The 576,716-nt window shown below is 45.9% G+C and overlaps 1 protein-coding gene across 2 annotated transcripts; it reads right to left on the bottom strand.

Annotated features, from left to right (window-relative positions):
- Positions 1 to 151,291: 151,291 nt before the first annotated feature.
- ENTPD1 (ectonucleoside triphosphate diphosphohydrolase 1) lies at positions 151,292 to 555,027 on the bottom strand. Of its 2 annotated transcripts, none has more exons than XM_069611514.1 (10): positions 554,008 to 555,027; positions 307,822 to 307,949; positions 279,935 to 280,052; positions 218,236 to 218,386; positions 184,434 to 184,593; positions 180,156 to 180,389; positions 172,592 to 172,849; positions 166,765 to 166,884; positions 155,437 to 155,574; positions 151,292 to 152,094 (listed from the first exon to the last, which is right to left on the bottom strand). In XM_069611514.1, exons 1-10 carry the CDS (start codon positions 554,021 to 554,023, stop codon positions 151,888 to 151,890), a joined length of 1,530 nt encoding a protein of 509 aa, XP_069467615.1. In that variant the 5' UTR covers positions 554,024 to 555,027; the 3' UTR covers positions 151,292 to 151,887. The 2 variants fall into 2 exon arrangements, with proteins under 2 accessions (XP_069467615.1, XP_069467616.1); XM_069611515.1 differs by lacking the exon at positions 554,008 to 555,027 and adding an exon at positions 522,357 to 522,444.
- Between the last annotated feature and the right edge of the window lie 21,689 nt (positions 555,028 to 576,716).

The following is a 576,716-nucleotide window of genomic DNA, read 5'->3' as shown; positions in this document are numbered from 1 at the left end:
GCAAAATACCTTAAAGAAGAAAACCATCTAGAAAACCCAATAGGTGAACAACCTCATACTGACACACAGCACCTGTAAGTCAAATGTTTACATTCGTAGAGCAACAAGCATCCAGCATCAAAGAACAAAGAGCTTCCTCTCGTATAGACTTTGCAGCATTTAGTAAAATCAAAGAAATTTGATTAAAAAAAAAGAAAAAATTAATTAAATTAAGCAGAATTCGTTGAATACACCCTTGATCAACTTGACTACAGACGACTTTAAGTTTCAGAGCTGTGTTTATTTTTTCTGACTGCAAAGTGGGGATTTGGACATTTAAACCTAGTGACCCATTTAAGGAACCCAGAAGAGGGTGAAAGGTGACCGCTTTGTCAAAGTTTTCTAAACCCACACAGATGTAACAATCAAGGACACCACCAATATAATGGATCTTTTTTTAGTTAGGACACAGAGAAATGGGTTTGAAGATGTGCTATATCTGTACTTAAAATGTGTGTGTATCAGGAAATATGGCCTTTGATCAAGTCCCTTGCTTGATGTTGTTGGTGGATGGTGAAGTCGCCAAGGGGACTGGGTGCTGCGACACACCATGTTTTGCTGGGCCCAGCTGCAAATATGGTGGAATCACCTGGCTAACCCCACCATGCCACACGTAGGAGGCAGGGGTTCATCATATTGTCTCCATAGACACTCCTTCCCATTTAAAGGAGTCATGGGGAGGAGATCCTGCAGAGCCACATGGGCATAGACATTCAGCATAAATATAATAGGGAAAAATAGCAGGACCTGAGCCCGGGAGATAGAATGCAAGCAATCCAAAAGTTGGCTTTGCATTCATATAACGAAAACTGTTAAGTCAAAGGGTGTCCACTGAAAAGGAAGGGACTGAGTGTGGCAGGCCGAGAGAGGCGCACCAATGGGTAGGGGTGAGCCAACCCTAGGCTCCACATCAGAACTCTAAGCCAATGCCCACGGTAAGGCCTGCAAGCTAATTCCCATCTCAGGTACTAAAGAAGACACTCTTGGGTTCCCTTACACCAGAAAAAGGCTGACAGGCAGGGTCAAAGCCATGTTAAATGCAGGGTCTGTGGCTGAAGGGGACCTATGTTATTACTGTGCGGCCCAAAATACTGCATACTGATATTCCGAATACAAAAATGGAGCTGCTCAGTAATCACATAGACATCTATGTGTATCTACCCTAATCCCTTTCTTGTGACTGCGGGGATACCCCTGCAACCCCCAAACCATGATACAATACAAGGAGAGCGGGGGACACCCCTTCAACCCCTGCTCATCTTTTACAGTATAATGGAATTCGAAATTTCCGTAACTGTCGAATGCACAGTAAAATAAATTGTTTCAACTATGTAGCGATACCACTGAAGGTAGTGGGAGTTAGGAGAGTGAGCTCATTCAAAGCGGAGAGGTGGAGAAACAGTAAGGGGGAGCAGAAGGTGATGGCTTAATAGGGCTTGGGTGTATAAAGGAAGGGGAGGCAACCATGTGAGTAGAAAAGGAGAAGAAGCAGAACCGCTGAGTTGCCATGTGACCAGACAGCCTGAAGACTGGTCACGATTACGGAAGACCTGCAGGACCCGAGAAGGATGGGTTGCATGGAGTCTGCAGGAACGGGAGCCTTCAGAAGCAAAGCCGGCAGGTCGGAGCTGTCAAACACCTAACCTGCTGCAGAAGAGAGTGGGAAGCAGAATGAATATGGGCCCTGTTCAGTGTGAATAATCAAGAAGCCGGCGTTTGCGAGAACATGTCAGGTGGGAAAGTGGATCAATGCGATCTGCTGCCAACCCACTGGAGATGTGAGCAGGAGAAGCTGGGACCGCTGCAGGAGAGACTCGAGGAGCCGGTGAGTGTCAGGAGACACAGAAGACCGGGTCACTCTTGTGGGACCGCAGACAGGTAACAGTCCATAAAGCACAAGTGGGTGCAAATTCTATTGAATGCCAAAATAAATGAAAATGACTTTTGGAATGAAAGCCCATCATATTGAATATCGAACTAAATGAGAACTCCTATCTGATTAAGAACAAATGATATGGAGTATCAAAGAAACACTTGGAATTTAAATTGATAAGTGATGAATGGCAAATTGTTTATCAACAAATGAACAAATACTTAAGTATTCAAATTACAGCAAGTGGAACATTGAACAAATACTTTAGTATATGAACTACAAATGTAAGGAAGATTTCTGATTTTGTGGCAAAGTAAAGACTGGTGCAGAACAGGATTGTATTCGCCAAAAGGAAAAAGAAGTGTTGAAAAAACTGAAGCCCAAAGGAGAAGTACCTATTAGGGGCTAAACAAACCCAAGGGTAGATGTATGGTTACGCGACCTTTAATGGATGGACCGTGTGGTCTAACCACTGTACCAAGACAAGGAGCTCTCTATTATAAAGATCACAGTCATCCTGAAGCAAGCCAAGCAGAAGCATAGGATTCCTGGTTGCGTGACCTGTAATGGGTGGATTGTGTAGTCTGATAACTTCAACTAGACCAGGGGAACCCTAAATGATGACCAACAAAGAACATTGTCAGTAAACCACTGATAACTGTCAACTACTTGCTAAGGCAAGCCAGAAGGCAGATCAAGTGACCCTGTTGTTTTTCTCAAATTGAACATTGAACAAATGACTTTATCATAAATAAAACATTGAAGTCTTAGAGACTGGAATCCTGGGACTTGAAGCAACTGAGCAGTTTTATCTTGGGAAGGGAAACTTCAAGATATTTTTTGTGTGTGAACTATACCATATTGAACTTGGGGAAGGGAACCTCAAGGCATGGTTGGAAACCAGTGAAACACACGGCTATTGGAACTATATTGAGCCAGAATTAAAAGGACCAAGAAGATCTTAAACCGAGAGCAGCTGAGACTTTACTTTGGAACACTATTTTGGTAAAGAAGAATCCCACACATTTTGTATTTCTAGATGTGAGGGCAAGCATAGGTTTTGGACATAGATAGAACTCTGTTTTGGAATTTTAGACACAGACTTTCCTTAGTTTTCTTTAGCCATGAGAAATACTTACCTTAGTTATTGGGCAAGTTAGGCCTTATACCATCTTGACATTTTAATAAAGCTCTTTGAAACTTGAACTCTGTTGTATGTGTCATCTGTTGATACCATGCCTGTCTCACATCCCCTAAATCCAAACCAAAGATTCAAGCAGAATTGCACCCTGAGCGAACATTGATGGAGTGCAGGAATGCCTTAAACCCAAAACTGAGAACCAAGCAGAGAAGCGCCAGAGAACACCTTAGAAAAAGGGTGCAGGAACTTCTTAAACCAGTGACTGAGAACCAAGGAAAAGGCACCGAAGAAGACCAGACAAGAAGCGCATAACAGCCCCTTAAATACGAGACTAGAAGCACAGGGGTTATTAAATCAATCTGCCTGGATTGACAAAGTGCAGTATTTAAGGAGAAATGGGGAATTTACATTTGGACACTCTTAACTTCCCTGGGAGCCCCTTTACTTTATAGTTGTCCTGGAGCATGACCTACATCCTAGAATATCAGCATCCTGACAACTTTGGTTTAGTTAAAAGCCTCCCTATTTATTACTTTGGATCTAATATGTGGCCAGCCCTTTAATGGATCATTACCTGCAAGTCACAGGTCAGCTATACTTCTAATAGCACAGTCTCAGTAAAAGTGTGGCAGTGTCCACAATTCTCAGGAGAGTTATGGTATTGCTAATGGTACATTACCAGCACTTAACTAGGATGTTGTTACTATACACTTTTAATGGCACAGCACCATTATTTCTCAGCCATAATAACATGTTTATTTAATGGGCCGTTATTTGATTTTGTCAGAAGAGCTACTGTAGCTTGCATAGTACAGTGTGTTTTATTTCTCTTCACCAAGGCTGCTTGGCGTGATACTTGGAGGCACCTGCACTACATGCTACACTGTGGGGCTTTATTCACTGGCTTGCTGAGGGCCTTCCAACATGGCTGCCCCACGCGGCCCACAGAGCAGCTGTTCCTGCTTTCCGGGTGTCGCATCTGTGATTGGCTGGGCCTTAACTGAAGAACTCCAGCGCCCCGGAGCCAGCATGCGATCGCCGGCCCCCTCATAGGGCCTCCATCTAAGAGCCAGATGTGCCTGTCCGGGCCTGGGTGGGTCATGGATGGGCCCCCAGCATCTTACTTGTGACCCATCTGCAACTCACTTTGTCTCTGCAGAGCAGGCTAAGCGCTTTCATTCTCCTTGCCACTTGCAGCAGCACCCGTTGTCACTGTTCCCCCACCATCTACATTGGGCCTCCTGGCCATACTCACCAAGTGCTGCTGGTTCTCTGTTCTCTGCCAGCACCCCTCCACTTCGGCACCACACAAATGCAGGAAACTACAGCTACACCATCTCCCTGCTGACCTTCTAACTGAGCCCCACTGTTCCCATGATTGACCACTGCACATGCCTTCCACATGTGTGCACAACTTTGAAATGTAGGTGTTTATTCACTTATTCTGCACCTTTTTCTCCTCTCTGGAACCAACTTCTGAGGCACTTTGTGCACCCCTTTAGTCTCTTCACCCCTGTAACCTTAACCTTGGATGACCCTTTAACATATGTAGTGTTTATTTTCCGCTGCATTTTAGTGTTTGGGCTAAAAGTTCAACCTTGGTGTGCTTTTGTACCAGCGTATCAATTGATTTTGCTGCATTTTAGTGCCTGATCAAAAAGTGTAAACTAGGTGTGCATTTGTACCAGAGCATTGATAGTTTTTGCTGTATTTTAGTGCCTGCTCTAAAAGTTGAATCTAGGTGTGCTTTTGTACCAGCGCAGCAATTGTTTTTGCTGCATTTCAGTGCCTGCTTGAAAAGTTGAATCTAGGTGTACATTTGTTCTAGCGCATTAATTGTTTTGCTGCATTTTAGTGCTTGCTCTGGAAGTTGAACCTAGGTGTGCATTTGTACCAAAGCATTGATTGTTTTGCTGCATTTATTTTAACCTAGGTGTGCATTTATACCAGTGCATTGATTGTTTTTGCTGCATTTCATTGTTTGTTCTAAAGGTTGAACCTAGGTGTGCATTTGTTCCAGTGTTTTGATTGTCTTGCTGCGCTCTAGCTCTGACCTACTCTGGGTGCTTTCAAATCTCTGCTGTGATAGCATATATTTTGTTAAGCACCTCCTTCATCTGGAACTGCTTGGCTGCTAGGTCACCTCGTGAGTTTATTTGTGCACTGTGTAGCCCCACTGTCTCCATCCCTCACCCCTTTGCCCCACCACCCGGCTCTCTCCCTCTCCCCTATATACTCTAACTGCTACTCTATCACCTATCCTAGCCCTCTCACTAAGTCTGGAAGAAAAAAGCTTAAAAGTGCATTTTTCACCTGGTCTCCACTCTCTCTCCTTTCTCCTCTTCTGTCATTAATGGTGGCACTAGATCAGAATTACCCTTGACATACTTATCTAGGTGAATCATTATTGTCTATCACAATGGAACTATCATGGCCCAAGGTTCTCAACCTACTCTTCTACTACTTGACCAGCCCTGCCTTCTCTCATCAACTTCCTCTCCTGCTACCCCTCCTTCCTCCTTTCCTCTCAGCTACCCACTGCCACTGACCACACCCCTGTAACCTCCCTCTGAAATCAAAGGTGGTAACCAGCTTCACTTAGCTACTCTGAATGCTCGCTCTGTTGTAAAGCACTCCTCTGACACCTGTCTCCTTCTTGAAGACTTTGACCTTAACACCCTCGCCCTTACCAAGACGTGGTTCAATGCCAGCTTTGTCACTGCTCTTGACACTTTCCTTCCTGAGGGCTACAAAATCTTCTCCAAACCCATATCCAAAAGGCCTGGAGGTGGGGTGGCCCTGATTTTCCCAGAGTGGGTCCCTGCTTCTATCATACCTACTCAATCCTGCTCCTATTTTGAATGCCTCATCTGTAGGCTTGGAGTCTCACCTACTCTCTCTCACCCTCACCACCATTTACAGGCCCCCTGGCACTATTTCTCTCTTCCTCTCTGAATGAGCCGACCATGCCTTCTCCCTCTCTACTGCCTCCTCCAAACTCCTCCTCCTTGGTGTCTTCAATATCTACCTCGATTCCCTTGAATCTGCCACCTCACAGTTATGAACCCTCTGTGACTCCATCTCTCTCCCTATTCTACCTTCCGGTCTAAACCACTCAGCTGGACACACTCTGGATGCCCTTTCTATCGCTAACCTGGTCACCACCCCTCTCTCCTCGTCTGGCCACTCTCTACTCTCCTCCCGCTTGGGGCCCCTTGGCCCTCTATCTGAGCCACCCCCAGCCCAGCCAGCCTCCTTTGTCATCATGGGACTGATGAAGCGAGTGTCAGCCACTGCTGTTGCTTACACTTTCATCCTCCCTCGTACCCCTGCCTCTGACTCTTTCGCTCTAACTCTGTCCTTGCTAATCTTCACCTCTCCATCTCTAACACCCTCAATATCATTGCCCCTGTCATGAGGATCCATCTAAAACCTGCCTCCAAGTGCAATGGCTGGTATGACTCTGATCTAGCATCTCTGAAATGTAAGTGCAGAGTTGCTGAACGGAAGTAGAAGACCTCAGGCTCATCCTCTGACAAACTGGCATGTCGCTTGCTCCAAAGGCAATATTACTTCTCTATCCGCTCTAAGAATAGGGCCGACTTCCAAGCCCGCATCTTCTCTGAAGCCACTAAAAACATGGCTGAACTTTTCAAAATCTGAAAGGAACTCGCCAAACCCAACTGCAGTCTACCAGGCTCTCTGCACCGCTTTGGCCTCCCACTTAACATCTAAAACTCAGGACATCCTTTCCTCACTCTCTTCCACTGCATCTTCACTTCTGCTCCTGCCCCCTTGCCACACATGGCTCCCCTCCTTCCACCCCCACTCTGTCCTCCCTCTTGCCCATAGCACCGGATGAGGTCTCTAAAGCTTTCCGCTCCATGAAGGTCTCCTCCAAACAGGTGCCCCATGCTCCTCTAGAACCATTAAGGACAACATCTCCTCTCTTGCCCCGGCTCCTTACGACTTCTGCAATCACTCCTTTGCACAGTGGCTCTTTCCCTCGATCCTCAAGCACACCCTTGTGCACCACTGCTTAAAAAAGCCATATGCAGACCCTTCTTGCCCAGCTAACTATTGCGTTACCTCCACTACTCCTTTCCTGGGCAAACCCCTGGAGAAACTGGCCCTCCCCCAACTGACCCTAAACACTGAACTTGTTGGTTGCCTCAATGACCATCAATCTGGAATCCGGGCATCCAGAGGCACGGAAACTGCTCTCCTAAACACTTGTGGAGACATGCTCGCAACGTTTGGCTCTAACTCTCCTGCTGTTCTCATTCTCCTGGATCTCTCCTCTGCCTTTGACACAGTCAACCATTCTATCCTCATAAAACGACTCTGTGATGACCTTGGCATAAGTTGGAAAGGAGTGAGTGTCTTCCTTCCCAACCAAGCAATACCGAATGAGAAGTAAATGCTAAGAAAGCACACCCAGGTAGCAGGGGGCGCATGTACAGAAGGGTGTGCAGTCACCGTAGTGCATGCATTATGAACGATAGAGTAGATGCGAGTGTATATGCCATCTTGGTAAATGGCAGCCATCTTAGAAGTTAGGCCCAAGTGCGGCGAACTTCATTTTGTGTGTTAGTATTAGATCCCTTGCATGAGCGCAAACACCACCCGCACTCTGTCCAGGTGTCAGAGAATACTCTATTGTACAGGCCCTCACGCTCTGGCAAGAATGCACCCTGTAAGGTCATGAGAAGGGAGCTGAGTGTCTCTTGGCAGTACCATCCCCTGAGACAAATAGCAGGGCCCTCCTGCCCCAAACGATCCCCATATACAAAATACAGCTTTTCTGTGCCTTCATCCCGAGACCCCCACATACCAGACCACTGCCCAAACCCAGACCACCGACCATAAACCTTTACACCCCACAATCGATCACTAAGATCAGAAGGCAAGGTTATCGCACCTTCAGAACTGGGTCACATGATTTGTGCAGCGAGGTGTAGGGCGGCTTGAAATTATAGCCTGCAAACTAAGAAGGAGGACCTTGGGAGTTGCTGACCTGTCTGGGAGCGAGTGAAATATCTGAGTTAGAGTGACCACGGCTCTCCACCTGGGCCCATCCCTGTATCTGCCAGGTGCATTGTTACATTGATAGAATAACATTGTGTAGAGAAGTAGCAAATTAATTACTGTGTCAGCATGCCAGCTTCCCCACAGATGATGAGCTCACGTGACCTACGTGATGGAAGACGGACAGACTGTGCTGGGACCAATGGCTTAGCATCCCCTGTGGAGCAGGCCGACCATGTATACGGTCTCACCAACCAGCCACATGGGTTTGTACTATATGTATTACATCATCAGTGACGCTGTTTGTGCGTTTAACATGCTGCACATGCCCACAGACCACAGAACATTCGGTGGCAGCAGAGTTCTTTGCTGATGCACTTCCATTTTGGAGGAATACATAATTGTTATCCTTGCAAGCGTGTCTTGGGCTATTTTCCCTAGCGGGCTGTAGGGAAGCGTAAAGGTGCGTGACTTTACATCACAGGCCGGGCACTGGATTGGCTGACCTCCTTCCTCACTAACCGAACCTCCCAGTTGCAACTGGGCCCTTTCTCCTCCACCACCACACTCCTTGCTTTACCTGTGGCACCCCCCAGGGGCTCTTCAATATCTATCTTGCCCCTCTTGCTCCCCTGATCTCTTCTTTCTCTCCTCATTTCCAGTGTTATTCTGATGACACACAGCTTACCTTCAAACTTTCCTCTACTACCTCTTCCTGCTCTTTCATATCCAATTGTCTGACCACCATCCAGGCATGATGTGCAGCTAATGATCTCTGTCTTAATGCCAGCAAGACAGAGATCCTTCCCATTAAGACACATGCGCCCGGTTTTCCCCTTACCCTCTGGCCGCCCTCCTTTGGCCCTCTACCATCACCATCCTGTGTGGCCAAAAACCTCAGGGTCATCTTTGACTCCACTCTTAGCTTCACACTCACATCTTTGACCTTGCCAAGAAGGTCCACTTCCAGCTTCACCTCTGTAGCAGTATTCTTCCTTTCCTCACCTTCCCCCAGAAGCTCAATTTCTCCCGAGCTCTGGTCTTCTCTAGGCTGGACTACTGCAACAGCCTCTTCCTCAATCTCCCCTTTCCTCCCCAAGCCAACTTCAGCTAATCCAGAATAGGGCTTCAAGGCTTCTCCTTGGCCTCAAGGCCAGGGACCTTATCTCTCAAGCCCCAAAATCTCTCCACTGGCTCCCGGTGGCCGCAAGGGTCACATTCAAGACCCTCTGCATCATGCACAAAGCTTTCTGGGGCCTGGGACCACGCCATCTCCAACTTTCCATCCCTAAACAATCCCCTGCTAGCGCCCTACGCTCCTCTAATTCCAACTTTCTGCTTGTCAAATGCTTCTCCAAGCAGAGGGTGGGGGGAAGGTCTCTCTTCTCGACTGGTGGCTCTCTTGGGAACAGCATCCCTGCCCCTCTCAGACTTTAGCCAGATATCGTTAAGTTCCGGAAACTCCTCAAAACTCTGCTTTTCTCTACCTCTTTCCCTCTTCTCCTTCCTTGCTAATCACCCCACTGCCACTGAGCTTGGTGGCCTGTTCCTCATGAATCGCGCAGTTTACCAGGCCTTCCACCCAGTCAACACCAGCCCCCTCCTTCCTTCAGCACTACCCACTGTGGGCCCCTTGGCGGCTATACATCCCACCCTGAGACTCGTCCGCCCTAGCACTTAGCCTAAGACCCTCCCTTGGCTCCCCTTGAGACTTCCTTCTGTGACCCCACCAGCACTTGTCCATTCTTTGCTCTTTCCCCCTCCAGACCCCCACTCATCCCTATACTGCCCTTCTCCTCAGTGCACTTGGTCTGAATGTCACGAGCCCTAGTAGGACCACAATTGTACATTTACGTTTTTTTGCCAATGTTTTTCTCCCCTTGTTCCCTCCCCATTAGCCTTGTGGTGCCTGGAAAGACCATTTGATTGTATAGGCGCCAAACAAATGCTCAATAAATAAATATATTTGATTCTGCGAAAAGCTAGAAGCACTTTAATGGGACAAAAACTGCACTTGCAGGAAGAGCTTCTATACTTTAAATTTCACAATACTAGCATGTGTTAGAGGTCTCAGCAGTGAAGGCAATCCTTGAATATGGCGTTAGCACCCAGTTCCAGGGGATAGAACGGAGGGTAACGGCCTGGCAGCCCGAGTTATAACGAGGGCACTGGGTCATTACCCCCCATTCCAGCCTTTGGAACGGGGTGCTAATGCCATTACCATGCAGGGTAACCAAGGCAGTAACACAGGGTGCTAAATAAAAAGGAATTTCATTAATTGAACTGGACGCTTTGTGCCGTCCCGTTCAATTAATGAAAATCCTTTGCTAAGATGGCCACCATGGTTGTGGAAGGTGTGGCTCCAAATGGAGCCCCTCTACCATTACCATGGCGGCCTGGAACAGTGACTGTGGATGCCACCACAGCATCAATCAAATAAGTGGGTCGGGGTTTGGGGGAATAGTTTTAAAAAAACAAAAAAATAGGAGGGTGGGGCAAAACGACAGCCGGCAGTGGGGGAGGCAGCCTCCGGGTTATGTGGAATGCGGGCTGAGATCAGAGATTTCATCCGAAGATCCGCGGAACCTGTTTGGCTGCGCCCGCCCCGGGTTGTAATGGCCATTATGGATGAAATCCCTTCTTGTGCTCATTAGCGGACATGGGACACGCTGGTATGAGGTCAGAGAAGTTGGTCTTGCTGTCTGAGACGTCAGGCAAAAATGCTGCCGGCCAGATACCTTCCATGACTGTACCACAAATGGTAATTAACTTCAACTTTCCTAAAGGATTTTTAGAGGTGATTTCCTGTGTATAAAGCAAGCGATATCCATGTAAGATAGACCTTACATAGAGAGAAGTACAGCTCAGTCAGTCAATTCACTTACAGTGGTAATCTATACTTAACCTGCAGATGCAATTGTCTCTTTATGCTGAAAATCTCAGAGGAGCTGATATTCATGAGAGCTGTTACGTGGATGGAAGGCATAAAAGCCTTCATTCAGTAAGGCTTTAACGCCTTCCGTTCATGCCAAGGCTGATTTTCAAGCATTTGTTGGCAGAGAGGAGGGGCCGAACGCAACTTGTGTTTCCGCCGCTCCCTTCCTCTCCTCAATACAAATGCTCCAGCATCTGTGCCAGCATGGATGCCGGCGCAAATGGTGGAGCTCTCTATGTGGTCCGCCTACTTTATGCAGCAGTATAAAGCTGACTGACCGCAGATGGATCCATTGTACACACTCCCTGCCATGAGAGCATAGCAGGCAAGGGTTACATTTGCAATGAAACCCTCCCCAACATGCTTGTATGTCGGGCAGGGTTCAATTGTATTTGTGAACACTGCTTACCATGCCTTCATGATAAGCAGTGTTCCCAATTGAAATTAAACCCTGTCAGGGAGGGTTTAATTGTAATTGTAAGCACCTCTTGCCATGTTAGCATGGCAAGCAATGCTTGCAATGAAAAGTAAACGCTGCCCGGCATGCCATGCTCTGTCTACTCACTCTGCACCCCACAGTGCAAATGATGAACATTTGAAGATGGGGCGGCACCTGCATGTATGTCAACATGTCACAGCACCCCACTGCCCAATTATGCTCTTCTTGCACGTGAGCAACCTTGTCTTCATCAGTCTGAGTAAACATGGCTGGCTTAATAGACAGCTTCGCAGATTTCGGTTTCCGCTTCTCGGCAGCTGTGGCATCTGTTTTGCTACATCTCTCCGTAGAACTAGTGGACTTTATTGGGGAAAGTAATTTAGTTTGCTTTTCATTTTTTGTCCGTCAGTGCCACCTCATTGCTCCTTCCGAGCATTATACGAGTAGCTTTCATACAATTAATGGGAAAATATGAGCACTTACGAGAACAGCGTCTATGCTTTGAGGGGACACCGCCACTGCTTTTGAGCGAGGCTGCTATACTTTTAAGGGGACAATTGGTGTAGGTTTTAGTGAGGCTACTATGCTTTTAATGGAACAGTGCGTAACCTTTCAGTAGGATCCATTCTAATAACGAGGCAGCATATGGAATTCTCAGAAGAGCTGCGGTGCTTTCTAGGAACAGGAACTCTCAGCAGGACTGTGTATAGATAGAATAGTTCCAGGGCCATTTCTTCTTTGGAGGCCTGTTTTACTCCTAGGGGCACTCTACTGGCATGTGTTGCAACTCTCAGCTGAGAGGCCTTTAAATAATTGGTGCAGATTTAAAAATATACCTTTACCCTTCTCAGAAAGCGTTTTCAACACTGACATGGTGTTCACCCAGTGTATCTTGCCCAAAAAAGCCCCCTCTTCCTATGATTGCCATTCAGATGATGCTGTCCCCTTTTTTCATACAATGCTCTGGAATACGGCTGTGCTTGGTATCCTGTGGCAGGAGTCAGTCAGAGAAAGACGCTGCTCTCCCACAACGCTGGATAAACATTCCATGGTGGGATTCTTATTGGTTCTTATTGGATTCTTTCTTAAATTCTGGAAGATTCTCAAGACCTTCCTTGGTACCTCCTCCTTCCCTCTCTTTCTCCTCCTCTGTTAATCGCACAGTTGCTTGTTTGGTGCCCAGGGCCCTTATGCATTCTCGGGGCCTTGACCTCCCACACCAAATCGCCCCGGCTTCTGTCTATCCTCAGCACTTGCCTCGGCTCACCGTCCACCCCTGGAGGATCGCACTTACCTTACATTGCACTTCACTTGTGCATCCTTGAGCACCCCAGCACCTATCCCATTCCCTCTCCCTTCTGCACTTGCACATTCTGAATACTCAAGGCATAGTAGGTTCATCCTTCACCTACCCCAGTGTTTTTAATTTGTTTGTGTATTTTAATTGTTTCTCATCCCTTTTCCCCTCCCTGTTGCCCTGTGGGCACTTTGAAACAGTATGTACTTCCTGTATAAGCACCTAACAAGCTAAAAATAAATAAATAAAACAATTGGTAACATACCTCAAATCATGGCTCTTCACAGCGTAACCACAACAGGGACGCACTAGAATGCCCACCCCATTAAAACGACAGAAATAACACCAACCTCGGCCACTCTCAAAATGGACAAACACTGAACCTAAAGAACCGACCACACGACAGACCATAAGATATCATGGGAAATAGGCACAAAAGGAGGTCTCCAGAGACTGATCATATACTCAGACCAAGACGAAAGCCCTAATTGACTCATGCACTCCCCCCGGATGTACCATATCCAAACCGGCAGACGCATTTAGATAGAAAGTTTGAGGGGAGTCCACTACACCAGCCCCAGCACCCAAGGAGGAGAATAGACGCCCAACCCACATTAATCAATCCATCAGCTATAGAACACCAACAGAGCTGGCTAGAATAGAACGACAGGGAGCAATCAGAACACTTACAGAGCGCGTTAGAACAGCACAGGGAGTGCCCGACACAAACCAAACCCTGCCAGGCGTAACCCCTTTGCCCACCCTGATGAGATTGGGAGGATTGGCGAGTGCCACATTCGGACAGATTTTTCAACTTCTGTTAAAATTCATACAACCGACTAACAAAAAACTCAACATTTCTGCAGACTTATCTAATTCAAAAATCTCACACAACCATCTCTCACACAACAATCCGCATGCACTTCACAACACTGCAACAACACATAAGCAACACCAACAGCACATGAGGACTGACATCGATCCAACACTCGCACCGAAGCTCAGCACCCGGTGTATACCGAGTTGAAGCTGCCAACAGAACACCACTCCTCTCACTATCCTACTCCCACTTCACCTATTACCCATCCCACCTTCTCATTTGCAGATCCACCAGAGCGCCTGGGGACCAACTCTGTTGGTGACGGTGTGCGGTACAAATACCTTTAACATTTAACATTTAACATACCTGTAATCTGTCAACAAATAGCCCTTTTTAAATAGGACTATGGCAGCCAGATATATTAAATTCCTATAACACACGCTGCATAGTACTCCAATAACATTTGATGAACAATGTTAATAGTCCTATGTCACAAACATGATTGATGGCATTAATGTTAAATATGAGCCCTTGCATATCTTGTCTACTGGACTAGCTATTCCAAAGTGAGTTAAAGTTCTCATCCGACAGACCTAAGGCCATTTGTTTGGTTCCTGAAGTGGTTCTGGTTATTACTAAGTACATTTTTATGTCTAGTTGGGCAAGGTCCCAAGCGAGTGTCTGACTATGGCACTCGCAGCCATTGGTCACACCCAGAGTCCTTAAGTGACGTGTGCTTGATTACCGGAGTACCTGGATAGTCACTCTTCAGAATACCCAGGGTACTCAAACTACTGCCTTTAATAGTCACTAATAGGCTTCTGTTCACTCTGTTTCATTGTGAAATTCCTAACGGGTATCAATCACCCTACCTAGGGGAGAGATTGTATGTATAGTATCAGTTTGTTTAATCTATAGAATATATTCTGTCTAAATATTTAAAACGAAAATTACTGTATAACTTGTATAATTACTATTGAAGATCAATATCAAACAAACTTCATGTAAAGATTGTTATAGAAAATGAACACTTACCATAAATGGTTGAGGTTATTACTTGAGCCATGTGCAGGGGACAGGAGTTCCTTTACAAGGAACTTTTCTTTTGTTCTTCAGATTTACAACCCATATGCCAGGGTTGACAGTTTTTCTCCCCTGCACTGTCTGTTTCAAACATCAATACTACACAACACTAAGAATGGTATCACTAAAACAATAGCCCTGGTGAATTATGGACTGCATAGTGAATTATATTTTTTTGTACTTATATACCCTTTTTGGGGTGGCATATACATATTCACCAGCACCCACAATATTGATTTGACAAATATGTCATTTTCAAAAATCAACTCATTAACAGATAAATCAGCAATCACCCTTGCATTCACAGAGGAAGAAGCTAATCGTATACTAAGCCTAATAAAAGACACAGATAGGGAAACAACAGGCGAGGACAACCCAGAAAGATTCATCTTCAAACTAGAAAAATTGATAAGGTGAGAGATTGCACAGAAATTGCATGCCACTAACTTGCCACAGTGTTACAAAAGCAAAAGAATACCAAGAGGGCTTAGAGTCCATTTGAAACCAACCCTGTGTAAAGATAGTCAAGCTTTTGTGAAAAGGTGGGAACAAATCATTAATAAGTCTTCATTTGACCTCATCCTATTGACCATAGAAGAATTGGCAACATCTTTAACAGTTATCAACCAGGAAATAGAAGAGATCTCACAGCAACTATCTAAATTGAAAACCGGGGAGGAGCTAAAACAGATACTAGAAGACAACAATAAAAAACTTGATACATACAAAATGGAAATTGAACAACAGAAGATCAGGAACTTTCGAAGAGACACACTTGATTATGCACGTGACATAGTTTACTCATGGCAAGAGTTCTACAACAATTGAAGAACCATTCCTGTAAGACCACCAAAACGACTAGAACCAACTAGTAACCCTGACAGTAGTGACGTTGCCAGTGCAGATTGTGAATATACTAGCATTATCCCAAACGACTAGCCCAGTGAGACCAGCAACAACCAAATTGGAAACAGTAATAGAACCCAGTGGACCATCTACTTCTGTACCTACAACACCTTTTTTGGGAGGAGGCAAACCCGAAGAGGGAAAAAGAAAGCAAAGACAGAAGAACAAATAACCGAAACAATAGTGCGGAACATATCTTCTAAAACATCGACTAAAACCCAGATTGACACATTAAATTTGGGAATATATTTTATCCCTACAAATAACACTACTGGATTTGAAGAAGAAGTTAACTTATTCAAACTTATCCGAAAAATGTAATTAAGAGTATTTTTTGATTCACTATTGAAAACATCTGTAGAACGTAAGAAACCTGACTTTTTGGAAATAAAAAATAAGAGTACATTTCATCCACAGATTAATCACCCAGTGATTAACCTAGTTAATCTCAAAACAACAAAAGAACTTAGCCGTCTCAAATATGGCAGTTCAAAAATGATGAACATCAGGGGACACCAACTTAAATTGATCAAAAAATTGGCAGAGGATATTAAATACAATTACACTCAAACCAGCAGATAAAGGAGGTACCCTGGTCCTAATGGACACAGATTTTTACAACGAGGGTTGCTTTAAACTACTGGAAGATGAAAGAACCTACCTAAAACTTGACGGTGACCCTATCACATCAATCAGAGAGGTAATCAATGAAACAATTGAAAAGGCACTTAATATGGACTGGATATCTGACGATACAAGTGATCTTTTAATTACAAAAATTCGATAACTCCTGTATTTTATGCGCTGCCGAAAATTCACAAAGACAAAAACAATCCACCATTCATACCCATTGTGGCAGGGATTGGCCCTCTATCTGGACAAATCTCTACAACCTTTGGTACAACAGACATCCACCTATTTGAAAGACATAGCACATTTCTTACGGCTTCTGGATGGAATTGAGATAGATGACACAACATTGATATTATTCACACTTGATGTGAACAGCCTATATACGTCAATTCCACACAGTGAGGGGATAGAAGCACTAGAATGGTTCCTACTCAAACATAATGAAATCATGATACTAAAGGAGTTTGCAATACAATTGATAAATATTATCTTGTATAACAATTATTTCCGATTCAATGGCAAATACTATCTACAAATATTAGGGACCTCAATGGACTCATCAGTAGCACCAGCCTATGCCAACATTTTCATGTACTTCTTTGAACAGACATATGTACTAGATCAAGATCCATGGAAAAACAAGAAAACATTTTGGAAATGCTTCATCAATTATATTTTTGGTGTATGGGATGGCACGAAAGATGAACTACTGGAATTCTTCTCATATCTCAACAATTGTCATGAAAGAATTAAATTCACATTTGAAATTGGCCATCCTGAGATAAGTTTCTTGGATATAAATATTGGATTAACCACCACGGGATTCACCACAACCATCTATAGGAAACCCATAGATGCTAACAGTACAATGCACTTTGGAAGTTTTCTTCCAAAGCACCTAAAAAACAACCTACCATACAGTCAGTGCTTAAGATTGAAGAGAATAACAACAGACACAACCAATTTGCTAACTGAATACGAAAATCTAAAGGACAGATTTTCAAAAAGAGGATTCCCGAACAAATTATGGAAAAAGCTATCCAAAGAACTGAACCCCTCACACAGGAGAATCTACTAAAAGAAAAACCAAAAAAAGAAAACACCAGACTCATCCATACTTTGAAATTTTCAAGTCAGAGTTGTCAAATAAAAAGAATCATTACCAAAAATTGGGATTTGATTAAAGCAGACCCTAATCTAAACAGATTGCTCTCGGAACCACCAATGTTGGCGTACAAACGGGGTAGAAACTTCAGAGGTTCTTTAATAAGAGCTGAAAAGAGTAAAAGACAACTTTAATGAACCTTGAGAAAACCAAAACATGGCACATTCCCGTGTTTAAATTGTCAGCATTGTTCCAATGTGATAAAAGGTGACCACATACGACATTCTACCAACAGCAGAAAGATAGCCTTAAGAGACTATACAACATGTGAGATGAAGAATGTTATATACGCCTTGAAATGCCCATGTGGCAATTTCTATGTGGGTAAAACAGCAAGATGAGCAAGGGACCGTTGGACAGAACACAACTCAAACATCAGACCAAAAACATTAAATCACTGATCTACTGTCACTTCCAGGAAAATGGACATAACATTTCACAGTTACAATGTGTAATTTTGGAAATGATCCATCCTCTCCCAAGAGGAGGGACATAGCCAAAGAATTTTTCCCAGAGGGAGCTGTATTGGATCCATAAATTGGACGTGATGGCACCATTAGGATTAAATGAAGAGTATTACCTAGGTCCCTTCTTGTAAAACATGTATCTAATGATCACTCTCATTTGACCCTGTAGACAAGCAACACCTTAATTAAAAACAGTAACTGACTCAAAAGAACATAAGGAACTGTCTGATCCAATACGTGCGATCAATCTCTCGAGCGAGTGGTATCCATCCAAACACCTTGTAGGAACTTAACACCTAAGACAAGCTACATATTAGATGCTTAGGAATCTAGGTTGTAAATATCTCTGCACACTACAGATGTTTATGTGACATAAAGTAAAAACATCAGATTGTGAACTCGGTTCAAGAGACAGCCATGTCTACCTTAAAATGAAAAACAGTAGATTTATAACGATTTCTCATGTGTGAAAATGGATATGATGAAATTGAAATAACAGATTGTGAACTCTTCTTAGGAAACAGAAATGTGATCAGTGCATCTGATATGTAAATTACAGTACAATCAAGATATATGACTCAGTAATTAGAAGTGAGGCATCCCTATGCAAATTTTTCCATCGCTCACAACTGGGAATCGACAGCATAACATTCAGGGGGATTTTTATAGTTCCCAGACATATCTTTTATTTGTTACATATTCCTTATCCCTCCATTCCACAACGGACTTATTTGGACCCCGTATCAGCGAATCTCAACATTAGGATCAGCTTGGCTTTCCTATTTTTTAGCCAGAAACCTGGTGATATTGACACATTCAACACACACTTTATACCGTTGTCACATCCCATAGGATTTACTATGATTCCATAACAATTTATCACATTATCATTCTTTACAGATGGGTTCCCAGAATACTTAGAAGTAGGACTCCATTGTGACACTTTTGAGTCACATCCCATAGGATTCACTATGATTCTGTACTCATTTATCCTATTATCATTCATGAGAGATGGGTTCCCAGAATACTTAGAAGTGGGACTCGATTGTGACACTTTTGAGTCACTGCCCCTATCCAAATTAGGGACTTCTTTTATTTTTAATTTTTAATTATTTTTATTTTACCAAACCCACTCTTAACACTTACCGTTTTTTTTCTGGCTCTTTATGTCATATTACTTTCATCAGCACTGAGCAATTTTATTTTATTTTCTTATAGCTCCATAATTCTTCTGAATTACGTATGGATCTAGTACCGTTTAGCCACTGGAATACATCACTTCCTTCCGACCCATTCATATTTTTGATTCTTTTACAGTGCCTTGCACGATAACGTAGTCTCTATAGCATTGAATAGTCTGTTATCTTTTTCTTCAGTTTGACATCTTAGTATAGTACCATTCGAGTATGCCTCGATAACATCACATTTCTCAAGCCGTCATCCTGTGATGACAGCATGTTTACATGGTGACGTCATTGCACATTACCACGTGATGATGTCATCATCCTACGCCACTATAACAAGCGGCCATCTTGTCTCTTTTAAACACATACAGCCAGGCGTTCCACGTCGTGTAGACAACTCGATTTGCACTTTATCTCCTTTGAGAGAGAAGGTAAGATTCAGACCGCCTGTCTGTCACCACCTCTGATGCCCCCATAGATTCTATCAATCTTGGCGCTTTGAAACTAATTCAAGATCCTTTTCCCGCCTTCATTTGTAGTGAAATCTCCTTTTCTTTGGATCAGACATCCTACTGAACATCTGATTTGACCAATTCTTCAACAAGATCCCCCTGGTCTTCCAAGCTCTAGGTAAGCCTTTATTTCTAAGGAGGTACTCTACTCCCTTCCCAGAGCTATGAGATTTCTAAAACACAATTAATTATCTACTGACCGGAAAATTCAGCGCCATCAATTGGAACACTGAAAGCTATCTTTGTAAGAAATTACCATCAGGTCTCTTTACAACCTTACACAGTGATGACTTTCTACAGCCCACCTGATGGGTAATATCAATTCTTCTTTGATATGGACTTATTTAGACATAATCTATTCTGTAGATTAAACAAACTCATACTATACATACACTCTCTCATCTAGGTAGGGTGATTGATACCCGTCAGGAATTTCACAATGAAACAGAGTGAACAGAAGCCTATGTATTCACTTTATCTATGAATTACTAAGGTTAGTGCCTAACTCTTTAGTCTTCTTGAGTATTGCCTCCTGCAAATGACTCTATCCAGCCATAACATGCTAACAGTAGCATTCAGATTAAACTCATCAACCAGAAATGATTATTGAGATACAGCCTTTATACTATGCAAATGAGGTAGAATACAGAGAGAACCTTGGTACTAATTGAAAAAACATGTTTTGTATACTGGTCTAATATGACTTTGTAATAACTAATCAACAATCTAATAATGATAAATCCGTATCGTCTCCTAGAAATTTTTATGAATGTAGACAATTGCCCCCGAAGAAGAGAAATCCTCTCGAAACACATTGGGCCATGTGAAAAAGCATAATAAATGATATTTTAAAACGGAAATTACTGTATAACTTGTATAATTACTATTGAAGATCAATATCAAACAAAAAGCATGTAAAGATTGTTATAGAAATTGAATACTTACCATAAATTGTTGGGCTTATTACTTGAGCCATTGAAAGTGTGCAGGGTGTAAAGACTGGAGGGGGGGTGCCTGCACTTCTGCTCTCTATATGGTAGAGGAGAGGCACAGAGGACCCCAGCCAAGATTCTCTATTCGGTAGCTATGGTCGAGCAATCAAGGCCTAGCTTCTCAGGAGGTGATGCAGGCTGGTTCTTAAGTATGGTGTAGTCCCCAAGCTCCCACAAAGGAATGTCCACACACTGTATTAGTTAAAACACAGTCTTTATATAATTAATATTCAAGGTTATGTACACTATCACAATAACTCACTTTGTGCTCACAAAATCAACAATGGTAAATATATACAGTTCTAAAGTGGTACCACAAATATTATCAGATCCCATTAAAGTGCATCAACTATACTGTCAAAATGTCACACAGATCAATAAAGAGGAAACCAGCAGTATAGATAGGAGGGAAAGCAAGATGGTTGAACAATTGGCAGAATGCTGGCCTTTACCAACTAGGCACAATTCTGTGTGGAGCTCCCCCCCACCTGGGCAACCTGTAAAGCAAAGATGTGTCACAGGCCCCATCCATATGTTGTTCTATGAGTCTTATTTCCCTCTACAATAGTTCTACAGCCCCAATGTACCTGGAATTGTAGCGTTCATCGTTGGGGAATTGACGGCCCTTCTTGAGTGCCCTCCCTTTAAGGCAGGAGTCACGGGTTGTCGAACGTCCGACAGAGAACAGGGTGAACTATGGCAGTGAAGTGGCAGCTTCGTTCCTAGCGGTGCTCGTCGACGATGGAGCGTTGGCGTCCTGCAAGGAAGACGCATGCGGGGCATCTCAGTGACAGTAGTTCTGGACCGCAAAGAGATGTTGAAGAACTGTGGCCCAGCAAGGGCGTCGAGTCGTCGGCGTCTCTGTGGCCTTTAGGTGGCGGGAAACCCACCGGCGGATGCTCCTCGGCATGTCGACGGTCGGCCTTCTCCAGCAGGATAAAGCAGGCGACGATGCAGACGAGAGCGTCCTTGGCTCAAATTAAGTTCTTAGGCAAATAGGAGCATGGCGGCTCCAGTCGGCGACGGCGTTCGTCGACAGTGGCAGACAACAGTCTGGGCGCTTCTCTTTGGGATTCCGCGGCAGTCCCCGTCTCCGGTCAGCAGCCTGTCGTAGGTCTGTCTACCAGGGAGCTTTGGCAAAGATCAGCTGGTGCACAATGGTCCCTCATAGCTCGGGAAGAGGGCGCCTTACCAGGTCCTCTCTGGGTCAGTTCCTGGAGACATAGCAGTTTTCAGATTGTGTAGGGGAGCAACAGCAATTCTCCTCTTCCAGCAGGGCTTCAAGGTTAAGCTTCAGTTTCAACCCCAGTTTCTCTTCAGCGTCTGAACACTAATTCAAGCAGCGAGAGGTCCCCAGATATACTAGTTGATCTCCCATTCATTCTGCTGGGTCACACTCAGGCAACCAATGTCAGAAGGGCATTCATGCAGGCAGGCATCCAATCAGATGCATAGTGCATTCAGGCCATTTACTCCTCTCCAGACACAAGTACCCAGCCATTCAACACTCCACATTGCATTCATACCAGTTTCGGGCAGGGCTGTCTCAGTCATTGTGTCAATCACCAGATACTAGACACCCACAACACAGGATGCCTATTCGTCACACACTCCATTCACCCAGGTCCCCCCCCACAGGGTGTACCCACAACATACAGTCACTGGGAAGGCTCCAGCCAGTCTGGCCTGGACTTCACAACAACACCATATATGGAAGTTCCACCCAACAGCTGGTCAGGGCGAAGGGACAGAGTCAGGACTTTGGGAAATCAAGGTAACGGGCAATAGAAAGCAAGAGGCCACGGGGGCCATCTTGTTTCCTATCAGGAATCAACTGATTCCAATGGCAGGGCCTGGGTATCTCAAAATGGAGGATACTCAGAGTACCTGACAAATTCAGCATGGAACTGCCACCAGCCCATACCCTGCTCTCTGGGCCACACACAGGTGCCCAAAAACATACACTAGGGGCACAGGGTTGTACCCCCACCTACGGGTGCCATAAGGGTATCCCATAGGTCTGTACACCAAACCAAAAGAGAGAGCTGCACCGTCAGGAGTCCCACATGAACTCCTGCATGGAAAACACGACAGAACACACGATAAAAAGCAGTAAAGGACAAGGATACGGAGGCCCTGTCCCTCTGATGCATTTCCAGCATCACACAGGGGATGGGAGTTCCTTTACAAGGAACTTTTCTTTTGTCCTTGCCAGCTTGTTACCAGCCCGACAAAGCCTTTGTAGTGGCACCACTCACAGCAGCGTCGTGGCCACCATGTAAAAGGAGAAGAGACTGCGTGTAGTCCCATCTGCCCCTTCCCTGGCGACAAACTTTTTTGTTTACTTTTTTTATTATTCCTTCTATGTTCTAGCCCATTATTCTGAGGTACATGGTCCCATAGCACAGTATTCTGAGGGAAGTTTGTTCACCACTGCATTATTAGTGAATGGAAGCAGTGGAGTCGGGGGTTACCATCTGTGGGTTGCCCAAATCTGTTTATGTGATTTATTTCAATTAATGGAGTAAAGACCCCACTTAAGCACCAGAGATTCCTACAGATCGTTAGGTCACTCTATCTAATGTTTGTTATGTCTCTCTATCATCTTCTTAGATGATTGTTCTGGATCCTTTCTCTATTATGTTGATTGAGTTGTTTTCCAAGTAAGAGGGGAGTATTTTTGCTCTGTTCCTCGTGATATGTGTCTGTAGTGTAAGGATAGATCCTTTCTTGCAAGAAGACTACTTAGTCTTTTTTTAGCTTGACTACTTTCTTGTTTAGGTTAAAGTCTCTAAAGTCCTTCATGGACACATCTAAGTCTTCTAAGCTCTTTTTTTTATTTTGCGAGGATATTGGATGATTTTAAGGCTTCTTGTTTCTCCTCTATTTCCTTCATGAGTTTCTCCGATACTGTTTTTGCCGTGCTGATAATTAATACAAGCCAGTCTCTTGTGCACTTGTTGGATATATAACTCCAATCTTTTCTAAATTCCAGATGTTCCAGGAATATCCTTGGTTCTATTCTTATAAATAAACCCATTGGGGTCGCATGCGCTCGCAAATACTCCATCATAATGGCTCCATGAAGTTCAGTCCTGTTAAGTAGTGTTTTAGGACTTCTAGCTCATCCCAATCGTTTGTGTTGTTTCCTATAGCTGGGATGTTCTCTGCACCTAAGATGGAGGGTATGGATAGAATATTCTCTACCAGATCCTCTGCATATGCTAGACATCTAGCTTCTGACGGTTTTGCTTCGTTTTGGTAATCGATTATCTCCCTCTGAGATTGTCTAGGAAGTGGAGGAAGTGGGTCGATGTATTTAAAAAAAACTGGGATGGGTTTGCTTGAAGAGTTCAAGCTACAGTCCACAGCCAGGGGCTGCAAGAAGGACTACAAAACACAAAAAGACTGTTCGGGGTTACCATCTGTGGGTTGCCCAAATCTATTGTCACACCAAGAGACCACACAGGTTAATCATTTCTAAAAATTCAAGTGCACCAACATGTGTTGCCCTTAACTCAAACTTGTCTTTACTAACAAAGTTCTGTTAAGTCCTCGTCAGGAAGTGACGGGACAAACGGAGGAGAAAGACTTGCCCTATCAATAGTCATGGACTACCATGTCTATTGCTGCAAAAGGAGGATTTTTTTGGCTAAAAAGCACACGCAAAACCAAAAAATAGGCATGTGTCGTCTGCTGTTCAAATGAATTATTTAGAATTTTATTTAGGATTCTATGTCTAGCAGAAGCAGTTTAAAAACAAAAAGAAACAAGAGTTGCAAAAAAGTTTTCCCGATGAGGACTTAACAGAACTTTGTTAGTAAAGGCAAGCAGAGGGGGTCTGGGAAACTCTCTACCAGCACGAACACAGCCTATTGACTTGTTCTTGGGTGGATGGCCCCTGGGAGAGTCGAAAGCTCACTGTTCTTTTCACAGAGAAGAAATGTCCCCACATATCAGTCTTTGTCCTGCCCAGGGGCAGTCCAGCACCGAAATGCTAGGCAATTCTCCTCTGAACAAGAGTACCACAGCAACCCCCTACATGTGTTTCAACCTTGTTGGGCATCATCAGTGAGGTGGAGCTGCGCCCCTCTAAGAAAAGTGAGCAAGGGGTCCACGTCTGGATTCCCCTGTTAACTTAGGGTGAGACCCAAAGTTACTCAGTATGCAAAACAGAGGGGGGTCTGGGAAACACTCTACCAGCACGAACACAGCCTATTGACTTGTTCTTGGATGGATGGCCCCTGGGAGAGTCTCAACCAAGTCTTTAGCTCACTATTCTTTTCACAGAGAAGAAATGAGAAGAAATGTCCCCACATATCAGTCTTTGTCCTGCCCAGGGGCAGTCCAGCACCGAAATGCTAGGCAATTCTCCTCTGAACAAGAGTACCACAGCAACCCCATACACGTGTTTCAACCTTGTTGGGCATCATCAGTGAGGTGAAGCTGCGCCCCTCTAAGATCACCTCACTGATGATGCCCAACAAGGCTGAAACACGTGTATGGGGTTGCTGTGGTACTCATGTTCAGAGGAGAATTGCATAGCATTTCGGCGCTGGACTGCCCCTGGGCAGGACAAAGGCTGATATGCGGGGACATTTCTTCTTTGTGAAAGGGACAGTGAGCTAAAGACTTGGTAAAGTCTCTCCCAGGGGTATTCACCCAAGCACAGGTCATTGGGCTGTGTTCGTGCTGGTAGAGAGATTCCCAGACCCCCCTTTGTTTTGCAAGTTTGAGATAAGGGCAACACATGTTGGTGCACTTGAATTTTTAGAAATGATTAACCTGTGTGGTCTCTTGGGGGGACAGCAGTAGAGCAACACCTCCATCAGTGATCAAGCAGTTGCAATCGATGGGCTCCAATGCCCCGCTAGGAGGCTGCATGTGAATGATACTTCCACATGAGTCTACTGTTTGTACAAAGGACCAGCCATCATCTGTAGTTTAACTTTTCATGGGCAGGAACCATACCATACAATAATCGAGATTTCAGGTTCTGAAAGCCCCTACCCATTTCGATGAGAGGGTAACTGGGAATTACACTTACTCCAGTGGGTAGCCTATTGGATAGGTTTTACAAAAAAGTAATTGCAGCTGATTTCAATGACGGTCTTGACCTAGTATGTTACATTTGATGGATTATGTGTCACATACATGTGGGCAAAGACTCATTAGTGATCCTAGGAGTAAAGAGAAACAATGGTGAGAAATTTGGACCGCCTGTCTGGGGTACCTGACTCCTCATTTAATCTGCTATTAACATCAAAGGTGCACAACAATTTGCCAGGGCTTTGGTTTGTCAGGGCTCTGTTTATGACCCTGGACACATGAAGCATTCAAACCAGATTCCCATTAAAAATGTGAGCTGTATTATTACAAGCCAATATTACCCTATTATCCCCAATGATTTAAAGAAGGGGTGAGTTCCTCTATCAATCAATATCAAAGACCAGTCAACTGGAGGACAAAACCCTCTGCGTGATGGGACTTGTGACTTCATCAACAAAAGAAAACAAGTATGGCATCACATCAATATTCTGTGAAACATTAACTTGCCTCCAAAGGAAGTCAGGGTCCAGGGCATTGCTTCACTCTGTGTGGGAAGAGGAAAGTAAACAGATTTCTCAAACCCCTGCCCCCATCAAGGCCTGTTGACCAAATCTGCTGTCCTGACTGGCAAGAAATAGCGGCCATTCCGGGGGCTGCTTTCCCGCCAGTTCTGCAGTGTGCAAAGCAAACAGGAAGCCACAGTTGTTCTACTTTACAGGGTGTGAAAATATTGTAATGTTTTCGAACGCTATCATACAGTAGTCCTTGCAGAGCCAATGCTGACTGCATTTGGTAAAATCTCCTTCAGAAAATAGGCAGCGTGGTACATACAAACTATTTCTAAGTAGAGACTCGCGGAAAACAGTTTCGGGAATGGATGATTTTAAGTCGTGGTGGTAAGGTCTTTATCAAAAAACAAATCAGAACCCTTATATTTGTGAAAATCCTGGAGCAAGTGTTTTTTTCTTGTTACGAAGGCAGATTTCCATGGCATGAAAAACTGCGTCATAAAGTGCAGGTCATGTGATTCCCGGGGACTGTCAGGAAATACCCCAATACTCATAATTTTGTGGGTCACCGCGGACTTTCCAATGGGGCGAGTCCCAAAGGCAAATTAACTTGTCCAAAATCCACCAGGAGAAAATGTCACATTTGTTGTACACGCAGTGAGGACGGGGACGAAGGAACGGTACGTTTCCGAGGCATAATCATGTTGGTGTTTCGTTCAGGTGCAGGTAAGCATCTCTACTCAGATAAACATTCCATTTCTGGCGGGCCGGGTTCTGGAAGCAAGCCTCGTTGGTTGGCGGCGAGATTGCTTCCAGACCCCAGCCAGCAGTCATATTACAACATCATTGATGCTTTTTCACACAGAAAAATGAGCAAAACGTCAGAGCGCGAAACGTTCCTTTTGTAATTCTTACACGAGAAAATGTCCAACTTTCACTTTCAAATTTCGCATTGACAAAGCCACTATGATCAAGTTGGCGGGCAGAGGGCGGATAGAAAAGTCAAAAGGTTGTCTTGTCTCCCTTCTAAAACCTCCCTGTAAAACCTGGGTGTTGGTGACTACAGAAATCAGGCTGAGTATGATTCCTGTGCTACTTCATACTCCGGCATGGTGTAGTGACATGAGGTATGGAGACCGCGTGAGGTTGTGAGCGGGGCGCGAGTGAGACTGCATGCAGTCTTGTATGTGAGAATGCGGAATGGAGGATTCAAGTTGCTTGGAAAATTGCTAGTTGTAAAGAATACGTGCCAAAAAAACCACAAATCTACCTTACCGCCTGCATTTCTTCTTCATAGGTGGCTTCCACCACACACTACTTCCACTGACCAGACCCCTAGCACAGCTCCCTTTCACCAGAGCACCAAGCACAGCTCCTTTTCACCAGTCTTTGCGCAGGCAGGGCGCTGATCAGAGCCCTAGAACAGCTCCAATTCACCAGTCTGAGCAGACCTAAGGTTCATGCACAGTCAGGGCACCGACCAGAACGCTAGCACAGCTTCCTTTACCAGTCTGAGCAGACCTGACATTCATGCACAGGCAGGGCACCGACCAGAGCCCTAGCACAGCTCCTTTTCACCAGTCTGAGAAGACCTAAGGTTCATGCACAGTCAGGGCACCGACCAGAACGCTAGCACAGCTTCCTTTACCAGTCTGAGCAGACCTGACATTCATGCGCAGGCAGGGCACCGACCAGAGCCCTAGCACAGCTCCTTTTCACCAGTCTGAGAAGACCTAAGGTTCATGCACAGTCAGGGCACCGACCAGAACGCTAGCACAGCTTCCTTTACCAGTCTGAGCAGACCTGACATTCATGCACAGGCAGGGCACCGACCAGAGCCCTAGCACAGCTCCTTTTCACCAGTCTGAGAAGACCTAAGGTTCATGCACAGTCAGGGCACCGACCAGAACGCTAGCACAGCTTCCTTTACCAGTCTGAGCAGACCTGACATTCATGCGCAGGCAGGGCACCGACCAGAGCCCTAGCACAGCTCCTTTTCACCAGTCTGAGAAGACCTAAGGTTCATGCACAGTCAGGGCACCGACCAGAACGCTAGCACAGCTTCCTTTACCAGTCTGAGCAGACCTGACGTTCATGCGCAGGCAGGGCACTGACCAGAGCCCTAGCACAGCTCCTTTTCACCAGTCTGAGCAGACCCAAGGTTCATGCACAGTCAGGGCACCGACCAGAACGCTAGCACAGCTTCCTTTACCAGTCTGAGCAGACCTGACGTTCATGCGCAGGCAGGGCACCGACCAGAGCCCTAGCACAGCTCCTTTTCACCAGTCTGAGCAGACCTAAGGTTCATGCACAGTCAGGGCACCGACAAGAACCCTAGCACAGCTCCTTTTCACCAGTCTTTGCGCAGGCAGGGCGCTGATCAGAGCCCTAGCACAGCTCCTTTTCACCAGTCTGAGCAGACCCAAGGTTCATGCACAGTCAGGGCACCGACCAGAACGCTAGCACAGCTTCCTTTACCAGTCTGAGCACACCTGACATTCATGCGCAGGCAGGGCCCCGACCAGAGCCCTAGCACAGCTCCTTTTCACCTGTCCGAGCAGACCTAAGGTTCATGCGCAGGCAGGGCGCCGACTAAAGCCCTAGCACAGCCCCCTTTCACCAGTCCGAGCAGACCTAAGGTTGATGCTTAGGCAGGGTGTCGACCAAAGCACCAGCAAAGCTCCTTTTCACCAGTCCCAGCAGACCTAAGGTACATGACCAGTCAGGGCCCCGACCAGAGCCCTAGCACAGCTCCTTTTCACCTGTCTGAGCAGACCTAAGGTTCATGCGCAGGCAGGGCGCCGACTAAAGCCCTAGCACAGCCCCCTTTCACCAGTCTGAGCAAACCCAAGGCTCATGCGCAGGCAGGGCACCGACCAGAGTCCTAGCACAGCTCCTTTTCACCAGTCCGAGCAAACCCAAGGTTCAGGCGCAGGCAGGGCGCCGACCAGAGCCGTAGCACAGCTGCTTTTCACCAGTCCGAGCAGACCTAAGGTTCATGCGCATGCATGGTGCCGAGCACAGCCCTAGCACAGCTCCTTTTCACCAGTCCGAGCAGACCTAAGGTTCATGCACAGGCAGGGTGCCGACAAGAGCCCCAGCACAGCTCCTTTTCACCAGTCTGAGCAGAACATAGGTTCATGCGCAGGCATGGTGCTGACCAGAGCCCTAGCACAGCTCCATTTCACCAGTTTGAGCAGATCTAAGGTTCATGCGCAGGCAGGGCGCTGATCAGAGCCCTAGCACAGCTCCTTTTCACCAGTCCGATCAGACCTAAGGTACATGAGCAGGCAGGGCGCCGAGCAGAGCCCTAGAACAGCTCCTTTTCACCAGTCTGACCAGACCTAAGGGTCATGCGCAGGCAGGGCACCGACCAGAGCCCTAGTACAGCTCCTTTTCACCAGTCTGAGCAGACCTAAGGGTCATGCGCAGGCAGGGCACCGACCAGAGCCCTAGTACAGCTCCTTTTCACCAGTCTGAGCAAACCTAACATTCATGCGCAGGCAGAGCCATGACCAGAGCCCTAGCACAGCTCCATTTCACCAGTCCGAGCAGATCCAAGGTTCATGCGCTGGCAGGGCGCTGATCAGAGCCCTAGCACAGCTCCTTTTCACCAGTCCGATCAGACCTAAGGTACATGAGCAGGCAGGGCGCCGAGCAGAGCCCTAGAACAGCTCCTTTTCACCAGTCTGACCAGACCTAAGGGTCATGCGCAGGCAGGGCACCGACCAGAGCCCTAGTACAGCTCCTTTTCACCAGTCCGAGGAGATCTAAGGTTCATGCGCAGGCAGGGTGTCGACCAAAGCCCCAGCAAAGCTCCTTTTCACCAGTCCCAGCAGACCTAAGGTACATGACCAGTCAGGGCCCCGACCAGAGCCCTAGCACAGCTCCTTTTCACCTGTCCGAGCAGACCTAAGGTTCATGCGCAGGCAGGGCGCCGACTAAAGCCCTAGCACAGCCCCCTTTCACCAGTCTGAGCAAACCCAAGGTTCATGCGCAGGCAGGGCACCGACCAGAGTCCTAGCACAGCTCCTTTTCACCAGTCCGAGCAAACCCAAGGTTCAGGCGCAGGCAGGGCGCCGACCAGAGCCGTAGCACAGCTGCTTTTCACCAGTCCGAGCAGACCTAAGGTTCATGCGCATGCAGGGTGCCGAGCACAGCCCTAGCACAGCTCCTTTTCACCAGTCCGAGCAGACCTAAGGTTCATGCACAGGCAGGGTGCCGACAAGAGCCCCAGCACAGCTCCTTTTCACCAGTCTGAGCAGAACATAGGTTCATGCGCAGGCATGGTGCTGACCAGAGCCCTAGCACAGCTCCATTTCACCAGTTTGAGCAGATCTAAGGTTCATGCGCAGGCAGGGCGCTGATCAGAGCCCTAGCACAGCTCCTTTTCACCAGTCTGATCAGACCTAAGGTACATGAGCAGGCAGGGCGCCGAGCACAGCCCTAGAACAGCTCCTTTTCACCAGTCTGACCAGACCTAAGGGTCATGCGCAGGCAGGGCACCGACCAGAGCCCTAGTACAGCTCCTTTTCACCAGTCTGAGCAGACCTAACATTCATGCGCAGGCAGAGCCATGACCAGAGCCCTAGCACAGCTCCATTTCACCAGTCCGAGCAGATCCAAGGTTCATGCGCTGGCAGGGCGCTGATCAGAGCCCTAGCACAGCTCCTTTTCACCAGTCCGATCAGACCTAAGGTACATGAGCAGGCAGGGCGCCGAGCAGAGCCCTAGAACAGCTCCTTTTCACCAGTCTGACCAGACCTAAGGGTCATGCGCAGGCAGGGCACCGACCAGAGCCCTAGTACAGCTCCTTTTCACCAGTCCGAGGAGATCTAAGGTTCATGCGCAGGCAGGGTGTCGACCAAAGCCCCAGCAAAGCTCCTTTTCACCAGTCCCAGCAGACCTAAGGTACATGACCAGTCAGGGCCCCGACCAGAGCCCTAGCACAGCTCCTTTTCACCTGTCCGAGCAGACCTAAGGTTCATGCGCAGGCAGGGCGCCGACTAAAGCCCTAGCACAGCCCCCTTTCACCAGTCCGAGCAGACCTAAGGTTGATGCTCAGGCAGGGTGTCGACCAAAGCACCAGCAAAGCTCATTTCCAACAGTCCCAGAAGACCTAAGGTACATGACCAGTCAGGGCCCCGACCAGAGCCCTAGCACAGCTCCTTTTCACCTGTCCGAGCAGACCTAAGGTTCATGCGCAGGCAGGGCGCTGACTAAAGCCCTAGCACAGCCCCCTTTCACCAGTCTGAGCAAACCCAAGGTTCATGCGCAGGCAGGGCACCGACCAGAGTCATAGCACAGCTCCTTTTCAACAGGCCGAGCAAACCCAAGGTTCAGGCGCAGGCAGGGCGCCGACCAGAGCCGTAGCACAGCTCCTTTTCACCAGTCCGAGCAGACCTAAGGTTCATGCGCATGCAGGGTGCCGAGCAGAGCCCTAGCACAGCTCCTTTTCACCAGTCCGAGCAGACCTAAGGTTCATGCACAGGCAGGGTGCCGACAAGAGCCCCGGCATAATTCCTTTTCACCAGTCTGAGAAGACCATAGGTTCATGCGCAGGCAGGGTGCTGACCAGAGCCCTAGCACAGCTCCATTTCACCAGTTTGAGCAGATCTAAGGTTCATGCGCAGGCAGGGTGCCGACCAGAGCCCTAGCACAGCTCCTTTTCACTGGTCTGAGCAGACCTAACATTCATGCGCAGGCAGAGCCATGACCAGAGCCCTAGCACAGCTCCATTTCACCAGTCCGAGCAGATCCAAGGTTCATGCGCTGGCAGGGCGCCGACCAGAATTCTAGCACAGCTGTTTTTCCCCAGTCCGAGCAGACCCAAGTTTCATGCGCAGGCAGGGCGCCAACCAGAGTCCTAGCACAGCTCCTTTTCACAAGTCCGAGCAGACCTAAGGTTCATGGGCAGGCAGGGCGCCGACCAGAGCCCCAGCACAGCTCCTTTTCACCAGTCTGAGCAGACCATGGGTTCATGCGCAGGCAGGGTGCTGACCAGAGCCGTAGCACAGCTCCTTTTCACCACTCTGCGCAGACCTAAAGTTCATGTGCAGGCAGTGCACTGACCAGAGCCCTAGCACAGCTCCCTTTCACCAGTCTGAGCAGACTTAACATTCATGCGCAGGCAGTGCACTGACCAGAGCCCTAGCACAGCTTCTTTTCACCAGTCTGAGCAGACCTAACGTTCATGCGCAGGCAGGGTGCTGACCAGAGCCGTAGCATAGCTCATTTTCACCAGTCTGAGCAGACCCAAGGGTCATGCGCAGGCAGGGTGTCGACCAAAGCTCTAGCAAAGCTCCTTTTCACCAGTCCCAGCAGACCTAAGGTACATGACCAGTCAGGGCCCCGACCAGAGCCGTAGCACAGCTCCTTTTCACCACTCTGAGCAGACCCAAGGTTCATGCGCAGGCAGGGTGCTGAGTAGAGCCCTAGCACAGCTCCATTTCACCAGTTTGAGCAGATCTAAGGTTCATGCGCAGGTAAGGTGGGGTGGTATTTTGATCTGATAAAGTGGATTTAGTTCGAGAACTCTTTAACCCCACTGTTAATGCTCTGTGCATTTAGCATTGCTATGGCAGGGTCATATCTCGCAATGTTAGGATATCATTGAGTACAGGCATAAGCAATTAGTTGGGCACCAGCCAAGAGTACACTGATAACATCACACATGACATCACACATGACATCACTTATGTCCTCTGTCCCAACAACCTATTGTACCAAACATCTAACTATAATTCATCAACATTGACCTTTAACTGTCATCTTACCAAAGCATTCCCATGTTTGCATGGTGATGGACAGTTGTGATATAAAAATCATAAAGGCATTTAGCCAACGTTAGTATCGTTGTATGGCTGGATGAAATCACGCTTAAATTCTGCACATCTTTTCTTTTCATCACCACGCTTTGATAGAGTATGGCACAGGCTATTTAACGTGCAACTGTTTCCATAAAGACTATCTTTTGGCATATCCTGAAGCGACGTTACTACTTTTCAAATCGTTTGAGTTCGCAGCTAGGTAGATATGACCTTCATGCAAAAGGCATCAATTTAAGAACAGAGAGATTCAAATCAAATCATTTTGATGGAATTTATTTTGATTATGAGCTAGTAATATATTACTATCTGACACAGGACTATTAGACTATGATGGATAAACACTGACAATGATTTGAGGTCTGAGGAGGAAGAGGTGAAATTAAATAAATAAATCACCTATGTCCCTCTACCTACATTTGTAAAGGGCGTAGGTAGTATTTGTTATTAAAAATTGCATCTCTCTCAATTTCAGTTGCATTTTGAGCTACTAATGATGCAATCAGTGAAAAATGATGGCATAAGTGATGCCATCAAAGATGTAATTAGTGGTCTCATCAGTGTTCTCTTGTTTCAAGTGATGATGACATAAGCACTGCCAAAAGTGATGTCATATGTTATGCCTTAAACGATTGTGCTCGTGATGCCACCACTGTGCTCTAGTTTCCAGTGATGTCATTCATGACAGATGTGATGCGATGTGTAATGGGGCAACGCAGAGCTAAGGTGTCAGAGCTACCAACACCTGCTGAATTTCAGGGGTTGTGTTGCATTAAAAAGGCACCTTAGCATCACTAAAGATTTTTCACAACAACTATTCCTTCACTAAAGTTTTTTCCCTGAATTGCAAGTGTTTTGTTTTGCAATCTTTCAAAGCACCTGTAGTACTACTGATTTCATTTAGATATCATAATTGATGTAATATGGAAAGATGTAAGTGTGTTTCTAAAATATGCATCATATAGTTCTCCCCATTGCAGATCTGTGGGGCAAGGGATACATCCTATTTATCCTAGAACTTGGATCGCACCTTTCAAGTCAGCCCCTAGAAAACCAACACGTGGTGTCCCACAGGCTCATCGCTATCACCATTACACTTCAACATCTACATGACCACCCCCTGATTAACCTCATCAAAAAACATGGCATCACGTGGTACAACTACACAGATGACACTCGAATCATCTAAATAATCAGCGCAAGTGACGAACAAAACCCAACACTCACCAACTGCCTCACTGAACTAATAAACCAGTGGATGAGCACCAACAGCCAAAACCGAAATTATGATTGCACCCAACAACCTGTTGAACAACCACCACATCCCATTGCTCAACAATCTCGGAATCCTTCTGGACAACAAACTAACACTAGAACCACAGGTCAACGCAGTAGTTAAAAAATGCTTCTTCCCCCTACACACAATCAAGAAGATACTTCCTTTCTTCACCTTCACATACAGAACACGCACCGTCATCTGTCTCATCATGTCAAGAATAGACTAAGCCAACAGTATCTATTTTGCAATGCCAGATTATCTTATAAGAAAACTACAATGAATACAGAACGCAGCAGCAAGACTATTCCTCGGACTCACTAAGAGAGAACACATCACACCAGCACTGAGAACACTGCATTGGTTATCAGTCAAAAAACAAATCTTCTTCAAAACACTTTGCACAACACACAGAGAAAGCCACAGCCAAGGAGCAGAACTCCAGAAAAAAATCACCATCTACAAACCAACATGAAGGTCCAGCAACGGCATTTGCCTTGAACTGAAAACAATATGCAAAGCACAAATTCGGGGCAATAGCATTCTCCTGCATAGCAGTGAGACTCTATAACTCTCTCCCAAAGGAAACACGAACAACAGAAGACCACCTAAAATTCAGGAAACTGGTAAAAACATATCTCTAGAACACACCAAGCGAAAAACAAAACACTGGAGAGAGAAAAACCGCCAACGCAACACAATAAGAATCTGCAAAACCGGATCACCCATAGAAAACTTGACCCCAAACTCGATAGAATAAGACGAGCACAATGCATTGATCCAACACACAGAAAAAGACCCATACAACCCCAAATAACTTTACTAAAAAATTCTATAATTCTCTGCATACCCAACAATGAAGAAACAAGACAGTGATCTTTGCCACAAAACACCCAAACTCCAGACACTCTTCCAACTCCCAAGACTCACATAAAACACTGGCATACAACCACCCACCAAACACCACATAAACGTTGATCAACCAAAAACATATCAGCACACAGTGACTGTTTTTCCCAAACTGAAACCACCAATACCACATCAAAGCTCTCTTGCACGTTTCCCTCTCAATCCCACTAACAAACCCATCCCAACCCCCTTCCTTTTCAGATCCGCCTGGGCGCCTGGAGACCATGACAATGGTAGCAGTGTGTGGTATGAATCGGACAAGGAAGAGGGACTGTAATGAGGATGCACCCAGAGAACTCTGATGAGGTGCATAAGGTACTGTGATGGGGATGCATGGCAGAGACTGTGATTAGGGATGTACATGAGGAACTTTGATGGAGGATGCACATGAGACTGTGATGGGGTTGTGCATAAGAGACTGTGACGGGGATCAGCGCAAGGTGGGGTAATGGATTACTAATGAGATACTAGGATGAGGATGCTGAGGTGATGGTATCACAATGAATTACTGATGGGGTACTGGGATGAGAAAGGGGGAACTTAGAGGTGGGGTAATGCAATAGTTACTCATGCGGAATGGATAAGTATGAGGGAGGAGGGGCTAATTCAATAGATCATTCATTAAGTACCAGGAAGAGGAAAGGCGGGTCAGGGGTAATGCAATGGATTACCCTTGGGTACTAGGATGAAGAAGGAGGAGGATGGATTACCCCTGGGGTTCCTGCAAGAGGAAGGAGGCGAGGATAATGCAATGATTCTTCATAGGATACTGAGGCGAAGAAGGGGGAGGTGGGAATACGGCAATGGATTATCTATGGGGTACCGGGACAAAGAAGGGGTAATGCAATGGTTTACCAACGGGGTACTGGGACAAGGAAGGGGTATGCAGGGTAATTTTATGCAGAACCTTCCCATGACACTTCTTGTGGAACACACATCAGAGTGTGTGCCACTGAATGGAGCACTATGCTGCATCTTTCATAGTTACATTTCTTTCTAGTACAATAGACTCATGTGATGAATAAATACCAGAAATGAATTTCAAAGGGCGGGATAATCTCTACTTTGCACGAAGGGGTTTTCTTGTCGAGATATAACTTGATGTGACAGATTGCCATCTGCAAGGGTGTGAAATCCTCTTTATTTTAATGGAATAAAACAATGCAGGCGATTCTGTTTCTGAAAGAGATTCTGTTAAACAGACCCCACTTTCTTCAATGCACCATGCCAAAATCACAGTACACTCTTGCGCCTTTCTGTAACGGTGACATAGCAAGTTCTAAGGGGCCTGTGCAGTATCCCTGACAGCTAATAAGACACCAGGTTCTTAGAGGCAGCATTTTAATCGTCTGCACATCTGATCTAATATCAAATGATTGTGTAATCTAGACACTCTGATGGCACACAAATCTATAAATATAAGCCGTGCCTGTTTTAGCGTGGTGACTGATAGTTTCACATAGTTGTAGGGCCACAACAGTTTAATATCACATGGTGTTAGCTTTGTGAACAGGGTCAGTTATGACAGCATTGAAATGAATTGGTGTCTGGTTTGACTGTCTCCCCTACAGCCATGTGGGACAGCAGCCAGGATCCTGCTCTTTGATACTCTGGCAGGAAGGGTAACACTATCCTCTCAGGGCATATAAACATTCCACAGGGGGTCCAAGTGGGAACCGTGCTTCAAAGGCAGTAGTGACATAACAAAAGTTTGCGTCATACAAGGGTTCTGACCACTGGAGTCCCTTTAAAGTCATCAGGCATGGGAAGGGGCACGGTTAGAGTAGCCAAAGAGGGAAGATCGGGCTGTGGAGGGGTCCCACCATCTTGGTTTCTGTTAGGGCTCTCTGCTTTTTTCCTGCCCCTCCATTTCCTCCAGGCAAGATACTCTGGGTGTGATGTCATAAAGCAAAGGTTATTGGGATTTGGGAACCGATAGAAAATGAAGACATTGAGAGTGAAGAGAACACAAAGTGTATACGGAAATGAGAGAGGAGAAATAGGACACAGCAAGGCCATCAATGCATTTGTAGACCATACAAAGAAAGTAAAAACGAAAATAGGTGTCAAAGGGTGGAAGAGGGGAGGAGAGAGGGGGAAGGGGATCAACGAATGAGGATATAAAGAGAAGAAAAGATGAATAGCTGAGTTAAAGCCAGAAGGAGCGAAGGGGGAAGGGGCAAGGTGTTAGACAGGGAGGGAGACCGACCAAGAGGTCTGAACAATATTCAAGATGAGAGAAGACTAGGGAATAAATAAGCAGTTTAGTAGCATGAAAAGAGAGAAGGGGTTGAGAATGGCAGATGTCAAAGATGAAAGTGACAAATATGAGCAGTGTTAGAGATGTGAGTGGAAAAAGAAAGGAAAGGGTTGAAGCGGTCCTAGGAAATATTTTAAAAGGACCGCAGGGTGAGCTTCTGTAAGTGTATAAAACACCCTGTTTTTGCTTTTGTAGCGATGTTGCTGATTTTAATTTAGAAAGTGGCGTGTTGCAGGTTATTGTATTGCACTGCAATGTAATAACATGACTGTTTCTAACTACACTTTCCAAATTCTTTGTGTGGAGTTTGTTTTCTCTAACATTCTTTTCCTTGAGTCTCAGCATGCAGACATTTCTTTATGTGTTCCTCTTTATTTGGAGTATCCATGGTTCAATGTAATGTTTGATTAGCAGCAAAAAAGGGTATTTTTCACAGTGGAAGTGGATTTATATTGGAACTTGTTTACAATCCAGTTGGTGGTCTCAGTGGGACCTTGCAGCGTTCATTAATCGACCTAGTGACCGTTGCCTTGACCATTGGTAAGCACTATACCTAGTCAGTCTAATGTGTCGTTAGACTCCTTGAAGGTTAGGTTATCTAACACTTTTCATTAATGTACCTTCGCTCTCCCTTTACAGGGTACTGTTCACATATTTGGAATCAGCATACTTATGCCGTCTCTACATTTGGACTTTTCATCCTACCTGACCTTTGATTTATCGCTGCTGTGAATTTAGCATTTTTGCTTTTTGCCTTTTTGTCCATCAGGTAAATCTTTTTGACATACTTTTAACTTGAATGCCCTTTGTAGGCATGATGATGTTCTTATATGGAGTCACACCTATGGGATGTTCTGACAGGTTTGTTTACAGTTTTTTTGATTCTAACTAAACCTTTGTAGTTATATAAATGTGGATTGTTGTTTTCATCACATTACTTGGGTTGAATTTAGTTATTCGACCCCCAGCTTGAACATTTTATGCCATGGATTTCTCCATCTGTATGTGTATTGTTAACATGATATGAAGTTCCTTATACTTATGGTTTCTTTAATGTATATGCTTGCAGATCATTTTTGCTCCTGAATAAGGGGGTGTTCCCCGAAACGCGTAGAGCCCTTCAGCACATCGCAAGAATATTGTTTTCTGGCTATTTTTCTTTATTCTATAAAATTATTTCACTTGTTTTCTTTGAAAGTACATTGCCTCATGATGACCTCATTCAAGTGTTTGTATGCTTGTATATTCTAATGTCAACCAGAAGTGTTGTGTTTACCATTTTGTTACAATTGTTCACTTTGGCAAAATATTTACTTTTTTGAAGTAAAAATTATAATTACAATTGACTGATTTTGCATCAGCTTTAATGGTGTGCAGGGGACGGGCGTGTCTTTAGATTTAGACATTTTTCTTTGTTCTATGATTAGCAGCACCTAGCAGAACAGTATATAATTGTAATTGGTTATTTATAACGAACGTAATACCCAGAGGTTTATAACTGCGGACCCGGGATCGAACCTGTGTTGCTTCCAAGGCAAGCACGTTGTCACTGAGAGACAGATATCCTGTTAAAATCCAGGAGAGATGAAAAGAGAACTGCGCACGTAAGGTTATTTCATGTTTAAATGGATGGAACATTTCTGTATTTTATCTTGCCTGATGATGTTGAAAGTCGTTTTATTTTAATGGCCTATTTAGTTATCAGATGTTTGCTCTTCTTTGCAACTGCCGTCCACTACCAAGCAAAGGTTTGAAAAACGTACACAAAATAGAGCAATGTTTTTCTATGCAAAAATGTAAGAAGCCATGCTCATTTCTGCAGAGTAGTGCCAGGTCAAACCTTAGCTTTAGATTGATAAAAGGACTTGAGAAAAGCACTTGCAGGGGTCTTTATTTACAACCGAGGTCTTGCTTGCTAACTTGTCCTGCCTATTATTAGAGCCAGAATAGAAATGCATACCATGCATTTACCATCACCGAATGGGAAATGTGAAGTCTTGTTTTTGGAACACGGCTTCTAGATTTACTTTTTCCTTTATGAATGTAGGATAACACGTTTGAGAAAGAACTGCGATGTGAGCTAAAAAGCAAGGAAGGGCTGCACCTCTCATACACTAGCACGGTACCATTGGAGCGTTGTTAGTTTATCTCAAGTTAGTTAAGAAGCATCTTACGATGTGGTTTTGATCCGACACTGCAGTCAGAACTCTGGCTCGAGTAGCTTCCTTGTCTGCATTCTGTCATTGTAATCACAAATGCATGATGGGTAATGGCAATTATTTTACAACTCCGAGAATAAAAAAAACATGTCAATCAATTTTTAACCTTCATGGTCTTCCACAAAGTAACATTTCCAAACATTGGCTTCCAGAGACTGCCAAAGAAGAAGACGCAATTCTTGTAAGTGCTTCAAATGTTGGGCACGTGTAGGAGCTGAGGCATTAGGAGCTTACCTGTTTTGCCCAGGAGCCTGTTTTTCCCAGGCGAACACATGTAGGTCAGCGGGGAGGTTAGGGATAGAACGCGGTACACAGATTTCAGTCAGCACCTTATCACTACACAAGATGTTCTTCATAGTACTCAAGTTATTCTATGCCGGGTGACTAGCTCAGACAGGACATATATGTTAGCATACCTTCTCGGGCATGTAGTTTTGCCTATTCCATTATCAGCCATCCAGCTTCCCACAGCTGGGCCCTTGACCACAGACAATGCTTCTTGTCTCTAGCTGCTGGGCAATATTGTCAGTGCGCTGATTCCTAGGAAGAATGACACTTTTACCCATCGATTACCATTGAGTGGCGGCGTACTGATCCCCTTACATGGGTTCATATGGCAGTATCTTCTTTGGAACAGGCCTAAGTGACATCATAATCATCATGGTTGTTGGACAATATTAGACAAAGGCAAAGAATCAGAAGGTTCAGAGACAACCTCGTCATTACTGCTCCGATCTGTCCCGGGCAGGGAGCAAGATGGTGGAATGCTATGATAAAGGAATAATCGCGAATATTGGTTTACAATAAAAATAAGGACAGAGCCAGTAATATTACATGGAGTATAAGTAATTCGCAAATACCGGAGGTTGTGGAGGTTTATCTGGGATACATTTTTGTTACAAAATATAGTATGGCCTCTGTAAAAAGAAAATCAAAAAAATGGGGTTGTGATAAAATGGGGGACAATGATAATCAAAAGGAAATGAATTATTCAGAAGATTTTGTTATTTTTCAATGTTGCCACTGTTGCAGTTTTGCAAACAGAAAGTTGTCCCTAATGCATGGACTAGAATCATTACCACCAAAGATTGCGAAATGGCTAGAGATTATAGAAGGGCGTTTGTGGAGGCCTGTTTAGGCTTTGCCGAATTCAGTTCCTCTCCCGGTGATACGTTGGGAGCTAGGTTTGCTGTCATTTTGTCATGTGTACAGATGTAAAAAACAGACTCTGTATTTTAAAATTAAAACAGAGGGAAAACAGGGCATTTTTAACAGGCTGGGGGAGGCTTACAGAAATGGTTGTGATGCGCATGTGGGTGAATGTATGCAGACCTGTGAAGAGTTTATGAAGGAAGCCTCTATTGGAGAAGAGTCTGGGCATCGATTTTACAAAAATTAACTAGGTGAATCGGATAGGATTTGCACGTGGGACGAACTGCAGAAATATAAACTGTGCAGCGAGTGAGTGGAGAACCCTTGAAGTATTTGATAAAATCACTGTCAATTAAATTTAGATTTTGTTTCCTGAGATTCAGACTCAATTGCCTACTGACTCTAGAAGTGTTAGGCCTGAGGATTGGACTCCCTTATGAGCAGAGGATGTGTAGTGTGTTTTGGTTCAAAGACATAGAAACCCTGAAGCATGGATCTTAAACTGTGAAGCACTCAATGGCCTATGCCTTCAGCACTTTGAGAGATTTGTATCAACTCCCAGCGCTGTATTGCTGACAACCTGTGGGCATGGATGATGAGGGGAGATTCCTCTTAGCACTTTCGATTGCTCTTATGAATTATATAGTTGTTATTTTTAAATTGATAGGAACTATATTTTCACAGACTAAGGCGCTTTTAAGTTTTATTTGAATGCATGTTTCTATTAATGGTATAGGTTTAAATAGAATTTTAGATTTAATTTGATATGGTGATGGTGGAGTATACAATGAATATGAAATTGACTTGATTATAAGTATGAAAACCAATTGCTTGCTAATGGTTTCATCTTTTGTAATTAGTAATGTAATGAATGTAATGAATTAGGAGTTGTATTTTAAAATGCCGTTTAAATTAAGTGTTTGTGAAACGTTTGATATGTAACCAAATCACAATAAAAAAAATAAAAAAATGTGGAGCCGAAAGAATGTGAACTGGAGAGTAGAGTGCGTTACTCTCTACTGCCACGTTGAACTCTCTCTGGATAGACCTTCATTTAAACCACAGCAACTGAACTTCCCTCACTTCATCCTGCATTCATCAGGTTGCAGATAGGAGCGGCACTCTTCCTGTTGGACAGTCACCAAAAACACATTTGCCTGCTTTGCCCAAAACCCAAGATCAATGCTGCCTCCCAAGGGACAACCTAAGAAGTATGCTCATCCTGTTTGTAGGTCCAGCTGAAGGTGGGGCTGTTTCAGACAAGCACATTACATTTAGAAAATAAAAAGCAAGTCACAAGATGCAAGAGTTGGGTGTATCTCTTTGCATATGTAGTTCATGGCATTGCATGTTTTTTTTAGCATATTTTCTGTCAGTGAAGAGTCGGGGTAGCAGTGTGCGAAGGCAGGAAGATGCAGTATGCTGATCGTTTCTTCAATGACTGACCTCTTCCACGTGTCTCGCCTGAGGGATTGAGGTCCTCTATAGCTTTCACAGGCCACCCCCTAAGCCCACCCACGCACACCATGCCCTGCACCAATGAGAATCTGTGTGGGTGGACTTAGGAACAGGGATGGGAGGCTAAAGAGCTGACAACATTGCTTCAGGGGGAAAAACTGAACCAGTACCAAATATTTGACGGGACATGTACTCCTATGGCCCAGAGTGCATTGCGTGGGAATGTAGTCTAGTGGGGCTTTTGTAGTTATAAGGGTCATCACCATCATGTTAAGCACAAAGAACAGCTGTGCAAGTTAAGTTATGTTATGAAGCTTTTATAGTGCAACAAGTCACCACAAAATCGTCTTGTAGGCTTAGGCTCATCCAGAGCTTTGGTATAATGTGCCTCTGCCACGCGTATTCTGAAGGAATAGTGAGCTAGGGAAAGCTCAGAGGATTTTGAAAGAGGTGATATGAGCGTAAGAAAAAAAAGGCAGCGGCAGACAATTGGACTGTGTTTTGGGCAGTTTCGGAGAATAAGAAATGAGTACACAATATTTGGATGCGTAAGGGGCTCGAGTTGGGCTCGGGAAATCCCTTAATGTTTAGTAGCTTGTTTGACCACAGGCATGCTCCAGAATATTAGTTCTGGGACTGCCAAGCCTGGGGCAGTATGGCCTGGTTAAGAATAGGCTATGTAAAAGTCTAGGTTAATGGAAAACAAAGGGTAGGGAGGGATTAGCACTGTAGGGTTTGCTAGATCAAATATTGACAACTGGGCATTTTAACAGTGAAATGTTATTATTAATCATGTGTTCCATGTTTATGTCCTGCTAAAATGTATTTTTATTTCCTAAGATTACATAAAAGCCTATATCATAGGAAAAGCCGCTGGATTGTGCAAAGTACAGTCGGCTTGGAAATGCCATATGAATGATTAAAGAGGTTATGCAATATAACCAAGATACCTCTGACCTTTACGTATACATGCGACTTGTTAGTACCTTTGCATGGGTATAGCTCGTAAACTGGTGCTTGGCCTTGCCACAGCACAATATCCTCATCCTGGTATAAATAATAGTTATAAAGTAGCAAATGCCCACCTGCTTGTTCTGTTCTGAAATATCATGTATGCCTTTATTCTATTTCAGAGTGGTATAGTCCTACTTGTTGACTATTGTGTACATGGATTTTTAATGGCTATTGTAACAAATTGACTTCTGCCTGCAAGAGAATAAGGATTAGTAGAGGCAAAAGTGCCTACTCAGGCTCACACTTCTACAAACCAAGAGTGATCCTAGTCAAAGGTATAACAGGCACAGTTAAGAGATATACGCCCAGGGGCGTGGCCAAGAGCTGCATGGAGAGGACGTGAAGGTTCAGAGCCTCGCCAGTCTAAAATCCTGGAAAATCCTTTTGTTTCACCCCAGGTGCCCTGGGAAAATCCAGCACTGTGGATAAAGCATACTGCGGGCAGCCCGGGTGGACCGTCTCAACCTGTGTGGCTGCATATAGTTAGGATGGAGAGAGCGCCCAGAGGATCCCTGGAGGCACCACTTTACATCTCTGTGCATAGCGTAGTCTGGCCCACTTTGCCGGAAACTCAGGCCAAGGCTGACTGCAGTGTTGGTGACAGGGACTAACGCAACAGTGGAGTACCCTGAAGTGCCCAACGGGGGACACTGTGTTGGTGGGCTTGATGACTTCCACAGTAGGACTGAGTCACTAGACATCGAAGGGGACCGGCCCCTGAGAGATACCTGCACCGGTGACAGGGAGATAAGCTGCCTGGCCGGCCCTGGCCCAGAGAAGCACTTGTGGAGACTGCCTTGTTGCATTGTTGGGATTCCCCAGCTGGAAGGAGGGAAACCCAGTGATTCACACCATCCGACAGATCATTGGCTTGCAGGGGGAACTGAGGCTGAGAAGTGAATGAGCCTTCAGAGATCACTCAACAATCTGTGATGCAGCGCACCTCCACAAAGGGACGAGCCACACAGTACATACTGTTACAAGGAATTGGGTAGAAGACACTGAGGGTGGCTGGGAAGTCAACACTTGTCTTGCAACAGGGAGACGTGCTGTAGCACTTTGAAGCACCCTCTATGCACTAGAGGGAATTACCAGTAAATATCTTAGACCAAATAACCGGACAGACCCAAGAAAGATGGTAAAATACTGCTTTAATCTCAATGAAAGAAAGCAGGGAGATATAACAGCTATCAACATAGATGCATGAATATTCACATTCTATCTTGTTTGTACAGATTTTGGGACTGATTCATGGAATTATTTGTGCCGAAAAACAGGGTTTTGTGCGCCATTCTGCCCGCAAATCCCCATTTGTTAAACAGGGATTTGCGGGCAGAATGGTGCACAAATCCCTGTTTTACGGCGCAAATAATTCCAGGAATCAGCCCCTTTATATACATTATGATACGTGATTTGTGACATCATCCTACGTGGCATTTTGTAAAACCTATTCACAGAAGGGATTGGATTAGGGGGAACATGTCTACATATAGAATTAAATAAGAGTTAATATCTCATTGGCTGCCCCTTGTCTGTAGGACACACCCTGAGCTACTTCTACACACATCATATACTGATTATAGCAGAGAATATGGCAACAGACTAATAAATGCAACATTGTATGGAAAAGTGCGTGCAGATTTATGATTGGTTGGCAACCCCATCCAACCTTGGACTTTCGGCTTGGCTAGTAGCCCACGAGTGAAAAGTAAACCTAGGTGTTGGAGCTGCGTCAATTTGTTCTTTGTTTTCCCAATTAGTCCATAACATTTCATCAACCTGATCCTTTGCCAAGACCTACCATTTGTAGTTGGCCTCATAGTCTGCTCACTGCTCTGGAACATTTCGGGAAGTATGGGCACACTACTATCTCCATCTGGCTTTAATGAATAGCCCTCATCTTTGACTTCTGAGTCACGTGTTAGGAGACCATGATTTTGTCCATTTCACCATCGTAATTACTGCTATTGAATTATTTTATGCTGAGTGTTGTTGCTCCTCTAGCCTCTAGAGACTTGCTCACTCCACTTCACATAGGCTTTTGCGTTTGTGGTTGTTCAGCACTTGGCACCTGCAAATGTCCTTGCTTCTCCTAATCTTAGCAGAAATTTCTCTTACGCACATAGTCTGTTCAATCGACTCCTTTTGTGCCTTGCACCCATATCTTGAAATAGCCTCCTTGATTCTAGGCCAAGGTACTCCCTTATTCTGCACACCTAACCAGTTTCTTCATCAGTTCTTCCATTTACAATCCTAGGCTCGTATTGTGAGGTAGCAGGGTTGCTTCCTAAAATGGGCCATCGTCCATTTTCTTCCAATGGCCATCCTAAACGTTACGAATATACCTCTTTTTAGCAAGCTTCTATATGTCTCTTCTACCTTGCGTTACAGCGTATTTACATTTATTGGTCAGTAGGTTCCTTCACCTTCTCATATTCACCATCACTTCAACTTTAGGTACATGTTTCTCTTAGTGCTTCAGTTACATCGTCAGTCTTGAGTTTGTTTCATATTGTTTCGGCATAGGTTCATACATCTTCTTTACTGTATCATTCTGTTGCCTTCAGACTTTACTTAGAATTCATCCATGTTACCCATAGTCACATTTTGGCATCTTGGCAGTGGGCATCCTTCCTGATAGCAGCCTTCTACTGCCTCAACATGAGGGTATATTCTGAATGGTTGCCTGAGTGTATATAGTCTCTCATACACTTAATGCAGTACAGGAATATTGCATGGATTCAGACTTGGGTTTCCAATTGTAGCTCTTCGTCTGCTATTCCAATATAACAGCGGTGAGGGGGCAGAGACCAGGGAAAAAGTGTCCACCTGCTCCTCTACAGAGAGTTCTGGTTGTGCGCGTAGGTTCGATGTACGTACGGGTAGTGGCGGCCAGACAGAAAGGAGAGAGGTACAGAGCATACGGCTAAGTGCTTTCTAAATGGTGAAGGATCAACAACAAAGTTGGGACCGCTTCCTCAGTGGCAAGAACAAAAAAGCATCTATGTCCCAGCAGCCACAGGGCGAGCCGGCCATGGATACATTGGAAATGACCCCAATGGCATTTGCACAGATCAGGGCTGCTATAAAAGACTCACGTTCCTCATGGGCGACTAAGATCCAATCTGTAGTAGTGGAGGTGTCCCTCGAGCGAGCAGATCTTAAGACAGTCAATAAGAGGGTCGCAGAGGTGGAGCAACGGGTTGGTGATACTGAAGATGCAGTAACCACACTTCAAGCCTGAGTAAATGCACTGGCAATGGCAACAAAGGCTCTGTAAGCAAAGGCAGAAGATACAGAGGGCCACTCCCGAAGATGTAACATATGTATTTGGGGTATTGCTGAAGGAAATGAGGGGTGCAGTATGAATAAATGCTCATAACAGAAGAAATTGCAGTTAAAGGCATGTCTAAATGGTTTACGATCGAGATGGTACACTGAATCCCTGGCAGGGCACCACCGGTAGGGGCTCCGCCCCAAGTGGTAATCACTAAACTTTTCAATTTCCAGGACCGGGATGCGATACTCCAGGATCCTAGGAGAAGAGGAGTATACGAGATCTAGGTGCCAGAATACTGATCTTCCCTGACTTTACCCAAGAGGTTCAGGGACAGAGAAAATCCTGCAAAGCGTCAAAGAGGAGATTGAGAGACAAGCTCAAGTTCCTGACGGACAAAAGAGTCTTCTTTTTCACTAGTCCGGAATGGGTGGGACTGGATAGTCAGCGCCGAGGCGATAGGAGGAAAGAGGCGGAAAACATGCCCAAAGGAACGCTGACTGTGGACGATGGCCTGGAGTGCTGATAAAAGAGAGGATTGGCAAAGTTCTTGTACACTCTGGCGGAACATTGACACTAAAACACGAGGTGTATGGAGACCCTGGTCTGGAGAGTACCGAGCTCTGGATAATCATGAAGTGGCTGGCATGGGGACTGGTTTGACTCTGCCGACATGAACAGTGCTACCTATAGTGGGAGAGTTCCTAGCGTGTGGGCTCTCTACGAGACATATAGATAGCGGTAGTAAGCCGGATATCTGAGCTGAGGAAAGGGATTGGTGTTGGGGCTACTGAACATTGAGAGGCTGTTCAATAGGGGGCCGTTTAGATGGGGCTAAGAGATGTGCTCAAGGGGATAAGCACTGCAGTAGCAAACTCTGGCTTTAGATTTAAAATTGAACGTTTCAAGTTGGGCAACAGATACACCTAGTTCAAGGGATGTATGGGGTGGGGAGTTTTTTGGGATGCAGGGAGTTTTGTTATGTCTCTCATTATGCAGAGATGGTTATTACAAGTGTGGGGGTTACATGCTGGTATTATTTGGTGATTTGGGCACATTGGGCTGGAATGGAGCCGCTCACATATTTTCATGTCACAGGTCAAATGGCTGTTAATTCCAATTATAAGTTGGATTTCATGTCTTGGAATGTCAATGTCCTGTGTGACAAAATAAAACTGGGAATGGTGTTAACAGGTTGTAAACAGACACAAACCCACCTTTGAGTTCCTCCAAGAAACACACCTGGCAGGGACAGAGAATACTTTTTGGGGAGAGCCAACTATAGACTCAATATGCATGCAGGCTTCTTGAGGGGCTCCAGAGAGGTGATGATATTGTCTAAAAAAAATAAAAGGTGCAATTCACTGTGACATGTGATGCAAGTGTGGGGTATATACTGATGATAGCTTCCCTTAAGGGGGTGATACTGGGACTGCTCTGTGTATACGCCCCACTGCCTTTACAAATGGACATACTATGCAAGCTTCAGGGCTTATTTTTGAAATATCAAGTAGACCACTGATTGGTGGATGACGATTTGAACGTTGTTATAGATAGTGGCTGAGACCACCATTCAATGCCACGAAGCGGAAGTGTGAGACACATGAAGCTTAGTGAGTTTGTAAGTGCCAATGGGCTGGTAGATGTTTGGCGAATTGGCGTATGTTACGCCCGAAGGAGGCAGGTCACTCATTCCACTCAGGAGCACACCTTTCTCCTTCCTGACTTGATTATTTCTTTTCGATTGGTCCAGACGCCTGTAGAGTCAGAGATGCACAGCTCCTGCCAAGGGGTATTTCAGATCATTTCACAATGTTGATTGCCGTGGGAGGGGAGTCGAGAGGGAGTGACTCTTGCTGGAGGTTAAATGCATATTACCTTGGGTTTCCAGAAGTGGTAGACCAGCTATGGTAACAAACGGTGGAATATGTTACTACTAACACCTCAACTGTGGATAGTGCACAAGGTTTTGGGTAGGATACAAAGCAGTGTTGTGGGGGGAGGTAATCTCGACCCTGGCGGCCCGGTAAAAGGACACACTAGCGAAAATGGTGGCAGTAGAAAAGCAATTGTTGAGTCTGGAACAACAGTTCATCGTAAACTTCTCCCAGGAGAACTAACATTCTTTGCTACTCTGGCCCCTGATACAGCGAGACAAGCTCTAGTGGCATTGTGGGCAATGGTGTACGAAGTTGGGGGTCGAAGGCAGAAAATTACCGGCATGGCTTGAAAAATGCAATCAGCCTTCCAGCCACATACACAGCGTAATTCAAGGCAACGAAGAAGAATCTAGGGGGGCAGATAGCCATACTCAGTTTCTTCACTCTCACTAATGATTTCTTGGACTTCTCTCACATCTCCTGCTTTTTCCTTCTAGGTGACCACTTGTGGACCCTTGCAACTAATATCCCGTCCAGTTTGTATTGAGCCACGGCTCTGTTCTCATGACTTGCTTTTCCCAATGGTCCTTTCTCCTCTTCTCTTGGTTCCCCCACAATGGCTCCCAGCTCTCCCCCTAGAGAGCGCTGAGCCGGCTCCAACTGTTGGTACTCATTGCCTGTGATTTTCTGTTGTTCACTGTACTCTATTGTAGAATTGGTTTCCTTACCTTAACCTACAGTTCTTCCCACTGTTGGTACTCATTGCCTGTGCTTTTCTAATGTTCTAAAATTGTTACCCTACCGTTGCCCTACTGTAACCTGTTCTAGAATTGTTACTTGTGCATTCCTGTGTTCTCTCTTCTCCCTCCCCCCCATCGTACCTATCCGTTGCACCTCAGTTGCTCAGCCTCATGAAGTGCCTCTTCTACACCCTCCCCCACCCACTGTGGTGCTCTATTTCCCCCATCTTCTCTAATTGCTTCTCTATCTCCTATCCTTCTCCTCTCACTAAGTCTGGTAGGAAGATGCTTAAGAAGGACACACTGGTCTCCAACCCAGGCCTTCCCATTGCTGACACCTATGTCAGTGCTTCCGCCAGAGAGGCTCTCCCTGACATACTCTTTGTCATTCCTTCACCCGACCGTTCATATGGTCGCTCTGCTATCTCCATACTCTTCCTTACCCATTATTGGTGGCACATCCTAGGAGGTCCTCTTAGCCTCCTTCCATTCCTCCAGAGTTATCATATCATTCATGTCTATCTCAATGGTACCATGCTGGTACAAGGGCCTCAGCCCAACCTTTTACTTTTCAATAGGGGCCTCCCTCGCCTCATCAACTTCCTTCCGTCACCCCGGCTACCTCTGCACTGGTTCGTCGACCACCTTCTTCCCCCACCCTGGGTCCCTTGCCATCATCCTCAGTGGCTCCCTTCCCACCCTCTCCCTCTGCCTCTGCTTTTCCCCTTCCAATCTGGCTCCCTTGCCACCCACCTCCATGGCTCCCTTGCCACCTCCTTCCTCTGCTACTCTGGCTCCCTTGCCACTACCTCTGCTATTCTGGCTCCCTTGCCCCCACCTCCATGGCCCCCTTATCACCCCTCCCTCCTCTACTCTGGCTCTCTTGCAAGCTTTGGCTCTCCTGGCTCCCTTGCCTCCCTCATCCTCTGCCCCCTGGCTCCCTTGCCTGATGCCAATCTCTTGGCTACCTCGCCTCCCTTGGCTGACACCTCTCCAGTCCCTCTGCCATTCGCATCTTCCTCGGCTCCTCTGCCTCCTCCTCCTCCTCCTCCCTTTACCTCTCAGGCTCCTCTGCCACTTCCGGTGGGGACCCCTGTTTCCTGTAGCCTTCCCCTGAAGTCTTTAAAAAGTGGCAACCTGCTCCACACTGCTACTCTTAACTGTCGCTCTGCTGTCAAACGTCCCTCTGCCATCTGCCACCTCCTTGAACTGCTAGATCTAGATATTCTCACCCTTAACGAGACATGGTTTAAGACCAGCTCTGTCATGAATTTTGGCACACTTCTCCCTGAGGGTTACAAGATTCTCTCCAAGCCCAGGCCCAACAGGCCGAGAGGCGGAGTGGCCCTGATCTTTCCTGAGTGGATTCCTGTCTCCATCATTCCCACTACTCCTCCTTTGAATGCCTGGTCTGCAGGCTCTCTGTTTCTCCTGGCTCCTCTCTGACCCTGGTCGCCTTCTATTGGCCACCTGGCTAGGCCACCCTCTTCCTCTCTGAATGTGCTGACCTCACTTCTTCTCTCCTCTCCTCTACCTCCCAGTTTCTCCTCCTTGGGGATCTCAACATCCACCTGGACCCTACTGACTCCTCAGGGTTTTTCCGCAACCTTTGCGACTCTCTCTCTCTTTCCATTCTACCCTCTGGTCCGACGCACTTGGCCAGACACACCTTGGATGCTCTCATCAGCTCTGACATCCTTCTCTTTAACCCTCTCACTACTCAGCTGTCCTGGACTGATCACTATCTTCTCTCTTCTCACTTGAAGCTTCCTGTTTCCTTGGCAATTGCCCACCCAGCACTGCCACCCTCCTTGACGGTAATCCGACGTATGAAGAGAGTGTCAGTGGCAGCCTCTTTTCTCCACCTATTCTCATCCAACTACTCCCGTGGCTGACTCCCATCCTGACACAGCCCTTTCCAACTTTCACCTTTCCACCTCTAACACTCTTGACATCCTTGCCCCTGTCATGAGGATTTGCTTGAAGCCTGCCAAAAATTGAAATTCTTGTTACAACTCCGACCTGGCCGCCCTGAAAGGCAAGTGCAAAGCAGCTGAACGGAAATGGGGAGCTTCAGGTTCATCCTCTGACAAACTGGCCTGCCACCTTCTACAAAGGCAATATAGACTCTCTATCCTCTCTAAAAAAAAAAGAGTCTACATTCAAGACTGCAACTCTGCTTCAGCTAACAACATGGCCGAACCTTTTAAAATCTGCAAGGAGCTGGCCAATCCTACTACAATATCTTCCTCTACCACACTCATCCAGGCACTCTGCTCGGCCCTGGCCTCTCATTTCATCACAAAAACCCAGGACATCTTGTCCTCACTCTCATCTGCTCCCGTTCTTCCCTCCCTCTACCTCTCTCAGGCCCTCCTTGGCTGTCTCTTCTCCCCTCCTCCTCTCCTTCCTCTCTCCTGTCACACCTGATGAGGTTTCCAGATAAATCCGGTCTATAAGAGTCTCACCCAAACAGGTGTCTCCCTTCCCCTCCAGAACCATTAAGGACATCATTCACTCTCTTGTTCCAGCCTTGGCCGATCTCTGCAATTACTCCTTCAAAACTGGAGTTTTCCCCATCCCCTCTCAAGCACTCTCTTGTGCACCCCATGCTCAAAAGCCTTCCGCCGACCCATCCATCCGGGCAAACTATCGCCCAATTTCTATTACTCCTTTCCTGGGCAAACTCCTGGAGAAATTGTCTATCTCCCAAATAACCCTCCTCACTGAATCTGTTGGTTGTCTCCATGACCATCAGACTGGCTACACAGCAGCCAGAGGCATGGACACTGCTCTCCTGAACAGCTGTGAAGACTTGCTCTCTAACCTTGGCTCCAACTCTCCCTCTGTCCTCATCCACCGTGACCTTTCTTCTGCCCTTCACACAGTGAATCACAACATCCTGATCACCCGTCCCCGAGATACCCTGAGCATCACGGATCAAGCTCTGGCATGGCTAGCCTCCTTCCTCTTGGACCGACCTTCCCAGGTTGAACTAGGGTACTTTCTCTCCTCCATAACACTCACTACATGTTGTGTTCCCCAGGGATCTGTCATCTCACCCTGGTTCTTCAATGTCTATCTGGCTCCCTTGGCCTGACTGATCTCAACGTTTTCCTCTAACTTTCAGTGTAATGCGGATGACTCGCAGCTCTATTTCAGGCTACCCCCGGCCTCCTCCTCCTCATCGCTCATCCCTGACTGTCTTTCCGCTATTCAGACATGGTGCACCTCTAATTATCTCTGTCTTAATGCCAGTAAGACAGAGATCCTTCTCACTGGGACCCCTGCTCCCCCTTTTCCCCTTCCAATCTGACTGGCTTCCCTTGGCCCTGCGCCCTCACCCTATCTAGAGGCAAAAAACCTCAGGGTCCTCTTCGACTCCACTCTCTCCTTCTCTCCACACATTACGGATGTCTATTAAAAGTACCATTTCCAACTGCACCTCCTCAAATATATTGTACATTTTCTCACCTTCCCCCAGATGCTCACTTTCTCCAGAGCCCTGGTTCACTCAAGGCTTGACTATGGCAATAGCCTCTTTCTCAATTTACCCAACTCTACCCTCCACCCTCTGCAACTCATCCAAAACAGGACTGCTAGGCTTATCCTTGGCCTCAAGCCCTAGGACCACATCTCACTGGCTCTGAAATCCCTACACTGGCTCCCATTGGGTGCAAGGACCAAGTTCAAGACCTTCTACATTGTCCATAAGGCTCTCTACCTAAGTACCTTCCTTCCAGAGCCCTCTGCTTGTCTACCTCCAATTCTCTATGGGGGAGTCGCTTCTCCACGCAGAGACTGAGTGGTAGATCTCTTGCCTCTGTAGGTGCCTCCCTCTGAAATGACTTCCCTGCCACTCTCTGCCTTGAACCAGACCACTTTAAGTTCCGGAAATTCCTCAAGACCTTCCTTTTCTCTGCCTCTCCCCTGCCAACCTTTTCCCCACCTTCTTTTTGTCTCTGCCTTCCCACTTCTATCCCTCCTTTCCTCCTGCTGTTACGTTGATTGGCAGCCTGGTGCGCTTCTGAGTCATATAGGACACCTGCCAACCCCTCCAAGTCCCTAGCACTTGCCTTTGGGACCTCCTGCACTGCCACCTGGCCTTCCTTGCACTCCACTGGGTGTACTTCTCCCTTGCGCACTTGCGCGATCTATATGATACTAGACCTAGTAAGATAGTTTGTCTTGCTTTCCCCTGTTTTTCCCCCTCCATACCTGGTTGCACTTTGAAACACTTGTGTAAAGGCTTATTATAAATAACTTAGGCTCAACGAATTACTTGCATAGCTTTGGAAGAGGCTCAATGAGGGGGCAGTGGACCCCAGGCTTGCAATGTTTCAAGCAAGTAAAGGATTTGTTAAATTGCCCCAGAATCTCCGACAGTTGACAGTGGTAGTCATACCCAAAAAGGATAAGCCCCAAAACGACTGTGCTTAATTTTGCCACATTCCACTTCTTAATGTGAAATCGAAGGTCCTGTCCAAGGTGTTAGCCATGAGATTGACTAATTTCTTGCAGAACTTTATGCATCTGGATCAAAATGGGTTTCTATTACATAGAGCGACCCATATGAATATTCAGAGATTAGAATAGACAGCATCCCGGACCCTCTGGCTATAGTTGCTATTGCCTATGAAAAGGCTTTCCGCTCCATTTACGGGGAGTTTGTCTGGGCGATGATGGAAAGGATGGGATTGGGGCCGCAATTCCTACAGTGGGTAAAGTTGTTGTACATGGAACCTAAGGCGAGGGTTCGGGTCAATGGCAGGTTGTCTAAACCCTTCAAGCAAACTACAGGAACGTATCAAGGGAAGGCTTGGAGTGTCCCTTTTGGTCTTTCGGCCCGTGGCCGAGCGACTTTGGGGTCCCCAGGGGCCAGTTTTCCAGCAGCCACCTCTGGGCCGGTTTTTTTTTTGTCATTTTTTTATTGGCAGGCCTGGTGGCCCCGGCCTAGTGTGTGTATGTGTGCGCCGAGCACCGCAGAGCAGCAGCTCGCGACTGTGGCTCCAGGGGCTCAGAGCAGGAGGCCGCCCGTGGCCGGGAAGTCAGATGGGGGGGGCGGGGGTTTGGGCCACCTAGGCTGGGCTGTGCTGTGCAGCAGGGCAGGGAGCCAGGAGGGGGAGGCGCCGGCGCCGCGCGGCGGCGGCACTGTCTGCCGTCTGCAGAATCATCATAGCAAGGTAACAAACTAGATGTTACCTTGCTTTGATGATTGCATCTGCATCATGCATGCATCATAATTTATGATGCATGCAGATGCAGATGCATGCATAATTCATTCACAGAGTCGTGGGCCACTGGGCCGGCAGCTGTGCCGCCACTGCAGGGGGCCGGTGCCGTGTGTGCTCGCCGGCGCGCGCTCCACTCGGGCCTGCAATGGCCAGGCCAGAACTTTTCTTTGATCTGTGGGAGGGAGGCAGGCTGAGGCAATTGCAAACACACAATAAAGCAATTGTAACACCTGCCTCCCTCCGAGTCCTGACCCTGGGGGGGCAGCCTGCCTGCAGGGCTGAGGGCTGAGCTGGGGGCCTGCCTGGGGCCGGCACTGCCAGAACAGTGACACATTTCACAGACACTTGCTTCAACTTTGCAGGAAGTAAGTAACACTTCTTTGCAAAGTTGAAAGCAACTGTCTTCAACTTGTGCCTGGGTGCTGGGCTGGGGCACGGGGCCGCCGGCGCCGCAGAAAAGCCAATGAAAATTCAGCTGGGCAGGCTGCCCTGCCCACCCATAGTGCCGCCAATGCTGCTATTTCTAATTGCCTTGGGCCTCACTTGCCTCTCTGACCCACCCTGGGCTGGCCCTGATTTATTTGGGCATGCCGCAGTCACACTGACACAGCGCAGCAGGCAGCGCTCTGGCAGAGAGACAGAGAGAGAGGGAGCCACCACCACCAGGCACCACTGAGCTGGACCTCACCAGACAACTTGGAGGCCGACAGTCCAGTGCCCAGTGCCCACACACAGGAGGACCACCAGGCAGCAGGCGAGGCGGCCAGCAGACAGTGCCCAGTGCCACTGCCACAGCCCACAGCCCACAGACAGCAGCCCAACAGCCACCCAGCCACTGAGGTAAGGACTAGTACTAGTACTATTCTCGTAGGGCCCATCATATCATCACCTGTCGCCCAATCTGTGACTCAGCAGCAGGCAAGGTATCTCAGTGGGCCTTGCGCCCGCTGCTCAAATCGGTGTACAGTCCCAGCGTCAGGGGTGCGAGCTCCGGCAGACGCGAGAGTCAGACCCCCCAGACTTTCCCCCTTTGGAAGTGAATAATACCATGAACTCGCCGGAGGAGAGCAAGTTATGTTGGTAGTTTAAAGGGCAGATAATGGAACCCCGAAGAGTTTGCCACAACACACAGAAATTCAGAAAACCGTGGGCAAAGTGCTTTAAGATAGCGCGGCGGGGTAGCGTCCTGCTGCGGAGATGACTGTAGGCCATGGACTAAAATCTGAGCGAATGCGGCATTTGTAACGCGCCTATACACAATTGTTGCATGAATGGATGCCACGGTGCCATGTCGGGAATGGGGGAGTGAGGTGGGCTGGGTAGAGAGGGCGCAACATGGTGGTGTGTTGTGATGGTTATGATGTGTTGTGGCATTGGGGGAGCGCCACATAAACAGCTCAAGGTTGGCTGTTCTCAATCTATGCACTATATTTAATGACTATTGGTGCATGCATCATTATCATTTATCCAAGCACAGCCAACATTTTCCATTTCTCACCTTGTGTTTCGCCTTTGCACATTGAGTGCAATTTTTCTCCAAACTGCTGTCAACCTTGTATAGCTGGAGGCGAACGCACATTTCACTAGCCACAATGTGTTGTGGTTTCAATATGATTTCCACGTACTTTGATACCTTTTATTTGCATGAGGTAGTTGTGGGCAACGTTATGCCTGCATATGAGCCTCCATTTTATATCACCAACTTAAAAATGGAAATGCAACTAATAGTGAACAATGCTCCAATTAGTCTTTTAATTTGGTCATATCAATGATATCTCGAACATGTACGCATACATGGCATTTAAAGAGGGCCTACTCGCTAAAACAAATCTCAGAGGTGTGTGATGTACTTTCCATCCCACAAAGCAGTCATCCTTCCTTCATCAAAGCTAATTGACTTTTCTCTTTTGACATTTTTTTGTTAGAATCTTACTTTTGCTTTGTCCGTGCAGAATCTATCCTGCTTAACAGGGATCTTTGCATTACAATTTCGACCTCCTTTGGTCTGTCGATTTCCCAGAATCCCTCTGGGCGTGTGGCCAGGAAGCGCCTTGAGGCGATTCAGTTAACAGTGCTGCGCTATGCATGTCCCTGCTTTCATTCACATGTTTCTCGGGCCCCCCACTTCCTAATAAGCAGAGGAAACGGCCGGGACTGCCTGAAGCACCATGCCTTGGTGGTGGTGTTCCAGAAACAGGGCCTTTACTGACAGTGTTTTACTGACGTGACGTTGTTGTTTTCAGGCTGGCTTTGACATCCAGCTGACCTCAGCCTACCCTCAGGTGCTCGAGGTCCTGGGGGACTGGCTGGCAGCTTGTCATGGACGTGATTTACTAGAGAGTGCACGTTGGGATCTTAGAAACTACCCTCAACCGTCAGGCGCCATTGCCTTGTGTCATGCACTTGTATTTGCTGAGGCCCTCATCACACAAGCACTACCATGGGCAGAGCCTGAAAAGTAGATGCATTGCACACATGCTTGAAATGCGGCCACATTTGCACCAGACCTGCAGATGCTCATTTTACTATAGCCAATATGATAGCTTAGTGGGTTGAGTGCTCGCTGCTGTGATGTGTGTGTGATCTGCAGGTTAGAATCCCAGCAAGGCCATCTCTGCCTTTCATTCTTCTGAGGTCAATAAATGAGTACCAAGACAGGTTGGGTGATATTGTATGCATATTTGTTCTATAAAAAAGAGCTTAAGCGTAAGTGCTATACAATAACATATTATCATTTGGCCTTGGACGTTTGCTTGCATTCACAGTAATTTGACAACATGGATCTAAACACACAGATACATATGGTGATCCATTCTTGTATGAAATGCATATCACATTAGTGAAATCATAACCATATTAGTCTGCTTTTGATGCCACTTCCTGTTTTGTCAAGGGGTGAAAGGTCGTGTTTCATTAATGGCACTGATACTGTAGAAACATCTGTTTGCGCAGTGAGAAGCGTGGTATGCGATTCACGGATGATGGTTTGAGGGCCACTTTTTTTGAGGCGCAGGGTGGGTCAGATTTTTGAGGCGCGGGGTGGGCCACTTTTTTTGAGGCACAGGGTGGGTCACTTTTTTGAAGCGAGGGGTGGGCCACTTTTTTTTGGGTGTCCGGGCCTATTTCTTGTCCCAGTCCGACCCTGATCAAGGGTGCCCTCTCTCTCTCCAGCACTGTTTATATTAGCTATGGAACCGTTGGCAGTGTGGCTCCGGGGCGACCCCCTCATGAAAGGATTTGTGTTTCCATCGGTACAGGAAGAGCGGGTGTCATTATAAGCCGATGATCTTCTACTCTATGTGGGGGATCCTCAGCACTCACTGATTATAGTGATGGAGATCTTACAGATATATGGGCGATACAGCGGGTCACGGGTTAACTGGAATAAGGAAATTTTATTCCCGGTACAAGGGGGTCAAATGGGTATTCCCAAAGACTGCCCCTTTCGAGTAATGGTGGGCTCTTTTTAATGCTCAGCATATTAATCTTCCAAACGCCGGCAGAATTCCTGGAACATAACCTGACACCTATAACTGAGCGGTTTATCGCATGTACACATTTTTTTTCGAGGCTGCCAAAATCATTAATGGGGATGGCTGCAATGTTTAAAAGGATGTTACTGCCCATATTCTTGTGTGTGTTCCACAACACTCCTGTCAGGGTCCTGGGGAGGAAGTTTCAAAAGTTTGAAGGTGCTCTACAGAGACTACGATGCAAAGACTCCCAACTGAGAATAGCCTTACGTTACATGTACAACTCAATATTGGAGGGCGCAATGGGGCTTCCTGATCTCCGGAAGTATTATTGGGCCTCGCAACTATCAGTGGTGAATGAATGGATGAAAGAATGGATGAATGAATGAATACATGGAGGCTCGAGCACCCCTTAGGTTCGGGTGAGAAAGGATGGGCTGGGCAGCAGCCTACAGGTGCTACATCGGAAAATGAATACAATCAAGATGCCCCGACTTTCACATCAAGTGGTACATGTGTATGGGATGGCCACGAAGGTGGTTGGATTGGATGGGATAGTGACCATGTGGGCACCGATGTGGCACAATCGAGACTTACCGAACTGATGAAACTATCCTTTGTGAGTCGCTGGCAGGGGAAGAATGTCAGAGTCATTGGAGACTGACAGGATGCCAGGTACGGTCATTTAAGGACTTGCAGCAGAACTTCCAGTTCGAAGGACTGGATAGTTATTTCTATACCCGATTCAGAAACACACTTTGATCACAATTCTGAGGATATTAGGAGTGCCCAGAACAGACTTCGGTGGAGGGTAACACACACACACACACAGACCTCCTCACCAGTAAGGCGATTTTGACCCTATACCATGTACTTTTTAGTCAGGGTCGGACTGGGACAAGAAATAGGCCCGGACACTCAAAAAAAAGTGGCCCACCCATTGCCTCAAAAAAGTGGCCCACCCCTCGCCTCAAAAAGTGGCCCACTCCTCACCTGAAAAAAGTGCCCCTCAAACCATCATCCGTGAATCACGTCAATTCACGACTTTACAGAAAATGGTACTTATGGAGGGTTGATGTGTTTGTTGCATGTTTTGTGTAAACACTTGAGAAAGTGATAACATTCCTTTTGTTCTTTTTTTAAAAAAAAAACATCATCACATAGGTAAATACTTATTTTGCAGAACCATACTCAAGAATGTCTACTAGTTGCCACCAGTAGTGAAAATAGAGTTGCATTTAATAAGCAGTACTGCCAAATGACACCGCAAAGAACCTTGCCAGTTGTATTTGTGCTCACATTTTACATTACAACACAACTCATAAAATAACATAACAGATATGTACCACTCCAAAGTTAAACTGCATGCACACCACATATATTCTCAAATGTCCCAGCTGCACAGTATATATACACCACTTCAAATGGCAACAGTACATGGATCTGCAACACAACTGCAACAGTGTACCACTATACAGCATAACAAACTGCACCAGCACACAGCTCTCCAGCATGGCAGCACCACACAACTCTATAGCAGTGCCTACTGCAACACTGTGTGGATATACAGCACTCCAGAGCGCGGCACACCTCTATGAACTACAAAATTCAGCACAAATGAAGCAATAAACTGGCCTGCTGCAAGGCGAGTGAGACGAGATGCAGCCAACAAATAATCACTTGAAGCTGAGTCAGAGTCCAGGCCATCATGAGCCGACAGTGGGGGAGTGAAAAGACTTCTCATAAAATTCATTGGAGGCTCTGGGCTTGTAAATTGCCCACTTTTCACAAAAATCGGTCTAGTGATATCGGATTTGTTTTTTTAAAGACACACGAATAATAGAGTTTGGCCGAAGCAGGCTTGCAAGGTACCAATGAGGAGAAAAAGGAAGGGCCGGTGCCTTAATAACGTTCTTTCACATCTACCATGACACACTCACTCTTCATACCCTTCAAAGAGATAATGAGGGGCCCTTATAAAGACGCTGTCTCCCCCCCCCCACAAACACCGGCCTGCCTGCCGGTTATGTGTTTGTTTTGGTATGCCTCCCCAGTGATCTCATCATGCCACCCCTATGAAAAATTTCTGGGGGCGCCACTGACTGATGTACAACCTAAAAACTCATACAGCCGTGTACAACGAACAACGAGGAAAGCGCTTGTGGCCCAAACGATTACACTACTGTGCACCCGGGAGACAGAGTACAAGTGCAACCTAAAAACGTACACAGTTGTGTGCGCAGCGGGATTTAGCGCACATACCAACATAGGACTCACAGCAATATACACAGGGAGAACAAAGAATGTAACTCCGTGAATCAGGAGGTAAGGGGCACATGTGCAATGAGAAATTCAGAGCATGTATAACCGCAGGAATTACAGAACTGTGCCACTAGGAAAAGGCATGCAAACCAGCAAACCACACAGACCGTGTGCACCTGGAGGGCCATTAACACCTAAGGATTTACACATTGTTGTGCACTGCCAGAGGGTGGATGCACCATCAATCACACATCTGTGTAAGCTCTGCGTTCAAGAAGTAGGAAAGCGCGCAACCCAAGAGATAATGCAACTGGTGTTGGGAGACAGAGCAAACGAAACTCACAAATCTACACCCTTTTGCACTGAGAAAATGGGTGCAAAGTTACAAAAAACTATGCGCTTAAGAGGAGATAGGACGTGCAGTCTGATACTTTACAAATTTTAGTGGTGCTGGCAGATGCGATGCAGCTGAAACCAATGAAGCAACTGTGTACATTGGGAGATGGAGCACATGTATGCCTGGGAATACATGCAACCCAAGGAATTATTCAAGATATGCTTTACACTTAAAACACAATAAATTACTCTGTGAGTAGGTGGAAATGCAACTAAATACGTACACAACTGTGTGCACTGGGAGAGAATGGGTATCGGGGCCCAAGGAATCACACAACTCCGCAGAGAAAGGGTTAATGTGCAGCTCAAAAAATGTACATAACTATGTATACTGGCCTGGGAAAGGTGACTGTTGAACTTACAGATGCGCACGCTGCGGTCTCTAGGGGTGCGGAGGGAGTATCATATGCTTGATGCTTCACAAAACCTACAACTGTATGCCTGGGAAAATGAACTTACTGTGCGCAATGCCGTGCAGGGAAGCGCCAGTGACTGCGCCCCTCCAATGCCCCTACTCCACTCACCATACCACGATCCTGCCTATGTTATTCTGCCCCTCACTGTCCTCGCCTGCACTCTCTCGTGGGGCCTCTATCTACCCCATGCTGGGGTGAAGGCGCTGGCAGAGCAGGACCAGCGTGCGCGCTGCCATGGTGCTGCTGTCAGGCGTGGGGTGCGAGGACGGGGGCTAAAGCAGCTCTGCCATTATAATACAAATCACTGGGAGGGAGCAGGTTGGGCAGAGGCAGCCCCGCCCAGCCCTGCCGCTCCCTCCCAGTGTTTTGTAATACCGAGGGCTGGCTGGCGCCATCGTGTCGCAGCCTGCTGCATTCATCAAAGAAAGGTAACACTTCAGTGTTACTTTTTTTTGATGAATGCAGCGTGCTAGCGCCGGCGGTGCTGCAAAGGATCTTGCAAGTTACAGATCCTTTGCAACCTACGCGTCCGGCGGTGGCGAGGCCCTTGGGGCCGGTTCCTGAAACCCACGCCTGGGCCGGCCCACGGTGGGCTGTAGGAACCGGCCCCCAGGGCCTCGTCATGATTTCGGACCGGCCACGGGCCGATTGGCCGGTGGGCCAATCCAACCCTGTTTTTAGTCACATAATTCCCCTTATTGGTGAACCCTTGGCAGAGATGGGAAACTGACATAGTTCCACTAGAGATTGGAGAATGGCAGGTGGCCCTAATGACCCTGAGGGAAATGGGTATTCCGTCTCTCTATCGACTTATATAAATAAAGATCCTGTATAGGATATCTTACACTAGAGAACTACTATTTAAATGGGGTTGAATACCAGACTCTCACTGCCCGAGGTACTATACAGGAGAAGGAACGTTTTATCATACAATTTGGGTGTGCCAGGAAATCCAGCATTTGTGGGCCAGGGTATTGCGAAAAGTGTCCACAGTTGTCTCCCATCTGGTATTGGCAGACCAGAAATTATTTTTGTTAGGGATCTGGGGGGAATGGGAAAGCGGTACTCAAGCAATGCGGACCATGGAGGTCACAAGGTTTGTTTTAGCAGTCGTGGTTCAATGGTGGTCGAAGAGATGACAGTATGCGCATGCAAGTTGGTTCAGGGCAGGGGCACGAAGGATGCGGTTCAGAGAGAACACCAGCGTTGGTTCAATTATTGACTAGAATGGTGATGACGCTATGAGTGCTTCGAACAGCGTTTCGAGCAATGCAAGTGCAGTGATGCTGTTTTCCTCGAGCTGAGGCAATGATGTGCTTCACCTGCTGCAGTGGCAAACTGGTTGGAATGGGCAGAACTGCGGTTCAAAAGTTGGCGAGTGCCAAAGGCCACTTTGGAGGATCCTGTTGGTTCGAAACAGTGTTGAACGAATAACGGCTAGCAGAGGTTCGGCTGTGAAAGAGCAGGAATCCTGGATGTCCTGGGTCTCAGGAGCTGTGATTCTCACTCCATGGTCTCAGGGCAAGAGTAGTCATTTTCTCTCAGGCTCCCAAACACTAGGGAGGGTGGCACATACCTTCAGGGGGTTTCCAGCACAGTGAGGTCCTGGGCAGTAGTGTGATTGACAGAGATGCAGGTCTTGTTACAGCAGCAGATCACCCCCAATGTGCTCTGGCGATGGTTAGGATACAGAGCTTGCCTCTGCCTTGGACTACCTGTCCTAACCTCACAACTGGAGGACTTTAGAAAGCACTGCGCTCCCAACAGGGTCCAACAATATCTTCTTGAAGGTTTGAAGACCAGAGATGATTAAAAAAAAAGAGTAGGAGACTGCTTTTCTGATTAAAGGCAAATGCCTACAGGTGATTAGTCAAAGGAAAGCCTGCTTTAAAGGTCCAATCTCTGTGCTTGAAACCCCCAAAATGCTTTGGAATGGGAAGATAGAGGCAGAGAGAAAGAAGTTGGTGGAATCTTCCTTCCTCCCAGGGACATCATTTGGTGGCCACCAGGGGTTGGACCTGCAACCTCTGTGATCTCTCTTGCTTACCAAAAGAAAATACATACATATATATATATATATATATATATATATATATATATATATATATATATATATATATATGTTTTTTTTTTTAAATAATTGAAGCTCCTGAGCTGTGGCCAGTGTCATGTGGCTCTTTGTTTCTGGAGTAGCTGGCTTTCTTGTTCAGGCCTCTTCAGAAAAATCAAGGTGTTCCACAAGTGTAACACTATGAGCAGTGACCCTAAATAAGAAAGAATAGGAATAACAAATAACTTGTCTTTCTGGGATTCTATACAACAATTGCTAGACTTGTTAAAAGGTTTATTTCAATCAGGCACACTTCAGGGGCTGAGTCACTGATTAAGTCTGTTCTTAAACACCTCAAATTCACAATGCAGACAAAATGTTCCAAAAAGTATTTAGAGTAGAATAAGCATCTATTTCGGACTATGGGCCTCATTACACGGTAGGCGGTAAGGGTTTACCGGTACCGGTATTTTACCGGTACCGGTAAACACTTACCGCCTTACTACGAGGTCCCTCTGCGGGTTAGTACATTAACGCCTGCTTTTAGCAGGCGTTAAAAAACGAACCCGCAAAGGGACCGGGGTGCTAATTACGGTACCGCAATTTGCGGTACCGTAATTAGTGCCTTCCCCATTCCCATTATGCCCTATGGGGCAAAAATGGGAATGGGGAAGGGCAATGGAGGAAGGAGGAATTACCGCCTTCCCAACCTTGGAATAGGGCGATAATTCCCCTTTCCTCCAAGGCGGTACCGGTAAATTACCGGCATGAACCATGGCGCTAATAGCGCCATGGTTTACCGCCTACCGTGTAATGAGGCCCTATGTATTTTGCTTTTCGCAAGTTGCAGTTACACCATGTTTTTTTCTGTCATTGTCTCTGTTACGATCATCACACAACATTCCATCTCGTGTTCTCAGTCACTTGACAAAATCCTTGTGCACAGTGTAGACACGTTTTACCATAGCACAAAAAGTGGCCCTTGATTTCATTGTGCCACAATTAATCCTTTGTTGTAACGTGTTCATCTTTCCTATCTCCATGGCATGCTGTTCAGGATGTTTATTTGCATTAAACGAGTGCCCAGAGCACGGGATGCTGTGTGAGTGCACGGCTTTCCCTGCGCTACTCTAAATTCTTTAATGCACAGTTATGAACCCTACCAATGGTATGTATTTTGCCAACCTGTGAAGCCTGAAAAGTAAATCCATGCAGGCTTGACATGTGGTCAACTTTGCATCAGACCTGCAGATGAACTAGCCTGCTATTATATCTGCTATCAGTCTAATGGTATCTACTACACAGTGTAATTTGTTTTCTGACTTTGAGAACATTCAGACATGCAATTGTTCATTTTACTATAGCCGGTAAAATAGTTATAGCCGTAAGATAGCTGAGTGGGTTGAGCGTTTGCTGCTGCGATGTGTGTGTGATCTGCAGGTTGCAGGTTTGAAGCCCAGCAAGGCCAACTCAGCCTTTAATCCATCTGAGCACAGGTTGGATAAAAGTGTATGTATATTTGTTCTATATAAAGTGCTTAAGTGTAAGTGCTATATAATAACACATCATCATTTGGCCTTGGACATCTGCTTGCATTCAGAGTAATTTGGTAATATGGGCCTATATACACTGATATTAACAATACATATGGTGATCCATTCTTGTATGGAATGTATATCACATTACAGTGATAGCGTAACCATATACTACTCTGCGTTCCTTTTGGAGCATCAAAAATCTTTTTTGTCCCTCTTATTTTTCTGCGAGGCCATTGCGAGTGGCTATCACCCTGCCATCCTGAGCCCTACCCAGCGCATCACCCTTCAGTCCTTTTCTCTGCACGGTCAGGGTCGGACGCACTTGCATCTTGAGGATTTTTGTTTTTCCTCTTGTCCTTCGCCTCTTCCTGCTCCGGTCTCAAGCCATCCTCATCTCCGTCTATTCCAGAGCATCAGGGTTGTGTGTCCTGTTCTTCGTGCAAACATTGTTTCGCTAGGCCAGAGCCTCATTCTCTCTGTCTATAGTGTTTAGGCCCAGAACATCGGTGGGATTCCAGTCTGTACTGCGACTCGCTATCCATTCGGGCACTTCTGCATAGGCTCCCCTGGTGGGAGGAAGTGTTGAACATGTCAGGGGGACCAGATATAGGAGCGGCGCTGCCTTTTTCATTGCCTAGCATGTATAGGAGAAATCCTTTTTCGTCAGCAGTCGAGTGGCATGCCAGTTTTCCTATTCTGCACACAGTTACGCTTACCCCAACGTCCGCACCTCTGTATTATGTCGATCCAGCAAGGGGCGGACCATCATAGCAGCCTATTTCTATGGAGTCATGGGGATACGGTCCCTTGGATCATCCTTTGTCCACTCCTCAGCTCAGGCCATCCTCAGTGGATGCATTCTTTGTCAAGTTCTTGCCCTCATGCATTCGGACCCGATAAAGCGTACTTTAGATACCTTTTTAAAGATATGTTCCCTACACCTTCCGAAACTCAGCCAGCTCCTCCACTACTTCAGCAAGCTCCAGAACTTCCCCCAGCTGCCGGCAGGGCCTCCTCCTCCAGTGCCCCCCCCTGCTCCCATTGTCTCCACTTTCTCTGGTGCACCCAGCTCCCGTTGTGCAGCTACCGGAGCAAAAAGTGCCTGAAACACCACGTCTGACGGATCAACCTACATTTCCCGTCAAAAAGGACGAGGGACAATTGGACAAAGACAATGAAAAACCGCCCATTCTATCAGAGCATTTAATGACAGAGTGTTGGATTTAATGGCGTTGCTGGAAATTCCAACCCCAGATCCCTAGCCATGCAGGAGAGAGCTCTTGTGGTGGCCCTTAATGCTTAAAGTAACAAGAGCGCTCAGGTCTATTCTTGCAGAAAGACGTGCTCGCAGAAGCATGCAGAGTTTGGGAAAAACCCCATACTGGGCAACACATCAACAATAAATTTGATGCTCATTATAAGCTCCAGTCATCGGAGGAAATCCTTTTAGCCGACTGTCCTCTTCCTTCCGCTACGGTGGTGGCAGCGGCTACTTTGCAGTAAAAACCTTCTTCCTCCTCCACCACTGCTTCGCAGGCGCTGTCTAAAGAAGACAAAATCTTTGAAGGTATCAGCAAAAAGCTCTTTGTGAAAACAGGGCTTCAGCTGCGTCAAGCTAACACAGAGGCCATACTTGCAGCAGCCAACCTCAAGTTATGGAAAGAAGTGGCGGAATTTCAGGACTGTATCCCTCAGGATAGGCTGGAAGACTTCAAGGAAGGTCTTTCTGATGCTAGGGTGTTGGCTCAGGATCTGCTCGAGGCTGCAGCCCATCATATCGACACTTCAGCCCGGAGCCTTATGATTGGTGTTGACGTTTCCCACCAGGCATGGGTCCATGCCACCAAGTTCTCAATTGATGTCCACTACAAGGTGCTTGACCTACCCTTCGAGGGCAAAGAGCTTTTCCATTCCTCCACTGAAGAGTAACTCAACAAAACAAATGCCAAAATCCTTGTCTGTTCTAGCTAAACCTGCCCCATTCAAAACATCTTAGACCCAAAAAACGGAATCCTGGTCAAGATCCTTTGCGGGTTTCAGAGGGTTCCAGGACCGAAGAGCCCGTCAAGCGGATTGCTCCTCCAGTGGGCTTCGGCGTAAACAACAGAAGCAAGGGGGATGGTTTTTCTCCCTCCTCTTCAACTGCAGGGGCCCGTGCTGCTGACATGGAAACAAAATGATGTTTCTCATTGGTCCCATGAGTCTCCAGTGGGAAGACGGATTTCTTCTCATCTGGAGGCATGGATGACAATAACAGACTACCAGTGGGTTTTATCTGTCGCCCGGTCGGGTTTTCACCTCTTGCTTCCAGAAACCCTACCCTCTCACCCTCCTTTTCAGCAGACAGGGTCCCTGTCCCTCAGAGCCGAGGTGAAGAAACTTCTAGACCTGAGTGCAGTAGAGAGTGTGCCTCCTTCAGAACAAGGGGATCGATTTTATTTCTGTCTGTTCACAGTGCCGAAACCCAACCAGGCTGGCATGCACACTATCCTAGACCTGTCCAACTTCAATCTTTCTCTTCCCCATGAAATATTCAAGATGATCACTCCCAACCAAATAAGATCCTCCCTTCTTAGAGGCAATTGGCTCAGCACGGTCGATCTCCAGGATGCTTACATGCATATCCTAATATGGTCTCAACACCAGAAAATCTTCCGTTTCTCAGTGGGAATGGAACATTTCCAATTTCGAGTCCTCCCCTTTGGTTTCAGTTCAGCACCAGAGGTCTTTACTTAAAGATGGCCATCATTGCGGCGTTCCTCAGGCTCCAAGGAGTCCACATCTATCCGTATTTGGACCACTGGCTCATCCGGAGTCACAGTGCGCACACGGCAACATTCAACCTCCAGAACCCTTCTTCAGCTGCTGTTCCGACTGGGGCTGTCAGTGAATTGGGGGAAATCGTCCATGACGGTCACTCAAGGCCCGATCTTCTTGGGTTTTCGCTGGATACCATCAAAGCCAAGATCTTTCTTACAGAGGACAGAATTACGTCAGTCACCTGCCGGCTGTTTCCCAAATCATCCCACAGGTCAACCTGGTGGTTTCAGAGACTTCTGGGCCATGTGTTCTGGCTCTCTGGCTCTACCTATGGCAAGGCTAAAGAAGAGGCGCACACAACTAACTTTACAGAGTAATTGATTGCAAGCTTCAGATCCGTACCCCCAATTGGTAGCAATCCCATCATCCATGCTGGCGGATCTCCATTGGTGGTAAACTCATGACAACCTTTCAGTGGGGGCCTCTTTTCAGGAGCCCTTATCAGCGGTGACAATAGCAGCTGCCTCCTCAATTCTGGGCTGGTGGCCATATTGAATCATTTGTAAACTTCTGGCAGTGTTCCTGTCCTTGAAAGCTTTCTGCCCTTTCATTGTCAACAAGATAGTCAAAATACACACAGACAATTCAGTGGATATGTTCTATGTGAACAAGCAGGGTGGCATTGGGACCAGGGCTCACCCACTTGTCCATCTAGCCATCCAGATTTTGGAATGGACAGTGCAAAACAATATCTGGCTACACGCAGTGCACATTCCAGGGAGGACCAACATTGCAGCAGATTCCCTCAGCTGCCAGTCAGTGGCAAACCACGAGTGGGAGATCAATGAGGATGCTCTCTTCCATCTTTTTTCTCAGTGGGGCACACCAACAGTGGACCTTTTTGCGATGCCAGCCAACAAGATGGTTCCATGCTATGCTTCCAGGGACGGAATCAGTGTATCTTCCCTGGGGGATGCGTTTGAGATCCGTGGGACAAAATGCTAGCCTATGCCTTTCCTCCTCTGCCATTAATTCATCGGTCGATTTGGAAACTCAGGAGTTCCAAGAACTTCACTCTGCTGCTTATAGCTCCTTGGTGGCCAGCCAGGTTCTGGTTCTCAGAACCTCAGCACCTGTCCATACGCAGCCCTAACAGGTTGCCGCAGATCCCCAAACTTCTGCACCAGGCCAACAGGTGTTGCATCCCTCCCCACAATCATTCAGCTTGGCAGCATGGTGCCCGAGTTCAAATCCCTAGCACAGTTTAGTCTCTCAGAAGACAATATGCATATAATTCAGGCGTCGCGTAAACCTTCAACAAGAGCGCAGTACAAAAGCAAGTGGCTTTGTTTTTATCACTGGTGCCTTACAAAGCAGCTTGGCCCTCGTCTAGCTTCTATTGACGGCGTCCTGTTATTCATATCACATATCGCGACCACGGGCATCCAGATTTTGTCATGCAGAATTTATTTGTCTGCCACTGGAGCTTATCTTAGTACGGATAATTGCTTTTTCACTCTGACAACTCTGGTCATGAAGAGACATTTCATTGAGCTTCTTCATCTTTTTCCTCCAGTTAAACCAACCCATACTAAATGGGATCTCAATGTGGTCCTCACTGCACTCTGTCACAAACCCTTTGAGCCACTGGCCACTGTAGAATTCAAGTTCCTAACATGGAAAATGGCATTCTTAATAGTGGTTACATCGGCCAGAAGAATAAGTGACCTCCAAGCTCTCTCTCTACTGAGCCTCCCTTCTTGGTTTTTCAGAAAGACAAGGTGGTCCTCCACACACATCCTTCCTTCCTATCAAACATTGTTTCAGAATTTCATATTGACCAATCTATTTCCATGCCGGTCTTCTTTCCAAACCCAGCTTCAGATGCGGAAAGAATCCTTGGACGTTAGGAGAGCACTTAAGTTTTATTTACAAAGAACAAGTGACCTCAGAAGCTCCTCAACTCTTTGCTACATTTGGGAACCCAAAAGGAAACCCTGCCTCCAAAGCTTCCATCTCATGTTGGATTGCATCATGTATCTGAGAGGCTTATACAGTATAGGGCCTGCAGGCCCCTAAAGTTATCCACGCACACCTAATGCGAGGGAAAGCAGCAGCTGTCCCTTTCCAGAAGTATGTTCCAAGGGAGACCATTGCCAAAGCAGCTATGTGGTCCTCACCTTCAGCTTTCTGTAAGCACTTTTGCCTGGATCTTAGGTCCCAGGGCGGATGCCCAATTTGGCCAGTCAGTACTCAAGAACCTTTTTCTGTGAACAATTTCTATCCACCCACTTCATAGGTCAATGCTTGGGAATCTCCCAAAAGTATGGAGGAAAGGGGATGGTATGTAGGAGTATAACAAAGTTATTCACCATAGTGACTACCTTAATCCTAGTCCATAGTGCCCTTTCCTCCATACACCCAGGCACCTTCCCATCTAATAAGATCCCTCTATTTTCTAATTTGTCCTTTGACTATGGCTGTAGAAAAGGACTGAAGGTTGATGCGCTGGGTGAGGATATAGCCATGCGTGGTTCCCACACGTAAACATAAAAGAAGGACAAACATGATTTTTCATGCTTCAAAAGTGCTCTGGTCCCAACCCGCAGGACAGAATGTCCCAAAAGTATGGAGGAAGAAGGACTATGGACTAGGAGTAAGGTAGTCACTACGGTGAGTAATTGTTATTTTCTCATAGTGCACTTAGAAACAATGCTATGTGATGCCACTTCCTGTTTTGTCAAGGGGTGAAAGGTCATGTCCCATCACTTCCTGTGATGTCGCTTGTAGGTGGGAGTCAAATGACATCACTTCCTACAGGTCAAGGGTCGTGTAATGTCACTTCTGCTGCACCTGGCATTTTGGTGAAATGACATCTTTGCTTCCTCCAGCTGTAAGGAGCTCCCTCTTTCTCCACTAACCATGCACCTTACCTCCTCAATAGAATCAAAGGCCTTTTCATATGCAGTACCCTGCTGTATGGTTACTTCTTTTGCGAATGGGTGTGCTTTTAATTCCTGTTCCCAGGACAGCGTCCAGCGTCCACTTTGAGAGATGCCATCCACCAAACCCAAAACTCAAGTATGGATTAAATGTACAGTTTAATGTGCCACTAGGATACCATACTCATAGTTATGTCGTTTTTGAAACATGGGTGCATATGTTAAATGAAACCCTTGCACTATAGTGACTTTGGCTGTCACTGCAGCTATCAAGAGGGCACCTGTGATCTGAACCTTCTCCGTGCTACTGGAGAGCAGTTGCTGTGATCTGGGTACAGACTCAGCAGGGCACATGTGTACACTAAGCTTTTGGCATGGAGGTTTAGGAAAGGGGGATCTGGTTAGCATGCCACCCTTTCTGAAATTGAATTACTTGACTCTTAACAAAAAAGCCTGGGCTTCTAGAACCTTGTCAGATAGCAAATCCTCACAACTATACCATTCTCTTGCACATCCTTTAAGGGAGTAATTGGTCAAGGTGTGTTTTAACATGAATGATGGCATGACAGATGATGCAGAGATAAAACGCTTTTTATGGTCCACCGTAGCAGACTCTGAGCCTCTGTTGCCAATGTAAAACAGAAGCCTTTAATCAGCCAGTAAAGGCTACCAGATCCTGTAATAGACACGTGATTACCAGCACTTCAGCTTGCATGTTCTAAAACTATTGGCTTTACCAATACTTGATGTTCTTGTTCTTGGAACTGTTACTTCTCTTTAGCAAGTATCTCTGTAAACAATTTGTGAGATTTTACTTTTTTCAGGCTTTACCAGTTTGAGACAAGCCATATTTACCAGAGGCTGGTTGAGCAGACTAAGGGCATGTTTGCATTTGGCTTTGATATAAATGGGCAGGTAGAGAATTCAGATTTTATTGTTTTCTTTCAACTTGTCGCAACATATGTACTTGACCATATCTACAGCCCGATTCATGGAATTAATGTGCGCTGAAATTTTCGGCGCAAGCGTGCGAAAGCATGGGAATCGCAGCGCAAGTGCGAAAATTGCATCGAAACCCACGCACAACGATTCATGGAAGTCCGTGCGTGTGTAAATCCCAGGATGTGCGCCAAAATTCTGCGTGGCGCACGCTGGCACATACGTCTCCAAATAGCGTGCGCTACGCGCACAGCGAAATCGCACATAGTGCGATGCACACAACAAAAGTAGGAGGAACAGGGGGCATGACACGCGGAAGGGGGAACAACGCGTGAAAATGTGGGCGTCACAGGGGAAGTACAGTACAGGAGGCAAATGCGCAGAATGCCCACACGAACGTTCAAAACACATATTCATGGAATCGAAAGGGGCTAACGCGTGCGCCAAAGAAGAAGCGCTAATCCGGAAACACAACAGCAGAAAGCAGGGGTACGTGTACACGCGCAGCATAAAAGTGCGCGCAAACAACAAACAAGCTCAGACGCCAGCATGAATATACCGTTCCTAGCAGCAGTGGTCATGGGATACCGCAGGAGGAGGAGGAGGAGGAGGATAGTCAGGCCCAGAATTTTTACACCCAGAACCAGCCTTTTTGGGATGCCTGATGACCAGGTGTATGGGAGGTACAGGTTTCCACCTCACATAATACTCGACCTGGTCAGTGAGTGGGAGGATGACCTCACATCACCCACCCTATGTTCCCAAGCACTCAGCCCCCTGGAGAAGGTCCTCAATGTACTGCACTTCTTGGCCACTGGATCATTTCAGCGTACAACTGCTATAGTGGGGGGGTGTCACAGGCCACGCAGTCACGCTGCCTACACCAGGTGTTGGCGATCATGACTGCACGCCCATCAGTCCGCAGGCACATATACCTGCCCAGAACACCTGCAGAAAGGCAGGCTGCCGTCCAGGATTTTTACGGGGTGGCACAATTCCCCAAAGTGCTAGGTGCCATTGATTGCACCCATGTGGCTCTACGTCCCCCCAGGGCATCTGAGCACATCTACAGAAACCGCAAGCACTGGCATTCCATAAACGTCCAGGTAGTATGTGATGCCAAGGAAATCATCACCTCAGTATATGCCAACTATCCAGGGTCCACCCACGACAGTTTTATTTACAGAATGTCAACCCTAAACCGGGACCTAGAAGCTGGGCGGCATGGCGATACATGGCTGCTTGGTGAGTATAAATGCCTCTGCACATGCATGCATGTCACATACTGAGTAATGTCACAAACCCACTAATAATACCCATCATCACCTCCCCAGGGGACAGTGCCTACCCTCTGAGCACCCACATGATGACGCCAATTCGGAACCCCACCACGCCACCCGAGGTAAGATACAACACAGCCCATATTGCAACCCGGGGCATAGTGGACACACATTCGGAGTGCTCAAGTCACGCTTTCGCTCCCTTGACCGTTCTGTTGGGCAGCTACTTTACGCTCCCCCAGTAGTGTGCAGGATCATAGTGGCAGCATGTGTCCTGCACATCGTTGCAACACGCCGGGGCCTGCCGGTGGACATGGTGGTGCCCCCACATCCCCAACCACATGCACGCCCGCTGCGCATGGGAGGGGAAGGGCACGTGGTGAGGCAGCCCGTACGTAGCTGGTGGCTAATTACTTCACCTAAAATCACACCCCTGCGGAGTGCACACAGCCCTGGCACATACCAGCTGACAATCAATGATGATGACATAAGGGACAGTCAACTGTCACTACCATACCAGCCTGAGATTGGTCACCTGGAAGTGCTACATTGTGTGCATCTCTACCTACTTAAAGACAACCAATGATGTGTGATAAAAAAGACACACATATTCATGCTGCATGAATGACTACCCCCTTGCAAAATACAACATGAAACTAGTGCCATGTCACCCAACCCCTCCACATCTCAGCTACCCAACACACCATGGCATGAAAATGCAATGTGAAAGCAACCAAATGAATGCACAACACTTGACACAAGTGTCACAAAGTGCACTGTCTGAAATGGAAACAGGCCACAGACAATATGCTCCCAGTAATCAATAAGAAACAGCACACATGAACAAATACTTACCAGCAACACAATACAGAAACACAGGATGAAACAGTGGCAAAATATGACAGTACAAAATCAAAGTAGTGCAAGTCTTACAACCTGAACACGCCAGCACATCGACCCCTTCCAACTGTACACTGTTACTGACACGCACATGTCTCAGTGTACTGCATACAACATGAACTCCATCTGCAAAGTAGACGGCCTTGTGAAGACATGAGGAAGGAACCTGCAAATTAGGAGGAAAACATGGATGCACAAGCACATATCAATACACCATGCAGTGTACAAAACAACAACAATATCCACTAGGAATGTCTATACAGTGTTGACTACAGACTGCCCACACAGTTCATGGGAGCCCAACGTCACTGTGTAATTCGCTGTCACTTGGTCACACCCTTTGCAAGCCCATGGAAACGGGAAGCAGGATGGCTGTTTGTCTCACAAACCCAAGCATCTAACCCAAACTCAGGACAAGCCTGCATGTGCCCAGCCGGAATACAGTGGATGCCCACGGGAGCCACACAAGGCAACACACTGAAAAAAAAGAAATGGCCATGTAGGGGCCAGGGGGGTTGGGGAGGCCACCCAGGAGGTTCGAGGACAGGGTGCACACCAACACCCACCTGCGTGGATGTTGCAAAAAAAAGAAAATACCTCCTTGGGCTCATGGCCTGCACGGTTATGCCATTGTGGGAGAACTGCTGTCGCTCTCCACAGCCTCTGCCACTACATCAGGAGGTGGTGGCACTATGGGAGGCAGCCCATGCAAAGCCCTGGTATGGTCCTCCATGGCAGCAAGCATGCAGGTCTGGAAGGTTTCATTCTGGAGGATTAATGTGCGGAGATCCCCATGCAGCACCTCACGGGTTGCATGCATTTCTGCACGCATGGCCTCGCGTGATGCCCGGATCTCCTCACGTGTTGCCTGCATCTCAGCTGAGAGCGAACGTGTGAGCTGCTCCAGCTGCTGTTCTGCCCTAAAATTAGTGGAAGCCTCAAGGTCAACCAGAGTCTGCCTTAGGGTATGTAGTTCTTCCCTCAGGGCTTCCCTGTGGCCCTGGGACTCTATTGATATCGATTGGCGCAGAGTCTCCAGTGCCGCCCGTCGGTCCTTGTTGGACGCCAACATGTCTTCCCTGTGTGATTGGCAAATGGAGTCTGTTGCCTGCTGTTGTTGCTCCATCTGCCTTTCAGGGGGCAGAATGGAAGTGGCCACCCTCTCCATTGCCTGAGCCATCATTTCTACTGATGCTGCCTGTTGGGTTGCAATACCGTACATAGAGTTTTCCCATACAGTTTTGCTGGTTGGGCACGGCCACTGCGTCGACGGGCACCACACCTGTTTGGGGCAAGGCGATCTGCACCTTGCTGTGCTGGCACTGCCTGAGGCTGCAGGACTGCGTTCCCCCTCTGATCTGCTGGCCCAGGAACAGGATCAGATGCTGTGGAGTGTGACCCTGCATCCGTAACCGCCAAAGACGGACCTACCAACACTGACATCCCCATAGAGGGTTCTACCCCTGGTCCAGGTGAGTTGGACAGAACAGAATCCCTGCCAGAAACACTTACCTGCGACTGCAAATAAGTCTCATCATCCGACTCAGCACCTGAATAGAGGTCTGGGGAGGTGCACACCCAGAGGCACCCCTGGACAGTATGGTCTGCAGTAACATTGGGTTTTCACCCACCACCACACCACGTCCCCGACTGGTGCCCGGTCGTGCCTGAGATTCCTCCTGGGTCTGCACCATCTCCTCAACCTCAACAGCACCAAGTGCATCATCATCTGCAAAAACATGAAAGATAACAAATGGAAACAGGCATGAGCACCATAGCACACACATAGGCCGTGACAAGCCAGAGGTCCAGTATATGAATTACACATGTCCCACATGACTATAACCCTGCCATGCATGCACTGTCAAAGAGTTGGAAGTGGAGTCAAAAAGGCCGACACTGAGGAGATCAATATGGATATGCAACACATTTGCAGCATGTTGGGTAGCACTGGCATCGCACATCAGGCTGTGAGTGGCATGTCCAATACACATACATGACATATGCTACCACACAGATGTCATGTAGCATAGCCACGGTAAATTACAAAACTACAGCAATATGTCAGTGAATGAGTAATGTCACACATCCATGTCACATCGACATGATGCGAAGATTGATGCTGAATAGTGTTGCAAAATAATCATGTGCCACACACTGAAACACATCCAGTGTCCAATAACACAGTCATTGTGGGCTGATCAATGGTTTGTCCCTTTGACATCACAGGAAACACCTGTCATCTTCCACATGCAAACAGGCCCTTATGAAAATGTTCTGCAGGCCAAGACTCCATTGGCCTGAATGGTCTAATCATTAACATAACCATGTGAAAATAGGGCCCCAGTGTGGGCTGTGAACAATGACCGAAACAAAGCACATATGTCGCAATAGTGCAGAAAAATGTCTATCAAAAAGGGGAGAGTGGAAACAATCAGCCTGAATGAACACTTACAAAATGTGAACTATGTAGTTGCAAGATGACGGTTCAAGGTAAAGTGCACTAATGTGTGCCTAATTGACAACTGTGGTCAGAAGGGATACAGTCATACCCAAATCCAAGGCACGTGAATGTATTGGAGGAAGCAAATGGGTGACACTCAGGAGTACACACCCTCACCTGGCACTGAATCAGAACCTGTCACCCAAACAACATACACATGGATTATACACACCCATGGCCACTCACCAGACAATGCTTTGTAATCAGGTAGATCTCCCACACCTTGGATCTGTTCCTCTGTGACGAAGGTCCAGGCAACAGACTCATGTTCAGTGAGTTTGCTGTCCTCTTGTGGAGACCCACTGCCAGTCACCAGAGTAGCGGCATGATTTGAGGCCAGCTTGTTCTTTGCGCTGCGTTTCAGGTCATTCCACCGCTTGTAGCAATCATCAGCTGTGCGCCTCACAAATCCAAGGGCACTTATGCGGTCCGCGATGGTCTGCCAGTGTGCCCTACGTTGACCAGGTGTGGTCTTGCACCCTGCAGTCACCAACATTTTGCGGCTATGTGCCGACACATAGGTCACAAGTGCATCAAGTTCCAGGTTATTAAAGCTAGGCTTCCTTGACGTGCCGGAGTGTGTAGCTGTGTCTGGGGCCTCAGCCTGTTGTGCCAGAGCACCCTTCTTCCTCTTCTTCAAAGGTGGAGCGGAGCCTGAGTGGCTTACGCCGCTCTGGTCAGTAGGGGCAGAAGCGCAGGTTGACTGGGTACTGGGAGGGTGCGAATGCACAATGACCATAGGTCTTGGTGTAGGCATTGGTTGCAGGGTGATGTTGGCAGGGGGAACGTCAGTTTGATGGACCTGGACCGACACTGTCCTGGCTGGGAGAGTCAGAGCTGGGGCGGATGGAGCTGCAGCTGCCCCTGCAGCCTCACCACCCTGCCTACTTGGGGCAGCAGATGACATAGCTGCCCCAGATCCACGTGGCTTGGTGACAACAACTTGCACCGCCACACGTGGCCTAGACTTGCTGACCTGGAAGTCAGCCTGGGAGTCATCCTGTACCAGGTCAGGTGCCACAATGGGGTGGTCCAACAAGGGCTGAGCTGGGATGGTGTCAGCCACATTTCCCTCAACCATGGGGGGGGGCATGGGTGTCCCTGATTGGTCCTCCACACATGGGGGTATAGGGGCACCCAGCAAATCCCAGCCACGTCCCCTACCGTGCCCACCACGGCCACCTTTTGAAGGTCGGCCACCTTTGCCTCCCTTACCGCTTGGTCACCTCCCAACCATGGCACTGATGTTGTTGTGCGTATGGGAGTTGCAATAAACAATTGTCCTGGGCAATTGGGGGTCAAGGGGGTAGGGTACTAGATGGAATTTGTATCCTAGTGCTCTAACTAGGCTGTCTGTGACCCCTGGGGGAAGATGACGGGTCACGCAACGCACAGGCAGCCCAAAATCAAAAATAACGTGCACGCAACCCCTCGTAGACAACGTGTGTGAAAAAATAAACCCGCACTACGCTGTGGCACCCAGAAACACAAAAATAAGCGTACGCATAATACATGCAGCCTACAATGACCTCTGAAGGGGTACGCGACACACGGGGCAAGCACAGTTGGTAAATACGTGCGTGACTCACCATCTGCCTGGAAAAAGAACGTGAAAAATACGTGCGTGTGCGCGTTGGCAACACCCCCGCCAAAAGAAGAATTGTACGCTGTCTGAGGAGACAGGACAAAAGAAGAAGTGAACGCTGTTTGAGGAAACAGCCCCAACAGAAAATCAGAAAAAAGCTGTCAGAGGTAACAGGGAGTACGAACTAGAAACACTGTGAAGTAATCGCGTGTGAACCGACAAGAAGTACAGATTTCACCCACTCGCTCTCCACGAAAAGCACGGACAGGGAAATGGCGTCCTACACGTAGCTTTTAGACTGGCCCACACGTACACGTCACATACGCGTGTACGCGGGCCCTTTCCTCCAATTACACGCGATGACACTCGGACGTGTAGTTTTTCCACGTGTGCTCTGTCATCACGTGCTAGGAGGGAAACGCCTGCGCGCGTAATGTAACTTACACGCTTACGCGCTAAGGGCCTTTGGTCCAATTAAATCGCGCGTACATGCGCTGATGCGCTTATGCGCTAAGGCCCTTTCCTCGAATTACACGCTGACGTGCAATTTTTTCACGTGCCAAATCACTCCGTATCAAGCTGGCCATGCGAAAACACACGGAAGACCACGCTCCTGCCCTGAAGGCCGAATTACTGCCCCCGCAGAGCCCCGAGCACGCTCCCACCTGCCATCTACTGCTGCCTGACTGCCTGCTGCCCACGTGCCCTGCCATTTGCTGCCTGCACGTCAGCCAGGGGTGCAGTTGCTGTGACCACCCCTGCTGGAACCGAAGACTCCCGACTGGGATTCCATCGCTCCACAGCCCAGCCCCAGGACCCAGTTGCCCACCCACTCCTGCCTCTGGGATTGCCATGTCTAGCACAACACCATCTGGCAGCACTGGCAACCCCCAGCCAGAGAGGCAGAGGGCCACCAGCTGCAGTGCCAGGGAAGTTAGTGTCCTGGTGGAGCAAGTCCTGGGGCAGTATGATGCCCTCTTTGGAAGTTTGCGTGCCGACAATGAAGGACGGACCAGGATCTGGATGGACATCGTGACTGCCATCAACGCGGAGGGGGTGGCAGTCTGCGACTTACATCATGTCAAGAAGCGCTGGGAGGACCTCAGTTCCAGGACCCTCAACAAGGGGCCAGCTGTCGGACCACCAAATGAGGGTCCTGGAATGCATATGCCCAGCGCTCTACATCCAGATCCTTGAGAGGCAGACCCGTCTGGAGTCGAGCGGTAAGTGTACATGCATGGTGATTGGACGCTGTGCGTGTCGTGGTGTGCCAGTAGTGTGCAGGTTGCACATGTGTTTTTGTAGGGCCATATAGGGATGTGTATGAACATGGGCGTGAGGTTGCCACATGTGAGTCCTCTCAGGTATGAGACACATTGATGGTGTATGTGTTGGTAAGCATGCTGGGCAAATGCAGGTGTGGGAACACAAATGTTTGAATTTCTGTGTATGTACATTGGCATGGTTGTGGCATGGATGGTGGTTCATAATGCATGTATCGGCACTGTGTACATGTATGTGGATTTGACAAGTGTGCAACTGTGATGCAACATGGATGCACGTGACACTGATATGTAGAAGGCTGAATGTCAGATGTGACATGTATGGCGATCTCATCACTGCAACAGTTGGAAGAGATGTACACATGCATGTAAGTGTGGTGGCGTGTGTGCATGTCTACTGCACTCCCAGTGTTTCATGTGATGTTAGGCTCACCTTTGGCTGTACATGCTGTTGAATGTGTATGGATGGTGCTGCCTGGTGCAATATTGCTGTGGAAATGCTCATGTGTGTGAGTTAAAATGACATGTGTGTCGTGGAGTGTGATGCCGTGTCTGAAGTTTGACAATGCCACTCATGTACAACTGTCATGTGTGTATCAGTCCAATGTACTGTGCCCTGATGGCTGTGTTTAATCTCTCCCTGTCTGCAGTGTCGACTGATGAAGAGGGCGGAGAGGGTGCTGTGGAGCACAGCGGCAGGGATCGCACCACCAGCTGGAGACGCAAGGCCCGGCTCTCCTCCCAGATTGTCATCTCGTCGGGGAGTGAGGAGTCTGGTGCCGCGTCCCAGGCCGCAGCTGCCGAGGGTAGGTCCAAGAGGCGGGGGTTGGAAGTAGACTCCTCGGTAGCAAAAGGGGCAGCTGAGACCCCACAGGGTCCAACGGAGGAAGATGGCATGGAGTCATCCAGGTTGGTGGGGGGTTTGGTGGAGGAGGAGGCCGTGGAAGGGACACACACGGGGTCTGGAGGTGGGGATTCCACTGGTGCTAGTGGTGCAGTGCAGGACCAGGGACAGGAGGCAGCACAGGCCGCCTCGGAGGTGCCCTTGTGCAATCCTGTCCCTGATCCTGTCACTGCATCATCTGGCACCAGCAGGGATGCCTACGTCCAGACCCGTTTTCAGGGAGGGGATGAGCGCACAACAACTGGCCTTCCTCTCCCTGCGGACGTGGCTATCCGGGACCGTGTTGAGCCTGGCCGGGATAGCGTGGCGTCAACGGAGCATGCGAGTTGACGTGCGGTCTTTTCGTGAAGAGACTGCACGTCATCTCGGGTGCCTCTTTGACCGCGTTGACCTGCTGGGACGGGTCACCAGTGCTGGATTCCTCCGTGTGCTGGACCTCCTTGCGACCCACTCCTCACCTGAACCCCCTACGCGCCAGTCGTCCCCCATGCCATCTTCCCACCCATGTATCACCTGGGTACCCTGTGGAGCTGCCTCTGATCCTGCGGCCAGGCCGGTGGAGGACACATCCCTGCCACAGTCGGGAGTCGGACGTCCAGCAGGGGTGGCCACCTCAACAACTGTACCCCAGCCGGAGGAGGATGTGCAGGCAGCAAGAGCCAGGGCACAGGCAGAGGCACAGCAGCAGCAGCAACAAGGTGGGAGCCATGATGGCTCAGGGCCTTCGACATCAGAGGGGCAGGCATCGGCCAGAGGGCAGAAGGACCCAGGACTGGAAGTGTCTTCCATGTGGCAGCGGTTGGGCCATGCTATAGATGCGGAGCGGCAGTGGGCAGAAGAGGCATGGCTCACGATGGTCAGGGCAGAGAACTCCATGCGTAGGGCTCGGAGGCGGGCCGAGTGCCTCGAGGCAATTCGCAGGGAGTTGGAGGAGAACATGTCGTCGTCCCTACGAACCCTCGGGCCATGGAAGAGGACCGCCTCCAGGACATTGAGCAGGAGTTCGATGATGCCCTGGCCCGGGACATCCAAAAGTGAGCCGTCGGACTAGCCCGCTGCCATTGTAAATAGTTTTTAGAGTTAGGTTTCCTTTTCCTTTTCCTTTTATTTGTGGTCAATGGACAATGCCACATACATTTGTATATACTTTTATTTTTAGGTAGTTTCTTAGGTAGGTTTCATTTGTTTGGTTGGGCTCATGGACCCTTTACATCGTTGGACAATGGATTGATTTCTTTTTTGTAATTTTGCACATGGATTAATGGATTTTATTTTTCCGGACAATGTATAGTAAATAGTTGGACTATGGATTGATTTCTCTTTTTTATTTTTCATTATGAACATGAAACAATGGATATCTTTTTTTTACCTTTCCTTTGGATTTGCGTTGGTGGAGGGAGAGTTTGGACTGTTTTTTCTTTCAAATTATTTTGTATTGGTTATCATTTTCATTCACTCTTCTTTTTCACATGCTTTTCATTTCATGTTTGATATTTTGTTATGCTTTAATTTCATTTATTTATTTATGTACATAATACATTTTCATATTTTAGTTCCATGTGTGGGATTCGCTCATTGGGTTGATGCATGTGAAAATGTGGGTTTACACAAGCAATGCCAACCAGTGTATGTGTGTGATGGACATGTGTTGATGTACATAGTTGAGTTTTGGTTTGTGTCTTGAGATAGGCATGTCAGTGTGGGGTGGATTGGGAAATCATTGCGTCTCAAGAATGGGGTGGCGTGATGTGGTTTTTTGGTGTAGAAGTGGGCCATGATTGCGCATCTTTATTTCGTGTAGGAGGGGACATGAGTGGGACATGAGTGGGGGCCTGCTGGCAGGTGCCCCTGACTGCTGGTGGGTTGGGGGAGCAGGGGGACATGAGTGGGGGCCTGCTGGCAGGTGCCCTTGACGGCGGGGGATGGGGGTGCAAGGGGACATGAGTGGGGGCCTGCTGGCAGGTGCCCCTGACTCCTGGGGGTGGGGGTGCAGGGGGACATTAGTGGGACATGACTGGGGGCCTGCTGGCAGGTGCCCCTGACTGCTGGGGGGTGGGGGTGCAGGGGTACATGAGTGGGACATGAGTGGGGGCCTTCTGGCAGGTGCCCCTGACTGCTGGTGGGTGGGGGTGTAGGGGGACATGAGTGGGACATGACTGGGGGCCTGCTGGCAGGTGCCCCTGACTGCTGGGGGGTGGGGGTGCTGGGGGACATGAGTGGGGGCCTGCTGGCAGGTGCCCCTGACTGCTGGGGGTGCAAGGGGACATGAGTGGGGGCCTGCTGGCAGGTGCCCCTGATTGCTGGGGGGTGGAGGTGCAGGGGGACATGAGTGGGACATGAGCGGGGGCCTGCTGGCAGGTGCCCCTGACTGCTGGGGGGTGGGGGTGCAAGGGGACATGAGTTGGTGATCGGTAGTGCAAACTGACATGTGGCTTGGCTGGGGGGCATGCCCATGGTGGATGGGCTGCCTGCGGGACATGACCAGGGGTGCAGGGTAGTCCCCTGTGGTGTGGGCTGCCTGCAGGGGCCGTGGAGGGTGTAGAGGGAACACCTGGGAGGACCCACACTGCCAATTCACGTGTAGGACTCCCCGCACACCACCGAAATTCACGTACCCCGCTCTGACAGCAAAATCACGTGTGAAACTTCCCGCGCACCCCAGGAATACACGTACCCCACTCGCACAGGGCCAATCACGTGTGATACTTCCCGCGAACCCCAGTAATACACGTACCCCACTCGCAGAGGGCCCTTTCGCGTGTAAAACTTTCCACGCACCCCAGGAATACACGTACCCCACTCGCACAGGGCCAATCGTGTGTAAAACTTCCCGCGCACCCCAGGAATACACGTACCCCACTCGCACAGGGCCAATCGCGTGTGATACTTCCCGCACACCCCAGTAATACACGTACCCCACTCGCACAGGCCCTTTCGCATGTAAAACTTCCTGCGCACCCCAGGAATACACGTACCCCACTCGCACAGGGCCAATCGCGTGTGATACTTCCCGCGAACCCCAGTAATACACGTACCCCACTTGCACAGGGCCCTTTCGCATGTAAAACTTCCCGTGCACCCCAGGAATACACGTACCTCACTCGCACAGGGCCAATCGCGTGTGAAACTTCCCACGCACACCAGGAATACACGTTCCCCACTCGCACAGGGCCAATCGCGTGTGATACTTCCCGCGAACCCCAGTAATACACGTACCCCACTCGCACAGGCCCTTTCACATGTGAAACTTCCTGCGCACCCCAGGAATACACCTACCCCACTCGCACAGGGCCAAACGCGTGTGAAACTTTCCGCGCACCCCAGGAATGCACGTACCCCACTCGCACAGGTCCTTTCGCTTGTGAAACTTCCCGCGCACCCCAGGAATACACATACCCCACTCGCACAGGGCCAATCGTGTGTGATACTTCCTGCGAACCCCAGTAATACACGTACCCCACTCGCACAGGCCCTTTCGCGTGTGAAGCTTCCCGCGCACCACAGGAATACACGTACCCCACTCGCACAGGGCCAATCGCATGTGAAACTTCCCGCGCACCCCAGGAATGCACGTACCCCACTCGCACAGGCCCTCTCGCGTGTGAAACTTCCCGCTCACCCCAGGAATACACGTACCCCACTCGCACAGGGCCAATCGCGTGTGAAACTTCCCGCGCACCCCAGGAATGCACATACCCCACTCGCACAGTCCCTTTCGCGTGTGAAACTTCCGGCACACCCCAGGAATACACGTACCCCACTCGCACAGGGCCCTTTCGCATGTAAAACTTCCCGCGAACCCCAGTAATACACGTACCCCACTCGCACAGGGCCAATCGCATGTGATACTTCCCACGAACCCCAGTAATACACGTACCCCACTCGCACAGGCCCTTTCGCGTGTGAAACTTCCTACGCACCCCAGGAATACACGTACCCCACTCGCACAGGGGCAATCGCATGCGAAATTTCCCGCGCACCCTAGGAATGCACGGACCCCACTCGCACAGGCCCTTTCGCGTGTGAAACTTCCCGCCCACCCCAGGAATACACGTACCCCACTCGCACAGGGCCCTTTCGCGTGTAAAACTTCCCGCAAACCCCAGTAATACACGTACCTCACTCGCACAGGGCCAATCACGTGTGATACTTCCCGCGAACCCCAGGAATGCACGTACCCCACTCGCACAGGCCCTTATGTGTGTGAAACTTCCCGCGCACCCCATGAATACATGTATCCCACTCGCACAGGGCCCTTTCGCGTGTAAAACTTCCCGCGAACCCCAGTAATACACGTACCCCACTCGCACAGGGCCAATCGCGTGTGATACTTCCCGCGAACCCCAGTAATACACGTACCCCACTCGCACAGGCCCTTTTGTGTGTGAAACTTCCCGCGCACCCCAGGAATACACGTACCCCACTCGCACAGGGCCAATCGCGTGTGAAACTTCCCGTGCACCCCAGGAATGCACATACCCCACTCGCACAAGCCCTTTCGCGTGTGAAACTTCCGGCACACCCCAGGAATACACGTACCCCACTCGCACAGGGCCCTTTCGCATGTAAAACTTCCCGCGAACCCCAGTAATACACGTACCCCACTCGCACAGGTCCTTTCGCGTGTGAAACTTCCAGCGCACCCCAGGAATACACGTACCCCACTCGCACAGGGGCAATCGCGTGTGAAATTTCGCACGCACCCTAGGAATGCACGGACCCCACTCGCACAGGCCCTTTCGCGTGTGAAACTTCCCGCGCACCCCAGGAATACACGTACCCCACTCGCACAGGGCCCTTTCGCGTGTAAAACTTCCCACGAACCCCAGTAATACACATTCCCCGCTTGCCGTGTGCTGTGTGGCGGCCCTGTATACTGGTCCAGGGTTATCGCAGCCCTTTGTGCTGGATTGGGGATTTTGATGGCTTTTCCTTGCGTGAGCGGCGTTCTTGGGGGCGTAACTGGCGCTGCTGCAGGGTCGCTGCGCCACTGTGCGCCACGTCTGGTTTTGGTAGCTAAAATCCATGAATACGCTGTGCGCGGAAATGGATTTTACCGCACGCGGCTGGTGCAGAGATTCGCACGTGCACACTGTGCGCCAGCCGCGTGCGCCACTTGTGCGCTGAATTCTATGAATTACCCCCCTAATTGGATGTTAGATATTTCATTAAATATAGACGTAAAGGGAAGTGCAAAGTAACATTATGTTACTGGGATTTAAACTGCATTTTGCTGCTTTTGCATGGTCTCTGGGAACTCTGGCTTTTTTAAGTTAATGCGAAGAGAGGGAAAATACAAGATAGCTTTGCTGTTGTGTGTGTGTTTGTGTGTGTGAAGACCCGAAGTAAATGGAGCTCCGCATGGGGTCTGTTTCTAGATATTCTTTGTTGAAGGCATTTGTGCTCCGATGGGAGCCGTGTGTGCCCACAGTGCTATGACACATTGGTCTGGGCTGCGGTATGTAAGTTGGTTGTAGAGGTGTAGAGATTTCTTTGATACATGCAGGGAGGTATTTTAAATTGGTGTGCACGAGTGGCTTCCTAGGCCTGTGTATAGTGTATAGTGTGGTTCAGTGTGAAGGATGAGAATGTTAATGCTGGAAGATTCGTGGACAACCTAGAGTATCCATTCCGGCAGGGAGCGAAAACAGAGGGCATAGATAATGGTTGAATTACAATGAGAAACAAATCACTTAAGGATCAAATTGGCAAAGGGGTTCCAGGGAGTAAAATCACAGCAGGTCACAAATAACAATGGGATACTAGGGGGCAAACTTGTAGTGGGACACCAGGGAGCAATATCACAGTAGGGCAGCAATTCTAATACATCACCATGGCACAATATTACATTATAGGAGTCAATAATATGGACACCAGAGAGCAAGTCACAATAGGGAAACAATTATCATGGGACACCAGGGAGTAATATTAGATTAGAGCAACAATTATATGGACAGCAGGACACAATATCACAGTAGGGAAAGAACTGATATGGGAGACCAGGGAGCATTATCGCAGATGGGCAAGAATTATTATGGTCACCAGGTAGCAATGTCAGTGCAGTGAGACAGCAGAGCGCAATATTACAGTAGGGCAAGAAGTAACATGGACAGCAGTGCACAATTACAGTAGGACAAAAATGTACCTGGGACACAAGGAAGCAATATCACAGTAGGGAGCAATCAACACCACAGTATAACAGTAGGACTACAATTAATATGGAACAGAAGAGTGACATTTCACAGTAGCACATCAGTTGATAGTGGACACCAGGGCACAATATCAGATGAGGCCAAGAACCAATATGGACAACAGTGGTCAATATCACAGTAGGAAAAAAATGAACAGGGCACACCAGAGACCAATACATTTTTCCCTTGCCTCTAGCCTGCCTCTGTCCCTCACTTTTTCTGCCTCCACTTTCGCACTTCATCCATCATGGTCACATCCCTAACACAGCTGACCATACCGCCTACCTGCACTTAAAAATGTCTAATGTTGGTTGTCCTTAAGCTATGTATGATGTCAAACCATTTATTGTCCCTTGTGACTGTTTCATTTACTCCACCCCCTACTTATCCCCCCACTACTTGGTCAAAACTTCGCTCGAACTCTCCCCATTTTAAGAAGCTCACTGCTTCAAGTTAAATCTGATTTCTTATCTATTACACGTTCTTTGGTGATCAAAAGAGCTTCGTTCCACGCCGGAGACATACATAAAATAAATAAATTATGATGGCTATAAGTGTGGATATGATGGTGGCTGTGGGTAGTCACCTGTCTGTGTCTGGAATGTTAAAGCCATGTCTGTGCACATATCAATTGCAAACAAGAAATGAATCTAGATTTAAAGTAAATGAGAACTGAATCACTTTTACAAAAAGAATTTGTTGAATTCGAAAAAGGTTTGAAATCATTTCTTTTTCTACTAGTTATATCACACTAAGGAGCTCATTTTATATGAGGCTAATATAAACAAAATGTGCTAAAGTCTTGCATAGAGGTTTTACACATTTTCTTTTTCTCATGGGTCTTTTTCATTCGTTTGCATGGCGGATCGTAATTTACGATTAGGCTGTCCCCTTCCCCTAGGCCGTAGACAAATTACAGCATTTGCGCCAGCATGGATTTTCATGCCCGTTGCTATGCTGTGGATTCCTATGGAGTCTTCCTGCTTTTTACCACAGCAAAAAGCAGACTGACTCCATAAAAATCCATTGTAAACACTGCCTGCTACGAGTACCGTCAGCGTTTACTTCATTTGCCTGTTCGAGTGTGAAAGGATAGGTGTACAAGTGTGCACACTGCCTTTTTCAACTCCACTTTTGCACTCTGCCTTGCAAATGAGGAACATTTGGTGACATATTCCTGTTCCTGCAAAGTGAAAACGTAAGAGGTCCCCAACGCCGAATTATGGGGACTCCGAAAATCAGCCCCAAGTGCAATGGCAAAAAGTGGGAAAGGGCATGACTGATTGACTGAACACACAGGCTTTTCCTCAAGGTTCTAATCCTCTGGTCTGGTGGTGATAGATCAGCAGTAAACCACACGTGCGAAGTGAAGGAGGAGGCAACCGGGATCTGGCGGGATTCTGTGCCCTTCGCCACATGCGTGCAGAGATGCTGTCTGATGTATGCATCGTATGTGAAACACATGGGAGGCATGACTTCACATGACCTGGGACTGGTATAAGCCTCTGGAGGAGCGTGCACTCTGTAGTATTTGCCAACTTTTGACATGGAGGTGAGAGAAATACTTAATTGGTATAAGAGTTACAGGGCTGCAGCCTTCCTTGTCCTTGAGCAGCTTCCAACTGAACATCTTTCAAACATAACATTCCTAGGCTGCACAACCATTCTAGAGCTCTCTGTGACATCAGCAGCTAATGCAAAGATCTACAAATGAACCAGCTCTGCTCTGCAAACAATAGAGACCAGCAATGGCGTTGTACGGTTTTATGATGGTGTCTGCCATTGCAACAACGACTGCCACCATTCCATTATTAATGATGATGATGGATTATTTAAAATTTTTAGCAGGTGCAAGAAAGTTGGGAAGAACCTGGCATTCCTAAGAGACTTTACACCCTCTGGAAGAGATTGCGGGCTCCACAGAGTCACTGTATGTGGAGACCTCAAAGCGCCAGTGACTCTGGACAGGTAGGAATGGGCAGACGATCAGTAACGAGAATAAACATTCCCCCTGTGCTTTTTGCATTTCTGGCATGACTACAATTTAACCAGAAACTGAGGCAAACCCAGACCCACTTTAAATGCAGGCCAGCAGAAGAGGTCTGAGTATAGGTATGGGAGGTCAGAATTGCACTTGGTCAATTGAAGGTATCATCGCGTGTCACATATTCTATGAAAGCCTGTATTTAATACTTGGCAAACCATGGTAGGTAGTATGGTCTGAACTGATGTAAAGAATTTGCTGTTGCATTTAACACTGTTGAAACAGATGTGAGATGCAAAAAACACAAAAATATGAATCACTATTGAAAATGCAAATGCAGTTTGTAGACCAGCTTCACCGAGCAAGGACGATACTTTAGGAAGTTTAATTTCCACAGAGCGCTGCCATTACATAGAATGTGACTATGCACTGCTCCATGCAAGTAAAAATACATGCAGCGTCTTTATTTATATTTGTATTCAAAGAGAATGTTCACAGAATGGAAAATAAAATGAGGCCGAGGTTGTCAAAAATGGGATACAAGGTCTTTTTGAAAAGCAGGATGTTGTGGTCATGGTCTCCCTATTGTTATTTGCATAGGAAGGGAGAGATGTTGTGCTTTGGGTCTCCCTATTGCTATTTGCATAGGAAGGGAGAGATGTTGTTCTTTGGGTCTCCCTATTGTCATTTGCATAAGAAGGGAGAGATGTTGTGCTTTGGGTCTCCCTATTGTTATTCGCATAGGAAGGGAGAGATGTGGTTCTGGTCTCCCTATTGCTATTTACATAGGAAGGGAGATATGTTGTGCTTTGGGTCTCCCTACTGCTATTTGCATAGGAAGGGAGAGATGTTGTGCTTTGGGTCTCCCTATTGTTATCCGCATAGGAAGGGAGAGATGTGGTTCTGGTCTCCCTATTGCTATTTGCATAGGAAGGGAGATCTGTTGTGCTTTGCCTCTCCCTACTGCTATTTGCATAGGAAGGGAGAGATGTTGTGCTTTGGGTCTCCCTATTGTTATTCACATAGGAAGGGAGATATGGGGTCCCGTTAACCATCTTGCTATTTGCATAGAAAAGGAGAGATGTTGTGCTTTGGGTCTCCCTATTACTATTTGGCTAGGAAGGGAGAGATGTTGTGCTTTGGGTCTCCGTATTGTTATTCGCATGGGAAGGGAGAGATGTGGTTCTGGTCTCCCTATTGCTATTTGCACAGGAAGGGAGATATGTTGTGATTTGGGTCTCCATATTGCTATTTGCATAGGAAGGGAGATATGTTGTGATTTGGGTCTCCCTATTGCTATTTGCATAGGAAGGGAGAGATGTTGTGCTTTGGGTCTTCCTATTGTTATTTGCATAGGAAGGGAGAGATGTTATGCTTTGGGTATCCTTATTGTTATTCGCATAGGAAGGGAGAGATGTGGTTCTGGTCTCCCTGTTGCTATTTGCATAGGAAGGGAGAGATGTTGTGCTTTGGCTCTCCCTATTGTTATTTGCATAGGAAGGGAGAGATGTTGTGCTTTGGGTCTCCCTATTGTTATTCACATAGGAAGGGAGATATGGGGTCCCGGTAACCCTCTTGCTATTTGCATAGAAAAGGAGAGATGTTGTGCTTTGGGTCTCCCTATTTCTATTTGGCTAGGAAGGGAGAGATGTTGTGCTTTGGGTCTCCGTATTGTTATTCGCATAGGAAGGTAGAGATGTGGTTCTGGTCTCCCTATTGCTATTTGCATAGGAAGGGAGAGATGTTGTGCCTTGGGTCTTCCTATTGTCATTTGCATAGGAAGGGAGAGATGTTATGCTTTGGGTATCCTTATTGTTATTCGCATAGGAAGGGAGAGATGTGGTTCTGGTCCCCCTATTGCTATTTGCATAAGAAGGGAGAGATGTTGTGCTTTGGGTCTCCCTATTGTTATTTGCATAGGAAGGAAGAGATGTTGTGCTTTGTTTCACCTTATTGTTATTCACATAGGAAGGGAGAGATGTGGTCCCAGGAATCCTATTGCTATTTGCATAGTAAAGGAGAGATGTTGTGGTCTGGTATTGGGTTAGAATGTTCGTGTCAATAGTGGGTGATGTCAGTGTAAGAAGTGAGAATACTAAGGGCTGAAATGTAGGGTGACCCGATTTCGAAAATGCTCCCGAAGGCTATTTTAAAAAACCCTTCCAGGATTTGGAGATCGGATGGATACCATCCCGGTTTTTGGAAAACCAGTGGAAAAATCATGGATGGTATCCACCGGTTGTCCAAATCCTAGGATAGGGTTTTTAAACTTAAAAAAGGCTCGGGACCCCGGTACAGAGGTGCAAATACCTGCACAGTCCCAGCAAAGCTGTGACGTCTGGTGACCCTACTGTAATGTTATGGTGAACTGCGAGTTCCAGGAGTTCCAGTTGAAGAGTTTTGGTGGTGGGCACCTGTGGAATTGCAGGGCTGCCCCCTTCTTACCAGCCTATGGACTGTACCAGCATCTATGCAATAAAGAAGGCTTCCCGGATCACCACCTCAGCGTCATCCATGAGCTTTCATTGCCTTCCATCACTCAGTGGCTTGATTTAATGCATTTAGGCACGTGCTTCGTTTGTAGGTGTTAATGCATTTCATACACAGCTGTCATTTTCACAATGGGATTGTGATGCTTTCTTTTATAAAACATTAAGAAGGTAATTTTACAAAACGTGTTATTCGTGCTCTGTAAAACGTCTCCCTTAAAAGGCTGTTGCCCTGTGCAGCATTAACACAGGGTTTTCAAACGCTTATGATTCACACGCTGTGACAAGGTGGGCTGCAGAAACACACTCCAGCTACCTGCAAGGCCATATTTGAATGCCGAGAATAATAAAATAAAATAAAATCTAAGAAATGTCCTTGAACGTCACCTCCCAACCTCCCCTTTTCCTGCTGCCACCAGACCCAGAGGATGGAAACTCTGTGGCCATATGATATCCCGCCGGCCCCCCCTTGTCAGCAACAGGGACCCTTTGCACCCTGTGAACCCCCCCCCCCCCTGGCCTGCATTGACCCCCTCCTCTTAAGATCCCTTTTGACCTCTGTGGCCACCCCTCCTTCTACCTCGGCTTCATCTGTGCCCCCCTGACTGCAGCATCTGTTGCAAAGAATGAGCAAATCGAGAGCCATGTCCAGGGATTTCTTGTTTCCACCCAAGGGGACCACGGGGACACTTGAGAATATGATGTGGATGGAAACTATGACAAGAGTGGTACACCCATGGAGGGGACAAGCAGTTCTGATCCAGACTTGGATTAAGATACTTGACCTTCAGCTATTAGCTAGCTAGAGAGAGTATCTCCACAGACAAAGTGATCAGGACACCTGAGCAACATCAGTAGACATTGTCACAATGGATGAGCCTGAGACACCAGAGGGCTGAGGGACATGCAAGGATCCTGTATCACCTCCAACAGGGACACAGGGATTTGTCCCCCAACAAAACACCATCTGCTGTCCCGCACATTCTCTTCCCATACCCATACAGTCTGTCCCTGCGTCTGGCACTTTCTTAACAGACATCATTGATAGTGCATGAAGTAGTTGAAGTAGTGGATGCTTGTTCCTTGTTGGGGACAATCCTGGAAGATGGAATCCTGTCCCTGAAGAGGCCAACAAGCTCAGAGAGGAATTGCGAGGGGGGGGTACTTACAGCTAGGCAAGATGCCCAGGAGGATTCCCAACATGGAAGAGGACAGGCTGCGGTTGCAGCAACAGATGTCTGTGCTCAGGCTAAGGGGGATTTGTGCCTGGACAGAGAGCAGTCTGATGCTGCAGAGGCCTGTGCTCAGGCCAGGGAGGATGCCCAGGTTGATAGGGAGCGAGATGCAGCAGCGGAGGCCTGTGCTCAGGTAAGAGAGGATGCCTGACTGGCCCGGGATAGGGCTGCTGCTGTTGCAGTCCTCAGGTTAGGGAATATGCTCCCTTGGCCCAAAAGCAGGCCTCCAAGCACAGCCAGAACACTTGCCATGCAACCCATAGTGCTACTTCTGTAGTCTGCCAATTGTTCCTCAGCAATGCTGCCCCTGCCGGCAGGTGGGGGTGACCCTGTGCCATGCATAGTCCCAGATTGCATTGCATTGATTGGGCTTCTGACCTGCCAGGAGTCGTCCCTTGCCCACATGCATGAGTTTGTGGGGAGAGAATCAACTCCGACCTCTACCTAGATCATCTCTTCCCCTGCTCCTAAATCAGCATAGTCCCCTATCCATTCTTCATGCCATCTCTATATAAAGATGCCTACCAGGGGTCAAGTCCTAGAAATGTAAGTGGGGGGACTCATCAACAAATGCATGGGATGTGACGTAGCCAGGAATTAGCATATCAAGGTGAAATATGCACATTTCATTAAATTGGCTTTGCATAACCACCCATAATGAGCAGGACGAATGTCATTTGCCTTTCATAAAATCAACACACACACAAAACCAAGACAGGATATTTTCTTCTACTACTGTTTTTAAACCATTAAAATGTGTGCATGTTATGAACTCCAAGAACCAATGCAAATGTTTTCCCTGGGATTTGCAGTACCGAAATGGGATATTTCACCTTTAGTGGTTTGTTATTTTTGACCAGGTTATATAGTGCAGTGGTGAAGTGTCCGGCCTACAAACCTGACGACTTGATCCCTGAGGTCTGCTTTAATTCATAAATTCAAAGAGGACATTCCTGTAATTGGATGGAGTTGCGGGCGCGTGTGGAATGTTGTTCCACCTTCATGGATCAACATTCCACACGGGCCAGTTGGTTTATGGGCTTCTCTGGTGGCGGCTGCTGCTGGGGGTCCAGGAAATAAAGCTGATAATAATTTACCGGACTCAGCTCATTTCAGACATCCAATGTTTCTCTTTTAGCTGGGGGGACTGAGTCCACCCTCTAAATAAAGTCCCCCCCCCGCGTGTACCCTAGACTTGAACCCTGATGCCAACCCGAGGAGAACTCAAAAGGTAAGATTTGGCTGCCGCTACTCCTTCCAGTTCCCTCTGCCAACTGTCTTGTCAGCATTCTCACACACTCGCACTAGAACATTCCAGAGGTGGAAGGCAGCGATGGCAACCAATTGTTCTAATGCTGGAAGGAGTAACCAGTGCAGCATAACAATCAAGCGATTTACAAAAGCATGACAGAAAGAATAAAACATAAGTAAGGAAGTTCATAACACTCTACTCCTGCCGTCAGTAGACCTGCCACCCACAGACCCCAACAAAAAAGGGTCCGGCACATAAGCCGCAACAGCAGGGGAAGTAAACCCACCCTTCCCATGTCACCGTTCTTCCCTTTCTATCATCCACACTGAGCTATCTACTGTGTTTTGCGTAGTAATCTTCCTGGATATTGTTTTGTACCCATTGGACACTTATTTCGAACTGGGCCATACGACTCTGATTTATTTTAACTACGATGCCAGTCACCCTTTTCTATGCAATAAATTCCTTTGTTGTTCCTCTTTGGTTTGTGCCACTTATACAGAGCAAGGGATTCTGAGGAGGAGGGTCATGTAATGGTCGGCAATGATGGATTTATCTTTAAAGGAAGAAGCAAGAGTATTCCCTTCTTGACCATGGCCACCATCATCGGAATCTGGGTAATCATCCTCTTCACAGGCTTGGGCACATGGATGACAACGTTGTGCAGCGTGCCACACATGGTGGTGACGAGTCAGACCTACTCAGGCTGGTGCATGAACGCACTGCCTGACCAGTGCAGGCACTACATGGGGATGGCATTTCCTTCAGCGTTGTAGGGGTGCTGCCTGGGTTTCCCAAGATTGCACACAGGTGACATCGATCACGGATGCGTGGTATAACTGGTGTCTCCTGTGTAGCAGAAAGTATGGCAATGAAGTTCATTCCATTTATTGACTGGGCGTGTGTGAAACAAGAATTTCGGTGATTGTGAACATGCAATATGCCTGTGCCCACGATCAACAGTAGTCGAAGAAGGAGAGTTGAGAGTCATGTCTGTGTGCGAGTGTTGTGCTTGATGTCTGCATATTGCGCAGACCACAGACAGAGGTGCTGAAGAGGAACCCCTTGTGGAATGACCTAGATTCCGGTTTCTGGGCTATTCCTTGACATTCATTTCTTGGAAGTGAAGTATGTTTGCTTTGCAGTCTGTGACCTGTCATACTACCTTCATGAAGAAAGGTTAGATCACTGAGTGAGGAGAATATCACCTGGGTTACCTGTCTGATGTATGCATGGTATGTGAAACACATGGGAGGCACGACTTCACATGACCTGGGACCGGTATACGCCTCTGGAGGAGCGTACACTCTGTAGTAATTGCCAACTTTCGACATGGAGGTGAGAGAAATACTTAATTGGTATAAGAGTTACAGGGCTGCAGCCTTCCTTGTCCTTGAGCAGCTTCCAACAGAACATCTTTCAAACATAACATTCCTAGGCTGCACAACCATTGTAGAGCTCTCTGTGACATCAGCAGCTAATACAAAGATCTACAAATGAACCAAGCAACTATGTCCATTGTTGACCCTTTACGTACACTATATAACACCACTTCCTCCTCTGTCAATGAACTGAGAGAAGGAAGAAATGAACTATCCAGAGGAACAAAGTGAATTGTTGAAGGTCAGTGCATTGGAACAAACACGGTCCTGGAGAATGGTTTTAAAGTCACAACTGTGCCTGTGAAGCAAGGCAAATTGACAAACGTCAGGGAGCACAAGCAATGGTGGTGGAGGTGAAGGTGCCTGGGGTACCTCACGGAGCTATGATCTTTTTGCAATACACTCCTTCTTCCACACCTCGCCTCCCTCCAACTGAACCACATTGCCACATTTTTTCCATGCATGTCCTTATCCCTGAAAACTTTGAATCAACCTTCTCAGCTTCACTACTCCACTTCTACTCCACTTCCATGCTTCAAATCAAACCTTCTCTTGGATTTCTCTCCACACAATCTCATTCTCTCTCAAACTATACGCCCATCCTCGCCCATTGACTTGGAGTGACCCATACATCCCGATACCAGCCATGTGTTGGGCAGGGGTCAAGTCCAATACAAATGTTTTCCCTGAGACTTGCAGTACCAAAATAGGACATTTCACCTTTAGTTTTTTTTTTATTTTCATCAGGTTATATACCGCAGTGGTGAAGTGTCTGGGCTGCAAGCCAGATGACTGTGGTTCCATCCCGAGGTTGGCTTTAATTCATAAATTCAAAGACAACTTTCAATGTTCCTCATTTTAGCTGGGGGGACCGAGTCCACCCCCTGAAAAAAGTGGGTGGAGTCTGTCCACCCGCGTGTACCCTAGACTTGAGCCCTGGTGTTGGCCTTGCATCCCCTCATAAACTCAACGGAGAACCACTCACCGGATGTGGAGTGCACTATACTGGAACACCCTCCAAAGCAACTCCTTCTGCCAATCACCACCTGATTGCACCGACAAGCGAATTCCATCCATCACAGTTCTGTTAAAGCGTTCCACACACCCATTGCTCTGCGGGTGATACAAAGACATTCAGATATGCTCAATGCCACTCTCCTCAAGCCATTTCTGAAACTCCTTTGAAACAAATTGTGGTCCATTGTCATTGACCAAATGAATCAGCCAACCCTCTCTCCAAAATATACCCTCCAAATATGTTATAACATTTTTAGACAGGATATCCCTGATCACCCCCACTTCTGGCCACTTAATGAGTAAATCCATTACCACTATGACATAAGATCGTCTACTCCTGCGAAAGTTTAGGGTTCCCAAAAAAATTAATAGCAATGGTGTCCCACAGAGTTTTGGATGCCTCTGGCACCACCATGGATAGGGTCTTTTTCCCCAAAACCTTGTCACTGTTACAACACACATCACACTCTTTGATCCTCATCTCAACAAACATATCCATGCCAGGCCACCAAAAATTCATCCTTATGAGGGCTTTGGTTCTCACACACCCATATGAGCATTATGCCCAATGTCCACCACCTTCTCTCGCATCCCCACCAGGACAAACAATCTCTGACCTCTAAAAACCAAACCATCCAAGAGATTTAGTTCATCCTTCACCATTCTGAATTCCTTGAGTTGATCACTCAAACTTAGATCGATGCTCTGCTTCTATCAGGATTTTATCAACCTCTTAACTTCTTGATATACCTTGTCATCTTTACACACCTCATGCCACCTTCCCTCACTCAATTCTTCCTCCACTACATATATGTCCTTTACCCTCTCATCCAATGAAAAATCTAATTCATCATTCTCAGCAATGGGGTTCCTGGACAATGTATCGGCCAACACATTGTGTTTCCCATTGACATGTTCAACCAGAAATTCTAAACCGTGTAATCTTGTTATCCATTTGGAAATTCTCCTTGAGACCCCATCGAGTCCTTTACTGTTAAGGATGGCAACCAAACATTTGTGATTGATTCTCACTCTGAGCCCTCTTCCATACAATAACACCTTAAACTTGTTTATTGTCCACAACACAGCCAGAGTTTCCTGTTCTATTACAGAATACCGCTTTTCAACTTCCTTGAGTGCCCTAGAGGCATAGGCGATGGTATGCAAACCATTTTCATCTTCCTGCATGAGTACACTCCCCAACCCTAGTCCTAGTTCTGAGGCATCCGTAAATACAATTGTGTGTGCGTTATCCGTGAAAGCCTTCAAAACAGGAGCCTTAGTAATGTTTTCCTTGACCCTCTCAAACTCCTCTTCACATCTCACATCCCATTCAAACATTAAACCTTTTCTTGTCAACCTCTGCAGATTCACCGCCTTGCTGGCAAGATGTGTGACAAATGTAGCATAATATTCAATCATCCCCAAGAAAGATGACACTTCTGTTTTGTTTCCAGGTGATCGCATTTTCAATATGGCTCTCACTGTGTTACATTTGTGACGAACACCATCCCCAGACAAACTGGACCCCAATTAGTCCAACTGCGGTACACCAAATCTAAATTTTTCAAGGGTAAAGGTCATTCCAGCCACTTCCAATTTCTTGAGTGTTCATTGTAACCTGATGGCATGTTGACTACTGTCTTTCCCCCAGACCAAAATGTAATCTTGGTAAAACTTTACTCCATCTAGTCCTCCTAAAACATTGTGCATTACTCTTTCGAAAACACTATCCACTGAAATCAAACCAAACGACATTCTGACACATTTAAATAGTCCAACATGTCTGATGAAAGTAAGAATATCATGGAAGGCAGGATGCATCCTAATCTGATTATATGCAGATTTGAGGTCCAATAAGGAAAAAACCTTGGCCCCAGTCAAGTCTGTAATCATCTTGTCATTCTTTGGCTAGGGGAATCTCTCAGTCACCACGCTCTTATTGACTTTTCTGAGGTCAGTACATAACCTTATGGAGCCATTGGGCTTTTCTACCATCACTATGGGACTAAGTCACTCCGATGCCTCTGCCCTCTCACTGACTCCTTCCTTCAGCATCCTCTCAATCTCCAACTCTACTTCCCTCTTACATGGTATAGGAACAGGCATAAGCTTAGCAACAAATGGAAAAGCACACTTTTTGAGCCTTGTTTTGTGAATACATCCCTTCGGGCATCCACCATCAGATCTGAAAACATTTGGGCACCATTTAGCCACCTCTTCCTCACTTAATTTCTTGCATTCCTTCCTGGTACGATCAAATGAAGTCAGAGAGATCTCATTACATCCATTATGAGCCTTCCGTTGTGATCCAACTTCATTTTGAGTGCTGCCTGGCAGCTCCATGACAGCAGGTTTCCTCCAACACTGGTTACATATACTTTGCTGGTGGTCCCATCCTTAAACGATAATGTGGCATCTAACTCTCCAATTATTTTTGTTGGATTTTTCCCATATGCATTGGCCTTCACTCTGGCCTCCTTCAAAGTGCACTTATACAGACTCTCCTCCCAAGACTTCCTGCTTATGAAAGTATAGTTGGCACCACTGTCAACTAGTATCTCAATGGGTGTGCCATCGACTCCAATCAGTGTTTTTTTATCTTAACCTGACACACCCCATTCACTATATGTAGAACAGACAACCCTTCATACACATCTTCGCCATCAACACCATTATCTTCAAACATTCCAACATCCCCATTCTAAAAATTGCAACATTTGAATGAATGCCCCCTTCTTCCACAGCGTCTGCACTCAACATGTAGCGCTCTGCATTCTCTGTCTCTCGCAAAGTGATCGGAATTCCCACACCTTTAGCAACCCCTAAAAGATCTTGTTCCTCCACAAATACCAAACACCTCTCTTCTGTTGCTTGGGGACACTCTTCTCCTTCCTCTGTTCCTATCTCTATCTGTGTGTCCCCAATCACTGGGTCTATAGTATCCCATTTCTGTCCTTGCTGCAGTTCTGGTGCTGGGTTTCTCTCTTTTTATTACACTAGACTGAGACTGCTCAAGGGGTTCTTTGAATTATCCGGTCCCACCTTATTTTCCATTACTAGTTATTTGAGGCACAATGCCGTACGTTCCACGTTCTTGGATATTTCAATGGCTCTGTCCAGGGTGGGGTCCTTCTCCCTCCAGAGCTCTTCTCTCACCTTGTCATCAGCACACTTGATCATGAATTGATCCCCAAGTTGTTCCTCTTGACAACACGGTGCGAGTTGACACTTTACAGCTAATCCCCTTAAGACTGTGAGGAATTCTTCAATGTTCTCTGCTTTGTGCTCATCCCTAGTGCCAAACCTATATCTCGCCAGAATTTTGTTTTCTTTTATTTCATAGTGTTTATCTAGTTTTAAAACACTTTCATCAAAAGAACTTAGATTTAATCCTTCCTCTGTCGTTGGTTCAGGAAGTCTTTTCAGCACCTCCTGGCCTCCTTGTCCCAAACAGTGATAGAGTAAAGCATCTTTCCTTTCTAAGGAGTAATTCAGACCATATACTGCTAGAATACATTTTATGAAGTCATCCTTCCAATCCTTCCATTTGACAATGCGTTCACCACATGCTTGGGGTAGAAAAAATGCCGACCCAGGAATATTTGCAGTTTTTTGATAAACCTGTGTGTGGGTATGACTTTTGCTGTTTGTCCCAAAGAGTGTTTCACTGGGTGATGTCTGTAGTGTCCCTTGTGTCCTCTTACAGGTGCTTTTTTGTTCTTTATCCTTTCCGCCCCTTTTTTAAAAAAAATCTTTCATCCTTATGCGCCAATATCGCTTACATTTTCACATTGCAATGTTTGCTGGAGAGTAAAAAAAATGATGGTGTTATTATTCATTTAATTTTTTGGGGCCACTATATGAAAATGGGTGCGCTGTTTTTTCGACTTGCTTCCTCTCTTGTCAATTCGTTGGAGCTTCCTGCTTCCCAAGTGAAGCGCGCTGCCTTGTCAACATCGGGAGATGTCCATGCGCCTCAGGTGCTTGGGTCCTTTTCTTTCAATTCTCGCGCTGGAGGCCTGGTGGTCACGCTGGTCGCTTCTTCCACACGCTCAGATCCCCTCTTCTCGACGCTCTTGCGCCCACAACCAGCAGGTCGCACTAGCTTCGCCTTGCTATAATTCACACTGTTCACGAGCCAGTGCATTCACGCTGGTTTCGCTTTGCCGAGGCTTGCACTGGTGAGCGTGCCATCAGCCCTATCCCACGGCGCTCTCTCCCAGTTTATTGTCTGGAGTGCTGGGACCACATATGGTAACTCTCTATCTCTATATCTCTCTCTCTCTCTCTCTCTACCTCTCAGATCAAGCAGTGTTAGCCGGCTCCCTGAGTACTATGGTGTGTAGGGCCTTTGAGCTCTCTTGGCCCTCCTCCTGCTATGATGCTGCTGCTGGGGGGCTGGGGTAAAAGCTGATGTGCTGCCTCCGGGCAGGGTTGGGATGTAGGCTGATGAGCTACATATGCAGGAGGTGGTCTGGGGTGCAGGTTGATGGGCTGCCTCTGGCAGGGTATTGGGGTGCAGGCTGATAGACTGCCTGCATGGGGACAGTGGTGCAGGTGGATGGGCTGCGTGCAGGGGGTTGTAGTACAAGCTGATGGGCTGTCTGCAGCAGGGCCTGGGGTGTAGGATGACCAGCTGTCTGCTGTTACTGCTGCTGTGCCATCTGTGCCTTTAGCAGGATCTTTAGCTGGCTGAGGTGAAGCAAATATGATGCTCCTCTTCCCATGGTGGTTGAGAAGTGAGGTTAGGATGTGTCTGCTTTTTATGTGTGGTTCAAACCTCCCAAATGCTGATTTTATTCATGTGTGTCTTGTTGTGGGTAGTAGAGTGTTTATCTGATTTGACCACATTGTCTGAAAGGCCACAAACAAATAGTACTTGCGCTTGAGGAGGTGCGATTTTAAGGAGTACAAAGGAGTGGTAAATTAAGTGGTAAGGTGTGTGATTCTTGCATGAGTCATTTTTCAACAAGTGTTACTTTGAGGTTGTAAAATCGAGGTAGAACGCGAGGCATAATCACAAGGTGGTTCTACTGCCTTGTGATTACATTTGCTTACAAGACATAAAGCGTAGCAGTTAAGAACTCCATGTTTATTATGAGGTGTAGCGTAAAACCAAGGTGCAAAGCATTGGAGCCATTATTTTACACTTTGTCAGACAACGGAACAAAGCTGCCTTTGTTCTTTGAAAATAATTAACTACATATAGTGGCTTCAGATTTAACACAATGTAAAATCATGTTTTATATTTCATGAAAGACTAGGGCCTTCATTAAGAATTTGCCAGTATCCCATCGGCAGGATACCAGCAAACTGCCCATACCGTCTCTGCCGCCTGATAGCCTGGTATTACCAGGACATTATGGGTGGCGGAGAGCCGGTAAGTTCCCATTCCCATGGAGTCCAGTAGGACTCCATGGGATGGGATTACATGAATCAGGCATTTCTTTGATGGTAGGGGCCTGATCCACCGGCAGGTCAGGCCTGTCGGGAAATCTGTGGCCCCCAACGACAAACTTGAATTGTGCTGTTCTGGAATAAATGCCAGAGAGGGAATTACCGGAATTTGTTCTGGACCAGCACACTTGTAATGAGGCCCTATGTCTTTGTTAAAGAAGAGTTAGTTGTTTTAAAATGAGATGGAATTCCCCATTTTACAGACACATGTTCAATGTCATTTTTGGGAATCGTCAATCAACTGCATGAAGACAAAAATAGACTGAGTCACCAATGTTAATCCTATGATGCAGACAGCCGATTGGCTATGACAATTGTGGGAGGACACTTTTGATTAGCCTCGAACATCATCATGAAGGACGTTCACATCATTTTGCAAAATAAATAGACAGTCTATGAGACACAAATCTCCTGGTAAGGTTCTGTTTTTGCTGTTGAGTGATCTATGCTTTGCTTTGGACTGGCTCAATTACGGGTTGAGAAAAGATTACAGTTTTGGAACGGAGATCCAGATCACAAACCATGATTGGCTTATGTACTGTTAATTCTTGAAATCAATTAAATCAATGAGAAATGATACTGCAAGGCACTTTCAAACATGAAAACTAGTGATTAAGGCACTGATGCCCCCTAGTTAGGACAGTCTGTCAAAGAAACGTGTGGGGCTTAAATAAACCCAGTTTCTGACTATATAACAAGCTTAACCGAGAAATTGACACACAAAGTGCCATAGTTTATGATGATCACATGCCGAATGGGACAGAGTTGGAAGGCATAGACAAACCACAGAACTGGGAGGCAGACCTGAACCACAGAGCTGGACTGCTAAGGGCAGATGAAACAAGCAGCTATTCTAATCAAAATCACCAAGGCACAGTAAATCTGCTTATAAGTCTAAACATTGAGACTTTGCCATTTTATCAAAATTCAATTTTGTTGCCTGCTTCAATATTTTGGGGGCTGAAATGAACCAGTTTGACCCATTTTTTGACACATATATTCATTTCCATGGTTAAACCAGAAGGGCCACAATGATGCATTTTTGTCAGGCAGCCTTTCAACGATCCATCTTGGTGGCAAGCCACTGAAAGTATTGCGATATGAGTTTGGGCATTACGCATTATGACCTTTGCTCCCCACTTGCACTTCTATGGCCATGATATATTTACCTATCCAGGCACACATGGAAGAGAGGAAACCAAACAAGTCGTTTAAAAATGTTTTAGCTGTAATTTAAATCCATGGCTTTAGATTGTTTCTTTGGTAGCAGCCCTTAGAAACCATGGACTATTGATAAGAGTTTTTAGCCCTTTTCTTTTAATGGGTTTAAAGGGGTTGGTTTAACCTCACCTACCTGTTGGCTAACCAGCCCTAACAGCACTGCTGTGAGTATAATGTAAGTATAACTGTGCCACATTTTAGATGGCTGCACACATTGCTTATTGGTTGCCTCACATTTCTAGAAGTGAATAGGAGATGCATAGGGTGCTGGTAATATATTCTGCTACATTAATAATATTGAGGACCGCGTACTGTTTGACTTTTCTATTTGCAAGGCTAGTAGATTAACCTAACAGGAGACAAAGGGCCTGATTCATGGAATATTTGCCCGTTTCAAAGTGAATTTGCACTGCTGAAAAGTGCCTCTGCACTGCGGAGACAAACCTTGATTCATGGAATCGTGCAAAGTGTATTTTTGCAGCCCAAAGTCCGGGCAAAGTCATTTTGAACTGGAAAAATGCACTGAGTTTGCTCGGACTTTGCAGTGCAAAAATACACTTTGCACGATTCCATGAATCAGGGTTTGCGTCGGCAGTGCAAAGTCACTTTGAAACCAGGCAAATATTCCATGAATCGGGCCCTAAATGAGATACATCTTAAACAAAAAGAGGGTGAACATTCTTGTTGTGTTTCTATTTAGGAGCATAAAAAGGCACTGTGTTGCAAATCCAAGCACTTGTTGTTTTAGTTATTAAACTGTGTAGCAAAGGTATTGATATCATCTAAGCTTGTTAATTTATTCAAGGACAATAACTATTAATTCATAGATACTGTAGGGGAAGTTCCACAACCATTTTGTTTGTCTAATAGTAAATCGTCAGGTGCGCCGGGGTGGTGGTTTCTCATGCACTAAGTGCCCAAAGCAAACTCGCTACATAGACTTACATTGGGCACAGCACCATTTTCTGCCATTCCAGTACCTAAATGTGGGTATTGCAATAGCCTTTAATGTGGAGGTCAGACTCCTGCAAGAAGGGTTTGATGGGAATCATGACACATGCATCAGTACATGTACAAGCATGGGTATTGCACCACAGTAATGAACATCAACTATCAACGACCGCGGTGGCTTCAGATTTTATCTACAGAAGATCAGGCAAGAACAGCACAGTGTACTTTGAAAATTCCAAGTCTGTCTCTACCATGTCCATCCACTGATAAGTCAGACGATGAGGATGATGACATGGATGATGATCAAGATAAAGCTTATGATCTCCCTGAGTCTAGGTAGGAACATGCACTGCTGATGAAAAGCTCTGGTACTGACGAGGAGGAGAATGACACCCCAGGAAAAGCGGCTGCAGGAGTAAATAGAAGATACCCCCATTTGTGTGCATTCTTATTGAAAAGCAACCTTCTTGTCACAGATCGGAAAGTACATCACATCTTTGGTGTAATGTCTGGATGATTTTTAATGGTAATTTTGATATTTATAGTGATGTCACATCCTTTTGTCTTATGTTTTGATGAAATAGAATTTACACGACTTGATCTTATGTATTGGTATTAATGTTACTAATGAATGTTGTAAATGAGCTTAAAGGCATGGTCTAGTAAAAATGTTTATTGTCCCTACGGGTTGGCCATGTTTTTTTAAGCCTAAGTGGCTCGATTTTAGAAAACTTTCCTATGGACCTTACCCGAGTTTTCGTCCATTAAACGCACGCGAAAACAAGCACCAGGGAGCCGCCATTTTCTGATAATCCTATCTTTTCCCCGATCGCCCTGGCTGACCTGCTTTTGTGGCACTAAATCAATTCCCCCGCCCCTGAGCCTGACATTATCAAAACATTCATATTCCCCGTCTCTCCCCGTGACGTTACTGTGCTGCGTAGGCAAATGCGCCCAGTCGTCTTCTGCGCGACTCCACACAGAACCCGGAAACCAACACAGATCAACTCACAACACAGCGGGCCACAATTCGGAATATGAAACTGTACTTTAAAATGAAACAGCAACATGGTACATTTGGTAAAGTACATTTATTTGACTTTAAATGTTTAGAGAATATTCAGCAATTGCCATATGAACTCCGGAAGCCATTTATTTTCTTTTATCTGTATCCGCAATAACTGTTCCGTTTCATCTTGAGTCACGCGCTGTTCCTTTATGGTACACATGGTGTTAATTTTTCGTAAAAAGAATCACTTTGGAAGCACAGTGAACCGCAAGGCTGTTCCATCAACAAGGCACTAGTCCAGCCTAAAGGTTGTTATGTTGCTTCTAGCCACTAGTACAGCGTAAGGGCATGTGGGCCCTTGGCGATCGTCCCATAATATGGTGATCGTGCTCCAGTTGTTGACACGAAGCTGCAGGTGTCTGCTGAAGAATCCATCCTCCGGTGTCTCAAACAGATGGCAGTGGCAGAATGGGATCAAATACCTGTTATGAAAACAAAAAAATTATAATTAGTCTCGCTAGCCGAACTTCATTAATATTACTCTTTTTATTTATTACGGCCGATCAGAAACTATTTGCTTGCAAGAATAGTTCAATGGAGTATGTTTGTCTCTAAAATCAATGCGAAAAGTAACGAGATAAATCGAGGCCAACACACAATGATAAATGACAGTTAGTCTACATGCGTGAGGAATGATATGATATATGATATGGCATTTGTAACACGCCTATACTCAAGTGTTTCTAGGCGTGACGAGGCAGGTGGGGAACAAGGGCAGACAGACAACGATCCTACTAGGCCAGGTGTCTTTCTGATCGCGCATGGGGAAGGGCTGTACATGGTTAGTTGAATACAAATTAAATAATAGGGCCAGCTGGTGGCAAGTGCGAGGTAAATGCCGGGAGAAGGGGCTGAAGGATACAGAGACAGTCCCGTAGTGCAGGTAGGCAGTGCAGGAAAAAGTGGCTGGGCCAAGGACCGAGATCGGTGAGACCAGTGGACCTGCATGCCCATGTGCCCACTACGAACAGTTTTACTTGCTTTTCCTAGCTCTTCATTCATTCATTTATTCATGCATCCATTCATTAAATCTTCATTCCGGTATAAAAGCGTGTAAAGATTTACTTACATTATATTTGAAATTTCCATTGTGTCTCTTCGTAATGCAGTCTGTAAAACGGACCGTGCTCTTGACAACGATTTTTCGTATACTGACCTAAAATGAAACTCGGTCTACTTTCTGAATTTTCTGCCTTATCGTCTCTTACGTTATTGCGCACTCCCTTCAAATGTAGTTCTTTCGGCATGGTCCCTGTCTCAAGGTCAAAAAACAATAGACCCTTATACTTCCAGTGCGACTTGTGGGCCTCATCTGGGCGCTGTCCTTCGCATTCTTTATTTGCAACATCACGTAGTATAGGCATCTGTGAGAACTTGAAGTTTAGAATCCGTCTATGTAGTGCGCCTCAATGTGCAAATGCGAACTGGCTTCTCTCCCAAATGCCACGGCCCGCTTGGCTGGCGCGTTCTAAGTGCCCAAATTTTGTCCCCGTTGTCTGCAAGCTTTGCAGCCCAAATTGAGACATTTAATTTTTGTCGGAAGGTCAGGGAACGTATAAAGTACCACAGGAGTTGAGTTAAAAGTGAGATTTATTGTTTGTTTGTTTTATTATTTGCAATACGCAAGCCTCCCCTCCGTTAACAGTGCGCAGCATTTACATTTATATGAGATGAGACATGAGAAAAATATATACATACACATATGTGAGGTGAATAGAGAGAATTCAAAGATGACACCCAGCTTGTTCGCCACCCATGATGGTGAAGGTAGGGGTTAGGTTTACAGGTACACTGTACAATAACATTTATTTACAAAAAGACAATCGTATTGCAATTATTTAAACCGGGATTTGTACTTCACAATCAGCTGTGCTTCGGTTGGGCATGGCACAGTCGCAATGTTCGGTGGCAATGGATCACTGCTCTGCACAGAAACGTCCAAAATTCCATATCTGTGCTTCTCTAACACAGCAACAATAAGGCCTTTCACAAAGTTGAACTGCATTTCATCATAGACTGGTTTGATCACCCATTGCTTACTTCGTTTTGAAAACACCTTAGTGTAGCGAGGCATCGTTACTTTACCCCCAGTCCTAGATTGTTCACGTCCGACATTGCTGTTATGGGCCAAGACCGCTAGTAGAGTGCGATGTTTCATGCCCCGAAAGCTAAAATGCAAGCGCTTTGGCCTGTACTTTAGGCACATATTGTGGAACACCTCCAAATCTCCTGTGTGACAGAATTCTGTCAGTCCTCTCAAATCTCTTGATAGAGTTTTGTCGAAAACAATCTTCTCAATGGCTTTGTGTGTCGGTGAAGATGGAATCAACCACTTCTTCTTCCGTGCCTCCTCTGCGGACAAAGGGCCATGTTCACATTGGTGGAAATGTTCATTTGCTGTCCAGCGGTGAACGTTGGTACAGTGGTGCATCAGTGACCGCCATTTTTCAAGTAGTATTTCCACTGACCCCTCACAAGTTTTTGAGCTCCACCAAAGATGGTTGGTGATAGAATGTGACCACTGCAAAATACTTTCAAAACCTTTTTTTTTCCCTGCAGCCGAGATTTTCTTATTGATTGATTTAGCAAGATGCCATACGTCAAATTGATGTTTAATATGTGGGAACTGCTCTCTCATTGTCTTGGCAATTGAAACGTGTCTATCCGTGGCTATGAGGTTGATGTGCATTCCCCTCGATTGTAGATATTCCACTGATTTTATAAAACCTAGTTTCTCCATGGCCACTGAGGATGTACATTGTGTTACCTGCACGACCACCGAACTCACAATTTTCTTACTATCCATGTCCTGAAAGTGGTAGGTGCAGTACTTGGCAGAAAATCCAGGGCTGTCGCACTGTCCATCGCCGGATAGCCTGAATCGTTTGCCTTCGAATGTACTTGCTAGAGACAATTGTTCAATTTTTCAAGCATCACTAATGACCGGAAACAGATAATCACGTTGGTATATGTAGTACAGCGCTTTAGAAATGAAATGGAGTCCCACAAACTGAAAGAAAGCCTCTAACTTTCTAAAACTGGAGCCACTAAAAAGTGATGCAGCTGCACACAGTAGATTGCCTGCTGGCAGTTTCCCCAGCATCGGTTGTGCAGACCATGAGAACCTATGATTTAATCTACAGGCGGCATTTATTTTGACGTTACTGCCTTTTATTTGACGAGTCACATTAATCAATGGCTTCCCACATACTTTCCCCCTAATGGAATGCACACATTTCAGCATACTTATGATTTCTATCAAACAACTGTCGAATACAATGTATTTGCTCTCTTTCATTAGGCTGTCATCCTGCGTCAACGTTGTTTCGGCCTTTGACGTTGTGGAGTTTTCAACACATTGGAAAGTAATATCACTGATATCAAGTTCTGATGCGTCTATGGATGCTGCGGCTGGTTCATTCTCTGTCATTTCAACATCAATTACTTCAACATTGATGGGAGAACACAACAATGTCGACAGGTTTTTTGGTGGCAAATTTTTGGCAGGTGTAGATTGTGTAACTTGATCTGCAACTACTTCAGAGCTATCTTCAATACATTCAATAACATTTTCTTGTGGTGGTGCGGTCGCACTGTAGCTATGGTCCAATGCAACTTTGCTGTAGTCTCCAAACACAGTTAATTCATGTTCTGGCCATTGGACATGTCTGACCCATTCTCTTATTCGATCAACAGTTTTCGGGAATACATGCATTGTAGTGCCTTCAGATTTAGCATGGGTCTTCGAAGGGCAACCGCTAATCGAACAGGCAGGCATTGTTGATAAATCTGAAAAGTAAATATCGACATTATTATACAATCTTCAAGAATAAAGATTTGATACAAAAGTAAATGAATCATACAATGATCAATGCAAGGTTTGTTTTGGTCGCAGGAACTATACCAGTTCATTATGTGCGGCTTAGTATTTGCATAAGTTGCAGAAATGTATAATTGATGTGACTGAAATCTGAACATGTGACTCGTCCCTTGGATGTTCTGTCTTGCACGAGAAGGAAACAGGCTTACATTATAGACTGGACCCCCGAAGGATGCAATTCAATGACAATAGACACAGATGAAAATAAATAGATCTATTGATAGCATAGCAATGGAAACTCAAGTCAATAGCAATAAGACCAATGAACCTAGCACTATTGTGTACTCAACTCGTAAATAGATAGAAATTTAAAAAATCTGCGAAATATGACTAGGATACATGGCCTTACCTTGACCAACAAACAGTTGGATTCAGCAAGCAGAGCAGTATGTTACAGGAGAATAGGTGGGTGGCCACGGGTAGCACACTGATGGGTTTGCTCTAAGCGGTCACAGAAGTTCACGGATAGCACGACGGCGAGCAGATTAGCGTAGATCTCAGTGATTGCCAGGTAACACGTTCAGGAGTTGACTTGCAAAGCAAAAATATGTTCTCATGAGACATATCAAGTGGTTTATAAAGTATTAGAAACAGGGGTGTGTTTGTGAATGAATGACGTATGTATGTCGTGGTTTTAGGGAGGCGGCCTGCTTCAAGGGGAGGCCTGGCTGGAGACACGGGGTCTGAGGAGGCCATGTGACCGATGGCCCCTGGGCGTGGGACACCTTTTGATGTGCACATGTAGTTTGGCACCTTGGCCGTTTGCGCCCCTGGCAGCCCCCCATGCCAGCGGGCATCCACCGGCGCGAACCGCCTTTGATACAGGGGGGTGGGATGGATGGGCCTGGGGCGTGCAGATAAGGCACAGGAAGACTGCTGAATGGAGACACACTTATGTGGATTGCAGGGGGGTGGCCTGCCTCAGGGGAGGCCTGCCTGGAGACACGGGGTCTGAGGAGACCATGTGAACAATGGCCCCTTGGCGTGGGACACCTTTTGAAGTGTACATGTAGTTTGGCACCTTGGCCTTTCGCGCCCCTGACAGCCCCCCATGCCAGCGCGCATCCACCAGCGCGAACCGCCTTTGATACAGGGGGGGTGGGATGGATGGGCCTGGGGCATGCAGATAAGGCACAGGAAGACTGCTGAATGGAGACACACTTATGTGGATTGCAGGGGGGTGGCCTGCCTCAAGGGAGGCCTGCCTGGAGACACGGGGTCTGAGGAGACCATGTGAACAATGGCCCCTTGGCGTGTGACACCTTTTGAAGTGTACATGTAGTTTGGCACCTTGGCCTTTCGCGCCCCCGACAGCCCCCCATGCTAGCGCGCATCCACCGGCGCGAACCGCCTTTATATCAATATATAGTATATCGCCTTTATATCAATGATAGTATATCGTTGCTTATCAATATCAAATGCCACATACCAGAGATTCTTGTGAGCACAGACCCACACTTCAACCGGTGTATTATAGTGGTCAAGACCCTAAGGCCTGTATAATCCAATGGTAATTGTTAGTATAGATATATGTGTGACTTTTATAGAGACATAACCTACTGAAAGACTTTGAACAAGTGTTATTTAGTGCATGCATTATCGAGAATATGTTATGTTAGCTTAGATAGATAGTGACCACCCTGCTTCACAGCGACCAGACCTTCACCCATTCGGAGCACAGATGTCTGACGCCCATCCTTGAATGGAGACACACTTGATTCATTTAAAAAATCGAAACAAACGTTTTTAAAATATATGTGGTGTTTTATTTTGTATCTTATTTTCATGACACAAAAATACAAGACTTTAAAGATTATACAGGTCAGGTTGCAGCACAGCGAGAGAAAATCCCCTGTACTGACCGCTGTCACTCGGGAACGTTTCTCTAATGGCATGAACGGCACAGGCGGGTATCACTCTTCGAACGCGGTGTCCAAGCCTCCCGTGGAGCCACCATGTAAAGGAACGATAGGCCACCAGCCTGTACCACCTGTGAAAAGGAATGAAACAAACTGTTTTTAAATGACCAAGATAAGTTTAATAAACGTTTGTTGTCAATGACAATTCTTGTAACTAATGGCATTCTGCACGGACAAATGCTATCTAGACAATGCACACTATTGAACGAATTACATGCGTTACAATGATATGTAGATGTAATTTTGGATACAGTAGAAGATCATGAAATAGGAGTGGCATGACAAGCAGAGTATACTTACTCGTTACTCGGATTACGAGGACGAACAGTTGCGCGATGTTCGTGCATAAGCACCATCATTATTCTCAACACGGCCCGTGTGAGGCAGGCTGCCCTGAAGTCTGGCAGCTCGGTGATGCATTGCGGTCGTGGCTCGCCTTCCGAAATGTAGGCCAGGCATCCCGAGTTTTTTCGGCAGCAGCAGTTCTCGTCCTCAGTTGGCATTAGCTCGCACCGATTGCATGTGCACCAGGTGGAGACGCCGTCCATTCGACCAGGCCCAGGCTCTTCATCTGTTGATTCGTCCTGCCAACTGCCGTCCGAATCCCCATCGTTTTCGCGCGCTTCTCTTTCCAGTAGTTCCTCCTCGGTATACTCGGGCTCGTAGGCTACAAGCGGTGAAGGTAGCTGACCAGAGCACTGAAACGAGTCACAGAATACTCAAAGTAACGCAGAGAGAGGAATGGAATCGAAAATCTGCTGCTGTGTGTTGTGAAACGGTCTGTTCATACTTATTGAGGAAAGAGGCGTCCTGCCATTTCCATGGCGACACGTCATTAGCTGAAGCGCAGCGAATGTTGACACGAGATGTGCTTTGGCGTTGGGAAATGGGCGGTACGAGTCTGCTGATGACAGGCTCAGGGGCGGGGGAATTGATTTAGTGCCGCAAAAGCAGGTCAGCCAGGGCGATCGGGGAAAAGATAGGATTATCAGAAAATGGCGGCTCCCTGGTGCTTGTTTTCGCGTGCGTTTAATGGATGAAAACTCGGTAAGGTCTATAGGAAAGTTTTCTAAAATCGAGCCACTTAGGCTAAAAAAAACATGGCCGACCCATAGGGACAATACAACTTTTTACTAGACCATGCCTTTAATGTGATTTAATACGTTTTAAAATGAACGGTGTAAAGGAATTTGTGCGATTTAGCATTCTCAATGAATGATTTTATTGTGACTTAAATAGTTAAACCAATTGTTTAAGGTTGTTTTAACAAAATGAAAATTTAAAAAAAATCACATCTTTGCACAGCATCTAGAATACCACCACCAACACACCCATGTGAGCCCAGCATGTGTGTTAACACACTATGGAAGTAGAACATGAAGCAGCGCTTCACACAACTTCAGCAACTGAATCTGGCCACTTGCAGACGCTGCCAGAAGATGTTGTTCCAAGGGAAGGCAGGGGCCAACTTGGGAACTGGGTCTGTGCTGTTCTGCATGCTGCTGCACCATGAGCAGACAGGAGAAGAAGTGCAAACCTCTCCATAGCGTTATACAAGCAGTATAACATCAAGTCTGAAGAAGCACCTCTTAAAATACTGCAGCTGTGTCATTACTTGGTATACCAAACTCTAGCCCTAGTGTCTCAGTGATGGATAGCCTTAATCCCTCACTGTGTCAGGACAGTCTTGTGGAATCATTTAATCATGGACAGAAATAGCAAACGTCACATGCCAGCACCTGCCCAATGCAAACCTGGCTATAAAGTTGCTAACATGCCTCTTCCTCTACTCATTTGAGTTAAAATACTGGATTCAGTGGGTGTATGGGGAAGGCAGATCTCCACTGACAAGGTTATTGCTGCTGTTATTTCATCCACAGATCGGCATGGAATGGTATGACAAGGTTAGGACTACAGTAAAGCACTTACTGATGTAGTTCATGAGCCACATAATCCACTTCACCATGGATATTTAGACCAGTGGTCAGACCATTGACTATGTGGCCATCACAGCACACTGGGTTGCCTTTCCTTCTCCCCGCAGAGGGGGGCACTGGAAGAATGCAAGGGAGCAGCACGTGTATGCAGTCCAGCACCAGGCAACATTGTGTACGCAAGGATTTCAGGTCAGTAGCCATAGGGTACTTCACATCTGGGAGGAACCGAATGCACAATGGGTAAGGCCTCACAACTCTCATTTTGGCTTTGTTGCAGCAGACAATGGATCACATTTCCATGCTGTCTTATGAATTGGCAAGATAATAAACATCCCCTTGCTTTGCTCATGTTCTTCGTGTGTGGTCATCGCATGCTTTATCCATGATTGTCAAGCAGTGAAGGAAATGGGCACTGAAGATGAACTCACGTTTGAGTCATGCTTAGCATGGTAAAAAATAACTGCACCAATTGCAACTGCAGCACAACTTGCTACTGCACAACCTGAAGGCATCAGAGGACACCTATTGGAAATCTACTTTGTACATGTTGGGCATGTTGAAGCAGGGCCGTGCCATTAGAGATTACTGAAACACTCCCAGCAGAGCTCTAGATGTTGCATTTTGAAATTGTGTCAGTGGCAGCAGCTGTTGCTGTACTAGAACTTTTTGAGGAGGCCACCAAGCGGTTGGCCATCACAGTGCATACCTCAGTGAGGTTCTCCCACTTGTATTGTTAAACAAAAAAGGGGGAGGCAGAACACAACATAATTATTTAATATCCCAATGTACTTGCTGACTTAACTTAGGGAGACTTTGATTAAGAACAAATACATGGGTCTAAATACTCAGCCAGGGAACGCTACGAGATGGATTGGCGAACCCTGTTTGGGAAAAGACGAAGACACAAAACGCACATCCACGCTTGCTGTCCTTGTTACTTAGAGATAGGGCAGAGCATGGGAAGGCTAAAAGGTTGTTCTGAGTAGTGGTAGGGTTAGTGTAGCCTCAACTCAATAACAGCTACTGTCTCCCTAGCTTAACTCAGCAATTACATTAGGATATTAAATAATTATGTACCCACAAATAGAAAGCTCAAATGATGCCATAGGTGTTGCTTTTTTAACAATACTTTCTTTCATATATATATATATATATATATGTATATATATATATATATATATATATATATATACATATATATTTCCAATTCTTTCACTCCGACTCACGGAGTGATATTGAGCCGCACTCACGGAGTGGGATTCCGAATGCAGACTCCCAGCTCAAAACCACAGATTGCACCAGGGTCCAAATGGAGTAAAAAATGTTGAGTTTTATTTATCAAAATTTCAGTTTAAAAACAATTTCATTCAAAAAACCTCCATCCCACGCCCCGCCTGACAAAGGTGCTCCGCAGATGACACGTAATGTATATATATATATATATATATATATATATATATATATATATATATATATATTACATGGCCACGGTAGTGGCCATGTAGTTATGGTTAAGTTGGTGTTTCCATAGGAAGAGCACTTTTTGGGCGGCTTATAACTTCGCTCCCCCTGGACAAATCCCCACCGAACTTTGCAAAAAAAATATATGGCCCACTCTGAATTTTTTTGCAAAGTTTGGTGAGGATTTGTCCAGGGGGGACAAAGTTATAGGGGGGGTCCCTAAACTATTTTTTTTCCCATAGACTGAATGGGACATTTTTTTTGATCTCGCCTACAGCCCAAACCGCTGGACGGATTTTCACCAAATTTGGACCAGGAGCAGCGGCTTGGTCCCGAAAGCGTCCTTTTGCAAATTTGGTGAAAATCCGTCCAGTAGTTTTTTTTTAAATGACCAAAAAGTAGGTCAGAAAAAATTAGTGATATCTGTGTTCGCTTCGCAGACACACTTCCCTGGTCACAGGACGGTGATTGGGCAAGCAGCTTGCGTGATGTCTGCAGACATCTGACGTGCTTTTCTATTGGCTGCCATGAAGCGTGCAGTGCGTCTATTTTCAGAGACGCCCGCCATCTTTGTTTATCGGAGCGGGATCTGCTGCCTGCACAGTGTAGATGTGGGCTGCGTCGGCAACGAAATGGCAATGAGGCACAGGCCCTCGTGTCTCTCTCTTGTTCCCACCACCCCCTGCTCATGGCCCGTGTCTCCCATGCCCCCCCTCACTGTTTCTCTGTGTGTTCCTCCCACCCCCCCGCTCATGCTCCGTTTCTCTTTCCCGTTCCCCCGCTCATGTCCCGTGTCTCCCTCCTTTCCCCCCACCCCCCGCTCATGCCCCGTGTGTCTCTCCCCTTCCCCCCAACCCCCCGCTCCTGCCCCGTGTGTCTCTCCCCTTACCCCCACCTCCCGCTCATGCCCCGTGTGTCTCACCCCTTCCCCCCACCCCCCGCTCATGCCCTGTGTGTCTCTCCCCTTCCCTCCACCCCCCGCTCATACCCCATGTCTCTCTACTGTTCCCCCCACCCCCCGCTCATGCCCCGTGTGTCTCTCCCCTTCTCCCCCAACCCCCGCTCATGCCTCGTGTGTCTCACCCCTTCCCCCCACCCCCCGCTCATGCCCCGTGTGTCTCTCCCCTTCCCCCCACTCCCCGCTCAAACCCTGTGTCTCCCTACTGTTCCGCCACCCCCACTCATGCCCCGTGTCTCTCTCCCCTTCCCCCCCACACCCCGCTCAAGTCCCGTGTGTCTCTCCCCTTCACCCCCACATCCCGCTCATGCCCCGTGTGTCCCTCCATTCCCCCCACCCCTGCTCATGCCCCGTGTGTCTCTCCCCTCCCCCACCCCCCGCTAATGCCCCATGTCTCTCCCCTTCCCCCCAAACCCCCACTCATGCCCTGTGTCTCTCCCCTTCCCCCCACCCCCGCTCATGCCTGTGTGTCTACCCCCTTCCCCCACACCACTGCTAATGCCCTGTGTATCTCTCCCCTTCCCCCCCACCCCCCGCTCATGCCCCGTGTCTCCCTCCTTTCCCACCACCCCCCGCTCATGCCCTGTGTGTCTCTCCCCTCCCCCCCACCCCCGCTCATGCCCCGTGTGTCTCTCCCCTTCCCCCCACCCCCACTCATGCCCCATGTGTCTCTCCCTTCCCCCCCTGCCCCCGCTCATGCCCTGTGTCTCCCTACTGTTCCCCCCCCACCCCCGCTCATGCCCCGTGTGTCTCTCCCCTTCCCCCCACCCCCCACTCATACCCCGTGTGTCTCTCCCCTTCCCCCCACACCCCCGCTCATGCCCCGTGTCTCCCTACTGTTCCCCCCACCCCCCGCTCATGCCCCGTGTCTCCCTACTGTTCCCCCCACCCCCCGCTCATGCCCCGTGTGTCTCTCCTCTTCCCCCGCTCACACCCCGTGTCTCCATACTGTTCCCCCACCCCCGCTCATGCCCTGTGTCTCTCTCCCCTTCCCCCACCCCCTGCTCATGCCCTGTGTGTCCCTCCTTTCCCCCCACCCCCCGCTCATGCCCCGTGTGTCTCTCCCCTCCCCCCACCCCCCGCTAATGCCCCATGTCTCTCCCCTTCCCCCCAACCCAACCCCCCGCTCATGCCCTGTGTGTCTCTCCCCTTCCCCCCCACCCCCCGCTCATGCCCCGTGTCTCCCTCCTTTCCCACCACACCCCGCTCATGCCCTGTGTGTCTCTCCCCTCCCCCCACCCCAGCTCATGCCCCTTGTGTCTCTCCCCTTCCCCCCACCCCCCACTTATGCCCCGTGTGTCTCCCCCCTTCCCCTCCTGCCCCCGCTCATGCCCCGTGTCTCCCTACTGTTCCCCACCCCCGCTCATGCCCCGTGTGTCTCTCCTCTTCCCCCCCGCTCACACCCCGTGTCTCCCTACTGTTCCCCCACCCCCCGCTCATGCCCTGTGTCTCTCTCCCCCTTCCCCCAACCCCCGCTCATGCCCCGTGTGTCCCTCCTTTCCCCCCACCCCCCGCTCATGCCCCGTGTGTCTCTCCCCTCCCCCCCCCCGCTAATGCCCCATGTCTCTCCACTTCCCCCCAACCCCCCGCTCATGCCCCGTGTGTCTCTCCCCTTCACCCCCACCCCCCGCTCATGCCCCGTGTCTCCCTCCTTTCCCACCACACCCCGCTCATGCCCCGTGTGTCTCTCCCCTCCCCCCCAACCCCGCTCATGCCCCGTGTGTCTACCCCCTTCCCCCGCACCCCTGCTAATGTCCCGTGTCTCTCTCCCCTTCACCCCCACCCCCCGCTCATGGCCCGTGTCTCCCTCCTTGCCCACCACCCCCCGCTCATGCCCCGTGTGTCTCTCCCCTCCCCCCACCCCCACTCATGCCCCGTGTGTCTCTCCCCTTCCCCCCCACCCCCCACTCATGCCCCGTGTGTCTCTCCCCTTCCCCCACACCCCCCGCTCATGCCCCGTGTGTCTCTCCCCTTCCCCTCTGCCCCCCGCTCATGCCTCGTGTCTCCCTACTGTTCCCCCCCACCCCACCCCTGCTCATGCCCTGTGTGTCTCTCCCCTACCCCCACCCCCCGCTAATGCCCCATGTCTCTCCCCTTCCCCCCAAACTCCCACTCATGCCCCGTGTGTCTCTCCCCTTCCCCCCCACCCCCCGCTCATGCCCCGTGTGTCTCTCCCCTTCCCCCACCCCCCGCTCATGCTCCGTGTGTCTACCCCCTTCCCCCACACCCCCGCTAATGCCCCGTGTGTCTCTCCCCTCCCCCCACCCCCGCTCATGCCCCGTGTGTCTCTCCCCTTCCCCCCACCCCCCACTCATGCCCCGTGTGTCTCTCCCCTTCCCCCACACCCCCCGCTCATGCCCCGTGTGTCTCTCCCCTTCCCCTCTGCCCCCTGCTCATGCCTCGTGTCTCCCTACTGTTGTCCCCCACCCCGCCCCTGCTCATGCCCTGTGTGTCTCTCCCCTACCCCCACCCCCTGCTAATGCCCCATGTCTCTCCCCTTCCCCCCAACCTCCAGCTCATGCCCCGTGTGTCTCTCCCCTTCCACCCCACCCCCCGCTCATGCCCCGTGTGTCTCTCCCCTTCCCCCCACCCCCGCTCATGCTCTGTGCGTCTACCCCCTTCCCCCACACCCCCGCTAATGCCCCGTGTCTCTCTCCCCTTCCCCCCACCCCCCACTCATGCCCCGTGTCTACCTCCTTTCCCACCACCCCCAGCTCATGCCCCGTGTGTCTCTCCCCTCCCCCCACCCCCGCTCATGTCCCGTGTGTCTCTCCCCTTCCCCCCCACCCTCCACTCATGCCCAGTGTGTCTCTCCCCTTCCCTCCCACCCCCGCTCATGCCCCATGTGTCTCTCCCCTTCCCCCCATGCCCCCCGCTCATGCCCCATGTGTCTCCCTACTGTTCCCCCACCCCCCGCTCATGCCCCGTGTGTCTCTCCCCTTCCCCCCACCCCCCGCTCATGCCCCGTGTCTCTCTCCACTTCCCCCCACCCCCCGCTCATGCCCCGTGTCTCCCTGTTCCCCCCCGCTCATGCCCCGTGTCTCCCTCGTGTTACCCCCACCCCCCGCTCATGCCCCGTGTCTCCCTTGTGTTACCCCCCACCCCCCCTGCTCATGCCCCATGTCTCCCTCGTGTTACCCCCCCACCCCCCCTCATGCCCCGTGTCTCCCTCGTGTAACCCCCCGACCACCCGCTCATGCCCCGTGTCTCCCTCGTGTTAACCCCCCACCCATGCCCTGTCTCCCCTGTTACCCCCCACCCCCCGCTCATGCCTCGTGTCTCCCTTGTGTCACCCCCACCCCCTGCTCATGCCCCGTGTCTCTCCCCTTCCCCCCCACCCTCCGCTCATGCCCTGTGTCTCCCTCCTTTCCCCCCACCTCCCGCTCATGCCCAATGTGTCTCTCCCCTCCCCCCAATCCCCGCTCATGCCCCGTGTCTCTCTCCCCTTCCCCCACCCCCAACCCCTGCTCATGCCCGTGTCTCTCTCCCCTTCCCCCCCACCCCCCACTCATGCCCTGTGTCTCCCTCCTTTCCCCCCACCCCCCGCTCATGCCTCGTGTCTCTCTCCCCTTCCCCCCACACCCCGCTCATGCCCCGTGTGTCTCTCCCCATCCCCCCACCCCCGCTCATGCCCCGTGTTTCTCTCCCCTTTCCCCCACCCCCCGCTCATGCCCGGTGTCTCCCTCCTTTCCCCCCACCCCCCGCTCATGCCCCATGTGTCTCTCCCCTTCCCCCCACCCCCCGCTCATGCCCTGTGCATCTCTCCCCTTCCCCCCCACCCCCTGCTCATGCCCTGTGTCTCTCTCCCCTTCCCCCGACCCCCTGCTCATGCCCCGTGTCTCTCTCCCCTTCCCTCCCACCCCCCGCTCATGCCCTGTGTGTCTCTCCCGTTCCCCCCACTCCCCACTCATTCCCCGTTTCTCCCTCCTTTCCCCCCACCCCCCGCTCATGCCCCGTGTGTCTCTCCCCCCACCCCCCACCCACGTCCCGAGTGTCTCACGTTCCCCCCACCCCCCGCTCACGCCCCGTGTGTTTCTCACCTTCCCCCCACCCCCCTGCTCATGCCCTTTGTCTCTCTCCGCTTCCCCCAACCCCCCCACTCATGCCCCGTGTCTATCCCCTTCCCCCCACCCCCTGCTCATGCCCCGTGTCTCTCTCCCCCACCCCCCGCTCATGCCCTGTGTGTCTCTCCCCTTCCTCCCACCCCCTGCTCATGCCCCGTGTATCTCTCCCCTTCCACCCACCCCCCACTCATGCCCTGTGTGTCCCTCCTTTCCCCCACCCCCCGCTCATGCCTCGTGTCTCTCCCCTGATCCCCCCACCCCCCGCTCATGCCCCGTGTGCCCTGTTCCCCCCACCCTCCGCTCATGACCTGTCTCCCTTGTGTTACCCCCCACCCCCTGCTCATGCCCCGTGTCTCTCTCCCCTCCCCCCACACCCTGCTCATGCCCCGTGTGTCTCCCCCCTTTCCCCCACCCCCCCGCTCATGCCCCGTGTGTCTCTCTCCTTCCCCCCACTACCCGCTCATGCCCCTTGTCTCCCTCCTTTCCCCCACCCCCGCTCATGCCCCGTGTGTCTTTCCCCCCACCCCCCGCCCCGTGTGTCTCTCACCTTCCCCCCATCCCCCGCTCATGCCCCGTGTGTCTCTCACCTTCCCCCCCACACCCCTGCTCATGCCCTGTGTCTCTCTCCACTTCCCCCCACCCCCCACTCATGCCCCGTGTCTCTCCCCTTCCCCCCACCCCCGCTCATGCCCCGTGTCTCTCTTCCCTTCCCCCCACCCCCCGCTCATGCCCCGTGTCTCTCTCCCCTTCCCCCCACCCCCGCTCATGCCCCGTTTGTCTCTCCCCTTCCCCCACCCCCCGCTCATGCCCCATGTGTCTCCCTCCTTTCCCCCGCCCCCCGCTCATGCCTCGTGTGTCTCAAACCCTTCCCCCCCACCCCTCGCTCATGCCCCGTGTGTCCCCCCTGATCACCCCGCTCATGCCCCGTGTGCCCTGTTCCCCCCACCCCCCGCTCATGACCTGTCTCCCTTGTGTTACCCCCCACCCCCAGTTCATGCCCCGTGTCTCCCTTGTGTTACCCCCCATCCCCCCGCTCATGCCCCGTGTCTCCCTTGTGTTACCCCCCACCCCCCGCTCATGCCCCGTGTCTCCCTCGTGTTACCCCCCACCCCCTGTGTCTTCCCTGTGTTACTCCCCCACCCCCCGCTCATGCCCCGTGTCTCCCCTGTGTTACCCCCACCCCCCGTTCATGCCCCATGTCTCCCTTGTGTTACCCCCCACCCCACGCTCATGCCCCGTGTCTCCCCTGTTCCCCCACCCCTGCTCATGCCCCGTGTCTCCCTCCTTTCCCCCACCCCCTGTTCATGCCCCGTGTCTCCCTTGTGTTACCCCCAACCCCCCCGCTCATGCCCCGTGTCTCCCTTGTGTTACCCCCCCACCCCCACTGATGCCCCGTGTCTCCCCTGTTCCCCCCCACCCCCGCTCATGCCCCGTGTCTCTCTCCTATTTCCCCCACCCCCGCTCATGCCCTGTGTCTCCCCTGTTCCCCCCCATCCCCTGCTCATGCCCCGTGTTTACCTCGTGTACCACCCACCCCCTGCTCATGCCCCGTGTCTCCTGTTGCCCCCCCACCCTCCGGTCATGTCCCGTGTCTCCCTCCTGTACCCCGATCCCCCACCCCCCGCTCATGCCCCGTGTTTCCCCTCCACCCCCCGCTCATGCCCCGTGTCTCCCTCGTGTTCCCCCCACACCCTGCTCATGCCCCGTGTCTCCTGTGCCCCCACCCCCTGCTCATGCCCCATGTCTCCCTCGTGTTCCCCCCACCCCCGCTCATGCCTCGTGTTTCCCTCGTGTTACCCCCAACCCCCTCCCGCTCATGCCCCGTGTTCCCCCCACCACCCACTCATGCCCCGTGTCTCTCTCCTTTCCCCCCACCCCTGCTCATGCCCCGTGTGTGCGCCCTGTTCCCCCACCCCGGCTCATGCCCCGTGTGTGCCCTGTTCCCCCCACCCCCGCTCATGCCCCATGTGCCCTGTTTCCCCCACCCCTGCTCATGCCCCGTGTCTCCCTCGTGTTCCCCCCACACTCCGCTCATGCCCCGTGTCTCCCTTGTGTAGCCCCTCACCCCCGCTCATGCCCCATGTCTCCCTCGTGTTCCCCCACCCCGCTCATGCCCCATGTTTCCCTCGTGTTAACCCCCACCCCCCGCTCATGCCCCATGTCTCCCTCGTGTTCCCCCACCCCGCTCATGCCCCATGTTTCCCTCGTGTTAACCCCCACCCCCGCTCATGCCCCGTGTCTCCCTTGTGTTCCCCCCACCCCCCGCTCATGCCCCGTGTCTCCCTCGTGTACCCCCTGATCCCCGTTCATGACCCGTGTCTCCCCCCTGTTGCCCCCACCCCCGCTCATGCCCCGTGTCTCCCTCGTGTTCCCCCCACCCCCTGCTCATGCCCCGTGTTTCCCTTGTGTTACCCCCCACCGCCCGCTCATACCCCGTGTCTCCCTTGTGTTCCCCCCACCCCCCGCTCATGCCCCTTGTCTCTCTCCTTTCCTCCCCACCCCCGCTCATGCCCCGTGTGTGCCCTATTCCCCCACCCCCTGCTCGTGCCCCGTGTGTGCCCTGTTCCCCCAGCCCTGCTCATGCCCCGTGTGTGCCCTGTTCCCCCCACACCCGCTCATGCCCCATGTGTGCCCTTTTTCCCCCACCCCCGCTCACGCCCTGTGTCTCCCCTGTTCCTCCCCACCCCCCGCTCATGCCCAGTGTCTCCCTCGTGTTCCTCCCCACCCCCCGCTCATGCCCCGTGTCTCCCTCGTGTTCCTCCCCTCCCCCGCTCATGCCCCGTGTCTGTCGTGTTCCTCCCCACCCCCCGCTCATGCCCTGTGTCTCCCCTGTTCCCCCCACCCACTGCTCATGCCCCGTGTCTCTCTCGTGTTCCCCCACCCCCGCTAATGCCCCGTGTTTCCTTCCTTTTCCCCCCACCCCCTGCTCATGCCCTGTTTGTGCCCTGTTCCCTCTCACCCCCCGCTCATTCCCATGTGTCTCCCCTGTTCCCCCCACCCCCCTCTCATGCCCTGTTGTGTTCTCTTTATACACCCCGCCTTCCCTTTCCATGGTGGCTATCTTGGTAAAAGATTTTCCTTCCTACACCGGGATGCCGCAGGCGTCCCGGTGTAGGAAGGAAAATCTTTTTTTTTTTTACCACCCGGGGTTCCCACTTTGAGGACCTAAGATGCTAGTGGCCTTCATCTATTGAAAAGGATGTTATGGTGACGTTGCACTAATAAAAACCTATAAAATTCAGTTAAAAAAAGACATTTGTTACAGGGACGTTATGTTTAAGCTGCACTAATAAAAACCTATGAAATTCAATGAAAAAGCTTTGTTAAAGGGACGTTATGGCTAAGTTGCGCTGCTAAAAACCTATGAAATTCAGTGAAAAAACTTTGTTAAAGGGACATTATGGTTAAGTTGTGCTACTTAAAACCTATGAAATTCAGTGAAAAAACTTTGTTAAAGGGACATTATGGTTAAGTTGTGCTACTAAAAACCTATGAAATTCAGTGAAAAAACTTTGTCAAAGGGACGTTATGGTTCCAAGTAAAACCGAATTTCATAGGTTTTTAGTAGCGCAACTTAACCAGAAAGTCCCTTTAACAAAGTTTTTTCACTGAATAAATATATATATATATATGAATACGAGTGGCAATGGACAAATAGGGCTGAAAAAATCTATAAGATTGTAAAAGTTTATCCAAAAACAATTTCGCTTTACCGTCTTATTCTGTCCCTTTTAGATAAGCGGCCCACCAGCGCACCCTAGATCCGGATTCGGATTAGGCAAGCTGGTTAGAAAATCGTACTATCCTTCTGTCTTCTAACAACAACCCTATTGACTGTGAAATTGTTTTATGCTGCAACAAACTTATATACAGTTGTGTTCTGCTCCCCCTTTTTTTGTCTTACAATAACTTATAGTCAGGCTAGTACCCTGTACACTGTTTACACAGTGCCCTTTAGTCTGTGTCTTCCACTGGTATACCTGGTTGAGCTGAACCTGTCTAGAGTAGTATGGACCCATGCCTTGGAAGGTGATGTGGCACAGCTGGTGAGGGACCTGCTCCAATCATGTCTGGTGATGCATGGGTAGTTGAATTTGAAGGTAACCTTGAGTACCTACGGGCTTCCATTATGGACCCATCTTTCAAGGTAAAAGTGATACCCTGTCATTTACATGTGTTGGTGTCGGGGAGGAGGTCTTGCAGCAAATATTGCAAGAAGACACTGAACCAAAGCGTAAGGATGCTTTGCTTCAGCGCAAGGATGCTTTGCTTCAGCGCTTGCAATATCAAGAGAAACGACTTCAGCAGCAAGAACATCATCAACCAGCCCAAATGTTGCTGACTACAATGGGAATGTCAAGCTCACACTTGATGGTATGACTGGCACCCATTGGAGGCTTTTTAAGCAAAGCAGGTGTGGCCTAAAGGGCGGAGATACTGTGGACACCAGACTAGGGACTCAGAAATCTTGAATACAGATAGGCCATCAACAGGAACAGACAGCAGACCATCTGCTGCATAGATGCTTAATACACCAGGTACTTTACCTATGAGAATGAATGAGCCAGCACAACATTGTTAGAGCAAGCACTCTGTTTAACCACCAGTTTTTGTAGGAGGTGGTAGTCCATCATTAATTCTCCCTCCCCCAGGGCAGGGAGGATAGCTCAGGGGTAGCGCGTTTGTCTTTGAAGCAAGACAATGCATAGCTACACAGGTGCGAATCCTGGGCTTGCGCTTAGAAACTGGCCTCCGGTGTTGAGCACCTTATAAAAGAACAATTATATAATTATAGTTGGAGAGAGTTTTTAATGTGGCCAGGGCTATTTTCTTTCACTGTAGGAGAATCTGCTCAGTGCTGCACATTGACCAACAGACATTTTCAAAACTGAACACACATTTCATTGATGAAGACTAAGGAATGACAAATCAAACACACCAGTTCGATTGATGACTGTTACCTGATATATGTCAGACATTAAAAAGCAGAGCAGGGCCTTTTCATGGTGCGCGCGGTTGGGAAACAGCTGCAGAAGTGACCGAGAAGCCCCAACCATTTATTGACTTGTGGATGACAACATGCTTTGTATTTTGTCCTTGTACTGTTTTTGAGTCCTACCATTGTTAAGAATCATGATCACAACTGCACTTGTCTTAGGCTGTCCCCCAGAGTGCTGTCAACCCCTAATATTCTTGTGCTCCCCCAAAGAGTTCCACCATCTTCATAAAGGTTCACTGGCTCCTCGCAGATTGCAACCACCCTCTAAAGCACATGGGTTCTCCCCAATCATCCCCTAGAGTTCACAGGCTATCCCACAGAGCGCAGCCAAGCCTTAAAAATGATGGGTTCTCCCACAGAGCCTAGCCACTCTCACATGTGTGGAACCTCCATAAGAGGGCAGTCACTCCCATGACATCCTCATCCCTTTGCCCTAGACTATTCAACAACAGGAGGCAAGGATAGTCTGGCAGTAAATGCTTCTCTAAAGCAGCCTCAATTGCCATGGAGTCTAGCTCCCCCAGCTGAGAGGCATCAGGTAGTACAGGTATGCATGCCTTAAAAAACAGGCCTGTGGATTCTTCCCAAGTATAGGCGCTGCCAGTGCATGCTACCTCCAACCTCTTGCTGTGGCAGTGCAATAGGGACCTGCTGCAGCCTCCTAGCACTGACTGGGCTTGGCGAGTGCGGGGTTCCCTGCATTCGGTCATGGCATGCCCAACAGTACCATGCAGCACCCTGGACGTGGGAAGTTCGAGGATCTACATTGTCACTGGCTCTGAAGAGGGCTGTGGTGGTAGCTGTGAAAATGGTAGAATCAGTGGGGGTGAGGGACTCATTTGCCCCATAAATCACAGCAAGTGTCATTGTAAATCCTGTTGTCACCAGGGCATCACCCCTTATTTCTTTGCCACACCTCACTTTCTTGCAGCAGCCATCCACCATGCAGAAGACCTCACACTTCTCCTCCCTCACATTCATCCCTGGTGTCAGGTCAAAGTGGGGCTGCATCAAAGACCATGAAGGCTGTGTTCAAGGGGGAGAGGTATTTGCTCCCTGGGACTACTTTGCCTTCCTCAGCCCATCTGCAATTGCTGAAGAAGCGGGGATTCCACTGTTACCTCCCAGTCACACTCTTCCCCCTCACGTTGGTCCACAACCTGTTGCTGCACATCCACAGGCGTGTCTTCCACCGAAGGCTCCTCCCTCATATGGTGTCTGTGAATCCACCTTCTCTTCTGTAATGGACTCCACACATAGCGTGGCACCATCTCACTTTACTCCTCAAGGGTGCTGAAGCAACTACCCCCTACCCTGCCTATATGGGGGCGCAGGGGGTCCTGTACCTGCCTCTGCTGCCTGTATTGGAGCATCCCCAGTCTCTTTAAGGGAGCTTCCTCCATTGGCCCTGCTCCCACTTCTAAAATGTCTCCTCCTCCTCCTCCTCAGGCCACCCCAATGCATCACCCTCCATGGTTGATTCAGAAGCCTGAATAATTCAGTGTTACCTGTTCCCATCAACTGGTCCCCATAAGCCAATACATAGCACAAGGTTTGCGCCCACCTCGTCAATCAGAGGAATTCTCCTCCAGTGAGGAGACACGTGTCTCTTCCACCTATCCCCCAGTGCCATCGCTTTCCAGCCCAGTGAGCACATCATTTCCCGCCTAAGAGATCTGACACTTTCCAGAACTCTGCAGATACTCAACATTAATGTTAAACCAGCACAACAAACACGTGCGGAGAAGACAATGACAACAACAAATACAGAGGGGGAAACTGGTAAAGGGTAAACAACATTTTTGGGGGGGTTGAGTTTTTTTTACAGAAAGGAACAAGGGTAAGAAAGATTTTTTGGCATTGAAAGTTCAATCAGGGAAATAAAAGGGAAATGGACATGAGGAAAGGGCATAGTTTTTTGCATTGGGGGAAACTGAAAAAATACTGAACAAACAGGAAGCAAAGGGGCACTATGATAGACAACAAAAACGCTGCAAACACCACAACGCTACACACAACCAACGTCCAGAAACTGCTCCTAAATCTATTGAAACAGCTTATAACCCTTCCAATTGTGGGCCTGGCGTGTAGAACACCTTCCCTCACAGCCTGGCAAAATCCATAGGTGAACGTAAAATGGGCGGGGCTTTTTACAGAACCTTGAATTTCCTTTGGGACATTTGAGGGTTCTAATTGTCTGGAAGCACATGACAAATCAGACAAAGATGGCTTTTATTGGCTGAACAAAACCAACGAAGAAGTTTGAAATTTTAACCGAAATCTGAGGCTCCTGATTTGGCATGAATGAAATGAGAGAACGGGAAGCCTGCCGAGAGTACAACATGGGCCAAAAACCAGTCGAACACGCATGAGAAATGCCAAAATGATGTTAGGGACCTGTGGGGCTGCATTTTATCAAGTTCATCCAGGCTTACTGCTAATAGGTAGCCGGAACACCAACACCCTTCCCTGCTTAAACTCACAGTAAAGCACAATTGGTGGGAAAGGTCAGGTACTTATGCTTACACTTGTGCAGTGGCCTGCCCTTCACATGCACAGTTCACCCCGGCTAGCGCTAGCTGCGTGAGTGGTAATGACGTTATACTGTTGGTGAGTTTTATAACACCCAATGTACATTGTGCTCTGAAAGAAACCGTGAGCTCTTAAAATGATCATATTGCCCCAAAGCGATTTAATGGCAAAACTAGCACGCAGCATCCATCTTTGCATGAAATGGCATTATGTGTATAGCATTAAAGTATTCAGTCAAAAAGAAGCACATGTAACAGAAAAGGGAATATATCTTTGTTGAAACACCAGTTCCTTAAGTTGTAATCCTCACTAGGTAACCAAGGGACGAAACCCCGAACAATGTTCAGCCATATATATTTGAATAGGGTAAAATACAAGTTATGTTAATGGGTGTGTATACTTTGCCAAGTTACCACAGAGTAGTTTCAGAGTGCCTACGATACACACATGCTGAACATAGCACTAGAAGAGCACACGATTAAACCTTTTCTAAAAACTACATACAAAATGAAGACCATGACCATAAGCACCATTTAGTCTTTTCTAACACTGAAAAGGTCAACTTCATCTGAAAGAAAATGGAGAGTACAGAGTTTATTTTCTAGTGTATAATTAACGTCCCATGAGACTTTTAAACTACTGATCTGCTTATTTTAGCCAGAGATGTGTGTGTCTGCCTCTATTTTGTGCACAGTAGGTGTTACTGTTTTTTTGTAGAATTAATTTGGCTTCTAGTTGTCTTGGTATAACTTCACAACTTTCCTCTTTACCATTTATCCCCACTAAATGGGACTACAGGTTCCCAGGGCTCGGAGTCCCCGGATTAGATTCCTTGAACTGTACATCAGCTGGATAGTATAGTTCTCCTTTTGGCATAGCCCATACACGCTACTGCATCCGCATTTTTGTGTTATTAATTTTGCTGCAAATATATGGTTTTCACACGGAAAGGGAAAACATTGGGCACAGCAATTCACAGCCGCAATTAAGGATCACGATTTCAAAAACACTGCAAACGGGAAATGCCAATGATCAACACAATACTGTCACTTGGCCCATTCCTCCTGCACTGGCTTGTGGTACCACAGTTCTGTCTGAAAGCTCTGGTCGCGTCATGTGGCTCGCCATTGCCCATTAAGCAACGCGTACATCAATTCCACCCTCTTGAAGTTCTTTCCGGTGGTGTCATATGAACCCACATTATTAAAACCAAAAGAAAGATTCTAAAACTTGCTTTTGCTCTACTGGGATTTTTGGTCCATTGACTTCACAAACTCGAGTTCCAATCAGTGTTACACTTTGCAAAAGTCAGATCTGGATTGTACTTTATTGTGTCTGTCCCCTCCCCTTGGAGATCTTGTAATGATCTTGTAGTGACCTCGAAGACAACAGTGTAATTGAGCAGAGAATAATCTGTTTGAGTGAAATGTCTTGCACAGCTGTTTTATTTTGTAATATCAGATTTGTGTTCCACTACCCATTCTCTTTTTGTTCATGTGTTTTCACCAAAATAATACTCTGCACATAGACATTCAGTGAAATTCTCTATATAATTATTCAAAGTTTAAAGTAATGGTTCAATACAATCGATTTTCTTACGCAGGGATGTTTTAAAGCATTGCTTGTCAGGATATTATTTCAAATTGAACAATTCAAACAGGGGAAAGCTCATTTTATTTTCTTTAGTCAAAGAAGCTTGGCAAGTATTTTGTGATCCTATATCTGTCTCTGAATCGCTAAATGTCTTTGAGCTTCTCGAGGGTTGATAAACCAGCCCCCAAACTCAATCTATACTCCCTGCTGGGCTGTTACTGTAGGAGGGTGGGCTTCCGGACGGCTCCTCCAGGAGACCAGTCCTCTTACCAACAAACTGACAAGTTGTTATGGGTTGGAAGGATAGGGTCTGCTCCCAAGTTCCCTGATCACCATCCAGTTTGGAAACAAGCTAAACCTCCTGTACACTCTCCTCCAAGGGCTCAGTGAAAGCGTTTGGCTCTGTGGGTATCTTTTTTCCCTACTTCCAGTTTCTTCTCTAGAGGGCATTACTTGGCCTAAAGCCATGTATTTGGATATTCAGCTTCCTTCTTTTTGAGCTGGGAGCTTGCCTTAGTGAATGGCTGCCCTCGGTTCTCCGGGCACCACAGATCTCGAGATGGTACTCCCCCACATGCATCTTCTGTGACAATGAGATTCCTGATTTTGGGATCTCTGGCTGTCACCAAGAAACCACATTGAGAACTCTATCTCTAGCACATTGAATAGCTTTCGGTCTACACTGTCCTCTCTCCGTATCCTTAGAAGTTCAGACTGAGGTCTCCATTAACCTCCATGGCTTTCCTGAGTCCTCTCATGTTGGCTGGGGGTGGTAGGGTATCTACCCAAGGGCCAACACTACCAGTGTGTTTTGGGGTTTCTGTCTCGCTACTAGGTCTGGCTCTGTATGGGGAAAGGTCCTTGTCCCTCATAAGGCTTTGGTCAGGCTGTGCACTACTGGTGTGCATTCCTCTGGCCTAGTGATTTTCTCTAGGTGGTAGCAGGGCTCAATGTGTAGGTGGCTCAGTATGGTCCCTAGCTGGATATTGATGGGCATCCATGTCAGATTCCTCACCAAGAGGGTGAGTTCTCCCTGTTGATTTATCGGACTACGACTTGTGACCAGGATCACCTTAGCCCAAGTGGTATTGTAAGGGACATTCATAGTTCCATAGCAGCTCTAATGAATTTACATTTGTATGCCCGTCCCTACCAGTACTCTTTCAAACACCAACATTACCATTTTCGTTTTTCGGTAGGTGGAACATTCAGAAGTGTGGGGCCCACAGGTTTTGGGTGAAGTCACCTGGACAGCGGTGGTCTGGCCAACTAACCATAGCTGTGGGATTCCTTTTAGCCTGCTGGAAAGGACTTTGTATCCTTGGGTCATTAGTCTTCCTAAGGGGAGATCTTACTGCATCTATTTCCTGAATATAATCAAAGGTCTCCGAGTATAGAGGGTGTACAGATGTATCCAAGTAACTGGGACAGGACTCCTACACTTCAGGTCAAAGAAGTCCCCAAAAAGTCCTGCAAGGCTTACAAAGCGAAAGGCACCCTCCCAACCTGGATATTTTCCTCAGTTTTTAGCTTCAATTTGGGTTGCCCCTCTCCCTTTCAGTCTTACTGGGGCAGATAGGTGGATGGCTGGGTCACTGCCCTGAATGGTGTGTTGAGGCCCAGGTTGGTTTCCCTACCAAGCAGCAAAAGGGGAGGAAAAAAAAACAAAATGTCCTGATCTCTGGGTGGGAGTGTCAGGATCACTTTCCTTAGAGAGCCAGTGAAAGACTCTGGATTCCACTTCACAAAGTACTGTCTGGGACCAGGAAGGATGCCAAGAGCATGTGTTGTGCTTTGCTGTCTTTTCCTAGGGTACACGCTAACTTGGTGAACTTAACTGAAAAATGTATCCTCACAAACAAAACAAAGATCAGGATGGTTCTCTCCAAATGGGATTGGTACTCTTTTCCCTCAGAGAATCACCCTTTGCCTAATGTTCCTTCCACAATTTGTGAAATCCTAGGCTTTCTTGGGCTCTGATGTAATTGTCCCATTTTATATAGGTCAAGAGGTCTTACCTCAACCCTTCGAGGGATTGCAGGCTTTAGAATGACCCAAACCTGTCCGTTTTATCTAGGTGTGGGCTTTATGGGATGCTGTACCAGAGGACTCAACTGCTTGGACCGTCACATATCTGCTCCTCAGGTAACATCCTGGACCTGATCTCAGTCCTTCTGCTGATACCTTGGCATTGTGGGCTTTATAGTGACCTGAAACCTTTTTCTTGGTCAGATGTAGGTGTGGACTTTCCAAGGTCCCATACCCAAGGATTCACTTAAACATGATTCCTCCCCACAGGTGAGTTAGGTAGTCCATGTCCCAAGGAAAGAGGCAAGAAGAAATAGAGGAGTCCCTTAAGGTCAGTCGATTCCTAAAACACCAGCGCTCCCCTAGTCACTACTCCTGCAATAACCTCCCTGATCTGATTCCAAGGGTCTGTCCACTTCTCTTCACTCACTTTACTTAAGCTCTTGGTACTCTGATCTCCACTTACAGCTTCTCCTATCAACTCTTCACGGACACCACGCAGATCTTCATTTACTATTACTCCTTATTCGATGAGCTGTTTTCACAAAATTCACTGTCTCTCCGCTGTCTCTCACTCGCTCATTCTCAACTCCACTAAGACTGAAAATCTCTACTTCCCAGTCAAACAGGCTGCCTCTTCCTCTCCCCCTCTTCTTCTTGACTACCTTCCTTAGTCTGCTTTTGCTCATAAACTTAGTATCATCTTCGACCCATCACAAAACATCTCACTCTTCATCTCCAAATCTCCCACTGCAGCCAGACTCAACCGCCACAAAATCAGAAACATCTGTCAGCTTCTTCCTTTTAATACTGCTGAGCAGCTAATCTCCTCCTTAGTCCTGACTATTCTGAGAGTCTCCTCTAGGGCCTTCCGAGTATGCCTTTTCTCCTCTGAACAAAGTCCTCAATTTCGCAGTCCACACACTTCTCAACCTTTCTTGCTTTACCTCTACCTCCTCTGCCGTAGCCAGTTTGTCTGGCTATGTATGAAACAGAGGGTCAAGTATGAACGTGTTCTCCTCTTCAAAATTATCCATGGACTCGCCCCCACTACCTATCTGCTCATCTCCCTCCCTACTCTCCTCGCTTAGTACGATCATCCACCTCCTTCCTACCATTCGATTGCCTGTGCTCCCTCTCTCCCATACTCTGGAATGCTCTTCCTCTCCCTCTCCACACTACTCCAACTCTAACACTATTTAAATTGAACGTCTTCTTTCTAAAGACCGTTTCCTAGCACTCTACTCTATTGCATCACCCTGTTTTCCTCTCTCCCTGTAATTATAATTTTATAATTATATAATTATACTTGTTCTTTTATAACACACTTAATACCAGAGAACGGTCTCTAAGCACAAGTTCGGGATTCAAACCTGTGTTGCTACGCATTGTCTTGCTTCCAAGACAAACGTGTTGCCTCTGAGCTATCATCCCTACACTTCATGGATAACCCTACAGCACTTAACCATCACCCCGCCATCCTTACTTCAGCACTTCCTCCACCATCCCGTTCCTATGTCATTTTGTCCTGTCCTCGCCCCTGGTTTATGTTTCCACCTTCCCCTGCACCATCTGGTCTTCAAGTCACATTCTCCCATCCCATTCTAAATGACCAATGTCCTCTGCTCGGTCATCAACAGTACATTTTGTAAGCGTGTTGGTGCCAAAAATGCATTGCTGTCCCTGTGTTTTTATTTTGAATAAACAAATAAATTATCTGTTCATGTTCCTTCTCATCCTGCTGAGGACTGGTCAGAAGCTTCCTGCTCTGGCTATCTAAGGGATAATTTTGTCTCTTAACCTTGGTCCTGTCTTTGCCACTGGACCCCACTCTTTCCCTTTAATGTTATACTTCTAACCTCCCGTGTGCCACCTTCTCTACCACCTCCACCTCAAAGGGCTCCTCCCTCCAACTCTTCTGTATCTCAATCTTGTGCATATGTAACCTCCCCAGTGTCACTTCTGTACTATGATGTACTCACCACCTCCTTGGGTTTTATCACCTCCTCATGCACCCTGAATCCTACTACCTACTCTTGACTTCCACTCTGGTGTCCTGATGTCATCACCACCTCCATATAACGATACCACCGCCTTAAATTCCACCACCTCCTCGCACTCTCGAGTGTTGTCACCTTTCCATTCTTCTTTCTCTACAGCATCTGTTCATTCTACCACTCTCCAGCCCCAAGACTTCTCCATAACATGGCCTCACGTTCCTGCAACCCACATTGAACAAATCCAGCTATGTGTTTTTATACTGTGTGCCCGCCTTCCCCTGGATGGTATTTTCAGTGATGGTCTGCACATGTGGCTTGTGATTTGGTGAGGACTGGGCTTGGGTGTGTCCGAGACTGTACCTGGTGATGCTTTTGGCTCAAAGGGCTGGAACATCTTGGATGCTAAATCTTCACCCTCTGACACTCCATGGTGCAGTATTTGCTTAGCGGAGGTCTTCTGCGATTCCAGTGTGTGAATAATGTGCCTACTGCCCAATGGGTAAACATTGTAAGAACTTTTCTTCTGTTTTCACATTGAGTTAGTCATGAAATGGAAACCTAGAATCGTGCTGTGAAAATCTCTTGTTGAAGAACACCCCTCTGTACCTTTGCCACAATGAATTCTCAGCATTCCATAAGCCATAGATAAGCAACCTTGCATCTGTGGAGCTGTAGCGTTCACCGCAGATCTCAGGAAATTCCTCTTTGATTTATCATATGATGCTGAAACTGTACCTAAATACACACGTGCCCTCAGAGTGAAGGGAAATTATTTCCCTTAAAGCTAGGGGTCTGCTCATAGAAGCGTTAGGCTCTCTGTTGGGGAGGTGTTGCCTTGCCATTGTCCTGCAAGGTCTAAAAGTGTTTTGGGCAGTGCCAAAGTTGTTCGGATTTTAGGACTAGCCTATCTAAATGGGCTGGTGGAGTGGAAAGAGTACAGACCCACTGAAACTGCGGTGAGGTACTGATTGTCCCCTTCCACGTGACAGGGACCAAGGCAGCATGAGATGAATGGATCCACAGCACACTGCCAATTGACAGCTGGCTGGGTGGCATGAAGGCATGGATCACCTGCTTGGGTGGCATCCAACGCTCTGAGTCCCCACTCTGTTGGTCCTTAGAACCAGGAAGATTTAATCAAAGGGAATTTCCAGAACAAAACACATGGAGTAACATTACCCCATGAAATATTCCTATTCAGAAATCCACCAAACATTTGATGGTGGACAAGGGTAAATGTTTCATGAAAGATATAATTTCCAGCAGTGTTTTAGTCACATCTTAGTTATACAAAAGTTAGCAAGCGTAGAAGATCAGCAGAATTTATTACGACTGGACAAATGGAACAAGCTGAAACTGCAGGTCCCGAAAAGGATTCAACAAATGGACATGATCTGATATGATATGGCATTTATAACGCGCCTATAGATAAGCGTTTCAAGGCACGATACCTTTTACCTTTTACTTTCATGACCAAGTTTTAACTTTTGTTTATGCATATAAATCTTATATGTATCAGACCGGTTTTTGCTCACACAATACCTACCTACAATGCATTTATTGAGACAGAGCGCCACCATTGAACCTAATTGTAGGGAAATAATAATGCTCCTGTTAGTTGGCAGCTCCATCAATGGAATATTTGGAAGGCAACTATTAACACAGACAAAGCTAAAAATTTTGAGCAAAATCTACTGGTGGACAGAGTAATATGCCTTACATCATTTGTTTTTAAGAATCTAACAAATGCCTTGTTTTCACAAATATATTAATGATTGCCTGTAGTTGGGTAAATAATATTTTAGACAGGAAATATCATGCAGCAATTTTATTTCGAAAATCCAACGGACGTTGGATACAAGCTGAAATTTGCTTGCAAACCATATTGCCACCATCACATATTCACTGTCCCTTCCATGCTCAGAAAATGTAGACTCACCATTTCAAAAGAATGTCTGATACACATTTTCTTTTTTTTTTAAATTAATTTCCAGCAATATGAGAATGCATGGCTAAGAGACAGATTCACTGAAAATGCCATGGTAGTTGAGCGAAAGTGGCTGGCCAATTCAAGTCCCAACAGGGTGAAGACACAATAAACACAAAATAAAATGGAATAAATGTCTGTAGGGATCAGAATAAACTCAGAGTTTTCTTCACAATAAAAAGTAGAAGTGTTTCTTAAATTATAAGTTGTTCTTTGCTCACTGCGGTGCCAAGGTAGTTCTTAATTCTGAGTGCTGGGCAATTCCAATGCCTTTCCAATGACATTGCACTGCTCCTCTGTGTTTCTGTTTACTATTACTAATAATAACCTGTTTTGCAGAACAGTTCTGATGTTTCCTAAGTTTGTAAATATCAGGTGCTACTATTACACATCTATATATATCATTTCATTGATTTCAGAAAGGTGGAATGCTTTGTTTAACCCTGCTGGGAATATTAAACACAGACAGCCCCTAGGTTACAAGGGGGTCTAAGCAATGGGTGCGGTGTGTGCCTTGCAATGATTTCTTAATTAATTCACAATGAAAATATAGGTCTTTACCACTGGAGGGGTACACTTGCAGTAGAGTTGGTGCCAAACACTTTTGAAAGGCTCAAATGCCAAAATGCCACCACTGAGCAAATGCCTGAGTGCTGTGCTAATGTGGCATGCCCAGCAGATTAGACTGGCACAAGGCTTTAAGATAAAAGGGCATTTAGGGGGTAAAAACTCCTCTTCCCTCAAGTTCACAAATGAAGGCGCTTCATATCCCCATCTCTCACTTAGCTCAAGGTAAAGGGTCCAATTGTACTAATATAAATTATATATATATATATTTATATATATATATATATACACACACACACACACACACACACAAGTCAAGTGTAGGTTGTGTCATAACAAATAGACATCAAATGTGCACATGCGTATAAATACCATAACGTAAGTAGCTGCCAGTAGTCAGGACTGGCTTGTGCACACAGCTAATGTAGAGGAGGTCCTTACTTCACTCTCCTGTCCAACATTGTAAAAACTGGGATTCTTGTCTGTTTAGATAAGTTAAGTTTCCCTTATTCAAGGTAAAAAAAGCATTGGAAAAAGGGGTCACTGCGCACACTTATCTTGGATAGAATAGGATATGAAAAATGTGCTTACATTACACACAAACGTACATAACACAGACACTAGGCTAGCATATGTTTAGATATGAAGGATAGTATATTGGCAGATAATCCATTCTTTTATTGATAATCAGTTTAAATGGCTGGAAATCTCAGAATCCCATAAAGTGTTTTTAAAAAACTGAGAAACACATAAACGAAGTGTTGTTTGCAGAAAGAGGAGCGTACTTGAACATAGGCCGGTAGGAGGTAATTTAGGCTCAAATAAAAGAATATACAGTATTTTTAACTGTGCTATTTCGCAAAGTTAATCTTACATACAGTCAAAAGTAGATAAGCAGGGAGATAACCGTGAACAAAATGTACTAGCAACCAGACAGTCTAATTAATCTATGTCCTGAATATCGTGTGCTATAAAGGTCTGGAACAAAATGCGTCATTCTCAGAATTGCAACATTTTGCATGATTAAAGTGAAACCTGGGAATACCTAGATTTGCTAATTTGCATAAGGAGTCATGTGACTCAGAGCTACTATTTTCTACTTTTAAAATTGCTTGTCATCCAGGAAGTTTGAAAGATAGCAAATCATCCTGCCCAATTCGAATGTGTTAAATATGTACCGTCCACATTTCCATAAATTGTTGCACAATCCATTTCCAGTGTATAAAACCCATGGTGTATGCATGGTAAGGGGAAGATGTCCCTCTTGGTTGGCTGTGAAGATGGAGTGAATAAATTAATTCAATCCCAGAGCCAGCTGAAGTCTTCCTTCCTCACACAAGAAGTATGTGGCTGTCTGCCGGAGATTTAGGACTGAGAATTCACCTTTTAACATTTGGCGACCATGAAGGGACGTCTTAACTTCAAAGATTGCAAGAACCCGTTTTTCCCTGCACTACAGACACAGGGAATTTGTGCAGAAGACAGATGGGTAAGTGTAATCTGCAGATTGACCCTATGCTTCATGGCATTGTCCTGTGTCTGCCAGGACAGGGGGCCAGCCAGACTTGTGGTAATGTATACAATTGTGTGGGGAACAGAGATGTGAGTATTTATTTGTGTCAGTTTAAAAATTATGTAAAATATTCTTTAAAGTGACTGTTTTTGTCATGTATCAATTACGACTGTTTTTTATTTTAGTGTGTTTGTTTATTGATAAGCAACAGTGCCGTGTTTTCTTTTTATCAGTTAAGATGTATAATCATCTTGCGTCGAATACAAGAGATAAAAGTTCATAAATTAGTTTAAATGAATAAGGTTGTCTCACATTAAGCGATGCCCTGCGTTTTAAGCAGCCATACTGATATTTTTTATTTGCGAGCATTCTTGGCTAAATACAAGAGTACAGTTAATGTTTAATGCCAAGCAAGAGATGACACTACTTAGGCTGATAATATATTTCAAACAGTGAAGACAGTTTACACATGAAGAAGGGTTGAAAGGAAATATTTTGTCTACTATGCTTGCCATTTGTGTGCACGATAAGAAGCAGACAGCTTGCTTTAAATGAAACTGTGAAATTTTGTGGGCTGTGTTTGTCTTTGATTTAAGGGCCCTGAGTAAAAGTAAAAAGTTAATTTGTAGCATGTGTACTTTATCTAGACTTAAACATGTACATATGATATAAGCAAGTTTTATTTTTAAGCAAGAAACCAAAAGACCTTAGTAGATGTACATGCAATGTTTTGCTAGGGGCAGAGCAACAGTTCCTGGCATCATTCCAAGACTTCAGATAATGTGAGCAGAGTAGCACCACACGGCAGACAGAGATAAACATGTATTGTCTTTAGTAAAAGGCAAGAACAAGATGGGCTTTAAGGAAGAGCACAATACTCAAGGTAGCTCAGCAGGTTAAAGCAAAGAACCACTCAGTTCCCCACATTGATTGCAGTAATATGTATTTAAATTGCAGCAACGTTTTTTATGAAGAAAACTTGGAGAAAGGATGAGAAATATTTGGAGTTTTAGGAAAGTGCATTGAGTTGTTTTGCAAGCATGATACATAATGAAGTATTGGTTTGGACTTTTGCTTGACAAATGACAGGAATATGTAGGTAAAGCGCTTTTGAATTTAGGAATTATGACAGTTATGTTGAAGTACAATGCACAGAAAAAATGTAGTTTGCTTTAGTAGTTCTGGGTTGATCATATGGATAGAATATTGAGTGGTGGAGATGGAGTGAAGGGGAAAATATATGTAAAATGGGAATTACACAGAGGGCACTTAAAACAGTTAAGGTGTATTTAGGTAGAGGATGTTTAGTTTGAAGGTATGAGGAACTGTTTTACACTAACATTTCTTCCCAATCACTACACATATATGGATTCGTTCGGTCCAATTAGATCACTTTTTAAACAAATTACACAAGCCACTCCCCATTTTAAGGTTTTATTAGTTATTTAGAATTCATGCCAGATAGCTTTTATTAAGGACTTGATCATAAAACATTAGATCAACATATATCAAAGCACCCCTTATGTTTTTAATCTCATTTTAAGCAGTATAGGCTTTTTATTAGTAATAAATGGGGCATCTTTAAAATGCATATAGTATAAACACGCAAAGGGCAATTACATAGATGAGAGACAGGAAATGGAAAGAAACCATTTTTTAAGTTTAGGCACATTATTGAAAGGTAATTGGGAAAAGGGAAAGATACCTTGCCCAGTGGTTTCCAATATATAGTCAATGAGCACAGGAAGGTGCCTCTCGCCCTTCTGATAAGCATCATGAAAATGGTTGCAACAACTGGAAGGGCTCTAAGAGGTTTCAATGCACTACCAAAAGGAAGAGCAGATGCAGAGTTTATTTTTATTACATTTGTAACGAGAAGAAGGCAAGTATGTATGTCAGTAGAAGGAAAATTAGAAAGTGACTGAAGGAGAACTATGAGAAGAGAAATAGGTGTGGGAGAGCAAAAGTAAGAGAGATTGCAATCAAGGCACAGGAAAGGGCTACAAATAACCAGAACAGTGAGAATATTAGGAACTATGGACAGAAAGAGGAGAGATGGGATATGGATCTTAAGACAATGCAGAATAATAAAGATATTATGCCCAAGATCACACACAAACTCAAGCATTTGCACCAAAGCCACAGCAAATTGGAAGTCTCCAAGAGGGGGGTACAGCATCTCCCCACTGCACAACACAGAAGCAACACAATGCAGTCATATGCCGAGAATTCATAGGTAATTATGAGCGCAAATTACATAACCAAGAAGGTTAATGAAATACCAAGCGATATTAGACTATGCAAGACAATTATTTACATGAATACAGCAGGAATTAATCAGATACACACTTTTCAATAGTATTTTTTTGAATGCACATATTCTAACACAGACACTCATATTCAGAAATAGGGGAAACAATAGTAATGCGAAGGAGCATTCTCACCAGTATAAGACTGGATTTACATACACTATAGATAGGAGAACATGATCTTTTTTATAAAAACTATTACCTTTTTTGTGACGCTAACAGATACATTGAGACATTTCAGTAAGTAATTAGGGGATAATATGCACTATTTTTAGGGATTAATTATACAAATACACAAGGAGTCACACTAGTATTGCAAGGCCTGGAAATACAAAGGAGTGTGTCATTGGGCCCAAAAAATATTTTTTAAGGAGTACGCACCGGGATTAGTATGGCTTTCAAGAATTAAGAGTAGTTTATTAAGATCACTAGATTAATTTAATGAACAAAGACTTGTTTAATGGAAATGTATTTCGCAGTTATGGATTGCAAATAGAAACTAGGATAATTTGGCACAAGTACTGAGCATGTTATGGCTCACTAAGTATTCATGATGGTTGGAGGCTTATTAGAGTAAGTGAAGAGAGGTGGAATTTGTAGATATGGGCCCTCATTACGATACTGGCGCTAAACCATGGCGCTATTAGCACCATGGTTGGTGCCGGTATCGTAACGAGTCCGCCAATGTTCAATGGGGAATTACCACCCCATTCCAAGGTTGGCGGGGCAGTAATTCCCCATTGAACATTGGCCCTTCCCCATTCCCATTTTTGCCCCACAGGGCTCAATGGGACTGGGGAAGGCGCCAAGTACGGTACCACAAATTGCGGTACCATACTAAGCACCAAGGTCCCTTTGTGGGTCCCTACTTTAACGGCTGGTCTAGACCAGCGGTTCAGGTCGGGTCCCACAAAGGGACCTCGTAGTAAGGCGCTAATGGGTTAACGGCGCCGCAGCCTTTTACGGCGCCGTTAACCCATTAGCGCCAGGGTCGTAATGAGGCCCATGGAAAGAGAAGGCATTATGCACAAGATCTGGGAAGACATAGGGATAATAAGGTTAGAGATATGCCATGATATGGTTATGCAGAGGGGGAACGACATACACACGCACACACTGAACATGCATATCCCCCCAAAATAGTAGATAGTGTCATACCTATATTAAAATGTAACTTAATAGATGGGCATGAGGGCCTTCTTTCACATTGTTTGACAAGAGGTCGCTACATAGGAATAAGTGGTGGTGAAATGTCAGGTGAAACAGTATTTCACTTTCGGAATGTGTTACCCATTGTCAGAGCAAGAGAGGTCACCTATAGACAACTGGACACTGACCTTGGAGGAAATTAATAGATCATGCACTTCGTTCTGTGAACGTACACACTAAGAACCCCCAAGCAATGTTTCACGCTAACACACTGAAAGACAATCAACATATAACCCACTCAATCCCTGATCACGTAAAGGGACTATTAACAGCTAACCGAACCCACAAACATGAACTCATTCTACTAATCATTCACTCAAGACCCTCGAATACACCAACTGACAACTGTTGACACAATAAATATGGCACTCAAATACACAAACGGGTTCTCTCAATAAATCACACCCCCAAGCAAAAAACATGCACTCATCCTAAGGCAGACATATATGCAAAATGAACAGATCACAACCTCGGCTCAAACACACAAGCATGGTACCACGAAAACACACACACACACACACACACACACACTGCCCTCTCTTTACATTAGGTACACTAGTCAGAAACATTATGTCCTGCTAAAATGCAATGTAAGAGAACATAATGTGCATTCCATTGTTGTAATATATATTTGTAATATTTTTAAGAAAAAGTGAAGCGATTGTGTTGTAAATGTATGTAAGAGTAACTGGATTCTTTGGAGATTATATAAACGAGAGAGATAAGGATACCTTTAATTCACGGGCTCAAGAGAGACAGAAAGGGCACACACTATAGTTCCATATCGGAACATTAAGGATTCCTACTGACAGAGCCAGGCAGAAGAGTGCATGTGAAACCCCCAGAGTGGGTAATAAAAAAGAGAGGAGAATGCATCCACTAAGGCTGAGGCCTCCCTCTGGAACAGCCTCCCTGCCTCTCTCAAACTTGAGCAGGACCACTTAAGGATCCGGAAGCAACTCAAGACCTTCCTTTTTCGCTTCCGCTTTCTCTCTCCCTCTCCCTCTGCCATGCTGATGTCCATATCTGCTGCACATACTGTTCTTCTGGCTGCCCACTGAACTTACGGGACCAGGCTCCTGCAGGACTGGTTTCCTTGCAATGCCTCCGGGCCTCTCAACCACTTGAGGGACTGTATCTGCAAATCTACAGTCCCCTGACTCTCTGCACTTATGATCTACCTCCCGGCTGCACTTACTGGTTACTTGCACCCCCCCTCCTTCCTGCCCACCTGGCACTTCTCCCACTCCCCCACCCCCACACTTGTGCAATCTGAATGACACAATCGCTGTTTTGTCCTCCTCCTGTCCTCCCTTCCTTGTCTTGTCGTGCCTAGAAACACTTATGTACAGGCGCGTTATAAATGACTTATCATATCAAGGCAGTGGTGGAAGATGTGCATATGGGGACACATTGAAAGTGCACATATATATGGGGTTATAATATGTTAGTATACAAGTTTGTATTGTGTCTAAACTAATACATATAAAACGATAGTAAAAAATTAGTTAAAGCACTTATTAGAGGTTCCTAACCAAAAGATTGACGTCAATCCGGGGGGGTAAAATCAAAAAGAAAGAAAGAAAGAAAGAAAGAAAGAAAGAAAGAAAGAAAGAAAGAAAGAAAGAAAGAAACAAAGAAAGAAACAAAGAAAGAAAGAAAGAAAGAAAGAAAGAAAAAGAAAGAAAAGAACTTTAAAACAAATATTAAAGCAACAATATAATAAAACATTGATAGAAAATGTAGATGAAGGAAGAAAAGTAACATCTTTGCACAAGATTTATTGTGTGGATAAAATATTGACATTTTTTGGATTAAATAAGCGGCAATTGATGATGACTGCTGAAATTGATCAGTGTGGTATATTTGATAAAATAAAGAGTAAAAGGCCAGACAAGTATTGGCAGTCGAGATCGACTTTTCATCATGAGATAACTTACACCAGTGCACAAAAGAACATATGTGAGTAAGTAACAAGGACATTATTGTATGTATATGTGGTTATGAAAAAATGTTGATTAAACGGTATATGTGAAAAAGTGTCATTTTTGGAAACACAGGAGGAATGTCTATATTGCGTTAGCGGTGTATAGTGGTACAAATGGAAGAAATATTATGAAAAAAGGTAAGTATTAGTGGGTGAATAAAATAGAATGAAAAGGTAAGTACCACTGGACACAAAAAGTGTGAGAATCTCCTTATTCAATCATTATTAGGATAACGAGGACCCATGCGAGTACAAGTATAAGGCAGTAAGGGATACAGTCATTTTAAATTAATAGCATTTTTTTCCCAAGAAGAGGGTAGCAGGTGTAGACAAAGAATAGTATAGATATACAAGTATGGCCATATCCAAGTGAAAAAAGCAAAAATACATGAACATACGAAGGTGGATTAACCTTTTCAGGATTACGCGATAAAAAGTAATGAATATGTATATATGGTTAAGACATAAAAATGTAGAGATAGGCAAACATTGTATGCATATATGCCACACTTGCATACACTTTATAGGACAAGTGCTTATTCCCAGCATCATGGGTACGTAGATTAAGGTAGGAGGGCGACAGAAATGTTAATGATATCTCAACAGAATAAGAACAGCAAAAAAAGAAGAAACAATAATCCCATACCATCAGAAGCAGGATTAAAAAAGCACAGAGAACCCCTTTTCTACAGGACAAAAGTGCTACAAAGCAGGCCTGCCACCGCATCACGCATCATGTTCATAATAATAAATCAACGTGCACCATCGCTTTACTTAAGAAAAAAGGAGTTTGTGTCCTATCTAACAATGACATAAGGAGATGACACCAGACCCATCACATGAAGGAAATGCCCAAACAATGCCTTTCTTTTCTAGGAAAGTACAGTTCTTCTTATTAGCTTACCATGACCTTTTACCACTATTTGGTTTCTGTAGGAAACGAAGGACAATGTTACACATGAATGCACCAAGAAGAAAGAAGTGGAGTGGCTAAAGATGAAGACACTTTTTTTAAAATATGTCTTTGGATTTGTTATTTTGTCTGCTTTGTCTTTTATTATTTGTATTATAAAAAAGGGGACAATTTAACCCCAGTGGTGTGACAAATAAGAAGCCATAGATAAAGAATTCTTACAAGAATAAAAGAGAAATATTTCCTATTTCACTTAAAAGAGGAGTTTACAGAAGATATTTGAGTATAGCACGGCACTAAGAAAGACACAACGAGGCGTGAGCCTATGAAAATGGTGGGGCAAGTGAGGGTAAACAAACGCATATGTGTGCTTCTTGGTCCCACGCATTGGCACACCCAGGTATAGGCATAGATGAACATAGGTGACACTAAGGTATGCATGAAAGGGAGAGAAAGCAACCATTCATCATATTAAAGAAGATAAGGAGTCGGAAGCGGCTGTGATTGCGATTGCGATTGCGAGCGACAGTGCAGCTTGACTCTGTGGACTCTGTGGTCTCTGCAGGTCCCTTCCTCTAATCCCTCTAATCCCGAGTTCGCAGGAAACGCTGTGCTCTGAGCTCCGAGGCTCCGCGAAGGCAGAGGTCAGCTGTAAAGCTGTGAGGCGCAGGAGCCGAGACGCTGAAGCCCGAGGCTACTGTGTGCACGGAAGACGCCAAGTAGGTCCCGGGGCTCAGGGTGACTGGAAGCCGTGCCGTGCCGAGCCGATAGGAAGCGGAGAGTGAGAGTGTACGACTGTGTTGCTCGGCAGCGGTGGGTGTTGAACGCAGGTGCTGGGCTAGGTGCTGGGCTAGTGGTCCGTGTCCTGGTCCTAGTCCTAGGGCTAGGACTGCTGTTGAGGTACTTAGTGGAGGCGTGTGTTGTAGTTTCCTGCCTCTAGCCCCCCGTGGTGCCCCCAACATCCTGCGGTGCCTGAGTGTATTAGTGCACCGCCCGTTGTGCCAACCACGTACCTCATGAACACCATTTGTCCTGGCTATCTGAGTGTTTGTGTCGGAAGCGGCCTCACTGTGTGTGTAGTCGAAAGCGAGGTGCGGCTTGTCACAGGGAGGCAAGGAGGAAAGGAGGCTCCCTGCATAGCTTCCCTCGAGATGAGGTGGAAGCAAACCTTTCGGATGCAGTTCATATTGTGGAAGAGATGGAAGAGCCGGAAAAGATTATTGAGGAAGCTGCCGAGCATCCTGTCCCTAAGGACAACGCCCTAGTTGAGGAACTTTCAGTAGCAAATGTAGAAGATCAAGAGATTGCACAAAGTCCTGGGACCTTTCCCACACGGAAACAACGTAGACTAGCCAAAAGGGCACTCAAAAATAAGAAAGTATCAACGAACGCCCCACTCCCTATCGTGAGACCTCAATCAGCCCCGGAATCTCGCTATAAAAAAGCCAGAAAAAGAATGGCACGAGCGGCAGCTCGAGCTATAAAAGCAAAGGGGCCTTTGTCAGACTGGCTAGTACCGGGAGAGAAGTCTAGTGTGGTGGATCTAGATGAAGTCTCACGGGTGGACTCTGAGCAAGACCTAGACTACAGTGCTACATTATATCCCGAAGATCCCATAGGGCCTGGTGGAACAGGAGAAACACCTGAGCCTACTCTGCCTGTACAAAGAAGCTCAGAGGAGGAACGTAATCTGAGTTGCATCTGCTACATCAAGAACCTCTATCCTAGTGGAAAAAATCCCTGGTTGTCGCGATCAGAATTCTTAACTAGACTCCACTATATTCCTCAACTTCGAGTTATGAAATCTGACGACTTCTTGTTTATTGAACCCCTACAGGTCCCTAACTCCCATGTCTCTGCCATACATTCTACTTTCTTGGCATCTGCACAAATGATTAGAAAATTTAAAGAAGAACTGATAGCGGTAGATATTGCCATTGATGTTGATCCACAGGAGAGAGACTCAAATGAGGACACTGAGACCACTGATATACAAGCCCCTTTGGCCAAAGGATCCAATCTGGTGGCACTGGAAAATTCGGCGATGACTGAAATACAGCAAGTTCTTAAAACATTGTTGGAAGCTCTCCCGCGAATCACACAAAACCATTGAAGCTTTTCTCTTATTTCGTGGAACTGTCGAGGCTTTGTCCATCTCCTGAGGCCAGAGGGATCAGTGTACTTGCTGTCTAAGCATAGTTGCATATGTCTCCAGGAAACATGGACACTGAATCCACTACTGCTTGATGGTTTTGTAGTATATCAGTCACTTGCCAAAAGAGGGGACAAGGGTCGCCCATATGGGGGTTTACTCACGGGGGTGGTTAACACGGTCAACTCTCGAAAGATTCAGTCCAAAGCCGCTGATTACCTTCTGGCGGTTGAGGTGGACTATCCAAATGAAAATGGGCAAAGTAGATTCTTATTGATTAACCTCTATAATCCCCCTGGAGCGATGTCAAGAGAACCACTACAAGACGCTATTCATGAGTTACTGTCATCTTGGACACAAAGGTCTGGTAATTTAGCGGTAGTGGTTATGGGGGATTTTAATTGCCATATGAGGGGCGATCATCTGGTTTCTCCTAACCCTGCCCTGAGTGAAATATGCTTGAAGTCTCATGGGAAAAGGGAGAGCGAAGGGTTAGGGTGGTTACAACTGTTTGAGACCTGGGAATTAACCATGATTAATGGTCGAACATTAGGTGACCGGCCGGGGAAACACACATGGTCCAATGGCACATCATTTAGCACTTTGGACTATATATTTATGTGCCCCGAAATGCAGTCCATAGTTACTGACATGAGGGTTATACCCAATAATTGGAGCGACCATGCATTACTTCTTCGCTCTCTCCGCCTCCCTCTCCCCTCCGCCACTCATTTGAACATTGGCAATATTCAAACTAATTGCGCAGGATCCAGAATAGTATGGTCGGAGAGAAACATTAGAGTGGCTACAGAAGCACTTTCATCTCCCGCCCAGGGGTCTCTTCCTCATTTCGAACAGATGACCGCAAATGAAATAGAAGATTGGATCATGTGATTGTCGGGTCTCCATGCCACCATAAAAAAAGATACATGATAAAATTGGGAGGTTCTACTCCCCCTTATAATAAGGGTATACGTGACACCAAGAGAGGGCTAAGAGCAGAGTTGCGGGGTCTTAAGCACTTGCATATAGCGGGAGCCACCTATTACGACAAAGTCAGAGAAGCCAAAAATAAATACAAAGCTTATATTAGGAACATCAGAACAATAGAGAGGAATATCAGAAATCAAAAGCTTGTTAAAACCATTTGCTCTGGAAACTCGCGTAATATATGGCTACTATTAAATGAGAATAGAGAGAAGGTCAAGGGCCACTTAGACAACCCCATTGGTGAGGAAACATGGGTAAAATTTTTATTAGATCGTAATTCTGGAGAGGCGGATGATCCAACTACATCAGTAGTGAAGGTTCCCTTTCCTCCGCCCCTTGATGTCTCGGAAGAGGCCATATTTAATAAAATAGCCACCTTGAAAGCTTCCAGTGCTCCTGGCCCCAATGGGTTGGCCAATGCAGTTATTAAGAACCACCCTGCTTTTTGGGCACACCTCCTCTCTATACTTTTCAAAAAGGTCTTAGCCCAGGGGACGACTCCTCGCTCATGGCAAACAGCTATATTGGTGCCGGTGTTCAAAAAGGGTAGCCGCATGGATCCAAATAACTATAGGCTCCTCTCCATGCTTGATACCACGGGAACACTTTTTGCAGCACTTTTGCTTATGGAGCTGCAGAATTGGGTAGAACACACCAACATTCTTAGCAAATTCCAATGTGGTTTTCGCCATGGCTTCTCTACCACGCACAATCTGTGGGTGATGGATACGCTCCGAACTCGGGCGCTTAGCAAGGGACAGCCCCCGCTCTATGCACTATACATTGACTTCAAGGCTGCCTTTGACTCCATCCCAAGAGTTAGGCTGTGGACTAAGCTAAAAGCCATGGGTTGTCCGCCAGGTCTCCTTCACTATCTAAGACAGTTACATTATAATACCACGGTGTGCCTCAGATTAAACCAAGAGGGCACTATGACTAGACAGGTGAGACAGAACAGGGGGGTAAAACAGGGATGCGTAACAGCACCCATGGTGTATAATTTATACGTTTATGATATCCCATCAGCACTGGCTGAGGCGAATAACTGCCCACCCAAAATGGGGGAAGCACCGTGCACAGTCTTAGCATATGCAGACGACCTGGTCATCTTTGATAACACTATAGCTGGTATTAGGCGCTCTGCAGTGACTCTATGGGAATATGCTAAGATCAATGGTTTGTCGATCAACCTAGACAAGACAAAGGTGATCAGATTTACGAAGAAAAGAGTATCCCGAGTCGAGCTCTGGGTGTATAATAACAATATACTATATTCCCCTTCCTATCGGTATCTAGGTGTTGAAATTGAACCGCTGGGCGATTATTCCCTGTGCAGACAAGGGCGAATAACTAGGGCGCAGCAAGTAACAGCTTTAATTGCGTCATTCACCTGCAAGCAGGCCGGTTTTACCCTATGGGGGACGAGACACTTCTACATTCAAGTGTTTGCGCCCATGATTACTATGGGCTGGAAGCCCTTACTTCATTCGACCTGGCCTGGTTGCAAGTGATGGAGGGACAATTTTCGCGACGTATACTGGGATTACCTCCTAGTGTCCCTATGGCCCTGATTAGGCTTGAGCTGGGCCTTCCTTCACTTAAAGCACTGGTACTTAAAAAGAGGGTGGGCTTCTATCTCAAGATGAAGAGCAGTTCTCCTAACCCGTTATTGGCTATCATACATCAAGAAGTGAGTAAAAAGGATACCACTTCCCCCCTCCAGAAAGATATGATCAAATTTCTCAGAGACATAGGTTGGACTCATAGAGGGGCAACTGTTTCCCAGGACGTTTTAACAGCGCTTGGTAAAAAGGTAGACCTCTGGGACTGGTTAGAGAACTTCTCGCACTTGAGTAGTTTAAAGTCATGTGCTTTTGTTAAATATAGACTCTATAATTTTATGAAACCTCAAGCCTATTTGTACCTCTGCCCCTCCATAAGGCTCAGACGGTTTATTACTCTAGTCCGCCTGGAGCAATTACTGACTTTGTATAATTTAGGATCCAGGAAAAAGATCTCTACTGCTGAGCGAGTATGTTGTTTATGTAACCTCCCTGAATGCCTGGAGACCGCCAAGCATCTACTAACCGAGTGCTCTGTATTGGGATCCTCAATTACCAAATATCTTGGGGAATTTGTGCATGACCTGCAAACTATATGTGAAAGACAATTCTGGCTTTATTGTACTAATACTTCTAACATGCATCTCTATATTGCATTGTATAATGTATGGCTACAGATCAAAAAAGTTATGGGCGCCTTGATTTAAAATGTCCTAATAGGAAGGTTTTACTAATATTCGAGTGACTCTGATTGGGAGGAGGTAATTCTTCTCCTACACAGCTAATGGGTATAGAGGCATGATGTCTCTGGTAGGGGTGTATAACTCCTGCACAATCATCACAATGTGTGTGCTAACATGTAGCCAAGGATAACTGGCTAAATAGCATTTTGTATTTTACTTTACTTTCTCTTTGAAGTAATTTTGATGTTTGTAAAGGAACTATGTATTGATGTATATATTTATGTTCATATTTTTAAAGAGCTTATTTTTCTATGTAATTTGTAATATGTGTAAAGTTTGAATTACTTTCAATCTGTATCACATTAAAGTATTATTATTATTATTAAGGAAGAGGAACTTTATTAGCAAGTGTTTTAGGAGGTAGGAGTGCTTTATATGGAAATATGAGCATTGTAGTAGAAATGTTTAGATTTTAGGAGCACCTGCATTACAAGTGATTCAAGGCAACAGAGCCTACGAGCAGCGAGAAAGGCCCCCAATGTTACAAAAAGGTGTTTATTAGGGGACTCGGCCAGATTCCCATTAATGGTTTTATTTTTTTAAAAAGAAGAAACAATTCTCTGTATGAAATCCCCCATCCTTGTGTCCCCAATAACATTTAATGTCCCCTCGACTGACTATTTTATTCCAATCAAAAGACTGAGTCTTTGAGTCCTCTGTTCACAAAACAATGCATCCTAAAGAAAGGCTTATGAACTAAGGGCCCTTGAACTTGCTGCAAAGCAGCTACAAGAGGAAAAGAAAGGAAGAGAAATATATAATAAATGGACCACTGAACGGTTCAGGGACTTGTAACGAAAGAAGAAAAAAAATTCGAGTGGAAGATGCTAAAATGGCAAACCAATAAATGATGTCCAAAGAACACACTTTGAGAAGCTGGCGAATGGGGAATAAGGCAGAGACATAGGAAGCGTCGAGGGGTCGGAGAAAAGAGAAAATAAAAACACATGAAAATATATATGCATGACAGTATGACAAATGAGCTGGTGGGTCCCCCCTCAAGGAATATAAATGTCGTTTAACGGGATCTCCCGATTCTCGCAGTGACCAAAGTCACTCATTGTACATGTAACATAATGTTTAGGTAGCAGGGGTGGGAACAAGGGGGAGCAAAGTTACTGTTTGGGGATGGCTGCATACATAAAAGGACTAGAAGAGGGCAATTCATTCCACACCATAACAAAAAAGGGTACATATACATTTAATTAGGAGAATATAATATGATTATAGACACTGTTGTTTCTTTAGAAATGTCTATCAAGATACCTACCATGGTGAGATAGAGCATTGCATTTAGGGGGTTGACTGAGATAGGGATGCATTGGTACACTGCTTGCGGGGAGGGTAAACACAGGCATAAAGTTAAGTAGTGGTCGAATATTGAATAGTGGTCGACTTTCGACCATAGGGGGGAATGTAGAGGAGGTCTTTACCCCCCTATTATGGTAGACAGACACATATGGTCATTAAGGCCAATATTTCACTCTCCTATCCAACATTGTAGAAAATCGGATTCTTGTCTGTTTAGTTAATTTAGGTTGCCCTTATTCAAGGTAAAAATACTTTGAAAAAAGGGATCACTGCGTACACACCTGTCTGGGATAGTATAGGATATAAACATGTGCTTACAATACACACAAACATACATAACACAGACACTAGGCTAGAATATGGTTTAGGTTACGAAGGATAGTATATTGGCAGATAATCCATAATTTTATGGATATTCAGTTTTAATGGCTGCAAATCTCAGAATCCTACAAAGTTTTTATAAAAAACTGAGAAACAAAATAATGAAGTGTGTGCAGAAATGGGAGTGCATTTGAACAGAGGCCAGTATGAGGTAATTTAGCCTCAAATGAAACGATATACAGTATTTTTCATGGTACTATTTCACAAAGTTAACCTGGCATACCGTCAAAAGTAGATAAGCAGGGAGATGACCGTGAACAAAATGTACTAGGAACCAGACAATCTAATCTATGTCCTGAATATCGTATGCTAATAAGATCTGGAACAAAATGCGTCATTCGCAGAATTGCAACCTATTGCATGGTTAAAGTTAAACTTGGGAAAGAACCTAGATTTGATAATTTGCATAAGAAGTCAAGTGACTCAAAAGTGCCATTTTCTAGTTTTAAAATGGCTTGTCATCCAGGAAGTTAGAAAGATAGCAAATCATCCTGACCACTTAGAATGTGTTAAATATTTATGGGCCACATTTGTATAAATTGTTGAAAAATCAATTTCCAGTGTATAAAACCTATGGTGTATGCATGGTAAGGGGAAGATGTCCCTCTTTGTTGACTGTGAAGGAGGAGTGAATAAATTAATTCAATCAATCAATCAATCAATCAATCAATCCCAGAGCAGGCTGAAGTCTCCCTTCCTCATACAAGAGGTATGTGGCTGGCTGCAAGAGAATTAGGACTGAGAATTAACCTTTTAACACTATTCCTAGTACATGTACTCCTTGTATGCTATGCCGCCCTTCAAGTTGAGGCTGTGCATCAGGTCTGTGCCACTTATATTGACCATCTGCATTGTATACTTATGCCACCTTCCCAAATGGGTTCAGGCAAACTGTATGTCATTGCTAGCACCTCTATATCCAAGATTTCTCACAAGCACTTATGTAACCAAGTAAGCCTTCTTAACAGCGCCACGATGCCCGAGGGCAGTTGTGCGCTTTACAAATGCAAATAAATAAATAAATGTGCATGGACGCACACACACATACACACTCTCTCTCTTAGTGATTCTTTTTTCCATTCTCTACATTTATATTTTTCATTTAATGACTGTAGATTATTGTAGCGGTCTTCCGTTCGGCATTCCTAATTATGGGAACACGCATGAAAAGCATTACTAGTTGTGCCACATATCAATGACACAATAATAGCAGTTTGCTACAGAATAGAAAAATATAGCTCTTCAATACTTGCGAGATGCACTTGGAACAGTTCTGGGAGTTAAGGAGCCCGCTAAAGAAATTGGTGCGAACCTCAGGATCATACATTTAGATACCAGTGGGCCAACTTCACCTTTCATCATTTTCGCCTTTCATCATTTCGAGTAAATGAGGTCCATTCAACTGGGTAATAGCAACAGCTCTGTGCAGTGCAACCCTTTGCCAGAAAGTAATATGAAAACAAACTATTCAATATTGGTCAGTGAAAAAAAAAAAAGAGGTAACACGGTAGAGAATATACAAATGCAGTGTGCAAACTTCATTAATGCTGGAGAAGGTGTACACATGTCCGCAAGTGGTCATGTATTTGGATGCAATGAAGGGAAGGGGACTCATGCTCGCCAGTGGTAATATAATCAGGAAGCACTGTTTTGGTTCTGAAGAAACCATGTTCAATATGCTGTATTTTGCTACAGCCCCCCCCCCACCTCCCAAGTCTGCGGATTGCAAGGACGGCCAGCTGCAGGCAGCAAGGGACTGGTCAGCAGTGCGATATGACTACGTTTCAAAAAGCATGTAGCCGTCACACCTGCAAACATGGTGGTGATGTGCATTAACGACCCACCAGCTGGTCGAAGGGCGGGCCTTGCAAGGTCTATGGGCTGTTAATGCCCATCTCTGCCTGTGAAAGTGGGTGTGAATGCTATTAGCACCCCACGCGCTGTTTCCAGTGTGTAGTTCCCATGTTGTGTTTTTGAATGTGGCCCTTTGGGAAAGGGACGCGTTTCCTGATCAAAGATGGCCGCCATAAACATGACAGGAACTCAGGGGTGAGTTCCTTGTCACCACATCTATGGTGGCCGTTTGTCCGGAAGATGCGGGCGGGGCGGATCAGGTAAGTACAGGGAAGATGGAAGGGAATGGGGAATGAGAGGCAGAGTGGAGAGGGAAGTAGTGAAAAGGGAATGGAGGCACCAGGAGTCAAAATGGTGCTGCATATGCGAACTTTCACTAAGCATTCACCCCAGCGTTTGAGGGAGCTGTTTGGTTGGCTCCGCCATGCGGATGCTTGGGATTGTAGAACAAGAAGAGGAACTGGTAAATTGAAATATAATGCCTGTATGTTGGGGGTCGGCTTTACAACGCTGCGGTGCCTGTTTATGAAAGAGATGGAGGACTTCCTATGTTCTCTGAATGTCAAATTTTTCTGTGGAGGTAACGACCCTTACACCTTTTCTCACAATTTTTTTGAGGTACTGAATAACGAACTTACCCCATTCTTAGAAAGATGATGCTTTATTTTTTACAAAATCGATGAAAATGGTAGCCTTTCACAACACCTCCTTTTTAGGTGGTTTCAAGCGCTTTTCTTTTAAACTTTTGCTTTAAGTGTGCCAAAAATAACAGCTGCAGATATGGCTTGTTCACATGAAGTCAAGAGAAACGAACGCCTAACGCAAAATGAAGGAACTATTGATAACTTAACAACATAGGTAATTGCATGATGTGACCTGAGATCAGTTTGGAGCACGCTGCCAACAAGTCAAGATGGCGTCTTTGCTGGTCACTGCTACCGATTCACAGCCTTTAATTTCCACAGAGTTCCAGAACACGGAAAAGAACTGCTAATGTGACCCTTCCAGGAACAGAGGAGAAGCTCCAAATTCTTGAGCAAATAAAGTCTGTGGTTTCATCTTGTGAAAGTGCATGTGAAATAGTCAAAGGTTAATGCCCTTGTACAAAGCAAGTCTCCGAGGCTAAAGGCAGGGACTGGCAGAGCATCTAATGCGCTCACTTTCATAATGTACAATATTGTCAGTAGGCGGAGCTCCAGGAGCCCCCACAAGTCTTCATATATGGTTTTGGGATCTGCCTAAATGACTCCTTTCTGTAGGCATTTTGGCTTGCAGCAGCTCAGCCAGAGAATAAGGAGGACAGACACCAGCACAAGGGAGGAGAACACCATTAGTCCCACGTAGCTCTCATGGGAGAGGGGGCGTGAGGGCGGCAGCTCGGCTGGAATCATGTTGGTCAGGTTCAGCATGTAGCCCAAGGTCCAGCCTGCATCACTACCGCTGATCTGCAAAGGAAGCAGAGAACCGTATTTACTAGAGGAGAAGCAATCAGACAGGTGCATGCAGAGGCATTGTTGGGGGAGGGGGGCGGGTGCTATGGGGGCTATAGCCCAGGGTATTTTGGTTGTAGCCCGGATAGAAGCTCAGGGGCTCAAAAGGCTAGCAAGCCCAGAGTACATACAGTCCCGACATTAGTGTAGCCCCAGATCTTTTCCAGACCTAGCAACACCCCTGGGCACACGGCTAAGCATTTTACCATTGCATAGCTCTGCCAAGTCGCCCAGTGTCATGCACGACAACTCAACTGGTCCTGGTTTTCCCCATTGCATGCTGTGATGTGTAGGACAATACACAATGGGAAAAACAAAGCTAACATGCAATAGGAAAAACCAAGAATGTCTCATGGTGTCATGCATGATGCAGGGCAACTTGGCAGCTATGCCATTGCACATTGTTTTAAGGCCACTATTCTTCCAGAATTTAAGCACATAGATTTACGTGCAAGCTCCTATGACCTTGCCCTTGAGGTGCAGGCCTTTTACGGTGTTGGTGCATTCTTAACATCAAAAGCAATCAGCTGGCATGGGGATTTTTAGCTGTTCTTTTACTCCAAGCCCTAACCACTCCTTCAAAATCCAGGAGCCTATACGCATGCATTAGATGAATGGATTTAAATGTTCAAGTAGTTTTCCTGAGCTGGTCCACTGAGCAAAGCCACATTACAAGTGTGGGGCTTGCTCTGACGGACGAGAAAAGGATGGCTGTAGGGCATGCGTGGACATTACCAATTCCTCATTTTGATAACCTTTCACCGTGATAATGAACTGTCATAGATCACAATGACAGGGGGGTACTGGGGACCGCTGTGAGCGAAAACAGAAGAATTAATTGCATTATATTTCTTTCACCAAAGTGCTGCAGAATTTTAAATAGCAGTACAAAACAAGAATGCAAAGCCAAAAGTGTGGGCTTTCTTGTAGGTGCAGTATTGCCAGGCTTTGCCTTTGTGGTACTACCAGGTCATAGGATAGCAACAGCTGGCACATGTGAGAAGCTGAGCTTGCTATGGCAGTTCTTGGCAAATGCTTATACAAAAGCAACAACTGATGGCTTTGCCAATGCTGCTTGTTTTTCAAGCAGGAATCCAATACAAGGAACAGAAGTGAGGACACATTCTGATTAAAAATCAAGTGGCTGACGGCAGACTTGCGTAAGACTTATTACACTAGGAACGGATTTACAATTGCAAGTCAGTCATTACCTTTCATAAGACTTTTGTGGGATAATGGTAGCCCATATAACAGCCCATAGATTGATGTTACTGCAGGATAGAGATATCTCAGAGATCCCTGAAGGGTGTGTTTTGAGTGGGTATAGGCCAGTAGTGGGTACAAATGGTCTTAGGGATTGCCATGGGCAGTCAGTAGGTGGGTAAAAAGTCAAACACCCTTAGGCTGTGTGTCCCTCTTCAACCCCATCTGGCCAATCTGTTCTCCCATGCCAATATTTTTGACTTTATAGGTACTGTTAAAGCACCATCTAGTAGCCAACATTTTAAAAAAACTTGATACAATAGCAGTACATTGTGTATTAAACATTCCAGATTCACAAACACACATGGTGAATCAATTACGGATTAGAAAATAAAGGCTTTTTCAAAAGATGGAAAGCAGAACGATGGAGCACTTCGAACAAATGGGGGGGAAGTAGGTTTCAGTGCAGTAGGAAAAGTAAACCCAAGCAGAAACTGGAGGGGCCTGCCAAGGAGAAACATGGAGAACATAGGCTGCAGCAGGTGTCTACAGAGCACTCAGTGAGAAAAGGTAGCTGCTTCCAGGTGGTGAAGGTATTAGACTGTGGGACACAAGAAAATGAAGCAGATGCCAGCTGGAAAAATGAGGCTAAGAAGACAAGGGGGGGAAGGAGTGAGGCGAGCAGTAAGAGGAGAAACAGAGCTGAAATTGAAAGCAATAAAGAAAAGAGCAGTAGTCAATGCAGGAACACGTTAACATTGTAGTAGTGAGTGCTAAGAATGGCCAGAAATGGAAGACCTTTTAAAGCTGGACGCATTATGTGGAAACCAATTTGGAAATCAATGCAGAGAAAGAGGGATCTAGAATTGTAGAAGGAACGTGAGAGGGAGTAGGAAAAACAGTTGGTGAAGGCATGAGGTGAAAAGGCAAGGAGCTGAAGGGAATACAAGAATTGGTTTCATTGGAATTAAGGTGAAGGTTATGAGACATCATCCAGTGGAGACAGAGAAGTAGAACCCAGCGAAGAAAGCGAATAACACCAGCGTGTGTGCCATCAGCTTAGAAGTAATGCAGAAGGACAAAAGGAAGAGATGATGGCAGTAAGTTTTGTAGTATTGACTGAAAATAAAAGGGGTGAAAGACTAGTTCATGGAACCCTGAAACAGTGAGTTGGAGGATGAAAAGTGGAAGCCCATCAGACATAGCCGGTGCGGCAAGATGGGTTCAAAGCAAACCCTGAGAGCACAGAACCAGACATACCAGGGAGAAGAAGTGTGGAACAAAAAGTACAGAATAGTCAACTGTGTCAAATGTGGCTGAAAGGTCAAGTGAACGAAGAAAGGCAGTGTCTCGCCCGATGGACAGAAGTAGTAAAGTTGGTAACAGAGTGCCGTCAGAGTGTAGGTAACCGAACAAAAGCCATATTCCACAGGATAAAGAAGAGCTGGCTTCCAGGAAAGCAGAGAGTGGCTTATATAGAACTCATTCAAGAAGCTTGGAAGAAAAGCAGAGAGAAATTGGTGAACCGTTTCCCGGGATGAAGGATCTAAGGAAGACATGTCAAGAATAGGAAGAACAATGACATGATTGAAAGAGTCTGCGACAGTGCCAGAAGAGAGCGACAGCGTATAAAGAGATAGATAGGCCAAAGGTGAAGACTTGCGTAATCAGGGAGATTGGAAGAGGGACCAACGGTACTGCAGAGGGATTTGTAGGTGGGGGATAAATGTCGGAAGAGGAGGCGGAGGGGAATAAAGGTAGAGAAGGAAGCAGGCAGGGCAGAAAGATGTACAAAGTTTGTCCATTTTAGAAGTGAAAATGTAGGGAAATCTAAGAGAAATCTAAGAGTGAGGAAGTCAATCGGATGTGGAGCCTATACCTGGAAAGGAGAAGAGGGTAAAGAGCATGGCGGATCAAGGAAAAAGTGTCAGGAAGATCAGAGGCAAAGCTTGGATGGAGAGAGCTGAAATAATCAATACGAGCAAAGGCCAAGAGTAGAAGAAAAGAGAATTACTCTTCAGTGTCAGAAAAGCGGTCAATGCTTTGATTCCATCTTTTCATACCTTTACCATGGAAAGACCAAACCAAGCTCACCTTTCCCAAGAACCTTACGCTGTCCCAAGTGGTTGCATTGAAACCATAGCCCGCTTCTAGTAAGGAGAGGATATAGGTCCCGGAGAAGCAGTATTCACTGAGGTACTTTTCCTTGGTCTTTGGAAACTCCTCCTTAACCTTGAAAAGAAGAAATAAATACATCTTGGTACAGAATAGACTTTGAAGTTATCATACTGAATCAAATAACATTGTGCAGAGCAGCGGAAATGAAACAGATTGCATTGAGTAATTAGTGGCCGTGTACTCAATTTCTAACATACACCAACTGCACAAGCCATGCCCTAAACTATTAGAGGTCATTAAATCCATGTTGCAGAAGAATCAACAAAATCTAAGTCTTCTCATGATATGTTACAGGGATTTACATCCTGCACCGCTGGCATTGGCGTGGTCTCCGTGTGCTCTGGTGGATCTGAAAGATAAGGCGCGTGCTCGGTTAGTGGGCAGAGGGAAAATACTGGCTAGCTTTGTTGTTGCGTAGCTGTGTGCAGGCTGGAAGTACCCCTAGCTCTATGTGCAAGTATGTTGCAAGGGTTTCGATGCCTAGAAAATAGAGGCATTTGTGTGCAGAGGAGAGCCTCATGTGCTCCTGGCACTGGCGTGCATTGGCCAAGACCGATCTGTAAATTGGTTTAAGATGTGCAGTTTTCTGCTGGGAGGGTTGCTTAATTGCAGTATGCAGGTATCTTAGTTGATATATGTACTGTATACTGGAAAGCAGTATTTGAGCATATTAGTGTGGGGGACAGTCAGTTATGGCCTTGAATGGCCTTTGGAGCATCCATTGTGTGCGGCGTTTATGATGCCCGAGCAATTGTGCACCTCACATAAGGTAAATGGGCGAAAATTCTCAAAGCACCCTGGAATGGGCTGGTGCTCCTGGCATCGAACAGTGTGTCAATCCTGGTCCTAAATCATGGTGGAGAAAGACTGGAGTGAGGCATACGAGAGCAGGTAGCAGCGGGTACCAACTCAGTGGCGTGAAATCAACCAAGTTCTCACTCTACTACTTGCAGGGACTAAATGAGTGTCAGTCATAAGAAAGAAATGTACATGTTGTAGGTAATGTTTTCATTAGTTTGATATTCATAATGAAGGGAGTTATTTTACATGTCACCAACTGTATTGGGAACTCTATTTAGCACCCTTTACTGGTGGAAGGCCACGCAAGTTTCCTACCGTATCACGACACGCTCTATGGTGTAATATGCTCACCAAATTCACATTCTAATGGTGTGTTTAGCTAACCAGAGATTAAGAGGTTTCACTTATTGTTGTGTATCCAAACACTGAACATTTAACGATGTCACTCTTATGACCATCACATTTGATTTGGGAAATGAACTGCATGTAATGGGATGGGAAGCTTAAGAGTACTGAACAAGATCAATTAACAGATGTGAACTAATATTCTAATGGGGTAGGGGGGGAGGCGCCGTCCATCAGGTAATCCAGACAGCAATGGATGGATAATGGGAACATACATTGATGGTAAATGTTTGGAATCACATAACAGTTTTGGGTGGTTTCCGATGGCACTGTAGACATGATTATTATTAGGGTTTGTACATTCTATGTCAAGACCAGAGGCAAGCATTATGCTTAATACTCTTTAATGTCACTCTCCAGTCGCTCTTTTAAAAGATCAAAACGTTTCCCTTTTTTTTAAACAGTAAACCAACAAAACTCTTCACACAGGGGACTACAAATCCCTACAAGTCCACTGTGTTACAGTAGTTATGTTCTTCCTGAAAACAGTAAACAAACCTAGTCCTGCAACATCCCTATGTCACATCCTGTCTTGAACTCCCCCACTTTCTTTGATGCTCTCCATGAGATAAGTGTCAAACTTATGACTCATGAGTAGATGTGTTGGTTCATTTTGTGTAGAGTGGAATGCTAGTGCTTATGGCATAAACATTGCGTGTTTCCCAGTACAGTGGTCACACACAGCACGATATACTTTGGTAAATCCTTTTTTAGTTGCCGGCAGTCACAGAAACAAAGCACTTTGTTAGGAGCGACCTGCCTTTGCAGATTTCAATAAGGTACGATTGCATGGTCACCAGGGAGCGCACGATGACCACAAGTCATCTCACTCGCTTTAGGTGACCAATGTGCACCCCGGTGAACCGCTACATATATCAGAAAAGCGCCTCTTCGGACATGCATTTGGAGATAGCGGATATTGGAGACGGCCGTATCATACATATGAAAAAAGAACCTTGCCCATACGGGCAACTGTACTCTGGGAGAAAAGTGATCAGGCCTCAACTATATAACGGCTCCAGTGATAGTGACACTCTCGAAATAAAAAATAAAGGGGATGCCGAAGAAGGCAATGTAACATCAGAGAATGATGATGAGGAGTATGATCAGGAAGGGCCTGATGAAGTCCCAGTAGGCTACAAGGGCAAGGGGCCTATAGAGCCCAAGAGACCAAAGGTGGCTGAAGCAAAAGTGGAGGAAGTGGACGAAATGGATGACATGTTTGATCCCAAGAATATACGGCACCCAAAGTCTATGAACTAGCTGCCATCACTGAGGGTGGCGCAGTATATGGCACAGCGGATCAGGAAGCTGCTATAGAAGGAGATGCGATTCAGTGTGAGGGCGGAGTACCTGTGGCCAGAACTACCACATAAGGTGATGGAGACACCAGACCTTGATTCGAAAATGGTCACTTCTGTGACCAGGCAGCCAAAGATATTAAGAAAAGGCGTGGATCACTCCTAGAAAAGTTGTCAAGACAAGGTTCGTGACCTGGCTGGCCATTGGCTAAGTTTATGGACTTGGCAGAAAGGTCCAAAGATACCGGCAAGCCCATAGATGACTCGAGACAACTGGGCACAGGGGGCGGTGTGCCCCCTTGACAATGCTAATTGCATGCTCTCTTCTAAGTGGATACTTCAAAATAAGGTAGCAGGTGCTCCTCTCCAGAAAGAACATGGCATGATAACCGGTTCTGAGATGAGAGTTTGCAGCACACGCTTTTTGCTCACTGTACCTTTCACAGATGGGAAATATCCATTTGCATATCAGTCTTTGTCCCGCCCACATGAGCAGTCCAGCACCGAAATGCTATGGCAATTCCTCTCTGAACAAGAGTAGAGACTTCTGAGTGGAGACACAGTCTGTTGCTGAAAATGGACAGCAAGTTGGGAGATCTTGCCTCCTATGAATCCGCACAGGGCTTGCTCTTTGGAGAAGCTTTCGCGAAGGAGATGTCCTGACTCATAGGGGCATAGACGGCTTTGGAGAAAGCTCAGATATCCATCAGAAAAATCTTTCCAGGAAGGGTTTCTGCTGGGACCGGTCGACATAGGGGCCGTTTGACTTGTCACTTCAGCTCTACGAGAAGGCCTCAGGGACCCAGGGCCCAGTATTGGGAGTCGAGGCAACACAGCGCCTTTTTCCCCAGCAGAGGAAGAGGTCCCACAGAACATGGCGTACAGACAGCAGAGTGTAGTCAGTGGTTACTGCATACCCCCAGGGAAGGGGGAGAACGCAGATATTTAAAACCAAATGGTGGGAAATATCAGGCGATGCTTCGGTCTTGCTGACAGTGGTAGGTTTCAGAATGGACGTTGTTGAAATGCCACAACAGGCTCGCATTGCCCTGCAGCTCTGTATGACAAAGGAAGAAGAAGAGCTTCTATAGGCAGAATTGAGGAGCCAGTAGAGAAGGGTGCTATAGAAAGGAGTCTGCAGGAGCAGCCCGGTTTCTACAGCAATATGTTTCTTGTACACAGGAAGGAGAAGTCGAGGCCGGTGATCACCCTGAAGGAGCTGAACAGTTGGTTGATCTACAGGCACTTCAAAATAGAGGGAATTCACCTCCTCAGAGAGATGGCCCGGAAGGTGGACTGGTTAACGAGGCTGGATTTGAAAGATGCTTATTTGACGATCCCGGTAGAGCCAGCAAACAGGTGTTTTCTCAGATTTTTGTGAGAAGGGCAGAGATTAATAGGAAGGTGTTCTACCCAGAAAAAGTAGCTTTCCATATAGCTAAGAAGACTAAGAGCGGGTCGTTGGTAATTTTGTACCTGTATTTCCCTAGTGAGCCTAAGCTATGTGTAGCACAGTGTAAGTGCATTAAGGATTATGAAAAGGCCATGAAGGGTGTTCGACCACGAGGTGTACAACAGTTGCTGATTGCTCGTAGTAAACCATTTCATGTGGTAGCTTCTACTACCATAGCCAGGTTGGTTAGAGAAGTCATGCAACTGACTGGCATTGATCTGGAGGTTTTTGGGGCCCATTCAGTTAGAGGGGCTATGGCGTCCAAAGCTCATGCTTCAGAGGCGTTGCTGCATAATATTTTTAAGTCAGCAGATTGTTCTATAGAGGCGACTTTTAGACCTATTATTTGTAGCCAGTTTTTCCATGGCTGTGGTGGGGTTAAATACATTCGAACAAGCATAATGCTCACCTCCGGTCTTGACAAGGAAGGAAGATTACCTGGGCTTACAGCGCAGGGAGTCTTGATTCTATTAAAGACCAAGAGGCCACGATATGCAGAGAGTGGGATTATTGTATTGGTATGCAGATGTGTCCTATGTATAGTGTATTATGCTGTTTTGCAGACATGAGGCTGCGTATTGCCTCCCAGACTGTTCGTTTGTTTTTGTTCTCAGGTGAGGAGCATAAGAACGGCTGAGAGGACAGCGTGTCCAGAGGTGTGTTGTAAGCCAGTCTGGAGCGTTGCCGTTTGCAGTGCTGTAATTGAGTCGCTGGTTCGAGCAAGTTGATTTTGATGACTTAGTGGGACCATGGCTTGTCAGTTGGATTTCTTGGTTGGTTGGATCACCAAAGAAAGAGAAGGCGTTCAAGGCAGCATGTGACATAGGGATGTTGCAGGACTTGGATTGGTTACTGTTTTCAGGAAGAACAAAAATACTGGAACACAGTGGACTAGCAGGGATTTGTAGTGCTTTGTGAGAAGAGTTTTGTTGGTTTACTGTTTAAAAATAAAACACAGGCAAAGTTTTTATATTTAAAAAGAGCTGCTGGAGAGTCACAATAAAGATTGTTGAGCATAATTTTCACCTCCAGGTCTTTAATAGAATGAAGACTCCCTGTGCTGCAAGCCTGGGTAATCTTCATTATCGATAATGGCACATTTTGCTACAGTAACTTAACTATAGGTTTCTGGTGAAGAGATGTCCATCAGAAATGCATTATGAAGGATTGATGGGTGGATAGTAAGCACATGTATGACTTCTGAATATGTGCGCGCGGGAGTGGAAGTCATGAGGAAGAGATTGAGAGACAGATGAACATAAATAGGAATTAAAATGTTGTCTGTGGTCCCTCCGATTTTCGACACCACCATGACCAGCGAGATCTTCGCCCTGCTGTACTGTGAGTGGCCTGCTCTGGGGCACCTTACAGTTCCTTCCTCACACACCTTACCTTGTTCTAAGTCAGAAGCCATAGCCCAACATGGCTGCCATCCCATTGGTCATGACAGTTGTCTGCTGCTCATCAAAACAAAGCTCCAAGTTCACAGCAAAAAGCTCTCAGATTAAGGGCATGGACTTTAAAGTCCAAGGGTTGCTCCCTTGGCCCCTACAGCCCTATTACCCCTTCTTGACCTTCACTACTGTGACCCCTGCAACAGTAACACTGCTCTCATCTACCTGCACTTCATGAGTGCCAGTAGTTGTATTATTGGCTGCTACTAGCCTATCTGCACCAATTCATTATTCTTGAAGTTCTCCTGGCCTTGGTGCTTACCAGCTTATACCTCTTCACCAGAACTATCTCCTCTGCAGCAACCCGGTTTGAGTACCCCTGGGTCACTGGTGTCACTGGTGTCCCTATACACCCATTCACTTTTCTCTCAACCCCATTCCCGCCAATGCCCCAGTAGTGCTCTTGGTTGACTTCAACCTTCCCAAAGTTGCCTTCACTATCCAACTTCAACTCTTGGGCCTCTGATCCCTCCTCAACTTCCCTCCATAGCCTACCTGCTCACTTCTAAGGCAAAGCTTGATCTCATCATCGTCTACTCCTCATTTACCACATCTAATCTCACTATCTTTTCCTCCCCATTTTAACACTCCCTCCTACACTCCAGTATTACTGTTCCTCTCTCACACTCACCCAACTCTTATCGCAAAACAAATTTAAACCCGACTTCCTGCCTCCCCACTAACCTAATTGATCAAGTCCGGCCCTCCCATCTCTATTTCCACCCCAAGCCCCCTCAATTGAATGGGCATTATCTTATTTTAATCAGGCTCTTGGATCCCCCTTTGAGGACCACTATCCCCCCTGAGCCCATACAGATTCTACCCCTCACCCAACCGTTAATGTCCCCTCAAATCCACCTCCTCAAGATAGACATGCAATGCCAGCTTTGCAAATGGTGCAAAATGGTACAAGAGAATTATTCCCCTCTTCGCCTTGCTTATAAGGAACCTCTTCTCACCTTCATTATGACCTTCAACTCTGCTAAATCCTCCTACTTCACGAATCTCAAATATTCTTCATGATAACCCTCACAAACTCTCCCCTGTCCTCCAAATCACACTTGCTCCTGTACACCCTTAAGAAATCTTCTCTACACACTGTTAAGAACCTTTCCCAATACTTCTTGTTCAAGATCTCTAGAATCCAGGACCTTCATACTTTCCTCCTCCCTGCTTCATTCTTACTTCTATCCCCACCATTTTTCAGCTAGGTTCCTCTCTAACTTACCAAAACTGAAATGGATCTCACCCCAATGGCAGCCGAACCCCTCTTGCTCCATTTTACCCATTTGCCCCACAGACTATCAACAAACGGACACCTCTTACCTGCTATCTCTCCCACACTATATTCTCAATCTGCCTTTTGGGGTCTTTCCTGCCTGCTTCAAAGTAGTTCCTATCCGACCAAGCATCAAGAAGCCTTCATAGGACCCCAACCATCCTGGAATCTACTGTATCCTCCCTCTCTATTAAGAAAAAAAAATCTGATGAAGATAGCATCCAACTGGATCTTCATCTACCTTGATAACACCAATCTCTGGGACCCTCTCCGGACCGAATTCCACAGCTGTCCCTCTATGAAAACAGCCCTTACCCAGGTTTCAGATTTTCTTCGCTCTGCTCACTATTGCAAACTCGCCTCTACCATAATAGTTCTGGACCTCTTTGCTGTCTTTGATACTGCGCATCGCATCTCTCTGCTTTAGACCCCTGCTGACCAAGGAACTCAGGATGCTACTTGAGACTGGATTGCCTCTGCCCTTTCCAATTGCTCCTTCTCCATCACTTGGAGCACAGGGCCTCTGATCTCATTTCCCTCCCTGTCTGGGTCCCACAAGACCCATCACCATCTATATCTCCTTTCTTGTATAACTCACCTACTGTTCTCCAATTAGCTCTATACAGGTGACAATTATTATTCTCATTCACTTCCCTCACTCCTCTCTCGACATGCACCTCTGATTGCCTCTCAGAAATCCACCACTGGGTGGCACTTCTTTGCCTTATACTTACCTCCTACAAAACCAAAATCATCTGCCTCCCATGTCCAATGACCACCCTCTCCTTCTCTCAGCTCTGTTCTTCTCCTCCCCAAAGGCGTGCAACCAACCTTGGGGTCGTTTTTTGGCAGCCATATAATTGTTCACCACTTCATCCCTGTTACCACAAGTGCTGCCTGAATTAGCATGTTTAATATCGGTACATTCATCCTCTCCTCACCTACCAAAATCCTTTTCTAACACAGGTATTTCATAGCCTTTACAACTGCACCAACTCCTACTCAGCATTCCCCTCTACTACTTCTCCGTGCAAGACAAAATACACCTTTGCCACACACAGACGAGTATCTCCTGAGCTCTTCTCCTACTTACCCTCACTGTTTCCATGCAGGTTGGATCTCTATGAAAAGTCGATCTCTTCATATTTCTACAGCGTGATATTAAATCCATTCATGGGCTTGCCCACCGCTCTTCCTTCCCCGCAATCTGCCTGAAACTATCTCCAGGTAATCTCTTCCGCCAACCTTATCAGATCTAGCTCGCTCATTAATTCATTAATCTCGTATTCTGCAGCTATCCTCCAGGCCATTAGATTTACTCTGAAGTTCTGCCTTTTGGTTCTTGAGCACCCTCAATATACCAAATCCTCACTCCCCTCTCCTTGACAAGCCGGTCACTAGCACCACTGCATATAGGACAGTATATATCTACCTTCCCTTTGTATCACTATTTGTCCTGTTCATGTTGTACCCACTATCAGCCGGTCAGTTACTCATGGCCTTTCCCAGCGTCATAAGCACCCCCTGAGAGATTGCCCCATAGACGGTTAATGTTCTGGTTGACACAGCTTTCCATCAATACAAATACACACGCGTAAAATAAATATACCAATACATATCAATACATATAAATACGGAGTACAGAAGAGAATAACAGGAACTAGAGGGAGGGAGAGAGAGAAAGAAGAAAGAGAGAGCAAGAGAAAGAAACACACAGAGACAGTCCACAGAACATTTCAAACAAATGGATTTAACCCTAGCTTGAAGCCTTTTCGCCGCTGCATTCATCACCAACATCAATCTTAGCCACCACTATGCTAAATGTCAACACTTGACTGGTTAAGTTTGGTGCCCCTTTAAAGTCGCTGCCCACTCCATGCCTCGATTTCGAATGTCACATTCTTGGGTAGGCTTCTCTTGAACCATCTGATCCTTCTAGGCGTCTCATTGGCTTTTGACAGTACTGATGTTGTGTTCAGCCATACTGATTTCAATCAGTAGCTGGCAAAGGAGTGAGGGGCAGGGGATATTTATGAATGGATAGGCTTTTTCCCCAGCCAATGTAGATGGGAGAGAAGGGGTGCATTTGCTTTGCATATAGAATTCCATATTCATGGCTGCTCGGACATCTGCCATCTTAGTCCCTCCATTTGTGCATCCTAAGCACTTCCCCTTCAAAATTACAGTCAACAGCACTGCACGTTCTAAAGACACAAGGATAGGGCACTCAAGTCTTCCACTGTTTACAGGAGCCCAAGGATAGAGATGCTACCTTTTTTTTCAAGTCAGACAAACAATAATCCATTGTGTTTGACGACGGCTGGCTATATTGCATCCACCTAATAACACATCACAATCTCATATGATGAAGCATTAAATACAGCCTGCAAACTAATGTGAGAATGATTAAATCAAAGAGCACTGCACACATGAAGGCAGGTTTTAGCATGAACAATTCCACAAGACTGTGTGGCCGAGGTTTGCATCCGGGGAGGACACTGTACTTTGGCCTCACCCTCTTACTCAAGCTCCACAAAGGACCAACTAGAGGCACTGCATGGAATATCCACTAGTTGGGCCATATGTTTCTCAAAGTGATTTCCGAGTTTTCTCTTCTCTGTGACTCAGCGCTTAGGTCTAAACCATAGGCAGGAAGGATTTCACAATTTAGTCAAGTGGGTAAACCGGAATTGGAACTCTGTTGGTTCCGCATTGGGCAAACGTGTTTGGGATTTGCACCCAGAGAGGTGTGCCCCTTGGCTGAAGAGTCAAGTATGACATGCCCCCACTTCACCAAGTTGGCAAGTAATGTGCCTTCTCATCATTCGTTTTGGGGCTCTGTCATCATGTGGCAAAGATTTTAGCATGTGATCAATTCATAAAACTAGGATTAGTATTCAATTATTGTGATGCATGCTAGACAAATTACACCCCACCACCACCTGGCAAAAAACGGTAATCCTTTAAAAAGCCCATCACTCAAGTTCAGCCAGTCTGGTAACATTTCTAACATTAGACAAATGCATTCCAAAATAACAAATGATGCCCAACAAGGCTGAAACACGTGTATGGGGTTACTGATGGTACTCTTGTTCAGAGGAGAATTGCCTAGCATTTCGGCGCTGGACTGCCCCTGGGCAGGACAAAGGCTGATATGCAGGGAAATTTCTTCTCTGTGAAAAGGACAGTGAGCTAAAGACTTGGTAGAGTCTCTCCCAGGGGTTATTCACCCAAGAACAGGTCATTGGGCTGTGTTCGTGCTGGTAGAGAGATTCCCAGACCCCCCTTTGTTTGCATACATTAACTTTGGGTTTCACCCTAAGTTAACAGGGCAATCCAGACGTGGACCCCTTGCTTACTGTTCTTAGAGAGGCAACAGTTTCACCTCACTGATGATGCCCAACAAGGCTGAAACACGTGTATGGGGTTACTGATGGTACTCTTGTTCAGAGGAGAATTGCCTAGCATTTCAGCGCTGGACTGCCCCTGGGCAGGACAAAGGCTGATATGCAGGGAAATTTCTTCTCTGTGAAAAGGACAGTGAGCTAAAGACTTGGTAGAGTCTCTCCCAGGGGTTATTCACCCAAGAACAGGTCATTGGGCTGTGTTCGTGCTGGTTGAGAGATTCCCAGACCCCCCTTTGTTTGCATACATTAACTTTGGGTTTCACCCTAAGTTAACAGGGCAATCCAGACGTGGACCCCTTGCTCACTGTTCTTAGAGAGACAACAGTTTCACCTCACTGATGATGCCCAACAAGGCTGAAACACGTGTATGGGGTTACTGATGGTACTCTTGTTCAGAGGAGAATTGCCTAGCATTTCGGCGCTGGACTGCCCCTGGGCAGGACAAAGGCTGATATGCAGGGAAATTTCTTCTCTGTGAAAAGGACAGTGAGGTAAAGACTTGGTAGAGTCTCTCCCAGGGGTTATTCACCCAAGAACAGGTCATTGGGCTGTGTTCGTGCTGGTAGAGAGATTCCCAGACCCCCCTTTGTTTGCAAAATAACAAATGTCAGGGTAGTAATTTCGTAGGTGCCTGCCCCTATGGCCTACAGGGTTAAAACCATCTTTTAATTTATGTTAATTAACCACAAAAACGTTTTGCCTTGCCCCACTGATTGCTATAACATTTCAGTATTATATGAGGAGGAGTCACTCAAGTTATGCCCGCAAACATCATGAAGGTCCTGGAGTCTGTGCCAAGTGCAGATCATCTGGTTTCTATGCTGTTTTTCTGCATGCTCCCGGCTGGATTTGCCACTAGGTAGATCATGTTACATGCCACTGATGCTAAAAAAATGCAGGCGGTCCATGCTAGAACTGGCATGCACAGATTACTAATAAGCGTGGGCCAGCAGATCCATAAGAATCAAGATGGCCTTTACAGGTGCACCTACTAGGATTCACTCAGTGCTTACTTTTGTCTAAGGCACTCCTTGCGCTCTAAAAGACAAAATACACTTTTCTTCCGCAAACTGGTCGTGTTTTTACGGTGTAAGGAAATTAAGAAGGTAATACAGCTGCCATAGGTTACATCTCACTTAGTTACCTCTTTCCACGGTCTGAGACAGAATTTTCTCACCGCCTCCTTTGCTTCATCGAGGGACTTCGGGTTCTTTACATCAGCCAGTTTCAAAAAGTCCATCACAAAGAAAAAAGCGGAAAATGCCTGAAAGAGAAAGCCACAAACTGACATTGGGCAATACTGTGTTTGGATATAATCCTGTCCCATACAAACCCGCCCATGAATGCTCAGAAGAAGTAAAGGCCAGGCAGGTTTGTCAGGAACAAGAGGTGATTATAAGCATATTAGCACATGCCCGCCAGAGGATTCTAAATCCACGCAACTAATAAAAATGATAGAATTATCCCAATTAAATCATCATTAGACCTCTTGCACATGTTATGCAGTAAAAACATTATATACACTTTGTTTGAGCTTTCCTACCTTAGAATTGCACCAGAACTACAAATTCACTAATCAATGGTGGAATTGCACATTTGATAGCAAGACATGTCTTTCAACCCTACTCAAACAATACAATAAAAAAATAAACAAATCCAGCTCCACCATTTGAAAAATATAAGAATGTCTCTAAAGTTCAACAAAGAAAGTAAACCTTGAAGGATAAATGATCTTTGAATTGGGATTATTTTATTGTGTTACGATTTATATTAAACCTTTCACAACATTATAAAATCATATACAGTTCTTCCCATATTTGATCTCATTTTAAAACCTACCAAATAAGGACATTGCCCAATAGGTAAACTCATAAAAAAGAGTAACTCATTCTCTCAACCACAATTAGCAAACATAATACTTTTCTTCAAATATGCATCATTCTTTCTGTAAACACCAATATATTCCTGGCCACATTTGAATCAAATTCAGAAATCAGTCTCGCCCAGATGTCTTTTGACCAGTGTGCCCATATCGCTCACAAGATTACCCATATGTATTATACACAATTATTTTGGTCATCGTACACTGTACAAACACATGTTTCATGGTTTCCATGCTTCTGGGTTCTTTGTATACATTAGTTTCTACTCATTCTTACAATTCCTTGCTTGGCTCCCACAACCTCATACCTTTCTAGCAGACTGAAGCTCATAAACAAGCGACGACATTCATGGTCGGGAAAGTGGCATATATGCAGGAGAAAAATCCAAATACTCTTTACCTACAATCTAAGTATTTGTAGATGTTACATCAATCCCACTGAGTCACTTTGCTTTTTATTTTAGTCCTCAATGAATTAAAGACAAGATAAGTCTATTTTATAGTCAGTTATTGACCGCAAATTCCCAAAATAGCATAGCATAATCACTTTACAATTTGCATTGCCTTGATTCCAGTGCTGCGGTTAACGACAACAATGTATTCAGTAAGAATACTCTCCTAGTACAAAGCAAAGTTAAGGAGGTTGAATCCAGTTCCATTCTTAAGTGAATTGAGAATCTCTGGGATAAGCCAAGCGCCCTCTTCCAGATTCGACCTTGAACTTTGCATAACCCCACACTGGGATCCTCTTTTGTTTGTAGGCCATCATTAGGGGCACAGGGAAATCTCTGCAGGAGTGCTGTCAAAGTGGCTTAAGGCTGCCATAACAGAAAATATTTTATTGTACATTTGATTATAAAAATGATGTTCAAGAGAACAACTCACTCCTGTGAAATGACTTAAGTTTTCTTTGACATTTTATTTTAGTTTTATAATATATTAATTTCCAGAGCGTTTGCTTTTGAATAACTCAAATTGGCATTCAAACTCTTCTGCAGTCCCATTTGAGTCACATCAAATAGAACAGTCATCTGCATATGCTGTCCAATCAATTATTATTACATTTGTGTACCAAGCAGCACACCCTTAGGCCTCAGTGCGCTCAATGAGAAGAACTGAGGTTTGCAATAAAGTTGATCAACTGCAGATCTTCCTTCACGTTGACCTATACGTAGATTGAGGAGCAAGGGCGGCATGATGCATTCTTGTTTTAGGCCACAATTAGTAAAAACATTCTTAGAAAACAGGCACAGATTATTCAATCTTATTTTGACTGATGTATCCATGTGGAGCGGGATTAACACCTTGAGTAATCCATTCTCCAGTCTATCCTGCTTTCAGTTTTCTCAATAATTTTGTTTTATCGACTTAATCAAAAGCCGGTGAATAGTTTCAAAAAGATCTTAAAAGTAACCAGAACTGTCCTGCTGTCGATGCCTGTTTTTGTAGGATACAAACATCCTTGTCCATTTAAGACAGTTGCCATCCCCTTTCTAAATCCTGTTTGAAACTTGGGAATAATATTTCTTGCTGGCGCCCAGTGATGTTGCACTCTTTGCAATAAGAATGGAAACCTTTTGCTGTACACATCTAAGAGTGCTTTGTGTCTGTAATTCAAGGGTCCTCCAGTTGCATCTTTTCGAAAATAGGAAACACTCAAGGATTCTGCCCATGAATCAGGAAGTTCAGATCTATCTACTATGTTATGAAACAATCTTGCAAGCACATCAGGCCACTGTCTAGGCTGTCTCCTAATTATCAAATTAGCTAGGCCATCAGGATCCAGCGGGCCACAACAGTTTCAGGTCCTCATTATTATTTATTATTTCGGATACTGAAAAATGAACCTGCCCTTTGTGAACGGGAATCCCATCAATTGTGGCTGTTCCTCAACAAGTAATCAATTTTTTCTATAAAAATCATTGTTCTGTAATAGGAATCTATTTGGTCTAAATTTGGGCTACGTTCTTATGCTAGTCTGTATTGCTAGGTAAGCCCCAAACGTTTTAGAGTGTAGCATCTCCTACCACAGACATATTTAGTATGCACTTTACACCGGTTTCTATAACAGTGATTCATTTTCGATTTTACCTTTTGGAATTTTTTGCCCATGAGTGATCAACACTAGCCCCTGTACTTCTAGGTTTTTTCAGATACAGCACGGTCATATCTTTTAACCATTTTATCCCAATACACAAAATCTTCCCGGTTGCAACTTCATGTATTTAGTCAACCCCTTCTTTGTTTCCTGAAAGTATTGGCAGGTCTACATCCGAGACACTCAATTTCCTACAAAAAACCTCCTTAAACATAGTTTTTTTATAAATTAATTACTTCAATGTGTGTCTGGCCTATAAATACGTTTCCCCACAGTATTGACTTCAACACTAGCCACTTGTTTTTGAATCTCATATTAAATGACATGACCAATTGTTTGTCAAACGACAGAAAAGGATGATCACTCTTAATCATAACAAGCACACTGTCAATCATTTTAAAGCCCACTGGGGATATACAGAAGTAATTTGGAATGGAATCTACTGATCCATTTGTCCATGTCTATTAGTCTGGAATGTCTTTGGCCACACACCTGTTCATCATTATAACACCCCTATCCCAAAGCAAATCATGACACAATAAATCTGCCTGATTAAACACATTCTGCTTCAGTACTGCGTTTGGCATTTTATCCACACATCTGCATTCTTCTACACCCCATTCAGTAAATCACTCCTGGCATTTGCGGTTTAAATGACCAGCTAGTAATATTTGATCAATTCACAGATCACCCTTCAAGGACTAATCATACTTTCTATATAATCCCTGAGGCTGTCTTCCTACCTGGAGGGTCAACAACATTTATTATGAACCATTTCTGCTTCTCGTCCTCGCCTTGAAATGCCGCCAGAGCTGCCTCTATACTCCCACAATTGTTTACCTTGTCTACCGCTCAGCCCTACAGATAAGGGATGTATCAGCAATTTTACTCCCTATAAATTGGCAAATACTCCCCAAAAATAGGGAGTAAAAATACTCCCAACATAAAATAGAAAAAGACATGTAGAATATTGCACCCGGGCTTTCACCCTTACAGCTCCACAGATATGTTTGGATGTAGTACCACAGGAGCAAACTACTATTTTTAACTGCCCGACTGGAAGAAGTAAACTTATCAGCATTGCAAAAACATTTCTGTTTTTCAGTAAAAACATATTTTTACTCTTATAAAATACTCTCAATGGGAGAGTACATTTTTCCTCCTTAAAAGATCATTTTCCTCCCAACTTTAAAAAATAGGGATCAAAATATTCCCACTTCCACATCTTATCTGCAGCACTGCTACATCTTTATAATTAAGCTGTTTTTAAAGCAATTATTAATGAAGGCTTCAGCCTACCCTTTACATCTTTAATGTCTGGCTGATGTAGGAAAGTATATCCATCAACCTGCAGTCATTTTATAAGCCAAGCCTTCTATGTATAATAACATGTAAGGCAGCTCCTTTAGAAAGTAAGTGGCTAAAGCCTCATGTATTCCAAGAAAGCAATTGCTGACTTGAGATGCCGAGATAGCAGCGCCTGCGCAGTACAAGGCAACCAGTTCCAATTCCCACTAAAATCTTCCACACATGGTATTTAATTCTTACATTTGACTATTCGATCCTGAGCTTCTCCACAGCACATCTGTAACATAAAATAACTTAAATAGATCTTCATCAATAAACCCATTTCATCCTTGATAGTATACAATGCACCTTCCTCTAAATATCCCCGGATAGTGGCGATCTGTGCCCCCGCCAGGGGTAAATCAGACTGTGGTCTTTTTGGGGTGCATGCAACAGTGGAATAGCTTAGAAGGAAGTGGGAGCAAGAGCAGGATAAAGACAAACATATGGCGAAGTACAAGTGGGTTAAAACAGGGGAGGGTGTAGGATCGCGGTCACTAGGGTATTGAATCAAGCGAAAGTTGATTGAAGGAACACTGAAAAGAGGAACCCATGAAAAGCAACTTAGCAGGAAGGCCATTTTTAGTACAATGCTGGAGTGTTACTAGAATGAAAGTATGGATGCATGAGGAAACATGTGCTTAAGCATGCCCTTGAGGTGTGGAGGTTTCGTCACAGGATACATGTATTAAACATCCGTTCTCATAAATCCAGAGGGTACTCGGGGGTGGGGGGTATCAAGCCAACTGACAGGAGTACCAGTGCAGTGAATGCAACGGGGAGAGAGGGAAGAGGAAGGGGCAATCTCAAAGCCTTGAGGGACATACCTGCATGGCCACTAGATGAATTATGAGGGATAGATCTAGGTTTTGGTATGAGCTTCCATGTGATATATCCTATATCCATAGAGTATACACGCATGCTAAAGGCGGGCTCCTGTAAATGTAGGGTGAAACCTGGATTCTCCAACCAAGATGTGTTCAGGAAGCCAGGCAGAGAGCCCCTCCCTTTACTCACTCAGAGGTTTGCAACAATAAGGGTCCCACCCTTAACATGAGGGATCTCGAAGAACAAGGCTCTTTCAATTGCATACCCTAGAAAATACAAAATGTCAATTTAAATTGTGCCCAAACTAGATCATGCACAATCGGTCCCGACTGCTACCCTTACTATCAGAGGGCACAGTGGTTACCTACTAGCCCTTACCTCTTATCGTAATCATCGCTGTGCCAATGGGCGATTACGCGGGCTGTTCACCCTAATGCTCAATTTTGCATTTTACTTTTGCATTGAATGCATAGTTCAATCAGAAATGCTGCGTAGAGGCCCGAGATATATACATCCCCGAATGAATTCTCCGCAAGCCCATTGCGCTTAGTCTGCATTGGTGACAGATCATTTGCCTGCAGGTCGGACAGCCGCCTAGAGGCAGTAGTCAGATCAAGAGTTCCAAGAGAACGTGATGTACAGAAACCTTTCTAAAGGAACAAGGCACATTGGTCAAATGTATTAAATGTTTCATTAGCATATGTGCAGGGGGCGGGCAGCACACTTCAATCAATGAAATCACATATTATTGATAATGTACGTCACCGCCTGTAATCGGCATACAGAGCAAAAAAATAGAATAAAAAAAGAGCTCACCCCAAAATCCCCCTGTAGTGTTGGCAGGAAGATCCCATTGAAGGAGCACCTGGAGTAGGTGCACTCGGATCTGTTGAAGATATCCAGGACTTTGTGAAGGCACTGCTCGTGGTTTCCAGTTCCCGTGATCTGAACGTCGGTGGCCGGTAAGGATTTCTTATAGGCTGCTGTGCAATGATTGTTGTAAAGGGTGGTCACATTCACTGTCCTTGTATATCCTACGTTGAAGCAGGGGTCCTCGAGGGCGTTATCTGTAGGCTGCAGTGAAAACACAACAGTGAAAATTACACGTCAGCTTTATACAGGGCTCAGGTCGAGGGTACATGCGAGTGGATGGAGTCCCTCCACTTTTTTCAGGATTGCCCCCACTTTTTTCAGAGGGGCACCTTGATATGCTAAGATCTGCTTAAGTCACATTCAATTGGTATGTCAACGAGTCCCCCACTTCTGTTTTTTAGGAATTGACCCCTGGTTTTATAACATGTGTACCCCCGCCCCTCCCCAACAATAGATTGATGGTGCACCATGGTGGTAGTGCTGCTTAGGAGAGATCAAAAAACAGAACTGAAAGAGGCATATTTCAAGTCTATCGGTGCTTGGCACTAAACAAGAATGAAACCCCCAAGACAGTCAATATTCTGGGTGATTCCACGTACCTCGGTTTGGCTGCAGCCACTGTGAGAATCGCAAAGAGCGACAACATTTTTGGCAGCCAATCACGAGGCATGGGAAGCATCCAGTGTCCTCTCAAAAGCACTCTTACCACATCTGAAAGCGGGTTCCGCAACAGGATAAACTCTTCCACAGAGCTGTGATGGATTCTTTTGTGATCCCTGATCACCACCCAGACTTCAACGCAGGCACGAAAAAACCTCTCTTAAACAAAGCTAGAATCGGTGTTGCAGGAGATGTTTGTGCCAGCTCAGAGGCTATCTGATGACTACAGTACTTACACAACAGTATAGAACGTAGACACGACCCCAAAACACCCTGATGAATAGCGCAGGATGGAAACCATCCCTACAGACAACTGTAAAAGAGGGACCATCTGCAGCACCTTCCACAGTCCACTGGAGATCAAGACAGCCACACAACCAGAGAGGCACAGCTTCACCTCACTGATGAGTCCCAACAAGGCAGAAACACGTGTATGGGGTTGCTGTTGGTACTCTTGTTCAGAGAGGAATTGCCATAGCATTTCGGTGCTGGACTGCCCATGTGGGCGAAACAAAGACTGATATGCAAATGGATATTTCCCATCTGTGAAAGGTACAGTGAGCAAAAAGCGTGTGCTGCAAACTCTCATCTCAGAACAGGTTATCATGCCATGTTCTTTCTGTAGAGGAGCGCCTGCTACCTTTTTTGAAATATTTGCAAGGAACGTGGGGTTGGTCACCCTGAGTTACCTGGGGGCAACCAACGTGGACTCCCTGCTCACTGTGCTCAGAGAGGCACAGCATCACCTCACTGATGAGGCCTAACAAGGCTGAATGAAACACGTGTATGGGGTTGCTGTTGGTACTCTTGTTCAGAGAGAAATTGCCATAGCATTTCGGTGCTGGACTGCCCATGTGGGCGGGACAAAGTCTGATGTGCAAATGGATATTTCTCATCTATGAAAGGTACAGTGAGCAAAAAGCGTGTGCTGCAAACTCTCATCTCAGAACAGGTTATCATGCCATGTTCTTTCTGGAGAGGAGCGCCTGCTACCTTTTTTGAAATATTTGCAAGGAACGTGGGGTTGGTCACCCTGAGTTACCTGGGGGCAACCAACGTGGACTCCCTGCTCACTGTGCTCAGAGAGGCACAGCTTCACCTCACTGATGAGGCCTAACAAGGCTGAATGCAACACGTGTATGGGGTTGCTGTTGGTACTCTTGTTCAGAGAGAAATTGCCATAGCATTTCGGTGCTGGACTGCCCATGTGGGCGGGACAAATACTGATGTGCAAATGGATATTTCCCATCTGTGAAAGGTACAGTGAGCAAAAAGCGTGTGCTGCAAACTCTCATCTCAGAACAGGTTATCATGCCATGTTCTTTCTGGAGAGGAGAGCCTGCTACCTTTTTTGAAACATCCACACAACCAGGACAAGATACCCTGTGCACTGGCCGCCACACCAGACTTAACTATTCGTTTTATTAAATGAGAACTGAATATGATAAAAAGAGGAGACAAGGGCAAGCACCGCAACAGCCCACTTTCTACTGGGCAGGTCTCTGATTCAACCACAGGTGGAGATAGCTACTGCAGTCTATTGGAGCCCAACCCAAGGCTAGACCTCCAAGACCCACGATATTTAGGCATGAGATTATGAAATTCTAGCATACATTGTCAAAGGACACCAAAAGGTCCAGCAGGACCAAGGCTCATACGAATGCAAACAATGACCAGTACAGCACAATCTACCTGATCTCATATGGAGCACCACACTTCATGAGTCAAACCATAGACCACTAAAATGTTCAACGAGCCCACCTCTCACGCCTCTGGGAGACCTGGATCGCTGCCCTCTGTAGCATCTTGGATGTTGCATTGAATTTAGCTATGGGGCCGTTGGGGGGGGGGGCACGTCACTCAATAGTACTCACAATCACAAGGTGTGGTGTACTGTAGTGTTTTGGATTTACACACCCTCTTCCCTTCCTATAGGGCTGGTGCTTACCTCGTTATACCAACACTAAATATAAAAATGGCTACCCAGAAACCCTGTACAAAGAGAACCACCGTTTAAAAGCCTTAGTACACTGCAGTAAGTGCAAATTATAATGCACACGCTGTTCAATTTCAGACATTCAAACCAGCCACTAACACAACAGGAATACAAAGTAAATGGTACAAGAATACACGTGTTTTGCCACAGACGCGGTGCTTTTACAGCACAGGCTTTCTGCTAGAATTCTCACAGTAAGCTAAAGCAAGTCTTCTACATGACTCTCTGCCATTATCTGCCACTCCCATCGGTTCTATGGTGCCAGTATAAGCAATCCAGACCTTCCTGCTCAGTGCTTGCGGTTAATCCCAGCCCACAGTTCCCTGCTGCAGTTTCCCAAGGAACAGGAAAGGCGATGCAATCTCATGCAGAACACTAAATCAGGGACCCAGGGTATTACAATGCACACTGCTAACACACTCTTCCTCTGTCCCTAAGCAAAACGTATCCCCTGCTGCTGACGTCAGTAGCAGAGCCAGCTTTTGGTGCGGGGTGGGAGGGTGGATAATACGGTGCCAGTGGGCGGCTAGTTGGTGCACTGGGAACTAGGGGGGGATTCAATGGGGGGCGGTCACCCCCATCCCTCCCTGGCTTCACCACTGGGTGGCATGATCTGATGTAAGAATCCCAGCGCTCCATTACATGGACCAATGTTGGTAGGTAGTAGAGCAGTGGCCTTAAAAGAATTTAGCAGTTTCATGCATGCCATCATTATTCATTCCATTCAGGGGACGCTATGCCAGTCTTCATTTAAACTTTCCATTCTGGGACTGGCAGACTTGTAGTGCAGGATTTCCCCATTACCAACTGTGGAGTGTCCAGAAAAATACTTCACTTTTCCTAAACTATGGGTTTCCCTACCTAACAACTTATTAGGGCACTCGTCATCAGTTGTGAAGTCCAAATAATAGTCTCATCTGTCCAAACCTAAGCTACTCTGACCCCACCACTAATGAAAAAACAACCAAAGTCCAGGAGAATGACTCCCTTCTCCTGGGGCTGCTTTCTCAGCAAGTTTTTCTCAATAGAACATGTTTAGATAGTTCTTGGTGATCATCTACAACAGTTCATTCAGTTCCCTAAAGGGACTTTTCCAACTCCCTGGCTTCCCCTTCTCCTGGCTTTTCAAGACCCTCTTTACAGCTGCTTCTTTTCCTGGAGGTTTGTTAGATCTGTCTTTCTCACTTATACTTGAAACTCTGATGATGCCCAACTTCTATCTTGAGAATTATAATTAATTCAATGGTCACAGTTCTCACTTCTCACTGGGATGAGTATGATGGGCCCAGCAATGATTCTCGCTCTCTTGGTTGCCATCTCTCTCACTGGGTCGAGTATGATTGGCCCAGTACTGAATCTCACTCTCCTGGGGACTTTGCGTCTTAATGAGATGAGTAAGAGTATCGTACTCATTATACTTCCTCCCCTCTTTGGCTCTCCCGCTCTTCCCATTACCTTTGTAGTCTTGGGACTGCATTACCGGGTTGGTAGTCTGTCTCAGACTCTTCTTCCAGGGTCAGGGTGGAAATTTCGGTATTCTCTTCCTCTCTCCTCGACATCCTCAGTGGTGTTGCTTCGTGTTTGGCTTCTTCGCCTGGGGAGCATTCCCCAATGCGCGCTCTCATCTTGCCCTGTCGGGATGTCTCTTCTTCACGGCCTGAACTCACTTCCTTTGCTTCCTAGGGTGATTCTCCTCTTTGGTGTGGTTCAGGCACCATTTGGCGTAAGCTTTCCTTGCTCATAGGAATCCATGTTGCCTTCTCCGCTTCACTCGTTACTTCCCAGGCTTCTGTCTCTACAGAGTCTCCTCCTTCAATGCTTACGACGTTGTGCTGGGGCTTCCCCCTGTGTAACGTTAGTCCTTCTTCTGTGTTGGACTGGTGCTCATTATTATTCCATTGGTTTCCTTCGTCACAGTACCAGACAGGTACTGTTCTTCAGAGTGCACATCACAGTAGCAGATGTATAGGGTTTCTTGCTGTCTTCTTCTAACAGGATTTATTAAGTTGGGTTGTTGCGTGAGTTTGGGCAGAGAGTTCCTCATCGGAACAGGAGTCCTTGTCCCCATGCTGGGTGCAGCGGAGGCAGGGGTCACGCTTACCTCTACACCTAGGTAGGGTATTGCGTAGAGGGCTCACCTCTCTAGCCTCAGAAGGATCAGCACACTACCCCGTTTGGTCGCACATCCACCTATGTCCTTCATAGTCTAATGAACACATCTTGCATAGGGAGCTCAGGTTATATTACTATACTTTGATGGCATACTTCCAAGTAAGGCACCACCCATTCTCACCATGAAAAAAAATAAAGTCTAGCAAGACCGGACATGGAAACATCGCTAAATAGGCTTTATTACATCAAGGTACCAGGCCTTTTTAATATGACCACTCTATTCCCTTACTAACAATATTCACCTCCATATGCACTCTGTCCTTGACCAGTCCAATCTTGGATCAGCCTATGCAGTCACAAAATTAACATTCTGGAGTTTGATTTGGGTTACCAAGTATAGAAATACAGAGGCAAATTAGTTGACAAACGTCTAGGATTGCCCGAGCACACTTGCGAAGGTCTTGCATCGTTTCAAACCTCAAATTACTCTGAATTTGGCACATGTATTTGAAGGTTAAGGGATCATCGCAACAAAGTAAATTACCACAAAGTTTTTTACGTTGTAACAACATTCAACCCTTGTGACCCCCCTCATGCATCCAACATTGCAAAGTATACTAATTTACAATTCTCCAAATCTGCCTTAGAAACACAACCCATTTAACACAACACTTTAGGACATACCCGACTCCTCCCTTTTGCAGAGACATGATTCACCCAAAAGGACTGACTCACAAACATGCAATTCTCCCCCCTCCAGCATCCCCTACTGCATCACTCCCTGTGTTTGTAGCATGTATTTCCCCCTTTCATACCCTCTTATCTATTCCTTGTTCATTTTTATTCTATTCTTTCAGCAGACTGTGTCCTGGATGGCAATCGTGGGGGCATAGTGCGCCACTCCTTGGACAAGCCTAGGCACACTAATACTTCTATGGTGGTGATTTGGCACAGTATAGAAGCATATCAACATACCATAACATAACCGAGGATTACAACTCATAGAATGCAAATGTAAAACCAGTGTTGGCAAAGCCAATAAATTTGGCTTTTGTGTAGGCAAGAGATAGGCATTTACCAGGCACTGTCATAATGGCACTACCTGACCAGGACTTGGCAACAGCTGGAAATGGTTTGATTACTTGGGCATATGATACCAGTGCCTAATTCCCATGTACAAGTCAAATCTGTTGGCTTTGTCAATGATTGTTTTTAAAAGGACTTCCGCACAAGAAACAGATATAATTTAAATGGCTGAAGTCACAATTGGTTAAGAAATGTTTACTACACCAGTTGCTCACTTGCAACTGCAACTAAGCCATTAACTCTGACTACTTATAAGTACACTGACGGTCCAAAGTTTGATGTAACTGCTTGATAGAGCAAGCTCAAAGAGATCCCAGGAGGGTGAGTTTAGGGTGGGGGGAGGCAGGCATTGGGTGGGAACTGACATAGGGATTAGCATAGCCATGGACAATAAATGGGTGGGTCAAGAACAAAACCACCCACAATCCCTCCTCATAGGTCATCCCCTAATAGCTGTACTCCAATGCAATAGGCTTATTGAGGGAGAACAAGGGAGAACCAGGAAACATTCATGAAATGTAAGGCAATTCCTACTGACCAAGGGGTGTCGCAACCAGTCTCCAGCAGGGATACACACAAACAGAAAACAGACTTCGTTTACTGAAGCTTCTCTTTCCAGTCAAATGGGTGTTAAAATGACAAATGAAACGGGATAATTTCTATAAAATAATTAATCTGTAGAATGCATGCAGGAAAAGTCAAATAGGTTGCCTGTGTTACAGGGCTCAAAATAGTAAGAACGATGGTAATGTTAAAAATTCCTGGGATCAAAGAGGATAGCGGTGGTCAAGGAAAATGTGGTTGTTCTGGCTGGAGGGGAGGTATGGTCGAAGGGATGTTTGGCTAAGTGTGGGACAGCTGAGGCCGAGCCTGGGCGTGATCCTGCTGGAGTGGAGAAGGTCATGGAGGAAGAGAAGGGAAGGGGAGCCAATGAAAATGGAGACAGGGCGTTGGGGTAGTGAAAGGTGCCCCTTGTTTTGTTTCGCTCCCTGGGAGGGAGGGGGGTTCCTTTTGGGGTTTCTGTTCTGTATGTTAAGTTCTGGTTTGGGTTGGGGGGAATGTGTTGTGTTCAGGGGTTTGGGGTTCTAGAATGTGGAGTTGCGGGTGTTCCAGGAGGGACGTTGCACGAGGTGCAGAGACTGGCAGCTGTCGGTGGGTCCAGCCCCTCCTGGCTTCTGATCACACCAAATAAAGATTCTCACCCAACCCTGGGGTGCCACTGTTTAACAACAGTTGAGGAGGAAATTACGTTAAGTGACTGTAATGGCGTGACAGGAAAAAGCCTAGCACAACTCCCATTTGGATAGAAAAGGTCGTCCCTCAGTAACCAGGCCCATACGTCATAATGGCAAACCAATGCAGTCTAAAATACAAAAGTGAAAACATTACTTCAGGAGGAATTCAAAATCTAAACCAAAGAGCTGGTGGAAACCGTCTATCCTGCAATGTGCGAGGCACCCTCTGCAAAGTCTATTGTTCTGAACTGGTTTCTCCAACAGTCATGTCCACGCATACTCACGCGTGACCGCCTACATGATTTTCTTGGACGTGGTTAGGATAGGTTTAAATTAAAATTGTACAGCGGTCTTGCCAGGACACCTCAGTTCACAGGATAATAGAAACCCCCTTGGGCAGCAGGCTCCTTCCACTTGCCTTTAGGTGGCTTGCAAAGAGTTGCTGCAGTGCCTGGTCCTTCCCGTAGCACAGGAAGCTGTGCGTGTAGACGTTGTAGGACTTTCCATACAAGCGGAAGTGCAAGGAGTTATCTGGAGATTCAATGGCCTCGTCTGGGACAAAGGTAATCTGTGTCGAGGCTCCGCCAAGGTCAAGGGCCCCCGTCGTCTCCGACTCTTTCTTGCCCGGCAAGTAACTGAGCCAGCTGACATCCTATGAAGGCAGAAAACATCACAATTAGCAACGATAAGAGACAAGTTGCAGGTTGTGAAACCTGTTATTGGACTAACGGAAACATCTATGCAAAGATGTAAGAAAACATTATCTTACCAAGTCCCACAGGCCTCTCCATCAGATGTTTCACTCTGCAGCACCTGATAAAAGTTCTGTGGGACTTCGTAAACTAACTTTTTTTACATCTCTGCATAGATTGTTCAGTTATTCCAATAAAAAGATCACTCACTTTGCAGAATTTGAGAATTTAAAACTGCACTAACATGGCGTCTAATTTTTCTTTGCACAACGATAAAAGAAATAGACAAATCAGACTCCTGACGTTGGGGCTGGAGTCCTACAGAATGTTAATTTTCCCAACCTAACGAATGGGCGGACTACGGATTTTAAAGCAATGGACAAATGTGCTTGAAACGGATTGTGGCATCGAGCAATGATATAGGTCAATTGAATGTGCAAGACTCGTACACCAAGGGAGGGCTGATTTATTTTATAGGTCTGTTATAAAATAGGTTTAAAAGCACGGTAGGGGAAAATACAACAGATGTAAAAGGAAGCTGCAATCATTGCAAATGCGTCAACTAGAATTACACATCTACACCTCCCGTTTGCGGTTTCAGAATGAGTGCCTCTGATTAAGGGAGGAATAAAAGTAATGAACAACTGAACATGCCCAATGCTGGTACAATCAATCTCCCAGGTTGGGAACGAAATGGAGGATTTATGCATACATGGATCGAAATGGCCAGGATAAACTAGATTTGGTTTGGGAGCATGCTCCAATGGATGAACTAGATTTGGTTTGGGAGTTTGCTCCAATGGATGAACTAGATTTGGTTTGGGAGTATGCTCCAATGGATGAACTAGATTTGGTTTGGGAGCATGCTCCAATGGATGAACTAGATTTGGTTTGGGAGTATGCTCCAATGGATAAACTAGATTTGGTTTGGGAGCATGCTCCAATGGATGAACTAGATTTGGTTTGGGAGCATGCTCCAATGGATGAACTAGATTTGGTTTGGGAGTATGCACCAATGGATGAACTATATTTGGTTTGGGAGTATGCTCCAATGCACGCTCTGGTTGGTGGGTCTGTTTCCCCATTAGCATCTGGGATGGGGATTGGTCGTTCCCCAGTGATTCCACCTCTCCCCAGGGGTCTGGCTTTTAATCTCACTTGCCAGCATGTGTAAGGAATGCCTCAATAATTGGAACTGTCACCTGCCTGCTGGGTGCTCTTGATTGTATGTTGGGGCGAGGCAGCAGTGTCACGGTGGTCCTCTGATCCCATGTTTCAGCATCCCTGTTTGCTAGTGAGCTGAATTCTCCGTTATGGATACCCATTCTGTGTGTGTTTCGGTTGCTGCTGTACGATTTCCATTCAGCTTTTCAGAAGATCACCCTCCTCCTCGCCTTATATATGCCATAATGTGCATACTCAGAAACTCTCCCACCCCCCGCTGGTTCATGTTCCCTTTTCGTAAAACACCCAGCAATGTGATTGCTACCATCATGCTTGGCCTTGTGTATGGTGTCATCAGATTCTGTCTGCATAAAACTACAGCGGTACATTAGCAGGTATACAGTAGATGGACTTAATGTTAGTCTCATACATCCCCCCCTCTTGGTCACACCAGGGTAAAATGGGCACAAATCCCTCAGTTTAGCAGAAAGACCTTATCAATGGCAGCCATTTTAAATATGGTGATCCTAGTGGTGCACCGGAACCTCAGCATTGATTTCTTGTACTCCCTGAAGCAATATGTTCTCGCCCGATGCATTGAAGGAAGCAATGTGGGTGCTTGTGCCACGGGAGCACTGCTCGTTTCGGCCTCTCCCCTTTGGACGCCATTTTTTCATGGCCTCTATGGTGCCACTAGGGCACTGCATGCTTCTCCCTTTCCTGTGACATGAATGCACTGCATGTTTCTTCTGGTTTCCTCTGCCAACATGGCAATGCCCGCTACTAGGCCATTACTTGCAGTACCCATCAGCGCACCGAATAGTGACTCCGAACACCTGGTTGTAATCACTCTCATCTGCACGATCAAGCATTTGACTTGGTTGGAACGCTCACTGAGACATTCCAGCAAACACTTGTTGCAGATGCTGCAGTTTCCTTCAGGAATTGTGTTTTGCTTGAGTAAGTATTCTATACAATGCTTCATGCTCGTACAGAACGCCATTCTATTTGCAGTACAGAAACTATCCCAGCCATTGCTAGATGTGACTTTTCTGGGCTTTGACCAGTACCACACAATTCCAACCACTTTACTCTGAGGGTGCCCGCTTGCCATTTAACTCCAACTGTCAGTGACCCTCACTGTCTGGCACTATATTGCCCAGTGGTGCATGCTGCTGGCATGAATTGGTTCATTTCTTTTTTCAGAATCCTGCCCCCCACTCATCCAGGTTCTGTTCTGCTTTTTGCACTCTATTTGCCAGTCTGTCACTCCTGCTATGTTCTTCTTAATCTCTTTTCATATGCATCCATGACATGTATGTAACCTTATGTAACTTAGTCTGCCACAAATAACAGTGCCACGATGCCCTTAGGGTGTATGTGCACTATACAAATGTAAAAATAAATGAATAAATCTCTTACAGCAGACTGTACAGCCTTCCCGCCCCGGGTATCCTTGACATGCCTCCTGAGCATTCCTTTAGTGAAGCAGTAAACTCATCCAGTTTCCCTGTTCTATCCTGGGAAGATCCAACCAGGTTCCCTCCCCCTTGCATAATGGGAGAACAGACAAACAAATGACTTGCTCAATTGCAGGCATTGTAACTTTAATCCCAAGATTAAAGGTTGCTGGTCAATTACAGGAGAATGCTGGCAGCTTCATGGGAACTTTTAAGAAGAATCCTCAGGTGATCATTTTCTTTTGCATTAATGGATGTTCCCTTAACATCTTACCACATGCGTGGGAAGGGTCTAAGCCAAGAAGGACACCAGGGGCCACGCATGTGCCTGGTAGTAGATATCGAGAAGGCACTCATTCCAAGACCAAGATTCAGCTAACAGAGATCTGAATCAGTCTAGGACTTCATTATACATGTAGCTTCATGCGGGAATCCTGACGTTTTAAAGACGCAGGTTAATGGCACTTTAGTTTTAGGGATTTCTTCTTTTTTTTACAAGTACCAGGTCCTTCTCTTGTATCGTGAACTTTTGCAGGTTTGAAAGCAGAAGAAACACCAACCGGTGACGGCAGTGAAGTGGCAAGAAAGGCACAGAGCAAGCAAGATGCATAAGTGTTTATAATCACACTGCGATCAAGTCTTAAAAGCGTGACCCAAAGAATAATGCCAAGAGATGCCATAGGGATGCCAAGGATGCTGCATTGCACGCTTTTGCCCGTGTACCGATGCTGTGAAGGCATCACATGATAACTTATCTCTAAGTGGAATGAACTTTAATGCATTTCTATAGAGCGACTGAGCTCATAAAACATTAAAAGTAGCACATTAAAGTTCAGGCAGCATAAGCCTAGGGAGCAATCACCGGATGGTATAAGCCATGCAGACTAGACTGTCGTGCGCCTGGTCTGGACAAGCACAGAGTTATTACTGTGCAAGGCCTCCTCAGCAGTATTGGGATATGACAAAGGAGGCGACTCCATCATTATGATATCCTGATGAACAGCTTAGACCATCTTGGACCTTAAGAGCAAAGAGTCAACTGGATTCACTGCACATTTCTGTGAAGATGTTGGTACAAACAAGTCTTGCACCTCCGCCCCACAACACTCCTCGGAGAACATTGATCTGCAAAGTTAGATATTAAGGCGCAGAAGCCGATTAAATATATGCGGTGAACCATAGAAACACGTGCTTATCCTGAAGTCATGCAACCGGGAAGCGAAAGGAAAATATACTGAAATCCAACATGTATTGAAAAATAAAATGTGTTTTAACCACATCGGAGTTCATTCAATTCTCCCCCGCCATCTTCTACCAATTTTTTGGAATGCACGTTTGAACCAAGCCCAATATGAAGCCCATCCCGAGTGGCTGCCATACCTGCAGAAACTTGCCCAGTAGGTAATTGATGGTGATCCAGCCGTAGGCTCCCTCCTCCTGCCCGCTGATGATCCGGGCGCCCTGGTAATCGAATGGATAGAATCGCAGATTGTTTTCTACTGAGGACAGGACTTGATCAGACAGACCGGGGTTCAGCAGACTAAACAGACAAGGAAAGGAACTGGATAACTGCATGCAGTCATGGGACGGGAGCCCAGAAATGACTCGGGTTAGCACACGGCATCACACAATTCAGAAGTGCAAATTAGACCAACATCAGCCGAAACTGCAGGAGAGAATGCACAGACTACCAAGAACCTTCCCCGCCATCGGGCTAGCATTAGAGTATACTCTTGTCCTACCACACCCCAAGCTTTCTGCGAAACATTGACAAGAAAGGGAACGCATTTTATTTTAGAACCTACAGTTGCACTTAATTGTAACAATGTTTTACATAAATAAAAAATGCTCTTTTGTCTTCTGCCGATTTGCCAGACAAAAAGCCTCTTTTTTTGCAGGTTCTTGTTACTGCGTTGGTATTTTTTTTTTTTTTTACTTTCATGGTCTTCCATTGTCTAAGTAGTCATGAAAATGTGCAATCAGTGTAAAAGAGCAATTCCAGTCTGCAGACACATCCTCACATCAAAGGGGACCATGTAAAAGATTGCCGTCTCCTTTACTGTCCACCAAGTTTACATACCTAGTAATTCTGTCCAGCCAGTAGCATCATTACAAGTAGTACTAATATGAGTAGTGCTAGGATTGCCACTAGCAGCACTGCTACTTGTAATGGTAGTAACATGAGTAGTAGTAATACCACTACTGACGGCAATACTGTTAGCGGCAGTAGCAATAATAGCAGCACACTGTTAATACTAACACCATTGCAAGTACGGGTAGTGCAACAGTAGTTGTAATAGCAGTACTCTTAGCAGTAGAAATAGTCTTGCTATCAGTGCCATGAGTACAGTGTTCAGTACTACTGCCACCACATGCAGTAGAACCAATGAACATGCGCCTAGATGCCTCTGGGCTTGGTGCGCTATACAAATGATAAATAAATAAAATAAATAATGCATCTACCAGTCGTTGTAGATGTACCTCTATGACCAGCATCCGCAATAGGGGTAGTCCTGGAACCCCTTGCACCACACTTCTATCAGTAGTAGCATAAATACTACTTATAGTATCAATAGTAGTAGTCATATTAGCAGTGACACACATACGTTGGAGGAAATGGCTTTAGTAGTGATGGCACTACTATAGTAATGGGCCCAGGGGCAGATGCTTGCCTGGTATGTGTATCTATGATGGATAGGTGCAGGATTTAAAGTGTGTTATTGTGGGAGGGATGTGTGGGGCGAAGGTAAGACGATAACGGGGTAGGGAGCCAAGACCACTATAGGTAGAAAGGGGCAGAGGGTGCAGGTTTATCAGAAATGTGTTTATGTAGTGTGAATTATATATAATCTTATTTGCTGTAATGGACCTGTAGACTGCACTTCATCTCCTCCACTTCCTGTTTCTGAGGTTTTAATGTTTACAAAAAAGTTAAAATAAGATGGACAAGAAAGGTTTTTGACAGGTAAATCAGAAAAAAATAAAATATTAATGGCAAGGAACAAGATATGTCTTTTTTGTCAAAAAAAACGTTTGATTTCCCAATTAAATAAGGAACGTAACCAGGGTTGTGCCCATGTTGGTGCATTATCAATGGGTCACTGACTAAGTGCTCAGCTACCCAGATGCCACATATTCTCTTCTAATACCCTATCTTGTCTCTTTCTTTAATGCCTGCCTCTCGACGTCTGTCTTTCCTGTCTCCTTTAAACATGCAACTATCATTCCCATTTTGAAAAACCCCACAGCTAATCCCCTGATCATCTCCAATTGCCACCCTATCTCTCTTTTACCCTATCTCTCGAAGCTCCTCAAGCGTCTTGTGTATTCTCAGATCTCATCTTTTGTCACTGATCTCTCTTCTTCCTTGATTTCAATCTGGCTTTCGTCCTCTCCACTCCACTGAAACTGCCCCGATTTCTGTCCTCAATTCCCTTCTTTCCGCTTGATATTCTAAACACTCTTCCTTTCTCATTCTCCTTGATTTATCTGCTGCATTTGACTCCGTGGATCACTCTTTGCTTCTGGCTTCACTTTCCTCTTTTGATGTTCAGGGTTCTGTTCTATCCTGGTTTCACTCTTACCTTCCTCTTCTCATAGTACGCTTCACAACCTGTGGCTATTATCTCCTCCTTTGGTCTTTCCTATCACTTCTACGCAGATGATAAATGGCTCTTTCTATCCTTCTCTTCCTTTACTCCCGAAATTCACTACACCCTCAGAGCCTGTTTTACCGCTATTAAATCTTGGATGTCTTCTCACTTTCTCACTCTTAATCCAGGGAAGCCAGAGGTTATGTTCCTCCCAGCCAACACTACCCCCCCATCCTCTACCACCGCGTATATCCTTCCCTTGCTCTAATATTCCAATCTATACTACTGCTCGTAATCTTGGTCTCCACTTTGATTCCAATCTTTCCTTCTCTAACCTCCCGGTCATGTAGTTTTCACCTTCATAATATCTATAAAGCTCGCCCTTTCCTCACTTTCCAGGCATCTAAACGTCTCATTTTCTCACTGATCTTCTCTCGACTCTTTTATTGTTCCACAACTCTTTGGTCTCCCAAGCTTTCGTCTTGCCCCACTAAAGTCAGTCTTTAACTCTTCTATTAATTTACTTTGTCTTCTTCCCTATCGAGACTCTATTTCCTCCTCTCTTGCTACACTTGGTTGGCTTCCTTTCCATTCTCAAGTCAAATTTCACTTTCTTTACCTTGTCTTTAAATCTCTCTATGGGCGTGCACCTAACTACCTCTCTGTGCTGCTATGTTTCTATACCCAAACCCATTCTCTTCGGTCTTCCTCTCGCTTTAGACTTGTGGTTCCTAGTCCTCCATGTGTCCAGTCTCGCTTCTGATCCTTTCAGCTTCTTGCTCCTCTCAACTGGAATGCTCTTCCACTCTCACTTCCATCTACTACTGTTTACTCTCTCTTTCGTGCTTCCTTGAAGACCCACCTTCAACATCCCTGAATGATTGCTATCTGGATTTGATTGTCTTATTGTTTAACCATTTGTTATTGTACCGTATTCTGTTTTAAAATGTTCATTGCTTTGGATTAAGGCGCTTTATAAACCACAAATAAAATACAAATAACCTTACTTTGTTGGGGCAGAGCAACAACGTTGTGGCCCCCTGTATGTCGCTGCTGGAGTAGGCATTTTTGACATCAAAGTAGCCTATAGCAAATTATACAAGGCGTCTTCTGAGTTCTGAGGTCCTATGCTTCTATTAGACTAGTTCTGATATCAGAAATCACTTGAGGACTATATGTTACAAGGCATTACAATAGTGATGCTTCATTTTTCCCCAGGAAGAGGCAGACTGAGGTCCCACAAAGGATGAAATACTCGAATCTGATGACCAAAATAAAATGCCTACTAAAGCGATCTACTTTCACTTACATCAGTCCAGCCTGAAATCACCCAAGCCTCCAGGAGTGAAAACAGGCAGTGCATAGCCACATTTCCAACTACACGCATAGTACGTATTAAGGCCATTATTATAGCTTTGCCATTAGCAGTAAAAAACAGGTGGTATTTAGAAATACCACCTGTTTTCCCTACGAGAGAGACGATAATTGCAAATCAGACAGCACAGTGTTTCGGAAACGCCACCAGCGGTAGCTCTGAAATACTGCAAGTCTGGTGCAGTTCTGGAAACACTGCTGGCACACGCTGCCTGCTTACAGCTTCAAAAACAGAAATCACAATAAAAGAGCTTTAAAACCACCTCTTGCTCAAAGGTGGTGGTGACAACAGAGCCATGTAAATTGGCAGTCCAGCATGCAAAGAGGCATTCCACATATGAATGTATTGTATTTATTTATTTTATTTGTACATTTATAGCAGGCCGCACAGTCCGCAGGCATCTAGGCGCTAGTTGCACTGCGACAGACCTGGATCAGAAAAGGACGGGCAGGGGCTAGGAGTGTCAACTGAGGAGAAGAGTTTTGATATGCTTTCTGAAGATGTTGTAGGAGGGTTCACCTCGCAGGTGTGGGGGTAACTTGTTTCCAAAGAGAGGGTGACCGGACTGGGAAGCTAGAGCCCCCCACTTTTCTGCACTTGAATATTGGCGTAATGAGGTGGTGGCTGTATGCAGATCTTGTAGCTCTTTCTGAGACCTGCCATTTTAGTTTGTCCGCTAAGTACCTTGGAGCTTCATTTGAGAGACGTCAGTGGGTGAGAGATAGAATTTTGAAGATGATTCTGTTCTTGACAGGGAGCCAATGTGCTGCTTTCCGGGCATTCGATATATGGTCTTGTTTACCAATGTCAAGTGCAGCTCTAAGTGCATTGTTTTGGGTCGTCTGTAGTTTGCGGATTTATTTTCAGAAGTGCTACAAAGTAGGGAGTTGCAGTAGTCCAGTTTAGAGCATATTAACGCCCGAGCAACTTCCAGCCGGTTAGCAGTGGTGAGGAATGGTTTACTAGCATTGATGAGTTTTATTGAGTTTGAAAGCACTATGTCCACAATCATCATGTGCGACACCCCCAGCCAGCATTACACCATTAAAGGTATTATTAAACCTACGTCTAAATACAAAATATTATATGTAGTTTGGCACCAATGAATTCAAACGTTGCTGGTGTTGTATTAACAGCATTAGGGCAGCAGGAAAAGGTAGGAGTAAACGTACCAGCAACTCCTGTTTTCAAACGCATGCATCTTTCATAGATTCACATGCTGTTTGAATATTCTCAGTCGTTAGGCAGGGAATCGTCTGTAATATTAAAGCAGTTTCATTTAAAAAATGAAAGCAACTGCAGTGTTCTGTCAGTGCAGTTTTGGGGTAATTTACCCTCTAGCCAATAGGCAGTGCCTCCCATAGATCCACCCATGGGGGCCAGCTTCATATTCGTATAACACACGTAACAGTGTGAACGTGAGCCAAATGTGGGGTAGGGAAGAGGGCTGCATATTAATTTATGAAAGATACCAATGCTGGAGAACAGGAGTTACAGGTAAGTGACTTATCCCTTCCCCAGCATTTGATCCTTCCTAGATTCACATGTTGTTTGAATAGAATAAATAGCAGTACATACACACAAGTCTGTATGTGATGCAAAACGGGAGAAGGATAAGGCTCACCTTTCGGCAAACAGATATCGCAGTACCCCCGTCCAACCCTTGACTCCTTCCTCAAGTACCTGATGACGCAGTAAACGTTGGTGAAGTTTTGAAAGGACCTCCACGTAGCCACCCTGCATGTGGCCTCCTGAGGAGCACCAGGGAGGAATGCAGCAGTAGATGACACAGCCCTTGTGAAATGTGGCTTTAGGATGCCCTGTAAGCGACCTGTGAGTAAGGCTGTGACAAAAGGAAATGCAAGCAGAAAGTCATTGGGAGATGGAAGATTTAGACAGACCCCTCCTTGAAACAATGGGGCCAAAGACCAAAAACAGATGCAAGGACTTCCAGAATGGCTCACTATGGGCAACAAAGTATTTAAGTGCTCACATGATATCCAGAGAATGAACAGCGTGCTCACCTGCCGTGGAAGGCGAGCTGAAGAACATCGGCAGTACCAGAGGTTCATTAAGGTGAAACGTTGAGGGCACCTTAGACAGAAACATAGGGTTCACCCTCTAAAGGACTTGGAATTTGTGGAAAACCAAATATAGAGGTTTGCAGGCCAGAGCATGGATCTCGTTCACCCATCTAGCTGAGTGGATGGCGACCAAGAAAGCCATTTTCCTATGAAAGGAACTTAAGGTTGCCCATTCATTTGGAGAGTATGACATTTAGCTCCCAAAGTAGTTGCACATAGTGGTGGAAAGGCATGGAATAGGAGCCTAAGTAATTCCTTGATGAGTCAATGAAACTAAAATAAAGGTGTAGTTGGAGTGTACGTGAAGTGAGAAATTGCCACCAAGTAAACCCTGATTGAGGCATGGGTCAGGTCGCCATTTGCAAAGGAGAGCATGTACAGCAGAATTTGTTGTGGCTGGAAACGTAGAGCATCCACCCCATAAGCAGCATACCACACTGTAGCATTTCCATATTCTTTTATAGCAGGAGACAATAGCAGGTGCTTGAGCCTTCACTAAGATGTCTCTGCTGTTCTGGGGCATGCCAATATGGCCAAACTCCAGGGGTGCAGGAGACAGGCTGCCAGGTTGAGTGAGGCCGGATAGTGATGAAGGACCTCCCGCTTGTTCCTAAGATAGTAGGTTGAACACTTGTGGAAGATTTATGTGAGGGGCTGCGGAAAGAGCCAGGAGTTCAGAGAACCAAAACTGATTCAGCCATCTTGGGGCCACAATGATCAGTTTGCACCACTGCTGTGCGTCAGGTTGAAGTACTCTTGGTGTGACGGGAACTGGGGGTATTAAGGAACTTGTCCATCCAAAGAAACGTGAAGACGTCCCTCAGGCTGTCCAGTTGGGGGTACCTACTTGTGAATGTAATACACTTTGACTTGGTTTTTGAGGTGTAGAGGTCTTTGTCCAGTGTGCCTCATGTCCGAAACAGGAGTATGTCTTAGCTGTTGATGATTTTCCACTCGTGGCAGGGACAGAGTTCCCTGCTAAGGGAACCAGTGACAGTTGTGGATAACTGGCAGGTGAACTGATATTGCCCACTTCCAGAGGGATTATGCTTCTGCAGACAGGATAGATCTGGTGCCACCCTATTTTTGAATATAGAACATTGTGGTCATATGAACCACCTTCCCTTGCAATTGAGGCAAAACACAAAAGACAGTCATCAGTTCCACGACATGTGACAGTATGTAATCCTTGGATGAAAGGTCTTTACCCTGTCAGCAGACAGGGTAGCGATGGAGTGATGGTGTACAGTCCTACTCTCAGAAATAGCACTGGCTGTCAGGGAGTTGTTAAGGATTTGTCACAGTTGACTGAGAAGCATAAGGAGGAGAGGTAGGTCATTGTGGCCTATGTGTGCTTGTGGGCAAGGGGCAGGGTTGGAGCCCTGAGCAACCAGTCGTCTAAGTACGGGCCCATATGGATGCAGATGTCCAGATGTGTGCTGCTGCCAAAAGCCACGCACTTTGGAACACCCTTTGGGTGGACTTGAGGCCAAAGGGAAGGACCTGGAACTGGCAATGAAGCCCTGCCCCCGTGAAGCGCAGGAACTTCCAAAGACAGTGTTGGATCGGGATGTGGAATTACACGTCTTCTGAATTTAGGGATAACATGAAATCTCCTTCGGCCAGATGACTGAGGATGTGTTTGTTGCAAAGTAACCACTGAAGGACTGGAAGTAAAGTGTGGAGGTCCAGAATGGGTCTCAACCCACTGGATTTCGTTCTAGAAAAGAAAGTAGTGCGAGCAAACACCCTGGTTTATCTGAGTGCAGTGGTCCCGTTCCACTGCTCCTTTGGAAAGAAGTGCAAGAACTTCCTGCTTGAGCATGTGGAGCTGGCTTTCCACCTTGTTGGAGGTAGGAGTGGTGGGAGGAGGTGTTGGTGGTGCCAGCACCCCATTTGTCTATGGTAATTGGTTTTCATTGATGGTGGATCAAGGAGGGTCACCAACCCAGTGGGATGCAGAAGAGCTGTGTCTCTTTGGAGTCTGGTTTGCTTGCTGGGGTGAGCAGGTTCTTGACATGGGAGGACCCATGGTGCTGTACGACTGTGACCTGGATTTGAAGTGTTCACCTGAAGCATAGGCTGCCCCCTTCTAGGACTGGGAGTGGGAGTGGTATGTAGGACGATAATCGCAACCCAATCTAGAGAAACTGCGTTGTTGGAACAAAGGGACTGATACAGGCTAAATTGTTGCAAAATGCCCAGGGATCAGGCAGGATCAGTGGCAGTTTTAATGGACTGAAGGGTATTGTCCACTTTCTTGCCAAGCGGTGTTCCCCCCATCTAAAGGCATATCTACCACCTTAGTGTGGACATCACGGTGGAAATGTGTGGCCTTCAGTCACCCTTGGTGACGTAGCATCACTTCATTGCCCATCTGACGGAAACCAGTATCGGTGAAGTAGCGCAAAGGCTTTCTCCTCATTTTTGAGCAGGAAATCAAGGATGGGGCCCAATTTGTACCATAATTCCCCATCATTGACTGCCGTTGAAATTATTTATTTGCTGACGGTGTCCAGCTCTCTTCCTTCCTGGTCCATGACATAGTACACAGAGAAGAGGGATTGGCAGATCTCTTTCGAGCATTTTATTGTTTAAAGCGCAGACCTAGCTGAAGAGCAGCAGAGCGCTGTACAAGGTTTGCGTAGCCAGTTAGTAGCACAGTACTGCAAGTTGCAAAAGCCATGTTTTGAGAGATTTACAAAATTGGAGAATTGTGGGGGCATTTAGGAGAGTCTAAGATTCGGACTGGCTGAACAAACTCCATTTATCATCTCGAGGGGGCATGGATTCTCTTGGTGAACTGGTGGAATAAACCCATGATTCAGCCATATATCTGTGGTCGTGACTGGATGATGACTCATTGCGCAAGACCTGGAAGTCTGCTGAGCGTTCATCAGGGATTCATAGGGGCAAAACACCTGGGCAATTCATTTGGCTGGGATTAGTATGTCCAAAGATGTGTGGGGCCTGCCGGGCGTCTTTTTCACAAGGTTTGTCTTGGCCTACTCAGGACCACAACCGTCAAACGCACCAAAACAGACATTGTAAACAAGATGCGTAAACACCTAATTGTGCACCTGTGCACCATCCCACAAACTGCACACAAAACACCTAGAAGCTTACTCCACGCACAGCCCATTTGATTGTGTTTCTGCTGTGTGGATGCATGCAGATCGTAATGTTGCACTGCTTCCCTCCACTTTTAACAGCCATAGCCAACCCTTACTCCTGCACGTCCCAGAGCACCAAGAGAGCATGACAATGGCAGTACTATCATTATAAACAACCCTGTAACCTAACTTAATAAAAGCCGGTAAGGAGACCACAAATAAGTTATTTTTAGCTAAGTAGATTACCAGACAAATATGCTGAGCCGCCATGGCTCTGTGGCAACCCATTACCTAGATCTCTTCTTGAGATCCTTTGCATATTTTCTGTTTACAAGCCAACCTACATGTTTCTAAGCAACCAAATAAATAGTGCACTTGGACACTAAATATACATTTTTGCACCATATTTGACTCATTGGTGGACAACGGGATGCTAACTTTTGGATGCGTACAGCGGTGTGTTGCGGATATGAAACTGTATAGAAGAGGGAATGGTTTAAAGCAGTTGGTGGTTTTCCCAGGCTATGAAAAGGCAACATGAAATAAGCAGATAAGATAGCGAGTCCATCCATCTCTGCAAAATCCTCATTAATGGATTTCCACAGCAACTGAATTTACCGACTGAATAAAGCCAATAGGCGTTTAACAATTAACTCAAGTGTGTGTACTGCGGTCCCAGCTTGTGCAGGGGGGTACGTGTCAGAGCGAGCTCCTGGGCCCTGGCGTGTGCAAGGCTGAGGAAGCACCATTACGAAAAGCTCCTCAGCATCCTGCTTTTTTAGGTAGCATCACAGGCAGAAATTCACAGGCAGTCACAGGTAGCGTCACAGGCAGAACCATTCAATGTATTGATGTACCTACCACTGTTACTATTCCTGTGACCCCTGAAAATGGGACCCCCACTATTGCCAATGCTTCTACCTTAACCATTCAATGTATTGATGTACCTACCACTGTTACTATGCCTGTGACCCCTGAAAATGGGACCCCCATTATTGCCAATTCTTCTACCTCAACCATTCAATGTATTGATGTACCTACCACTGTTACTATGCCTGTGACCCCTGTAAATGGGACCCCAACTATTGCCAATTCTTCTACCTTCACCATTCAATGTATTGATGTACCTGCCACTGTTACTATGCTTGCTACCGCTGAAACTACTGCACCCTTACCACAATCCACCTCCCCCACACCCCTCACCTCAAATGTGCCTTGATTAATGCCCGGTCTGTCAATGCCCATGCATTGGACATCCATGACCTTATCACTACCAACGACCTAGACCTTCTCTTGGTCACCGAAACATGGCTTCATGAAGCCTCAGGCCCTGCACTCTCCCTTGCTCTCCCACCTGGCTATGCTGTCATTAGGCAAGACCACCCTACCAAAGGTGGAGTAGCAATCATAGTCAAAGACTCCATCACCATCAGGAAAAATGATAAAACTACCAATGACATCAGCGACTACCTCCAACTCAAACTCTCCATCTCTCACCATTGCACCATTACACTCCATCTTATCTACCGGCCACCCGGCCCCATAGGGGACTTCCAATCTGCCATCACCCACCTTTTGGCTGACAATATAAAGAAATCTACCAAAGCGATCCTCCTCGGTGATGTCAACCTTGGACTAAATGACCCCAAAGACCCTGCTTCCAAATCATTCAACTCAGCCCTTAAAACTCTTGGCTTCACTAACACGGTCACAGACCCGACCCACTCCTTGGGTAGGACACTTGTGTAACGCTCACCTGACTCCCACGGAGGCGCTGGCCTGGTTCGCGCTGCTGTGACCTCTTCTAAGGTGATGCGCAGGGTTCGGAAGACGGACTGGACCGGGCCCCCAAATCTGGCTTGTCTGGCTCGCAGAAGTATCCTTCTGTAGGCGAAAATAGGGGATTAACTGTCTGCGGGGTAATGCAATCAGCCTCCCACTTTCCCCTTTCACCCTCCTCGAAACCCTTCTGTGATTCCTCGTAGCGTCTCACCTTAGGGTCTGGAAGGACGAGCTCTCCATCCTGCTTCTGATGCAGGGGCGCGTTGGTATCCAGTTACTTCACTGGATTTTCGGATTGGTGAGAACCAAACTTGCTTGGCTTCCAGGTAAGTGTTTTGATAAGAGGTTCCCCTTGTGTCCATGCATTAAGGTACTAATGCTAGTGTCTTTTTCCCCATAGGGGCCGGGGTACGGAATGCCGGGGAACAGGCACCGACCCGAGATGAGAGGTGAAATCGTTGTAGAAATCAGGTAAGTCTTTAATGAGCGTTTTTTGGTAATGTCTTTTCATTCGCTCATTAACGCTGATGTCTCCCTTAGGGGTCCGGAAATGCCAGGATGCGGCGCGGACCCGAAATGAAGAGGGAATGAATCAACAGGTAAGTCTTAACATGGAGATTTAGCTTTCCCTATTCCCTTCTCTCTATCACCTTTTGTTCTGGTCTTTTTCTCCCTAGGCGCTGGGGCGTGACTGCGAATCCGGATGGTCGCTGCTGAACATGGAGGCGCCCAGTAAAGGTGAGTGGAATGCGGCGCTGCAGTGATCGACGCAATGAGTTTTTAAATAAAAGTCTTCCTTTTCAGGATTGTCGGCGAGATGTCTCCGGGATGCGGATTTAGCAGGTAAGGACTTTTTCTTCTTCTGTTCTCTTCTTCTCTTCCTTTGCAGGTGATCCAGGATGCTGGCAGGCGTGGCAGAAGTCAGGATGGAGGAGCAGACACGGTGAGCGTTCAGCTGCTACATGCAGAACAACGCGAAGCACGTGTGGCTGTTCGGGTGGGGTTTAAATAGCCTTGGAAGAAGTTCCAGGTATGTATCCTTCCTCCAATCAGGTATGTATCCTTCCCCGACCACGCCTGGATGGTAAATTTGTCCCACAGGTAAAGTAGTTCCTTTCAGGCCTCAAGGAGGCCGGGATCCTGCAGCATGGTCTGCATCAGGTAAGTGCACCCAAGCACATCCATAATGAGCCTGGCGCCTATGGCGCCATGACTGATGTCTTTTATGAGCCTGGCGCCATAGGCGCCAGGACACTGTCCAAAGGGCCCCTGTATGGGGTTGCTGGGTCCTACCTTGGGGACTGGATGTCCGCTTTCGGGGACGCAGGGCTTGAACCGGCTCCCCGGGAGCGGGCATCATGACAACTTGACTGGATTGCACAGCACAACTGCCCTCTCACAATCACAGGTAACTCCCCCCACCCCGTGGTCTGACCACCACATCATTACCTTCAACATCCCCACCACCACTGCCCCACCCTGTCCTCCCCAACCCCTACCACCTGCCTCACTAGAAGCGCTTGTTTCCTCACCAAAGAAAAACTCCTACCATTCCTTCAGGGACATGCCTTCAGACCTCCCTTCTCCAATGACCCAGAAACCCTGGCGCAAAATTACAACAATGCTATATCGGCAGCAATCAACACAATTGCTCCTCTCAAACCTCAGAAGTTCAAACCCACGAGCCACAACAACACCTGGTTCACCCCAGACCTCCTCAAACTCTGGATGGACAAACGCTCTGCCCTTGCATGCTGGCAAACCTCCCAAGATGACAAAGACAAACTTGCCTTCAAAACCCGCTCAAAGGAATATAAAAAAGCCATCATCCAAGCCAAAGCCAAATCGTTTGAAGCCAGAATCTCTGAAGCTAAATCCAACACAAAGGAAATGTTCACCATATTTAGGGAACTTGAAACCCCTACCCGCACACTCCAAAACCTCACCAAAGAAAGTCTGGTGCGATGGCATTCAAACAACCATGCGTAACAAACTGGACCTGCTTCAAGCCAAGATTATGAACTCCAGACTCACTCTCCCTACCCCCCACTCCCGCCCCTCTTCACACCTCAGATGCCTCCCCTACCTTCTCCTTTCTCCTTCAAAACCATCCAGGAGAAAGACATCATTATCCTAATGAAAGGCATCAAACCCTCCAACTGCAAAGGAGACCCCTGCCCCGCTACCATTATCAAGGACTGTGCCGACTCCCTCACCCCATTTCTCACAGCCTTTGTCAACACCTCCTTCACCACAGGGAAAGTACCCTCATCCCTCAAGGAAGCTTTGGTCAGGCCTCTCATAAAGAAACCCTGACTTGACCCCACCTCACCCAACAACTATAGACCCATCACCACCGTCCCCTTCCTTCTTAAAATTCTGGACAAAGCGGCCTACCTGCAAGTCCAACACTTCCTCAAAGAGAATCAACTCTTAGGTTTGAGACAATCCGGCTTCTGCCCAAAACACGGGACTGAGACCGCCCTTCTCAACCTTAAAAACCAGATGGATAATGCAAGAGACCTAGGCAAACCTGTCCTGCTCATTCTCCTCGATCTCTCCACCGCGTTCAACCTTGTTGATCACAACGTCTTATGCCACTACCTGTCCTCCACTGCAAACTTCTCAGCTCATGCTTGTGCTTGGATCACCTCATTCCTACAAGGAAGGACCATGCATGTTTTCTCTGATCTAGCTACTGCCTCACCCACCATTATGCTATGTGGGGTACCACAAGGCTCACGCCTCTCTCCCACCCTCTACAATATATTCACTCGCCCCTTCTTCCTCATCCTTGACGCCATGGGGATCTCCTACACTAATTACGTGGACGACACGCAGATCCTCATCACCCTGACAGGCGACTATGACCCTGACTCCAAGACCCTCAACACCATCTACAACACAATCCAAACCTGGATGGCGGCCAACAGCCTCTGTCTCAACTCAGACAAAACCGAACTCCTGCTTGTAGGCTCCCCTGACACTCTAAAAAAACTTGACGACCAGTTTACCCACTTCATCATTGACTCCATCAAAATTCCAGTATCTGAGTCAGTAAAAACCTTAGGCGTCTACCTGGACTGAAGTCTGTCCATGACCAGACAGGTGAACGCCATTGCCTCTTCGGCTGCCTACGAGGCCAAACTCCTCAATGCAGTCAGACCCTACCTCTCCAATGACACCTGCACAAACATAGCAAGGGCTATCACTGGATCACGGTTGGACTACTGCAATGTTCTCTTCCTAGGGACCTCCACAAAAAACCCTGAGAAACTGCAAGTTATTCAAAACAACGCCTTACACGCAGCACAAGGCATTTCCAAAAGGGAGCACATCTCCACTGCTAGAAGAGCCTCCCACTGGCTCCCCATAAAAGAGAGGATCATCTTCAAAGCCTGGACCCTCACCCTCACCCACAAATGCGTTCACCTCGCAGCACCAGCATACCTATCGCAAAGGATCCACCCTGCCATGTCCTCAAGACCAATTAGGACCCCCTATGCCAACCTACTCACCGTACCCATGGTAAAAAGAGCAAGAGCAGGTGGTGCCAGCTTCCCCTACCTAGTTGCCCTGCACTGGAATGCCCTCCCCACTGCCCTGCGAGCTGAACCTTCACTCACTGCCTTCCGTAAAACCATGAAAACCACCCTATTCGCCTGATCTCCTTTACCCGTTCATTACGTTCATCCCCTATATGAATATTTGAACTGTGTACAAATTGTATGCATAACATGTACTACATCTCTGCGCCCAATGTTGTATCCTATGCATAATGTAACTAAGCCTGCTGCAAGTAACAGCACCACAATGCCCCTGGGCTGTCTGTGGGCTATATAAATGTAAAAAATAAAATAAAATAAATACAAAATGTAGGGGGTTTACTGAGGTGAGGAAGAACTCTATAACACTGTTGTGCAAAAGCAAACATTTTAGAGGATAAACATGTAATAAAATCCGTACTTCAGTGCTACAAGGCTGCAAAGGAACCTCACAATCCATGGAACCGATTACTTGCCAATGTCTTTGCTTGTCAAATGGGGTGACAGGATGCTATGTTCAGCACATGTGCAGGGTCTACCTGCCAGGGACAGCAGCACGCGTTTCATAAATAGCATGAACAGGTTGTTGCGCTGGTCACTAAATCCATGTGATGTTGGAGGCATTCTAGCTAGATTCGCCCGTTTGGGCGGAAAACATCAGCTTCAGCAGAAGAGAGAATACTTTGGCTGATCTGTCAGTATCACTGCATTTTAGAGTAACTGGCTGGAAATGTCTGAACCCGGAACAGAAAGGAGACTTTTTCTTAAATGAAAGTTTCGCAGTTTTGCGACCAATGTTGTTACACAGTGTACCAGAGAAGCTGCAGACTACAATATTGTCATCAAAGCAGTTTCCACCTCGTTCTGGATATTTTATCTTTGTGTGCCCTTTCTCACCATCCCAAAACACCAGACCTGCACAGGAGTCTTCAGTGTGGCTACTTACAGAGAAACACTATTCGTCCTCACTTTCTTTGCCTATTTGGAGACGCAGACATCCTAAGAAGCATGAAAACAGAGGACAGACTACAAGTGTTTCTAGACAAGTCATCAACCGAAAACCATTGTCCTCTGTTTGGTTTTACCGATACCCGTGCCATGGGCAGGTCAGCAGGTTCCTGTACCCTTGGGTCTTGCTCTTTATAAGTGCAAAGGACGAGAATGCTTGTCCTTTTTGCATAGACTTGCATAATAGCCTAGCATTTAAGGGGTTAATGCTTCTCGCCCCAGTCCTGTGTCGCAGACGAGAGGAGCACAGTAATCCTACCACCTCCCCGACCCCTTAACTTGAAATACGTGGGAATCTGATGGCAACATCCTGTCGATTTCATCTTTTTAATATTCGCCTTAATATTCACCGGTTGGTTCTTCACCTTCGAGGCTCAGAAACGTCTTTATGCTTAGTTTTTGTTCCAGTCTTTTCGATTGTTCTTCCATTCTTCTTGGTCTTCCCAATTATCAACTCGCTCCTCTCCACTGTATCACTCTTCAATCCGTACGTACTCCATGCAACTATCCCCCCGTGATTCTATTTCGGCAGCTTTGCACTCTCTGTACTGGCTTTCCTTTTAATCTCCCTTACTCTTTAACTTTCGCTGCCTGGTATTCAAGTGTCACTCCCTGTATCTTTTGTCTGCTTTTATTCTTCGATCCAAATCTCTTTTTCTCCTATCTGTCCCTCGTCCTTCATGTGCCCACTCTCGTTTCTGCTCCTCTCACTGATGGCTTCAAGCAGTGACATTTTCTTCCTTTTCCATCTCGTCTCTGCCTCTTTTTAAAACTCACCTTAAACTCCAAATTCTGTCTGCCTGATTTATCATTATCTACTGTATGAACTTTATTGTACCATAAGGCACTTAGGCATAAAGCACTATAATAATACAAATAAAATACAACAGGATGAGAGGGCCTAGGACTGGGATGACAACACATGGCAAATGATGCAAGTATCTGGGCAAATACAAATCATGTCCATTTCTGGTGAATGGTGGTACCTAGGCATTTTGTGCAAATACCTAGCAAATTATCGGAGTTTTTTTGCATAGAATGCCAAGAACTACAAAATAATGAACGCACCAGAGTAAATGATAAACAAATGGCTCAGAGTTTTATTGACTACTAATGCCTTTAATGACAAAACCTGGCAAGTGGAGCAAGCACCACCACTTGGAAAATTCTTTGAGTACCGGGGTATATTACACCAGTAGGAGACCAGTGGTAGGAGTACTTGGGAATCTGATACCTATACAAGGCAAAATTAACGTTACTCACCCTACTGACTAGAGTACTCATAGTCCATAGTCCCCTTTCCTCCATCCTTATGCGTCCCCCAACAAGGGAACGTTACAGGAATCTTTGGCAGTGTAAAATTGAGCTTCGCCATTAAATTTAGTATAGCGTGGGGGCGCGGCCTCTGGCATGGGAATGCCCCACTGAGGCCCCGCCCTCCAGCACATCACCTCAGTCCCCTTTGAACACATCAGACACTTATATATCTAGCTACCCACCTATCAGCCTGAACCTGCTGTCCAACTTCTTGTTAATCTGGGCGTTGGCTCTGGGCTTCTCCCAGATCTTTCTCACCAACTGCAGGACATCCTTATGGGGAGGGATGCCAGACCACATTGTAGCGCACTTGCCCAAAGCTTATGCTAGCACTCCCGACTCCTGGGCGGCCACCAGACAAAAAGAAAATAGAAACAGGAAGAGAAAGAGGGGTGGAGGAGAAAAAGATTCAAGGCCGGGAGGATAGCTCAGGGGCAACGCATGTGTCTAGGAAGCAAGACAACACATAGCAACACAGGTTTGAATCACGGGCTCGCTCTTAATAACTGGTCTGCAGTATTAAGCACATTATAAAAGAACAATTATAAATGGAGAGGGGTGGAGGGCCACACCTAAGGAGTAGGGAGGGAAAGAGGGGTGGCTGAGAAACTCTTAATGAATTGGAGAGAGAAGGGAAGGCGGAAGACGTGTATCCGGAGATGGAGGAAAGTGAAGAAGGGAAAAGAACAAGAGGGAGAAAACCCAAAAGTGGAAGCACAATACAGACAGGAGAAAAACAAATATCTGAGAAGGGAGGGGGAGGAACGAGTGGGAAAAGAGAAAGTGAGGGGAGGTGGAGAGACAGCTGATCGATTAAACATTTCAGACGGAGGAGGGAAGGAGAACTAATACTGGGTGGAAAGAAAAGGAAGTATAATTCTTTACGGCCAGGGACAGGAGTTTCGCCTAAGCTGGTGGAGAGAGGCCAGACCAGATTGCAGAGATAAGCTAGCAGAAGAGATCTCTTGTTCAGTCCTAAATGGTGAGGGCTGTAAAGACACATATGGGATAATAAAGACCAAAGACCAAAGTAGCTTTAATTTAACATTGTTTACTTGGGGTTCTGCACACTCTTGGAGCTGATAAGGGGAAGTAAGAACGCCTTAAAGGGGATGAAATCAGAGCACGATAACCTTCTCTAGAAGGGTGATTTAACCATCCAACCCCACAAGGTTGTCCCCAATTCATTTTGAAGCTTCTAACTCAAAGATCTTTAGAGCTAGTTGCCTCTAAGTTCCAACCCAGTGTCAGGATGGCAATGTCTCTTTCTCATTCCTGGGGCAGGTACAAGTCTGAGAATTTCTCTTTAACAGAAAAGATATTTGCATGCAAATGAAATAGGGAAAACACCAGAGCTCAAAGTTAATCTCTGGGATAAACAAAAAAATCTTTTAAGTCTATTTCTAAAGTGTTTCTGGGTCTCTCCCCAGCGTTACTCGCAACTTCTTATGGTCTCTTTGGCTAGTGTTGATTTGCAGATCCGTAGCTATGGTTGCCAATCACTACCAAATAGGGCTTGTGGGAAGTGTATGGCTAAGCCTGCGCAGGCACATCGTCCACCACTTTCACTACATTAGGGCCACCACTTAGGCTTGACTTGTTGTTCAGGTGGCTTTGACCAAAGGAGGCTGGCTTTTAAGTCTCAGAGGTGGTTCCCTGGGTACCAGAACCCCTTCCTGTTTAGGGGACCTAGTCGTACTGTCCTCAAGCCCAGTCCCACTTTCTTCCTCACCACTGTGATGCCTACATGTGCCTCAGGAACCTTCCATTGAGACCTAAACTCCTATTTACAAATACCAGTTCCTGAAATTGAGGACTGTTTTTCTTCGAATTCCATCCAGGTTACTCCTAGTTTCCATTGTTGTCATCAGGCCAAGATGGGCTACCAAAGGGTCAGCGATACAGCTGCAATATATACGCCCACCAACATAATGTATTATTTACTCTTGCTTTAGGAATACCCAAGACTATTACCAGCAAGAATGTCTTCCCTCTGCAGGGGTGCTTATCAGACAGAAGTTATTCTCAGCATCAGCCAAGGCACTCCTCCCTCGACCCGAGCACTGAAATGGTTGAGTATGCATTTCCTTTACTGCAGTATCACCAAGCCTTGTCTGGATCTCACCTATAGCCATCAGTAGACTATCTGTGATGTGCATTTCTTGTTTTGTGAAATGCATCAGTGACCGAGGTGTAGCTGCCAAGTAAACTACGGCTCTTCAAATATTTCTTTACTTCTTCCACTTCTACGCCACCTCTGTACAGTAGCCCCAACTAACCCCAAGCCTTGGTCCTCTCTGCCTCCTTTTATACTGCGTATCCCAATTAAGAGGCCTCAATAATGCTTTGGATTCATCAAGCCATTTCCTCATTAACCTCAGGCCATGGGATTGGTCGTGGTCTCTGTTTCGCCTATTCCCCATGCGTCTCTCTCCCCTTATGATCCCCATGTGTTTTGCCTTCCCCTACTCTTCATTTTCAGTCATTAAGTGACTGTTAATAAGCATGCCGGCTGAGGTCTTAAATACTACCTCGGCCATGTTGGATTATGGCGGAACAGTCAGTCCTGGCACTGGAATAACTCTACAATTGGCCTTCCTGAGCAAGTTCTCCGCTACCTCTGTGTTCGAGGCCCGTTTGCGTGTCCCTCCCTCTCCGAGTGCTTCTACTTTTTATCGTGAGCATATCTCCTGATGTTGCTTGCTTTCTGTACCACGCGTTCTCTGTGCCCAGTGTTTCCCTGGTGCTATTGCATGCAACGAGCCAGCATAATCAGCAGCCTTCCATTGCCTTGGGGAAGCTCCTTCGCAGAGAATGTTAAGGAGCCAGGGCTGAATCTGGGGATTCCTCCATATACCACCTCAGGGGGTCCACCCCAGAGCTGGCCGCTCTTCCCAGCACACCTCTCCTACTGGGCTCATACATGGCGCTTCATCATAATAATGGCAGGAAGATATTGGTCTTTTTGACAAATAATATTCCAATTTAATAACACAGCTAGGAATTTTGGGAATCATGAATCGGAGATATCCAGATCTCGGTGACCAAGATTAACACAGATGTTATCAGTATACAGTAGATTTAAGGGAAATTAAGGTAATGTATCAGATTTATATACCATGAATCAAAATTTTATACTTGAATAAAACACAATAGAAACACACCCACATGCACCCTCTCTGACACCCTCTCACACACACTCACACGCACACACAAGTCCACAATTAACTTATACTGTCAGGCCTGACCAATTTTTACATATTTTAAAAGGCTTTAATTCATACAAATTCATGAAGCATGGTAGTATTAGTACAGATGCACATCGTTCCTAGCAGTGTTGGTTGCCACACTTGATCAACATGAAAAGGCAGCCATCTTCTACTTGACCTTGAACATTAGGCACTGCGATATGGACGGGCTAGTTCAAAATATTCTAGAGTAGATATACAAATATACTGTTGCATTAAAATACGTGAAATACATATGGATTAACAAACAATATTGAGGGCCGACTCTAGCCCATCACCCCACACATTTTAGGAAATTCATATTTCCATATTGGCTATTTTGGGAAGTGTCTGACCTCCTTGGTTGTAAAAATGGAGAGCCTGCCAGCTTCAGCACACTGGATAATTAAGCAGCTGGAAATTCCTCCCATTACTTTTAGAGATTTCTCTCTTGTAGGGCCCTTCATTACACAGCCTTTGGGGAGCAAGCCCCCTTGCCATCTGAAGAGCCTGATGTTCTTTCTTGCCAAGCGTATTTGGGCAAGTCCTGGAGAGAAGACCCCAGAACAGGTATGCCTGCTCTAGGACTCATCAGCACGGTGCCCTCCTACCTAGACACTGCGGTTGTTGGTAAGGTCCGTCTACTGGAACACAGTCCCGGAAGTCCTCAGAAGCAGGGCTTGGAAGCCATGGGGCACTTAGATCTCAAAGGGAGTCCTGCTTAAAAGCTACACGAAGCCCTGGGTCACTGCCTCAGTGCCCTGTGCCAGAATCACAGAGGGGGTTACAATTTATCATCTGTTAACACTAGGCCCAGTAATGTGCAGGACTTCAGCTTTTAGTGTCAAATTCCAAATGTAAACTTAAGTCTAAAACGCCCTTCCTGAATCTGCGTGTGCCTAACAACGTTTTGAGCCCAGCTAAGCAGTGCCTTGTCAGATACACCTCTGCAAGACCACCACTCTGAGGCTCTCACAGGTTGCATATAATGTGCTGGTTGGAAGACACCACCACGTTGCTCCGAGGACCACCTATCCCTTTTCAGCCAAGCAACCATCAAGCTAATCAGGGAATGTTAACAACTTTTCTGACAAACCCTCAAGCCCACTCTAATTTTAGAGGATTTACTGCATAACATCAAGAACAGAACACCTGTCTGGGCCAACTGTCCTGGTTGGGCCCCACACACCTGTAGCCTTTCCATCACTTTGAGACTGCATCAGCAAAAGTACCAGTCAAACTTAGATCAGGCTGTTGAGCTTTCCCTGGAATCTGCTTAACTTCAGTGAGCTGAGCTTTTCTGCACTTTTTTGACCACTATAGACTTTGATGGGCATTGAGAAGCAACCTATCATATGGCCTTTTGTTTAATTTCTGTTGGGTAGTTGACTTGTTTTTATGCCCGGCTTGATCCTATATTCAACCCTCAACCTTTTAGTGTTTTCTAGATAATATACAATTAGTATTTGAATAAATGCTCTTTTTTCTTTAGCTTACATTCTACATGGCTCAATAGTCGGTGGAAAGGGCGACGCTGTCCCTGCTGTCCCACACCCTCCGTTTGCCTGCCGGTGTTCCTGGTTCCACCCACCCTCTGCGTGGAAGAGGAGGGGATAAAACCCTCTGTAAGGCACCCTTGCGGCGTAAGCCCGCTGGTGGAAAGGATGACCATTTGGTGCTGTCCAGTGGCTGCCCGCGAGGCTTGCTGTTCCATCGGCAAATGCAACAACTTATCCACGCGAGTTGCGTCAAACCGCCTCTCCTATGTACATGGTGTGGAACGGAGCTTTGACTCATCTGTGATGGTCTGCTGCTATTGACTTTCCTGGGTCTGGCCATAGTGTTGACAAGGGAAGGAGTTAACACCGAACAACTGAGTCCCTGTGGGTTTACTGGAAGGTCAGAGTGTCGGGGACCCACGCAATAGTAGTTTGAAAACCAGTGACTGTGGACAGAGTTCAGAGGAACATATATTGAAGGTGCCGAAGGTGGGGCATGGGGGGTGGGAGGGGGGAGAGTCAGACTTTGGCAGCTCCTTATGCTGTCGAGATGTTCCCTGCCCGCCGCTCGTCTTATTTTTGTTGATGACTTTTCAGCGGTTCTGAGCGACATGCCAAGGTCATAAGCTTCTCCTTGCCATTTTTTTCGATTGGGGCCCGCTCATTCACCTTGTTTGTGATTTGGAATTTTATCTAGGGAAAGCCCTGATTTTATTACTAGTTTAATTATTTTATCTTGAAATGATATCATTTTTTAAATAAGGTTCTAACATTTGGCTGGCCCAAATTCGCACGTTTTAAATAAGGTTTTTCGCATTGGATTGCATTTTTATGTTAGTAGGTTGTGTGTGCTTGGAGTACCTCCATTAATAGGTGCGATTAGCTTCCTCAATTGAACTTTGCCTATTCACAGGGCGTATTTGTATTACGTCCTGTCCGTTGATTTTGCGCATTTATGATCTTGTCCTTTTTATTTGGCAATATCCCCCCTTATTCTGGTAAAATGTCCAAACAGAAGGTAGTACAATCCATCTCACCGAAGGGGTGTAGCAAAAGGGTGCACAACATGCTGGAGCCTATTAATGATGTCAATATTCTTATTACAGAAATTAAAGGGCTTTTGTATGATATTGAAGGTCAATGGTCAAGAAATCAAAAGAATCACATATTAGGAAGCCAGCAGCAGCTTCGAATTGTATATCTGCTATGGAAGACACTGAAATCTTGCCTGTTGCCACTATTCTAAAGCCTACAGTCCAAGCGCAGCCCCATATGCTCAGGGAACGGAGGAAACCCAAAGATCTATGGGTACATATGAAATAGGCCTCTATGAGGGGCAGAGGGGAGGGGGGACTATGCCCTCACCATGGTGAGACACAAGGGGAGGAATGTGAGCAAGTAATCGAACTGCACAGAAATATAGTGAATCTAGTAAATCCATCCAGCCCTATTGTTTTAACCGATGAAGAGGATACCCCAGGTGCCCAATATGAAAAGGGGGAGGGGGTTTAATGTGACTCTCCCAAAAGAAAGTGATGGGGACTTCTAAGTTATGGTTCCCACCTCAAATCGGTACTGGATATTGGAGGAAGAACCCACTAAGGGAGGTATCTATGTCACTCCCCACAGCCCTGGTTCTCCTGATAGCCATAATAAAGGCAGACAGCGTTCTGCACAGGAATTGCCAGATTCGAAGAACCATTGTATAAGCATAGATATGGGCACCCAGGCCGAAGAAGCAGATATGAATTTAATTTCTGAAATGGGAAGGGACACGAATGGTGTGGACACACCGGGGGAAATCCACGGTTTAATGCAGTTCATGTGGAATACATTGGAAAACATAATTAGAACACATTTTAATATGTTTGCAGTAGATCTAGCCTCAATTAAAGAAAGGCTGAGTGCAAGACCTCTAATAGGGATCCCAATGGGCGGCCAACAACCAATACACTCCCAGCCATGGGTAAAACCTCTGGTCCTTAATTTGAATACTGAAACACAAAACAGGGGTGAGCACCAAAAACAGAGTGGTCCGATTAGGGGGATGGGAGTGGGGGGTGCCAGGCCCCTCATTGTGTGTGGCATGGCGAACTCTTGTAGCAGCCCCCCATATAGACCACGGGAGAAGTGGGGAGGGAACGAGGGCAGGGCGAAAGGTAAAACTCATTCCCCAAATCTGTATCCCTCCTTAGGTACCCCCCATTGGATTTCCGAGCCACATGTAACACCGTTGGGGTCCACGGGAGGAATTCAATGCAATAACCAGGGTTGGGGTACTGCCACTCCGCCATTGAGTTGCTCTAGTGCAAGGCCAGAGTTGGTAGGACCATCCATCCCCTTGTTTAATGTGAGGAAATTGGTGCCAGGGGCATATGAAAGTCCTGAATCTCTGATAACAAAAAAGGTCCCTCATTACATAAGAGAAACAAGAGGCTGTAAATCAGTCATTAGAAGTGACATTGGGCCTCATTATGAGTATGGAGGCAGCCATGCCGCTAACCCATACTGGGTTCTGGGAGTCGGGGTCCCGGGAATGAGGAATTACCGGGCCATTCCGACCTTGGAGGGCCCAGTAATGACCTTTCCTGGAACCCAGACCCGGTACATCCCCATTCCCATTGAGCCCCCATAGGGCTCAATGGGAATGGGGAGGATGCTACCAACGGGCCCGTTAATGATGGGCCCATTGTTAGCATCCTGGTCTGCTAGCGAGTCCCGCTAAAGACGCCTGGTTTTACCAGACGTCCTTTGTGGGACCCCAAGCAGACCTCGTAATGAGGCGATAGAGGGATAACGGGGCCGGCAGCTCTACCGGCGCCGTTATCCCTCTACTGCCTTCCTCGTAATGAGGCCCATTGTGAATGCTCCCTAACGGCGATGGTAAAATAGTGTTCCATTTTAAAAAGACTTGGTTGATGGATGGCCTGTTATCCATTAATGCTAGAACATACCCCCCTATGGGCACAATAGTATTGATCAAGCCTTCAGTTGGGAACCAGAGGAATAATGTGCGGAATACTGCTTATTTGCCCCTCCTACATACCGAAACCCGAATGAATACGAGGTGGTTACATACCCCTAAGTAGTCAGGTGAGCAGAGACCCAGAGGCCATAGACTGACATATCGCTGCCCCCAAATTAAGGTCCTGGACTAGTGAGAGAGTCATTTGCCTGATATCCTGCAATATATCCGAGCTTAAGAAACATCTAGTGGACCTCGAGTGGTGTAATCTTGTCCAGGGTTATGACATGATTTGTCTGCAGGAGACTTGGGACCTGGAACAGACCATCTTCCAGGGATATGAGGCCTTCCAGGTTCCAGCAAGAAAAGGTCCGAAGGGTAGGCCTTATGGAGGGCTTGCTCTATGGATTAGTATAGCCTTGGACCTACAAATAGAATCTGGCTCACGGGACGTACAATATTTGGTCATGAATCTTAAGGGCGCTCAATCAGTATCCCTATGCAACTTGTATAATAGAGTCTCTAAGGATCTACGTGATCCGACCGCGGCTGATTTTGCCGCGGTTGGAACGTTCGCATGAGAAAGGTGCAAACTACCAAAAGTTTGCACCTTTCTCATGTGAATACACGTACATACTACGGGGGCTGCAGGGGTTTCCCCACTATACTGTGTGGTATAGTGAGCGGGGTGTTGCGGGGGACACCCCCGCAGCCCCCATTTTTTTTCTTTTTTTAGTGGGTGTGCTGCGGGGGTGTCCCCCGCAGCCTTTTTTTTTAACTTACCTGCAATGTTACCACCAAAGGTTCGAACTTTTGGTGTTCGAACCTTTGGTGGTAGCATTTTTAGAACTTTTGGTCCTTGCAGACCTTTATTGTTGGTAAAAAGGTACAATCCCTCTCATAAAGCTGTGACGAATGCTATTGAATGTATTGACATGGCTGAGCCAAGCAAATCCAAACCATCGAACTATATTTGTGGGTGATTTAAATATCCAAATTGAGCCCCTCGTAGATTTGGAGGGGGCTTGGGATGACTGAGATGACACATGGGATATACCCCCTTTGGTCCAGCCCCCAAGGAGGGGAACCCACCTGCTGGCCCTTAGTTATGCCACTCTGCTATTAGGGCTGCGACTTAGGGAATGCAACGGCTGCCTTGTAAAGGACCAACCACCGAAGCAGACTTTATAAGCGACCTTTGGCTCTTCTGAAATTGATTATATATTTCCATCAACTGAATTGTGGGGCAATATAAAAGATTTTGAAGTCCTGAGCACACAGGGGAGTGACCACTTATATCTGAAGCTATCTAGCTGGGGTAGCGACCCAAAAGATTCTTACAGTACCCCTGTCATTCCTATTTTCATCTAGGGCCTATCCAAACAACAGATGAAATGGTCAGATCTTGACCCAATTCAAGTGAAATCCTAGATCTACGATTATTGGACAGTTTTCCTTGCTAAAAATGGCAGATATTGACATAGTCTCTGCAAATAATAGAGATATTGAGACTGTTCAACCATGCGTTACGAAATCTAGCAAGAGAATAAAAGACATGCCATTGAATCTTGTCCTTGGTATGACAAGGAATGTAAGACTGCGAAGAATACGATCTTAAACTGTCGAAAAAGCGAACAGAGCTTAGATCACTTAGGCAACCTTTAAAACCTTAAATACACACGTAGAGGTTCGGTGTGCCCGTGGTGGGGAGTAGCAGACTTGGGCACAAAAATAGAGAAACACAAAAAGGTTGTGCTGCTACTCGGAAAGGCTCGACCCGATTTTGGTCAATGAATGAACCAAAAACTATAAGTTATATCGGGGAACCTTTGCCAGTCTTACTAATGGAATGTATCCCAAAGTTAATAGCCCATGGAATTGTCCAGTGCTCTTATGAACACTTACATATATAACAGAAATCCAAATTATAAACAAAAACATAATAAAATTACAAGTGAACCAACATGAAGCATGTTGTGATCTTGTGACCCCGGGGTGGGCCGCTCCTGCATTCGCTGCCTAGGGGTGGCAACTGGAAAAAACAAAACGCAGTGTGTGGGTGGATTGGGGTGCAGGTGGCAGGGACACCAAATAAACACAGACTCGCAGGCTGCTGAAGAGGATCGGCAGGGCCTCCTCTGACAGGAGCGAACAGCGCCCAAAAGCAGGACAGAGCAAAGCGGACTACCAGCCGGCTCACCCTCGGTCCCAGGGTGATGGGGAAGTGAAGTCCAGTGAGTCGATCAAGCCCACCCGGAGAGACCGCGTGTGGCGCACACCAAGCTGGCCTGGAACCGCCCAGAACAAGTGAGAGGTGCCCCCATATATATCTAGAGGCATCATCCCCCATACATCACTGGTGAGTGTGCTGAGCTGAATGGGGTGCCGGGATTGACAGAGCGCCGCGCCGCTCCGGCGCAATACTTAGCTGCACGCTACCTGGCACCACGACAGGAGACTGTGGGATCAAAACCAATACACTGAACTTAACTGCAAAGACGACCTGGTCACTGTCGCTACCGAAGGGGCTCCCCTCGACCAATACCCCGGGGAAGGGAGTGAAACCACCGATTCCCCATAAGACATCCTGAGAACCGGACGGGTTTGGGCCAGTGGGAGCATCTGCCGGCATGGCAGCGCGTGGTGGCCTGGCACCAGTGCCCGCAAAAGTACACAAACTGACAACAGATGGCAAACCTAGTTTGTCAGTACACTATTGAGTCGAGATCGACCTGGGCAATACTCTGTGAGGCTGAGAACAGGAGCTCCGCCACAAGTCTACACCTGCCAGACCGGGTAGCAAACATGGGCAAAGAGAAAACCAAAAAGCCCGCTATGCAGAATAGGATTGAACAATATACAGTTCCCTCTTCACAGGCCGCCGACCTTCAGCTGCAACAATCTGGAGAAATGGAACCCGCCCACACGCTCTCTCTTAAAGATGTTATGGCTGCCATAGCCGACTCACGCTCGTCCATGGAGCAGAAGATAGATCGAATAAGTCTGGATGTGTCCCTCCTCAGACACGACCTGCAGAAATTGTCCGTGCGCACTGGAGAAGCAGAGCAGCGCATCTCGAATACAAAGGATGGGCTACACAATGTGCAACAACAACTCCAGGGAGTCTTGGCCACACTTAAGACCCTGGAGGCTAGGATTGAGGAAAGTGAAGGGAGGTCCAGGCGTAACAATGTTTGTATACTAGGCATTCCCGAGAAAGAGGAAGGCCCATGCATGGAACTTTTCCTGCAACAACTACTAACGGGCCTATTCGACTTACACTCCTTCTCAAAAATGTTCTCCATAGAGAGAGCACACCGTAAGCCCGCGGGAAGGCCGCTGCCAGGCGCTCCTCCCCGCAATGTGATAGCGAGGTTCTTGAACTATCGAGACCGGGATGCACTCTTACAACTGGCTAGGACCAAGGGCACAGTGACCTTTAACGGGTCCAGGCTGGCCTTTTTTCCTGATTACACAAAGGAAGTACAGAAGGCGAGGCAATCCTTTGTAAAGCTCAAGAGGCAACTGCAAACACTAGGAGTCAAGTATGGCCTGCTCTTCCCTACACAATTGAAAATGTATCACAAGGGCACAACGGTCCACTTCGACAACCCCGGTGAGGTGTGGCGCTGGGCAGAGCAGCACATTGAAGGGGACTGTTCGGCGCCCCGGGGAAGCAGGCACAGGAAACCTAGACCAGCACCGGACCAACATCTTAGACCTGACCAGCCACCTCTGCTGGACCTTCCGGCGCACGGGGAGACGGGGCTCCACCCTGACCCCCCTTGGGGGCTCAACCTTCTGCCGTCAGGCAACCGAACTAAAGACACCACCACAGGCGGCCCCCGGAGGGATACCAAAGGCGGGTCACATACCTACAATGCGGTAAGCGGGGAACTGCTACCCTCACACCTGGGGTAGCTCACCCCCACCCCCCCAACTTTTCTAGTTGGACTTCCTTAGGGGCTGTTAGAAGCTGACACTCCACCCTTTTTCTTTTTTGATTGTCAGCAAATGTTTGGGCGACAGGTACTTCGAGTTGGGGTGGAGTATGGGGAGGGGAGGGAAGGGTTAGTTGGGAAGAGTTTCTTGTTATCCCAGGACCAGCTTGCCCCTGTAAGTCTTAGGGGATAGCAGAGTCCCTGATCAGTTGGGTTCATAGCACGCCCAGGCAGCGATTTAGCCATCAATCTTTTTTTGTTTTACACTACACCGCCACACACCAGGATGGTACCTCCGACAACCATTCGCCTACCCATCAAATAATCTTGCCAGATGACACCTGAACACTCTCAAATGCCATTCAATCCACGTCCCAGGTCCCTTCAAATCCTCACCTGGAATGCTGGAATGTGAACGGGATGGGTTCCGCGATCAAGAGACGCTTGATTAAGCAATTACTCTCTAGACACTCCCCCGATGTGGCCCTGCTTACTGAAACGCACTTAGCGGGATCGCACTGTAATTTCTTCCAGCGGACCAACTATAGGATAGCTTTCCATGCGGGATATACCATGGGATCCAGGGGCACCCTTATCCTTATACACAAGCGCGTCCCGTTCGCATTGCAGGAACTAGAGCGGGATCCCCGGGGTCGCTACGTGTTGGTCCTGGGAACACTCTGGGGGGAAACGTATGGTTTTGTCTCAATCTACTCCCCACCGAGACTGGGAAAGGAACTTCTGGACGAGCTGACCACGCTTATGGGCAAACATCAACCCGATAACTCGTACCTGGGAGGTGACTTTAACGACGTCATGTGTAACACCATGGACCGCTCCCATCTTAGACAGCGCAACCCAAGTGTCCCCACGAGACCCTTCAGCTTTGTATCCGCCCTGGGCCTCTGTGATGTGTGGCGGGAACTCCACTTGGTAACCAGGGGTTACTCATTCCATTCAGGTGCCCACGGCTCCCTCTCTAGGCTCGACTACCTACTCATTCCGCACACGGAGCTTTTCAGAATACTCTTGGCAGACTTACTTCCCCGGGGAATCTCAGATCATTCACCTCTGATGGTGGAATCACGACTACAGGGTACAGCCCCCCCTGGAACGGGCCGACTGAACAACTACTATCTGCGTAGGCCGGAACTGGTAGACCACAAACGAGTACTTCGAGATTAATGACACCAGTGAAAATGACCCGATAGTGATCTGGGAGGCTTATAAAACCGTGCTGCGAGGAGAAATGATCTCCTGGACGGCAGGTAGGAGGAGGGAGAGGCTCCGGAAGATAAGTGAGGCTGAGGCGGAGGTAACCCATCAGGAAAATGAACACACCCTCGATCCAACCCCTGAGACCCACACATTCCTTAAACGTGCCACGGAGCACCTCCGCAATCTCATGTTGGATAACATCCAAACAGGCCCACTGGGAATCCAGAGCTAGAGAAAGAGACGAGGGACAGCGCTGTGTCTGTGAAATCATCACCCCGCAAGGTGAGAGATGCCGATCGGACGCTGAAACCGCGGAAGCGTTTGCCCAATTTTATGCTGCACTATACCAGACCCAACTGTGTCGCTAGACCCGACCCTTCTCGACAACATAGCAATCCCTACCCTCTCGGAACAACAGCAGGCGATGTTGGATGCCAACCTCCTCGAAGCTGAAGTAGCAGAAGCACTGGCACAATTGCAACCGGGGAAAACTCCGGGCTCCAACGGGTTCCCGGCCGAAATCTGGCAGAAGCTAGGGAGTAATAACATAGCCCCTCCCCTGCATCAGATGCTGCTGACAGCCCGAGAACAGGGCTCCCTTCCACAAGACCAATGCAGGGCCACCATTGTGGTCGTCCCTAAACCTGATAAACCCCAGGAGAAATGTGCCTCTTACAGGCCAATCTCGTTAATCAACAGGGAAGCCAAGGTCCTGGCCAAACTTTTGGCCAATCGGCTCCAACTGGTAGTTAACAATCTGATACACCCCGATCAATGCAGATTTATGCCACACAAATCAACCCGTATGAATCTGCGCCGGCTCCATCTGACGCTAGAACGTGCCCCTATTCTAGATACCCCATTAGCCCTTTTAGCAATTGATTTTGAAAAGGCGTTTGATTCAATCCGATGGGACAGCTTCTGGGAAATCATGGCCCGTATGGGGTTTGGAGAAGGTTTTCTGGGATGGGTAAAACTGCTCTACACAAATATCCAGGCAGAGGTCAAGGTGAAATATGTAATGGACAATCTCCAACCAATCATAGAAAGGTTTGTAAACGACATTTGTCACTGAAAACTCCTTCCTCTGACTCTCATGGGGAGATCAGCGCTTTATAAGATGATGGCACTTCCTAGATTCCTCTACGTCCTGCAGAATGCCCCACTCGCGATCCCCACCACTGAATTCACCCGTGTAGTAACCTTCCTCAGGGAACTCATCTGGGGGGGGGGGGCAGTCATGTATTGCACTGAGAACTTTGCAGAGGTCGATCTGGGAGGGTGGGATAGGGGTACCCCGCCTCCAGACCTATTACTGGGCCTGACAACTCGCGAAGGTCAATGAGCTGCTTCACGGAGACCGGGCACTGCCTCACATCAGGGCCGAACTGGATGCCATGCAAGGTTTAGACCCGCTACAGATACTATACCAGTCCCCACGACGACCCACATCACCACCACCTGGAGACAGGCACACGTGTTCCTCGGGTGGGGAAATAACATAACCGCAGCGCAACCCCTATGGCAAAATGGTAACCTAAAAGAAATTGAGAAGCTTGAACCGTGGCCACGCTGGGTGAGAGCAGGAATTCTGAGGGTGGAGGATACCCTGAGGGACGGGAAACTAGCCTTGTTCGAGTATATGCAGTACAAATTTCAACAGCCTACCACCGAACGCTATCACTTTATGCAGCTGTCCCACGCCCTGAGAGTTCACATACCTCCAGAGGACATGGTCCCCGACTACACACCGATAGAGCGTAACATATTCCCCGCGTACATCCCCAGCAGATGCACATCCACCCTCTACAATGCCATCACATCCTTTGCTACCCCCGAGCTATCGGGATTAAAGGCTAAATGGGAGAGAGAGAGATGTAGGGGAGATAGCCCCAGAGGACTGGGTCCAGGTTCTAAAGCATCCACGGGAAGTGGCTATCCTCTCCAGGCTCACGCTAGTGCAACTGAAAATCCTGCACAGAATATACTACTCTAGAACCACTTTATATGGCTGTGGTTATGCCCCCGGATCCGTATCTTTTGGAACGCTTGTTGCACAGAACTGTCCAGGGTACTCACTCGCTCTATTGAACTGGACCCGAGGGTCCTAATCCTCGGTGTGCCAGACTAGACCGACCTCAACAAATGGGAAAAACCACTATTAAACACTGCAACGGCCCTAATGAAGTGTAACATCACACAAAAATGGGGAGTGCCAGACCCCCCCGACACTGGAACAATGGATTTTGGACATGGACTCTTGTGCTATGATGGAAGGCCGAATCTATGGCGCAAGAGGCTGCCCAACCAAAGCTGCTAAAATATTAAGCAAATGGGAAGACACGGGGCCCTGATGGCCAGGGATAGCGGTGCTTACTGCAAGTATAAATGGAGAGAGGATTGGGGGAGAGCTCTTGGTGATCGGTGATGCTAATGATACTTAAGACTTAAGATTGTGGATGCTGTCCTGAAGTGCTTTCCTTTCGTTGTTCTGTTTTTGTTCTTTTGTTCTGTGACAGGTTTATTTTTGTCATGAAAAACAATAAAATGTTTTATCAAAAAAACAAGGTGGTAAGGCATGTTAGGAGGAAATGCCTTGATCCCCCTAAAATGGAACTGGAGATTTGTCCAATGCTTCTCTTTGCAGCCGATGCAGTTATTCTAGCGACCTCTGTAAAGGGCCTTGTGATCACTCTGGAGGCCTTTGTGGAAAAATGCTCCGAGCTACAACTGGATATTAACATGGAGAAAAGTAAACCTACAACATTTAGGCTGGTCATCAATAATCCCTCCCACGAGCAAGTGCAACATTATGATTACCTAGGCTTAAATTCAGCCTGCAGTTAGAAAAATACATGAGACGGATACTGAGATTCTTTTACACTCATGGCCAGGGTCCCATTTCGCCTGCAAGAACTTTTTTTTACAGTCCAGGCCACACCATCAGCCATGTATGTGGCCGAAATTTGGGGTTAAGCAGACTGTAATAGGTTGGGGCTGGTAGAACGATCCTTTCTAAAAATAAAAAAAACTCTTCGAACTCTCCAAATCAAGCCCATGTACCCCAATATATCTTGAATTGGGCATTAGACCAATCCAAAAAAAAGGACATCTTTTGACAAGTACTATTCTGGCTGAGATTATGGTCGGTCCCAGAGTTGAAAAGATACCAAGAAGCTGTACTCCATATGTTGGAGGCAGAGTGTGGTAGATCCCTGCCATGGTTTCAGCTTGTTAAAAACCTGCTGGTGCACATGCGTTTGGTTGACCTATGGCAGAACCCCCATGGCATCACTCAGAGAGATCGAATTAAAACTAAGAATATCTCCCTGCCCCCCATTGATGCAGAGCTAATTAACAAGTGTATGAACCTCTCAGTGGGTTCCACCTACCTGTATAGCAAGCTATGTATGGAGTTGGAAAGTTATCTAGACTTATTTGGGCCACCATCAACGCGTTACCTTTATGTTAGGTTCAGAGTCTCGCAATTGAATTTGGCAAGTGTCACAAAGAAGTAGGTCTCAGATGGCAATGAGACTTTTCCTGTCTGTGGATTAGCGGAGGAATCCACTCATTTTCTCTTTTTCTGTGATGGTTATCGCGTTGCCCGACATAAGTTCCTAACATCTCTATTAAACATGTATGGCATACGTTGCATCAGTGAAGTGCTTCAGCTCTACAAAAGCTGTGAAGACATCACAGTGGTATTCTGCGTAGCAAGTTTTCTTATCCAGGCTTGGCGGACAAGGGCTACATTCACAAAAGACGGAAGTTTGGAGTCATGAGCAATACGCTTTCTCGGCTAGATTTTCCTTTTCTCATATTATGTCTACAAACATATGTATTGTACAGTACTAAAATAATGTGGAGTACCTATATGGTCCTACTTGACATCTGACACCCAACTATGGTTTAAATAATGATCTTTTAACCTTTGTACTCCTTGTATTAGTATTTATGAATTGTTGATGTGAGTATATGGATATATGGTATTATTATTATATTTCAAACATGTGTATTGTTGGCAAAATAACAATTGTGCTGAAGAAAAGCCACTTGAATTGAATAGTCTGCATTGGGCATGTTGTAGGGCACCCTGGGTAGCTTTTGGCAAACTTTGCACCTTTGCAAATAGCTGGATGTGTGATGACGGCAGCTTGGGTAAAATATTATTTTAGCACATATTTCATTTTCCATTTGTATTCAATCAATGTGGGTCAGTGAGATATAGAACAGGCAATGCTGTATGCATGTGTCCTTTGTAGTACTACTCAGGGAGGATTCCAGTCAAATGCTCCCAACAGGGAACTTGACCCTTCCCCCTTTGTAATACAGAATGTCCCTTTGTTCAAAGGTCCAATGTTTGATAATATCAGCATTAATCAGCGATTCCAGCCTCAGGCAATGCAATGCGATGAGTGGTTTATGCTATGGTGATTTTATTAGCACAGTTACTCCAATACATAAGCAGCACCTGCCATACACTCCAGGAAAATGCCAGTGCGCATGCTTTACCTGAGAAGTCGCATGCCTGCTGTGGCTCCCAGGTACACAGGGGTCTCGCTGTGCCGATTCTCGGGTATTGCCTCCTTTGCTACGTCCATGCAGTGCCGTAGAGAAAGTCCAGCCTTTTTGGGCTCCCTGGAGTAGCTGGAAATACCAGGACCTGGCAGAAGAAAAATCTATGTAATTATCTTCTGGGGTCTTAATATTACTAGAACACATTTCTTTTAAAACCACAATTTTTAAAGACATGTACTGAAATCACAATTTATATGTTTAAATGAGCGAAGCATGCAGAATGATAGGATTATGTTTATTGAGTTTATATAGCGCTTTACACCAAAGCGCTTCACAGAATAACAACAGGTACAGTAATGAATGAAGCATAATTTACAAACATGAAACAAACCAGTGGAACAGTATCTAGAACAATTTACTCAGAGGAGGGAGGGGGAAGGCAGGAGGGGAAGGGAGGGGAGCCTCAGGTGACCTCCTACACACTATGGTGGTTACAGTATCCAATAGGAGGTCAGCGGGAGGAGGTGGAAGGGGGGAGGGTAAGGGAGGAGTGAGGGGTATGAGGGGGGAAGAGAGGTAGGGAAGGAAAGTCAGGTGACCTCTACGCACTATGGTGGTTACAGTATCCAATATGAGGTCAACAGGAGGATGTGGAAGGAAGGCAGGAGGGGAAGGGAGAGGAGCCCCCAGGTGACCTCTTACGCACTATGGTGGTTACAGTATCCAATATGAGGTCAACGGGAGGAGGTGGAAGGGAGGAGGGTAAGGGAGGGGGGCAGGGGTATGAGGGAGGAGAGAGGTAGGGAAGGAGAGTCAGGTGACCTCCTACGCATTATGGTGGTTACAGTATCCAATATGAGGTCATCAGGAGGAGGGGGGAAGGGAAGGCGGGGCAGGGGTGTGAGGGAGGAGAGAGGTAGGGAAGGAGAGTCAGGGGGGAGTGGAGAAGAAGGGCTTTCAGGGAGGAGCGGAAAGATGGGTAGGTGGGGGTTGAGCAGATAGAGAGAGGTAGGGAGCTCCAGTGGAGGGGGGCCAAGAGCTGGAAAGAGCGGAAGCGTGAGGAGGCACAAGGGGCTGGGGGTACAGTGAGAAGGTAGAGATCAGCTGAGAGGAGTGAGCGGGGGGGAGAGTAAAATGAGAGGAGGGAAGAAAGATAGGGGGACGAGATCATGGAGAGATTTATAGACAAGGCAGAGGAATTGAAATTTCAATTGTCAGAGGAAGGGGAGCCAGCCGAGTTGAGAAAGTGAGGTAGAAATAGAGTCTCGAGGGCCAAGAAGACAGAGTGCGGATAGAGGAGTGGTTGGAAGGGTCCCTTGGCCGAGGCGTTTCAATGTCTTTCTCAGTAAGACCCAATCCATATAGCGCTGGCAAAAGCAACCTTTGATGCACATAAAAACATGCGTCCATCTCTGATAGGGAGCTTCATATTATCGAACCGGATGATGGCAATGCGGATATGCAGATGAGAAGCGCAATCAGGAAAGAAAACTTCCATGATCATGAAAAGCAGGGTGATTTTTCTGTACTGGAGGATAACGGAAGGACCGTGATAATGATAGTTATCCTACTTCAGCCGTGTATTTGTAACCAGGGTCCACATGCTAGAACAGGGGTCTGCAACCTGTGGCTCTCCAGATGTTTTGGACTACGATTCCCATGATCCCTCACTATTGACTATACTTGATAGGGCTGATGGGATTTGCTGTACAAAACATATGGGGAGCCAAAGGTTGAAGACCCCTGTGCTAGGGGTTTAAGACCCCTGCAGAAGAGATCCTAAACATTGTGCAAGCAGTACCAGGAGAAATGTCATTTGTCATTTGTCATTTGCAAGTGAACGCAAGGCATTGTGGAACATATAGGTTTTAGTGGAAAATGGAATTCTACATTTCAGTGATGTTGCATGTTTCTCTTTGGCCAATAATCGGACCGATAGAGGAATCAGAGGGCTCTGCAGCAGACAACAAACAAGCATAAACCAAAAACGAACATGCAGGTGCAAAACCTAACATGCAGGTGCAAAAACTGAACATTCAGGTGCAAAAACTAACATGCAGGTGCAAAAACTAACATGCAGGTGCAAAAACTAACATGCAGGTGCAAAATCTAAACATGCAGGTGCAAAATCGAACATGCAAAATCGAACATGCAGGTGCAAAATCGAACATGCAGGTGCAAAAACGAACATACAGGTGCTAAAACTAACATGTAGGTGGGATCTATCGCTTTCCGCAACAATTGAATTTAAGAAGGCATGGCATTTTTCACTTGTGGATGGCATTCAATATGGTTTTGGATGGCAAAAATGTAGCTCTGGAGAACACAACGTACTTTTGGAGGGCACCGCCCTCCCTCAAATGTAGTGATGGACTTCATATGGCTTCACATAAAACAAAAGAGGAACTTGCTGCGCCCGAAGGGGAGTTTTAGGTAGATCACTCGCTAAAGAACTAAGCAGAGCTGCAGACAAGTGCTGTACCACTTGAAACACTTGTGTATAGGCGCGTTATAAATGCCATATCATATCTGCCTACGTTATGCCCTAAAATCGGTCGCCCGCAATGCTCAGGTGAGGCGGTCAGACCACTATCATGACCAGCTGGTTCCGCAATAATGACTTCTGCTATAATGCTGCCCGATGTGAAGATAGCGTTTGTGCTTAAAATCTTTTTCATTCACTGAAATTGGCGGCAACAAAAGAATGTTTGTATAACAAGAAAGTGGAAACTTCTAAACATTAACATATATTCCTACTTGCTGATCAGCCTGTAATGAGATCTACAGTTTTACTCCTTAAACACCTTTTAGTCACAGCCATTTTACAATACTCTTGTAAGGGTAAAACCCTTAGTCTTACGTAGGTGTAAGGATATTTTGTACATCGAAGAAAGCTAGACAGCCCATACAGTAAATCAGTTCAGAAAAGTGGGCTTTGGTTTCTTAAAGTTATTCTGGCACTAGAGGTGAGCAGTTGGCTGGAGATATTGTGAAGCTTTCCACTACGGATGCTTTGAAGATCAGGTCTTCAAAAGGAGTCAAACATGGCCATAACCAAAGTAATGAAAGCACATTCAATGTCCACCTGGTAGAGATGTTCCATGATGACGCTGTGCACTTTCATTGAAGAGCAGGGCTTCAGGGAATTACACGCTCAGTTCCCCGTGGTGCCATCCTCAGCAGTGTCCAGCTGGTGACTGGGGTCAGACAGACTCGGAAACGCAAGATCAGATTTATCTGGGAAGTTCCACAGTAAGTGGGAACAATAAACAAAGTGGGCATACGTTGCATTGGAAATAGCATGACTCCACCGGTAACTGTGACTAACTGAACGTCCAGGGAAACTAAATTCAAAGCAAAGTTCAAACCATGTGAGGTTCCAGGTTCTTTCCCCTAGAAAGGTACTTTGCACCAACGAAGGTCTTTAACCAAATCTGTGTGTGGAAAAAGGGTCACTAATGACAAGTCATGTCTAGGTTTACCAGACTAGGGACCTGCCTTATCGCAGGTCTTCAGACCATTTCTAACGAGCACTGATCTCATGGGAGGTATCTCCTTTTTACCTAATCTTCTCAGTAATTTTGTCCTGGTATTTTGTGGTCTGTTCTTCCGAATCCACATGGCCTGTACTTCCAGGTGGTCAACTAGAGTACCAGTAGCCTGGTTGAGCACATAGCAGCTTCCAAAGTTCCGAAGAAGGTGAGCTACTAGGGTTCCCAACAACTGTACTCTGCTTGCTTTCTTTTGCAATGACAACCTTTACCCTAAAGGCCCTGGTCTCTCATGCTTACCTCTATATCTTTCAGTCAGGCTATCCGTCTCACTTCCTTCATCCCTTGGGTCACTACTATCACTTCTAACCCTGTTTGGCACTTCTGCTACTGTCCCCACCTACTTCACTTCTTTGCGTAGGGTTATCCCTTGCTTTCTTAATATTTTCACCTTCTTTGGCCACCGCATTCACATTTAGAGATTTGCTGCAGCTATCTGGGTGCCTGACTGTGGCCCCTGGATTTCTCCTCCAGCCCCTCGGAATCAGTCTGGTCATGCTTTCATTACTTTGATTATGGCCATACTTATGCCTCCTTTTGAAGACCTGATCTTCAAAGCATCCGTAGTGGAACGCTTCACAATATCTCCAGCCAACTGCTCACCTCTAGTGCCAGAATAACTTTAAGAAACCAAAGCCCACTTTTCTGAACTGATTTCCTGCATGGGCTGTCTAGCTTTCTTCGGTGTACAAAATATCCTTACACCTACGTAAGACTAAGGGTTTTTAGGAGTAAAAACGTAGATCTCATTACCGGCTGGCATGCTTATCGGCTAGGCAAGTAGAAATGTATATTCATTTTTAGAAATTGATATTTTCTTTTGTTGCCGGCAATTCCAGTGAATGAAAATGATTGATCACAAATGCCATCTTCACATCAGGCAGCATTATAGCAGAAGTCATTATTGTGGAACGAGCTGGTCATGTCAGTTGTCTGACCGCCTCACCTGAGTATTGCAGGTGACAGCTGATTTTAAGGCTTAGCCTATGCAGGTACACCACTTATCTGCAGCTCTGCTTATATCGCACTAGCGACTCGAACTGCTGGAGCGTCACTAATCAACCCCTCCCAGTGGCTAGACACTCGACTTGGCCTGGCCCAACTGCAAAGAGATCCTGGGACCACACCGACCTGCATAGCTGAGTGTCCCCATTCGACCGCAGAGAGCAACCGCATTCACCCATACTTGACACCCGCTTGTTGCGTGGGCACACATGGTCCAACATGCCCAAACCAAGCCGGATCCGCTCACATCTACGTTCAACACCGGGTTCAACATTCGTCAACCCACCAAGAACCAAAAAACAGGTAGTGTTGACCCTGAACCGCCAACTCGGTACACTGGGACCCAAGGGACTGGTTAGGTCACCTCAGCACCAACTTTCACCTAAAGACATACCCTTTTTTGTGGTTGCTACTTTGCCCATCATCCCGGTTTCATTCGCAGAGTGCTACCTTTTCTTCAGTCTGTCACATTTTCTCTGTCCTTCTACAGAGGAAGGTTTGTACAGTGTTTTCTATTTAGTTATGTTGCAGATGGTGTGTTTCATTAAAGTATATCTATTTGTATAGAACTGAAGAGGGAAAATTGAGACCAAACCCATGCCCCCTCACCCCAAGCGCATATATAGAAGAACAGCAGGAAGAACAAGGAGCGCACTTATCATTTGAACCAGGCCCCAGCGCACCCATGGGTGACAAATATGCTGAAACACACCCACTTCACCAACAGTGCAACTTCCATGCTACATTAGAATCAATGCTGCAATATCAGAATCTACAAACACAAAAATCCCTGTTTAAAGGCTTACAAATGCCTATATGAATTAACATGGTCTAAATGCACAGTGTAAAGCCATGTTTCAGGAAAATTACAGCCAAGTTCATTTCACTCACTGAACACTGGCTGCGGGAGCCTCATCAATGTTCCTCGCAAAACATCCGACCTGCCAAGGCCGCAAATTCAAGATAAAATTGCTTTCTGCAGACAAACATTCCTCGCAAAACCCCCGAACTGCCAAGGCCACACATTCAAGATAAGACTGCCACAAATGCGAATAAATCACGGCAACCCAGTGTGTTTTTTTTTTTTTCTTTCCGGGAAAGAAAGACATTTTCTCAAGGACTCGCAAAACATGTGAAACATAAATTGTAACAAGAATGGCGCAGCCCAGCCAATCTGCACCCAGAGCCCAGGTGCGAACTGCTTGTTCAGCTAAAAAGTTATGGGAACAAAGTCATAATGTAACAGGATAGAATTAGGTAATGGGGGCTGGCACAGCTAAATCAACCCACTGACGCAGAAAGGCTAACATCCAATTGTCAGGCTCACTATAAGGGCTACATAGGTAACCTACCACTTAGCAGCCAATAGCAGGAGGAGATAGGTTTCTGGGAGCTGATCCAATTCTGTGAGGTCAGCCTGCAGTGTGATTACAAAGCCTGACGGCGCCTGAACTCGCGATGTGCACGATGCTCTGTGTTTTTTTTTTTCTTTTCTTTGCCCAGAAATAAATGCAGTTTGAAACATGCTGCTGCCTGCTTGGGACTCTGTTGCATTTCTGGGGGCCATATGGGAGGTGTTGGGGCCTCCCATAGCTGGTGAGGGTATGGCTGCTGGCCCCCCACTGCCCTGGGGGGTGGGGGGGGTCCAGCTTCTCCCCAACAAGTTGGTGCCCTCTGTGAGGCTCATTGCTCATTGTAACATGGGTAAATGAGCACTGCCTGCGCAAGCCCTGCGTTGACCTGAGCTCCCTGCCGCCGACTCAAGGAAGCTGTGGGACCCTCGCCTGCACCTGAAGACCACCGGAAAAAGCGTAACCGGCTAAAGGCTTCGGGGGCCACTTGGAAATACCCCGCTTGAGGGCAGGTGAGAGCCCTGCAGGAGAAGGGGTCCGGTGAAGCGCATTGAGGGGGTGTCCAGCAGCGGAGCAACTGCCAGTGCAGCATAGGAAAATGTAAGTCAACTAGCAACATGGGCTTTGAGGGGGGGAAATGTTTAAAGTATTATGATACATTGTTGATCAGTATGTTGCAGAAATGTTAAGTTCTTTTGTTTGGGTAGAAACTGAGGGAGGGATTGTAAATTGGGTGGTGGGTGATTGTACATTGTCGCAAAATTCAGCGCATTGGTGGTGATCGGCACGTGAATTGTAGTTGGGACTGGGGCGGTGGCAGTGGTCCCTTCTTGTGTTTTTGAGCCTATTGGGTGGGGTAGTGACTCCCTACATATAGAACAGGAGTGCCGCGCTGATTGGTCTGGATGGTGATTTCATGTACGGGGTCTGGATTTCCTATGAATTGACGATATAGATCAATGAGTAGATGAGGTTCCCTGCTAATTGAGCGTTTAGTTCAGTGAGTGGATGATAGTTGGCTGGTTAAGGTCCCCTGGTGAGGAGCGTGTCACACGCTAGGCGACGCAGCGTGTGCAGTCCAATTATAAGAGTTTTATTGTGGTTTACCTTGTTCCAGTTGAGACAGGAAGACAGCTGTGGGGGTTGTGGGGTTTTATTTTGGGATTTTTGTGGGTTTGGGAGAAATGGGTTATTGTTCTGTGTATGCACATTTGTCTGTTCATTTGCACTGTGTTTTTAGTTTGGTGACGTCACCTTCAGATTGATGCATAGGACACAAAGTTTTGATGGTGAGGAGATAGTGGTGTGGTTTTGGATTTGGAGAATAGGTGACCCAGAGCGGTGTGTGGAAGACACATGCGCAAGATTGTGGGGGTGTGCCGGAGAAGGCAATGGTTTGGTGAAGATGGGCTGCACGTGGAGTGCACTGGCTAAGGTGCGGAGCCAAGAAGGCTCACAGAAGTTGAAAAATGTTCAATTATCTTCTAACTTTTGCTCCCTGAACAGCGGACTATCGAAATTTTCAAATTGAATAGAGGTAAAATGTATCACACAATACAGAAACGATTCCCCTTCACCTGTTGTGTAGCACACAGCTTCCATGCCGAAGTAAGTCAGTCAAACATAGTGTGCAAAGATTCAAAAGTACTGAAGGTAAATTAAAAAAGACCATGGCTGCTCATAGGCGGCTTCTCCAGAAGCGTGCAGCAATCGCTAAGGACACACATACACAGCACTTACACGGGAATAGCTTTAAAAGCACATGGCTACAGTTGAACTGTGTGCACGAAGGAAAGGGAAGATGCGAGGGGTCAGCTGATGCTGAACCAGCGCGAGAAGAGGGGACTCACCCTTCTGAACCTCCGGGAGTGTAATATTTGATGACACAGGGGCAGAGAAAGGCAGATGAGGATAAGTAGGCACAAAATAAATTATTAAAGTATGCAATGGGAGGGGCAGTTAAAAACAGCCTCAACACACACGCACAAGAATAACAATAGTAGTGTCAACGGTCACCACAATATGCACCGCCCATGTGGGGAGGATACATGGGGCAGGATGGGATCATTTCAGCAGACACCACAAGCACCAACGCAGGTACTGTTACCACTACATATACAGACACAACAAATGATAGCACCACTACCCCAGGACTGACTAGAATCACAACACAGGGGCACTGCACAGCAGCCAGCACCCATACAGAACACTGACACAATAGCAATGGTACCAGTTACATGACTGGGTGGGGTCTTCCTGATGGGGAACAAATCTTTCAAAGGACATAGATTGACATTATACCGCTAATAGGACAGCCCAAGACAAACTTGATTTGACTCACTCTGCCACACACACTCATGCTCCACCTCCCCGACAGAGCAGGCGAGACGCGCGCCGACTCACGCACACTCAATAATGCAGAGGACAATTGCATAGGGGTGGTGATAGGTATCAAAACATTTTCTTTTCTGGGTGACAGTGGGGCGACTAGGCCATGCATTAGGGAAGAGAGATTTGTGACATCATGAGCAATGTGGATATGACCACCTTATTAACAGAGAAATCCATAACTTGTTAAACACCAGACATACACATGTTGAAAGTAAGGAAGATTGTTTAAGCATAATGGGGGTGCACTGTACAGAGGGGGGTGCATAATGATAGCGCATCACAAGAGAGTACATTTAGCTACATTTTGAGCACACATCTTTCAGTGAGGCGACTGGGCTCATGAATACACGATTAACACAGAACAATTAAATGAGACACACAAGGTGGAAGAAGGTGCACTTGAGGGGGGAGGCCTACATTTCATTGACAGTTCACCACAGGAGGAGAGAAATAGGGGTAAAGGGTGGATGATCCATGTTCCCAACAGAATTAATTTGGCGACAAAATGACAGTGCAAGTGGTAATGCCACTAGCGCTTTTGAAAATAGCACTGGCACAAATGCATTAGCCAACACACATAGGGAAAGAGGTCATTGCTGCACGAACTGGAGAATGATGGTTGTATTAAAATTTGAGAGCAGATATTGGGGGGAGAAATATATTGTTTAAATGTAACAGTAATTACAGTAGTGGAGTAATAAAATACTAGACCAAATGAGTAATTAACAGAGTAGGTAGGGTTTAAAAAGTGGACATGGGGTGGGATAGAGAGAATGGGAGTAAATTGTGAGGGTTGGGTTTGAAAGAAAAGAGGAAATAAATAAATAAATACAAAGAGGGGGGAGAGAAAGGTAGCGAATAATTGGTAGCGGATTTCATTAGTACCAGCTTAAAGTGCCTGCAGTTCACTGCGAGGCACGCCCTGAGAAGTGAGAGAGGAGCCATAGGAAAAAAAAAAGATTTAAAAACCCTGCGATTATCTTAACTAAGTAACATGGTGCACTTAATTTAGAAACACAGCCACCCTATATGACAAATTTACCACCCTGATGTTTCCCTATTTAGCTTGTCAGTGCCTGATGCCCCACGGGACAAAGGCACGCACTATAAATAGCTTACAACAAAAGCACAGTAAATATAAAGATCCAAAGGCCCATTTGTACACTAGCACCCAAATTGCATATATATGATCCAAGTGTGTAATGAGTATCTTCACATAAATTAAGTGCCTACCCATTTTCTGAGTACATTTCGAATTGTGTAACAATTTACAGTCAGACCGCCATTGAACGCCACCAGGTGGTGACAGGATGGTGCATAGGTGTACCATTGGCTCCTCCCACTAGGACACTGAATAGTGTGAGAGTAGTGCAGAGAGGTTAGGTCAAGAACTTGAAGAATATATAAATTCTCAGGTCTCAAGCGCTTCCATTTCATTTCTTGCCAGATACAAAGGACCCAGGGCAGGCCTGAAGACAACGGACAACCAACACCCAATGGCTATGGACTACAGTGGGACATTTTCCCCTCCTGACAGACTTTGTTAGAAGTGTAAGGCGTCAAGCCCTACAAAGTTGTGGCCACCCTGGCAACGAGGGAGCAACGATCAACAGGGCCAACGCAAGAGATTTTCATGAACTGCAAAATAGCACGAACACTCCCGAGTTAGTGAAACATGGCCATCCTATGGTCCAACGCACACTAGCAACTAGAATAGGGACTGACACACGCATTTCCAAAGTTTAATTGAGTTTCATATTACATTTTGTGCACCTACAGCTGTAACACTGTTTTGTTTCTTCTCTTTTCCCCGCACATGCAGGTTGTTGCGTATGTATGCTGTTAGAAATGTGTAGGAAATTTCCTTAATGTTATCTTCCATTAGAAACTGTGAGGCCTACTGATTAAAACATTGTGTAGCATTCCCCACTCAATTGCCCACCCTATCAAGAACCTCAGACCCCTTAGAGCATGTTTCCCTGAAGTATATTTCCTTGGTTCCATTGAATTAACAGCCCAAGATTTTCCCTACCCATATTGAGAAATTTTGAAAAGGCGAAATGTCCAGGGGGAGGTTTGATTTTTGCCCTTAGTGATTGTTTAGTTCGCGGAGCTTGAGGTTACTAACAAGTACTAACGTATTAACGCCTTTCTTGCGATTTTCAGGCGGGCAACTTTATCATCTCATCAGCTGCAAGGACCCAGCAGCGTAAGTGGTTATGGGCACGCAAATAAGGACTTTTACCTTCACGATGGGACTATTAATGATGAACGAAATAATGGGGGTGGTACTTTGAAAATTATATGTAATAGTGAGCATTACCGCTGTATCCCCTGCTAACATTCCCTAACCTAAGCAGGAAGAGTTACGGCGTCAGTGGGTGAGGAAAAGCTGCTGCTAAAGTAAGGAGAGTTAATGGCAGACACAAAGGGAGTAAAACATACACATAACACACATATCAGAAGTGACCAACAACATGCACACATGTACAAAATTGGTAGGGACACCACTGGAGAGAGCTGTCCTGACTGTTCTTTAACATATGCCGGAAGAGAATTGATTACAACAGAAATTACTACAGCAGAGCACGACGCCCATGTATGACAAGGTGCGAAGAAGATTGCAAGGGAAGACAGCAACATTGAGATTGAAAAAAATAAATAAATAAATAATAAAAGAAGAAAGAAAAACAAAAAGAGAGAAGAAAAAATAAAATAAAAGAGACAAAAATATGATGAGTGCCTAACGGAGTGAGAGAAAGGAGCAAAGATGGTCACTGAAGAAGGACGTATAATGTTAAGGTACCAACGTTATGTTACCAGCACAACAGTGACAAGAAGTGGACAATCATTCTGGATGCGAGAAGGTTGAGAGAAGTTGCGAGATGAGAGCAGCAACATCACTGCTTATGGACTACTATTGAGCACATGCATCCAAAGATCAAGAGAAACTACCACTGAATTGGGGAGGAGAGTGTTCATTGGTGCGCATCAGCATGCCCTTGTTGGCGATGACCAAGGAAGATGTGAAGAGTGACACATTAACAAAGATGGAAAACAACGGAAGAAGAGAAACAGACAGAGGAGTAAAAAGAGGGGGGAATTACTTCTCGAGCGAGACAGAAGAATGATTGGGTGAAGTACCAGCATACCAAAGAATGATCAGCAAAAAATGCATCTGAAAAGAGAAAGCAAAGAACTAGCTAGTGCTTGCATGGTAATGGATGACATCATGACTGCCTGGTTGATTGAAGGTGATAACAGAAGGACGAGTACCGAGCACAGCACCATTGTGCAAGATAGAGATACATTGCAAGAGAACAACAGAAGAAGTTATCGGAATGCAAATAAGAGACATGGTGAAAGGAAGAGCCGGACTAAGGGAGAAGATAGCGGTGTGCAACATGGTTCCAGAAGTAATAAAGGTGGCCACTCCCTGTGATCAGAGGAAGTATGAAGGGAAGTGAGTGTGGTGGAACACAGAAGGAGAACACTCCTATATGTACTGTTCATCAACAACAATGCAGAAAATTATGGACACTTCAAGGAATTGACAAAGATATGCAGAGCGGAAGGAGGTGAATGTTGCTTGGTGGTGTGGTCGACAAAGTCGACCAGAGGGGGGACTGAAGAGGGAAAATCGAGACCAAACCCATGCCCCCTCACCCGAAGCGCATATATAGAAGAACAGCAGGAAGAACAAGGAGCGCACTTATCATTTGAACCAGGCCCCAGCGCACCCATGGGTGACAAATATGCTGAAACACACCCACTTCACCAACAGTGCAACTTCCATGCTACATTAGAATCAATGCTGCAATATCAGAATCTACAAACACAAAAATCTCTGTTTAAAGGCTTACAAATGCCTATATGAATTAACATGGTCTAAATGCACAGTGTAAAGCCATGTTTCAGGAAAATTACAGCCAAGTTCATTTCACTCACTGAACACTGGCTGCGGGAGCCTCATCAATGTTCCTCGCAAAACATCCGACCTGCCAAGGCCACAAATTCAAGATAAAATTGCTTTCTGCAGACAAACATTCCTCGCAAAACCCCCGAACTGCCAAGGCCACACATTCAAGATAAGACTGCCACAAATGCGAATAAATCACGGCAACCCAGTGTGTTTTTTTTTTTTTCTTTCCGGGAAAGAAAGACATTTTCTCAAGGACTCGCACAACATGTGAAACATAAATTGTAACAAGAATGGCGCAGCCCAGCCAATCTGCGCCCAGAGCCCAGGTGCGAACTGCTTGTTCAGCTAAAAAGTTATGGGAACAAAGTCATAATGTAACAGGATAGAATTAGGTAATGGGGGCTGGCACAGCTAAATCAACCCACTGACGCAGAAAGGCTAACACCCAATTGTCAGGCTCACTATAAGGGCTACATAGGTAACCTACCACTTAGCAGCCAATAGCAGGAGGAGATAGGTTTCTGGGAGCTGATCCAATTCTGTGAGGTCAGCCTGCAGTGTGATTACAAAGCTGGCTTGCAAGCCAGCCCCCGGGAGACGGCGCCTGAACTCGCGATGTGCACGATGCTCTGTGTTTTTTTTTTTTCTTTTCTTTGCCCAGAAATAAATGCAGTTTGAAACATGCTGCTGCCTGCTTGGGACTCTGTTGCATTTCTGGGGGCCATATGGGAGGTGTTGGGGCCTCCCATAGCTGGTAAGGGTATGGCTGCTGGCCCCCCACTGCCCTGGGGGGGGGTCCAGCTTCTCCCCAACAGAACCTTGATTCATCATTCCCTTTATTACGGCCTGTTATGCCTTGCTGTTTGAGTCGTTTATGAATCACATTCACAACTCTCTTAAGAGCATAGACTTCCTTTGGCTCACATTACCACAAAAGGCAAAAGGAAGTATATCTCTTAACTGTGCCTGTTTCACCTTTATGATTGGGTTGGCTCTTGGTTTGTAGATGTGTGAGGGCTCAGTGGGCATATGTATCCCTACTCATCTTTGTACTCCTGCAGAGCAGAATCCAATTAGTCACAGCTTCGACAATAACCCCCTTGTATGTGTTCAGTGGACCCCCATGTAGACAAGCATCGGAATTCTGGGTCCTACAAACGTGAACAAATTTGGTGATATGTGGCCTGTTTTGCTGAGTCAGCAAAACCCCCAAAACAACCCACTAACATGAATGGTGAAGGGGGAGACTGAGGAGCTGCAATGGCAACTCCATCATGTGCTTGGTTGAATGGTAGCAATCCCAACCGATTCACTGCATGTGTGAAGAAACACCGAGTAATCTAGGAGTCACTGCTCGCATGCAATTTCTCCCAGATTCGCCAATGCCGAATGCTTCAACAGCTAAGTATTTCGAGGAACAGCCCAGCCCACTGCAACCTGTATAGGCCTGGCTATCGCACAGGGCCATAGTGCAGGGATGAGAATGACCCCTCAGGAATAGGGGGCTGCAACGGTTGGCTCTCTAGATGTTTTGGATTCCAACTCTCAAAAATCCTGACCATGAGCTAGGATGGATAAGGTTCATGGGATTTGTACTCCAAAACATCTGGAGAGCCAAAGGTTGCAGACCCCTACCTTAGTGTATGGACTACTCCAAACACATCATAGACTTTTAGACAACATTCCAGAAAACACGTTATTTGTGCCATCCATGGGCAAAATACATTAAAGGAGGATTGGTATTTAGGCTACAGAATCAGCATCCCCCAGTTCAAAGAAAAGCCTGATCATGGGTATCCTTAATCATATACCCTTTGTGTTGGCATCTCCTCAGAGGAGTCTCAGTGCCCTCAAAATAACTTTCTGGGTGCAACTGCCAAATGAATACGAGTACTCTTCATATTATTCAGTCTGCTCCCACAAATCTGTCAATGTCAATACTTTTTCTAACACCCTCAGCACTGAGCGCAGGCTTTTTGACTTAAAGTAACTCAGACATGTGGGCTCAATACTTGCCACTAAATTCCTAGGTCCTTCTAAGCTGGCTTTGGCAGGAGCTTCCAATGGCATCTGTTTTTCCAAGACGTTTTACAACCATTATGAAATTTAATGAACCCTCACAATGTACTATTCTATGAAGACAGGTGGCCCATCTGCGATAACCTAAGGAAAAACTTCCAATATGAAATTAGGGCAGTGATACTTTATTTAAACCTTACATAGCATCTATGAATATATGATCATTATCATTAGAATTTCTTCATCTGGATATCATATCCTTTACATATTGATGCAAAGTTAATTGAAGTAGGTTTGTTCTAGCATATAGAGAGTGTTATTTGTTTAGGCTAATAGGTGGTGCTGAGAGCCCTACTTTAAAAGGCGAAACTACTGTCATTAACAAACAACTTCAAATATGGACTTTGAATGAAGGTCTGTAATACTTTTCCAATGGAGATATTGCTTTTACATCTAGCTGCCTTACAAAGGAATGTTCTTTTTTGGCTGTGACTGGTGCAGGCAAGAGGGAGTCAGGCAGAAGTAACATGATCTTTATATATAAAGCGGAATGTATGTATGGGTTTGTGTGTATGTTTGACCGTCTATACAAATCTACACCCTTGAACCCACGTCTACCACATTTTGCATGGATTCCTCTTTTGTCTGGGACAAGATCGTAGTCTGTGTTTGGATGCAGAAAATGCACTCCTTAGACACCCTCATTTACTGATGCTCACCCCGATTCGCTACAGTAGGTACTAGAAGGAGGTAAAATTTGAAAAAGTGTCTGACGCAAAATGTTCGATGTGTTGGTTATTCCTTTGAAATGTATTACTACTGTATACAGTTCAAAAGTGTTTCTGAAAGCATTAAATATTTGTTATCACGCCACTCCAAATATGGGAAAGGCAACGTTACAGTTTACTTAAGTTCATTCGCGAGAAGAGAGCACAATCAATCTTTCTTGGACATGTTCTAAAATGTGCTGAAGCCATTACGGAATGAAACATTGTGCACAAAAAACAATCATTTGGAAAAGCTCCATCTGATGCAAAGCGAAAATCAATATCAAAAGCTTCTGAAACAACAGCAAACAGCAGCACGACTTGCCGACCAGAGGACAAGAGCAACTTTATCCAGGGCAAATGAGATGCTAGAGCAAACTGAAGCAAGACTTGCTGACATGAGGACAAGATCACCATCCTCCAGGGCACGTGAGACACCACTCGATGAGGACACGGACAACGCCGGGTAGCACAGCTAGTAACTAATAAGTACATCTAGTATATACGTCAAAGGGGGGCTGCACCCGGTGGCCGAAGTGTACCAGAAGAAGTAGTGGAACTATGTTCCCTGCTGGTCTGCCCCGCTCCCCACAAAACCCATCACCACGCCCCCTCCCATTAACAATACAAATCCCAAAACATATGTGCCTGCTGTTTAAGGCAATGTTCAGTGCAGTGCACTGAAAGCGCAAGTTTCAACTGCTTCCTAAACTTTTATTTTAAAACGAAACCATTCCGGAACGGTTTCTTTTTAAAATAAAAGTATAGGAACGGTAACTCTTAATTAAAAGAGGTAGAGGAGCACCGCTCCCGACTGCTCCCGCCCACTTCGACCACTGGCTGCACCCCTTGCAGGTAACAGCATGGGATGAGTAGAACTCACCAGAGTTGGATATTGCATAGTTGCCAACATGATCCCTTCCAATTTGTAGACACTATACAGTCCTGCTTTTTCTTTCATGCTAAGATTTGTAGTTCTGCCTCTCCCATGCCCCCACCCAAAAATAAAATTCGGACTACAAGTTCCAGAATGCAGATAAAAAACAGGACCTACAGGTTTGGAATGGATCATGTTGTCAACTATGTGATTGCTGATATTGGGGTGAATGGCGGGCGGAGGACACAATACCCAAGACAACAGATCAGATTGCTACACCTGAAATTACATGAACAAGCAATCATTTTAATACATAGTACAGAAAGTCGAAAGAAGTGTGTCACGTATGTAAACTGTGTAACAAATAAAGACAGTGTGACCAATGCGACTAGGTGCCAGCCCTAACAATGTTCGTTTAACCATTCACTGTGCATGCAATGCACAAGTGGAAAAGATTGTTTTTGCTTGAAAAAAGAGATGACCTGTAGAGGCAATATGGAACGCAGGAACATTTAATTTGATTTCTCGATGAATAGTCCGCTAGCAAAGTGCTTTCATATTATTATAGATATTATTACTGTGTTTTAAACACCAAATCATGCGTATGGCTCAATTCTGGCCCACATGGAGTTAATTAGCGAGCCCCATATGTATGCAATTACAACACTGAATCCTAGGAAGATCCGATATGTGAATGGTCCTTGTTTGGGGATTGGGAGGGGACAGTTTGGCAAGAAGGCTACATTGGAAATGGCAACCAAGCATGGCCGAATTAACTTGTGGTTTGAATATCAAGACTCAGTTGAACAGGACAACTGGTTATGCACTATAATGATTGAACTCAGTGTATCTCCCAGCCCTGCCTGCAACTAAAAAGGAAGCACCTCAGAGGTTGGCCCACAGCCCAGCACGGAGGACTTCTGACTTGCCGATATTTTGATTGAGTCAATTTCTCTCAAATCAAGCCTGGCGCTTCACCACGCAGAAAGCCACCTTAACCCCATCTGCTGAGGCCAAGTCAAGATTGAGCATCAGCTCCATGTCTTAAACGGATTAAACATTAGGCAGCTCTAGAATGTCAACTTTACATGATCACTCGCCTCAAAGAGGGAAGGGACCAGCTAAAGCAAGCTGTCTGAGCTTTTTTGAACAGAGTGGAAGGTGGCTTTTTTCATGTATATAAACTAAAGGAAACTTTCCTGTGGCCATGCTCCAAGCGTCCTCACTTTTTCTCCCGGTTATTTCCAGAGACTAACCCCCTTCAGAAAGTAACACAACAGCAGTGTTTGTCTTATTTAAACACTGACCCTTGTGAAATGGGCAAATTATAAGACTTCCATCACAGAAAGAATGGACTCCTTCTTCTTGTTTTTTTTAAAATAAAAAAGCTAACCCTTTTTATAGATGGACTACAAAATGTACCGAAGGTGATAATCTTCGTAGTATTCAGTTTGACAGTTTTGGTTCTTGTACATGTGAATGCATGTGAAACAACATCACAAGTCATTGTTTTTTGCCGTGGAGTTCTTGTTCAAAGCAAAATGGCCACGGATCAAGAAAAGCCCAATGCCACAGTTACCATGGAGACATGTCCTACGTACCAACAAGGTAACAATAGAGCGGTTGGTCATGATTGTTACTTAAACACCTAACATTGCATCCAACATAGATTATGGTGTCTCTGCAAATTCTATTGTGATTGTATCTTGGTGCAGTCCTCCAGCAAGAAAGTGAGTCTCATTTCACTTTGGCTCAGAAGAAAATGAATATCTTCAAACGGATCATGCATGTTACTGTGGATCGTAACCCAAACTGCATCATCTCAGTGGTTCCCAAACCAGTGGATGTATACACTGGAAGCTGAAATGTGCTGCTGAAACATTCTGTAGTTAGAAGGGGTTGTAATCTGCACTGTGCTCGTTTCCGTTACCCTATGTCCAAGAAGGTTGTCATCTGTCCTTCAAGCTGCAAAGATAAGTCTCTCTACATTCAAGGACCTGCCGAGCCATGACACTTGAGGCACTTCTCTTTATTAGAGTATATACACCACTGGTTGAAGAATCAACCCACTGCTGCACTCCTGCCCAGGCAACTCTTAATGGTCACGTTTGGAATACCGGTAAGAAGGAATTCCATTACATCACATGCTTGACATTGCAAGCATCCACTCACATACACAGGCTCACAGACAGACAGTAAGATACAGGCACAGACATGCAGCAACACATCATCCCACACAGCCATAACAACTCAGACCCCCACTCACAATCAAACTCCAGACTTAGACCACTGAATCTCAGAATTACATCTTGTGGAAGTATAAGTGTTTTGATCTGGATGTTTGGCGTGAAGTTAACGTTTCCAGTCTTTCATTTCAGATCCAGACACCAGGACTGATTCCATCAAGACTGAGAACTGGAAGGAGGTTCATACGTTTTTGTTTAACAATGTTTATGAAGTGAGCAAACTTATAGGATCAACATCCCAATTCTTAAAGGATGCTACATTGGCCACTGGTTTGATTATTGCTAACCACATGGAATACATTGTAAAATATTGTCACAGTTTATTACACGGCACACACAAGCCAGGAAACTCCTTCCCCTGCAATGAATGTGGCACACAATAAAACACTTTATTTCTTTAGTATACTACAGAATCTTTTTTTGAGTAGGCCTCCAACCAGTCTCGCACCCAACCTTCACAGCCCCCTTTCACAATGGACTAGGAACCAGGCCGGAGTGTATCAATAAGATATTTATTAATTATTGTCAAAAGTAAAATCAACCAATTAACACAGCCACCAATGTTGGAGCAGCACAAAATGCAATAATCTCTACAAAACAACCAGGTTACGATATCCTGTCACAGTTACTTTCCTTTTTTTTATTGGCAGAACAGAAAAATAACAATTTATCACACAATCATAGCACTAGCGTTAATCGCTTCCCTCTGTGACACTCAACCCCCAAACTTCAATTGGACTCGATTCCTTTGAATGGAAGGCAGTGGCAGGGAGTAAGAGTACAGGGGAAAAAAAATCGGTTTTGGTGTGGTGCCCACAGAAACAATATGGGGAGCCAGCAAAACTGGGGGAAATCCATTTTTAGGGCACTAATGGAAGAATGGGGGATTTCTTATTTCTCACAACTGCTAGGGGACAGCATAGAAGACAATTCGTACTGCTTACACTTAGGAGACAGGCAGAGTTTTAGTGAATACTAATCAGCACACCAGGGAAAATAGAAATAGAGCATGAAAAAAATGTTTTTAGGAGTTTCAACACATGGGCAATGGAAAAGAAAATGCAAATGGGAATTCATTTTCACTGATATGGACAATGACTAGTAAGCTTTTAGCAATGGGAAGTAAATAACAGGTAGGCTCTGGGCAAAGGAATAGCTCACAAAAGGAAAATCGGTTTTAGGATCAGGATAGCAGAGGAAAGGGAATAACAGTGGAAAATGGAAATTCGTTTATAAAGGCCCACTTTAAACACAGGACAACTTTGTTTCTCAGGTCAGAATGGGATTAATTATTTTTGGGCAACACTTTATAACCATAACAGTTAACAAAAACACTGGAAAAAAGATTGCTGGTTTCGAATTCCACCAAACCCGATCCCGTGAAATTAAATGGGGGAATTAATTGATTTACTTACAAATACACTGAGGATTTACACAGACATATGAGGGTTTTTTTCCAATGGGAATTTGCTACCATACACAGGTAAGCCAGAGATTCTTCTATGGGGAGATGACTGAAATACACGGGCAAACAAAGGATTCTTCAATGGGGAGAGGACTAGGCAAATCAGAGATTCTTCTATGGGGAGAGGACTGAAATACACGGGCAAACAAAGGATTCTTCAATGTGGAGAGGACTGAAATGCACTGGCAACTAGGGTTTTACAATGGCCAATTTTCAATGGGGGAATTTTCAATGGGGAAATATTGGATGCAATGCTACAAGAATGAAGGGTTTATGCAATTTAGGGCTGGAGTTATTGCTACTACATAGCAAGCCTTTGTTTAAGGTTCAGGAAAGCCAGCTGCATCTCAGGACACCCTTGAAAGATAGGGCAGGGGTCTGGTCAATCCACTCTCAAAGATGTCAGTTGTCAGATGGTAAGTTTCAGCAGCCTTCTCTCCGTCCTCCTTTTTCTGTCACCCCGGTTTTTGTGTGTCCCCGTCCTAGTGCAGTCCCCCTTATATAGCAGAAATGACATCACCAATTTTATAATCTAGAGAAATTACCCTGCAATAATCCCTGCCGCTAGGATTGGACAGTTACCCTCCCTCTCTCTCCGCCCCCAGTCAGGATTGGTTTAGGGGTTTGGAGCAACATCTGTCTTTTCCCATTTGTCATCATCCTTTGTTCTCCTTTCAACTTTTTGACAGAAACTAGTTATGTATCACAACTTCATAATTGTATTAGCAACTGCCATACTGAACATATTTTCTGTTTTAGCTGATCATGGGGAATTAGATAAGCCGACCGCCAAATCCGTACGATGCAACATGGCTATGTGGCACATTTTTCTCATTTCCATAAAATGCACAACAGTTATGAAGGTGTACATTATTAAGCATATCCCTGATTTCCTTTCCCACCTTTTCACCAACGCTCACATTTGTTCAGATCAGCCAGAAACCTAGTCTAACTGGTCATTATACTTCCCTGAGTCAAAGGTTGATTCATTTTATATCCCCAAAACTGCTTGGAGATTACACGAAACATGGTATGAAAATTAAATCAATACAATATGGTTGTTGTGCAAAAAATGCCTAAAATTAAAATAGTCTTTTAAACTAATTGTGTGTGTTCCTGTTCAACAAATGGGAGGGCTGCTTCATCCAGCACCACCATCTGTCTCCTTGAGCCAGCCTGTGACCAGAGGTTTTTATGAGTCTCTTTGAAGTTAGTGCGTGCTCTTTGAAATGGGTTCTACAAGGATTCACACCTTTTAGTCATGTTCCAGCCAAGGATGGCTTTCTTTTGAAGTCCCTGCTTTTCTAATCAGCAGGTCTGGAGGATGCTGACTTTAACGCCTTCAGTAGCACCAAATCCTATTGCAGGGTTATTAGATGTGACATTGAGGCCGAAGTGGGACTTTCTTTTGTGAAGTTTTGCCCTCAGCCAGAACAGGTTTTTCCTGAAGACTAAGTGTCTCTCCAAATGTCACTGGAGTTTTGTGGGTGAAACATAATATACATTGCTTTGGTCAAGTCACACATCATGTTTTGCTTTCCTGACATTTTTCTGTGAACAGTGACATTTTTTTCCATTGTGGCTTTTTAAAGCCGTATTTCTTTGCAAACGCATGGGCAGGCCGTTTTTGCTTTCAATGTTTAAAAATCCTTTTTTCCATGTCACAGGATTCTTTGATTACTCCTTTTGTGAATTCAACTGTTGCTTGTCCATTGATAATGATAGTTAGGCCCCTTTCCACATGGCTCTTTAACTTTACATGGAAAACAAAAGCAAAAGCCAGACTGTTTTTGCTGCAGTATTTACATGCCTGCCATTCATGTAAAGAACAAAGCAAAAGCCAGACCGTTTTTGCTGCAGTGTTTAAATGCCTGCCATTCATGTGAAAGAGAAAAGCAAAAGCCAGGTCGTTTTGTTGCAGGGTTTAAACTATTCATGTGAAAGGGACTTCTGTTTGGGGCCTTTAAATGCACCCCCACAATTTATGGTATGGCATAGGGGATGAGGTTTCCTTCGGCCTCCCCCGTTTTCTCAATGCCATTGTAGTTACCAGTGTGAACAATCATAAACTCTGGTATTAAGAAATACCTCAAATCAAGAAGAGGGACGACACTTAGAGTGAGGAGAACCAAGCCTGTAACACTTCGCTTGGAGGTTGACGACACTGTACTAGAACAAGTCACCCAGTATGACTACTTAGGAGTGAGGTTTACAGATACAGGCTCATGGGCAGCTCAACAAATAGGTCACAGTCCATCCTTGAAAGAAATGGTAGTGGCCTTAAAACATTCTTTGTTTCCCATGGAGAGGAGCAGTGACACCAGCGATAAATATTTACTCCATTCAGAAAATACCAGCTGTACTCTACGGAGCGGAGATCTGGGGTCACACCAAGTGCTTAAATCTAGAAGTAGCAGAGAACACATTTCTGAAAAAGCTACTCCAAGTGCTGTTTAGTTGTCCAAATGCCACACTCCACATGGAATGTGGTCTTGACCCTATTATCCATCAGCCGGTATGGAAACCGTTTTTCTATTGGCTTAGACTTTGGGGGTCTACTGCACTCACCAAATATAAAGCAGCATATAAAGATCTGATGAACTACCCTGGTGGACGCTCACTCCAATGGTCGGTTCATGTCAGGCAACATCTTAAACTGGCCGACATGGAAGAACTATGACATAACCAGGACAATCTATACAGTGGCCAAAAAGGAGACATTGAGCAGTTTGTGAAACGCGAGACCCAAGAATGTCTTATTAACTCATGTATGAAACTGAAAGTAGGGTTGGCATATCTCTCCACAAAACCAGCTCTGGGTGGAGAGAGAGATCTGCACCTGGTTTCACCTGCCCAGGCCGTACCCTAATCCTAGAGTTCAGGACTGGTACCCTGCAAGTGGATGGAGGCGTAGTAACTCAGAAACCTGCCCAAAATGTCATCTAGAGACTGAAGCTGTCATTTTTTGCTTTTCTCTGAGTCCTACCGAAATCTGAGGATGATTTATTCGATACCTTTGTTCAGAAAGGCATGTGTGTAAACCATACAAGAAGTAATACATTTATGTAAATCTACGACTTTGGTGAACGATGTACATTTTGTAGCCAAATGTATCTATTGCATGTGGTTGCGTAGGATGCTGCCCCAAGCCAATTGATTAATCCAATTTTGCTTTTTAGTTTTTTGCAGGCCCTATAACGAGGATATTCTATGGATTGTGCATTTTATATTGATGCTTTCCATGTACTGATATTTAACTGTTTTTATGTATTTTCTCTTATGATGTATTTGTATGTGTGTGTGCTAAAGGCAAATTTGCCGAATAAAGCTTACTGACTGGAACACACTTGGTGGTGCATCAAGGAAGATCTGCAGGGCTCGTCTCCATAACACCTTGCTTTTAGCACTTTCTGCCATGTTTATCAAAAGATTTGGTTTCTGCGTAGCAAGGGTTCAGTGCCCAACAAATAAAGAAAGCCTTTACCCACCCCCATAAATTAGAGAAGTGCCAAAAAGTACAAAAGGTGTAATAACCGAGTAAATGAACAAATAAAGTGGAGAGGAACTAAAGTGAATAACCAGTTTCGTGCAGATCGGATGAACAAGTAAATCGGGATTGGGCGTAGAGGTTGTACATCACGAGAGCTCCGAAAAGCCTCAGGCTGTTCAAAAGAATAACCTGACATTAATGTATACCTTGTCTTGTATAATCACGTTTTTATTTCATTTATTGTGATTTGGTTAAAAGATAACCTTTCACACAAACATAAAATAAAACCAAAAACTAGGTTTCTAAGAAAAAATACAAATAGCCAAACAAATTTGCACAATTTGTAATCAAGAATTGACCAAAAGGGTAGAAATAAATCGCAATGACAAAATAGTTTCTCAACCAAAGAGGGGAAGATGAAAGAGTAATACAATTGTGTACATGGCTAGAAAAGTATAACCACATCATGGGCATTAGGACACTCGATAAGAATATGCTACAAAGCCTCAACAACAGAAGCATCTTGGCAAAATCTACAGGCTATCTTGTCACGAGCACCCGTCACCTCATTGGTGGGTAATACATTAAGGCATAGTCTCAGGAACTGATACCTCCACGATCTAAAAGGGAATTTGGATAAATAAGGTAAACAACAGATTCCAAAGGTTTTTCAGTACTCGTGCAATTCTTGGAATGTTTGTTGGTTTCCCCAAGGTGGCAATCATGTCATGTATCCATTAGTGTGTTTAACCTTGATGGGACAACCAAATACATCTTCAATAGTCCATTGCCAATTTTGTTAAAATTCCCTTTCTTAGCTGAGAGGAAAAAGACACTAGAGAAAGTTGTAGATCATTCATAATATCTGATAGCCAAGTTTTGCATTGTGAGTTTGAGGGAGCTCTTGGACGTATCAACACTTTGAGAGGAGCAGAGCCAAGCACCTTATCCCTCCTTCTCTAGCCCCCCTCCACCTCACCCCCGCAAGTCTCCCTGCTCTGAGGGCAGAAGCAGGAGGCTGGCTGCTCACCCGGTAATTGACACAAGCACAGACAGTTCAATAATCCTGCAGACCTGATTCATCAGTGACACACTCTCCCAAGTCAAGGCACACTGCTGGCAGCAGCCCTTCAAACAGGTACACTCACTGGAAAAGCAGGTCCTTAAGCATGCATTGTTCTGGAGAAGCAGTGAGCCACCTTCTCAGGCCCAACGTGCAGCTCTAGGCACACAGACTAAACAGCTTGCACGATGAGCCCATCTCCTCGGAACACTTTGATTGGCCCTAGAGAACCTGTGTCTGGCCAATCACAAGGAAACAGCATTCGCTCATAAGGCAGGGCCAAGTGCCAGCTTTACGGGGACAAATAACGGACTCTAAGAGGCAGAAAATTAGTACTCTGCCAAAACTGGAGCATCTGGTTGCTCGGAAACACTATGTAGGGTATGATTATGCCACTCCGCGTACACCGGATCAACTCGGCGTACATTGGATCAACTCAGCGTACATCGGATAAATTCAGCGTACACCGGATCAACCGGAGATAAAGTGAGTATTTGCCACTCTACCACACATATAGTGAGATATGTATGCAATTATACACAATCCTTGCAGCAACAAACTAACTGTGGGTGATATTCACTTATAGTCAGCCTTTGGAAAAAAATGAATAGGTCATCAGTTAGCAAGGTGGTTGCGCTAGTAAGTACGTAAGCATGATAAGGTGATTAGTTCAGATTTATTAAGGATTCAAAGTCAATTAATAGGTGCTGTTTGTCTACAGCACATATCAATTGACTTTGATTCCTCAATAAATAAATCTAAACTAATCACCTTAATATGCTTACGTACTTCCTACCGCAACTACCTTGCTAACTGATTACCTTATCCGTTCATCGGGTCAACCCACCCAAAGACCATTATAACACACAGGGGTGGGGAATCCCAGAGGCTGGTCACAATGCTATTAGCGCACGGTCTGTCCCTCAGGAAGAACTACGCTGTCCCTGCGTGTTAAGAGGACTATCGCTAGGGCATTGCTGGTGTGCCGCCTGTCTAACAGGGACACCAGAAGGATTGCCCTACTCCGGTTCCCCAGTGATGGGCCACTTCAGTTTTCAACAGCGACTATTTCTAAAGAGCACTTTTCTACTCCTATCTGGACCCAGCGAGTGGAGTGAAATCTGTTGGTAAATTAAAAAGGAACCAATGAACAGTAAAAAGCTTCATTCAAGCATAATTATTTCTCTTTATTGGACCCTCACTAGAGCGTGGAACTGCATCAAACATGTCATAAAGGACTGTGCATACTCTCCAGTACATGCACACCTTCTCCCCTCAGCAGTTCCCTCCTGTTCTCACAATCTCCGTTGTCGGTCAGTGGTCTAGAATGAACACTGAACTCCAAATCAGCCACAATGTTACCCCAAATAATTGTCTTACAGGAGTCTGACTATCTAAGTTGCTGGGGGCAGGTCTGTTCCAAATAGTCTATAACAACTGGTGCCCTGCCTGGCCTGTGAATCAGGCTTCTCCGTTCACTAGCTCATCGAAAAGAGGATTACTCACTTCGGCAAGAGGCAAGGGAACACGGGACCCCCACCCACCTTGAACCCCAAGACCCTCAAACCATATGTGAATGCTCAAATGCAAGGAGAGAGTTGGACGAAGGAAGACAAAGAGCACGAGTTCTGGTGAGGTGATGGCAGCCCAATCATGTTGCTCTCCATGGGGGCGGGTCAACTTAGGTTTGTTACCATGCAACATACATTTCACCTGTATGTATGAGGTTAGGACGGAAACTGGAAGATGCAACGGAGTGGGCAGTTTGGATGATTAATCATCCAAGTTCATTGGTCATGAAGGTGTTTGGTGGGTAGAGTGGAGAGGGGGGTGGAGGATTCAGGGGAAACAAGGATGCCATATTCAACAGTCCCCCCTAATGCTTGCAGTATGGTAGGGTTTTTGGGGCGGTGCAGTGCTGTGGCAAGCCAAGGTATAGCTAGGGCCAGCTGAGAGTTAATGACTTCATTGGAGGTGTAAACACACGGCTGGTGTAATAAAAATGCCTAAACCGGGTCTGTCTTCAGCCACTCTATTTATAAGAATTATGCGTGTCCTTCACAGAAGTTCTGTTAGAAACAAGCATTGGCCAAGCCCACAGTTTTGGATAGTGCATAATTGTTGTTAGGCATTTGCCATGCCCTACTATTAGATGCACAGTTACCCATACAATATTGTATCTGCTACCACCAATGGCCAGTAAATACCAATGGCAAGTGCCTTTAGCATGCCTACACAAAATCCCAAACTGTTGGCATTGACAATGCTAGTTTAAATGATACAATAGACACCATCAACACAATGGGGTTAGGATTTAAACCCTATCTTATACCGGACTGTTTGATGCAAGCTGCTTCAGCCATCATTTTAATCATACTAAAGAGGAGCAGCTTTAGTTTACATATGAAAAAAAACATAAGAGCCTCTACAAATTGCAAGAGCCCGCAATGGTTGAAAGTGGCATCCATTCAATGACGCCTGTCCAGAACATTTCCCCGAGAGACTTTGAACAGTCTTCGACCAGATGTCTTTAAATACCCCAGCGCCTGCCTTTAGGCCCTACCCACAGGCAACATATATTTAAAAAAATAATTAGAGAACAACAAATGTATTACGAGTTTAAGGTAGCACTCACGGGTGGACTGGCCTATAGGGAACTCTGCAGATTTCTCGGTAGGCCTCTGCGCCCTGGGCCTCTTGTGTGACATTTCCAAATGTTCCCATAGAAGAATCGGTGGGCTTTTTAAAAATGTGTAATATGAGGCCACTTGATAATTATTTCCAGGGCCTCTTTTGGTTCCCAGTCCACCCCTGGTAGCACTAGGGCCCCATCAGTTGTTGCCCTAGCAAGAGGCTGAATTCTCCACTGGGACTGGCCTGATGCAAGTAGAGGGCAGACAATAAATAAATACAAACCAGTCAAAGGCAGCCAACTCTTTGCATTGAGCATGAAAGCTAACCCTCAGGCAGAAGCCAATAAGAGTAGAGGGGGAAACAGTTAAAGGGTGGGAACCCTCAGGGAGATGTCAATAAGAGTAGAGGTGGAAACAGGTAAAGGGCGGAAACCCTCAGGGAGAAGCCAATAAGAGTAGAGGTGGAAACAGGTAATGGGTGGACACCCTCGGGAGAAGCCAATAAGAGTAGAGGTGGAAACAGGTAACGGGTGGAAACCCTCAGGGAGACGCCAACAAGAGTAGAGGTGGAAACAGGTAACGGGTGGGAACCCTCAGGGAGACGTCAATAAGAGTAGAGGTGGAAACAGGTAACGGGTGGGAACCCTCAGGGAGAAGCCAATAAGAGTAGAGGTGGAAACAGGTAAAGGGTGGGAACCCTCAGGGAGAAGCCAATAAGAGTAGAGGTGGAAACAGGTAAAGGGTGGGAACCCTTTGGGATAAGCCAATAAGACTAGAGGTGGAAACAGGTAAAGGGTGGGAACCCTTTGGGATAAGCCAATAAGACTAGAGGTGGAAACAGGTAAAGGGTGGGATCGTTTATCCAAGTACTGCACGAAAATTCATACCGAGAACTGAAATTAAAACAAGACAAAAGAAATAAGTAAAGCTGCAAACACTTATAAACCTTTTGAAGATTCACAAAGCAGATTGTTTTTAATGCACAAAACCATATTTGTAACCATAATCAGTGGTAGCACCATGCTACGAAAATGTGAACATTTGAGAAACTGGATGAAGAAACAGGATGAAGAAAAAGAGCAATATAAAAATAAGAGTCCTATGATCGGTGACAATATCATACATAAAATTAAAGTTAACCACACGAAACAGGATGAGACCATGGATACAAGTCACACACCTCCCCCATGAGGTAACCACAAGAAGGGATTTCCAATACACAATGGACAAAAAAAGGTAACAAGAAAGGACATCTAACAGAGAAATGACTGTGTAAAATAAAAAAACAAACTGTGTCTACACCACACCCTTCGAGGCAAAACAAACATTGTATTCTAAGCAGAGTATCTGGAGGCCTAGCACAGAGCCATCTGCTCAGCTTCCATTCATATAAAAGGGAGCAGTTCAGGCCGGGTGACAGCTAAGGATCTCTGAGTAAGACCAAGAGGAAGAAGACAAAACAACAACAATAATGCTCTCCTTCAATACAAGCCAAACATACAAAGAACAAAAAGAGGCTCAGCCGTATTTCAGAAGGAGTTTCCTAAGTTTCATTACAAGTAGAAGAAAACACCAGATATGAGAACGCAGTTTTAACACCAGGCACTGGTAAAGCACTGAAAGAATAACCAGGACTGTGGGGTGCACTACCCCAGACCTGTAACCTAGAACCCCCCACACCACATTCATTCCTGGAAGACCGGCTCCGAACACTAGAGGCGGACTTCACACATTTCAAAGAGGCAGCAGGAAACAAAGAAGAACCATTCGGAAATTACAGAGTGAATGTATAGATGGAGCGCGCCGCTGAAATAAACAAAATTGAAAACGTAGAAAGAAGACCTGAATAGGAAGGCAAACTCTCCACGTGGAACGTAATCCGCGATGAATGAAAGAAAACACCATCAGAGTACACAACATTGGGCTAAAAATGGCAAGAAACCAAAGAAAGGGTCTCAGTACGAGTTCGGCTGTAAATCCGCCTGCGTTCTGCCCAGCGGAATTACCGTTACCTCCACTTGGTCCCACAGATTTAACACGGGGTTACAAGTGGTGGTAGGTGGTGTAAATCCCATTTTTTGGAGTCCATGGGGATTTCGGCAGAATTACCACCACCGTTCAATTCCTCCGGATGTAATTCGAGGACATTTTACATCCAACCTTGGTTCGAGGTAAACCTACCACCCTATTGCCAAACTCATAGTTTGGCGGTGCAGTAATGTGGTGGTAACGGAATTACAGCCGCATTGCTGCCATTTTTTTACTGCATCACCAACCTCGTAATGAGGCCCAAAGACGAAAAAGGATCCACGTAAAGAAAACCAAATCAAGAAACAACTGCCAGATTGCACAGTTACAACGCACACACCTTCACAACTTGAAATAAAAAAAAAACAAGGCAAAGGTGGGAAGCAGAGCAAAGAACAGCTGACCTAGAACACAGAAGAAAAAAAATGTTTATGTCAAAACTGATAAACCTAGAGGAGGTATTGGAGAGAATCCCACCACATGAGAATAAAGGCATTGGGTACTCTGCAGAGCAAGCAATACTTCTCAATAAAGAAAAGCTTGAAAAGCAGAGCCCAGTGCAGGGCCAAAAAGTAGCTGAAACACAGCACACAGACAGAATAGATCATACAGACAGGCACACATGATCTATGCAATGAAGAAAAGAGCATAACCAAAATCTCAAGGACCTCTAAGATGAGCCAGGAACACAACACCCATCAAAACAGGTAATCCTCTCCTCCCTTCCTCCAAGATTGCACATACCACAAGAAGAGAAAGTGGCCGTTTCCAAATCATTGATACATGCAAAGTCAGTTTGGGCTTTTGTTTAGACATGGAAAAAGGCACTTCTGTAGTGGTATAACTGGCCAATGATGTAGTAGGTCCAAAGTGATGCGGCATCTAATAGCGACGCCTGCAAATTGCTTAATACATACAAGCCAAAGCTGTTGGCTTTGCCAGTGCTTGTTTTTGTTCAGCGAAGGACATGCATCATGCTTATAATTAGAATGGCTGAAGCCGACCTGGTGAAAAATTTTAATTCCACCATTAGCAGGTTTATAACTCAAACTAAGCCATTAACTCTTAGAAGACTGCTTTGAGAAAACACAGGCAGGCCCTTTGAGTGCAAAGATTGATGGTAAAGTTTGATTAAAGTGATCTCAAAAAAATCCCATGAAGCAGTGTTTTGGGCGGGGAGGGGCAAGAACTGGGTGGGAATGGCCATAGAGATCATGGCCATGGGCAGTCAATGATTGGGTAGATAACCAAACACCTACAAGCTGTGTCCCTCCTCATATACCATTTCCTCTATCTGTACTCCAATGCAATATTTTTGGCTTGACACCTAATAGTCTACACTAACTAGCTTGGTAGCCACCGGGTAACTGTTAAAAAGCACATTTGAGACAATTCAGCTCAAGAACGTGGGTTAAAAACTAGTCCCAAAAAATCTAAAGGATGCAGCACCGGCCCAAGACCAAAACAGGGACCTATGATGCACAAGAGCGACAGTGTTCTAGAACAGTTTAGTACAATGACCTGCACAGCACAGCCCCAGTACATAATCAAAGATCAGAGCCACCTCCAGTAAGGAAATATCAGATCATACCAACAGATGGCAGAGAAGCTAAACCTGATAAAACAGGAAGCTATGCGGAAAAGTTCTCCCTTTTCTTCCCCCTTGCTCCACCCCTTGGTGGTCTCTTAGCTAATCACAGATTTGCTGGACTACTGTAACTCACTTTATTTAGCCCAGCCTGGCTATCTCCTTCATCGTTTGCAGCTCCTGCAGCTCGGCTGGCTATCTGGGTCTCTGGCTCTCCTTCTGCTATATCCAATCTCTTCATTGGCTCCTGGTGGCCAGTCCGGTCAAATTTAAGGCACTGTGCACCGGGCTTTCATAAAACAGGCCCGTAATACTTGAAGGAAAAATTCTGCCGCTATGTTCCCTCACATTATCTTTGATCTGCTAACACAACATGCATTGCTGCGGCGCGTGTTAAGTGCACCCATGTGCGGGGCCGCTCCATTTCAGCGGCCCTCCTTTGGCATTCTCTTTCACTCCCTCTGACACATTGAGGATCATTTATCCTTTAGGTGCACCATCAAAACCGTTGTTTGGATTTTAATTTTGGATGCAGTTGCGTTTTGCTTTTCCGCTTTATCCTGCAGTAGCGCCATGATGCCCATAGCGTATTGCGCTTTACAAGACTTCATATCATAACATAACATCAAAATGGAGTCACTCTAAGCACCTCTCCACTGTAGACGGGTATTCAAAAGGGTGGGGTTGGTACTATAAGGTTCTAGGCACAATGTGGGTGGGGTTATTGTGCGGTGAAAACCTAACCTGAAATGACTCACACGTAACTGCACCTATAAAGGGAACACATTATACACAGCTTCCATTTTACATCAGTTAACGCTGCATTTGCTAGACACGGTCAGTCAGCAGAGGTAAGGTACAGGATTTCATGTGGAGGTGCAGCCATCACAGGTTAAGTGCGGCGACACTTGCTCAAGAAATACCATTCTATGCCAGGACAAGACAATAGTCTTAAGTCACGGCAACACATGTTCACATGCTGCATTACATACGAAGTGCATCCTCAAAATCCCTAGAATTGCAACATAAACTAGGTAGTGTTTCATTGGCCAGACAGCCACTATATTTAAGGTACAGCCTTACATGTCAATTTGCTGCTATTATATACCAACAGTAGCCTCAAATGCTCCAGTAATTACATCTAATGAGATTCAATGGCTCAAAGGAATGACAGTCATATGTAAGGTGCAGCCTTGCATGTTCAGGTGTCGTTAACATCGCCTATATTCCCCTGACATCACTCTTACTTCAAAGGGCTTCTTAAACCCCATTTAGTCACAGAGAAAATGGGGACGTTTTTGCACCACATATAGATTGACATTAATTGCTTTGTTTTCTTCGAAAGTACATAAACCGCAAGCTTACCTCTGAACATTATAAGGATACAGTAAGCTAAATGCCTATATTTTGGTCTGCAATCCTTTTGCAGTGTTAACGGTATTGTGGCACGGCACTGTAGAGATGACATGGTGAATTACAGACCGGCTCAGAAATTGGCCATTTTTAGTTTTGGCTATTAGGCGGCAGAGGAAGGGCTGCCTATAATTCAAAACTGTTGTCATGGGAAGAGCCGACGAGAGAGAAATGCATGGAGGAACATATAGTCTCCAGGGGGGCAGGGCCGGTCTCAGAACAGACTCCACCCCAGGCAGGAAGCATCCTAGGTGCCCCCCCCCCCGCCAAGCTGACAGGTCTCCAAAATGCTCTATAACGAAAGGGGTGTGTTCTAATAGACTAATTACTTGTGCACAGGATGTGCATTTGTTTTTAAGGAAGCCGGTTAGTGGCTGTTTATCTACAACTCAGCAGAACAAAAAGCATACTCACTTCAGCTTTTACCAAACGTAATGTCCAGGAGGGGGTTAGTATTGTCCATCCTTTAGCATTATTTTTATTCAATGTCGTTTTATTTCTTTTTCTCTATTACTGTTGTGGGACCTCGGTTATTAGATATATACAGTCATAAGAAACCGGTTGGAGACAATTGAGACTCCTACTATATACAGTGCACATAAAATGGAATGTGGCAAATAAGACATTTCATCTGTGTATACAACATAAATAAATCAGTGAAGCATCACAAAAAGGTATTGGTATGTGATGTCATCCGTTTGTCCAGGCTGCAAGTCTGTTGGAACCTGTTTTCCTAGTTTTATTCTGGAACGGGAATAGATAATGGGTCAGGGCGGCCGGATCTTTGTACTACACAGTTGGTATATGGGTCTCCAAAATGACCACAAAAAATGTATTGTGTAATTATTGTAAATGTACCTTGCCACAAAGTGGGCATCATTCAGAGTTTAGTGGTATTTCCCCAGTAAATCTGCCAAAATACTGCCAGAATCAGTTACCATAACCACCACTTCGTCCCGTGGGTTTACCACGTGGATTACAAGTAGTGGTAGGGCAGTGTTAGTCCCCATTTATGGAGATGGTCATTTTTGGCTGAATTACTGAGTGGTAATTCCGCTGACCTTTGGAGGAAGCCTGGAGGATTTACCCCCAGCATCATGCAAGTAGAATCTCACTGTATTTCACCTTCTCAGTTCGAAATCTGGATAAATGCAAGTCGATCTGTGTTGTATACCTCTTCAATTCTTCTAGGATCATACATATAAGTTGATTAGTTATCCAACTTGTTGGTACACTGTTTATAATTCTAGAAACATCGAAGATACCCCTATTCCTGTAAGGACCTGCATCTGTGACCAGCTGGCTACACAAAGTAATGTAGGCTGCAGCATGTGCATTACCCTATTGGGATACCACACCTCTAAGCATAGCCACAGTTTGGCTGCATGGCACAGCAACCAGCATAGAAAGACACTAATGAAGTTCTGTATTTTTCAACTAGCTAGAGAAAGCAACACTTATTTGGTTGTAGAATTCACATTAACATGTGCCATTAATAAACAGGAGGGAGACTTGATTCCCTTACTCCATAGACGCACACTAAATCCTTAAATGTGAAGCTGTAGAAATAAACCCCTCCCTGTATTTGCTGCTGAAGATGTCCTGGGGAAGAGAAGTGTGTAGTGGTGGTAAAGATAGTCGAACTGTAAATAGAAAGTGGTCTGGGCAGTAGGGTCAGAGGGGGCGGTGTGCATGCTCATGAAACATTAAGATACATGATATGGCTTTAGATTGCGTTATGGTGTGCTTTGATCACAAAGGCCAGAGCAGGCCCACGTCTGTGGTGCTCATGCAATACTTCATTATCCTTACAATAATGGGCAATGAATACTTTACAGGACATATTTTCACTTCAGTGTCTCACCATTTGTCATTGGAAAGCAGCCTGCATTGCATTTCTAAGCTCTACTCTCTCTACACTGACACGTTATTTTAATTTAATTGTTTTTTTATAATGCGCCTAATAACGTACCTGAGTTTGGTTTCTAAGTGCGGATCCGAGATTCAAACCTCTGTTGCTCTCCGCAGGCTTGCTTCCAAGACCCGCGTGTTGCCCCTGTGCTATCCAATTATACAATTCACTCTCAAAAGGTGAGAACTGCTGTGGATATTACAAGTGCATTGGCTTGCTTTTCATAAAATGAAATGATATACAGTTTGGAAATGGGGAAGGCGCAAACAATATTTTTCTCAGAAATGCAATGTACAGTACGTCTTCTGACCCTGGACATGTTAGTCCTTTACTGCATAGGGGACACCAGTGCAGAGCCATCGACCATCCATTAATTGCAAATACTTTACTGATTTCTTTCTATCAAAACAACTTCATCTAAATGGCATGGTCACAGAACATACCATAGCTGTTTTTAAAACCTGTCTCTGACAGCCGGATGGCTAACAGGGAGGGGATGACAGAGTACTGCCAAGTCCAAATGGGAGCGAATCTGGTATAATCTAGTGCTGTCTGCAGTATAAAGAAGGCAGACACCTTGCATTAGCAATATCTCGTGTATCAGGCCCCTTTAAGGTCATGACCTATGCTTCTATTGAAATTGGTTTTTTGGAACAGTTTATTAGCAATTGATACAAAATGCCTTGAAACCTTTCTGCATTACAGAGGTGAGCCTACTATTTACCAGAGACCATACTTTACTAAAGCTCATATTTACTGAAATAATTTCACATGTCTGCCTCCAAGTAATACTTCAGGTAGCGTGCTGGCAAGATCGCTGTAGATACAGGCACAGAGCACATTGACTGTTTATTCCATCACACGGCATTCCTTGTTTAATCAGTGTGACCCCTTAAGAAAAAACTTTGTGGAGAAAACTACCCTATTCACTGTGGTATGCTGGACACTACCAGGGACGTCACTTCACCAAAATGCCAGGGGTAGTGGAAGTGACATCACACAACCCGTGACCCCTGGTGACATCACAGGAAGTGATGTCAATTGACCCCACCCCGAAGTGATATCGCGGGATGCGATGGAACACGACCTTTCACCCGTTGACAAAACAGGAAGTGCTATCACATAGCATTGTACACTACAAAAAATATGGTTACGATATCGCTATAACGTGATGTACATTTTATACAAGAACGGATCGGCATATGTATCGTTATATCGTTAAGATCAGTGTATATAGGCCCATATTACCAAATTACTGTGAATGCAAGCAGACGTCCATGACCAAATGATAATGATGTGTTATTATATAGCACTTACGCTTAAGCGCTTTATATAGAAAAAATATACACCCAATATCACCCAACCCGTGTTGGTACTCATTTATGGATCTCAGAAGGATGAAAGGCTGAGTTGAGGCGTTTAAGAACAGACTAAATCAGTGACTCACCCCCTGAAGTGTGCCTGAAATAAACCTTTAATGAGTCTAGCAATTATTGTATAGAATTCTAGAAAGACACATTATTTGGTATTCCTAATCTTTATTATTTAGGGTCAGTGCTGAAAGTGTTAGACTTGTGTCACTCCTTTTCTTCTTTTTGTTCTTTTTTTAAGGGGCTTTAACAAGAAAGCCAGCCACTCCAGAACTTTTTTTTTTCTAGAGTTCGCAAGGGTGACCACAGAGGTCGCAAGGGAGACCTCAGATGTTGCGACCTCTGGAGACCCCTAAATGACATCCCTGGACACTACCTGACTTTTTTGCTTGTGCACTAACACTTTCTTGCTTAGCCCGTAAATTTGAAACGTTACGTTATTCGTGCAATTATTTTGTCAACATCTAGCGGGCCAGCAGTTGCTGTGCTTGTTAAGAATTTTAGCAAATTCCAGATCGTACAACATCGGGTGAGAAAGGGGGAAAAGCTGAGGTGGATGGAGCAGGTCCGCTGGTGAGCTCCAGAGCTCCAGTGGCCTGACCTCCACTATGGAGTCAGGGGTCTAATGCCATGCACAGCGCATATGCTGCCACAGACCTTCATGAGCACTGCCCCACATTACCTGTGCCCACAAAGCTAAGAAAGGGGGCAGTGCACATGTGCAGGGCACAAGAAGAAGGCTCATGTAAAACGCAATCAGACACTAAAAACAAGAAATTGCTCGGGTCCACAGTTGTTTCAAATACACAGAAAAGGCCCAACATTTCAAATCTACCACATCAGGCCTCCCGTTGCCGTTCACAATGTCGCTCCATGGCAAAAGATCCAGCAACCACCATACATTGTTTGATGCATCTTTTTCGCATCTAAAATGAAAGCAAAACTTACCATGTGTTGGGTTCATTATTCAGAGGTAAATGCTGGCTAGCAGTAAACCCTATTAGTACCACATACGCTGAAATGTGTAAGAAACACCATTCAATCCAGTGATTCACCATTTGTCTTTCCAAATCAGCACGCGCTGCACTTCTGTCTAATGTGCGATCAACTGAATAGAAGGTGTCAACTCCCGTTGTGAAGAGGTGGCCCTGCTTCATGCAAAATGCAATGTTCGGTCTCTGAAATACTTCCCTGTAACACTGGTAATCTGACTAATGTATGGGCCTAAAAATGACAGGCTGGCATAGTCAGAGGGAGAAAAGCAAAGCTGCATCAATCACAACGCCTTTCACACCAAAGTTAAAAATCCCTGCCATGCTGCATTAGCACTGAAGGGGGCTGTGTTTCATTGGCTGCATCAATGCAGCAGATACAGTTACGCACTGCTGCAGCCAATCTGAGTGAAAGCATGATTTTCAATTGTACAGCTCGCGAATGGCTACACGCGTAACAGGCTGGTAAGAAACATACTGTGTTCAGTAATTAACACTCCATGCACAGCCTTAGAAAACAAAGCGTGAGGGCGCCCAGCTGTGCATTTTACAGACAATACTGGACTTAATTAACTTTGTCACCCTGTTGTTGGCGTCCCGGTACACGTTTGCATCTAAGGCACCTGCCTGGGATGCCTTATGCAAAGACCGGCCCTGCGGGAGGGGTGTTTGAATATTAACCCACACATGGCCATGCTAGTCCGAATGGCCTCCCACCGACTACTTCCCCCTCCCTACCCAAAGCCCATACCCACTGGTATTGCGATGTCTAATGTATTCTGAAAGGCAATGGCATAATTACAACTATAAACCAACTTCACCAGTTCTTAATGTTATAAAACTGCATTTTTCCTTTTTTTGCATGCAACTGCCTTAACCAAATGTACCAACAGCCACTTGACGTCTATACATTGTGCCCTTGCATCTGTTCCTCACACTTAATTCCTATGAAAACATTGGAAATGCAAGTGCTGTGACTCTTGTATAGTCATTAAATAGGCACATGCTGGATTGATTGAGACAGATTGTTGGGGGCAGGAAATGCATCACACCCAGATGGATAGTTTAAAGGTGGCGAGTGTGTCGCACCGGGGTGGATTGCTTGGGAATGGGAGAAGCATCTGACTTGTATGGGCTGTTGGAGACTAGAAATGTATTGCACTTGGATGGAGTGTTGAGGGTAGGAAGTGTGTTTCACTTGGATGGACGGCTAGGGGCCGGAGATGTATCACGCTTAGATGGACCGCCGGGGGGTGAGAAATGCATTGGTTGGGGGCAAAAACCATGCAGCACTTGGATGGAATGTTGGGTACAGGGAATGTTTCTCACCTGGATGAATCACTGGGGGGTGGTAAATGCATTGTACTAGAATGAATGGTTGGGGGTGAGAAATGGATCGCATTAAGACGGAATGCTAGGTGTAGGAAATGTATTACCACTAACCATACTAAAAGCTCACCTTTCTGCATACGCACCATCAAACTATGAATTAAACACAACCATACCTCTACCGCAGCACAAACCACACGCGCTTCACAACACCAGACATGAAAACAAACCATACACAATCACACCTTAAGACCACATGATTGCTACCAACCGAAAACGCATCAACGCTCAGTGACCGGTTTATCTGAACTGAAGCTGCCAACAGCACATCAAAGCTCTCTTGCTCTTCTCCCTCTCCATTCCACTAACAACCCCCGCAACTATCCTTCCATTGGAGATCTGCCAGAGTGCCAAGAGACCATGCAATTGGCAACAGTGAATGTGCGGTACAAGACCCATTAACATTAGCAACCTGTAAAAGATGGCTAACTCTGCTACAGCAGTGTCATCCTAGCGTTCTGCGCTAAGGGGTGTAATCTAGGGTAATGGCGCCTAAGGTGGACCTGAAACACCACATCTCTAATGGTATAATCCATCTAGATAGTACCACAACATTTCTTCTCATATTTCTTATGATAATTATTTTCAATAGTCCATGGCAGCACTAAAAGGCAAGTCTTCCCGTTTACTCGTGCCCCCGATATGTGTCGTAAAATACTGAATTATACTCTCTAAACCCTGCCTGTCAGTCCACTCAGCCACGGTTGGCATGGGCAATAACAGTTCCTCATTGGTCCTCTTGAGAGGGCAAAGAGGTTGGTTTCCCTGCCGAGAAGACTAAAACGTAAAAATAAATTCAATTTCCTTTGTTATCTAGGACAGCCGTGGGCTGTGGGGTGGCTTTTCCACTCCTTTCCATTTCCATTCTCCCTTTGGTGGCATTCATGTTGAATGACGTGGGCATCAACGCAAACCATGGGTGGCATTAGCTAGCCTCCCCCTACATTTATTCCCCCGCCACAAATTCCTGGGCGAATCTTTGAGCCCTGAGGTGGTCACCCCTCTTCTGTTCAGGCTCAAACAGAAAAAGTGCTCTGGGTACCTACGACACAGGTTGCATAATTTGTTTCCTCTTTACAGTGCCTGGAGGAAAGTGCTTTGTGGCACTAACTTAGCGCCTTCTGTCTTTTTATCTTGGCTATGCTTTGGGGAGCATCACATGCTTCAAGTGCTACCTTCAGCCCCCCAATTCACCTTCTGTCCAAGGCTGCAGAGAGACTGAGGGCTGAGGATACACGCTTCCTTAGCGTTTACTTCATTGGTTGTAGTTACTTCGAGTTAACAGGCTAATGAATACATGCATGTGGTATTAGGTAAGGGGGCACCAACACCCACAGTCACAGCCCCACCTCACTTATTTTTCATGCTTCTCATTTCAGTAGGAAAGCTAAAGCATTGGCGATTGGGTGGATGGAACGCTTTCTCAAGCATGGACACCATGTGATAAGTCCGGCAGGCCGCTCAGTGTTAATGGCCCAACCTAAAAATTCAAGGTCTGAGAGCCCCTCTTCCGAGAACGCACACAGACAAATATCCTGTTCTAAGGGAAAGTTTGGGGGGGTCTACAACCACTTTTTAGCTCATTGCACCCTTCACAGAAGAGAAATATCAATTTGCATATCAATCTGGTACCACCCACTTGGGCAGTCCAGCACTGAAATGCTAGCAATCCTCCTCTGAATAAGAGTGCCAACAGCAACCCCAGACACCTGTATCAGCCTAGTCAGGCCTCATTAGTGAGGTGAAACTAATTTTCTTTGAATTGGTTATTTATAACACGGTTAATACCCAGAGGTTTCTAAGCGCAGACCCGGGAAACAAACTTGTGTTGCTCTGCATCGTCTTGCTTCCAAGGCGAGCGTGTTGCCCCGGAGCTATCCTCCCGAGACGAACTGTGCCTCTCTAAGCAGAGAGAGAGAGCAAGGGGTCCTCGTCTGGATTACCCTGGGTAAATGCTGTTCATTATTACATCACTTAATAGCTCCTTGCCATTCAACAGCATTGAAGCACCCTCACCTTTCCTTCCAAGTACAAGGATGCTCAGGCGCCACTCCTCTGTATCAGTGGTAGTTGTAGGGTTGCACCCATACCTGGGCTACCTCCTGATAGAATGGGGACCAGGGTTTGAATCTGGTAGGCACTTCAACGTCTTTTTAATGCACTCAGTAAACAGTAGATTTAAAATTGGGGGTATTTATTTTGTATGTATTGTTTTGTTTTATATACTGCTTTTCATATACTCCATTTCTGGTGCTTCTGTGCCACACCAAAAAAAAAAGTGCTGGTTAATGTGTACCATATTTACTGTTACTTGTTGCTTCAGCAGTAACAATTTGTCAGAATGATTTGTAAACACCACTTTACAGCACTTCATCAACTTCTACCTGGTTTACTTCCATCCCTGTATGACTACTTCAGGTTCACTATTCGGGTATACTCCCCACCCCGAATAGTAATTTATAAACTACAAGTGACTCTGTGGTTAAGCTCAGTATACACCAGCTTTGAAGTGTTCATCACTTGACACCATCAAACTTTAAGTAATTCTTTGAGGAAGGCAAGATTCACATTGGTTCTCTTTAGTACTCTTTTGTACTTTCCAAAACCTCCGTGGCTATGCTTCTCCTTCTGTACAACCTTTCCCAGAAGGGCAGCCTTCTTGCCACTCTTGTTTCCCCACTGCGTCATCAACCAAACATGACAAGGGTATGAGTAAGTCTTTGCTATATGCTTCTTCATACATGGGCAATAAACCGTACAACCATTGAAACATTCATTAGTCAACTCCTGCCTCTGGCAATACCTGTTGGTTTTAAATTGCCTTGCTTTTACTTTGTTTAGGCTTGGGCAATGAATGTCTGTATTAGGGTTTACAAGTATTGCCCCCTCTTGTTGCTGGATTCTCAATAAACTTGCATGCTTAAAGAGACAGTCATTTGGGTTTGAAAAATAATGTTCTTTGATTTCTCATAGTTCAATATTCAAAATTGCCTTCAATGTTACTTTCATGCATATGCAAGTGTTTCTATGCTGAAACCCCCTGTATCTAGCACGTGAGCGGTCTGGGAGCACTCCAGTGTCACTTTTAGCTAGTGAACTCACTCGGTAAGGCGTGTGCGTCTGATTCCCTCACTGATCACAGGTATTCTGCTCAAGTGGCTCCTTGTGACCTGGCAATCTGACTTTTGGTCTGCCGCCGCCCACGTCACTTGTAAACAGAGCTCTCTTTGCTCCGGAGAATTCCTGGTGCTCGCCAGCCACCGGGGACAGACTCTTGGGGAAGAAATGTTTTGCGTACTTTCGCTTTCCGCTGCACAGCCTCTGCAAGTAAGACTCCTGGAGGCAAATTGGCTACTGTTCTCTGCTTGACAGTGGTCCCGGCGTCTTCTCCCTCCTCCAGTTTCTGCTTCTTCTGATTACACTGCTCACATTGCTCTTCCTGTTCACTAATGGCCTGCACCTGAGGGGTCCTTTTAGGTCTTCCTGTCTCCCTCAGGTGTGGGCGATTCCCATTAACAAGCTGACCACTTCTACAGTGTTGTCCTCTTTAGCCCTCTTCTTTGTCCCAGTACTTTGGGAATTATGGGAGATGAAGTCCCTAATGACAAAGTTTGTTTTTCTCACTTCTTCTGTTTTGCAATAAGCCATTAGAAGGATGAGGTCTCGGGGGAAGTTGAGCAAGGGGGGAGGTGGGGAGGAGGTTCCCATTCCTCATGGCCTGTCCTTGGCCCCATGTGATCCTCCTGCAGAACGCCACCCCCAGGGTCGGGATCAGAAAGCCTCTGCCTTTCCCTGGTCACATGAGAAGGGTGCCTGCCCAGGTGTTCTGGTGGAATCAACACTGATTCATCACATTCTTCAATAAGTATATTTTTTATTCCTTGCTGTTTTTTTGTTACAGTAATATTGTTGTCAGTGTGTTTTCAGATACAGACTTTCCTACATGTCCTGAAATGCATGAGGAACATTGGTACATAGTCCAAAAAGCACACACATCCTGAGCTAATTTTGTGGGGGCATTTGTGAAGGCATCTCATACTGTGCATAGAAAATTCTCCACTGCTTTATAAAATCCCCCTCTCCCTCAGCACTGGCTTGTTCTAAAGTGCCGTTCACCTAAAAGCTTCTCCCCACTCACTCCCATTTTCTCCCCCACCAATTCACATCTGAATGGTGTGCAGTAGCGGTACAGTACAGTATGGTTTTTGGCCAATCAGTGGGACTTGAAGCCACTGGAAGAGTGAATCGACACCCTGCAGGTGAACTCATTCAGCTCAGCAGCACTTCAAGCAGACCAATGTAAGCGGTTGGCATGATAAAACCTCTGCTGAAGTGAAAATATCCCATACAGTACTTAGAAATGAGAGAGAGAGGTTGCTAAGAGACCCTTTGTTGTTTCTGAACACAGTATTTTCCAAGACCGGTTCCTATCTGCCAACGCCCATCTCGAAATGAAAAGCACATTCTGCAGCGAGTAAAGGACCATGCCACACAGAAAAGCTCACCTTTGTCAATAAATCACTACGAGGGCATCCGATGCCTTCCATGAAATCAAAGGGACATTAGAAGGAGCTCGTGACCTCATGAGCCAAGGGAATAGGAGTGCCTGTAGCGAAGGACAATGCCCTATTCATCAGTGTGTGCAAGTTGCTGCACTCTGGGATTCTGAACTACTGGATTACTTTTCCTATTGTGAATGCCATTAGAAGTGTTTGAAACTGTATGCGAGCACAGTATCTTCCTATCACAGCCCTTTACTTTACAAACGCTACGTTCACTCTGTTGGCATTGGAAGGGTTTGATACTCTACCACTGTATTCCTCATATTGTTGAGAGCATCGCTGTGGTCCACTCTGCCAGTTCCGGGCATCTTCCAGGATGCACCACTGCCACCTAACGACAAAAAGAGAGAAAAAGGTCAGGGGCCCAACTAACCTGCCTATGATGACACAGTGGAGTGGGAAAAGGATCAGGGGTCAGAACGTGGTCTCAGGGTAGAGGTGCCAAGAATGGATTGCGATGAGGAGGGTGATGGAATTTGGGGACCCACACAAATAAATCCAGCTTCTGCAGGGCTACCTGTGCATTCTGTGATCCTGGATGAAGATCATTTACTCTGAACTGTGCACCCAGAAAGGATATTTGCACTTCCCATGGAACAGTATGCACCGGCTGAGGCAGATGGCAAAAAAGGAGCCTGTAGCAATGACAGACTTACAATATAACACTGAGGAACAGCAACAGTCTATATATATTTCAACTACCACTTTCATCCGCCCCCTGAGGGAAACGAGAAAAAAGGTTGCTCCCATTTAAGATAACACCTAGAGCATTATCATATCATATCAATAGAACGTTATCATAGTGGGTAAACTGACTTTTGTACACATCTGTGTACAACCCATAGATATTCTTTTACTGAATACAAACACATGGCATAACTGGAGTTGTAAGGGTGCAGAGGTAAGGCTTGACACAAAGGTGACCGTTTTGGTTATAAACTTATTAACGAGTAAAAGGGTTGGAAAAACGGCCTCTCTATCCCTAAAGCTAAGAGGGTGTTCCCTGTCTCAAAGAAATTTAATGAACATGTCAGGATGCCAAATAAATAGTCAGTGTTGTGTCCAAAAACCCTACTTCTGACCCCTACACTAGTAACTCAAGTCTAATGTTCAAGGCGGTGCGAAGTGGTGTCTAAGTGGTCTGGCGTGGTCGGAGTCTGTCATCCATTGCCACGATTTTGAAGGAGGAGCTGCAGCAACTACAAAACACCATCCGCGGCGCGGAGCGCGCGCGGTGCGAAGTGGTGTCTAAGTGGTCTGGCGTGGTCGGAGTCTGTCATCCATTGCCACGATTTTGAAGGAGGAGCTGCAGCAACTACAAAACACCATCCGCGGCGCGGAGCTCGCGCGGTGCGAAGTGGTGTCTAAGTGGTCTGGCGTGGTCAGGCGGAGGGCCGCGGTAGCGGTAGCCCTGTCCCAGAAGCTCACACGGTAAGCCCTTCCAAGCTCTTAAGCTTTCTTCTCTTGCATCCAGCCCACTACCTTCAATTCCTACACCTATCCCACTTAAAATCACTAACATTGAAGCTTGCTAACACATCACACGCACCCAAGCTCCCAGCGTATAAAATCTGTTCATCCCAGAAATGGAAGAAGATGACGGGCGTCGTCTTCGCAGCTCGAGGAAAGGAACAGGAGGGCCCAGAACCGGTGCAGCCATTGAAAGAGACGAGATAAATAGATCGACAAAGAAGAACGACGCTCCCTCTGAAGTCACCGATGCATCGTTAATATCCCTCATACAAACGAGTTGCGAGCACACCGGCCCGCGGACAGTCAATCTAGAAAGAAACCACAAGCCTGCGCAGACCCCCATTACAATCGTTGAAACTACGACGAACGAGGAAACAATAACCAGCGTCCAAAATCACAAACATTTGAACACTGAAGAGAGTAAAGAAGGCAAGGACGGCAAAAAGTCTGCATCCCCACAACTCGGCACTCCCAAGCAAATCACACCGCCAACCCCCGGAGGGGGGTTGGAGTGTATGCATGAAGAGAGCCTGGAGCAAAGTGAGGGAACAGACGAACGCCCTCAAAATAAAGACGTCGAAGAAACGCCGCAATCAAGCTCTACCAACTCTGGATTGTCTACAGTCACCTTTGATCTGCAGTCAGAGGATGAAGATCGTGCGCACAGGAAGAACACACAACCCGCAATCGAAATAGAGAGCTGTGAACCGTATAGACAGAAAGAGAAAAAATCTGAAAAACAGACTCATGACCAATTATCAACGAAGACCCATCAACAAGTAAGAGTCCTAGTGCACGCTGCAAACAACGAAGAAAACCTCCAGGAAAGTATAAACGGTACGGAACACGCTCCACCAGAAACGAATGGCGTAGAAAGCGCACCAACATTAGAGCGAAACATGAAAAAAAGAAACAGAGACAGTTGCGAAACCACATTCGGACAATCAAGTTTGCACAAACTAACCAATCAAAAGAATATCAAATCAAATACGCATGCTAGATCCAAAGTGAATCGATCAATTAAGAACGCATCACTCACTACGAAAGAGCGGATGAGCAAAAGCGCAAGCATCGCGAAATCAAAAAAAACAAATACTATGCGAATGCTGACTGACTTTTTTGAACTCCAGCTACTGAAGAAATCACGAAACTTCATGGAAATTTCTGATGCAGAAATGTTAACAGCCATAAGTGAAAACATACCACACGCAAAACAACGAAGAATGGACCTTACACCTGAAGCTGGATTGCCACAAGCAGACAAAACCGCAGTTCAAAGAAGTACATCAACAGACTCAACTGTCAAGGACGACAAAAAAACAAACGCAAATAACGAGAATGCAACAGGTCAAATGGCAAAAACCAGCCCCTCTATGAATATAGACGAAGACACACCTAATAGAAAAAACGCACCTTATCAAGACACCACAGAAGGTGTGTACTCAACATCGTTCAACACAGACCAAGAGAGCGCGACAAGCGATGAACAACCGACTCGAAGTAACAACGAACTTAAAGAGTCCCAAAAGGCCATTGCGGTCATAGCAAAAACACAAGAACAAGAAAACCCACCTCAGACCTCAGTGTCAGAAGTATCCCCATTACGAGCTGCATCCAGTCAAAGTCTCAGCCCACGCTCAACCAGTCATCACGCGACAGAAACAAAAGAACTAAATAAACATTTAAAGACAGTGGAACTGGACATGCAAGGGGATAAAATAAAAGATCGACCTCAATGGATCTTTCCGACAGAAAAAATAATACAACCGGAAGCAAGAAGTTCTTATCATCCACGAACACCTAGGAGAAGCCATAGCGAATTCGAACATCAGTCAGGCAGAACCTCATGCCCACAAACGCCAAACGCAGTACAAGAAGCATCCTCAAAAAAAACGGACCTACAAGGAATTATGTCTGTCATAACTATTGCACTCAATCCCTTCTGCAAATTATATGAGACCATGAATGACGCAGTAAAAGATCAACAAGTTATCCTAGCAATGTTGCTGACAAAAATAGTATACTTGGAAGGTTACATCACAGCAAAAGGAAATCACACAAACAACAAAGGTACAATAGAGTCAAGTAGCAATGACACGATTATCAACCGCACAGAAACGAGAAACGAAACACTGTCTAATCAACCAAGCAAGTCTATCAATACATATCAAGTAGGAACACAAACAGAGACCATCATCGACTTAACAGTTGATAGAAAAGCAATTGATAAAGAAAAAACACAGCAAAACTCAGCAAACAATAACGAGATCACAAACATCAAAAATAATGTGACCACGAAACAACAAACGCCATCGGTAATGTTGGTACTAAATCAAGCAAACGCCAATGACAAATGCGTGACCAGACTTGTAACACCCTCATTTGGCATTTTTGAAACAACTGGCCGAAAAGACAAACCAAATAATGGTCCAAAAACAATCTCAACCTGCACCAACAAGGATGTCTTAAAAGCCACCGCCAATAATCAGAACATAGAAAAAGAATCGAACCCAAGTTTTGAAACAATAGCACCAGTCGCAGCATCAAAACGGAACACGAGTAGCTCAACGTCCACCACAACAGGGGAAAACAGTAACTCAGAAAGTGCAACAAACAACAAAAGTAAACAAATTAAAAACCAGAACTTCAAGGATAAACTGAATTTAACAGATCCCCTAACGAATCTGAGCACATACTCGGATGAAATCAGTGATTCACCAATAACACCAACCACAGTCAATCAAAAAACAGAACAAACACAATCACTGAAACAAAAAACTACAACAACTACAGAAGAAAATCACGCGAAAATGCTGCAAGAATGTAACTTTGAAACTTTAGAACAAAAACGAAATCGTTTAACAAAGTATGCAGCATTCCGTGAGAACAAAAAAGAGCATAAGCAAATACATACCACAACCAAACATACAGAAACCAACAAAAGCAAGAACATCGACAAAACAACCCACATCAGAAACAAATCAGAAGAACTGTCGACAAAAAAGAATAAGAAAATGGATAGAGAGCCAATAACCACTTCACAAGTACAAAACAAAACACAAGAACTTCAAGTGGACAAAAAACGAAAGTCAAAGGTGTACGAAGAAACACCCAAGAAACGAGATTACGAAGTAAGAAGATCCAACAATAACACCAAATACAATCTAAGCTCAAGAACTAAACAACAGAACGAGACGAATAAACGAGCATCTCATGCTTCAAAAACAAGAAATACAGAACCTGAAGAAAATGACGAGTTATATTCCACGAAAAATATCTCAAGATATTTCATCAGACTGACCCAACGAAGTTGCATAAAAGAAGAGATCGTTTTAAATCGAAGAACGGTCTTAAAAATATTACGTCAAGTTAAAGACTTGCAGAGACTTCACACAGACAACCTGAAAATCGTCGAACCATGGCACACACAACATGGGGCAGCTACAATACCGCATTTAACGTCGTTAACAACATTCAAAAAAATTCTAAACAACAAAAGAGATATCTACAATTCTGGTTACCACGTGGAAGATCTCACAACTTACAGACACGAAGAACGCATTGAATCAATTAAGATCAGAGAGACCGATGCCACAGAAAGCAAACCCTTAACCACGAAACATGAGAAGCATGTCACAAAAGACACAGAGGATTACCCTCAGAGAGACCACAAAGTAATAATGGAATTCGAAACATCAAAAAAACATCAAAGATCACATCATGATAAGAGCAAAAATGAGCACTACAAAACCAAGAATGACTCAGTACACAACAAAACAACGAAGAAAGAAAATACGGCAACGCAACAACAGAAATTAACCATAGATGGTACCACAAAAATAACTTGTACGCAAAGAGTCGGCTCAACACCCACTGCTCAACACAAACAAAGTCCAAACACAAGCAACAAAACAGGAATCTGGGCCTGGTTACCACGAGCTTTAAACCTACATCGTAAACAATAGCCATTCAAGACAGCGGAAGCAGTCACATGCAACGAACCAACAGAAATCAACAACGACATCAAGTTATGTTCATGGAACACACGAGGTCATGCACATCTGACTGCTCCGGGAGGCCCCAATCTTGGAGAATTCCACATAATCTGTCTACAGGAAACTTGGTTGCAGCAAACTCCTACACTAGAAGGTTATCAAATCATTCTATCCCCTGCTGCAAGAGGATCCAAAGGACGTCCAACTTCAGGTCTACTAATAGCCTGCCGAAACGGTTATGGAGCCTCCATTGTACAAACGATGATTGCAAATCAATCAATCTTGGCAGTAGAAATTGCCTGGCAAAGCAACGCAAATCATAAGACAGATTTTTCAAAACTGGCGATAATAAACCTTTATTGGAACCCAGCTGCAATCACTACAAAAAAATTCATAAACCTTTGTGAAACAACAATTGACGCAATAAGAACCGAGCACGACATAGAAAACATCCTGATATGCGGAGATCTAAATGTCACCCAAAAAATTAATACGAACGCAACGGAATCACAAAAGGCGTCTGTATACCGTGGCACAATCTGGCGAAAGTTCACCGACTCGAATGAGCTATACAACTTGGATGAAGTGTTCGTAGAAATAGATAGAATACCAACCTGGCAGAGAGCATCCTCAGCCTCCACGATCGATTATATCTATGTATCTAAATCCATGTTGCAACGCCTACAATTTTTCAAAGTACGGCACACTCCAACAAGTGACCACAACTTGCTAGAAACTGCATGGAACCTCAAAACAAACAAAAACTGTCAAATGAACATACAAATTGAGGCAAACGCGAAAGGCACCAGAATTAAATTAAGCAGTGCTGAAATTCTCAAAATCACAGCAAAATACAAGGCCTTTACCACATCAGCGACATGCCTCAGTGTTGACTACCAACCCCTACTGCTGCCGTACATACAATCAACAAAAAGAAAAAGAAATGCAACAAACAAAAATCCAAGGCACGTATACAACAAAGTTCTAATTGATAAAAGACGCGAATACAGAAGACTCCTTCGAACAGCCTCCAAGCAAACGCCCACAAATGGCATATCAGAGATGGAAAACATCAAAACAAAATACAAAGCCTGGGTAAGATCATATAGACACAATTTGTACCAAGAGGACGCCGAACAAATAACAAAAGCGCTCATCAACAACAATAGCAGGAACTTCTGGTCCTTAATACACAACGTTGAACAATCCCAGGATAATCAAATTCTAAATAATATCAGTCAATACACATGGGAAAGTCACTTCAGCAAAGTCTTCAAATCCGATCTAAACGCAAAACCACAGGCACAACAACCAACAGGTGAACAATGGTTGAACTTAGACAAAAAAGAAGACATTATCGATATCATCAACAAACTGAAAAACTCTCGTGCGCCAGGCCCAGATGGCATCAGTAATGCAGAACTAAAAAACCATCCAGAGGAATGGGCCACCTTGCTAAGCGTCATCTTTAAGCGATGCAACGAAACGAGATCACTACCACAATCCTGGTCCAAAGCAATTGTGGTACCAATCTATAAAAAAGGTAGTCTCACGGATCCAACAAACTTCCGACCTATCGCTCTACTAGATGTCATGGGGAAGGTATACGCCTCACTACTCTTGACGAGATTCCAAAGATGGGCGGCCTCTGCAGAATGTAATGACGAAATGCAAACGGGGTTCAAGAAACACACAGGTACAACATGCAACATACTAGTGTGCAGTATATTAAAAGCAAAAACCCTAGAAAAGAAGCACCGTCTATTTGCTGCTTATATTGCCTTTTCACAAGCGTTTGACAGAGTTGAAAGATCCCTCCTGTGGAACAAACTTGAAGCATGGAAATGTCCCCACGCTCTGTTAGAACCAATCCAAGCTCTGCACCAGGAAACATCCATAAGAGTCAGACTCAGCCGTGAAGGTGACCTATCATCCGAAATAAACACCACGCGAGGAGTCAAACAAGGTTGCCCATTAGCATCAGCACTTTTTGTCACCTATATAGGTGACATTCAAAATATGAAAAGTCCAACACGAGTCTTCCCACCAACATTAGGTAAAACACAAATTGGACACCTACTCTACGCTGATGACCTAACGATTTTTGACCAAACCCAAATTGGCCTGCAGCGTAAACTTGATGCCCTTCTAATTTACGCCAATAGCAATCACCTGGAAATCAATATTAATAAAACAAAAATCATGATTTTCCAATCCCATCCAAGAAAGGAAAACTTTCAATGGCATTTGGGCAAAACCAAAATCGAAGTGGTCTCAAACTATAAATACCTAGGAGTCCACATGGACAGCTCTCACCATGAGACCACAATGCAGCAGGAATTACACACAAAAATGAACAAACTAACAGCGCAAGCAAAAAAAATCAACAGCAAATTTGGAAAATTCTCCCTGAAACCAACAATAAACTTTTACAAGATGAAAGTCGTACCAACCATCATATACGGCAGTGAAGCCATGCCAATGATTCCACAGAAAGTCTGGTGTAAACTAGAAGCTCATTTCTGGCGCAAAGTTCTCAATTTACCGAATTCGACCCCAGGGACAGCAATACGACGCGAACTTAGTTTACAATCCCTGGAATGCGCCGCAACCTGTAACAGAGTCATGCTATACCGCAAATGCAGAATGGACAGCAAAAACAAAATCTTCAGCATCATTAAACAAGAAATGAACGACAACACGTGCAACATGATAACCAACTGGCAAAGGCAAAATCAAAAAGTATTAGAGACAATCAACTCAGATGAAGATGAACTTATCACAAATCCATGCAAAGTGCTGAAGAAGATTAAAGACTTGGACTGGGCCAAAACGATCGATGACACCTCGATGTTAAAACTCATCGCTCACCTACCAAGTTTCACTGCAAAAAGAAATGAACTACAAAACTATATAAAGCAATTTCCAAACAGGCAAGCACAGATCTTAATCCTACGCGCTAGGCTTAACCTATTCAAAACAAACGAAATAAGACACATACGAGGACAATCACAGTCAAACATCTGCAGATTCTGCTCCAACGACACACAACCCCCAACAGAGACAATAAGACACTTACTCATGACATGCACAGCGACCGCATCACTCAGACAGTGCTACCTGCCAATGATATCAGGTTTCAGCGCACTGCCAGAAGAGCAACTGTGGTGGTGCAGACTCATTGGGGGAGACAAAACAACGTGGCAAATAGCAACTGCAAAAATGCTAGAACACATCGACGGAAAGTTACTAAATGCGAACAATGAATAGCAAAACAGAAGTCTGCAAAACAGAAAACAAAGACATGTCTTTCTCTGATCATCCTTTGTAGTTAACTACAAAAAGTGTAAAATTGTAAAATCATATTTTGATAAAACAATAAAAAAAAAAAATAAAAAAAAAAAAATGTTCAAGGATGCTATATATTCAGAACTAAAGTGAAGACAGTCCTTGTGAACAGAAAGTTGTCTTGGGTTGTAGAAAACAAAAATGTTCCCTTTTCACAATGTAAAATTCCACTGATTCGGGAATAGCTCCTTTCCCCTGAATTTCTTGTTATCCTACTTGGTAAAACAGGAGCTTTTCTCCCCCTTATTTAGTTTCTTTTACTTTAGATGCACAACAAAAGTTTCCAGCTTTCCCGTGAACAGCCCTTCTTTGTTCATGGAGGGCTTACGTCTGGATCACTCTCCTGCCAAACATATTCCAGGAAATTAAAAGTGACTATACGTTATAATCTTCTCTTCTCCTCTTCTTGGGTCCCATATCCCGTACTTTCTTGAATGCGCTTCACTTTACTTTTAGACCTTCATATGGGAGCAAGTTCCAGACTTGCAATGATGAATTACGCCAGCTTGATGTACTTTCTTGCCAAGCATATAGGCCCTTCTGAACTGTCTGTTTCTCTCAAGGTCGCTGACCCTTTTATTCTCTGATTCTCATATGGGTACGGGTGCCAGACTCACAATGCGGTTTCACAATAGCTTGGTTTACTCTCCTGGCAAGCATATAGTCCCTTCTGGACTGTCTCTGTTTCTCTGAAGGTCTCAGACCCTCTTATTCTCTGGTTCTCAGATATGTGCGGGTCCCAGACTCGCAGTAATACCGGCCTGCTTGGTTTACTCTCCTGCCAAGCGTATACTTGTTTCTTTCTCTCTCTGTTAGTCCCAGGGACCCAGTATCTCTTGCACTCCGCAGTTGTTCCTCTATTCCTCCCAGACCTCTAGCACCTCTTTGCCTGCCGCATACCTGTTTTTGTGGTTCACATCTTCTGAGTATAGGTGCTCAGCTACGACGCCCTGGTAGTGTTCGGGTACTCCCTCGGGTCAGCGGCGTCTCTGACAGTGACTCCTCCTTTCTCGGCCTGTGCTTTCCATCTCCAGACACATTCAGGGATCTCCTCTTCTTGTCTGCAGTTGCTCCACCAGTCACTGTTCCTTTTTGGGCTGTGGTTCTTCTGTCCAGCAGCTCCCCAGACTTTGGGACACCAGGAGGGTTGTTCAGGCAACAGACATAGTAGCTTCTTCTCCCTAGCTACCTTTATGCTCCCATTAGCATCTGTGTAAGGCGTCTCCTGGTGTGCTTCCCTGCTCACCGGTTCGCCATCTGCAGGGTTTCATCCTCAGAGGGTGGCTCACCACATCTTGCTTTCACTCTGTTATTTTGTATTCCTTTTGACCAATCAAATGCTGTGAAAGATTAGACTGTTCACTAGAGTGATCTTCATACCCCTGGTCATCTTTTTCTTCACAGTACTTGCATTGGAATTATATGGAGAAAAATAATATGTTCTCTGGTGCCTTAGTCAAGTCTATCATACAAGGTTGGCTGCCTTTACAATAAAAGATATTGGCACCAGTTTGGCAGAGGGAAGGAGAATTAGGCTGGGAAGAAGAAATACCGTGTTCTCAGGTGATGGTCGTCTCTAATTCCTCTCCCATGTAATCCTCCCCCGGTACACCACCCTGAGGGGGACTATTGTTCTGTGGACACGCCACCCTGGCCCCATGGGAAAGGTCTCCCCCAAGGGATGAGATCCACAGATTCGTCAGAGTACAGAGTACAGATTCGTCATAGTACAGTATGCAGGATGATTACGCTGTTCAGTTCAAGTGTATTTTGCTCTTGAGACCACTATATCGCGCTTGCATTGCAGTACTGTCAGAGTTTTAGAATCTGGCCATCAGTTAAAAGAATGAGTTCTTCTTGGGGGCAAAATGGAGGTGGCACCTCCAGTGCCAACAGGACCAATGATACTACCTCTGGTAAATGGGCAACGGCTTCCTGAAAGGGAAGAATGCAAAGAAAGAAACAAAGCCAAAAAGGCATTGCACTCTGGAGAAAATTCTCATGCTGGGGATACAATGATACAATTTCACCGTGCAGAGTATTCTGAAGGTAACTAACGGTGTAAATGGCTTAACCAATGCAATGCCAGCTTTCTATTCACATACTGGAAACATAGAAGACCTCGGTTCAGCATAGGCAGCACTAGGGATGGTCAGGAGAGAGGGGAGATAACTATCATGATGATAGACAGGCCATGTATAGGCTTAGCCATTAAACTGAAAGCAGTCCCAGGTGCACTCAGGACAACCACCGATTCCAGGTCTCACCCAATTATAATCCACAAGTGCAAACAATCGTTAAGGAAGAACAGCCTTGTAATTTATAGAAAGGTTTTTGCAGGCCTAATCACTCTGAGGCAGGACCAGACAGTGGGAGGAGGAACACAGTTGTGACAAGGAGGCAATCTTGAGACGGGAGGTGAGGTAAACAACCAGGAAGAAGCCCAGACAAGATTCAACCCCTTGTCAGCTCTATTTGCCAACTACTCCCACTGACCAGCCTGCTTGCATGACTTCATGCCCAAGTGAGTCTTTGGGTACGTGACCTCAGAAATGTGGGGTGCATTTAAAGGCCCCAAACAGAAGTCCCTTTCACCTGAATGGCAGGCATTTAAACCCCCGGCCTGGCTTTTGGTTTCGTGTTGACATGAATGGCAGGCATGTGACAGTAGATCTTAACCTGGTTGTTTTGTAAAGATTATTGCATTTTGTGTTGCCACAACATTAATGGCTGTTGTAATTGGTGGATTTTCCTTTGACATTAAACAATAAATGACTAAATGTTTTATTCATACACACCGGCCCGGTTCCTAGTCCATTGTGACACAGGGTATTTGGTGAAGTTGGGTGCGAGACGGGTTGGAGACCTACTCTAAACAGAATCTGTAGTGTACTAAAAATAAAAAGCATTCTATTGTGCGCCACATTCATTGTAGGGGAAGGAGTTCCCTGGCTTGCGTGTGCCGTGTAATAAACCGTGACAGAAAGCATGCAACAAGATCAACATCCAAAGAAGGGTTTGGGTCACCATAAAGCCTGCATCACCACCTGGCGGGGTGACAAAATCTGAATAGACTGCTACAAACTGGACAGAGTCCAGAGGCCTGGAAATCCGAAATTCTGTAAAACAGGAGATACCATTGTGGGATGGCCTCAGAGGAGAGGAAGGGGCTCACGTACATCAAGGAGAGGAACCATACTGACCCCTTTGTTTCTTTGGGAAGATCTCACTTGGCCCTGTTGTAACAAGCTAAAATAAAACTGGTTGGTTTTGTTTTGCTTCTTGGTCTAAGAAAACCCTTTGACAGTATATAAAAGAAGTCTTTATAATAAACAATCCAGCTGTATCAAAAACTATTGAAATGTAAAGGGGATCGTGAACATACAACCACGTTTTTAAAAATCAGTACAATATTTGTGAAGTCAATTGACATTAATGGACTAGATATTTTGAATTGTTTACTAAATCCTTTTTAAAAAAACAGTGGAAAAAGCTTAGTTATGTGCCGAAACAGCAGTAGAGGATTTGTTTGAGCGTGGCCGGTTTCATTCACTGCTAATATGCTTCTCTTTGCTTTCCTGCAGCTGCAAACACTGCTTTCTGGGACGCGTTGAGGTATCCTCATACCGAATTATAGAATTCCTGCTCATCATCTCTTCCTACCCTCCACATGAAGAACCTCCTGCAGGGGTTCAGCAACAGTGCGAAACTAAAGTTATAGAGCTGCCCCAGCACCAAGTGGTGGTGTTGATGTGTCCTTTTTGGCCTTTGGATGTGTTCTCCAAGTGAGAGGAGTGTGTGGCCTTTTGGAGACCTCTGAGACATTACCAGGGATTCTGTCGCCTTCTAGAATCACATGACAAACGGTTCTCCTGCAACACGTTTTGCCCTGATGAACAAACATGCTTGCAGGACCCACTGGGCACAGTACTGTGGAAAGTTAAAGAAAGGTTGCAGACTGCTCTCAACCAGACAGACGAGCACCTGCTGTCTTCATGCCCCAGGCAGCGCTTACTCTGAACCACAGTGCATGCATCCCAGACTCGTTAGCAATTCACTTCGGGAAATTAGCAGATTTCCTGGTCATTCTCCTTCCATCATTTGCAATTCCCAGATCCTTGTTGCACGTGGATAGAAAGACATGGTTTGACAGTGGCAACAAGGGAAAGTGAAAAAGGGACCCACCTGCAGAGGCCATTGCTAATGCACATTTCCCTGCTGAATTGCAACAATCCTGTACATGTTCCAATTAGTGTTTGATTTTGCATTGCATATTCTTTCTCCCCATTAGTCAAGGCAGCTCAGGTGTGGAGGGGAGGGGCATTGATGGGCGGGTGTGCAGTATACCATAAATGAGTCCAGCTGGAAGTGGAATAAATACAACTATCTGTTGGCTTTTAATAGGCTCAGAGCGGATTGGAGTCTGCAGTCCTCCAAACGTCTAACACACTGCAGACGTCAGTCACGCCCAATACCTCTGCTTCCATTCTCCTGCAGACCTTTCACTCTCTCATTGAAGAGTGCATCTTTATGTTTCATTTCCTTTCTGCTCTGGCCCCGTCTGGGAGACTTGGGAGCATCATCCCAGGGAATAAATTAGCCCTCTCATACTTTCTTTGCAAGGCACCAGCTACAAGCTCTGTTAGCAGTAACTGTCGCGAGTAGCAGTGCACATTTTTTAATATATCGTGTGTGATGAAATAACCCCTTTATGGGGAGCAGTCTGAGCAACATTAGAAGTCTGTCATCTGTGTTGATCACCAGGTTATCTGACCCAAGGAAACAACTTCCCACCACTCACAATGCTGAAGGAAGCAGTGCAACGGCAGCTCCCAACCACAGAGGCTGGTGCTAATGAGAGGGAGACATGGCAATGAAGCCAGTCTAGACTGACTCAGTCTATCGGAGGTTGAGGAGAGACAGCAATGAGCAAGAAGCATGCCAGCGGCAAGGAGGCCGCTGAACGAAGTGCGGGAAACGAAGCGCAGTCTAGTGAGAAGCATAGGTATGTATTTACAGGATAAAACATATGAGCCTATACCCAAAGTGAGAGACTGGGGCAGTAGGGGAAAGCTAATCTTCGTTCATGATGAGCCAGTAGTTGACGGACTTTCGGAATTTGTAGTAGGAAGGTTCCAGTCTGATACTAGGGGGTAGGGCATTCCAAGTTATGGTTGCTAGTACAGGGAAGCTTCTGCCACCTGCTTTTTGGAGCTTGGACCTAGGTACGATGAGGCAGTTAGAATGAGATGATATAGCCAGTCGGTCCGTTGTATAATGTTTGAATTAGTCGCTTAGGTACATGGGTGCTTGATTATGCAAACAGTTGTATGGAAGTGAAAGGGTCTTAAATTTGATTCTTTGGTTGATTGAGAGCCATCGAACACTACGTCTCAGCTCAGAGATGTGGAATTTTCTCGGGAAGTTGGTTGCTGCTCGGAGCGCATTATTTTGATAGATTTGCAGTTTTCTTAGATTGTGTTGGTTAGTGCCTAAATATAAGGCACTGCAGTAGTCTAATTTGGTTAGTACAAGGGCCCTGGCTAAGGTAATACAGTTGTCAGAAGTCAGAAACGGTCTGCAGGCATTGATGAGCTTACAGGTGTATGCAGTGGTGGATGCAGTAGCGTTAATTTGTCTTTTTAAAAGAGAGGGCCGAGTCAAGGTACATGCCTAAGGTTTTGACATCCTACGAGACCTTAATGTTGTTGCCATCAATGTAGAAGGTGTTAAACTGATTGTCAAGTCTGTTAAGTCTGGCTTGGGTTCCTACCAGGAGTAACTCAGTCTTGTCGTCATTTAGTCCGTGTTGCGCAATCCATGTTTGGATGATGAGGTATATGTCATTCAGTCGTTTGAAGTCCGTTATCTAATTGCCTGTGATGGGGATAAGAATTTGGGGGTCGTCAGCGTAGTTTGTATAAGAGATACTCATATGGTAAAAGTCGTTGAATAGAGGCTTTGTAAATATATTATAAAGCATAGGGGAGTCACAAGAGCCTTGTGGGACCCCACAGGTGACAGCGGCAGGTAAGGCGGATGCCTTCGGGGCAAACACTCTGGTAGTTCTGTTGTTGAAGAATGACTGGATCCAGGTGGTGGTATCATTGGAGAAGTGGGCTGCCGAAGAGAGATGGCTACAGAGAATTTTGTGGTCCACAAGGTCAAAGGCGGCTGATAGATCTAGTAAGAGAAGAAGGGCAAGGTTGCCTTCATCTTTTATGGTTTCTATTTGGGTTACTAGATCTATCAGAGCTGTTTCAGTGCCATGCCTGGAACGGAAACCTGATAGATGAACCCTAGTACGTTTTTACTTTCCAAGTGATGCTGGATCTGCAGGTAGGCTGCTCTGTCGATAATCTCGAGAAGGAAGGGCACTGTGCTGATCGATCTGTAGTTGGTCGGGGTATTTGGATCGAGGGACAGTTTCTTGAAGAGGGGCATGACCCAGGCGTCCTTAAGGTTAGTTGGTACTGAATTTGTTGTAAATGAGGCATTTATTAACAAGGTAATGAAGGGTGCAAGCTCCTTTGCTGTTTCTTTCATGATTGATACTGGGCAGACATCACCCATGCATCTAGAAGGTTTTATGCTCAGAATTATCTCCTCAACTTCCTTAATGCTAAGAGAGGAGAATTTGAACAGGTCAGTTTGATCTGGTACAAGAGCTTGGGTTGTCGGTTGGGGAAGGTTGCTGACTAGGTTAGTTTATTTAGTCTCAATTTTCTTTTGTAGGAGCGCAATCTTATCAGAGAGCGCTTTTTGAATGTTATGACACCAGATGGTATCCTTAGAGCATGAGGTAAGTGGAGCCATGGGTGATTCTAGCTCTCCAAGTAGGTTAAATAATTCTTTAGTGTTGGATTTAGCCTTTTGGATCCTGTCATTGTAATAGTCACATTTTGCTAGGTAGATCGCAGACTTGTAGGTGGCAGAGGCTGTTGTGAAGTTTTCTTTGTTGGATGTTGAGGGGAGGTTTTTCCATGTGGTTTCAATGGTTCTTTTGTTTTTTTTGCAGGGTTCTTAGGTGAGGGGTGAACCAATTGTTCATGTGGGTGTGGGGTTTAGCTTTGCGCAGTTTTTGTGGTGCGATCTTGTTGATAGTGTCAAGTATAGTTGCATTATAGAGGTCAACAAGATGCATAGGGTCATCTTTATCCTCTTTGGTGGTGGAGGAGTTCATGAGGGGTTGAAGAAGTGGGAGTAACTTATGAGCGGTTATATTTCGCATATTTCTGGCTCGTCTGGGAGGAGCCAGAAATTTGTCAGAGTTAAGGTTGGTACTCTTTTGTAAGGTGAAGAGGATGGCATGATGATCTGTCCAGGTGCAAGGCTGGTTAGATAGGATGTTAATATTTCAGTTAGACTCTGCGATTCAGTCTGTCTGCCTTTGTGAGTGGGTTGTGAGACCCATTGGGTGAAGCCTAATTCGGCGATGCTATTGCTGATAGCTAATGCATTGACATCCTTAGTGTCATATAGTCCTAAGTTAAAGTCTCCTAGGAACAGGATTTGAGAGCCTGATTTGGCATTATTTGTGAGGAGTAACGATAGGTCTTCCTCAAAGGAGGATAGAGGGCCAGGAGGTCTGTAAATCAGGTGAGCCGTTATAGTTTGTGTTGGCGATAAAGGTAATTTGAATGAGGAATTCTTCGGAGTGGACATTTAGGGACCTGCCTCAGGCCTAAGGAAGTTTTTACAATGATGGCAAAGCCACCGCCTTTAGCTGAGGTTCTATCTTGCCTGATAATAGTATACTGGTCTGGGATAGCTAGTGAGAGCAGTGGACCAGATGTAGGTTGGAGGCACGTCTCCGTAATAGCTAGGAAGTTGAGGTCGTTGGTCAGTATGAGGTCATTAACATCAAGCGCATGGGCTGTTATTCACCTAGCATTGATAAGACCTCCTTTGATGGTAGTGGTGTTGTTATCCGAAGGCAGTTTGGTATCTTTGCTGTTTTAGCTAGGAGAACTAGTTTTAAAAAGGTGACCTTTTTCTTGACAATTTCAGGTTTGGGTGTAGTTCGGTGAGGGCTGAAGTTAGCTAAGTGACATCCTTTAGGGAGTCTGTGACCAAGCCTCAGATTTCTAATTGTGGTTGGGCAAGGTCGGTTAGGTGTAGGTTTGAGGGCATATAGCTTTATCCATTGGTTAGGCATTAGTGCTTGGTCTTTAATTGGTCTATGTGCAGTCAATGTCAATGATTTAGTCGCGTATTGGTCAAAGTCAGGTAGGAAGGTGGTGGGATTGATACTGTCCGAGCATGCCAGCTTTAAGGCCATAGACAGAGAGCGGCTCTGTTTTGTTTCTAGGGGATAGGTATACCATTGTGGATATTTGAATAGTCCTGGTGCAGTAATGCTATCAGCAAGGTCTCCCATGGTCTTTGGAGTATGCACAGCCAGGTTAGTTAGTATACTAATAGTGGTTAACCAAAGTTGGGTCATGTCCAAGTTCAGTTAGCAAGGAGGCTAGAGGTCTATACGCTTGGGCTGCGAGGTGGGTATAATGGAATTATACTAGATGGTTCAGTTAAAAAACAACATTTCCAGCATTATCAACATAAACAACAGTAACCATATTACAGTGTAGACATAAATACATTCAGCCTTGCAGTATAGGTAGGTCGTAAGGTAACAGATGAGTAAACTGATAAAGAGCAGTTGTGCTGACAGGACTACAACAGGTTAGGGCTATGACGTGCAGATAAGCAACATACAATTTCCTCATTTCTAGCGGGCAAAGAAGTGGAACTACGGGACACTGGTCGGCTGCAATAAGAGGAGCTGCTGGGAGCAGTAAACACTAGGTGACAAGCATACGTGCGAGGCAGATGTTGCTAAGGCTTAGTAAACAAGCATGAGAGGAACGCAATGATATACAGTTATAGCGATGAGAGGCTAAAATACAACGAGGAGTTGAGCAGTGTCGGTGCGTGTGTAGACAGCCATGCAACGCTTACACACTGGCGACATGCATCATGAGGAGAAATAAACAACAGTCCAAGATAACTGTGTTCGTAATATGCTAGACAGGGACAAGCAGTATATTGTGCCACACCAGAGCGGTATGTAATATCGACAGTCGTACCGTGAGCATTCCGCACTCTGTCAGAGGTGCTTACCATGCAAGTGGCAGTGAGTAAGCGTTCCAAGGGAGTGGGTAGAGGGAGTTCATAGGAGTTTGTAGAAGGTGTAGGAGCGTCAGACCGGGGTCCTGGCAGACGCACAGCATCCCGGTCAGGCTCAGTCATGAGGCTTTGTCGGGGTCCGGCTTACACCTGCTGATCTCCCATGATAGGCTGAATGGGTAAAAGCTGTCCAATCCGGTGCGATGGCAGATTACTCTACTTTTCAATTTTGGCAAACCCAACAGCGGCCATTTTAGGAGATGCAAACCTCACAGTTTGCAAGTGAGGGACAATTTCAAAATGTAGCAAAATTAGCGGCCATCGCGCTTGATCAGCAGGCAGATAGGTGGTGGCAAAAAGTGCAACATTGGCACATATTACAGGATGGTGGATCATAACACAGATTTTCAGAAGGCGTGGGGAATGAAAGACTGAACCTTGGTATCAGACAGGAATGGCAGGCAAGCAGTGTAAAGTTAGAGCGCCACGTTTGAGAGCTGTTTAAGCAGAGTGGCTGTTGAGTTACAGAATGTGAACCATTAGATGTGTAACACAGGTATAAAATTGTTCAGTTTAATTTGACCGAATGTTACATTTGACCGAATTTGGTCAGTAACATTGGATCGAATTAAACTGAACAATTAGGCTAATACATACCGAGCATATGGAGCGTGGGATGCAGGGATGTCCTCCGCTTCTTTAATATTGGAGGTGGGGTCCCGGAAAAACAAAAAAAGGTAAAAGAAAAAGGGACCCTGCAGCGTCGGATCCGACCCGCGTTAGAGGGACGGATTTGACGCTGCAGGGCTGAAGTCACCAGGCAGGCAGAAAAGAGGTAAGTAGGGACGGGGGGATTAGGCTGTGCAGTGTGGGTTGGTTTAAGCGCATTTGATCATATGAAAAGTGATCGCATGCAGGCTGTTTTTTTCGCTCACTTTGCCGCAATCACTTTTCATACAACCAAACACCCCCAAACCGTAACACAACTTTCCTTCTTCACTAGATCTATGATTCACCTTTTTAAAAACTGCAAAGTGACCAGCCCAACACAACTTTTGTTGTCTCCATGCTTAATTACAGTTAGCTCTACCTAGAGAAGCAGGATTTACAAAATTAGGTGTGTAGCTTGCATAAATGACATGGTGCAACTGTCTTTCTGCAACCTCATTTATTCTAGGTAAAAGTGAGAATCCTTGGGATGAATCATAAATGGCTTGAACAACTTTGTTCTGCTATCCAATGTTATTCAATAGGCTTTAAAATATCACTGAAACCCAACAGATCTTACTGCGCCGCGACGCTGGAAACTCAAATCTCACCTTTGGTTCGCGACCATTGTGAAGGGTGTTAACATTGGGCAACGTGTTATGTGTGATCAGATGTAGAGATTTCTAAACCAATGATTTTTTCAGTTTACTCTGCATTTGAACGCATACTCACAAAAAGGAATAGTATAACTTATTGAGGATTCATAAATAACAGAAGTAACCATGTGAAAGTACGATTGTATGTGCCTCTTCCTTTGTTGAAGAATAAAAATGCTTTATGACTGCAAAGAGTACATTCATACTTCCTGCGCATATGCCGATACATCCGATCAGAAATCTGATCCCATCATTCCCAGACAGTTCCAGATATGGATGGCAAGAAGTACACATATAAGTCACAGAACAGATAAGCCTTAGTCTTTCCCTCAGCGTCATGGTGTCTTACCGTCAACTTTGCACACTGCCACTTGCTGCACCACTCCAGTGTCATTCTCTTTCTCTGCTGGCCATTCGTAAACATACAGGTTGGTGTGGGAGGAGCCAGCATCCAGCACAATACCATACTGTGGAGGACAAAAGAAGGAATCAGTCTTGCACAAACTTTGTAGATTAGCAATTTATAAAAAAATAGAGATTGTTCAGTGTAGTAGACAACTGTATAACCATCACAAGAACAAAGTCATCGACTGCACCCCCCAAAAGCAGCCAAGCGCCACCTCTTTCATGTTTTGATCCTATACATACTCTCCTCTATGCCTTAAAGCCCAGAATTCATTTAATCAGTGGAAAAGCAATCAATTCATTCTAATTAGTTAATGGGGCCACCTTTCTATATCAAGTGCATTTTGAAAGGTGGCCACGCCCCCTTTGGGTCTTTAGCCCCACCACTTTTGATAGTGTTTTGATACAAACGTAATATGCTGTTTATATTAATTAATCGAATATCAAAATGGTTTGATATCGATTTAATATAAAGCAGGTTTGATTTTATATCAATTTGATATAAAGTGAATATACATTTTATATAAAAAAGGTGTCAAAAAATGTTTGCTATCTTTTTATGTCCAATGTATAGAAACATGGGAGCAGCCGACGACTGTGCTTCTAGGTCAACAATGGAGGCTGAAGTGAGCTCTAAAGACAGGGACTGTGAGCTTAGGGTTTTGCAGCATGACGCGGCAATGATGTCAGAGTGGGTTTGGCCTTTAATGTGATAGGAAGTGGATATACATTTCATGGAGTATAGATGACTTCATTCTGTTATAATTTTAAGGACATGGGCTAGGAGCTAGCGTGTATAGATGGATATAGATTTGATATTAAGTTACAATAGATTCAATATCAAAAATTATTTAATATATGGGGTACATCACTCACCGTAATCGTAATTCTGATGCTTGTATCTGCTTAGATTCACATGCTGTGCATAGGCCGACATCTAGTGGAAGCTACAATTTGTTTTTCGAAACTCAAAAATGGGCGTCGACATAGGGAGTGCCAGTAATACTCTCCCTAGTGTGACATCGATGGAACCCATGATCCCTCACGCGTGTAGGGCCCTCAGATTGTATTTTTTCTGCCATGAGGTAGCATGAGGATTAGCATGAGTACAGAGTATCCAAGCAGATAAGATAGATAAGACTACAAGCATCCATGCGCCTTCTCTCAGAGGGGAGGAAGGGTGGGCGCATGTGAATCTAAGCAGATACAAGCATCAGAAATACGATTACGGTGAGTAATGTATCCCTTCTGAGGCTTGTGGAATCTGCTTAGATTACATGCTGTGCATAGATTAGCGAGCAGTGTTAGAAGAAGGAGGTGGGATGTGGGAAGGGTCATGAGCAAATAAATGTCTTAGAACCGCTTGTCCCACTTGAGTATATGTCTTGGAATGAGTGTCAATGCAGTAGTGCTGAGTAAAGGTGTAAATAGAGCTCCATGTAGCTGCTTTGCAAATGGTGTCAAGGGGTACATTTGCAATGAAAGCCAGAGTGGCCCCAGTGCATCTTGTAGAGTGGGCCCTTGGCATAACAGGCAGAGTTTTAGCTGACAGGGAGTAACACAGCTGGATACATTTGACTATCCATTTGGAGATGGCACCCTTAGAGACGCAATCTCCTTCTCTGCCTGTAGCTACGGAGACAAACAGTTAATCTGTCTTCCTTAGCGGTCTGGTCTTGTCTACGTAGTAGAGGACCGCTCTTCGCGCGTCTAGTGTGTGTAGTTTCACCTCAGCAGAGCTTTTAGGTTCTTGGGAGAAGGCCGGTAGCTCAATGGACTGGTTCACACAGAATTTTGAAATGAACTTAGGTGAGAACCTAGGGTGAGTTCGTAGAACCAGTTTATCCTTATGAACAGTAAAGAAAGGATCCTGCACTGACAGAGCCTGAATTTCACTGACCCTTCTTATGGATTTAATGGCTACTAAGAAGGCAGTTTTATAGGTCAGGGGTTTGAGACTAGCTTTATGCATGGGTTCAAAGAGGGGGCCCATGAGTTTAGCAAGCACCACATTAAGGTCCCATCCTGGTGGTGGGTTTGGAATTCGAGGGTGGAGTCTCTTTACCCCTTCCATAAAGGCTTTAACCACTGGTACTTTCCACCACAACACCTTATTATGGGAGGTGGTGTAGGCTGACAGCGCCGCCAGGGGTACCTTGAGTGAATTAAATACCAACCCTGCGTCCAGCAGGTGGAGCATGTAGGTGACAATATTGGAAGGAGTGCAATCAACCGGGTTGATTTGTTTATTCTGGCACCAAATAACACATCTATTCCATTTATCAAAGTAACAGTGCCTTGTGTTTGGTTTCCTTGATTCTTTTAGGATATCCATACATCTCTGTGGTAGATTGAGATGGCCAAACACTATGATTTCAGGAGCCATGCTGCCAAGTTCATCGAGCTGGGTTGAGGATGCACGGTTTGTCCTTCGTGCTGGGATAGTAGGTTGTGCCAGCACGTGAGTCTGATGGGTTTGCACACTGCAGTTTGCACAGGTGCGGGAACCATGGTTGTCTCGCCCACATGGGAGCAACTACGATGAGCGTCATCGATTCCCTGTGGATCTTGTTGACCACCTTCCTCAACAGAGGGGTTGGTTGAAAAGCGTAGGCAAACATCCCGACCAGTTCATCCATAGAGCGTTCCCCATGGAGTCTGGATGGGGGAACATGGATGCGAATCCTGAGCATTGTCTGTTTTCGCTTGTGACGAATAGGTCTATAGTGGAGAAACCCCACTGTGAGAAGAGGTCTCCTACGACTTCTTTGTGTAGACACTATTCGTGCTCTTCCGGGAGGGGGTCTCTGCTCAAAGCGTCTGCTAGTGAATTGAGATCCCCTGGAACATGTTGAGATGACAGGTAAATGTTCCGTCTGAGTGCCCATTTCCGAATTTTCTGGACAAGCTTGGACAGATTTGGCAAACAAGTCCCTCCCTGTTTGTTTATGTAAAATATTGCTGTCGTGCTGTCTGTTAGGATCTGCACTGACAGGTTCGACAGGTCGGGTTCGAACGCCTGAAGCGCTATGAAGACTGCCAGAAGCTCTAGCAGATTGATAGGATTCTTGGCCACTGTGTGAGACTAGAGACCGTGAGCTGTGTGGTAAAGGAGGTGTGCTCCCCACCCTGTCAGGGACGCGTCCGTAGTGACCACCACCTGTATCTCTGGATAGTAAAAGGGTTTCCCCTTTGCCAGGTTCTCTCTTGTCCACCAGTGAAGACTTTGTACTAGTGTTGGCGAAACGACCACTAGATCGTCCCACTGACCACTTGCCTGAGACCACTGTTTTGCCAACCATTCCTGCATGGGTCGCATGCACAGGCGCGCGTGGGGAACCAGGTAAATACATGACGCCATCATGCCTAGCAAACATCGCTTTGTGCACCCTTATCTGGCGACCGGACTGATATTGAGGAATTTGCAGTAGTATGTTCCGAATTCTTTCCTCTGATGGAAAGGCCAACCCCTCTTGGGTGTTTAAGATAGTTCCTCGGAACTGTTTGGAGGTACTTGGCACCAGGCTTGATTTTTTCTCGTTGACTGAGAAACCCAATGCGAAGAGGAGGTCGATCGTTCTTTGGATGTTGGATCTGCAAATTACTGTGGTCTCCCCTGTGATGAGCCAGTCGTCCAGGTAAGGGTACACTGGGATTGCCTCCCTGCGTAGGTGTGCCGCCACCACCGCCAGTACCTTGGTGAATACCCTTGGAGCCAAGGCTATACCGAAGGGCAGCACCTTGAACTCGTAGTGCTGACTGTCCACCTTGAAGCGCAATAATCTTCTGTGCGCTGGGAACATGAAAATATGAAAATAGGCATCTTTCATGTCCAATGTTGCCATTTAATCTCCCTTTTTTAGGAGGGGTGTTACCTCTTGGAGCGTAGTCATGCAAAATTTTTGGGGCTTGACATACTTGTTTGCAGGGCGTAAGTCTAATACTGGGCGCATTGTCAAATCTTTTTTTGGCACAAGGAAGTAAGTTGAATAAATACCCTTGTTTACCTGGTTGCCCGGGACGAGTTCTATCGCGTCCTTTGCGAGAAGATTGATGATTTCCTCGAGGAGGATCTTTTGGTGGTCCAGGGAGTGTATTTTTTGTCGTGGGTGGTGGTTGCGGGGGCGCTCCAGCAGTTCGATGCAGTATCCCGCGGACACTGTGGACAGCACCCATCTGTCCCAGGTGATCCCTTCACCTGAGCAGAGCGTCACTGTTTGCTGGGAGGCGTACCGCCTCAGCCTGGACTGCCTCTCCCTCTACCGTGGCCCCTCTTGTTATCTCTACCGTAACTTTGGGTACCTTGTTAGTTGTTACCCCACAATGTACCCTGCCCCTGTGAGTAATTGGAATCCCTCTGGGAATTTTGTCTGCGTGAGCAACGAAAATTATTATTATTCCCTCTCTGGTTCGTGGGTTTGTTAGTCAATTGTGCCAGGGACTTTAGGGTATCGTATTCATCCTTGGCAGTTTTGAGTGCCTCCTCTACTGCATTGCCAAACAAGACATTCGATTCCACCGGCATGTCGATAAGAGTAGCCTGGATCTCGGGTTTAAACCCCGACTGTCTGAGCCAAGCGTATCTCTTGGTGACAGTGCTCTCTGCGATGAGCCGGCCTGCATTATCTGCAGTGTCAAAGGTCGCCTTTAGAATGCACCCAGACACCGATCTACCCTCTGAAGCAATTTGGGCTAACTGGCCCTTTAGTGGTTCAGGTGCAGGGCGATGAGGGCAGCTACCTGCTCCCACTGGTGGCAATTATAGCTTGCCAGCTGAGTAGTGGTATTGGCGATTCTTGCCTGGTAAGCGGAAGTGGAGGCCACTTTTCTTCCTAGCCCATAAATCCTCTTGCTCGCCTTGTCTGGGGGAGCTTCAGATGATGATAGAGATGTCCCCGCTCTTTTCCTGGTGGTAGTGACTACCAACGAGTTGGGCTTAAGTTGGCCCCTTATATAAAGTGGGTCTGACTGGGCGGCCCTGAACAATTTTTCAATTCTGGGTTTCACAGCCCTAGTGAGATTAGGGGTGAGGAGGGAAGGGTCAATTCTGCGTTGGATGGACTTCAGAATTGGTATGGCTTGGGCAATGGGTTTCTTATCCCACATGATCTCTTCTGCAAAGTCCCTCTCTTCCTGAGCCCCTTGAGTGTCTATGTGAAAGTGCTCTGCAGCTCTAGCTAAGACCTCATTCAGTAGAGGCGGATTATCCACAGGTGAGTCAGTGACCGGTGGTTCTTTGTTAACAGGTGAGTCTAGATTATAGACCTCTGCCTCGTCTTCCTCCTCCTCATCCTGGTCCTCGTTGTCTCTGTAATAATCGACCCCTGCTTGGTCGTCCAGCATTTGTATGTCTGGGTCTTCAGCATACTGGTGGTAAGGTTGAATAGAGAATGGGTCTGAAATGAAGCCCTGAGCTGGAGTTTAATTACGAGGTCTCTTACTAGGAGGCTGAGGGGCTTTGGATCCTGAAGGAGTAGAGTTGGCAGGGGTACTCTGAAAAAAATCCTAATTATTTTCTGAGCTATCATAGAAATTAGCTAAAGAAGACATTCTTCTCATCACTCTGTCGATGTCGTGAGAGTTCCATTCCCTGGAACTGGGGATGACAACCTCCTGCTGAGGTTCCTCTCCTATTCCCATATCCTGTAGAGTGGGAGGGATAACGTTAGGCTTAGTGACAGGGTCAGGGCCCTTCGATTTATCCTTATCTGAGGACCTGTGTTTGTCTTTCTGGACCTGGGGTGCAGATGTTGTCTCTGAAGGTTTTTTCTGCTGTTTGCCCCCTTTACCATGGACATCGGAGTGTTTTCCCTGATGGTTTGACTTTTTCAGAATCTTTCGACGCCTGGTGCCGAGATTCGGGGGTGTGTTGGCTAGGTGCCGTGTTTTTAGAGTGTGGGCGTCGAGACTCAGAGGAAGATGTGGAAAGTGCTGCCGGAGCCGACTTTAAGTGTGCTGCTTGGGGGTGGAGGTCGGATTCGTCTTCTGACGACCATACCTCCGTGACTTTGGGGAGCGAGGCACCCTTGGCAATCGTGGACGGCTGCCGTGTGTCGTGAGGCAATCTCGACCTGGAACGCCCAGAGGACACTGATTCTGTGGACTAATCTCTATGTGCCTCTTTCTTCCAAGCGCTCGACACGCGTGTCGAGTCTCGGCTGGGGTTAGTGTGCTTAGGTGCAGTAGTGTGGGTAGCGCTTGTGTCGCCGGGTGTGGTTCCATAACTGCCCCGCCAAAACGGCGGCATTGCTGCCATCACTGAAGGAACCCACCGCCTCCATGGCCTTGAGCTGCCTGGCGTAATGGGCCCAACGTTTAGTGGAGCGGTCCTTTAGTGTTTTAGCCTTAAAGAGCTTACACGCTCTGCAGTTAGCTTCGTGGTGATCCCTAGGCAAACAGAGATTACAGGTGTTATGCTTGTCAACCGAAGGAAACTTGTGGTTGCACTTGGGGCAGAATTTAAATGGAGTACTCTCCATATGTCACCTTATGGCAGCGGGCGAGTGTATATAGGAAATAAAGGGAGTGTGATTATATCCACCCCCCCACTCTCCCTACTTGCAGGGCCGAGGCCAGAGGCCTTTCGAGGCCAGGGCCGAGGACAGAGGCCTTCCGATGCCCAAAGTCTGTCGTGCAGTCTCGACGGTTGTTCGTTCTTCGGACCGGCGTCGATCTTCGGTCTCTCGACGTGGGATTGGAAGAACAGGGTTTTTTAGATGAATTAGGAGAGAATGGCTGAAAGCCAGGGAACTCTGCAACAATGCTTCCGACAAGTATGGCGGAAAAAAACAATCTGAGGGTCCTACACACGTGAGGGATCATGGGTACAGTGGATGTCACAATAGGGATTGTATTACTGGCACGCCCTATGTCGACGCCCATTTTCGAGTTTCGAAAAACAAACTGTAATACTCCAGAGGTTCCACTAGATGTCGGCCAATGCACAGCATGTGATCTAAGCAGATTCCACAAGCCTCAGAAATATATATATATATATATCTTTTTTATATAAAATGTATAAAAAATATAACAATATTTTTAATATAAAAATGATATACAAGAATGTATATAAAAAGTAATATTCAATATAAAAATATATTTTAAAATGAATCATTTGTATATCAAATGAATATAAAAATGTGTATTTGGATTTACAATAAATATACCATTTTTAAATAATGTTGTCCCCAAAAAAATTTGATATCATTTTATACAAAATGTAGATCAATGTTATATGAACTGGACATAAAGTTTATATATAGTATAGACGAGGTTACAGCATTCCAGATGATCAACAGGGTCTACGAATATCCCTCTAGAGTTGTTAGCTTCATCACCTAGTTACATTAAACTTGGATGTAGATTTGATATAAACTAACAAGTTCCTGCATATTTGGATAATGCCCATCGGGGAACCCGCCCACCAGAGCCTCAGCGGGTTTGTTCGTTTTATGATAAACATGGCTTCCACTGGTGCTAAATTGTCGCATTGGACATACTGAATTTAGCGCCACCATCCATTGCCCCTCCAAATGTATGGGTTTGGCCAGCTTCGCAGTAAAGTTGGAAATTTTGTTACCTGGAAATATCTCAGCTGAAGACTTGCTGGGAAGCATAATGTAAAAAGGTATAGACTCCATGCCGCCCAGTTACACACCCGTGCTCTCTAGGGATCCAGCGGGTACCCAACTGTTGAATTTGTTAGGCCACCCCAGCCATTTGACTAGATGGTGCTTCCTTGCTCCGCTTCCTTGTTCCACAACCTTTACTCTTCATGACTTTTTTGATTCTATAAACTCGCTGTTGGCCTTTACTCACTTTCTGGATCTGCAGCCTATAAAAAAACACCTTGAACAGTCTCCCCTGCATAATCAATGAAACTATATATAAGACCCTCCTGCTGAGCCACTCATCTATGATAAATATCTCGTTGCTGTAGTTCTGCTCATAGCCCTTTTTAAAGATGGCCTTGTGTTTTCAGAACCGCACAGGATTCCTTTTGGTTTTACTAGATCTATGATGCCTGGTATAAATATGTATAAAATGTAGGTAACACTTCCACATATCTACAGGTGTTTTTAGCTGTGAAGAATCGCCAGAGCTGTGTTTTAGAGGTGCGTATAAAACTTTTTGTAATAGAGGCTTTAACTTTGGAGTGTGTTACAAAGTGATGCACCCCGTGCTGCTTTAGATGACCCTGCAGTGGTTTATTTAAAAACTCTTTACCAGTGTCCGTCTGTAGTTTAGCGGGGACTCTGCCGTTGTTAAATATGCATTTGAAAAACATTGCTAATCTGTGGCTGGTCTTGTTCTTTAAAGCCTCGACATAGGCGTGGGGGGTACATTGACCCACTCAGCAGAACTCCCATCCATGATCAAAGCTGCATTTTGCAGCTACAGAATGATGGCTGCACAATCTTGCCAAACAACTATTGGGCAAGTTAGAACAGAGAGCACACTGAGAAAGAACACCAGTATGAGTTCTTGTGTGCACCAAAAAAGGCGAATTGAAAAGCAGCGCTGCTCTGCTGCTTGCAAAATGTTCCCATTGAAAAGGGAATATTTTACATTCAAAAGGATGCTGCCCCAATGCTATTTTCATATATTCAACATCACATTGCTTTCATCAATGAGGCCCTGCCATGCCCATCCATATCCAGATGGTGCTCCATTATCCCTGCATGACAGGCTGTGTCAGGCCAGAACTGGGAAATTAACAGAAGCTTTACTTTCAGTCGCATGGGAAAACGCTTGTCTTTTGGGTTACAAAATCTCAAAAATCAATACTTCAAATAAACCCTAGCTTTATGGGCAGATGTCAATTTCAGTGGAACTATGTCTTGAATGAATTGCTGTATAAAAGAACCTGGCTGGGGCTTCAATGGCTGGGGCTTCCCAATGTGGGAATTCAGATGGAAGAGAAAACCCGAATTTAAAAGAGCAATCCCAGCAGCATTCACCATGTGTCAAAATGGGCTTTTGCAAACCAAAAAAAAAAAAAAATACCTGTTTTAAAAGTACAATGTTGAATAAAAACATGTCCTTGCCTAGTAACGTAAAGGGGGTTGTGCTTGGAAACATATGGGTTGTTTTAATCAACAGGCTTGCTTCTGATTCAAAATAAAATAAAGAACTAATGGCAGTGGCTACACTGGGGAAATCAGCCCAAACAGGTTTTCTGCCATGGCTCAAGGGACATTTGGCTGACAACAGGAGTGGCCTAACCCCCGGAAGAAGGAGCTACAATGGATTCTAGGATACATGCGTGCTAATTGCAACCTTCGAAAACTTTGAATGGACCAAAAGCAGTAAACATCCCATGCCCATCAGAGTTTTGTCTGGGCAGAGGCCTCTTACAATAGAGATTCTGGGACACATGCGTGTGAAATAAGAAATCGCACGTTCTCGCAACTTTTACTGGGAGCTTCAAAGTCAATTTAAGAGCAGCCTTGTAAGCTATGCCCTTATTTGGGAGACAATGCTGACCATTTGTAAGACTTTTATCTCTGCAACAGGACTTTGCAGGAATGTAAAAAGTTAACAGTTTAAATGTAATTTTAGTGGCTTTTAAACAAGATGTGGAAGCCTTCACTGCCACATTGGGAACAGAAATGGCAGAGAATTGGATATTCTGAGGAAAGAGTACATGATGCCACTTTGAAATTCAATACCTACATGCCTTATGATAATCTATACCTATGTATAAAGTTATAGAATTTTAGGTTGAATATTTATCACTGAAAATGAGGAAAAATTATTAGACGGATGAAACAAAGTTGTCATGTTCTGCGTGAAATATGTAATCTGCCTAGGTAATTTGTATAAATGCCACAATTGCATAAATGTGTGATCTATGTGAAGAATGATTTTAGCTGAAGTAACTGTGGGATGATCCCTTGCATTGCAAAGCCTACCTCAAAAAGCTGATGTCCTGTCCCTAAAAATTCAACCAGCTAACAGCAAGGCAGTAACAATCACCCCTGACCAATCCAGTTATTTAGAGGTGTGCCCAGCTAAGCCTGCCCCACCATATAATCCTATGATGTCACCATGCCTTATAAATAAGGAAGGCTGACAGAACTCTAGACACGCTCTCTCCTGAATTTCCAGCGCCTGCGTATCCTGATATTCTACATTCATCTTGCCAGATTCCAGATTCTACTGCCAGGCCAAAGCATAGCTGACCCTATCCCAGCATGGCCTTGATCCAGAAATCCCACTAAAAAGCCCAGTAACAAAAAGGGAAAAGCTGAGATACCCTTTTGGGGAGCATCCTGTGACCAGACCAGCTTTTTGCCCACTAACTGCATGCCCGCCGTACCCCCCTGCCATCCAGCTGTACCTCTGCCATCCAGTGACCAGAATTACCCAGCTGTTTGCTGTAAGGGGCGCCCGCTGTGCGGTGACCAGAACCCGGTTGACTGTCCCAAAATCCCAAACTCAAGAGTGGACTCCCCATCCCATAGCAACACATAGCATACCCCATCTTGATACTTTGTTCTACTCTCCAAGTAATTCTATCCATGCCTTGGTAATTTGTTCAACTGTCAGAATTCTTTGTGCATCCTGTCCTTGATTCCTAGTGCTAGCGCCATTCTTTCATTCACCCCATTTTGCAACTCCTTAGTAATATTTTTAATAATTTCAGTAATTTCCACATAAAGAGAAACGCAACGTGGAGCGGCTTAATCCGGCCACTTAACCTGTTTCATGGGCAGCGCCATCGTCTTGATAATCTAGTATAAGTAAACTCTGTCTTTTTCTTTCCAAACCGATTTTCTCTCTTTAAGGGCTTTATTTTTCCAAAACCGAACCTCCTTTTATATTGCAAATCTCATCCAATCCTTCAGCTAGAGACATCATTTCACTTCTATATTGTCCCTGTGATGTGCATCTATTCCCCAGCCCAAAAAAAGCATTCAGATTGCGAGTATTTCACCTGTTTTTCATAGAAACCGTTTTTGACATTTAAAACTGCAAAAAGTAAAATGCAACTTTCCAAAGTGGGATTCGGCTGCATCGTGTTTTTGCTTTCCACTTGCTTTTTTAACTGTATGCCTTTTGTTGATCCCTTGCCTTGTGGTTGCTAGTGTTTATACCTTCCTGCTATTGTGAGAAATCATATTTGCTTCATTGATTTAACCATGCATTAATTAAGTATTTGTCAAATTTCGAGTGTCATTTCATGCCATTGTCTCTTATTTTGTGAGGGAAGGTCGGTTTTCGATTCTGTTTGCTATCTCATATCCCCGACTCTCTGCTGCTTCTTTCTGTCCACTTCAAATTCAATTCATTGGGGTTTGGGAGAGCATTGTAGGGGGAAATCTTAGCTGAGGTGATATCTACCCGTTTTTCAAAACTGCTCCCATTCATTTGTGCTTTGGATATGTTCTTGTAGAAGGTTAACCAATTGTATTTGAGTGATTTTCATTGTAATTATTACCCCATTAGTGATTGCTGCCCAATATTAAAATGTGTGTGATTTCTTTGAATTTTAAAATGAATAAATATTCCATTGCCATCAACCGGCCTGGTTCATGCTCCATTGTGACCCCTGGTATTTGTAAAAGGGGGTGTGAGACGGGTTGTGTGCCATCTCAAATTGAATTTGCAGAAAATAAAGAGAAAGCATTCCAATTGTGCGCTACATACAAGCTAAGGGCAAGGGTCCTAATCCGGTGTGTGTCGCCCGATTGAAATCCTTAACAGGCATATTTTGATTAACCTTGATGATAGCCAGAATATAACAAAAACCATTCTTGTCTTTGTGAAACAGGTTAAAATCCATAATATCTGTCTGCCATTGTTGATTGATGTAAGATTCCGCGGTCATTTGCTGTTTAAAATGTGTCATGGCTGGCTTGTGCAGCGTGTAGGCCTTTTCATCCGAAAGCCATGCCTTGACTGCTTCCTGTGATACCTTCTCACCATCGGTTCGCAGTTTACAGCACAGGCCGTCAACCGCACCATAACTACCAACATATCCTTCATCATAATTTATTTTCAACAGCTTCAAGTCAGACATGTTCGTTCTATAACCGCTAATCATAAAGACGAGAACAGATTTTATAAACAGATTTGTATTAACATTTAAAACAGGTATTTTGTTTCAAAATGTATTTGCATTAAATAATTTGGGGTTTGTCACTTGCTGCACGATGGCCAGCCCTTGTACAGAATTCGTAATACATGGGATTACTGCACAGACACATTGCAGATCACAGCCTCAATAAGCAAATATGTCGACATTCCATTAGGTACCCAATTAGATATACTTTATCCCCTCCCACTTGCAAACTGTTTTCTCAATGATGTTTCTAACATCAATCGGACAGATGCGTCTAAACTGCTTAATTTTCAAAGGAGGGTTATTTGCCGATTATATAGCCCATAATGTTTTAGACACGCATGGTCCAGTCCTTAAGCCAATCCTCCTCTATGTCAGCGACTGCGTCAAGCACCGCAGATATACAAGACGTTTGAGCTCAACACACAAAATATTTTATGTAGTCAATTGTCAGAGTAAGATATCTTCAAACAGTCATGTGAATTCTGCTGCGGATCATCAGTTTTATGTCCGTAGCACCATCTGTAAAAGTGTTGTTTTAAACACACCCCAGCCACTTTTGCCATAAAACCCTGTGTAGCCTGAATATCAGAATGAAAGAGAACCATCATGTCCGTATCAGTCTCCATTAGCGAGACACATTCCTTACACAGACTGTTATCGCGATCCCCTGGGTTTTCAATTCGTTCTGAACAGCAAACACAACAAATAATAGCATTGTCTTTAATGCCATCGGTCACCATTAGCAAAACACAGGCCTGACATAGGCTATTATCACTAGGTGCTGGGTTTTCAAGATGCTTTGAACAGCAAACACAGTAAACATGAATAGTCTGTGCTATAGCTTGCCACTCCTCACTCCCGCACACAGAACATGGGGAACATGGAGGCATGGGCCATTTCCGGCGTCATCACCGCATCTGCCTGCAGAGCCATAGATTCAGAGTCCCTAGCTTGGGAGCCCACATTGGCCGCAAATGTTTGCTCCAAAACTACATGATCCTTGTCCCAAAAGTCTTCGGGTTCATAGTCGGTCATCAAATTCTGATCATCTTCATCCCATCATACACTGTAAAACAATCAGATCTATGCCTTTCCTCAAAACCCTTGGGGCTTCCTGGTTTTTTTCCCGCTCATAGTAACTACAGCTGTTCATAATCACGGTTTCCTGACCATCACACCCGATAGCCCTTAGAAAGCTGAAATGGTGCTCGTGTTTTCAAGCAAAAAACTATATATACAGGTTGTAAACTCCACCTGGCCCCAGCATAACCTGCCCAGACCTGTTAATAGCTCAATCCTTTTATATCAAAGCTATATTGATGTATACTCACTAACTCTCTAGCCTGTGTCCTTAAAATTATAACACCATGACGTCATCTATACTCTCTATAGTTTAATACGAATATTATGATCCAGCATGTGCACAGTGTCTCACACAACATACACACCTAGATGTGTGAATCCATCTTTTGCCCAATGAAATTCACTACAAGGGACACAAGTCCTAAAACATGTTTGAGTGATGGGAACGATTTCTGTCTTAGATTTATTCACCTTGAAGTTTAATATTTTACCAAACTGAAGAAAAATGTCCATTATGTTCTTGATGGAATATTCTGGGTTTGAAAGGAAGAGAAGTAGGTCATCCGCATACAGCAAAACTTTAGACATATCTGCCACACATGTTCCCCTGAACATTTTCATTTTATCTAATTGCTGCTGCCAAGGGCTCCATAAATATGTTAAAAAGGAGAGGAAACAAAGGACATCCCTGACAGGTTCCGTGTTGAATGTCAGAAACAGCAGATTTAGACTGATTTACCAAAATATGCACCTTTGCCCTACTATATAAAAGGCATGAAAGAACGGCATAAAAACAGGGCCAAATCGAAACTTTTCCAATATGAATTTGAAAGATGTCTCATTGACTCGATCAAATGCTTTAGAAGCATCCACACTCAGTGGTTCCAGCAAATTTGTATTCAGGCGAACAACATCTATCACTTCCCTCATATTATTATGAATAAATCGACCCTGCATAAACCCAGTCTGATTACGGTCAATAATACGAGGCAATATTAAGCTCAACCTGGTGGCGTAAATCTTTACTAATAGTTTGACATCCACATTGAGTAAGGATATTGGTCTGTAGTTTGCACTAATTGCATGATCCTTACCTGGCTTGGGAATTAATGTAACTAGGGCCGACTGCATAGATTACCCCCAGGTGTATAATTGCTAAATAAACATCCAACAAAACAGGGCTCAGTAAGCCACTGAATGTGCTGTAGAATTCAGCCACTCCTCTGTAGTAGGCAGTGCATCTAGTATCTCAACATCAGTATTTTGCAAAACAGGCAGTCCAAGTCCCCCTATAAATTCTAATTTGTCAGCTTCAGTGGCAGAGTCCTCAGACTTATATACATCTTTATAGAAATGTCTAAAGGCATCCACAATGCTCACGTTTTTAGTCAAGATCACATTATGACCTGTAAAAATTGGCATAATGCTCTTCTTCTTCACACATTGTGATCTTTTTAAGAAGCAATGAATAACTAGTAGTTTTCCCCCTGATAGTGGCTTTCATTGCATCCCAAAAAACAAAAATATCTACAGAGTCTTTATTTTCATTTATATCATTTATAAGTTCCTCTTTTACAGTTTTCCTGAAAGCTGTATGAGAGAACAAGAATGTATTAAGCCTCTAACATGTATCCCTTGTTGGGGTGGTCGATAATGGTTTCAATGGGATGGAAGAGTTCGCACTGTGCGCACAATATTGGTGACAGGGGTGGGTGTGATGTTAGCGTGATGTTGCAAGCTAGCATGTATCAGTGTAGTTGATGAGAATGAAATCTTACTATTAGTTTTATTTTGCGTATAGCTGATAAATTTGAGATTTGCACACGTGTATCAACATAATTACAATTCTGCCGATACAATGTGAACATAAAGTAGTCATGTGGCGTGCAGCATAGTGCCTGAAGATGGGACGTGAGGCGCTTCAAATGTGCATGTGAGAAAGGAGATTTGTGGATGGAGAAGCCATGGTGAAGGAACAAAGAAGTCTTGAACATACATGCACAGACATTCGGGAACAAGGGGTATATGATGAATACACCAATCTGTATACCGTGGGTCCCTCATAGTTGGGGTTTGTGTAGACCACAGAAACCTGGTCTGGCGAGAAACTCTGTGTGACCTGGGAAGCTGGTTGATTGAGTACTAATGATGGGAGAAGGCGGTAAACTGCATTTGGGGAACTGCTATAACATCAAATGGTCAGTTGCAGCCAGGCCAGAGTTTATGACTAGGTGCTATTGTGAAGAAGAGATGTAATCTTCCTGAGTACAGGAGAGTTTGTTATTCAGTGACCAGGGAAGTTCATCCACCTGATAGGGTGAACTCAGGGCCAGGTAATAAACCTGGTGCAAGGGCTGCTTAAGGGGAGAATTGAAAAATGGTTTATGGGTTTCAATCAGGTTCTCAGGAATTACCAGTATGTGACCAGAGGCCATGCATGCTGAAATGGTAGTCATTATAGATTAGTGTGAAAAGAGATCCCAGGGACGCCAAAGAGTCTGGGTGGATAAGATGGCTATCATCGGTTCAAAGGGAACTTACTTGTTTCAATCCCTCCTCATATTGTTGAAATGTCCTTGTAAAGCCATGTGCATCACAACCAGGGTTAGAGTTCCCCGACCAGATGGAACTTGTAATAAATTAGGGTTGTTGTGCTTGAATATCTAACCATGTGATGATTGTGTGATGGACCACGGAAAGATACCGAAAAGGGGTGTGCTGTTAATTGGGTTTCATGCAAATGTGTGTTGAACACAGTTGATGATTAAGGGAATGTATCCAATGTGAGCATGGGAACTTGGGGGGAGGGGATTACATTTCCTTGTATAGGGCTAACAATCATGTTTGGGGGGATGTCTTCTTAACAAAATATGTAGGAGTGTGTTAAATATTGCAAAATGTATATAATTTCTAACCTTTGTGTGGTTCGGAGAGAATTGGGTTAGTTCTGACGATGGGGTCATCTAGCCCCTCCTGGCGTTTGTACAATAAACTTGCTTTACGGACAAACGTGCCCTCACTTCTTTAAGAGGTGGACCTATTTTCGGTAAGAAGATCGGAGGTCTGCCAATAAACATTCCAAAGACATGCGAATACCCTCGCAATCCGAAATGACTATTCTCCCTGCTGAGGAATCCATCATTTTAGGGAACAACCTTTTAGAAACCCCCCCAAAAAAATCAATATGCAAAGAGGTGTTATGAGAGTTAGAATAAAAGGTATATTGCCTAGCGTTGGGGTTCAATGTTCACCATGGGGCTATCAATTTTCATATCTACATTAGATTTCTTAATTCCTGAATGGCCTTCCCACTCCTTCTGACACAGACTGTCTGGTGATCTATCATGCACTGTATTAATAACCGGATTGATATCTCCTCCCAGGATAATGCCCTCTCCTTGTAACGTATCCAGAATATTCCCTATCTCTAGGTAAAAAAGGTCTGTGTTAAGGGCATAAATATTCAGAAGGATGATGGGTTTCCCATCCAGAGTGATCTCCATTGCAACATACCTATCCTCCTGGTCAATTATTTTATTACCCAGTATCATCCGTATATTTAGCCAGAACAGTATAGACACTTTGTTCGACCGTTGATGATAGCAACTAGACACCTCTATATTATATTTCGTATTCAAAATATAATCATTGTCTCCAGCAGATAGATTTCTTGTAAAAGGACTATCAGCTTTCATTTTATTTATGTGTGTGCACCTTTCTCCTTTCGATGGATTATTAATCACCCTTAACATTCTAAGATAGAAATTCTGTTACCATGCAAAAGGCAATACATTTAATCTGCATCTGGTGCAGCGAACCATATCATGCCATCAAACACAAAAGGATCAAGAGTGGACACAAAGAAGGAAACACAAAAGGACAAGCAGTGACATGTCGGACTTAGGGTTCCAATATCCACCCTCAACAAGAGCCATCTATCACTAACACTATATTAATAGCACCTTTGCAGTACAATTTTACATATTCACAAACATACTTCAAACTACAACAAGTCCATGAGAGAATGCTCACCACCTCACAATTTAATTATATGAAGCGGACTACTAACACCAATCCATCAACGAAACAACCCGACAAACTAGTTCCAACAAATCACTTAGAGCTATCCAATTTTGTATTTACACCCATGTTTACATCCATTCAAATATGTAAGGAAATACACTTACTTTAGGAGAGAAGAAAAAGAAAACTGCTTTATACCGACTACATGCACTCACAAATGAAAACCAAGCTATACCAGAACATGGACTTTGTGTTGGAAGTGGAAAGGTTTCCCAGACTAATAAGCAACATGTTTTTCATATAGCAAATAAACATTCTATGTTCCCATCTTTTTGGAGAGGTTGACGTGTATGCATTGTGAGAAACGAAAGGGTGTCTCACCTACTAGTCCCCAGGGATCTCACCCTCAGGTGGCCAGGGCACAGCCATTGCCTATGGATCCAGACCCTGGGGGTGGACCAGTGCGGGAGGATCACCTGGGTGAGGGATCGTCAGGGAGTGGGGGTGAGACAACCAATGGTGAAACACAGTATTCCCTCCTTTCCTGTACACTGAACCCATTTTATAGGATTCTCTTGATGTCCCAACTCCCCCCGCACTTTTTGCACAAACACTGAGCATTGGAAGAGGGCGACTGAGAATAAAGAGGCGAACCCTTACATATTGCATAGGACATGTCACGCTAATTGGGTCAGGCAAAGTCAGGCATGTGACTTTAAGTGCATACATCTGATACCAATTAGCTCTCCTTACACAGATAAAAGTTGAAACAGAGACAAACTCTGAGCAAGGTGGAACACGAGCAAGGGCAGAACTTCTGCGATGAAGACAAACCTACTGGAGCAGAGCAACGGACCAAGGGACGAGAACAGAGGGTGGAGAATCCCAGGAGTTCCCTGTAGGAGGTTGTTGCCTCTAAAAGGCTGTGAAAGACACATGGAGAAGGCCAAATCCCAAACAAGAAGACTGCATTGTGTTTCAAGGACGCCAGCGACCCTGTCGGGTGAACAGCAGAGTTGGGGCGGCGAGCCCAAGCCTGTGGTACTAACCTTAACTCGTGAATTGAAAAACTGTAAAGAGAAGAAATAAACTCACACAGCGGGTGAGTTGGCAAGCGACATTTAAGACTGAAGTTGCAACATTATATCACACAATGGAAGGCTGAGCGCGTGTGGATGAGACGCACAGAAAGGCAGACCTGCAAATGAACTTTGAAGTAACGATAGCTGTGAAACCAGCGATACTGAGTAACAGAGTGGTCAGACAAAAGGAAGTAGCCCACTCCAAAGTCTCAGTGAAAGGTGAAATGTTTGTAGACATTGACCTACCCAGACCAAGAAGCACTGGGGCAAATAGCACAAGAGTGAGCACTGAGAGGAAAGTAGAAGCGGTCCTGCGGAGGCTTGCAAGTTAAAGCCACACACATTCAAAAGTCTTTGACATCAGAAAATGGTCCGAGCCCGACTGAGGGAGACTGGAAGCGTATACGTTAGGGGAAGGGAACCCCAAAAGGATGTGAATTAAGCTTGGGGAAGGTAACCCCAACAAATGTTTTGTAATTTTGCTTTGAAAGGTCTGAGCCCAACAGAGGGAGACCGATGTGAACTTTTTGTTGAACTGTGTTTTGAAAGCTGGAAAAAAAAGAGAAGACATTAATGTGGAAGGTCAGGCGGGCCTCGATCCACGTTTTGAATTGCCTTTGTGTTAAGAACCTGAGCCAGAGTGTGTCAGCCTCCCTACAGGGACCGCCTAACACTGTGCTGTCTAACGTGGGTAGGAGAGCTGACACAGCCACTTTGATTCTTTATATTCTCATACTGATTTTCCTTTGCATACATATTCCCCATAGCAAACTTTTTGTATGAGAGATAGGGCAGGGATTAGGTTTTGTTAGTATAGGCCATTTTGATTTGACTGACTCGACTTGGACTGTTTTATTTATTATTTTATGGTTGGGACTACTACCATACTAGCTACAGGGCAAAGTAGGAGTTTTACTAAACCCCAAAAATTGAATAAAGCTTTTTCAGATTGTACCTTTCGTCAGTGTCATGCTGATGATACCATTCCTCCCTTGCAGCATGAACAGCACACTAGAAAGCTGGCCTACTAGGTACTTTTCTCTTACCAGCTTCCAGTCCGAATGGCCTTTGTATAAATATTTTTGGATTGGATACCTAATAAGATCACATTTTTATATAGCACTTGAAGCCAGATGTCCCAACTCCAAGTGTTGTCGTAATAGGTGTTATTACCCAATGCTACTGTGCTTAATTGATCAAGGAAGCATGAACCACTGAGTCAGCCTTGCCAGGAATGGAGACTGTTCACAGGTCGGACACATCAAAAATCCACTGAGCTGTCTTACAAATAATAACGTTTTTATTCATGTCCACCAAATTTAGGCAACCAAAATGGAGACTATCAAAACCTAGTCTGTTCAAAAACGTAGAACCATCAATAGTTAATGACTGGATGCATTTCAGGTGCAGCGAGGTGAGACAATTATGTTAAAGTGTTCTAATAAGCAGCACACGGATTAACTCACTGCCCAACCAGGATAGTGGGATCAGCAAGGGGGTCATGTGCCGCCACAAGCAGTGTGATGCTGGGCCTGGTGCAGGGCGGGAAGGATCCCATGGATATCCCAAACATCATGAGGCAGCGCATCACCACAGGGGGATACGTTTTAGCGCTGCCACCTTATGGGATCTACTAGATAACTGGCATCAGAAGTGACATTTGGGTTAACAAAGGAGGCTCCATGCCAACCGTAAAACAGCTGCTACACTTGCTGTCCCTTTAAGAGTTCAAGAAATAAATATTCAACCAGGTGTTCTGTCCAATGAATGAGATGGAGAGTTCCAACCCAAGTGTTGGGTGTCAGTATCCTGAAAAGCATGTCACTGGCTCGCCGTAAGGCCAAAGAGACTGAGATGTAGAGCTTACAAGAGAAATCTGCAATACTGCTTGAACAGAGGAAGGAGGCGAGATGCAACATCCATCCACCATTAGGAGGTGAAGTACTGTGAGAAGAAGAAGAAAGAGGTGGGGAATGAGTCCAGAGAGAGGGGAGGAACGAGTCAACCAGTAAAGATGAGTGAGTGGAGACAGAGGCATGTTAGGCTCCAGGGGAACCAAAGTGATAGAGGAAAAAGGTGACCCATGAGACCAAACCGGGGAGCCTGAAGTGGGTAGATGAAAGAACATGGGGCGGCTCATTGAGGGTGTGCAGCTGTGGTCAGTGGCTAGAGAGGAGGAGAGCCATAGTACAAGTAAGGGGTGGAATGTTGAGAAGGAGAAATAATGGGTTGGGTGTGCAGGCGAAATTCAATAGAATTTCTGGTGTGCTGTTTGGTCGGCCTACTACTCTGGTCATTGATAAGATACCTGTTCCAACGTAGTATCTTGACACACTGAGTGAGGGGAACCCCATTCATGATGGAGAGTCTGGGAGGCGACCTCTACTGTACTCAAGCCACTAACAAACACCACCAGGAAAAAAGGAAGGTCTAGACCCCCATAGCCCAAAGACAATGGTCCTGAAAAACCCCATCGGCGGGTCGGGGTGCTAGGGGTCTAGGGGACGGGGGAGTGCTGCTGGGGGATACAGGAGATGTGGTGGGGGGGTTGTTGGGGATACAAGAGACGTATGAATTCTTCAAATGTATTTCCAGCCAATCAGCCCAAACATTTGCCTAATGCATGGTCCGATAAAGGAGGCTATCGATAGGGAGCAAACTCTGATTTGGACTTTATTTTAATTTTGTTTTTCTTTCCGGCCCGGAGACCTGGAGTATGCCATCCTGGAAATCGACTAACCAGAGTTGGGGGGTGGCATGGAGTGAGGGAATGGTGGTCATCCTTACATTGGGTTTTCTCTACCTCATCTTGCCTCTCTGAGTTTGTTTAAGGCTATTCCCCACCCATCGTCCCTATCCGAGAGAAAACAAATGAGCAGTTACAAAGGAATTTTGTATCTGCATTTTTTTTATCCCATGCTAACTTTGTGACAACACCTAACTATACACAGAGTTTGTATAATGTCTTTATGTATACAAGGTAAGAGTATGAAACAGTCCTATGAAGGCATTCCCTTATGCACAGCATTTCATTGTGAGCTTTATTCTTTTCTGGCCACATATAACTAGAAAAACAAGTAGCCACAGATGGACCTGATGCACATCATTACGGAATGTAAGGCAAATATATCAAGAAGGGAAACCGCATGTATACAATGCATTGCTATTGTGAATGATGCGGAGACGTACTAAAGGTGTGCAAAGTAGGCATTTATCTTGTATGTATTATTGAGGTGGTATGCCCCGAGGTGGTGGGCCGACCCTGTAGGTAACGACCCACCAGCCAAGTGAAGGGCCTAAGCGCAGCAACGGTCCCTTAACGATGGTGGCAGCGCCGTTACCTTCAGGGTCAGCCCGCCACTGAGGGGCATATCGCCATTAGCACCCGTGTAGAACCCTACATGGGTGCTAATTCTTTGTATTTTTTTAAAATAAAGAAGCTTACTTTTACGGCGCGACGCACAGTGCCGTCATCAATGGAAGTCAGTTTTCAATGGCCAAGACCGATGTCATGAATGTTGAAGCAGGACTGCCTGGAAGACATCTTTGCGAAGTGACCTGGCACCGTGCAGTGCTAAGTTAACTTATTTGTTTTTTGGTGGAGAAAAAGAAAATGTCTTGCCGCCGTGCAGGGGACCGGGGAAGGGACGGTGTGCTGGCTGCCCAGGCAGCTTGGAACGTGGGCTTGTACCATACAGTACAGCCTGCGTTCCAATCTGTCGATTGGCTAGCACCCACATAGAGGGAGCTAATGAAAATGTTTCAATGCCGCATTACTTTTTTCTGTGCAGCACCATTGGCAGGCTAGCCTAATTTGGGGTGAGCAACAGTATGTGTTTTGTCCTTTAAAAATAGGTGTTTCCCATAGGAAAGTAGTCTGCAACATGTAGTTCTCTAGATGTTTTGGACTTCTAATTCCATGATCTCTCACCATTGACTAGGGTAGGTGTGATGGAAAACATCTGGAGAGCCAAAGGTTGCAGACCTCTGCCCTAGGTGCTGTGCCTGAATAACAGAGGGTTGCATGTCGTGGCTTCCTTTTTCATCTCTGCCATCAATCCCCTTTCATTGGTCAGTCGGCCAGCATTCTTCAAAGTAGGTAGTAGTCCTATCTTGGCACTGTGATGTAACAGTGGGTTGGTCCATAAATGAATTACAGGACTGTGGGCAAAAAGCTGGGAAAAGCTACCTTTGGCATCTTAACACATGATCGTTGGGCCTGATTGGAACCTGAGGGAGTTGATCAGTCTGCTAGTTTCGAAGGTGTCTGTTAAGGGAAACTTACACAATGTGCAGAGAATAGGGTTTTCCCTTGTAGCAGCCATGGGATCCCCTTCTTTTAGAGAAAGGGGGGAACCAAAACATACAACTACAGACACTAAACTACTGATCATTGTAGTATTCACGGCACTGGAGAAGCAGGTAAAATGTTGCAAACTGGTTTATATAAAAGTAGTAATCTTTATTACAAGTTACCGGGTAAGCTTAGTCGAATGAGACAGGAGCTAGGTAAAATACATCTTGTCAGTAAGCTCTCCCATCCTGAAGACCTCAACTGTAACATTTGGAACCTTGATGTCCCATCAGGTTCTGGATGACATCACAACAATCTATTGTCTGAACAGTGTGCACCCTGTGCAGAGAAATACTCTAGATACTACACATCTCCCTTTCTTCGGAATAGAATCACAAACAGGAAAACAGGAACTGCAAAACAGGCACTCTGAAACAACCATAGGATCAACCTTGTCTACCATACAACAACCAAATCACGTTCATAACTCTCCAAGCGTATACCACATTCACGTATCTAACATACACTTACAGTCATCAAATCGTAACACCTTCCTCCTCATCTGCCACATGAAGACTGGGGTCTGTCACACCCGTAGCACATCCGCGTACTCACGCACCCATCAGAAAACTCTAACATCCAGATGACCATCAACTACACATCAATACATCCGACCACATCACAACCATAACCAATCACACCACCATTCTCTCCAAAGAAAACACCCGTCATTTGCATCCTCAATTTGTACCGTCAACACACACTCCCAATGCCTCGAAGAAGACAAGTAAAAGTAGGAAAAATAGAAAAGGTACAAACAAGACAAAGATCCCATGTAAACAACGCAACTGGGAAAGAACAGCGCGTGACAAGAAAACACTGCAACAAAGACTGATCAGGTTCTGAGTCCAAGTCTTCAAGATCTTTCATAACATGAATGCAGTCAAAATATGAAAGCATTCAAACTGCTAAACAAAATGGCCAAGAACAAACCGGTTAAATAATAAGGATCATACGCACAAAACTGCGTTCATAGCATGCTCTTATCATACGCCCACGCCCGTGCATAAACACATCCATTCGGGCCTTTCAAAAATAATAGGGGAAAACATTCATTCAAAATATGATAATAAATAATGGGCTCATAAAATGCTTCATGACACTGACGCACTTCATGCACAGAAATGCGGTGACACTACTCATTAAATATATCTGTCATATTTCACATCTGCCCACACACAGTCCCAAATCACCTGACAATTGAACGATGCAATGTCAATAAAATTGAACTAATGACTATGCCCATGCCATTACAATATAATATGATAATATGATAATATCTTCATTGCTCTTCTTTAAACAATAAATAACAGAGCAGAATAATATTTCATAAAACACAATTATGTTATTATGTGGATTATATGTATTTAATTTTTTTCTTGTGTTGTTAATTGGGTGTTTATTAGATAATATACTATAGATACACCTTGCACCCTTTTACAAAATGCAGGCACACACAACTACGTGTACATAACAAAACATCAATCTATATCCATTGCATTAAAAAAAATGTGCTTATAGCATTTAAAATCATCTGTGCATACATGAAAATTAAATGAGGTGCATTTAAATTCCTGACCAGAAAAAAAAGCATGACTTGCACCAAGCAGTCAAAATATACATAACATCATGCAAAAAGGAAGTCATGAATTTCACGCAGAACGATGGCTGCAAAGAAGTCAAATTAACCGCAACATTTATGTATTCATCCATGAGAATACCTGCACTTAGACAGTTCATATCCACAAATTATAATGCCTTTTTATCTGTGTTGGAATAAACTTCTTGGACAATCTTCGAAAGAAACAACAACACACTTCAATAAAAACAAATGAAGGAACTAGGAACTCCTCCTATGTTAAGAGATAACTACCGAGACGGCAAAGAAAGCTCTGGCGGACCCAAACATGAAGGAGAAGGAAACGTCATGATTTTATGATTCTTTGGGGTCGAAATGAGAATGGACAAATGATATCCAGGCGAACTGTAAAGTGATACAAGTTGTGTTTGTTTTAAAACTAGATCACAATAAATAAATAAAAAAAAATAGAAAATACGGTGACCAGTTGTTTCTGTGAGACCCGTGGGTTAGAAAAAAAAATAAAAAAAATAACAGACTACATCATGCTTTACAAACTGCTGTGGGCTCCTCCGACCCCTCAGTAAGGAACGGGAAAAATGAAGTATGTTTATACCGTTTAAATTAATTGTGCACATTTGCTGGTCTACATTTTATACATGTATACCATTTATAAATACATCTAATGATTTTACATTGACTCGGCAACGTTGGGGTTGCTGGGGCTTCCGTTTCTGAATAGGTTAAACGAAAACCTGCCAGCCCAACTGGGGGGCTTACCCCAGCATGGGGCAGGTGGAGACACGCGTGTTCATATGGGTATTTTATACATAAAAGAGATTGAATTGCCTATCAATGTTCTTGGTGCCTCACACTTCACCATCATTTCATTCAAGATCTCAGGTGCATTAGGTGTGCCTCGGATGTTGCCTCCATTGGTTTGTGCCATTAGTGCCCCGGGTGTCCCCCAGGGGGCGCTCGTGCGTAAGTTAGGGGAATGTACATTCCCACGCGAAAGAGGTTGCACACCACGTGAAAAACTAGAGTCCTGCGCAAGTGTTTATGATAGGGAAGAACAGGGCAGTCTACTCTGTGCAGAGCAAGGTCACTCTATCCAGCAGCAAGGTACACACTGCATGCTTTATGGGAACTCCGGGACACCACCGAACCTTTCCCGTAAAAGCCCCTTTCAGAGCCCATGTGTACGTGCAGATACTGCCCATAAGGAAAAATACAAGGACATGCAAATCTCTGCCTTGCATTCATTGGGTTTGGGCCTCGTCCGAGTGATTCATGCAGTGAGCTCTCTCGGCTCGGGGTCAGTGACGTGCAAGGTAGCCAGCGCCATTATCTATGCATTCATGGTTTGCTTAAATCCCTTTAAAAATCCTTCAAAGCAAGCTCCACTTCTTGTGGGTGCGGGTTGCTGCTGATTTGTGGCCTGGACATTACTCGGAAGCACCAAGTCTAAGGCAAGTGTACATTCATGTTATTACCGCAAGTCATTTTAGGAACACTTTAATGTTTCATTTTCGAACCCTGATGTGAATTTTCCTGAGAGCGGCCAGGTGAAATGACACCATGACAGGCTACACGGTATGCAATCTGTTTGCATACGCAATAAACAGCCAGGTGGATCATTCACACAGCAGAGACAGCATGAGTTGTTGTAGCCCACTTGCAGCTGAGCCGGTTGAGCGGGGAAGTCTCAATGACACTGAAGAGCCGGCTGAGCCATTCATTGTCGCCATTTTAAGTACTAACTTTCAGTCGCAGAGCAATCCCTGCAGTCAGGCTTTATGCACACACCTCCACCTGCTATCCCAATTTCCAAGTGCCTTCAATAGATCCCCCTCATCCTGCACATCGACTGCCTCTCTGCCATTCGATACTGGATGGGCACTCTCTGCTTGATCTGCAATCAGGGATAAGACCGAGTAGTCCACTGCTGCCAAAACCATCACATCTCCATCTTTTTCCCCCTGCGGACCTCGACCTCTGGGTCCATTTTAAGAGCAAAATAAAAACAATTACCTCGAAAACATCTTGGCCCTCTACCACCTAACATCACAAAACATCCCCAATCTAAATCTTGAAGTTGGCCCAAATCCCTCAAGTCCTGAGAAAGCACGGCAATGTTGCAGACACCTCCTTGAAGCCGATCCACATTTAAGCCCTCGCAAATTTTACCCATTTGTAAAACTGCGTCCTCCTTCAATGTTACATGCTCCCATTACGGCCCCAGTGCAAAAACCAAGCAAAGTGGTGCAAGTCATTCCACAGGATCGTATACAAATTCCTCATCCCGAGAGCCAAATAAGTTCATGGCCTTGACCCAACCACCCTGCGCTATGCCATTAGCTGCTCTTTGAAACGAACCTTACCTCGCCTTCTCCATTTTCAAAACCATGGCGCCGCTTTGAGGTTCACAGTTTTTCACCCAAGCACCCTTCTGCTGCAATGCACAGACTTTAGATAAAATACCACCTCAGGCATCTCCAAGAAAACCCTAAAACAGATTACCCTCAAACTTGCAGAATCCTAACTCTTAACTCCATTATTAGTGATTGCAACCGGCACCCTCAACACACTGGCTGTTCCCTATAGAGCAAGTATTGCCCAATATACATGCTGGCCTTTAAGTAGGATGGGGTTTCCCAAGGCGAGCCCCTGTAGTCTCCACTAACTGGTAACCTGGGGCACCGGTCTGTCCGCCTCCCCCTACAGATATTTTCTAATAATTACGTTGAGCCAGTATTCAGTCTCCACCAAGTGGCCAGAGAGTGAAGTGCATCACAGATTAGAATTTAAAATTAATTGGAACAAACGGTAACATATGTATTGTTCCAGAGTACATGTGAGTTGATCTCCTTGGAGATTGTAAAGCAGCCATTGCTACGCAGCCTACAGCCGAAATGGGCAGGGGGTGGATAACTGACCGGTCCTTTAATTCCAGGGGCTGGTCACCTTTTCTTGGTTTTCTCTGGTCACATCCTGCAGTTATTACTTGCGGCCTGCAGGACAAAGCAGGATCCTCCCAAGTGTGATGGGGTCGGGGGGTGGTGGGGGCTGGGGGTGATGAACAATCATAGTGAATCCCGCCTACTCTGCTACTTGAAGAGGACACAATATACACATGGGGCAGTCCACCCCACAGCCTGTGACCGACCGCAAGACGAAAAGTGCACAAATGATCTGCACAGTTTGTCTGGACAACGAGTTGTTCCAACTTAAATAAATACTATGGTATTTATAAAGTACTGTTACAAAGTAAAATAATTTTTCTAAAAAGATACCAAAATTACCAACTTATTTCTGAAAAGGTTTGTATATTTAATTTGTGTGGGCCCAACACATGCATTCACATGATTCCCCAAACCGTAAGATCATGCTTGGTCTGCCTGCCTACACCTTTGTCTATGCCCAACACTTAGGCTGTACCCCCTTGTTAGAAACCCTTCTTCCATTTCGCATGCCACTTCAAGCACTGATATACCTGTGGTTTTCATCAGGTATTGGCTATCTTTCCAGCCACTCTGCTGGTTGCTGGTCTCTTTCGCCCTCCACAAGTACATAGGTAAATATCCTCCCAGGTTCTGGTATCTGACACACTTAACATATGCAATTCCAGCTGAATTACCTTGATATTCTTCAGCAGGGGCTTATTTTGCATCACTGCAGTAGTAACGATCGCAATCAGTGCCAGAATGACGAGGAATCCCAAGACGATGAACACCTTGTGTGGACATGACTTCTTCTGTTTGGCACCTGCAACCAAAGCAAAAAGAGAAGACTGCGTCAGTAGGGCAGCAGGACTGGACAGGTCAAGTTGCTGAGGGGGCAAGGACACTTCAAGGCAGCACACACCAGGGCATAAGGAAACCACCCTACGGGGAGCTCTCTGGGCAGGGGTCATTCCAATGGCAGCTCTCAGCAATTTTAAAAGGTGCAACACCAAGGTGGGGTTGGGGGCGGGGGGGTCATGGAATTGGGGGCGTAGGCGTGGACTGGAGGTGGGGCTAAAGCATGCGCCAAAAATGGTTTCAAGTCTTACATCAAAGAACATCTACAAAAAAATATATATTTTGTCCATGACACAAGCATGAACACAGTAGCAGTTCCTAAATCGGTCTTTCTTTAAATGTAGTGCCTTTAGCTCTAGTTGTTAGAACAACATGTCCCCTCTAGAAGTCTCAGTGTCGTAGAAAGTCTCCACATGTAGGAAGTAACCATAACAATATATGCCAATGCTGCCCCCCCCCCTTTAAGTCAGGTGTGCCCAAAGAAAATTCTAACTCCTGTCCAAAGAGCATGTGTTAGCATTGCCACTATAGAACTATTCCATGCTGGTAACAGTGTTAGATGCACATAGAGGGGGCAGTGATAAAGACATGGATTGAGTGAGTGATGGAACAGGAAAGCACATGCTGCATTTGCTGCCAATGGAGAACCGTCCGCGCCTCTTGAATGTGCGAGGTCTTATCGAAGGTTTGTAAAGCCCAATCCCTTCACCTTACATGTGCACTCTGGGGAATGTTTTCATGAATTTGATGCCCCAAAAGGAAGGTATATTCTTAGTGTGCATAGCGGGCCTCGCTTTCACAGTCCTGGCTTGGATTTACATATTGCATGTTGACACTTCCAGTAGGGGAGGGTTATGTTACGTTAGCGGTACGGAATTGGTCCCCAGGCGCTCTGGCGGATCTGTAAACAGGAAGGGTGGGGTAGGGTTAGTCGGGAGGAGGGGAGAAGGAGAGTGGGAGAAGTGGTGTGCTGTTGGCAGCTTCAGCTCAGAATACACCGAGTTCAGGGCTTTGGTGCTAGTATCGCGGATGAAGGCCTCGAGTGCTGTGGGTGAAGTTTATGTGTTGTTGATGCGGTGTGGTAAAGTGTGTGCGGATTGCTGGGAGAGAGATGGTTGTGTGGTTTTGTGTGGGTTTAAGTATGCAGAAGATTGAGGGTTGGGTTAGTGGGGTCTGTATCCTGGTTCAGGTGCTTATGATTCCGTTAGTGTTGTATACCTCTGGGTACGGATGTTGCTGGTTCCTCGTGGGCCGACTCGATTTGGTGGTGTTGCGCTGATCCAACTGTATCCTACTGAGTATAGTTTGGATTGGTGGGTGCATCTGAACCTAATCTTCAGGTGTGGGACTGGGTGGGTGATATCTATTCTCAGGTGATCTAGTGTGACCCTGGTCGGCTAAGGCTTTGAGTGGTTCAGGGTCGGTGTCGGTGTTGAAGTGTTGTCCTAGTGGATCCGTCTTGGCGAGCGTGTGTATTCAGACGTCCGTATCCTTCTGTCCTGACTGGTTCTTTGATTTCCGTGGGGTGAACATCCTTGGGACTGATGTTTAGTTGTAGTTTTGTGTGGTGGGACATTGTGCTTCCTGCTTTGTATTGGTGGACCATGTCTAGTGATGAAACATTCTGTTTCTCACCCATTGCATTGGGCCCGTGATGCAGTGCTTCCTTTCCCTCTCTATGTTTTGTTCTAAGGGCTGTTGGGGAAGGTCATAGTTAGGTCCTGGTCCTCTTGATGATTTGTTCTAGTCTTTCTGTCTTAGTTTGCTATGTTTACTGTCTTTGGTCATATTGCGACTGTCTCCCGTTTGGTCCTTTAGTATGCCGTGGGATATTTACCTCAGCTTTTCCCATTGATTGATCGGTGCGTATTGTGGTCGCTCTACGTTCATTGATGTTTTTAGTTATGTCGGTGCCCCTGTGGCCAGTCTTTCTGGTTATGACGTGAAGAGCCAGGTTTTGAGTAATTTCCTGAATAATAGGTGGTTTCTTGTGTTACGTATGTACTTTGGAAGGTCGTTCCAGGTTTTCGGGTCTTGGTGAGCGACGGAGGATCCTCCAAGTTTTCTTTTGTTGTAGGGCTTCGGTTCCAGGCGGATGTCTATGCTTGATCTGAGTGTTCTTGTTGGTTGATGTAGGCGCAGTTTGTCTCTTACGAACTCAGCGCCTTTGTTGTGTACTGCTCTATTGTTTTGAATTTTATTCGTTGTTTTATTGGTAGCCAATGTAGTGTTTTCAGCACTGGTGCGGTGTGTTCTCTTCGGGGTAGTTTCAGAGTAGTCTGGCTGCCACGTTTTGAATGCATTGTAGTTTTTTTAGGAGTCGTTCAGGCATGTCTAGGTATAGGCTATTGGCGTAGTCTACTTTGGACATGACGAGGGCGATGATGGTGGTCGTTTTGTTGGTGAACGATAAGAACGGTAACATTCTCTTTGCCGCTCGCAGGAGGAAGAAGCATTTCTTGAGGAGAGCGTTTACTTGTGGCTCTAGCGTGAGATTATTGTCCATCAGAACCCCCAGTTTTTTTACAATCGCTGAGGGTGCTGGGGTAGTCCTGAGTTCCCTTGGCCAAGGGATGAATTGGTTTTCTCCTCCATTTTTTGTGACGATCATTATTTCAGTTTTGCCTGGGTTGATTTTAAGGGAATTGGAGTTCATCCAGAAGAATACATTGCATAGGCAGTTTTCTAGCATTGAGTTTCTTTCCGGGTTGTCTTGTATTTTGAAGATTATTTGTGTATTGTCAGCGAAGTTGTAGCAGGTGAGGCCGTGGCTTTTGATGATTCTGATAAGTAGATATAGGTAGATGTTGAATAGTAGCGGGGAGAAGGATGATCCTTGTGGTACTCCACAGGTGTAATTTCTCGGGCTGGATTTGAAGGGTTTCATCCATACAGTGTCCGCTCTGTTCTGGCAGACTCTTCAATATGTTTGATAATTGAGACACAATTGTTATCTGTGGTTCCTCCTTGGTGACTGTTGAATGAGCAAGGTTTGTGTCGGATATGTAGCATGGTTTGATGAAAAGACCCAAATGAAAAATGAGTAAACTATTTAATATTAATGTGGGGGTTGCCTTTAAAACCAAACGTGAGCCCACATTTTCGACACAAAATAGTTTTTAAAAAATAAACTTCATTGGAAAAACAAGAGCAGTGAATGAAACACAAGTAAAGAGGAGATGAAGAAAGTAGGACTTCAAGGTTACCCTGCTGCTGCTACACTTATTTTAATTCAGAAGCATATGTTTCAGGGCACATTAATGTTTGCAAATGTAGGTTTCCTCTGTGGGCGGGTTCTCACAATGAACATGGGCAGCCTCAGTCATTATCCCCACATTCACTGATCCTTTTACCAGTCCATACTTGGTGAGATGTGCTGCTGCTACTCAGTAATGGAGGCAGTTTCTGGTGCTAGGGCACAAGGGGAAGCTGATGAAGCACTCCCTTTACAAATGATACAAGGTGCATTACGGCTGTAGATCTTTTCATTGGAGGAGAGTGAATATTTTTCCCTGAAGGTGTATGAATGACCAAGAGTTGCAAACAGTACACAAGAGCACTGTACGACATTTCATGATGCTTGTGCCCACAATGTATGCGGACATTGTCACTGTGATGCAAGTGTGTTTGTTCCTATGCCTGTGATATATGCCAACTTTGCCTTGTAAAACACTTACCCATGTTGCCTGTGACCAAATATATGCCAATACTGCCACTGTAAAACACTCTCATGATGCTGGCTGATCAGTCTGCAGTATTTGCCAGCACTGCTACGGTAAAGCACATTATCATGATGCCTTTGTCTATGATAAATACCAGCACAACCTTGTAAAACCTTTTTCATGCTGCCTTTGCCAACATATATGCCACTATAACCACTGTAAAACACAGAGTATGCGGTATGCAACTGGAAATCCTATTCAAGGTGTGTGTTATTCACATTCATGGTGCCTGTGCACCACCACCTCAACGCACATGTACAAACAGACACACATTAAAACTCTATTGCACAACCCACACATTGCAATCACCACATGCAAACACACAAATAAATGTTTCCCTTTTTTAAAAAATAAATTGGCCTTTTCATTGTAGTGAGAGATGGTCCTTAACTCTGGTCGAGGCGCTACTCTCCCGATTCCCACGGAAATCTCCCGATAAGGACAGGGAATAACACATATGGTGGCATTGAACTACCCATGCCCGTGATATTCCCCTGGTATTTTTTGGGAGCAGGGGGAATCCCCTTCCCACATCTAATATTTGTAAAACTCCTGGATGGATTTACCCCAAACCTGTCACAGAAATCGAGTCAACGCTTCATACCCAAGTTGTTTCTTATTTGGTCCAAATCTTATCTGGTCCAGCAGTTTTTGCGCTTCGGCTTTCCCAAAATGTGAATGGAGTAGCCCGAAAACAGTGTTATTTGGCTTTCTTAATAACTTTCATTTGTTAATGAGTCCTTCTCAAAATCTCCAGACTGGGGGGGGGGGGGGCGTTCGTGGAAAAGTCTTTCCAGAATAAACCAATTCTAGGAGACAGCATGAGGGGGCCAGAGGAGCAGGAAGATACTGGTCTATCCCTAAAAACATGAAATCCAGAGAGCCTTATCTGTGCCGATACCGGGAGCCCGGGAGCCAGTGGAGGCTCGGTAGATATATAGATATATGGACACATACACAGTATATGTGGTCTAACATGAGGTTCTCAAGTGGTCAGTATGAAGTGAAAGGGTTAATACACTAAGCAATATACATAAAACCTGGAATACGAGGTATGAATCAAAGGCAATACGTTTCAGACTAGAACATGCCAATAACCGTTTGCAATTTGTAAAAGCAGTATGCAGTATATGGGCAAAGCATAGGCAAACATATAAGAACTAGCCACGTCAGGAAATGCAATCTATGGAAAAAGCTGTCCTACCAAAATAAACCTAAAAGCATGTACATCAATGGAGAATAAACAAGTTTCAACATGGTGTGCAATGTGTTCAGTGTTAAAGATGGGCGAGCTTTAGATGGGTCCACGAAACAAAAAAAAGGACTGAAGCACAGATAAAAGTATGTCTCTGCAGATATAGAGTGTTTAATCTGATGAAGCCCGTGTAGTGCGAAACATGTTATTTGTACTGGTATGCATTTGTTGTCCACAATGGAGTAAAAAACACACACACCCCCCAAAACCCCCTCCTCCTCCTCTTCTCTCATCCTGTTAAAGCAAGTGACGGGTAACTGTGGCTGGGACCGTGCTACAATAAAGCAATTCTAGGAGACAGCATGAGGGGACCATAGCAGATGAGCATTACCCGTCTATTCCTAAAAACATGAAATCTGCCCCACTGTAACAGAGGCTTTTTATGAATAGCATGAACCTAAGCAGTTATAGGATCGCCCAACCAATGCTTGAAAAGACACAGTGGGCTCGTTTCTATGTCCAGGAGCGGTAAAGTGAGGCATAAAACCAAGGTCGAATCCTTTTATGTTTAACTTTACTAAGCCAAGACAGTGTGGTCATATTTTGCAGTGGGATAGGGGAGGAGAAGTAGGTTTCCTCCTCCACTTCCCACCTGCAAATCCCGTCCGTTGTGTGCAGGCGGCATTCACACTCTTGTGAAATGGATTGCAAAAGCGAGTTGTAATGCGATTATGCCTCATTTTACACTACAGCGTTTCATTACGCTTTGAAATTGCATGCAATTAACATTTTCTAAAAAATGTAGCCCAGGGAGATACAATTATTTGCTCAGGACAACATACTTTCGTTAAGCAGTAAAGATGGTTTTTTAACTGCTCCACAATTTAGCCATTTGAACTAATTCCTTCTGAACTCTAGATGGTACAAATATTTAATTTCCACTTTTCAAGAACTGCACAACTACTGTATTATTTTTTTAATTGAATTTCTTTATTCATACATATGGCTATAAAACAAACCTTTCACAGAAATAAATAGCAATTTAACAACATTTACAAAGAAAACATTTGTAAGACAATATACCATATTAAGAATTTGTACTGCAGATTGCTACAAAAATTAAAAAGGAAACCATTAGTATAGACAAGCATAAAATAGAGGAATTGACTCAGTAAACAGTTAAAACGTAGTCAATATTCACCAAGTGGATTGGATGTAATGTTTCTTTCCATACATGGAAAGCCGCTGAAGTTGGACAATACTTTCAGTACCATATACTGTGCTCCAGAATTGCTCTTCCTGGATAGAGCAGATGTTTACATAACAGCTATAGCTCTTAATATAAGAGGCCTTTAAAATGTGACACTGGGTGAGAAGATGGCGAGAGGACTCAAGCTCCAGGTTGCATAAGCAGCAAGTTCTTTCATGACGTGCTAATTTACACCGGGGCCAGTATGTTCCGGACTAGGGAGAATATTAAACGCAGGTATATAATAAATCTGCGGATATACAGAGAGGATCATTTGGTTAAATAGGTAGGAAGATGCTCCCAGCAAAATCCTTGCACACAAAAACCTTTTTACTTAAAACAGAGATGTTGAAGATAAAACCATAATTACTATTCTTTTTTAAAATAATATGCGCATTAAGGGCTGTGATGAAATCATCTATATCAATGTCAATATTCTGGAAATGTTCCATTGCTGTACGACGCAGTTGAATGAAAAATGTGTTATTACACACTTTATATAGTCGGGCTTAATAGACGGTTTGCAATAAGGGGGCGGTACAGATGGAAAGGTACAGCTTGCATCGCTGGTGAAACCAAAGTGAGCGGATGGATGGGACCCCGAGTTCACATCAAAGCGCCTCCACCGGGACAGAGGAAGGTACTCCTAAGATAGATCTTAACATGTTCCCTTTGAATATATCTGCCCAGGTCATTGTCTGCTCGGGAAGGATTGCCAAACCATATAGGATCCCAGGAAGAATGCTCTTATGGTAGATGGCAAATAGCCCCTCAATACTATGGCCACCCTTGATCCGAATAAAACTCTTCTGTATCAGACATTTCTTCATTATTTTGGCTTGGACATAATGGCCATAATAGCCATAAAAATTGCAGTGTTGGTAAATTGCAAATCGGTACTCCTAAATGAACATTTATCAACTACTTCCAAGGGTGAGCCTGCATAAAAAAAAAACAGAAGCTTAGCTGGTTTTTATGAAATAAAAAATACGATTTTTGTTTTAGAACTATTAACTCAGTGGCATTTATTGGCAGTAAAGGCCACAAGTGCATCTAGAGACTGCTGTAGCCCAATAGGCGTTCTATCCATCTGTCTGGTGCCATCTGCCATCTGCATAACCTCTCCAAGGCAACCAAGATGCTACCTATGCGTGGAGGGAAGTTATGCGTGGATTCAATGGCAGGGCCCATGTCAGAGACATAGAAGTTATGCAACGAGGGGGCCAGGACACAACCCTGCTTTAAGCCCTAGTCATTATTTCATCAGTGATCTCACCCCCTTGGCTGACACTAACCGACACTGAAGTATTGGTGTACAAAGAAATAAAAAAATAAAGAAGCGTAGGATCTATGCCCCATTTTGCCAATTTAGTCCGCAGTCAAGTGCGAGATACAGTATGAAATGCTTTGGTTAAGTCTACAAAACATAGATATAAGTTACCATAAGTGCTATCTTGGGAGGCAATAGTATGCAAAGCACTTAGGTTACGTAATGTGTGATCGGCTTACCGAAAACCAGTTTGAAATGGTGAGAGTAGATTTTTTGCTGCAGCCCAGTTAGATCATTTTTTTTTAACAGGATAGTAGAGAAGATCTTGGAACAAACTGATACCCAGCATAGCGAGCAACCTATAATCTTGAGGGTTAGCACGGTCGCCCTTTTCAAAGAGCGGGATGAGTATAGATTTTCTCCATCTCAACGGAATAATTCCCGATTTAAAAATTAGCAAAAGCAATTTTTCCAAAACAAAGGATCAGAATTCAGGGTCAGCCTTAAATATCACACCAGCCTACTGTATTATAGAGATTGCTTGCAAAGGGCACAAATCAGCACTCTGACAATATATAAATACATATTTTAAACAATGTAGGATTACAGAGTTATTTTGCACATTCTGAATGAAAGACTAGAAATACATAAATACCGCAATGCATTGTTGAAGGGCTGAGAATCTGTTTAATAGCAGGCATCATGAATATACACCAAGCGTTTTGCTTGCCACACTGTAATTGTCTTGGAAGAAGGCATATAATGTGTAGCTATCTGGGGCTCTCGGCCTGCCATTCAGATGCAAACGATAACATGCTGATGTCCTGATAACAATAAGGGTCTGCCAATGACTAAGTCACCAACCTTCCAAGGGAACAGCCATGCCACAGAGGCTGGTAATCACCTTCTTGGATGTGTCTGCAAAGCGGGAGTAAGTAGGTGATGGCGTAAGCAATGAGAACTCCCCTTTCCTTTATGCTACAAACTCTAACCGTGATGAACCCCGATATGCCGGGCAAAACCCGTTTGTTGTGACGGTATGGCCGCCAGAAAAGAATGGCATCGATGAATCCACGAATGGGGTCTTGCCGCTTTTCACCACAGTCAGCCAAATAAAAACAATACTTTAACTGACCCCCCTCAGATCTAATTGTAATTGATGATCTCCAGCCTTTAAAAGTAACCACCAATAACAAACTGACCAAGGGTTAGGGGGAACCGCACAGTGTCATAGGATGACCTCTCCCCATGGCGTAAATGCAGGGGAGCAGTGAATTGGAAACAAGTGCTGCCATCTCATACCTCTGATGCGCGGTGAATTGGAAATAAGTACTGCCATCTCATACCTCTAATGCGCGGTGAATTGGAAACAAGTGCTGACATCTCATACCTCTGATGCGCGGTGAATTGGAAACCAGTACTGCCATCTCATACCTCTAATGCGCGGTGAATTGGAAACCAGTACTGCCATCTCATACCTCTAATGCGCGGTGAATTGGAAACAAGTACTGCCATCTCATACCTCTAATGCGCGGTGAATTGGAAACAAGTGCTGACATCTCATACCTCTGATGCGCGGTGAATTGGAAACCAGTGCTGCCATCTCATACCTCTGATGCGCGGTGAATTGGAAACCAGTACTGCCATCTCATACCTCTGATGCGCGGTGAATTGGAAATAAGTACTGCCATCTCATACCTCTAATGCGCGGTGAATTGGAAACCAGTACTGCCATCTCATACCTCTAATGCACGGTGAATTGGAAACAAGTACTGCCATCTCATACCTCTGATGCGATAGCAGCACTTGTTTCAGAGTGGCAGGAGTTTCAGGAAATCCCACCTCCCAACTTGAAGGTGGATGACTGTGGGGTTCTGGGTTTGCGAAACACACATCTAGTCAGCCTTGCTCCCAGGGAAGTGACCCTGCCAAATGGTTTTGGCCTCAAACGGATATTTGAAGGGGGTTTTTGCTGGGGTTTGGAAAAGATACCGAAGAGCCCATCCACCATACCTGGAGGCCGCCCATAAGGGGTATAGGTTGCGCTTGGAGGCATGCCCCTAGAGGAGATGGACCATTACTGGTGCGTTCACACGTGTGAATGTTGGCCATAAGCAGTTTGACAACGGGAGAAACATGCTGATGAAGATGCTAAGTTTGAAAGCTGGGCCCCCCAAACACATCTTTTATGAATGATGTTAAAGGTACAGGGCTGAATACACCATGCACCATTCCATTCGTGGCGGTGGATTCCAACGGGACGATTTTAAAATACCAGAGATGCCCAAGGGGGAAGAGTAGTGAGGGCAAAGCCAGACAAGAGATGTAACCCAAGTAATTTCCCACTTCCGACGAGGTAATGGGTGGGCTAGGGCTCTCAATGGGGGCAGTGCGTGAAGGGTAAAACATGCAGGATTGGATGAAAATATCGAATAAAAAAAAGACTGAATGCACAAATAACGTGCATTCGGTCTAGTATAAAATACCCACTACCAAAAATACCTAACTAGTGGAGCGGAGGTTGCAGGGGTGCCTCCCACTCCCCTGTTTCGGTATTATGGTCTGCGGGGTTCACGGTGGTGTCCCCCGTATACACTACATGTGTTGCGGGGGAAGAAAAAAAAAGTTTGAATTTCAACATGCGAAGAAGAGGGGTTTGTAATTTTGATCTTTTGGTTTACAACGAATTTACAACGTACATCCTTTCCGAATACTGCACAATTTACTCCTCAGCACTTTTCAAATGGCCTGCTTGAGTTACCTGTACACCGAAATTATTACAGCATGAGGCATTACCACATCTATTAATGCCACATTTCCACAACAGAGTCCAACGGGACTCCAAAAGTGGGGCATACAATCAAGGCGCCCTGTGTCTATAAACGATGCTTCCCGTTAGTGCATACTTGCCGCCATGTGCGGGAACAGCATTTGTGAAGGAGGCCTTGATTTGCAAAGCAAAACCGTCCCATCATGACTTTGTAAGCTTGGAAAAGTAGATCTACCAAGAGTCAAACCATAGGGCCTATGCTGAAAGCTAGGCATTCACAAATGTGGCTCGCGGTGCCAGGGGTTGATGGGAGAATATGCTACATTCTTCCCTGGGCAAGAGAGCTGGCACCTGAGGAAGGAGATCAGATCACAGAAATGTGTACAGACAGGTACTGGCGGCCAGAAGGGAGAGCATGTGGCACAATTACAGGACTGGAGCACTGGCCACAGAAAGTGCAGGCTGAAGAGCTGGGCCCCGCAAGCACTGCAGGTAAACACTGGGGGAAAGTGCACGCGGCTCAGTGGAAGTGGTGGAGGCCAATAATGAGAGTGGAGAGGGGAGGGGAAGTGGGACGGAGCGAGAGGCCTGTGAGGCCGAGGGAGGAGGAAGCAGTGCAGCGAGGGTTTCAAGAAATCACTACGGTGGACCTCAACCCAACACATGGTAAAATACAGTCGGACTTTCAGGATAGCCACAGGTGCAAGTAATGATTTTGAATTGTATAAAGTTGACTGACACTTCCCTCCCGGAGTCTCACCTCATGGGCCACAGGATGGCATGAGAAGAGCATCTTATTTGATGACCTCAAGGCTTCGTAAGGGCCGCGCTCCCGTTGTACTCCAACTGACTGCAGGGCCAGAGTCCTGAAGGCTTCCACCCAGGACAAGGCCACCACGAGGGCCGGCATGGCCTCTGTCCCTGAAGGCTGGAGGTAAATCGCCCGTCATGTATGGCGCTCCAGAAAGGGAATCACGATCTATGATCGAATACGTGTATTCTGTGCGGAGGGGTTGTGCCCCAATTCCCATTATGCACCAGTTGCCACTAACCAGTGTGGGTCACTTTTATGGAATTAATTGGTGCAGTTGAGAGTTATTGGCCTAATCCCCTTTAAAATGCACCTTTCTCTGCAACATTTGCCCAAACCAGAATGCCCCCAAGCACTACTGGGTTTGTTATGAAAAGTTACGAATTGTAATTTTTGATTGTGGGCCACCTGCATTCGGTACTGGTTCTATAACTTGGCACTCCAACCCTGGGAGTAAACCTACGACCATGAGCGAGTCCGTGAAATTGAGGGCCTAATCAGGGTCCATGCACTGATTTATGCAGCCTCAGAGGAGGAGACATTTTGGCACCTGGTCTTCAGCAGTGGGCAAGATCTGCTGCTTGTATGGCCAATCTAATGCCACTCCAGTGCCTCCTAGGCCACCTCTTCTTTATTGCCTTGCTGCAGAACCATTTCCGGTTTTTATCTATTGGGTGTGGCATCACGTTGGTTCTTTTATCATGACATTGATGGCTGAGGCAAATAAAGGGCTGGTTCTATTTTTGAAGCTTTATCTGTTTTTTCAAGTGTTTCAACAATGTTCAACTTTCCCGAGCATTGTTTCTAAGTCACTGTTAAATAGGGGTGTAATGAGCTTTGGCTTGGAACAAGAACTTGGCTGCATTCCACCTGGCAAAAAAAGCTATTCAGCTCTGATCAAAGGTTTTCTTGTAATTTGGCTGTTGCTTTACACTTTGTCTTCTCATTTGAATGCAATGCAAAAACCCAAAGAGGCAGAAATGGGGTGCAGCTTGCGAATGAAAATGGAATGAAACATTGTAGCACAACCCTCCTGATTAAATACCAGCGTAAGGTGCATTTGTGTATGTAATGCAGAGAAGGAGTGTTGATGGTAAGTGAGAGGGGAACATGGTTTGTTCCTATTGGAAATGCCCATGGAGAAATTTGAATTTCCAGCAGGTAGTGGAGACCAATAGAGCTGAGTAGTCCATTATTTGTCAGGCAGAATGAAGTACCCATGGCCCCTCGCTTCCAAAGAGGCCTCTGAGAAGACGCCATGCTGGGATAGCAGTCACGTTCTCCTGTGTGGCAGTCTGGCATGGGGCGTATAGAGAAGTAAGTGAGGACTTTGTATGGGACATAGTCCGTGATCTACACTCTGATGGTGAAATGGGCCGGGGAATGTTTGGAAATTAGAAAATTTCGCAACAGATGTTCGGCCTCAACAGGGCTGGGGTCAAGTCAGTTACATGTCAGACAGTGTAAGATGTTGCCAAGATTTCCCAACCCATCTCGCATGCGCTATTTGGGAGAACTTGCTTATTCGGAAATCTCTCAAATAACATTAAAAGACAGTTGGCCCTAACAGGAAAAGTGTGACAGCTAAGACATTTCAGGGTAGAGAGGGAGAGAAGGAGGTAGAGAGGGAAGAAGAGTGGGAGAGAAGGAGGGACAGAGGGAGGAAGAGAGGGAGTGGGAGAGAAAACTGTATCTGCTGGTGTTTTTGTGATTTGAAGAGTTGAGAGACAAAGTAGAGCTTTGCATCTTTTAGTGTGGTGGGAAGGAGGTGGGGTAATGGGGCATGGATTAAGATTTTGAGGAATTGCGCGACAGCCCAAAAAGCCAAGAGTTTTCTTAGAGAGGGTCATGTTTGGGTAGATTTGCAAACACAAAAAATGCGCTCAAATTGTATACCACATGAGCAGGCAGAGGCCATCTTATACATTTCTAAGTGAGGTCCGAGATACACTTTGCAATTTATAGTCTTGCAACTTGCAAGAGCTAGTAACGTGTGGGATTTGTAATAGCAATTGCAAATTGTAGTATGCATTTTGTGCATTCGTAAAACCTGCCACTTAGTTTTGCATATGCAACACATTTGGGTACATTTGATCCCTGCCTTTAAGATAATCCTCCTTTTCTGGCTACGCTTTGAATTGGTAGGGTATGAGTCCACCCTGCCAAGCCACCCACCCACTCCCCCCCCCCCCTTTGTTCACAACCTACTTTTCAGATCCACCAGTGCCTGGCGACCATTCCAATGGTGACACAGTGCGCGATACAAATACCTGTAAAATTAACATTCAAGTAAAGTACTTTTAATTGTTTCCAAAAGCGTCCCTTTCAAGCTCGGAACAGGATTTATTAAATAAAAGAAATATTCTGCCTCATATTCGGACGAATATTTGGGAAATATTCGATATTCGGCTGAATGCTAATCATACAGTAACCCCGAATGTTAAGGCACTATTTGGCAAGGCCCCGGCACAGCCCAGTGCAGCCAGTCGTTTGCTTGGGAGGTTAGCGTCCCAGAACCTTGGCTCTACGGGACTCGCGTTCCTGTGGCAAGGGGCAGCAGATGTGTAGGGGCAGAGTGTGTTCAGGTGGGAGGCGAAAGGTTGATCGAAAGTGCCGTGTTTACATCCATGCCAGGGGCCTTTGGTCCTGCAGTTGAATTATGAGCCCCATCTGGAGGGGGCCGCGTTCATTTCCGGGGGACGAGGAGGGAGTAAATAAGAGAAAATTGCGGGACTCTGCTAATGACAAATCACACCCTAATCCGAATCCTACAAATCCGGTTTAAATGCTGCAACCTTGGCCACCCAAGATGGTGAGGGATAGATTGATTTTAAGAAAAAACGCGAATTGGGCCAGATGTACAAGCACGGCTGCTGTTCAACAGTCTTGCACTTGTAAAATACATGACCACGCTTTCAGCCCTCGCGTGGCTTTTCTTTTCACTCAGGAGAGCGGTAAGGCGCCTTCGTATCCTCCCAAGCGCGTTACATTAGGACTATTGACAGTATTCGCATCCAAGGGGAAAGGGACAAGAACGTGATTGGCTAGAGTGAGAATCTTGCTTTGAAGCTGCACGCGTTCCACTATTCAGACCGGGCAAATAGGTGCCTCCCCTGTACCCGCTCCACCCCCTTCTGGCAGACGTGCAAGAGTGTGGTAAACGGCCTGGAAGCAATGGCACGTTCTAGAGGCTGACGGTGCTCACTGCAACGCGGAGCGCTTTACCCGAGACTCTGGGATAGGTCGCACTGGAGAAAACAACACCCAGCGAGTACCTGCATCCAAGTTCAAGAAGGTAGGGGCTAAGCAGGAGGAAGGTATTGGTAATATTGTTACCAACAATAGCGCTTAATGTTAGACTCGTCCCACTTTTAAGCACTTTACATTGGTTAATAACCAGTATTATTAACGGTTCACAATGCATGGACCTTGGAAGGATGAAGGGGGTGTGCTGGCGGGACCCATGTCAGATGTGAGTGCTTAACACACGAGTTATCTATTGGTTGCCAATCCCCCCGCCCCCCAATTCTCCTAATTAGGAAAAGGATGAGATAAGGCTACAGGGTACCTCTGGGGTATGAGAGATGAATGTGGTCTGAGGGCCTTGAGTTGGTACTTGAGACACCGGTGGATACTCTGGCAGCTGAACAGTCTTTTTAAAATGTTTGGGCGCATAGTGTAACCCACGTGGCCCCAATCCTCCTTAGGGTCAGGTGAAGCCATGAGCGCTACAATATGTCCCTTTGGGAGCGGTTTGCAGTGTCGGGTCCAGCAGGACACAATGGCGGCTCCCTTGGTTCACCCATGGCCACCAACCAGATTGGTTCTTTTTCAGACAGCCAATCTGGTCACCCTTTTCTGGGTTCGAAGACCCCAGCGCCCTGGAAGGGGGCACACAAACTCAGACCCAAGTAGCCAATCAGGTGGCCAAAAAGTTGTATGTGGTTCAGTGGGGGAAAATAAGCAGGATGGATTTGCACTAAACCACAAAAGTATTGCTACTCAGACCAGAAGCAATGATTTTGCAAAGGATTGGTACAAAACCGTCCAGCGGTGTGAACTAACACCAACAATATGTCTATGGGGAATAGATGGGGACCAAGTGATTTGGGGTGCCCACCCCATTACCTTGCCTCCCTCCGCCACTTGGCAAACCCACAAAAAACATTACCAAAACATTCTAAATCGTTTCTTTTTTTAAATATTTTGTGAATATTCATTGAACAGAGATATGAGACACCCATACAGAGCTCATGAATGGGAAGTCCAACTTAACCATAACTACTGACTCCACTACTGAATGTCTACTGAATGCCTACCGACTCTCCATACAATACCATAATAATGTATATATTGTGTTCTATATGAGCCACCAAGTTTTGACAGTACAAACTACACTTAACTTAATGGCTCAAAGGCTAACAGTGTCTCTGCGTGCCTAAATTCCCAAATGCAATCTAAGCACTTCATGTGATCAAAGGGGCGTCGTTTAAAGAAAACATTGGAATATAAATACATTGTCTACCTTCCATCAAGGGTAAAAGAGAACATTTACTTTAGGTCTGCCCATCTTTCTCCCTTACTTTTTGTTACTAACAAGATTGACCTCTCATATGTCCTGGTCTTGGATTAAGCTGTCTTCCGAGTAGTTGGCTTGGCAGCCCCAGAATTATTTGGGATTGTGACCTGCGGTACTATAAATGGACAAGGCAGGATTTTTAAGCCTAGGAATTTACCAGGATTGCACGAGCAAGCTCTCAAGCCCCTCAGGCACCCAACACTAAATCTTCTAATACTCCAGAACCATCTTGGAATCCCTGTGCATATATTAGCTCACCCCATACCCTCCCCTGCCGCCTCTTTAGAAGATGGACAAACACACATCTATAGCAATACACGCAGTTAACCCACCCCCCCCCCCCTTAATTCACACTTGCTCAGGCTATTCTTTTCAGCAGTCTAAGATCTGGTGATGCCGGGCAGCTGCACAATACACCTTAGGCAAGATTCATCGCTTTGAAACTACTACGGTGGTGATTTGGTGAAGTACAGAAGCGGAGTAGCATAAATTATCTGACAAAAAAAATCACCATTTCTCTGCTGCTCAGGAAGGAGTAGAAGTGATGCTGAGAGCAGCAGAAAAACCTGCTGTTGTATCAGCCCATTTTAGCTGCACAAAAGGTCTTCCAATTCACCAACGAGCATTGACAAAGCCAATAGGTTTGATAGGTTTGGCTTTTGCCCAAGCATTTCCAGCTTTCACAATTTTCTAGCTCCGGCATCATCACCTCACACCGTTGGCCAGGTCCGGCATCATCGTGAAGCACATTGTGCATAGGCGCTATACAAATAAACAATCAATCACCTCACATCATTGGCCAGGTATTGTGAAGCTTGGGTGGCAAGTGAAAAATGCCCTCCCTGCGCTCACCTTTCCTCTGGAAGCATGTATTGCACAGCATGCTGTGCTGCTTGAATTCTTTTGACATGCACACGCTTGCAGGTGGAAAGATGAGTACACCATAGAAGGTTTGAAAAAACAGTACTTCATCCAATGGAACTCTCCAGCCATCTACTGTGTACATCAGATAGAAACGGTAGTTGGTGGCTGTGCCAAAAATCAGCAAAACTGAAAGCCACACAAAGCACGGTGGCACGCGTGGAAACGTTGTTGAGTCTGGGTAGGCCATGCATCACTTTCCAACTAGGGCATGTAACAGGAAAGCCACCGGGGGGCACTCTCTTGCTCAAGGCCTTGCATTGCTATGGAGGGGGCAACACCGCAAGGAAAACAGCCATAGCAATTTCCGTTCGATGTCCTCTCCCTTATCCCGCCTTTTCACTGCATCTCTCCAGACCCAGCCACTGGTTCCATGAAAGAAGACCGCCTTGCGGAGTGTTTTACCGTTTACTTAGAGCACCTGGTTGGACTTGGCTTTTGCAGTCATTCCTTTAAGCCCCTGTGTAAACAGGACTTAATGTGTCTTCTGGCAGCAAACCTATTATTTTAAACGATGCAGAGCGGTCAGGAATGGGCAGTATTACTCAGCTGTAATGCATGCCAGGGTCCCCGATACCACGCTAGAAGAGTCATTAAAGCGAACACAATAATTTCCCCAAGTTTCAGTCCTTTGCAAAGTAATTGTGGAACTTTATAATTTGCAGCCTCACATGAGAAATCTTTCTTTTGGTTCACTAAACATTGCACACTGGGCAGACTACACAGACAGCGGATCAAGGATGGACAGCATTTGTCTGCCTAGGACTGGGGAAGCCCTTCTTAAAGTGGAAAAGAGGAACTAGTGGTACTCTGGCTGCACCCAAACAGGAGGCAGTGGGATGGTGAGGCAGATGGGCACAGAGAGAGGGGGGCTTGAGCGGGACTGGGTGTGGTGGGGTGAGGCAAGTCTGGGCTTAACCTTTGGTTCAATCTTCAATGTATTTGTTTGCATTTATTTATTTATTGTTTGCTTGTTAGGTGCTTATACAGCAAGTACATACTGTTTCAAAGCACCCACAGGGCAAGGGAGGGAACAATGGATAGATACATATTGAATACACAACAGAGGAGGGGAAAGGAGGAGGACGAACGTACTATGTCTTGTGAGTAATTCAGAACATGCAGGTGCAGCAAGGAAAGGGCAGAGGGGGAAGGTGCTGGAGTGTTCATGCTTGTGAGTGAGCAACAGATGAAGTGCAGGGAGAGGTAAGTGATACACGGCCAGGAGCCGTGTTTGGTATAAGTGGAAGCCTCCAGGCAGAGGGAGTGGCAGGGCAAGTGCTGAGGGAAGACAAAAAGTGGGGCGATGGGGTTTGGGAGATCCAGGGCCCAAGGATGCATAAGGGCCCATGATACCAATCACAGCAACTATGAGTTTAGCAAGGGAGTGGAGATGGGAAGGAAGAGGTAAAGAGGAAGGTATTGAGGAGCTTCTGGAATTTAAGGAAGTCCTGCTCAAAGCGTAGAAGAAGGGGGAGGCTGTTCCATAGTAGGGAGCCAGCTGAGGGAAGCGGAGGGAAGCGATCGACCCCGTGCCCTCTGTTTAGCAAAGCACTTTACACACAAAGAGTTGGTGCCAGAGGCACGTAGAGGTCGGGAGGGGGAGTATTTAGTGAGATACAGTTGAAGATAGTAAGGACCCCAGGCCCAGACAGCCTTGTGGATGATGCAGAGGGATTTGAATTGTTCCCAGACTACACATTGGCTGGAATAATAATAAAAATAGTCATCCCATACAAATATGACAATAATAATTTAGCTGATTTTTTAATGTAGCCACTGTATTGAATTGAGCTGAATTCTGATGCAACAGCCCTCTAGCCCTACTAAACACTCTCCACTCTCCTGCATGCTCACCCTCAAACACAAAACAAAACACACTCAGACCTCTACCGCAGTTAAATACTTAAACCCACCACAAACGTCACACACTATGCAACAAGAAACTAAACCAATTACACTCAAATCACCCATACACTCTCATACACGAAACACCACATGATGACTACCAACTAAAAAACACAAACAGCACAGTGACAATTTTTTTCCGTACCTAAGATACTAACAGCACATCAAAGGTCTCTTGCGCTTTTCCCTCTCAATCCCACTAAGCCCTCCCAGTCGTCCTTCGTTTTCAGATCCACCATAGCATCTAGAGTCCATGAAAATTGGTAGATGGTGTGCTATAAGTCACAATAACATAACAAAAGAGAAACTCGTTACTTTGAGCAAACCCATACCTGTACCTTAACCTCAATACACTCTGTAGTTGCCATTAGTCATCTGGCTGTAATCCCTTCAATTGAATCCAAACATTGGCAAAAACAGATTTGGCTTTTTTATAGGCATGGGAACAACATTTGCAATGCACTGTCATAATAGGACTACCTGGCCATAAAATTAATCTAACAGCTGAAACATGGTGTGATTATCTAGGCATATGAGCGTCTGGCATATGCCTATCGAATACCTATACACAAGTCAAAACGGTTGACTTTGTCAGCGTTTAAGGACCTCAGTGCAAGGAACATAAACAAGTGTGCCTTCAACCACTTGATTTATATAAGAAATTGTTATTAAACCTGTAGCTACAATTAAGTCATTAATGCTTAACTCCCAGCAGACTACTAATAAATAACACTGAAAGGCCAGAGCTTGATGTTACTTCTTGATAGAGCCAGCTCAAAGACATCACAGGAGGATGTGTTTTGTGCAGGGAGGTAGGAGGCGGTAGTGGGTGGGAATGACCATAGGGACCAAAATTGTCTTGTGCAGTTAATGGGTTGTAAGTAACTAAACCACACCCTCAAATTCTGTCTCTCCTCATGTGTCTTCTCCTTCCTAGCTTTACACAAGCACAAAGGCTTATAAGCAGCACCGAACACCCAAAGCTAAATAAAATGGCTGAAGTAAAACTAGGGAACATGGCGGCTCTGTGGTTAGGTGTCCCTCTGGCTGTCACCCCTCGGATCCTTGGCTGCCTTGGGAGCTGCTCCTCTGATCCACCCCTTCTCTGGCTTGTGACTTCCTGGTGAGTCGCTGTCAAACACCAAGTGAAGCAAAGGGGCTTCCATTTTCTCTATGTGGTTTCTGTTTGAAGTGCACTTTGAAAGCCTCAATTTCCCTCTCTTGCATGGCGTGTCAATGCAATCAAGTTTGCCACGGATTTGAAAACGATATGGTAACATTAGCCACTTCAAAATTGATCTACCTCCCACCTTAACTGAAAATGCATAGCGGCACACAGCCTGTGCACTGAAAGAAACAGCTTTCAAAATGGAAGATAAACCATCTGGATGCACGTATATGCACTATATTTCCATAAACACCCAACTAACCCACCACAGACACACCAAAACAACTACCCAGACTCCTTAAGCACCACTCTAACAGAACCACAGACAATCACACAAACAAGTACCTTAGTAACCTGGAGTGCACATTAACTATTGATCCAGACCGCTCACAACATATCTAAACATACACCACAAAGAGCTGCATATTTGGATCTGCCCACATCAACATTGTAACAAAGCAATCTTCCCGTGATCTCCCACTACTGCATCAGTTTCCAACCCCACTGATTGCAGATCCTGAAAAGTGAGAAAATGGCAGTGGGTGGGATATAAAAGATGAGATATACTGCACTTGACCATCGAAGTGGGAGGGCAGGAGCGCTCTCGTCAACACCAACACCGCCCGGCATGCTGAAATCGGAAAGCTACAACAATCCGATCCTGCTAGCTCCCGCCCATCCTACTACACTTTGGGCATTATTGGGCAGTCCAGATAGAAGGGAATCCGTTGCAGCTCCCCTCCTCCTGCCAACATGAGGACCGCCGCAGCAGCGCTGCATTTTTCTGCTTGGTAAAGGTACCGCCGCCATTAGCAGCCACGAGATCCTCCTAAAATGGCCAATGTTATTATTGTGCTTGTTGCCTAGCAACAAGCCACCCAATGCTTCACTCTGATTTGGCCCGCTTCCCTACTTCCATTCGGCATCATTGCTGGAGGCGTGAGCCGGCCCGACTTCCTAAGGCACGCAGTATAAGCCGCTTGCCTGTCTCTGGCCTGTCTACGGTCGCATAAAGGCCACAAAGATCCCCCTGTACCCGGACTCTCCTTTGGCGACCTCTGGGACTCCCATACAAGCCCATCTGCAACCTACTGAAGAGTCTGAAGCCAGCCAGCGAAGCGAGACTCACAGTTTTCAGGCTGCACTCCGGTGGCGATCACGTTCTCCTCTCCAAAGAAGGCTAACTACCAGCTGCTGCTCCTCAGATGTGTTCTTCCTTTCTGTCCTTGCTCCCTGCACCATTTTGCGTTGTAACTACTCAGTTCCCTGCTCTCTGGTTTTGACACGTGTTCCCTGCCTTCACTCCTCTTCCCGCTGCCTTCTTCCTTCATATTTAACACCGCTTGATAGGTCATGAAATGAACAAATGAGCTCCAAAAGATACACAGTGCTCAGAATGCTTTATAACACCCATTATTTAACATGTAGCCGTAACCCGCTAGATGTATTGAAATGTTCTAAAAACTAGAAAAAACAGCTTCAAAATGTACTTTGCTCACATTTTGGTAAATGCGTATTCTGGTGGATTCCCATTTTGTACTCTGTCCATGCGTTTGTTCAGTTGAATCTTGATGTTTTTAACCATTCTTCTCCCATACAAGGGAGGATAATAATGTACTCAATTGATCACATGTACCTATCTATTGGTACACATAGACAGCCAAGTATCACCCTGCTAAAATGTGTATCCCCACTGCTGTCTTTATCCTGCCTTAGCGAACTTGCTTGTAGGGTGCCTGCACATGTATAACAGTTATCCGCTAATGTCTAGCTATACCCGTCTGCTTTAGTAAATTTGCATTTAAGCTGACTACAAATGCCCATTAGCTACCAGCCAATGCTTAGCTACTCCTGCCTGTTCTGAGAGTCAGTATTCAGGTTGCTTGTATTTGGCCACTACCTACCAGCCCACCTATCCCTGCCTGTCTCAGTAAACTTGCATTTAGGTTGCCTGTTGCAGTAAATTTGCATTTAGGTTGCCTGCATTTTTGCCTATTCTAGTAACTTTGCATTTAGGTTGCCTGTACTTTTGCCTATTCCAATAACTTCGCATTTAGGTTGCCTGTATTTTTGCCTATTCCAGTAAATTTGCATTTAGGTTGCATGCATCTGTCCACTACCCACTAGCCCACCTATTCTTGCCTGTTTTAGCAAATTCGCACTTAGGTTGCCTGTACATGCCCACCAGTTACCAGCCAATGCTTACCTATTCTTGCCTATCTTAGCAAACCTGCATTTAGGTTGCCTATACAGCCCAACAGCCATCAGACAGTACTCACCTATCTTCACCTGTACTATCAAAGTGGCATTTAGGTTGCTAGCATTCCAGCCACCTACTGTGGGATGTTTTTACCCATGCATACAAGCCCTACCATAAAACTGTGCAGTACTGGCATGGAAAACATCATGATGGCCATAACTCCCCAGAGAGTGCACAGGGAAAACATGAAGAATAGGCTGCCACCCATTTTTGCCTATGTTGTGAGCACAGGAGGGCACTGCCTAAAACCACCATTGGGCTACACACACAGTAGCCTGAAACCATTGGGAATGGAAATGCTGATTGCCAAAAAAGCAACTCAGAACTGTGGGGAATTCATTTTTTTAATCCCGAAAATGGTTGCATTACCAGTACTCACCACTATCAGAAAGCCGGCTTTTTAAAACCACCAGACTTTTGTGTAAAACAGCACAAATGAAACAAAACCAGACCAAGGAAAGACTTGCTAAGAGGTGGAAGAATGTAAATCCATATTCTGAAATGACTTGAAGGAAGTAATTATTTCATGTATAGGTACAAATTGTCAGTTTGATTTGAATGTAGAAAACTGGGAACAAAAAGTGACATTTAGCTGAAACCTGGCTTAGTGAAACTGGATTCTGCCTGACAACTACCCCCGACAGGAGAAATCTGTTCAGCCACTCTTCCCAGGCCTAGCTGCATCCTGCTGCCCCTTGCCAAAAGGAGTTGTCACCTCTCTGATTAGATTAGGGGTGGAGCACCTGGGAACTGGAAGGAACAGAACATTGCAACTCCCTTGACTCAGGCAAATGTTATATTGGGGGCGTCGTAAAGTGGCTTCCTCTTAGGGGAAACTGGGAGGGGCAGTGCCTCTGCTAGCAGCTGAGCTTTGGGGGAAGTGGATAAACCAGTTATTCCACCCTGTGATGTGGGAAGCCACACCCCTTTTTGACCAGGGCATAATTTTAAAAAGATAGATAACTCATAGTGCGGACTTGTCAGAATTATATAAGTAATATCATTATTTTTGTGATTTTTCTGTGAACATTTTGAGAGGTGTTAGGACCCTGTGGTGTATTCTGGGGGGTTGCTAGCGGAAAATAGGGTCTCACTCCAAATGTCTGCATGTTAAAAATCTGACACTTCATCAATTAATGTCCATACTCCTTGCGCACATGTGTGTAATTTTGGGTAAATGTCTGATATTGCAAAACCAGTTAAAAAGCGCAAAATGTTGTCATTTTTGAATGCAAGCCCGAAGGAAGATCAGAGGCGTACAAGCATGGACCATAAGGAATATATAATGTGCACATGTAATTTCAACAAATTGTATATCTGGGAAAGATGTATTTGAATAAAATATAGATTTGTGGGCAAACTGACCAGGGGAGGATCCTCTGACCCATAAACAGACCTCATCATGATGACAATCCATTTCCTTCCCCCAATCATGGGAGAGGGGAGAATTGGGCCAATGACAAGTAGAGAGGGGCAGGCTTAGCTAGGCCCAGGCACACACCCATTTTCAAAACACATAAAAAGAGACTGCTGGGACAGGTAGAGACATTCAATTCCATTTGCTGCAGAGCATGCTGACCGACGACTTCACATCCAGAGATCCAACAATTAGACTTCCAAGCTAAACAGAGACTACAGAACTTTGAATCAAGAAGGCCCACTGCAAGAAAAAGTATTTGTCAGCAGGCCTCAAAATCATTTGCAAACTATTCCACAGCCGGGCGAGCTGTCTGAATTATTTTGCCAAGAACTCTTGCCAGTACCCAGAAAGCAGTGTTACATCCAGAATCCAGTTGATCCGGATGGGAAAGCAGAGCAGTATCCAGAACCAGAGGCTGCTGAATCCAGAGAGGCTAGACCAGCAGAGCAGAGCTGACCCAGATCGCTGTGAGCAGAACCGGTGCCTGATTGACCCGCCGAGCAGACAGAACCGCAGCCGGACGTGTTGACCAGATCCGTGATGAGGCCTAGTTCAAATTTATACTGTGAGTACCTAGCAGAACCAATCTCTTAGTTAAAATAATCTAATCCAAATTATTTTAACCTAAGTAGAACAGCCTCCTAGAAATCGTGTCATCTGTCATTTGTAAAGCTGCACAACTGTCACCTGTCAATTCTGAAGCTGCAAGCAGTCACCTGTCATTTTCAGTTTTACTTTAAATCCGAAAAACTACCTTTATTTAATCGTCCGTATCTCTGGAACCGTTTGGGCTAGGAACGAGATTTAACTTTCCTCTGAAAGCTTAGAATCTAAGCTTTCCAACGAACCTAAAATCGACTTGCTACTATTGCCGTAATTTTTTGCCGTAATCGCGATTCACGCACTTGAAAATTTTGCCACGATTTGCGATTTGGCCCGATTTCTTTACCTGTAAAAAGATAGCAGTTTTTTGCTTTCCTTTGCTAAAAATTAGTTTGCCTCTTAATAACCATCCCTGAATCGTTGCTAAAGTGAGCCTGAGCTCATCCCAAGTATCTCTCACTCACCCTGAACCTCCTAAAGGGAATTAAAAGCATTTTCAGTGTACTGAACTAGACATAAAAATACATTAATAAGGGTTTTCCTCAGCATCCCAGACTAGGCATTGACTTGGCTGTAGTGTTGATTGAATATCGCTTACAAAAGTGGGGGCTCAGAGCCGGGATATTCAGGGTTAGATTTACCATTTGTGCAGATTAATACAGTGTGCCAACTGACCAGATAAACCTATCCGGTTAGATCACCACGCTGTTTTACACTGTGAAAGCACCCCTCAAAGGAACGCTCTAAGTAAACGGTCTGTTTTGCAAAATAAAATACAAACTTCTGTAAGTCAGGAAGGAACTCAAATTCCAGAATGACGACCTCGGTTGATATGAAAATAGCCAGAGGGCACTTCTTACATAAGCTATTTGTGAGAGGTGAGTGGACTCACCAGGACCAAATGGTCTGGCTGCAGGCAATCGCGCAACAGGTCACTGAAACAGGGTCAGATACATGTGGCCCTGAGTGAATTATACATGGCTCCTAAAGTTAAAGATGAACACATCAAGATGTTTAGGATAGCGGCATATTTGTATCTATATATGGGAGCCATGCGGGACAAATGTGCTGAAGGCCAAGATCTGGCAAGTAGGCAACAGCTGGCGTTAGAAAAGGCCCAATCTGACCTGGTCTCTTCTGAGCAGAGGCTGCAGAGGAGCCAGGAGTCAGAAAATGATAGTAGGCAGTATATAATTAAAATAAAAGAGGACATGGATAGACTGCAACAGGAGAAGGCTGACCAGGATACCAGATTTCTGGCCTTGCAGAAGGAGCACCAAGAAGGTTTGGACTCCCTTCTGCAGAGCCAGAAAAAGCTGGAGCAACAACTGGACTTCAACAGGGCATGCACAGAGCAGGTAGCCACCCTGCAAATTCGTTAAGACAGAGAGAAAGAGGAAAGCAATAAATTGATTCTGAAAGACCTGGATACCCAGGCAGAGTTTGATCAGGAGCGCCAGAAAGCTGGTGCCTTCCAAAGGCAAAGGGACGACCTGGCGGCACAGATGCAGGCTCTTAGTCAGGAAAGGGATACCTTAGGCCAGGAAGTCTGCCACTTAAAAAGGAAAATTGAAGAAAATCACCTGGCCCTCCAGGGACTGGGTGACCTCCAAAAAGAACACCAGAACTTGTTAGAGCACACCAGGAGGGTGGAGGATGCTCTGGCAAGAAAGAAGCAGGCCAATAGGGACACAGATCAGGAGGTAATCCTCCTGCAGCAGAGACTGGCCCAGTACTCCAGGACCAATCAGGAGGCACAGAGAGAATATGAGGCTCTCTGTCAGCACAATGATAGGCTCCAGCAACAGGTAGCGATGCAGGAGAGACTGATAGAGTCTAGTAAGGCCTTAACTGAGGAACTGAAAGCGCAGGCTCTTGCATTGCAACAGGAAGCAGGGGCGGATAGAGATGAGGTTCGCTGGGAAAGAGAAACTCCTGAGCATAACCTCAGGAGCCCTAGTACCAGAGGCCTTCATCTCTCCCAGTCCCTGGACTCTGCCACCCCCATGTCCACTCGCGCACATGAGCCCAGGGCCACGGGGATGGCAGATTACTATCCAGCTAGAGGTATGGGGCTCATGGGCCAGTACCTCCCAGGAATGGATGGGCGGGTGTTCGGGTATGGGCACCCAAGCACAGTGCAATTTAGTGGGGAACCCCAGGAGAGTAGGCCCATTAAGGGCATCCTGAAAACCTCTGCCCAGTTAGGTCAGTGGGGGGGATACCCAGCAAATCCTGGTAGCAAGGAGGGATCTGAAGACTCCTCTGAGTGTCACAGGACACAGGAGACCAGGTCCCCACATTCTGCCAGCCATTCCCAGGCCCGCAGAATCCGGGAAAACCTGGAAGATCAGACGGGCACCTCTGGGAGCAGCGCTTCTGAGTCGGAGGATGAATGGACCAGGGTTACCCGAACCAAAAAGGCCAATAAGGCAAAAAGGGCCTTGCTTAAGGACCCATTGAAACAAATAAAGGCAATAAGGAGTGTCATCACGCCTTATCATAAGAACGCCAAGTATTCTGTTTGGGAACACTTGGAGCTCTATGAGCAAATGATGGAGACTTTCCATTTGAAGGACAGCCAAAGCTGTATTCAATATGTAAAGTGGACCTTCTCACCAGAATACTCCAGTTTCTTTGCGGGGCTGGAGGATCAAAACCATTCAAGGTGGTCCACATACAGGGCGGCCATCTTGAAACATTTTTCTGTGCACAGAAATCCTCAAGAGGCTCGCAAGGCAGCCTACAATTTGCAATGTGGGGAGGATCAGGCCCCACAAGAGTTTGTGCAAGAATTAAAGCGTGCGTTTGCGCAGACCACCAGAAGGGTGCGCACGGATAGCAGAGAATTTATCAATACGTTTTTCCATGCCTTACCCAAATACATAATGACCCAGCTCGTGAGAGATTTTCATGAGAAAAGATCTTTAGACTGGGTACCCGGATCTATGAGGTGCAGAAGCCCATCGAAAATAAAAATCATGCGCCGAAAAACCCCAAAAACCAACAGCACCCCTGCTGCTGCCAAGGTGGCAGAGGTAAAGGTTGCCCCCGTTTTAGATTTGGAGATGGGGGGCCTAAAAACCTGCCTGCACCAAATAATCCACAGCCCAGAAGGCCCTCAGGCCAGTCACAGACAGGGAGTCGAGGAGGTAGTCCCACAAATAGGGTCCCCCGCTCCCCTGACTATGTAAGTCCCCGCTACAAGGGAAACCGACCAATCCTGGATTATGTGTGGACTCCTCCAGCCCAAGGGGGGGGGGGTCCAGCCAAGCACCTGACCCGGGGAACTTCCCTCCTAACTTCCCCCAGGAGGGCAGAAATTCTCCAAATCCTGGGCAGAACTTTTTCCCCAGGTATCCGCCCAATTTCCAGCCCAAAATCATCCATCCTTCTTTCCCCAATTCCCTGAGCCCAGAAAACCTAATCCGGGAAAGGGGACGCCAAGGGTGGAGGGGTACCAAAATCTTCCCAACCAGGGGTACTACCAGAGAAGGGATAGCTACCCTTCCTGGAATCAGCCCAGGGGAGAAAATAGAGCCCCGTATCAGCCAGAGCGGGTTTCCCAGTTAGAGCGTAAGGTCCAAAATATGACACGGGATCTGGGTCACATACTGAGGGCTCAACAGAACCCTCAGATGAGCATGCCACCGCAGAATGCCCCAAGCTCTGGACCTGGTGCTCCAGAACAATGACGGGGCAGCACCCCGATAACCCACCGGTTCCCAGGGAGGTGGCACAAGGGGAAGGGGGGTGTAAAGCCTTGGAGGAAGCTTCCTTCCCAACTTGTAAACAGCCCCTGGAAAACCAGGAACCTGAAACAAAATCTCCTGCCCCTGAAAGCCTGCCTCCCAAGGAGCAGAGGGGGGGTAGGAGAAACAAAGGACCCAAACAGACCCACTTTGTGGAGGAGGTACAGGTCTTCCAATTTGAGGGAGAGGGATCCTCAGAAGATCCTGGGAAAAGGATCTTCTCCTTCAGAGATGGGGGAACTCCTCCCAAGGAAAAATGGGTCCCAAGGGATTCCCATCCAGATTGGGGAGATGTGGAGACTGAGCTACCGCCGCCCATCATCTCATCCCAGAACCGACAATACCAAAATCCCAAGGGTCAAACCCATCCTGATGACTGCCTCCAAAAAGGGCGGGGCGGCCCAGAACCGGAACCAGGGGAACCCACAATGGCTCTGATCTCCAGTTGCCAACTTTTTCTTTCAGATTCCCCAGGCTCTCCACAGAATTCTGCCCAAATCTCTTCGCTAGCAATGTCCAAAACCAGAAAGTTAGCCCACCAGTTGTCCAAAAATGTGCATTATCTGTGCCCCCTTGAGGAGAAGGAGGGAAGATATTATGCCCCGGTACAAGTACAGGGGTGGGGTAATATTTCGGCACTGGTGGACACTGGATCCCAAGCTACCCTTCTGTCCAAAAGGGCCTTTGATGAACTAAATGCAGGAAGGGGGGAGAATTACCGTATTCCTCTCACCTCTCTTCCTGGACAGCTGCAGAACTTTAACGGGAAGGAAATTCCTGTTGAGGGGACTGCAGATTTGGACATCAAAATTGGGCGACACAAGGTGAAACACCCGGTCATAGTAGTGACTCCAGAGGGCAACTCTTGTTTAATAGGGAATGACCTCCTGAGAAGGTTGTCACCCCTAATAGATTGCGTAAACAAGGTCCTCTGGACCCAGACTAGCCGACCAATAAAATTAAAACAGAGTGTCAACCATGTTAGTTTAAACGGCACATGCCACATGGTTGAACAAAAATCTGACCAAGTAGAATTTCACTTCCAGAATAGCCAAATTCCAGACGTGACAGTAATAGCAGTAGGACAACAGACTGGTGGTGGGGGGTCCTCTCTATTTCTGAAAATCAACCTTCCTTCCACTTTAAGGTGGCATTCCACACTGGAAGGAAACACCCTGAAATTCTTTACTAATCCACAATCAGAAACTCCTATAGTCCATAAAGATGTGAAATCAGCTCAGAGCCTTGCTGATATTCAGCAACTTGGAGAGCAGTTGTTCATCCCTGTTCAGTTAAATGATGGGAAGGACTCTGTTCTCACTCGAGTGTGTGTGAACAACGGTAAGAGCTTCATCAGCGAAGCCATGTTCCGCCAACTCCCAAAAGATCCAGCCATTCCCACATTCAAACTGATAGACAAATGGGAAATGGACCTGGAAGCACCCAATTCCAAACATCTCCTACCAAGCAGGTGTATGCTCAAAATCTCCATCGGCAACAAGAGCATAGTCCATAATTGTTGGGTCGTGCAAGACGTCACTGCCGCCTTTTACTTAGGCAGTGACATTCTCAATCGCTTTGCCATTAGTTTGGACCTAATAAACTTCAAAGCTTGGTCCCGATTAGCGGATAATCCCATGGGCTTTGATGATTCAGAAAAAGCATTTAGGTGTCAGGATGCCTGCCCCCGGGAAACCAGACCAGGCCCAGCAGCCCCGGAAGCAGGCATCACGCCATTTGGAGCATGCCCAAAAGCCCCAGTTAGGGGCTGTTTGGGTGCAGTCCTGGCGCCTTTGGCGCCAGGCTCATAAGAACAAAGTCAGTCCTGGCGCCATAGGTGCCAGGCTCATTTATGATAACTTACCTAAAGCAGACCATGCTGCTTACTCACCTGATGCAGACCATGCTGCATGAAGACCTAAGCCAAATGAGGCTTAGGAGGGACTATTTTAATGCAGGCAGTGGAAGAATACTTACCTGGGACTTCTTCCAAAGCTATTTAAGCCACGCCCGGACAGCCACACGTGCTTCTCGTTATTCTGCAGTAGCAGCATAACGCTCACCGTGCCTGCAGCAGCTTCCAGTCTTCTGCCACGCCCGTCTACACTCAGGAGCTCCTGAACCCTGCAAGGAAAACAGAAGGAAAGGTTAGAGCAAGAGTTTATTCATACTCACCTGAATCCTGCATCTTCCCGACTTGGACCTGGAAGAAAGAATCCATTAGTCGCTCTTGCCGCGCCTCCTGCAACGCTGCGCTGAACTCACCTGTTGCCATTTTCAGCATTCCATCACGCGCATCTTCAGTCCGCGGCCGCTCTTCATCACCTATGGACATAATAACAATAAGGTGAGCAAAAGAGAGTTATCTAAGACAACAAAGGCAAATATTAAGACTTACTTGAGATCACCGGAAATACTCACCTAATCTCAGGTCGGCGCGACCTCTTCCGCATATCCGCCGCACCTCGGCCCCTATGGGGAAACATTCCGCTACAAACTTACCCAGTTGCGGTAAACGCTTCAATCCACGGATCTTCCTCCGAATGGATGCCTGAAAAGGAAAAAGACCACAGATTAGAGCAAGCTTCCCTCTTTATTCCGAAACAGCTTTTTTAAACACTTACCTGCGCATCTCTGTTTGCCACATGAACTCTTTCCAGATCCATAAGGGCAACCTAGGGGAATTGGACAGAGTGAATTCCAGACGTTTTGAACTCTTATAACTATTACCTCTACGGAGTCAACACCGTCTGCAACTCGCCAACTTCCCACACCAGTGAGGCAACTGGTCATCTACGCGCCCCTGCACTTGAAGCAGGATGGAGAGTTCATCTTTCCAGATTATCAGGTGAGAATCTAAAAGATCCCAAAGTAATTCATGGGGAGAAGGTGGGGTTAAGCTTAAACCTCACAGGTGGTTAATTCCCCTTTCTGCATTACAGAAGAGTATTCATACGAGCCACACAGACCAAGCTGGGTGGCCCGGTCCACTCCGTCATCTCGGCGCTCCGAGTATCACTGGAAGAAGTAACATCAGGCCGGTCCAGATCAACGCCCCCGTGGACACCAGGTGAGCGTAACAGAACGCGAAGCCTACCCACAACAAGCCACCTGGGCGTTATGGAGACCTCAGAGACGGATCAATTAGCCCAATTATTAGGGGAGCTAAGGGCTGAAGTGCATGCCACCCGCCAGGAAACTAATGCCCTTAGGAGGGAGCTGATAGTTTCAAAAGAACGAACGGATGATCTAGCCAGACAGTTACTGCAGAATCAAGCTGGGCAAACGCCACTGCCTGGCATCGGGGCAGGTCCAGCTCCTGTGTCATTGAGCAACCCTGTTCAAATACACTTACCAGGGGCCGTTCCATTGGCTCCACCCGAACGTTTTACCGGAGACCCAAAAAGGTTTGCCGTATTCATGAATCAGTGCCGCTTACACTTCTTATGCAGACCTGCAGCCTTTCCGAATGATCAAGCCAAGGTAGCCTTTGTGCTGTCATACCTCAGCGGCAGCGCAGCAGAGTGGTCCATTCCTCTAGTTAATCAAGATGACCCCATTCTTCGGGATTTCCAGGGATTTCAAACAAGCATGGAAAGACTATTTGCTCGACACTCCCAGGGTCAGGCCCTGGATAACAAACTCTTATCCCTACGACAGGGGAATCAGGATCTTCTTTCCTACATTGCAACCTTTAACAGATTAATAGTGGAAACTGAATGGCCAGAAGTAAAAAGAATCACATTGTTCCATCGAGGGCTTCGAGGAGAACTCAAAGATGTCTTGGCCCAGATTGTGAACCCGCCTCAAGATTGTACCGAATATATAAATTTGGTGGTCCAACTTGATCATAGACTTCAAAATAGGAAGGCCGATAAAGCCAGGTTTGAAAACAGAGTCTTAGTCAGAACTCATTCCAGCCCCAAAGGGGCAGAGACGTCAGAACCCATGTAAATCGCAGGGGTGAGAGGACCCTTAACTCAGAAAGAAAGAGATAGAAGGCGACAAATGCAGCTATGCCTATATTGCGGGAATTCCGGTCATTTTTTGCTGAACTGCCCCATAAAACCGCCCAAAAAGGTGGTGGGGGCTGCGGATAAAAACTCTGACTCGGGAAAAGATCCCGCCCGACAAGCGTAGAGGTCCGCTTGCCGAGCTCGAAGAAGGACACTCAGACCTCGCATTTCACCATTCCAATGATCCTCGTAGATCCGGAACAGCCATCTCGGATGCACGCGGTAAAAGCGTACGTTGATGGCGGAGGCATAGGAAACTACGTGGACAGTGAACTGGCTTCCAGGATGAACCTGCCTCTCGCCCAGAAACCCACTCTAGATGTCATTACCACAGTTGATGGAACGGAAATTGCCTCAGGCCCCGTAACTCACTCCACCACAGAAATGACATTGCTGGTGCAGGATGGACACCGAGAGACTTTGGTGTTTGATTTAATCAAGGCTCCGCAGTTTCAAGTAATACTGGGGATACCTTGGTTGGAAAAACATAATCCTAGTATCGATTGGCGAGAGAAGAGAATTACCTTCCCAGAATGTGCGCACACCTGTTACCCAAGAAAATCTCAGAACACGGTCCTGGCTTCAGTAACTCCAGCTACCATACAACTACCTACAGAGTATCTAGAGTTTCAAGACATCTTCCAAAAAGAACAGGCAAATACCTTGCCCCCACACAGATCATATGACTGTCAAATAGACCTCATACCAGGCGCACAACCTCCCTGCAGCATGATCTATGCCCTTACGGAGCCCGAAAATCTTCATTTACGTCAATACCTGGACCAATACCTTGCTAACGGTTTTATTCGCCCATCTAAATCCCCAGCATCTTCTGCTTTGTTCTTCGTGCCAAAAAAGGAAGGCGACCTCAGAACGTGCATAGACTATCGCGCACTGAACCAAATAACCATTAAGAATCGGTATCCGTTGCCTTTAATTCCGGAATTACTTGACCAAGTAAAAGAAGCCCGCATATATACTAAACTAGACCTCCGGGGGGCGTATCATTTGGTACGTGTCAAAGAAGGCGACGAGTGGAAAACTGCTTTTCGCACGAAGTATGGATTATTTGAGTACCAAGTGATGCCTTTTGGATTATGCAACGCGCCGGCAGCCTTCCAGTTCTTCATGAACAATGTCCTTAGAGAACTTATCGATGTTTGTGTCGTCATTTATATTGATGACATCTTAGTATACTCCTCATCAGAATCTGATCATATCAAGCACGTCCGAGCAGTGTTAGAAAAGCTACGCCAGTACAAACTATATGCCAAATTGGAGAAATGCGTTTTTCACACCACTGAAGTGGAATTTCTAGGATTCATTTTAACCCCGGGACGAATCAGGCTGGATACACGAAAAGTGGATGCAATTCTCAAATGGCCTTCGCCAAGCTGTATCAAAGGGGTACAGAGCATGCTTGGTTTTGCCAACTTCTACCGCAGGTTTATTCCAGACTTTTCGCAGATTGTTCATCCCATCACAGCACTCTTGAGAAAAAACAAAAGCTTTGTATGGACAGACGAAGCTGAAAGCGCCTTTCAAGTATTAAAGGCCAAATTCACATCTGCACCGATCCTAAAACACCCACGTCCTGAACTCCCGTACATAGTGGAGACTGATGCATCCAGTTTAGCAATGGGAGCCGTCCTTTCTCAAAAAGATCCCGAAACAAACCAGATTCACCCAGTGGCCTTTTGGTCAAAAAAGTTCTCGGCTCCTGAATTAAACTATGCTATTACTGATAAGGAGCTGTTAGCTATCAAGTCCGCCTTCAAAGCTTGGCGACACTATCTACTCGGAGCCAGGCACACCATCACGGTTATCACCGATCATCGAAATTTACAATATCTAAAAACAGCCAAAGCCCAGTCTTCACGTCAACTCCGTTGGGCTTTGTTTTTTGCCGAATTTGATTTCGTAATAACTTATCAGCCCGGTTGTAAAAATGGGAAAGCGGACGCCTTATCCCGAATAGGAATGGGAGAGACTGAAGTGACCCTGGAACCTGTACCCATAATCCCGGACCAGAGAATTCTTGGTATAACTTCAGTACAGACACTGGAAGACGTTCAAGGGATTGTCCGGCAGCTCTTTGATCCTCAAGCCTTACAAGATTGGGCCAAGAAAGGCCCAGATTTCAGCATCACCAATGAACTACCATATTACCGAGGACGTCTATTTCTGCCACAAAAAGAACTACAAGAACTAGTCATCTCTCATTATCACGATACGTTACTAGAGGGACACCCCGGTATTACAAAGACCGAAGCTAAAATCAAGAAACAATTCTGGTGGCCCACTTGGCGAAAAGATATTAAGTCATTTGTCCTATCTTGTGGCATCTGCGCCCAAAACAAAAGTCAAAAAAGAAAACCAGCTGGGCTATTACAGCCTATGGACATCCCACCGATTCCTTGGCACACCTTGTCATTAGACTTTATCACGGATCTACCCCCGTGTAAAGGTTTCAATACTATCCTAGTAATAGTGGACCTTTTTTCTAAAATGGCCCACTTTATTCCCTTAAAAGGGATACCCTCAGCCTCAACCCTGGCCAAGGAATTCCTTGAAAACATTGTTCGTTTACACGGTTTTCCATCTGTGTTAATTTCAGACCGAGGAAGTCAATTCATCTCGCATTTCTGGAAAAAATGCTGCCAACTGGCACAAATAGATGTCAGGCTTTCCACTAGCCACCACCCCCAGACCGACGGCCAAACAGAGAGAACTAATCAGACTCTCGAACAATATTTACGCTGTATGCTACATCAGTCTGAAGGCAATTGGAAGGACACCCTATGGATCGCTGAATATGCGTACAATAATTCAGTACACTCAGGAATTGGGCACAGTCCCTTTTTTACCATATATGGACATCATCCCCGAACCTCGGAGTTGGATTCACCCCAGCATTTAGAGATGCCCGCAGTAGATCATCTTCACACAGTCATTACTCAAACCTTTAAGGAAGCAACAGAACATTTACGAAAGGCCAAGGAAAAATACAAGAAAAACGCTGATCAGCTTAGAAGAGAAGCACCACACTACCAGATAGGGGACCAAGTGTGGTTATCTACTAAGCACATTCCTCTCAAAGGAAAACTGACCTTTAATCCCAGGTATTTGGGGCCTTACTCCATCAAAGCCATTATTAACCCGGTGGCTGTCGAGTTGGAACTACCTGCTCATATGCGAATCCATCCCGTCTTCCACGTGTCTCTTTTGAAACCAGTGCAACCAGGAACTAGGCTAACCGACCCACCTGAACCTATCCTCATAGACGGAGAACCCGAATACGAAATCAAGAATATTTTGGACTCAAAAAGAGTGAGATCTAAACTCTTTTACCTAATTGACTGGAAAGGTTATGGTCCGCAGGAAAAGTCTTGGGAACCTAGTGACCACGTGCATGCACCTCGTTTGGTGAAGAGGTTCCACCGGGAATTTCCAGGCAAACCACGGCCAAGGAGAGGAACGACTTTGGGAGGGGCCTTGAGGGGGAGTGCTATCATGATGCCTGCCCCCGGGAAACCAGACCAGGCCCAGCAGCCCCGGAAGCAGGCATCACGCCATTTGGAGCATGCCCAAAAGCCCCAGTTAAGTGCTGTTTGGGTGCGGTCCTGGCGCCTTTGGCGCCAGGCTCATAAGAACGAAGTCAGTCCTGGCGCCATAGGTGCCAGGCACATTTATGATAACTTACCTAAAGCAGACCATGCTGCTTACTCACCTGATGCAGACCATGTTGCATGAAGACCTAAGCCAAATGAGGCTTAGGAGGGACTATTTTAATGCAGGGACTATTTTCTTACCTGGGTGGGGCAGTGGAAGAATACTTACCTGGGACTTCTACCAAAGCTATTTAAGCCACGCCCGGACAGCCACACGTGCTTCGCGTTATTCTGCAGTAGCAGCGTAACGCTCACCATGCCTGCAGCAGCTTTCAGTCTTCTGCCACGCCCGTCTACACTCCGGAGCTCCTGAACCCTGCAAGGAAAACAGAAGGAAAGGTTAGAGCAAGAGTTTATTCATACTCACCTGAATCCTGCATCTTCCCGACTTGGACCTGGAAGAAAGAATCCATTAGTCGCTCTTGCCGCGCCTCCTGCAACGCCGTGCTGAACTCACCTGTTGCCATTTTCAGCATTCCATCACGCGCATCTTCAGTCCGCGGTCGCTCTTCATCACCTATGGACATAATAACAATAAGGTGAGCAACAGAGAGTTATCTAAGACAAAAAAGGCAAATATTAAGACTTACTTGAGATCACCGGGAATACTCACCTAATCTCGGGTCGGCGCGACCTCTTCCGCATATCCGCCGCACCCCGGCCCCTATGGGGAAACATTCCGCTACAGACTTACCCGGTTGCGGTAAACGCTTCAATCCACGGATCTTCCTCCGAATGGATGCCTGAAAAGGAAAAAGACCACAGATTAGAGCAAGCTTCACTCTTTATTCCGAAACAGCTTTTTTAAACACATACCTGCCCATCTCTGGTTGCCACATGAACTCTTTCCAGATCCATAAGGGCAACCTTGGGGAATTGGACAGAGTGAATTCCAGACATTTTGAACTCTTATAACTATTACCACTACGGAGTCAACACCGTCTGCAACTCACCAACTTCCCACACCAGTGAGGCAACTGGTCATCTATGTGCCCCTGCACTTGAAGCGGGATGGAGAGTTCATCTTTCCAGATTATCAGGTGAGAATCTAAAGGAGTCCCAAAGTAATTCATGGGGAGAAGGTGGGGTTAAGCTTAAACCTCACAGGTGGTTAATTTCCCTTTCTGCATTACAGAAGAGTATTCATACGAGCCACACAGACCAAGCTGGGTGGCCGGGTCCACTCCGTCATCTCGGCGCTCTGAGTATCACTGGAAGAAGTAACATCAGGCCGGTCCAGATCAACGCCCCCGTGGACACCAGGTGAGCGTAACATTAGGTCAGCTCAATTGCTATCTTATGCAGTTGAAATTCAGATTAAAGAGAAGTCACCATCCCAGAAAGGACCCGCCAATTCTCCCTGGGAGTGAAAGTTAAAAGAGGACAAAAATTGAAAAACCCTGATGCTTATATCCATCTAAATGCTTCTCTTCAACAGCAAGGGTTAGGGGTAAACCCAACACCATTAGTTAACATAGAACATGACACCATTCCAATAGAGGTGGATAACAGCGACTTAAAGAGTTTTACTCTAGCCGCAGGCACCATTATTGGAATCGCGATTGATGACCGACATTTCTCCATTGATTTAGGAAATGAACTGTCAGGACCAATCCCCAAAGACTGTTTTGACAGTGACCGTGAGGACAATACAACACCATGCAGGATTTTCACTCGACATGGGGGGAACTTCCTGGTGTACACTTCTTGCTCTTATGGTAAGGAAGATGTGACTTGTGACTTCAGGAGGGATGAGGTGATTTTCCAGGTCCATGAGGGCTGCCTTTCCCACCTCAAGCCTCCAGTCCAAATCAGCACTCTGACCAGGGACTTCTCCACCCAGCTGCAGGAGGCCGCTGAGATAGCCAAACCAGAAGTCTTTCCAGGCTTCAGGCAGATGGTGGAAGAGAGAGTCAACCTAGCTGATGCCTGTGACACTCTGGAACAAAAGCAAAAGTTGAAACAAGTTTTCTTGGCTTTCCAAGATCTCTTTGCGGTAGACTCATATGACTGTGGCCGCACCGACATCCACACAACAACAATTCCCACGGACCCTGGAATGACTCCAGTGTTTGTGAAGCAATATCGCTTGCCTCTCGCATCCATGGAGTCCCTTACTGAAATAATTAAGAACCTTGAGTCCCGGGGAATAATCCATCCAGTCCACAGCACTTTCAATAATCCGGTGCTGGGAATATTGAAGCCAAACGGCCAGTGGAGACTCTGCGCCGACCTTAGGGAACTCAACAAACGAGTCCATACTTCCCGATGTCCTCTGCCCTACATTGACCAAGGGCTGGCCCAGATTCAGGGGTCACAGGTATTCACAGTAATAGACCTGACCAATGGATACTGGTCCGTGCCTGTCAGTAGGGAGGACCAATACAAACTGGCTTTTACCTTTGGGGGCCAGCAGTACACATGGACCCGGACTCCCTTCGGATACCTCAACTCCGGCAATGAATTCAACATTTTCCTACATAAGGCCATGCCCGACCTGGGTGCAAGGGGTAACCTGGCTTATGTAGATGATGTCCTCATCAAAAGTTCATATGTGGAGGAACACATAGCGGAGATCCGTTATGTTCTGACACAGTTGAGGGCCGCCGGAGCAAAACTTTCCTTTCAGAAAGCACGGTGGTGTAGAACCCGTGTTAATTTCTTGGGGCATGAGATTACTCCTCAGGGTCTCTGTCCCCAAGAAAAGAAAGTGGAAGCACTCCAGAAACTGAAAGACCCCACAACTGAAAGGCAACTCTGCGGGAACTAAGGAGCCTCCTTGGACTGACTAATTACAGCAGAAAGTTCATTGAAGGCTATGCAGAGATCACTAGACCCCTGATTCATCTCTTGAAGGGGGGGGGTCAAGTGGGAATGGGGTCCAGAACAATCCGAGGCAGTAAGACAACTCAAAAGAAGCCTCTCACAAGCGCCTTGCCTAGCTTACCCTGTCAGAAACAAGGAGTTCTTCCTGGAGACGGGGTTCTCTAATACGTGCTTGATGGCAGTAGTATACCAAAAGCATGACAAGGTCAATAAAGTAATCTCCTATGCGAGCAAAACTTTATCCTCTGTGGAGGAAAGATTCAACGATTGTGAGAAGGCACTCCTGGCAACGGTGTGGGCATTGAAGAATTACTGCCCGATTATCCAGGGGGAACACATCATAGTGGAGACTCCACACCAGCCTCTGCAATATCTCCAAAGTGACAGAATCCGGGCCGGAAATGTGAGTAATTCCCGGATTACTTCCTGGATTCTGTCAATGCAAGGCTTTCCTGTGGAGGTCAGATATGGCCAAAACAAGAAGAGTCCCCTCGCGCAAGGTCTGGCTGACTTGCAGGATTGTGCCAGAGAAAACTGTCTCGAGGACGAAAGTCTAAAAAAGGACAACATGGAGGCATACCTTAATTTCCCACACAAAGTCTTTGAAGAAGACAAGTGTGAGGGAATGCCCACTGTCTATGTGGATGGATGCTCTTACCATGTTGACAACGACGAGGAGAAAGAACTGGTGGCTGGCGTAGGGAATGCATGGATGAAAGAGTTCCCAGAACCCTCCGCTGGATACAAAATTGGTCCCCGAAGTAGTCAGGTGGCAGAATTGATGGCTGTGCATCAGGCCATCCTCATTGCTGTCCAGCATCAACTCCACGAACTGGTCATAATCACAGATTCGGATTATGTACGGAACGGGTTCGTGGAGCACCTGGTCAACTGGAAAACCAGAGGCATGTTATGCGCTAATAACAAACCCCTGAAACATGGGAAGTTAATCCAAAATATTGATGATCTGGTCACATCAAATGGGATGACCATCTACTGGAAAAAGATCAAGGGTCATTCCAAAGTAGAGGGACCAGACAAAACTGGAAATGACTTAGCTGATCAGCTGGCCAAAAACGGGGCCATCCAGGGGGATCTAATAGAAATAGAGTCCCTGTTGGGGGAAATCCAGGTCACTGCTATCACTAGGTCCCAGACAAATGCTCACAATGATATTTCAACTGCACAATGGAGTAAGCAGACCCCTGATGCTGATTTAATTACAGCTCAGAAGGGGGATCCAATTATTGGTAAGTTTTACTAACACCTTGAGGACCCTGAGAACTTTCCCCTGACGGATACCGATTACATTGGGAAAGAGGACCTAAGAGTGTTGATGAAATGTCCAAAAATGTTCCGAATCCAAGACGGTTTGCTGGTAAGGAAATCCAAAGCTGGCCACGATCAGTGGGTGGTTCCTACCTCATTCCGAAGCCTGATGTTAAGTCACGCCCTTGATACGGCCACCGCCGGTCATAGGGGGTTTCACACAACACTGGAAATCTTAAGAGAGGTTGCATACTAGCCACACATGAGGCAGGACCTCGACCAATACTTGAAGGGGTGTCTTGTGTATGCACAATTTCAGCCATCATCCCTCACACACCGTGCACCTCTCCAAAAGAGGGGGATAACACTGCCATGGTCAGATTTGCAAATCGACGTTGTAGGCCCTGTGATTCGCTCGTCTAGAGGAAACAAGTACATGTTGACCGTTACATGCTTGTTTACCAAGTGGGTGGAATGTCTCCCAGCCCCAAACTGCAAGGCAGAAACAGCAGCTGCCCTGATGATTAACCACATCTTTTCCCGTTTTGGTCTACCTCAAAGGATTGAGTCAGACAGAAGTAGCCACTTCACCAGTGAAGTAATGACAAAGATGTGGGAGATACTGGGGGTCAAAAGAAAGCTAAATATTGCTTACAGGCCAGCTTCTTCTGGAGCAGTGGAGAGATATAACCGAACCATTGTGAGCATCTTAAAAAAGTTTGTGGCAGATTCTGGGCCAAGTTGGCATATCCGATTACCTCTGGTCCTAATGGCCATCAGATCTACCTCTTCATCTGCAACTAAAATGTCACCATTTGAGTTGATGACTGGACGCAAGATGGTGCTTCCCCAGCATTTGCTCTACAGAACCCAAGAGCAAACGTTGATAAATGCCTCCACAACTCATGAGTATGTGGAGAATTTAAGGAAACACCTTCAGCATGCTTTTGCCTATGCTCAGCGGAATCTAGAAAGATCAGCCGTGAGCATGAAGACCCACTATGATTTAAAAACTACCCTAAAGGAATATAAGGTGGGTGATTGGGTCTATCTACACAATTTCCAAAGGAACCAGGCCAAACAGCGAAAATTCTTGCCTACATGGAAGGGACCGTTTGAAATTATAGACAAAATCTCCCCTGTGGCCTACAAGATCTGCATCCCCAAAGGCGGTTTGGCAGAGGGGGAAGACAAGTGGGTCCATATTAACCAGCTAAAGTGTTGCCATCCCAGGCACACTTTGCAGCAACTGGATGAGTCCTCTGCAATACCAGAGGGGACCGCTCCAGATTAATTCAGTTCCAACCCTAAAATATTCCACACATCAAAAATATAGTAACGTACTGCAAATGTGCCCTTTTATATTGTTTTTAAAATCAGACTGCAAAATGCATTTGGATGTATAAAATGTACATGTTCGCCACACCATTAATAGAGGTGGAAAAATGTCTAGGAATGTGTATTGCCGCTTTGCTTTATCATCCTAGGAGAGATGAAACCATGGAGACTGACCAAGGAGGATGACCGGGAGCAGAGACCCGAGGGGCCCAGGGTACCTACCGCCCAATCCTCCCATCAGGACCAGCAAGGAGAACTGATTGATCGACTGGAGGGAGGAAAAGATGCTGAACTGTGCCATCCATGGAATTGGAAGAAGAGGAGGCGAACATCCCAGATCTTGCGAGTTCCATCAGCGAAAGGACAGCATGGCCATCGCAAGAGGGGGGGCTTGTGGGATGTTTTTACCCATGCATACAAGCCCTACCATAAAACTGTGCAGTACTGGCATGGAAAAGATCATGATGGCCAGAACTCCCCAGAGAGTGCACAGGGAAAACATGAAGAATAGGCTGCCACCCATTTTTGCCTATGTTGTGAGCACAGGAGGGCACTGCCTAAAACCACCATTGGGCTACACACACAGTAGCCTGAAACCATTGGGAATGGAAATGCTGATTGCCAAAAAAGCAACTCAGAACTGTGGGGAATTCATTTTCTTAATCCCAAAAATGGTTGCATTACCAGTATTCACCACTATCAGAAAGCCGGCGTTTTAAAACCACCAGACTTTTGTGTAAAACTGCACAAATGAAACAAAACCAGACCAAGGAAAGACTTGCTAAGAGGTGGAAGAATGTAAAACCATATTCTGAAATGACTTGAAGGAAGTAATTATTTAATGTATAGGTACAAATTGTCAGTTTGATTTGAATGTAGAAAACTGGGAACAAAAAGTGACATTTAGCTTGAAACTGGAATCTGCCTGACAACTACCCCCGACAGGAGAAACCTGTTCAGCCACTCTTCCCAGGCCTAGTCTGCATCCTGCTGCCCCTTGCCAAAAGGAGTTGTCACCTCTCTGATTAGATTAGGGGTGGAGCACCTGGGAACTGGAAGGAACAGAACAATGCAACTCCCTTGACTCAGGCAAATGTTATATTGGGGGCGTCGTAAAGTGGCTTCCTCTTAGGGGAAACTGGGAGGGGCAGTGCCTCTGCTAGCAGCTGAGCTTGGGGGAAGTGGATAAACCAGTTATTCCACCCTGTGATGTGGGAAGCCACACCCCTTTTTTACCAGGGCATAATTTTAAAAAGATAGATAACTCATAGTGCGGACTTGTCAGAATTATATAAGTAATATCATTATTTTTGTGATTTTTCTGTGAACATTTTGAGAGGCATTAGGACCCTGTGGTGTATTCTGGGGGGTTGCTAGCGGAAAATAGGGTCTCACTCCAAATGTCTGCATGTTAAAAATCTGACACTTCATCAATTAATGTCCATACTCCTTGCGCACATGTGTGTAATTTTGGGTAAATGTCTGATATTGCAAAACCAGTTAAAAAGCGCAAAATGTTGTCATTTTTTAATGCAAGCCCCCAGGAAGATCAGAGGCGGACACGCATGGACCATAAGGAATATATAATGTGCACATGTAATTTCAACAAATTGTATATCTGGGAAAGATGTATTTGAATCAAATATAGATTTGTGGGCAAACTGACCAGGAGAGGATCCTCTGACCCATAAACAGACCTCATCATGATGACAATCCATTTCCTTCCCCCAATAATGGGAGAGGGGAGAATTGGGCCAATGACAAGTAGAGAGGGGCAGGCTTAGCTAGGCCCAGGCACACACCCATTTTCAAAACACATAAAAAGAGACTGCTGGGACAGGTAGAGACATTCAATTCCATTTGCTGCGGAGCATGCTGACCGACGACTTCACATCCAGAGATCCAACACTTAGACTTCCAAGCTAAACAGAGACTACAGAACTTTGAACCAAGAAGGCCCACTGCAAGCAAAAGTATTTGTCAGCAGGCCTCAAAATCATTTGCAAACTATTCCACAGCCGGGCGAGCTGTCTGGATTCTTTTGCCAAGAACTCTTGCCAGTACCCAGAAAGCAGGGTTACATCCAGAATCCAGTTGATCCGGATCGGAAAGCAGAGCAGTATCCAGAACCAGAGGCCGCTGAATCCAGAGAGGCTAGACCAGCAGAGCAGAGCTGACCCAGATCGCTGTGAGCAGAACAGGTGCCTGATTGACCCGCCGAGCAGACAGAACCGCAGCCGGACGTGTTGACCAGATCCGTGACAAGGCCTAGTTCAAATTTATATTGTGAGTACCTAGCAGAACTGTGCAGAACCAATCTCTTAGTTAAAATAATCTAATCCAAACTATTTTAACCTAAGTAGAACAGCCTCCTAGAAATCGTGTCATCTGTCATTTGTAAAGCTGCACAACTGTCACCTGTCAATTCTGAAGCTGCAAGCTGTCACCTGTCATTTTCAGTTTTACTTTAAATCCGAAAAACTACCTTTATTTAATCGTCCATATCTCTGGAACGGTTTGGGCTAGGAACGGGATTTAACTTACCTCTAAAAGCCTAGAATCTAAGCTTTCCAACGAATCTAAAACTGACTTGCTACTCCTTATACTTTTGCCGTAATCGCGATTCACGCACTCGCGAATTTTGCCGCGATTGTTGATTTGGCCTGATTTCTTTACCTGTAAAAAGATAGCAGCTTTTTGCTTTCCCTTACTAAAAATTTGTTTGCCTCTTAATAACCATCCCTGAATCATTGCTAAAGTGAGCCTGAGCTCATCCCAAGTATCTCTCACTCACCCTGAACCTCCTAAAGGGAATTAAAAGCATTTTCAGCATATTTCTCACTTCACTGCCACCACATTAAAAGCACCTGGTCCTGTGTTTCAAACTCCTACCTGTTTCCTCTAAGCTTGCTGGGGGGGAACTGAATTTCGTATTGTATTTGATTGCATTCCTGAGAACTGTGTGCTCCTCTTTCCAACTGTGTGCTCCTCTTTCCATCTCCTTCCATTTCTTACATTGCATAGGGGAGGGGGGTGAATTGCCAGAGAAAAAGTGATTATCTTATCTTTTGCTAAAATCATATGAAGTATTTCTGTACTGCATTTTATTCCTCATTGCTTTTCCCTTGAAATCATAAAAGTATTTTTGCTACTTTATCCATCCTATACTAACCCCTCATTGATTTTAAAGAAGTGTGCTAGTGCCAGATTACCCATTGTTGATCAACATCATATGTCTAAGTGTACTATCAGATATTAATTTAGTATAAAGTGTGATATCTATATATTGTTTAAATTCTCAAATAAACCTTTTAATTTGCAAAACAAACCTACTTCTTGGCTCAGTGGGGCCAGGGGGATTCTAAGAGGGGGGTGTTATACAAGGGTGGTCATCCAGAGTACTGAACTAGACATAAAAATACATTAATAAGGGTTTTCCTCAGCATCCCAGACTAGGCATTGACTTGGCTGTAGTGTTGATTGAATATCGCTTACACTACACAAGCTTACCATGTACCTACCACTATTCTACAAAGTTCTACTCAGAACCATCCTCTATTTGACCACCCTTCACAACATGAACTTATCCCAGCCACAGAACCAGCTACCTCACGGAAGTGTACCCCTGGAGCTAGCCAACATGACCACTAAACCTTGCAGCCTCCAACAGCGAAACCTAAGACATCGCGCTAGACTCCCAAGAATTTATGACCCTCTAACGCCCAACCCTCTTCCAATCATAATAGACACACCTTGTATACCACCAACACTCCACCACACTCAGATAACATGGGCCAACACTGACTACAACTCAACAGTCTAATCTTTAGAGAATCCACCCCCCCCCCCCCAAAATGCCAAACCAAAATCCAGCCGCCTCTGCCCCAACTACCCTACCTGGAATAAAAGGCGCCCTAATAAACGCCTGTTCTATGGTAGCCCATGCCACTGAAATAGCGACATAATCCAAAATGAAAACTTAGATCTCCTGGCCATCACAGAATCTTGGCTTCATCCCGCAGCAGGACCAGCCATCATGCTAGCAATGCCAGATAACTACACTCTTATACGCATGGATCGCACCACGTCTAGAGGTGGCGGCCTTGACATAATTGTCAAAAATCACCTAGCCCTAAGACTTTCGTCACCCCATAATACCAACTCCTTTGAATCCCTCACAGCTAAACTTACCATTGCCAACAATCAAACTATCACCATCCACCTGATATACCGACCACCAGGCCCCCTAGGTTCCTTTGAGGAAGACCTCATGAACCTACTATCTGACAATTTAAAAGCACTCTTGAGGAACTAGGATTTACCCAAAAGTTTACAGTTCCTACAGATATCAAAGGAAGGACCCTAGATTGGCTCACCGAACACAACTGCCCAACCACTATCAGCTCTATAATGCCTCAGCCATGGTCCGATCACCACATGGTATCCTTCAACCTAGAAGCCACCACACCCATGAACAACAGTATCCTAGCTCCCACCACACCGACCAGAAACAAAAAAAACATTACCCCTGAAAATCTGATGCCCCTTATTCTCTCCACCTTAAACTCCATCTCAGATCAGTCTGACCCAGCCTCCATGGTAGAAAAGTACAATGAAGTGATGCTTGCCTCTCTGGATGCTATTGCACCACTGAAAATTAGGAAGAGCAAACCCCGCCAACACCTAAATACCTGGTTCACACCCCTACTGAAAGACATCAGACAAAAGAAACGCCTAAGTGAAGAAACATGGAGATCAGACCCCACAGACATCAATAAAAATAACCTGAAGAAATTAGCTACCCTCTACAAAAAAGAAATCGTCCTCGCGAAACAAACATCTTACAACACCCATATCACTCAAGCCAAATCCAACACCAAAGAATTGTTCGCCATCCTAAAGGAAGTAGAATCCCCTATCCAAGATCCCGACTCTTGCCTCAAGGACAAGAACTGGTGCACAGGCATACAAAACACCCTTGCCAATAAGATAACAATGCTTCAGGCGAAGATCAACAACAAAAAAGCTTCCATAACAGTCCCTAACACTGTCAACATGGACTCCCCCTCCAAGGCTACTACGAACCCTCTACCAACTCCGAAATCCACTCCTTCTCCACCCACACTGGACACCCCTCACTTCTACCTTCACAAAGTCTCCACTAGAGAAGTCGAGAAAGTCATCCTCACTCTCAAACCCTCCAATTGCCAAGGCGACCCATGTCCAGCCCAAATCATAAAAGACGCAGCCCGTGAACTTCCACCCCTTCATTACTAAACTCATAAATGCTTCTTTCACATCAGGCACCATACCTAGCAACCTGAAACACTCCTGGGTCCTCCCCCTCTTCAAGAAGCAAACCTTGAACCCCTCCATCCCAACCAACAACTGCCCCATAACCACTGTGCCGTTCCTACTGAAAATCCTAGACAAAGTAGCTTACCTACAAATTCAGCACCACTTGGAACTAAACCACCTCCTAGGAGATCGACAGTCCGGCTTCAGACCACAGCATGGTACTGAGACTGCACTCCTAGACTATAAGGCACAAATAGACTCACTAAGCGATAAAGGTACAACCTCACTCCTACTACTCCTCCACCTCTCTGCTGCATTCGACCTGGTAGACCATGCAATACTTTGCAATCATCTGGTCACGGCAGCCTGCTTCTCCCATGAAGCAGTCGCATGGATCCAGTCCTTCTTAGATAACAGGACAATGCGAGTTTTCTCTCCTCTAGCAGCCGCACACTCCGCACCTATTTCATGCGGCGTTCCCCAAGGATCATGCGTTTCTTCTACCCTTTACAATATTTTCACAAAGCACCTTTTTGATGATCTAGACAGTCTGGGTATCACCTACACTAACTATGCAGATGATACACAGATCCTCATCCCGTTGACGGGAGATTATGACAAGGATTTGGCCTTTGTGAATAGAGTCTACCTCATCATCCATGCATGGATGGCCTCCAACGGTCGATGCCTGAAGGAAGACAAAACTGAACTCCTCATTCTAGGCACTCCCTCTAACATCAAAAAACTAGGTCCCAACTACGACTCCTTCATAATTGACATTAACATCATCACTGTGGCCAAAGTAGTAAAACCCTCAGCTTCTACATAGACTACACTCTTACCTTTAGCAAACAAGTGAATGCCATGGCCTCATCCACCTCCTACACCTGCAAGTTAATTAGAGCAGGCAAGCCCTTCCTCTCACCTAATAACTGCGTCATTATAGCAAGGGCACTAATCCTGTCGAAACTAGATTACTGCAATGACCTCTACATAGGCAGTAACAAATACATCACCGCCAAAATACAGACACTTCAAAATAATGCCCTGAGAGCCTTCCTAAACTTCCCAAAAAACGCCCATATATCAGACCTCAGGAGATCCACCAACTTGCTCTCCACTAAAGACAAAATCCTCCTCAAAACAGCATCCCTTACACACAAATGCCTTAGCCACGCAGCCCTGCAAAACCTTATAGACAGATTCACCATGCAAACTGCCTCTTGGCCCCCAAGAAAAGCTAACTTCAACCTTTTGTTAGTACCCAGATTCAAACTCACTAAATCTGGTGGGAGTAGCTTCGCTGTCAAAGCAGCACAATATTGGAACTCCCTTCCCCCTGGTCTAAGGGAAGATCTCCCTTACCGGCAATTCCGATCCAATCTGATTCAATGGCTAAAAGAACATGATGCCTAACCTCACCCCACTGACACCTGTGATCTCATGTATATCTTGTATATTTGTTCTGCTTTATTTACATGTCACATCTGTACTCTGTATTCTGTATACTTGTAAACATGCCTACATCACTGTAACCGTAGCTGTACCCCATGTTTAATCTGTAACTACCATAAATTGAACAATCCTCTTTCTACCCTCGCGCTCGAATACCTCTGGGTCTGGTGCGCAATATAAATAATAAAAACAAATAAACAAACAAACATGAAATAAAAGAGGATAAGAGGACACAGCAAAGAGTTTCACTCAATCTCCCATGGGGTAGTGCTCTGCTTGGCCCAAGCAACTTCTTTGAGTGGCAGCAACAGGGGAGAAAATTCATGTTGGGTCTGCCACAGTTAGTGTACCATTGACTGGCTGCTAAGACAAATTATTTGCCTGTGAAATCAAGTGACATTCTGGGTGACGGCTTTGGGATCCACTGACAGGGAAACACAAGTGGGCACTATTTTCCACCTACTCATTAAATCTGTCTCATTGCAAGGGTGCCATTTGTTCAAATAGTGGGATTAAGTTCAGATTATTTGAAATAAGGACTCTAATGTTTGTAGTTAAGTCAGGAGTGTGATTAAATAACACACAATTTGGCTAACCAGTGAAGCAGGGATTTTAACCCACTCTGCAAGTTTTACCACATTTTGGATTTCAAGGGACTACAACAATACGGTCTTATAGAGTTTACTTACAAAATACACAAATGACAGAGTAAAGGCATAGGACAAGTTCAGCAATATAGCAACATATTAAGCCAAAAGAATATCATTGTGGCTTTAATTTTGACATCCTGAATTGTAAACCGTAAGTCCCAGAATGGAAGATAATGCAAACCTGAAAAATCTATTTAACCCCACTGTACTTTCAGTGAGTTAAGGTGTACAATAAAAGAAATTGTGTAATAAACTCTGGTGTGGAGATTCTTTGTCACAAAGCTGCAGCTCGTTGTTATTCATGATGTTGAGAACATTTGATTAGGGACATAAAACAACTTTGTATTTTTGAACGTCAAGCTATCGGATATCATGGATATAAACCAATCTTTAAAATGGTCATTTATTTTGCTCAATTTAATTACCAGATATTTGCAAGGTAACGATTTCTCAAACTAGTGCTTTGCAATGTCTTTCAGCTGTAATGTTCCTGTCCCATCAAGCATATGAAAGGCAATGCTGCTGATAAAAGAAACGTGTTTGCAGGTCGTTAAGGTGCTCAGGCTCCATAGCCACAGGCGGACAGTGTGTGTGTGTGCGTGTGTGCGCTTTTTGGTCTTTGAACTAAAAGGTACGCCCTGTTAAAAGCAAACAAACAAGTGGTACCGCAGACCCTCCATCTCTAGGTATAACGGGTTTGACCAACAGATGGCAGCCTAGTGTGGTTATACAAGTGAGCTTCTCTAGCACAAACAGGGATATATGTTTGAGAGGGGTTCCTTGCATAGCCGGCGTGGAGCAGAGTCAGAGTGGTAACCCCAGAAGACCTGCTAGGATCTAGTTTGACAGGATAGCACAGACACCAAAGCAGAGCATCCACAAGGGATGGCCCGACACTATGCATACAAAGAGAAAAATGCCAGACTGGTGAGAGCCTGCAGCTCAGGTGCCTTGTATATGCCTGAAATAAGAAACACAGACCCAAAGTTCAGAACATGAACTGCCCGTCAGAGGTTTATTTGGTCATGTTTTAGAGGGTATTAGATTTGGCCTAGGCAGGATGGGGCCTGAGGGCTTGCGCCCACCTTGTATCCCTGTTCTGGCAGACAAGAGCACAAAGGGACACCTCCACTAGACCTAGGTCAACCATCTTGCTTTTCGGAAACAGTTGAAAACGTTTCTCTTTACTCATACAGGGTTCATACTAATTAGTCCTTTTTTTCCACCTACCCGTCTCTCGGCGCCTGGCTGCCCACGGGCTTTGGTGCGGTATAAGCATAATAACATAACATAGGTGAAAGCAGCACAAACCCACCTGGTTATGAAATCCACTGGGATTTAAATTGCTGACGTTCCAATGGCCATTTCCAGGTCCCCTTATGCCTTGTGAGAGGGGATTCGTTTGCCTCCATTGCCCCCATCCTAAGAAGCTTAGCGCTTGCAAGCCTTACATGCATATCAGTAACAAGAACCGGGCTACCACTCTAAGCAAGGTAAACTTCTGTTTAGATGGAGAATGTAGGCTTTCGCCCATGGAGAGGGTGAATGTACTAATGGTATTGCCAATGACAACCATAGTATATTCACTGATGTCAGGATAAGCATAGTAGACAGAGGGATTGATCTCACTATGAGCTTGTTTGGGTTTGCTCGACATTGTGGGTGGCGGATGGAGGGTGGGGGGAAACAGTAGGGACACTTTATCCTGAAAATTAATGTTGGTTTGGAGCATGCTGAGACTTGAGGTATTCCTACTCTGAGTTTCACCCTCTTTAATTAGTGAGCCAACTACACCCATAGTTAGGCTGCATTAACCAGCCCTTATTTTCCTATATAGGCATAATGCTACACAAGGCTAAAAAGAACAATTAAGGCCCGCCATCTTGGAGGAGCAGGAACTCATCTGGCCTAGAAGCACAACTTGCACTGGCTGCATCACCACGAAGGGGTCTGCAGCGTTTGGCCTACAATTCCCATCAGCCCTATTCAGCATAGTCAAGGGTGATGGATAATGGGAATTACAGTTCACATTCGATCAAACTCCATATTAGTGCCACAACGTTGCAGACTTTAGATAGGTTTGGTTAAAAACAATGCAGACACAGTAGAACTGAAAACGAGACTGTCGTTGATGCAATCTTCACTGATAAGGAAATGCAGTGCTAGCTAATACAATGTCAGCAATCTCAAGGCACTCTCCTTTACTCTCAAATGGTGGGCCAAATTCAACCAGTTTGAACTAATTGGCCACCCTTAGAGGCTACATGCACCAATTAAAAAAACACCAATATACTGTGAACCAATTCAAAAAGCACCAATATATTATGTATATATTATGTTTGGTCTGCAACACATTTATAGAATTAAGACAATTTTATTAGGTATATTGTGTTATATAAAATGATTAAAAGAATAAAAGGAGAGACATAAAAAACGGATTACAGAGTTTGATATTACACATGTAGCCCTCCTCCCCCAAGGCATACAGACACCTTCTCTTGCTGGAGTTTCAGCAAATTGTATTCCTCTCCTCTCCAGCAATCGACAAATTCAGAAAATGCAGATTAAACAATTGTTAAACACTGGAGAAGTAACATTTTAACAAGCATATTAAATAAAGGCTGTATTCAAATAAATATGTGGAGCTAGGGAATGCAGGTTATCACCAACCTGATTCATGACTGTATCAGCCCTCCCTTTCTTACTCCTCTTCCATTCCACATTTCCTGTGTTCCGGCCTAAACATGGTCCCGCCTCGTAGAATGGTGAGACTATGCTTATATGGGACACTACAACCTGCCCTTGTCTTATATACAAAACAAATGACCCCATTTCTTCAATCCATCGGCTAGGTGGTTTGCTCAACCGTCTCAATCCTTCTTGATGGTGACACGATGTCAAGGGTCTCATCTCTCTCTTTGAGGACCTCACTGTCAGAATGTTCATTGTCACCTGAATATCCACTTTCTTCAGCAGTGTCGAAATGTCTCAGAGTAGTAGGTGTTTTCTTAAAGAATTAGGAGTTTGTGATTTCTCGCATATCATTTTGTACAGTTATCGCGGACCTTGAGCCTATGAGGCTGCAAAGACATCCGGGTGAATGACAGTTTTGTGTCGGACTAGGACAGGGTTGCTAAATGTAATATGAGATCTTTGCTCTTCTCCTAGTGCTAGAGGAAGGTTTAATTTTGTCTTCAACACTTGCCCTTAGGTCTGATCGTAGTCAATTGTCTGACTGATACCGTCTCCGGTAAGTGTCTTTGGATGGAGCTCCACAGGGCAAAACCCTGTTGTGACGAGGGGGGGGGGGTTTCATGTAGCCTTTCAGAAGTTGGTATTATGTCTGTTCTATCAGAGTCTTGCAGAGATGAGATTCTTGTACTGACTTCACTTTTAATGTTTCCCATGAATCGATCAACCATGCCATTTGCTTGTGGCCAAAGTGACTTGTGGTGAAACCCCATGTAATTTGCAAATGGCTCAAAACCATGACACACAAATGAGTCTGATTTCATCACCCTTGAAATTCTGTCAGCTGTGAAGATTTAGTCTAGCACCAGAATTGGGTGCACTGCAGCAGCAGCAGCAGAGGCAACCAACTGAAGATCGGGGTATTGGGAGTATTCATCAGTTGCTACAGGTACATATTGTCAGGAATGCAATGGACCAAAGACCTCAATTGCAATTTCATGCCAGATAAAGTAGGGAGAAAGGTGTCATATTAACACACTGAGGTCATATTTGCGGACTTGTGGTATGACACGCGCAACCATTACTGCCCTTTCCCAACTCACCCCCTGCTAGTTTGTCCATCTGGGGGGGCAACACACCTTTTGGTGCAACAGTTCCTTGGTGGACACATTGCCCCGGTCTGTGTCCTTCAGCAATGATTTCCTGTCTCAATGGCTCGAATTGAAAATTCTGTTATCCTTCAATAGTAGACGCGAGTCGTAATGACAATGACTTTATTAATAGCAGATGTTTCAATTCTTGGGTGATACGCATGATGCTACGGGTGATGCACCACACAGTTTATGTAACAGTCTGCAATTGACTTGCCAGTATTAGAAGTTGGCAGTGGATGCCTCGATAGAGAGTCAGCAGGATTTTCATCCTTCCCAGGCTTGTGCATGATGTGGAATTTGTAATCATAGGCCACTACCTTGCAATCCTTGCTGGCAAGCACGCTTTGGAATTTCCAGAGATGGGCAAAGTGCTTGATGATCGGTTATTATTGTGAATTCTTTCCTGTATACAAATAGGTGAAAATGTTCACAGGCCTATACAACCGTCAGGCTTTCTTGATCAGGCTGTGGATAGGACTGTTCTGTCTCTCTCAGGCTTTTACTGGCATATGATATGCTTTGGAGTATCCGATGGTGATGTGTTTATGCTACGATGGATCGCAGTCCTATGGAGCCTAGAGAAATCAAGAACTGAGAATCGAGTCTCAAAGATGATGGAATAGACTATTCAATGCTTTCATAAATATTCAGATCAAGAACCTAAAACGAGCCACTTTGCAAGTTCTAGAACAGAAGACTAAGGAAGCGAAGGACAGAAATAGAAAGATGAACCAGAAATGTTACAGAATACCAGAGGGACCGAACGTCCCAAGTTTATGTCAAAACTCCTCAGAGATGTATTCACAGAACTCACACGTAGGGAAGGAAATATGTATGAAAGGAAATGGATAATGGTTGTAAAACAAAGATGGAGGCGGAAGGTTGGATCAATTCTTTCACTGCCAATTCTCCCTCCACCCCTTAACTCACCTTCCCCAATCTGTGCAATTGACATTCAAGCATCAGGTGTGGCATTCTGCAGTCAACAAGCAGTACAGGCAAAGAAAGGACATATAAGGAAGGGACAAGAGCAGAGTGACTGATGCCGAGTTTGGGTAGAGGAAGTCTGGCAGGGGCATCAAAGTGGCAAAAAGAACTGGAAAACCATAATAGAGGGAAATTACAAAAACACTGTCAGATGAACACCAGCTCAGGTGAAGAGTTTAAGGATCTATATTTGCCTCACACATTATGGGTATTAAAATTGCATGTACTGTTAATGGGCGGTAAAGCAAGTTAAAATGAGCATAAATAGTGCATTAACTCTCTGCTCTAAAATGTCTGCCTAGAGGAGCAGCATCTCCTTTACTATCAGGGCTCTATAAACTGATGCAGTCCCATGCTCTCTATAGTAGCGACTTCTCAAGCACCAACTATACGAGGGGTGTCCATGTGTCTTACGAACACAGAGTTCAATTGGTCCCCTGCAATATCATACCAAGTGCTCCTAAGACTGTCCTGCCCAACATACAGGCCTAACTCTGATGTATCTGGATTGAAATGGAACTTGCGTTAGATATATTCTGGTCCTACAATTTGCTGATAGAAGGCGTTTTAACCCCTTAATCCATAAAACATTATTCAGCAACACAGCATAGGGCAAAAACCACAGCAAGTAATACACAATTTCAATTTTAGACCATCACAAAGGCTTCGAGTCAAACACCTACAAGTAGCAAAATTCACAAACTTGTCTGCAGTAGATCAGCAGAAGGGGCATTTGATTTGCTTTTCAATAGCCTCTGCTTTAGAATCAGCACATGAGGTGCATTACATTCAAGGGCCATGCAATCAAACCTATGGATATTAATGAGCAATTTGTTACACAATCTACTAGGCAATAGACTGTTCATCAATCAAAATCATGCAAGAATCGTGTTGGGTGTCCTGACCCACGTTTGAGCTATCATGCTGCAACATTTGGTGCTGTGGGCTTAGAAAATCCAAGATGGCCAAAAAGCCCACATGTGCGCCAGAATCCAGGAGAACCACGCAGTTTGTGCGCGCACCAAAATGGTTGCCTAACTTGCCACCCACCAGTGCGAGCAGGATGGGCCGGGGTGCCATGAGTGGAATGGGTGCCAAAGGTAAAACAGCAGCGCCTGTTAGCTCAAAAACGCTTTAAAATTACCTTTGGTTTCTCTGAATGCCAGCTCAAAATGCCTATTTTCAAACATTGCAACACATCCAAAAATCTCACTGAACACCAGCGGACATCTGGCAGAATGAAGTATGTGTGCATACTAAATCTGGGAAGTTGAAGAGCCCCAAAACAATGTTCATAACAAGACTGGCTGAGCTCTGCAGGTCTGCAGCAGCCTAACTGAAACTGGATTTTAAACTACCAAAAATGTTTAAATTAACTGAGTGACCTAATTTTGAGTGTCACATAGTTTGTCACTGTTGAAATGTCATAGTTTTGAACTTAGAATCAGAATTCTAGATGCATGTAAAAATTGTCTTGACTTAAACTGGGGAACAAAAAGTGACATTTTACCTGAAACCTGGCTTAAGGAAACTGGAATTCTGCCAGACAGCTACCCCCGACAGGAGTGGGGGCTTGCCCAACAAATGCATTCCCAGGTCTGGCTGCATTCTGTTGCTCCTGCCAAAAGGAGGTCACACACTCTCTGATTGAATTACCAGGGCATTGCAAGAAACTAAAGAAAGGGCCCAGGCAGATGGTTTATTGGGGTGATCGTAAATGGCTTCCTTTTGAACAAAGCCCTGCCTTGACTCAGGCAGATGGTTTATTGGGGGGGACCGTAAAATAGCTTCCTCTTGGAAGAAGCTGGGAGGGGCAGGGTCCCTGAGCTTGGCAGAAACTGGATAAACTGGTTTCTACACCATGTGACCTGAAAAGACACACCCCTGTTGGACAGAATATGATTCTAAGAAAGATGTATAACTCACAGTGCGGACTTGTCAAAATTATTTAAATGATACCATAATTCTTGTGATTTTTCTGTGCACGTTTTAAGACGCGTTGGGAATTTGTGTGATGTTCTGGGGCAAAACCTCGCTATTTATTGACACCACAGACTCTGTGTTTAAGCTAGAGACATGGGAATTTACTGGAGTATGTATGGACAGGCCGTGTATATGTGTATAATTTTTAATGAAAAACCAATATTGCAAAACCAGTTAAAAAACGCAAAATGTTGACAGTTCTGAATGCGAGCTCTTAGAAACATCAGAGTTTGAACAGAGTATACCTCATGTGATACGTGATGGGTGCATGTAATTTCAAACCACTGTGTATCTATGAAATATATCTGTAGGTCAAATATAGATTTGTGTGCAATTTGACAGGGGAGTATCCTTTCTGCAGACCATAAAACAGCATCACCATGACACACATTTCCTTCCCCCAATCAAAGCAGTGTGGAAAGCTTGACCAATGGGCAGTTGAGAGAGGGGCTGGCTAGTGATGCTGCACACACACCCACTTTCAAAAGACATAAAAAGAGCCACTGGAAGCTAGAGAGGACATTCAAATTCCATTTGCTGCGGAGCATGCTGACCGACGACTTCACATCCAGAGATACTACACTTAGACTTCCAAGCTAAACAGAGAATATAGAACTTTGAACCAAGAAGGCCCACTGCAAGCAAAAGTATTTGTCAGCAGGCCCAAAAATCATTTGCAGACTATTCACAGCCGGGCCCAGATGTTGATTCTGGCCTGAAACCCTGTGCCAGAAAGATCCAGAAGCAGTGCTGTACCCAGAGAAAGCAGAGCAGTATCCAGAACCAGAGGCCAGAGATCCAGAGTGGCCCAGACCGCTGTCAGCAGAACCAGAGAGCTGACCCAGATCACTGTGAAGTGCTGAGACCAGAACCGGAGTCCAGTCCAAAACCTGACCAGATCCGTGGCGAGGCCTATTTCAAAAATATATTGTGAGTACCTAGGAGAACTGTGCAGAACCAATCTCTTAGTTAAAATAATCTAATCCAAACTATTTTAATCTAACCAGAACTGCCTCCTAACTGTCACCTGTCGTTTGTAAAGCTGCACCACTGTCATTTGTCAATTCTGCAGCTGCAAAGCTGTAACCTGTCGCTTTGAACTTTTAAAATTTCAAATCCGAAAAACAACCTTCACAAAATCGTTCATAACTCCGTAACCGTTTGGGCTAGGAACTTGGTTTAACTTTCCTCTGAAAGCTTAGAATCTTACCTTTCCAAGAAGCCTAGAACTTCCTACTCCTTATACTTTCTCCGCAATCACGATTCACGCATTCTCGAATTTTGCCGCGATTTGGCCCGATTTCTTTACTTGTAAAAAGATAGCTGCTTTTGCCTGAACTGCTAAAATTTCGTTTGCCTCTTAAGAACCATTCCTGAATCATTGCTAGAGTGAGCCTGAACTCATATTAACTAGCTACTACTCACCCTGAACCTCCTAAAGGGAATTAAAGCATTTTCAGCATACTTCTCACTTCATTGCCACCACATTCAAAGCACTTGGGTCTGTGTTTCAAAACTCCTATCTGTGGTATAAGCTGCTGGGGGGGAATTGAACTGAATACTATTTGATTGCATTCCTAAGAACTGAGTGCTCTCCTCTTCATCTCCTTACATTGCATAAAAGGGGGGGGGGGTGAATTGTCCAAGAAAGTGATTACATTGTCTTTTGCTGAAATCCGATCAAGTTATTTTCTGTACTGCATTTTCTTTCCACATTGCATCTATTTGAAACCATAAAAGTATTGTTGCCATCTTATCCATCCTATAACCACTCATCATTGATTATAAAGAAGTGTGCTAGTGCCAGACTATCCATTATTGATTACTGCTCAGATTAAGTGTGATATTCAATTATTAATTTATTATAAAGTGCGATATATATATATTGTTTAAATTCTCAAATAAACCTTTTAAACTTGCAAATCAGAACTACTTCTTGGCTCAGTGGGGTCAGGGGTATTCTAAGAGAGGGGTGTTATATAGGGGTAGTCATCCAGAACTCATGAACTGGACATAAAGATATATCAATAAGGGTTTCCATTCAGTATCCCAGACTAGGCATTGACTTAGCTGTAGTGTTGAATTGAATCTTCTTACAAATTGGGGGCTCGAGCCGGACGTTTGGGTTAGATCTATCACTTGTGCAGCTTAATACAGCGTGCTAACTGACGGGATACATACATAAGAACTCTTCAAAGGGACACTCTAAGGAAAAGGTCTGTTTTGCAAAAATAAAATACTAATTTCTGTAAGTCAGGACAGAGATCAATCTCTAGAATGACGACCTTGGTAGACATGAAAATAGTGAGAGAGCACTTCTTACATAAGCTATTTGTGAGAGTTGAGTGGACTCATCAGGACCAAATGGTCTGGTTGCAGGCAATCGCGCAACAGGTCACTGAAACAGGGTCAGATATATGGGGAGATCAGGGTCCCCTACATGTTGCCCTGAGTGAACTATATATGGCCCCTAAGGCCAAGGATGAGCACCACAAGATTGCCAGGGTAGCGGCATATTTATATTTACATATGGGAGCCATGCAGGACAAATGTGCTGAAGGCCAAGATCTGGCGAGTAGGCAACTGCTGGCATTACAGAAGGCCCAATCTGATCTGGACTCTTCTCTTAGAGGCTGCACAGAAGCCAGGAGTCCGAAAATGAGAGTAGACAGTACATCATTAAAATAAAGAAGGATATGGATATCCTGCAACAGGAAAAGGCTGACCAGGATACCAGAATTCTGGCTTTGTAGAAGGAGCACCAAGACAGTTTGGACTCCTTACTGCAGTGCCAGAAAAAGCTGGAGCAACAGATCAATTTCAACAGGGCATGCATAGAGCAGGTAGCCACCCTGCAAATCCAACTAGACAGAGAGAAAGAGGAGAGCAATAAACTGATCCTGAAAGACCTGGATACCCAGGCAGAGTTTGATCAGGAGCGCCAGAAAGCTGGTGCCTTCCAAAGGCAAAGGGACGACCTGGCGTCACAAATTCAACCTCTTGGTCAGGAAAGGGACACCTTAGGCCAGGAAGTCTGCCACTTAAGAAGAAAAATGGAAGAAAATCACCTGGCCCACTAGGGACTGGGTGACCTCCAAAAATAACACCAGGAATTGCTAGAGCACACCAGGAGGGTGGAGGAGGCTCTGGCAAGACAGGAGCAGGCCAATAGGGACACAGCTCAGGAGGTAACCCTCCTGCAGCAAAGACTGGCCCAGTGCTCTAGGACTAATCAGGAAATGCAGAGAGAGAATGAGGCTCTCTGCCAGCACAGCGATAGGCTCCAACAACAGGTAGCGATGCAGGAGAGACTGATAGAGTCTAGTAAGGCCTTAACTGAGGAACTGAAGGTGCAGGCTCTTGCATTGCAACAGGGAGCAGGGGCGGATAGAGACCAGGTTCGCTGGGAAAGGGAAACTCCTGAGCATAAGCTCAGGAGCCCTAGTACCAGAGGCCTTTATCTCTCTCAGTCCCTGGACTCTGCACCCCCATGTCCCCTGGCGCACATGAGCACCGGGCCACAGGGATGGCAGATTACTATCCAGCCAAAAGCATGGGGCTCATAGGCCAGTACCACCCAGGTATGGAGGGGCGGGCATCTGGGTATGGGCACCCAAGTACAGTGCAATTTAGTGGGGAACCCCAGGAGAGTAGGCCCATTAAGGGCATCCTGAAAACCTCTGCCAGGTTAGGTCAGTGGGGGGGTACCCATCAAATCCTGGCAGCAAGGAGGGATCTGTAGACTCCTCTGAGCGGTACAGGACACAGGAGACCAGGTCCCCAAATTCTGCCAGCCACTCCCAGGCTCGCAGAATCCGGGAAAACCTGGAAGATCAGACAGGAACCTCTGGGAGCAGTGCCTCTGAGTCAGAGGATGAATGGACCAGGGTTACCCGAACCAAAAAGGCCAATAAGGCAAAAAGAGCCTTGCTTAAGGACCCATTGAAACAGATTAAGGCAATCAGGAGTGTCATCACGCTTTATCATAAGAACGCCAAGTATTCTGTTTGGGAACACTTGGAGCTCTATGAGCAAATGATGGAGACCTTTCATTTGAAGGACAGCCAAAGCTGTATTCAGTATGTAAAGTGGACATTCTCCCCAGAGTACTCCAGTTTCTTTGCGGGGCTGGAGGACCAAAATCATTCAAGGTGGTCCACCTACAGGGCGGCCATCTTGAAACATTTTTCTGTGCACAGAAATCCCCAAGAGGCTCGCAAGGCAGCCTACAATTTGCAATGTGGGGAGGATCAGGCCCCACAAGAATTCGTGCAAGAACTGAAACGTGCCTTTGAGCAGACCACCAGAAGGGTGCGCACAGACAGCAGAGAATTTGTCAATACATTTTTCCATGCCTTGCCCAAATATATAATGACCCAGCTCGTGAGAGATTTTCATGAGAAAAGATCTTTAGACTGGGTCATTGAACAGGCTACCCGGATCTATGAGGTGCAGAAGCCCATAGAAAATAAAAGTAATGCGCCCAAAAACCCCAAAACCAACAGCACCCCTGCTACTGCCAGGGTGGCAGAGGTAAAGGTTGCCCCCGTTTTAGACTTGGAGATGGGGGGGCCTAAAAACCTACCTGCACCTAATAATCCTAAGCCCAGAAATCCCTCGGGCCAGTCACAGACAGGGAGTCGAGGAGGTAGTCCCACAAATGGGGTCCCCCGCTCCCCTGACTATGTAAGTCCCCGCTACAAGGGAAACCGACAATCCTGGGTTATGTGTGGACTCCTCCAGCCCAAGGGGGGGGGGGATCCAGCCAAGCACCTGACCCGGGAAATTTCCCTCCTAACTTCCCCCAGGAGGGCAGAAATTCTCCAAATCCTGGGCAGAACTTTTTCCCCAGGTATCCACCCAATTTCCAGCCCCCAAAATCATCCATCCTTCTTTCCCCAATTCCCTGAGCCCAGACAACCTAATCCGGGAGAGGGGAGGCCAAGGGTGAAGGGGTACCAAAATCTTCCCAACCAGGGGTACTACCAGAGAAGGGATAACTACCCTTCCCGGGATCAGCCCAGGGGAGAAAATAGAGCCCCATATCAGCCTGAGCGGGTTTCCCAGTTAGAGCGCCAGGTCCAAATATGGCACGGGATCTGGGTCACATACTGAGGGCTCAACAGAACCCTCAGATGAGCATGCCACCGCAGAATGCCCCAAACTCTGGACCTGATGCTCCAGAACAATGACGGGGGCAGCACCCCAATAACCCACCGGTTCCCAGGGAGGAGGCACAAGGGCAAGGGGGGTGTAAAGCTTTGGAGGAAGCTTCCTTCCCAACTTGGAAACAGCCCCTGGAAAACCAGGAACCGGAAACAAAATCTCCTACCCCTGAAAACCTGCCTCCCAAGGAGCAGAGGGGGGGTAGGAGAAACAAAGGACCCAAACAGACCCACTTTGTGGAGGAGGTACAGGTCTTCCAATTTGAGGGAGAGGGATCCTCAGAGGATCCTGGGAAAAGGATCTTCTCCTTCAGAGATGGGGGAACTCCTCCCAAAGAAAAATGGGTCCCAAGGGATTCCAATCCAGACTGGGGAGATATGGAGACTGAGCTACCGCCGCCCATCATCTCATACCAGAACCCACAATACCGAAATCCCTTGGTTCAAACCCATCCTGGTGACTGCCTCCAAAAAGGGGGGGCGGCCCAGAACCGGAACCAGGGGAACCCACAATGGCTCTGATCTCCAGTTGCCAACTTTTTCTTTCAGATTCCCCAGGCACTCCACAGAATTCTGCCCAAATCTCTTCGCTAGCAATGTCCAAAAACAGAAAGTTAGCCCACCAGTTGTCCAAAAATGTGCATTATCTGTGCCCCCTTGAGGAGAAGGAGGGAAGATACTATGCCCCGGTACAAGTACAGGGGCAGGGTACAATTTTGGCACTGGTGGACACTGGATCCCAAGCTACCCTTCTGTCCAAAAGGGCCTTTCAGGAACTAAATGCAGGAAGGGGGGAGAATTACTGTATTCCTCTCACCTCTCTTCCTGGACAACTGCAGAACTTTGACGGGAAGGAAATTCCTGTCGAGGGGACTGCAGACTTGGACATTAAAATTGGGCGACACAAGGTGAAACACCCGGTCATAGTAGTGACTCCAGAGGGCACCCCTTGTTTACTAGGGAATTACCTCCTGAGAAGGTTGTCACCCCTAATAGATTGTGTAAACAAGGTCCTCTGGACCCAGACTAGCCGACCAATAAAATTAAAACAGAGTGTCAACCATGTTAGTTTAAACGGCACCTGCCACATGGTTGAACAAAAATCTGACCAAGTAGAATTTCACTTCCAGAACAACCAAACTCCAGACGTGACAGTAATAGCAGTAGGACAACAGACTGGTGATGGGGGGTCTTCTCTATTTCTGAAAATCAACCTTCCTTCCAGTTTAAGGTGGTATTCCACACTGGAAGGAAACACCCTGAAATTCTTTACTAATCCACAATCAGAAACTCCCACTCCTATAGTACAGAAAGATGTTAAATCAGCTCAGAGCCTGGCTGATATTCAGCAAATTGGAGAGCAGTTGTTCATCCCTGTTCAGTTAAATGATGGGAAGGACTCTGTTCTCGCTCGAGTGTGCGTGAACGGTAAGAGCTTCATCAGCGAAGCCATGTTCCGCCAACTCCCAAAAGATCCAGCAATTCCCACATTCAAACTGATAGACAAATGGGAAATGGACCTGGAAGCACCTAATTCCAAACATCTTCTGCCAAGCAGGTGTATGCTCAAAATCTCCATCGGCAACAAGAGCATAGTCCATAATTGTTGGATCGTGCGAGACGTCACTGCCGCCTTTTACTTAGGCAGTGACATTCTCAATCGCTTTGCCATTAGTTTGGACCTAATAAACTTCAAAGCTTGGTCCCGATTAGCGGATAATCCCATGGGCTTTGATGATCCAGAAAAAGCATTTAGGTCAGCTCAATTGCTACCTTATGCGGTTGAAATTCAGATCAAAGAAGAAGTCACCATCCCAGAAAGGACAGGACAATTCTCCCTGGAAGTGAAAGTTAAAAGAGGACAAAAATTGCAAAACCCTGATGCTTATATACATCTAAATGCTTCTCTCCAACAGCATGGGTTGGGGGTAAACCCAACACCATTAGTCAACATAGAACATGACACCTTTCCAATAAAGGTGGATAACAGCGACTTAAAGAGTATTACTCTAGCCGCAGGCACCATTATTGGAATGGCGGTTGATGACTGACATTTTTCCATTGATTTAGGAAATGAACTGTTAGGACCAATCCCCAAGGACTGTTTTGACAGTGACAGTGATGACAATACAACACCAGACAGGATTTTTACCCGGCATGGGGGGGAACTTCCTGGTGTACACTTCCTGCCCTTATGGTAAGTAAGATGTGACTTGTGACTTTAGGAGGGATGAGGTGATTTTCCAGGTCCATGGGGGTTGCCTTTCCCACCTGAGGCCTCCAGTCCAAATCAGCACTCTGACCAGGGACTTCTCCACCCAGCTGGAGGAGGCCGCTGAGATAGCCAAACCAGAAGTCTTTCCAGGCTTCAGGCAGATGGTGGAAGAGAGAGTCAACCTAGCTGATGACTGTGTGACTCTGGAACAGAAGCAAAAGCTGAAACAAGTTTTCTTGGATTTCCAAGATCTCTTTACGGTAGACTCATATGACTGTGGTCGCACCGACATCCACACCACAACAATTCCCACGGACCCTGGAATTACTCCATTGTTTGTGAAGCAATATCGCTTGCCTCTCGCATCCATGGAGTCCCTTACTGAAATAATTAAGAACCTTGAGTCCCGGGGAATAATCCGTCCAGTCCACAGCACTTTCAATAATCCGGTGCTGGGAATATTGAAACCAAACGGCCAGTGGAGACCTTAGGGAGCTCAACAAACAGGTCCATACTTCCCGATGGCCTCTGCCCTACATTGACCAAGGGCTGGCCCAGATCCAGGGGTCACAGGTATTCACTGCAATAGACCTGACCAATGTATACTGGACTGTGCCTGTCAGTAGGGAGGACCAATACAAGCTCGCTTTTACCTTTGGGGGCCAGCAGTACACATGGACCCGGACTCCGTTCGGATACCTCAACTCCGGCAATGAATTCAACATTTTCCTACACAAGGCCATGACCGACCTGGGTGCAAGGGGTAACCTGGCTTATGTAGATGATGTCCTCATCAAAAGTTCATCTGTGGAGGAACACATAGCGGAGATCTGTTATGTTCTGACCCAGTTGAGGGCCGCCGGAGCAAAACTTTCCTTTCAGAAAGCACAGTGGTGTAGAACCCGTGTTAATTTCTTGGGGCATGAGATTACTCCTCAGGGTCTCTGTCCCCAAGAAAAGAAAGTGGAAGCACTCCAGAAACTGAAAGACCCCACAACTCTGCGGGAACTAAGACGCCTCCTTGGACTGACTAATTACAGCAGGAAGTTCATTGAAGGCTACGCAGAGATTACTAGACCCCTGATTCATCTCTTGAAGGGGGGGTCAAGTGGGAATGGGGTTCAGAACAAGCCGAGGCAGTAAGACAACTCAAAAGAAGCCTCTCACAAGCGCCCTGCCTAGCTTACCCTGTCAGAAACAAGGAGTTCTTCCTGGAGACAGGGTTCTCTAATACGTGCTTGACGGCAGTATTATACCAAAAGCATGACAAGGTCAATAAAGTAATCTCCTATGCGAGCAAAACTTTATCCTCTGTGGAGGAAAAATTCAACGATTGTGAGAAGGCACTCCTGGCAACGGTGTGGGCATTGAAGAATTACCGCCCGTTTATCCATGGTGAACACATCATAGTGGAGACTCCAAACCAGCCTCTGCAATATCTCCAAAGTGACAGAATCCGGGCCGGAAATGTGAGTAATTCCCGAATTACTTCCTGGATTCTGTCAATGCAAGGCTTTCCTGTGGAGGTCAGATATGGCCAAAACAAGAAGAGTCCCCTCGCGCAAGGTCTGACTGACTTGCATGATTGTGCCAGAGAAAACTGTCTCGAGGACGAAAGTCTAAAAATCAAGGACAACATGGAGGCATACCTTAATTCCCCACACAAAGTCTTTGAAGAGGACAAGTGTGAGGGAATGCCCACTGTCTATGTGGATGGATGCTCTTACCATGTTGACAACAACGGGGAGAAAGAACTGGTGGCCGGCGTAGGGAATGCATGGGTGAATGAGTCCCCAGAACCCTCCGCTGGATACAAAATTGGTCCCCGAAGTAGTCAGGTGGCAGAATTGATGGCTGTGCATCAGGCCATCCTCACTGCCGTCCAGCATCAACTCCACGAACTGGTCATAATCACAGATTCGGATTATGTACGGAACGGGTTCGTGGAGCACCTGGTTACTTGGAAAACCAGAGGCATGTTATGTGCTAATAACAAACCCTTGAAACATGGGAAGTTAATCCAAAACATTGATGATCTGGTCACATCGAATGGGATGACCATTTACTGGAAAAAGATCAAGGGTCATTCCAAAGTAGAGGGACCAGACAAAACTGGAAATGACTTAGCTGATCAGCTGGCCAAAACCGGGGCCATCCAAGGGGATCTAATCGAAATAGAGTCCCCGTTGGGGGAAATCCAGGTCACTGCTATCACTAGGAACCAGACAAATGCTCACAATGATCTTTCAACTGCACAATGGAGTAAGGAGACCCCTGATGCTGATTTAATTACAGCTCAGAAGGGGAATCCAATTATTGGTAAGTTTTACCAACACCTTGAGGACCCTGAGAACTTTCCCCTGACGGATACCGATTACATTGGGAAAGAGGACCTAAGAGTGTTGATGAAATGTCCAAAAATGTTACGAATCCAAGACGGTTTGCTGGTAAGGAAATCCAAAGCTGGCCACGATCAGTGAGTGGTTCCTACCTCATTCCGAAGCCTGATGTTAAGTCACGCCCATGATGCTGCCACCGCCGGTCATGGGGGTTTCACACAACACTGGAAATCTTAAGAGAGGTTGCATACTGGCCACACATGGGGCAGGACCTCGACCAGTACTTGAAGGGGTGTCTTGTGTGTGCACAATTTCAGCCATCATCTCACACACCGGGCACCTCTACAAAAGAGGGGAATGACACTGCCATGGTCAGATTTGCAAATCGACTTTGTAGGCCCCGTGATTCGCTCCACTAGGGGGAATAAGTACATGTTGACTGTGACATGCTTGTTTACCAAGTGGGTGGAATGTCTCCCAGCCCCAAACTGCAAGGCAGAAACGGCAGCTGCCTTGATGATTAACCACATCTTTTCCCGTTTTGGTCTACCTCAAAGGATTGAGTCAGACAGAGGTAGCCACTTCACCAGTGAAGTGATGAGAAAGATGTGGGAGATACTGGGGGTCAAGAGAAAGCTACACATTGCTTACAGGCCAGCTTCTTCTGGAGCAATGGAACGCTACAACCGGACAATTGTGAGCATCTTAAAAAAGTTTGTGGCAGATTCTGAGCCAAGTTGGGATATCCGATTACCTCTGGTCCTAATGGCCATCAGATTTACCCCTTCATCTGCAACCAAAATGTCACCATTTGAGTTGATGACTGGACGCAAGATGGTGCTTACTCAGCATTTGCTCTACAGAACCCAAGAGCAAACGTTGATAAATGCCTCCACAACTCATGAGTATGTGGAGAATTTAAGGAAACACCTTCAGCATGCTTTTGCCTATGCTCAGCGGAATCTAGAAAGATCAGCCGAGAGTATGAAGACCCACTATGACCTGAAAACTTCCAGGAAGGAATATCAGGTGGGGGACCGGGTCTATTTATAAAACGTCCAAAGAAACCAGGCAAAGCAGCGAAAATGTTTGCCTACATGGAAGGGACCCTATGAGATTATATACAAGATCTCCCCTGTGGCCTACAAGATCCACATCCCTAAAGGTCCTTTGGCAGAGGGGGAAGACAAGTGGGTCCACATTAACCAGTTGAAGTGTTGCCATCCCAGGCACACTCTGCAACAACTGGAGGAATCCTCTGGAATCCTAGAGGGTACTGTCTCAGATTAATTCAGTTCTAACTTAAAATATCCTACATATCGCCTATCAAATTCTGAGTTTCTCAATGTGGGTGTTTTTGTTTTTGAATGCAAAAAGGAATGTGCATGTTCATATGTTTTGCCTATAAATTTATATGCCACCCCACTATATCAATGGTGGGGGAAAAATGTCTATGAATAGGTATTGCCGCTCTTCCTTTGTCGTCCGAGGAGAAAGAAAACCTTGAGACTGGCCAGGGAGGACGATCCGGAGACCGGGAGCAGAGACCCAAGGGGCCCGGGGTACCGCCCAATATTCCCATCAGGACCGGCGAGGAGAACCGATCGATCAGTACCGGATGGAGGAAAAGACGCTGAACTGTGCCATTTGCAGAATTGGAAGAAGATTATGCGGACATACCAGTGCGTGGGTCATCACCTTCTGTGCACCCGACTCCCCATCGACTCAAATTCAAAGTGCAGACGCGTGGGGTGGGCTTTGTTGGGTGTCCTGACCCATGTTTGAGCTATCATGCTGCAACATTTGGTGCTGTGGGCTTAGAAAATCCAAGATGGCCAAAAAGCCCACATGTGCGCCAGAATCCAGGAGAACCACGTAGTTTGTGCGCACACCAAAATGGTTGCCTAACTTGCCACCCACCAGTGCGAGCAGGATGGGCCGGGGTGCCATGAGTGGAATGGGTGCCAAAGGTAAAACAGCAGCGCCTGTTAGCTCAAAAACGCTTTAAAATTACCTTTGGTTTCTCTGAATGCCAGCTCAAAATGCCTATTTTCAAACATTGCAACACATCCAAAAATCTCACTGAACACCAGCGGACATCTGGCAGAATGAAGTATGTGTGCATACTAAATCTGGGAAGTTGAAGAGTCCCAAAACAATGTTCATAACAAGACTGGCTGAGCTCTGCAGGTCTGCAGCAGCCTAACTGAAACTGGATTTAAAACTACCAAAAATCGAAAATGTTTTAATTAACTGAGTGACCTACTTTTGAGTGTCACATAGTTTGTCACTGTTGAAATGTCATAGTTTTGAACTTAGAATCAGCATTCTAGCTGCATATGTAAAAATTGTCTTGAGTTAAACTGGGGAACAAAAAGTGACATTTTACCTGAAACCTGGCTTAAGGAAACTGGAATTCTGCCAGACAGCTACCCCTGACAGGAGTGGGGGCTTGCCCAACAAATGCATTCCCAGGCCTGGCTGCATTCTGTTGCTATTGCCAAAAGGAGGTCACACACTCTCTGATTGAATTACCAGGGGATTGCAAGAAACTAAAGAAAGGGCCCAGGCAGATGGTTTATTGGGGTGATCGTAAATGGCTTCCTTTTGAACAAAGCCCTGCCTTGACTCAGGCAGATGGTTTATTGGGGGGACCGTAAAATAGCTTCCTCTTGGCAGAAGCTGGGAGGGGCAGGGTCCCTGAGCTTGGCAGAAACTGGATAAACTGGTTTCTACACCATGTGACCTGAAAAGACACACCCCTGTTGGCCAGAATATGATTCTAAGAAAGATGTATAACTCACAGTGCGGACTTGTCAAAATTATTTAAATGATACCATCATTCTTGTGATTTTTCTGTGCATGTTTTAAGACGCGTTGGGAATTTGTGTGATGTTCTGGGGCAAAACCCCGCAATTTATTGATACCACAGACTCTGTGTTTAAGCTAGAGACATGGAAATTTACTGGAGTATGTATGGACAGGCCGTGTATATGTGTATAATTTTTTAATGAAAAACCAATATTGCAAAACCAGTTAAAAAACGCAAAATGTTGCCAGTTCTGAATGCGAGCTCTTAGAAACATCAGAGTTTGAACAGAGTATACCTCATGTGATACGTGATGGGTGCATGTAATTTCAAACCACTGTGTATATTTGACCTAAAGACATATTTCATAGATAGATTTGTGTGCAATTTGACAGGGGAGTATCCTTTCTGCAGACCATAAAACAGCATCACCATGACACACATTTCCTTCCCCCAATCAAAGCAGTGCGGAAAGCTTGACCAATGGGCAGTTGGGGCTGGCTAGTGATGCTGCACACACACCCACTTTCAAAAGACATAAAAAGAGCCACTGGAAGCTAGAGAGGACATTCAAATTCCATTTGCTGCGAAGCATGCTGACCGACGACTTCACATCCAGAGATCCTACACTTAGACTTCCAAGCTAAACAGAGACTACAGAACTTTGAACCAAGAAGGCCCACTGCAAGCAAAAGTATTTGTCAGCAGGCCCAAAAATCATTTGCAGACTATTCACAGCCGGGCCCAGATGTTGATTCTGGCCTGAAACCCTGTGCCAGAAAGATCCAGAAGCAGTGCTGTACCCAGAGAAAGCAGAGCAGTATCCAGAACCAGAGGCCAGAGATCCAGAGTGACGCAGACCGCTGTTAGCAGAACCAGAGAGCTGACCCAGATCACTGTGAAGAGCCGAGACCAGAACCGGAGTCCAGTCCAAAACCTGACCAGATCCGTGGCGAGGCCTATTTCAAAAATATATTGTGAGTATGTAGCAGAACTGTGCAGAACCAATCTCTTAGTTAAAATAATCTAATCCAAACTATTTTAATCTAACCAGAACTGCCTCCTAACTGTCACCTGTCATTTGTAAAGCTGCACCATTTGTCAATTCTGCAGCTGCAAAGCTGTAACCTGTCGCTTTGAACTTTTAAAATTTCAAATCCGAAAAACAATCTTCACAAAATCGTTCATAACTCTGTAACCGTTTGGGCTAGGAACTTGGTTTAACTTTCCTCTGAAAGCTTAGAATCTTACCTTTCCAACAAGCCTAGAACTTCCTACTCCTTATACTTTCTCCGCAATCACGATTCACGCATTCGCGAATTTTGCCGCGATTTGCGATTTGGCCCGATTTCTTTACTTGTAAAAAGATAGCTGCTTTTGCCTGAACTGCTAAAATTTCGTTTGCCTCTTAAGAACCATTCCTGAATCATTGCTAGAGTGAGCCTGAACTCATATTAACTAGCTACTACTCACCCTGAACCTCCTAAAGGGAATTAAAAGCATTTTCAGCATACTTCTCACTTCATTGCCACCACATTCAAAGCACTTGGGTCTGTGTTTCAAAACTCCTATCTGTTGTATAAGCTGCTGTGGGGGAATTGAACTGAATACTATTTGATTGCATTCCTAAGAACTGAGTGCTCTCCTCTTCATCTCCTTACATTGCATAAAGGGGGGGGGTGAATTGTCCAAGAAAGTGATTACATTGTCTTTTGCTGAAATCCTATCAAGTTATTTTCTGTACTGCATTTTCTTTCCACATTGCATCTATTTGAAACCATAAAAGTATCGTTTCCATCTTATCCATCCTATAACCACTCATCATTGATTATAAAGAAGTGTGCTAGTGCCAGACTATCCATTATTGATTACTGCTCAGATTCAGTGTGATATTCAATTATTAATTTATTATAAATTGCGATATATATATATATATATATTGTTTAAATTCTCAAATAAACCTTTTAAACTTGCAAAACAGAACTACTTCTTGGCTCAGTGGGGTCAGGGGTATTCTAAGAGAGGGGTGTTATATAGGGGTAGTCATCCAGAACTCATGAACTGGACATAAAGATATATCAATAAGGGTTTCCATTCAATATCCCAGACTAGGCATTGACTTAGCTGTAGTGTTGAATTAAATCTTCTTACAAATAGTAGGTACATATATTCAAAGTAATCCATGTAACTCAGATAGCGGCCATTTGGATATGTGAAAGGCAGTTATTTAAAAAGACAACTAATTGTAGCAATTGGACAAAATGAAACTAAGCGGAGCAGTCAAAAGTCCTATGAAGATAAATGTAGGACTCTTGAAAATGAACATACAATGATTACTAAGATTTGGTGAGCCTGTATGTTGATTAATGAATGAAATAATCGTTTGTAACGCGCTAATTACCGAAGACCAGTCTCTAAATACGGGACTGGGATTTGAACCCGTTTTGCTCTGCATTGTCTTGCTTCCAAGACAAACGCTTTGCCACCGAGGTATCCACCCAGCTCACTTTCAGGTTTGTGTTCCTTTGCTCTCCCAGAGAGCAACAATAGGTGATTTTCGGTGGGGTAACGTGCATTCATTGCATTGAATGCTGTGTTTGACCAGTGTGTGATTGCATATACAAGTGCTTTCTCAAGGCCACTTTTACACAATTTCCTGTATTCAAATAAGTGAAACAAAAGACTGTGCATAGGCTCACAGCTTACTACACTCTGAAGTAAAAAAATCAGTGTAGAACTTTCAGTCATTAATACATGGTTGCCTAAAGTCAATACTTTACTAAACATTTGCCTTTATGATGTTGTGTGAAAGCATTGGCAATTCATGGAAATATTCCTTCACAGAAATGTAGATTTCCCAACTATTATAACTGTTGATAACTCATCAACTGGAACATTTAGTGTAAGTCAATAGTGTTGAAGTAGAATTGGCAGTTCAAAGTAATAATGATGCAATACAAATAGTTTTTATTATATGTGTATATAATGTAATGTATGAGTATTTTTGAGTGTAAAAGGCTTAATAACGAAAAGCACCAAATAAAATAGAAAATGATGATACATCAATGATAATCTTGAATGAAGGTATTAATTGAGGCCCAGACTTTTGTAAAAGTCAAAAGAATGTATGTATGAATGAACGTGGGTGGTGTATACAGGGAAAACCTAGCTGGAAATCGAGAGACCACTGTACAAGCAGGGGGTCTAACAGAGGTGGGAGAGCATAGCCTGACCAGTCTATGGTCCTCATTTGTCAGTGAAGGTTTCCTTGAAGAGCAGAGTCTTCAGATCTTTTATTAATCGCAGGACGGAGGCAACAGCTCTCCCCAGATGTTTGGCAATGTTCCCTGCAGTAGGGTGGAACACCATTCATGCAGACATTTGTTCAAGATGACTGTCGGCGATCAGAGTAGTAAAAGGCTTATTAGACACCAGCAATGGCTTATTATACACCAGCAATTTAACTTACTACGATCAATGATACGGAATACACTGGGGGATAGCCAGGGTACCAGCAACTCTGTTCTTAACAGCATACATTTAACCAGCCTGAGTTAAGCCACTACAACCGAGTCCCTCATACATCACTGCCATATTTAAGAGGACGATGACCTTGACAAGTCATCCTGGAGTTTATTTTACCCAAGTAATAACTTTGATATACGAGGTGCTTAGTGAAAGTACAAGAATCAACAACACTACTTCCTGAGGTAGATGGCTGGAGACATAAGGTGATGAACACAGCGGAGATTGATTTTTATTTAGGATACACTTAATCTAGGGTTTAGGGTACTTGTAGTTACGGTTTTAACCCATTAGAGTTGGTAGAATGGTTACTAGTTTGGGGCCGCTGCTTGAAGTCTTTAATCAGTTTCGACTAAATATTTGCTGAAATTATCATGGATCAAAAGCAGCTTATAGGAAAACAGCCTTAATCAGCCCTACAGACAAGTGGCATGCCAGCCATGTTTACTTCCTTAAAAATACAGCAAATCTCCCAAACTAACAAATAAAGCATAAAAATACCAAACAAAGAAAAACAGGAAACAATGCCCAAAGCTCCAAGGATAGGTTTGAACGAGTAATAACAGTAGAGCAGTACCACAGCTCCAGTATTATTACGGCCTGTAATGCAGTGAAGCTTGAAAGTAGGAATGTACCATTGCGTTTGCATGAATTAGTAGCTGCAAATAAGTATGGATTGGAGATCTATAAGTAGTCATTTCCCTTATGGAGGACCCGCTGCCATGGCTGGTATGTAGACAGGGACACTAAGCAAACCCATAGAGATGTTCTAGTGGGGTTTAGGCTGGACCTGCGGCCTAATGGAACACCGCAAGGTAGTTGGGTGGATGCCGGTTAAAATAGAATGCGGTGTCCTCGTATGGAAGGAAGTGAAACACGACAACATTTTATGATTTTATGCAGGCTACCTACGGATAAGCTTGTGGATATCCTTATATATAAGAAGAGGGGCAGGCGCAATGGATGGTCTAATGCAATTAGAAAGTCTTTTTGATGGCTGTATGCTGGCCCGGTATTTGAAGGTGGCATTGAAAAAAATAGGAAATGATGTTTGACTTTAGAAGTGCAAGATTAATTGTGTATTGCTCCAGAATAATACACATCTTAACAGTGTGTAGCGAGTATTGCATGCAATTATTGTGGTATCCCCTTATTAGAAAGAGGAAATAGTTGATAATGTGTTTTGGACGCCAGCTCAATTGTATATTACTACATATTAAATTGCTTTGCTGTTATGGATATATAACCAGAGGGATTTAACCATGCACCCCTGCATCCAATCAGCCTCCCTGAAGATTGCGGAGGCATGAACGCGCGCTAGGAGGAGAACATCTTTGGACTGTTTGAGCTTACTGCAGCTGGGACCCAGAGTAGTGCCCTCGCCACCCCTCTTGTTTTGTATATATATGCTTTGTATCTGTTTCAGATTATTTTTACGGTGTACTTTGAAATCTAAAATAAAGAAAACTGAATTTAAAGATGTTTTGAACTGCAATACATTTTTAATCACCTAAAAATACCAGACTTTGAAAATGCAAACTGCATTTTTACTCCTTAAAACTTCTTTTACTGCAAACATTAAAAAAAACTAAAAGTGTGTGATTAACACTCTTCCCTGTGATGAAATGTTTTTCATTTCCGTAAAATAGTGGCAACAAAGATTGCTCGGTTTGCAAGAAAAATTGGATTTTTTCCCAAATGTAAACTAATTGTATTGACCAGCAGAAATAAAACAATCGCCAATGGTTTCCATGTTTACACCACACATCCCCTTTTTACTCCAACCCTTTCAACTTCAGGTCAATCAATAGACTTTCATATCTACACAAAATGACAACCTAATACGAGAAAACCAGAATAGACTTCCCGGATAATAGAGTGTTTTCAATAACAACCATGTATTACTTTTCTGTCCTACTCTAAAAGACTTGGGGAGAAATGCTCTTATTAGAACCCTAAAATGCTGTTAAGAGGTTTCCTTTTCCCTGTAAAAATGCGGCCTGTTCTTTTTATGGTTTCATTGGAAACTCCCCATGATCCAGCAAGCCAATTGATACTATTAAAGAAATGCACCTACGCCAAAGGTGAAAAGAGAGCGCATCAGAGTGGCACTTAATAAAACCTCACCCCTTGAACTCCCGATCAGTCGTAGGAAGGGGGCCGGGAGGGACAATGTTTCAGCTGCAAGTGCTTCTCTTCCCTTCACACGCGGGCCTCGCGCTCCAGATTTTGTACCGACGGTGTAAATCAATCTACGCCACTTCCCTTTCCCCTCTCCCCCTCCCCCAATGGCAGAGCATAAAGCCGACACATTGTAAGCAATCTACTTCAGGCAAACGTGGGCTGTTGCTCGAGAAGCAGTGTTTCCATTTACTCGCGTTCCCTGCTGGGAAACACAGGCCCTGAGGAACTCCCTGCATCCGTGGAAACGGCGAGAGAATGCGGAGTCCCCACTTTATGATTACTTTGGCACACAGCAGAGGGTTTCTTTCTTTCCACTGGACTGATGTCATAGAGGTGAGGGTCAGGAATTCCCTGCTACTTCGCCAAAGTGCGGTATTTTTAACAACGGCAGAACTCTTCGCCTTGCAAAGCTCCAGCTTTCTTTTTTTAACTGTTGAACTAAAGCGATCTCTCATTTGAACAAATGAACAATTTGCAAACGCGTGCGTTATCAAGGGGCTCCTTTCCGTTGGAGTGTAACCGCGTGACAACCATGTGTAAAAGATTTAAGCATGTTTGTTACGTCACACCCCGTTTTCAATCATTTATATGGCGGAAAGGTGGGTGGACCGCAACTTGCGTTTTTACCCCGCCCCACTTCCTCTGTGCCATGCAAATGCTCCAGCATGCACTTTCTTGCCCGCAAAAATGTTGGGGATCCCTATGGAGCAGCATAAAGCAGGCAGACTCCATAGGGATCCATTAACGCTGCCCACCATTCTCGTATGTCGAGCGTTTTTTGAAATCATAATTAAATGCATGCTTGCTATGCAAGAATGGGCGGCACAGTTTACACGTGCATAGCGCCTTTTTCTCTGCACATTTGCACTCCGCAATGCAAATGATCAAAATTTGGCATCAGGGTGCTGCCTACAAGTACCGGCTGCTTGCTATCAAATTACAAGCTCTTTCAAAATAAGCTTCCATGTGCTCTCAACATCAACTACCTGCAGGGAGACCCACACACGGTATCCGGGTACTTCCAAACTTCATTCAACCCACAGCGCTTTGGAATCATAACAGTGGTAAAAGGTACTATACAAAAGCCCAATAACATAACAACACAACATTAAAGCTAGCTTGCATTTTTCGCTTCCTCATTAACCAAACCCAGCAACCCCCTGCTTTGTCAGCTGCGCCAGAGTGCCAAGAGTGTATGCAAATCGCAGCGGACTACATATAAAATCCAGTAACATTATCTCACAAGTTTTATTTCTACGGTGCAATGAGAATGTGAAACAATAACACAGTCTAGCATTATAATCAATGACTAACCAGGTCCCTTAAAATAAGAAACTAAATAAAGAGGACATTGGGGGCAGCCCTACAGATAAGAGGTGTATCAGGCACTTTTACTGCCTAAAAATAGGCAAATACTCCCCAAAAATAAAAAATGGGGAGAAAAACAAGATAGCAAACAGGCATATGGGAGGAGCCGGTCAACCTGTTTTCATTCACACAGCTCCATGAATACGTTTGGAAGTAGTGCACGTAGTGTCACAAGAAGAAGCTATCATTATTATTGCTGATCTGAAGAGGTAAGCGTACATCTTTTAATATGATTAAATAACTAGGTGCAAAGAAATATTTATTACAAACCATTTCTGTTTGGCAGTTGTTAAAATGTATTTCTACTCGCTTAGTAAAAAAGTAAGTCCTATTGCCGATGGGAGTATTTAATAACAAAAAAGTTTTACTCCCAACTTTAAAAAATAGGGAGTAAAATATACTTCAGAATCTTATTGAGAGCACGGATTGGGGTCATTATGGTTTCGGTGCTATCCCGCTGGTAATTCTGATGGGATGCCACCAAAACGGTAATACTGTTTCCGCCACTTGGAATGCCGGAATTACCAGCATTTTCCAAGTGACGGAAATGCCGATAAATCCCCATTCCGTGAAGCTCCACAGGACTCCATGGAGGAGATTGCTATAATTTCATGCACCGGAATTACCGGTGCCAGTAATTCTGTTATTTTTCTGCCGGTTGGTGCACGATTTACCCGCAGCTGGTAGCTGGAGGTATATCTGTGCTCCTACTGTCAAACTTGTGTTTTGCTGGTGTGGTTTAAGTGCCGGAATTACTGGCAGTTTTACCGGCAATTCTACTCCAATGTCAAAACTGTAACGACCGCCATTGTCCGGGCCTCCCGGTGGAGCTGGGTGATTGCACTCACCTTCCCACCTCCACTCCGCATCCTTGCTGCCGATTCACCTGTGATAATGGAGCAGACCTGCGTTCACCGAGCCCACCTGCATGGACTCCTGTAATGCAGTAAAGGGTCCAGGAAGGAGCTAGCACCCCAAACTATGCAAAGCTCACCAACAATCTTTGCTATTAATGGGTGGAGCATAAATATCGAGAAACAAACAAGTGAGCAAATACATTTTGTTCAAATTTTCTTTAAAAACATATGTTTGTTTTCAACATTTCAACAGAATGCTAATGCTTTTCTGAGGCAACTGGATTGGTTCATAGAAAGGCTTCCCTGCAAAGACCTTGCATTGAAGGCCCTCACATGATGCAAGCCTGATCAGTTTAAAGCTTCTGGTCAAAAGTACTATGTACAATACAGCTGGAAGGGACATTTAGTGTATGTTATTTTGGACTCTGTGAGGGTACCTTCAATGTGTTTGCTCTGCCCTCATTCCGACAAAGAGGATTCAGTTAAAACGGAGGGTAGCTTTGTATGGTGCGGCACATTTTCATAATCCAAGTCTGAATAGAAATGTTGCTGCATGCACATACACCTTTATGCACAGGAGATTCATGCTGGAGTTATGTGGGCTTGTTAATGTGACAATAAGACCCGAGGCGGTGGGCCAATACCGCCGCAGGTAATGCCCCCGGGCCCCCTAGTTACAGGGCGGTATTACCGTGGCGGTATTGGCCCGTCGCCAAGGGTCTTATAGCCATTAGTACCCCGGCCCGTTAGACCGGGATACTAATGGGCATTTTTTTCTGTTCCAAATAAAATGGTCGCCGGGAAAGGGAAAATGTAGTCCGTTTTCCCTTTCCATGGCAGCCATCGGGAGCGGATGATGGCCGCCATGGGTGTTCCCAGAGCGTTCTCTCTCGAGAAAAAGAAAAAGAAGGTAAGTGGGGTTGGGAGGGTGGGGAGGGGATAGTTTGCAGGGGAGGAAGATGGAGGGAAAAAGAAAAAAAAAACATACCTGGGTCCCTGGCGGGGGACAAAGTCAGCCTCCAGCCTTGGGGAGGCTCGGAGCGGGGATTGCCCAGTTTCGAGCCTCCTCATTGGCTAAGGGGCTACCATGCCCCCCGCCGGGAACAAACACAGGCGGCGTATGATGGTGAAAATCAGAGAGTACCCGGCAAGCGGGGGACGCTCGTACATCCACGGGAATACCGTGTGGTATGGCTTGGAAAATAGCCAATCCACGTGTAGCATTTCCTGTGGACAGCGCATGCCGGGTACTAATTAACAGTATATGAAGACAATGATTAAAAAAATAATAATAATTTCTTTTTAAAAAACAGTACAGGCATACACAAGTCAATCCAAAAATTGTGTAGTAATGGTGCCAGGATTCTACTGGAAATGGCAAGGAGCCTCCACCTCCCACCTAGCAACAGACTCCTTACCTAACACATCCATAAAGAGGATCAGCACCTAACCTTCAGAAATCAGATCAAAACATGGCTCTTCTACTGAACTGAGCCATGAGATCACTGTCGAAACCCTGGCCTGCAGATGTACCCGCCGCAGTAATCACTCCGCGCAAGCCCTCCTATATAATGGGAAGCACCAGGTCCCTCCCCTAATGCATGCTGCAAACCTAAACACCACGATGAAACTTACATGCCTTGCACACCACACAACAAAAAAGAAACTCAACAGATACATCCAAATTCTCCAACAAGCCTCCTTATTCGTTTCACCTGCAGGCACATCCATCTCCACCCAGAGTACTCAACTAAACCTTACACCCTCCTCCCCTCCACCACCCTACCCTGTCTGCCAAACCCTCAATGAACCGCACACCATCTAAATCTTCATCCTTCCACCACACACAAACCACCAGGTCTTGCTTTACAAAGCCACGCGCAGTGGCCACAGAATAACTTTTTTTTTAATATAGCGCTTTAATCAAAAGCGCTTTACACAGGACCTATTTACATACAATACTATTATTACCCCATCGAAATTGGTACTCATTTATTGACCTCGGAAGGAAGAAAGGCTGAGTTGGCCTTGGCGGAATTCGAACATGTGACCTGCAGATCGAACACAGATCACAGCAACAAGCGTTTAACCTGTTGAGCCATATCACCGCTAGAAGGACACTATATGAGACCACTTTATTATGACTATTATTATTATTTCAAAACACCATTTCCCTTTTAATGATGAATTTTTATTCTGTTTCACTCATTTATTCTAAATATAATTCCGTCAAGTTAATAGTTTGTTTTGTATAACTATGGTAACAGGATGTTTCAATTGCATCCTATAGATGGCCACACCCAAACTGGTTGCCTTCCGTTGTGGTTAACCTTATTAGCATGAGTGGAGTGTACCGCTGCACCGCCTTTTATCTATGTGTAAGTGCAATTTCATAGGTCATCGAGGTAACTAGCAGGTGGCAAATGATTTCCAATCTTTTTGAACGGGCTCAGGTTAAAGGGCTGTGTATTTTTGTGACAAAGCGCTGAAGGATTGCGCTTGAGGTTACACATTCTAAAACCATTGTTAGCAACAGCTGCTCTATTCAACCCTGCAGGCTGGCTGTACACAGCTGCGTCCTTAATAACCGAGAGCCCACGAGTTATGAAAGGGCTTCCATTGAACCAGTGAATGGAATCGGTGCGTCTCAATCTTGGAGCGAATGGGGCTGAAGCACCAGACCCAGGTTTCTAAAAAGGAAGCGGCGACAGCCCATGGCCGGATCACGCGACCTGCAGAATGCTAGGTGCACCCACAGCGCCCGTCTGCGCACACTAACCCACTGCAGATACTTGGAATACGAAGACACACATACCCGGACGTGAGAATCTCTCTCAAATGGGGAAGTTCCGGTCACAGACCCTGCCTTCCATTAGCAAGCTCCTGAATAGCCAAACTAGTATGTTACGGTCATGCTGAATCTATTGGTAGTCTTCATGACCATCAGTCTGGCTTCAGAGCTGCCAGAAGCACAGAAACTGCTCTCCTGAACATCCGTGAGGACCTGCTCTCAAACCTTGACTCAAATACCCCTTGTGTTCTCATCTTGCTCGACCTCTCCTCTGCCTTTGACACTGTTAACCACACCATCCTGCTCAACCGTCTCTGTGATAACCTGGGTATCACTGGTCAAGCTCTGGGGTGGCTGTCCTCCTTCCTCTCCAATCGTCCCTCCCAGATCCAACTGGGTTCCTTCCTCTCTGACATCTTTTTCTCTACCTGTGGTGTCCCCCAGGGATCTAACCTCTCCCCCTGGCTGTTCAATCAGTATCTTGCACTTCTTGCTGACCGCATAGCCGCTCTCTGTCCCAACTTTCAGTGCTACGCGGATGATACCCAGCTCATTTTCAGGCTACCCTCGGCCTTCTCTTCCACTTCCCTCATCTCTGACTGTCTTTCTGCTATCCAGGAATGGTGTGCCGCCAACGACCTCTGCCTTAATGCCAGTAAGACTGAGATTCTACTTATCGGCACACCCACTGCCTCCTTCCCTGCAGCTCTCTGGCCGGCCTCTCTTGGCCCTCTTCCTGCTCCTACCTGCATGGCAAAAAACCTCAGGGTCATCTTCGACTCCACACTCTCCTGCTCTCCTCACATCTCTGACGTCTCTAAGAAGTCACACTACCAGCTACACCTCCTCAGAGGTATCCTTCCTTTTCTTTCCTTCCCCCAGAAGCTCACTGTCTCCAAAGCTCTGGTTCTCTCTAGGCTGGACTACTGTAACAGCCTCTGTCTAAATCTTCCTGCCTCTACTCTCCGCCCTTTGCAACTCATCCAGAACAGACTGCAAGACTTGTCCTTGGCCTCAAGCCCAGGGACCGTATCTCTCCAGGACTGAAATTAATACACTGGCTCCCAAAGGCTGCAAGGATTAAGTTCAAAACCCTCTGCATTGTCCATAAGGCCTTCTGGGGCCTTGGGCCGAAATACCTTCAACTCTCTCTTCCTAAATATCTTCCTTCTCGAGCCCTTCGCTCATCCACCTCCAACTACCTCAGGGTCAGCCGCTTCTCCAAGCAACGAGCTGGTGGTAGATCTCTTGCCGCAGCAGGGGCCTCCCTCTGGAACAGCCTTCCTGCCTCCCTGAAACTTGAGGAGAATCATCTCCGGTTCCGGAAGCACCTCAAAACCTTCCTCTTTGCCTCCGCTTTCTCTCCCTCTCTCCCCTGCTAAAATCACTGAATCTGCACTAAATCTGCAACTGGGCCACTCACCGATCTCATGTCCTGGCCCAGCCACTCTTCCTTGCACTGCCTACATGCACTACAGGACTGTCTCTGTATCCTACAGCCCCTTCTCCTGGCACTTACCTTTGCACTTGCCACCAGCTGGCCTTATTATTTATCTCGTATTCTATTAACCATGTACCGCACTTTCCTTGCACTTGCCACCAGCTGGCCCTATTATTTATCTTGTATTCTACTAACCATGTACTGCACTTCCCCTCTCCCCTTCCCCTGCAATTTTTCACAGTCACCCTACCCTTGCACTTGCACGATCTGAATGACACCTGGCCTAGTAGGATCGTTGTCTGTCTCCCTCTGTTCCCCCCGCCTCGTCGCGCCTTGAAACACTTATGATATGGCATTTGTAACGTGCCTATACATATCATACGTAATGAGCTGAAGAACAGACTTGTAAACTCATCAAATAGCACATTTTGTGAAAAAAAGCTCCCAAAATGCTGCAGCACATGGAGCTGAAGCTTCCCTGAGCCATTAAAAGCAGGCACAGAACTCGGTTTCAGTCTCAAAGAGAGCCTGCATGACCAGACAAAGAAGCTGTTCTTTCCAGAGCGGCATTGTCTGGGGCAGAATAGCCCTGCTGAAAGGTTTATTTTTAAACTCCACCAAGCATCATGGTGGGTATTTGTAGACAACAGACCAGCACGCGCTTTGTTCTGGCTGCTGCGCCTGCAGCGGGCAGCCCTGCAGCAATCACCTTGTGTCCAGCCCATCAATGTTCTCGTCACACACCTTTGGTTGGTTTCGCCAAATGTTACACTTCATAATTGTTCGGCCTCAGCTATTGGTGGATGACTGTTACCATTAAACACCTTCCAGTTTCCATCTACCCATACATCAATAATGTGAATGCTGCGCCGATTCCAATCATGCATTTGACATGTATGTAAGATATCTTGTAGGCTTCCCATAAGCAGCCAGTAGGGGGCAGACTTACAGAAAATCATGAAGCTCAATTATGTGGGATGCCAGAAAACCAAGTGAAAAGATAAATGCTAGCGGAGCAGGACATTTTGGTGCCGCCAGATCGGCCTGGCTGATGATCTGGCATGGACGTTTCGCTGCAGGAGCCGGTTTGGCGCGGCCACTGTGCCACAAATTTAATTAACTGAGCACTATTAAAAGTGCACTTTTAATAAAATCAAAAACAAAATGATGGAATTAGGGCCGTTGCGAAAGCTGCCCTGCACTGCCGGGCGACTGAGGACTTGCAATTTATAAGATCTCTAGAGATCTTATCAATTCTATCTGCACCAGTTACTCATATTAAGCTTTAAGAGCGTTCTTCATGACCCATATTAAACTGAAACTCTTAAGATCTCCGTAGCCCAGTGGTTAGCTCTTCTGTCTCGCTTCCCTGCAGACCAGCGTTCGAGGTAATAGAATTATCACGTTTTCCTTTAATTACAAAATAGTGCTGCTGCGCGGAAACGTGCTGGTGCCAAAAGAAATGGGGTGTACCAACATGCTAGTGCACAAGAGGCATCAAGTAGGACACCAGTGAACACAAACCGGAATCATTGATGTATAATGTTGCGGTACACAGTTAGAATAATCCTGCAATAACGAAGAACATTGAACATTTAAAAACAAATAATATCAGCTCTGAGGAATAGAAAGAACATTTTAGTAACCTGTACAAATTGGGGATTGAAGAAGCCGGCACACATGGCAGTGGTGGAATGGTTTACTGGTAAGGAACGGTGTTGCTGTAGTCCCCTTTCCCCTCAGGAGGACGACTGGGCAATCCAGTCTGGGAAGACCAGAAAGGTAGCAGACATTGCCAAAACCCCAGTGGGGATGCTTGGGTCAAATACAGAAATATGGGGTTTATTCGGCATCATTTCCGCAACCAAATTCCCCTCTGTACGGTTAGCAGCTGAGATCCCAGTCCTGGTCATTCCAGGGAAGTGTTGCTATTTCAAGGTGGATTTAGGCAGTGTGGTTTGCACTTTTGACAGTTTCATATGAAACACTTGGAGGAAAGAAACTTTGTGATGTAAAGGGGATCACCATTAAGCCAGCTGACAAGTGAGCAGGGATTGTGATCATGCAAACAACGGATTACGAGAAGGAATGCCTGTGTTCATTAGGTGATGAAGATTTATACACTAAACTTGATTACGATCCGACCATGAGACTTCAGGAGGAAATTAAAAGCCTCATTGAACACGCAGAAAGGGAAGCTTGGATAAGTAATGATGAGGGTCAATTTCCTAAAAAAATCCATTCTAAAAGAGCTGCTTTCTACACTTTACCCAAGATTCATAAAGGTAGGACTAATCCCCCAGGTAGGCCCATTGTTGCGGCCATTGATTCACTTCTAGAGCCTTTGTCGGTATATGTTGAATTTTTCCTGAAACCTTTCATCGAAAAGATGCCATTGTATGTGAAAGACTCAGGCGATATGATCAGAATCACACAGGGGGTGTAAATGGTGGTTGAGGATATCTTGGTGACTATGGACGTGGAGTCCCTGTATACTTCCCGAATACCTCCAAACACTGCAGCTGAGGTATGGAACTGCCTAGATAAAAGAACTATCCTGCATTGTCCTCCCACTGGTTTCATTTTAGAATGTGCTCGGCTAGCCACGACCGAGAACTTCATGTTTAAACAACAATTGTACAAACAAAAAAGAGGAGTCAGTATGGAGCTACCTTTGCCCCGGACGTAGCAATCTTATTCATGGCTGACTACGAAGAGAAGTTCATATCTGGAAGAGGAAATCAGTTAAAACAGCGTCCAGAGCTGCACCAAAGCCTAAGGGCTTGGTACAGGTATATAGATGTTTTTATTATCTGGAGAGGGACCAGTCCCTCATGTCCTTTCACAAATGGCTTAACTCATGTAATACAAATATCAAATTTACAATTGAATGGAAGAAAATGGAGGTACATTTTCACGACTTGATAATTAGAAAATATGCAGATAAGTTAGTTACTACTCTGTATCAAAAACCCACCAATAGGGGGGCGCTGTTGCGCCGAAGCAAGATGGCCGCCTAACTTCGGAGCTCCGAGCCGGGAGAGCGTACGACCACTTGAAAAGCGCTCCTCTACGCTGGTTGTCCTCCCGTCTGCGTGCGGGGCTTCATCTGCAACACATCTGCTGCACTCCCGCTGATTTCTGGCCCCTGCTGCCCCTTCTGTGGACTGTACTGCTGCCCTCCACTTTGCCGGGCTCTTACTACGCCTGGCTGCCCGCCCACGGCTCCACCAGCTGCGGCTCTCCCATCCACGTCAGGACGCGGCGCCACGGGCCTCTGTGGGGGAGGGGCGCCAGAGCATTCCTCGCCGGCCGGGCTGGCCGGTTCCCGCGCTTCATCCTCAGCCGCATCGCTTCTCCTGAGGACTACGCGCACCCTGCCTGGACCTGTGGTAACCTGGGTTTCCTGCTCCTGCGGCGCCCGTGAAGCCGAGCTGCCTGGATCCCTGCCGCGGGCCGCGAGGAGCGGACCCCTCACGGCGGACACCCGCGTCTCCGCTCCGCTTGCCTGCGGCCCCCCCCACCTGCCTGCGGCGCCCTTGACGCCGTACTGCCTTGCTCCCTCTCGCGAGCCGCGGGGAGCGGGCCCCCCGCCGCGGACACCTGCTCACCAGACACCTACTTACCTGCGGCGCCCCCCCGGCGGGGCGCGCCCTCTCTGGGCCGCGACAGAGCGAGGTAGGGGGATCCGGGGGGGGCACTTGGTGTTGCTCCCATCTGCTGCGGGCCTGGACTGCAGCCAAGCCTTCGGACCGCACTTACCATGGTGCTGCCCTCTGCCAGCTCCTGCGATCTCGACCTGCACCAACCTTGGTCCCTGGGCCCCGGCGGACACTTATTTTGAGACTCCAAGGCTCTCTCCGGCCTCCATCTCACCTGCCCCTCCACCCCCCCCAACACTGGATCTGATTACCCCGCTGGGCGGCCCTCGTTGAATACCCCCCTCAACGCTACTTCTGGCCCACGAACAATTGGCCCTACTTACCAGCCGACCCACTACTAGCTCCCCAACACTCCCAGGCTTCTGCTGGCGGCCGCCAATAACCCGGAGCATTCCTAGAGGAGGGGCCCTAACCCCCTACAATTTCTGAGCTCCCCCTGCACGCCATTGGCAGCCTCACCTCCGACCTACCCCGCTGGTCCTGGACCCGGCGGTCTCACCCGCTATTCTCTATTGGGGTCACTTGGTTCTCCCCGAACACATTCAGCTGCTCTTCATACCCTCCCTCCTCTCCACCTGGCCGCTTAACGGGTCGCCTATTGGAAGCCCTCCTGCCACACCTGTACCTAATCCTGGACACCAGACGCACCCCTTCGCCATGACCAAGGGAGCCGGCTCAAATAAGAGGCAGGCCTCGCTAAATATGTTTGCCAAAACTCCCTCCAAGCCGCTAGCTGATGAGGCACCAGTCATCGCAACGCCCTCTACCTCAGACGACTCGCAGAAAATGATGGAATACATGCGAGAGGGTTTTACTGCACTCCACACTAAGCTGGACGATATGAATGGGACCATCTCTTCCATAAAGGCACATATCGAAAAAACAGACAGCAGGGTTGCTGAGATCGAGACCAGGGTCAGCACCGCAGAGGACGACCTGGTCTCCCTTCGCACAGCTGTGTCCACCCCGACCAACCGGATCTCTATGGTCGAAAAGAAAAACAACGACCTTGAATCCCGCTCTAGGCGGAATAACCTGCGCATTGTTGGCATTCCCGAGGACGATATCGGGGAGCCCCTGGAGGACTACGTGGAACGCACCCTTTTGACCCTCCTAGATCGCCCCAACCTCTCGGCACAATTTGCAGTGGAGCGAGCTCACCGCTCTTTGGCCCCTAGACCCAGGCCTGGTGCCCCACCCCGCCCTATCATTGCCAGAATCCTCAACTTCCGTGACCGCGATGCCCTGCTCCGGGCGGCCAGGGCCAAGGGCGAGCTCCATCTGGGGGCTGCAAGGATACACTTGTACCCGGATTACTCTGTGGCTGTGCAGCAAGAACGTAAGACCTTCCTTGCGGTGAAGAGGAGACTCCGGGACCTAGGGGTCAAATACTCCATGCTCTTTCCCGCCAAACTGAGGATTGTACACTCTAATCAAACACACTTTTTCACTATCCCCGAAGAAGCCTCGAAATTTATAGATGAACACTTTCCGGGTTGATGTGGACGGTGTTGATATGGGTCGTATGGTTTCTCAATGATTCTGGTGTTGTTGCCCCGCGGGGTGGGGCCGCCACGGCGCCACCCCCCCGCGATGGCCCCTATTCATCGTACTTTTTAGTGGTTCATGTTGTTGATGCCGTTTCATCTCCTATCTGTCTCGGCGTATCTCGCACCCTGCTACTGTCCCGCTCACTGTAATCACAATCTCTCAGGGGTCCCTTCCTGGAGTCACCCGACATTTCATTCCACTCACTTTGCTCGTTGTGACCACGGGACACATGTCCCTTCTAGCTAAATACACACCCAACTATGTGGTTACCACGTCCTATCGCGCGGCGACACCCCAACCTCTGCTGGGCCCACTTTCTCACAGATTTGGACCCGAAGTAACCCGCACACACTCTAAATGCCCTGCCTAATCCTACCACGTAGCATAACTCTCCTTACGCTCTCCCGGTCCGGCGCGCCATTGCCCGGCCGTAAGCAGACCCCCTGGCGTTGATGCCTATAAGTTTATGTTTGCTGTGGTTTTGTTTGGGTCTCGTCCTTCCGATTGGGGGAGGGATGTGGGTGGGGGGTAATTTGGGAATGTTATGGTTTATAAAACTCTTGACAGCTTTCAGAGGCACCACAGGCACCACGTGCCATCAATCCACACATATGGTCAGAGGACCGCATACATCATGGGCACACACCGTTCACCTTACTGGAATCAACTCCTGTCTATCCCACCACCACCCCTTCAAGTATGGCTGATACAACTCTGTCCTTTATGAGCTGGAACGTCAGGGGTCTCGGCAATCATAAAAAGATGCGACAGATTCAGCTTCACGCTGAGCGCCACGGAGTGAAGATCCTGTGTCTGCAGGAAACTCACGCTCGCTCTGAACACTGTGAGCGTTTCGCCAAGCAATGGGGCCCCCAGAGGTATTATACTAATTACTCCACCCAAAGTCGGGGCACCCTCACCCTAATACATAAAAGCCTGAAGTTTACATGTCAGCACTCTCACATAGACCCACTCGGTAGGTTTGTGCTCATCACCGGTATATTACAGCAACAGGAAATTGCCATTCTGAACATATATGGTCCCAACGTCGACGACCCTGACTTCTACCTCTGACTTCTACCTGACTTCTACCTCTTTTGGCCACTCTGCTCGAGTGCTACCCCCTAATTCCCATCTTATGGGGCGGTGACTTCAACATGATACTAGATGTCAACCTGGATAGATCGGGTTCTCGCCCCCGCCAACTCTCTAGGGCAGCATACTCTATCCTCACCTCGCTCCCCCGCTTGGCATTGGTAGACGCCTGATGTATCCCGATGACCGTACATACTCCTTCTACTCCTCAGTGCATGACTCCCACTCTAGGATAGATAGGTGGCTCGTCACAGATATACTCGTTAGATGCATCACCCACTTAGCCATACTCCCCAGGACGCTATCGGACCATTCACCTGTACTAATCTCTTTGAACTGGGGATTAGACCCCAACAAAACTAGACAGTGGAGGCTGAGCCCCCACTCACTTCTTGACCAAGTTTTCGTGTCTGAACTTGAGACCTCTATCGAGGAATATTTCGAGTTTAACTTATATTCTGTTCCAACATACGCGGTGCTATGGGAGGCTTTTAAAGCACACACTAGAGGGGTTGCCATCTCCAAGTGCAGTGGCATACTCAGGGACATTCGGGCCGATATCGCTGTTTGCGAATCGGCCCTCTCCGTCTATGAATCCCGATACGCTGATAACCACTCCCCGGCCACACTTGCGCTCCTGGGCTCTCGGCTGGACAGGTTTCGTGGCCTTGCTGAGCGCGAGGTCAGGTTCCTAGACTCCCCCCAATCAGCGAGAAAATATGGCGAGGGTGAACGACCCGGCAGAATGCTGGCTAGACTATTGCGCCGCGAGTTCGGGGCCCCCCATATCCCGGCCATTTCCAGACCAGATGGCACACTTGCCACCTCCCCTCAAGACATCAATTCCGAGTTCCTCGCATTCTACACCTCCCTGTACTCAGAGGTAGACAGTTCCCAGGTCTCCGACATTAACTCCTTTTTAGAGGGTCTTCCTCTGTCGGTTCTGTCGGACGACGCTAGCGCCTCCCTCGAGAGGCCGTTCACCTTAGAGGAAATTGTAGAGGCCATTGAGTCACTGGCATCCGGTAAAGCCCCTGGCCCCGATGGGATCCCGATGGACTTCTATAAGCTATTCAAGACCCAATTGGCGCCACACCTACTAATGCTCTGGGAAGAATCATGCGACAGGGGCATTCTCCCACCGTCCCTCCGGGAAGCATTGATTACAGTGCTTCTTAAACCAGGAAAAGACCCTACGCAGTGCGGCTCGTACCGTCCCCTCTCTCTGATTAATAGTGACATTAAGATATTTGCCAAGCTACTTGCTAACCGCTTAGCCCCATACATGTCCCACATTATCCATCCAGATCAGGCCGGTTTCGTCCCCGGCAGATCCACCTCCCTAAATTTGAGGAGACTTTTCAATGTGATCACTAGAATCGACCCTGCCACCCAGGCTGTGGCGGCTGCATTGGACATGCAAAAAGCTTTTGATTCGGTCTCATGGAGATACCTATGGTGTGTCCTAGAGAAATGTAACTTCGGCCCTAACTTTTGCACCTGGATAAAGCTCCTTTACACTAACCCGTCCGCCAAAGTCCGCACAGAAGACAGGTGCTCCTCCCCTCTTCAGATTTTTAGAGGGACACGCCAGGGATGCCCCTTCTCCCCGCTTATTTTTGCAATTGCCATGGAGCCCTTTGCTGACATGATTAGACAGTTGCATTCGCACAGAGGGTTGCGCACGTCTGGCCAGACTGACATAATCTCCCTCTACGCAGACGATACCCTCCTGTATGTCCGATCCCCTGCAGCCAACCTTCCGCCCATACTGAGTGATGTGGCCCGTTTCGGTGACATATCCGGTCTGAGGATTAACTGTTCTAAATCTGTATTGTTTCCGCTCACAGACTCCACACAGGCTCCCCCCGAGCTGCATGGGTTCAACTGGTGTCCCAATAGTTTCACCTACCTAGGTGTGGTGGTCTCCCGGCATACACCCCAAATGCGCGATGACAACTTCCACGCCTATCTAACTACCCTTCAGGCTAAGGCCACCAGCTGGACTAAACTTCCCCTCTCACTTGCGGGTAGGATTGGTATACTCAAAAGGATTGTATTACCCCAATTACTGTACCGATTTACTAATCTAGCCCTCTGGCCAGGGGATAATTTTTTTCGAATGCTTCGCAGCATATGTAACACCTTCCTATGGCACTCCGGAGCTGTCCGTCTCAAATTCTCCACGCTATCCGCCCCTAAAGCGTTAGGTGGTTTCGGCGCTCCTGATTTTGTCAGATACTGGGTGGTGGCCCAGTCACAGTTTGCGGCATTTTGGTTCAACACTGTCGACCCCCCCCCACATGTTCGCCTTGAGAAGCTGTCTGTCTGTGACCGGGTGATAGGCTCCTTGATCCTCCAACCGATCCTTCCCGATCCGAACTCTGCGAATCCAGTGATCAGCACATCCCTGGCCCTTTCCAAACTCTGGACCATGGTTGACACTCCCAGCCCGTTCCACGGGGACCTCCCACTGTGGAACTTCCTGCCCGGTGTCCCGCACGTTCCACTCTCAGTCGTCAACCGCTGGGCTACTGCAGGCTTCCTGACTCTGCGCGATGCCTTTGAGCAGGGGAACTTTATAGAATGGTCTGACCTTCCCCCCTCACTTAAGCGCCGACCCTCGGTGTGGCTACGGTACTCTTCACTCCGTGGACACCTTAAAGCCAGATATTCAGACTTCCCCGCCTTGCCTCCCGATGAACCGGTAGTAGAGGAGCTTTGCTCCTACCTTTCCTTCAAAGGTAAGGTGTCAAGGCTCTACACCCTACTTCAGTCCAGAGCGGCCCCCCACTTCACCGAGCTTCGTCACAAATGGGAGAGGGATCTCGGCTCGGAGATCACTGATGAGAGGTGGACTCGTATGTGCGCCCGCACTCACGAGGTTTCCTACAACACTAAATTCAAACTCATCCAATTCAAAATCCTGCACAGATATCATTATACACCTATGAGACTTCATCGTCTCTCCGACACTAACCCCCCCCCCTGTCCCAGGTGTGGCGCAGACCAAGCATCCTACATGCACAGGCTGTGGCTCTGTCCCCGGTTAGCCCAATTTTGGCTAGATATTTGCTCTACATTGTCTGACATTTTGGAACACCCGATAACCCCTACCCCACTGCATTGTTTTTTCCATGATTTCCCTCAGTTGTCTCGAGACTCTAGGAAACTGGCAGGTCTCTGTAGGCTGCTGGCAGTTCGCTGTATATTATTATGTTGGCTTCGTCCTAGAGCTCCTACCTATACACAATGGCTTGATTCGGTCACATGGGCTCACGATACCGAGCAGTCCTGGAGTGCGATGCAGTGCTCCCGCTCCAGGCCGAGGGATGTCTGGCCGAAATTTCGAGACTACATTGCTGCCCTGGCCTCACCATCAACTTCCGCCACTGCCTCCCCAGGCGGTCCCCCATAGTGGATGTCATCTTAAAATGTATATGTTAATAACCTGTATTCACTGTTCTCCTAAAAGGTCACTTTTTTGATACGAATTGTATTGCCTAAAACATTTTCTCTGCGCGTTTTCTGCACTGGTGCCATGTGGCTCCCTCTGTTTTTTGTTTTTTTTCCTTGTTTTGCTGTCAAGTCAATAAAAAGAAGTTTAAAAAAAAAAAAACAAAAAAAAAAAACCCACCAATAAAAATACTCTGCTACGCTTTTTTAGTTTCCATCCGGTTGGCTTATGGCAAAAATTACCATATGGGCAATTTCTGCAAATACGCAGAAATTGCACTGATAAACATGAATTTGTGAAGCATGCAGGACAATTGAAAGAGAGACTATATGAAAGGGGCTATCTAAAAAAACAGATAAAGGATAATCTGAAAAGGGCATCAAATACCAGTTGGGGTATATGTCTGACACCACGCGATAAACAGAGAGAAAATAGATTGGTATGTGTGACTACCTTCAATCCAGTCAGCAACGGCATTAAGAAGATAATTAACCGTAATTGGGACTTGATTAAACCACCAGGGAGTTTGTGTAAAAAGCCAGTTTGCTTTTTAAAAGTCAAAATTTAAAACAAAGGTTGGTGCATACATACCCTGAGAGAAGTAGAGATCAAACGGTACTAAATCAGTGGGGGTTGCCGCCAGTAGTAGGCCATCACAGGTGTGGTAATTGTGTAGCTTGCCCCCTGACTGATACAAGACTGGAGTTCCACCACGGACAAGTCAGATGGCAACTGAGAACCCATACTAATTGTAGAACAATAAACGTAATTTACATTATTATCTGCCCGTGTGAGTTACTATATGTGGGGAAAACTACGAGAGAAGAAGTGAGGCAGAGAATAGGAAATCACAGATCCTGTATTCGAAATAGGGTAGTGGATCATTTTATTCAACATAGGCAAAAAGATACAGACCTGAAATGGTTTGTGTAGCAATGCATTAGACCACAGAGCGCATGGACCGGCCTTGTGAAAAGAATTTACAGTTGGGGGAACTTTAATGGACGCGCTTTATGTAGTATAGTTAGCTAATGCTGTATTCGGGTGTCTGGGGGAACCTTTTGTGGGCTCGCCTAGGGAGCAGACAAGGGATTATATTTCCATATCTGTCACTCATCAGTCACATCTGCTACTAAGTGAAAAGAGTTTTCACTTTACTGAATAAAAAATAAAGATTGATTTAGAAAGACCGCACTGACCGCACAACAGTCTTTCTAAATCGACTGTCACGCCCCTGCTGCTGCGTCGTGCGCACGGCGGCTGACAGGCATGGCGAGACCCAGAGGAGTCATTGCGGGAGTGACAAGTGAGTGTATGCTGTGTGTGTAGTAAGTGTGTGATGTGCTGGGAGGGGGGGAAATGGCAGCGTGGGGGGGTTAAACACCTCTGATAAACAATCTAGCCAGCGAGAGATGGTGGGGGTGGGGAAGTGATCACCTTGCGAGAGGGGATTGGGCGACGCAATATGTGATATTTTGACATTTTAAAGCCGACACAAAAACAGCCAGAAAAAACAGTATTTTTTGTGTTCGGTCTTCAAAATGCAGAATTATGACATAGAACCGTCACATCCAAGTTCACTGACTACCCTAGGTGATAAAATCCTTCCAGTGGCTCAGTCATGGCTAATCACTGACAGTCACTCTCCCGGGTGGAACTCTCCAGGTGCATGCAACTTATTCACATGGGGGGGGGAGGGAGGGGTGGAGCTCAAGATGGAGGCAGGATGACTGTCAGAAAATTGACACTAAATGAGCCCTTATCTTCTGGCACTGAAATGTTTCTTCAAAAGGCAACAAAAATAGTTAGAGGACCCTAACTTGTCTACAGTCAAACTCTTAGCTCCTGCTCCGTAGGAAAATACCCGGGGCTGTGTCACTCCAGCCTCCTTTACAGAACAGGCTAGACTGTCCCTCTACCTTATCTGCCAGGCTGTTGCTGACCAATCACCATGTCCAGACCTAAAATAAACTTTTTGGGAACAGTGACTGCCAACCAGTGTCGTGGGAATCCTGGCTCCCATTTCTGGCAGACAACATGTACAGCAACTTTGTTATCCCACTTTTCTGTTATCCCACTAATGTATTTGTATTTATTTGTTTATATAGCGCTTTGCACGAAAGCGCTGCACAATTGAACAACTTGGTACATAAAAACAATATAACGGTAGAAACAAATTATAATTATGAATCAATCAACAAACCAGAAAGAAGAGCAATTAAACTGAAGGGAATAGGGAGAGCAGTGCAGTGGGACTGTGAGGGAAAAGGAGAGGTGGGGAGGAGAAGGAGGAGAGGATGGGAAAAGGTGAGAGTGGGGTGGTCACGGAGTCGAGGGAGGTAATCCAGGGAAGCAGAAAGAAAGGAGGGGGAACAAGAAGGGGAAGGAGTATCAAGGCGGGGGGTGGAGAAGGAGAGATTTAAGAGAGGTGCGAAATGAGGAGAAAGTAGGAATAGAACGGATTGAGAGAGGTAGAGAGTTCCAGCGCAGGGGAGCTAGGAGCTGGAAGGAGCGGAAACGAATCAACTGGTCTCAGAAGTTATTTTATAACACTTGCTCTACTAATTCCCTTGTCAGTTTAGCTGAACTGCGCATAATGTTCTACGACACACAATCTTCCTATGTTGTCAGGGTATGTCTTTGAAGTGCATTTTAGATAAGGTGGGAAAGAGAAGGTTGCATCTCAGACTTCATTTCGATACATGCTTAGCATAAAAAGAAATAGCAAGAGCACAGCCCTGCAGTGGTAATGCTCCCCAAAGGATCAGATATAATATTTTAAAAAATGTGTTTTCAGGACATGCACAGATTTGTACGAGTGCCCAGACGGGTAAGTGAAAAAAGGTTTATAAAAATGTTGAGTAAGTTCCTGTATGGTTAAGAGCATGTATAGATTTTACACAAGAAACACTTGTGTACAGGCGCATTATAAATGACCTATATCATACTAGAAAGATTTACTCCTATACCATTAGAAATAGAACAAAATAGGGTTGGGCGGGACCTTTGTACTTCTTTTAATGGTCTCTGTTGGACACCTTACAAAAAGGAAACCATACTATTGCTATGGGAGTCCACCTTGTGGTGCAATGGACATGCAAAGGCCTCCTGGGAAGAAACACATAATGTGGTATGTTTAACAGACCTAGGGATTGCAGGGAAATCACATTTGGAGCGAGCAGGAGGTGGTCTTCCTGGACCACACTGGTGCACCGAATTAGGAGATCTACATTCGTAGCAATTAATTACCTTACTTTGTACAGGCCACGAAGCATCCTCTCCTTAAGAATGGCCCAGCGGAAGCAATAAATATATCCTTCACATGTTCACAGAGATCAAGGTTTACATGTGGCTATGATGCTGGAAATGTTTCTTGTATGTTCTGTTATTTTCTGCCCAGGAGTCCATGTTGGACTCCTGGCAGTGCAACTCTTCCTCCTTTTGGTTTGGCGTACAGACCCTTGGGATACCCTTATGGCTGGTGGCAGCTCCATGCTGAATTTGACAGGTGCTCCGAGTATCCTCCATTTTGGGATACCCATGCCCTGCCATTGGAATCAGTTGATTCCTGATAGGAGACAAGATGGCCCCTGTGGCCTCCGCCTTCTATTGCCTGTTACCTTGTTTTTCCCAAAGTCCTGGGAAACCCTGACTCTGTCCTTTCCCCCTGACTGGCCTTTGGGTGAAAGTTCCATATATAGTATTGTGGGGAAGTCCAGGCCAGACTGGCTGGAGCCTTCTCAGTGACTGTATGTTGTGGGTACGCCCTTGGGGTGGGACCTTTGTGAATGTAGTTTGTGACCAATATACACTTCTTGTTATCGGTGTCTGGTTTCTGGTATGTGACACAAAAACTGAGACAGCACTGCCCGAAACTGGTATGAAAGCAGTGTGGAGTGCTGAATGGCTGGGTACTTGTCCCAATACACATTCCTTGTCGCAAGTGCCTGGAGAGAGGAGAATGGCCTGAATGCACTGTGGGCCTGATTGGCTGCCTGCCTGCATGAATGCCCTTCTGGATGATTGGTTGCCTGAGTGTGATCTAGCAGAGTGAATGAGAGACCAAAACAGTATATCTGGGAACCTCTCACTGATAAAAATTGTTCAGAAGCTGAAGTTGATACTTAACCTTGAAGCCCACTGGAACAAGAGGAATTGTTGTTGCTGTCCTTCACCAATCTGAAAGCTGCTGTGCCTTCAAGGAACTGATTCAATGGAGACCTCTCCCTGAGCTATGAGGGACCTTCGTGCACGAGCTAACCTTCTCTGAAGCGCCCTGGAACTAAGTCCTCGAAAGGCTGCCGAACGGAGACTGGGACCGCCGCAGAATCACGAAACGAAGCGCCCAGAGATTGAAGTCCATCACCATCGATGACCGCCATCGCCGACCGGAGGCGCAGTGCTCCTTTGCCTAAGAACACTTTGAATGATGGACTCCATTGCTCATCACCGATGATGCTTTGTCCCACCGGAGAAAGTCAAGGCCGTCGATGCGCCGAGGAGAATCCGCCAGTGGGTTTTCCGCCACCCGAAGACCACAGATGCCGACAACTCAACACCCTTGCTGGGCCAAAGTTCTTCAGTAACTCTTTGCGGCAATAAATTATCATAATCTAGGTGCACCACACGCCTCACCTTTGCAGGATGTCTACGACCGATCGTCTGCGAGCACCACCAGGAACGAAGCTGCAGCCTCAATGCCATCGTTCACCTTTTCCTCGTGGGATCGCGACAATCCATGGCTCCTGCCTAAAAGGGAGCCGCTCAAGAACGATCCGTCAATGACCCGACGTCGAACTCTGCTATTGCAGGTACATTGGGGTGGTAGAATCGTCATAGAAGGAACTAAGACTCTTATAAGCAATATATGTACTGGGCTTGTATTAGATCTTTATTTGCAGGTTGCTCAGGTGGGGGATCCTCATACAGAACTGTGCTTAGTGGTAGGGGCCCAGTATTCTGCCTATTGTTTTAACCAACCTGCTTTCCTCCTATGTCTATTGTTGGTTCACTTAACTGATTTGTATGACATTTGAACTGACATTTGAACTGTCTAGAGTTAATGCATTTTAATGGAATCAGAGTAATAGTGGTACCAAATAGAAACTGTATATATTTACCATTTTAGATTATCTTGATCACAAAGTGTGTTGTTGTGATTGTGTACATAACTTGAGCCTATTTATATAACAAACTGTGTTTTCACTAACATAGTGTGTGGACATTCCTGTGTGGGTGCTTGGGAACTACACTGAACTTGCTGGTTCTTAAGCCTTGATTACTCGTCCACGATACCAAAAAGAGAATCTTGGCTGGGGTGCTCTGTGCCTCGAGAGCAGGAGTACAGATACCCCCTCCAGTCTTTACAGTGGATTAACAGCATGTGCGAGGTGCATTTAAGACTATGCTGCCTGCTCATGCTTCAACACTCTGGTGCCGTGCTGCGGATGTTTGAAAGAGAGCAGATTGGTAAGAAAACAGATATGTCGTAGAAATAAAAACACTACCATTTAATTGACCGACAGAATGCAAACTGTCATACCCAAGACATCTTAGTTCTTTAAGTTGCTACAAACATCTGGCAGTATATACTACACACAACTTTGAATCCCAGCGGGGAAAATCCAGCTTTTTCTAGTTGAATAATCTTTATTGAGATTATAAGAAGTAAAAACACAATACATATTGATAACATGTCAGATATTCATGAAGAAAAACATAAATCACAATATAATCATGGGGAGTACAATAATATATTCGCAGAACTAGTAGAGACATGAGTAGGGCCAAAAGAATAGTTAATGATGGAAGTTCAACAACATTGAAATCCACAATCGAGTTGAAGTTGATATACAAAAGACTTACAGGGGGGACAAACGAGGGGACAGACAACATACGAACATGAGAACAGAGGGAAGGAAGGGGGGGGGGTGCCGTAGCAATATGATCATTGGTATTTTTGATTCATAGCAATGGGAAAATCTGATGAACAAATAAAAGGGATCAGGCGATACCCAAAAAGAGCGAAAGATCAAATACCCTAGCTGAAGTACCATGCGATGACACATTAAAACAGTCTAAATAACGGATAAAAAAAGCCCATTTAGTGTTATACTTAGGTATAGTATCCTAGCAAGTGGCCATACATAACTCAATTCTTTGCACATGACAGATGTTGTTCCACAAACCCCTCGAAGAAAGGTTGTGCAAGTCTTCCAGTTGGTGGTGATGAGCTTCAGAGTAAGGGCAATGAACCATATAAAATCAAATACATAGGGCCTCATTACACGGTAGGCAGAGAACCATGGCGCTATTCATGCCGGTAAAATACCGGCACCGCCTTGGTGGAAAGGGGAATTACCGCCCCATTCCAAGGTTGGCGGGGCGGTAATTCCCCCTTCCACCATTGCCCTTCCCCCATTCACATTTTTGCCCCATAGGGCATAATGGGAATGGGGAAGGCGCTAATTACGGCACCGCAAATTGCGGTACCGTAATTAGCTCCCTGGGTCCCTGTGCGGGTTGGTTTTTAACGCCTGCAAAAAGTAGGCGTTAAAATCCCCAACCCGCAAAGGGACCTCGTAGTAAGGCGGTAAGGATTTACCGGCACCGGTAAAATACCGGTACCGGTAAACCCTTACCGCCTACCGTGTAATGAGGCCCATAGTTCTTAAATGGGACCCATAGGAGGTGGCTAAACTCCTCCAGCCCTCGTTAAGCTCCCTTTGCATTCTGGGAATTGCAGTCCTGCATTCATAAGGACAACAGAACACTACAGCTAACAGAATGGACAAAACAAAAAAAGACAGGACAAGGTGGCATGGGTCTAGTTGATATCTCTGCTCCAATAAGTGATGTTCAGTTTGGGTAATAGAGCAGTAATACCGTGGGGGGTGGAGTGTGGAGGACACACATTATCACACAGTCCCACGTTCGTGAAGCTGCTCTGCTATTGACTCCCTTCATAGCTGCTCCTGGCAGGTCTGTGCCTGTGTAACCCTCCCTCACTGCAGCTTAAGCCGCATTCTTCCAGGCCGCGTCAAAGGACTTCAACAGGGAAATCCTCGCTCTCGCGTCACAACCCATGTTGCTAGACAACAACCCCCACAGCCCTTCCTGCACTCTGTGGTTGCCATGACACTACCAGTCCATTCCAACAGAGTGAAAGCACACAGAACATCACCCAAAGCTGTAACTGGGAGTGCAAGGGAAAACAGGGGATTAAGCATGCTGCATTTTGACAACATGCGTGTGTGTGTTCAGAGACCAGCTTTGGATGAGGTCCAAGAAACAATCACGACTGGCTGATGATAATCTTTAAAGCTCCCACTGTTTGTTCTGCGGATATCACCTTCGACCCCAACTTAAACATTAAGGATTTCACACAATAACAAACTTGAAAGTACAATAACTGATTACCTTTCAACGTTTTCTTTAAAATAAATATTTAAAATGGATTGATAACCACAGCCCTGTGATCATCCCATTTTACGAAGTCCAGTCTAAAACTGAAGACACTTCTTGACGTCTTACTGAGAAGACAAAAGGGGACGCCATCTAAGCTGGCAATATTCAGCTGGCGGCATTTCACCTGCAAAGAAAAAAATCGCTACAGAAATTGATTCAGCAAACCTTAGGAGAGAAGTGTTTTCAAGGAACCTTATGCGCCACTTAAAAACCATTTCTTTGGAGTGCAGGTCAGAGGGAAGTGGGATGTGAGGAATGACAAAGCTTGTGGGGGTTTGGTTATTTACCCCACCCATTGACTGAACATGGCCATGCTAATTGACGGACCATGGGCTTGATCACAGGACAACAGTTATCAATCTTTTAAAATATTTATTTTAAAGAAAACGTTGAAAGGTAATTAGTTACTGTACAGTCACAATAGTTATTGTGTCCATTGCCAAGCCCTACCTGCCCCTCCCTGCCCGAAACACACACCCCGCCCAGAACACACCCCTAGGATGTCTCCATTAGCTCAGACAGTACCAAGCTTTGTCGTGTAGAAGCGCTTCCAATATTATTCCTAAGCAGTATTCTTCCGAGAGTGTAAATGGTTGAATTACATCTGCAAATGGGCTACTGGTGTAATATAAATATATTAGCCAAGTATGCCTCAGCCACTTCATTTATAAGCTGTGTGTGGACATCTGTTCCTGGCACCGAAGGCCTATTAAAACAGTTTTGGCTTGTCTATGGGTATTAGGAAGGCTTTTCTGTTGGAAGTAGCTTGCTGGATTAAAAAAAGGCTGGCACGTGAAGTCAGGCAAGTCTCCTTTATTGCATGGGTACATTTTCCATAGGTTTGCAGGTAGGGAACAACTCCACTGGTGCCCACCACCCAGGCACCTCTACTATAACTGATCAAACCCTCACTTCACACCATAACTTTCCAATTCATGTGCATTCTCAGTTCCTACACTGACATCACACACTTCTGAGATTGCCCTATTCCAACCCAAGACCATACTACACCACCTCTGCCTTCCCATGCCATGACAATTGGGAGACAGCAAAACCATTCATTAACCTTACATGCAAGGCTCTCACTAGACTTATATGGGAACGCACCACCGACACGCTACTCCATAACACACGCTCACCTTCCACAGTTGAGCCCACACCATCAGTGCAAACACCAGGTATCCACACCCAGCAAATGCTAAGACAAGGCACACACAGACAGCTGTCTTACCAGACTGACTACAATGCCCAAATTGGCTATACCGGATACCTTCCCGCACTAGAGCAAGCCAGGCATCTCAAGACCACCACACATGAGGGAAACCCATGGACCCGGGAGGCTCTGGTCACACAATGCTCCAATAACCTCTAGAGAAGAGAATATCTAGAGGACTACTCTCACTAAAAAAACATATGATAATCCAACAACTGGTCTTAAATCTTGATGGCTGGAAATGCATAAGAGAAGCACCTTTAGCAATTTGCCACAGGCGTGCAAGCATTGCAGGCGTACTTAAATTTGCACTAGAAGAGGTCTGCAGTTACCCTAATAGCCGCCAACCTCAGCCACCGTGAATGAACGGTACCCCAAATAATGTGAAAATATTGCTCAGCAGTGGCAACATACTGGCTCCACAGGCAGCGACACATAGGGCCTCATTTTAACCCTGATGTAGCCGTGCCTGTGCAACGGGCACGGCTGCCGCCAGAGTTGCATTTTTTCCACCACCTGTCAATGAGGAATTACCAGGTAATTCTGACATTGCTGGACCCCGTAATTCCTGCATTCCTGCATTGCCGGTGCCTGTCAGTCCCCATTCCCATTTTGAAATGGGGATGGGGATGTCGGATGCACCAGCACCATCAATGACTGTGCCAGTGCATCCGACATGCTGCGCTCGCGGGTGCCGCTCTACCCGCCAGGCCAGACCTTGCGGGTTGACAGGTGCCCGTGAGCACAGCTCGTAGTATGGCAGCCGGGAACTATGGTACCGCCATGCTTATGCCCATAGTACTCCTATTTTCCATATTAAGTATTGTCCAGCTGTGGCTACATGGGCAGAGGCGGATATAAATCACTTTATTCCATACAAGTCACCTGCCGTAACCACATCAGTGCTGCAGGTTTCATACCAACTGATCACCATAACTCAACAATAGCTACACAACAGATGCCACAACTTCTGCAGTTGTAAATTACATAAATAAATAGTGGCACACAACCGGTGCCTACATTTGTGCAGGTTAAAAAGAAAATGGCTACACACAGGTGCCACAATTTATATTGTTATGAATTACTAATTTGCTCTCTTTTCGTACAAGGCGCTAGCATCTTGTACCACTTACTTCAATACTTCTAACCCAGCCATTTTGGGCTGCTTAAAGGTAAATTTTGTTAGTACTTTACTTTACGGCTACTTCAGTATGCAATTTATAAAGACAACAATAGTCAATTTTTAATATTATGTCTGATTTTGCAGTTACAACATACAATCATAACACCATCACCATACCAGGGGCACTTACATTCCTAGGCTAATTCCCAGAGTGAATGGTTTAATTACCGGTGTAAATATGCTACTGGTGTAATAGAAATGTCTTACCCAAGTATGCCTTCAGCCACTTAATTTATATGCTCTATGTATTATCTGGCATATGTTCCGGTTACAGAAGTCCTGTTAAAGAAAAGCATTGGCAAATCCAACGGTTCTAGTTTGCGGAAAGGTATTTAGAAGGTTTTTGCCAGGCACATCTGCCCACACACTTCCACCATTTCTTAGCTGTTGCCATTTTATGGGCAATAAGTATCATTATGGCAGTGAGTGGCACATGCATATCCCATGCATACAAAAAAGGCAAAACTGTTGCGTTGACAATGCTAGTTTATGCAGCCTGGGGCAGAATTAGCACCTGGTACTGGTAGTGCTTCCTCCTGGCGATCTAAACAAAGGTCTTCTTAGCCCTCTCACTGCAAGGACTCTGTGATTTTCTAAGGAATCGTCTATGTATATATAGACATCGTAAGGGCAGTGAAAGGGCTAATGTGATGGTCATCCCCTGGCAAATCTCCCGGCAGCATTGGGCTATTACAGACCCCCCTTTCTGTGGCAGAGGCCTGTATCACCCTCATTCCCTCATCGGTTGCGACCCACAGCAGCTAATCGACGAAGGTCTGCCCACAAGTTGAGTTTCAAATGACACGTTGTTGAATAACTTTGCACTCTCTATGCGTTTGGGTGCCTAACACCAGGGGGGGGGTGTTAGGTACCCAAAGCAGGAACCATCAAGATTTATAATGTTTTGTAAAATGCATACCCTGTTGTGTAACGGGAAACATACATTGGGCCTCATTACGACCCTGGCGTTCCCGTAATGAACGGTGCCGGTACGGGACTGGCACCGTTCATTACGGGATGTCCTATTCTGAGGTCCCCTTGCGGGACCCGCTCAGACCGTCAGATCAGACCAGACGTCCTTAGCAGGTCCCACAAGGGGACCAGGGAGCTAATGACGGGCCTGTTATTAATGGGCCCGTTTTTAGTCCCCTCCCCATTCCCATTGAGCCCTATGGGGGCTCAAATGGGAATGGGGATGGGTTTTTGCAATGAGGAATTACCGGGTCCTCCAAGGTTGGAATGGCCCGGTAATTCCTCATTGAAAGAACCCGGACCTGGAACCCGGTATGGAGGTAGCCATGCCCTTTTTAAGGGCATGGCTACCTCCATACTCGTAATGAGGCCCATTGATTATTGAAAATATTATATTGTTGGTATACAATGGGCCTCATTACGGCTTTGGTGGTAGCCATACCGCTATAGGCGGCATGGCTGCCACCAAAACCGGGTCCAGGTTCCCTGAATGGGGAATTACCGGGCCATTCCGAGTTTGGAGGGCCCGGTAATTCCTCCCTCAGGGAACCCGGGCGCAGACCTTTCCCATTCCCATTCAAGCCCTCATAGGGCTCAATGGGAATGGGTGTAGGGAGCTAACAACGGGCCGATTACGACCGGCCCGTTGTTAGCTCCTTGGTCCCCTCGCGGGACCCGGTAACGACGCGTTGTTTTACCAGGCGTCCTTACCGGGGTCCCGCGAGGGGACCTCGTAATCAGGCAGAATGGGTTTAACGGGTCCGCATCCATTTGCGGCACCCGTTAACCCATTCCGCCGGGTCGTAATGAGGCCCAATGTGTGTATTTCGGTTCTGTGTCATTTCATCGTGGGATGTTTTTTCTGCAGGGTTTTTACTGCAGATTTTTTTCTGTTTGGGGACAGGGGGGGCTTTAATTGTTTATATATTCCCAAACACCCACACCCCAAATATATATTTTTCTAACTCCAGAGTTTTTTTCATTAAAAAATCCACAGTAAAAATCCCTGCAAAAAGATGAAAGAACGTACCGTGTATTTCCATCTGCACTGCATCCGAGATGTACATAGTGCAGTTTAGTCATATAAACAATATGATGAAACGCAAGTATGACATGGCAATGTGTGCAAGCTATATTCAGAGACACTTACAAGGCACATTAAAATGCATACATTACATGGAGAAAAAAAACACCTCTTAACATGGAGTATATATGAATTTTCCTTTGACAACATATTGTTCATTAAAAATAGGTTTGCTCTATAACGAAATAGTCAGTGTTTGAAATTTCAGGGAGCTGGGAGCTATTTAGCTCCTGCTTGTGGCCAAGAAGAACCTGGTTAGCTTGACATCAACAGCTACTAGGAGCTACTTTTGGCTCCCCGGGCCAACTAATACCAAACAAACACACTTATGTAGATTTAACAATGTAAATTTGTGACCATCTATAAATAGGCATTAGAACACATCTATACATCTTTTAATGCACGAGGGGTCATAACTAATGGATAAAGTGAACTCACAATCTTTTTCATCTTTTTTTCCACTGTTGTTTGTCTTTGTTGTGGTTCTGACTTGGTATGTTCTTTTTACGATCTAATTATATGTATTTTGCAATGGTTTTGTTGATTGTTTTTATATGTAAATCCGAATAAACTTGATGATGATGATGATGATGATGATAGGTTTGCATCTTATGTGGATGTTAGATTTGCGGAACTCCATGCACTAATGCCTGGTCACCCATTGGTAGCCCCTGGTCACTGGTTAATGCTGGATACCCATGAGCTGCTTTTAGCTGCTCCTTATTAAATCTTAATTTTGATCACTGAATATATATACTACATGGTAAGAGAGCTACATCTGAAACAGCATTGCTAATTTGCCTAAAATATGCTGGCAGTTACACACACCCTCACTGTTCTTTCTCTTCACCTCCACCCGCATTGCTGAGCAGCTTATCAGGGAAATGTGTGGATAGAACTATACCTTTTGGCGTGGGAACAAGCATGATTAGCAAATCATCTTTCCCCTTTCTGTAATGGCTTACTAGGCTGAGGAATGATGGACTGGAGGGTTACCCAGAGTGATATCAGAGGTTAAGATTAATTCCAAGCCATCACTCTTGTTTTGTGTAGGTCACCCCTAGTGAGACGGGTATGCGCAGGTGTGGGTCCAGATATACATCAAATGAAGTCCCACGCCAAGAACGTATAACTCCAATTTAAATGCCAAAGTCCATGATAATTGTTAATGTGTTTAAAGTAAAGATTTCACTCAAGGACCATGCAACAACACAGCCTCTTTGGCGGTCATCGGAGTGTCACTCCATGCTTACAGCAATAAAGTACACTTCAAAGTATGATACATGATTTGATATGGCATTTATAGCACGTCTATACACAAGTGTTTCAAGCAATATGACCATAGCCGTCAGGTTACTACTGGTTCTACCTGGACTGGCAGGAATGATGGCTGTGTGATACCTTCACATACACTGCCACAAGCAAGTGTTTCCCCGCCTCTGCTTGGGTTATTTTCAAACTGCAATATTCTCATCTACCAACCAGGAGACAAGCTCCCGCACGAAAGTGCTCATCAGGCTCTTAGGTTTCTAGTTCTTAAGTCTCTGGGTTCTTCCATGATCTGATGTACGTCCCAGCAGGCGGACAGCATGGTTCCCTTCACCAGTTATGGCCTCACTCAGTATCTGAGATAGATCCATCAGCAAGCTTCTGCATTATTCTCCTCTGGGACGGGCCTCTCCTGGTGACTTCTTCTGGCTTTCTTCAGCTTCCAGGTTCGGAAAGCGGTCTGACACTTCAGTGCAGCAGTCTGGGGAATTTTATAAACAGCCCTGTTGATTTTATGATCTAATAAGGCTGCTGATTGCTGTTTATCTAATTCTCTCCTCTGTCCACCTGGTCATTTGAGTTCAGGTGAGCCTCCACAGTGTACCAGTTACCAATATTATGTTTCCCAGCTAGTACTAATTATCTTTGTCCCTTTCATTCCGTCGCATAGTGATCACTTCCCTAGTGGTAGAAAAGGGTTGAAAAACGCACTTGTTTATGTTTGAGTGAGGCTTTGTGGAAAGAGTTGAAGACCTCTCGGTGTTCGTGTGTAGGGCGTGTGCTGATTCAGAGGGTTGACGGCCAGTGCCTCTCCTGCAGGTGGCGCAAAGGGGAAGAACAATTGCTGTACTGGCTCACCAGGGTGCACAGAGCACGGCGCTGCCATGCTTCCAAAATAATTTGCTTGTTGTTGCAGCCATTTTTTGACCATCGCGGATGGTCTTGAAGATTCAGGTATCGTTAAACCTAAGGGATCCCCACGTGCTCTATCATTTAAATGTCAGCAGGCGTTAGAGTTGTGTAACAACAGGGTCGAGAAGCCACCTGGTCACCATTAATGCCGTCACTCTACATGCACAGCACGCCATGTGACCTGCAGGTAGCATGTGTTTGTGTGTGTGTATGTCTCCAATGGATTGAGAGCATTCAGTATGCGGTAAACAGAACAGAATTCTGTAACATGTTTGCCAACCGGCTTAAATACCATTTGTTAGGGAACATTTCTCTAAAGGCAACTTTCCCCTCTATATTTTTGGACCCAAAAACCTTTTGCTTTTGTTTCAACATCCCGACCTGACTTTTGCCAGTGTAGCACAGCCTTCAGATGCGCTCCCCTGGGCTTGTTATGGGGAACCTAACATGTCCTTCAGGCTGTCAGTACTTTGTTTCTCTTAGTTTTATGACTTTGTTGCCACTTTTGGTAACATTCTATCATTGCAGCAAGTACGTTACTGTACCGCGGAATGGGGTCCTTGTGTTTTCAGGCGCAAGTCATCCACAAAGGAATTTGTTGTGACTGGACAATGTGCCTAGGAATGGAGTGGTGGCAGCAGAAGGTTTTTCATTTATTTTTATAACTGTTTGCCAATACATGGGCTCATGACTGTAGCTAGTGTCCATCATGCCTGTGCCAAAAGGTCTTTTGCCTGTTCCTTTGGCCATTTTGCCCCTTGGCCTTCTCCCTGGTCTTTGTGACCTAGGGGTTTCCTAATTTGGGCATGCAATTGCACATGAAAGCTGCTTCTTTTGCGGTTTACTGCAGGTCACATCTGTGGGTACCCAGGAAGTGGGTTGGGACTGTCTGGTCCCAATCCACACTATTGGTGCCAGGACCGCTGGCTAGAGCCAAGTATCCGGAAGAGCCAAGCAGAACAAAGGACTATCCTGAGACTCGCTGCAGAAGGTCGTCACCCTCAGCCCGCTGCTCTCCCGGCAGAGCCCTGCTTTTTGTTTGATCGCAGAAGACCTGCATAGGTGCTTCGGACCATTGGAGTGGTGGGTATAATCACTCTCAATTCCTCCTCGTTGCCTGCAAAAGAGCTTGTTCAGAAGTGTTCCTGGGCCATCCAGTGAACTGTCCAGCTCGAAACCTGGCACCTGTGCATGAGCATCGTCCGTCGAATTTTGGCACAAAACTTTGGGGAATCCTAGCTCGCGCTACAAAGCACTTTTTCACTGAATTTCACTGTCTCTGCTGCTTTTTTGTCAGGGAGAGAGAAGGTTGCATCAGATCCTGAGAGTTGGGTGCCCTGACAGCGAAAGTCGCAGAAGGCAGTTTTCCCATGTTCCTTTTTGTGCCCTGAGACCCATTGCATCACTGATTCTTTGTTATTCAACCGAGACGAGAGATCCAACTCCTGTTACAAACCAGACCCGCATCTGCACCCGCAGCGCCTGTGCACTTTGAAACCGAACCGATGGCGGGAAATCGAACCTCTTTTGACCCTCTCCAGACCTGCCAAGTTTGGACCAAAACCAAGCTACGGGTGGCGAGTACTGAAACCACTTCCCAGTGGCCCCTTTTTCATCCATTGCATTTTACAAACAGAGGATCTCTGGTGGTCCTCTCTTTGGCTTTACTAGCTCCAGCTTCCTAAAACCCACCGAAAGTTGTAGCTTTGTTCATCACAGCAGATCCTCCCTCAACTCTTGGAACCTGTTTTCACCCTTCAGAATCCTGTCCCTAACTTTGCCATCACTTTAGAAAGTTACTTTGTGACCTCTACGCAAAACCGAGCACTTTTACACGTGCATCGAACATTAAGCAAAAAGGTTCCATTTATTGTAGGGTTGAACTTATATAGGGTTTTCTAGGTCTGTAGACTGTCTATGCTATAAAGATAGCCTGCCCTTTTTCCTTACAGATATTGGGGGAGTTTAGACCTTTACCCCATTGACTGCATATATTTTACAAAGTGTATTGTTTGAGTGGTGTTTTTACTATCACATTTTATTATTCATTTGTGTTTATTCTTGGGCCTGATAAAATTGTATATTGTTGTATACTGCTGTCTAATGGTAATTCTTGGTGTTTCACTGCCTGTGCTCATCAAAGACCTCTGATCACCCCCCACTCCTCCTGAGACTTAGCCTTGACTGCTCTCCAAGCTACCGTGTATTGGTCCGGCTATCTTCCCCAAAGTGTCCCCCATTTCACTAACAAGGGTGGCCTCCTAAACTTCTGTTCACCAGAGCAGAGTTTAGAAATCCATTCTAACACCATAGAAAGATATGTTAAAGTAATATTCAGACATGGTTTTATGTTGTTGCCTTTGTGCGGATTTGGCACAGGCCGGCAGCCTGATTTATTTGTGCACAGTCACTAAGGAATGCACTTCATAATATGGTAGGTGGACTCCAGTGACATGCAAACAGCTCTTAAGTACAAGAATATACTAATTAGGCAGTCCCCTCCACACAAGTCAAAACCGGAGGGAGGTGTGTGGCTTCACGTTAAATGCCAGAAAAAATAAAAAATGCAATATCGGCTGGGACCCATAAGGGTTGGAGAGGGACACTCCTATCCATGTGGTTCGAGTCATACACAGCGGAATCCTTTACCTTTTGCATGGTCTGTTGGAGCTGCTGGACCTGCAGGAGATTGATTGGGTGGAACATTATGAGAAGTAGAGGCACAAGGGCTGAGGCGTGTGGGTCTGAAGAACCTGGACTGCATGGACAGAAGCTTCTAGGGGTATTTGGAGGCAAAGCGTGCAGTGAGACACAGTCTAGGCAAATCCTAGTGTGGGTATGTATGTGTGGCATAAGTGTGCGTTTGTGTGGCGGCATGCATATCAGGTGATTTGAGATTATAAACAAGGGTGCCTGGCATGGAGGATTTCAGTGGTATGAAAGTGTAGACTAGGTTTGGGTAAGAGGCTGAAAGGTTATCAGTTATCAGTTTTGTGAGAGCTGCTGCCACATTTGCCTTCCATTGATCTGTGTCAGCAGTGATTAATAAATGGCATTGACTAAGACCACTACAGAATGGTAAACAGTTGACACGCTTATAGTTTTTAATGGGAATTGACTTGACACTGATGAAGAAGAGCTTGACAATTCCACAGACCATAGTAGACTATCCCTTAACGGCACTTCTCAGAATCACAACAATGTGATTGTGATATGCAAGGTTGGGATGTGGTGTCTGATTGGCTATGTCACTTACTAGTGCACAGTGTGTGTCAACTGCATTGTATCGTCATCCATTGCAAGGCACATAGGAACTGTGATTGCGAGCGGTGTCTGTGGGCTGTCTGAGAGGAGGACCCAGTGAATTAAACTACGAATTGCAAACCCAGGCTTTGGCTTTACACCCAAGCCTTGCACAAAAGCGATCTTGTGCAATGTTAGCATTACAAGATGTACAAAAGCAAAAGGGGCAGCAAAGACATGAAAAGGTACAACGGGCACCGCAAGGCGTAAAAAGGCAGAAAATGGCCTCCTCGGCATATTCCTGCCCCATTCACAGATGACTGCCACTTTAACTCATTATGGTAGTGTCTCTTTCATTCGCACTCTTGTGGAATCCAGGAATGATCACAAATTCCAGAACTTTCCCCAGTGGATTCACGCTTAAGATGATTGAGATAGTATTTAGTGCAATTCATGGACCGGGGTCCTCTAGTGGCAAGACAACATCAATATCTATGAATCAACAGGAACAGCTCCATCTTCTGGCCACGGAATGATGCTCACAAGAGGGTGTGAACCGGCCACGAGTGCAAGTGAAACATTCTCTGGAGAAGGTCTACAGTAGAAAATGTCTGACCTCCTCAACCAGCCTCCAAGTCTACCAACACAACATCAAAGCGACACAAATAGTTTTTGATCTTCAAAACTTAATTAAGTGCATCTCTGTCCTGCATCACATATAATGGCACCACCCTCGGAGGTCTAACGGCAGCACCTGCCTTGGCTTTTTTGCATGTTTACATGAATTACATCCATGCCATTCATGTTACGATATCGGCTTGATAGGATTTAGGTTGTGGTCTAGAGGAAGCTGATGAACATTTCCCATACCCCAGCCCTTTCAAAATATAAATGAAAACATTAGCACCAAGAAGGGGGGGGTGGCGGCCTCCCATCCAACCAGCATGCTCAGAACGGGGTCTGTTCCCAATGGTAAAGCCCCGCTCCGAACCTTGTCAGGGGAGGGGGGCCACCATCTTCCCCAACTGTAATGATGCAAGTGTGCCCTCGGCCCTGCACTACTCCACCTGACCCCAATTTAAATATCCCTCACCCACCTCTGCCCCACTTACCCTCTGCTGCCTTGTGCATCGACAGCGCTGCGCCGACACCGGGAACACACTGTGTTCCCAGCACAACTCCATCGCGGAAATGGATGCCATGGAAAAGGAGAAGGGACTACGTGCAGTTCCATTCTCCTCAAGCCATACAGGCCATCCTCGTTTGTAGATTTTTAAGTCGAGGCTTTGCCGTTTCTCTACATTAAAAACAAAAAAAACGATTAGCATCCTGGTAGACATGCTTGGTTGGGAATAGCAATGAAGCCCACAGGGTGGCGGGGCTTTACCAGGGCAAGTAATGCTGCGGCTAACTCTAAAGTCTGGGCATTACCACCATTGCTTACTCATTCCCTCACTTGCAAAAAGCATACAACAACCTCACCTTTGTTACAGATGGCATGAATGTGGTGGAGAGAGGTGGCACAGCGTGCCCCCCTTCCCTGATTTCAGCGTCCATAGGGCAAACTTCCCACCACACCTACTGAAAATTCTCTGGTCACGGACTCAATTTTCGTGGTCCGACAGGTGACCTCACCAGTGGAAGAAGGGTTACGATGCAGACCAACACAGTACCACAAGGGGGATCGGCGCTATAATAAATTAATGGTTATGTAGCCTTACTAGAAAATGAAAACCTTTTCAAAGCCCAAGAGCCCTGCTGTTCATTTCTATTACTGCCTTACGAGGGTGCACGTTATTCCCTCAGTGATCTGCTCTTTTCTAGATCCCCACCACCCATGGTTAAAATTGTCCATTGCCCAGGTTGTTTATGCAATTTCATGGGTTCATTTTCTAGTTTTCGTGTACTTTGAAAACGTATCAGTTTGGCCTCTTCAGCGTGCTTTGTGAACCTGGAGAGAATATGTGGAGGAGAAAATGTGAGGAGGAGGAGGAGGAGTATTGCTCTGAGGACATGGGGAGTGTTAGGTGGAAGAGAAACAGAGGATTAGTAGACCGAAGGTGGCTTGAGAGCCTTGAAATTAGGTGGAGAACAGATAGCCGGCATGGAACGTAGGGTACAGTTATTCTAGATTGCACAAACGTCAATCTTAATTCTCTCTATGCGATGATGCAGCAGTCAGGATCTTGATCTTAGTTGCAGCAGACGTAGCATCGTAGGAGCTTGGAAAGAGAGCAATAGAGCTGGAGGAGGATCTCTATTGGGGACATAGAAGCTGCAGTGGGAGGTTTAAGTCTGGGTTCCAGAAAATTCAGGAGTTACCACTGGTGCAGAGTGGATTCCTAGAGCCAGACACTGTCTTGGGAGGCAGGAAGACTGGAGTCTTTAGGGCAGCCCAGAGGTGTGTCACTGACGCGTCATTATGGCGTGGAGACAAGAAAGCAAAGTCTATAGACAGGTGACTAATAATGCTATGAATGCAGGTAGAATTTCTTATTGAATGATTGAAAGGTCCTATGATATTGAATTTAAGAATTCAGTGGTCAACACAAGGATCTATCAGGGCATGTTGGAATCCTCAAGTCTCGTATAGGGTGACCGACAGTCTATATCATGCGAAAACCACAATTCCAGGGCTTTCCCTTCACAAGTAATTGGTATCCAGTCAAACTTCAATGGAAGTTACAAAAGACAACTCTGAAGTATAGCGGTGGAGATGGGAGGTGGTGCGTATGGGGATCAGAGTAAAAATGGTGAGAGTAGGATACAGTACAGATAGAAGAATGTCATTAAAGGGCGAGAGCTGGTGCAGGAGAAGTTATGATGGTGAGTTTGGGTGCTTAGAGGACTGACGGAAGAATGGAATCAGAAATGACAAGCGGCACAAGGGGGAAGTAAAGGCATAGAGTGGAAAGGTGGCAACAGTGGGGAGAGTAAGAAAGGAAGAAACGATTGAGCGAGTGGGAAGAGGAGACATGGGGCAAGAAACGGATGTTAAAGTATAGGCTTTATGAGAGGCTACCGGGGATGAATTGAGTAAAAAAACACAAGCACAGATGATGACAATGTATGGGAAAGGAAATTGATATGGGAAAAGCAGGAAGAGAGGTAAAGCAGAAATAATTTAACAGGGGTAATGCCTGGAAGGTGCCATGGTGTGGTAATTGCAGTAGATAGTTGGGAGACGGAGCAGATGTAAACAAACGTAAAGACGGTACTACCTAATTTGACCAAATATTTTTGTCCGTATGGACTATTTGGCCGAATTCGGCCACTACTAACAAATCGAAACCCATTATAGCGAACATGAGGAGCGGTGGTGTCTCCCGCACCCCGTGTTCGCTATAATGGGATTGGGCAAGGACATTGGAAGCGGTGTAATCATAAAAAATGTTTACAAAAAAAGGAAGAAAAAAAAAAAAGAGACCCTGCAGCGTCAGCTCCGGCTCACGTTGGGGGGACAGAACGGACGCTGTAGGGGTGTAGCAGGAGCATGGGATGCCGGCGAAAAAAGGTGAATGGGGGAAGGGGTGTTGGTATAGGGCTGGTGCCGGGACAGGGATTTGGATTGTTCGCCCGAAGGTCACATAGTTTTGAAGCAAAATCGACTGTCTATTCCACAGCAAATCTATTGATTTTGGTCAAACAACACAGATTGCTAAAGACTAAGGGTGGGCAGGGTGGGGGGTCAAAAATGGAGTAATGCAGGAAACGCACGGAGAGTAGGAGCAAGAGGTCGCATGGGGAGGAATGAAAATGAACACAGGGAGAGGCTGGGACAGAATAGAAGAAAAGCAAGTAAACATTGAGAGGGTGAGAGTTAGGCACAAGGTATGAGGAACAGTCGTAAAGAGGGGGCGGGAGAGAGAGAAGGAATGATATTTACGCCAGTCAGACAGAGCAACGCTCGGCTTTACATGGGGGGGTCTGGTGGGGGGAGGAGGAGGGGGAGCAGGGGTCCAGCTTGGAGAACCTGACCTGTGAACAGTTTAGAACACGTTCTTTCCCCGGAAGCAAATGGCTGGCTGATACAGAAATCCTGCCTGCCATGGAGTCCTCTGCCTGCACGAAGATGCGTTTGCTCTGTAGTCATGTACCGGCCTCCTGCTTCCTTACGACACAGGCTCTATAGAAAAATAGCAGATAAAACCCCTGAGCGCGTAATTAAGGAATGTCTGCTCCTTCCTGACTAATGGCACATCTGCTGGATCCGAATGAGGTGCCTTTAGTCTGATGATATCAGCGTGAGTCACTCCAAGACACACGGCAGGACGCCGCAAACACCTTCAAGCACACAGCGAAATCTGCACAAGCATTAATTGCGAAGCCGCAATCTGCTCTATCCAAAACGGGCCCATCAACAAGAAACTCAAAGTTAGTATGCGGATTGTCAGGAACGGACTGCTGTCGAACTGAGGTGATCCGTCTTCTTTTCGCCCTATTGATAACGTAACATTTCGAGGTGGTACAAATCAAGAAAGCAGAAGAGAAGGGTTCGGGTGGCGCGTGCGCACTGGAGACACAGGATGATCTTCAGGCTGAGGACTTTTCCCGACCCACGCCTGCTTCCCTGTGCGCCAGTGCTGGAAATGGAAAGTATCCACTGTGGGATCCCACCATTGCAGGGGGTGGGTAGTTGCAAGGGGGAGGGCGGTTGCAAACACAGGAGATTTGTTAAGACTGCTCCCCTGCTGCCCCTAAATAAACGAGCATTCTCATGTTAGGAGATTAATTATTAACACCTGGAAAATAACCCAGGAGAGAAGGAGTGTTTCCTATAATGTTGCTATGCGCGTTCCTGCTTCCAATATAGTAAGGTCTCTTAAGAGCGCCCCAAAACACTTGCTGGGTCTACCTGCCTGCTGTGAGGCAACAGCGATGTCCACCAAGGTATCGGAGCCTGCCCCGAGGTGGGGCAACAATGAAATCACTACTGGAATGTAGAACAAGGACAAATTAGGACACAGGCACTTAGGTACTGCTTGGTGTGATGATGTGTGCGCGCCCTTGCAATAATTAACGGGAGAAGGGAAGGGTATTTTACTGCAAGAGTGGGGCATCAAACGCGTTTAATACAGGTGTACAGAGGCATATAGGCTCTGCGCTCTGATCAACAGATGGGGGCAAGAGGAGGCACTGTATACACATTCAATGGCGATGGACCATGTTGATGCAGGAAGATGGAAAAGGCACTCGATCGGCAAGTGCCCCGCCCTAATCAGGTTCATGGCACAGGTAGCACCAGAAAACCAAGGTACCTGTCACATGCACCCCCCAACACACTTCCTCACCCCAATCCTGTTCCTGGCACACAGGTAGCACCATAGAACTAAAACACAGTGTTGACCCTGAAACGTCCAGAGATGGAGACCGCTCTCCTCTGCTGCTCTTCCCAGCAGAGATTGTCCTCCCACCCACTGCATGCTCAGTGCTGCACCCCACTGTCTACCCCCAAACTCAGATAGGCTGAGTAGTGTGGGTTCCCCCCCAGCTCTTGGCCCTGTTGTGTTGTGCCCTGACCCAGAAATGATGAAGCGTGCAAGCTCTGTTTGCGTGGAAAAATTAGTGGCCGTAGGCCTTTTTATTTACATACAATAATGGCACTGTACACTGGTTATGACAACTGTACAGTAGCTAAACACTTTTTGGGCCCTCGTGTCCAGGGGTTGGGATGCCCCCCTTCCTTTAGCCTCCCTTTCGTTGTCCTGTGGCATCCTTTCCTGGACACGTGCCGCCGCCTACGACTTTTTCTTCTACCGTGTACCGTGAAAAAGTACTCAGCGTTCCTGCTCCGGCTTCCTCTTTTCTTTCTTGCAGGGCGGGTTGGGTGGAAAAAACGAATCCTTTACCGCCTTATCCAGGCCCTGGGAGCTTACCCGAGTGAGGTGAGCTCCTAACCTGGTTGTGCCTTGGTCCTGCTTCTCTGGGGTATTTGTACCCCTTCCACCTTTGTTGTGCTGATTACTGGCCGTTGGTGCTCCTTCCTGTCCTCCCCACCCCCCTTTGTTACTTCTCTCACCTAGCCTCTATCTTTTTGTGTGTCTCTTTGCGCACCGCGGGTGGGGGCGCCGCCTGGCTGCCCCTCCCTTTTTCTTTCCTGCTTGTTGTGCTCCCCCACCCTGCGCCTAACCCCCCAGGCCCTCCATCGTGCCGCACTTCGTGCAGCACGGGGCCTGGGGCATAGGCTGAGTAGTGTGGGTTCCCCCCCAGCTCTTGGCCCTGTTGTGTTGTGCCCTGACCCAGAAATGATGAAGCGTGCAAGCTCTGTTTGCGTGGAAAAATTAGTGGCCGTAGGCCTTTTTATTTACATACAATAATGGCACTGTACACTGGTTATGACAACTGTACAGTAGCTAAACACTTTTTGGGCCCTCGTGTCCAGGGGTTGGGATGCCCCCCTTCCTTTAGCCTCCCTTTCGTTGTCCTGTGGCATCCTTTCCTGGACACGTGCCGCCACACCTGAGGGGTTGCTTGTCTAAACCGCTCAGGTCCCCCCAAAACAGTGACCCTGCTGCCCAACTTATTTGCAACCCTGTGCCGCTAGCGCTGAAAAAATGTTGTCCGCAAATCTGCCCCAGCCTTGATCTGCCCAACCCTTTGTTGGATAAGTGCACCCCGTCCTGATGGAACCACTTGGGGTCATTTTGAGACAGCCCATGTTTTATGAAGTGTAACCCCGTGCTCCTACAATATTTCCCTACCGCTTTGCTTATCTTTCTCCTTGCCGTCTCAATGGCCTGCCGTCAGCGTGCCCCATACCAAATTCTGCGGGTAATTGTTTCGGACCTGAAAATTTCGGTATTCCACCGACCTTGGGCTATTGCCCTTGATGACTCGCATATGCTGCGCGTCAGCCCGCCCCTATTGGTATACTAACCTTGCTTTTTGCCTGGCCCTCCCCATCTATCGTGTTACTGGCCATTAGTTCCCCTGCCCTGAAAACCCCATGGTATGACTCGGCCCAGCTTTTCTTTCTCCCTTTGGCCAATGCCTCTTCCCAACATTCACCCCTTTTTGCCGAAATTTCGCCCACATCCTGCGCTCCTGTTTCCACCACTGCATTTATTACCTGCTTCTCGTACTGCTTACCTGTTTTGTACCTTAGGGTGTTCCTTGCTCGCTTGTTTATGACCCGCCCTGTATCTTCTTTCCCTTTTGAGTTAACCTTTGTAGTCAACCGTACTTTCCTGTCCAGTTTTTTAATGGATTTTTCTTTTTCCTTTTGGCCAATGCCTCTTTCAAACCTTCACACACTTCTCTGCCGCACTTTTCTTTTTTTTTTTTTTTTTTTTTTTTTTTTTTTGCACTCCCCTGCGTTCTTCCTTTTCCTTTTAGCGTTAACCTTGTAGTTAACCGTTCTTATCATTCCAGAGCTTTTCGTGGACATTTCCACTTTTCCTTTTCCCTTTGGCCAATGCCCTTACCAAGCATTCACACTTTTTGAGTTAACCTTATAGTCAACCGTTCTTCCCTTTTCAGAGTTTTTGCTGGGACCCATGCCTTCTTTGGCGTGGGCGTTTTCTCCTTTCTGGTGCCCGGCCTTAGCTCCCTGCACCTCTCGCCACTGAAACGGCGCCAAGGTGACAGCTACAGTTTTTATACAGCTGAGCATGATGCACCCCCTTTACTCGACCCGTGCACCACTGCCCTGTTATCCGACTGCACCGCTATCTCTCTTTTATTCAGCACCCCTCCCGCTGTACGTAATGCTACCCAGCTAGTGAACAATTCCCGCCGTATTTAGCTTTTCAGCTAATGCTTGCCGTTCTGTCACGGTGGCCTTGTTCCTCCCTTTTAGCAGACTGCCCCTTGCCGGACTGAACCTCCCCTCTATCCATATGCCATGGGCTGGTACGCCCCATATGTAGACATATGTCCCTGAAATATTCCTCCTCCTCTTGCATACCTAGCCATTTCTGTGTTTCCTTTTCCTGATCAACTCTACTTTTAATACGTTAAATATGTCAGGTTAAAAAAGTCCCATCCCATATCCGGAAAGCAATCCATTTCTCCTCTAAACTCGTGCCCCTCTTCATTCCATGCATCCCCCCCGCATGCCTTGTATACTTTTAACGCCTTGAAATCACTTCTGTAATCGTTTTGGCAGCATTGCTTTCTATAATATCCACCCGCACTTTGCCCCCTGGTGTCCCATTTCTCCTTTAACACCTTAAATATGTACAGGTTGAAGTTTTCCTCATTCCAACCTAACTCTGGGAAGCAAACCATTTCTTTCTTAAATTCGTGGTCCTTTTCCTTCCATACTTCCCCCCCTAAATGCTTTGTAACTTCAATCCTCTCTGCTGGCCTTTCACCAATGGTACCCCGTCCTCTGGGTATTTTTGCCGTATAATAGTGGACATTATTTGAAAAACCGCCATCCATTTAAAAAACTCTTTGGTACCTTAATAAGCCTTTCTCATCCTCCCTCTATTGATGCAATCTGTCCTCTCTTTTGGCATTCTAGCAGGGCAAGTCTGATGCTCTACCGACTGAGCTATCCGGGCCTTTCACAAAAATATCTATGAACTCTTTTCTCCCTGTTTTCTCCTTTACTTTCTCCCTAATGTGCCATGACTGTGCCTTCATGGACCGGCCTTGGGTGTCCTTACCAACCGTGGGCCTACCATACTGGGTCACCCTCCTTTCCTGCTGTGCCAGTGCGGCGCCCTGCTGGGACTATGACTGTCCCTTGTATTGGTACGTGGGTGAACCCTACGGGTGTCACCGGTAAGCTAGGGTTCGCCCCCTGGTGCTGGCTCCGACCTCGCTGTCCCGTTACTCCCTTTACCACCCCCATGTGCCGTCGGGGATATGTTGCTCTGCCACCCTCTCTACTCCGAAAATTCTGCTCCCTTGATCTGTCATATGGAGTCTCGTATCTCCTGTTGTACCTATACTCGTTACCATAATCATTCTGAACATATTGTTTCCTATAGTAGCTCTACCATGCTTGTGCCTTTAAGGACCGACCCTGCGCATCCTTGCCTATAGTTGGTCTGCCCTACTTAGTCATCACTGAGGTAGGCTCTGTTATTTCGCTACGGGCGGCTCCGTCGTAGTTACTGCTACATTGGCAGGCGACCCCTGGGGACCCGTATTTTGTGGAAGCCCTTGTGGTATTGGATCCCCGCTGTCTGTTGGCCCTTGACCTGCCTTATCTGCCTTTTGTTTTCACCCATGCTAACCCCCCCTTGCAGGTGATCCCTCTCTTCATCTTCCCTACTATTTTTATCAGATGCCACATTTTAGTACTCCTTCCTTCTCCCTTTGTTGGTTCTGGGCGACTTACCCTGAGCCGTAATACCTGCATTTAACACTTTCACCATTTTGTTAATATTGTTATTCAATTTTACGATACCTTTCATGGTTCCTTTCTTCCGTTTTATCTTAGGGCTCTTGTGGCTCCCTTGCGATCTCTCTTAACCTCTTTTGGTCTTGAGGTACTGCCGCTTCTTTGTCGCTGCCAGCGGATTCCTCAGGCAGCAGAGGCGACGTTGCCCTAGCCCTTTCTTCCAACTGTACCACCTTCCTTACCGACTGCGCTCCATCTTCTTTTTCAGCCTTTTTGGCCCATGCACTGAATTCCTGTGCTCTTCTTGCTCTTTCTTCTTGTTGCTTCCTTGAGATCTCTCTTAACCTCTTTTGGCCTTGTGGTACTGCAGCTTCTTCGTCGCTGCCAGCGGATTCCTCCAGCAGCAGAGGCGACATTGCCCTAGCCCTTTCTTCCGACTGCACCACCTTCATTACCCACTGCGCTCCATCTTCCTTCTCGGCCTTTTTGGCCCATGCACTGAATTCCTGTGCTCTTCCTGCTCTTTCTTCTTGTGGCTCCCTTGAGATCTCTCTTCACTTCTTTTGGCCTTGTGGTACTGCAGCTTCTTCGTTGCTGCCAGCGGATTCCTCCAGCAGCAGAGGCGACATTGCCTTAGCCCTTTCTTCCGACTGTACCACCTTCATTACCCACTGCGCTCCATATTCCTTCTCGGCCTTTTTGGCCCATGCACTGAATTCCTGTGCTCTTCTTAGTTTTTCTTCCATCCTTCCACTTTTTTTTTTTTGACCAATGTTCAAGATTGAAAAACTCAGGGATCAGCCTGTGAGTTTGCTGTTCATTTCCACCTGGCTCTAACCACTGAGCTATACTGCCAGCTTGTGTTAGTGCCTGGCTTCATGTTGCCGTGGCCGCTCTCTGCCTGTGGCACCACTGACTGCTGCGGCGCGTTATCCGGGCCGTTTGTTTCCAAACGAAATTTTTTTTTTTTTTTTTTTCTTTTTTTTAATCACTTCCCGTTGGCCGCTGTTGGAGTGTTAGCGTGAACCGCCACCTTCCTGATGCCAGCTGACGCCCCTCCTTCCTGCTCCGCCACTTTTGTTTTTATGTGCTGTGGCTTTAAGGCCTTATCTAGCCCCGCCTCCAAGGCGCGACGTTCCGCGTGTGCCTGCTTCCTGACGCTGGCCGGCTGCTTCCGCTTTGCTCATTGCCGCCACGGCCTGGGTTTCCCGATGTCCGCTTCCTTCACTCCGCAGCCTGGTTTCCCCCGATGTCCGTTGTGCGGTCTTCTTTTTTCTTCCCGCCGCTCTGGCTTCCCGGGTCCTCCGCTGCTCTCAACGCTTCTCCCAGCGTTCCGCTCTTCTCAGCTGGGTCCGCTGAACGCGGTGAGGTAGGTCTTCCTCCTTCCGTCACCGCCTCTCGCCAGCCGGGGTCCCGTTCTTCTCAGCTGGGTCCGCTGACGCGATGTGTTTAGGTCTTCCCACGCAGCTCCGGCTTCCCGGGTCCTCTGCTGCTGTCACCGCTTTTCGTCAGCCGGGGTCCCGCTCTTCTCCGCTGGGTCCGTTTAAACGATGCTCCCCTGGATCCGTTGTCCCCACGAGGTTGGTCTTCCTTTCCTTTCCTTTCTTCCTCGTTGTCTTCTGCACCTTCCGCGGACGTTCGCTTCCTCCTCTTCGGTTCTCCTATCCAGCGACGCGTTTGCCCGGCTTCTCCTGCTCCTGTCCGCCTCCGAGGTGTGACCTTGTCTTCTGACTCTTCCGCGGGCGACTGCTTCCTCTCCCCCGGTTCTCCTACCCAGGCGACGGCGTCTCCGGGAGCATGCTTGAGCAGGGTGTACTGTCGCTTTAAGGGCTCCCTTTCCTTACGTGACGCTCCTCCTGCTTACGTGCGCTTCACTGGTTCTCCTCCCCAGCGCCGCGTCTGCCCGGCTTCTCCCGTGTTGTTCACTGCTTCCCCCGTAAGCACCGCCTCTTCGGAACTGGCGCCGGTGCCCGGATTTCCTTGATGCTGCTGCGGGGTCTTCTGCTGCGATCGCCTTCCTGGTTTCCCTCGACGAGGTGGGTCTTCCTTTTTCTTTTGCTTTCCCTTGCCGACTAAGCCCGCCGAGGCAAAGTCGTGTGTGGTCCCGTTCTTCTGCAACGCCTACTCAGCGAGCTGCGCCTTTTTCTTCCCGGATTCTCCTCTCCAGCGCCACGTCTGCCCGGCTTCTCCTGCTTCCACTGCGGGCCCCGACTCTTCACAGCTGGCCTTCCCTCGACGCGAAGCCCACCGAGGAAAAAGTGAGCGTTGTCCCGTTCTTCCGCGACGCCCTCACGATCAGCTGCGTCCTTCCTTTTCTTCCGCTCCTCCGGCGCTCCCCTTGCCAGTCAAGCCCGCAGAGGCGAAACACGAGCGAGGGGAAACGATTTTCAGTCGCTTAAGCCCGCAGAGGCAAAAGTGACCGAAGCGGAGAAAAACGAAACAAAACGGAAAAAAAACGAATCCTTTACCGCCTTATCCAGGCCCTGGGAGCTTACCCGAGTGAGGTGAGCTTATTTGTACCCCTTCCACCTTTGTTGTGCTGATTACTGGCCGTTGGTGCTCCTTCCTGTCCTCCCCACCCCCCTTTGTTACTTCTCTCACCTAGCCTCTATCTTTTTGTGTGTCTCTTTGCGCACCGCGGGTGGGGGCGCCGCCTGGCTGCCCCTCCCTTTTTCTTTCCTGCTTGTTGTGCTCCCCCACCCTGCGCCTAACCCCCCAGGCCCTCCATCGTGCCGCACTTCGTGCAGCACGGGGCCTGGGGCATACAGAACCCAGTCCAAGGGCAAGGAGACTCTTCCCATACATAGTTACAGAGGAGAGATGCAACGGGACAGACAATGAACCTACAACCTGAAAACAGAGCTTGAAAATATATATTTTTAAAAAACGGAAGAAAACGTAACCCTGCGAGCAAGTGCTCAAAAAAGAAAGATGCAGGGACAGGCCTGGCTGGGCACAGCAAGGCTGAGAATGTGAGGTTGGCGGGGTGAGGGGGGAGGGGCGTGTAAAAGCGGGGAGTGATGGTCCCTTCTGGTACGGCTTCAGTGCTGGTCTGAGGGAGCACCACCAAGGGTACGTGAAGTGCTTGGTACTTACCAAGGGCGTGCGTGGGCGTACGCAGCCATTAACGTGCACAAGAAACTCAGACCTACGTTTTAAGAAGGCGCTGAGCCTCCACCTGCCAAACTCTAATGAGGTGGGCAGCTGGCTCACGCGTGCAAGCAACATCTGGAACCTAAAGCCACCTAGACAAACCAACAGATTCTTTACCCCAGAACTCTGGATTCAATGCGCTGATTAAAAGAGTGGGAATGTAAGATACATGGGAACAGACTATGAACACTGGACCCGACTGTACAATTTATTCTGAACCCAAAATCCACACCAAACGGGACAGCATCAAAGGATTAAAAAAAAAAAAAAAAAAAAAAAGGCCTGAAGACGCCGGAGAGCACACATATCAGTTCCAGCCACGCCGTAGGTGCGAACCCTACACAACACAATATGGAAACACTCCTGCTTCTGTACGGAAAATAAAAAAGGGTACACGGAATGGGACTTTCATTCTTGGCATGTAAGGGTCCCCTTTGAAACTGGCGAATGAATCACTCCTACAAACTGTGCTGCAGTAACACAACTCTCATCAACAGGATGGTATTTAGGCTCCTGGCAGAGCGCCCGGATACCCTTCTGCTGCTGTGCGCTAATGAACACTTGGGGTGCTGCGAACTTCCCAGGGGGTGTGGTCCTCACGCTGCATCGCCATACTCCCCTTTGGACACTCTGCGGTCACATGGCTATAGACCATCAGAGGAGGGCTCCTTCAAGGCCTGCCACTAAAAAGGCACACCAAACGAACACCAAACCTGGTGTCTGCAGACGGAATTCCGTGAGAACCAAACCAACACTAAACCAGGTGTTTGCGGACTGAATTCAGTGAGAACCCACCATCTGTTGACTTTCAGCCCTAGTGACTCCTTGAATGGCTTACCTGAAACAGCGGGACGTGTCAAGCAGCTCCGCGAAGAAAACGCTGCGTATTCATCGCCCCCACCTGCAACTTACACAGCATGAGTCCGTCAAACTCACTGACCCTGGGCGCCCAAAGCTCGCCAGGAGCAACGCTCGGTCTATACTCACGAATTCCACCCCTCGAACGACCAACCGGGTGGCGAATCAGCCTCACGAGCCCAGCATCAGGACACCTGGAGTTGCATGTAGTGGGTCCTCTTAAGAAGGAAGCCCCTGGAGTTCAGGAGAAGCAACTCCTAGTCTCGGTACACATCGGTGGGACCCCTTACCAACTAAACTGGCTCCAGTATTTTCCTACACTCTCGTGGAAAAAGGAGCTCTGCAGACCAATAGTGCTTTGTCCCCACTTGTCAATACCGTGGCGAATCTGCCTACACGCTCCCAGGTGACGTAATGACGTACCCCCTACCGGAACATGCTACACTGCAGGCACCACTGTTGCCCAATTAACTGTTTCGAATAACTATCACTGGGAGAGATGTCACGAACAGACCGAACGAACGGAGGAAGAGATTAGTCGTCTGCAGGTCAGGACTGCAGCACCAAAAGAAAATCATGGATGGAAAGACAGCCACATAATGCTACCTCTAGCCCCAAATTAACATTGGTGGTGGTGGGGTGTGTGCTACAACTCTAGTGTCGGATGGAAGGCAGCTGGCTGTGTATAGTAGGTACGGGTGTGCGGTGCATGCAGGTGGTGTGTAGAGAGCATCCAATGGTGTACAGACTGCGTGTGCAATTTGTTGGCGAGTGTGGAGGAGGTAGGTGAAAGCATGCAGTGTGCACATGATGGGATGTTGTGCAGAGTCTGGATTAGAGCATGTGGGCAAAGGTAAGCAGAACTATAGTTGAGGTTGGGCAGAGAGTTACACATGAAGAACATGCAATGGCAGTAGACCTATGGCTCATTTTAAGTACCATGATCTTGTAAGCTCCAGGAACTTGATGGCCCACCAACCAAAAAAAGACCTTCATTTTAGAAGCTGAGATCTGTTTGGTTGCTTGTATTGGATGACGAGTCCTCATCTTTATTTCTTACAATGAGGCATCCAACTGATGCTGATCAGCCATATCAGAGAAGATCAAAGACTAGTGTGCAGCTGGCATGCAAGGCTTCCAAAGTACTCAAGAGAACAAAGCTCTTAAAGAATGACGACAAAATGCAAAAATGAGAACTGCATCTGTACTTCAATGAATTGCGAGGGCCCATGAATGTCCGCAGTCAATCATCACCTCCTCGCTGAAAACTGGAGACGCAGCCAACACTGGCTTTGACCACATCGGTATACGACAGACTGCAAAAGCTTCTTCAGATGGTTCAATGGATATAGGTCAGACAGGCAGATAGCAAGTTTGCTAAATAATATGTAAACCTCAAATTGAGGTGGAGCAAGTGCAGTCACCCATGCAGTCCTGGAGGTCGAGTGAGTGAATCAGGGATGGAACGGATATAACCACAAGGTATTGAACCAACATGTGTTGGATGCTGCCACAATAAGATACGATACTTTGCAAAACTAAGTGGTAGTAATGAAGAACACAATTCTGGATTATTTCTACCGGGGATTGGGGCAGAGGCTAAGGGGGCTATAGCCCCTGGTCTTTTGTCTGTAGCCCCGGAGAGAATCTCAGGAGCTACAACCAAAAGGCTATAGCTAGCCCCCAGTCCCAACAGTTCTGACATTAGCGTAGCCCCGGGTCTTTTCCAGACCTAGCAACACCCCTGGATAGGGGTATTTTTGGAGCAGGACAATATCAAGTGGTTATCATTTTCTGCTGATTTTACTTTCCTAAAATTGAACGGATCCAATATGAAGATTGCAATACACTGGACAGTGGAATCTAGAACACAACAGCTTTGGGGGGGGCGGTCACAGAGCTCAGTTGAGCAGACTGTGGTCTGTGCCCGTGATGCTGTGCGTAAGGGTTGAGAGCAATCGTAATTGCAGATTCTTCTTTACTATGCACCTGCCCGATAAATGCTCTCGTTTTTTCTTGCAAAATCTTCTTTGCTATGCACCTGCCTGATAAATGCTCTCGTTTTTTCTTGCAAAATCTTCTTTACTATAAACCTGCCCGATAAATACTCTCGTTTTTTCTTGCAAAATCTTCTTTACTATAAACCTGCCCGATAAATACTCTCGTTTTTTCTTGCAAAATCTTCTTTGCTATGCACCTGCCCGATAAATGCCCTCGTTTTTTCTTGCAAAATCTTCTTTACTATGCACCTGCCCGATAAATACTCTCATTTTATCTTGCAAAATCTTCTTTGCTATGCACCTGTCCGATAAATGCTCTCGTTTTTTCTTGCAAAATCTTCTTTGCTATGCACCTGCCTGATAAATGCTCTCGTTTTCAGAGTGCTGGCTCCCTGCAGTAGCTTCCATCGTTTTTCCTCCCAATCCCCTGCAAGTCATCATGCGCAAACATACCAAATTCATCAACATCTCCCTCCCTTGGCATCAGGAATGCTAGTTCGATGGGTACCGCTAACGGGGATCTGCAACCTTTATCTCCCCAGATGTTTTGTACTACCACTCCCATCAGCCCTAGCCAGTATAGTCAATGGCTATGGATCATTGGAGTTGTAGTCCAAAACCTCTGGAAAGCCACAGGTTACAGACCCTTAATTTTACCAGTATTTAACTCTGTTGATGTCCTATCTTTTCCTAAAAAGGCAATCAATTGTCTACTATAACACTGTCACCTACCATTAAAACTCACTCCACCTCCAACTCACATTTAGATGCAACCCGAGTGACTTAAAAGTGGCCCTTTACCATGGCATTATTAGGGTATTTGTAAAGTGCACATTGACGCTCTGGCATCTTGGCACTGAAAAATGTGGGGTATAACGTTCTTTTGCCGCGGGACGTTTCGTCGCGGGACTTTTCCTCGCCGTTTATTTTTTTTTTTGGGGGGGGGGTTAAAAATTAAATAAATATATGTGGATGAAAGGGAATAATGAAAAAAAAGGGAGGGCTTGGGGGGGCTAAACCCCCCCAAAAATAAATAAAACGATGAGTTTTTTCGATAAAAAAAGGCGATGAAAACTCCTGCGACAAAAAATCCCTCAGCAAAATAATGTAGAACCATCCACATACTTTAACTCAAGGGCCTTCTCACTTGCGCCCCTGAAGGCTACCATCTTTGCTATGCTATGCCACAGATGCATCTTCTCCAGTCTTACCATCCACTATCCTTCGCACAACCTGCTCTTGTCACAGTTTGTGACTATTTTTGATGGCACGTGGAAATTTGTTCAAGATGGTAACCAAAGCCATACATCTTTTTTTAATGGAGCTAGTGGAGTCTAACGTGCTTCTCTCCCGGTTTCCCAGTGTGTTCATTGTATTCAGCAAAGGCTGGCCTGTGATCCCTTCATCAGCAGTAATGTAGGCCCACCATCCACATCTCACTCAAAGAATTTGCTTTGAGAGATCTGCTAGCTTTGCAGTCATCAGCAATCACACTCGTATCAGGGAAAAAGCTACTGCGGTAACATCCCCAAGAAGAGAAACAGGCAACCTAGTAACAAGGAAACCACTAAAAAGTGAATATGCTAGTCAATGGCAAAGGAAAAATAAAATTACTAAAATAAGAAGTGTACTGAACAAACATCTGAGCTATTTTTAGGAACGAAAACTGTAAATAGTTTGTGAAAAAATACAAGCTAAAACAGCATTCTCAATTGAATCCCAGATGGGGAACACAGCAAAATAGACAGATACCTGCAAGAGTTCAGAAGACATGCCGTTTAGGGGAACGTGTTTCGTTTCGCAACACTCATAACGAGGCCCATTATATCTTGTGATGCACATTGACATTCCATCAACAAAAAGGAACCAAGTGTACGCTGGTGGAGCACAATAGCTAATCTTTGACAGATTTATACGTCCATCACACAGACTGCCTATGGTGAACACGCTTGAAACCATTAAATGATGGAACAGTGGTCAACAACTGGAAAAATACCAACACAGCAAAATGTTGTCAAACAGTAACATCCAGTCAGGTTTTCAAGGTATTCACAATTCATTTGTATGGAGAAAAAAGAAAGCACAATTAATTGCAGCAGAGAACAGTTGGTTTTTATTCTGAATAACAAAATTGATCCTACCGGACTACCAAACCCATCACAAATTACTCAATACACTTTTATTTTCCAAATGAAATGAGCAAACAAGAACAGGAAGAAACAAGCAGAGTACAGGGATAGAGGGGTAGCCGGCGTAGTAGCGGGAGAGACAAGCAATGCACACTTGTAAGCGGGAAGGTTTGGTGAAAATCAATGACACAAAAACCAGTGAATAAGGTTAGGAGGAAGCAGCAACACCACAAGCTGGAGGTGTGAAGACGGAAAACAGAAATAAATCAAACAATAGAATTTGAAAAGAGAAAAGAAAATGTAAAGAAGCACAAGTATTTTTGAGCAGCATAATAAAAAAAGGGCCTATCGAGAAAAGCCCAGAAAAGTATACAAGCCACAGAGCACAACAGTGTTCTGCCTCCCATGCTGGTAAGTGGCCAGACGGGGGAGGGGGCCGGGAAACGTGCACGTGTAGAGAAAGTAGCCAGAGACAGCAAAGCTTCTTGCGTTGGTGCTGTACTGATGGTGAAGACGCGGGAACTAAGGTGCTATGCTTTAAAAGGAAGGAAGGAAACCACCAGACTGTTTGGGCAACAGACAGTTAGCATCAGACTGTGTTGCAAGCAAACCCTGAAATCTCCGCACAGACCGAAATCCATCTGCGCCATTGTTCCAGGCTCTCTGGGGTAAACTTGCAAATGACTGGCAGTGCCATGGGCAGCCATTCTGCTAGTAGTGTCACATTACCGTGGGCACACATTAGAATGCTGCTGCGTAGCGGGTACAGACCTAAGACGCAGGCCCGCGGCCCCCGCGATGCAGCGTAGCACCTCTAATGAGGGGAACTGATGTAATTGCACCTTCCCTTTAATAAGAGGCCTTTTGCATCATGCACCCATCCTCGTGGGTATGAGGCAACAATGCGCGCGCTCGGCGGTGCTCGATTATCTTCGTGGCTTTGGGGGAACTACTAGGTAACACTCAAAAATAACAAAACCACCTTATTGTAATCGTCTGTTGCCCGTCTGCCTCCTGTCACAGGAGGGATTTTGCTCAATGTTGTTATAGAGAATTATTGCATAAATTATGAGCTTTAAAAAAACAGCCTGCCCTCTTTGGCTCCTACTCCCCAATGCCCCTACCCGAGGGTTATTGGAGGATGGCAGGAAGGCAATATATAAAGAGAAGAGAAGGCATCTTTGCTGCAGAGCACTCATGCCGTGTTACAATCTATTCTCAATAGCGGGTCGCTACTGGCTGCTCTAGTCACAAACACCGTCCACCTGAAGGGGGTCCTGAAGGCAAATAGAAAATTGATACATAGGAACTGTGTGTAAGTGTGTTTTCCAAATCTGTCTTTATACAGCAACAAAAAGGACATACATTCTAAAAGTGGTAAATTCATAAAGATTGCAATCGGGCTGGTCGCAAAAGCAGGTGGATGCGTCACCATGCCAATGGGTCTGAGGCCAGACTGTGCCGGGTCGAGGAGGTGGTTGGCTTCCGTGAAAGCACTGAGCTGGGAGTAGGCCGTGTGGTCGGTGAGTTTGGCTAGGAATAAAAGGCACACGCTCCGTTTGGCTGCACGCCCGACACTGAGCACCACCTATTAACATTGTGCGGACTCTGCACCCCATATATCCAAGGCTGGTGACCCCAAGTGAACAGCGCTGCCAGTCAGAGCTCCGCAGTACTGGGCTAGCTCGGCTGGTGCACAAAGCCTGTGAAATGTAAAGAAGCAGCGCGTCAATGGCTCATCTTTTGCAGGAACAAAAGTGACACCGGTGTAGGCGGTTTACCTGGTACATTATGTGCAAGACTGCATAGTGCCACCTTTTAACCACATGTGGTAGTAGTGCCATATTGCACAGCACCACCAATGAACCTACAATATGGAAACCTCGTATATTCAATGCTGACGCCAGTGGACACCTATCTGGACCACTCCAATTTCAGTCATGTCAACCCTTGGATAATGCTCACCTTGTAGCCAATCAATCGTAATAATTAATGGCCTACCATCAAACTTCCCTTTATGGAAGGGGGGGGGTGCTTAAAATGCACGGTAATTTCATTAGCAAATAAGATGAACTTGCCCATCCGGGCTACAACCAAGGTGGTTACCGTTCAGGATTACCTGCGTCACCTACTGAACAATGGCTCCAGCTTCCTGGTGCAGCTGGATCTGTGAGCAGCTTTCCATACAAAATCGATTGATGCCACCTTGATTTCCTCCCCGAGTGGTGCTCCCCAGGTTTTTGCGTTCTTTGGTGGGAGCCACCATTTCCATCCCTGAACTATGCCACTGTGGAGTACTGTGATACAGCACTCCCGTGCATAAACTGATGGAGCCTGGCTCCATAGTACTGCACAATACCATATTACATAGATTAAACTGGTGGATTACCCACGCACATCAGAAGTTCCCCCTAACCATGCACTTGCCAGTGCTTGCTCATGTCTCGTGGAGCAGCCTGCTCCCTTTCAGAAAATAGTACGAATACATGTAAACGCAGCTAATAATTGCAACAGAAACCAATGGATTGGGCAGGGTACGCGAAAGGAGCTCTTAAGGGCAGCATTCTACAACTCTCGCTTCAATTTACACAGTACCCAAGGCTTTTGCTGCGGCTATGCACTCAGAAGACATTTTGCTCATTTTTCAGGGAGCTGCCAGTTGCTTCTTTGCAACCTGCTCTCCATCTTTAACTTTATTAGCTGTTCAAACACGGGCTAGAGTGAGGGGGATTTCAGCATTTTTGTCACCACACATTTTGTATTTAGTCCAGTATTCCTTGTGTCAAACTGCAAAGTGGCACCTATAGACTATGTTGTACCGGTCTGTACCAGAAGTCTGGAAACAAAACAAATCACACTTAAACACATAATTAAAATAATCTAACCCTTGGACATTTCTACCAGCAGCACAGGTGTATGGAAAAGTAATCTCAACCAGGAAGCATGAAAACAATGTTAAACCCTTTAAACCAACATAATGCATCTTTAGGAAATGTGCAGCACATTGGTGAAACGAATATCAATATACTAGGCAGGGCAGACTAAGACAGGCCTTACGGAAAGCATTATACAACTCTAGAGGCTCATCTTACACAGTAGCTTGGGCATTTACAAAATAGCTCATTGTATGCACTCAGATGCTGTTTTGTACATTTTTCAGGGAGTTACATGTGTCTTTGTATTGCATGTTTTCCTCTTTAACTTATCAGCTGTTTCAGCATTGGATAGAGTGACCCTTTCCTGCCCTCCTTCCTCTGATAAATCTTCACCTCAACTTGTGCAGGCAGCATCTCAAGATCCATCCTCATTGCTTCCCTCACTTCAGGCATCTTCCCAGCAGCTTTTAACACATCTCACGTTAAACCCCTCCTGAAAAAACCCTCACTTTACCCACTGCTGCCTGCAATCTACAGACCAATCTCCAACACCTGCTTGCTAGCCAAACACACTGACCACACTGCCTATTCCCAGCTCAGTACTTTCAGGGAAACCAACCGCCTCCTCCACCTGGCGCAGTCCGGCCTCAGACCCCTTCATGGAAGTGACTCATCCCTAATCTCCATATGGGATGAACTAAAAAACACTGCAGACACAGATGGCTGTGCTGCACTCATACTCCTTGACATCTCAGCAACCTTTGACACCATTAACCACAGCGTCCACATTGAGAGACTCCCTTGGGACTGGGGAGACCGCACTAAGGTGGATCTCCTCTTTCCTTACCAACAGACACCAAATAGCCACCTCCCTCCTTTCACTTCACCCGCACCATCAGTAATGCAGCACCCCCAAGGCACCTGCCGAGCCCCTCTTCTCTTTAACCTCTACGTGAGTCCTCTGCCCACACGTATCCACTCACACAACTTCACCTGCTACAATTATGCCGATGACACACAAATCATGTTTAGAATACCCAAGTCCATCTCCGCCCCCCCACCCAGACCTCACATCCTGCCTCACCGACATTTATAATTGATTGACAGTCCCTCACCAACATTTATAATTGATTGACAGTCAACCACCTCCTGCTGAATCCAGGAACAGAGATCATGATCTGTGGAAAGACAGCCCTCTTCTAGCAGCCTTCCCCATTGCCCCCCCTTAGTCTTAGTGTCCCCCCAGCAGCATCCACAGTCAGAAACCTGGGCTGCATGATGGACACTGACCTGACTATCACACCACATTAACACTGACCAAATATTGCTACCTTTACCTCTGCATACTCGGACGCATTTTTCCCTACCTCTCCTACCCCCATTGAACGACAGTAATCATGTCCATTGTTCTCTCCCGACTAGTCTACGCCAACGGTCTCTACTTGGGTGCCCCTGCCTACCAACTCAGGAAGCTCCAAAGAGTCCAGATCCCCTCGCCCTCAGCCCCAGAGAACACATCACCCCCTCCCTCCATACCCTCCACTGGCTCCCAGTCTGACAGCGGGTCACTTTCAAAGCCATGTGCATCATTCACCGAGCCCTTCACAATATAGGCCCAAAATACCTTCAACAGAAAATCACCTACTACCACTACAATAGAAACACGTGCTCAGGCACTGCTCTCCTACTAGTGATTCCCCCCTTTAAATCAGTCACAATTGGAGGCACCACCTTCTCCGTCCAAGCCCCCCTTTATCTGAAATTCCAGGCTGCTGAGCATGAGACACAGAGGACCAACTGCCCTTCCAAAGCGCCCTCAAAACATGGCTATCCCTCCGGCATCCTCACTAACCGTGTCCTCCCATGTGAAGTAGTTATTCAACCCAGGATGATGAACACGACAGGTACAAATGTTTCCCACACAATCACCAAAGTACTTTAAGAACTCTGCCAAACTAACCTGATTAAGAATACCCAATCCACGCTGCAGATACAAAACCATGAAGCCAGGAATATTAGACGGGTATGTACTGCACCCCGTACCCTTGGGAGATAACCAAAAGCAAAGACAGCCCAGGTATTACATCAGATGAATTGCTGAGGCTAGTCAATGTATTACAACCAGAGGAACTTGTGGGTGGCCAATGCAATTCACTCCGTTTAATCTGTATGGTAACCAGAGTATTGCACTTAGACTGAATTTTGAGGGTGCCAATGTAACACACTTAGTTTAATCGAAACATGTTGAAGGCACCCCCCATCCACCTGTTCGCTCCACTACCATGCAACCTGCTATAACACATTGCACAACACCTCTGCCATACAATGCAGCTATCCCACCATGATAAATTTGGCCTAGCTGCACACAATGGTCCTCCTGCTCTTGCATACACTACAGACTACCTCTCAGCACCCTTACACGACATACACCACCGTAAAACAAACTGCACAACACAACTGCCATGGAATGCAGCTATCCCCCACGATAAACTGATCTAGCTGCACACAATGTTTCTCCTGCTCTCACTCTCGTTCCAGACTACCTCTCAACACCCACCCACTACATGCACTACTCTAAAACATACTGTACAACACCACTGCCGTGCAATGCAGCTATCCCCCACGATAAACTGGGGTCTAGCTGCACACAACTGTTTTCTTCTGCTCTCAGATACTCTCCAGACCACCTCTCAGGACGCATACACTACACTAACATATTGCACAACACCTCTGCCACAAGAATGCAGCTATCCCCCACCATAAAATGTGGTCTAGCTGCACACATAGCGTCGCACATGCTCGCAGGTGCTCCCTAAACTACCTCTCAATGCCCATACACATCCCAGCTTAACATGGGTGGGTATCAGGGACTTGTCCACCCCTACATCCTTTGGTATTGACTATTGCATGCACGCATTCTAAAAAATGTCGCTGACTTTCCTATACCTGCACTTATGTCCCCTGAGGGCGTTCAACCAACAGCACATTGGTAACAAACCAATGGTGAAAGCAGCTATACAAATGACAATTACATTACATCTAATTCCCATTCATCATACTTTTTTGTTTCCATCTTCTGCGCTTTTGGTAACCAGTTCTTACGAAGGTGGTTTGCTCTTAAATTGACCTGCTTTGGAGTTGAACCGATTGGCGTCAAATGATGTGGTCGCGCGTGATCCCATCACATGGAACAAGCCACTTTCATCAGATCCCAGCTCACCTAATCCCGTTTTATCAAGCTTTTTTTACTATTCGTATTCTCCAAATAAGATGTAGATGGTGTTTTCGAGTTAGGCATACAGAAGGAGGGGGCGAGGTCGGTGCAGGGTTTCTACCCACATTTTGTAGTCAAAAACGGTATAAAAAAATGCAGTGAAGTGGGATTTGGTGAGATAGATGCGAGATGTCTCATACAGATCATACACGCGACTTGTGTGTTGATGCCTCTATGTACCTTTTCAAGACATAAAATCACTATGCAATTCCTGGCACTACCATTTCGCAGCTTGCTGGACAGAATTACATTTGGCCCATTACTTGTCCCCACAACACTGTGCCTCACTGAATTAGCGGACGCGCTGATAATGAGTCTAGACTGCCCAGCATTAGTGGAGCACAGCTAATGAGACTAGACTGTCCTACATTAATGGAAGCACTGATAATGAGACTAGACTGTCCTGCATTAGTGGACGCCCTGATAATGAGACGAGACTGTCCTGCATTAGTGGAAGCCCTGATAATGAGACGAGACTGTCCTGCATTAGTGGAAGCCCCGACAATGAGACTAGACGGTCCTGCATTAGTGGAAACACTGATAACGAGACTAGACTGTCCTGCAGAATCAGTCTGTGGAGCGCCTTTAAGCTTTTGGATGCAGAAACAGTGGCTTGAGTTAGATACAGCGAATGCAGTGCATCCTTGGTCCTTCTCTACCCCAGGCTGCAACAGGGAGGCGAGTATGAGATCATTAGGGTTCCTGGAAGGTTTGCAAGGCCACCTCTTCACATAGTCCCATAGGGCAATGGGGAAGACATTCACTACTTCCTGCTTTTGTGGAGCAGAATCACTGGAGGAAGATTGTGTAGTAGTGCCCTGTCTGGGGCAGTGGGTGCTTGTGAGTTCAGTGAGCTGCAAACTTGTTTATGCTAAGCCAAGTCCAGCCGTGCGCCCCCCCCCCCCCGCTCCCAGTGAAAATATTGTTTCCAGGACCTCCCACAACTAATAAATGTGTACATTTTACATTAAAAGCTTATATTTGCTATTAAAAACAGTCACTGTAATCCAGTTTGAAAGAGCTTCACCCCCCCCCCCCGAAATCCCCCAAGGCTTCCTTCAGACCCCACTGGGTGGGGCATCCCCACAGTTTGAACACCACTGCTATAGATGCTGCCAGGCTCGGACTGCCGTATAGGGAAATAGGGCAATGCCCAAACCAAAAACATAAAATGCTAGCATGGGCTCGTTTCTTTGGTCAAATTGGGGCACTTTTTGGGCCAATGTAATATTCTTTAAAATGTACTATTTGCATCACATTTTATTAAAAATCCTCCCCTTGAGTACTACTCAAATTGTCTGTCACAAAAGGAATGAATTGCCATTTGCAACTCTGGGCCACTGTTTCATTGATGCCTGAGACCATTTTATGCCACAGCCCCAGCCCGACCCTGGCTGCTTCCTCGCCCCACCCCCATACCTCCCACAGCAGATTTGCTCATCTTTGCCACTGGAGATGCCTGCATAAACATCAGGCTGGGGCCAGTAAAGGGAGGCAAACATTCTTATTCTTCAGAGTAACATTGCAATGAATCCGGTCTCATCAATGGGGTGAAGGAGACAGCACCAAGCAGACACATATTCACCATGCAGACACCCATTCACCAAGCAGACACCCATTCAACATGCAGACACACATTCACCATGCAGACACCCATTCACCAAGCTCACAGGATCCCCTGCTGCCCCTGCACCACACGCCCCTCGCATGCACATGGTTCCATGCACCATCCGGTTTGAGATATCCATTCCCGGTCACTCCAATTATATATTTTTTTTGTATCTAGTCCTGCATGTTATTGTTAAACCTGGTGTAAATGCAATGTGCGATCCCACAGAAACACTAATCAAGCAGTTAGGGAGATCAAGTGCTGGGTGTCATTTTAAGAGGTTAGTATACATGTTAGCAAAATAAACACAGGATTGTGTGGGAATGTATCTTTTATTACACTGCACTGGTCACCTAGCCCCCCTCTGATCTCGGGCCCAGGTCCCCTCTCCTGCCAGTTGCACACCTGTACTGCCCGCCTGGCAACCCCCACACTTGGGGACTGTTTTCTGTATCCCTTCAGTCCTCTACCAGCACTTGACACCTGATGTCTGCACTTACCTTTGCACTTGCCACCAGCTGGCTGTACTTATTATTTATGCTTTTATTTATTCTATTTTCTTTTTTTACTGTCTACCCCATGTACTGCACTGCCCCTTCCCCTTTCCCCTGCACAATCTCAATGACACCTGGCCTAGTAAGATCAGTGTCTCGGTCTTCCCTCTGTGCCCCCTCCCTTGCCTCGTCACCTTTGAAACACTTGTGTATAGGCGCGTTATAAATGTCATATCATACACACATTTAGGGTTCCACTGCAGCAACCAGTGTGCTTCGGCAAGTGTGAAGGTTACTTTGCGGTGTAGATGCCCCACCTCCCCTCCCCTCCCCTACCTAACTTCTAATGGCCAGCGCGTGGTTTACTGCTGGAAATAGTCACTCGCCAGAGGAAATGAGAGATGTTGCCGGCCCACACAATTGGTGAGATGTTCCTGGAGGTGGGTTTCTGCCCCCCCCCCCATTTTTATCGGGTGGCATGAGGATGAAAACCTTCATCCACCAGGCATGCTCTCCCCATACCCTCACGTAATCGGTACCACTGGGCATTGGAATCGTAAAAGAAAGGCAATTTCTGCAAGGGGGTAACCTACCAACTAAGGACTAACGTTTTGTAGGCTTGCCCTGCATACCCAAAATGCCATTTCATTTGGGGACATCCACCAGAGCGTGCTTGGCGAAATCCTTTGATCACTCCCTGCACTCTGGAACATCTGGTTTCTGCCACGGTTGTCGCAAGTAACTCGAGCATCAGACAACCCTTTGCAGGCAAGAGCGCAATAATGGTGCTTTGCAAATGAAGTATTTAGCAGTTGCACAGCCTAGACATTTAAAGGCACTCTTCTGGGGTTCTGTTCGCGTCCTCCTTCCTGCACACATCTCACATTATGCATATAATTTCAGGGCCTCGATTTCACTCCTGGAGGGACTGCAACTGCTGCTAGCATAGGTGTAATTTTAGGGGGGGGGACAGGGGTGTTTGTCCCCCCAACTTTCATGGCACACCATTTTGTCCCCATTCATTTGACTGAGGCACCTTTTCTTCAGATGTTATGTCCCCCCCAACATTTTCAGCAAAGTTACTCCACTGGCTGCAAGGAGGTGATGCGTGCTCTGCTACAATTTTGAATCCCTTCTACACGCAGTTAGTGACGCGGGAAGCAAGCACAGCACATTATGAAGAAACGGGATAGTGCTGTCACGATACACGCACTGCCGCTCTGCGCAGAGCTGCGGGTGCCTGTAAAAACCAGAGGAACTGCACTCTTATCCTCCTATTATGGGCAAAATACCAACACATTCACGCAAAGTCCTCAAGGTGCCCGTCAGGTGCGATTAGCTCGCTCGCTCGTGTTTTTTTCCCCCATTTTGATTTCAACAGTTTAAATTAAAAAAAAAAAAATTCACTTGGCAAAGCAAAACTACCCATGTCACAATGGCCAGGAAGACAGTTCAAGGGCAACTCTGGGCTTGGAAGCAACAGAGCAACACAGGTTTGATCCCCAGCCCGCACCTAGAAACCTCTGGTTATTAAGTGCGTTATAAATAACCAATTACAATGCAAAAGAATCAAACCAGGAATGGTAGGACTTCTTAAACTGGACAAGGGGTAACTTGCGAGTGGAGTTCCAAAGGCAGTGCCCCAACAGCAACACCCAGTGGCTGTAAATCATAATTTAGCTCGTGTGTACAATGGCCAGGAGAAACTTGTGCCCAAAGTCTAATCTTAAGAAAATATAGCCTATGTGCAAATGCTCTCTTTTGAAAGAGCTCTATGGTGCATAACAGAAACACACTGGGTATCACTGCAAATATACCATATTGCTTCTTTGTCATTGTAGGTGTGGTTCATGAGGGTGTATGTTAGAAGTCTTATAACCATAGCTTTTTTATCCAGATCACATAGCTGGTTTCCACTTCTGGAAGGCATTCCGGCAACTACCCAGGTGCGCCTGAGGTAGGCCCTAAAAGCTACAGCACGGCTCAAAGGACTCTACAAAGTTGATCACATAACACAACCCTCAACCAATTGCACTGGCTCCCGCTGCAAACACGCATCATCTTCAAATCCTCCTCAAAGTCGGCACCAGTCTCGCCCCCTCGCTTCTACATATCATGAGGGAGTTCATAGCCCTCCTCTTCAGGGAACGGCTCATCCCCAACACCCTGGTCCACACACCCTTCACTGCCCCCAACTCCACACCCAAACCGAGACTGATTGATCTGCTGAGCCCAGTTTCCTCCCCTGGTTAGTGGGATACATTAACCTACTGAGCAAAATTCCCATCCATAACCAAGCTGCACATCAGCAGTTAACAGCGAAATGGCTCCACTGGCTGCGTTGAGCACCACTGCTGTGCATCAAAACTGCATTTTTCAGCTACAAAATGATGGCTGCACTGACTTGCCAAGCACCTAGTGGGCAAGGTGGAACAGGGAGCACACCGAGAAAGGCAGCCAGTTTGTTTTCTTGTGTGCACTAAAGAAGCGAAGTGAAAAGCAGTGCTGTTCTGCTGCTTACTAAAAAGTTCCCACTGGAAAGAGAATATTTTACATTTAAAATGATGCTGTCCCAACGCTCTTTTCATCTGTTTAACATCACACTGCTTTTTATCAGTGAGGCCCTGCCATGCCAATCCATATTCAGTTTGTGCTCCAGCAGAAGAGAGCATTATCCCTGAATGACAGGCTGTGTTAGACCAGATCTGGGAAATCAACAGAAGCTTTACTTTAAGCCACATTGGAGAACGCTTGACTTTTATGCTACAAAATCTCAAAATAAACCCTTCAAAACAAACCCTAGCTCTCTGTCCATAGGTCAATTTCAGTGGACCTCTGCCTTGAACACACTGCTGTGTGAGAGAAACTGACTAGGTCTGCAAAACAATATTGGGAATTCAGATGGAAGAGAAAAACCAAATGAGAGGGACATCCCAGCAGACTTCACCATGTGTCAAAATGTGCTTTTGCAAATAAGAAAAATACCTGTTTTAAAAGTGCAATGTCAAATAATGCCCTGTCCTTACCTAGCAATGTAAAGGAGATTTGGCTGGGAAACATATGGGAGGTTTTATTTCAACAGGCTTGCTTCTGATTCAGAACAAAAGAAAATAAAATAAAGAAATATATGTATTGGCTGGACTGGGAAATCAACCCAAACAGGTTTCTGCCATGGCTCAAGGTACAGTTGGGAATGGACAACAGGAGTGCCCTACCCCCAAGAGAGGCAACAGTAGATTCGGGGACACCTCCGTTTTAATTATGCCCTTTGAAACATTGAATGGACCAGGAGGCAGAATACCACATGCTCGTCAGACTTCTGTCTGTGCTCCAGGTTGACACAATAGATTCTGGAACGCCAATGTGTGAAAACTCAAGTAACACCTCCCCACAACTTCTCCTGAGGAGCTTCAAAGCCAACTCCAGAGCAGCCTTGTAAGCTATGCCCTTATGTGGTAGACAATGCTGGCCATTTGGGTGAAAAGACTATTTTATTAATAAAGGTTTAAGACTCATCTCTGCAACAGGACTTTGCAGGAATCTAAAAGTTTGACTGTAATTTGTGGCTTTTAAACAAGATGTGGTAGCCTTCACTGGCATATTGTGGACACAATGGCAGAGAATTGGATATTCTGAGGAAAGTGTATATGATGCCACTTTGAAATTCAATACTTACCTGCCTTCTGATAATATCTACACATGTATAAATGTAAAGAGTTTTATGTAAAATAATTTCATTGAAATTATTAGACGGACGAAACCAAGTCCTACAAATGTGAGAATTGGACTGCCATGCTCTGTGTGAAATATGTAATCTGCCTATGTAATTTGCCAAAATGTCACAACTGTACAAATGTGTGATTTATGTTAAGTTTCATTTTTGGCAAAAAGGACTGTAGGATGGCTTTTCACCTTATAAAACAACCCCCTAAACTGAGTCCCCTCCTGGAGGAGGCGACCAACATAGGCCGGCCTATCCGGGTAGGTCTAGCTTAGTTCTGCCCAACAATAAACCCAGTGATGTCACCCGCTTTTATATAAGGGGTGGGAGCTCACAGGGACAGGACACTCTCTCCTGAATTTCCAGTGCCTGCATATCCAGACATTCCAAAGCCACCTTTGCAAGATTCCAGACACTACTGTCAGGACAAAGCATAGCTGACCTTATCCCAGCAAGGCCAAAGCATAGGTGACCCTATCCCAGCAAGGCCATTGATCCAGAAACCCCACAAAAATCCCAACAACAAGGGGGAAAATCTATGGTACCCTTTTGGGAGCATCCTGCGACCAGACCGGCTTTTTGCCCACTACCTCCATGCCCGCTGTACCCTTGCCATCCAGTGATCAGACTTGCCCAGCTGTCTTTTGCCAGGAGAGTCTGCTGTGCAGTTACCAAAGCCTTGAGCCCAGAAACCCAGTTGGTTGTCCCAGATTCCAAACTCAAGTGCAGATTGGGAGTATTTCCCCATCCCAACACATAGCCGACCCTTTGTCTTTGTCCTATTTTCTAAGTAATCCTATTCATACCCTGGTAACTTGTTTAAGGCTGTTAGAATTCTCTGTGCATCCGTCATTGAATTCCTAGTGTTCGCGCCATTCTTTCATTCACCCGATCTTGTAACTCCTTAGCCATATTTTGATTAAATAAATGAATTTGCCCTAAAGAAAAGGGGTACACTGCATGAAGGGTTACAACTGCAACGTAAAGTTTACATTCACGGGTGGAGTTCCTCTGTTCTAGCCATTAAATCTAGCTTAAGTGAAATGTGTCCTTTTTTCTTTCCAAACCGATTTTCCCCTTTTAACTGCTTTATTTTACCAAAACCGAATTTCTTTCACCTTGAAAATCTCATCCAATTATTCAGCTATAGTCACTCTTTCACTTCTATATTGTCCCTGTGCTGTGCATCTACCACCCAGCCTAAAAAACGCATTCTGATTCTGTGTATTTCACCCGTTTTAAAAAAAAAGTTTTGACATTTAAAACTGCAAAAAAGTGTAAATTGCATCTTTTCAACGTGTGAATTTGGCTGCACTGTGTTTTCATTTCAAGTTGCTTTTTGAACTCTATGCCCTTTGCTGATACCTTGCCTTGTAATTGCTAGTGATATTACATCCCTGATACTGTGATAAAACATATGTACCTCATTATTTAACCACACATAATTATTTGTCAAATTCCGAGTGCCATTTTATGCCATTGCAAAGGGTTTTAAAATCGTTTGCCTCATATTTTGTGAGGGAAGGTCGGATTTTGATTCTGTTTGCTGCCTCATATCCCTGACTCCCTGCCTTGATAAAGACCCAGAGAGGTCGAAACAGGTGTCGGCTGACCACATAAATCACCCTATTAATAAAGAACACAATGGTTTACAAACAAGGATCTACGGAATAAGCTTTCCCCTTTGTTTCATGCACAAGGTATCTGGGAACACACTCAAAGGAAAGTAGTTTGGGTGTGGTAAAATGCTATTTGAGCAGCGTCCTTTTACGAAAGAAAGAAGCCATAGTACAGAACTACACGATACGTTTTCAAGAATATTTAACAGTGGTAGAAGACGGAGGTTATAAGTTACTAGCTTGGCATAAAAGTCACTTGCCCCCTCAGTTCCCCATGTAGACACAGTGCTCCACTTTTGACTCACCACAAGTCGATTATGACTAGCCAACGGCCAGTAACGAGAACATTTTGAGGCCTGTATTTAACTTTACCATCCACACAGATAAAAACATTTTGCTTTCAAGATCTTGAAACAGGATTAAACGTCTAATAACGTCAGTCCCAACCAAAGTTATTGGAAACAGAAACTAGATGACGTATTTGGCACTGAATGAAGAAGACTGCTCAAGGGTTGCCGGCTGTTACGCCTTAATGCAACACAATGCTTCACTTCCAGCAGGGCAAGAATTCAACAAGATGCTTCACTTCCAGCAGGGCAAGAATGCAACACAATGCTTCACTTCCAGCAGGGCAAGAATGCAACAAGATGCTTCACTTGCAGCAGGGCAAGAATGCAACACAATGCTTCACTTGCAGCAAGGCAAGAATGTAACAAGGTGCTTCAAATGCAGCAGGGCAAGAATGTAACACAATGCTTTACTTGCAGCAGGGCAAGAATGCAACACAATGCTTCACTTGCAGCAAGGCAAGAATGTAACAAGATGCTTCAAATGCAGCAGGGCAAGAATGTAACACAATGCTTCACTTGCAGCAGGGCAAGAATGTAACAAGATGCTTCAAATGCAGCAGGGCAAGAATGTAACACAATGCTTCACTTGCAGCAGGGCAAGAATGCAACAAGATGCTTCACTTGCAGCAGGGCAAGAGAAGTCCAAACGTCTTTTTGAGACAAAAAAACCTGCAATAACGACACAGATGTGCAAGTTCTTGCGTTTTGCGACAGAAAGATGTTCACATTTTTAAAGGCTTCTAATACAGGAGGTTCCAGTCAGCTATTCGCCTCCAAAAAATTGTTCCGCTAAATTGTGAATTCACTGTAGTCTCTCCAGTGGGGTGGGGGGGGGGGCAAAGTACAGTAATAAATATTTTAGCTCCGTGTATGAAATCAGGAAAAAAAACAACGTGTGACATATGGATTTATAAAAAAAACAGGCAAAGCAGTCCATCACTGCCTTTGCTAAATGTTGATGGGAGCAAATCAAAGCAGGATTGTAAGAAAATGCTGCTTGTGCAGGCAGACAGTCATGTGCATTTAATTAGAAGGACATCGCTCATCGATGCAGATCATTAAAAAAAAAACTTCTTTCCTTCACAGTGAAATGGAATCACAACAACGCATTTAATGGACTTGCTTCCATCAGTTTTTCACTAAATGGATTTGCATCGCCCCAAAGTTGATGTATCTTGCAATATCCCCATTTAGAAGCATCCTTTTTTCCCCTTTACAAAGAAAATGTCTGCATTTTGGAGTGCTATACTAGCTCATGTCTCGGCACTCCTAACTTGTGCAAATGAGCAAAATGGGGGCAAAACGATGTACCTAGGATAAGCAAGACTAGACTCTGAGCAGGAGGTATCGGATGTTTGGTTTCATGTGCGGCCAGCATGCAGAAGCAGGGGGGCAAGAGATGTACCCAGGATAAGCAGGACTAGACCGAGTAGGAGATATCGGAAGTTTGGTTTGATGTGAGGCAAGCATGCCGATTGCAGAAGCAGGGGGGTAAATAGATGTGCCCAGGAAATGCAGGACTAGACTCTGAGCACGAGGTATCGGATGTTTGGTTTTATGTGAGGCCAGCATGCAGAAGCAGGGGGGCAAAGAGATGTACCCAGGATAAGTAGGACTAGGCTCTTGAGAAGGAGGTATCAGATGTGTGCATGCAGCAGCAGTGGGCAAAGGGATGTACCCAGGATAAGCAGGACTAGACTGAGCAGGAGGGATCAGATGTTTGCATGCAGCAGCAGGGGGGGGCAAATAGGTGTACCCAGGATAAGCAGGACTATACTCTGAGCAGGAGGCATCGGATGTTTGCATGCAGCAGCAGGGGGCAAAGAGGCGTACCCAGGATAAGCAGGACTAGACTCTGAGCAGGAGGCATCGGATGTTTGCATGCAGCAGCAGGGGGCAAAGAGGCGTACCCAGGATAAGCAGGACTAGACTCAGAGCAGGAGGCATCGGATGTTTGCATGCAGCACCAGGGGGCAAAGAGGCGTACCCAGGATAAGCAGGACTAGACTCTGAGCAGGAGGCATCGGATGTTTGCATGCAGCAGCAGGGGGCAAAGAGGCGTACCCAGGATAAGCAGGACTAGACTCAGAGCAGGAGGCATCGGATGTTTGCATGCAGCACCAGGGGGCAAAGAGGCGTACCCAGGATAAGCAGGACTAGACTCAGAGCAGGAGGCATCGGATGTTTGCATGCAGCAGCAGGGGGCAAAGAGGCGTACCCAGGATAAGCAGGACTAAACTCTGAGCAGGAGGCATCGGATGTTTTCATGCAGCAGCAGGGGGCAAAGAGGCGTACCCAGGATAAATAGGACTAGGCTCTTGAGCAGGAGGTATCAGATGTGTGCATGCAGCAGCAGTGGGCAAAGGGATGTACCCAGGATAAGCAGGACTAGACTGAGCAGGAGGGATCAGATGTTTGCATGCAGCAGCAGGGGGGGGCAAATAGGTGTACCCAGGATAAGCAGGACTATACTCTGAGCAGGAGGCATCGGATGTTTGCATGCAGTAGCAGGGGGCAAAGAGGCGTACCCAGGATAAGCAGGAGTAGACTCAGAGCAGGAGGTATCGGATGTTTGCATGCAGCAGCAGGGGGCAAAGAGGCGTACCCAGGATAAGCAGGACTAGACTCAGAGCAGGAGGTATCGGATGTTTGCATGCAGCAGCAGGGGGCAAAGAGGCGTACCCAGGATAAGCAGGACTAGACTCAGAGCAGGTGGTATCGGATGTTTGCATGCAGCAGCAGGGGGCAAAGAGGCGTACCCAGGATAAGCAGGACTAGACTCAGAGCAGGAGGTATCGGATGTTTGCATGCAGCAGCAGGGGGCAAAGAGGCGTACCCAGGATAAGCAGGACTAGACTCAGAGCAGGAGGTATCGGATGTTTGCATGCAGCAGGGGGCAAAGAGGCGTACCCAGGATAAGCAGGACTAGACTCAGAGCAGGAGGTATCGGATGTTTGCATGCAGCAGCAGGGGGCAAAGAGGCGTACCCAGGATAAGCAGGACTAGACTCTGAGGGCAAAGATCAGATGTTTGCATGCAGCAGCAAGCTGTTTAACATGAAAGCGCCATGAAGAAAATGTTCTGAACCCAAACGTGCGCCTGCATTTTTGTTTGCCAGCAAACTTTTGATCGAGGGCAAAAAGGACTGCATACCATTGCTACAGACCACCGAGACCAAGCTCCGACGCACACTGCATAAGAGTGTGCGAGAGGCTGGCAGGCTCTTCCACACCAACCCGGAAGATGGAATTTGCAGGCGCAGAGAGCAGGTTAGTGTGTGTGTGTGTGGGTGTGTGTGTGTGTGTGTGTGTGTGTGTGTGTGTGTGAGAGAGAGTGGGGTGGGGGGTGTATGTGTGCCACAATGTTTGTGGCAGGGAGGGAGGAGGCGGCGGAGCAAAATAGTGTTTGGGGGTCAAAACACATGATGAGAAGAAACTCCCACCAGTGTGGTAGCAGGTGGAGGAGCAACTGCAAGGGGTATTCAGGGGGGAGGAGGGTTAAACCTCCTGAAATGTGCATGTCCTGCCCATCAAAGGGTGCTCCAAATAGGCATAAAAAAACTGCCTTTTTTGGATGTGGTTTTGAATGGATGGGTGAAAGACATAGAACCAGCAGCCCTTATTCCAAGGTAGAGGTTGGTTTTCCATTAACACTGTTATGTCGGAATTCTGCCAATTTTTTAAGCACTCACAGTTTGTTAGATAAGGGAAGTGAGGGTTACTAGGTTAAAGAGATTACCACAGTTTGTCAAAATATGATATGGGGAAACGAAGGCCTAGCATCCAAGTCATCAAGGTAAGTCACTAAACTACATCTCTTCTCAACCCGAGATAAATGGCACACCTGCAGCTCGGAAAGGGCCACCTGCCTGCCCAACAAGGCGCAAGCACGTGCCCCATCTTAACCTGGATTTTATTCTGGGATCCAGTCCAGTCGATGCCAACACTGAGCTCCGGTGAAGACGGGCAAGTTACATGTATCTGAGCCACCGTGGCTGGAGGGGTAGAAGAGGGGTGAGGGGCAGCATGGATGCTTGTGCTAGAAGGTGTGCCGGCGTAATCATTGACTGTGGCTGGAGGTGTAGAAGAGGAGCGAGGAGCAGCATGTATGCTTGTGCTAGAAGGGGTGCCGGCGTAATCATTGGTCGTGGACCAAACTAATACAGTTCAGAAGGAAAGGGAGCGCATCCCCACCCAGAATGGCGAGTAGGTTCTAGTACAGTGCCCTTGTGGCACTAGAATGAATCAGCGCATAAAAACACAGTGGGGAGACCACGAGCTTGTACCATATAACACATTTCCACCTCAAGAGAGCACATAAAAGCAACTATGCATAGAACATTAGCAGCTAGACCCGAAAGCCAAATTACAAGCACGTGCTTTCAAACTAGCAAAGTGAAAACAGGAGTGGTTTAGGTTTTTAGGAGTCCTGGACGCACCAAACCCATGAACTGGATATCCCAGCCCCTAGTAGCAATTACCCTTGATTTGGAAGGGAATGCTGATTTTATTCATACATCAATAATTGAAACGACTTAGGTAGTTTGGCAACAGGAAATCATCTGTTTTAATATCCATTATCTAAAACAGGGAGTACAACGAACATCAGCACTCTCTCGATCCTCTTACTCCACAAATCTTAGAAAAAACTGAGGTTATGTTAGGCAAAATCATCATCAGTGACGTGTTGACCTGCGTCATTACCAACATCATCCTACGTGGCAAACTACAAAACCCTATTGAGGGAAGCGATAGGATCTAAGTGAATATCTAGGTATAAATTCCATATCAGTATGGAACCATGAAGGGAGTGATAGGGTATTCAACATCAGGTGTGGCAACTAAGCCCTCCCCTTAAAAATGGTCACTATGAACGTCACTAGATACACAACGTACCATTGGCTACACAAAATATAGGACCCTTAATTACACAGTCCTCTGCAATTGGTTGGCTTCTAACCCCTGTCAGTACTTTTCCACCTACGTCTAGCAGTAGGTAGGCTGAACATCCAGGTGTGGATGAGCTTGTCTTAACATTAGCTTGCCACCAATTAGCAAATCAATCCATCATCACCTCAATGGCCCATTGTCAATTAGGGCTTTGAAGCCTGGCCTTGAGTTTGTACTGTGCTCTGAGAAATGTTAAGGAGTGTGGGCACACGCTGCCCTCATGCGTTGGTGTGACCGCCTCTTTCTTCCAACTTCATTCTTCCACGTGACTGGAGACCATGGATTCGAGCCTTTTAGTGTATTAAAATACTATTATTTAATAGTCCTCTGACGTCTTTTGTTTTGCTGAAGCCTTCTGGAAGGGAGTTTCTGTCCCTTCACACGAATTGTATCCAATGTCAGTTGATTTCAGTTTGATAAGACCTTGGCTTCTTGGCTCAACCAACTCCTGCTGGGATTCACTTTGTAATGCAACTTACTTTTTAACTGCGACACCCTGAAATGAGGCTTTCTTCTTATTGTTCAGCACTTATATATATATATATATATATATATATATATATTGATTACTTCGTCTGCTTGCGTTTCTTTTGCATCTGTACACGTTGAAACTAACTTAAATGACTTCATCTGTTTCTGTGGCATACGTTTCTTCACCTTGATCCCAAGATGTCACTTATCCTTGACCATTTATTGATGCCTTATAGAATATCTGCATTCTCTGGTCTCTGCATCTCTTCTCCAGACATCAGCTCGATTCTGTGTGAGGTCCCATTCATATTTGCCCTTCATTTGCTCTGCTTCTTCAGGAATCTCATTCAAATGGCCATCATATTTTCTTGTATGCAGGTACGGTTTTCTCAATGGGTACCTTTCCTCCCAGATCTTCTTAGGTATTGGTATTTTCACTGGTACTTCCCAGAGTCCATACTCTGCTCTTTGTCTGTTCAACTGCTCCATGTATGTGTCATACTCTGGTTTCCAGCAGACAGGTAATAAGGGCGGGCAGTTGGAGTAGGGGTACTTGGCTCCTCCTCTACACCCGCGTTTAGGGATGGCAGGTTGAGTATTTACATTCTTTACAACTAAAATAGCTGGAGCCAACAAGTATCAGAGATGTGCCATAATGAGGTCACACACATGTGAAGGTCAACTCTGAAAGAAGAGGCAAGTCTTTCAATATGGACATCACGTTTTTCACCGATCGCAATCTCTAGGACACGCCCTCCAAAACCATATGTACATAAGGCCACCTCACGTCTGTTGGTCTTTAGGGGGCATGGCCTGAAGAAAAGCTAGCAGCGTGAGCCAGAGGTAAGTGGGTGGGGAGTGTGGTTGGTGTAGGGAGTGTGGTGTTGGGGGACCCCCCAAAATTGATATGGGTGGGGACAATCAGTGGGGAGAGAAGCAAAAGGCAGACCTTGAGAGGGTGGCCTTAGTGGCTGCCTTCCACAAAGTCGGTTCTTTATATGAAGGGTCTAGACCCATCGCATTCTTTGTACCTGAAATGATTGCCCAAAAATCAACTGGCAGCTTTAAGCTTTGAATTTAGAGACATTTTGAAGATAATTTAACAGTTATTGACCGCCTTACAGATAAGGTGTGAATGGGCCACTTTTACTCCCTACAAATTGTCAAGTACTCAAAAAAAGAAAAATTGGAAGTAAAACATCTCCCAACATAAAATAGGAAACCGACACATAGAAACTGGCCCTTCTGCTTTCAATGTGCATGAATAACTAAGAAAGATGTTGTCACAAAAACATCTGTTTTATAGTTTTTTCACGTTTATAAAATACATTGGGAACGGGACTTTCTATTTTTAAAATTGGGAGTATAATGATGTTTTAGGGAGTAAAAAGGGGAGTGAAATACTCCCACTATGTAATCTTATCTGAGGCACTGTTTATTGCATTAGTATGTATTTATTTTTAATTTTATTGGGTATTTCTAAGGCACTTAAACATCAAGAGCATGGTGTTTCAAAACTCCATCAGGACAAAGGGAAGAGAACAAGGGAAATATCAGGACAATGGAATACGCCAATACAGAAAAAACAGTCCTACTAGGCCTTGTGAACATTTGGAGATCGTGCAAGTGCAGAGAGAGAGAAGGGACAGGGGAAAGGGGTAGGTGCTCGAGGATCCACAGAGGAGTGAAATGTCAGGCAGGTAGTTGCAAGGCAGCAGGTAAGTCCGAGTGCTGCTTGCTAACGCAACAGGTAAGTACCAGGTAGTGACCACTGGATGGAGGAGGGGTCACCAGTCCATCAATAAGTGCAGGCCTGTGAGGCAGCACAAGCTACTTGGTAGTAGAAGTCATTTATATAGCACCTTTTCCCATGTGTATGGGCTCAACATGCTTGTGGTGGGAACGCCCTTGGAGACCGAAGTCCATGTAAGGGTACATCCTCAGAAAAGGCTTAGAATGTGTGTGTGCGCATTTGGCCTTAGGAATTAGGTGGGCTGACTGAGCTCCAGGAAGCAACCCAAGAGGTCAGGCACATGCATGGGTGTTGAGGGAGGTCGCAAGAGTGCGTTAGTGCAAGAGACTTGTAATGTGTCCAGCTAGACTGAATTTGTCGTAATTTGTCGCTGTATTCCAAAGGCAGAGGTGTTGAGGCAAGTCTGGTGTAAGGAGGCGAAGATGCAAGTGTCCAGCTAGACCAAATGTGTTGCAGTCGTAGCTGCATTCTAATGTGTGTGGATGGATAGCCGTACCTGCGGCAGATGTCCACCAAAGTGCTGCTTTATACATTCCTTAAGCTCGGATGGAGATTATCTTTGATCTCATTATGTGATCAGATCGTCTGTGTGAAAAATAAGTAGATATCCCCATAGGCTCTTCTAGGCACACTAGACTGGCTATCTCAGGACACCGTCTTGGTGCGACAGACATGCTACCATAAGATCTTGGGATCATAGGATTCTATGAACGCAATAGACAGGCTACCTTTATAGTCTTACTATACATCTTCTTAGCTCTGTAATGGGCTACCTTCAGGCATCTTCTAAGTGCAATATCAAGGATACTTGCACATATCCTTTCATGCTAAAATCGCTAACTTATACATCTTCTAAGTGTAATGGATAGGTTATCATCATATATATTTGAGCACAATTAAATTAACTTTGGATGTACTCAAGAAATTCGACTAGAGGACAGCCTTTACAGCATTGCTTTCCACAAAATGATTATCAGCATTAACTAATAACAATTGAAATTTGTTCCAAATGTAGGACTTTTACAAGCAAATGAGAGAGCCTGGAAATGAATGTAAACAGATTGTTATTCCCACTCAAAAACCATGGTGGGATGCCTGCTGTGGAACGCGCGCAACTGATTTTCAATGAATCAAGCTATTAACACATCTTGTTCATGCATACGTGTGAAGCCGCTCGAGCAGGGATAAAAATATGCATGTTTGCATGGTCTAAAATAGGTTCATTGAATGAGTACAGATCGCAATTAGAACATATTTTTTCTGATTTTAAAGCACTTCTTTTCTCTCATCGTGCTCAGTTCAAAGACAGAGTCCTGCAACATCATCAAAAGTTAACAATTTACTTAGGGAACTGAATGCAATATGTTAGACAAAATAGAAGTAAACTATAGAAAACGGTTGCTGCTTTAGTATTTGCTTTTATTAGTTAATGGAAATTAACTTCTGGATATGCACATAAATTGAGGGAGACAGGAGGGAATGGAAAAAGGGCAGATACAATGCCATTGACTGCTTAGAACCACAGTAGATTACTTTAATGGCGAACGGCTATGATCAACAAAAAGAAAGACTCTAGACTACTTTTCTCTTCGTGCCACAGTTTGAAGTTAAAAGACAACATCCTGTGTCCACCTATTGAAAATCACATATATGTTGATGAAAAAGTGAAGAATGAGAATAGGTGGTTGGTGAGAAACAAGTATCACTCTAGTAGAGTGCTAGTAGTCCCAGTCTCACCAAGAAGTAATCTTGTCTGTGTACCCTCCATTTGCATCACCACTCACTCTCCTCAGTTGAATATGCTAGGCTAATGTGTCATGAAACCTGCAAGGTTTCTCCCTAGCTAGGCCCCAGGGATCCGTCATCCAGGTGGCCAGGCCACGGCCATCGCTATTGGATCCAGTTCCTGGGGGTGGACGAGTGAGGGAGGGTCACCTGGATGGGGGTCCTTGGGGAATGGGAGTGGGACACTAACAGGTGGGACACAGTATCCCCCTTCCTTCAACACATTTTCCCCATCCTCTCACATAGGACATTCCAAACCAGCCCTCCCCTTTTCCAACACAAACACTTTCGCACAACACAAAGGACAACGGACTAACACCAGATCTGTTTTACCAGACATGTCCCAATACAAGGGTCAGGCAACGTCAGGCAATTGATCAGAATCACACACAACTGGTGGCCCTTTCCATTCCCCACAAGGATAAAAGGTGGAGCCAGAGAGAACAGTACGAGCAAGACGAGCACGGCAGATAGCACAACGAGAAGGCTAACCCAACACAGCAGTTGAAGCAAAGGGGAAAAGTGTCAGGAATCAAGAGGGTGGCAAGGGGAGATATGACCTTGCCCTTTTCATCCCAGGCCCGCAGAACCTTTATGGAAGAGAACCTAAAACCGCAAACAATAGCTCGAGTGTCTTGCAACAGATGTCAACGGTACACAGGGCAAGCTTATGCAGTGGTATCAGCCTTGACTCCAGGAAAGCCAAAAGCCCAGCGGTTCATCTCAGCCGGTGAGCCGAGGGGAGAACCGATAAGAACCAGGCTGTGTTGAGTGAGAGAATCACAAAGTGGCAAGTTTGAAACAAGTTCAAGGAACTATGAATGAACTGTAAAAGTGTTAAGGAGAAACCAGCTGAAGAGGGAAAGTGGCATCGCGTGGGTGCTACCGCAAGAGACTCTGGTTGATCCCCATCTGGTTGATCCCCATCTGAGTGAAACTACAAATACCAGAAGGCCGTAGAAAGGCCAGGGAAATAGGTAAAAGTGGTCATACAGGGGTCGAGCAAAATCCCTGTACAATCGAAAATACTGATCTACAAGCACTGTGAAAGAAAGGGAGAACAAACATTGAACTGTGTAGAAAGAGAACATTGAAAGTAAAGAGGGGTCAGCGCCCAGCAGAGGGGGGCCCAGCGGTGAGACACTATCACCCAAACCGAGAGCCACAGTAAACCAAGTGAAGGGAGGCTGAGAATCAAGAGGGGTCTGAGACTGGAAGAGGGGGATCCAAGGGTGGAAAGTTGTCACCCCAAGATTTAGCAAAGTGAAGCAAAGTTAAGAGATGGCAGGAGTGAACCCAAATGAGGGATGCCAGAGAAGAAGGATCCAAGCCTGGCAGAAGGAGACCCGGAGGTGAAGCCATCACCAGAGTACTGCCAGTCAAGAGGGGTCCAAGCCCGGCAGAGGGAGATCAAGGGGTGAAGCCATCACCCGAGTACTGCTAGTCAAGAGGGGTCCGAGCCCGACCGAGGGAGATCCAGGGGTGAAGCTCTCATTCAAACTAAGTAAGAAAAGAACTGACAGGTAAATTGAGGAACACGATACGTAAAGGGTCAGCGCCCAGAAGAGGGGGATCCAGGGGTGAACCCATTACCCAGCAAACATTGGGAACAAACTTTCATTTGTTAAAGGAACTTTTGTGTTTTTGTTAGTTGAACACGTCAGGCCCCGAAGGCAAGAGACTTTCAAAAGGAAACAAGACTTGGCCATCGACGGCCCTGAGAACTGCCATTGGAACTGTTGTCTCGTGCTGGAGAGGCCAGAGACTGTACTGTGCTCCAAGCTCCTATCTTGCCCCATGTCAAAACGTGGGGAAGGGAGACCCAGACTACCGCATCCTGACATTATTTGAGAACACTTCCTTCTTTTCTTGAGAACTATCCCACACCCTTTTTTGTATTTAGTTGTAAGGTTAGGCAATAGGTTTCTTAGTATAGGCCCTTTTATTTGACACAACGCCACTAGGACTGGCTTATTTTTCATTTGATTGTTGACGCTTGCTCCCATCCTAGATTTAGGTTTAGAATAGGTGTTTTTCCAACCCGCATACAGAATGAATTGTTCAATAAACACCCTTGAACTGTCATCACTTATGTCTGTCTTACCATGAGTTCCTTACACAACCTCTCACACAATGACCAAGTGGGTGCAGTTTCAGGTAGCTGTTACGCTCACCTGGTCTCTGCGGGGATGTTTTGGCACGGTTGGAGCCCTCCCTGGATTCGGCTTCCTGGGATCGGTTCTCAACCCCAGCTGCTGCCAAGTATACTGTTCTGGATGCTGGTACTGCCCCTGCGGGAACACGAGGGGCAATGAAAAGGGTGTGGAGGTATCGTGACTCCCCTCGGACCTTTTGTGCCAAAATGAGGTAATTAAGCGTTTACCCATATCCATATAAGCTCACCTGATATATAGTTAGGGCGAGCTCTACGACCTGCTTATCAGCAGGGGCGCTTCAAGATGACCCAGTTGCTTCACTGGCCCATAGATGTGGTGGCCCAGGCCGGCTGTTACTGATCCACTTTGAAGGTAGGAGTCTTTGTGATGATTATTTTTCATATAAGTATTAATGTCTTGTTACATGATTTAAGTTCATACTCTTAATAATGTCTCTTTCTCCGTTATAGGTGATGGCAGCCCAGCGGAGCCGTTGCGCCGGTGGAGGACTTCGAAATGTGTTCCCAAGAAGAGGACTAGTTGGAATCCAAAGGTAAGCGCTAGATGCGATGGCGTGCGACCTTAGCAAATGTCTCACTTAGGTTTAACCTTATTTGTTCTTTCCTCCTGCCGGTATAGTCTGGTGGCGCTTGGAGAAGAGTTGCGGTGCGCAGACCTGGTGGTGGGTGAAGGATGCCTGCGACCGCGACGAAGCTGGCCGTGTACAACTTCTGAGTTGGTGTCCAAGCTGAAGGTCAGGTAAGGCGTGCAGTTGGTGGTTGTATTCCAGGAGCCAGGTAAGTGTGCTCTGGTTGATCGTGGATGGAGTCACTGCGAGCAGGTAAGAGACGCTTCAGCGACGATTCAGCTGGTTCTGATGGAGAAAACAGGTAAGTTGCGCCTCCGCAATGGTTTGGCTGGCTATGCAGGTAAGATGCTTCTCCGCGATGGTTTCACTGGACGACAGGTAAGAAGCTTCTCCAAGATGGTTGCGCTGGAAAACAAGTAAGATGCTGCTCAGGCGGCGGTGAGGGTTACGCTGCTTAGGCAGAATAACGTGAAGCCTAGGCCTGCGGGCAGGGCAGGCTTAAATAGCCTGGTCCCGGCCACACCCCCTTGCTCCTCTAGATGGTTCCACCCTGCCCCTCCCAAATGATGCTGCACGTGTAGCTTCATTGATTCCTATGGCCACGCCCGGCCCAGATACATGTGGTTAACTGATCTGAGATGGAATGACACGTGCCCAAGGGAAAAGGTGTGTAGAGCACACTTTATGAGCCTGGCGCCAGATGCGCCAGGACTGTGTCCAACTGCACCCTTTTGGGGATGTGAACTGGGGTTCCTGTCCAGTGGTCATGAAAGTAGCACTGCACAACTTCTATGTTGGGATCTGCACATTTTTGTAATGATGTTCACACTAGTGAACATTGGGGAATGTGACTATTGACCAGGTTTCGCCACTTCTCCCCAGAAGGGCGTCCTTTCCTATGAGGCTAGGAAGGTGAGGCTGCTACCCAATAGTCTCCCTATAGGTGTCAATATGTGTGAGGACCTCATTGCGAGAGACTACCTTCCTGGGGATAAGAACATCCACCTGTGGAAAAGCCTCCCTAAAATCCTGTCATATAGCCCCCTATCCTCATGGTCACCCATGTGCTATTTTGGGACCTTGACATGCCAAATGTGTAAAATATACTGGGACAAGGAAGAACAAGGGAAGCATATGGAATAGCAGTATGCAAATACAATCAAGTACTATAACGAGGTGGACCACGGGAGGCATGAATAATACTAAAGAGACTTTAGTGAATGGTGTTCACATTACACAAGGGTGGAGTCAACAATTTAAAGCAGTAATCAAGAAAGAAACAGGAGAGTCTCATCGCATAAGCCTGCAGTACGCGAACCAAACTTGGGAAGTTGAAACTGGAAAGACCAAAGCAGAAGCATCTCGCCAGGACATTGCCAAATCATCCTGAGAGTCGGCAGGGAGCAGACTCGCGGTGGCGTGACCGCAGAGAGGTGGACCTGTGGGTTCGGAAACGAAGCAGAGACCACTAGCCTGCTGGGAGGCGCATGGGAAGAAGGCAGAGAGGCACACGCAACCCCATGAACAGGAGCCGTGTCCCAAGGATACCACAGGCAACGGGAATGGTGGAAAAACTGAGTGGGATACGGGAAGTGGTCTGAATAGAACAGATTGCATCAAGAGTCATCTCCCTCGGCACAGTGGCCCAACGAATACCACTGATAGAGCAGAGTGCCTCGGGAGTCATCTACCTCATCACAGTGGTCTACCTAATACCACTAATGAGACTGAGTGTAAAGGGAGCCCTCTCCCTCATCTTACTGGTACATCAAATAGAGCTGGCAAATGAGTGTGCTTCGGGAGCCACCTCCCTCATCAAGTTACCACCTTTAGAGAAACCAGTAAGGAGACATTTGGAAGAAATACAGAGAACCCTGGGAATAGTATGTTTCACCAGAAGGTCATGTGTAACCAAATAACGCTGTGAGCTTGAATACGTCTGTTAAGGAATTGGAGAGAATAATTAAAATGTTCTACTCAAGTGCTTAAAGAACAGTGTGTGGCGCTTTTAGAGGAGGACCAGGAGAAGGGAGCCATTCACCTGGTGAAGGAAACAAACACTATAGTTTAGTTAAAAGCTTAGGTTTCTAGTGGTGGGGTAGATTAGATGGCTTTCTGACTCAGGACGGAAGAACATTTCTTTTCACAAACATTCTGATGAGCCATTACATTTTCTTAGGTTGAGACAGGGAAAGCCCCTTAAGACATAGGAAAAGATAAGTTACTTTATTGATAATAAACGTTTATGGCCCACACCATGACCCCTCCTCGTCAGTTTCCTTCTTCTAAACCCTCACAGGAATGACAAAGATGAAACAGATCTGATGAAACCAAACTGATTCTCAGCCCACTTGGTTTCTTAGTTACAATTGTGCAAAAGAACCATGGAAGTGGGATGGGAAAGGTCAGCAGAGGGCATCAATAGCAAACTGATCACGAGGCCCCAGGCAAACTTTCTATCAAACTTTAACATCAAACTCGAGCTCACACGTCCACCCACTTGTCCACTGAAACACATGTTTTGGACTACAACACCCCAGCCAACAAAATTAATGTGAAGGTTCATCAGTGTTTTAGTCCAAAACATCTGCTGTGGGTCCACAGGTTGCAGACCAAAGTGACCAGCACTGACTATTGAGGCTCAAATGTTCTACGAATGTTTGGGTTTTGGGGCTTATTTCAAACTACAGCGCATTTTGCAGGTTCTTTAGCAAAGAGGATATCAACACTTTAGTTACAGTCAAACTGTATTCACTTCATGGCGTAGCATGCATAACATCCAGGTGCAGACAGTGAATCAAAGCTGGTGGTCTCTCCAAGCAAAAGCTTCTTGGAAGGAATATTGGAAAACCAAGTATACTTTTAGTGGAGTATGCCTTAATGTACTACTTCCTATAAGCTTTTTTCACAAAAGTGATATTGTTCGGTCAAAACGCTGCAGCATAAATCATGTGGGATTTGGCTCAATAGTCATCTTTGCTTCTTTGTGTTTATTTCTTTCACCAATCATAATGTTATGTTTAAGTGGAGTCACATGTGGATACATCGATTTGCAGAATAGCTATTCAGTGTGTTATTTTACGTAATATTTGTGACGGACGGGCCATATTATTTTCACATCCTCTTGGCACTGAAGGTTGCCTGGAATGGTGGCAGAGTGTCATTTGTCGGTTGCTGATTGCCCTACTGGTGTGTCCCATGGAGGGGGTAGATCGTGATCCTCCACCTGCCCTACTGATGGCAGAAACTCCTTTCACCAGTGGGTTTTGAGAAAAAGAAGGCAACAGATTTCCAAGAATTTGCTTACCGCCATTAGGCCCACTGGCAGTGTCAATGTTAACTGCATGCATCATTTGCACACACACAGCCTTCGCGGAGACTTCATGTGGTTGAGAAACAATAGTATTTACAAGAATACTATCCACTGTGGTGGAGTTGTTCATAACGATAAGAACAACTTCCAAATTATGCCTTATTTCACGCACGAGTTAAAAAGCCAGCTCAGGTTGTCCAAATCTAGTTGGCACATTCAGTTATATTCACAGTCTTTCAGGTCTTTATCACTTTCAGGGGGTGCTGGTGGGAAGATCACGGTGTTCAATTTCACCATGGCTCTAAGTGAGACACCCATTGTTCCTATTGCTACATCAGGACAGATTGCTTTGCTTTACACACGTTACTCATTTACCAAAATAACTCCTCTCTCTTGCTTCATTGTATTGGTTTTGGAGACCTTACATCCCACTGCAGGTCACTCCTCCATGGAGATTGTGTACATACTTTAGGCATAAATAACGCAAGACGTTCCCAGCTTATGCTGGTTCGGTTTTATTTTTGGAAGCAAACTTATCTGACTAATGTCTGAGTTTTTATTTAAAGAACAGAGTTTTAACGATGTATGATGGTTTTAAAAAGGTAACTTTTATGAAAACACATCTGAATAACCATATTTTGACTGGCTCGCCAAGCTAGCTCAGACCCTTATAAATGAGAGGCCTCTCGTGAGATTGAACATCTCTGGGTTCTCAATCGACTTTTCCATCAAGTGCCTCTAAACGTTCAGTTCTTTCTTGGTTCAAGCACCTCCTCAGATTATGAGCAACTATTCTGCTTTAGTGCTCCTTGGGATTCCATTAAGGCGGAGTGTCCTGCCAGACCTTCTCAGCAACCCAAGTGGTGAGTGCTCTTCAAGATTTCTTGGCACATCTTAACATCAAAGGCTTGTCTTGGTTCCTGAGCACTCATAGGTCAATGGTCTTCAAGACTCATCAGTACCTCTTCAGGCAAGTGCTGGTCTTGCTTCATCATCCTCTCACTAGGTCAGGCGCCTTTCAAGATGTTCACCGCCTCTCCTTGGTTGTGACTACCTGAGCACTCATAGGTCAATGGTCTTCAAGACTCATCAGTACCTCTTCAGGCAAGTGCTGGTCTTGCTTCATCATCCTCTCACTAGGTCAGGCGCCTTTCAAGATGTTCACCGCCTCTCCTTGGTTGTGACTACCTGAGCACTCATAGGTCAATGGTCTTCAGAACCATCAGTACCTCTTCAGGCAAGTGCTGGTCTTGCTTCATCATCCTCTCACTAGGTCAGGCGCCTTTCAAGATGTTCACCGCCTCTCCTGGGTTGTGACTATCTGTTCTTAGTCCCCAGCATCCGTTTGCCGACCCTGGACAAGGATAACCAACGATCGGTCTCCTCTTTTGGCTTCCTTTTATATGAATGTGGTCCGACTCGTCCTGCCTCAATCTTGAGGAGACTGGTCGGAACGCTCCTTTTGCTCTCCACAACCGCACCTCGCACTCGGAGCTCAAAAATGCTCAGTTTCCCCATTTTGTTTTTCTACCTGGTGTTGCAGCATTCACAAACCCACTCGACTTAGTGCTCCTCCCTGAGTTGCTCCATGACGCACGGATTAGAGAGTTAGTTAGGAGGATGCATGCTTGCAAGCATTAACAACGCCAAGTTCTTGTTGCATTTATACAGACCATGCAGTTACCTCATTGTACATCAGCAGTTTGACAAATGTACTTCAGCTGTGCTAGTCACTCTCATTCAGGGAAGATTTGGAAATTTTGGATTTCGTTTACAATTTGGGCCTTCAATTGGCCATATACAGATTTTCGAAGCGTTTCAAAGGGAAAACTAAATTTAAATTCCAAAATAGTAACACCATTAAAGGGAAATGAATTAAAATATGAAATAAGCAACAGAAGAATGCTGCACAGTCACTCACAAACCCGAATGCAACTCCTATTCCCATCTTAACTCCAGGTCAGACAGTGAAGTAATATTCCACCCAAATGGGTGCCTTTTCTTTCAGTTCCCCGTTTCTTCATTATATTTTTGTAACAAACACATATTTCGAAACTTCCCTCACAACCTTAGTCCATTGCATTTCTTTTTTTTGTAGTTCCTGTTTTTCAAGTTCGCATGCACTTCAATGATCACTGCCTGGAGTTGTAAGCACAACAGAATGTAACTTTAGGAGCCCAGGAAATCTCAGACAGTTGCGTAGCAACAGGCAGTCCGTCCATTGTAAATTGGGTACAAAATATACAGGAACTACTAATTGTAAGTAGCAAAAAACTGAAAATTCGAAAAATTCACATAAAAGATTAATAAATTGACCCAACGAATGGACTTGTTCTATGGCTGTCAGTTCATGTAAAGCACCAACAATTTAGCTACAGTTCGAGTCAAATATTAGAACAAAGAGCGATCGGGCGAGCCTTTGGAGGTCATTCCAAGCTGCAGTGTTTCTATTTGGACTATGCCTCCTTTCCCCCTTCCGGAGTCTTCAACAAAAACACTTTGCAAATGAGTTTTAGAAAATTAAAAATAAAACAATTTTGCGAATAACAGAAATCCTACCCACACCCGCCCCCTCCGACCCCGGCCAAGTCCCCAAGATCAGGTTGGTTTGGGAGTCATTCTCAACGGAATTGGTAGTAGCCAATCGAGAATACAGCAAACTAACTGCCCTTCAACCACAGGGAAGCAGGCAAAAAAGCAGTCCCTGCATTCAAACAACCTGTGCTTAATTCCATCCAACCATTCCTACAACGGAATCAGACAGTGGAACCCACCTGCTAGATTCCTGGTCATGCCATGGCTGGATTGCTGTATTCTACCCAAGGAGTTCCAACAAAAAAGTACTAACAGGCTGCAAAGAGTAAAACGATCTAGATAAAAAGTTGACAGACTGGACATGAACATTTTTTACATTTAAAAATATATATATATATATATCACACAGATCACCTTTAAATAAACTCTTCGACCTGGCCGAGGTCTGGAATAAAATCAAAATGGAGGCAACCTGCTGGAGACCTTTGAAGAAAAAAGTGCAAACCAAGAAGGATTCCAACAGAAAAGGTATGGGGGCAGATATTGAGCGGTGGGACATAGGGCCTGATTCATGGATGCGTTTTATAATGGTGCAATGCCATAGGCAAACAATCTGTGAATCAGGCCCATAGTGTATTAAAACTGTCTCATATACCCACAATGTAGTCCTTTTTTTTCGTTATTATTAATGGTCCCATCGTGACCACCAATTATTATTTCCTCCCTATCATCTACGCTTTTCTACAGCAAAGTACCCATAACTTTAAAATGCTTGCTTATGGATTGTGTACACATACCAGAGCAGGGGTCTGCCACCTTTGGCTCTCCAGATGTTTTTGACTACAGCTCCCACAATTCCTCCCCATTAACCATGCTTGATAGGTCTGATGGGCATTGTAGTTCAAAACATCTGGAGCGCCAAGAGTTGCAGACCCCCTGTACCAGAGCAACGGACTCACCTGCCGCCACATATGTTACCTCTGTATTCTCCCACTGTAGTCACCAACCATTTGTATAGGTGGAACACAGTGCTCTGAAGTGGTGGGTTTGCGACCTGTTTTATGCAGTTCAGGGCACCTGAAATATTGAGTAAACTAATGATTGACCCAGCCTGCTTTGGTCTGTTGAGGAAGCAGCCAGTTAGAGGCTGCTCTTTCAGGAATCTGGATGCAAAGGACTGGTTGTCATGGGCTCAAACTGTGCTTTTTCACTGTAGGGCAAAACAATATCACAATCTCATTCGGACAGATTCTATTTACAATGGGGAAATCGCCAGAGATTTCGACATTTCAGGTGCTTTAGTAAGTGGATTCGGCCATGAAAGTCAGATCTGCTAAAAAGTCTCACTTTCAGAAAAAGCTCAGTTTGAAATAAATAGCGTTGGTGGGTTTTCTACCCAGATGGTCCTTGCTGCCATTGAGTGTACAATTTAACTCACCAACATCTATATACAAGACCCCCCCCCCATGAATACTTTCTGAAAGGCATAGGAACTCCCATGTCAGCAGGTTTTAGGCCACATGTCTAACATACAAGTATGCACAGCAAGACAATGTGCACACGCAGAATACGATTAACAGTTTCTCAGGATGGTTCCCTTTTAAGAGTGATTGACCCTAAATTAACCCCATCACATTGTACAGCTGTTGATTGACACATCCCACCCTATTTACCACGCATTATAGGATGAAGGATAGTATGGTGTGCATCTACAAACCATTGAATAAAATAACGTTCATTTTTAGCAGCAATGGGGCTACACTTTCAAAAGGGACCCAGCCAATTGCCAACTTACAAAGTGGATGCCAGTTTTTTGGCATGCTGGTAGCAGTGAGGTCGCTTTTCCTTTTGAAGGTCGCAAGTGCCAAGTCCAAATTGCACTGTTGGAAAGCACAGTATGTCTTCATGGTTTGGAGCATATTTTATGGAACCACCCTGGTTAGATGGCACTGCTTATTATATAAATAATCAGCGCTGTATTCTTCTGACATACGCTTGTGTACGTCAAGAGCATGTGAGAAGTGATGTCACTCCAAATGCCCATCACATTTACCTAGAAGCTCAGATGGGAAACCTACTATCTTCAGTCATCATGGCACCAACATGGCAAGTTCTTTAGGGCCTTCTTTTGGACCACGCCACCTACAGTTGGCTATTCTGGGATTTTTCCTGCTTCAGTTATCCTTGTTCACAGACAGCAACGCCATGTCCAACATGCTTCTGCTGCACAGCCATCAGTGCAGCTGCTGAGGTCGCATTACTTTTCTCCATTTCTCCCCCCAACACTTTATTTATAAATTTCACAATATAAAAAAATGATTCAAGCATTGAATACAACCAATATTACAGCACCGGACCCTTGGTTTCTTCCATCAACTAAATCAACATACAAACTAATCAACTCTCACGCACCATTGAGAATATATTAAAGGTTGTCAAGGGTGCCAAATATCTTTCTTCTTGATTGCGTTTTTGGAATAAAACCTTCTCGAAGTCTGACAACACCTGCACATCATTCACCCAGATCTCCACCTATGGCTTTTTCCTTGTTTTCCACAACTTCAGTATCTGTTTTGCCGCTACTACTACTCTACTTTGTCAGTGCATTGACCATGCTGCCTAGCAATACTACACCTTCCCCTACTGGACAACAGAAGAGTTTGAAGAGGCAGTCTCAGAAAGTTCATTTATATTATTGTGTCCATCCTGTCTAATACATTCCCCCAAAAATACTTTGACCTAGAACAATTGAACATCATATATATAAGGATGGCCCCCTCTTTACCACGTCCCCAGAAAGTGTCATTGTCCTGCTGATGAGCGAATGCGGATCCTATTGGTAGAAAAAGGAGAGGCGTCAGCAATAGCTGCAAGATGTGCTGCACCCGGGCCTGTGGCTGGAGGCACAGTATGTCATCTCTTATGCATACTCACCTTGTGACCATCCAATGCATGAATGGGTATTGACATTGATGTGCCTATTTAGCTCCTGTTTATAGCCTATAATAGTCGGAGGTGGCTTGACGGCACCCGCTCCCCAGGCCAACTGGTGCAAAGGAAATATACCTGTCTGACGTGAAGGTGTATAAAGGATCCATAGAACACCTTTAAAGCATAATGGGACCTATATCCAAACCATATATATGAAAGGGGTCCAGTATAGGCATCCCACTTTTTTCTGATGCAGGAGTCTCAGACTCAAATCCAGCTTACTTCTAAAACGTGCCCGCAGTTCTTGCATCCGTTCCCCATCTATAATTTTACAACCCAAATCCTCCTCCCACATCCTCCTCAACTTTTCCCAAACGATAAAAGGATCCATAGACATTAAGTTAAGATACATTGATACCACGCGCAGCCATGATGCAAATATAGCATATCATTTGGCTCACTCTCCATTGGCATAGACACATGGCCAGTCTCTGCAGTGGTAGAGATTCGAGATCCCTAAATCTACTTACTTTCCTGTACCTCAGACCATACACCTGTTATTCCTCAAAAGGTATTATTTGCCCATTCCGCAGCCCATCCCCCATCCTCAAAACTCCTTTTGAAATCCAACTGCCCCAATGTAATGTTTTATTAGCAATTTGTAGACCAGGATTATGCCAAAGAGAAGCCTTATAATGCAAATACAAATTCCCAGCAGAATCAGTCAACTATAAGGCATTGTCCCCATTAAGTATATATTCAATTTGAATGGATGGAATCTATTTCTTTCAATCGATAACCACATTGGCTCATGTGTATTTCCAGATGACACATAATGAGCCGCTTTTATCAGTATGAATCCTCGATGATACTTCAAGGTCTCAGAAACCAAAACCTGCCGCCTGAATACTACACAGTAGTATGAAATTAGAAAGATTTGTTTTTTTATTCTCAACCCACAGAAAGTCCTGAGAAATCCAATCAATCCTCTTTAGTAATGTTGTTAGGTTCCTCAGAGATAATGATTGTATAACATAAAGCACCTTAGGTAGTAGAGTCTTTTTAATAGCGTTGACTTTTGCCCAAATACTTCCATTCAATTTGTCCCATTTTTTTCACATCTCTTTTCAACGTCTCCATCAACCTATCTGCATAAAACTCTACAATGGTCCTCAAACCTCTGATTAAATAAGCCCCTAAATATTTAACATGAGATTCCAACCACCTACAGTACCACACTGCAAAGTCTCCTCTCCTACGTTATTGGTCGTTTTGACCGAATCTAATCGTTTGCATGAACCATTCGGTCTAAAAATGCTACCACCAAAGGTTTGAAAACCAAAAGTTCGATCCTTTGGTGGTAGCATTGTAAAAAATAAAATAAAAAAAAACGGGGTCTGCGGAGGTGTCCCCTGCATCGTCCCTCTCACTATACAATGGTATAGTGAGCGAGGGTGCCGGGGACACCCCCACAGCCTTCCATTAAAAAAAATAAGGAAAAGAAAAAGAAAAGGACCCTGCAGTGCCAGTTCCTGATCACGGAAGTGAAAGGGAACTGGTGCCGCAGGGACCCAGCGTGAAGAACAAGGTAAGTGGGGTTTGTTTATGTTGGGGGTGTGGGCGGGGGTGTGTTGAGGGTGTGGGTGGGGGGGTGTTATGGGTGTGTTGTGTGTATGTGGGTGTGAGTATGTATGTGTGTTCGCATGAGAAGGGTGCAAACATTTGGTAGTTCGCACCTTTGTCATGCGAATGGCCGTGGCAAATTCAACCATGGTGGGATCACTTAGAACCTTCCCACAGGTTGCTGAAAGTGGAAAACCTCTGTTTTATCCCAATTAACTTTGTGGCCCGAAAGTCAACTTATCTTTTCGAATGCATTTTTCAAGACTATACTACCCTCTTCAGGATTAGAGAGAACAATCACCATGTCATCCACACAGGACAGTACTTTGACTTCACTTTCCCCAAACCTAAAGCCTCCAATTTCCTCTTCACACCGAATGTAGGCCGCTAATGGTTCCAAAGCAACATTGAACAAAAAGGATAACAGAGGGCAACCTTGTCTCATACCTCATGTAAGATCAAACAAATCCGATAATTTATTGTTCACCCATATTTTGGCTGTCACTGCATTATGTAAACAACTGGCTGCTTTAATAAAATGAACACTCAAACCAATTCTTTGCATGGTACATTTCAGAAATTCCCAATTGACCCTATCAAACACTTTCTCTGCATCAATGAATACCAGTACTGTATCAGAAACTTAATCTTTGCGAAGACCCATCACATCAATAATGATCCTAATATCATAGCCAAACCTGCCCCTCGGAAATCCAACCTGAGAAACAAGCATGCAATCCCCAATACATTTGTCCAATCTATTCGCCAGTACTTTTGCAAATAAGTTCACATCTGCATTAAGCAATTAAATTAGTCTGTATTTCCCACATTTTTTATGATCTCTGCCCTGTTTTGTAATCAATGTGATCAGGGCCTCACACCTTGATGGACACAAATCCCCATCTTGCACAAAGTTGTTTAACAATTCACATAAAACAGGAGCCAAAACTGATCCAAATGATTTGTAGAACTCTACAGGCAGATCATCTCACCCCAGAGATTTCCCAAAATTATATACAAATATCAGTATTTTTCATCACCATGGGGCCATGTTCATCCTTCACGCCTTGGATAAATGATTTCTCAGAAATCCATGGTTCCATGTGTTAATATCCCGGCAAGAATATCGCGCTACAAAAATATCGCCATATTTTTGCGACAATATTGCGCCATGGGCCCTGCGGGGGACAACCCCGCAACACCCACTCCTACAAATTATCCCCCCAAAAAATATTGCCTATGGCGAGACAAACGATATTTTTGGTGGGGATAATGTGTAGGGATACGTCATCCATTTCAGCCTATTGGCCATGATGAAAGTGACCAGAATGCCATCTACTATTTTGATGTTCTTTACTGCTGAGGAGGACATGCTGGACATGGGTCTTTTTCACTTGTTTAGGAGACTAAAGAGGTGTTCGGGTTGCTCTGCAATTAGAAGTTCGGTTTTTAGAAGGGTTGAGCTTTAATCTGTTTGCTGCCATACATGCATATACATGAGTTACATCTTTTGTAGGGATGGCTGGATAGTTGAAGGATTGTCAGTTTGTACAGGCTATTGCCTGTATAGTTGTAGCACGTAAGCTGGAGAGGCTGAGGAGTTCTACTAGTGGAGTCATGTGGATACTTGAAAAAGGGGACTGTGTGGAACCTTGGGGTACTCCACAATCCAACTGGTAAGTCTTGAATCTATATGGGGTCATAGTAGTGGTTTTGGTTCTCTTGGTGAGGAAGGAGGTTATCTATAGTCGAGACATTCCTTGGATTCCAATGTTGCCCAGTATTTTAAGAAGTATCTTGTGTCAAAGACTACCGGGATGGCCAGGAGGAGAGCACTCTACAAGTTGCCATCCACGTTGTTCTTTAGCAAATCCCATATTGAACAAAATGTTGCTTCTCTGTCCTTGATGTGTCTGAAGGCATGTCGTTCCTCATGAAGCACGTTGATTCAATGAAATCTTGAAGTTGACTGAATATTAATTTTCCTGATGAATGGGTATCTGAAATTGAGCAATTGTTTGCAGGGCCCTCTGGGTCCACCATCTGCTTTTAGAGGAATGGCATGCTGCAAGCTGATTTTGATACTAGTGGGAGGATCCAGTAGTGTTGGACATCGAAAAATGGCAGGTGTCCTCTCTGGAAGTTCAATTAGGTTTTTAAATAGGTCAGGGCCAGGGCTCGCCTGGCGATCCTGAAGTATTGCACGATTAGATAGTAATGGAACGGTCCTGTACGGAGAAAGGGCGGGCAGGGAGCAAGGGTGATGAGTAGAATCTTTCTGGTGAAGTGATTCGCAATTAGAATGTAAAGTTCTTGGAATGGGGTAGGGGTTGTTTTGGAGGCTGCTGGATTTTTTACATTATCTTGAACATATCCTTCTGGCTGCGTTTGCTCAGTAAATTAGCCTAGTGTAATGAGCCTAGTGTGATTAGTTCTCTGGCCCATGATGATTTCTGCTGTGTAGGTTGTTAGTGGTGGGCAAATTTGTCTGCAGGTCAATTGGGTTCCCTCCAGTTTCAAGTACTCTTTCTTCATGTAGTGTAATTTTGGCATATTCCTTCCACAAAGTAATTCTTCTGAGGTTTGTTTTTTTGTTGTTGGAGGGATTGGTTAAAGCGGAGTTAATCCAGTATTGAAAGTTGTCCAGTTCTTCGTCTGGCGAGTTCGTTGTGTGGTGTGGTGGAATGATTACAGCAAGTTACGCAGCAAGCAGGAGCTGGGGGAATGAGATAGTAGGTAGATCGAGGACTCCCCAAGTGAGCTGCAAAATAGAACATAGTCCATTATGTAGGTGCCATTATGCTTTAAAGGTCTTCTAAAGGTGTCCTATGGATCCTTTATACAGCTTCCCAAACACATAACGTTAACGTCAGATTGGTATATTTCCATTGCACCAGTTGGCCTGCGGAGCTGGTGCCGTCAAGCCAACTCCGACTCTTGTAGGCTATGAACAGGAGCTGAATAGGCACAGTGTTGGGATGTTGCAAGTGGTGTTGGAGTGTTTGCGTGGCATCCGGAATGTAGAGTGTTTGTTGGAGCGTGAGGGATGACGTGTGGGTGTTCCTTGGATTGGCAGTTGGAGACCGAATGCGTGCCGGGTGGGATGCTGCCAGTGTTTCCTCCATGTTACTGACCTACTGAACATAGGTGAACCCACTTGTTGATGGGAATGTTATTCGTACCTACCAAGCATCTTCATTACACACGGCAATGTCAATCGCCATCCATGCCTTGGATGGCCACAGGGTGAGCATGCATAGGAGAGGACATACTGCGCCCCCAGCCACAGCACACCTTGCAGCCATTGCTGACGCCTCGCCTTTTTCTACCAATAGGATCCGCATTCGTTTGCTCATCAGCAGGGTTCCAAAAAAGCTGCACGGAAATAGAGCTGCTCTTCGCCGGCCTGCGCCCGTGATCCAGCGCTTCTGGCAGGACTCGCGCGCGAGGCTTCCCTGGGCGAGCATCCTTCATTTCAAGCCGCGCGCAGCCAAAAGGCTGAAAGAAAAGGAAGCGAATGGGCCAAGAGCCCGCTCGGAATAGGCGCGCAGTATCTGCCAGGGCCGGGCGGCACAATTACAGTCATCAGCTCCGGAGTTCCTGGTGCGAGGACGCGGACAATAAAGCGAGCGCTCGGCGGCCTGATGGACAGCTTACACAATGGCACACGGGCGATTATACATAAAGGGGCTCTTTTCAAAATTGCCTTTAATGGAAAATATTATGAAAAGGCTTCAGGAAAGCAATAGCTTCAGTTCGCCAATAAACTGTCGGATAAGTAACAGTCACGGGTTTCCCGAGAGTTCATGAAACATGACACAGTGGAAGAAAATGCACGCGCAGCACATCTAAAAGCACCAATGCCTAGACACAACAGACATTCCAGACACCCACTTCCCCCCGAGGGAATGATATCCAGCGACCTTCCCCAGGTTGGCAACAGAGCCTTTGTTATGTGGAAAATAATGATGTAGTGAGAATGTGTGGCCAGCAAGTTCACTCAGGAACAATGCTAGCAACAGCTGCCTCGCCGAGCGCCAGCCCAGGAAGCGAGCAGACACTTCCAGTCCAAGCTGGTGTTCCAAGACAACTACATCACCGCCTATAGGCTAGACACTCACCCGCCACACCAAAAAAAAGACCCCCTGGTCTCACTGGCTGGGGAACAGAGGGCACTCAGAACCCCACGTTTCACTGGTATCAGTCAACTACCGCCTTCAAGCGCTTCTCGCGCTACTTGCGACTACATTTTAATGCTCCTTGGGCGGATTGTGCAAAAGGACTGGACGCATCCAGAATCAGGCACAAGCTGAAGCCTCGGCTCACTACATCACAAACATTCAAAATAATGCATTCATTAATTCGTTTGTATTAGGAGGACACCATCGCCGTCAGTGAAGTGTTTTATTCCCAGTCTCAACAAAAGTATTTGGGCACCGAATTACAAATTCACTATCCTTCTCTTTAGGCACGTGTCAAGACAATACCAAATACAAGAAGACCTAACGCCGATGCGCACAGCTGGGCACAGGCCTGTGAGGTTCGGGCTAGCCGAGGTCAAAAACGGGGCTCTGACCTGACCCTCTTTTCGGGTCAGTGCCTGCCCAAAAGTAGGTGCATGCCATAAGCCACACCTTTTGCCCCCAGCAACCTTTAAACACCCAAAAAGGGGCAAGGGGGAAGTGAACTTCCATGACGTACCGGCACATATACGAGCCCTGTGGCCTGGCAACCTGTCCCGCGCCTCCTCCACTCACTGATATGGCCTATTGTAGGAGCAGGGCGGCGACTTTGAGGTAGGTAAATGCTTTGTCATTTTGCACTCCACCTACCCCGGCGCCACCATCCTCAATTCTCTCCACATTCCTTGCACCACCATCCAGGATTCTCCAAACTTTGCCCAGAGTGCTGCCAGCCCCTCTTTCTCTGCATCCTTATGCACACCACAATCCAGAATTCCCCCCACTTGGCCAGAGTGCCACTCGACCCCACATTTCCCCTTGCCCGCTACACCAGCCAGAATTCCCCCAACTCACCTGATTTCTGCCAGTCGCCTTTCTCTCTCCTTCTCTGTGCCTCCATCCCCAAAATATGGTTGGGAGAAAAGGGGGTAAGGGTGCCTTCAAGTGCACCAAATTGAGCCCCTTTCCATGAGCCTGACCACCGCCGGGTGATCTCAGAGCAGCGTTCCGTCTACAGGTGCGTGACCTGCCGATATCACTGATCGGTACACCCTTATAGTCCTGAAGGCTTTATCTTCCTCCAGGAGGGATGCAAGAAAAGCAAGGACTGCCACTACAAGGGCCGAAACGGGACGGGAGGAACACCTCGCCCTTTGCACCAGCTCTCCCATCTACCCCATGCCACATCATAGCTCCTGCATGTGGAGGGGCCCAAGAGTCCCAGGTGAGCTGAGCAGCGTGGCCCAAAATTACTGGCGAAGCCCAACTTCACCTGATCCCTTGCACGCCATCAGTGGGAGTGTGCTCCTCACTCTCAGAGAATGAAATGACCCAGCTAGGTCCGTGAGGAGGTACATTTCTGATAGTAGAATCCACATGAAATTCTAAGGAAAGTTCCATCAGAGCTGGAAACTAAACTTGCGACTTCCATATGGGCGCTACGGTCACCATCGTCACTCTCTCCTTGTAGACTTGCTAGAACTCTGCTAATCATAAATGGCAGGAACACATAGTGCAGTTCCCCACTGCAATACTGTAGGAACGCATCCATCCCCAGAGCGCTCAGGCCCAGCCTCCAACTGAAGAATCCGCTTATCTGCGCGACAAGTTGGGATGCAAACGCATCCATGTGGATAGGTCCCCATAATTCATTGTGTCATTGGAACAGTTCCTTGTCGAGTTTCCAGTCACTGGTGTTGTGAATTCCAATCCGCCACTACGCTTATGGTCCCTGGAAGATATTCTGCTGTTAGTGATATCCCCAACTGTAGGCAATAATGCCAAAAGTCCTTTTTCTAGGAGACTGGATCTTGTCCCTCCTAAGTGATTAATGTACCTGACTGCTGAGAAGTTGTCCATCTCCTGTAGTATGCAGCAGTTTGCTCTGCCCTTTGTGAATGCTATTATTGTGAATGACCCCGCTAACAGTTCTAGACAGTTTATATAAAGCTGCAGTTCTTCTGAACTCCATTTGCCTCCTGTCTCTAAGTTGCTGCTCTGCTGGTGTCCGATTCTATGACTAGATCAGGTCTGTCTCCAAAGATAGCACGCCCGTTCCACGTGTCCATGTTGTGTAGCCACCAGAGTAGCTCTGTCTTTGACTCCTGGTCTAACAGAATTGACTGGTGGTATTGCAGTCCCTACTGTAGGTGTCTGATTTTTTATCTCTGGTGAGCCCTGTAATGTAAGGGCACAGGAAAGATGGCCTGAATGGAGGCCGCTAACAAGCCCACTACTCTCTCTAGAGCTCATAAAGAGATGACTTGTTTGTCGAGGCAAAGTCCTATCTCCTTGATATTGCAGATCTTCTGTGGGAGCTCTAAAGACGCTTTCTTTGTGTCCACCACAAAACCTAAAACTCTAGTCTCTTTGCTGGTGACATGTCTGACTTTTCTCGATGGATTAGGAAACCTAGGGATGAAAGGAGATTCTTCACCATCGCGTATGATACCGTAGCATCTCCCTGTTGCTCGCCAGCATCAAGATATCATCTAGGTATATAATTCTGCAAATGCCTTTCTCCCTGATAGCCGCTGCTACCGGCCTTATGAGCTTGGTTAATGCCCATGGTGCTGAGGCAAGACCGAAAATTGCCATGATTAACATTCCCAGCTGAATGCTAGATAGGGTCAAAACTCCACCTCTGTGGGGACAGTGAGATGGGCATCCTTCAGGTCTATTCCCGTAAACCAGTCGTCTTTCCTGATAATGTCTCTCAGCTAATGGATGCCTTCCATCTTGAAATGCCTGTAAACTAAGCAGCTGTTATATTTTTTGAGGTTTATGACCTGCCTGACCTTTTCTTTCCTGTGAGCTAGGAACATATTGCTCACGAATAAGGGGACTTGCAGACAGAGCTCGATGGCCTCCTTCCTTCTGAGCTGCGTCAGCTCATCGTGAAGGAGTCTCTACTCCATCTATGACATATGAATGGAGCTTGGACTCGCCTCCTGGATTGGGTGCTGTATAAACTCCAGCTGTAGCCCTCGGGTATTTTGTAACACCCAAGCATCACTGGATAGCGTGCGCTTGTTCTGCCAGAATCGCCATGTCCTCCCTCCTACCGGAGGGTAGGCCTTGGCTCTCACCTATGTTTGCACCCTGTGGTCTCCTTGTCTCTTCTGCATTCTGCAACCTCTGGGGTATCTCCCTTGGCTGGGAAGAAGGAATCTTGTGGTCCTGATTCCGAGTAGTGGGCTCTGGCACCCGGAGGTCTTTGGGAAGACACAAAGCCGCCGGCTGTTCGAGCTCTGTAGCGACTGGTCCCAGCAAAAACTTGGCTCCTGGAAGCTCTTCTTTATGGAGGCTTATGCCTTCTCCAGGGAGGGGGTACGTTCCTACAAATCTCCCCATTTTTCCCCAAAGGCTTTCCCGAAAAGTATCCCTTGTGCAGCTTCTCCTGCCTCGTATGTAGCGAAGTTGCTAAGTTTAGCACTGATCTTCAAAAGGAGTCCTCTTGTCCTCTCTGAGGAGATTGCCCAATAAAGCATTTCACAATAGAAAACTACTAATTGGGCCAAATTAGCTAGGGTATCAGCGTCTACCTCCTCGCCTGTGTCTCTGGCTCGTTTGGCCAGGTCCATAATTTTTGCCAAGGGCCTGGTGAGATCTAGAACCTTCTCTTGGCAGCTCTTCCAGGACCTATCCATGCCCTTCCTAAGGTCCTTAGAGGTTTTTGTAACAAACGCAAGCATTTTAGGGTCCAGTTCAGGTGCTTCTGACACCTTGCCCGTCAGGTCAGGGCGCAGACATTCTACTCTCATGCACAGCCTAGTCTCCTTATCCAAAGCTGTCATTCTTTGAGACATATCTTACTACTTTAGGGGATGGCTGCCAGTCCGACGAACTGGGGTTCTTAATGTTCTCTGGATTTAACATGTCTGCCATCTCCAAATCAGTTACTTCCAGATGCTTCTCTTTACAGATTTGTGCCACTTTTGGGCTCGGCGCAATCCTCCTTTGGCCTACTATCCTCTTACTGTGAGGATGCAGTAGCCTTTTGCGACTTGTCTTCTAAGCCTGCATCATATAACCCATATTCTCTTCCCCTGTGGTGGGGGCCATTTGGAGAAAGACGTCTTTCAGCTTGCCAAAGGCGTCAGCTACCTCTGGAGCCTGTTGCTCTGCCCCATGCTTGGGACCCCGGGGAGTTAAAGAGGATTTCCTCTTGTGGGTCATGTTACTCCCATTAAGGCTTCCTTTATCATCAGCCTTTGTGGACGTGCTTTCCTTACTTGATCTGTCCCGGCCCAGTATAGATTCCAGCATAGCTAGTCTTTCTTGAATAGGCCTCATTCCTTCTGCCACTGCTTCTACCAATAATTTCAAAATAGGTAGCAGGCGCTTCTCTCCAGAAAGAACATGGCATGATAACCTGTTCTGAGATGAGAGTTTGCAGTACTCTTGTTCAGAGAGGAATTGCCATAGCATTTCAGTGCTGGACTGCCCATGTGGGCGGGACAAAGACTGATATGCAAATGGCTATTTCCCATCTGTGAAAGGTACAGTGAGCAAAAAGCATGTGCTGCAAACTCTCATCTCAGAACAGGTTATCGTGCCATGTTCTTTCTGGAGAGGAGCGCCTGCTACCTTTTTTAAAATACTTCTACCAACAAGTTCTCCAGTACCTGTTTGAAGCTGAGCGCTAGCTCACTCTGCGACTGCTCCTCCTCGCTCCATTCATAGTCAGTCATGGTTCTCAGTTGCTGTGTGCCACTTGCCTGAACAGAGCAGGCTGCATTGCACGTCCATACTCAGTTGGTATTTTGTATGGAAAAGGAGGCTTTAGAAAAGTGGCTTTATGTATCACTAGCCAGGCTCGTTTGTGCCTAGCAACTGCTTCCTGGCAATTTACCCTGACATGTGTGCTTTTGCACTGCATGGGTCTTCTATTGACAATTTATCAATTGTTTGCATAGAACAGTCTGTTGCTGTGTACAATGATCTCAGATTTATCGTAGTACATGTACACTGCAGCGTCGTTTTATGTGCTGCGTTCCTCTGTGGAATGTTTGAATTTGCATCTTGAAGCCGAAGTTCCACCAAAGCTCTATGCTCAGTTCTAAAACTTGCAGCACATTTGCCGGTAGAAACTGAGCTGCGTCAAACGAGGGAGCTGCTCTGCTGGAGCCGCTCTGCATGCTGCCCTGGAGCCGAGCGGGTCCCCGGACGCGCTTGAAGTAAAGCATGGTACCAGCTTGGTCAGGTGCAGCGGCTCTCAATCAATGAAATAAGGCAGCTGAAGCTCGAGCTGCCCACCAGAGTCCACAGACTTTGAAATCGGTACCAGTACACGCACTGTGCAACTTGCATGCATGAATCCAACTTCTTCAGTATCTAAACAAAACACTAAACATCCTAGATCAGAAACGCACCATGCTACGTTCTATCACACTGAATCTTATGCATATATGTTGGTCTACAGTAAAGATATGACTTCTCTGCTGAAGAGGATGGAAAGGAAGAGGTGGAGCAAAGAGACAGGAAGTGGCTAGAGGCGAAGGACAGGAAATGTATTGGACTTCAGAAAAGAGTGTGAAAAAAGGGAAATATATATATATATATATAAAACAAAGTCGTGTTTGTGGGTATGTATGTGGCTTTATTAAAGTTTGTCTTTGTTATTGGATGGACCTAGTCTTATATATAAATGTTTAACTAATTGGAGATGTGAAGACTCCTTTCAGTGCCCTACTAGAGCCAGAAGGCTAAAGTTAGGCAAGCCCAAAAGCTAAATTTGAAAATACAAGTAGACACATCCCAGTCTCACCTCACAGTGATTGTGCTTTTGGGCTAATCTTACTTACTTGGGTCCCGCCGAACAAGCAAAACCTATTAATGCACATAATTACACATTGTGCTGTTAATTAACATTTTTTTTCTCATGATAATGTATTCCTTTCAGGGTTTATACATACATCTTCTGTAGACAACAAAGAAAAGAAATGCAATAATGAATGGATATACATATTTTAAAGTGTGTTTTTAATTTACAAAGTGTTTTTCTTGTCTACATAACTTTATTTATTTATAAAACATGCAACTAGTCAACTCTGTATTCGCCTCCGGCCGAATACTTGTCCAACTATTCGGTATTCAGCTGATTATCTGTACTAAACACAATTCTGTTGTATAAAGCTTGTTACAAACACTCAATACAATTTAAGAGGCTGCCCTTTCTTATGGCATAGGAAAGAAGAGTGCCTTAGCTACCTATAGGGGTCGAAGAGTCTGTTCTAAGTTGCAGCAGAATCCATACAACTGTGGTTGTCGATAATATTGCAAGAACACTTCATATTGAATGCAGTTGAAGTAGTACTAGACTGAAGCAAAGGAGCCTGCTATCACAGTACCATTCGCACAAGGGAGTTGTCAAGGAGAAAGCAACCCCTTAGAAGAAGCATCCTGACAAGTTATATCCAAGACGCTGCAGAAGTTACAAAATAAGGACAGTTGTTGAAGCAGTAGTGGTACTTTTTGTTCAGCACTTTGACAATTCTATCCTGGAAGGTGGTTATCCAGGATTACCATTGATGGGGTTTTCTTAGTGGAGATTGGAAGGTGAACTTTTCAACAAACGAAGAAGGAACTGTTACCAGTAGATTTTTGTTTGGGTGAACTTTTGTTTCTTTGAACTTTTCAAGAACTGATTTAAGACTTTACTGTTCTGTGGGAGAAATTGACATTGGGCATTCCTTGGGAATGAGAGCTACCCAGGACAAGTAGAAGCCATCCAAGATACTGGTTATTTGGTAATCTTTTATTTATGTTCTTGATGTTTTGCTTTGACTGTTTTGTTGTTTAGTGTGAAGGCCAGTTTTGTGTATGCTAGGAGATTTTCCCTTAGATTCTAGGTTAAGTAGGGAATTTCCGGGTAGAGTTAGATTTTCTCTGCATTTTACGTTTAAAATTTGAAGCATCCACAGATAAGAATGCAGCCCAGATTACAGGAAATTTAAGGGAAATTTAAGGGGTGTAGAACTGTCTGGGATGCATTTGCCATCAACGACCCCACTGTTCTTATTCAGAAAGAACTGGACTTGGAACAAAACACTGAGCAACATGGGGTTCGGAAGGTAGCCCAGAGGTATTGGATAACCCCAAATGTCTTTTGAGCCAGACCCTGTTAAAGGAACAGTTTGGTTTCCAATCACCCATTTTGCTACAGTATCTGGCAATCTCCCCTATTCCATTCAATATCAAACATGTAAACAAATGTTTATATTCTTGTGCAACGCAATGTTATGAGAAGCTACATGATTTAAATGCATGCTGATTCAAACTTGATTTTAGATCAATAATTGTTGCAAACATTAACATACGAGTTCAACTGCCAAGAAAGTTTGCCTACAAGCGTTCAAAGCAAATATACAGGAATTCAACCGCCCCAACTATATATAAAGTCAGAAAACATTTATATAAATAAATAACTTTTTACAATAATTGTTCAAAGTAACTGCTTATAATTTCATCCACTGACAAAATGTGACAATTACTGGACAACGCATTTACATATAGATTCTGCCACACACCCATTTATCAACCTCCTGGCCTTTTTCAAGGCTTAACCAAGGTGGACATAACTCCCACATAGAAACGAGATGTACACAAGATCAGTATCCCAATGTAAACTGTATTAAAAGTAAGTTGTATAATAATCAAAGGGGCATCACTGCATGTGTACATTAACTCAGATCAATAGTAATACCATTTAGGAAGAAATGTAGAGAATCAAAGAAGAAAAACGAACTATATATTTGTCAAACTGTATAATTGCCTGAATTATTCAAATCCTAGTACTCTGTATCATTTTGTAGGTTCTGCTCTATTGAATGTTGGCATAAGTCCCTATTATTAAATATCAGCATTCAAGTTGTTGAATATACATTTTTATCTATATTGTCAGACGATTTTAAAGGTGTTCTACTTTAGATTAGCGCTATGATTCAAGTTATATTAGTTCCCTCTATCATGGTGGTATTACATTTAAATATTCGTACAGGAAATATATTGCTCACCCTAAATCAGTTGTCTGTAATCTTCATAGTTATTGGATCAATGTGCCTCTTACAACGTTATCTTTTTTCATTTGAAAATCGTATTCAAGCTCTGCAGACATTTTAACTGTTAAAATCTTTTATTATCTCCTTATTAGGTAAGTGACTGATGTCATTGGGTTTTACTATAATTGACGATCATAAAATGATATGCATACTACACTGACCTAAAATATATGTTACTACTCTTAATAAACTTTTTGGAATAATTCTTTGTTCCTTTCGAATATTTACTTTACTATGTAGATATATGTAAACTCCATCAATAAAATATCAGCCTGCAAGATGAATAACATGTTGTGATGAAAGAACTACTGCTCTGCAGGAGTGCACGGATACGTAGGTGCTAAACTGCCTACTCGCCCACACGCTATTATCAAACCAACAGTGATCCCAATCATAGAGATGAAACAGGCCCAGTCCATAAGGTATGCCTCCTTCACCAGGTGTGGTAGCGCAGGCTATATTTTCAGAAGTGGTGTAAGAGAACAATGTTAGCAACCCAAACAACAATAGTACAAATACTCCAAAATAAAAGAAAACAATGTTCCATAAAGATAGAGCCTTTTCATCAAACAATAAAATGCAAAAACGAATCAGAAACCACTAAGAAAACCCACCACTTTAAAAGAACACACCGCATGCAGACCTTTGTGAAAGAACAGTCTGGCTAGGCGAGCAGTGGTGTTCAGGCAGAAAACGGACACCATGCCACTTTAAAGAATATGTATTTAGAACAAAGTAGAGCAGATGGACTTAAAAGACACTATGGTCCAAAAGGTGGACAGAGAGTCAGCACATTACCTTTCTTCATGTTGTTGAGCTCAACATCATTAAGCTCAGTTTTTCAGCAACGAACCTGGAGTCTGGGTGCTTTTGGCACGGAATAAGGGTCAAGTTGTGGAGCTACACGACAGGCCAGACAATGCTGTGCAATTCAGCAGCAGTGTTGGGTTGCAGGTCGAAGACACTGGTTATGGAAGGCAGTCAGGTCAGCAGCACTGGAAGACTCCGACCTTGTTGCCGAAAAACAGAAACTGTTAATTGATGGCAAGCAGGCTCAACACAGTATCTCAGTACGGCAATGGCTTAGAGCTCAAAGAAGCTGGTGACCAGTCAGTGATGTTGGGTTGGGGATGCTAAAAAGACTCAGAAGTTCTCCTTTGCAGTGATGGCAAAGCTTTCGGGTCTGACAAAAACAGATGCAGAGACAATCAGGCATTGGGGTCTGAGAGGGCTCCGGCAGTTCCCATGCAGTAGCTTGGATCGTGTCGAAGGTGCCTAAGCAGTGTTGAGGCAGTTTGGAGATGCATGGAAAGCCAGGGGTTGCTTTCTTGGTTGCGGGTAGTCCCAATCCAGAGGCTGCAAGGCAAGGAGAATCCTTCAATTCTGTACTCCCACTCCAAGGAGTGTAGCTTACACCTACACAGGATCCTTCATCTTCATGAGTCCTGGATCCAGTGCAGCCAACAGTGACAACTAGTCCAATAGTCACCCATACAGTTTCCTGGAGATATTTGGGGACCCGAGTTTGCCTCTTCCTTGGAAGTCCTCTCTTCATCTACCTGTCCGAGAACTTTGAGACATATTGCATCCACAGCAGAGGTCCAGATTAATTGTTTGTGTCCTTGTAGAAGTGCAGATTTGATCAGATTTGATTCAAAGAATGATGCAGTGCCCCCCTTTCCTTTCAACGGCAAAATATCAAGGTGATTGGTCCAAAGCCTGCCTGTTCCGAGATCGTGGAAGCCTTCTCCAGACCTACCGTCCCACTCTGGTAATTCATCTCTGTCCCCTTATAATGCTTGCTGACTCCAAAGGGACTCTAGTAGTCTGCACCCTGGTGTGAGAGGTGCTTTATGTCTGGCCAGTGCTGCCTTTAAAGCACTGGTTCCCAGGAGACCTCCTGGGTTAAGAGGGGAGATGTTCCTTTGCTTTGGGAGAGCGGAATGTTACCCTTCCTACAGGAGAAACAACGGGGAAGCATGATGGCTATTGGTCCACTTGGCTGTAGTGCAAACGTTCAGACCAGATACCAATTCACACCAGTCCTGTCCTAGCTGGTCATGCTCAGAGAGCCGACACTGTGTGTTATTAAATGGTTTTGGTGGTATATCTGCATGCTCTGATCCATCACTTTGCCGCAACTACGCATTGGTTATATTTAAAGATGTACGTGTCACCAGACTAAGCCACCTCTGCCTGCAGGAACTGTGTGCCAGTAGCTGGATTCCAAAAGGGGTGTGAACATCCACCATCTCATCCAGGGATATCCTTGTGTCAGGGTCAGGTAAGATTCACTCTGCAAGACAGCAGTCTGTCATCTTTGGCTCTTCTTACGCAGCACAGAAAACGGCGAGAGATCATGGGATTCGTAGGGACTCAGAGAATTTCACAGCTCTTCACAGTCACTCACTAGGATACCGAACTCCTCAGTGGTGTTTCTACATAATAAATCGTCCATTTCTTACAATGTTGTGAGGTCTGCTTTGAAGGTTAGCTCCTTAACATGAAGGCGGCATTGAAGTATGACACTAGACTGCTGGTTGGCTAGCATAGGAGTGCCACTACAATGGTGCTGTACCGTCCTCCAAAGTGCAGTTTTAGAATTAGTCATTCAGTGTCACGATTGTTCTAGCCTGCTGCTGCCATGTTTGCAATCATTGAAAAATTAGGCTCATTTGCAAGCACATTAGATGCTTGGAAGTCCAGAGTGTCTTCGGTCAGCATGCAAGTAAGTAAGCAAGCAAAAGGATCCAATCTTTGTTTGGTCTCAGTACATTTTGTGTCAAATATTTGTTAGTATTGTAAATAAAGTCATAATAAATCTGCATCAGCGACTAGTGGAAACCGATTGAGCATGCGCAGACCCGCACTATCCGTCCAATTGCATCTCTCAACTCAGGGGCGTTGCTAGGGGGGGGGGGCTAACGGGGCTATAGCCCCTGATCTTTTGGTTGTAGCCCCGAGTAGAATCTCAGGAGCTACAGCCAAAAGACTAGCTAGCCCCCAGTCCCAACAGTTCCGACATCAGCATAGCCCCGGGTCTTTTCCAGACCTAGCAACTCCCCTGTCTGAACTACACTTCTAAAGTCCTACTGCATTACATTGGGTGTGTTTGCGTAACTCGAGACATTTTAGAGAACGCAATGCAGTGTTCGATTTTCTACGAAATGGGAAGGTCAAACTAGAGTCCAAGGAGAGAAAGGGTACACAACCCGACAGCCTCTGAAACCTCCAGGCTGTAGACTCCTGCATTCCTGCCATCTAGCGTGTTCTTTCTAGTTTGGAGACAGAAAGTGAACTCTAGTCCTTGCTGGCTTTTAGCCAGAATGCCCAAATTCACAAGATTTAGCTGACAGCGTCTAATAAAATAAAAAAGGACTTGTCTTGACGTTGAATTACATTACCATAGCAAACTCGGGGTCGTATCCCCTCCATCACTTAAATAGTACCTTGTTTGTAGACGGTCCTTGGATGCCTTGCAAGGCTTGCAGTCAGCAATTAACATTTGGTTACAATTTCCCAGTTTATTTTATAAGCAAAAAAATAAATAAACCCAGAATGAACCAATTTGGCGAATTTGGCACGGCCCAATATTTCTATAAAGACTATGGCGAGCCTCCTCTGTCCCGCTCATGCTTCCCAATAGTTCCCAGGATGAGCTAAGGCAGGGCTATCCAACGTGTAGCTCATGAATAACGTGTTTCTCACAGACATCTAAAGAGTTGCTCCCAGACAATGTGTGAAGGCCAAGAAGGGGGATGTGCTACAGGGACGAGAGAAAAAGGGCAGTTTAGCCTGAGCCATGAAAGTGATTGGACAGCTAGCCAATCAGCTCGCCCTGGCACATAGACATGACCTATTATTGAGGGCTGAGGGGTTGGGTGGATCTGACAGACTAAAGCAAAGGCAGCATGTCATTATTAGTATACGGTCGAATGGGTCTTCACTGCATAGACAGCATGGTAGGAGGCTATTAATGTGAATTTTAACGCTGCAGCTTAGGCTGGTCTCATAAAAACCAAACTATTACAGGTGAAGTCAGAAGGCACAATATCTCCTGCTGCACTCACATGGTCTGGCCCATACGATTGCACAATTCGCACTATGAAAACCCGACAGCAAAGCACCTGAGCAGCCTGGCAAGCCCAATGCGGCTGCTGCTGTAATCAGCAGCGAAATAACCCATCAGTGAACCCGCATTCACTGGGCCAGCAGAACGGGCTGCACTTGGGGGTGCAGAACACAAACACTGGTTGGGGCAGTCACTGGAGTTGTGCAACAACCAATGAAACCCGCTAGCCTCCACAGTCTGCCCTTCAGTAGGCAGTTATACTGCTTTTACCAGAAGCTTGGCAAGAGCATGATGGGAAGGTAAGCAATATGAATGCCCGTCATTCCACAAGGAGTACGTTCCAGTACATGCAAGGGGTGATAGGCACACACTCAGAAGTGACCTCAGGCACACACGTAGCTTAAAGCACATCTTTCCTCAGACAGAATTGCCTATGCTGATCAGGTTTCCTGAGGTTTGTGTAAGCCCTGGCCATGTGATTCCAGTGTGCAGGGAGGAATTAGTGATACAAAGGTGCAAACGATACAGAAGAGTGTCAGCAGGTGATGAACATGAGCTGCAACCACCCATTCCCAGCCCGAGTCAGGGCGCAAGGGATTGAGGACGTTCCTGGCCAGGTCACTTCCGCTGACGTACTTCTTGCTATTAGGAGCTGGGATTCAGTCCCAGAGTGCTAACCGTGTCAGAAGAAGGCAAAAGGTGTGCAATTCAGACCAGAAAGTGCACGTGGCACATCTGAATGGAGCGGCCTTGTGCTTCAGATTCACCTACCAAGGCAGCCTCTCAATGAAACTCCTGTGTCTGGTGGCATCCCGTGCCATGTTCTTGGCGACAGTGGTTTTCTGCGTAAAACGGCAGCATCAAGATACATTGTTACTGTGTGAGAACGGACAGAGGAGTTCAATTGAGAGGTTGGTCCTTGATACATTCATGTCCAAAGATACGAGTCGCATCGTCTAGGACCACAGAGACAGTCCGCCCTGATGAAGGACCTGTGGTCCAAAATGCACTGGCCAGGATAAAGTCGGTCTCCAAGTGACTGTCCAGGATATGTTATATAAAGACGGGCCACTAAAATAACTTTTTGGTCTTGTGTGTTGATGTAACTTATCATGGTGTGTATTTAATTGTTCAGCATTTTTTTATGTAATTGAGTGTGTGGCCAGACCTGAGGAAGCTTTCCCTAGTGCTTTTTAAGAGTATCCCCGGAGAGATTATGTCACCAGTGAGTGATTATGTCACCATCATTGGTTTTAGGGAGTAGGCTGGTGGCAGCTGTCATTTAGCTGTGGCTCCACCAGGGGGCAAGCTGATTTTCAGCATTAGTAACTCTGTGCATCTTATTGGTTCCCATTGAGTGACTAATGTATTTAATTTGAAGTCCTGATCACAGCAATTTTGTGTTTGCACAACCCGTTTGCTCTGGGCAACTACACAAAGTCCTAAAATGGCTGTTGTGCACTCATGGGTGCACATGGAGTGCAGCCCTCCAGCCTCTATAGTGGTTTGGACTGGTTTAGAAGATTCCCTAGCTCTAGGCCGCCCATTGAACAACCTGCAGAGATATATGTGAACGTTTGGCATTTTTGGGGGGCCAACCTGCATGTCTGGCCACCAAACCCTTCATTAGGATCCCCTATGGGTGATTGGCAGGCTGGCTTGGGCCAGCCCATGAGTTCATATGCTTATAGGAGAAGACCATGATCCTGCACACAGTTCTGCCGAATTTTACTTTAAATGCTGCAGGCTTACTTACTCGATGGGAAGATTTGAATGTGCGTCTCTGTACTAGCTTAAGTTTTGATTTTTGGTTGCTGGACATCTTTCCTAGGCTGTCCTCATCCTCCCACTAGTCCTATCCTTGGGCTGTTTTACTCCGCCTTCTTTGATTTACCGCCTTAGTCGTCTACCTTATGAAGCTGCTGTCGCCCACAAGGGTGTTGGGACCCCAACCTCTGTTAGTTTGGTACATCCATGGTCGCCTCCACCATGGTCTTCGTCATGGGTTCATTTTCTGCTTGTGTGCCTCCTTCCTTTGTCCGCTGAACCAACAATGCAGATTGTGACAGGTTACCTTGCCTTCTAAAAGCCATCCTCGTTGTCACTTCTGGTTGGTAGGTAAAATGCTTCTGAAGGCTGGGTCATTGTTGCTCCGGTGTTCAACACCCTGGGTAACCGGATCTTGTAAACTGCATCTATAAAAAAGATGTGTAATTACTGGGCTGTTTCTGCCTTCCTGAACAGTCTTCCCAGGAATGTCCAGCAGGGGTACTTAGCTCTGGACCCTGCGCTGATGGATCATTTGAGTCACTTACTCTACCCCTGTGGTCTGTGATCATTGGTTCCTGCAGGTCCCCTTCCACTATGTTTTAATGGGCTGCATCGCTTCCTGGGACTACTGTATCTCGAACCCGACACTGGAGCTCCTCCAGATGGCTCCTCCTGCATCCTCCACAGGTCGGTTGCAGTCTCCTCTACGCCTGTGCACCAACACTGGTACACACTTTCTTTTCCCCATAACCATTGCTTTGGCTATTGAATTTGTCCAGTTTAATCCAATGGAGAACTTGTAAACATGCCTGGAACTCTCCCAAGTGACTTGGCTGCCTCTGGACATTTTCCAGGGCCCCCCTTGGATCTCCAGAGCTCCAGATCAAAGACTAGAATGTTTGCTTTTGCCACCCATTTTGTATGTATGTTTGCAGTCTTGCCTCAATACTATGCAGTACTGCAAAGTGTTGATGTATTTAGGTCTTCCTATGAGCGCAAGGAGTTAGTGCTGGGAGCCTAAATGATTTGTTTGCTGCCCTCTGGCTAAAAGTTATTAAATGTGCTCCACTTTTCCTCCCTTTAGGTCCTACATGTATTGTGCGGTGCACATTTCTATTATTTCAAATTCTGTGTCGTAGAGGTTTAGGGCTACAGGGACTGCTCACTGTTGGCATCTGGGGTCCGGTTAAACATTTCATAACAGTGCGCCTTATGATCTTTAGAACCTCTCGAGGGACTATATGGACAGTACCCCTCCCCAGATCGTGGGGTTACATTTAGTATAGGAGTGGTCAGATGTTTAGTTGGACAATTACTGTTTTTTAGATGCACTGTGTTTACAACTTATTTTTACCGGATAGTCTAATCAGTGAAACATAAGGGCCACGGGTAATCTGTTATTTTTTTTAAAAAGTGTGCATTTTCAGTACAACGTTAGGTGTGGATTTACTGTACTTCAGTACCAGCCCTCTGCCCTCCTGGGGTCTAGTCAGAGAGTTCTGCTATTGCTACTACCCTTAGAGAAGTCTGGTCTTTCATGTTGGCTGGAACAGTAAACAAGCCTATGGGCTAGATGGTTTCACAGCACTCCCCAGAGGGTTGTGCAGAAACCTCCCAAACAATTAGCTTTAAATAAGGCCGGCATCCGTCTATAACACCCCACAGCCTCAGCCCAGCAATCTCATTACAGTCCCAGCCCGAGCAGCCTCTTCTGCTCAAGTTAATCATCTTGTTGACTTGCCATTTAAAGTAAGAACATTTTAAGCTTTACGTTTTAAAGTCGTCCATTGTGGAATAGTCGTACTCCTATCGGGAGAGCCCCTGAACGTGCCGGCTTTTTGGCTGTGTGCCAACTCTTGTTTTGATGCTGATGGAGTCTTCAGGACTATTTTTTTGAGGTCCTAAAGAGCGGCACCTTGAGTCGGTTAGATCCGCAATAGGACACAGCGTGTACTTGGCCAACTCACCAGAGCATCTGTCTGCATTTATTGCAGCATTTTTATGAGGGGCAAAATGGCATTACCCCGCCCCTCCAGACACCATACTTTACCCTTAAATATATATTTTTTAAATCCCAAACCCTGCACCTCCATAAAAATGCAGCAAAACAGAATGGGGCAAATGGCTGCGATGAGTTGGCCGGTACCCTGAAATAGGCACCTTACAAACATTGGTTTTCTATTAATCCACAGTAGGGAGGGGGGAGGTGGGCAGGGACTCATTATCAGTAGATTCAAACTAAAAGCACAAGTGTTGGGGAGATACTAGTCTCAGATGCACACCCTGCTGCACTCACACAGGAAGAAGGCATTAGATTTATGGGAAAAGCCAGGTGGTTAAAGGGCGGCATTTAAGGATGACAAGCAAGGTCTTAGCAAGATGTCAGTCACTATACTTTTGGTTCTTAGGTGATCCTATGCCACCCTGGACCGTACACCGCTCGTTCCCCTTAGGTTCTCTCGAGTGAGGAACCCCTGAACTTTTCTTTGGATCTGCCTACCTTTGATTCCTGGGCTCACGAGAAGCAGTTTCTTGTATATCCGGTAATGACAGACTTAGTCTGAGGCAGCCCTACAGATAAGCGATCTATCGGCCACTTTTACTCCCAGAAAAATAAAAACAGGGAGTAAACATACTGCCAACAAAAACAAACGGACACATAGAACCTTGTGCCCCTGCTTTCACCCACACTGCTCCATGGACGTGTTTGCACCAGTAGTGCACGTCGTCCCGCTCGATGAAAGTACTTTTATAGATGCCTGATCGGAAGGAGTAAACATGTATCTTTCCATGTGCATGATTATCTAGGTGTGCAAAGAATTATTACAAAAACATTTCTCTTTTCAGTTAAAACATCTTTCTGCGCTCAGAAAATACTCCGATTGGGAATTGGATTTACATCCTAAAAAATAATTTTACTCCCAAATTTAAAAAAATAGACCGTAAAATACTCCCACCTCTAAACTTATCTGCAGCACTGGTCTCATGAAGTTGGTGTTTACGCAGATAGAGGTTTCTCAGGAAGTTGGTGTTTCCTTGCTAAACAGCAGATAGAGGTTTCTCAATAGAAGCTTCCGATCTCTCCCGTCTATATGTTCATGGTCCCCACAGCTGTTTCTAACGGAGTTTATGCTAAAAACCGTGGGCGATTTGGGTTGGCTCGCCATGGCTCCCGGACGGGGCTTGAGCTGGTGAGGAGGCTGCATGAAGAGGCTAGCAATGGGCACTGGTGAATTATTCCATTGAGAGAGCTTGAAGATCTCGCTCTGGGTGAAGATGATCAATACTTCTATCCAAGAGGACTGGAAGCTCGATGATGGCATGTTTGCTAGGCATGTTCAGCCGGGTCTCTCGATGCGTAATCTATACCGTTATCTTGGACCACATGTGCCTAGACCGCTCTGCAGGAAGCATGCCCTGAAACTAAAGAGTCTGCTCTTTCCTGTGGTTAACCAGACTGTGCAAGCACGTTCAGACTACACATCCCACATTCTAAAGTCTGCATGTGGTAATCTCAGATCATCACACATTCTAAAAAAGGAGAACTTAGAATAGGTTGGCAGAACACTTTACAACATTGAAATTGCCATTGGGTGTACGGGAAGCAAAGCTTTGAGATATTTACGCAGTGTGCTCGTGAATTTATCCACAGTCAAGCCGACTAACTTTATAAATACTGAAGTCTTTGGTGAAATATTTTGAATAAAAGCAACACTTGCTGGTTTTCATTTCAAATTCTTGTTTGATGTTTTACCCACTTCTGCTGATGCAGTATCCACGTTAATTCAAATCTTGCTTATATACTAATAAAATGTATACAGATGCACTCATTCCAAGTGCAAGAGGCACCCTGAAGCAGGACATGGCTGCTAATCCTCTGCAGGGAGTGGACACAAATCACATGGCATCCGATGGTGTTGTAAATCACATTCCTGTGTATTTGTTCTGAAATGTTATCAGGACCCCAGAGTAAAGTGTCCTTCCAGCTTCAATTGCCAGCAAAGGCATCTAGCATAGCTGTCAGTACACTGCGTTCTTAGTCTTAACATAATAGCAAGCCTTTGTCCAATGGCAGAAGGGAGAAATTAGGTTAAGCTAGAACACACCACCTTTCCTACTCATTTTGACTTGGACCCGTACTTTTGAGGACTACTATTCTCTCACCCGAATCCACACTCTAAACATTGTCCCACTCTTAAATGCATAACTCAAACATTAACAATCCCTTGCATATTCCCCCACCCCAAAACAAAATGGTTCACATAAACCCTTTATAAAGAATTTATCAAAAAAGAGTATTAACCACCAACATTCATTGCATTAATCTCTTTGAAATATGTTTAAAACAATATCTTTCAAATTCTCCAATTCATAAGCTTAGAAAACAATCTGGTGTTCGCCCACCAAAGAGAGACTTCTTTATAGTGAGTATATTGTGGCACTTGCACGTAGACATATGTCACCCTTCCATCAACTGGGCCAAGAAATCTTTACTCATCAACATATCGTTGTTTCTAACAAATTGAGCCAAAATTCATTTTCTGACACAAAAGACCTGGGCAGTGTACAGGTGTTTAAGATTTTCTAGACTAGTAAGATTAGAACATCTAAAGGTTCTGCTTGTTCTAGATAGTCCACTGACAGCCCCTGCAAGCCTCAAGTTCGTCTCAAAGGAACTCCATGATTAGCTGACACATATCTGTGTGATAAAAAGGACAACTGCTTTGCAGGAGGACAGGAACGAGAATGACTGAAGTGCCTACTGAACCCCACACTACTACTAATCCAGCAGTGATACCAATCAAAGGTGAAACAAACACAGCCTGAATTGTATACCTCCTTTGCTTTTAAGGTAGCACAGGCTATACTCTCTAGAAGGAATGTGAGCTGGCACAGAAGCAATCAAACAATAATACTGGGGTGCTAACATAAGATGTGTCCAACCAAGATTCTATTCAACACTTTAATCAGATTACAAGTACATCCAATTCACAAAAACACTGCTAACCCAACCCGAAAAGAAAACACACACTTGGTAATGAAAGGGGGGCACTCTGGGTCTTGAACACAGTGGCAAACAGGCAAGAATTTCAGTAGCAATGTCAAATTCAAAAGAGGTTTTAACACGGTAGAGTAGGATTTATTTTAAGTCTCTAGGGCCCTTTTAGACAAGCCAGAGGGACAGAAGCACTTCAAATACCTTCATAGCTTGTTCATGGGGGCTCGTGAGCATTGAGCCAGGCATCTTGTTCCTTTTCCGCATTCGAGATGGTGCTAGAGATGGGTAAAGTCAGGCTTTACAAGGAGTCAAGTTGGAGCTCAAGATGATGACTTCCAGTGGTTGAGCAAGAAGCATGATGTGTCGAGTCAGAGGTTGAGACTATTAACTTCAATGGGTCGAGTCAACGTCTAGACAACTCAAAGCAGATTGATGTGCTTAGAGAGCCAAGGACAGTCTGCAGGTCCTGTGGTGACTCAAAAGTGAGTCAAGCGTCTTGGCCAGTTTGTTGGCTTCGGAGTTGCTGGTAGACCCAGTTCACGGTCTCCAGGGGCCAGGTGAGTCATTTGATGTCCACTTCCAAGCCAGAAAAGCTGTGTTGCCAGTGAGCACCTGCAGGTGCCCATAGCCTCCAGCAAGTTGGATCCAGTTTCTAGTGTTCAGGCAACTGATGGGCATTGGTTGACAGCATGCATCCCAAATGGTCCCCTGGGATGTTTGAGTGTGGGGTGGGGGAACTTGCCTCCTTCTTGCAAACTGGGGTCGATCTCTATGACAGAGGACTTTGGAGCAGACTGTACTTCCAAACTGGATCCACTGGAATCCTGCTTTAGTTATCCAAAAGGTTCTCAATAAAAAGAGGTGTTTCCCATTATACAGGCAAAACATTCCAACACTTCTGTAAAAGGCCAATTCATGCTGCTAGAATAGGAGTCCCTTGCCTTCAGATGTCATACGCTGAGTGCCCTGTCTGCAGGAAGTGGGGAGGGGCAGTAGGAAATCTCCAAATTGTGGAACCCGTCTCCCTCAAGTCTTCTGCTGGGATACTCTAACCCTGCCCCTTAAGTCGCTAATAATCAGCACCCTGGTGAGAGCTGTGCAATGTACTGACACAGCAACCTCTGAAACACTGTTTCCCAGCTAACCCTGTGGTTGGTCAGTAGCATGTTATAGAGACATACTTGTGTGCACTTATTCTTTTTTAGCATTCATTTTCAACACAGGGCATGGTCTTATAGCAGAATCCAATGCTGCAGCTCCTATATTTTTTTTAAAATATGGACGATTCCCTATAGCAGATGGTAATCTGTCAGAATCTGGATAAGAGCATTTTCGTATACATGTCTGCGTGACATTACATCTCATAAAATTACTTGTGCACTCCCCCAAACTGAAACATTGACCTTTACAGTGACAGTTAGACATATTTTTCTACCAGGTGGTTTACGCGCTCTTTCAAATGGCCTCATGACCGGGCAGCTCCCTTGAATGGCTTCATATAAAATGGTCAGAAGTGACTCATTCTCTGCCTCTCGACCTTTAAGACACACTGCTTCTCAGTTGTGCCTGAGCAAGAGCGATAGCAAGTTCATTTCCATTCGTATTGCCTGAGCCGCCATGGATTGTGATAATCCAAGTATAGTTCTCCCAGTGGGACCTTCGATTTCCTTCATACACATTTTTGCACACAATACCAACGGGGGTGATCACTATCCACTGCAGCACTCTTACTTCAGCTGCCTTGTGCACTCTTTGCTATCCTAGCATGCGTTTTGCCTGTTCCCTTTTATCCTTACCGAGTCGCTCAGAATAAACTCATTCTAAGACACATGGTATAGCAGTCTACCCAACAGGACAGATTATGGTGTTGTGTTTACAGCTTCTCCAAACTTCAAAAATGTACTAATGCAGTGGTAGAATGTGGCCACTCAGTGTATATCTTTTTTCCAATCCATGATTGTATTTCTGGGCCTAAATACCGATTCATCATGGGTTTTATTTATGCTGAAGTGCATTCACTCTAAAGGATTCCTCCATTTCATGTGATGCGAGTTGTACCCCATTTTCAGAAATACTTTTCCCTGGAATAAAACAATCAAAATACTACAGCAGTAGTGATTTCAATCATGATCATCAATTTAGTTCATTTCTTTTTTTCTTTTTTTATTTGTGTTAATCATTAAGATTTTTACAAAAAGTGAAGTAGAAGACAGTAGATAACGTATATTTGTAGAAAGGAAGGCTTCAGCGACCAACAAGAAAATCAAAGAGTAGCAAAAAAGCAAAAAAGTCCTTGACATCTTTGCCCGGTAGATTAAGAGGGAAGCTACCAGTTGCTGCTCCACTGCAGTTGATGTCTTAGTTGAAAGAAGCGAAACGTTCACATATTCAAGGATTTTTGAAAATCGCCAAAAGCCATGATGTTCTGTCACCTGCCAGCATTTTGCACCAGCAGGCGTCTTCGTCGCTTAACGAGAATTCAGAGAAGAGTTGTCTCAAGTAGATTGCTCTGATCTGTTGAGTTCTCGTGCAAGAAAGAAGCAGATGCCGTATGGACTCTTTTGCTGACGGCTGATTCCAGAAACAGCACTCATTTGTTTCTGACAAACCTCTAATGCAAGGACTTTGTTTGTCCCTCCCAGGGACATCAAGCTGAGTTCCTGTCCGATTGCCACAACTGAGGTGGAATTTGTGTGGAGTTTCGACCAGACTGCCACAGGGATCTTGGGCATAGCGTCAGCACCGTATGTCAGCGTGGGCACCACCTTTAGTTTATAAAAGTCCAGAACCGGGATCAAAGAAAAACGGCCGAATTTCCTACCGATCGCCTTGCCTTGGGCCGCCAGTTTTTCTGTTTTGGCTTTTAGGGATTCTTGCATAGCTGTTTCCGAATTGGAACTGTCCAGGGTAACCCCAAGGTATCTGAACTCGCTCACCTTTTCGACTGACTGACCAAAGAGCCTTAGGGAGATTTTTTCGTTCTTCTTGTTGGACGCTGAGAGGACCTTGAATTTTGTTGTTTTTTTTCGTTTATCCCCAGATTGTTTTTAGCCATGTATCCCTGTAAGTTGTCAAGTTGGCGCTGCAATCCAATGGGTGTAAAGTCAAGGAGAATAAGATCATCTGCGTATAAAAGGTGGTTTACAGATGTTTTGCCCATTTTTGGTGGAAAACAACAGACAGGTTGACCCGAATCTTTGATGTCCCCTATGAAGGCCAAGAAAAGTGCCGGCGCCAGTGGACATCCTTGCTCGACTCCTCTTGATGTTGGAATTTTGGAGGATAGGAGCCCTTGCTGATTTAGGCGCACTCTCATGTTAGTGCCGGTGTAGAGGTCTTTAATTGGTCCCAGAAGTTGCAGCGGGCAGTTCCATGCCTCTAGCTTAGACCAAAGGAGCAATCTATCAACACAGTCAAAGGCCTGGGTTAGGTCGATGAAGGCGATAAAAAGTCTTGGGCCCCCCTCCAATACCCTACTCTTCAAAGCACTTATCATCAGGATGTTAGCCGCTGTTCCCAGGTTTTTCTTGAAGCCGGTTTACAAGAAGTTGTTGCATGGGGCGTTTATAGCCCATTCTTTAAAGTCTTGAAGCAACAGGGAGCCAAACACCATCCCGATAGTTAGACAGGTCGCTTTTGTTCCCTCTTTTATAAATAGGCACCACTATGGCAGATTTCCATGATGGGTGGATCGATTCAATTCCACGCATCTGCGGAAGATTTTACTCAAGAGTTTCACCCATTCGTGTGGGAATGCCTTCAGATCTATGTTGGTGATGCCATCCGGCCCTGGCGACCTGGAATCTTCAGCTTCTTGATCATGATGGTTATTTCCTCAGTGTCGTCTAGACAAGCCCACTTTGATGTTTCAAGACTAGAGTTTCCCGGTGCAAGAGTTGTTGTTTCTTGGAACCAGGACTTGAAAAAAGGTGTCCATGTCGGTTCTCCAATGTTGTCTATGATGGCAGGCTCAGCGACTGGGGAAGAGTGTTTCAGTAGTGACCAGAACTCACGACTATTGTGGCTGCTTATCGCTCTTAGTATACTTTCCGCGTCTTATTGGTATAAAGTCAGGCGATGGCCTTTGAGCCAAGAATTGTATGAACGCGATGCTTCAGCGGCTTCTGAAATTGCCAAAGCCGTCCTCAGGGATTTGGCTTTCCGTTTTAACTTTCTCATCTCCTTTCATTTTATAACCAGGTATTTGTCATACACATGCTTTTTTGACCCCTGGACACCATTTTTCTGCGGGCGCTGTTTGTAGATCAAAAGTATAGGTAGATAATCAATCTGTTTTTCCACGTCTGTGAGTGCCTGGATGTGATATTTAGACGTCAAGTCTCTTATAGCTGTGGCTGAGAGTTTTATTCTTGAACACTCGTTGTTCACGTCCAACTGGGCGTGAGAGTTGACAGTTAGAGTCGGTTTGGCGGGCCATGTCGTTGTTAAGAGATTGTGATCAACAAAGGATGTCATTACTTGCAGTAACGGTGTTGTCGCAAATATGTAATCAATTGTTGCTTTTGAGGCATCATGTTCCCGCGTAGGCAATCGGTTGATATCAGGGAAAGCGGTGTCAAGGTTATGAAGGTCACGTAAGTTCATCAGTTTAGTCCATGCCACTCCTCTGAGGGCTGCCAGCCCGGCTGACCGGTGGATGTTTTGCAAGCTTAGTTGGGCCTGGCACGTTGCGTTGATATCGCCACATATCAGAAGGTAAGGCGTCAGGTGAATCGCCAATGCCTCGTCAATTGCCTCTTCTAGCATTTCCAGATAAAGGCGGTCATTAATGATCGCCGGATTCCAGTACGTATTCGCAATGATGACTGGTGATGTATATCCTGTTTTCCCATTTCCGTCTTGATGAGCGCATCTAGCTTTTACAAGGAGTAGAGATTGGTTGCTAATGAGCGTCGCTTCAAGTGTGAATCCACTTCCATGTCGACAAGCTGTCAAGATGCCCGAGGAAGGACGCCCCAACAGCCCCTTTTTGCTGGTGATAGAGCGATTTCATAGCCCTCTAGCGTAGGCGCTTCAGTTAACCAAGTCTCCTGGAGACATAAAATGTCGTAGTCGCTCAGTTTTATATCGCCTTGTGCCGTCACCTGTGAGTGGCCCCTTGTGTTCCATGAGCCCCGCCTGATTGAGTTCTTGGTCGCTTTGTCGAGAATGCTGGGTTGTCGGTTGAGCTCATGGTCCAGGGGTTGCTATCTTTTTTTCTGCATTGTCAAGGCTTTAGGTAGCCAAGACCATATGCTTTCTATAGACGCACTGTTCTCCGGTGCCTCCCCTGTAGACCTAGGTTCAGGTGCTGTTTTCAAGATTGTTCTTGTTATAGTAGGGCCAGCATTAGCATAGATGTTGTTGGGCACTTCTACAGTATTTACTCTTGGAAGTGCCAGGGGTCTTCAGTTCATTTAGAAAACAGATCCAGGAGGATCAGTGCATTCTTTGTAATACACTTTCAAGTGAAGGGCTAGGATAGATCCAATTGACACACACCTATCGGAAGGATGGTAGGTCGCTCAATGTGATATGCTCATTGGAGGTCAATACTCACAATCACATTATACATTCCTCTACCAGGGTTTATAGTAATAATTTTGAAACCAATAATGTCGAAAGTCATTTTTTCGCAAAATAAATGTCGAAAAAAAAATGTTGAATTTTTTTAATGCATTTTTTTTCGAAATGGGGGGGTTCCCCCCCAACCTCCCTTTTTTAAAAAAGTTTTTTGTTTTACCCATTTTATTTTTATCTCGAACCCCAAAATAAATATATAATTTAAAAAACGGAATTCGACATTTTTTTTTTCAACATTATTTTTTCGAAAAAATTGTCATTCGACATTATTTTTTCGAAAAAATGACCGACCACCCTCTACCAGTTTTGAAATATAAATATCCATCCCAGGCCACAAATGTTTGCTCGTCAAACTTCCTTTATTTTAGTAACAACCAGATGACCCTCAAACTAAATCCAAAATGTTCACTCCTTGAGGAGGAATTATTCTCCAACTCCTGCACACACAGAATAAATGTAAAAAATAAAAATACCCACACCTTAAAAATACAACTCCTTCACTAATGGCATGTATTCTTTCCCTTACTCTGGAACGAGTGTTCCATCCTGACTTACACATTCCATGAAACCGTTTATTTCTACATCATCCTACACAACATTATTCCCACTTCTCTTGTGCAATCACACTTCCAGCCACCTAGAAAACATTCTACCATGCCATCGTTGAGATACTCTGCTTCTTCGCTTTTTTTTAAAAGAAAATCTGCTACTCCATTACTCACTCCTGGCAAACATTCTACTTGGAAATCGTGGCCTTGCAGGCTGGCTTCCCTTCCTGCAATTCTACCGGGAACTCAGTAAATGTCCTTGTCTAATATATTGTTTTTTTAAAGTGCTTACAGTTAGTTCTTAATCCGGATGCTTTTCTCCAAAAAATGCTGCTTAGTCCTCCTCGATAACGGATCTTATTAACTCGGCTGTGTCTTAAATCTAGATGCATATGCCACTATTTTCTCTCCAGCCTCGTGCACCTGGGGCAGCACAGCCCGGAGGCTGCATTGACATGCATCAATACAAAATGGACTTGCATTATATAAAGTCTGGACAAAACAAAAAGTGTACCAATTGCTCTTTTTACATCGAAACAATTATTTTGCTTGCTCATTTGCCTAATCACATTGTAGAGAAGGAGCCAAGTGCCTCTACCCGGAAGTCCCCCGCCCCCCATTTTGCCTATATGTTGGCAGCCGGAAATTGCAAAAAGCGCAAAGCCAATAATGGTACCTATACCGCAAAGAGTCCTTGAAACAAGGTATCCATTGAGAAAACCCTATATGATGTATCCGCGAAGAAAAGACCGTCTTCTGAAGGAAATTCCGCAAGAAATGTGAAGATGAGTGAGACTGGTCATGTCATATGAAGCAGAAATGACGCACACAGAAGAGATGCCAATTAAGAAGGTGAATAGATCTTATAGAATTCGATGGCGAAGTAAAGAATTGAGCAACATTTCATGAGCAAAATTAAGATTGCACATGCGGAGAACGAGAACACTGGAGAAAATTTAAAACCATATATATATATATATATATATATATATATATATATATATAGAATCAGGATATTCCACAACGCATTTTTAGCAAACTTGGACCCCGACAACAGAAGGGCTGAGAGTGTGGTGCAGTAGAATGAAACAGTTGATAGCCAAGGAAGATTTGAGAAGGCTTGTCTGGCCCAGTGTCAAGGGTTGGAGCAGCCAAGAAACTGCTTATCTATTTGAGTCGATACAATGATCATGTGAAGCAAGATGGGCTGCTGTTGAGGTGTAATGGAAAAACACTAGAAGTGCCAGGTTTTATTCATTTAATAGTATTAAATGCAATGAAGGAGCTCAAAACACGGTCTCCTGTCACATAAGTTGAAAATAGACTTTGGGTGCGCTACACTGAAATCAGAAGATAAGGCCTTGCTCACACTCCCTTTTATTCTCAGGCACAGAGATTCTTGCAAGGCCGAGTTCAAAGAACTAATTAAATGGCAGACCGTAGGAGTGATGATGGATGTTGGGCTAATTGGGATGGGAGGCATGACCAAGCCAACCCTCCAGCACCTGGGGTACCAGCTTGCGTGCTGCTAGCGAGTCGAATATTCGAGAAGGGTACAAGCATGACAACCAATTATAGAGGGCCGCATAGCAAAGAGCCCTCTAGTTTGAAAGCCAATGAAACGTTGTGCATTAGTATGAAACAGAAGATGACTAGCACTAGGGGTGGGAATAGCTGTCCACCTGACCTTAGAGACCCAATCACAGTCCAGTCCCCCATAGAAAGTATACCTAGATGTTCCCCTTAAGCCTATCAAATCTCCTAATAGGTTTTCTTATTTTGCCACGTAGTATGAAGTCAGTAATGACGAGTTTTTGTTATAATCGGCGTTTCATGAAAATCGTTGAGACTTAGGATTGTATGGCATCCGTTGATGCCTGTTGATCTCCCTGTTTCAGACAATTGCAATTAAAACAGTCATGTTTGCCAACTTCCTGAGTCTGTCTGATTATTGGTGCGAGAGTAAGATCTGCATCCCCATCCATCCCAGATAGCGCTACCTCGTCTTAAAGGGCCTACAGGTTCACTGTTTCCTATTCTTCTTGGTAAAATCTCTAAGATTTCAAGCAAGCCCTAAAAAAAACCTGTAGACATTTAGGTAAGAACCCTGTAAGCTCTCAACAATCTAAATAATCTACTATTTATGGTTGGTAGTCTTAGCTTCTATAGTGACCTTAACTAGGCCTATGTTTGAGAGCACAACAACCACTGACAACTCACACCAAAGATAATCAATGGACCTCATTGTAACATTTAGAAACTTCTGGCTCTTTGGGCATCTTTAGAACATGGGGCGACTAGCAGTCATGCGCTTTACTGTTTTTCACACAAATAATATCTATCTTGAAAACATAGGCTACTGCTATCTTTCCAACACAAAGGAGACATACTCTGAAATTCTGCAACGGATAATGCCAGTAAAGATATAATCCATCATGGGGAATTTACGGACGGCCAATGCAGTTTCATCTGGTGATAGGCTGATGTTAAATATATGGCGCTCAACCTTTTAGCCTCACTAGTAAGACTGGTCAGCTCTCCGATATTGTTGGTGGGAATCTGTCTTTGTTAAAGCCCCCCAGGTCCGCACAGGGACAAATATGGCCTGAAAGCCTGGTGTACCACCACCAATGTCAAAATCCACTTCGGGGCTCAACTGGTTCAATCACCTGTTGATTAATGAGCCTCTTAAGTCCTCTAGCAACTTCATGTATTGCTCATTAGTACATTTTGCATGTTAGCTATGCGTCCCTCAACTGCACTTGGCAGCTTGATGCACTGAAGAAATCCCTTAAAACAACCTAGTTTATCTGAAAATACCTCTGGAAAATATCTTCTTCCATACTCCTCTCAGATGACTTAGTTCATTGTCAGTACTTGTTCAGGAGAGTTTGGATTTTGAATGAGCTTTAATCCTGTTTTACTCTAACTCAAAAGACATCCACCTTTTCTTCCAACATAGATAGCAGTTGTCATACTTTTGAATGGAAATTAAGGTACTTCTTTGGATTTTCCTATTAAATACATAAGAATTAATATATGTATGCAGACAAGTCTTGCTCTTAATTTTGAATCAAAATTCTTGTAATCTTTCCCCCAAAACAGTAGTGTATTAAGAAGGGTATATTACCCAATCACCCCTCCCAAAAACACAACACCTCAGTTAGCTTGCCATTTAAATAGATTTAAAAAAAACAATGGTTTATTTTGTCTTTCCACACTGTTCTCCACCTCACTCGATGACAAAACCGCTTTGCATATGACCACAATTAGGGTTTTTGCAACATCTGGCATAGGGCCCTTTATTTCCGCAGTTTCTGAACACAACTCCTTGTCCCAGACACTCTCTCACGCTTGCCAGGTGACCCCCCCACCGGGATCACATCTTCTGGCAAATGTAAAGTTTCTTGCACATGCTCTTTACTCATGCTTAGCCTCCCACTTATTTGGCCAACATCACTCATAGGTTTGTGATACTTCCCTTCATTTTGTATTAACTTAATACATGCACAATTTGTATAGCCCATGTTACAACTTCATCTAGTGTTGGATTCCCATTATGCAGATTTCCTCTCTTTTTTTTATATTCCTATACCAAAACATGGTCTTGTATGTGTATTCCCAACTTGCATCAAATGGACAGCCCTAGCTGTGACATTCTCTTCTATTATCTCCTTTTCGGTCCTGGAATTCTTTTTTTTTTTTAAACTCCGGAATAAAACGTATTGTGGGGTTATAATGAAGATCTAATTTCTTGAGGCATACATTTTAAGATTACCACCATCCCCATCTGGCATATGTAGTTCAAGCACATTTTAATATGGGTTGGTCCGCAAATCCCCAAAAATGAATTAGCAATACCATGTTCGACATGAACTTGGACTTTTACCCTTGTCAGCATAACGGCACTGGCGCCTCTTAAATAACCATGTGAAGATATTGAGGCCGCCACCTAATTCTCTCTATGTAGATCTTCAAACCCAGTTAACTATAGAGGGTTTAACGTCTCTATCAGCCTTTTCAGGAAAAATGAATTGTATTTTGGGCCTGCTTGCTATATATAAGGAAAATTTAATTGCAGGTCTTCCAAGCTGCAAACGGAAAATTCAATTTTATTATTGGAGTTGTCAATCAGATAGAATTGGCTCCTATAAAACATACGCTGAGTTTGCCTTGGTTAGAAGGAAATGGGGAGATCACCCAAGATATATCCTACAGTTTCCCTGTACTCTGGGACGCAAGTTATATCTGCGATACAAGCTCAATCAATTCCATACTAACAAAAGGTTATTTCAATGGGGGGAGATCCAACGTGCTGTACCAACTTGGAACCTGCACATTTTGTAAAAAAAGATAATGTTGTTGAGTCCCTTAACCATCTGGTTATGTTTTGTGAATATTCTGAGCAAATGAGAATCAATCTATTGGGGAATTATCTATATTCTAGGTCTACAGGGTCTAGAGAGTCTCTATGGTACAGGTGTATGTGGGGTAATAGTATTAAGCTGGTCATTAAGCTGACTATGTTGCGGACGGTACTTGACAGTGAACTGAAGGGAATTAATTGCTAATGTGTACTGGCTTTAAACAGTCTTAAGAAAAATGAAGCAACATTGGTTTAATTTGATCTATCAATATTGGTATGCTGAAATGTATATCAGTCTGATCTATTGCGGCTTAGTTTTTAGTATTGAATTGAGAATTTATCCATGTTTGTAAATGAAAAATATTTTGTTGTGTTTTATTTGAATGTTATTCTTAATTGTAACCAAATACAATAAAAAATACCATGTTCCATGCCACTCCATAATTGGGCAGGCAGCAGTTGTGTGGGGAGGAAAACCAGGCCCTGGCACATTCAGCATGGTCATCAGTTACCCCCTTATTCCAGGGGAAGGTATTTGTGGGTTTACTCCAATCATTGATATCTATTCACATTACCCCAAAAAGGGTGCTAGAGTATACACCACCATCTCCATAAATTCTGATCAGACGTTCCCTTCAATGAACAAAGTCATACTATAACTGAAAGATGTAATACTACAAAGGAAAATCTGTAATCGGTAGTCTGAGCAACCATTTGACTGCAGTTAACGTTCACACTGTACTTGAACGGCCAGAGTTTCTCAGTCCGTCTATGGCCATTATTCAGCATGCTAGCTGGCTGGTGGGTTCCACTGCGGATCCTGTGAAACACACCTCGCAGTGCTTGCATCTCTGCCATGACCCAATTACTTCCTAGAGTCCAATCTTCCATTTCACACTCCTCACAAATGAGGAGGTCCCCTCGCTGAGACAAGCACCCCAGCTTTCAATATTCCTAATAGGCATAGTTGAATTTTTAAAACATTTATTTTAAATAAAAAAGGCAACATCCACCAGCGTAGGGTTAGGTAGATTTGGGCTGGGACGGGAACCCCTTTCAGGCACTTGTGTGATCCTGGGGCTCAAGTGACTGAGGACCTGTCGAAACTGGGGAGGAGAGTCAGATGCCCCATGCCCATAAGGTCATCTCAATATTTACCTGAAGTGGATGAAGCATGGAGGTAGATGATTGGACCAGGATTTTCCACAGGTGGGCCTTTATCCTGCCAGAACAAAACGGTAGGAAATCCAACATTCGCACAAGCCGTTTCCAACAGCGTCACAAAATACTGCAACCTCTGTGGTGGCACCAGAGAAGACGTATTGCAGTACTAGAGCCACCCAAATTCTCAGAGGAGTACAGACTCGGAGTGGTTGCTGCTGCCTAGCCAAAGGTCACTGCATGAACTAGCTACTCATCCTGGTTCCATTTTTAAAACTAGCATCTTGACATACTTGCTGACCCGCTTGATGTCTGCTATCAGTCTTAACTCTCTGGATGCCTTCTGGGTCAGAAAGATGACATAGAACACTCCCTGGTTCTGTTCCCCTTTTGAACCGGGTAATCACCACCCCTTTATGGAGTAGTTTCTGTATCCCTAGGTTGAGGCCAATCCTCTTTGCCTGCACTCTATGCTAAGGATTAAGGAGTTGACTCTGGAAGCCTGCTGAAAATATTTGACATAGCCCTCCTCTACCACACCACAGACCCAAGTGTCCAGAACCTGAGAATAAACTAGGAAAATCCCAGAGTCTTCGACTACCCATCAGGTTCTGGCCCCCCAACGTCCCTCAAGTCCACACAATAGTAAGGAGAGCTGTAGTTGTGTGAGAGCCATTGCATTGATCTCCTGAGGAAATCCCCCTCCACCGCCCACCACCCTTATATTCCCCCCTCTAGACTGAAACATTGAGAATGGGAAGCTCTTGCTACCCCTGAATCACTAGTTCACCCAGTTGGGGGAACTACCAGCTTCTGCCCCAGGAAGGGCAATAGAAGGAGAAGGGTTTCCCTGTGACACCTTCTCCGTCCAGAACATGGCTATGGTTCTAGGGGAGCAAAAGTTTATCTTATTTTGCCTTTTTGTACACCTGACGTAGCCCCTGTACCATGAGGGGAGGCTTCCAGATTGTGCATGTACAAAAATGTTTTCCTTACCTTACATTGCCTTCTTGCACCCCCGGTGTAGCTCCCCCCATCCCCGTGATATGAGGTGAGGCTTTGCAGATTGTGTATTTATAGATATGTTTTTCTTACTATGCATTCCTTTACACCTGTTGTAGCCCCGACTCCCCGTTCCATGAGCTGAGGCCTTCTCGGTTTGTGCACTCGCAATGTACCTTGCTACTGTAACTATTTGCTTGGTCCTACATTATGTGGACCTTGCTACTGCACTTATACTGTAACTAGCACCTAGATGCCTCTGGGTTTTGTGTGCTGAAATAAATGCAATACTTCACCATGTATAACAATGGGCAGAGATGGTAGGTACCCTCTTCTAGGGTTGGACTTCCACTACACAGTCGCTTTTGTGGAAGCTGCAAACCTACCATTAATTCGAAATTGGAGGAGGCATGGTACATTCCATGGTTATGGCATCCTCAGATTCCACCACCATCTTCCCAGCAAACATCAGCAGGATGAACTCTATTATAAGATTGTCTGGGAACTCACTCAACCCCTGGGCAGGATACATGGTGACCTAGTACTTTAGAGCCACCACCTTCTCAGGGGCTTTCCATTCCTTTAGGAGAAGGTTCCTGATGATAGACAGTAGTGTGAGGCCTTAGTTCAGGATGGGGATGTATGTTCTTTAGACGTCCTTACTCTTTACTGACAATTGGCATAGGATGATCCGCCATCCCTAGTTTGGAGTGTGGGTATCGAGTAACCACTTGCCTTTGGAGGTATTTTCCCCATAGACTGATTCTTGTGGATCTGCAAGAGGTTGAGTTCTGGCTGTGGATCCCCTACACTCCTTCTGGGTTTGCAGACTCATAAGGTTTAGAGGTTCACTGTTCCCTCTGGGGAAAAGGTGATTCATCCTGTTCATTCTAGCCTCAATCATTCTTTCAATATGGCATACAGTGAGTTCGATTTCAGGGTTTAGGGTCACAGAGGTCACAGTCAGGATGGAGGCATCAGAAATGTGTGCTCTGCCCTAGTGGTCTAGTGCCTTCCGCTAGGGGTTGAGTGCAAGTGGTGACTTCGATCATACCTACTTCCCCACTCTCTGTTCTCGGAGGACCTTAATTGGCAGTGATCCCTCCCTGTGCATCTTCTTGTCCGCGTCTGGTCACTCGCTATGTTTCTTACACAGACAGTCACTAAAACCTTAATGGGTGTCCTCTCACCTTTCAGACCACCGTCATTTGCTCTACCTACAGCCTAAAAGGCTCACAAGACAAAGGGATCCACTTCCAGGTAGACACAAAGGCGGGCTTGAGGTTTCTTCCTGAGACCAATGAAGTTGTACTCCTGTATGGTGAGTCATGGAAGGCACCTGGGATTTGTTTATGCATCCGCTCAAGGATGGAATGGTGAGAGGGGAACCATACTGTTTTGAACTGAGCTGGCCGACTCACTTCTGGAGCCCACCACTGCTGGTGAGCTGCTGTTGCATCTGAAATGACAACCTAAGAACCAATGGCAATACTTAGCTGAAAGGCACCAGTGTGCAGCATACGGTCTGAAACTGAAGTGAAAGACCATTCCCCTGGAGTAAACTAAACTGTTGTAGAGCGAGAGAAGCACCATTAACCAAAGTATACCACATGTGGAATTGCGCAGCATGCTCGCTGTCGTGATGAAAAGGGTAACCGTGTAAAATTTAAGGTGCAAACAACAAGAACATTTTTTCTACATGTAAAAGTTCAAAAGGCCTGACTTTATGCTTGAACGACACACATATGAGGAATTGAGTCAGGTATTGTTGTTTGTGCTGGTCGGCGGTTCTGAAGCACTGGTCGAGGTGTCTCGTACGGCGTTAGCGACTGCGGCATGACAACAGTCAGTGGTGCAGTTGGTTGCAGTTCGAGGGGCTGGACTATGTGCTTTCCGATGGACGTTGGCAGATGCTTGTCAATGCACTCCTAGTTTCTTCGTCGGGCTTCTGTCATCCTTTAAGGCGGATGGCCCAAAGCTGAGTGTTGCAGGCAGCTACCTTGTCCTTGGTTCAGAGACTCTGGCACTTCTCACCTAGGAAGCTTGCTGCAGAGCCTAGCAGGGTATGTTCTGGGCTGGCTCTGGGTACCGGTTCTGGAGCTGCTGGATAGTCCTCTGGGTTCGGTATCTCCCTCTGTTCCCTGAGAGATGTTTAGGGGAGGGATCTTGCTTCCCTCTTGGAGTTCCTTGCCTTCCTTCACTGGCAGAAGATGTAAGACAGATTGTACCTTCTGTCGGGGTCCAATGTGGAGCTCTTCTTGTTACTCCTTGCAAATTCTTCACTTGATCTGTCCAAAAGAGGGGCTCAGCCCTCTTTTAAAGCTAAATGTGCCACAACGATTGCTGTAGGTGAAGCCTACCTTAATGAACCAATCCTGGGTCCCTCACCAGAAATCTCCTATATGCATGAAGTTATAACCAGAGTGCTTTGCGACATAAAAGGTAAAGGGGGTGAAAACATGCAATACATGTAATACTAAGTCCCACCCATCTTCCTGCCTGTTGTGGATCAAAATGTCTCTCTGGTTAATTGTGCTCTCTGTGGTTCCTGGTTACAGTTGCAGGTCTCCCTTGAAACTGTGGCGTGACCAGACTTTCTGGCTTCTGCAAACCACATTCTCGTACCATCTGAATAAGGTCCCCCTGCAGGGATGACTACTGTAAACAGCTGTCCCAGACATGAAAGTTCACTGCCCCTGCTGGCTTCAGGTCGACACAGATGTTTATCAAAGGTTGTTGCGGTTTCCTGTCCTCCTTTGTTAACCCCTGCAGTCGGGCTCCATGTGACGCTCTTTGAAGTATACTCTATTAGTAGGTTAATTATGTTGAATCGCTGCCACCATTGTGCAGGGCTAAACAAAAGGACAGGGCAGATCTATGGAGCCTTTGTTAGTTAATTATGCTGGCCATGGCAGAGGGAAGGTTTCCCCTCCCCCTTCTGAGATGATTGGGTGTAATCCTGGCTGTCGTATTCCAACTAAATAGAACAGGGGCACAGAGCCTGTAGGCTGTGTTCACCCACAGTAAACAGGTCTAGGTGTGGATCATGCGGTGAGTATAGGAAAATGTGTGCATATTAGCCTCACACATTTTCTGGAGGATGATCTACCATCATTCAATTTCATTTAAAATTTCAAAAAGCCCAGGTGAGCGCACACCCACCATGTGCATGGTCCAATTCCTCAGAAGAGGTCGAAGTCTTGGTGCTTTTGGGTAGCACACCAACAATGTGCATCCAGAGAGAATAATTCCCAGAACAGAAACTCTGCTTGAATTCCGAGACATGGCAGTGTCAAGAATATGCAGACCGGCCGGTCCCAATGCTAATATGGTCGGTTTTCTGGCGTAAGTGGCCCTGTTTACATTACTGCACAGTGCACCTGGTAGTTTTGCTGGTCACAGTCTGCTACAAATGTTCCCAAAACTCCCTACTGCGTAGTTCGCAAACATTCCAGCACTTGTCCTTTGCAATTGTGGGACACTTTTTGATTGGTGTCCAGATGAAAGTTATGTCCCTGCCTGACGTGGATGGCAACAGTTAATCACAAAACGCCATAATTGGGCTGCTAGTGAATACTTCCCCATTTTATTAAAAGAAGGTACAACACTTGTGCTTGGAGCAGCATGCGTGTCAGACTGTGCTACGTCTCCCTTTGCTTCCATTCGCTCCTCACTGGTAGGGCTGATGCGCGGGCTGCATCACAGAACCCTCGACCGCCTCCTCCTCCACTAGACATGAAAGGAGAAGGAGCATCTGTTCGAATGTTGTGCATTTCCCTTGCCTACACACAGCGAGACAGCGCGGCCGGCGCACATGGTCCACGGACGCTGCCGGCAGAGCTGCATGGAGACCTTTTATGGTAAAAACGAACATTCTCTGAGAGAATTCACGCCGCCCTTCTGGTCACTTGGAGCGTGACTCGTCAGCCGTTACGCGACGTACAGCGGATGCGGTATGGTGCATTTTGACCCGCTTGCACTTACACTAACAGTACAATATTTGCGGTGTGGTTCATTTTGAACGAGCAATTTAAATAAAAGACAGCGTTTTCGAAATATTTTTTTCAAAACTTCGTTCTATTTCAGGTAAGCACGCTGGGTAAAATGTAGATCTGTGAGAGGTACCCTAGCGAGCAATCCGTAGAAAAAATAACCAGCATTGCCAAATCCAATAGGTCTGGCTTTTTTGTGAGTAGCTAAAAAAGCTTGAATGAGGATGACTGAGTGGATGTGGATGTCTTGGTACATGGATGAAATGGATAAAACAAAAATAGTTGGACGAGTAATGGAATAGTGCTTTGTGGGTGATTAAGTCATTTTGGGCTGTGAAGGAGGCCGGGGGGGGGGAGGGTTTAGGAGCAGAAGTGGTCACTTTCTTTGGAGATTAGCAATCTTTGGGTATAAAAGGAACTGCTTCCAGACTTGGAAACGCTGCCTTTTCTTTAAGGAGCTGCAGAAGCTACACATGTATCTCTTCAGCAGGCCTATGAACCCCAATTAGTCTCGGGAGGAAAGCTCAGCAGCAACGTGCTCACCTTGGAAGCAAGACAACACAGAGCAACATGGGTTCGATCCCCATGTCCGCACTTAGAAACCTCTGGGTATTAAGCGCGTTATAAATAACCTATCATGTCAATGAGCCATCCCTCAGGATTTAAGACTGGGCCACCATGATGTAAAGATAACTGTGGCACCTCCTGAAAACGCCTGAGTGGAGGCAACTGCATGGACAGTAACCTAGAGCTGCAGAGGCGGCTGGTGACATGGATTTTTTATTGGATGGCCTAAAAATGTACATCCAAAATGCACAAATGACCGAACGAAGTGAGGGAGCCCAAATCAACCAGGGGGGCTCGAGAGTGAGCCTAAATCAACCCGGGGGGCACGAGAGGGATCCCAAATCAACCCGGGGGGCTCGAGAGGGATCCCAAATCAACCGGGGGGGGGCTCGAGAGGGAGCCCAAATCAACCAGGGGGGGGGCTCGAGAGGGAGCCCAAATCAACCAGGGGGGGCTGGAGAGGGAGCCCAAATCAACCAGGGGGGGCTGGAGAGGGAGCCCAAATCAACCAGGGGGGGCTGGAGAGGGAGCCCAAATCAACCAGGGGGGGCTGGAGAGGGAGCCCAAATCAACCAGGGGGGGCTGGAGAGGGAGCCCAAATCAACCAGGGGGGGCTGGAGAGGGAGCCCAAATCAACCAGGGGGGGCTGGAGAGGGAGCCCAAATCAACCAGGGGGGCACGAGAGGGATCCCAAATCAACCCGGGGGGCTGCAGAGGGAGCCCAAATCAACCGGGGGGGGCTGCAGAGGGAGCCCAAATCAACCGGGGGGGGCTGCAGAGGGAGCCCAAATCAACCGGGGGGGCTGGAGAGGGAGCCCAAATCAACCGGGGGGGCTGGAGAGGGAGCCCAAATCAACCAGGGGGTTGGAGAGGGAGCCCAAATCAACCAGGGGGTTGGAGAGGGAGCCCAAATCAACCAGGGGGTTGGAGAGGGAGCCCAAATCAACCAGGGGGGGGGGCTGGAGAGGGAGCCCAAATCAACCAGGGGGTTGGAGAGGGAGCCCAAATCAACCAGGGGGTTGGAGAGGGAGCCCAAATCAACCAGGGGGGCTGGAGAGGACTCGTCTGGGTTCTCCCCCACACCAATGACATTTTTTAAATTAATGTATTTTACAGAACATTTTCTGAGAAAAAAGTAAAAACGCAAAGTTTGCAATCGTTTTTCAAATGCATGTTCATGATGTCTGCGCACAACATATGCTGGTATAAAAGAAAAACATGCTCATGCTGGCTGTTGCCGTACAGGTCCATGCAGGCTGTGCCAATATATACCAGTATTACCATTTAACAACTTACTCCTGTTGGCTTTGCCAATACAAAAATCCATGCCACAATAAGAAAACTGTCCAGATTCACTGCAATACAGCCCAGTCTAGTCGCAGAACATGTATACAGTTTGCTTCCTGATGCCCAGTAAAAACTGTCATGCAACAGTAAGAAAGTATTTAAAGACTGGCTGCATCAATGACGGCCAGTCTAGCAACTCATGATGCCGACTTTACCCTTGATGCCCAGTAAATGAATGTCATGCCACAGTTAGAAAACATGAACAGACTGGTTGTACCAATCTGAGTCAGTCTAGACATGAACACATGTTTGATTTACCCTTGACGCTCAGTTACATTGCCATGCCCCAAGCAGCTCCCCGCCCCTAAAATTAGAGGCCCACTGTCCCCTTCACACATGTACTCATACAACATATAGATACTCTCATTCACCGGCGCATTTGTACAGAACTCTGTTTCTATGTAGGTATGCATGCATGAAATTTCCAGACACATTCACACATTCACGCCCTCCTATGGAACACCCTCTCGCACACCCAGTCTTGAACCGGACCACCTCAAGTTCTGCAAAAAACTCGACCTTTCTGTTCTCCTCCTTCTTCCCTCTCTCATGCTAATCATCCTCTCCGTCGCTGAGGTTGGCGGTCTGGTCCCTCAAGAGTCCAATAGGGTCCTGGCCTTCTGCCCAATCCCCCCCCCGGAACCCACCCTACACTCCCTACTGGGCACAGACCTGCCTGTCAGGTGGTTTTGTCTTTGCCCCACACTTACCTGTTGGGCAGTAGACCTGCCTCTTCCCCTGGGTTGTCTCCACACATGCACTTACATCTTGCGCCCCCGCCCCCAACCAACACCTCTCTCTGGCACTTACCCCCCCAAAGGGACCCTAATAGCATTTACTCTCACCCACCCTCACCCCACCTCCCTTTCTCCTTTTGTTTCACTACACGTGCATGCTCTGAACATCACAAGGCTTAATAGGATGTCTGTTTCTTTCTATGTATTCATTATTTCCATTGTTTATGTTTCTCACTTGTTCTCTTCCCTTGTGCCGCTTTGAAACCCTGTCTTGCTGTAGAAGTGCCTTATAAATGACCTGTATCACTTACCTTAACTCCTGCTATTACCCTCAGCACACAGCCACACATGATGGCCCATCTCTCGCAGAGCGTGCTGAGTGACATAAGGGGAGAGGATGCTTCTCATGTCAGTTAGCACCTACACTAAGAGCAATAATGGAGGTGGTGGCGCCACGCTGCCTACGCTCTGCCAGCCTCTCATTGTGCTCCACACACTTTTCAGAGCCCCAAGGACTGTGCATTGAAAATTAACAAATAAGTGAGGGACGCACCTCTGATACGAGCTGGTAGCACAGTCGCCCGTGCAAATAAAACATCTGCATTGACTGTCCTAGCTGTCAGTGTGTTAAGAGATGTACATGATACGTTTAGATTAAAATTGTACACATACATTACAATGTTGATCTCAATGTGTACATCTATTAGGGGACACCACCACCCTCCACCAATGTAAAGGAGCCACCACTGCAAGTCAGTCATATGGTTGCACTCTGGGTAACACATTGGTGCATCTAGCGCATGGGTGCATCTAGCGCATGGGTGCACAACATACGGCCCGCGGGCCAGTTGCGGCCTGCCATGCTCTTTTGTCCGGCCCGCGAGGCACAAAGACTTTCCTAGTGGAGGGCGGCCCGCAAGCAGCATCGGCCGCCCTCCATTAGGAAAGTCTTTGTTGTCTTCCGGGCCGGACAAAACACTGGCCCTCATTGGCTCTGCACACACGCACCACGTCGCTCCTACGAGCCACGTAGTGCGTGTGTGCTGCACCAATGGAGGGCCAGCACTACGGCTGGCATGGTCCCTAAGGCTTGATGCCGGAAGGCATTTCAACCTTGGACCACGCCAGCCGTAGCACGATTCCAGTTACCTCGCCAGCGTTCCAGCTTACCTGCCTTCCAGCACGTCTCTGGTAAGTGGTCTGTTTGTGTTTGTGTGTCAGGGCTGTTTCTCTGTATGTTTGTGTTGTGTATGTTGGGGTGGGGGGGTGTCGGGTGTGTATTAATGTTTGGTTTTGAATGTGTTTTTGTGTATGTTGAGATGCGGGGGTGAGGGGGTGTCGGATGTGTATGAATGTTTGGCTTTGAATGTTTTTGGGTCTGTATGTTTGCATGTTTGAGAGTGTGCTGATTTGGGGGGTGGGGGTTCAGAGGTGGGGGTTCGGGTCTGTATGGGTGCTTGTTTGATAGTGTGCTGATTTGGGGGGTTGGGGTTCAGAGGTGGGGGTTCGGGTCTGTATGGGTGCTTGTTTGATAGTGTGCTGATTTGGGGGGTTGGGGTTCGGGTCTGTATGGGTGCATGTTTGAGTGTGCTGATTTGGAGGGTGGGAGAGTTCTGGTCTGTATGAGTTCATGCTTGAGTGTGTGTGCTGAGTTGGGGGGTTGGGGCTGTATGGGTGCATGTTTGTGTGTGTGCTGAGTTGGGGGTGAGGGTGCCATGGGGCATAGTGTTTGGTTGGGGGTGAGGGGGCCATGGGGCATAGTATTCAGTTGGGCGTGAGGGGGCCATGGGGCATTGCGTTTGGTTAGGGGTGAGGGACATGGAGCATAGTGTTTGGTTGGGGGTAAGGGGGCCCTGGGGCATAGTGTTTGGTTGGGGGTGAGGGGACCTGGGGCATAGTGTTTGGTTGGGGTGAGGGACCTGGGGCATAGTGTTTGGTTGGGGGTGAGGGACATGGGGCATAGTGTTTGGTTGGGGGTGGGAGCCATGGGGCATAGTGTTTGGTTGGGGGTAAGGGGGCCCTGGGGCATAGTGTTTGGTTGGGGGTGAGGGGACATGGGTCATAGTGTTTGGTTGGGGGTGAGGGACATGGGGCATAGTGTTTGGTTTGGGGTGAGGGACATGGGGCATAGTGTTTGGTTGGTGGCGGGAGCCATGGGGCATAGTGTTTGGTTGGGGGTGAGGGGGCCCTGGGGCATTGTGTTTGGTTGGGCGTGAGGGGGCCATGGGGCATCGCGTTTGGTTGGGGGTGAGGGACATGAGGCATAGTGTTTGGTTGCGGGTAAGGGGGCCCTGGGGCATAGTGTTTGGTTGGGGTAAGGGGACCTGGGGCATAGTGTTTGGTTGGGGTGAGGGACCTGGGGCATAGTGTTTGGTTGGGGGTGAGGGACATGGGGCATAGTGTTTGGTTGGGGGTGGGAGCCATGGGGCATAGTGTTTGGTTGGGGGTGGGAGCCATGGGGCATAGTGTTTGGTTGGGGGTAAGGGGGCCCTGGGGCATAGTGTTTGGTTGGGGGTGAGGGGACATGGGTCATAGTGTTTGGTTGGGGGTGAGGGACATGGGGCATAGTGTTTGGTTTGGGGTGAGGGACATGGGGCATAGTGTTTGGTTGGTGGCGGGAGCCATGGGGCATAGTGTTTGGTTGGGGGTGAGGGGGCCCTGGGGCATTGTGTTTGGTTGGGCGTGAGGGGGCCATGGGGCATCGCGTTTGGTTGGGGGTGAGGGACATGAGGCATAGTGTTTGGTTGCGGGTAAGGGGGCCCTGGGGCATAGTGTTTGGTTGGGGTAAGGGGGCCCTGGGGCATAGTGTTTGGTTGGGGGTGACGGGGCCCTGGGGCATAGTGTTTGGTTGGGGGTGAGGGGACATGGGTCATAGTGTTTGGTTGGGGGTGAGGGGACAAGGGTCATAGTGTTTGGTTGGGGGTGAGGGGGACAAGGGTCATAGTGTTTGGTTGGGGGTGGGAGCCATGGGGCATAGTGTTTGGTTGGGGGTGAAGGGGCCATGGGGCATAGTGTTTGGTTGGGGGTGGGAGCCATGGGGCATAGTGTTTGGTTGGGTGTGGGAGCCATGGGGCATAGTGTCTTTTTGAGGAAACCTGACTCAACGAAGGCCATACTCCTCTTGGGCAACCCAAACAGCAAACTATAGCAGTCCAAAATAACGGAATGTCCAATCTAGGGTCAATAAAATGTATATAATTTAATTAAACAGACGAGATACAATAACTATATAGAAATAAATTCTAACAATGGAAAATGTGTAGTACAAAATATAAGTTTCAAATGCAAATAAAAATCATTACCCCTCAAAAACATATTCTTTTTCCATGTGTTTAATACAAATTGGGGGTTGAAAAAGGCTCCTGCCACGCCCCGCCTACATTTACTTTTCGGCCCACTATAGCCCTCACGTAAGGTACTTTCGGCCCTCTGTCAAAATCAGTTGTGCACCCCTGACTAGCGTATTGCCTTTGGGGTGTAGACAAGAATTTGCAAGGGTGAAGACCACCTGGGATGCTTCAGATAAGGTGTGATGAAAGGTTCTCTACACATAGCTGGGGTCTCAATCTCAAAACTGGTGTCCCAACAAATTCTATTTCTATTACAACGAGATTAAAAACATGTGCCTTGATGTTCGGGAAAAAGGGATTAAAACCCTCCACCCCCATTGGGCTGGCAGGATAGCTCAGGGTCGACACGCTTGCCCTTGAAGTAAGAACAGATGTTCGAATCCCAGTACCACACTTAAGAGAATGGGCTCCGGCAACAAAATATTAACTATAACTTTTTGACCACTAAAAAGGATAATTTTTAAAAGGCATCCACCAAGGAGTTGGGCAAATCAGACTCCGGTCCTACCAGAGCCACCCTAGGAAACCATCTTGTGCCACAGCAAATATATATTTTACCATAGAATACCTGAACTTTCCCAGGACACAGCAAGGCTCGGCGAACCTTTGCTCGAACCTTGCCTCTACCATCCCATTTTGCAGGGTAGCATAGAGTACCTGTCAATCACCACCTTATGCCTGGATTACATAAGGATACCAGCATCTACCTCACACTGGCCCCTCGCAGAGAAAAGGAGCACATCTGAAAGGTCTTATGACCCCCTCCCAGGCAGGGAAGACAGGGCCAGTAAACCAATAAGAAAAAAAGAGACGATGACTAAAGAGAAGCAACTAGAAGCTGTGAGTTTTGGCGGTCAGATGAGGAGGATTTGTCAGACCAAGAGACCAGCAGGAGGAAAGACAGTGGAGTCGAGTGTGGAGGGAACTTATAGAAAAGGTGAGGTATTTGTTGGTGAGGACAAGTGGTACTGTGGTGTGAATGTGCGTGGCATGTTGAGGAGCGCATTAGCAAAAGGGAATGTAGGGGGTGTTTTGAGAGTTAATGGGGGTTAACTGCGAAGAAGGTGTGGAGGAGGGAGTAGTAGAGTGGGGAGGAGGTAGTGGAGAGGAGGGTGAAATAACATCAAAGGAAGTAGTTAGACGGTAAACGGAGCAAAAGACAGCAGAGGTAGAGGCAGAAGAAATACTAGGAGAGAAGGAGGGGAGGAGTTGGAGGGATGAGTGTAATAAGAGAAGAGCAAGTGATAGGGAGAGGAACATTAGGGTGTGAGAGGAAGAAGCCAGTGTGTTGATGATGTGTCTGTAAGGCACAACCCTACATATTTTGAACTAACAATGTTGTTAGCATTGGCCCAGAATGGAGCATCCTGGAGGGGGCTTAGATAAGGACCTCATTGAAAGCAAAGTAGGCCATAGATAGTAAGTGTTAATAAGCTCTATGTACTAACTTTGGGAATGGGAATGCCTGGGCTATGGAGAGAAAAATTCAACTAAACAAATACGCGAGAGAAGGCCCGAGCACCGCTGCGTTATACTTCAAAACAGTTGAACCTTCCGTGGCAGAGTTTTTTAAACCATCTGTTACAGAAGCAAACCTCAATGTACGTTGTAACACTAAGCAGAGCACTCACAAGCTGTATGCCTGTGCCACAACACAAAACCACCGTCCCTCTGCACAACTTTTCCACTGCTGCCAGCCTCAAGATGGCGGCATAACCTGGTCCTGGGTAGAGTTTCAGTGTCAGTCCTTCCAGCTACCAACCCCCCCAGCATGCCCATGGACAGAAGCACTTGCCCCGCCGTGGCCTGTCCCACACCTGCTGCGGACATGCTAAAATAAACGATCAATGCCACGAAAAAGACAAAAACAGTCCTTTATCGGCGAGTACAGGAGAATATGTTCCCATCCTTATTTAGAACCATTTGCAGAGTGTGCTCACTATGCTGCATGGCGGGGGCAGACGCAAGGACACGGCGGGGGCAGACGCACTGTAGCAAGGCCTCAAAACCTATTCCAAGAATCCCATGCTGGGAAGCTTGCCAAACGTCAGGGGTTTAACCCCTTAACTGCCAGGCTATTATGCAAATGAAGCAATCAGTTTAAAACAAGAGAATGTGATCTAAAACAACATCCACGTTATTAGTAGGATTAAATTAATTACTGCAACATGGATCAAAGCACCTGCAAATACTTCCAGTGAAACGCCATAAATGATAAAGCACGATTACAGCAATACCGGGAGCCTTGTTCTTGGAGTAAACAGTTGTACTTTTTCCGAGAATATGCATGTTAAGCTTTTTAAAGCTCCTCCAATTCAACCACTCCCACCTACACTTTTGCTACGACCTTTATTTTCGAAAGCTTCCTGGGATAAGTAACCAGCCTATGAAAATACGGACAGTGCTCTGGAAGGATAGATACTGTACTACTAGACAGGGACGTCATTTCACCAAAATGCCAGGGGTAGCGGAAGTGACATCACATGACCTTTGACGACATCACAGGAAGTGATGTCATTTGACCCCCCCCCCACACCTCAAAGTGACATCACGAAAAGCGATGGAACATGACTTTTCACCCCTTCACAAAACAGGAAGGGACATCACATATTGTTCCTAAGTACACTACGAGAAATATGGTTGCGATATCACTATAACGTTACATACATTTCATGGAAGAATGGATCACCATATGTATCATTAATATCAGTGTGTATAGGACCCAAATTATGAATGCAAGCAGACGTTCAAGGCCAAATGATAATGATATGTTGTTATATAGCACTTACGCTTAAGCGCTTGTACATACAATATCACCCAACCTGTGCTAGTTCTCATTTATCGACCTCAGAAGGGTGAAAGGCTGAGATGAGGTGTTTTCGAAAACAGGCTAAATCAGTGACTCACACCCTGAAGTGTGCCTGGAAATAAAACTTTGAGTCTGGCAATTATTGGATAGAATTCCAGAAAGACAAATGATGTGTTATTCCTATGCTTTCTCATTTAGCTCACTTCTGAAGGTGATACACTTGTGGAACCCCGTTTTTTTTAGAGGCCTGAACAAGAAAGTCAGCCTCTCCAAAAATAAAGAGCCACATGACCCTGGCCACAGCCCATGAACTTACATTAAAAAAAAAAAGTTAAACAAAAAAAAGTTTTAAAAAATTATCTTTTTTTTCTAGGCGTAGCAAGGGAGACCTCAGGGGTCGCAATTACGACCCCTGGCGACCCCCAAATGACGTCCCTGCTACTAGAGCACGAGAAAGAATAAACAGGCAGGCGGGCGGGTTCCAGTGTCTTCATTGCACCCCTCTGGTAAAAGGGGACCTGCACACTCCAATTCAAACCTGATACCACTCTAAGCACATGAGGGGTGCCATTTAAGGACTCAGAAACAGAAAAAATAATGTTCTAACAATTGCTATTTGAGGTGATTAATAAAGAACCGATTACCATAAGCTAAAAGCAGTTCCCGGGTATCAGGCAACAGGGCACCATTCAGTAAGGAGGGGTTACCCATCAACCAGGAGATTAGTGCCGGAAATCGAACTTCCACAGGAGATGCAAATTATACCGTTTTGTCTATTATTCATGCTACTTTTAATTTTAAAAAAGTATTAAAACATTTTTTAAAAAGGTTTCATGTCACATATGTCACCTATTAACCTGGGCTTAGCAGGCTCTTCTTGGGTACAACCAGAAGCTCAGTAACTAACAGGAAGTTCTTTCTATGTGAGAGTGAAAAATACATTTGAAAATAGCGCTCATGGCGTGTGCTAGGGCGGATGTTTTCTACCTCAAAACCTCCTGCACACGCCCATGGCGGGAGCATTGCTCGTTGTGAAGGGCCCTGCCACGTGGCTCCGCCTTCAGCCTCCTGCCATGGGGGGGCGGGGCGCGCACTGCCCGTTCCGCCCAGAGGATGCTCCACCCTCCTCGGCCTTCCTGCCTTGCGTCAGCAGGCAATTACGGGACTGACCTGGCCATGGCCGCACACCTGTTCTGCAGGCTGCACGAGTTGGGCTGCATCCCTTTGCAAACGCGGCCGCCTCTCCGTCGCATGTGCGCTGGGAAGAACACATCCTGCATGTAACGCTCACAAACACACATCTGTAATAACCTGGTAGTAAAAAAATATAAGCTGAACGGCAAAAAAGCGCAAAGACATCCTTCTAATTTACAGCAGGTAATTCTTAAAACGAGATGGCAAGGCATTCGCAACATAATACAGCCTCTGAAAGAGCATGGGCTGTCAGAAACACTGCAGGTATTCTTCTATTGATTGCATGAAAACAAACTCTGATGGGGGATGGGGAGGATAGCTAAAGGGCAACATGCTCGCCTTGGAAGCAAGATGACACAGAGCACCACAGGTGAAGTATAAATAACCTATCATATCAGGTGAGCATCCACACATCGGAAGTGGGCCAGGGTCATATGTTGCACCTTGAGCTATATTGGCTGCCGAGAGACCGTGGTTATCCCCAAACTCGCTGACTGCAGGCGCTAGCATGCAAGATACTGTTTATTAAAGAGCCAGGACTGGCTGATGATCCGACCTGGTGCCGCTTCACAGCTGCATCCATCAGCTGAGATGGTACTCAATGGTGCAGAATACTCTGGAACGATATTCATAGTTTCCGGTTGGTTCTGTATCAAGAGCGTCATCGTAGACCAGTCCCATTTTTCTTAGCCACCAACCCTCTGGATTCTGTGACTTGCACGCTCATGTTTGTAATGGGAAAAGTGGAGCATTAAAAGAAAGATCTGCGGGTCATCTGCGTATTGGTGGATGTGGATGTTTCAAACAAAGAAGGTTCGGAGTGGTTCCATGTAAAGATTGAAGATTGCAGGGGGGCAGAGAGTGGATGCAGGCGGGACTCCACAGGTGATGGGTAGAGTGCTGATCTGGAGCAATTCCATTTTTATAAACTGGTGGCAATTAGCACAACATGATTTGAACCAGCTGATGTTGCCAGTGAGTGTCTGGTGGTCTACTGTGCCGAATGCTTCCGAGAGGTCAAGGAGAATCAAGAGGCAAGGATGACCATCAAAGTATTTTAAGGGCATTATCGAACTCCTTGACGGTAGCAGTTTCTGCGCTGAATATGGATATGAAGCCAGATTGCTAGGACTGAAGGATGTTGTTGGCTTCGATGTGTTGGAAGAGTTGCATGGCTACTACATTTTCAAGGATTCTACCTACAAAAGGAAGATGGCCGATGGGGCGGTAGTTGCCAAGGTTATCGGGGTCCAGTGTTGGTTTCCTGAGATGTGGGAGGATTTGGCCCATCTTAAGGGTAAAGTGCCTTGAGTTAGGGAGCTGCTGAGGGTTGGCAGGAGTGCTTCAGTCAGAAGGGTCTGGAGTATGGAGGCAGTAAGGATATCACCTGCGTATGATGTGGCCTTGAGGGATGCTAAGGTGGCAGTGAGGTCTTCCTTACAGAGCACCTTGCAAGTTGTTCAGGTAGTTGTGGTTTTGAGAGATGGGATGTGTAATGTGTTGTGGCGTTGGTGTCTTTGTTGGCAGATCATGTCTTGTTGGTGAAGAAAGAGTTGATGGCGGTGGATTTTGTGACGTATGGGTGGGTCGAGCAGAGTGTTGATGCAGTGGTTGATGGCTTTGAAGATGGATCTGATTTTATGGTTAGCCTTGGCTATGGTGTTTTGGTAGCAGTTGCTGTGGCTGTGGTGAGCAGTCATCTACATGTAGCAAAGAGTTCCTTCAGCAGGGCAAGGTCGGATGCGCTGCAGGACTGGTTGGTTTGCTGTAGTCAAGGTCTTAGTCTACCAGTGTGTGGAAGGTTTAGGCTTCAGGGTGCGTGGTTTCACTGGTGCATGGCGGTTGATGTTGGTTGTGAGGGTGGTGTTGAGTCCTTGGAGAAGCGAGTCACAATCCTGGTTTATCAGAGGTAGATCAACCCATTTGAGGTGGAGATTGATAAGGTCTTCTGTGAGAGCCTCCACTGGGAAGTTCTTGAATGATGCAAAGGCTTCCAATTGGTTTGCTGGAGTGGTGTGGTGCGAGTAATTTCAAAGGTGATTGTCAGATGGTCACCATTTCTGTATATAGGGAAGCAGCGATCTGCCCAACATTTAAGAGAGCAGAGCAAAACAGCTTGGCTTGACTAAAAAGGGCAGGTCGCTGTGCCCTTCATAGGAAGGATTTCAAATCAGAGGACTTCTAATTATTTTCATCAATTTTCCAGGACTAGGGGAAAATGCCTGAAGTGGAAACTGAATTAAAAAGTACCAATAAAACAGGGGCCCAAACTGAGATCAGAAGAAAAAACTTGGGAGGATGGAGGACTCAAGGGTTCTTTCCTGAACTGTTCAAAGAAAGAGCCAAAAGTACCTCTTGCAGGGTGGGCAGGGGAGTGGCAACCCTCATTCTCAGGATTAGGGCGCGCCACAACATTAAGACACTACTTTTGGTACTCAACCAATAAAAATGTATTTACTAACCACCACCCTAGATCTCCTTTGTGAACTAGACACTAGAAGGCTGGGCACAATTAACCTCCCAAACCCACTTCTTCCAGTTTACTGACTGGCTAGTAGATACCAGTCATTGCTAGGCTCTACCGCCAGGCCACAACACAAACAAATTTCTAGTGAAACGCTAGTAAATACTGACAAAGATCAGATTCTCCTCTTTTGAAGCTAAAGGGCAAGCAAACTGGATAATATTCACCCCTTTCATACCAATATAGCCATTACAGAAAGCTCTGGTAGTACACAGTAATCTACTTCACAGTATTCCTTCAAGGGCCTTGTGCACCATATTGTTACATAAGGTGCAACCGTTAAGCATGACATGGTATAAAGACGACACAATATTTACATGCCTGGCATTCAATAAAGCATTAACGACTCAGAAAGTACTTTGGGACGCAGCGCACTAGACTTTGCATATTGTGTAGGGTTTGATTCAGTATTTACAAAAATCATTTGTGATTGCGTTTTACATTTACTTCTACAAATACATTTGAGCTTAAAAGGAACTCGGACCAAATCAATTTACAACAAAATGAGAGAGGAGCTTTTGGTGGTCCTCTTTGAGAATCCGAGACATTAGTGCTATTGCTTTTGAAAAGGAGAACACCCGTGCCAGGTTTGATAAGAGTGATTAATGACGGAATCCAAGGGAAGCTCATACATTGTGGAGGTGCTCCACCAGCTTCAGTGCAGTAGCTGATTTAGGCACGGCCATGTTCTTGAATGACTAGCAGACCAATTAGGCTTGCCTCAGTTACCCATGAACATGGTGGGAAAATGCTGCTCAAATGTGCCTTGGGTCCATCCGAGGTCCCCTACACATTCAATTAAGATCAAGAATTTTGTGTGTGCATGCGCTCATATCCCGTAGTATCTAAAATGGATCAACGTGTGAGAATTATTCACACAAAATTCTTGTCCAAGTGAAATTTAATTGTGTTGCAAGAATTTCCTGAAGCAAAGAAAAAGCCAAAGCAAAAAGCCAACACGTGTTTCAACATGGACCTTCTTCATCAAGGCTTAAACAGTAACAACTGTACAGTAATTGCATGAGCATAGATACAAATCAAATAAAAGGATTTAGAATTAATCACATGGTAGCGTGCAAGTGGCATTCATAAGTGAATAAGGGCCAAATACACAGTGGTGCATTGTGCACCGACCTAAAAAAAACAAATATTATTTCACACGGAGCAGTTTCAAATGCTGATTACAGAGAACATGTCAATTATCAATGAAAAAGAGAACGAGAGAAAAAGAAAAAAAATGTAAAAAATGGTTAGTAATATTCCTTCTTGTTAATCCAAATTGAATCTTAAAATGGGCATATTATTGTTTAGCAAACCTATTTTACATATAGGATTCCATTTGTGTCTTACATCAGTATTCTGTGCTTCCTAATAAATGATAACTGGAGATTTTTATTGTATGCCTAGAAGTTTGGGTAATTAGGTTTGTGATTACTATTTCTTCACTTATTAATTCTGTAGCATACTGAATGTCATACCCAAATTAATTACCTATATGGCATGTTTTCAAAATCAGGTCACAATCTCTCCTTATTCATCCCAAGTAATACAACAGATATATAAAGGGCTAGTATGCAAATACCTGTGTCATTGTGCCACGTAAGGATCCACATCATTTGCCACACGTGGAGCCTCGAACAGTGGCAACAGTAAATATGAGAAAAAATAAAGGGTTAATGCCTTAAAAAAACAGGGGTTGCAGATGATGGATATACCGTAGCATCTGTTAGAGATCAAGTTATATATATATACGGGCTTGTGCAGTCATATGGGGAATAGAACAGACCAGCATATTATAAGTGCATTAGTAGGGTTGAAAACGGTATATCATTTAGAATGTCTATTAGTAATCTTACCTATCATTATGTAAAGATATCATATATAAGCTCGATTCATCTTTGGCGTACATTGCGGTCAAGTCTGCAGACACCATTTTGTGTAGCCTAGAAGTAGCAAGAGAAACGTCTTACATGACGTTGCATCGCCCAACATCACAACTGCTTCCTCCATATTGTAAACAAAAACGCAATGTTATGTTCTTCTTCTCAAAATCTCCAAATAGCTACAAATTGGTGTATGACCTAATCGATCTGTAAATTGTCAATACGTCTATGAAAACAAGTTCGGAAAATGGTTTCAAAAGTTGGAGTAATGAGAGTCTATATATCTTGTACCTGGTGTATACGAATAAATCAGAGTAATTTGGAGCTCCAAAAGCCCAAACATGGTCTCTGAACATGGGACTTGGCAGCCTGGATGATGAATCAAAAGCGACACTGGGGAAAGAGAAGCAATCTCACGCCGACAGACAGAAGCTTGCAACAAAGTCGTTACAGCAAGAGACGAGGGTTGCATGATGTGAAACAGCACTCTCATAGACGTTGGTGTTGCACACAAGTTACAATGCAGACACATCATTATTCCCATTACCTTGAGAAGGTACACCTCGAGCTGAGAACCATTTCAGATCCCAGGCCTGGGGACAGAAGTTCTAGCCAATCTCAGTTCAGGACCCTATGGGTAGGTAGCAACGGGCAAGAACCAATGGCAAGACCCTTACACTGCAACATTATGTAGTATTAGATAATTGGGGGCGGGTCTGGCCAGCCACCTGACATGCGAGAGCCAGTGAACTAACATGTACAGGGTCCACTATAGGTGGACTAACTCAACGCCCAATCCAGTCGCACGATAGGTTTTCTGCAGAAGGGCCCAGGTAGTGACATCCTTAGGACAGGACTACCCCTAAAAACTGGCCTGCCGGCCAGAAATCGCACAGACGTTCAAGGATTCTCATCTATCTTTCTACTGATCCCTGTTGGTTTTAGCTGTAATAAACCACAGTTTGACTTGCTGTCTGTATTGGCCTGCATTCCTTTTTGGGGAAGGGGTTGGCCTTCCAAGTGTTTTGAGTCCGCTAACTCCTATTAGCCCTCGAACCTACCTGGGAGTTTGTCCCAACAACTACATTCATTATTTCTGTTCTAGTCTCCTGAAATCTGCCCAAAAGGCATTAGTGTGTACTTTGGGGAATGCAAGACAATGGCACAAAGTACACTCACAATGTGAGGTGCAACAGTATCTTTATTCCAAAAAAAAAGAAGAAAGGTGTTTTTATCTAACACGAAACAGGTACTAAGGGAAACTCTACAACTAAACAGAACTCCGAATACATCTCTTGGGATCGGCTGAACTAAATGAAATGCCAATAGTGGTCCCCTGTGATAAATCAAAGATCCAAACCCATGTCAATAAGTCCTCACCCCTCCAGGGCAACCCTAGTCTACAAATGAATGTCCAAACAATGTGGCCAACAGAAACGTTTAACCTAGGGCATTTGTGCGCTACTGGAGATAATGGTAGTGGTCATCATGACACCTAATCTCTTTACGGCAACAGGCTCTGGGCTACACAAAGCTAGTAACATTCCAAGGATTTAGCCCAAAGCAAACAGTTCATTAACCTACTGTTCAATGTCTGTCCCTACGCTAAACAACAAAACAGAATTTTTCCTCTGAGAAGGTTCATGGTTATCCACATTCTAGTTGTTCCTTCAGCCATCTCCCTGCTCTAAATGTTGCTTCTCTAGACCTCTCCCATGATTCCATCTGCACAATACTCCCTCATGCATTCTCAAAATATAGTGTCCTGAATGTGTGGACACTCCCATCCCCTGCACACCAAAACTACTGACTTTGCAGTCAGTCAATTATAATAATATCAAAACATCAATTGGGATACAAGTATAATGATAACATTCTTTCATCAAACATTTTTAAGTAATAGATCTTATAATGTATAGATATAATTTGTCTTCAAAATAAATGTATTCACATTAAATGACAAGTTCATGTGTACCGAGAGCTTTACACGTTTCGGGAAGACCAGTCCCATCATCAGGAGCAATAATTGATAAGGTTTCACAATTTCTGGTGTTCAATTCCATCTTCAGACTTGAACTCTACACTCAATCTACAAAGTAAATCAAAAACTATACATCAGTGAAAGGCTCACGACTTAAAATGAAAATTCACATATGTTGTGCATGGAATTCACCTCAAAGGAGGTCCAACATTGTAGGTTGATTAGCTGGAAATCAGCAGAATCTTCTTCACCTCCTATCCACGTCTAAGGACACTCTGGACTCTTCTATTCTATAGAATATGATCAAAATGGTCTGTTTGTACCAATGTGGTCATTGTGAACATATCGATCAGAATTCTCAACAGGTCCCTTTTGGACCTTAGTTTTCTCAGGATTGTCAACAGGTTGCTTCCCAGACCTTGGGTTTCAGGATTCAAAACCGGGAGTTTCCCCAGGCATGGGCCCCATCTGTCATGGGCCCAGATCCACTACCATCTTACCCCAGGGCTCACTGGTGGAAACCCTCAGGCTTTGGCTCTCCACCCCCTGCTCCCCTACACAAGGGTTGAGGTGTTTTGGTATCCCCCTGGTCAACCTTCCTTTCCAGGGCTTAGCTGCCTTCACTCGCCTCTTCCAAGGTTTCTCGAGAGAGCTGGCCTTTCCGGTACAGGCCTCCAGGCTCTCTGCTTGTGTCAAGGTAGGAAGTCTACCTGCCTTCTTCCAATAAGCAGTTCCTTCCTTTATTGTGGTTCCGGGACTGGCCATTTGTGTCAAGGGAAGACACATCTGCCCCATCCAGGATACTCTCCTTCTGAAGCTTATAGCTTCAACTTTGGGGAACTTTCTCCCAAGCAGTTTGCTTCTTGGGACTACACTTTGGTGCAGTCTTCTTCCAAGCATCAGGCTCCCCGTGGTCTCAGCATCCTCTCTTTGCATCATTTGGGCATCAGTAAGTACATCTGCTTCCTCCAGTTCCAAGCCCCCAAATAAGCTGACCCAATCCCTTTTATACTCATTGGCTTCCTGGTGTAGATTATAAAATAGTCCCGGATTGGTTATTCCCTGCATCACCCCATTTTCCCACCTGGTTTGTTTATACTTGGTGAGTCTTATTAGGCAGTTTGGGGTAATTGTTAAGTGCGTTGTGGATTCTATTAGCTCTGACCTGAAGCTGGAAGGATTCTAAAAGGCATCTGTGACATGCAGCGCCAAATTGAAATTCCTCTGATCACGAGTGTAGGCTCTGCAGCATTCTGTGTTGCAGTGTAGCAAATCCCTTGCCAGATCTGCCTGCTGCTTTCACCGCATGTGGACAGACTTGTTCTCGCTAATATTTGCACCGCTTTTGGAGACTCTGCATTTGCTGGTCTGCAGACTCCTTCTTATGCACGATTCTCAGATTCCACATCGAAAAGCTCTGCGAGTTCACTCCAGGCAGTACAAAAGAGATCCTGTGACATGTGCATATTAAAATTTGGTAGTGAGGTACGCCGATACTTGTAGTCAATGTTTCCATCATTGGGCAACGGCACACTTCACGGAGCCCAGGACCTAGAGCACATCTTGGGGGTAATGGGCCTGTGTGATCCCCCCCGTCACCTGCCCTCAGAGTGACACAAGGGATAGCAGGCGGGCTAACCCATCTCAAGCAGCCCACTATGACCAGAGATTAGCGTGGAGAGTTCACCACAGTACAACATTCTTCTCTCGGATTGGTGTTCAGAGAGTGTCCATCGGTTAAACGTGGACAATGTAGCTGTCAAACTCAATCTAAGGCGGTCTGCATGGTTCACTGCTCCCTGCAAAGATTCGGTCCAACTTTTCGGATTTCTAAATTTCACTTCGAGTTCTTAGATCCACCAATTCCCAGTGGTTTGTGGTCTCTAAATTGAGTGGCTGCCTCCTCGCTACGGTACACTTTGCCTTACAAAATTCATTACTTGTGAGATCACCTATTTTTAAGCAATTAAAATCATATTTTGTTTTGTGGCAGCTCATATTCATGCACAGCCTGGTTGTGCTCACTTCTAATTGTGCAATGGCTTCAGGAATACGTGTGCACTATAGATGCAGATATGGTACGTGGTTTTGCAAATACAGTCTCACACTTGAATAAAGCAACCAGTAGTAGAAATCAGCTATTGGCGTATTCTTAATGGGTAGTACAGTTAATTCAGGGATTGTAGAGCACACACAGGTCCATACAATTATTAACCATAATGGCCATCCATGGAGCGCTCCCTCTCATTATTTAGTTCAAGGTTGTAAACATCAAAAAATTCGAGGCACCTCACTTTCCAGCACTCTCACATACAAGCAGGATACACAAGCCAGAAGAACTACCACATCAAGTGAATACAGGATTGCGTGTAGGTTCTCTCCAACAGGGGAATACTGCACTCCCTAAAGAATACTGAGCAAGAGCAAACACTTTTTTAAAACAGTCATCCATGGGGAACGCGTAGGGTGGAGAAGCTCATTATGGCACTGCAATGTTTCATCATACAAAATAAGTGCACATCGCGGCGAGCCTTCAAACGAATGAGAAATCAAAGAAATATTGTTCAACTTTAGATGAAAGAGGTAGAACATAGGACACCCAGATCAGTCTCTCCAACTTGGATTGTCTTCTTTGCTTTTGGTTCCTGGCGAGACTCAGTACCGGGTCTTTCTCATGCTACTTCAAACTCCAGGGTGTCTAGTGCGCCTCAGCGGTCTAAAGGCTCTCTCGAGCCTGGTTTCAGCATCAGAGTTTTAGGCAGACTCAAAAGTCCTCTACAGCACGAGCCGCCTCCCAAACTGACTTTCAGCTTTCTAACATGCTAGAGGTTGTCACCTCCCGTGTTTTTCACGTGTCCTCTTCCTCTTCCCGGTTTTTCGTTTCCTTGAAAGGGTTCCCTGTTCTCAGTCCTGACGTTTGTTCTATAGGGTCCCTGGGCATAATGGCAGCCCTGAAAGTAGTGATGGACGGTGTAAGAAGCCTGCAAGCCACTTTGGGCCTCATCTCTTTTCTGTCCAGCATGATGCCGGCTCCTGATCTCCCTTGAGAACAGTAATAGGAATTAGATGGATGAAAGATTTGGCTGCTCTGGGTGCATTTTTACCTCACTACGGTGTACGTTTTGTACAACCTGGTTTGATAATACTACACTGTGTTTAAATCTAGATGCACCACCACCTGGATGGTCCCTTTAAAAGTCTCTGGGCATGCATGCATGCATGGAAGAATACCCAACGGAAAAGAATAAGACTGCGATGTGGACCCGACTTTCCCCATTTGGACTGGCTGCTTTCTTTTTAATGTTTTACCAAAGCCATTCCTGCCGGATGGGTATCTCCAACACACCCCAACCGAGGGATACAAGGAAAGGGGACACCAGTGCAGAAATAGGTGGTTTCCTCCTTCCCCTTAGCAAGTACTGTGAACCTCCCACCTGCATTAATGCCACCATGCCATGGGGTGGATCTGTGCCTTGGGGAAGCAAGTGCACTTGTACGTGTGGTATTCACAAAAGGCAGGTGGGACTTATGTGGAGAGCATCAGTGTTCTCAACAACTGAGGCATGCATCATCAATAGGTCATTTAGCAGCTCTATGGAGGGTGCCATTAATAGTAAACTGCACTGAAGAAGGCCGCAGCAAACATGTGACATAGATTTGAAATATCATGTAACTCATTAAGTGATTTAATTATTCCCTCCACATGGTCAACATGGCTAACTCGCTACGCAACTTCACTGCGCTGCACTAGGCAAACTGCCCTGCCCATGCGCACGGTTTTGCATGCACAAGTACATTGTAACACATGGGGATGGGTAATACTCATCTGCACTTCATGGCGTTGGTTGTGAAAAGGTGAAAGCAAAAAAAGCCAGCAGAGCTTGGTTTCTCCCTCACCCCCAACGCCTTTTGGAATGGACACACATGTATATTGGTGCTTTTGCGTCTTCCATCAATAGAAATAACAAAACAGGAAAACAAATTCAGAAAAAAACAGGTGGCAAGTATATGGTAAAGCATATGTGTGATTGGAGCTGCAGCTAATGTCACTGCTTGTAGGTCTGGGGATAGGTGTGCACTACTGAGGTACAGTGCAAACAACGCCCCCTCTACACCACATGTCAATTTTGTTTTCATTCACAATGCTAACAGTTAGCCTCCATTGGCCCAATTGTTTTTATTGCAGTATATTTGGGGAGGAAGGATAGTTCAGGGGCAATGCATTTGTCTTGGAAGCAAGACAACGCATCACAACACAGGTTCGAATCCCGATCCCGCACATAGAAACCACTCGTTGGTATTAAGCGCGTGGTAAAAGAGCAATTAAAATGTGTATTTTTGGACTGCTTTTGTAGCAAAAGGCAATTTGTGATGGAAGCTCAATTCACAAACAGTGTGATCAGAACTCTCGGACTCAAAGGCACACGTTTTATGTATGGTGTGGTATGCGTAGAGTACCTATTTTTTGACTACTGATCTTTGTGAATTTTGTAGCTTCTGTTGCTTTGTAGCAAAAGGCAGTATGCAAGCAGAAAGGTGTTCATCTCCCCATTGCTAGGCTAGGTTTCGAGGATGTCAGGTATGCTTTGCCAGTCTCAGTGCCCTGGAGATTGATAACTCCGAGCAGAGGCGTAGTGCCTTATGCAGTAGCAATGCATCGGCCACTGGGTGCAGTTGTGCTCACCTTCCTTATAATGCAGCAGCCACCATGTGCAGAGAAAACAGCTTGCTATGATCACCCACTAGTGGCTAACCTTGAGTTGTAGATACATGGAAATACAGTATCCTCGAGGCACACACTCAGAAGATACACCTTTGTCTATAAATGAAGAACATTTAATGTTATACTGTACCTACATGGACATAACATCCTTTAGAAGCACCAGCTCAGAAAGAAAACAAGCAAAGACTATTCTACCTTCAACCCCCACGCCATCCAGGACCACAAATAGTGGCTGGGAGCAACTGCCAAATGGCTATCAGCAGGTGGATTGCCACCTGCGAGAACTTCAATGCCTTTGGGGGCAGGAGCAATATTTACGGTGTTAAGGCACTAGTGAAGGTGCTTGGCAAAGAGCAGAAATGAGGAGCCAAGTCTATGGTAACTGGTCAGAACTGCCCACTATACGCTTGCTAAAAGGACATTGCTGAAGGAGGACCGAGTAAAGTTAGGTCAGGTTTGAATGCCTCAGTCAAGTTCAAAAGGAAGTCAACTCTAGGGGTACCCATTGGGAATGAGGCAGGATGAGAATACACAAATATTGTGTGCCTCCTCCTCAGCCATGTTATGCACAATAATAGTCCTGAACGTGTTGCTGGCTGGAGGATGTGGAGGCTGTGTACTGCCCTGTACCATAACAGGGAGCGCTGGAAAATGGTACCGTCATGGTGTTAGTCATAGTGCACGTACCGTCATTGATGTTGGCAATATCAGTTGACATACGATGAACCCTTTGCCCTAATGGAAGACACTGTCTCAGTAACTGATCTCTAGTCTGTGGCCAGGGCTACGGCAAGGTATTGCTGAGATGAGTTTTTTGGTATAAACAACCATGGATTGGCATGCTTGGAGTGACAATGGCGTACGGTGGTAGGTTTCAAGTGGGTCTCTTTGTAGCAGAGTGCTTTGGTACATATGGGGATAGATTGATTCTCCTCTAGGTTTCATCTTCAAGGTGTTCATTGCGTAGCGGTGTGAGCATTCACCTCTGCGGCAAAAAGCTTGCCGCGGCAGATCTAAGTTTGACTCTCTCATCCTCCAGTGCTTTTTTGGCACTGGCCTTTTTAAAATGTATGTTGGTTCTTTTGTTTTGACATCTTCACACAATTGAAATAGAAGAAAAAACAGAAACCATTAGGGTAGAAAGATAATACTGTAATGAGTTGCAGCTCATGTACATTTGTAGCAGCAAATGCCCTTACAGCATTGTTGGTCAAGGAGTTCCATAGACCGCCTTGCTACATGGTGATAGTCTCTCCATATATCAGGTTGCCAGAGAGTGTTTAAATAATCCATCAGGGGATTCAATAGCGATGGTTTGGATGTGGACAACCGACATCATGTGAGGTTTACTTGAAATAATCAAAATGACCATGTGTACCTTTATTCATATGAGAGGCACACTTCAGGCTACATTTTTTAAATTTCCTACACTACCTTTCAATGTTAGGCTTTGGAATCTGTGGGGTATTGTCGCACCACTCAAAAGAAGCGAACCCCTTTCATGCTTAATACCAACTCAGAATATGTTAAAATGAAATATAGAGTCAAAATACATGGGTAACTGAATACACAAATTATTCAATTTGGTGTGGACTGAATCCTGGGAAACGGCCGATTGAAGGGTCACCAAGTTGATGAGGCTCACAACAGGTTCGAACCCAAGCACCCAATCTATCAGGGACATATCAGGTAGGCGTTTAACCCTGCAGGTGCTGCTACAGAGAGAGAGATGGCCATCTGAACATGTGTGCTTTAAAGGATGTCTCCGTCACACCCCCCCCCTCATGCAGTGCACCTGTGGCCACTGCATGTAGGTGTGCTTGCTGCCACCCCATTGAGTAGCAACCAAACACCCATAAGTAAAATGATAAGCAGCGGCGCCCCGAAAGGCTCTGCACAACGAGTATTGTAGATACACCGGGGCCAAAATAGTGTTCAGATGTGTGGAGGGTGTAGCCGATCTGTCCCATTTATTAAAAAAAGAAGAAAAAAATGACACCGATCAGCAATGACACTACTGGTTTTGTCGACATGTGGGGCAACCATTGGCAGAGCTTTGCTGGTTTGGAATGCAGAATGGAGGCTTCGCTGCAATAGAAGCGTAAAGTTGCTCTGCTGCAAGGTATCAAATAGCTACAGGGGGGCCGGACTTCTGATAAGCCACCCGATAATGGATTGTCCTTATTGTACATAGTAGGTGTAAAGGTATTTTTAAAGAGGGGCATCGCAGGAGAAACCAAGGCAAAAATTATATACTGAGACCCCGATTCACGTTTCCAAAGGGGTTTTGCCATTATAAAATGCTTCTGTGAATTAGTCCTTAAAAATCGCAGGTTTAGCACATGGCCTTTATGGCCAAGCGGGCAGTCAGTCTGTAAAAATGGTATAACATTTGGAGACCCACTGCATGTAACATTTTGGCACAACTCACCTTCTAATGGTTATAATTCCATGAAATGAAACTCTGAACTTTTGCTTCCATAGTGAACAAGAAAGAGGACTTGGCATGAAACAATACTTTCCTGCGTCAAGTAGGATCACCCGCTTTGAAGTTGCTGATTATGCATATCTGCAAGTGTGCGGCCCCTTCTGGGCAGCGACTCGTATCCTTCCATATCACTAGGCGATGGAGTGGATACACTTGTATTTAAAGATACTCGTGCACAAAGGCTACTTGTGCACTCGGATTACATGTGCAGAATTGGCCACCAGGAATTCAACAGCAGCACCTCTAGAAGCTCGCTGTTTCTGGAAACAGCTCAACAATAGGCTGCTTCTTCATGTGCTAAGTATTGCACATAAACAGCCCATTATGAATTGCGGCATTCCTGCCCCTGGGAGTAATGGCGCGACGACAGAAGACATGCAGCTGGCAATGAAAGCGCCGCCGGCCGGCCGTGGCATCCAAGGCCTCGCCACACCGCTCAGAGCGGCGGCATGTTTCCATTAATCAGGAGTTTAAGCCAGTCACCGCAATACAATTTCCCCATCACTAGACCACAATTACCTTAGAAACGCGGCCAAGAATAGGCTCCACATCTGCATACTGTTTATAGATCTTTTGTGCAGAAAATCCAAACCACCCCCTCTGTCTAAAGACAAAAAGCGCGCCCGTGTTCAGGAAAATTAAAAGGAACAGCACAACCTTGCAGTTCTCAGGAGGATAGCTCAGCGGCAACGTGCTCGCCTTGGAAGTAAGACAACACGGAGCAACACAGGTTCGATCCCCGGGTCCGCGTTTAGAAACCTCTGGGTATTAAGCGCGTTATAAATAACCTATCATATCATAACCCTCGAAGGCTCTGGCGTTTGCAGGTTCACACTGACAAATGGAGGCACGCTTCTTTTTACCAAAACGCAAGTGATTACAAAACAGGGAATTGACCCTCTCAGCTTCCCCCCACTAACCAACCAAAAAATGCCCTGGGCCTGTCTTAAAGTGGCTTCATGAAAGAATACTTATTGAGGATTGGAAATTGATATTTGCTTCTGGGTGTACCCTAGAATGGCCTAGTTATCCTTCCGGAAAAACGCTCAAAACATCTCTTCAACTAAACACTCACCCTCCTCTCTCGCACCCTCACATTTCTCTCTCCTACTTCCTCTCCTTAGACAGATGTTCTCTTCAATGTAAATATGTATATATTGTAAATATACAAATGCCTTTGTAACTAAGTTTTGCTCACTCTCTGTAACAAGCGCCACGATGCCCAGGGGCTGCTTTGCGCTATACCAATAAGAATAAATAAATAAGTGTGGGCCGGGAGGATAGCTCAGAGGCAACACGTTTGTCTTGGATGAAAGACAAAACAGAGCATCAGCGCTCAGAGGATGGTCATTGGCATAAAGCGCAATACAAAAACAATCCTATTCACTTTTTTTTTTATTGCGACCCTTTTGACCCCCCTTGACCAAAAGCCACATGGCACCATACAAAGCATACCAATGTGATATTTACTCTAGGATTATGTGGGAAGGCGCATTAGGACGAATATAGAAGATAATTGAAGCATAATGGGTATTAAGGAAAGGACAGAGTTTAAATTGCATGTTAAATATGTATTTTAAGCACACAATGTATTAGCTCCTCAATCTCAAAACCCGTCTCTTTTTAATCAAGTAACAAAATCCCCTGAAATGTAAAAACTTCAGTCTGTGACCTCGTGCTCCACATTTCAAAACTAAGAAACCATTCCACTGACAAGTCCAGTATTATAAATAACTATACCAAAAAAATGACATTGATCTTCCATCCAAAACATAAAACCTTCAGTTGAAGCACAGCTGCAGGCTAACCTGAAATAAGGGTAAATCAGTGGTCGAAGTGGGCGGGAGTGGTTGGGAACGGTGATCCTCTACATTTTTTAAAAACACTTTTACTGTTCCTATACTTTTATTTTGAAAGGAAACCGTTCCAGAATGGTTTTGTTTTAAAATAAAAAAGTGTAGGAAGAAGTTGAAACTTGCACTTAAGTGCACGGCACTGAACATTCCCTTAACCAGCAGGTGCGTTTGTTTGGGGGTTTGGTTTGCGCATGGGAGGGTGTGTGCCAACCGGGTGTCAGGGGAGCATGGGCAGACTAGCAGGGAACCTAGTTCCACTACTTCTCATCGTACACTTCGACCTCTGGTGTAAATAATGTATGCAACTTTAATGTGCAGCATCTGCAGTAACCAAACGGCCTGCAAACATAATGTGCACACTTCCACAAACAGTGACTGATGATTGGAAGCGGAACAGTCTTGCAAAATCTGTGCCAGACACCGTTTCCAACTTCTCACTTTGCAGGTCCTTAATAAGCCTTTTTATCTTTCACACAGAGGCGTTGCTAGGGGGGGGGGCAAAGGGGGCTGTAGCCCCTGATCTTTTGGTTGTAGCCCCGGATAGAATCTCAGGAGCTACAGCCAAAAGACTATCTAGCCCCCAGTCCCAACAGTTCCGACATCAGCTTAGCCCCGGGTCTTTTCCAGACCTAGCAACTCCCCTGCTTTCACATACTCTGAAGTCAACGGGCGGAAGTGGCCGAGACTAATACTTACGGGCATTTTTGATAGTAACTTTTAAGGAAGCATCATTCTTTCCAGTGTGCAAGGGCAACTGCTCTTTCAGATCTTGTCACTCAAAGTTACAGTGGAAATGGAAAAGAAGCATTGGCAATGCCAACAGGTTGGGCTTATTTAAGTGCCACACCACCCATTGTTCTCAGGGCTGCAGACAATTCTGCACCTCTGAACAGCAGCCTTAGAATGGCACCAAGAGCCAATCAAATTAATCTGAATCAGATCAAAATAACGCAAGTAATTAATTGAAGTGCAGCACACCATCAAAACCATAAGGAAACAATTTAACATTTTGGTTAAACAAAGCAAAGGCTCAATGTGGTCTCGTAACTAAGACTTGAATTGTCTAGGTGAATTTGTTCAATTTAATCTGGTGCTTAGTATTTGAATTCATTTTGACCAAATAAATGAACTGAGTGCAATCTGTAAGATAAAGTGAATGCCCAGGATCACATACGTTTAGGAAGTGGGTAAGCCAGGATTAGAACTCATGCTACTTGATTGCAAAGTCCACAACACGCTTGCTGGGCCATGGGTTCGAAGGCATTGCAACACCCGACATACACCTTCAGCTTTACGAGGCCAGGGGCTCTAATGGAACCACATTTTCTATTTTTCCAGTCGATATTGAAATGTATTTGAAGTCCAATGTAGAGTACATGCATGTGTGACTATAATGCATGGGGTAAATGTCTGGTATTTATCCCATGCAATATTTTCTATGTACCCCTCAATGTAAATATCCCACGTGACCGCAACCTGTAAATAGGTTGCATTTTAAAAATAGTGGGTATTAGAAATACACTTTGTTTTACCAGTCCCACCAAGCCTGTAATGAAGCTCAATATACCTTAAACTGTGCGTGTCATGCACTAGAATATTTATTATATTTGAGTAAGCCGCCCCCTCCCCCACTGTTGCATGTGATAACGCAATGGCAAGTCAGAGGAATTTCCTTATAAATGTGAGGGAACTTTGAGGTGACTTTCCATATCTTTCTGCATCGCAGAGTACTTTATTTCTGCCATAATCTGCAGACCAGTCCCCAATTCACACACCCCTCCTTTAATACTTGACGTTATTCGACCCTCGGCGACAATAGATGTCCTTGACCAGTTATATAGAAACTAGCAGAAGTACCCATTCTCTGAACGGGTTAGACATGATAACACTGATCCTGGAGGTCCCTGTTCCGATTTGCTTATCGCTTGATGTGCTTTGCAACCGGAAGTAAACTGCACTGAGAATGGGCGTGTGTGGCTGGCTGACATACCCTGGAGCAGACATTGGTGGGAAGTTGCGAGTTGGTGTGCTGGTGCATACTGGGACCTTCTATGCTCTCCCCTCCATGGCGTGGTGCAGTTAGTTGCGGTGCAAATATATTGGAAACTGTGCATCCTAGGGTATGAAACTCAAATTTTGTTACTCGTGTCAGGACCGGTCCTTCAATCCAGGGAACGGGTGGGGTGTCCAAATGTCAGGTAGACAGTAATGTCCAGAGGGTCCTAACAGGTAACTATGCAAAATGTGGTGCAGATTGATGAAACAGTGTGTAATTATGTAAGGAACAATGCTTTGTCATAAACAAACAAATGTTCACATATATATACATATATTTTACAGGGCCTGTGGCAGCGGCGCTGTATGATATGAAAGGTTATTTATATTGCTCTTAATACCCAGAGGTTTCTAACCGCAGACCCGGGGATCAAACCTGTGGTGGTCTGTGTCGTCTTGCTTTCAAGGCGAGCACGTTACCCTTGAGCTATCCTCCCGAGACAAGTACTTGTAGTTAGGTTGCTCAACTCATAGAAAGAGCACATTTGGGTGGCTTAAAGCTTTCCGTTCGGCGAAACCTCAAACTTTGCAAACATATATATGGCCACCTCAGAATGATTTTGCAAAGTTTAGTGCGGTTTTGTCCAGGGGGAACAAAATTATAGGGAGGGACCTAAAATGTTTGAACTCCTCATAAACACAATGGAAAACAAGTTTGCTTGTGCCTACAGCCAAAACTGCTGGATGAAGTTGCACCAAACTTGCGTGAGGAGTGGCAGCTTGGTTCCGAAAGCGTACCTTTGCAAATTTGATGTAGATCCATCAAGTCACTTTAAAAAAAAAAATCCAAAAAAGTAGAGGAAACAAAATGGGTGATATTTGGGTGTGGTCCGCAGACTCATTTGCTGATTCAGAGTCCACATACACCCCCTGGACCAATCAAAGAGCAGCGTGACATTCACAGACATATGTGCCTGCTTATTGGCGAGATGCGTCAAAATGGACGCCATGTTGGATTTGCAAACATTGACCGTAGTCCGTGGACATCGCGGTAAACACATTAACACCACAACATTGCATTTGTCAAAGAAATAAAGCCATCTCTGGGGAGGTGAGGGGTGATGAGGATGGGATAAGGCCGTAAAAAGCCAAAGGTGTTTTTTCATATCCGATGTCCGCGAACATCTCAGATGCTTGGAGACATCTTTGCATGTTTCTGCCTTACAGGGTTTGTGAAAAGCAGTTTTTGGAGGACTTATAACTTTGGCGTTTCTCGATGAAACTGCATGTAATTTTGCAATATCATTTTAGAGCAACCCAGTATGGTTCTGCAAAGTTAGGTGCTGTTTCGCCAAGAGGGCGCAAAATTAGAGGGGTCCCTAAATATTTGAAAGGCTTATAAATGTAGTTGGCAAAACGATTTTAGACGCAGATTTGAATGTTTTTGCAAAGTTGGGTTGGATTTTGTCAAGAGGAGGCAACATAAGAGGGGAGTCTCAACATTTTTAGATGGTTTATAACTTTGTTGCCGTTTCACGAATCTGCACAAATGTTTTTAGAAACATTATCGACCCAATCTTGAATGTTTGTGCAAAGTCGGAATGGATTTTGTCAAGTGGAGGCTGAGTAATATGGCTATTTCTGTACATAAATTTGGACACTTTTAAAAAAATAAAACATGGATGGATTTGCAGCAAACTCGTGCAAGGAGCATTGGCAACGACCCAAAAGCATGGTCTTGCAAATGTGTCCTTGTTTTATTTTTTGAAAAGAGTCATAATGTAGGTACAAAATAAATATAATTGTAATATACCTTTGGTGACCGAGGTATAGCCTTTGGCCATGGGAAGTGGACAGACTGTCTGAGTCATGGCCAAAGGACATTGCCCGGACAATCTGGCTACTGGCCATGACCACGAGAGACTAGCAATGGGGTTAAAGTGGGCATGGCCACCAAGGATCGGCTATGTGGTAAAGTTTTTTCTAAATCAGTATAGGTTTCAATGGGGAAAAAAAAAACATTCTGCCCGTGGCTACAGCCGGAAGTCCCGGACAGGATTGCAGCAAACATTTGCGAGGAGAATCAGCAAGGACCTCAAAGCATGGTTTTGCAAATCTGTCATGTGTTTATTTTTTCTAAAGTGTCAAAATGTCATATACCTTGGACAGTGGGCCTGGCCCTGAGCAAGGACAAATGTGTACTCGGATTTGGTTATTGGGGTGTAGGGCATGGCTGAAGCCCTAGGCTTGAATCAGAAAACCTATTCTGCTTGCGGCTAGAGCATGAAGTATTGGAGTGAATTACAAACCTGCGCAAGGACATGAAAGCATGCTTTTGCAAATCAGTCTTGTGTTTTATTTTTCCAAAGTGTCAAAATGTAAGTACAAAACCTAGTGATATGACTTGTGCATGGACAGTGGGCCTGGCCCGCAGCAAGGACGAATGCCTACTATGATTTACTTATTGGGGAAAGTGGCATGGCCGCAGCCCTAGGTTTCAATGGGAAAAAAGATTCTGCTTGCAGCTGCAGCCCAAATGTCACATTTGTAAATGTAAAAAGCTGCGCTATTAGCAAGCCCCAGTAACATAAACCACACTGTTCAAAGTGACCATTCAACTATCATCTGCATGTTGCTGCAGAGCACCCAAAGCTACCAGGACAGGCAGAGTGCTTATAAATCAAGTGACTTAAATCAAGTATGTTTACAACTCCAATTAAGTCATTAACTCTCAGAAGACTGCTTTGAACAAACTCTGGCAGGTACTTTGAATGTAAAGTCTGTTGGAAGAGCTCGATTAAAGCAAGCTCCAAGAGTTCCCATGAGGAGGCGTTTTGGGCGGGCAGACCAGGAATGGGTGGGAATGTCCACACAGATTAGCATGGCTGTGGGCAGGCAATGGGTGGGAACATCACCAAACAACACCTACAGACTGTGTCCCTCCCATGTCATTCCGGGCAGGGCCTCTTTTGGTTCCCAGTCCACTCCTGTTCCTCCCCATCTGTACTCCTATGCAATAGCGTTGGCTTATAGGTGTTGCAAGTGACACCTAATAACTCAAACTAAATAGGAAAATGGAGCATCCCTGCACTTTACTGTTGGGTAAACAACAATTTTGGGTAAATTGGGGTTGTTGGCAGCACACTTTAAATAAACTGTGGAAGCACCAGTCACAAGCAAGTCCTCAATGGTCCTTCAATACTCACCAAGCAATCCAGAGTGAAAGGTAACGAAAGCAAGTGAATTTTCTAGCAGATGAAAGAAATAGCTTGATTTGGTAGTCACACTGGACCATGTGAGGGGAGTGAAGGAACTCCTGAGTTCTGTATTGGTGAGCACCACAGAGTGGCCATCAGCCCCAGTAGACATCCAGATCTATATTTATTGTAGGCGCCCCAACCCAGAATCCTGCCTGGGAACTTAGAAGACATGGGTGGCAATCCATGCAGAAGGTTTTAAAGAGTTTGGACCTCTTGACAATCTTGCAGGCTTCCTAATCACGGATGTGGCCCCACCGCACTCTTTATTAACCAGGTATGGGGGGCAACAGGCCACTTCACTGTGGGTCAACAGCATGACCTGGAATCCGTGGAATGGTCAACCAGGAATCGTTTTCAAGCACTCCTCTGCTTCCGTCTCCTCTCCCACTAAAAGAACACTGTGCATGCACTTCCATAGGGGCCCTTATGCTATACATATACAGTACACCCTTCTATTGCACAGCTATTCCTTGCTCAACTGACCCTCCCATACATGGTCACGTTTTCAAAGTTGTACAGACCTCTCTGGACATGAGCGGAGCCAAGCACCTACACCCACTGCTTGCTCACGTTGAAGGTCATTGTGCTTGGTAAACAGTTCCTTTTTCACATCCTGTTTCATCCCTCTTTGTTTTCACATCCTATCTTAGAGGTCACAGTAATTATACGCTTACACCCCTCATCTTTGTGGGATACCGTTTTCTGCTCAACAGTGGCACTTTACATTTCCACACTTTTTCCCGTGGCCAACACACCAGAGCACTACAAGGTACGGCATCACACAAAAAAACAAACAAAAAACAAACAAAAAAAGAACCAGTTGGCATCCACACTCACTACAAAAGCAGCACTGTGATTCCCTCATGAGGGTCACCACATACTCTTTTGGTTATTGTGAGGAATTCGACTATCCGCATGGTGGGTGTGCGCTCACCTGGACTTTTTCAAAATTGTATATGAATGAAAAATGGTACATCGACCTCCGGAAAACGTGTGGGGCAAATCCGCACACATTTTCCTATGCTCACTGCACAACATACACATAGACCTATGTACTCTTGGTGGACACAGCCAACAGGCATTGACACCCTGTCATATTTAGTTGGAATATGACAGCCAAGAGTACATCTTAGGCATCTCAGAAGCGGGAAAGCAAAACTTTACACTTACCATGGCCGGCCTAATTAACTAACAAAGGCCTCATGGAACTGCCATATACTTTGTTAGCTCTGCAGGTGGCAGCTTTAGATACTGATCAGAGTTAATTCAAACAGGCCCATGGGGGGCTTGGTCGCAGAACTAACACTTCCTACTCCCCACCAAATTCAAACTTGTCATTGTGCTTTTTAGGCTTTAATCATAATTTTCTGCCCAAACATCTGATCTGACGCCATTAGCAACCACGAGGGTTGCCACACTCCAAAATGGCCGTGCGGATATGATCGGACCCGCGCTACCGTGACAACAAACCTGCCACCAGCTGATTGGCTGCCTGTAAGGCACATCCACCAATCCAAGCCGCCGGCAGGCAAAGCCGGCCTCGAGACCGAAGGCCGAGGACCTAAGGCTGCTGACGGAGCTGACTGAGCGCAACGGCGCCAGACGACGAAACGCTGTCCGATCTGCCTTGTATCCCCTACATGCACAGCTACAGAGCCACTGGTGAGTCTACTACAGTGCTCATTCATCCTTAAACACTCCCTGACCCTCTCTCCGCCGAACCCGCAGTCTTCACCGCCTACCAAGACTAGCCACCCTCACAGCACAGTTGTGCCGGCAACCTACACTGTCGACCACCCGCGATCTGAATGCACTTTCTCCAGTATGACCCCGATTGCTCATGAGTCTTACCTGCCTACTGTGCTCACGCTAAGCGGAGCCTACGAACTTAATTCCTTGTACCTCATCACGCCCCTTGCCACTGCAATCTGAACATGCTACTATCAGTGTTTATGAATATATTATTACCAGCATAAACCGGCCTGATCTGATTCATATCTGCCTACCCCTAAGTTTTAGCAGAGCTTGGACTTCATATTGCCACTGCAAGCTGAATGAGTAAGGGAGAGAAAGTATAAATGCTGCATACCCCTAAACCCCAATAATTGCGCCTCACAGTCGCAGGCCACATTTGCCTTTCCAATTGCACATTATAGCTGCTCTATGCCACATATGCCTTTTGACTGCCCCTTAGTTCGCCCCATAGCCTTTAACAGACCACATTTGATTGTATTGTGCCTTATGGTCATCAACAGACCACATTTGATTGTGGTGTGCCTTATGGTCATTAACAGACCACATTTGACAGTACTGTGCCTTAGAGTCGCTAACATACCACTCTGATTGTGTTGTGCCTTATGGTCATTAACAGACCACATTTGACAGTACTGTGCCTTAGAGTCGCTAACAGACCACTCTGATTGTGTTGTGCCTTATGGTCATCAACAGACCACGTTGATTGTGTTGTGCCTTATGGTCATCAACAGACCACTTTGATTGTGTTGTGCCCTATGGTCGTTAACAGACCATGCATTTCAGTTCATATTGTGATTTTTGAATACCATGCTCCACATCACTAGGTGAACCCCTGGTTACAACTAGCCACTCGCAATCTATATTGCGCCACAATAGCCAGACATCCCAGCGCAGTAAGGGAAGTAAATTGTACCAGTTAACTACTCTAACTACCATGTGCAGAAACCTGACCTCCCTGACCCTCTTAACTACAATCATGGCCTTTGCTACCTACAGCTAGCCCCCCCACAGACAGAAACTTGAGACTCAGGGCAAGACTACCTTGCATATACGAACCCAAAAGAAACAGCACAAACTTTACGGTCAGATCTCCAACTATACAGATGCACTTGGATAAGCAAACTCAAGCTACGAAACCATTAACTCCGACCCCAAATCCCACTCTCTCACAAAAAGAAACACCCGAGTCAAAACAAGCACACAGTTAAATCTGCAAGCCATCCTATTCCCAAGAATACCTTATCACTTACTGGATCCCTTATCAATGCTAGATCCATGGTAGCCCATGCAACTGAAATTGCTGACATACTAAACAACAGCAGCATTGACCTCCTTGCCGTAACAGAAACCTGGCTCCACGAGGCAGCAGGACCCTCCTTGATGTTAGCCGTACCTGACAATTACCAGATCCATAGAGTAGATAGACCTAATGCTAAAGGCGGTGGCCTAGCTACCATCGCTAAAACCACTTTGCCTATCAGACTCACCACCTCACCCCCCTGTGCTTCCTGCGAAGTACTCTCAGCAAAATTGCAACTCTCTAATAACCGCACGCTAACTATTCACTTGATCTATAGGCCCCCAGGTCCATTGGGAACCTTCGAAGATGACCTTACCAACCTCAAAGCGAACAATACCCAAAATCATTCACAAACGCTGCTGATGGGCGACTTTAACATCGGCTTTAATGAGCCAGATAACAAAAATGCCCTCACTATAACAGCTATCCTAAACAACCACAGCCTTACCCAAAAAGTCCTCTCCCCCACGCATGCTAAAGGCAGAACCCTTGACTGGGTATCTGAACTTAACTGCAACATAGTCATTACTGACATCACCCCTCAACCACGGACCGACCACTATCTAATAAATTTCACTGCCACACTTGACCTCCTCAGCCCTTAAATTATCAAAATGATACCACCACTCCCCACCAGAAGTAAAAAAGACATTACTACAGAAAAACTCATCCCCCTCCTCCTGCCTCCTATCAATGGCCTGAAGAACAACACTGACCCAGACACCCTAGTAGACACCTTTAATAAAGCTATGTCTCATGCACTAGACACTATTGCACCTCCAAAACTACGCAAAGTTAAACAAGAAGCCCACCTTAATGCTTTGTTCATACCCCAGCTTAAGGACCTTAGAAAGCAGAAACGAAAACTCCAAACTATCTGGCGTAATTCGCCTACCGACGACAACAAAGCTAATTTAACCTGATTCACCAAATATTACAAGACAGAAATTATCAAGTATTCAATAACAGAATTACCAATGCCAAATCGAATACCAAGGAACTTTTTGCCATCCTCCGGGAAATGGAATCTCCCATTCAACCAACTGACACAGTCCCCAAGGACAAGACATGGTGCACTAATATACAGAACGCCCTATCGAATAATATTTCCACCCTCCAACTTAAAATAACTAATAAAAAACACGCCCTCACTCCTACTGATCAACAAGCACCTCTAGTGTCGGAACCTAACACTATCCCCCCTTTTAGCTTCAAACCTATCTCCATTATTGACACTGAAAAGGTTATCCTCTCACTGAAGCCTTCTAACTGTAAGGGCGACAGTTGCCCAGCGCAAATAAAGGACGCAGCTAGAGATTTAGCCCCATTCATCTCAAAGCTCATTAACTCCTCCTTCAAATCCAACACAGTGCCAGCCAACCTAAAAGAATCCTGGGTCCTCCCCCTTCTTAAAAAAACAAACCCTTGATCCATCCATCCCAACCAATTATAGGCCTATCACCACTGTACCTTTCCTACTAAAAATTATTGATAGAGTAGCCTATCTCCAAATTCAAGATTACCTAGAAGCTAACCATCTACTAGGCTCGCGCCAATCAGGCTTCCGCCCTCTCCACGGCACTGAAACAGCCCTGATAGATCTTAAAACCAAAATGGACGAATTCAAGGATAGTGGGAAAATAGCGTTGTTACACCTATTGGACTTGTCAGCAGCTTTTGATCTGGTGGATCATGCAGTTCTATGCAACCACCTCAAGCTCGCTGCCAATTTCACAGGAGAAGCTATAGCATGGGTCCAATCCTTTCTAGCCAACCGGACCATGAGAGTGTTCTCTACTTCCACTTGTGCCGACACTATCCAAATTACATGTGGAGTCCCACAGGGCTCCTGTGTCTCACCCACCATGTACAACATCTTCACCAAGCCATTGTTCGACAAGTTGGACAGACTGGGTGTCACCTACACAAATTATGCAGATGACACCCAGATCCTCATACCCCTTTCGGGCAACTATGGAGCAGACCTGGCTTTGGTGAATAAAATCTACATCCTCATTCAGGCATGGATGGCCACCCATGGCCTCTGCCTGAACGATGACAAAACCGAAATCCTGCTCCTCGGATCAGACCATAACCTATCTAAACTCACCCCGGACTATGCCTCATTTAACATCGATAATAATACTATTAAGATTATGCGAGAGGTCAAAACTCTAGGTTTTTACCTCGACTCAGCTCTCACCCTCAAAAAGCAAGTGAAATCCCTCGTCTCTTCAACCACTTACACGTGTAAACTCATCCATGCTGCCAGACCCTTACTGACCAGTGCCAGCTGCCTCACCTTGGCCAATGCCCTTGTCATGTCCAGACTGGTCTATTGCAACGCCTTATACTCAGGTGCAAATAAGTCGGTCATTGACAAACTCCAGAGATTACAGAATACCGCTCTAAGAGCAGCTTTGAACATCCCACGCAGAGAGCATATCTCCAAATACCGGTCTGAGGCCCACTGGCTAAAGATAAAGGACAGAATCCTCCTTAAAACCATTTCTCTCACATCCAAATGCCTCAACAATCAAGCACCCCCCTACCTAGCTGAAAGAATCAACTGGAGACCCTCTAACCGACTGACGTGATCTGCCAACACCTTCTTACTCGAAGTCCCGAGATTCAAACTTACCACGGCAGGTGGTTCCAGCTTCCCAGTTAGAGCTGCACAATCATGGAACATACTCCCACCTGACCTTAGACGCACGCTACCCTACACTAGATTTAGATCTAACGCTCTCAAATGGCTGCATAACAATGATATGTAACGATATTTACCCTTATCTATCTGATCACGTTATACATTGTTATCACGGTATTCTTCTGCGCTTACCCATCTTGATCCTATATGTACTGTATCACCTGTAACATTTGTTGTAAGTTACCACTGTTTTGTAATAGCCTGTGTCAGGCATTCTAACTAAGTTTCGAGTCTACTTGTATTGTTGCACCCAGCTGCCCAAGGGCTTGGAGCGCATTATCAAATAAACAAACAAAGGACAGGAACCTCCAACAACCTTTGATATGCACTGTCAACCTGAAGCCAGCTCGCGCCTATGAGTACCAAGGGCAGTGACTCGTCATGTCTGGAACAGCTGTTTACAGTAGTCAACCACACAGGGGGACCCCATTCAGAAGGTATTGAATCAGGAGCCATAGAGAGATCAATTAACCAGAGAGACCCTTTGATCCACAACAGACAGGAAGATGGGTGGGACTTAATATTCCATGTCACCCCTTTGCCTTTTCTGTTGCAAAACACTCTGGTTATGACCTCATGCATACAGGAGATTGTTGGTGGGGACCTAGGATTGGTTCATTACACCAATCACTGTGGCCCATTTGGCTTTAAAAGAGGGCGAAGCACCTCTTTATGGCCGATCAGAAGACTTTTCAAGGAGTAACAATAAGAACTAATTTGGAGCTTGTCTGAAGGTGCAGTCTGTCTTACAGCTTCCACCAGTGAAAGAAGGCCTAGATTTCCAAATAGGGAAGCAAGATCCCTCCCCTAAACATCTCCCACAGAACAGAGGAAGATACTGAATCCAGAGGACACCCCAGCAGCTCCAAGACCAGCACCCAGCTAGCACAAAGCATGCCCTGCTAGGCTCTGCAGCAAGCTTCCTAGGTGGAAAGTGCCAGAGTCTCTGAACCAAACCAAGGCTGTTGCCTGCAACACTCTCCTCAGCTTTGGGCAGTCCGCCTTTGAAGACAAGCCCAGTCAAGAAGCTTGGAGGAGTACATCGACAAGCATCAACCACCATCCGCCTTAAAGGACATTTGAGCCAGTCGAGCCCCACAAGCTGCAACCGACTGCACCGCTGACTGCTGTCACACCACAGTGGCTAAAGTCGTATGAGATGCCTCTACCAGTGCTTCAGACCCACCAACCAGCACTAAGACGATTCCTGACCCTGAGTTGCCGTGTATACCAGCCTGCAGCCGTCCCTCCGGCTTTCTCGCCAAACTGCCTGCCTCCTGATACCTGCAGCTGTATACCGGCTTGAACTCTGTCGCAGCAGCTGCAAAGCGCCCTGAAACCGACAGTGTTGAGCACCAAGAACTTCTACAAGCACAAGGTACATTGTGGTTCTGTCCCCCTGGTCCTTCTCTGAAGTCCCCAAGTGACATTTTACGACCCATTGCTTCCTTTGTGTTGAAACCAAGTATCCTTAAACTATTGTGATTAATTACTATACCGACTACCCTCCCGTCAGTAACAAGAGTTCACCCCTTTCCCGTCTTTGAAACAGTCTGTCCTCTGCATTCCTTTACAGGGTGGGTTGTATTTTGTAGCATACTAGAACTTTCTGTTGTGATAATAATAAAGTAGATATTTGTATACAACCTTGACTGAACATTCCCTTTTATCATTGGGTATGAATATTTTTGCTGTGTTGCAACTAACCTTGGAGATAAGCCTGCCGTTCCGTCCACGTTGCCAAAAATTGAACAAGGGGGTTTATAATTTGCTTGTGTTTACAATCTGTTCAGATCCCTTCTGGTGTACTAGTGGTGTGGGGCTGATGTATGGTTTAGAAACCGATATTCATCCCTGGACCACTGGTGCCCAAGAAGTTGATTCGTCACAGTAATTTGCATAAATTATAAACGCTGACGTGTGCTTTTGTCACAGTAATATTGTGGATGAAAGTACCAATTTCAGTCTCATTTAACACTGAGCACATAGCACTGGTACAAATATTAAAATAACACCACTTAAACTAGTGGTATCTAAACTTTTTTGATTTAGACCTACTTGAGTACAAACTGTTCGCCCTCCTACTTCCCCACATATGCCAAAACTACTTCCATTTTCTATAAAAACGCAATTACCATTTTAAAAAGAGTCTGGTGGTGTCCTCCCTGGACATCCTGTGGACGCCCGTAAACAGGGGGACCAGTCAGGAAGGCCACCACCTTAAACAGATGCAATAGGATTACAATATCAGTGGCCACCACCCAACAGCACCTGAAGTGCGCCCGTCTCGCCTCAAAGGATCTCTCATCATAGTCGGAACATAAAAATCAATAGCCATTTGGAAAAAAAGAAGACCACAAATAGGGGATGGTTGAACACCAAAGTCTACCATTGCGTGGGCCAGAGACATGACAGGGGGAAATCCAGAGTGTCGCTTGGGGAAGAGGGCCCCAGTGACAATGAATGGTGAGTGGACTGCTTGCTGCTTTAAAGCCAATCAGAGCGCATGTGGATAGGCGCGTTATAAATGCCATATCATATCATATATCAGATCATGGCTTCCCCAGCAACTAATCAAAATAACGAGCAGCAGTCTGACTCGGTTCCCAGTAAATTTAGCAAGCCAAGAGGCAACCTGTGATGAAAAAAAAAATATTAATAATAACAGAAAAGCGTACTTAAACCAACCTGGGCCTCATGACATTTCTACCGACTGCTGCTGCCTGCGGGTGTCGATGCTGTGTTCTTTGTATGCTGTGGCAGCACTGTGTACTGCTCTGCTGTGAGGCCACAGTGCTGACCCTTTCACAACCTACCGCTGGCGAGAGACGCCAAGCACATAGAATCACTCCGAGGGAGCTAGGGAGAAGAGATAAAGAAAAAAAGGCCTTCCCAACATTTGATCAAGCAGGGTTCGAAATTGTCAGGTGCTGGGAGCTACTCCCGAGACAACGCATGCATACAAACATAGCTATGCAATATGAACAGTGTAGGTTTGGGAATGCGTATAAAAGAGACTTGAGGACACACCTAAGAGGCATTTAAAGCATTTTGGATAATATATAATGGACAAAAGACTTGGAACTTTCGCACCGTTTGCTTTGCTGTGCACTATGTACTAGCTCCCGGTTCCCCAGACGTAGCGCCTGCCTAATGGGTGATGCCCGATACCCAGGAGATGTGTTTTGCTCCTGAGCAAAAGCCTAATTTCGACCCCTGTCGAGGCAAAACAGGGGTGGGGTGGCCTCTCTGAAGGTGCACAATAAGCCCGCCGGGTATCACACGGTGGCAGCTTTGAGGATCCTTTGGGGCGTTCATGCCACGTGTTGAACAAGGGGCCGTGCCCTACATTCAACCCTCTGTGGGTCAACATATGTTTGATCACTCAGCAGTAATCCCAAACTGAATGATATCCAGAATAGAAGAGGGCGACACTGGCAGGAGATGGGTTACAGTAAATGGGCTAGGGCGCCATGTATAGGTGCTAATGTTTCATTTCGGACAACTATAGACATTTGGAAAGGTCGGGTCAGCATCCTCGTCCTTATTTAATTGCCTGTCCATTGCAAATTGAAGTTCAAGGGCTGTGGTAGTATATCGAATAAGCGCGACTCTTGAGCTCCCCATCTCACAGCTGCAATGTGAGGAGGACAGGGCAGGGCAGGCCACGATGATCGGGTTGTTGGTCTGATTAGAGGGTGGATGCCTGTGACGATCCGACGAGCAGTGTAGCACGTTTCTTGGTAGCTCAGTCGAGAAACAACCGCACAGCAATCATCCGTATACCAAGCATCTGAGCACGTTTCAGCTGAAGCACAGGCACAGGCTCTGGCTCATTGCAGCAAGTGTGCAAGTTTAGCCAGGTCAAGTATGTGTTAAGTGGTTATCGTGCCAGGCAGGACATGTCAGCAGGGCGCAGGTACAAGAGAACACACTTGGTTTGCAGGTGTCTGCATTTCACTTTTAGTTGGGTCCCTCCTTTAGTGATTTCATTCAGAGCGGAATCTGACACCTGGGAGCCGCAGAGTGTATTACAGAGAACAATCATTGCAAAATACAGCAAGATGCGATTTATTATTCGATTGATGCGTTTCGTTTTGTCTTGGGGTTTTCTACTGTGTTCTGAGCTCATTTGCATGGTCTCCTTGTATAGCACTGCTTATCAGGGATGGACTGGGAACCAAAAGAGGCCTTTTCCTATGGAACAATTTGGAAATACTACACAAAAGAGGCCCAGGGGAGTGCAGAGGCTTACCGGGAAATCTCCAGAGTTCCTAATAGGCCAGTCCACCCCCGCTGCTTATGGGAGCTTCTGAGCGCAATGGTTGAAGGAGAGGTGGGAAGCAAAAAATGCCCAGTCTAAGTGCCATAGGCAGCAAGGAAAGTGCTTGTTTCCAATGCTTGTCAGCACTTTTTGCAGGTGTGAAACAAAAATACAGTGGCAGTGAATTCCAGCAAGAGGACCCTTCATATCTACCCCCATAAATGGGCATATTCTGGGTGATGCAAGGCCACTAAAATATGGGAAGCCACCCTCATGTGGCTGGCAGAGGAAGAATACTCTGTCCAGGAAGGGTGGGGCGGGTCAGGCACGAGACCTTAAAAGGCAACGCATCGTTTCATTGGTTTCAAATGCACAGAGCAATGGGCCCACGTTACGTGATCAGCTAGTCTGAAGCAAACATGGGTCAATCAGTGGAGATCAGAGCCCTGTGGAATGATAGGTTATTTATAACATGCTTAATAGCCAGAGGTTTCTAAGCGTGGACCCGGGGATCAAACCTCTGGCGCTACGTGTCGTCTGACTTCCAAGGTGAGCACGTTGCCCCGGAGCTATCCTCCCGAGACTGAAGTTGGAGTAGCGTCCAGGACACAAAAGTAGACTTCATTTAAAGTCAATGGGTGAAACCAGAGGTACAGTGCCATTGTGCATTAAACGGGGGGCACACAGTGGTATGAAGTGGATTAAACAGCCAGCATTACCCTCAAGGGGGTCATCCCCCTTTTTTACCAGTCATCCAAAAAAAAACAACAAAAAAAACAAAATTTTAAAAAGATATTCTTCTCTGGCTATCTGAATATTGCTGGACACCTTCCTGTGTATACTTTATTAAACTACCATAAGGGTTTCCTATTACACACGTTCAGCAGGTGTCTATGATGCTGGCCATAGTTTAATAAATTGCCACCAGGCAGCGCATGGTGGGCCTAGGGCGATTGCAGCCACACATAGAAACAAAATAACAGGACGCATGACACACATGCTATTGAAGTTCTTAATATGGGAAAATACCCGAAGTTACAGACTGCCTTTGTGTCACTGACCGTCGCGTACCCACCATTTGCCCCCATCTACAGCACACCATTCCTATCTCAAATTGCACAACAATAGCTAGGAATGACCCACAACATTATTTTGTCAATCCGTTTGCATAGACCTATACCATAGACCAATACCACCACCCAAAGTCTACTGAAAGTTACACAGCAAAAACAGCCACAGGAAAAAGGGGGATGACCCCCAAGCAACGGGACATCTCTGCACACTACCACAAAACACTGGTTGATTATTATTATTTTTTTGTTTTATTTTAAACACGCTTAATACCAGACACCAGTGTCTAAGCACGGGACAGGGATTTGAACCTGTGTGTTCTGTGTTCTCTTGCTTCCAAGGCAAATGTGTTGCCCCCGAGCTATCCTCCCGCCGCAGTTGCCCCTCTACATTGTGGGAAAGGGTCTATCCGACATATGGGTAGCATGTTGCATGAAAGGCCATAAAAGATGTTCTTAGATGAGCCAAGAAGTGGCCATCACAGTTCTGACAAAGTTCAAAAGACGCAGGCTGCACAGAAGGCCCCATGCCACAGAGACACCACGTTTCCAGGTGGATGAATCCTTGGTGTTGTAGTCCTGGAAAAATGGAACAAATTGGAATTGGAGAATCCGGTAGCATCTGTGTGCTGCATGTAGAAAGCCCAGGACGCTCCCAAACCTGAGGGTTACATTAAAAAGGCCTGGCAGGTAATTGTACAGGTGGGACTCTCCAAATGCTTTGGGAAGGGGATTTCTGAGAGGTGGAGCAGAGGCTACGTCAAATATAATGTGCTATGCCTTATTGGGGAGGTCCATCACAAATTCGATTGATGGGGCTATCTGTGATATTGAGGGGGTTAAGCTAGTGGTCTGTGGTGACCTCAATATTAAGCTCCTGGATAAAATGGGGCGGGTGATTGATAAGAATAAATGGAATGAAAGAGAGAGGGAATGGATGTTGAGTATGGAAACTAGAGAAATGCTTATGGTCAGCGGTCAAATGGAGGGGGACATTCCAGGTTGTCCAACATGGCATAGTGGGAATATGGAGTCATGTATTGACTATTGTTTTATCTCTGAGAATCTCGAGGAGAGGATTGAGAGTTTCTCGATTAGACTCCAGACTCTCAGCGATCATAATCTGTTTGCCATACATTTTAAGATGGTGGGGTGTGAATGGCCTGAGGGACGAAATGGGAGATGTGGCTCTGGGAAATTGTGGGATACGCCTATGACTGAAAGTACAGGAGGTAAGGAAACTTAATGAGAATTACTTGACGAAGATTGCACGAAGATACTACGAATATTGATTACACAGGTCTGTTGAAAGAATTCTCTCGGCCGGGGTCCTGAAACTTGATCCAGCATGGTCCCAAAAGCACACCTATGACCCTGAATTAGTTAAAAGGAGGAAAATCATAAGAAAGGTAGTGAAACATGTTAGGGGGGATGGTAGACCTATGAAAATGGAAAGGATAAGGCAAGCCCGACAAGACTATAGAAATTGGTGTAGAAACAAGCAGATTTTACGTGTGCAAAATGATGCTGAATGCATGTTGCGGGCGGTATGTAAGAAAAATTCTAAATGCAACTGGGAGCTAATTAACAATTGTGGTGTGTTCCGTCAGGCGAATACCTTGACTATGGTGGCAGAGAGGGATTGGATTTGCCAGCATCAAACTTTGTTTTCTGACCCGGGGGGAATGACGGGGGGGGGGGTTGAACGGTTGTGACTAAAGAATTGTGTACGACGAAATGGAATTGTGTGTGTGATGAACATGATGCCCGCCTTATGATTGAAAATGTGAGTGCCTCGCGTGCAGCAGGCCCCGATGGCATCTCAAATCAGGAGTTAAAAATAAAGATGACTGGGGAACGGTCGTGGTGGCCATGTTCAAGCAAATTATGATAAATAAAGTGATTCCTTCATCATGGAAGTAGGCACTGATTGTGCCCATTTTCAAAAAGGGTAATAGGGCGGAACCTAAAAACTACAGTCCTAGTGCCCTTTTGGATGCGACTGGAAAGCTATTTACAACTGTCCTCCTCTGTGATTTGAAAAATTGGGCTGAGGCAAGTGGGATACTAGACCCTAGACAATCTGGGTTTGTGAAGGGAGTAGGTACAGCCCTGAACCTCTTTATACTAAACCTCTTAAAGGAAAAGAGACTAGAGGAGGACTCCGCTCTGTTCTTGGCATTTATGGACCTTGAACAGGCCTTTGATGGTGTCATTAGGGGGCTTCTATGGTCAGAATTGCGGGCATGGGGCTGTCAGTGGGACCTGGTAGAGGCTATCATAGCCCTATATATAGACACGCGTGTCAGAATTAGGTTGTTATACAAGGGAACTTTATCCCACAAGATCTATACCTACCGGGGTCTAAAGCAGGGATGTGCATTGGCACCTCTTCTCTTCTGCCTGCATATAGCAGATTTAGGAATATCTCAGGCAGAGGTTCGAGCGTCCCCCCCAAAATGAATGGAGTCGAGGTGCCTTGGATCCTATTTGCGGATGACCTTGCCTTTTTGGATTACACCCCAATAGGGCTTCAGCGCCGTCGAAGGGCATTTGAACTCTACCTAAACAGTAACGGTATGAAGATCAACGTAAAAAAATTCTCTCCATGAAGAATGCGAGTAATGCAAAAAAAAGAAGACGTTTACCTGGAGGGTTGAGGATATTCCTTTGGAGATGGTGGAATCCATAGGTTATTTGGGAGTAACGCTTAATAAGAACTGTAACGAGGCAGCCCAACTAGCTTATATGTGGTTGAGAATGATTCCTTTGGTCAACCAGGGTAGAGTGTTTCAGCGCAGTTTCAAGAAATGTACTCTAGCACCCATAATAACCTTTTACAAGCAAAAGGTAGCGCAAATTCTTACGTATGGTGCGGAGGCGGTTCTCCGCCTCTCATGCGGGAGCTGGGAGAAATTGGAAAGCCACTTTTGGCGTAAGGTGCTAAAACTGCCCAATAGTCTGTCGGCGTGTGCGATCAGGTTTGAATTGAGATTACAGTCTTTGGGAGTCGATGGTGGCGTGGCAAACTGTTTCTCTCTACAGGAGTGCGAGTGCGAATAAGCCCTTTAAGATCCTGGCCTGGGATAAATGTTAAAGGTTGATTTTGAGTTAATAATTGTTTTTAAATGTTTAACTTGTAACCAATAAAACATTTTAATTAAAAAAAATTGGAGGTTTCTTTGGCAAAGATATTAGAAGTTATACTTCTAAAACGGTGGAATAAAGTTACGGATGCATTCATGCTGTCGCAGAAACAACACTTTAACAGATCTGGACTTTCCTTTTAGAAATCGTTGCCATCTGGTGCTTAGCTCCAAGTCAATTGTGTGTGCAATCGCGACAATTTTCAATGTGCATTTGTGTGTTAAAGTCCAGTGCTATACAACTTGGTGGTCCAGTAACATATTTGCACCCTACCTTCTGCGCACATTCCTAAGACACGTTGACTTTCAGGTCACAAACAGCACAGCCACGGCAGTCTTTGAATCTGCAGACCGTGGTGATTTACTAAAGCGTTTCAGACACAGGCATGCATGAACACATGGTATCATAAACTGGCTCTGCTGGGGTTAACCCGCCCCCCCCCCTCCCAGCCAGCCAGCCAGCCAGCCACGGAATGCATCCGTTATGCGCCCTTTCTGAAATCTATAGCAACAGAGCCTGCAGCCCCAAGGCTCTACATAGCGCCTCTCCTTCTCACACAGCATCCCCTGCGGTCACGGCCTGCCTCTCCCCCTTCAATGCCCGCCAGCCTCTCTGCACAGGACTCTGTAACCCAGACAGCTCCAAACTAAACAACCCGCTGTCAGGTCCACAATGGGCACAGGAATGCGGACGGCCTCAGCATGAAGGCAATATCACAGAGCATTCTGCCAGCTAATACCACGAGGCACTCTCCACGGGCACACGCAGACGGCGCACCTGTGAAATAAGCCGTGTCAACACACTGTAGCTTGCTACGAGCGTAATGTATATAATTAACGAGCAGAAAGCTCGCCGCTCTGCTGCGGTGGAGCAGCCCAGATGAGCGCGCGCGCGCAGACACACGTTCACTGAATATGCATCAGTTGCCGAGGCTTTTGTATCAGGCCGGGGCAGGCGTCGGAAGTGGTCCGTGTTCCTGGAAAGTTTCCCTCGGGCAGCCTCTTTCTGTCACTTTGTTGCCGCGGTTCCCCTTTAACCCCTTGGGGCCCGCCAGCGCCGCGCAGCCCGCGCTTACCCTTTGGTTGTTCCATCAGCCTGGGTTCACCTCTCGCTCGCTCGTGCTCAGCCTCCGGGGTGCCTCTCACTGAGGGAAACACACGAGTCTTGGCTATTTAACGGTCCATGGCGGTGGGAGGGGTTTCGCTCTTCCCCTGGACTCGGAAGGAGCCTGGCTGGAGCGGCGGGTCAGCGGGGAGGGCGCTGCTGTGCGTGAAGCGGCAGCAGGAGAGCCTTTGGCGGCGGTGACCTTCGGGATTTCCCGGGCAGCCGGCGTCCTCGCTCGGGGTGGAGGGTCAGCGCTTCCTGTGGGACCCGGGGCGCGACTGGAGCTGCGGGGGCTCCGCTCCGGCCAGCAAAGAGGGACAGTCGCTCTCCATCCTTTGCCAGGCTCCGCTAGGGATCTGGGAGGAATGCAAAGGAGGGGATCGCAATCCGAGTTCTTAAAGGAACCACGAGATTCCAAGCTCACTGTCACCTTCCCGTCCCCCCTTTGGAATGCGTGGCAACCCCCTCATTCAGGGTGGGATTTCATCTCTTTTAGGTCAAAATATGGTACGATGGAATTTATTTATTTATTCCTTCTTATAATATTCCTTACGCCAGTGCGAGAAAAAGTCAGTTTATCCCAAAATGTTTCTTAGATGTTCGTGTTAAAATCGCCAGGCAGCCCCTTTAACCGAATTTAATCAGAGTAACCAAACACGGGGCAATGCAAGCGCTAAGCGCATCCGTGAGCTTGACGATGCCACCTGAAGGAGCCAGGCTGTTTGACCCTCACACGGGGAGAACGCCTTTCCCAGGTGTCACCTGGCAGCTGCCGTGCAGAGGGCCCTCGGGCGCCCCCATCCTGCCGGGCTCGGCGGGCGCCTGTGCTGGCTGCATGCAGCACATGCGGCAGTGTGTCTGTCTCACTGAGGTGTTTGGCGCGTTGCTCGCTGCAGGATCCCGGCCGGTGCCCGGAGGAAAGCCGATCACAGGCACCGGGCGAGAAGGAAACGCCAGGCCCGGTGCCAGGAAGCGAGTACGGAGACGTAATCCTGCAGGGGGCGCGTCCTCGGAGTGATGCCGCAGCCGTCACCGCGGGAGAGCATCCCCGCAGGAGGAGGGAAGAGGTGGGAGGAGACGGCAGTTCCTGAGGTGGATGGCAGCAGGGTGGGCGAGAGGGAGACTCGAGGGCAATACGATGCTGTGCCCACGTGATAATACTCCGAGAAAACGTGCAGGCTGCATTGCTTGTATCTTAAATCCTCAATTTTTGGAGACGACTCCCTTTAGTTCTAAAACATGTATATTTTCTCCTTACATTTCTACACGATGGGCATTCAAGCTGAATTGAGCCACTCCCGTTATTTCCTGGAAAAAAAGGTTTTGATTAGAGTTCACACCTCCCTTTAAGTTTGATGGGATGACCATGTCCTTGTATCACTTTAAATCTAACACATGAATTCCCCCTCGGACATGCATTTGCTCTAAATGGAACATTTGGCTTAATACCATGGTCACAATCTAGGGTCTAGAAAAGATGGTGACGAGAGAGTGTTTTACTCCATCTTTTTGAAGTTGAGTACTATTATTTTTAGGGAGTACAACATATTCCCCGTATACCGAATGTTTGTATTAGGCAAGTAAAAACCTATTTGGAATATAAACCTGTATCTCTTTGTAACCTAGCATTAATATTTAAAAAAGATCCATTGTTTTCTTAATGTTCCTGTTGAGATCAGTCAGGAACATTTTTGTTTACCTCCCTATTTTTTGGGGGGGGATCGGGGGTGGAGGTATTTTTACTACCTATATTTTTTTTGGTTTGGTGTATTTGCTTATTTTAAAGCTGTAAAAGTGGATGGCACGCCACTTATCTGTAGGACCAATCCCAATGATGTGGAATGGAAAAGATCAGGAGTGGTTGAGTGCAGTTCCTTGACATGTGTCCTCAGGCCACCCAATGAGAAGGCTGTAGACAGCTTAAGCCTCTCGTTGCTCGTGACTATCTCACACTGTGACGCAGCATCTCACTCTTGGAGAGTATCAATGCACCCAAAGAGTCTCGCACCTGAGAATCATGGTTCCCTCACAAACGTTACATTTTGGTTCGAATCCCGCTCTTGTGGACAATAAGGTTACTTCTTTCGAGGCACTGTCTGAATGAAATGGGCACAAAAAGCTTATTAGGAATTAGGTGGGGAGGATAGCTCAGGGGCAACTCGTTTGTCGTGGAAACAAGACCACGCATGGCAACACAGGTTCGAATGCTGGTCTTCTGCAGAAGAACAATTAAAATCCTCAATATGATGGTAGCAACCCCAGTTCTTCTGAAACTGCACTTTTTTCCTGGCAAAGCTGACTTTCAAGGCACTCTTTCAAAAGGAGCTTCTGGCGTGTATTTTAGTAACCTCGATTGCACAGTAGATGTCATCACATTACGGTATGATATTTGTATAGCACCTGCTGCCATGTGTCATGGCTTCGAAGCACTGTAGGTTGAATGGCCCTTGGCCAGAGCATTGTCTGAACAGAAATGAAGCCGTGGAGCATCGCGTTGCATGCATGTAGACAATATCATGTACACAATTGCTAACACATTAGCACACAATGGTTTTTAATAGGCAAAATGCCCCACTAGTGGTTAAAATACAGTTTTGCACTGGCTGCAAAAATCATCCAGTAGGTGCAATTTCTGGATAAACGCTCTACTTGTTTTTGGCGGAAGGCGCCTTCTTTCTATTGGGTGAAAGCTGTGGACTTTCCCTTATCTCCTTCTCGCAGACTATAGGCCTACGCAGACATTGCTTGTTGTTGGTACGCTGAACCGCACACACTCCCTACCTCCCTACAGCTTGCTTTTGTTTGCTGATCACGTGGCATAATTTGGGTGCTTATTGAACGAAATTTTATTTTTATTTATTTATTTATTTGATTTATATTTCAGGCCGAGACCTGTAATTTTATCAAAAAGATCTACGCATTTAACTCTTCCAGATTCTCCGGAGAGTTGGCTTTCGACAGATTGAGGTACATCTTTTTATGAACAGTAGATACGTTTCCAATGTCATTGTTCCGATACTCCTTAGGTTTGTATTAGTGAGGCGTCTTCGATGAGAAGAATTTCATTTATCTGTTTGAAAGCCAACTCGATTAGGTTTGTCATGGCCATTGTCCACCGCGTAGCTTCACCTGAGATCAATCTGTTCCATATGTTATCCTCTTCGAACATCCAAGGATTTGTAATCAACGGAGATAGATAAGTGATTCTGTTCTGTTTGGTGTATGGACAGTTTAAGACCAGGTGCCTAATCGTTTCCACGGTGTCCACATTTTTACATAACCTGCATGCTTGAACGAAATTGTAAGGGCCTTTAAAACCTCTGTGATATGCAGGGCATCCTGCATCTGCTAATGCAGACCACAGAACTTGCACGTTATGTTATTTTAGGTGGTATTTGTATAGCCCCTGCTGCCATTAGTATGGCCTCGAAGTGTTGTGAGGATGAACGCCCTTGGAAGAAGTAGTCTGTGATGAAAGTAATGAAGGAGTGGTAAAATGCGTGAGTGCGTTTATAGCCAGATAGGTGGTAGGTAGATAGTGGCTAGGTCTCTAACAGCAGCCCATAATACCAATGTGTGACTAAGGGTGCTGTGTCAAATGGTCAAAGAGTCAAGCTATGCTAACAGCTGAACCAAATTTTGCATGGGACTCAGCTGTATTCTGTGGGTCAGAGCACTTGGGGGTCAAAGGTGATGTATGCTTAGGGCAACGTATGGACAAGTAGCTTGTGTACTCTGGGAAGCAAAATTCAGTGCACCAAAATTGTAACTGTGTCAGGAATCAAAGTAGCAAACCTAAACTGGGGACATTCAGGAGGTAGAATGCAAGTGTGCCAAAATACAACAGTGGTGAGTTTCAAAGTAACAACCCCAACTTTTGAACACTCTGGGCGGCAAAATGCGAGTGTTTCAAAATGCAACAATGGCAAGACCAAGGTCACAAACCTATATTAGGTACACTATGGGAAGTGAAATGCAATTGTGGCAAAATACAACAGTGACAGGATTCAGTACAAATCAAATTGGGGACTCTCCGGGAAGCAAAATGCAAGTGTGACAAAATACAACAGTGGTGAAATTCAAGTAACACAGCCACATTGGGGATATGCTGGTAAGTAAAATGGGAGCCTGGCAGAATACAACAGTGACAAGATTCACAGGGGAAACCTACATTAGGAACACCCTGGGAAGCAAAATGCAAATGTGGCAAAATATAACCCTGACAGCAGTCGTGGCAAAGCTATATTTGAACAATCTGGGAAGCAAAATGCAAGTGTGTCAAAATACAATTATGAGATTCAAAGTAACTAAACCAAATTTGGAACACGTTCAGAAGTGAAATGCAAGTGTGGCAAAATAGAACAGTGGCGAGATTCACAGTGGCAAACCCAACTTTGGAACACTCTGGGAAGCAAAATGCAAGTGTTTCAAAATTCAACAGTGGCAAGTCCAAGGTTGCAAACCTCCTTCCCTCCTTCCCTGCAGCTCTCTGGCCTGCCTCCCTTGGCCCCCTCCCTGCTCCTACCTGCAATGCAAAAAACCTTGGGGTCATCTTCGACTCCACACTCTCCTTCTCTCCTCATATTTCTGACGTCGCTAAGAAGTCACACTACCAGCTGCACCTCCTCAGAGGTATTCTTCCCTTCCTCTCCTTCCCCCAGAAGCTCACTGTCTCCCGAGCCCTGGTTCTCTCGAAGCTGGATTACTGTAACAGCCTCTACCTTAATATGCCTGCCTCCACTCTCCGCCCTCTGCAACTCATACAGAACAGAACTGCGAGACTTGTCCTTGGCCTCAAGCCCAGGGACCGTATCTCTCCAGGACTGAAATCTCTACACTGGCTCCCAGTGGCTGCGAGGATAAAGTTCAAAACCCTCTGCATTGTCCACAAGGCCTTCTGGGGCCTTGGTCCTAAATACCTTCAACTCTCTCTTCCCAAATATCTTCCTTCCCGAGCCCTTCGCTCATCCGCCTCCAACTCCCTCAGGGTCAGCCGCTTCTCGAAGCAACGAGCTGGGGGTAGATCTCTCTCCGCGGCAGGGGCCTCCCTCTGGAACAGCCTTCCTGCCTCCCTGAAACTTGAGGAGAACCATCTCCGGTTCCGGAAGCACCTCAAAACCTTCCTCTTTGCCTCTGCTTTCTCTCTCCCTCTCCCCTGCTGAACAGCTAATATTCTTCACTGAAACTGCACTGATTCTGCAACTGGACCACTCTTAACGGCCTCGGTCCTGGGCCCAGCCACTCTCCACTTGCACTGATGCCCTGGAACCCCTCTGCACTGCGGGACTGTCTCTGTATCCCTACAGCCCCCCCTTTTCCAGCACTTGTTCTGCACTTACCTTGCACTTGCCACCAGCTGGCCCTATTTATTTATTACTTTACGCCACTTACCTTGTACTGCACTTCCCCCCCTCCCCTTCCCCTTGCACTTTTCCCCCTCCCCCACCCCTGCACTTGCGCGATCTGAATGACACCTGGCCTAGTAGGATCGTTGTCTGTCTCCCCTTGTTTCCTCCCCTCCCTGCCTCGTCGCGCCTTGAAACACCTGTGTATAGGCGTGTTACAAATGCCATATCATATCATATCATATATATTAGGAATACTCTGGGAAGTGAAATGCAAGTGTGGCAAAATGCAACAGTGGCAGCATTCAAAGTAACATATCCAAATTGGGGAGACCATGGGAAGCAAAATGCAAGTCTGAAAAAATACAGCAGTGGTGAGATTCCACAAATCAACCCACATTTGGAGCACTCTGGTAAGCAGCATACAATTGTGGCAAAATGCAACAGTGGTGAGATTCTGCAACAGTGGGCAGATTCAAAGTAACAAATCCAAATTGGGAACACTGGGAAGCAAAATGCAAGTGTGGCAAGATAGAACAGTGTGAGATTCACAGTAGAGCGTCCCGTCCCTTACCTGGATGTAGTTGTTGGTCGGAGCATTGTGTCTCGCAGGGCCAGGGCGCCATGCAAAGTGGAGGGAAAGTGCCAGAAGGAAGGCACCCTTAGCCTGTGCCCTTTGCCGACTGCCGGGCAACACTACTCTGGGAAGGACAAAGAAGAATGCTGCTATCCCCGGCAGCACCATTTGGAGCCTGGGGATGGCAGGCAGTGGGAGGGGAAGTGTTTTTTTTTTCTTTCATAAATTTTATAATTGTATGGGGAGGGGAAAGGGAGGATGGGGCTCTGGGAGCTGGTTGAGGCCCAATGACTTAACTTACCTGGGTCTGGGTGGGGGTTTTCTCTCCAATGAGGCAGTGGGAAGTGAGTGATACCACTTACCCATCAACTTTGGTAAAAGCAGCTGTTTATTTTTTGGGCCCTATATGACCAGCCATGCAGTACAGATCTCCTGGTGCATCTCAGAACCTTATTCTTGTCTTCAATCCAATTGCCTAATATACACAACAAAAGGGGTACTGGTAATGCAGGGGATGGCCCATGAAAACTCCTAGGGAGTTAAGTCCTATATAGGTCCTATTCCCGAAATAACCTCATTGGTTATGTAAAACACTACACCCATTTGTATATTTCAAAGTCATAACCTCACATAACAATTGGATTTTGTGTAAATAAAAAAACATATTTAATACGAAATATTTGTACATACAATTAAGTCAAACATGTAATACATATACATAACAATAAGTGAAATCATTGAAACCATATATTAACTGGTTGAAGCCATATACTATACATATATAACAATAGATTAAATCATTGAAACCATATATTAACTGTCAAATCAACACTTTTAACCAAACAAGGCCAAAGAGCAAAAAAAACAAAGCAAAAAGAAAAAGGGAAATGCCGGACATAAGCAGGAGTTCTTAAATTGTTTCTAGGCTTACAATATTACTTAACAAAAATAAGAGTTCCTACTCATATATCAGCATTCTGTTTTTCTAAAATACATATTCCTTTGAAGATGAAATCCCAGGTTGAAAATATTAGGAAGCTGGGATTGGGTCTGCCAACGCATCAGAGGGGAGTTTTAAGAACCCAAAGTAATAAATGCCACTACTGCGTGTCCTTAACAAATAAAGCACAAGGGGCAGGGTTCGAAACCCAAAGTGGGTGAGGCGTGTTAGTGAAGAGCCTCCAATATCCTCTGATCAAGAAAGTGCATTTCGGCGGTGGTAACTGTGCGGAGAAAGTAGAATCTTCACAGTTGAAAGACTGTTCCGCCTTCGTCAGGGCAATGAGTAGCAAGAGCCTGTTATAGTGAGATGAAGGAAAAAAAAATAGAAAGCAAGTGCATGAGGGTATAGAAGAAAAAAAAACGAATTGCTGTCAATAGAAATACAATGTAAAGAGGTTATGAAACAAACATATACAAACTTGAGTTTCAAGTGTAGGGAAAATACGCAAATGTATGTGTGCAAGTATAAGACCATGGTCCTGTATGCACTAAACTGTTAAGGGCCATGTGAGGCTGAGCCTCTAATACAGGGGGTACTCTGACAAATTGCAGATGGATCCCTGTCAGGTAAAATATGAATGATGGCCCTTGGTCCTTCCCAGGGGATCCTAAACCACCCAGAGCCCCGGCCCACCACATGCATCCCCAGGTTAGCCCCATGGTGCGAGGGCACGGAGGGAGGCGGGATAGGGGGAATATCCAATCATGTGGGGATCAAATAAAATAAAAGGGGTGTAGCATACCTAGAGTGGTACCAGGAGAACCCGCTGTAGATAAATCGGTCCTCATGTACTCAGTTGAGAAAATGGGATGTAAGTAGAAACCAGCTAACGAGCTAAAGATAACCGTTTAGAGAGAGCAAGCCCTGATTGCGGGAAAACATGAGGGACTGGACCTTAAGAAACCGACAAAAAATTGTTATTATATCGTGAAAGGTAAACACTCCTGTGCCAGAGGGGCAGGAAATACATAAGAGGTACCCCGATGCGCAAAAAATGGAGGTTACCTTAATTATGATCCAGAGATGGATCCTCTGCAGAAAGTGTTAGTGCTGGAGCACGCTAGGCGAAGAGGGAGCAGAGAGGTCCGTGTCTTTCATCACACGGATGCTGGGTCTCAAATCATGTAAGAGCATGTTCAGATGTGCTGGCTCTGAAGTGTGGAGAAAGAAAAAGGGAGACTCTACGAGGCAGTGAATAAACACATCGGCTGTAAACTGAGTACGTCGCCGTCAGGCCCGTGGAGGACCTGCAGTGGAAAATATATATATATGTGTGAGAGAGGGTGAAGTACCTGGGGGCAGGTTAGAAAGTAGCTCCGAGTCTGGGGATGGCAGGCAGTGGGAGGGGAAGTGTTTTTTTTCTTTCATACATTTTATAATGGTATGGGGAGGGGAAAGGGAGGATGGGGCTCTGGGAGCTGGTTGAGGCCCAATGACTTAACTTACCTGGGTCTGGGTGGGGGTTTTCTCTTCAATGAGTCAGCGGGAAGTGAGTGATACCACTTACCCATCAACTTTGGTAAAAGCAGCTGTTTATTTTTTGGGCACTATATGACCAGCCATGCAGTACAGATCTCCTGGTGCATTTCAGAACCTTATTCTTGTCTTCAATCCAATTGCCACCTTCTCATACACATGGGAGTTTTTTTAAAGAAAAAATAAAACTGACTCTTAACACGTTCATGAACACTTTAAATGCTCAGCACCTGGCACTCTACCATATTTGAAACACAGTAAACTCTGTTTCTGGTCACTTTAATCTACAGCCCATGCTCATGGCCTTCTGCAGTTGGAGTTTAATTGCATCTCAGAGTGTCTGTACAGGAGCCCTACTGTTAGGGATAGCTTCCAGGCAAGCAGGGCGGGTTGCTAGGAGTTCATGGACATCAAACTCGTGGAAGGCCTAACTCCTTCCCAATCCCAAAAGGAACACAAGTCCAGACAAGTAGCAAGTTCGACTGAGGTTTATTACAGCCAACAAACCACAGGGATCAAGTGTGCAGAGATGATTCCAGGCACAGCTCAAGGAACTCTTGCTTGCATTTCAGTTTTCATAGCACATGATGTCACAGAAGCGTCATTCCCAGGGCCCTTCTCTAAAAAGCTATCTCCATTGCGGGTAGGCTGCTGAGTGGTAGTTCCCTTTATTGCAGACCCCATAGAGATTAAGGGATTGGCCCGAACCATGTCAGGTCAGGTGTCATGCCTGGGCCTTCCCCGAAAACTGTTACTTACTAGAATGCTACAGTATGTGGACCCACTGATTGGTCGGTGGCCCCAGCTACCCACCCCTAGGGTCATTAACTGTGATTTGGCTGAGCCGTGAGCCCCCAGGCCTGGGATAGAATCAATTCCCAGCTCGGACTGCACCTGTTCATGGTGCTATGTGCAACTGTGTCTGTGATGTAACCGTGTATAGACCACTGTTGCCGTACAAGTGCTCCTTTCCCATTGCACAACTGTAGCCTGCATGTAACAATTTTGTTGCGATCGCCGTCTGGTCTGTGAGATGGCTGTGTTCCCAGCCACCAGGTCTTGGCTCGCTCTCAGCTCGGTCACATGTCCAGAGACCATGCTCGTGGGTCTTGGAGCTCAGAATTATTCTGAATTTAAGGGGAATTATGCTTCTCCACTGCCGGTGTTACTTCAGTTCAGGATAAAGAATGTCACTTTTCAACAGTGCAACCTTGGCAACGGCCTTGTTCCTCATTGTGGTACTTCTGCTTGCACAGCGTTCAGTGGGCTTTAGGTTTTCTGAGACGATTATGGCCTACTGTGATTTCCTAAACCACGGCCTGGTTTTCCCTCTGTGTCTTCCATATAGCGTCCATAGGTTAGTACATCATGGTTCTTTCAGGTCCCATGGGTGTTCCTGCCATTGCATGGGGTTAGTTGCATGTAAGCATCTGCAAGCCTGTAATGTGATTGCTTCTGGTGTTTCTACATTGCTGTGATAAGCTAGTGGAAAAATAAATGTGCAGATTGTATGTAAATGTCACAGCCCTCTACCTCATAGAACTGTACGCATGTGTTCTTCATGTATTTGAGTGTGAGTGTGTCTCAACTGTTGGATGGCATGTGTGCTTCATGTCTGACACTGCTAAATCGTGTGGTCCCTAACGACTTGAGGCATGGCTTCTCAGCACCTCGGTCAACTCTGTCCATGTATCTGTCTCTGGTTTCATATTGTGACTCTTCATACACTCTGGGTAATGTTTGTGTTGCTCCGGGGTTGTAAGGGTGGCTGATGGGATACTTCTCATGATATCTGTCCATTGTGGGTGCAGTGGGGGTTGGTGCGATGCTTGTGCGATCAGCAGCCATATTGTCTCTGGTTCTTCTTCCGGTTGGAGTGTTTGTCAGGGTGGGGGAAGTAATTCATCCTCCTCGCTTCAGCCCCCCCTCTGATCGACTTATCGACCAAACAACCTTTATCTCCTCTATTATCAATCAATCGCCACACCTTTGTTATTCATGTGAGATGTCCATAATAGTTGACATGATCTTTAAAGGACCAGTACATGTAAATGCACCCACCTTCGGGTTTACACCACACCCATTTCCCCACATACATCTTGGGGTTGCGTGGGTTGTCTACCTTTACTCCAGGCAGAAACAAGTCTGATTCTGCTATCTTCTGCCTAAATCGTTCTCTTTCCTTTACAATATTGTCCATTGCTTCTCCTGTCTCCATTTCCATTAGGAATTGCATCCCTATTCCCTCTTATGCTGTCTTCTTACACCTGCCAATACATATCTTTATTCCACAAAGCTGCTGTCCCCATTACTAGTGCTCCTGCAATCACCTTCAGTCCATCTTCCAGCCAGGACGGCATCTATAACCAGAGATATGCAAACCAGCTTTTGTCTTTCCCAGTTCCCTTTTCCTCTTCTTCCATCCTTGTGTGCATCTGGGCCAATTGGTTAACCGCGTCTTAGTGTGTTCCATTATCTTTGTCGTTGACAGGTATAACTGTGCGACAGGAACTCCCTATTTTTGCGCAAACGCCCCCTTCCATAGCTGTGAGGAGATCCAGAACATATCTATTCTGGAGAGCCACCAACCTTATCGCTCGGAGCTCTTTGATTGCTTTGAACCCATTCACTGTCGAGTTTATGGTTACAATCAACTCCAAGAGGGTGATATGCAACCATTTGGCGTTCCCATACATTTTTACTCTGGGTATTAGTGATGCAAAGAACATTTGTGTTCTGCTGAACAGTCTGTGGGATGCGGGTACTTCGTCTAGTGCTGCTTCTGATCTTCCCCATAAGTAATTCCCCTCTCTCCTCACCCTGCACAGTGTTTTCTGCTGAGGGGCATTGCTTGTTTGGACCGATGACACATTTTGCAGCGTTCCATTCTTCCTCCTGTTGTTTTCCATTTTTGGGAGCTCATCGAGCTTAACATCCTTCCTTGGTACCATTAGAAAGGGCACGTTGATGTGCGCTAGAGAGCACACTCCTCCCCACGGTGGCAATTTGTCAAAAGCTTTGGACCCACATGCCCAGTAGTGGTCCATCAGTACTGTGGTTCCTGCACCCATTTCCGGTACGTACTTGTTTTACCTTCTGGCATCCTATGTTTTCCCCCACTTCTTCATCTCTCTTGTGTTTATAGCAGAGAACTTGTATTGTCAGGGGAACTATAGGCAATGGACCTGCTTTGTTGTCTACCCATGTCACTAGGTTTGCGCTTCTGTCCCACTCCTTGAGACACTTGTCATTCTTTATTGCACCTTATTTACTGCAGCTTTCATCAGAGTTAGCGCTTTGCTTCCTACTACTCCATCTTCCCACCCGTCGTTCATGTATACTTTTCCTTAGATCAGTATCTGTAGTCTCTCCCAGCAACTGGGTTCTCCAGCTACTTCTATAAAATTTGACTACGGGCATGGCAAGTATTCCAACCTAATTGTCTTTGTTTCACCTTCTAAGGTCCTTCGGTTGTGTATTGCAACCCCTCACTGATCTGCCACAAATTGTTCATCATGGGTAGTGTTTTGATGTAGTTATCTTGATATGGAAAAGTCCCCTTGGACATCCATCGCAATGTGGTGCTTTTCCTTTGAAACCCTCCTTGCGTATTGAACATTGCTAGATACACCAAACATTGTGCTCATGCTGCAGGTATTTCTGTTGCTACAAAGGTTCTGGAGGCACTCATGACGTAGGGAATTAGAGAGCAAACATAGCAGCTTTCCCCGGTCGTATCCTTACCAATTTTTGAACATGTGTTTGTACCACATGTTATGTGTGCTGTTTCTGTGAGATACGTCTTAACTCTCTTCATGTCTGCAGCAACACTGCGCTTACCTCTCCTTACCTTGTCAGCAGTGTCTTCTCGTCCACCTGACATGGTTGTCCTTGCTGCTTGGTTGGGGGGATTGTTAGTAAGGGAAACAGCGGTTGCATGCATATCAGAATAACGCTGTACGAAAACAGTGCACAACAGTCCAATGGGTATTAGGAAACCCACAACAATTATTGCAATCTTTATTTCATTCATTTTGACCACTTGCGCTGCTTTGTGAGCATCTGAAGAGATCATAATGTTGCCCAACTGAAATTTGCGATAAAAAGCGTTATTTTGTTAGTACTTGTGAGTATTAGTCAAGCTCCACAAACGAAATAATTGTTAAGTGCCCATATAAAGACCTCCTCCAAAATGTTCTGTATGGATGAGTGACGTAATGTGGGCAGGATGTGATAAGCTCTATGTTCAAGTTGAGGGTATACTTCGGCCAAATATTCTACAAATGCCAGATAATATATCTCAGGGGATCGAGCTCTAAAGTGGCTAGGTCTTCTTATAGCATGGATACATTGGTTGGAAAATTCTTAAGGGTGATCAATGGGAGGCAACATCAAGCTACTTCTCTAACAATTATATCAACGGTCGCAGCATCCTGCATGGGTGAAAAAGAAAATGGTTAAATCATGTTACTGCTGTCAAATGTGCGTAACCTGCATTTGCAGAAAAGAGAAAATTAAATTGTGTTATTGCTGTTGAATGTGCAATCGTAGTCACGTTGCAGTGTTGGCATTGGGCACAAGTTGGGATAGGGAGTGGACAATGTTTCTTAACGGTCCAGTTCCACCAAGATTGCTGTGGGTATTTCAGCAGTTTGGGAACACTTGACCATAGGATGGCCATAGTCTCTAGTTCAGGGGTAATTGGGACATTTGAGTTTTCTTGTGGATTGCTGGTAGCTGTAGCATTGGCCCTGTTGATATCTGCAGTGGTGACCTCGGGCAAGGCCGATGCTTTGTAGGGCTTGATGTCACTCTGGTTGTGCCAAGTGGTTTTCCCCTGTATTAATATGGCCTTGTGGGTGACTGCCTCGAAAATGTGAGGACCGGTGAACCATGGTGCATTCCATCACCGGGGGAATTCGCGCAGGAGGATGTGGTCACCGATTTGCACCAAGAGATCTGTAAGAGGCTGTTGCTCTGAGTTTTCAATGTTCTCTTGCACGTTGTCTTCTGGCCTGCACTGGGTACTTTGTATCTGGTGAGAGATGAAAGAAGCACTAGACACCAGTGAAGTTACGTACTCCTACATCTCCTGAACCAATTCTTCGTCCGCGTTCTCACAGTCCTTCAAGGCCCTAGTGCGAAGAGCCAATGGAAGATGCATGCAATGTCCCGTCACCGCCTCGTGGGGTGTTAAATGGTGGTTGGACCCTGGCTTGTTGCACAATTCGAATAGTGCTAGTGGCAAAGAATGGAGCCACTTTTTCTTGGTGCTTTGCTGACCTTTTGCAATACACTCCTTCAAGAGACCGTTGAGGCGTTCACACAATCCATTTGCTTGCGGGTGGTACGCACATTTGTGTTTTATGCCCAGTAAGGGCGTGATATGTTGTAACATTTCATTGGCGAAGTGAGGGCCATTGTCGAACCTCACAAACACCCCAACTTGGGAATACTTCCCAGACCAAAAATTTAGCAGCTCTGAGAGTGTCGGCATGGGATTAGGGTCCAGCTTCTATCCATCTTGAAAATGGACAGACAACTACAATCCTGTATCAGTACCCTTGACATACATGGATCATGTCCACATAGTCCACATGGAGGTGTAGGAATGGGCCCTCGGGTTTGGTATGGCTCCTCTCACAACTCTCGGGGTGTGAACTGCTGGCACGTCAAACAATTACTGATAAAAGTTTGCCCCATTTTCACGCAAATTAGGACAGAACCAGTTTTCTCCAATGCATGCTGCAATGACCTCCTTCCCTGTGTGTGTGTGTGTTGGGTGCTGTAACTGTGTCAATGTTGTTTTCAGTAATGCAAGTGGCATGAACAACTTTCCAGTTGTTTTGTCACCATAGGGTGTCTGTAGGGGATATCGAGCATCCCCTTTTTACCTAGAGCTCCTTTTCCTCCCTGGTTGCAGCTCCTTGCAACTCTGTGATTTGTGTCTCCGGTAGGTGATTGTATCCTTCCTTCAATACCATTTGCCTTACTGCTCCTGAGCTCCACAATCTCTCCTTCAACTCCCACAGTTCTCCAAAATAAGATGCACATTTTGCCTCATAGTCTGCTGCCTCGTTCCCTATTGCATCTTCCCCTTTGGTGTGTGCTTGGCACTTCACCAATGCTAGCTCCTGTGGGTATGCAATCCCTTCAGTCAGCTCTCCCAACAGTAGTGCATGCTTCAATGGGGTTCCATCAGCCCACCTCTACCCTCTCCTGAGCCACCGTGCTAAACCAGAATGGACTGTGGACGTGACGTATGCACTGTCCTAATATATTGTGACTCTTTTATTCATACTGTTTTGCAGGGTCAATATGAAAGCCACTAGTTCCGCTGCTTTGGATGAGTAATGGGGTGGTAGCCTGGCACTCACCACTACTTCACTCATCCCACCTTCTCTTAGTCTTATTACTGCAGCACCTGTCCTCCCGATCCCATCACTTTGATTGATTGTTGATGAACCATCAATATAAAGGACATCTCCCCCCTCAAGTGCATCTTCCCCCCCACCTTGTCTGTGTCCCTGAATAGTTATATTTTTGGTGCAATCATGTGCCCAATCTTCTGGTTGGCAGACATCTGCTATGAATAATGCAGAGTTTACAGTTTTACTATCTTCAACTCTGGTTTTGACAGTATGATCTTGTAACCTGATGCTCTTTGAGTTGTCAACGTGCTATTTGGCTTGTGAAGTATTGCAAACAGTGCTCTACCGCGAAAGCTGCAGCAACCAATGATTGTTCGCACTCAGTGTCCTCTCATTACTGGATCCAGCTGTTCACTGTAGTAAGCAATCAGCTTATGACCCATGCTCGTTTTCTGCGTCAGCACTGCTTTCATAACCACACCGTCTGTGTGTGAAAACAGGAAGAATTCCCTTTTGTAATCTGGGTTCCTTAACACTGGATCTGTGCATATTGCTTCCTTCAGCTCGTTGAATGCTTCTGCCATTTTCTGCACCCAGGCCAGTGGTATTGCTGCTCTTTGAGCCTCTTAACACATTTAGCAGTGGCCTGGTGTAAGTGCTGTAATCCGACCCAGGCTCTGCAGTAGTTGCACAACCTGAGGAACTGTTGCATTCCCCTCACTGTATTGGGCTGTAGTGTTCTTTGTATGCTTTGTGCTCTCTTGGGGAAATGTGCCTTCCATCTTTAGATATCAGCTGTCCAATGTACAGCACCTCCTTTTGACAGTACTGGAGTTTGGCCTTGTCTACTTTGTACACCTTGTCTGCTAGTACTGTAAGCATGTGTACATAATCTCTTCTGCACTGGTCTTCTGTGTTGCTATAGATCAAAATGTCATCTACGTATTGTAGCACTGTGCTTTCTGTTTCAATGTTGCTTAGGTCCATTTGGATCACTATGTTGACGATAGATGGTGACTCCCAGTACCCTTGTGGCAGCCGAGTGTGTTTCCTCTTCCGATTGCAATACATAAAACTGGTCAAGTCTTGTGAGCCTGAGTGCAAGGGTACTGAAAAGAAGGCATTCTTTAAATCCATCACAGTGAAACATGTGGCTTCCGCTGGGATGCCGCACAGAATTGTTGCTGGGTTTGCTGCCACTGGATATTCTGCTTCTACAATGTTGTTGAGAGGGCACAAGTCTTGTATAAAATGCCATGACCCCCTGTTCGCCTTGTGTACGGCGTACACTGCAGTGTTGCATGGAGATTCTGAAGGTACCAAGATGCCTCTCTCAATGTGGGTGCTGATCGTTTCATAGATGCCCTCATCTGCCTCCTTGGTTAAAGAGGATTGCTTGGCTCGTGGTAAGATAGCTCCAGGTTTTATCTTTATCTTCACTCCTCCTATGCTCTTGATACACCCCACATCATATATGGACTCGTGGTCCATAAGCTGTCGGGTACCTTTGCCAAATCATCCTCCCAGAATGGTGATGGTGCTTCTAGCACCATTGCCATTTTCTGTGCAACCTCTCTGTATGTAATCTGCAACCAGAACTTCATACTCATTTCCAACACCATCTCTGTCTCCACTTTCTCGTCTGAGAATAGCTCCTCATCGGTTACTGTAGTGAGTCTACATCCCTCTGCCACTGCAGTTATTGCCCTCCATGCTCTACCTTGGCCATCTGTTGCATGTACTGTGACCCAATCCACCCTTGCCACAACTGCCTCGATTTCAATGGGCACGATTGTTCCTTCTTTCTCATCTAGTGGTGTCTCTGGTCTAAACAGGTACTCACCTGGCATCCTCCATATCTTCCCTGCTATTCCTGGTATCCAAGCAAGTATCCAAGCAAGTGTCATGTCTGTTGCATACTGGACTATCTATGGGTCTACTGGCACCATCTTTCCACAATATGCTTGAACAATCTGTCTTGCTGTAAGCATGTGTATTCTTGGTGCAGAACATATAATGCCCTTGTCTGTGAATGAAATGGTCATTTTCAGTCTGCTCATTATGTCCCATTCCAGTATTTTTACAGGTGCTTGTCGGGAATAGAGTAGGCGTAAAGATAAGTTGTCATCCCCAATAGATAAGATGTTATCAGTGAATGGAACCACTTCTCGAGCCCCAGAGAATGCTTGAGCGTTCATGGCATCGCCTGACAATGCAAATGTCCCTTCCCGGATGCATGACCTAGTAGCCCCAGTTTCAACCAGAAAGGAAAAAGTTTTGTTGCCTATCGCCACCCTTATGTGAGGTTCCTCCACAGGATTAGATATGACCGACAGGATGGGACACAAGTTTGTCTGTCACCTGTCCTACTACGGATACATGGATAGTCCATTCCCAGTGTAGGGGTTGTTCCTGTGTCCATGGGTTCTGGGGAGCGGCGGTCCTATAGCTGTGCTAACTGGTGTGTTGCTTGCAAGTATTGTGGTAGTGGTGCTGTCATTTGGGTTGTTGTTGTCTGGGGTGCTGGGTTTGTGTTGAATGTGGTACCTGTTGGGTATTTGGTACCTGTCCTTGTTGCAGTGCGTCCTGGGCGAAATAGTCATCCTGTCCTCCTTGGTAGCTCTGCTGTCCCTGATCTCCCCACCCTTGTTGCACTCCCATAGTACTGCATGCCCGCAAGATATGTCCTAACTGGCCACAGGTCCAGCACTGGTGTGGCTCCCTGCCGTAAAGTCTCCTGGCGTCTGCGACATCTGCTGGATGTAACCTCAAAAACCTTGTGTCGTTTGATGGCACTGGGGCCCAAAGCCACACCCCTGTTGGAATCTTCCCCTCCCGTGGTAATCCTGTTTGTATCCACCTCTACCCAGGTACCATCCTCCCATGGGCAGGGCATATCTTTGCATGGGGTGGTTGGTGCTGTGGCTGTGGTGCTGGTGCTTGCATCTGTTGTCTGTGAGTGTGTTATTATCGCTTCTTCCATCGCATATTTTGCCAATTTGTTTTGTACTAACTTTGCCTCATCTGCCTTCCTCTCTTCGGCCTTTTGTTTAACCTTCTCTTGCCACAACCTACAATGGTAAGCTGTATCTGTGAGCAGATAAAGCAATCCTTGAACCAAGATGTGATAAGATTGCTATCGTTTTGTACCACGCTCTCGAGTTTCAAGGCACCAAAGCTCTTGAATCTCCTGAATATAGTTAACGAGATCTTCGTCCCACATCTTGCGTGACGTAATGGCCACAGTGTCTGACGTGTCTGGGTATTGGGTTCGAAGTGCCTGCCAAATGGCTGCTCTGCAATTCGCAAATGGTGCTCCGACGTGGGAAGTGTTATGGATAATCACCCCTGGGAACCCTGCCCTCTTCCAAATATCGTTGGCTGCATCACCCAGTATGGACACAAGTAGGCCCTTGACGTCCCCTACTGCCAACCTGTGTCTACTGCCAACCTGTGTCCCACTGTCAACTTCTCCATCTTGTATTTTATTTCCCCGCTCCGGCATTTACCAAGGGCAATCTGTATTTAATGTTGTCTTCGTCTGTGTGCTTCCATGGTACATTTTGAGGTTGGGGGCACCTGTGAGTATGCTCCCCTTTCTTCTGCTGTTCTCCTATATTGCCAACCTGGATGGGTCCCAGTTCATCCTCCATGTCTGCACATATGTCTGTGGGTCCCAGCATGGGTATGCGTTCGGCTCTAGGTAGACGCTCCTCAGAGTAGGCCAGAGCCTCCTCATCCCATCTGCACCCTGGGAGCTCTCTTAATCTATTGTTGTATGGGGGCTGTGCAGTGCCCTCGTCGAATGTCTGGTGCATGTGTTGTCCATATTTGGGCCCTCCTTCCCTCTGGCCCTGGGATCTGTAAGCGATATTCAATCAACACTACAGCTAAGTCAATACCTAGTCTGGGATGCTGAGGAAAACCCTTATTGATGTATTTTTATATCCAGTTCAGTACTCTGGATGACAACCCTTGTATAACAGCCCCCTCTTAGAATCCCCCTGACCCCACTGAGCCAAGAAGTAGGTTTGTTTTGCAAATTAAAAGGTTTATTTGAAAATTTAAACAATATATATATATCACACTTCTATAAATAAATTGATAATGGATATTACACTTGTGAATATGAGCAGTAGTCAGCAAGAGGTAACTTATGAATAGGAACAGAAGAATAAGGTGGGAAAGAATGCTTTATATGGTTCAAGGAAACGCAAGGTGGAATAAAATGCACTACATAAATAACCTGTTATGATTTTAGCAAAAGGTAATATGATCACTTTTTCTTTTGACAATTCACTCCCCCCTATGCAATACAAGAAATGGAAGGAGAGCACACAGTCTTCAAGAATCCCAACAAATCACACTTTATAATGCAATACACAGTTCCAGTTCCCCCAGCAAGCTTAGAGAAAACAGGGATGAGTTTTAAACACAGGCGAATTACTTTAATGTGGTTTGCAAGGAAGTGAAAAGGTGGTAAAATTGCTTTTAATTCCCTCTAGAGGTTCAGGGTAGGTGGTGGCTACTTTATATTAGTTCAGGCTCACTTTAACAATACTGTATGAATGATTAGCAGATTGCAAACAAATTTTAGCAAAGAGAAGCAAAAAGCTGCTGATTTCCACAGATGATGAAATCGGGCCAAATCGCAAACCGCAGTAAATTTCGCGAGTGTGTGTCTCGCGATTACGGAAGAAGTATAGGGAGTAGGAAGTTGGTTCCAGGTTCGTTGGAAAGCCTGGATTCTAAGCTTTCAGATCTCGTTCCTAGCACAAACGGTTCCGGAGATACAGAAGATTTAATAAAGGTAGATTTTCGGATTTAACGTAAAACTCAAAATGACAGATGACGGCTTGCAGCTGCAGAATTGACAGGTTACAGTTGTGCAGCTTTAAAAATGACAGATGACACGATTTCTAGGAGGCTGTTCTAATTAGGTTAAAATAGTTTGGATTAGATTATTTTAACTAAGAGATTGGGTTCTGCACAGTTCTGGCGGATACTCACTCCTAATTTTGAAATGAATGGGCCTCGTCACGGATCTGGTCGACTGGACTGGACTAGGCGGTTCTGCTCACAGCAGTCTGGGTCTCTCTGGATCTCTGGTCTGGTCTCTGGCAATCGTTCTTGGCAAAGAATTCAAACAGCTCGCCCGGCTGTGGAATAGTTTGCAAATGATTTTAAGGACGCTGAGGCCTGCTGAGAAGAGTTCTCAGTTTGTGGGTTTAGGCCCTTGCTTTAAGTTCTGAAGTAAAGTTCTGGTCTTTGGAGATTGATGGATGTGAAGGCTGGAGTCTCCCGGCAGAGCGTCCCGCAGAAAATGGAATTGCATTTCCTCTACCTGGGTTTCTGTGGCCCTTTTTATGTGTTTTGAAAATGGGTGTGTGCATGGGCCTAGCTAAGCCTGCCACTCTCACTTATCATTGGCCAAGCTTTCCTCTCTCCCTTGATTGGGGGGAAGAAATGGAGTGTCAGAGTGATGCTGCAGGTTTTATGGTCAAACCTCCCCTTGTCAAATTGCACACAAATCTATTTCTGATCCAAATACATATTTATCTATGTACCATTTTTCTCATATGGTCGAGTTTACATATTTTCTGTAGCACCAAACCATCCGATCCCTGTCTTTGTACGATGTCGTGTCCACTGATGACAGAATTCTCCCCTTTTCATCCAGTTAACAATGTCTAAACCTTTCCAGATTTTACACAAATGTGCACCAGGGAGATGGGTTTCAGATGATAAAGTGTCAGATTTTTAACATGCATACATTTGGAGTGAGACCCTATTTTCCGCTAGCAACCCCCAGAATACACCCCAGGGTCCTAACGCCTCTTAAAACGTGCACAGAAAAATCACAAGAACAATATTAATTATATAATTTTGACCAGTCCGCACTACGCGTTATCTATCTTTTTAAAATTATGCTCTGGTCAAAAAGGGGTGTGGCTTCCCACATCACAGGGTGGAATAACTGGTTTATCCACTTCCCCCAAGCTCAGCTGCTAGCAGAGGCACTGCCCCTCCCAGTTTCCCCCAAGAGGAAGCCACTTCACGCCCCCCCAATATAACATTTGCCTGAGCCAAAGAAGGCCCATTGTTCAGTTTCCTGCAGTCCCCAGCTGCCACTCCCCTTTCAATCAACAGGGCCATGTGACCTCCTTTTTGTGGGGCAGCAGAATGCAGCCAGGCCTGGGAACACAGCTGTTGATCCATTTTCAACTCCTGTCGGGGGTAGTTGTCAGGCAGAATCCAGTTTCATTAAGCCAGGTTTCAGCTAAATGTCAGTTTTTGTTCCCAGTTTTCTACATTCAAATCAAACTGCCAATTTTTACACATGCAGCTAGAGTGCTGATTCTAAGTTCAAAACTATGACATTTCAACAGTTACAAACTATGTGACACTCAAAAGTAGGTCCCTCATTTAATTTAAACATTTCGATTTTAGTGGTTTTCAGTTCAGTTTAACTGTAGCTGCTGACCTCCACAGCTCAGCCAGTTTTGTTATGAACATGGTTTTGGGCTCTTTTTCTTTCCAGATTTTGTATGCACACAAAACTTCATTCTGCCAAATGTCTGCTGGTGTTCAGTGAGATTTTTGAATATCCTGCAATGTTTGAAAGCTTGCATTCAGAGAAACCAAGGTGATTTCAAAGGGCTTTTTCAGCTAACGGGCACTGCTGTTTTTCCTTTGGCACACATTCCACTCATGGCACCTCTGGCCCATCACGCTCGCACTGATGGGTGGAAGGTTAGGCGACCATTTTGGTGTGCGCACAAACTGCGCGGTTCTCCTGGATTCTGGCGCACGTGTGGGCTTTTTGGCCATCTTGGATTTTCTAAGCCCACAGCACCAAATGTTGCAGCTTAATGACTCAAACGTGGGTCAATACACCTGACAGATCTACACTCCCATGATGCCCCATCTCTCATTCTAGTGAGATAGTTTGCTGTGCCCCTCTCTCTCACGTCACAGTGTTCAATGTCCTCATCAGACCTTTCGTCCATGTGGATACAGAACCCGTCTGAAAAGGTCAGCTTCTGTGTGGTGGGGTTTGTATTGTGCTCTACATTGAGGTCGATATTTGCGAACTTGCATGTTTTCTCCTCCTCCTGTGTCACCACTCATGTGGTGCCGCTTTCCACTGAACCCCCCCTCTACATGTGTCTGCGTCGCTCCTTTCTCTTTTGCTCTCCTCGTCCCGTTTTTTCCTTTCTAACTCTAGTGCAATCTGGTCTTTCACTGCCCTTATTGCTAACACATCCGCATCTTCCCGTTCTCATTCCCGTATCGGTCTTTCTAGATGCAACTTCCTCAACCTTCTCTCCTCATACTTGCATGTCTCCTGCATTAATACCTGTCTTCTCCAGTCTGCCATCAATGCTTCCTTTTTTTTCTCCTTCTATTCCCGCTCTTCTCTCTCTATCTCATCCTTCCTTTGCGTTCTATTATATCCACCTCTTTGTCCCTTCTCTGTTCCTCCTTTTCACATGCTAACCGTACTTCCTTATCCCTCTGTTGCTGCTCCTTCTCCTCCTGCGCTGCTCCATCACGCCTTCCCTGTTCTAATTCCAGATTCTCTGTTGCTTCGGTTGCCCTTTCCACTGCCCCTATCGTCTTCCCTTTTCATTTCATGAGTATCTGTGTGGCTATCCATTCCTCTGGCTCTATTCCCTCGAATTCTGCTTTGGCGCTCCGCAGCCCTTCCTTGTTTGGGTCAGTGCTGCCAGCGGCATTCCCTAGGCCTCGCTGCTGTTCGTCTTTGGTATAAAGTGGTGGTTTATATGTTTGATTTCAATATCCCTCTGCTGCTCTCAGTTCCCTCACTGAGTTAATTCCCTGTTCATCATCTGCATCATCAGATATTACACCAGGCGGGTCTCGTGGAGGTGCGGAAGGGTCAGC

The sequence above is a fragment of the Ambystoma mexicanum genome, chromosome 8, assembly GCF_040938575.1.
Source record: "Ambystoma mexicanum isolate Mex_15411 chromosome 8, UKY_AmexF1_1, whole genome shotgun sequence".
Taxonomy (NCBI): Eukaryota; Metazoa; Chordata; class Amphibia; order Caudata; family Ambystomatidae; genus Ambystoma; species Ambystoma mexicanum.
Note: the sequence above shows the minus strand (reverse complement) of the source record. Positions and strands in the feature narration are given on the sequence as shown.

Excerpts from the sequence above, each read along its gene's own strand:
- ENTPD1 (XM_069611514.1), bottom strand. Across the intron at positions 166,885-172,591 it reads CACTACAGGGGGATTTTGGG|GCATTTTCCGCTTTTTTCTT; the intron begins GTGAGCTCTTTT and ends TTTCTCTTTCAG. Across the intron at positions 152,095-155,436 it reads GCGTAAGGTTCTTGGGAAAG|ATCAGCGGTAGTGATGCAGG; the intron begins GTGAGCTTGGTT and ends CTTCCTTTGCAG.